Below are 576,716 nucleotides of genomic sequence, written 5' to 3' on the forward strand. Positions count from 1 at the left end.
GATGAGCACAGGAGGCCAGTCTAGCTAAATAGATAGGACAGGATGGAATACTGTGCGGTCAGTATAAAACATTACAAAAATCCTCGCAGAGTTTACAAAAAAAACTTGTCACCTTTAGTCAGGTGTGGAGGGCAAATCTGCCTCCCAGAGCTTCCAGCAAGACAGATTAAATTCACACTGATAAGCTGGACAAACATAGAAAGCACAGAATGGATAAGTCCACAATCTATGGACAGAAAAGAGCAAGCAAAAACTTAGCTTAGCTGAACTGGTCAGGATAACAGGGAACTCCAAAGAGATGTGAATCCAACCAGAAACCATTTACAAGTGGCACTGGCTGAAGACAGAGCCAGACCTAAATAGCCGAGCAGAAGAGAAGATAAGTGGAGGCAGCTGATGACAGCTAACTCCAAGGAGCAGCCATACCACTAGAAACCACAAGAGGGAGCCCAAGAGCAGAACTCACAAAAGTGCCACTTACAACCACCGGAGGGAGCCCAAGAGCGGAATTCACAACAGGCTATGACACTGCTTCTTCCTGCCTGTTGGGGTGATATGCCCCATCCCCATGTGTGCTGCTGCCCTCGCTCTGCATGTCCTCCTGCCAGGATGGGTCAGTCACACAGTCATCCACCACCTCGTCTTCCACATCCGCACCCTGCTCCTCCTTCTGACTTTCTGGCAATTGTGTCTCATCATCGTCCACCTCTTTTGACACTTTCCCACCATCGCCTTCGTGTGACCGGAACTGGTCAAAGCTTTGTCAAACAGCAGTTTGACAATAAATGACTTCACCCAACCACTAAGAGAAAACGTATTGGTGTTATCATTCATATTCTCTGAAAAAAGGCCAAGAAAGCAAAAAATTCTGCTGGGGTATGTAAAGTTTTGAACAAAACTGTATATGAACCTTTGCTTTCACTATCTGGTGTTACCCCTTTTTGGAGTAATAATTACATCTAAACCTTTCCCGTAACTGTTAAATTGTCCTGTACATGAGCTTGGAGAAATGTTAGCCCACTACTCCCTACAAAACAGCTTACACTGTCTTATGTTGGTGAATTTTCCTGCTCTTTCCATATCCTTCCACAACATTGTTGTAGGATAAAGCACTTACGGTAGTTAGATAACGGAGTTAAACATTTTTAAGGAAAACTATTTAAAAAGTTGCTTAACTTTGCATTTAGGAAGCCAATGAACAATACAATAAAAACTGTGCAAAGGTGGACAAATACTTTAAATTCTGAAACTGACCAGCAAACATGGCTGAGTACTTGCTAGAAAAAAAATTGTAATATGTATTATATATGAGGCAGCTGTATTCACATTAATTTTTTTCACTCATTTTATCAGGATTATTCAAGAGTTGTATACTCAGTGACATCTCTGCTGTTTTAGGACAGTACCTTGAATTAGATAATCATTTGGGAATGCACAGTTATGTGTGTAGACAGCAGAAGCCTCCATGGATTGGTTCCTTTCAGCTGAATGCCCAGTTAAAGTTGTCAAAGTTTGTATTGTTGTAGAAAATTGTGACAAGCTGTCCCTTGTCACACGCTCCAATGCGGTTCACATATGGAATGATACTCGTGTTTCAGAAACAGATCCGAACAAGTCAAAGGCTTTGCTTCATTACGTGGAGCTAGCCATGAACCAAACTCGATGTGATAATGCCCCATTTTATATCCCCTTAGTGACATCTTACATTCATTATGTGCATACACTTTTCAATATTTAATACTCAGCTGTCAGCGTACAAAATGAAACAAAATTTACAGTCACGTCATAAAATAAACTAGTAATATATGTATGTAAAGCAGCCAAAATGTATGCATATAATTGCAGAAAATGCAGTGCAAGTTCTTAATATCACAAAGTACATCCGGGTGTGCAGAATATTTGGAGACATTCACCATCAAATCTTATTAAAAACATTTTCGCCAAAATAGAAATCTCAGTGACTTGAACAATATTTAAATTAGTCTGATTTTTCTATAATTATGGCAGTTTTAGCAGAAGCTTGACTGTCATAATACTATCATAATACCCCTGAGGAAGCTGTACTTTACAGCAATACATGTGGTGTTTCCTTCTCTACCTCCATTACTGGTCTCTCTCATTCTTATAATCATCTTCGCTTGGTTTTGCTCGTTACATTGGCAATATGTCACATCGTATGAGTAATTCTTTTACTTAACATTACATTTCTTAATCATGGTGTATTTACATTTTTGTGCGCTTTTTTTCAATAGGATTTTTGCTTGCATATTTCTTGTTGAGTACAATTTCATACATTTAGATTTTTAACATAGTGTAATCTGTATAATGTAGGGGACTTTTGGGGAATTAATATAACCCTTTTGTCAATTATGATTACTTGTTTTTCGAACTATGATTGCACTGTTCATTGAAATTCTAGCTTAAAATTGTATTTCCAAGGCAGACAATCTAAATTTGGGTTGTTGTAAGATAGTTGACCACAGAGGATGTGCCTATATGTCCTGTATTATTCTCTTGATTTTTAGGCATTGTTAATATCATGGAAACAGGAACACATGGGCTACTTGCACAGTGAACAAGTCTGTATGATCATGTTCACACACCACCAAGAAACCTGAAGACACAAAAGAGAATAGTAAAACCAAAAACACTCAGTTTGAAAAAATGTTGCAGTAATCCGCAAGTGCTAGTAAAAGATGTAAAAAACAGGGTATTTGGTTGATACGTTTTTTGCAAAAAATGTATACTAAGCTGCTCTACCAATCTTCACGGTATACCCTTATCAGAGCAGTCCTAACTAATGTATGCAATCCCTATCTGATGTATTTAAAAACCTGATCATCTGTATATAACCTGTGTGAACAGGGTTCAGAGAGGAAAAATCCATGTGTGCATACAGGGTAGAACAGCTTTTGTGCAGATAGCCCAAGAAGAGTGGTGGAACTCCCCAGTCTTGTAGACACAAGAGAACAATTATGGAAACAGGAACACATGGGCTACTTGCACAGTGAACAAGTCTGTATGATCATGTTCACACACCACCAAGAAACCTGAAGACACAAAAGAGAATAGTAAAACCAAAAACACTCAGTTTGAAAAAATGTTGCAGTAATCCGCAAGTGCTAGTAAAAGATGTAAAAAACAGGGTATTTGGTTGATACGTTTTTTGCAAAAAATGTATACTAAGCTGCTCTACCAATCTTCACGGTATACCCTTATCAGAGCAGTCCTAACTAATGTATGCAATCCCTATCTGATGTATTTAAAAACCTGATCATCTGTATATAACCTGTGTGAACAGGGTTCAGAGAGGAAAAATCCATGTGTGCATACAGGGTAGAACAGCTTTTGTGCAGATAGCCCAAGAGGAGTGGTGGAACTCCCCAGTCTTGTAGACACAAGAGAACAATTATGGAAACAGGAACACATGGGCTACTTGCACAGTGAACAAGTCTGTATGATCATGTTCACACACCACCAAGAAACCTGAAGACACAAAAGAGAATAGTAAAACCAAAAACACTCAGTTTGAAAAAATGTTGCAGTAATCCGCAAGTGCTAGTAAAAGATGTAAAAAACAGGGTATTTGGTTGATACGTTTTTTGCAAAAAATGTATACTAAGCTGCTCTACCACCAGTGTGAACATGATCATACAGACTTGTTCACTGTGCAAGTAGCCCATGTGTTCCTGTTTCCATAATTGTTCTCTTGTGTCTACAAGACTGGGGAGTTCCACCACTCCTCTTGGGCTATCTGCACAAAGCTGTTCTACCCTTTATGCACACATGGATTTTTCCTCTCTGAACCCTGTTCACAAAGGTTATATACAGATGATCAGGTTTTTAAATACATCAGATAGGGATTGCATACATTAGTTAGGACTGCTCTGATAAGGGTATACCGTGAAGATTGGTAGAGCAGCTTAGTATACATTTTTTGCAAAAAACGTATCAACCAAATACCCTGTTTTTTACATCTTTTACTAGCACTTGCGGATTACTGCAACATTTTTTCAAACTGAGTGTTTTTGGTTTTACTATTCTCTTTTGTGTCTTCAGGTTTCTTGGTGGTGTGTGAACATGATCATACAGACTTGTTCACTGTGCAAGTAGCCCATGTGTTCCTGTTTCCATAATTGTTCTCTTGTGTCTACAAGACTGGGGAGTTCCACCACTCCTCTTGGGCTATCTGCACAAAAGCTGTTCTACCCTGTATGCACACATGGATTTTTCCTCTCTGAACCCTGTTCACACAGGTTATATACAGATGATCAGGTTTTTAAATACATCAGATAGGGATTGCATACATTAGTTAGGACTGCTCTGATAAGGGTATACCGTGAAGATTGGTAGAGCAGCTTAGTATACATTTTTTGCAAAAAACGTATCAACCAAATACCCTGTTTTTTACATCTTTTACTAGCACTTGCGGATTACTGCAACATTTTTTCAAACTGAGTGTTTTTGGTTTTACTATTCTCTTTTGTGTCTATTGTTAATATCATGTAAACTGATTAAAGGAGTATCCTCTTTTATCATACCCCTGCTGTTCTTCATCTTGACTGTGGCAATCAAAGAATTTTAATGAACCCAGCATCAGATGTTTCTCCAATCATGTCTGTTGATGAACTGTCATAATTCTCCTATCCTAATTCCCCTGAGGAAGCTGTACTTTACATCAATGCTGTGACACTGAGTCACTTCCCATGGACAAGCCATGAGACAAGAAGGTCAGGGAGTCCAGGGTCAGATACCAGGAGGGCACATCAAAGGTAAAAGGGTAAGGCAAAAAAATCCGAGGTCAGGCAGCAGTCAGAGTATGTCAAAGGCAAAAGGGCAATACAAAAGAATGATCAAAAGGCAAAGTCCAAGATCTAGCAACAAAGATTTGAATAGCTGAACACAAAGCACAAGTCACACACACCACTAAGCAAAGCTGCGACTTGCAATAATTTGACTCTTGTCAGCCAGCTAAATAGCCAGGTAATCACCCAGAACAGGTGACACCTAAAGGAAACCCAGCAAGCCCAACCAGACTGGGCGGCTGGGTTGTCATTCACAATACTGACAGCCCAGCATGCTCCTGCATCTGATTGGGCAGCTGGATTGTTATTAAAGATGCAGGTGGAGCAAGTGGTTAATGGACCCACTATGCCACAGGGCTTACCTAGAAGTGGCATAGCTAAGCTGATACCTTGTGTTCACTGGAACTATTGATGGTGAAGTCAGGTGATGGTTCAGCTGCAGGTTGCCACCAGGTACCACTCCTTGGAAGTCCCCGTTACTGCAGCTGCTGACCTCAGGGGTCAGGTATGCAGACAAAGACAGGAGATGGGCTCCATTCAGACTACTAGTTTATGGATCCTCTGCAAAACAGTTAGTGAAACAAACACAGACTCGTGCTCCGATCAAACTACTAGATTCAGGATCCACGGGTAGAATGGTTACTGACACAGAGTCTCAGACACAGCTGATTTGGAGACTGGTTTTAGCAGGCCGAATATAGAAAATACTTGGATAGGCAAGCGTTTAGACACACGGGTCTCAGATACTGGTTCAGGTACTGGCCGCACACGGACCAGGGGACAAGGTTCAGGCACTAGCTGCACTTGGACCATTACTACGAGTTCAGGACTGGTCATGCAAGGACCAGGGACTATGGGTTCCAAACTGGCCACTCAAGGGCTAGGGACTACGGGTCCAGCACTGGGCATGCAAGGACCAAGGAATCAGGTTTAGGACACTGGCCACACCAAGACCAGGGGAGGTAACAAATAACTAGTTGCACCACTAGCACACCAATGAAACTCGTTGCTTCGGCACCTCCCTGTAGGGGAGGGTTGCCTGTGAGGCATGTTGCAGGTGTGCGCACTGGCCCTTTAAGAACAGGGCGCAGTGTGCATGCACTAGGTGTGCCACCAGGAACTAGACCCAACCAGCAAGTAGGGAGCACATCAATGGACATACCGCGCAGCTGATGCGGTGAGTATGTCGGCTTCTCTGCATGAAGGGGGGAAGGGGAACCATGCAGGAGCATCGGCATTAAAGCTATAGCTGTCACTCACAATACTGGCAGCCCAGCATGCCACTGATTCTCTAGGATGGCTAACCTATCACTCAGTGTATCCCCAGAACACAATGACTGGAGGAATCGTGACAATACATGTTCAGTCTCCGTCTTCACTTCTACTAATTCTCTGTTTTAGGTGTTTTTGTTCTCATATAGCAGTGTTAGTGTTGTTTCTTCCTTGTTATTGTACTAATAAAGCTGTTATATATACTAGATGTGCACATTTATGTGATCTCCTTGTTGTTTTTGACAAAGTAGTAGCTTGACTGGCATAATACGGCCAAGCATCCATGCCAAGACAGAATGAACCATGGAGGCAGAGCCTTATATACAGTGCTGTATAAGGTCCTTACTAGCATCTGCAAAAATGCATATGAATGAGATGATATTGACCCCTTTCTGACCTCGGACGGGATAGTACATCCGAGGTCAGAACCCCCGCTTTGATGCGGGCTCCTGCGGTGAGCCCGCATGAAATTCAGGACATGTCAGCTCTTTTGTACAATCGCGATCCACCTGCTGCTATTAACTAGATAAATGCTGCTGTCAAACTCTGACAGCGGCATTTAACTAGCACTTCCAGCCATCGGGCCGGAAATACGCGCATCGCTGACCCCCGTCACGTGATCGGGGGTCAGCGATGCGTCATCATGAAACCAGAGGTCTATTGAAGACCTCTATGGTTGTTGATGCCGTATTGCTGTGAGCGCCACTGTGTGGTAGGCGATCATAGCAATGCAGCAATTCTACTACATAGGAGCGATCTGAGCATCGCACCTATAGAGGCTATTGAAGCATGGCAAAAGTTTAAAAAAAAATGTTTTTAAATATGAAAAAAATAAAAAATATATAAAAGTTTAAATCACCCCCCTTTCGCCCCATTGAAAATAAAGCAATTAAAAAAATCAAATATACACATATTTGGTATCGTCGCGTTCAGAATTGCCCGATCTACCAATAAATAAAAGGTTTAACCTGATCACTAAACGGCATAGCCGTTTGGTCGCCGCAACATTGCATTAAAATGCAATAATAGGCGATCAAAAGATCGTATCTGCACTGAAATAGCATCATTAAAAACATCAGCTCGGTACGCAAAAAATAAGCCATCTCCAAACCCAAGATCATGAAAAATGGAGATGCTACGGGTATCGGAAAATTGCGCAATTTTTTTTAAAGCAAAGTTTGGATTTTTTTTTTACCACTTAGATAAAAAAATAACCTAGACATGTCTGATGTCTGTGAACTCGTAATGACCTGGAGAATCAAAATGGCAGGTAAGTTTTAGCACTTAGTGCACCTAGCAAAAAAGTCAAACAAAAAACAAGTGTCAGATTGCACTTTTTATGCAATTTCACCTCACTTGGAATTTTTTTCCCGTTTTCTAGTACCCGACATGCTAAAACCAATGATGTTGTTCCAAAGTAATGCTTGTTCCGCAAAAAATAAGCCCTCACATGGCCATATTGACCGAAAAATAAAAAAAAAGTTATGGCTCTGGGAAGGAGGAGAGCGAAAAATGAAAACGCAAAACCGAAAAAAGCTGGGGTCATGAAGGGGTTAAAGGGTTAAAAATGTCAGTAAGACAACATCAATACATTATTAATCTTCTGCAGATTAACTGAACTGAAATACATTATACCTTTTTATGATGATTTTCATTACACATAGTTTTTATGTGCCTACATTACTTTAATATACCAGCAGTTCCCATATTAATGCCTCTTTCCCATATGGATAAATATCACAGTAGATGTTATTTATTCTTGTATCTTCTATAATTTAGATCATTTTTTATAATCACATTTGACTTATTTACAATGTTTCTCGCACACATGATTTATTAAGAACAAAAACAACCCGATCACAAATTTAAGCTAATGACTCATATGCCACTGCGAAGTAAGAGTTTTCCCTAGTGGAAAATAACTCAGATGTTTTTTACAACAGCAATTTAAGAACAATTATAAACATTCGTTTTCAAAATTGCAGCCATAGTGTCTTGAAAAAGTATTCCCACCCTGTAAATTTTTCCACATTTTTTCATGTCACACTCATAAACTTAAATTTTTTTTTATTTGGATGTTATGTGATATACCAACACAAAGTAAATGTAAAGGAAATGATACTTGGCTTTCTAAATATTTTCAAAATTTATATCTGAAAATTGTGACGTGCATTTGTGTTCAGTTACCCTGAGTGAATACTTTGTAGGACCACCTTTTACTGCAATTACCTCTGCAAGTCTTTTGGTGTATGTCTCGACCAGCTTTGCAAATCTAGTGGTTGAAATTTTTGCCCAATCTTCTTTGCAAACTAGCTCCCAGTGAGATTGGATGGAGGCGTCCGTGAACGGCAATTTTCAAGTGTTATCACAGATTCTCAATGAGACATGTCTGGACCATGACTGGGCCATTCACATCATGAATATGTTTTGATCTAAGCCATTGCATTGTAGATCTGGCAGTATGTAGAGGGTCATTGTCCTGCTGGAAGGTGAATCTGTGCCTCAGCATCAAGTCTTTTGCAGCCTCTAACAGGTTTTCCTGCAGAATTGCCTTGTCTTTAGCTCTATCCATCTTCTCAACTCTGACCAGCTTCCCTGTCCCTGCTGGAAAAAGCATCTCCAGTAATGGAAAATTGCCCAAAGGTGATTTCACCTTTCAGATATTCTCCGGTCCAAAACGATAAATATGCATTTACTCTGCCTGACTGCAGACTTATGAATCCCTCCAGCGCACTGCGGGAATTCGCCGATTTCTGACCTGGGACCGGAGGGTATGTATGAAGCAAGGCCATGCCCACTAGTTGGGCTCTGGCTGGAAATATGTATAACTAATACATACCCTTCGGTCCCAGGTCTGAAACTGGCGAATCCGCAGTGCAGTGCCAGTGCTGGGTGGATTCATAAGTCTGCAGTCACACAGAGTTACTTCAGACTTATCGATTTGTACCAGACAACCCCTTTAATTTTCTATAGTTAGATCCTCTTTTTCTTTCTTATGTGTCATATCAACTCTTTATGGTAGTATTTCTGCACATTTTTCCCTCCATCTTCTTATTTTTCAGGCTTATTTTTGAATTTGAACCTCAAGCCCTCAGTGGTACCCTAGACATTTTGGTGCCCATTTTGGTCTCTAAATATCTCCATGTACCAGTGTGTGTAACCTGTTGTTTTTTTTTACACTTGATAAAGATACCAATATGGCATTGAAACACGTAGTGAATAATAAAGAACCTTCGAAGAATATTGCAGCAAGAGACTTTTTTTGAGCAGCACAGCCAATTTTTAAACATGTTGCTATCCTGTTTTGGTAAATTCCATCTGGTGGATTCTGTCTCAGCCATGGGGCAGCAGCAGCTGGCTAACTAAATCTTTATAGCTGTGGTGTCTGTGATGCCCCAGGGTCCTGGTTGTCACAGTGGCATTGCTTTCCTCACGGGGAGAGTGATGTCACACTTAGAAGCGATGGAGGATTCCTTTTTGACAGGTAATCAGCACATACAACACAGTTCTGACTCAAGGCCAGAAGGGGGAGCTCTACACCCGACTTAAGGGGAGCTGCTCTCTCTGGTCGGGAGGAGAAGTTATTTGCTAGACAGTTGCTAGGCAGTTGGGAAGAATTAGTCAGTTGGTGCCGGACAGCAGACTGGAGCATTCTGAGGCAGAAGGACGGGTGAGGGGCCGTACAGACTGAGGTGCTGTAGCTCCTAGATAGCGAGATACAGAAGGTAGAACAACCTTTAGCTAACATGCCGGAGAGTGAAGCACAGGAGAGTGACAACAAGGGAGACTAGCTGCGAATGGGCTACCTCCCTGATAGAGCGCAGATACCGGTAACCAAAAGGCCGAGGTTGTGTCATACTCTAGGAGGCCCAGCAGAAACCGGTAGGACAGCTAGACTACACATAACCTGTCTGCCCTAATACCCAGGAGACACAGTGACACATAGAGCCTGGGTCATGATAGAGACCCTGTAAAAAGGCTAGAGTACCTGTCATACGGGTCTGTGCCCCACTTCAATAAAGGACAGAGATAAGGAGAGGACCTTGCTAAGAAGCCATAGGCAGTAACGGACTATAATTCCACCGCGCTAAGAGGAAGGCTTTTAACTCCACCTGGTAAAGCTGGACTCTGAACTCGCTTCCAAGCCGGCCGGACCCTGCCTGTACCTGTGATCTGGTGCCCTGGACTGTGGATGTCTGCTACCATCAGTAAACAAGGTAAAAAGACTGCACAACTGCATCCTTCGTTCTTTACTGTACCACTCACCATCTTCCATCTATTCACCGGGAGCCCTCGGGACCTACTTCACCTGTGGGAAGTTAGACCATCTGGCTGCCATAATATCACCCCAGAGGACCCCTTTAAGCAGCGTTGGTCATCCCTGACTGAATACCACAGGTGGCATCACGAACATTTATCATTTTACAAATCCCTTTAAAGACTATCTCTTTAACATGGCGGGGTCGCCGACACCATGACACATCCCTTTAAGTACCGGACCCTGACCGTACCCCATGGCCCTGGCGGGCATTCCATGTCATCACATAACCACTCAATGTGAGCAAACGTATTGTTTTTACTGTCTCCTATTAGGGATTTACCCTACTGTGCAATTCTCCCTTCACAGTCAAAGTTTCCTCAAAATATGTAGGATGGCACATACTGTTTGGGTTCACTCTGACCCTAGGGCATAGGCCATAGGACATACATCAATAGAACCTGTCAGATCTTCCTCACCTCTCCTTCATGTTGCACTTGCAGCTGCAAGTATATGGTTTTTGATGATCTCAGGTGCTTTCTTCTTTTCTTTCCACTTTGTTAAAAGCTGTCTATTTGCACAGATGAAGTAGAATGACTCTTGAGACGATACAAATCTTTCTTGGTTAAAAATGTCCCTAATATGTGGATCTTTGCAAATAGATGCACATAATAAAAGCAACTGTTAATGGCTGTAAAGAAGGACAAGAGAGTGTAACCTCTTTTGACACATGCATATATGACTCCAATTTGCCCTGCAAGGCAAAAAAGACCTTTTATTATACTCACCTATGGGGAGGTCCAGTCTGATGGGCGTTGTTGATCTTGTTGCGGTGACTCCACTTTCTTAGGATGCCATCCTCTTTCTGTGCTTCGTTTGGATGACACGTTCTACATCATCCACACAGTGTTCCCCTTCGAGCGGCTCTGCAGACACACTTCTCTCTGCCCTGCCGAGGGCAGAGAAAAGTACTGCAATGCGTATGCGCTGGTTGCTCTTTTGACCTTTCTCTGTGTATGCGCACTGCAGAACTAAGCACTGCCCTCGGCAGATCAGAAAAAAGTGCTCCTATGCAGAATTATGAAGGTGTGGATAACATAGGGATGCGTCATCCACATGAAGCACAGACAATGGGCAGCAGCACAAGAAAAGAGAAGGCACCGGACCATGATCAGAGACACCCATCGGACCAGACCGCCATAGGTGAGGAAAATAAAAGATCTTTTTGCCTTAGAGAGTGAATTGGAGATATATGTGCAGCATTATAGAATGATGTCACATGGGGCTGAAAGGTGGTGGCTGTATGTGTTGTCGGAAAAAACTGGTGACAGGTTACCTTTAACCATTGGGTGACTATACTGTCACCAACATGATCCCTTTTAGTAGATAATGTAGTAAATAGACAATCTGCAAATCACTTTATTATAATAATCATGTTGTCATACCCATGATAAATCCATCAAAGGTGTTCGTCGATAGGTGTCTCTCGAAATTGCTATCTACCACCTGTTGTCAAGTGTAATCTATCTCTAGTAGCAGTGACACTGAGATGAATTCTTTCTGCCGGTCTTTAACTCTCTGTAGGAAATGGAGGTGGGTCATTATCTCTGTAGGAAGTCAGGACAGGTCTTTTTCTCTCCGAAGGAAGTGGAGGTGGGGCATTATCTCTCTGTAAGAAGTGACAGTGGGTTTTTATGTCTCTGTAGGAAGTGTAGATATGTCTTTATCTCTTTACAGCAAGTAGAGATGAGTCTTTATCTCTCTGCAGGAAGTAGGGATGGGTCTTTATCTCTCTGCAGGAATTAGGGATGGGTATTTATCTCTGCAGGAAGTAGGGATGGGTCTTTATCTCTCTGCAGGAATTAGGGATGGGTCTTTATCTCTCTGCAGGAATTAGGAATGGGTCTTTATCTCTGCAGGAAGTAGGGATGGGTCTTTATCTCTCTGCAAGAATTAGGGATGGGTCCTTATCTCTGCAGGAAGTAGGGATGGGTCTTTATCTTTCTGCAGGAAGTAGGGATGAGTCTTTATCTCTCTGCAGGAAGTAGGGATGAGTCTTTATCTCTCTGCAGGAAGTAGGGATGGGTCTTTATCTCTCTGCTGGAAGTAGGGATGGGTCTTTATCTCTCTGCAGGAAGTAGTGATGAGTCTTTAGCTCTCTGCAGGAAGTAGGGATGGGTCTTTATCTCTGCAGGAAGTAGGGATGGGTATTTAGCTCTCTGCAGGAAGTTGAGGTGGGTCATTATCTCTGTAGGAAATTAGGGTGGGTTTTTATCTCTCTGCAGGAATTGAGAGTGGGTCTTTCTCTCTCTGCAGAAAGTGACAGTGGATCTTTATCTCTTTTCAGGAAGTGAGGGCGGGTCTTTATCTCTCAGCAGGAAGTGATGGTGTGTCTTCACCTCTTTGGAACAAGTGGGGGTGGGTTATTATTTTTCTGCCATAAATGGGAGCAGGTCTTTATTAGTGATGAGCGAGTATACTCATTGCTTGGGTTTTCCCAAGCACACTCTGGTGGTCACCGAGTATTTGTGACTGCTCGGAAATTTAGTTTTCCTTGCCGCAGCTGCCTGATTTGCTGCTACTAGACGGCTTGATTACATGTGGGGATTCCTGTTGTGAATTCTGTGGCAGAGCTCCCTCCTGTGGTCACAAGTGGTACTTCGGCTGGTTCTCTCTGTGAGCTTCCGTTGGTGGAGGGAAGTGGTACTGCGGCTTCTGAGTTTTCTTCCTCAGGTGATGTGGTGAAGTCGTTAGGTGCTGCTCTATTTAACTCCACCTAGTGCTTTGATCCTGGCCTCCAGTCAATGTTCTAGTATTGGACCTGTTTCCTCCTGAATCGTTCCTGTGGCCTGCTGCTCTGCATAGCTAAGTTCTTCTTTGCTATTTGTTTGCTGTTTTTTTCTGTCCAGCTTGTCAATTTGTTTTTTACTGTTTGCTGGAAGCTCTGGGACGCAGAGGGTGTACCTCCGTGCCGTTAGTTCGGTACGGAGGGTCTTTTTGCCCCCTTTGCGTGGTCTTTGTAGGGTTTTGTGTTGACCGCAAAGTTACCTTTCCTATCCTCGCTCTGTTCAGAAAGTTGGGCCTCACTTTGCTAAATCTATTTCATCTCTACGTTTGTCTTTTCATCTTAACTCACAGTCATTATATGTGGGGGCTGCCTTTTCCTTTGGGGTACTTCTCTGAGGCAAGGTAGGCTTATTTTCTATCTTCAGGCTAGCTAGTTTCTCAGGCCGTGTCGAGTTGCATAGGTAGCGTTAGGCGCAATCCATGGCTGCCTTTAGTGTGGTTGGAGAGGATTAGGGATTGCGGTCAACAGAGTTCCCACGTCTCAGAGCTCGTTCTTGTTTTTTTGGTTATTGCCAGGTCACTGTATGTGCGCTGACCTCTATGTCCATTGTGGTACTGAATTACCTTTCACAACAGATTCCCAAGCAACCAGACAACCCCACATGTACTCAGGCTCGCTAGTAGCTGTAAATCATGCAGCTGTGTCAACAAAAACTAAATCTCCGAGCAGTCACAAATACTCGGAGACCACCTGAGCGTGCTCGGGAAAACCCAAGCAATGAGTATACTCGCTCATCACTAGTCTTTATCACTCTATAGGAAGTGGATTATCCCCTTCTTAATAGATGAAAATTGTCAGACACTGCTTGTAAAAACCATAAAAATTTGCAATTTACAGCTTATTAATGTTTTCAGCCGTTCTTGAGATATCTTCTATTCTTTTGTTTACAGCTCATTGTCTAGCAAACCTTCCACTGTTGATGTCTAGCTTGTAATCACTGCACTGTATCTGGCTGGGATTATGAGCTAGTAGCTGTTAGGAGTCGAGTTCCCGCCGCTACACAGGGGGAATCTCGAGCCGTGTCTGCTGCGGTCTCCAATTCTGCATCCGCCGCAGTGGAGCCTGCTCAGTGGAGACGTCGGTCCCAGCGTCTTATTGGATCTGATACTGTGCAAAGGGTTACTGCTGCCTCTCCAGGCTCTACTATTGTACCTTGCACTGGTCTGAAGCGAGCAGGCTTTTCTGGGACTAAGTCCTGCTTTGCACACACTGAGCATGCCCAGGGTAAGATCCCTCAGTGGAGGTCTAGGGTCACATGCTCAGGTACTGCAGCAACTCCCATTGGTCATCCAGGAAGGCCCTGTACCTGATCAAGTTCTGTGGCAGCCTTCCATTGTTCTGTGGCAACCTTTTTGGAAGGTCCTGTACATGCTGCAGCTATAAAAGGTTCGCATGACCGCACGGCCATGTGCTAGTGTCAATTTATGTATAAGCTCAGCGCCAGTGTGGTCGTGTTTGTATGCAGTCAGGGACCCGGCTGAAATAAGCCCCTAGAATGCTGGCACCTCAGGCGAGGAGTTTCGTGTGTGTGTATTCAGGGACCCGGCTGAAATAAGCCCCTAGAATGCTGGCACCTCAGGCGAGGAGTTTCGTGTGTGTGTATTCAGGGACCCGGCTGAAATAAGCCCCTAGAATGCTGGCACCTCCGGCGAGGAGTTTCATGTGAGTGGATTCAGGGCTGGCATATAGCCATTAGAATTCCGGCTCCAACGGAGAGGAGCTGAGTGTTTGCATTTGACTAGTTAGCAGCAGGTTCTTTCCTGCATGGTGGATCCCGGGTTGCGAACGCACCTACTACTACTAATAAATATATATATTCAGTGCGTTCCGCCAACCCTAACAGTAGCACACTAGATGGTGGTTGTTCTCCAACATAATGAGCTGTAAACAAAACATCTCAAGAAAGGCTAAAAATTCTATTAAGCTGTAAATTGAAAAATGTCTTTTTACTATCACTATTCGACAATACCTACAGTATTTATGAAGATGTAAATAACCAGTGGTGTAATTAGAGTCCAATGGGCCCCAGTGCAAAAGTTGGACATGGACCCCCACCTGCATGTTCATTAGATGTATGAGCCCTTGTAGGGTTCCAGATTTTGTGAAGACATACGTGTTCATCCTCTCATGTAGAAGTTCATCCTCTCATGTAACAATGACCCTGATCCTGGCCCCTTCCTGTAATAATGTCCACCATCCTGGTATCCTTCCATATATAATATCCTCCATCCTTGGCCTTTTCTTGGTACAATGTCCCCCATCGTGGTATAATGTCTCCATCCAGGGCGCCTTCCTGGTATAATGTCTCCCTTTAAAGGTATAATGTCCGAAATCCTGGGCCCTTTCCTGGTATAATGTCTCACGTTACTCGCACCCTCCACGATTGTTAAGCCCCTGCGAATAACCCTTCAAACATTTCTATTGCTGAAAATGGCAAAGCACAGGTAACTATTGGTTTGGAAAAAAAAACTGAGAACTGAAGAGGTTGTTGTGATTTATTTTTTGCAGAGGGTTTACACTCTTGTTTTTTTTACTTATTTACATTACATCTGTCATTCTGTCATTATTCCTCTGCCTGCTAGCGAAAACGAGGTGATAACATTCGATTTCACTATAGGCGGTAATAGCTTTTGGACTTGTCTGCAGTGTAGCCTGCTTAATTAGTAAATGTAATCACTGCAATATTAAATCATTATTTTCACATGGATAAACACAACAAAATAAAAAAGGCAAAATATTCAAGTAAATTGGCCTCCCACCATTAGACAATTTTTCATGTAGCGTACATAATACAGACACACTGCCACACAGTGACAAAATAATATCACTACATATGGCCCACATAATATCACCATATGGTACCCAAATTCAATGAAGTACCCAAATAATATTTTTTTTAAATAGCCCATGGAGCGCCCCCATGGGGCCGTGGGGTACTCGGTACCCGGTCCTTCGGTTCATGGGGGGATGTCACAGTGGCTGACCCGGTCCGTGGCCCTGGGACGTCTGTGTAAAAGGGAAAGGTCTTTAAAGGGGAAATGTTTGTGTCGCCACCTGTGGTATTTGGTCAGGGTGACCGATGCTGCTTTAAGGGGTCCGCTGGAGTGATGTTATGGCAGCTAGATGGTATACCTTCCCACAGGTGAAGTATATCCCAAGGGCTTCCCAGTATGTAGATGGTGGATGGTGAGAAGCGCAGTGAAGAACGAGGACACAAGGTTGCAGTCTCTTTACCTTTACTGAAGACTTCAGCATCCACAGTCCAGGGCACCAGATCACAGGGCAGGCAGAGTTCGGCCGGTTTGGAGGCAAGTCCAGAGTCCCCTTGTACAGGTGGAAATCAGTAGCCTTCCTCTAGCACTGCAGTGTTGTAGTCCCTTAGTGCTAAGCTTCTCATAAGGCCCTCACAGATGTTATAGATGTTATGTCCCTCTATCTCTGTCCCCCGGATAGGATAGGACAATACCTGTATGACTGGTGGCTTGAGGCTGTTTGTAGGGACTCTAGCACGCCCCGACCTATGAGGGGTGCCACCGTGCCTCCTGGGTGTAGGTGCGGACAGGTAATCAGCAATTAGCTGTCCTGCTGGTCTCTGAAGTAAAGCATAAAGGTCCTTACTCTCTCGGTGTGCTGGTTACCGGATTTCTACGCCTCAGAAGGAGGCAGCCTGCTCCTGGCTGGTCTCCCTCTGATATCCTCTCCTTTGCTCTGACTTCCTTTACGCTTGCTGCAATATGTTCTGCTTTCTATCCGTCTGTTTCCCAGGAGCTGCAGCACTTTAGGCTACACGGCTCCTATGCTTCCTTTCCCTCAGTCTTCCTGACAGGAACTGAACCCTTTCCCTCCAGATCAGGATGTTTTTATAGGGGAGTTCACCTTAAACATGCTTAGAGCTCCCCCTTCTGGTCTGGAGTGTGAACATGTTGCATGCATTGTGTTACCTGACATAGAGTTCTCCTTCATTGCCTCCAAATGTAGTATCACTCTCCCCAAGAGGAAAAAAATACCACTGCGACGACCAGGACCCTGGGGTGCCGCACCCACATAGCCCAATTCTGAAAGATAATTCCCAAATAATATCATCATACGCAGTTAAATATAACTATGGTTTTAAGTTTGCTCATGGGCTTCTCATGCCAAGTGATCACCTAGAAATTGGGAGCCCTGGGCAATGGCCTGGCTTGCTACCCCCTACAATTGGTCTTGGCCATACCTTTGGCTCGACACTGTAAATGTCACTCTAAGTACAAATTAAGTAGCACCTGAGCGGATAAAAGGTAAGCAATTGCCTGCTTAAAAATGCCCTAGTTTAGCATCTTCCATTCGTCTAAGACATTCATTAATGTTCCAGTTTTAGATTTCCTGCAGCTTTCCGATAATCCCACATTATCTGGTGAAATCCTGTAATGAGGCGACTTTTTGAACAATATTTTAATTGTTACATTTAATCAGGCCGCTCTTTGTATTTATTAGTTTATTATAAGACATCTATTTAAAGAACGTATTAGAGCCACTAATTTTTGTAATCTGTATTTATTTAAATTAATTAAAGTGACATTAATTGGCATTATTCCCCGTGGTCTTGCAAAATAATTTGCATTAACTACAGATGATTAACCATGTAATCACTCAAACCTGTTTTTTTTTCCAAAGACTTCAGAATAATTCTGCTGCTTTAATAGATGCTTACACATGCATATACTATACATATTGCCATACAGTAAATCAATTTATAAGGAAAATAGAAAAATCTGCATTTAATACACATAATACTAATATTTATATTCTTGTGATCACACCTACATCCATGTCTATAAGGCGAGGATCACGCGACCGTATTTTCTCTCATCCGAGAAAATTGGTCCGATTATGCTACTCCCACTCTGATCAGACTCTAATCGGAGTTTGATCAGAGTGTGATCACAGTGCAATCTGATTTTCGGATGCAAATTATGGATGCTGTGATTTTTCCTTGGACAGACTGGGTCTTCGAAAAAAAAATCAGAGAAGTGCACGACCCTTTAGAATAACATTGGTCTGAGTGCAATCCACTGTTTAGTCAGACCACGCTCGGACCAAAAATCCGGTCATCTGCACAACACCTATCACTCTTAGGGTACCGTCACACTATACCATTTCAATTGCTACGACAGTACGATTCGTGACGTTCCAGCGATATCGTTACGATATCGCTGTGTCTGACACGCAGCAGCGATCAGGGATCCTGCTGAGAATCGTACGTCGTAGCAGATCGTTTAGAACTTTCTTTCATCGCTGGATCTCCCGCTGTCATCGCTAGATCGGTGTGTGTGACACCGATCTAGCGATCTAGCGATGCGATCCAGCGATGCGTTCGCTTGTAACCAGGGTAAACATCGGGTTACTAAGCGCAGGGCCGCGCTTAGTAACCCGATGTTTACCCTGGTTACAAGCGTAAAACTAAAAAAAAAAAAACTGTGACTGCCGCCCGTAAAGTGAAAGCAGAGCACAGCGGCTGTGCTTTCACTTTCACTTTACGGCCGGCAGTCACAGTGCGGGAAGCAGACGGCAAGGGACCTGACGGACACCAGAATGTAAGTATGTGCTGTTTGTTTTTTTTTAGTTTTACGCTTGTAACCAGGGTAAACATCGGGTTACTAAGCGCGGTCCTGTTTACCCTGGTTACCCAGGGACCTCGGCATCGTTGGTCGCTGGAGAGCTGTCTGTGTGACAGCTCCCCAGCGACCTCACTACGATTTACCTACGATCACGGCCAGGTCATATCGCTGGTCGTGATCGTAGGTAAATCGTATAGTGTGACGGTACCCTTACTGTTTTAGTAGCAAGGCTGATGTATATCAATGAGCTACTGGCTGTTGTAACCTGATATACTGATATATCAACAGTTGGGATACACAATAGACTCTCAGTGCTGCCCTGTTTTCACCTATTTTTGTATTATTTATGTGTAGTTTAGAGGTACAATGTTTGCATCCAATATATGGAAGTTTTAACTCTAGTTTTATTATTTATTTTTTACATATTATTTATTAAGTGTAGGACACTAGTATTTATATATACAGTATACGCTGTAGTATTATTTCTATGCCTCTACGAAAAGAAATGTTGCATTCACTCACTGCCCTGTGCAGATGAGTTTCCCTGCACGGTCTTCCGTGAAAAACCGTACTGCTTTTATTTCCATTTTTAAAGAAATATGGATTCATAAAGTGAAAATAAAAGTTGTATGCTTTCATTCCTGACATTGGACTTTTTTTTTTTTTTATAAATTATATGCACAGTATACGTGGAAGAAATATTTGTTAGTCCGTTATATAGCAACTCACTGAAAACGACATAAAATAAAAAAAAATCCAACACCAGGTCATAATACTAATGCATTACAGGATGCAGCAGACCCCCACGATAAAGGTGGAGGCAGCACAGGCGCAAAATACTGATGAAACTACCGCTCACACACTGAGCATTCATGGAGGGGGTTGTTGCCTAGTATTATAAAGGCAAGCTGCAATCTGTAATACTATAGTAAACAAATATGGGATATATGACATTGGAATTGTATTACTGCTCTAGAAAATAAGTTAAAATGAAGATATTTAGCATAAAAATTGGCCAATTCATGTGTGCCCAACGGCCAACGACAAGGTAACCTTATTTGCTAGGAACCTACCCAAATATGATACGTCTATTGGGCTGATGGCCTACAATTATATGTGCAGACAGGATCAAACTGTGATGAAATCTGCCATAGGCTGATGGGTGGAGTGCTCTGTCAGAAAGCCTATGTATAGAAATATCAAAAACTGACCATCACTTCCAATTCACTTCACCTAGAATTACAGTGGGGCAAAAAAGTATTTAGTCAGTCAGCAATAGTGCAAGTTCCACCACTTAAAAAGATGAGAGGCGTCTGTAATTTACATCATAGGTAGACCTCAACTATGGGAGACAAACTGAGAAAAAAAAATCCAGAAAATCACATTGTCTGCTTTTTTAACATTTTATTTGCATATTATGGTGGAAAATAAGTATTTGGTCAGAAACAAACAATCAAGATTTCTGGCTCTCACAGACCTGTAACTTCTTCTTTAAGAGTATCCTCTTTCCTCCACTCATTACCTGTAGTAATGGCACCTGTTTAAACTTGTTATCAGTATAAAAAGACACCTGTCCACACCCTCAAACAGTCTGACTCCAAACTCCACTATGGTGAAGACCAAAGAGCTGTCAAAGGACACCAGAAACAAAATTGTAGCCCTGCACCAGGCTGGGAAGACTGAATCTGCAATAGCCAACCAGCTTGGAGTGAAGAAATCAACAGTGGGAGCAATAATTAGAAAATGGAAGACATACAAGACCACTGATAATGTCCCTCAATCTGGGGCTCCACGCAAAATCCCACCCCGTGGGGTCAGAATGATCACAAGAACGGTGAGCAAAAATCCCAGAACCACGCGGGGGGACCTAGTGAATGAACTGCAGAGAGCTGGGACCAATGTAACAAGGCCTACCATAAGTAACACACTAAGCCACCATGGACTCAGATCCTGCAGTGCCAGACGTGTCCCACTGCTTAAGCCAGTACATGTCCGGGCCTGTCTAAAGTTTGCTAGAGAGCATTTGGATGATTCAGAGGAGTTTTGGGAGAATGTCCTATGGTCTGATGAAACCAAACTGGAACTGTTTGGTAGAAACACAACTTGTCGTGTTTGGAGGAAAAAGAATACTGAGTTGCATCCATCAAACACCATACCTACTGTAAAGCATGGTGGTGGAAACATCATGCTTTGGGGCTGTTTCTCTGCAAAGGGGCCAGGATGACTGATCCGGGTACATGAAAGAATGAATGGGGCCATGTATCATGAGATTTTGAGTGCAAACCTCCTTCCATCAGCAAGGGCATTGAAGATGAAACGTGGCTGGGTCTTTCAACATGACAATGATCCAAAGCACACCGCCAGGGCAACGAAGGAGTGGCTTCGTAAGAAGCATTTCAAGGTCCTGGAGTGGCCTAGCCAGTCTCCAGATCTCAACCCTATAGAAAACCTTTGGAGGGAGTTGAAAATCCGTGTTGCCAAGCGAAAAACCAAAAACATCACTGCTCTAGAGGAGATCTGCATGGAGGAATGGGCCAACATACCAACAACAGTGTGTGGCAACCTTGTGAAGACTTACAGAAAACATTTGACCTCTGTCATTGCCAACAAAGGATATATTACAAAGTATTGAGATGAAATTTTGTTTCTGACCAAATACTTATTTTCCACCATAATATGCAAATAAAATGTTAAAAAAACAGACAATGTGATTTTCTGGATTTTTTTTTCTCAGTTTGTCTCCCATAGTTGAGGTCTACCTATGATGTAAATTACAGACGCCTCTCATCTTTTTAAGTGGTGGAACTTGCACTATTGCTGACTGACTAAATACTTTTTTGCCCCACTGTATATGGGTAGGTAGGATTGAGCTATGATTAAAACTGAGCACTCCACCGATCAGCCTATGGTGGGACACCACTCTATGCAGCTCATCTGTTGCTGCGTTCCAGTGGTCCAGCTCTATAGGTATTGTACCATTTAAGTCATTTTTACCATTTATTGTGGGATGCATACTGTACATTTATCAGCATACCAATATTCTTATTAAGTCTAGGAATTGATTTTTTTATTATATTTTAGTAGAAATTCCAACAAAGATTTATTATGTTTTAACTTGATGGGTCCCTTCCTCATGCCATATGACTATTTTCATGCTGGAATTTGTGTTAAATCAACATCCAATGCAAAATACAGTCCGTATCTGCAGCACATGTGATTGCTTGGAAAGTCCAGGGAATTAGCATTGACCTTTCACTGTTAAAATACCGTAGCTGTATTATTCAATTAAATGCACCGATGTGTGGTATTACATGGGCATGTGCAATACTGCGCTATACCTGTTCTAGCATAAGCTACTTTGAACAACAAGTAGATGTGGCCTTATTTTATTTTTCTGGTATTATCTGAACTATTTAGGAAGAAATATGTCAGAATCAAGAACTGCAAAGCAAAGGCTTTGTTCCCATCTATATTGGAGTTTCGATCAGGAACCTTTGATGCAGATTCCATGAAAATAGTTGTATGCTTTAGAATTCGCCCGTGCCCTGGAACTAAAATGCCTCTTTGTCATCTTGAACCAATAGCATGCATTTAAAGGGGTCGTACACTACTTGGACAACCATTTCTAGATCCCTATCGGTATGTCATTGGAGTTTGGACTTTGGAATTTGAACCCAGGACCCCAGCGCTGCAAGGCTGCAGTGCTAACCACTGAGCCACTGTGTCCCCCCTTGTAAGTTAGTAAACTCTTATCCTAAACCACCACGCCAGCACTGTTGCATAAGTGTCGGCACTGGCTCTCCCAGGATTGACTTGACACTATTAGGTCATGCGATCCCTGCAGCCAATCGAAGCTGGATTCACTCTCAGCAGTGCAACTCTCACTTCCTCTGTAAGTATGTGATTCATCCGTAGGGGAGGAGCATGAAGCAAGTGCTGATTGGCCGCAAGGATCGCATGACATAACAAAGTCATGTGAGTCATGGAAAATCCAGTGCCAACTCCGCTGAAATGGAGAGCGCATCGGAGTGGAGTATGAGAGGTTATTATTTTAATGGGTGGAACATGTGGATTCAGATGGGGTTGTCCGAGTTGTGGACAATTTCTTTAAGGCTACGTTCACATTAGCGTTGCGTCGGGGGCAGCCTCGGTGACGCATGCGTCATGGGCCCCTATATTTAACATGGAGGGCGCATGGACATGCATTGCTCTTGCGTTTTGTGATGCATGCGTCACTGTGGCGCAACTGTCAGGGCGCAGAGGACGCTGCATGATGCAGTTTTTTCTGCGCCAAAAATCATGCAAAAGTGAACGCATGCGTCACAAAACGCTGCGTTGTGCATGCGTTTACATTTGCGTTGTGCCTTGCGTCGCCGACGCTGCACCGCACAACGAAAAAGTGAACGTAGCTTAAGACTTTCTGGTTTTCTAATATCTGGCAGATCGTGTATAACAATTAGATGTGTTTTTCTAATGAGAAGTGTCTGAAGCACATTTGTAGCAATATGTTGGCTTTTTTCAGTTCTCTATTCTAAGCTCATCTTGTGACCCATCTTTTCTATGATGATTGAAGACAGCTTTCCAAGCATTTGGTGACTCCAGCGGGAAAAGAGTTATTTAATGCTCCGGTTTCTGAGATAGCTAATTTTACATGTCTGCAATCTGAGTGCATCTGACATTTATGTCAAAATGGGATTAAGTGTAAAAGATGAAAGATATTGATTTACATTCTATGTAAGTAGCACTGCTCGAGTAAGAAAACACCTTACTGCAGAGTCATTAATGTACAACCATTATCTACAGCTGCTATTATATATTATATTAACGTTAAAGGGAAACTGTCAGGTTCCCTAATCGTCAGAAACAACCATTATATTGTTACATACGCTGACTGCTTTATGCTAATAAACTCTTTTATGTAATAAGGGTAACATTTCCAAGTTTTAGAAAATAACTTATTTGCAGCATATGCAAATGAGTCAGGACTAGTCTGGAGGGGAGAGACTAGTCCTGCCTCAGAGAGTCAGCGCAATTGATGTCCTTCATACAATCTCCATCATGATAGGACTACTGTAAATATTGCAATATTCCCTGCTAGTGGTTTTATTGTGACTACTAGTGATGGGTGAACCCTAACAGTAAAGTTTGGGGTCAGTACCGAACACCTACTGTTCATGCACAGACCCTGAACACGGGCTTCTCCAGGATATCTGTGTTACTGTTTGTGATCGGCAGCTCAAACATCGGCTGTTTCCCACGCTGTCTCAGCTGACATCAAGCCCACAGTTTAGTAATGGAGAGGCATCTGTAAGATGCCCCAATTATTAAGCCCATAGTATTCTTGCAATAAAGACACAGCAAGAATAATGTAAAGGAGTTTATTCGGGCTGTGTATGCTTTACAATCTGACTTTGGGGTTAGTAATGGGGGCGACTTATAGATATGCCTCTTCATTATAATCCCTGGCCTTGATGTCAGAGGCCATAAATCAGCTGACATCAACCCCAAACCTATTACCCCACTTGCCACCGCACCAGGGCAAGTCGAAAGAGTCTGGCAAAGCACCAGAATTAGAACATCTAATAGATGTGCCTTTTCTGGGGAAACTGCAGGCTGCTATTTTTAAACTGGTGAGAGCCAATATCCATGGCCCCTTCCCAGTCAGAGAATACCAGCGCCCAGCTGTCTACTTTAGCTTGGCTGGTTATCAAAAATGGGGTGACCCCATGCTGTTTTTTTTATAAATGATTTATTTAAATAATTAACAAATACGGCATGTGGACCCCTCTATTATTGATAACCAGCCAATATAAAGCTTATATCTGATCTGGGGGTTGCACACCCCATTTATTTATTTATTGCACAGGTGCCGGCTGATGAATACTCTCATCAGACTCACCTGCTCTCGCAAGAGCAGGTGTAGGATGATGACCGTCAGGGCCACCATCAGGGCATTACTGCTCTGACTGGCGTATGGGGTCCGGTGGGCAGAGGGGGTCGCATCAGGCCCCGTCTCATCTGCTCACCGGGCCCCTACCCTACCACTGCTGCGGCAGTTTAATGCTATTGACGAGCGGGTGAGGGCTCGCGCCCGCACATCAATAGTAAGCAGCCGCCAGCCAATCGGAAGCTGGCAGCTGACGTGAGCCACAGCATGCACGTCATTTTCAGCCGCCGGCGAGTGCGCTCTTCACCTGCGTGGAGGGAGGGAGCTTCGCCGCCCACCGCAGGAGCGCAACTAGGTAAGAACTTGTGGGGTTTTTTTGTGAGCGGTGATCCAGGGGCCCCGGGGCAGAATGCTGGACATGTTGGGGGCAAATTGCTGGACACACTGGGGGCAGAATGCTGGACACGCTGGGGGCAGAAATTCTGGACACACTGGGGGCAGAATGCTGGAAATACTGGGGGCAGAATGCTGGACACGCTGGGGGCAGAAATTCTGGACACACTGGGGCAGAGATGCTGGACACCCTGGGGCACAATGCTGGACACACTGGGGCAGAATGCTGGACATGCTGGGGGCAGAAATGCTGGACACACTGGGGGCAGAGATGCTGGACACACTCAGGGCAGAAAGCTGGACGTGCTTGGGCTGAAAGCTGGACACGCTGGGGGCAGAATGCTGGACACACTGCGAGCAGAATGGTGGAGACACTGGGGGAAGAATGGTGGAGACACTGGGGGGAAAATGGTGGAGACACTGGGGGCAGAATTGCTGGACACACTGGGGGCAGAATTGCTGGACACGCTGGGGGAAGAATGCTGGACACACTGGGGGCAGAATGCTGGACACGCTGGGGGAAGAATGCTGGACACACTGGGGGCAGAATGGTGGAGACACTGGGGGCAGAATGGTGGAGACACTGGGGGCAGCATGGTGGAGACACTGGCAGCAGAATGGTGGAGACACTGGGCGCAGAATGGAGATACGGGGCAGAATGGAGACACGGGGCAGAATGAAAGACATGGGGGCATGATTAGAGACACTGGGGGCAGGATTGGAGACAGATCGTGCAGGATCATGGGGCAGGATGGATGCGATGGAGATAGATGGGGCAGGATGTGGAGATCATATGGGGCAGAATGGATACTCATGAGGGCAGGATGGGAGAACACATGGCTGGAGCCAAGAATGAGACACACGGGGGCCAGGATGGGGAATACTATTACCATAGGGGCTAATTAAGGGATATTATTACTGCAGTGACATATTTATTTTATTTTTTGAGGATACTGTTTTAAATTGGGGCGGTCCTGTTACTGTGTAGAGTGATACTATGTCGCCTTTTTTTCTTCATGTGGTGTAATGTAGAAGTTGGGAAAAATTAAGTAATCTGTTCTGCAAGCAGAGCTCGAGATAACTGTGTTATTTCCTGTAGAGACGAGCCCTGGCTGGAAGAAGTGACGGTGGTCTGTGCTGAATGAAAGATGAAAAACAAAGATGAAGGACTTGACCTAGAGACGTCACTGGTGAGTAAGTGTGTTACCTATACACTGACACTATACACTGTATACTATATACAGAGCTTCTGTGTATAATGTCACCAGTGATCACTGTATTACCTATACATTATATACAGAGCTCCTGTGTATAATATCACCAGTGATCACTGTATTACCTGTACACAGACACTGCATACTAAGTACAGATCTCCTGTGTATAATGGCACTTATGGTGATAGTATTGTGTTTTTTTTTATTACTGATCAGTATTGTAGTATTCAGTCACTATGTGGTGGTAATATGTGGTCTGGACATGGTGTTGCGGTATTTGTCCCTTGTATGTGCTATTTGGTTGCTTTGTGGTGGTAATATGTGGTCTGGTCATGGTGCGGTGGTATTTGTTCCTTGTATGCGATATTATTCGGTCACTGGTGGTAATATGTGGTCTGGACATGGTGCGGTGGTATTTGTCCCTTGTATGTGCTATTTGGTCACTATGTGGTAGCAATATGTGGTCTGGACATGGTTTAGCGGTATTTGTTCCTTGTATGTGGTATTATTGGTCATTTTAAAAATTGAAAAATAAATAAAAATATCCCTAAATTGTATTGCATATTTTAACAAATATTTTGTAGATTACAGCAGAGTAGGGCCTAGCCAAAAGTGTCTACCATGTTATGGTGGCGGCTTAAAAAATCTTTTGGCCTAAACAAAAGCTGCCGGCTATATGTGTGTTCTAGTGATGGGAACCGTTAATGTGTGATAGGTGATTAGTGGAGTTTTTCCAAGAAAGAGCGGTGGGACTGTGGACAGTTTGAGGGGTGGAGTGTGGACGCAGAGCTGGGGTGGAGCCTGGGCAGAGTCTCAAGGGGGCCCAAAAAAATTTGCCAGTATGGGGCCCCGAAATTTCTAGTGGCAGCCCTGATGACAGTAGTACTCTCATCAGCCAACGCCTGTGAACGGTGGTAACCTTTTTACCGCCGATCACAGCTGCTGGCTCACACACTGTCATCTCACAGTGTGGGAACTGCAGCACTCTGACTGGTGGTAATGATCTTACCGCTGATAAGAGCCCGTGTTTCCTGTGCTATTATGCAGATGACAGCGTGCTAAATAACAGATGTTCTGGCCCCCCATTCATGGGGTCGAGGTTCAAGTTCGGGTGCTGTTCTGGTACCCAAAATTAACTCTTTTTTAAATGTTTGGCAGAACCCATCCTAACACAAAATCCACGGGTTCGCCCATCACTAATTATGACAGGGATTGTATGGAGCATGTGAATTACGACCAGGAACACGTGAATAGTGGATCAAGGTCAGGATTAGGTCACGTTCACATGTTCAGTATTTGGTCAGTATTTTACATCAGTATTTGTAAGCCAAAATCAGGAGTTAGGAAAAAAATGCAAAAGTGGTGCACGTGTTTCTATTATACTTTTCCTCTGATTGCTCCTCTCCTGGTTTTTGGTTAAAAATACTGATACAAAACACTGATAAATTACTAAACGTGTGAGCGTGGCCTTAGTCTGAGGAAGGCAATGTCCGATCAGACTAGTCTTGAAGGGAACCTGTCACCCCCTCAGGCGTTTGTAACTAAAAGAGCCACCTTGTCCAGCACTAATGCTGCATTCTGACAAGATGGCTCTTTTAGTTATGATGCCTGCACACGCTGAAATAAACATTTATAAAATGTGCCCCCTCATACCCTGAAATCGCCAGGGAGGCGGGACTTTCCATCCTAATCAGACACAGCACAGCCAAAAGACTGCCGTGTGACGTAGCCTAAAAATCCCTGTACTCCCCTGATTCTGCCACTTTTTCCATTTTGCGCTGTGTCACTCCATTGCAGAGATGTTCACATTCGATTTTAGGAGCACAATATGTGAAATCTCTGCTTGTAGTGCAACAGGACGTTTCTTCAGAGTCTTCTCAGAGGACATGCATGTTCACCTAGTCCTTCCAGATGTTGTCAAACACATCTGTCATTGGCAACATCTGGGAGAAAGATGTGAAGAAACGCCCAGTTGCACTACAAGCAGAGATTTCACCTATTGATTTCCAAAAGCATCAAGTATGAATATCTCAGCAATGGAATGACAAAACTCAAAACTTAAAAAAAGAACAAAATCAACGGATCTCAGAGAGTTTTACATTGTACTGTATTTACTTTTTTGAGCACATGACAGGTCCTCTTTAAGTCACCTCTAACAAGAACGTGTATCAGCTGTAGGGAGAGCAATGCCACTTGATTTTCCAATATTAGTCAATATTTAGCTTAACCCCTAACCACCTTCGATATGCATAAAAACGTTGGCCATTAAGGAGCCTCATTACCCCATCACCTTTTCGAAACGATGATTGGGAATAAGAGGATAGTGCCTCCCCGTGGCAGAAAATCTCGCGGGTGACAGCTATATATGGCTCTGACACCATGCAGTATTGACCCCCCACCGGTTTTGGAGCCGATTGGGAACGATTAATCCCTTAAACACCACAGTCAATTGCGATAGTGGTATCTAAAGTGGTCAAAAGGTGGGTAATAGACCCCATATGGAAGGTGCTGCCAGTACCTCAGGGCATGAGACCAATAATCAGAGTAAAAACTATCCATTTCCGACATTTAAAAAAAAGCAAAATAAAATGTATTAAAAAGTTTTTAAAAAATCATGAAAAGCAGTGTTCGTGATAAAGCAAAGATAAACAAAAAAAAAAGTACCCATAATTGGTATCGCAGCATCTGGAACGACCTGATCTATAAAACTGGCATGTTATTTATTCCATAAGCAGAATAGGTGTAAAATATATACAATAAAAATACTGCAATGTCCCTTTTTCATAGCACTTACATATAAAAAGGTTGAATAAAAATGGTCAAAAAGTCGTATGTAAAAAATAATGGTATAAATAAAAATGTAAGCTCTAATTTGACTCATTTGGGAAAAAATAAGTAAGCGGCTACATGTTCTTTAGCATGTTCTACATTACTTTAGCGGGAAGAGCCTAATTAACAATTTACGGGCTGCTTGTCGCCAGAAGCTGGGCACAATATATGGGTGTTCCGCACTGTATGGGGGCACAATTTATGGACACTAAACTGACATATTTGCAATTCTCGCGAAAAAAGCACAAACGGAATGTTACAAAATAGTCACTGCAGCTGCCGATTAATTCATTGAGATGTGCAATTTCTACAGTGGGGTAACTTTATTTTTTTGCTGTTCTGGCACCTTTGGGGCTCCACAAATGTTGATCGCAAACTATTCTAGCAAAATCTGTGCTCTGAAAGTCAAATAGCACCAATTCCTTCTCAGACCTCAGACGTGTGACCTAACAGTAGCATTACCATCCCGTTCTGGAGAAATTGCGCAATAAATTGTGGGGTCTAGTTTCATCTATTAACCCTTGTGTAACTGACAACCTGCAGCAAATACAAAAATTTAATTTTTACCACTAAAATGTTATAGTATTACATCTTAAAGTTAAAAAAAATTCTGTGATGAACCTGTGGGTTCATAATACTCACTACACCTCCAGATGAAATTTTTAAGCAGTGAAGTTTCCAATATGGGGTCAGCTGGGTGCGGCGTTATGATGATCTGGCACCTCAAGACTTTGACTAATGGACCCCACAATATATTCATATTCTCTAAACTGCTTTCTAAAATTTCTAAAAGTCTAGTAGCGTTCCTTCCCATCCAATCCCTGCTGTGTGCTCCGACAGTAGTATACAACCACGTATAGAATTCTGCCACGTTCGGTAAAAATTGCATAACAAATTATGAGGTCCATTTTCTCCTATTACCCCTTGTGGAAATTATAAATTTGGTGCTAAAACAGTATTTTAATGGAAAAAATGTATTTTTTTTTTGTACATCTAAACATCTAAATGTTGGAAAGTTTCATGAATCACCTACAGGCTAAGAATGCTCAGTACATCCCTAGTAGAATTCCTTGATGGGTCTAGTCTCTAAAGCGGGATCACTTGTGTTTTTTGTTGCTGTTTTGGCATGTCATTGGCTCTGCAAATGCGACTTGAAATTCACAATCTATTCCAGACAAATCTATGCTTCAAAATTTTTATTTTCCTTTCCGAGCCTTCCCATGTGCCCAAACAGCAGTTTTTGACCACATATGGGGTATCTTTGTGTTCAGAAGAAATTGCATAACAAATTATTTTGTCCGTTTTTTCCTATTATCCATTGTGAAAATTACAAATTTGGGGCAAAATAAACATTTTAGCCAAAAATCATTTTAGCAGAAATACATTTTAGCAGATGTTGAGATAAAAAAAAACATTTTAGCTCAATACCCTTTAGATGAATTCCTTGATGGGTAAAGTTTTCAAAATGGATTCACTTGTGGGGGGTTCTGCTGTTTTGGTACCTAATGGGGCTCTGTGAATAAGACATTGTGTCTGCAATCTATTGCATCCAACTTTACATTCCAATACCAAATGTCGCTACTTCCCTTCTCAGCCCTGCTCTATGTCCAAACAGAACTTTTTGACAATATGTGGGGTATTGCCAAGCTCAGAAGAAAGTGGGTATCAAACTTTATCGTCCACATTTTCATATTACCTCTTGAAAAAGTGAAAAATTGGGGCTAAAGAAACACTTTTGGGAAAAAATATAAAGTTTTCAATAAAACGACCCAATGTTATAAAATAATAATCTTGCTGTTTTTAAGTCTAAAATTCGGGGCTGATACATTTATTAAGATATATCTTTATCTTTAGAGTTCTTTTTTCTGGTACAGAGTTCCAACTCTCATGCATAAGCATATAGTTAAAGCATCACACTTTGGCTCCTACCAGCTACCATAGGTAGATTACCGTTTATTGGTTTATTGCTGAGTTCAATGCATAAACAGTATACAGAGCGCTCATGAGCTCCTTCTTGTGATGGCTGTAGACGGGCAGAATTTTACATTTAAACTGTCACCCATGGAAATGTAGTCTAATTTGTAGACATCTTGCTATAGAGCACGAGGACATGAGATGGTTGATATATTGTTTAGTGAGAAAAGATTCAGGGTAAAATTGTATTAATCATTTAAACCTATGTTCTCTCCGGGTTTTTCGGCCAGTGGGCGGTCCTATCAGTGACTGACAGCTATCTCCGTATGCACTCTTAAGGTACTGTCACACTAAGCGACGCTGCAGCGATACCGACAACGATGTTGATTGCTGCAGCGTCGCTGTTTGGTCGCTGGAGAGCTGTCACACAGACAGCTCTCAAGCGACCAACGATGCCGAAGTCCCCGGGTAACCAGGGTAAACATTGGGTTACTAAGCGCAGGGCCGCGCTTAGTAACCTGATGTTTACCCTGGTTACCAGCGTAAACGTAAAAAAACCAAACACTACATACTTACATTCCGTGTCTGTCCCCGGCGCTCTGCTTCTCTGCACTGGCTGTGAGCGCCGGGGACAGACACAGAATGTAAGTATGTAGTGTTTGGTTTTTTTACGTTTACGCTGGTAACCAGGGTAAACATCGGGTTACTAAGCGCGGCCCTGCGCTTAGTAACCCGATGTTTACCCTGGTTACCAGTGAAGAGATCGCTGGATCGGCGTCACACACGCTGATTCAGCGATGTCTGCAGGAGGTCCAGCGACAAAATAAAGTTCTGAACTTTCCCCAGCGACCAACGATCTCCCAGCAGGGGCCTGATCGTTGGTCGCTGTCACACATAACGATTTCCTTAACGATATCGTTGCTACGCCACAAAAAGCAACGATATCGTTAACGATATCGTTATGTGTGACGGTACCTTTACACATAAAAAGCTGTCAGTCACTGATAGGACCGCCCACTGGGCTGAAAATTTCCAAAAGAGCCGAGGATTAAATGAATAAAACTCAGGTTATAGTGAATCTTTTCTCATAAAACTATACATCAATCTGCTCAGCTCAACTTGCTCTATAACATGGTGCCTGCAGATTGGACAGTATTTTTCGTGGTGACAGTTTCCCTTTAAATTCTTTTCACTGGAGATTTGGAGTTCTGTATTAGAAGAGCTGAAATTCCAAGCATTATAAAGAACTTTTAAAAAAAATATCAGCATGACATTCACATGAAAACCACAGTTCAATGCTTGGGCAAAACGAGAGATACAAATGGAAATAGGAGTTTTACACTGTAAAAAGACTTTAGAAATGTTCAGTGCTATTGGTTAGATCAACGATGTTATAGATTTTTACAAAATTGACATAGGAGTGAAATAATTTGTATACACTCATGATAGTATAGAATCATTGTCCATCTACAAAGTTGAAGACGTGTATTATAAAATGTTGATGTTAAAAAAAAGCAAATAGTTTTGAAGCCGGCTCAACTTTTTCTGGGCATGCTCTGTGATCTATGCAGAGTTCACTGCGCAGGGAGAAATTTATCTACTGAGCTTTTGTTAATGGTGGTTGCTCCCAGAGGAGTAATGATTGCAGTCAAGAGCGTGTGACGGAGCCTGTGTGGGATGGGGACAGCCAATGCCAGAGGCAATTTTTCCTGGATGATTCAGCTGAAACCAGCTAACTCCCGGTGCTGCAATACATGCTGCCTGCTAATCAGAAGTCGACAGCACATGCTGGCTTGCCCTTGATAGGCAGCGCATAGCAGTGATGTCATGTGCTACCCTTGCTGGAGTCAGCTGTAGACTTCTGCGCCGACTACAGAGGAGGACACCGCACGCTGTAGAAGCAGAAGACGGTAATACTAATTGTTTGCTTTTTAATTTATGCCAATGTACTGGAAAACAATGGAATTGTTCCAAGATGGGGAGCATTATACAGGAAAGGGCCCAGCATGGGGACACTATACCAGGAAAAGGCCCAGCATGGGGACACTATACAAGGAAAGGGCCCAGCATGGGGACACTATACCAGGAAAAGGCCCAGCATGGGGACACGATACCAGGAAATGGCCCAGCATGGGGGCACTATACCAGGAAAGGGCCCAGCATGGGGACACTTTACCAGGAAAGGGTCCAGCATGGGGGCACTATACCAGGAAAGGGCCCAGCATTGGGGCACTATACCAGGAAAGGGCCCAGCATGGGGGCACTTTACCAAGAAAGAGCCCACCATGGGGTCACTATACCAGGAAAAGGTCCAGCATGGGGGCACTATACCAGGAAAGGGCCCAGCATGGGGGCACTATACCAGGAAAAGGCCCAGCATGGGGGCACTATACCAGGAAAGGGCCCAGCATGGGGGCACTATATCAGGAATGTGCCCAGCATGGAGGCATTAAACCAGGAAAGGGCCCAGCATGAAGGCATTATACCAGGATGGGCACAACATGGAGGGAATTGTATCAGAATAGGGGACATTATACCCGGATGGGGCCCAGTATGGGGGACATTGTTATAGGACAGGGAGCATTATTACTGAAAGGGACAAGGACAGGGGTCATTATTACTGGAAGGTGCCAGGATGGGACATTATTACTGGAAGTTGCCCAAGATGGCGGACATTTTTATTGGAAAGAGTCCAGGATGAGGGACATTATTACATGATGGGGAACACTATATTAGGTAGGGTGTTATGATCCGGTGGTTTAGGAACAACATGAGACAAGCTCTGAAGGAGGTGGTATCTGTACTGACCGCAGACCCTGAACCTAGCAGCGCAACTAGAAATAGCCGTGGGGGGTACCTGATGCTCCCTAGACCCCTCGGCACAGCCTAAGATCTAACTTCCCCTAAAGATGGAAACAGGAAACCTATCTTGCCTCAGAGAAAATCCCCAAAGGAAAGATAGCCCCCCACAAATATTGACGGTGAGAGAAGGGGAAAATAACATACGCAGAGATGAAATCAGATTTTAGCATAGGAGGCCAGTCTAGCTTGATAGATAGGACAGGAAAGGATTCTGTGCGGTCAGTATAAAAACTACAAAACAATCCACACAGAGTTTACAAAATCTCCACACCTGACTAAAGGTGTGGAGGGTAAATCTGCTTCCCAGAGCTTCCAGCTAACAGAAAAAATCCATAATGACAAGCTGGACAAAAATAGAATGCACAGAACAATAAGTCCACAACATGTGGACTGAAATGAGCAAAGCCAGAACTTATCTTAGCAGAACTGGTCAGGAAACCAGGAGAATCCAAGAAGAGATGTGAATCCAGCAGAAAACATTGACAAGTGGCATAGGCTGAAGACTAGAGCCAGGTTAAATAGCAGAGCCAGGAGAGACGATTAGTGAAAGCAGCTGCTAAAGCTAAAGCCAAGGAGCAGCAGTTCCACTCAAAACCACCAGAGGGAGCCCAAGGGCAGAATTCACAAAAGTGCCATTTACAACCACCGGAGGGAGCCCAAGAACGGAATTCACAACAGTAGGGGCCCCGGATAAGGGACTTTGTTATAGCAATAGCTCCCAGAATGGGAGACATTATTCCTGGCAGTGGCCAAGAATGGGGGACATTATTACATGATGGGGAACACCATACCAGGAAGGGTACCAGGATGAGGGACATTGAAAAAAACCTAGAACAAAACACCATAAAAATTATTTAAAAAAATATGTTTAATACATATAATTTATTTTAAACAACAGCTAATTTCTGGTGATAAATTTCATATTTTAGACTTAGTGTCATTTTGTGTTGTTTTAGTACATATACTTTTATACAATACTTATGATACACATAATCATACCAAGTGATAACAGCAGGTAATGTAGCCGCACACCCTGAAGCTACCGGCAGTCCTTGCGTTCTTCATTTGCATTGCAGGGTCATGTCATGATAAGTGTTTTTACCTTGACCAATTTAATTAACATGGCTTGCAACAAAGTAATAATTTCTGCCAAACCAAAACTGATGTTAAATTTGATGTTCAAAAGGAATATTCCTTTCTACATAAATACATTTTCTGGAGATAATACGCGGAGAGCCTGGAGCCACAGAAACATGTCATTATTAACCTTTTTATTAACCATCTTTCTTTGGTGTTAAAAAAAAAGCATTAAAGTTTTTAGGAGAAGGTTTATAGGCTTTATGTGAGAATCACTTTCATATTCAGGATTTACATTTTCAACACATTCAAAAACGAATTTCACAAAAATGGACTTTTGATCAGGGTTACTTAATGTAAAATACAAATAAGATCTACCCATTATCTTCTTCTGGATGGGGCGGCCATATTATGTCTCTATCAAGTGCTGACACGTTTCACAATCTTTTTCAGATGTTTCCAGGAAATGCAGTTTGTTACAAAAATATAATTTTGATATAATATTTAGATCCCCATAAAAGTGACTCTAGAACGGATTAAAATCTTAATACAATAACATAATGCCGTGGCATAAATAAAAAAGAGGGGCTTAAAAGCAAAGATCAAAATGTGCTCAGGATATTGGCATCAGTTTTACCACCTAAAACAGACTGCAAATTCAGCAAAATAGAGATCGATTGAATGGACAGAGAAAGAGTTAAAAAGCAATAATATAATATCATATGCAATGCTTCAGGCTTTTACATGGAGGCATAGGGGGCATGATGTGAATTGAGGCTAGTTTCCAGAAAGCGGGTGCCTTAGGGAGCGAGCGGAGGAATGTGAGTATAATATTTTATTGTTTTTTTACCTCTTCCTGACCCACCTGTTTATATTACTATCGGATTCAAAGACAATTAGCGTTTTTTAATTGGGACACATTTGATTTGCATTAAATGAATTTGATGCAAATTGAATTTACTGGCAAAATTCAACCAAATATGACAAATTAGAATTTCAGCATATTCATTTATTTTTTATCTGTAACTTTATGGAAAAAACTCTATAATCCCTTTGATTATCAAACCTCCTAGTAATTAAAATCTGTTGCACAGATGTATTATACTTTGTTCACAGTTGTACCATATGGTGGCATGTAAAACTTTGGGCACCCCTGGTCAAAATTACTGTTATTGTGAACAGTTAGTCAAGTTGAATATTAAATGATTGCTAAAAGGCTGCTCGTAGGAGTGCTAGAGAGGCAAATCAGAACCCCTACTTGACTGCAAAAGACCTTCAGAAAGATTTATCAGACTCTGGCGTTGTGGTACATTGTTCTACTGTTCAGAGACAACTGCACAAATATGACCTTCATGGAAGAGTCATCAGAAGAAAACCTCTCCTGCGTCCTTACCATAAATTACAGCATCAGAAGTTTGAAGAAGAACATCTAAACAAGCCTGATGCATTTTGGAAACAAGTCCTGTGGACCGATGAGGTTAAAATAAAACTCTTTGGCTACAATGATCAAAGGTATGTGTGAAGAAAAAAGGGCACAGAATTTCAGGAACAGAACATCTCTCCAACCATTAAGCATTGGGGTGGATCAATCATCCTTTGGGGTTGTGTTGCAGCCAGTGGCATAGGGAACATTTCACAGGTTGAGGGAAGAATGGATTCAATGACATTTCAAAAATTCAAAGATAACACCATCTGTAAAAAAGCTGAAATTGAAAAGAGGATGGCTTCTACAAATGGACAATGATCCTAAACACACATCAAAATCCACAATAGAATACCTCAAAAGATGCAAGCTGAAGGTTGTATAATGGCTCTCACATTCCCCCAATCCGAACATCAATGAAAATCTGTGGCTAGACCTCAAAATAGCAGTGCATGCAAGACGACCGAGGAATCTCACAGAACAGGAAACATTTTCCAAGGAAGAATGGATGAAAATAACTCAAACAAAAAATGGAAGACTCTTGGTTGGCTACAAAAAGAATTTACAAGCTGTGATACTTTCAAAAGGGGGTGCTACTAGGTACTCACCATACAGGATGCCCAAACTTTTGCATATGCCCATTTACCTTTTGGTAATTTTTGAAATGAAAAAGATGAAAATACATATAATATATATATATATATATATATATATAATTATTTTTTCTATTTTTTTTGCTTAACCCCTTCCCGACCTGTGACACAGCGTATGCGTCATGAAAGTCGGTGCCAATCCGACCTGTGACGCATATGCTGTGTCACAGAAAGATCGCGTCCCTGCAGATCGGGTGAAAGGGTTAACTCCCATTTCACCCGATCTGCAGGGACAGGGGGAGTGGTAGTTTAGCCCAGGGGGGGTGGCTTCACCCCCTCGTGGCTACGATCGCTCTGATTGGCTGTTGAAAGTGAAACTGCCAATCAGAGCGATTTGTAATATTTCACCTAAAAAAATGGTGAAATATTACAATCCAGCCATGGCCGATGCTGCAATATCATCGGCCATGGCTGGAAATACTAATGTGCCCCCACCCCACCCCACCGATCGCCCCCCCAGCCCCCCGATCTGTGGCCCGCTCCCCTCCGTCCTGTGCTCCGCTCCCCCGTCCTCCTGTCCGCTCCCCCGTGCTCCAATCACACCCCCCCGTGCTCCAATCAAACCCCCCCGCACTCCGATCCCCCCCCGTGCTCCGAACCACCCCCCCTGCACACCGATCCCCCCCCCCTGCACACCGATCCACCCGCCCGCACACCGATCACTCTCCCCCTTGCTCCGATCCCTCCCCCCCCGTGCTCCGACGCCCCCCCGTGCCCTGATCTCCCCCCCCTGTGCCCTGATCTCCCCCCCTTATACTTACCGATCCTGGCGGGGTCCGTCAGTCTTCTTCCCCGAGCGCCGCCATGTTCCAAAATGGCGGGCGCATGCGCAGTGCGCCCGCCGAATCTGCCGGCCGGCAGATTCGTTCCAATGTGAATTTTGATCACTGTGATATAATCTATCACAGTGGTCAAAATAAAAAAACAGTAAATGACCCCCCCCATTTGTCCCCCACAGATAGGGACAATAATAAAATAAAGAATTTTTTTTTTTTCACTAAGGTTGGAGTTAGAACTAGGGTTAGGGTTAGGGTTAGGGGTAGGGGTAGGGGTAGGGTTAGGGGTAGGGTTAGGGTTAGGGTTAGGGTTAGGGTTAGGGTTAGGGGTAGGGGTAGGGTTAGGGGTAGGGGTAGGGGTAGGGTTAGGGGTAGGGTTAGGGTTAGGATTAGGGTTTCGGTATGTGCACACGTATTCTGGTCCTCTGCGGATTTTTCTGCAGCGGATTTGATAAATCCGCAGTGCTAAACCGCTGCGGATTTATGGCAGATTTACCGCGGTTTTTCTGCGCATTTCACTGCGGTTTTACAACTGCGATTTTCTATTGGAGCAGTTGTAAAACCGCTGTGGAATCCGCAGAAAGAAGTGACATGCTGCGGAATGTAAACCGCTGCGTTTCCGTGCAGTTTTTCCGCAGCATGTGTACAGCGATTTTTGTTTCCCATAGGTTTACATTGAAATGTAAACTCATGGGAAACTGCTGCGGATCCGCAGCGTTTTCCAAAGCGTGTGCACATACCTTTAGAATTAGGCTATGTGCACACGGTGCGGATTTGGCTGCGGATCCGCAGCGGATTGGCCGCTGCGGATCCGCAGCAGTGTTCCATCAGGTTTACAGTACCATGTAAACCTATGGAAAACCAAATCCGCTGTGCCCATGGTGCGGAAAATACCGCACGGAAACGCTGCGTTGTATTTTCCGCAGCATGTCAATTCTTTGTGCGGATTCCGCAGCGTTTTACACCTATTCCTCAATAGGAATCCGCAGGTGGAATCCGCAGGTGAAATCCGCAGGTAAAACGCAGTGCCTTTTACCTGCGGATTTTTCAAAAATGGTGCGGAAAAATCTCACACGAATCCGCAACGTGGGTACATAGCCTTAGGGTTAGGGTTGGGTTGGAATTAGGGTTGTGGTTAGGGTTAGGGGTGTGTTGGGGTTAGGGTTGTGGTTAGGGGTGTGTTGCGGTTAGGGTTGTGGTTAGGGTTACGGCTACAGTTGGGATAAGGGTTAGGGGTGTGTTGGCGTAAGAATTGAGGGGTTTCCACTGTTTAGGCACATCAGGGGGTCTCCAAACGCAACATGGCGCCACCATTGATTCCAGCCAATCTTTTATTCAAAAAGTCAAATGGTGCTCCTTCCCTTCCGAGCCCCGACGTGTGCCCAAACAGTGGTTTACCCCCACATATGGGGTATCAGTGTACTCAGGACAAACTGGGCAACAATTACTGGGGTCCAATTTCTCCTGTTACCCTTGAGAAAATAAAAAATTGCTTGCTAAAACATCATTTTTGAGGAAAGTAAAATGATTTTTTATTTTCACGGCTCTGCGTTGTAAACGTCTGTGAAGCACTTGGGGGTTCAAAGTGCTCACCACATATCTAGATAAGTTCCTTGGGGGGTCTAGTTTCCAAAATGGGGTCACTTGTGGGGGGTTTCTACTGTTTAGGCACACCAGGGGCTCTGCAAACGCAACGTGACGCCCGCAGACCATTCCATCAAAGTCTGCATTTCAAAACGTCACTACTTGACTTCCGAGCCCCGACATGTGCCCAAACAGTGGTTTACCCCCACATATGGGGTATCAGCGTACTCAGGACAAACTGGGCAACAATTACTGGGGTCCAATTTCTCCTGTTACCCTTGAGAAAATAAAAAATTGCTTGCTAAAACATCATTTTTGAGGAAAGAAAAATGATTTTTTATTTTCACGGCTCTGCGTTGTAAACGTCTGTGAAGCACTTGGGGGTTCAAAGTGCTCACCACATATCTAGATAAGTTCCTTGGGGGGTCTAGTTTCCAAAATGGGGTCACTTGTGGGGGGTTTCTACTGTTTAGGCACACCAGGGGCTCTGCAAACGCAACGTGACGCCCGCAGACCATTCCATCAAAGTCTGCATTTCAAAAGTCACTACTTCCCTTCTGAGCCCCGACGTGTGCCCAAACAGTGGTTTACCCCCACATATGGGGTATCAGCGTACTCAGGAGAAACTGGACAACAACTTTTGGGGTCCAATTTCTCCTGTAACCCTTGGGAAAATAAAAAATTCTGGGCTAAAAAATTATTTTTGAGGAAAGAAAACGTATTTATTATTTTCACTGCTCTGTGTTATAAACTTCTGTGAAGCACTTGGGGGTTCAAAGTGCTCACCTCACATCTAGATAAGTTCCTTTCGGGGTCTAGTTTCTAAAATGGGGTCACTTGTGGGGGGTTTCTACTGTTTAGCCACATCAGGGGCTCTGCAAACGCAACGTAACGCCCGCAGAGCATTCCATCAAAGTCTGCATTTCAAAATGTCACTACTTGACTTCCGAGCCCCGACATGTGCCCAAACTGTGGTTTACCCCCACATATGGGGTATCAGCGTACTCAGGAGAAACTGTACAACAACTTTTGGGGTCAAATTTCTCCTGTTACCCTTGGGAAAATAATAAATTGCAGGCTAAAAAATCATTTTAGAGAAAATAAAATTTTTATTTTATTTTCATGGCTCTGCGTTATAAACTTCTGTGAAGCACTTGGAAGTTCAAAGTCCTCACCACACATCTAGATTAGTTCCTTTGGGGGTCTAGTTTCCAAAATGGGGTCATATGTGGGGGATCTCCAATGTTTAGGCACACAGGGGCTCTCCAAACGTGACATGGTGTCCGCTAATGATTGGAGCTAATTTTCCATTTAAAAAGCCAATTGGCGTGCCTTCCCTTCCGAGCCCTGCCGTGCGCCCAAACAGTGGTTTACCCCCACATATGGGGTATCAGCGTACTCAGGACAAACTGGACAACAACATTTGCGGTCCAATTTCTCCTATTACCCTTGGCAAAATAGGAAATTCCAGGCTAAAAATCATTTTTGAGGAAAGAAAAATTATTTTTTATTTTCATGGCTCTGCATTATAAACTTCTGTGAAGCACCTGGGGGTTTAAAGTGCTCAATATGCATCTAGATAAGTTCCTTGGGGGGTCTAGTTTCCAAAATGGGGTCACTTGTGGGGGAGATCCAATGCATAGGCACACAGGGGCTCTCTAAACGCGACATGGTGTCCGCTAACAATTGGAGCTAATTTTCCATTCAAAAAGTCAAATGGCGCGCCTTCCCTTCCGAGCCCTGCCGTGTGCCCAAACAGTGGTTTACCCCCACATATGAGGTATCGGCGTACTCGGGAGAAATTGCCCAACAAATTTTAGGATTCATTTTATCCTATTGCCCATGTGAAAATGAAAAACTGAGGCGAAAAGAATTTTTTTGTGAAAAAAAAAGTACTTTTTCATTTTTACAGATCAATTTGTGAAGCACCTGAGGGTTTAAAGTGCTCAATATGCATCTAGATAAGTTCCTTGGGGGGTCTAGTTTCCAAAATGGGGTCATTTGTGGGGGAGCTCCAATGTTTAGGCACACGGGGGCTCTCCAAACACGACATGGTGTCCGCTAACGATGGAGATAATTTTTCATTCAAAGAGTCAAATGGCGCTCCTTCCCTTCCGAACCTTACCATGTGCCCAAACAGTGGTTTACCTCCACATGTGAGGTATCGGTGTACTCATGAGAAATTGCCCAACAAATTTTAGGATCCATTTTATCCTGTTGCCCATGTGAAAATGAAAAAAATTGAGGCTAAAAGAATTTTTTTGTGAAAAAAAAGTACTTTTTCATTTTTACGGATCAATTTGTGAAGCCCCCGGGGGTTCAAAGTTCTCACTATGCATCTAGATAAGTTCCTTGGGGCGTCTAGTTTCCAAAATGGGGTCACGTGTGGGGGAGCTCCAATTTTTAGGCACACGGGGGCTCTCCAAACGTGACATGGTGTCCGCTAAAGAGTGGAGCCAATTTTTCATTCAAAAAGTCAAATGGCGCTCCTTCCCTTCCAAGCCCTGCCGTGCGCCCAAACAGTGGTTTACCCCCACATATGAGGTATCAGCGTACTCAGGACAAATTGGACAACAACTTTCGTGGTTCAGTTTCTCCTTGTACCATTGGGAAAATAAAAAAAATGTTGCTAAAAGATAATTTTTGTGACTAAAAAGTTAAATGTTCATTTTTTCCTTCCATGTTGCTTCTGCTGCTGTGAAGCACCTGAAGGGTTAAAAAACTTCTTGAATGTGGTTTTGAGCACCTTGAGGGGTGCATTTTTTAGAATGGTGTCACTTTTGGGTATTTTCATCCATATAGACCCCTCAAACTGACTTCAAATGTGAGGTGGTCCCTAAAAAAAATGGTTTTGTAAATTTCGTTGTAAAAATGAGAAATCGCTGGTCAAATTTTAACTCTTATAACTTCCTAGCAAAAAAAAATGTTGTTTCCAAAATTGTGCTGGTGTAAAGTAGACATGTGGGAAATGTTATTTATTAACTATTTTGTGTCACATAACTCTCTGGTTTAACAGAATAAAAATTCAAAATGTGAAAATTGCGAAATTTTCAAAATTTTCGCCAAATTTCCGTTTTTATCACAAATAAACGCAGAATTTATTGACCTAAATTTACCACTAACATGAAGCCCAATATGTCACGAAAAAACAATCTCAGAACCGCTAGGATCCGTTGAAGCGTTCCTGAGTTATTACCTCATAAAGGGACACTGGTCAGAATTGCAAAAAACGGCCAGGTCATTAAGGTCAAAATAGGCTGGGTCATGAAGGGGTTAAAAAACAAAGGACACGTATCATCTTTAACCTTATGCCTCCTTGTATTTGATCATTTCATCTTCAACTTGCTTACCTATTCACAATAACAGTAATTTTGATCAGTGGCGCCCAAACTTTTACATGCCACTCTATCTATGTTCAAGGAAGTATTCGGAACAGAGGGAAATTTACAATGTGAGGGCTAACCATTGGTCATGCTTTTTTTCCACAGGACATCCTGTATTGAATAAGTATCCAATAAAAGAGTTATCTCAACGGGACAACTCCGGTCTAAGTGTAATAAAGGAATGGTGCCCTATTTGGCAACCTCTCTATTGAATTAGAGCATCCTGCCCATGGTTGTCAATATTTGGAATACGAGGTATAGTGCTTCCTATTAGCCTTTGTGATAACCAAATGGCTTGATTTTGAAACTGAAAAACTTTTAGGTCTGAAAGGGCCTTGACAATACCTGTTTGCTGAGTGTTGGGAGAAGTGTTTTAGGCTTTAGACCATTTTACAGTAAACTCAATCCAAAGTACTCGGAAGCCTGTAGCAGGACTGTGACAATGAATGAATTAAAGCCATCCAATTTAATATTGAAACACAGATTCTTAGTGTTAAGTTAAATAGCCAACATGGTAATTGTGGCATATCAGTGTTTTTTTCTTGACATGAGCCGTAATAGGTTCTTGGAAGATTTGTTTTTGACTCAACTTCGTAAATTACTGGTTCATATGTAAATGACTGAAAATGAGCTAGCAGGGGACATTAATGAATTAGAAACACTAGAGTTCTAGCCGTCCCAGTAATTTAATTTGTTCCTTTTTCTTGCAGACTATCCATCACTATAAATCCCTGATAATTAGAATTGTAGACCCATGCTGTAGTCTGAGGACATTCTACCAGGACAAATTGTTAATATTCTGCTGTTTTTCTCCAGAAGCTTAATTTCACAGAATATCTCAGTATTAAAAGTTTAAACTGAATTCATATCTAAAATTAATATAAGTTGTCCAGAATAGGTCTACCTAGTCAGATAAAAGACTAGTCAGGAGATTAGACTGAAATGGTTTCCTTAAAAAATATATATATATGTATATACACCTTATGGCCTCTTTATTAGTTACATCCATCTCGTACCACATTGCCTTTTAGAAGCACACTAATTTGACATATCATAGATTCCATCATTCTGCACAATATTGGCCCATGCAGATAGGATAGCTTCTCAAATTCGAGGGAGATACAGACATAGCAGCCTACTTTACCTCATCCCAAAGATGCTTTTTAGATTAACATTCTGGCAATAAAAAGGCCTTAAAAGGAAAGAACCTGTTCTCATGTTACTACAACCATGACTATATGACCCATTTGACTTGGTCCATTGTGCAGCAAAAAGTGTTGTTCCGTAGGGTAAAAAAACTAGTATGAATGGATGAACTTAGTTGGCCAATATTCTTAATCAATGTCTACTTTCAAAACATCTGTTCGCAGGAATCAAAGGACCCATGGTGTGCTAAGGAAACATTCCCAACACCATTTATCCATCTTCACCATCCTGCACACCTTCATCCAAAGACCAATAGATTTAATTGAGAAATGCTGTTTGTGCCAATTTCCGATCCTCCCGTCAACATGGGGAAACAGAAATCAGCATTCACCCAAATGAGGCAATGTTCAGTGCAATATTAGCCCATCCATGTTAAGGAACAATGTGTTGTGCTCTAGAACATATTAGTTGAAGCATCAACATTGTATTCAGCTGCAGTTTTGCTTGACTGTGTGCTGGTTTTTCGTCAGAACAATTCCTAACATCCTCCTCTGTATGAAATTACAGGTAACGTGGTTGAGCATGGGACAGTGTGGATCAGCATTTGCATGCTTACCTATCACCCTGGGAGTGTACACATAGGATATAACATTTCTTCTTCCTGTCAGTAGAGTTCAGACACACATACAGTAAATGTTTGCCTGCATGATAGGGATAAATACCTGGTAACTGAGTGAGTAGGCTGCAGGAGCAGGCAAATTATCAGACAATTGTTATTGAAGAAAATTGCTGCCAAGATAGGTGATCTTGAGGCTGGCTGTGACCATTGTTGCCTCTAAGTTGTGCTCTCAGAAAATAATAGAATTAAATAATACAACACTCTGCAGACAGGAATATTTGCAACTGGGCTTGTTGACATCACTAGTTTTTTATTTTACCTCTTTCCTTACCAAACTGCTTATTTTAGAGGGAACGCTGTCTGTGATAAGCACTGTATGCCGCTCTGCATTATGAGTGACACAAAGACATGACAGAATGAAGGAGGTGCTGCTGAACAAATTGCCAGCAGATGGTCAGAAGAATAAGCAATGTGTTGGGTACAGTTTTATAAAGTATTATAAGTACAAGTTAAGTTTTTTGAGTATTGTATAAGTAGAGGCTCACAAGTGTAATCACATTTCTGTACACCAATGGCCTACCTATGTTCAAGCCTGTGCTCCTGACAACTATGTACACAATATATTAAGTATTGGAGAATGTGTAAGGAGCTGTTTCACATAGGCAGAGTAACAGTTGACACTTGCCTTGATTGTTGATACATTATCATATTGACAAATAAATATAAAATTCTAAAATTGCACCATTTTGTAATTTCTGTAACCGAGAAATCATAGAACATAAGTATTCCACCACCGATATACGAGGGTGAGGTGTGTCTGAGGGATGTGAACACGGATCTCTGTATAAGCAATAGCAGATAGTGTTACTCGCCAACTTGTGCCTCTATTCCTGATGAGCTGCACGTGATTAGTCCGGAAGGATGATGCAGTGATGAATTCAACAGGTTTTATTTACAGTACCTTGATGAGATGAGGTTAGATGTCAGGGAAGATGAAGGGATGAAGATGAGGAAGAAGTTTGAGCTGATATTAAAAGCACAAAATTTAGAGGTAACAAGAGAATCCTTTCTCCAGTCCTGAAACATGTGTTGTCCAAGATGGCACTGATCACAACTAGGAAGTGAGATAAAGATAAGAGGAGTGGCAGAAAGAAAGGAGTTATGGGTAAAGCACAGTAATAATACATGAACAACATAATATAACAACGGTCAGTAGATGGCAACAAAGTACACAAATACAAAAGATGATAGAATTAAACCATATACATTAGATAATGTCCTGTAATGACTGAAAGTCTTGCAAAATATTTAGCTAACAGCACACATAGCAACTAATGTAACGTAATAAAGGTAGAACGGAAAATGAGTTGAACTACACACATATACTGAACAATTCAGAGGCATAACTTCTTGTCCACAATTGAAAATCTGTACCACTCTGCAAAAATCTGTAATCTTCTGATGCAGAAGAGGCCATATTGGTCCCCAAAACATCAGTAAATGGATGTAACTGCTACCTCTGCATCCCGTAGTGAGTAACACCCATAGTAACGTTTTTGAAGATTTCCATTTGAATGCATTGCTGTAGCTCTTCCCGTCTCTCCATCCGTAAGAGCGGACAAAAATATACAACTACAACTATTAGAACGAGCTGCTACAAAGTAATATTTTTAATGTCAATCCAGGAGACATTTTCTTAATTTTAAAACAAATTAGAATGTTCTCAACAAAAGCAATTAAAATTAATTATATGCCCCTATTTAGAAAGAAATGTTATGCTGTATCCTGTAACCCGTGTTTTTAGTACTAAATACCTGTGTGAACAATATAGGTATACCTTCTTTAAATTCTTTAGTTTTACATATGAGGACATGAGAAAAAAAACATATGTTCGTTAGAATGTCTTAGAATTAAGTAAATACATCCTCACATAAATAAAAACACATAACAATTTACACCATGACAGTATGAATTTAAGAAAACGTAGGCCAAAAAAATAAGCAGTATATGGAAAATTTAGTACACCCTTACTGCTTCCATAGGAATTAAAAAGGCAAGTAGCAGCCAAATCCTCTTAATAATTATTAATTTGCAATTGTGACCACCTCTATAAAAGCAGAAGTTTAGTTTGTTTCCTGGTCTGCAGCTTTCCTGCGTGTGTTAACTCAAAGCCAAGGAGCAGTATAGATTCCTCCTCTTATTCCTATTCTCGCGCATAGATTCCCCCTCTTATTCCTATTCTCCAGCATAGATTCCCCCCTTATTCCTATTCTCCAGCATAGATTCCCCCTCTTATTCCTATCCTCCAGCATAGATTCCTCCTCTTATTCCTATTCTCCAGCATAGATTTCTCCTCTCATTCCTATTCTCCAGCATAGATTCCTCCTCTTATTCCTATTCTCCAGCATAGATTCCTCCTCTTATTCCTATTCTCCAGCATAGATTCCCCCTCTTATTCCTATCCTCCAGCATAGGTTCCCCCTCTTATTCCTATTCTCCAGCATAGATTCCTCCTCTTATTCCTATTCTCCAGCATAGATTCCTCCTCTTATTCCTATTCTCCAGCATAGATTCCTCCTCTTATTCCTATTCTCCAGCATAAATTCCCCCTCTTATTCCTATCCTCCAGCATAAATTCCCCCTCTTATTCCTATTCTCCAGCATAGATTCCTCTTCGTATTCCTATTCTCCAGCATAGATTCCCCCTCTTATTCCTATCATCAATCATAGATTCCTCCTCTTATTCCTATCCTCCAGCATAGATTCCTCCTCTTATTCCTATTCTCCAGCATAGATTCCCCCCTCTTATTCCTATCCTCCAGCATAGATTCCTCCTCTTATTCCTATTCTCCAGCATAGATTCCTCCTCTTATTCCTATTCTCCAGCATAGATTCCTCCTCTTATTCCTATTCTCCAGCATAGATTCCCCCTCTCATTCCTATCCTCCAGCATAGATTCCTCCTCTTATTCCTATCCTCCAGCATAGATTCCCCCTCTTATTCCTATTCTCCAGCATAGATTCCCCCTCTCATTCCTATTCTCCAGCATAGATTCCCCCTCTTATTCCTATCCTCCAGCATAGATTCCTCCTCTTATTCCTATCCTCCAGCATAGATTCCTCCTCCTCTTATTTCTATTCTCCAGCATAGATTCCCCCTCTTATTCCTATCCTCCAGCATAGATTCCTCCTCTTATTCCTATTCTCCAGCATAGATTCCTCCTCTTATTCCTATTCTCCAGCATAGATTCCCCCTCTTATTCCTATCCTCCAGCATAGATTCCTCCTCTCATTCCTATTCTCCAGCATAGATTCCTCCTCTTATTCCTATTCTCCAGCATAAATTCCTCCTCTTATTCCTATTCTCCAGCATAGATTCCTCCTCTTATTCCTATACTCCAGCATAGATTCCTCCTCTTATTCCTATTCTCCAGCATAAATTCCCCCTCTTATTCCTATTCTCCAGCATAGATTCCCCCTCTTATTCCTATTCTCCAGCATATATTCCTCCTCTTATTCCTATCCTCCAGCATAAATTCCCCCTCTTATTCCTATTCTCCAGCATAGATTCCTCCTCTTATTCCTATTCTCCAGCATAGATTCCTCCTCTTATTCCTATCCTCCATCATAGATTCCTCCTCTTATTCCTATTCTCCAGCATAGATTCCTCCTCTTATTCCTATCCTCCAGCGTAGATTCCTCCTCTTATTCCTATTCTCCAGCGTAGATTCCTCCTCTTATTCCTATCCTCCAGCATAGATTCCTCCTCTTATTCCTATTCTCCAGCATAGATTCCCCCTCTTATTCCTATTCTCCAGCATAGATTCCCCCTCTTATTCCTATCCTCCAGGATAGATTCCTCCTCTTATTCCTATTCTCCAGCATAGATTCCTCCACTTATTCCTATTCTCCAGCATAGATTCCTCCTCTTATTCCTATTCCCCAGCATAGATTCCTCCTCTTATTCCTATTCTCCAGCATAGATCTCCCTCTTATTCCTATTCTCCAGCATAGATTCCTCCTCTTATTCCTATCCTCCAGCATAGATTCCTCCTCTTATTCCTATTCTCCAGCATAGATTCCTCCTCTTATTCCTATTCTCCAGCATAGATTCCCCCTCTTATTCCTATTCTCCAGCATAGATTCATCCTCTTATTCCTATTCTCCAGCATAGATTCCTCCTCTTATTCCAATTCTCCAGCATAGATTCCCCCTCTTATTCCTATTCTCCAACATAGATTCCTCCTCTTATTCCTATTCTCCAGCATAGATTCCCCCTCTTATTCCTATCCTCCAGCATAGATTCCTCCTCTTATTCCTATTCTCCAGCATAAATTCCCCCTCTTATTCCTATTCTCCAGCATAGATTCCTCCTCTTATTCCTATTCTCCAGCATAAATTCCCTCTCTTATTCCTATCCTCCATCATAGATTCCTCCTCTTATTCCTATTCTCCAGCATAAATTCCCTCTCTTATTCCTATCCTCCATCATAGATTCCCCCTCTTATTCCTATTCTCCAGCATAGATTCCTCCTCTTATTCCTATCCTCCATCATAGATTCCTCCTCTTATTCCTATTCTCCAGCATAGATTCCTCCTCTTATTCCTATTCTCAGGAAAAATTCCTCCTCTTATTCCTATTCTCCAGCATAGATTCCTCCTCTTATTCCTATTCTCCAGCATAGATTCCTCCTCTTATTCCTATTCTCCAGCATATATTCCTCCTCTTATTCCTATTCTCCAGCATAGATTCCACTTCTTATTCCTATTCTCCAGCATAGATTCCCCCTCTTATTCCTATCCTTCAGCATAGATTCCTCCTCTTATTCTTATCCTCGAGCATAGATTCCTCCTCTTATTCCTATTCTCCAGCATAGATTCCTCCTCTTATTCCTATCCTCCAGCATAGATTCCTCCTCTTATTCCTATCCTCCAGCATAGATTCCTCCTCTTATTCCTATTCTCCAGCATAGATTCCTCCTCTTATTCCTATTCTCCAGCATAGATTCCTCCTCTTATTCCTATTCTCCAGCATAAATTCCCCCTCTTATTCCTATTCTCCAGCATAGATTCCCCCTCTTATTCATATTCCCCAGCATAGATTCCTCCTCTTATTTCTATTCTCCAGCATAGATCCCCCTCTTTTCATTTTTCTCCAGCATTATTTTCCACTCTTCTTCCTATCGCCCAGCATGGCCAATCTAAGGCCCTTTTTACATAGTGTTTCTGCATTATGTCCAGGGAAACAGGTTTCAAACAGAACCTTGATGGAACCATAGACGGGCGGATGGAAGCTCAGAATAAAAGCACAAACAGATTTCATTGGAACTTTATTCTTGTCATAGTTTATGTCTCCATTGGGGGTTAATATGAAGAACCCCAAATCTATTGCATAATCGCTTTATGAACAGGGCCTAAGACGTGATCGTACAAAGTCACCTGTGCCGTTAGAGCCATTTTGATCATCAAGTGAATATATTTATATCATTGTCTATTTTCTTCTAATCATTCTAATTGTTCGTCAGTCATCTCCTTTCGCATATCATCGGAGGATTACATTTGCATATATAAGGAGTATATGTCCTTTATTCAATAGATGAGTTTTGACAAGCGCAGCTCTGTGATCCAGCTCTTGTCAAGTTCATTCAAGTTCATACAATTGAATGGAAAAATCCGGTTGTATTTATATTCCATACAGTCAGATAAAGCGTTCAGCTTATTTGCAGTCACAAAGTAGCAGAATATCAGAGAAAAAAGGTCTGAAAACCACTGTGGAAGATATACAGTAAAAAAAGATGTGGTACGGTTTCCTTCTAATAGAAAATGAAGGTGCTGCGCTCAAGATCCTTCACGTAGATTTTATTTTTATTTCTTTTAAAAAGAAGAAATGGAAAATCGTTAGAAAGTACAATATGGGAACATGCCCTCAACTTCTTACTTTACTAAGTTTTCATGAAAGCTAGCTCAAAATCAGATATCGGCACCATATAGAAACCATCGACTGCTGAACTAGTAAAGTAGAGACTTTCTCATTGGACGTCGCGCATCTTGCTTCTTATGATTGATGACTTACATTTTCTACTGTGGTGAAAAAGAAATTGTGTTTTTATGTTTCAACAGTCAGACGGCGGAGATTTTCCTGCAGAAGTAATAGTTTGGTGCTGTATTTGTACGACATGCCATACGCACCACTGAAGATGATAACGGTTTCCTCCAGAGCTGGCAAATATACTTTTGGACTTAAAGAGGTATTCACATCTACAAGATCCTATCCCAATATGTAGTAGGTGTAATAATAAGAATAATATTAGCAAATACATCCAATTAGAAATGTAGTATAGTTTTTCTGATTCGCTATGTCTCTTTCCTCAAGTGCAGGCATTGCAGGACCTTAGATATCCATGGTTACGACCACAGGTATGGTGACAGCTAGTTGCTAGTGCTCATAACCATGGATACCTAAGGTCTTGCAATGCCTGCACATGAGGAAAGAAACATGGTGAATCCAAAAACATAAATATGTTAAAAATAAATTCAATAATTTCGCTTATCTCTATTGACATAAATATCATTGTATTTCTGGTTGCAAATATGGCAACTATGGCTGAGCGGCAAAATTAAAAACTTCTCTAAAGACCTCATTCGGATGTTCGTGAATTTTCACGTACACATTAGATGGTTTGATTTTAATCAGTTTTTTGGATCTGAGTCTCCTCAGTATTGGGTTAGTGTTAGTTTTTGCCATAGTTATTTTATCAATGATTTTCTCTTGTAAAAAAATAAAATAAAATAAATAAATTGCAAAGCTTTTTGTATACATTGCAATTTTTAAAATGGACAGCCCAACAGTGAAAATGTGTGCTGTCAGTGATTTTTCATAGAGTTATAGGGGTAACAGCCCCATACGCTATAATGGATTCATGTTCTTACCATGAAAAACACAGACACATATGAAAAACAAACTTATTTATCACATTTTTGGCTGTAACTTGAAATGATTGTTTATAAGGCTATGTGCACACGTCAGGATTTCTTGCAGAAATTTCCTGAACCAAACCGGACATTTTCTGCAAGAAATCTGCATCCGTTTTTTCGCGTTTTTTGTGCGTTTTTTGCGGATTTTTTGTGTTTTTTTCCAGAGGTTCTGGGATGCAATAATATAGTGGGAAATCCGCAAAGAATCCGCAAAATTGATGAACGTGCTGCGTTTTTTACCGCGATGCGTTTTTTTGCGGAAAGAAACGCAACATATGCACAAAAATTGCGGAATGCATTAGAAATGATGGGATGCATATGTATGTGTTTTTAAGCATTTTTATCGCGTTTTTATAGCGAAAAAACGCGGAAAAAAAAGCTAAAAATCCAGAACGTGTGCACATAGCCTAAAAGTATAGCTATAATTTTGTAGGAATCGTTTAAACACTTTTAAGACCTGTCCTATTTTGTCCTTCAGGATTTTAATAGATTGTAAACTTATGATAAGGACCCTCACTCCTCTTGTCTGAAATGTAGAATTATGTGTCGATCAGTAATCTCTGATGTGGTTTGCTCATGTATCTTCTGAATTGTAAACGTGCTTGAGCTACAACAAAATTATAATTAATATTATTTAAATTTATTTTACAAGCTTATTAACACCATTAATTCCACAGCATTTTACAGACACCATTATTACTGTCCCCTTTGGGGCTCATAATCCAAATTCCCTATCAGTATGTCTTTGGAGTGTGGGAGGAAACCGGAGGTCCTGGAAACCCACACAAACACGAGAAGAATATGCAACCCCCTTGCAGATGTTGTCCTTGGTGGGATTTGAACCCAGGACCCCAGCGCTGCAAGACTGTAGAACGCAGCAGCAGTATTAGTCTTGACAGCCTTTATTGACACATTCCAGGAGATATAACTTTTCTATTTTTTGTTGTAAAAGCTGTACGAAAACTAATGGCATCAGTTTTTGGTACATGTAACATATTGATTAACTTTTACTAAATAGATCTTGGAATAATAACAAATTGTTAAAAAATGTTCCTGTGCTAAGATTTCTAACTGGCAGTATCATCCTATATCCAACTTAACATATTTATTCTCCCCCATCTAGATCTGTTCATCTGTGCAGGTATATTCACAAAAGTCACCATCTGGAGGCCTTCTCTTAGTTGCCGTTTGCTAGAACTGCTGCTGGCAAACCGCTGCGAGTCACACATCATGGACCAGTGAGTCACATGTGGCTCCCAAACCGCAGGCTGGGGACCCTTGCTCTTAAACATTTTTAAGAGGTCCAAAAATTATCCATCCAAGGACTAGATTCACTGAGGTGTTTTTGCCACTTTTCTGGTGCAAAATACACTGAAATGTTGCAAACTTGTTGTACAACTTGAATTTGCATAAAATGCTGCCCCTTTTTGCATTTTTGTGCTAGATCTGGACAGCTTTATCAAAGTGACAAGGAGTGACAAGGTGTGGCAAAGTTTGCTTAGCAAAATCATCAAAATTTACAATGGAGTATATGTAAATGAACACTACAAGAGCCTTTTATGCTCCCAATACTCAGCAGTGACCCAATGCTGCACAGGGTTCTACCAGAGAACTTCAACCAACCCCCAAAAAATCATTTATTTATTATACAAAATTGAAAGTCTTGTTTGAGAAAATTTTGTTACCAAGAATTTGTGTTTGTTAATCTAAGGCTGAAAACAATCTCATATTCACCAAAACTGTGCATAACGGTATTATTATCATGGAACCAATTGCATGTTTTATTAAGATGTGCCAAAAACATATTTTGAGGGACAATAAAGCAGTAACATCCGTATTATGCTGAATTATTTTGGCGACCACACACCAAGAATGCCTAAAGTGCTCAAATATAAGGGACAATAGTAAGAAAATGTGAAACAGCAGGAGTAGGCCCATACAGTACGGGCCGTGAACAATGGGAACCACCATGGGCCACTACAAGGCCCAAGACAATGGAAAAATTTTAGTGGCTGCTCTTCCTCTATGCCTTGTTGCATTGTTGTCTGCATTTTTGACAATAAAATTAAGAATGAAATAACACTGCTGTTGGCACAGTTAACCTTCGTAATAAATTTTGGATCCTCTTCCAGGATAGGCATCAGTAAGTGACTTTACCGATAGTTGATGTCAAGGTAACATCAATCAAGTTCTTCTACTGCATAATATTATTTGTGACCTTACCGCCTTATGTTGCTCATATGGTTGCTGCCACATATGCAGTTGTGATGTCCATTACATTTTGATTTCAAAAAATGAAGCTGATCATACTGATCTGTTACTGCAAATCTTGGAGGGCTGGAGACCATTCTTTGCCATGTAAGAAAGGTTGACGTGTTGACACTTTCTCTTGGCAGAGTCTATGCTGAGCAGCGAGAGTGTGTTGCTTTGCCTAATAAAGTAATATAATCCCTTTAAACTTTTAATTGTTGCCCTATTTTTAGATGAGCCAGGTAGAGCTGGTATCAGGAGCTATACTTAACCCTAAAGACTATGTACATTTTTTTTATAGTTCATTTGTTTCCTAAGTGAAAATGTAAGCAACTTGCTAGATAGTCTACACTCCCTGACAGAAGTTATGTCGCTTATCCATGTTATGTAAATAAAAACTTATAGCCTGAAGTTAAATTCATCCATTGGTTGTATAAATTATTCTTTTGAAAGCTGAAACCCTCCGAAATGTGGTTTAGGTTAAGAAAATAAATTGCCATCAATGCAGAAATATTGATCAGTTAATGGACACAGAATGGTCAGATTTTGGCAAGACAAAAGTTTTGTCGCCTGGTCTACCATTTTGCTTTTGCAGATAAGTCCTTTATTTACCTGAGCTCTTTGCAAAAATGTAATAAATCTATCAGAGCTCTCGGTTAGTTCTCATAGCTCCCTGTGTTCTACCTCACCATTCTTTCGTTATTATTGATAGCAGCAAAGGTCTCAACAACATGAATAAAATATGAAAATATGTACAGCTCTAGATAGGACAGAGAAAATACTAAAGAGAAGAAGGAAAGCACATGCAGATGAAATAAGTGCAGGATAGAAGCTGCACTTCAGGATAGAAGCTGTACTGATATACAGAAACAAATGAAGACTGAAGCACCCTGGATATCACAAAAATCTGAAGCTTTTATTGAAATTAATACGCAAGATAACCACTGACATGGAAAAACATGTAGGTTTTCCATGTCTAAGGTGTCCAATTCCTTGCTGAAAAATGGGTTATTGCTATTGTTTTACCTTAAGAGACGTTCATATAAGTATAAATAGAATTCTTCATTCAGAATAACTTCCAGAAGCGTTTCCTTCTCGGCAGATTGACAATCGAGATGCACTGTCCCATTGTCACATTTCCCATTACAATAGACTCTTCTATCTCAAAGCTTTTGTTGCACATTGAAAAGCTCCTTCTATATCTTATCAAGACTCACTTTCCATGGAATAAAGAAGATAAAAAAAGTTACATTTTAAGAGAAAGCATTCCTTAGAAGCCAAAGAATTCATATAACATGATCCACAGGTTTAAACTACAGAATTAGAAGATTATTTGTGTCTGGGATTACTGGGGGGAAAATCAGATGAATAAAGTGGCTTTCAGAGTTACGGATGTTATCGGCCTCCTGGATTTCTCATTTATTAGCTACAATGAACTGTTAGTTTTGGATCACAATGACGCTGACTGCGAAGCTTGATTAATTTGCTGTCTTCAAATTCGCAGGGACGTTTTAGAGTCTTCAGTAGTGTTGAGCATTCCGATACCGCAAGTATCGGGTATCGGCCGATACTTGCGGTATCGGAATTCCGATACCGAGATCCGATATTTTTGTGATATCGGGTATCGGTATCGGAAGTGTAAAATAAAGAATTAAAATAAAAAATATTGTTATATTCACCTCTCCGGCGGCCCCTGGACATCAGCGGGAGGATCCGGCGTCCGGCACGGCTTCTTTCTTCAAAATGCGCGCCTTCAGGACCTGTGGAATGACGTCCCGGCTTCTGATTGGTCGCGTGCCGCCCATGTGACCGCCACGCGACCAATCAGAAGCCGCGACGTCATTCCTCAGCTAAAGTCCTAGAATGAGCGCCTTCTAGGACCTGAGGAATGACGTCGCGGCTTCTGATTGGTCGCGTGGCGGTCACATGGGCGGCACGCGACCAATCAGAAGCCGGGACGTCATTCCACAGGTCCTGAAGGCGCGCATTTTGAAGAAAGAAGCCGTGCCGGACGCCGGATCCTCCCGCTGATGTCCAGGGGCCGCCGGAGAGGTGAATATAACAATATTTTTTATTTTAATTCTTTATTTTACACTTTAATATGGATCCCAGGGCCTGAAGGAGAGTTTCCTCTCCTTCAGACCCTGGGATCCATGAGGATACCTTCCGATACTTGATGTCCCATTGACTTGTATTGGTATCGGATATCGGTATCGGCGATATCCGATATTTTTCGGGTATCGGCCGATACTATCCGATACCGATACTTTCAAGTATCGGACGGTATCGCTCAACACTAGTCTTCAGCCTTTTTGATATATACCTCATTGGCATACAGAAGAGATTATTGCAGTGGCCTTTATATTGAGAACACAAGACACAGATGAAAAAAAAACATCTCCATGAAAAGATTACCACGTTTAAGAAAAAATAAAATTTAAGGTGAAACCTGACAAATTATCTCTTTCCAAGAGGGGAAAAAGCTATCAAGGTGGTGCCATCTATAAGAGGTAGCCACCCAATAAGTCAACATCTTACCCTTGAATCACAGCCATGGATATGAGCCATGCCAGACACCTATGTACACGTAGCTAATTGGAGGTATTTGCAGGATTACTACAGAGCAGGGTATGACTGGTTCCTGTGAAGCATTGCCAAGAAGGCTTTATTTAAGGAGACCACCCCAATGCTAGGTTAGGCCAGAACTATGCTAAGGCTGGGGTCACACACGACCATTTTCCTCTCAACCGAGAAAATCGGTGTCACGCCACGGCTGCCGCCGCCGCTCGCCGGGTCCTCCCATACTTATCTGTTCCCGGCATCCCGGCACGGCTCCTCCTCTACACCGTCTTCCTTTCGGCGTCTGCTCTCGCCCCCTGCTGCTTGTCGAGTGCGCGCGCACACCAGGTTCAGTTCTGCGCGTGCGCACTTCTAGCCTCCCTTCTGTGCTTCCTTCTTTTCTGTTCTGGCTCCCCAGCTCCTGTGGCGATAGTCCCTCACGGGCCTGCCCCTAACTCTCCCTGTATAGGGGGTGGTCCTTCTGGTCAGCTCGTCCATGAGGGGTTCGTTGCCGTGGTCCAGAGGGTCCACTTTTTCCACGCTCAAGCATCACAATCGGTCCGATTATGCTGATTAGACTCTAGTCAGAGTTTGATCAGAGTGTGATCCGGTTTTCTTGGAAATGGAGAATAAAAAAAACTTTATCCATCTTCTCCATCCAGTCTACCGGTGAAAATTGGACCACACGTGGATGATGTTAGGGCTAGCGGAGGGCACCAAATAATAAGAATGATTGAATAAGGTGCGTTCGCTGCCCGGGGTCCACCGTGCAGAGATGGAACCTGCTGCCAAGTAATGACGGACTATATGGCGGTACAATATGAATATACACACGGGTTAACTTCACCCTGTGTGAAGGAAGCGAACCCTGTTAAGTCACAGGGCCACGGTACCACACACAAGAGCGCAAGCAAGGAGTCACCGAGCTCAGTCCCAAGACTTGGGATCCGAGTACGTCTAGACTACTTGCGCTCAACACCGCTAATGGGATGTCAGTGTAACAAAAATAATAATTAAAGATGCACGAGAGTGCGTGCGGTGCCGCACTGGCGGATGCCACTAACCACCCAGGCTTGGGTCAGGAAAGCGCTGTGAAAGCGCACGGCGCCGCACTGGCAGTGACAGCAATTAGACGCTGTATGGTTTGTAACGTGCTGTTGGTTAAGTCGGGCGCTAGACAGCAATCATCCACCTTCCGCGAGCAGTCATCCAATAGGGAGGGGAATATTAATGAATGACTTTCACTCACAACGCACACACATTTACAAATGTACACTAGCGCATGACCGTGCGGTCATGCGAACCTTATATAGCTGCAGCATGTAAAAGACCTTCCTAGAAGGACCAATGAGAGACTGCCATACCTGAGCATGTGACTCTAGATCTCCACTGAGAGATCTTGTCCTGGGCATGCTCAGTGTGTGCAAAGCAGGACTTAGTCCTAGCACCTACAGGACCTTGCTGAAAGGACCAATGGACTTAGCTGCAGTATCTGACCATGTGACCCTCGATCTCCACTGAGAGATCTTACTCTGGGCATGCTCAGAAAAGAAAAGCAGGACTTAGTCCCAGAAGCGTCTGCTCGCCGCAGCCCAGCACTGGCTTCAATGACAGAAGCTGGAAAAGCAGCAGTAACCCTATGCACAGAGTGAGACTGAGCAAGACGCTGGGACCGACGTCTCCGCTGAGCAGACTCCACTGCGGCTGGAGAAGAATGGGAGACCGCAGCAGAGATGGTTCAAGATTCCCCCTGTGCAGAGGCGGGAACTCGACATCTAACATGATATCTCTGATCTTTTCATGGACCCATAGACTTATACAGCCAAGTGCGATCTGATCGGAGGCAAATCGTGCATGCTGCATGCCATGTGCAAGGCCTCATAGAATAGCATTCTCCTTCTTAGTATGATTACGCATTTGTCTAGTTTTTCTATTATTTCAGTGGTGAAAAAAATAAAAAATTTGGAAAAAAAATGAAAAATAAAAAATTTAGTTTGAATCATCATTTTCCAAGACCCTTAACATTTTTATTTTTTGGTCGGTGGAGTTGTGTGATAGCTTATTTTCTGCAGGCTGAGACAATGTTTTTGCTGAATCCATTTTGGGATAGATATGACATACGGGATTTTTTTATGGTGTTTTTTATGGTATGTGTTTTCTGTTTAGAGTGTTTACTGATCGTGTTAATTAATTTTATATTTTGATCAGTCTGACTTATGAAAGCAGTGATACCCAATATGTGTTAATGTCTTTACTTTTAATGGAGGAAAAGCCATGTGATTTAAACTTTCATTTTTTTTTTAATATATATATTTTTACTTTTCACTGTATGCGTTAGTCCCTTTAGGGGACTTGAACGTGAAATTACCCATGGTATTGCTGTAGCTAAAGCAAAAAGCACCAGCCAGAAGCTGACATTGCCAAGGAGTTCTCCCACGACAGGCACAGGGGTCTTCAGAAGACCCCGGTCATCATTGCAAACTTTGGTGAAAATCATAAAAATTATGATTACTCAGGGGGCAACAAGAATGAAAGATCAAAATCTGCCTACTATGAGCTGGTTATGAGTCTTCTTTACAATACCGCTGGTCTGTAAGTTGCGATTTTGATACAATCACTGTTTTCTCTGCTGCAAATCTAGCGTAGCTCAGAATGCTGAGCTCTGTAAAACCCCACCCACACCAATGATTGGCAGCTAAGTACGCTGTACATTGAAGTAAAGCTGTCAATCATTGGTGGGGGCGGGGTTACATAGAGCAGTTGACCAGGAGGCACGAGACACCAAGTCCTGTAGTGATAATCTGCTGCTGATAAAACATGGAGTGGCACTGTGGCACTCATCTGTTCAGACAGCTGTGAGAGACACATTAGGGGCACATGAGACACATGTGGCTCACCAGCCACTAGATATGTATATTTGCCTTAGAATGCTAAAATAGACAGCAAACAGGATTGAACAAAGCAGCAAGACTTATGAATGTCTGAAGCAGTCCTTCAATGAGGCGCTCCTGTTTTGCTTTTTCGCTCCTGTTTCAGTAAATGTTTTATACAAAAGGTAATTTGCTAGTATTACTAGATATAGAATTATATATATTTTTTAATAATATACTGTGGATACGAGGGGCGTTCATTAAAGATTTCCCCTGACCCACTTTTATTTATCACAGGACGCTGAAACTGCACATGTGTAATGATATGTCTCTATAGGTTACTTGCCAATTTGCAACTCAGAACTGATAACGATCTTGATTTTACTGGAGCTCAAGTGTTGTGAGGTTTGATAATGGACCCAGTGGTATACAGAGCAGTCATCAATAGTGTTGAGCATTCCGATACCGCAAGTATCGGGTATCGGCCGATACTTGCGGTATCGGAATTCCGATACCGAGATCCGATACTTTTGTGGTATCGGGTATCGGTATCGGATACATAGAGATGTGTAAAATAAAGAATTAAAATAAAAAATATTGATATATTTACCTCTCCGGCGGCCCCTGGACTCAGCGCGGGTAACCGGCAGGCTTCGTTGTTCAAAATCAGCGCTTTTAGGACCTGAGAATCACGTCACGGCTTCTGATTGGTCGCGGGCCGCCCATGTGACCGCCACGCGACCAATCACAAGCCGCGACGTCACCGCAAGCTATTAGCGCGCTCATTTTTGAAAAATGAGCGCGTTAATGACTTTCAAAGACTTGGCGGCTTGTGATTGGTCGCGGCCACGCGACCAATCACAAGCCACGACGTCACCGCAAGCTATTAACGCGCTCATTTTTAAAAATGAGCGCGTTAATGGCTTTCAAAGACGTAGCGGCTTGTGATTGGTCGCGTGGCCGCGACCAATCACAAGCCGCGACGTCACCGCAAGCTATTAACGCGCTCATTTTTAAAAATGAGCGCGTTAATGGCTTTCAAAGACGTAGCGGCTTGTGATTGGTCGCGTGGCCGCGACCAATCACAAGCCGCGACGTCACCGCAAGCTATTAACGCGCTCATTTTTAAAAATGAGCGCGTTAATGGCTTTCAAAGACGTAGCGGCTTGTGATTGGTCGCGTGGCCGCGACCAATCACAAGCCGCGACGTCACCGCAAGCTATTAACGCGCTCATTTTTAAAAATGAGCGCGTTAATGGCTTTCAAAGACGTAGCGGCTTCTGATTGGTCGCGGGCCGCCCATGTGACCGCCACGCGACCAATCACAAGCCGCGACGTCACCGCAAGCTATTAACGCGCTCATTTTTAAATGGCGTGGCCGCGACCAATCACAAGCCGCTACGTCTTTGAAAGCCATTAACGCGCTCATTTTTAAAAATGAGCGCGTTAATAGCTTGCGGTGACGTCTCGGCTTGTGATTGGTCGCGTGGCGGTCACATGGGCGGCCCGCGACCAATCAGAAGCCGGGACGTGATTCTCAGGTCCTAAAAGCGCTGATTTTGAACAAAGAAGCCTGCCGGTTACCCGCGCTGAGTTCAGGGGCCGCCAGAGAGGTAAATATATCAATATTTTTTATTTTAATTCTTTATTTTACACATCCCTATGGATCCCAGGGCCTGAAGGAGAGTTTCCTCTCCTTCAGACCCTGGGAACCATGAGAATACCTTCCGATACTTGATGTCCCATTGACTTGTATTGGTATCGGATATCGGTATCGGCGATATCCGATATTTTTCGGGTATCGGCCGATACTATCCGATACCGATACTTTCAAGTATCGGACAGTATCGCTCAACACTAGTCATCAAGTTCCTTTTCTTGAAAGGCCGCATACCAAAGGAGACATTTGATGAGATGAAAGAGGTTTATGGTGATGATTCCCCATCATATGATGTAGTCAACAAATTGCATCATCAATTCAAATGTGGTCAGACTGCAGTGCAACGGCTCCAATTCCAGGTCGACCCCACTCTGCTATTGATGAGCACATCATCCAGCAAGTGGAGGTCGCCATTTTGGAAAATTGCCACTTAACCATACACCACCTAGCCCAAAAAGTCAAGATTAGTGTGGGGTCTGTGGGAAAACTCATCCCAGACCATCTTCACATGCATAAGGTATCTGCTCGCTGGTTTCCCCGCCTGCTCACACCTTTCCAGAAGCAGGAATTAGTCGAATGCTCTCAGGCTCTATTGACGATGTGCCATGGAAACCAGGAGGAGTTTTTTAACAGACTGATCACGCAGTATGAAAGCTGAGTCCATCACTATGATCCTGAGACTAAAGTCAGTCAATGCAATGGAAGCTTCATGACTCACCGCCTCCAAAGAAGACACATGCCCAACCCTCGAAAGGTAAGGCTAAGTTCACATTTGCATATGTGTCTGCAGTGTATCATCTGCATGCGCAAACGCATGCAAAAACACATGCAAAGGCATGTGTATGCAGCATTTTTTATCCACATGCTCTTATGCATGACATAAAAAATGCTGCGATTGCATGCGTTCACGTTTTTGCATGTGTTTGTGTTGTTTATGCGCATGCGTACGGTATTTTCCAATGCGGATGCTCAATGCTGCTGCTGCAAGATGAAGAGCGTGGAGAGCTTCAATATGAATCTGGATTTATCTTTTGCTTTCGCTGTGGCTTGTGAGGAAGAAAGCAGAAGAGCTTTGTGAAAACTTGGTGAAGTTTTTGGATTACACCAGGAAGTCACAACACAGCTTCAATAATTTGCTGCAATGTGTCCGAGGCTACATCAGCAGGCAGGACACCCAACTATATACCGCAGTTACTGCTGAGGAACGTCTGTTGGTAACCATAAGGTACGTAATTTTGAACAACTAACACCTGTCATTACTATTATTGTTAGAAAAACCATACTGATTTATTTGTTCCTTTGTCTGTTCCGCAGACTCCTGGCTACCGGAGAGACCTTAAGATCTCTACATTTTCAGTTTTGTATTGGACTGTCCACCCTTTCTGGGATTGTTGGAGACACCTGCCATGCATTGTGTGACGTTCTGCGCACCGACTTCCTTCCCCAACCCACAGCTGAACTCTGGATGAAAAATGCAGCAAAATTCAATGAAGTGTGTAATTTTCCTAACTGTGTGGGGACTGTGGACAGCAAACATATTCGGATTCTGAAACTTGCAGGAAGTGGATCTGAGTACTTCAATTATAAAAAATACTTTTCCATTGTTCTGATGGCAATTGCGGATGCTGAGAGAGAGAGAGTATAGCTTGGAGGATATCCCATTAATAAAACATAACTTTTAATAAATTAGTTAAAACCCGTACAACCAACAAAAAACACAAACAACCACAAAACAAAAAATGCTCGTGTAAACTAGTGCTCAAAAGATAAAAATTGGTTCGGTCTCACCAATGAGGATGGACGTGTAGCCGCAGCGGTTTCCTCTCAGTCTCCTTAACTGAGAATCGGTGGTCCAGATGTAAGGGCAGGGTAGGGGGTGTAGGGTTTTTCCCTTTCTTCCCTGTCGTGCCCCTAGTGTACTCCTGTCCTCACAAGGACAGGCCCCAAGTGAACCCTACTATGGACACCACCATTAAATAAATGTATTCAATTTTCTCTGTTGTGAATTCTGTTGTCGAGCTCCCTCCTGTGGTCGTGAATGGTACTTCGGTGAGTTCGGTCCGTGGGCTCCCTCTGGTGGCTGTGAGTGGAGCTGCTGCTTCTGAGGTTCCTTACACAGGTGACGTGGTTTATCCTTTGGTTGGCTTCTCTATTTAACTCCACTCAGATCGTTTCTCCTTGCCAGCTGTCAATGTTTTAGCATTGGTTCAGTTCGCTCCTGGATCTGTCTGGTGTCCTGTCTTCTCCTGCAGAAGCTAAGTTCCTGATTGTTATTATTGTTCTTGTTTCTTTGTCCAGCTGGTTATCTTGTTTTTGTCTTGCCAGCTGGAAGCTCTGGGATGCAGGGTGGCACCCCCGCACCGTGAGTCGGTGCGGAGGACCCTTTTGCACACTCTGCATGGTCTTTTGTAGGTTTTTGTGCTGACCGCAAAGATTCCTTTCCTATCCTCTGTCTATTTAGTAAGTCTGGCCTCCCTTTGCTGAAACCTATTTCATTTCTGCGTTTGTGACTTTCATCTTTACTCACAGTCATTACATGTGGGGGGCTGCCTATTCCTTTGGCGAATTTCTCTGAGGCAAGGTAGGCTTTATTTTCTTCTCTAGGGCTAGCTAGCTCTTAGGCTGTGACGAGGCGCATAGGGAGCGTCAGGAGCGCTCCACGGCTATTTCTAGTGTGTGCGATAGGATTAGGGCTTGCGGTCAGCAGAGCTCCCACATCCCAGAGCTCGTCCTGTATGAGTTTAACTATGAGGTCGGGTGCTGCTAACCACCAGGTCATAACAGTACAGCTATCCCAAAGTATTAATGCATCTCAATAGAGGGATAAGAGAAGTTCTGAGACCATTTTTTTTTCTTTGCACTGTGTTTTGTCTTTCTTTTCCCCTAGACCTTTGGGTGGTTCAGGACACAGGTGTAGAGATGGACATTCAAGGTCTGTGGTTCAGAATCCGATGTTAGAGCCTAGAATTCCTACTCCTGATTTACAGTATTTTCTGGAAATAGATCTAAGTTTCTGAATTTCAAAAATAATTGTAAACTGTTTCTAGCTTTGAAACCACGCTCCTCTGGTGACCCCGCTCAACAAGTAAAAATCATTATTTCTTTATTACGTGGTGACCCTCAAGACTGGGCATTTTCCCTTGCACCAGGAGATCCTGCATTGCGTGATGTTGATGCGTTTTTCTGGCGCTAGGATTGCTTTATGGTGAACCAAATTCCGTGGATCAGGCAGAGAAAATCTTGCTGGCTTTGTGTCAGGGTCAGGATGAGGCGGAGGTGTACTGTCAGAAGTTTAGAAAGTGGTCTGTGCTTACTCAGTGGAATGAATGTGCCCTGGCGGCAATTTTCAGAAAGGGTCTTTCTGAAGCCCTTAAGGATGTCATGGTGGGATTTCCCATGCCTGCTGGTCTGAATGAGTCTATGTCATTGGCCATTCAGATCGATCGGCGCTTGCGTGAGCGCAAAGCTGTGCACCATTTGGCGGTGTTCTCTGAGAATAGGCCTGAGCCTATGCAGTGTGATAGAACTTTGACCAGAGCTGAACGGCAAGAACACAGACGTCGGAATGGGCTGTGTTTTTACTGTGGTGACTCCACTCATGCTATCTCCGATTGTCCTAAGCGCACTAAGCGGTTCGCTAGGTCTGCCACCATTGGTACGGTACAGTCAAAATTTATTTTGTCCGTTACTCTGATTTGCTCTCTGTCGTCCTATTCTGTAATGGCATTTGTGGATTCAGGCGCTGCCCTGAATTTGATGGACTTGGAGTTTGCCAGGCGCTGTGGTTTTTCCTTGGAGCCCTTGCAGCATCCTATTCCATTGAGAGGAATTGATGCTACGCCATTGGCCAAGAATAAACCTCAATACTGGACGCAATTGACCATGTGCATGGCTCCTGCACATCAGGAGGATATTCGCTTTTTGGTGTTGCATAATCTGCATGATGTGGTCGTTTTGGGGTTGCCATGGCTACAGGTCCATAATCCAGTGTTGGATTGGAAATCTATGTCTGTGTTCAGCTGGGGTTGTCAAGGGGTACATGGTGATGTTCCATTGTTGTCAATTTCGCCTTCCACTCCTTCTGAAGTCCCTGAGTTTTTATCAGATTACCGGGATGTATTTGAGGAGCCCAAATCCGGTGCCCTACCTCCTCATAGGGACTGCGATTGTGCTATTAATTTGATTCTCGGTAGTAAGTTTCCTAAGGGCCGACTGTTTAATCTATCTGTGCCAGAGCACGCTGCTATGCGGAGTTATATAAAGGAATCCTTGGAGAAGGGTCATATTCGCCCGTCGTCGTCACCATTGGGAGCAGGGTTCTTTTTTGTGGCCAAGAAGGATGGCTCTTTAAGACCTTGTATTGATTACCGCCTTCTTAATAAGATCACAGTCAAATTTCAGTATCCTTTGCCGCTGATGCCGCTGATCTGTTTGCTCGGATAAAGGGGGCTAGTTGGTTCACCAAGATAGATCTTCGAGGGGCGTATAATCTGGTGCGAATTAAACAGGGCGATGAATGGAAACAGCATTTAATACGCCCGAGGGCCATTTTGAGTACCTGGTTATGCCATTCGGGCTTTCTAATGCTCCATCTGTGTTTCAGTCCTTTATGCATGACATCTTCCGAGAGTACCTGGATAGATTCATGATTGTATATTTGGATGACATTTTGGTCTTTTTGGATGATTGGGAGTCTCATGTGAAGCAGGTCAGAATGGTGTTCCAGGTTCTTCGTGCTAATTCCTTGTTTGTGAAGGGGTCTAAGTGTCTCTTTGGAGTTCAGAAGGTTTCATTTTTGGGTTTCATTTTTTCCCCTTCTACTATCGAGATGGACCCTGTTAAGGTCCAGGCCATTTATGATTGGACTCAGCCGACATCTGTGAAGAGCCTACAGAAGTTCCTGGGCTTTGCTAATTTTTACCATATCTTCATCGCTAATTTTTCTAGTGTTGCTAAACCGTTGACTGATTTGAGCAAGAAGGGTGCTGATGTGGTCAATTGGTCCTCTGCGGCTGTAGAGGCTTTTCAGGAGTTGAAGCGTCGTATTTCTTCTGCCCCTGTGCTGTGCCAGCCGGATGTTTCGCTTCCGTTTCAGGTCGAGGTTGATGCTTCTGAGATTGGAGCAGGGGCTGTTTTGTCGCAAAGAAGTTCTGATGGCTCGGTGATGAAACCATGTGCCTTCTTTTCTAGAAAATTCTCGCCTGCTGAGCGCAATTATGATGTTGGCAATCGAGAGTTGTTGGCCATGAAATGGGCATTCGAGGAGTGGCGACATTGGCTTGAAAGAGCTAAATATCGCGTGGTGGTCTTGACAGATCACAAGAATTTGACTTATCTCGAGTCTGCCAAACGGTTGAATCCTAGACAGGCTCGATGGTCGCTCTTTTTCTCCCGTTTTGATTTTGTGGTTTCATACCTTCCGGGATCCAAGAATGTGAAGGCTGATGCCCTGTCAAGGAGTTTTGTGCCTGACTCTCCAGGTGTTCCGGAGCCGGCGGGTATTCTTAAAGAGGGGGTAATTTTGTCTGTCATCTCCCCTGATTTGCGGCGCGTGCTGCAGAAGTTTCAGGCTGATAGACCTGACCATTGTCCTACGGAGAATCTGTTTGTCCCTGATAGATGGACTAGTAGAGTTATCTCTGAGGTTCATTGTTCGGTGTTGGCTGGTCATCCTGGAATCTTTGGTACCAGAGATTTGGTGGCTAGATCCTTTTGGTGGCCTTCTTTGTCACGGGATGTGCGTTCTTTTGTGCAGTCCTGTGGGACTTGTGCTCGGGCTAAGCCCTGCTGTTCTCGTGCCAGTGGGTTGCTTTTGCCCTTGCCGGTCCCGAAGAGGCCCTGGACGCATATTTCCATGGAATTATTTCTGATCTCCCTATTTCTCAAAGGATGTCGGTCATTTGGGTGGTTTGTGATCGCTTCTCTAAGATGGTCCATTTGGTACCCTTGTCTAAATTGCCTTCCTTCTCTGATTTGGTGCCATTGTTTTTCCAGCATGTGGTTCGTTTGCATGGCATTCCGGAGAACATCGTCTCGGACAGGGGTTCCCAGTTTGTTTCAAGGTTTTGGCGGTCCTTTTGTGCTAAGATGGGCATTGATTTGTCTTTTTCTTCGGCTTTCCATCCTCAGACTAATGGCCAAACCGAACGAACTAATCAGACTTTGGAGACATATCTGAGATGCTTTGTTTCTGCTGATCAGGATGATTGGGTGTCCTTTTTGCCTTTGGCTGAGTTCGCCCTTAATAATCGGGCCAGCTCGGCTACTTTGGTTTCTCCTTTTTTCTGCAATTCTGGTTTCCATCCTCGTTTCTCTTCAGGGCAGGTTGAGCCTTCGGACTGTCCTGGTGTTTGTGCTGACCGCAAAGATTCCTTTCCTATCCTCTGTCTATTTAGTAAGTCTGGCCTCCCTTTGCTGAAACCTATTTCATTTCTGCGTTTGTGACTTTCATCTTTACTCACAGTCATTACATGTGGGGGGCTGCCTATTCCTTTGGGGAATTTCTCTGAGGCAAGGTAGGCTTTATTTTCTTCTCTAGAGCTAGCTAGCTCTTAGGCTGTGACGAGGCGCATAGGGAGCGTCAGGAGCGCTCCACGGCTATTTCTAGTGTGTGCGATAGGATTAGGGCTTGCGGTCAGCAGAGCTCCCACATCCCAGAGCTCGTCCTGTATGAGTTTAACTATCAGGTCGGGTGCTCCTAACCACCAGGTCATAACAGTTCTCCCTCTCCCTACACGTTTCATCTCCAATAACAGGGACTCATCAGGGGAGTCAAATGAGGATTATTGCCAGTAGGACACGAAAGAAGTCCAGCATATGTCTGCACGTATTACAGGTCCCGCAGTGGCTAGGTACCCATGGGTCAAGTTAACTGTCTGTGTTTACAGCCTATAGGTGTTGTGAATTCTGTGGCAGAGCTCCCTCCTGTGGTCACAAGTGGTACTTCGGCTGATTCTCTCTGGGAGCTTCCGTTTGTGGAGGAAAGTGGTACTGCGGCTTCTGAGTTTCCTCCCTCAGGTGATCTGGTGAGGTCGTTAGGTGCTTCTCTACTTAACTCCACCTAATGCTTTGATCCATGCTTCCTGTCAATGTTCCAGTGTTGGACTTGTTTTTCCCTGGATCATTCCTGTGGCCTGCTGCTCTGCATCGCTAAGTTCTTCTTTGCTATTTGTTTGCTATTTTTTCTGTCCAGCTTGTCTAATTGTTTTGCTGGAAGCTCTGGGACGCAAAGGGTGTACCTCCGTGCCGTTAGTTCGGTACGGAGGGTCTTTTTGCCCCCTTTGCGTGGTTTTCTTTAGGGTTTTGTGTAGACCGCAAAGTTATCTTTCCTATCCTCGTTCTGTTAAGAAAGTCGGGCCTCACTTTGCTGAATCTATTTCATCCCTACGTTTGTCTTTTCATCTTAACTCACAGTCATTATATGTGGGGGGCTGCCTTTTCCTTTGGGGTATTTCTCTGAGGCAAGGTAGGCTTATTTTCTATTTTCAGGCTAGTTAGTTTCTCAGGCTGTGCCGAGTTGCATAGGCAGAGTTAGGCGCAATCCACGGCTGCCTCTAGTGTTGTTTGGAGAGGATTAGGGATTGCGGTCTGCAGAGTTCCCACGTCTCAGAGCTCGTTCTATTATTTTGGGTTATTGTCAGATCACTGTATGTGCTCTGACCGCTATGTCCATTGTGATACTGAATTGCCTATCACAACAATAGGATACACTTGACTGCTCCTGCTCTTCTGCAGTGTTAGGTAGCTGTGAAGAAAATACATGATTCAACACATAAATTAACACAGGCTTATAGAGAGTAAGACAAAAATGTCTATTCAAACTTTTTATATGCACATCCTCAATGGCCGATTTGAGGAAAAATGATAAATTGCAAAGCATAAAGTTTAAAAGTAAATCTTTATTACATACGAAACAATAAAAATAAAAATGAAATATATGATTCAAGCAACAGGAATTAAAAGAAGAACGGGAGCATGGAGACATCATATTTGCAAGTTTGGAAGCTGGATCATCTCCTCTTTCTCTTCGTCTTCACAAGCGGTCCCTTGTAGTTCCGTGCGTCCAAGAACGCCTAAAGCCGGGGTGAGCTGGGTTTCTTTATCTCTACTGGTGATGTCATTTGGCCAGCCAATCACAGTAATGCCACTAAAAAGATGGCTACGGCATTACAATCACTGGCATGCAATCCTGGCACGCTTATTGGTTGTGTAAGAGGTATCAAATGTGGGGCGTGGACTGAAGTTTCAAATTTGAGCACATGCTAATGCTCGCTGAAGGCCAAGCACATACGAGCACCCAGATACTCGCTGATATCCAAGTAATTCCGAGCACGTTCGCTCATCCCTATTGCACTTTTACTGTGTGTAGGGACAATATTACAGGGTAGGCGCATGAGTACTTTGCAAAAATCAAGGCTTTTAATAAACTTATTGTATTTACCATATTTTTTGGACTATAAGAATGAATATTCACAGCTCTCCACTCCTATGGACATGGGGAGCAGTGAAAATGTATTCTCTTTAATAGCGGGCACACGTGTTTGCCCAGCCGCTGCAGGAACCGGTAGCTGTGGCTAACAGTATGCCCGCTATTAAACAGAATGAATATTCACTGCTCTTCACACCCATAGTCCTTCCCACCTATCGGGGCCAGCTTCTGTGCATACAGGTGGGTGGGACTATGGGCATGGGGAGCAGTGAATATTCATTCTTTTTAACAGTGGCACACTGTGTTAGCTACAGCAGCCGGCTCCTTCCTCCTGTGACCTGCTCTTTCACCACTGCCGCCCCTCCATCCCCAGCCACACTTTAAGGTACGTCTGGACTATAAGATGCACCCACCACTTTCCACCAAAATTTTGGAGGGAAAAAGTGTATCTTATAGTACATAAAATACAGTACTCTAGAATTGTTTTACATGAAAGAGGCTGTCCACTACTATGACAGCCTCTTCTGAATTCCTGTGTTTGCCTCAAGTACAATAATAACACTTATACTGACTACTGGTGCAGGCGCTAGTACATCAGTGTTGGCACTGGCTATCCCAAGGATTGCATGACATTGTTATGTCATGCAATCCTGCAGACAATCAGCCCTGGCTTTTCCTTTGGACATAATTGACACTCAGAGGAGGTGTGAAAGCAGCAGCAGCTCTCACTTCCTTTGGATGTCTTTATTTGTCCAAAGGTGAGGAGAGTGAATTCAATGCTGATTGAGCACAGGGATTGCACGACATTAAAAATGTAAGGTGATCCCCAGGAGAGCTATGATGACACCACTGGATAAGCATCAGCACCAGAGATGAGTATAAGGCCGGGGTCACACTTGTGAGTGCAATGCGAGAAACTCGCCTCAATACCCGACACTGCCGCCGGCATTCAGGACCGGAGTGTGCGGCTGCATGTATTTCAATGCAACTGAACGCTCCAATCCCGAGTGCCAGCGGCAGTTCCAGGTATTGAGTCGAGAGACTCGCGTGACTTTCTCGCATTGCACGCGCAAGTGTGACCCCGGCCTAAGTGTTATTATTTTATTGGGCACAAACATCGCAATTTAGAAGGGGTTGTCTGAGTACCGGACAACCCTTTTAAAACTACCACATAAATACCAATCTTAAGTAAATGCACTCATCATTTTTTAGCTAGCCATTTTCAGATTAATGGGCAGTTGAATAAATTTCTGCAAACAAATCTGCCAAATGTGAATATACCTGAATAATGCAAATGCGTAGACCCAGAGTACGTGCCCTTGTTATACACATGAAAACTGAATAATTTTAATTAAAAGAACTCTAGTCCAGTATACTGACAACACAGACTTTAGGGTCAGTTAGATTTCCCTCCAGATTCCTCTGCAATTTATCAGCATCAGTAATCTCATATTAAAATGTATATCGTTTCAAACTTTTTTTTTATTTCCTAAAAACTTTAGTGAAGGAAAGTCATATCCTTCTAGAGGTAAAGTTCAGATGAAAATCCAGCAAACACTGACACTCCAGTTGTATTTTCTCCAGAGTATTATGTTCACTTTTTCTTAGGATAATAGTTTTCTTGCAGTCTATTAACTGCACAAATGAGGCTAACACAATGTCTCCATATTGCAGTTCCTAGAGGAAATAATATTTTTATATAGTTTTCTGCCAAGGCTAATGGAAATACATAGCCAGCTCTAATAACTCTGGGATGGAGAGAGGGATTGCTATTCTGATCTTTTTAGGGGGAAAATGTGTTTTAAATGGTAGGGGGCTATTCGAAGAGTTTTTCATATTGGGCAAGAAGTATTCTAGTGTCTGAAGTTGAAGTTATAAAAAGTATCGTCACTGTTGTTTCATTAAATGTTGAGTAAATCAATAGTGAAAACTAATATAAAAAATATTTACAATATATTTTATCAGAGAAATATACTGTACTTCATTGTAAACTTTGAGCAACTTCTCCCGCTACCTCCGGAAGAACGACCTGCTGAAATCCATTGTGTTGATGCTCTCTATTAAAGTGTGTAAACATCACTGTATGCATATATATATATATATATATACATATACAGTATACATATACATACTGTATATATACAGTATATGTATATATATATACATACAGTGCTGTATATATATATATATATATATATATGTACATATACATACAGTGCTGTTTACACACTTTAGGTCTGCTAGTTAAGTGAAGGATATCTTTGGTACTACACCTTATTGAGAGTATTTAGAATAAATATCTATGCGAATTTATACATAGCCTTTCAAGGGGTTGTCCATGTTTGGCGTGAAAGTCTGCAGTCACACAATGTGATTGCAGACTTGTGTATCCTCACATTGCGCATAGAGCACACAGTTAGGATTCCCCAGTGCCGGTGGTGAGACCTGACGGTCAGGTGACCACAAGTATGTGATATGCATTCAAACTAAACGTGTGGGGCTTCACTTCCCTTGTATTGAACGAGGCCATGCATGGTTAGTTGGAATGTGGCCGGGAGAATGCATATCACATACTTGCAACCACATGATGGCCCACTTCTTTGCAGGCACAAGAGAATCCTGACAGTATGCAATGTGAGCCCCGTGAGGATTCACACATTTTCAGTTACACACAGTGTCAGCAAACTTTCGAGAAGAACTTGGACAATCCATTTACGGAATGAAAGCTAGATGGGAAGCAGCAACACATTCTGTTACTGGTGGTAAAGTTTTCATATAACTCCCGACAGTAACCAATAATGAATTTTTTGCGTTCTCCCAAGTCGTTTGTGTAAATTTCATAGAATCATAGAATGTTAGAGTTGGAAGGGGTCATCGTGTCCAACCGCCTGCTCAATGGAGAATTTACTAAATCATCCCAGACAGATGTCTGTCCAGCCATTGTTTGAAGACTTCCATTGAAGGAGAACTCACCACCTCTCGTGGCAGCCAGTTTCATTCATTGATCACCCTCACTGTCAAAAAATTTTTTTCTAATATCTAATCTGTATCTTCTCCCTTTCAGTTTCATCCCATTGCTTCTTGTGTTTCCATGTGCAAATGAGAATAAGGATGATCCCTCAATACTGTTACATCACTTCAGATATTTGTAGACAGCTATTCAACAATTTAATAAATGTTAGGGAAAATTATGATCTTAGTAAACTTTTTTAAAATTTCTATAGGTGTCATAATTCCAAAGGTTCTGGTTGGTTCCTTTTAGTGGCAAAACCGATAGTCATTGCCTGGAGCTGAGCAAGAAAAACCTTGAAGCTTCATAGAATCTGTCCATACATATTAGAGGTGTGTAAATGAAGGGTTAACATCTCCGTTCTTTACGCACTTTACTTTTATAATAACAAATTTCATTTTTGCAGCCCAAAAAAAAAAAGAATTTCCGTGAAACCAATTCTCAAAGGTTAACGATACTGTAAAAGATGAAAATTAGTGCTTTCAAAGACTCAGACAGATGGTAAAAACGAAAGGTTATGATGAAAGGATAGTAAACTTAGTGAAGACTAAAGCTACAGAGAATGAAATGTGTCACATATACCGGGGAGGCTATACAGGAATGAATCAGGTCTCCAATCAGCCCTTTGAGTTCTCCCTGATATCTCCTCTACAGAGAAGATTAAAAGAACGATTCAACAAGATTGGTACATTCTAGAATCAGATAGCAGATTACTGGAATCTTTAACCTTCTCCATTTGATGTTTCCATAAAAAGTAATAGAAACACTGAATAGATTGGTTTTATATTTGATTTTTAGAAATTAGACAGAAAGGTCACTTTCAAAATAAGTTGTTGCTACACATTTCTTTTGCTATTTCAGGACGTGTAATAAAGCTTGCAGTAGAAAAATCAATTATTCCACCTGAAAAGCAGCGTGACAATGCTGGCAAGTCATTTTGTACCAGGAACATTTAAATAATATATGTTATTTGTGCAACTGCAATTTATCAATGTAACATTTCTATTATTTCCTATGTTTAATTTTGGAAAACGGGGACCATGCTATGCTTGACATTAAAGAGAGGTAGTATTGATTGGGCAGAACACGTAGTAAAAAAAATACACACAAACACACAACGAGCGTGGAAGTCACAAAAAAAAGAATGATTCGACAAATGGATTACGTTTAGAGTCAAATGATTCATGAAAATGGTACAAAAATTAGAACATTTGTTTATAAACTTGTTTTCATATATCAGCAGCACATGAGAATACATCAAACTTTCTAATAGATTTTTTTTCCATTTTTTGACTAGCACTTGCTTATTACTGTGATTTTTTTTACAACAGAGTATTTTTGACCTCATTGTGCTCTTTTGTGTCTTCAAGTTTCTAGGTGGGGTGTGAACAGGTTCCTACAGACTTGTTCAAAGTGCAAGTAGCCCATGTGTTTCTGGTTCTATAATTGTTCTCTTGTTTCTACAAGACTGGGGAGTCCACCACTCCTCTGTGGGTCATTTGCACTTAAGCTGTTCCATCCAGCATGTCCACATGGATATTTCCTCTCTGAACCCTGCTTATACAGGTACTATACAGATGATCAGGTTTTAAATACATCAGATAGGGATTATATACATTAGGTAGGACTGCTCTATATGGGTATACCTTGGCGATTGGTGGAGCAGCTTAGTATACATTTTTTTGCAAAAAAAAGTATCAACTAAATACCCTGTTTTTTTCCATCTTTTGACTAGCACTTGCTTATTACTGTGATTTTTTTTTACAACAGAGTATTTATGACCTCACTGTGCTCTTTTGTGTCTTCTAGATTTTACTAGGTAAAGTAGCAGCTTCAAAACCCTAAAACAACTATAGATACTCTTTCAGAAACCTTATTGTGTCTTATTCCAGAGAAATCTACATTTTTCTTTTATGTAAGTGAGCTGTTAAGATCTATGGGCCAGACATAGATCTCCCTGAGAATCTGCCTCCAGAGCTTATTTTAAATAAAAGGGAAAATTGCAAGTGTTATATGTAATGACTGACATTCTGCTCTCCCAATCTCACAGCAGAGCTTTGTGTGGTTCAACTGACATATTTGCAGGTTCATCTCAGCTTCAGCTTCCATCTCACAGGCAAGACAGAAAAGCTGTGAGAGCTGCAGAAAATGTGTTTGTAAGAAGACAAAGTTCAGTTCTGCTCTCTTGTGTTAGTTACATGTCTCACACTGGTAACGTCCTTTTTCATATAAAATAAGCTCTGTAGTCAGATTCTTAGGGTGATCAGTGTCTGATCCTTAGTCTTGAACAGCTCATTTATACAGGGTGGAGCGCGGTAATTTGCTTTTTTGCACTGCATGCTGTGGCGGCACTTTTGGTCGAAGAGAGGGGAGAGTGGGTGTGGCGTACAGTGGCTGATGGGAGATTTGTATTCCTCTGCCTTTCAGTTGCCATCATGCAGTGGACACGTGAGGAGAGGTCATTTTGTGTTGAAGCATATTTTTCAAATGCCCACTCGATCATTGCAGTGCAGCGTGCTTTTCGTTTACAATTCGCTGTTCCTCCACGCGGACGTGTTCCTGGACGGCAATCAATTGTAAATTGGGTGAATGCATTCAGAACAGCAGGGAATGTGTCATGTGTACGAAGGGGACCTGAGAGAAGGATTACCACACCACAAAACATCGAGAGAGTTAGAGCAGCAGTACTGCAATCTCCGAAACGCTCTGCTCGGAAGCAATCATTTGCTCTTGGCATTTCAAGACGTTCTCTCCACCGGATTCTTCATGATGAACTGAATTTTCACCCGTATAAAATGTGCGTGGTCCAACATTTGTCAGCATGGGACTATTTGACACGGCGGACCTCTTGTGAAGACATGTTAGCAACGATACCCCGTGACGCAATTGTGTTTTTTTCTGATGAGGCACATTTTCACCTCAGTGGGTGTGTAAACAAACAAAATATGCATTACTGGAGTGAAACAAACCCCAGAGAAGTTCACGAGAGACCTCTGCATTCGGACCGCGTCACTGTGTGGTGCGCCATATCACGAGTAGGCATCATTGGTCCTTACTTTTTTCAGGATAATGGTCGTGCCATAACTGTGAACTCCGAACGGTACTTGTCTATGATACAGGATTATTTTCAGCCGGCTCTTGAGGCAATGGAACTAGAGGATACATGGTTCCAACAGGATGGTGCCACTGCACACACAGCGAGGGTTACCATGAATTGTTTGAGGCAAATGTTTCCTGGACGGCTTATCTCTTTGAGGGGAAATGTGAACTGGCCAGCACGCTCACCAGATTTAGCCCCATGCGATTTTTTCCTTTGGGGTTACCTGAAGTTTAAGGTGTATATCAACCGTCCCAACACCTTGGAAGACCTAAGGAACAATATTGAAGCTGAAATTGGCAGAATACCAGTGGACATGCTTGTTAGAGTTCATGAAAACTTCAGAAAACGTATGCAGCAGTGTGTGGATAGCGAAGGTCGACATTTGCCAGATACACTATTTATTTAAAACCATGTTATTTAAAAATTCCATTACTGTTCAGTATAATTAAAATATAAAATAAATTTTTCTAATGATCATAATTTTTTTATTTCATTCCCAAATCAGCAAATTACCGCGCTCCACCCTGTATATTAGAAAACGTGGATTTCTCTTGAATAAGACATTAAATGGGAGATATCTAGGTATAATTTTACTTAGCTTCCTATGATGTACATGACCATGTAGACGGCCTAGAAGGGTTGATCCTATTGACAAATTCCCTTTAAAGTGGTTCGGAAGAACATAAGGAGCAATTATAAGAAAATAAAAGCACTTTGAGTACACAGACATTATAGGATTTTCCGGAAAATTAACAATGTTACTGAATGATCTTTACATAGCAGGTTAGATAACTTACCAATGTAGTCTTACTACCTCAGGTGTTCCAAAAACCCTGTAGAGACTTATTCTGATTCCTGACTGGTCCTCTTCCAGTTCTTTTGTTGACCTCAACAGTGAATGATGGAAGCCAACTAACTACTAATTTCAGTCAATATGCCAGCCCCCTCTCTGATTTATAGATCAGGAAGAGGGCTGGATTAGGTATTGAAATTTGAAGTCATTTCGCCCCTTTCACTCATTTCGGCAGTCACATGTTGACATAGAAACCACTATGCTGTGTCATCGACAGGACCATGAGATAATATTTTTGAGACTTAGTCCATTAATACTGCTTTAAGAAATTATGGGTGGTATTTTAATGACCTTTGGCTCAATCATGAGCCATGGCGACTTGATGGATGAATGATCTGTAGGAAGATCGATCTTGTGCAAGTTTGGATAGGTCCACCAACGTCTTTTCCACCATCATCTTGATAGTATCTTTAGGAAATTATGTAACCTACTATGAAAAGTATGTCCATAAAGAATATGAAATGACAGTTATGTCCATAAATATTGGGCCAGTTCTAAGAATTGGCCCAATATTTATGGACATAACTGTTTATCACTCATGGTAATTCTACTTCATGTCACCTGTCTTATCCATGGTTTTTCCATTTTAATTTTCTGTGCTGTGTTGTGCATAAATATGTGATTCTTCAGAATTTCTTTTAGTCTTTGCCTGATGAAGAGACCTGTGTAGTCTCGAAAGCTTGCAATTTGTTACCATCTTTTCAGTTAGCCATTAAAAGGTATCAACCACTGAGGACCCTCAATTCTATATATTTTTCAAGGATACCGGGAGCCATGCCACTCTGTTCCCAAGGTTAATAAACACCAGTAGGGCTATAATGTTGAGTATATTTTTCAAAGAAACAGGTCTCACTTGGGTTATCCACCTTTGGGGACAATGTTTTTTAAACCACCACTCCAGCGTTTTTTTTATTACACCGCTGGAGTGGTGCTTTAAATGTAATTCCTATGCCCCTTGTATGACACTCACCTGCCATCACCTTCATCATTTTCCAGCATCGGTCACCATCGACAAGATACCTGCCTGGCAGCTTCAGTGTTTCATGGGACAGAGCGGAGGACACTTTTCAATACAAGTCTATGAGAGCCCCGTTCTGGCCTCATTCTGGCTCTCATAGACTTAAATTGAGAGCTTGTGATGTAGCTTCTGAATTCCAGGCAGTCAGAAGCTGCGCTCACAAGATGGTGACGTAGGACAGGAGCGGTGCCGAAAAACTGTGAAAACACCGGAGGGTCAGTATAAAACAGCGGACAGGAAACTTACATTTAAAGCGCCACTCCAGCAGTGAAAAAAAACCTCTGGGGTGGTGCATACATATATTGGGGCAAAACATAATTTTGTGGCTTCAATAATAATGTTGCATCATTTTTCTTTCTTTTAGAGGACCCTTTTTTCTTTTCAAATTCAACTTTGATGTGGTCAGTTTACTCATTCTGCAGCCATCAAGAGACGCTACCATACAGAGGATAAAGAACAGCGGCAAATACTGAGGTTAGATTGTGTTGCACAGTAGGAGCTGAGAGTGTTATCATCACCAAAATCATATAGAGGGTAATGCCCCCGGAAGTGTTTGATTTTGTGGATACTTGTGGAGATGTGAAAACATAAGAATGAGGTTCCGGGAAATAAACTGTTGCGTTTAGAGAGTAGTATGTTGGGAAATTAATTCCATTATTTGGTTGCTGAAAACAATTTGGAACACGTCATTGGCGTAAAATTGGTGATATAACATTTTATTCCAAGGGTTGCAGAAAATTCTCTTCTTTGGGGGGAGAAATTAGATAGCATCACAATGCAGTGGGGTCTGTAGAACTAGACCATGCTCCTGACAATACAGCCTCAATCACTGATTCTGGCACCATAGGGCTGTGGAGTCTTAGGGTAGAAGATCAGTTTTTACTGTCTGAATAAATTTCCATTTCTGAAATGGATTCCAATTCTCTCTTGGAACTGCAAAAGCCGAGCTAGACATACACATACACGAAGCGTCATACACAATGAACGAACACATGAGCTCCACTATCGCTGTAAATGTTAAAAGCATAAGGTGCTTAATTAACAGATTTTCATTAAAAAAAAATGCTAAAGAAATCCAACCACGTCAAGGCGAACCTAAATATGGATGTCCCTATCATTAATTACCTGACTCTACATGTGCAAAACCAGTCCTCATCTAAACTGGGGAAGTGAACGGAAACCAGGCATAGCTCACAATTAAAACCTTGTCTGGGAAAGATGGGAGGACACGATTGTTGTTTTTTTTTACCTCTTTATTTTCTTTTTCAAAGCATTGCATTGCAGTGAACTTTCTACTTGCCATTTTAATAAACTGCCCTCCCAAAAATATTTTTTTCTTTTTTTTAAGCCATTTTGTAAACCTAGCTTACACTAATAAGCTGATGCACTATAAGAGATTACTCCGAACCCTAGTCCTTTTTTGTGTTGTCATTTCTTTTTCTTTTATTTTCAGCAAAAAGAAAAAAACAATAAAAATAGATCGATGCGTGACTCAATCCAGAGATTAACACAATAGACCAATTGAGTCGCGAATGAATCTATATGCTAATCAAATCACTGGTGTAATAAGGTTTTTTCTCAAGGCTGATTCCTTGTTGGGGGTTATTAAGCACTGTGTGTATCAATATCAATATGCCTCTCCTTTGTTAAGTAAGTCAGTCATACTGAGAAGGGTGGGATAGGCCCTGAAAAAGATTGGGCTTATGGAATATATTCTCTTTGCCTACCCTTGGCCAGCTCTCTTTGGCTCTATGAGCTCCTGTATGACACCGTGACTGTAGCTAACATTTATCACACCCGCACATACTGTCTCATAAACATGCCAATTGTGGGAGGTACCAGAATTTGCATAAACAGGAGCCCTGCTTCCGGACATGCCCCTTTATTACGTGTTTCACGCCATTCACATGCCAGGCCTTCTTAAAGGTGCCATGATAAACAAGGTATAAATATACACGGCCTAGAGGCTATCAGGCACATTTCAGGCAAAATCTTCAATGTTCTTTTGAGTGTTCAGTACTAGTGCCACTACACTACTAAATTAATCAACTATCATATATACTTACCCCCTGGTTATGGTCTCTCCTGATGACACCTACGCAAGAAGGCCAAAAAGCATAGGAAATGGTTGGGGTTCACTGTTACTAGGGCATCACTTGGGTATTGCCCTTGTTAGGGCAGGAGTCCTTCACATGGGGTACGAGAAGGAATAATAGGACGGAATTTTTCCATTCCTCTTCCTCCAGCGTGGTCTTCCATGGATGATCTCCAAAGACAAAGGTGAGATCTTCCCAATTTTTATTATTTGCGCTGTAGTCGTTGGCCCTTCTTTATATAATTGCATGCCATAAGTCCTAAATGTTTTATACTATTTACTTGTGGTTTTGAGTATATTTTTATTATACTTTCTGAAAAATTAAATTTTACCGTATCACAAACTGATGACTTTACTAAATCTCCCCTGATGAATCCAGATCAAGGAAGAAACGAGTCAGGAGAAGTGTGTTGGTCTCTCATCTCGATCTAAGAATGACAGATGGGCACGGGTTTTATGCCCTCTCCCATGTGTCAAGAAGACTTAATTTGCAACATCTGCAAATACCTTAAGGAAAATTAAAAAATAACATTAAAAAGATGTTAAGTTTAGATTACCAATCTAGTCAAAGCTAAAGGTGGAGCTTCAAGTTTGTTACAGCCAAAAAGATCGTCCATAATTTGATATAACGAAGGAAGAATTTTGAAAAATTTGAAAAAAACTAAATTTAAAGGAACAAAATTTACAGGAACAGCTTTAACTTTATTCAATATTGTATACAAAAAGGAAGAAATGTGAAACATTAGGGAGGACCGTCCTTCACCAGAAGAATCTTCCATATGAATAAACAAATAACACTTTGTGCTTAATAAAATGCAAAATAAATTAATAAATTAATTAGTAATTGATAAATATTCATTTCCTAAATAAATCCTAAAGGAATCAGTTGTCTCCAGAAGCTTTAGAATGAATGGATTTGAGTCCAAAGAGTATAATTAAAATTATTCAATTGATTTCAGATCAATACTCCAAGAAGTTTTGGGATAAAGCATGCCAAATGATGCGTGTTTAAAACAGCTGCTCATTTGATATCTTTAGAATATTAACCCCAAATACATCTTGGTTTTTGAAAGGAAAACACATTTTATTAGACTATTTTCTAACCCGCCGTTGCTCCATTTATTGCTTGTAATTAACGTTACTGTGTGATTTGGATTGACTAGAAAGAAAGTCAGTTGGATTTTTTGACCCATTCAGAACAAAGAGTCAAGGGGATCAAGAAGCAGAAGGCCCAGTAGAGCAATAGTGGTAAGACAGAGGCCATGGTGAAGAGCATGGAATGGGAGAGTTCGGCCCCTGACTCAGTGACCCCAAGGGCTTGTGGTGCACATGACCGATTATCTCGGACAAGTGCTATCCATGGTTTTCAAAGATAGCACTCGAAGTCATGACATATTATGGTGCACATGTCCAATTTAGCATAAGGAGATACGTCCAAGGTCGTCTCACTCTTTGATGAAGGCTCCAAAACTGCCTACATCTTTCTCGGCAAATGACAGCTGATTTGATCAGCTGTCATGTGCCTCTATTTAAGAGTTGTGGTAAAATCGCGATCCGACATTGGCTGCTAATACGTTAAATGCCGCTGTCAATCTCATATAGCGGCATTTTACTTGCGCAACCCACAAGCACGTCATAAGACAAGCCCATCGGCACCCATGTCACGTGATTGCGGGGCGCCGATGGATTGTCATGACAGCTGTGTGTCTGAAGAAGACCCTCATGCCTATTATTGAGCACCTCCTACGAGGTGGCCCGCGTTCGTAGGAGATCAGCAGCTGAAGCCCTGCTATGTGTAACACATGCGTTTGGAAGATCGTAGCTTCAAGTCTCCTAAGAAGACTATTGAAACAAGTAAAAAGTAAAAAAAATTAAAAAAACATAAAAGTTCAACGCACCCCCTTTTGCCACATTCATGAGAAATGAGCATTTTATTAATTTAGCTAAAGAGTAAGAGAGTACTTACGAATCTAAGCGTCGCAGCTTGTACAGATCAGTGAGAGATTTCGGTAGCAGCAGGGAGGAGGAGCACTGAGTAGCTGTCAGTCATACACAGTGGGCAAAACATTGTGTTTAAACTTTCATAAAGGATTATATAGTCATTTTAACATGGATTTTCAAAGTAAATACATCAGCCAAGAGGTCCAATTAATAAAGTAAAATGTGCAGCTTGCATTGTGACATTTTGTTACATATTCCCTTTGAATATATATCAATTGGCCCATGTTATTGCATGTATGGGAATATTTCATGATGTCAATCTGTACTGAAGAGAATTTATGATATTTCCTTCTATTGTTTACTATAATATATAAGCAACCACTGGAAAAAAAAATAAATATAACTTTTATTGCATCCTCCAGCTTTTTTTCTTTGCGTAAACACAATTCAATTCCCAATTTTCAGCCGCGCTCGTATTCCCTGATCTAATTTAACTGCCATTTATGGTTTTCTCATTGATATATCTTCTCTTGCCTAATATATATGTTTAATATAATGTTTATCTCTTGGAAAATTAATCAAGTCAGAAGGAATCAAATAAAGTAAGAATATGTTTTCTGAAAAGTCCAATAATAAAAAAAAAACAACAAGATTATATTATATTTTTGCTTCAGCCTAGACTGTGATAGATATTGCTTACGACTCTTATAGATAAGCGAATTTTGAAACAGTAAGATCAATGGTGAAATGTTACACACGCTGCCACTAAAACTGACTGTGAATATACTGGGTGTGTATAGAAATATATATTTATATACATTTTTTGAGGGGTTGGAGGTTACATTTTAGATTCTACTAGGGTGTGGGTTTACGGATGACGAGTTTAGAAAGTTCTTTTATTAAATATTAAACTAATATGTCACAAGATTTCACAATACAACACTGTACATATTATTAAAAATTATTAAATAGAATGCTAAGACCTTTTGAGACTGGTGTACTTACTCAGAAAATCCATGTCAGAATGGCTGTATAAAAATTAAAGATTAGATTACCAAATTCGAGTTTTCCCGACACAGCTAATTTTTTTCAAAAATATAATTTGTAAGTACTCTAAGTGCCCTAAAACAATGTATCTAACACTCTGAGGTCTCCTAGGACAGTATCTAACCTTTTCTAATCTCTTGAACAGAAAAGTAGGCTTTTTTTGTAAATTAGGCTACTTTCACACTGGCGTTTTTTGTAATACGTCGCAATGCATCGTTTAGGGGAAAAAACGCATCCTGCAAAGTTGTTTGCAGGATGCGTTTTTGCCCCATAGCGTAACATTACCGATGCATTGCGACGTATTGACACAGGTCGCAACCGTCGTGCGACGGTTGCGCCGTGTTGTAGCGGACCGCCGGGAGCAAAAACGTTAAATGTAACGTTTTTTTGCTCCAGACGGACCGCTTTTTCCGACCGCGCATGCGCGGCCGGAACTCCGCCCCCACCTCCCCGCACCTCACAAGGGGGTAGCGGATGCGCCGGAGAATGCATCCGCTGCACCCGTTGTGCGGTGCTAACAACGCTAGAGTCGGAATCTCGGCCCGACGCAATGCGACGGGCCGAATTCCAACGCTAGTGTGAAAGTAGCCTTAGTCTAACATATTTTTACAAAGGTTGGAGGTTACACTTATATTCTACTAAGGTGGATGCTTCACGCTCCTGCCAGGTCGGCCATGTTTTACTAACCTGCATGGTGTTAAGGCCACGGATGCTGCTGAGCATCATAAGCATTATTGAGTTAGAACTTAGGTCTGCTGAGACCTGTGTTCTTTCAACCTTTCTGTTGCTGTGTTCTGGCAGTTTGGTGATTAATTCCTATTACGGTAGTTTTTTGCCAGAGCCAGGGGCGGGGTTCCTTTTTATTTAAACTCTCAGCAGTCAGTCCATGGCTGCCAGTTATGGCTTTGCTTCTGGTTCTTCTGTGTCTTTAGTATTATTAGTGAATATCCTGTTATTGACCCTGGTCTAATTTCTGACTATCCTCTTGCCTCCCGATTCTACATCTGTTTTTGGACTTCCCGGTTTTGACTTAGTTTTCTTGACTTCTTCTTGCCTGCCTGACCAAATAACATTCTGAGGTCTCCTAGGACTGCATCCAATCTTTTTTAATCTCTTGAACAGAAATACAGCATTAGTAAAGTATCACCATAGAAGTGAATGATTATCAACAGCCCACAAAACACAGTGCACTGACAGATTTTAATATTATTTAAAATAAAATAAAAAACAGTCCAAAAATTAACCAACTTAATAATTTGTGAGAAGGCAGACAGTGTGGGTCAGAACACTGACTCAAACTGATGATGTCACTGTTGGAAGAAACATTATCTTATTGTGACTATGATGAGCCATTTGCCATATACTCCATATTCCATATTGTCCTCCACTTTCTCTAAACTAATATGATTGGCATAGGCAAAAGAGGTGCTGGCATCGGATTTAAGTCTGTACTGTCCAACTGTTTAACAGTGAACATATATTTATTTAATGATAACAGCTTACAACTGGTATTTCTTACAGCTTGGGATCTTAGCATCTCGTCTGTCAACTTGCAAAGTGAAAGTAAAACTCTGAACCAGCTACACACACAGTGAGTGAATAAAGGCTATGTTCACATGTTGCATTTTTGCTGCATTTTTAACCCCTTAATGACCGCCAATACGTCTTTTTACTGATCTGACATATAAGAGAATAGCCTCCCCATACAGGTTACAATCCAGCAGCTGTCGGCTGTACACTATAGCTGACAACTTGCTGCATTAGCCACGATCAGTGTCGGCACCGTCCAAATCTGTTTCACCTCTTAGATGCTGCTGTCAATAGTGACTGCATCATATAAATGGTTAACAGAGTGTGGGGGCTCCTTCTTTAACCCCATCGGCACCCTGAGATCATGATTGTGTAGTCCTGGTGTTTGCCATGGCAATTCACGACCAAATTGCGGCCTTAGAGTCTGACGGCTATAGTAACATGTTCAGATGTTAGCGACATTTAGGTGGTAAAAATACACTTTTTAATTCCTGAAAAGCACCTGAAGGGTTAATAAACTACGCGACAGCAGTTTCAATATGTCAGGGGGGTGCGGTTTTTAAAATGGTATCACTTTTGGGGGGTTTCCAATATATAGGACCCCCAAAGTCACTTCTAACCTGGATAGGTAAATGTTGAAACCTCCTAAAATGCTGACAAAATAAAATAATATGTTACAAATGGTGCTGATGTAAAGCCGACATTAAGGAAATGTTATTTATTAATGTTTTGCTATGGAATGACTGGATTAAAGGGATTATCATTCAAAGTTTGAAAATTGCTATTTTTTGTACAGTTTTTTTGTAACTTTTTTTATATTTTTTTCTTAATAAAAACAAAACATATCAACCTAAATCTCCAATTTTCATAAAGTACAATGTGTCATGAAAAAGCAATCTGAAAATCACTGGATTACATTGAAGCATTTCAGAGTTATGGCCACATAAAGTGGTCAGATTTTAAAAAATTTGGCCCCGTCAGGGGTTAATATGTTTTTTCATGCAAATTTTCACCGGCATTTTACAGCACCAGCAAAGTCTGTGACATTTCAGAAATCCCATGCACACAGCTTTTTTTTTGTCCTCAGTATTTTGTGCAAAACCTAAGGTTTTGCAGAATGGAGCAGGTCACGTCTTTCAGCATTTTTTCAGCGTTTTTCTCCCATTGAAAGCAATGCATGGTGCAAAAATGCTGAAAAAATGCAGGTATCATTTTTCCTGCATTTTTTTTTGTGCCAAAGCACTTTCTCAGCATGCACAAGAGACAAATGTAAAATCACAACGCTGCAAAAAAATGGCAACAAAAGCTAAGCAAAATCTGCTTTTTTGAGGCAAGTTTCTTACTGCCAAGAGAGTAGATTTTCCTTTAGGAAAAAAAATGCATCAAAAATGCAATGTGTGAACATAGCCCAACAGTGCTTTACTGACAATATAACACTATTGCTGGTGACCGAAACTCATGCACCACTATACAGCAGCAAATAGTAGTTGATGCAATATATATAATAAGCATTATTTCAATAGGAGGTCAATTGTGGCCTGGAAGGCTGGTACTAATGGTAGTACTTCGGCTGCCACATGCAACACCCATATTTTTAGCCAGGTACATTTTTGGGTTCTTTTTTACTTTCTTGTCCTTTTCCGTAGCTATTTTTTCTTTTATCATATACTTTGTACAACACTATAATTAACTTATGAAAATCTTTTCAACCCCAATTATTCCAGCCATGCCAAAAAAGGACATAATAAGAAATGATATGTAGGTAGGTACACATACAGAAAGCAAAATGTAGCAGCAGGCAGCACAATAAGTGTGGTATGTACGGTTGTGAAATCAAAATAGTAAAAGAGGTGTTCAAGAACAGACATGCACAGTTAAATGTCTACTTTTCGTAATTTATTTTTCTATTTTTTCAAAACAAGTACACACTGTGGGGATTCTCCAATGCCAGTGGTGGGAGGGGGTGATCATGTGACCGCAAGTATGTAAGTTGCAAACTTCCGGCCACATTCCGACTAGACGTGCCCGACTGTTATGGCTGGCAATCAGGCAACACAGCGTGCAGTAATCAGCGCACATACAGAGATCTGGCAATAACCAAAAACAATAGGACGAGCTCTGAGACGTGGAATCTCTGTAGACTGCAGTACCTGATCTATCCTCACACAACTATAAGCAGCAGTGGATTGCGCCTATCACCACCTATGCAACTCGGCACTGCCTGAGGAGCTGACTAGCCTGAAGATAGAAATACAAGCCTGACTTACCTCAGAGAAATACCCCAAAGGAATAGGCAGCCCCCCACATATAATGACTGTTAGCAAGATGAAAAGACAAACGTAGGAATGAAATAGATTCAGCAAAGTGAGGCCCGATATTCTAGACAGAGCGAGGATAGCAAAGAGAACTATGCAGTCTACAAAAAACCCTAAAACGAAAACCACGCAAAGGGGCAAAAAGACCCACCGTGCCGAACTAACAGCACGGCGGTGCACCCCTTTGCTTCTCAGAGCTTCCAGCAAAAGTTAATAGCAAGCTGGACAGAAAAAACAGAAAACAAACTAGAAGCACTTATCTAGCAGAGCAGCAGGCCCAAGGAAAGATGCAGTAGCTCAGATCCAACACTGGAACATTGACAAGGAGCAAGGAAGACAGACTCAGGTGGAGCTAAATAGCAAGGCAGCCAACGAGCTCACCAAAACACCTGAGGGAGGAAGCCCAGAGACTGCAATACCACTTGTGACCACAGAAGTGAATTCAGCCACAGAATTCACAACAGTACCCCCCCCTTGAGGAGGGGTCACCGAACCCTCACCAGAACCCCCAGGCCGACCAGGATGAGCCACATGAAAGGCACGAACAAGATCTGGGGCATGGACATCAGAGGCAAAAACCCAGGAATTATCTTCCTGAGCATAACCCTTCCATTTGACCAGATACTGGAGTTTCCGTCTAGAGACACGAGAATCCAAAATCTTCTCCACAATATACTCCAATTCCCCCTCCACCAAAACAGGGGCAGGAGGCTCCACAGATGGAACCATAGGTGCCACGTATCTCCTCAACAACGACCTATGGAATACATTATGTATGGAAAAGGAGTCTGGGAGGATCAGACGAAAAGACACCGGATTGAGAATCTCAGAAATCCTATACGGACCAATAAAACGAGGTTTAAATTTAGGAGAGGAAACCTTCATAGGAATATGACGAGAAGATAACCAAACCAGATCCCCAACACGAAGTCGGGGTCCCACACGGCGTCTGCGATTAGCGAAAAGCTGAGCCTTCTCCTGGGACAAGGTCAAATTGTCCACTACCTGAGTCCAGATCTGCTGCAACCTGTCCACCACAGAATCCACACCAGGACAGTCCGAAGACTCAACCTGTCCTGAAGAGAAACGAGGATGGAACCCAGAATTGCAGAAAAATGGAGAGACCAAGGTAGCCGAGCTGGCCCGATTATTAAGGGCGAACTCAGCCAACGGCAAAAATGACACCCAATCATCCTGGTCAGCGGAAACAAAACATCTCAGATATGTTTCCAAGGTCTGATTGGTTCGTTCGGTCTGGCCATTAGTCTGAGGATGGAAGGCCGAGGAGAAAGATAGGTCAATGCCCATCCTACCACAAAAGGCTCGCCAGAACCTCGAGACAAACTGGGAACCTCTGTCAGAAACAATATTCTCAGGAATGCCATGTAAACGAACCACATGCTGGAAGAACAAAGGCACCAAATCAGAGGAGGAAGGCAATTTAACCAAAGGCACCAGATGGACCATTTTAGAAAAGCGATCACAGACCACCCAAATGACCGACATTTTTTGAGAAACGGGAAGGTCAGAAATGAAATCCATCGAAATATGTGTCCAAGGCCTCTTCGGGACCGGCAAGGGCAAAAGCAACCCACTGGCACGTGAACAGCAGGGCTTAGCCCTAGCACAAATTCCACAGGACTGCACAAAAGCACGCACATCCCGCGACAGAGATGGCCACCAGAAGGATCTAGCAACCAACTCCCTGGTACCAAAGATTCCTGGATGACCGGCCAGCACCGAACAATGAAGTTCAGTGATAACTTTACTAGTCCACCTATCAGGGACGAACAGTTTCTCGGCCGGACAACGATCAGGTTTATTAGCCTGAAATTTCTGCAACACTCTCCGCAAATCAGGGGAGATGGCAGACACAATGACTCCTTCCTTGAGGATACTCGCCGGCTCAGATAACCCCGGAGAGTCGGGCACAAAACTCCTAGACAGAGCATCCGCCTTCACATTTTTAGAGCCCGGAAGGTATGAAATCACAAAATCAAAACGAGCAAAAAATAACGACCAACGGGCCTGTCTAGGATTCAAGCGCTTGGCAGACTCAAGATAAGTAAGGTTCTTATGATCAGTCAAAACCACCACGCGATGCTTAGCACCCTCAAGCCAATGACGCCACTCCTCGAATGCCCACTTCATGGCCAGCAACTCTCGGTTGCCCACATCATAATTACGCTCAGCAGCAGAAAATTTCCTGGAAAAGAAAGCACATGGTTTGAACACTGAGCAACCAGAACCTCTCTGTGACAAAACCGCCCCTGCACCAATCTCAGAAGCATCAACCTCGACCTGGAACGGAAGAGAAACATCAGGTTGACACAACACAGGGGCACAGCAAAAACGACGCTTCAACTCCTGAAAAGCTTCCACGGCAGCAGAAGACCAATTAACCAAATCAGCACCCTTCTTGGTCAAATCGGTCAATGGTCTGGCAATGCTAGAAAAATTACAGATGAAGCGACGATAAAAATTAGCAAAGCCCAGGAATTTCTGCAGACTTTTTAGAGATGTCGGCTGAGTCCAATCCTGGATGGCCTGAACCTTAACCGGATCCATCTCGATAGTAGAAGGGGAAAAGATGAACCCCAAAAATGAAACTTTCTGCACACCGAAGAGACACTTTGATCCCTTCACGAACAAGGAATTAGCACGCAGTACCTGGAAAACCATTCTGACTTGCTTCACATGAGACTCCCAATCATCTGAGAAGATCAAAATGTCATCCAAGTAAACAATCAAGAATTTATCCAGATACTCACGGAAAATGTCATGTATAAAAGACTGAAAAACAGATGGAGCATTGGCAAGTCCGAATGGCATCACCAGATACTCAAAATGACCCTCGGGCGTATTAAATGCCGTTTTCCATTCATCTCCCTGCCTGATTCTCACCAGATTATACGCACCACGAAGATCAATCTTAGTAAACCAACTAGCCCCCTTAATCCGAGCAAACAAGTCAGAAATCAATGGCAAGGGATACTGAAACTTAACAGTGATCTTATTAAGAAGGCGGTAATCAATACACGGTCTTAGCGAACCATCCTTCTTGGCTACAAAAAAGAACCCTGCTCCCAATGGTGACGACGATGGGCGAATATGTCCCTTCTCCAGGGACTCCTTCACATAACTGCGCATAGCGGTGTGTTCAGGTACGGACAAATTAAATAAACGACCCTTAGGGAATTTACTACCAGGAATCAAATTGATAGCACAATCACAATTCCTATGCGGAGGTAGGGCATCAGACTTGGACTCTTCAAATACATCCTGAAAGTCCGACAAGAACTCTGGGATGTCAGAAGGAATGGATGACGAAATAGACAAAAATGGAACATCACCATGTACTCCCTGACAACCCCAGCTGGTTACCGACATAGAGTTCCAATCCAATACTGGATTATGGGTTTGTAGCCATGGCAACCCCAACACGACCACATCATGCAAATTATGCAGTACCAGAAAGCGAATAACCTCCTGATGTGCAGGAGCCATGCACATGGTCAGCTGGGCCCAGTACTGAGGTTTATTCTTGGCCAAAGGTGTAGCATCAATTCCTCTCAACGGAATAGGACACCGCAAAGGCTCCAAGAAAAATCCACAACGTTTAGCATAATCCAAATCCATCAGATTCAGGGCAGCGCCTGAATCCACAAACGCCATGACAGAATACGATGACAAAGAGCACATTAAGGTAATGGACAAAAGGAATTTGGACTGTACAGTACCAATAACGGCAGAGCTATCGAACCGCCTAGTGCGTTTAGGACAATTAGAAATAGCATGAGTAGAATCACCACAATAGAAACACAGTCTGTTCAGACGTCTGTGTTCTTGCCGTTCTACTTTAGTCATAGTCCTGTCGCACTGCATAGGCTCAGGTTTACTCTCAGACAATACCGCCAGATGGTGCACAGATTTACGCTCGCGCAAGCGACGACCGATCTGAATGGCCAAGGACATAGACTCATTCAAACCAGCAGGCATAGGAAATCCCACCATTACATCCTTAAGAGCTTCAGAGAGACCCTTTCTGAACAAAGCCGCTAGTGCAGATTCATTCCACAGAGTGAGTACTGACCACTTCCTAAATTTCTGACAATATACTTCTACATCATCCTGACCCTGGCATAAAGCCAGCAGATTTTTCTCAGCCTGATCCACTGAATTAGGCTCATCGTAAAGCAATCCCAGCGCCTGGAAAAATGCATCAACATTACTCAATGCAGAATCTCCTGGTGCAAGAGAAAATGCCCAGTCCTGAGGGTCGCCGCGCAAAAAAGAAATAATAATCAAAACCTGTTGAATAGGATTACCAGAAGAATGAGGTTTCAAGGCCAAAAATAGCTTACAATTATTTCTGAAGCTCAGGAACTTAGTTCTGTCACCAAAAAACAAATCAGGAATCGGAATTCTTGGTTCTAGCATCGATTTCTGATCAATAGTATCTTGAATCTTTTGTACATTTACAACGAGATTATCCATTGAGGAGCACAGAGCCTGAATATCCATGTCCACAGCTGTGTCCTGAAGCACTCTAATGTCTAGGGGAAAAAAAAGACTGAAGACAGAGCTAAGAAAAAAAAATGATGTCAGGATTTCTTTTTTCCCTCTATTGGGAATCATTGGGTGGCTCCTTGTACTGTTATGGCTGGCAATCAGGCAACACAGCGTGCAGTAATCAGCGCACATACAGAGATCTGGCAATAACCAAAAACAATAGGACGAGCTCTGAGACGTGGAATCTCTGTAGACTGCAGTACCTGATCTATCCTCACACAACTATAAGCAGCAGTGGATTGCGCCTATCACCACCTATGCAACTCGGCACTGCCTGAGGAGCTGACTAGCCTGAAGATAGAAATACAAGCCTGACTTACCTCAGAGAAATACCCCAAAGGAATAGGCAGCCCCCCACATATAATGACTGTTAGCAAGATGAAAAGACAAACGTAGGAATGAAATAGATTCAGCAAAGTGAGGCCCGATATTCTAGACAGAGCGAGGATAGCAAAGAGAACTATGCAGTCTACAAAAAACCCTAAAACGAAAACCACGCAAAGGGGCAAAAAGACCCACCGTGCCGAACTAACAGCACGGCGGTGCACCCCTTTGCTTCTCAGAGCTTCCAGCAAAAGTTAATAGCAAGCTGGACAGAAAAAACAGAAAACAAACTAGAAGCACTTATCTAGCAGAGCAGCAGGCCCAAGGAAAGATGCAGTAGCTCAGATCCAACACTGGAACATTGACAAGGAGCAAGGAAGACAGACTCAGGTGGAGCTAAATAGCAAGGCAGCCAACGAGCTCACCAAAACACCTGAGGGAGGAAGCCCAGAGACTGCAATACCACTTGTGACCACAGAAGTGAATTCAGCCACAGAATTCACAACACCCGACCTCACTCAATACTCTTCCATTGAGTGAGGCTGTGCACGTCTAGTTGGCACATGACCGCATGTATGCAAATCACTTCTCATAATGATTTTAGCACTTAGAGACATGACTAGCCAGAAAAGGTTCTTCAGCTGAGCGAGCATACCTAACACACATTCTGCTTCTTCATCAAAACATACAGTTTTGTAATAGAAAATCCATGACAAATTTTTAAAGTGGTGGTTTACTGCCAATTTCACCCTTTCCATTACAAATCTTCTGAAGTCAAGTTTTACATGCTCATCCACAGTGCTGCTATTGTGCTATGTCTGACCCATGTAACATAGTTAGTAACATAGTTAGTAAGGCCGAAAAAAGACATTTGTCCATCCAGTTCAGCCTATATTCCATCATAATAAATACCCAGATCTACGTCCTTCTACAGAACCTAATAATTGTATGATACATTATTGTTCTGCTCCAGGAAGACATCCAGGACTCTCTTGAACCCCTCGACTGAGTTCGCCATCACCACCTCATACCATTAGCTGCAAAAGTCAGAAGAAAAGTAGAATATGGAAGGATCCTGAAGATCTGCATCATATTACCGGTCTGTGGTGGGGCTGTTGGTTGGTTGTGCATAGACAATTGCACATGGGTAAATATAGCTGGAACAGAATGGTTAATATGTATTATAATTAAGAACAGGGCAATTAACAAAGAGAAAAATGATACTTTCTGTCACTATAAAACATGACTTGATTATTCTACTCATCTATCTTTTCACATAAGTTTTATATATGTATATACTGTATGATGCAACAATTTAGAACATGAGATACAAAGTACCAGTTTCAAAATAAATAATCACTGTACCCAACAAGCTATTGACTCTAATATTGAATTTCTTAAAAAGGACGCCCCTTGAAGAAGCGACATCCACGCGAAACGCGCGTCGGGGTACGTGCCCACAGTCTTGGCAGGAATATGAATGGGTAATTAACCTTAAAACCATTTGATTATACTATTAAGCAAAACGGATAGCTAAATGATATGAATGCTATAAGATCTTAGATCGCCTATACCAACATGTGGGTTTAGACAAATTCTTTTTGTTACGTTTTGTATCTAGGATCATATACTGATGATTTATAATTGCCATTCGATCATGTTGCTATTTGATCATTTATGTTTGCAATAGATCTCGTTTTAAAACCATTTTCCTGACCATAGCCTCCGGCCATTGTTCTCGTTTGCACCTTTATGGATCATAAACTTTATGTACCAATATATACAAAAAAAAAACTTTTATTAAAATTGTGTTTGTTGCAAATACAAAAAAATTCTATGTATAAATAAAATTGCATATTGGTATATTTAATTACTCAGATCCTCCTTTTTTAAGAAACAATCTAGAACATATAACAAAGTAAATCTGTTCAATATATGTATTTACTGATTATTATATTGTCCCAGAACTGTTCTTATACATTCCATTTACATATACAGTGCTATGGAAAATCTATATAATCCGTAGCGTTGCCCATAGACGAGGAATTGGGTGTGTTTCCTGGCAGTGAATTAAGACTAAAACTGCCAGGTCAGAAACAAATGATCAGATGAACAGACCTCGGGGCTTAGCATGTGCCAAGCAGGGAGGTGCCGCTGTGCTCAATCCAATTTCTTCTGTAACCAAAGGAAAAAATCTAATTTTCCCCTTTTCTAACAAATGAAATCCAATCTCCTTTAGTTATATGGCTCTATTCAGACGACTGTATTTTCAGTCCGAGAAAAAACTGATAACACGCTGACCAATGTTATTCGATAGGGCAAAGCAGTGCCGAGCGTCCACATTGAAAAAAAATCACGGTATATACTATTCGGTATTCAGATGAAACTCGCCTATTCAAGTCAATGAGTGCGCCCCCCAAGAAATTGGATGCCATATGGATCGACCAAATAGTATCCAATTTTTACGAATACATTTCAATTATGATAAGAAACTGTTTTTGGTCTTAAAAATTTTGTAGAAAATTGAATACCATATGGATGACAAAAAAGATGAAGTATCGTCCGTTTTTTTTGGGGGGGATGAAATTATAGACGGTGACTATGGGTGAAAGATATGAGTTTTGGGGTTTTTCATTTTAGCATTTACCATATGGGATAAATAGTTTTAGAATTTTTTTCTAGTTCAAATGTAGCAATGCATAATATGGTAATTTTTATTTATTTTATTTAAGTTCTCAGAAAAGGAAGGGGAATTTATTTCAACTTTTATATATATATATTGTTCGTAAATATTTTTTATTGTTTGTATTTTTCTATATAATTTTATTAGTGCTCTCGGGGACTTGACCCTGTGATTACTTGTACAATACACTGTAATATTGTTATTGATTAAAATTCTTAGTTGATTAACAACTTTACCCATTACCGTTATTTTGCACACAGCACCTATATATACACTCCCAAACATTGAAATTGCAACACCAAGAAGGAAGAATCATAGATTTCGGGAAATCACAGGATTGATAGACGTGTTAGAGAAATGCAAATTATGAAATAATGGAAACGACATTTTCAAAGCTTCTCAATTTATTCAGTATTGAGTATGAGGGCGAACTGCAGAAATCCCTGCACTTACCCGTCTTGGCTGCTATTAATGAGGGTATTGGTGATTGTCTGAGGAATCCTCTGCCATGGTAAACGCACTTGGGCAAATGATCAAGATCCACTGCTGGCAGCTCCCTTTGAATTGCCGACCAATGACGTCTCGGATGTCTCGATGGAAGACAAGTTTGGAGATGCTGCAGGCCATGGTCGCATGTTTATTCCAAGCAAGCAGCTCACAGTAGCATGAGTAACATGCAGTCTGACATTGTTCTGCTGAAAACTTCTGAGAGAAATGGACACACTGTTGGTTCAAAGGCCAAATCAATGTAGTGGTCCGTTAGAGTACCTGGAATGAAGACTAAAGGAGTCAAGCTTCTGCACTCTATACCACATCATAATCTAGTAGTAGGGCTGTGACGTTACCTTATGAAGGCCTTTTCATGACATTGCCCAAGTGTTCTCTGGTCCAGTCGCCAAATATCATCAAGGCCAAGACAAAAGCGGTACTCAACACTGAGGAGGGCAGGCTTCCATCCTAGCCTCCTTTGCTCCATTCCAGTCTCCTGTCTTTATGAGAAGACCACGTGGAGAGCAACATGAAAAGGTCTTTACAAGGGATTGTCCCACCGGTCCTACTCTCAGGATTTTGGTGTTGGTGGCATAATTTGCCATAAAAAACATCGCACCTTACACAAAATCTCGTTAGAAAACGTGCAAAAAAAATTTGGCGTACTTAAAATCACTTCATGGGAGTAATTGGGTGAGTGTACATTTTTTCAAAAATGTTGAGGTTTTTTCCTGAAAATTCACAAATCTGTAAACCATAAGTCCTGTCCACAATGGTAAAATAAAGAACAAAAACTCATTAAAAAGTAACTATAATAAAAGCACAAATGAAAAGATGGACACATTGAAAAGCAAAAAAGGCACAAAGTACACAAAAAGATGTAAAACCAATGACTGAGCAACCAACTCTATAGTGTGAAAATATACTCAAAATGATGGGATATATTTAGTCAGGTAAATGTCTTAATTAATCTGCATAAGAGCAATAAAAGGTGATTTGCTAAATGCACATATTGCTTTCCATATTGGATTTTGCTGCAGATCCATGACAAGTGTACACAAAATCAGCATGTGTTTCGAGCAGAATTATCACAGATTTGACTCTATGCACTGTACACATTTTTGTGCGTCATTATGGGTTTAATACCTAACTTGACATTGGTCAATGGATTGTGCAATATTAATCCTATTAATTAATCCAGTGACAAGTCATCACATCACCATGGGTTGTGTTTTAACAAGGTATACTTTGCTACATCTGAATGATTAGAGCCCTAATGTGGTCAGCTTCTGTTACCACCGCATGTCCATGAGGAAGACGAGCAGTTCTGGATCTTCATCTGCAGCTGTCTCTGAACAGGGGATTACTTTCCGAGTGCTTTTGAGAATCAATTAGCTAAGATCTATCATTAAGTAATATATGTACTCATGATGACTTCTGCTGACCAAGAGTGGTGGCAACAATAATCTTTGCCGTAGGGCACCGAAATCTCTCACAGCCATATAAATTGCGCTCACTACACCTCGTTGCGTTGCTTAATATTCTTCTCTCCTGTATCTATGTAAACATTTTTGTTCAGCCTATTTTTTGCCGATGTCAGCCCGTTACAGCCATCGGTTGGCATCTATCATGGCTGTTTGTGTCAAGAAAAAAAGGTCTGATCCTCCCTTTTAGTGACAGGGTCACCTGGACTCTCTACAACCTCCACCTTACAGCTCCTTCGACTAGGTTCAAACATGCACTTGATTGCAAGTGCTCAAATTTCCCTGATAACGTGTCTTTAATACTATGAGGCTTACTAAGACTGTATCCAACCTCTTTCGAGCTCATTAATGCAAACATAATCTTAGTAATGTCAAAGTGACCTCCACATATATGGCTATGGGTAAACGCTAAATGGTAACCGATGATAACCAACAACATGTTTAATAACACACTGTACGTCAGACTTTTTAGTATTTTTTAAAGTGTAAAACTTGTTCCCGAATTATGCCTTCATAGGGGCAGAGTCTGCCATGCTGATGTTTATACACAACAACGTATATGGAAGAAGACATGGCTTATTGACAAGCAGTAGTCCAAAAATTATCCCTTTTTAAGGTCGGACCTCAGCTCCTGACACCACTCTGCTCCTGTGAAGACATCACCTTCTCATTCCCCTGATCTGGTTCCCAGGGTCTGTCCATCTCAAATATCCTGTCCCTACATAGCTACGCAGATCCATAAGACCTCCATGGGTCTTTGGGAAGCTGACTCAGAGCCATTAACAATTCAGCAACATTTTCTACATTTTTCAAGATATCGGTAATCATTTTTACGGGTTCTACGGCCACCATACAGATGGTTGTCAGCCAAAACAACGTTGCGGCCCATTGTTCAGTAGGCAACTATTTTGTCCATTTCTCGCATACTCAGTAGCGCTCACTTGGCCAAGTGCTCTTATGTTCTGTAAGAGAAAGCATTCATGGTGGCGGCTTATGTCTGAGAGAACAAAAGGATGGTCAGTCCGAAATCGAACATCCTCCAAAAATCAATTGTCCAGAGTCCCCATACACATTAGTCTCATTAGTCTAATTAATGTATATAGGGTGGAGTTAATAAAGTCTGATTAAAAATGAAGACCCTCATTTGTCCCCAAAGTTAGAGAGGGGCTACACGGTGACTTTGGCTCTGGAGGACACGACATATTCATGCATTATACAGATGGTCATTCATCTCAATAGGAACCGTGTAATACTTTATTTTCCTTGGTAGGACACTGCAGAAAAATTAAATATAGGCTTGATTTTTAGGTGCCAAAAAATAAATATTTGAATCAAATTAACATGGAAAGTTGCACTTGTCTGATTCGAGGCCCCATTTTTTTATATTTTTACAAGTTCTCCTTTCACTTGGGAGTATCAGGAGGACACATAAAATATGTTGAATCACTTCTTGCATGTAACACATACATCATACAAGACAAGCATACGTTCTGTTCATAAAGAGTGAATTATACCATTTCCCAGCTATTATAAATACGAATTTATGGAATCCTGTCCATTAGCATGATGATTCTGGAAAGCAGAGATTTTGTGCAGAGTCCTTTGCTTCTGTGGTTATTTCATTTTCTGCAAAGCATCAGCAAACAGAACGACACAACGGATGTACGATCATTCGCAACGGGTATGTGATGGAGCAGCGCGGAGTGAGCGTGAATATACAGAATTGCCCAGAAGGTGGCGCTGTAATGTAACGTCTCTGTTCTAATAAGTCTCCTGAACACATGAACACCTCTTCTGTCTCTGAACAGAGCGCCGCTTGTGTAGAAATGTTATTCCAGCCATGAGAAATGAGTAATAAGCAAACTTGATTCTTTGCCATGTAATTACAAATTCAGGAATGCTGATTACGGGAAGAAATAATGGATTTCTTTTGCAGCGCAGACAGTGATATAGGTGTGAGGAAACCAGGAGCAGAATTTCCACTGCAATATGCAGATTATAGGAAAAATACTAATTACATAGTTATATAGATTGAACAAAGAGCTTGGTCCATCAAGTTTCAACCTTTCTCCACCAATTATACATAATAAATTATCATATTTCTATATACCTCACAATATCGATTTATTCATCAGCTGATTCTGACAGCTGACACCCGACACTCAGTGTCACCCCTCCCGGTACTTTCTGCTCTTCTAGCACTTGGGGGCTCTGTATATGGAGTCCACAAACTACTCGTGGAAAATCTGCACTCCATGAGGCAAATAGCGCTTCATTCCTCCCGAGTCTCTCCATATGGCTAGTACAGCCATATATGGGGTACTGCCACATTCAGTAGAAATTGTGGGACAAATGTTGGTGCCATTTTTACCCACTTCTTGTGTGAAAATGTAAAATCTGGGGCTAAAAGAAAATTTTGGTGGTAAAAATGTCAAAGACAATTATGCCTTGAGAAAGGCTACATTGGCGAAACGCGCGTCGGGGAGGACGCTCACAGAGATTCCTGGCTTTACCGGTAATGTTAGCAGCCATTGTTGCTGCTCCGTGCGATTTATTCTAAGTTTGCTGGGATATTAATGCAATAGGCCATATAGGCAAATGTATAATAGACACTGATAGACGCCATAATTATCTTTGTTTGACCTGTATTGCTATTATAATCGCTTTGCTGTGGGCATCCTATTCTTGACATGTGCGAGTGGGTGTATCCCCCCTCTCCTTCCTTTTGTCATCTGTATCTGGTCTTTCTAATAAAATTGAATGTTTATTATGTAAACTACTTTGGAAGTTTTCTGTCGTTGTTTGGTCTTCGTTATATTTCGTTTTTTTGCGACATTTCCATGTATGTCCATTAACATCGCAGTGTTTCTATATTAGACTCAATGTTATAATTCATGAGGTGTTTTGAGCTTCACACTGTGCCTTAAAAATATTTCCGTAGAGTATTGACGCACTAAGGAAAAAATGGACCTCATTTTGTGGTAAAAATTTTTTCCTATTAGCCCTTAGAAAAATTAAAAACTTGGGGCTAAAACAACATTTTAGTGGTAAAAAAATGTAATTTATTCTTTCTTCACCGTTCAATGGTATAAAATTTTGTGAGACACATGTGGTGTCAATATGATCATTGCACCCCTAGATGAATTCATTGGGGAGTATAGTTTGAGTGTACACTGTCAAAGCAAGTGTAGAATACAGCAGGTATAAGGACTGTGGGGATAATGGGTAGAGACTCTGGGAATGAGAGATAAGGACATATCTATTTTTCAAGCATTTATCTAAAAAGTTCCCTCAGCTGAAATTTGACACAACTGTCCTGGCTCCTGGTGAGGAGTTGAAGGCTCTTGACATCCCAAATGAACTAATGGAAACTTCATCCTCTGTAATGAGTGGAGAAAAGATAATTGATAATCCAAAATACACTAATTTAAAATCCAAGAATAATAGGATGACTTCAGTATCCTCTGGGACATATATTAGAACCATATCGGAGGCAAAAAGATCTAAAAAGTATAGATTCAATCATTTACATATGGATAATTTGAGTAAACATCAGAGAAAGCCTCCAGATTGACTGAAAGCATTACTAGGGATAATCATCAAAGGTTGTGATAATGATTGCGATATGAGGGGAACAATGGTAGTGATAAAGATAGTGATAAAGGAGGTAACATCTGTTGTGATAAAAGAGGCAGCTTTGTTTAGTGGAAAGAGGAAGATTACGTGAATGAGGTTAAACTACAGTTCAGCCAAGGTTATTCTAGGCAATTGGGTAATAATCCATTAGAGGGTATTGTATATAAGTAAATTAAGTCCCTTCTTTGTGACTTCAATGAAGAAAACAACTAGACCGAAAAATACCAGATTCACTGACTCTAAGGGTACCGTCACACTATACGATTTACCTACGATCACGACCAGCGATATGACCTGGCCGTGATCGTAGGTAAATCGTAGTGTGGTCGCTGGGGAGCTGTCACACAGACAGCTCTCCAGCGACCAACGATGCCGAGGTCCCTGGGTAACCAGGGTAAACATCGGGTAACTAAGCGCAGGACCGCGCTTAGTTACCCGATGTTTACCCTGGTTACAAGCGTTAAACTAAAAAAAACCAAACAGCAAATACTTACATTCTGGTGTCCGTCAGGTCCCTTGCCGTCTGGTTCCCGCACTCAGTGACTGCCGGCCGTAAAGTGAAAGTGAAAGCACAGCCGCTGTGCTCTGCTTTCACTTTACGGCCGGCAGTCACAGTGCGGGAAGCAGACGGCAAGGGACCTGACGGACACCAGAATGTAAGTATGTGCTGTTTGTTTTTTTTTAGTTTAACGCTTGTAACCAGGGTAAACATCGGGTAACTAAGCGCGGTCCTGCGCTTAGTTACCCGATGTTTACCCTGGTTACAAGCGAACGCATCGCTGGATCGCATCGCTAGATCGCTAGATCGGTGTCACACACACCGATCTAGCGATGACAGCGGGAGATCCAGCGATGAAAGAAAGTTCTAAACGATCTGCTACGACGTACGATTCTCAGCAGGATCCCTGATCGCTGCTGCGTGTCAGACACAGCGATATCGTAACGATATCGCTGGAACGTCACGAATCGTACCGTCGTAGCGATCGAAATGTTATAGTGTGACGGTACCCTAATAGGTCCCTATAGATATGTTAGGCTACCTGCCTGCAGAGGTTGTCAGCCTGGAAATTCGACATGGCACCCCTGCTCAATGTTGACATTCCCTAAATCACTCTAATAACCCCTAACTAAACACACGCATAGATACAAAGCCCTATGCAATATAGATAAAGTCATGGAGTAGTTGCTGCTGGGATTTCATATATCCTCGATAATCACATGCAAATTTTTGAATTAACGGAGGCAACCAGATAGAACACTGGGTGCTACTTATTATCTCCAAAAACACTTCTCAAACACACTAATAAAGAGCATGTGCATTTTAGATGTTCAAATGCTTCGGGCTTTCACAAAATGTTGCGGAAACCCCTACCAGCAAGCACCGAACTTGCAGCACCAGCCTTGAGATGGGATTTCCCAGAGACCACTGCATTGTAGCAGTTGCTGTGTGGGGGCTCTGGACTTTCACAAAATATCGGAGGAGCCCCCGTACCACCGAGAACCCTGAACCTGCAGCACCAGCCTTGGGATGGGATTTCCCAGAGACCACCGCATCACAGCAGTAGATGTGTGGGGGCCCCCATACCACCGAGCACCGCCGAACTAGCCGCATCAGTCTGAGTCATATCATTGCCAGACCACCAAACACCCCCTGTGACTCTGCTCCACCAATGCTGCTGATCCCCCCAGGGTAAGCTGAATTCAGGACTGTAAGACGGACCTCCATTTAACGCATTAATTTTTTTCCCCCATTTTCCTTCTGAAAATTTGGGGTACGTCTTATGTTCCGATGCGTCTTATAGTCCAAAAAATACGGTAAATGCAGCACCGCAGGCGCAGTCAGGCATCTGACGGGGCACAAGAAGACTCTATCGCAGTCCCCTACACCTAGAGATATCATCAAAAACAAAATGATTGGTGGAATTTGAATAGAGGACACCAGCGCTACAAAGCAACAGTGCTATCCATGTAGCTACTGTGCTGCCCATCATTGATGTTAAGATTTATTTTACATCATAGTAATTTTGCTTTTCATGATAGACAATAAATCCAGATGCAAGGGACTGCAATGGGGTCTTCTTGCACCCGTCATATGCCTTATTGCATCTGTGGCTGTAGGAAGAAGTCTTCATATACTGCAGCCACTGATTTGCTCAGTTTGTGGCAATGTTGCTGTGGTACATTGGCAAAATATTTATTATTTAGATTGGTAATGAGGCTCATTGAGTTCATGGATTGGATGAATTTCAGTTATTCAAAATATAACATATTGACAACTGCAACATTTAGAAAGCCTACTTAGGGGAATTATTTACTTGGGGCACCAAGTCATCATCCCAGTGCCCCAATATGAGGGAACTCTATTGGGCAGTTTCTACAAACAATCAACAACCCATGTGATGATATGTCCTTTTATAATAAGTGTGAACAAATATCTGCCCAATTTAGACTACAGGAAATAGGAAAAGTATGTTCAGGAGGGAATTTAAAAGAGCAGCTATTAGTGTCAAATAGCCTGTTTTGTGAGATGGACGAAATAAAAAGCAAGAAGGAAAAAAAATGATGGCAGTGATACCTGTACTAGTACTAGAATTTTTTAAATGAACACTCCCCAAAAATGAGGTTTATCTCATGAAATCACAGTTATTATTGGTGAAAGCCAAAGTTTGGATTGCCAAAAGAGCACCTAATCTGGGTGACCTTTTGGTAACGAGTAAATTTGTTCAAAAAAGTGCCATTAACGATGTGGTTGAGAAATGTTCTATTTGGGATGAATAGGTAAAGGGGCTGCTCTTATTGTGATTATGTCTTGAGAACAAATACCTTTACTGATGATTTTAGTAAAATAACTTTTTATATTAAGAAATTCCTTAACTGTAAATCAACTATGGTTGTAAATCGTAATATATGTAATTAGATATACATTGGAAAAACAAAGCGCCTATAACAGTTGAGAATATCTGAACATATGAAGAACATCAGGAAAGCGACGATAATAAGACCCTGGCGTCACATTTTCTCCATCATCATGTCAAAAAACATTCTGGATTTTGTTTTACGGTCATCAACATTTATCAACTGTATGAAAATCGTAGAAGTGGGAATAGTGATAAAATCTTGACACAAAAGGAGGCGATGTGGATTCACATGCCGATTATTCTTTCATCGCATGTGCTTAATAATGATGCTGATTATTCAATTGATAAAGATGACAAATACTGCTTGTTAATTATTACCGTATTTTCCGGCGTATAAGATGACCTTTTAACCCCTGAAAATCTTCTTAAAAGTCAGGGGTCGTCTTATACGCTGGGTCTCGTCTTATAGGGTGGGTGCATAAGGTGGGTGGGGGTAGTGGTCCCGATGACGAAGAGAGGGGGCGTCTCACTGGGAAGGTGTAAGTGGAGTATCTCCCATTACCTCATGGTAGCAAAGCAGTGATGCTCTCTGTGCTGGGGGCTGGCGTCGGCGTATCTCTGTGCAGTATCGGGGCTCCGCCAGCATTTCCTCAAAGCCCGGAGGCACCGGCAGCTCCATTGCTGCGATGCGGTGGTCTCCGGGAAAATGGCCGCTGGGGGGCGGCACATGCTCAGATTCAGATCTCTGCTCAGGTAGTTGGTCCCTGACCGGGGTGTGATCCTGTCAGAGGCCCAGACAGAAGGACACGGAGCTGCGCCTGCCCCATGTGCGGCAGCCCCTAAGAAAGAGACACAAACAGCAAACTGTATTGTAGAGAGTGAGAACAAGTCTTAGCAAAAGGAGAGGAAACCAGAAGGAGTTCTGCCCTGCACAAGCTGCCTCCTTCTGAGGAGCAGGATCCGGTAGCCAGAACACCGAGGGAGCAACAGTCCTTTCTGCCTTGTTCTAGAGACCGGCAGGACAGCTAATTTCAAGTTACTGATCCGCCCTGTACCCAGGAGGCATGGTGGCAACTTGTGGGGGCCGGGGCGTGCTAGAGTCCCTGTAAAAAAGCCTCAGGCCACCAGTCATATGGGTTTGTCCTATCCAACGGGGGGACAGAGAAAGAGACATAACATCTAGAACATCTACAATAGTCGGGAGGACCTTATGAGAGGCTCAGCAGTAAGGTACTACAACACCCAGGCGCTAGGGGAAGGCTACTGATTTCCACCTGGATAAGGGGACTCTGGATTTGCCTCCAGACTGGCCAGACTCTGTCTGCCCTGTGATCCGATGCTCTGGACTGTGGATGCTGAAGCCTTCAGTAAAGATAAAGAGACTGCAACCTTGTGTCCATGTTCTTCTCTGCACCTTACACCATTCACCATCTACACATTGGGAAGCCCTGGGAACATACTTCACCTGTGGGAAGGTATACCATCTAGCTGCCATAACATCATCCCAGCGGACCCCTAAGCAGCATCGGTCACCCTGACTGAATACCAAAGGTGGCGTCACGAACATTTCCCCTTTAAAGACCTTTCCCCTTTTACAACGAACCTCCTGAGGGCCACCGGCCGGGTCAGCCACCGTGACATCCCCCTTGACAACCGAAGGACCCGGTACCGAGTACCCCACTGCCCTATGGAGGCGCTCCATGTACTGTGATGAGTTATTGGACTGGAAACAGCTCATATACTGTTTTTGTAGAGGAGCCCTCTACTTTCTGTGCCCATCAGTAAGAAGATCAATCAAGTGAACAAATGTTTAAGTCTATCCAAGTCAAAATGGTCCATATGGAAGGCAGATGTGCCTTCATTGTGCTGCCCCTCTCTTATCCCACCTCAAAATAAATGAATACATTGACAACTGGTTATCCCTCTTGCCAATGTAACTGCAACACTGACAGCACTGATTGGACAGTGTCAGTGGATTCATTTGCAATAAAATCAGCTCCTATCTGTCCAAAGTGCACTTTGTAGGCTTGTAGGTCCAAGGGTGAGGTGAGTCTCCTGTAAAACTGGTGTAATGTTAGTTATCCTCATTTTGTTTTTTTCTTGGGTTTTGTCGCTGAAATGGCCACAGTGTGAACGTGCTCTTACACATAGCATGTATACCAACTTATGCTCCAGCTCATTTCTTTGGTTTTGCTGTAGTTTCTTGTACTTTGTAAAAATGGGCGTGAACCCCCTTTCTGAGCTAGACATTTCATCTACATGATATAATGTTAGTATACAGTAGGTTACACATCTTAATGAGGTCAACTTTACATGGCAGGAATGGAGGTGACAAAATGGAGTTTGATCAAAATGTGCACTCTTATTTTCAGAATGGTGAATGGTTCTTTTGAATTTCTGAGTTTGTTTGTTAATTTGTGACAAATAGTAGATATCTAAAAGAAAAGTTTGGACTTTACTGGTTAGGAGGTCATTTGTTTCAACAACTGAAAACATATTTTTTTGATTGAAGCAACATCCAAGGCTCTGAAAAATGTGACTGAAGTCACACCAAAACAGTGCACAATGCGAGGATTCATGTGGACCCTTCCCGGAGGAGAGGGTCCCCAATAAATCATCTCCGTCCCTCCGAGCAAGAAGGCCACAGCAAAGGTCAGGAATCTTCGATGCTCTCCCTAGCCGAGGCTGGGGAAGAGCCGTTTTCATCCTCCCAGCGTCCAACTAGACTCTCACTGTTTCATGCTGATTTCTCAGGCCAAAGCTGACTGGACCTTCAACAGGGTTTATAAAAATTCCCCTTCCTGACCCAAAGGCCAGGAATAAGGGTAGAGGTACTCAAGAAAGTTTGAAAGGCTAGGTGCCGCGTGCTACGGAGTCTAAGGCTACGTTCACATTGGCGTTCCGCCAATGTGCGTCGCTGTTGCGCCGGCGACGCAGCGGCGACGCGCCCCTATGTTTAACATAGGGGACGCGTGCGTCGTTTTGGTGGCGTTTTTTGCCACGTGCGTCGTTTCCGACGCTAGCGTCGGACGCAAGGAAACGCTACATGTAGCATTTTCTGTGCGTCCGATTTTCGTCGGAAAACGACGCACGCGTCGCAAAACGCGCGCGTTTTTGCGTGCGTTTTAGCGTGCGTCGCGCGTTGCGTCGCCGACGCACGGCGGCGCAACGCTAATGTGAACGTAGCCTAAGACTTACCTGGGATCTTACTCCAAGCAAGCTCAGACTCCCACCAGGGTGACCACTCCTGGGGCACATTGCACCATAAGGCCTCACACTTACCCAGCCTAGTAACTTCGATGCCTGTATGAGCCATCTGGTGTTCTAGCAAGTGCACCAACCCAGTGTGTATTGTGCATCAAAGTACTACATACAGTGCGGTTTACATGAGTAGATGAAGTTGAGTGCCTCTTGTCACATCGGAATCCAAAGGGTAACGTTTCTCCTTGAGGAGAGTGACATGTCAAGCCTGATATGCTGAGGTGAGGAGACTTTTAAACCGCAATGCTCCTCTGGGAAATATGCAAATTGTCTTTTCAGAGAGGAAGAGGACTAGAACTTTAGCGCCACCTATTGGAAGGAGCAATCCTAAAAGTCAATATCGACTCTGTAACGAGCCTTGTCACATGACTTAGGATAAAAGCCAAAACCAAATCTCAATTTGCAGACACTGTGTTTCTGGGTACTGTCCCTCATCAGTGTGACATCTGGTTTGGTTGGGTGAGAGGCGTCGGACCAGGATCCAACTGGGAGTTATCAATTGTGGGTGTGTCCCTACACAGGTCTGACATTGTCCAATCAGTGCTGAGAGATTGGGAGTGTGTGCAGGGACCCACCCCCAACTAGTAACACCCAGCTGTCAGTTTATTGATATATTTCTAGGAAGAATAACAATAGAAAAGTACAAGGCACAGATCTAAAAAAAGATTATCCAAAATTGCTTAGCGAATACAAGTATTTATTAAGACAGTCATGTCAGTAAAGCTGTCAGGTTCTCTTTAAGAATATTTTTGCTACATCTGGTCACATGAGTATAATGGCAGCCACACATGCATAGTGATTGTTATCTCTTATCATCAAATTATAACCTGTCCTATTGATTTTCATCCTGATAGACAAATATTGCTATCTGTAGCCAATCATGTCCTGTATTGCCATCTAGTTCCAGTTCAGAATAACTAAAATGCAATCTGGTTGATTTTACAACGGGTTCTAGATGTGTAGATTGGAAGAGATCTAAGATGTTTCTCCTTGTGGAGAGTGACATGTCTGACATGCCAGTGTGAGGAGGCTTATAAGCAAGGCAATCTTCTCCTGGGAAATTAAATAGCATATTGTCTCTTCAGAGGAAGAGGACTAGAACTCTAGTGCCACCTATAGGAAGTAGCAATCCTTTAAGGTAGTATCGAGTCTTTAACGAGCCTTGTCACATGACTTAGGCTACCTGAATAAGGTTTTGAAGTATATTTGAGAAAGGAAATATATCAGGCAAAATTAAATTGCAGATAGCACCAGGTGCATGATAATAATTCTAATTTCCTTCAGTGACACTCGCAGTCTCCATATCTCAACCCCAACCTCTTTGAAATTGGCATAAATAGGTTGTATAGGTAGAGCATCGTATCATAGAACATCTTGAATGTGTTTTGTTGATCATTTGTGGTGCCATCAGTTGATGGTCATTGACCAGTGTTATGATATCCTCCAGAATGACTTCTGAAAATATTGGCCGTCATAGCCTGTAGAACAGCTCATATACAGGAGTCGTGGGTTCAAATCCCACCAAGGACAACATCTACAAGGAGTTTGTACGTTCTCTCCATGTTTGCATGGGTTTCCTCCGGGTTCTCCGGTTTCCTCCCATATTCCAAAGACATACTGATAGGGAATCTAGATTGCGAGCCCCATCGGGGACAATGCCGATAATATATGTAAAGCTTTGTGGAATTAATGGCGCTATATAAGTGACATAAATGAATACGCTACAGTATCTGGCATGGCGGGTCAAGGGTATGGAAAATGGTGCTAAAACACCACTAAAACATTATTTTGCACCGCCAATGTAACCAAAAACTGGAAATTTTACATTAATTACAATATCAGTGCCTAAGTGCATAATGATTAATTAAGACTTTGCCTGGGGACACAAGTATTCTGGGTACAGATCAGGCAACACTGAACCCTAAACACATAGGAGCCAAGTATTTCTTAGCTGTAGATGTTTTACACAGTAATAAATTGCACATGGCAGTGTTGTTCTCTATTGACAAGTATCTCATAAAAGTATTAAATTATAGGTGGGGGGGAGGGGTACGGATTAAATTCTCTGTAAACTTTTTAGCAGCGGTTGTAATAATTCACAAGTTGCAATGTGAGCGTTTCACCGGCTCGTGTAGAGCCGGCACTCGGAGGCAGGCAGGTTTGAGGGATATGGTCTTTTCACCTTTCGCTAAAATAAAATTGATGATGGCACGTTGGAAAAATCCATTCTACAACGCATGTGTCAAATGCAATAAAATGGACGGACCAATACATTCCAGCTCTAGATTGTACCGGAGAATTTATCTGCAATGATACAACCTTATGAGAGTTGTGGCTAGGTACATTGGCATTATTTACCATCAGACAATTACGTAGCAATCTCCAGAATATATATTCAGTGAATACTGGACACTAGTTTTATTCATTTTATTGTAATATTTCAAATTAATTGGTCATCTTCCAGCCAAAAGCCATCATGTCTGGGTCAAGTTTAGCATAGCAGTGTATATGGAGATGACCTCCGGAAGGGTTGGCTATGGCACCCAGTCTGGGGAAGTTCTCTTTAGTTTCATTTATACACATTTTCTCCAACGACGTTCCCATACACAAGAGCACACGATTTTGCCAAGCATTCTTGTGTTCTCTTTGAACTACTTTGGCAATGGCATATTTCTCGAAGAACAAAAAAATCAGCATTGGAAATCTAACAGACCAGATCATAATCTTCCCCTGTATCCTCTGTCGGAGGAGAGTCCAGAAGGCCCCATAGGACCTAGCCAATAGCTTTAAGGCCCCCATACACCAAAGAGTAATACCGGCTGATCCTGCTGATATCGTCAGGTTGGGACGAAAGTCTAGTGTGGGGGCACCGGCCGACTGGTGGTAATGAGAGATGCTGATTTCGCATGTCTGATTTCGAGCTGACAATCACATTATTCTCCCTGAGATAAGCCACCAGTCGTTGTGGTAGGCTACGTTCACATGTCCAGTATCATCCGGTAAAATGGATCAAGCAGCAATCCATTGATAAAAATGTTGTGTAGACACAACTTTTTTGTCCATTTCACATGAAATGAAAGCAGATGGCAATTTAACGGATCCATTTTCCATAGACTTCAATGTTAAAAAAAAAATCTGATTGAAATTAGTTTTTCTAGCCAAATAAAAAAGTTGTGTCTGCACAGCTTTTTTATCAACAGATGTAGGTCATAGAAAGTTGAATAAAATGATACCTTGATATCTACAATCTGATGTTCTATTCTAGAGAAGTCAATATTTTTCTTAATATTTAAATTAGCTGTTAAGATCTATGTGTTGGGCATAGCTCTCCCTGAGAATCTGCCTCCAGAGCTTATTTTAAACGAAATGGACGTTACTAGAGTGATTATACTGGGAATTCCCCCGTTCATTTAAAATAATCTCTGGAGGCAGATTCTCAGGGAGATCTATGCCCGACACATAGATCTTAACACCTAATTTAAATATAAAGAAAAACTTGGATTTCTCTGGAATAAAACATCAGATCATAGATATCAAGGTATAATTTTATTCAATTTTCCATGACCTGCTTATCTATACGGTTTACAAGCATTGATCACACTGACAGATTCCATTTAAACTCTCTGCTACTATGGAAGATTTGTATTAATGATTATTTTAAGGGGTTGGCCAAAGATAACAACTTGTTATCTACCCAGTATTCAGATCTCAGGTTATTTGGGGAAGCCCCAGTAATCACACACCCAAGCAATCATCAGCATTCAAGTTGTTATGGTGGATCAACTGCTTTAGATATGGCCTCTATGTAAAAAAAAACATAAAAGCCATCCCACCGTATCAAGGCGAGCCTATTCAGGATGGTCCTAACCTCTAGTATTAAAACCTTACGTCATATGAGCTTTTCTCTTAGCTTAGCTCTCCACTGCTTGGTGTCCATTAGTCTATAGGCCATGGTCCTGCTCGGCCCTTATTCACATTTATGCCATTTGACATATGGTAAGGTTTTAACACTATAGGCTAGCACCGTCACTTTGGGTCACCTTGACGTGGTGGAATGGCTTTTACTTTTTTTTTTAATCAAAATTATGTTAACTAAGTTACCTATATTATTTTCATGCATTATTGCTATTTGTTTACTTACTGCAGGATATTGCTCATTTTTTTTTTATCTTAGGCTTTGTGTTTTATGTGCACAGCCCAATACAATAACATTAGTCCGAGTGCTATCCAATATTTTGTCGAATTGCACTCACAACGAAAATACGGCCGTCCGCATGAGCCCTCAGAGTGCATATAAACACGCACCCACATGGTAACACCCAGTTGTCAATTTTTTCAGAACTATTTAGGAGAAATACCATAGTGATGACACCGTACAGTATTCTAAAGGTGGCAACACACCTACCGACCAGCAGAGCAGCACACCCACATCTCATTCAAGTGATTTTAATTTTGCACAGTTGAAGACTAACGTGCGACATCTTAAAGGATCGTGCAACTTTTTTCTTTAGAATGGTACAAGGTAGAAAAAAGCATCTTTAATTTTGAAAAAAAAATCAATTTGCGAGCAAAATTTTGAAGAATTTGGTGCAAAAAAAGCTATTTAAAAATTATTAAATAAAAAGGCAAACGATGAATCAGGGGCCTTTCCATTTTAATTCCTCACTATTTAAAAGGGTTGCTGTCCTTGAACAGAGGTGGAAAATCTGTACATAGCTAGTCCTGCTCTCAGCTGAAAAGTGGACTCCTATAATGCAGTGGAACATTTTTTCCAATGTCAGATTACTGTACAGTGACTTGTGCAAAGAGAAACCTACCGGAATATTAATCACTAGAACGAGCCAACAAAGAATACGGGAAGATTTCATCTCTGAAGTCTGCGGAATCTGAATGCAGCCCTGGACTAAAATACCGATTGTTACACAAGTTTTCTAGCTTTGTACTGTACAGTTGACTGAGATAAACAAGAACATAGCGCCTGATTCATCAAGGTATTTTTTTCTAGAATTGTGGAATAAGACAAATGAAATGTTGCTAAAATTGTGCAACTTTTGGCGTTTTTACCCCACTGCCAGCAGTTGGCAGTGGTGTAAAAATGCCAAAAGTCGCAAAATACATTTTTGCAATATTTTATTTGTCTTATTACACAATTTTAACAAAAATACCTTGATGAATCGCTCCCCGTTGATGCCCTATAAATTATGCCAAAAATGAATGCCATTATCACATGATGGGCGAATGCCTATGTTTTTGTAGGTTCTAGAACGCTTCAAGGGCCCATACATCTGACCACCAAGTAAGTCGGGGCCCAGGTCCAAATTTTGCACCACAGGCCATCGGACGCTAGTTATGCCATTGCTGCAGCTCATTAAGACTGGCATACAAAACGTCATTCTTGATTAATCAAGCAGTACTGTAACATACATATAAGCGGTTGTTTAATCCTATTAAATGGGTAAAAGTGCAAAGCGATAGTAAAAACAAGCATCTTTAAGAATGACCTCTTATTAAAAATCCATTCCGTTCTTGAGAATGGTCGGATTGTTCATCCGGTAGTGAACAGCTCGTTGCAAAAATGGCCAGTGCCCTAGGTCAGGAGCACGCACTGCTTCCAAACTGGCCAGACTCTTGGATACGGCCAACCTCAGTGTCCCTATGCTTCTTCCAGGGTGAGAGAGGCAATGCCACCTGTGCTATCACCATTCAAGTCAATTAATGTTATGCCCCCATACACATTAAACTAATGTCGAATTCATCAACCGACAATCTACTGTGTATGGGAGGCCCAGACAACAAATGATGGTAGGGGATGTTAATGATATGACTGACAAAGCGCGTTCACTTGGGTCACGTACAAACCAAGGGGACAAATACCTGAACCTGATAGGTCCCTGTTCAGACTAAGAAAAGCCCTTCTCTGACCCTGCCTGAGAGCAGAGGTTGGCCCCCTAAGATAATGCAATGGGGCCTCCATTTGACGGCGGAATGTCCTTAGCAGCTCCTAGGATCGCTAGAGTAGCAGTTACCTAAGAAATAATCACAGGTAACACAACTGCATCCAACACAAACTACAGCAAAGTGAATGAATCCCACAAAATGTATCACCAGCAGGAAACACCTGTAGGGAAAGGGATTTAAAGCTGCACCCAAAAGGTGATAGGACAAACAGAGTAAAGGAAAAACACCTGTTACCCAAAACCAACAGAAACCATGATAGAACGAAGACACCCAATGAAAAAGTGAATCTGTTGTGGCTCAGCGGAATGAGACGCCGACCACAGAATGAAGAGTTCGAATTCCAGAAGCATGATAGTTAAGGATCTGACATGTCCTATTGCGGATTTCCAATTTTTTTGCTTCCCCAGAGATAAGCTGCCAATAGACATGTCAGTTTGCGCCTCTCTCATAAAGAACAGAGAAGCATTCAGCCTAACAAGCGCTCCTGTGTACGTGAGAGAAGGCCGAGATAGGTGTAGAAGAAACGATCTGCTTAAATATTATTCGTGTCGATCTATGAGAAACGCAGCTGACCAAACTACCGCTCAGTGGGGAAATAACTCCTGCTCACCTGCGATGGGAGTGTGACCGCCGGATCTTGGGTGCTTCAGCCAAAACACATCACAAAGTCCATCCGAATAGAAAAGAAAAGGAAGCACTCACCGATCCTTCCACGAGAGGTAACTTTATTAGCTTACATAAAACTCTTCACGGCTGGGGGTGCAGATGTACAGAGTGCGGCAAGCCTGACGACGGCCGTTTCGCGCCCACCTGGCGCTTCCACGGGTCAGTCGACCCGTGGTTACCTCTCGTGGAAGGATCGGTGAGTGCTGCCTTTTCTTTTCTATTCAGATGGACTTTTAAATATCATTCGGCCTAAAGCCATCTAATGTATATGGCGGGCTCTAGGGTCTCTTCACACAAATGGTTTTTCTTTCAGACGATGTGCTATTTCTTTGTATGCAAAGTGTTAGCGCACATCGATCATCTTCCATATGGACCTCATGTTCGAATGTAAAAAATTGCAGCCTGCATTAGCCTGATCCACTGACCAAACGAGTGTATTTTAAAAACAAGTTCTGAGCTAAATGGACAAGTGTACAAAGCCAGTCACTACCATAATTTCTGGATGTGACTGCTCCCAGGTTTAGAGCTCTTCTGAACATAGCCCTAGGTAGGAGACGAAGTCCCAGAAGTGGAATCTCCAGCAAACATCTATGGTGCATTCTGTGGATAAGACATAAATATCTGATATGGTAATACCAGTTTACATTTAGTATCCAAATGCTTAAATTGTCACTACAGCAATCCAAAAAAATATAAATTATGGCAGACTAGAAACCCATAGTGCACAGACAGGAGGGGCTGTAATGATGTCCTGTTTGCTTTCGTGACAATCTGTCTAATTTCTCCATTGTGGCAACAAGAGGGAAATTCCAATAATGTACAGTTTCCATTGCAACTATTCATCACTATAAATATTTGTTTCCTGGGCAGGGCCAGTCTGCAGAAGTGATGGTATGTAATTGACAAAAAATATGTGTCCATCTGTAGGATCTAGTATATAATATAGCTATTCTTTTTATTTAGTTTTATTTTTGTAATTTTAATGTACGGGAAGGGTGAAGACATTGGCCCCAATTTATTAATGCTGGCACTTTGAATGTCAAAACCCCCAGGAAGAAGCTACGTTGTGAAACGCGCGTCGGGGTTTTCCTCCTCACGGCAATCCATAGGTGTGCAGGTAATACAACATGGTGTTGCTGCCTTCTTAATACTTTCATATTTGGCATCCCCCAATATATCTATAGTTTCCCTATATATATTTATTCTATCTTAATGCACTTGCACTTTACTTAGATTCAGCCTTGGATCTTTAGTAGATCATCGTTGCATAGATAGTATACACTAGTATGCTGTATAGGATTCCTATCTATATACTTTACACACTCTTACTTTGGGGGCCATGTATGTGCACTTCAGTGGATTATATACCTTCACTTTGTAGGAAGCCCTGTGCATTTTTTATGAAACTTTTCCTCCTACATTCCAGAGCATGCTGATGCATGTTTGTACTATATTTATTGTATTATCTGATTTTACCTATTATTGAGATTTGTATTTGATTGACTTTTTACCCTCATGCTATGGATTGCTTTGAGCTCACTCTGCCTTGTTTAAATTCCCTTTTTGTACAATTATGATGATTTCTATTTTTAATTCATTGTGAATAAAATATCTTAAATTTTTTTTTTTTTTTGGTTTTTGCACTTCCCTTTTTCTTTGGTTCATGTAATTTTGGAAGTATACCATATTAATATTTTGGTCTTCAGTGTAATGATGGGATAAGATACACCAAATTCATTAAGAGGCGCATGTCACTTAATGAATTCAGCACATCTTATCAGTGGGGTGCACATACGTGCACCTAAGCAGAAATATTACTCCAGTCACAGACTGGAGTAACAAACCTGGCATAAGAAACTCCGCCACTTTCCAAGAATTTCAGCGATGAGAGTAGGCTTCCCCATTCTCACCCTGGCTCCTTCCATTTTGACAGAACTTCTTAAAAATTACTTGAAACTGCCAAAAGTCACAAAATATTTGGCCAAAAAAATGTGTGTGCATTACGACATTATTCTGGTATAATCGCGTTGATGTATTGTCTACATTGTTTTCTGAGCATGATTCTTTGAGAAAATGTTTTCTTTTTCTACGGATCAGTTTCAAGTTGCATGTGTTTTGCAGCAGTTAGGATGGTAACCAATAGAGCAGCCATGTCAGATTGCGCTCAGCTGTTGTAAAGGACTGTTTCATTTACCTCTACCACGCCGGCCTTTGTGTTACCTAAATATTGTGCTATGTAAAGGCCTATAGAAGCAAAATATATAAATACAAATACTTTATTGTTATTAATATCAGCAATAATCATTTTCTCTATACAGAAGTCCAACCCCTGCTCCACTATCACTGTGTAGCCGAGTAGACTTGATGTCTAGGAATTAAAGGGGTTTTCTGAAGTTTAATATTTGTGCAATATACCTAGCTGACTGATTCCACCCCAGTCTCCTATCATCTTTCTCATTGTCCCTGTTTATTCTATTGTCCCTCTCTATGTGCGGAGTGGTGCCCTGTATATGTTTATGTATATGTACTGGGATCTTGGGATTTAACATCTACGTGGACAAACTAACAGGAAATTTAGACTGTGAGCCCCACTTGGGGACTGTGAGCGATGATAATGTCTGCCAGATACAGCGTAACATTCTAGCTATATATAAGCAAGAGGAATAACTACAAATGGACCGTATTTTTCAGACTCTAAGGCGCACCTAGGTTTTAGGGGACGAAATTAGGAAAAAAAATTGAAGCAAAAAAATGGTCAATTATGTACTGTAATATCCTCTATCCTGACATGCATGGCTCCCTCATCCCTATCCTGGTGTGCATGGCCCCATCCTTATCCTGGTATGATTGGCACCATCTTAGTCCTGGTATGCACGACCCCATCCCAGTCCTGGTTTGATTGGTCCAATTCCTATTCTGGTATAATTGTCCCCATCCCGGTCCCGGTATGATTGGCCCCATCCTTGTTCTTTTATAATTGGCTCCATCCCGTTCCTGCTATGATTGGCCCCATCCTTTTTTTATAATTGGCTCCATCCCGTTCCTGGTATGATTGGCTCCATCCTTTTTCTTTTAGAATTGGCCCCATCCCGTTCCTGGTACGATTGGCCCCATCCTCTTTCTTTTATAATTGGCTCCATCCCGATCCTGGTACGATTGGCCCCATCCTTTTTCTTTTATAATTGGCCCCATCCCGTTCCTGGTATGATTGGCCCCATCCTTTTTCTTTTATAATTGGCCCCATCCCATTCCTGGTTTGATTGGTCCCATCCTTTTTCTGTTATAATTGGCCCCATCCCGATCCTGGTACGATTGGCCCCATCCTTTTTCTTTTATAATTGGCCCCATCTCGTTCCTGGTTTCATTGGCCCCATCCTTTTTCTTTTATAATTGGCCCCATCCCAATCCTGGTACGATTGGCCCCATCCTTTTTCTTTTATAATTGGCCCCATCCCCTTCCTGGTATGATTGGCTCCATCCTTTTTCTTTTAGAATTGGCCCTATCCCGTTCCTGGTACGATTGGCCCCATCCTTTTTCTTTTATAATTGGCCCCATCCCGATCCTGGTACGATTGGCCCCATCCTTTTTCTTTTATAATTGGCCCCATCCCGATCCTGGTACGATTGGCCCCATCCTTTTTCTTTTATAATTGGCCCCATCCCGTTCCTGGTTTGATTGGTCCCATCCTTTTTCTGTTATAATTGGCCCCATCCCGATCCTGGTACGATTGGCCCCATCCTTTTTCTTTTATAATTGGCCCCATCCCGATCCTGGTACGATTGGCCCCATCCTTTTTCTTTTATAATTGGCCCCATCCCGTTCCTGGTTTGATTGGTCCCATCCTTTTTCTGTTATAATTGGCCCCATCCTACTATCAGGACAGATAAAAAAAAACAAAAAACATTGCACTCACCTACACGGCACTCCCTCGCAGTGTCCTGCTCCGGTGCCAGCAGCTGCTTAATTCTTGTAAGCAGCGCATGGCAGGGACATCATGCGCTGCTCACAAGCAGAGCACAGCTGTCGGAATACTCACCGGGACCGTACATCGCAGAGAGCGGTGAGTATCTATTCCTCATCAGTAGTGTGCAGTATCAGCCTCCAGCCTCCTGCTGCTGCCGTCGGTCACGTGTGCTGATACTTAAGAGAAACTCGCCTGACCTTAACCCAATAGAGAATACACACTACACGGGATTAAGAAATGGGGTATGTAAACTTTTTGATCAGGGTCATTTGGATGTTTGGGGATGTCATTATGATTTAAAAAGAGAAAACACTGTAGTTTAACAATAAATGGCTTCACCCAACCACTAACCATGAGTGGAGAAAACGTTTTGGTGTTATCATTCACATTCTCTGAAATAAGGACAAGAAAGAAAAAAATCTGCCAGGGTATGGAAACTTTTGAGCACAACTATATATATATATATATATATATATATATATATATATATATATAAAAAAATACAGTATATTGTGTGTATATATATAATGTTTGCATATATATATATAGTATGTGTATACATTTATAGTGTGTGTGTTTATATATATATACACTACGGTTCCAAAGTTTAGGGTCATCCAGACATTTTTGTGTTTTCCATGAAAACTCATACTTTCATTAATCAAATGAGTTGCCAAATGAATTGAAAATCTAGTCCAGACATTGATAAGGTTGGAAAAAAAGATTTTTACTTGAAATAATAATTTTCTCCTTCAAACTTTGCTTTCGTCAAAGAATGTTCCCTTTGCAGCAATTCCAACATTTCACCCCATGCTTCCAGAAGCCCCTCCCACAAGTTGGTTTGGTTGATGGGCACTTTTTGCACCATACGGTCAAGCTGCTCCCACAACAGCTCAATGGGGTTGAGATCTGGTGACTGCGCTGGCCCCTCCATTACAGATAGAATACCAGCTGCCTGCTTCTTCCCTAAACAGTTCTTGCATCATTTGGAGGTGTGCTTTGGGTCATTGTCCTGTTGTAGGGTGAAATTGGCTCCAATCAAGCGCTGTCCACAGGGTATAGCATGGCGTTGCAAAATGGAGTGATAGCCTTCGTTATTCAAAATCCCTTTTACCTTGTACAAATCTCCCACTTTACAAGCACCAAAGCAACCCCAGACCATCACATTACCTCCACCATGCTTGACAGATGGCGCCTGGCACTCTTCCAGCATCTTTCCAGTTGTTCTGCGTCTCACAAAGGTTCTTCTGTGTGATCCAAACATCTCAAGCTTGAATTCGTCTTTCCATAACACTTTTTTCCAATCTTCCTCTGTCCAATGTCCGTGTTCTTTTGCCCATATTAATCTTTTCCTTTTATTAGCCAGTCTCAGATATGGCTTTTTCTTTGCCACTCTGCCCTGAAGGCCAGCATCCTGGAGTCGCCTCTTCACTGTAGATGTTGAGACTGGCGTTTTGCGTGTACTATTTAATGAAGCTGCCAGTTGAGGACCTGTGAGGCGTCGATTTCTCAAACTACAGACTAATGTACTTGTCTTGTTGCTCAGTTGTGCAGCGGGGCCTCCCTCTTCTCTTTCTACTCTGGTTAGAGCCTGCTTGTGCTCTCCTCTGAAGGGAGTAGTACACACCGTTGTAGGAAATCTTCAGTTTCTTGGCAATTTCTCACATGGAATAGCCTTCATTTCTAAGAACACGAATAGACTGTCGAGTTTCACATGAAAGTTCTTTTTTTCTGGCCATTTTGAGAGATTGATGGAACCAACAAATGTAATGCTCCAGATTCTCAACTAGCTCAAAGGAAGGTCAGGTTTATAGGTTCTCTAATCAGCCAAACTGTTTTCAGCTGTGCTAACATACTTGCACGAGGGTTTTCAAGGGTATTCTAACCATCCATTAGCCTTCTTACACAGTTAGCAAACACAAAGTACCATAGCAACACTGGAGTGATGGTTGTTGGAAATGGGCCTCTATACACCTATGAAGATATTGGAATACAAACCAGATGTTTGCAGCTAGAATTGTCATTACTACATTAACAATGTATAGAGTTTCTGAATCATTTAATGTTAGCTTCATTGGAAAAATCTGTGCTTTTCTTTCAAAAATAAGGACATTTCTAAGTGACCTTAAACTTTGGAACGGTAGTGAGGTAGTGAATGTATGTATGTTTATATATATACATTACTCAAAAAAACAAAGGGAACACTTAAACAACAGAATATAACTCCAAGTACATCAAACTTCTGTGAAATCAAACTGTCCACTTAGGAAGCAACACTGTTTGACAATCAATTTCACATGCTGTTGTGCAAATGGAATAGACAACAGATGGAAATTATTGGCAATGATCAAGACAGACTCAGTAAAGGAGTGGTTCTGCAGGTGGAGACCACAGACCACATCTTAGTATAAATGCTTTCTGGCTGATGTTTTGATCACTTTTGAATCTTGGTTGTGCTTTCACCCTCATGGTAGCATGAGACGGACTCTACAACCCACACAAGTGGCTCAGGTAGTGCAGCTCATCCAGGATGGCACATCAATGCGAGCTGTGGCAAGAAGGTTTGCTGAGTCTGTCAGCATAGTGTCCAGAAGCTGGAGGTGCTACCAGGAGACAGGTCAGGACACCAGGAGACGAGGAGGGGGCCGTAGGAGGGCAACAACCCAGCAGCAGGACCACTACCTCCACCTTTGTGCAAGGAGGAACAGGAGGAGCACTGCCAGAGCACTGTAAAATGACCTCCAGCAGGCCACAAATGTGCATTTGTCTGCACAAACGGTTAGAAATCTACTCCATGAGGATGGTCTGAGTGCCCGATGTCCACAGATGGGGGTTGTGCTCACAGCCCAACATCATGCCAGACGCTTGGCATTTGCCACAGAACACCAGGATTGGCAAATTTGCCACTGGCGTCCTGTGCTCTTCAGAGATGAAAGCTGTTTCACACTGAGCACATGTGACAGACGTGACAGAGTTTGGAGACGCTGTGGAGAGCGATCTGCTGACTGCAACATCCTTCAGCATGACCGGTTTGACAGTGGGTCAGTAATGGTGTGGAGTGGCATTTCTTTGGATGGCCGCACAGCCCTCCATGTGCTCGCCAGAGGCAATCTGACTGCCATTAGGCACCGAGATGAGATCCTCAGACCCCTTGTCAGACCATATGCTGGTGTGGTTGGCCCTGGGTTCCTCCTAATGCAGGACAATGCCAGACCTCATGTGGCTGGAGTGTGTCAGCAGTTTCTGTAAGATGAAGGCATTGAAGCTATGGACTGGCCCGCCCGTTCCCCAGACCTGAATCCGATTGAGCACATCTGGGACATCATGTCTCGCACCATCCACCAACGTCACGTTGTATAATGCAACTATTATACAACCAATGGATGAATTTAACGTCAGGTTATAACCTTTTATTTACATAACATGAATAAGCGACATAACTCCTGTCAGGGAGTGTATGGTGGCATCATTGGTCATTGTATAGAGTGTAGTTTCATGTAGAGGTAATGGTGATATTATAATATTATATATTCGCTGTGTAGTGGTGACAGTAGTAGGCACTGTGTAGCCGTATTGTTGTATGTATGTTTGTAAGTATGCTCCGTTATGGCACCATATCTAAGCAGTAAGCTTGGTTCTGGTACTGTATCAATGTAGTAATCTAGATTATGGTACTGTATGTATGTCGTAATCTCGGTTCTGCTCCAGTTTCTATGTAGCAGGTTTGGTTCCATGTAGTAGACTTATTAAGCTCGGTTCTGCTCCCATATCTCTATAGTAAGCTCGGTTCTGCTCCCATATCTCTGTAGTAAGCTCGGTTCTGCTCCCTTATGTCTGTAGTAAGCTCGGTTCTGCTCCCATATCTCTATAGTAAGCTCGGTTCTGCTCCCATATCTCTGTAGTAAGCTCGGTTCTGCTCCCTTATGTCTGAAGTAAGCTCGGTTCTGCTCCCATATCTCTATAGTAAGCTCTGTTCTGCTCCCATATCTCTGTAGTAAGCTCGGTTCTGCTCCCATATCTCTGTAGTAAGCTCAGTTCTGCTCCCATATCTCTGTAGTAAGCTCGGTCCTGCTCCCATATCTCTGTAGTAAGCTCAGTTCAGCTCCCATATCTCTATAGTACGCTCGGTTCTGCTCCCATATCTCTGTAGTAAGCTCGGTTCTGCTCCCATATCTCTGCAGTAAGCTCGGTTCTGCTCCCATATCTGTGCAGTAAGCTCGGTTCTGCTCCCATATCTCTGTAGTAAGCTTGGTTCTGCTCCCATATCTCTGCAGTAAGCTCGGTTCTGCTCCCATATCTCTGCAGTAAGCTCGGTTCTGCTCCCTTATCTCTGTAGTAAGCTCGGTTCTGCTCCCCTATCTCTGTAGTAAGCTCGGTTCTGCTCCCATATCTCTGCAGTAAGCTTGGTCCTGCTCCCTTATCTCTGCAGTAAGCTCGGTCCTGCTCCCATATCTTTGTAGTAAGCTCGGTTCTGCTTCCATATCTCTGTAGTAACCTCGGTTCTGCTCCCATATCTCTGCAGTAAGCTTGGTCCTGCTCCCTTATCTCTGCAGTAAGCTCGGTTCTGCTCCCATATCTCTGTAGTAAGCTCGGTTCTGGTCCCATATCTCTGTAGTAAGCCCGGTTCTGCTCCCATATCTCTGTAGTAAGCTCGGTTCTGCTCCCATATCTCTGTAGTAAGCTTGGTTCTGCTCCCATATCTCTATAGTAAGCTCTGTCCTGCTCACATATCAATGTAGTAAGCTCTGTTCTGTTCCCATATCTCTGGAGTAAGCTCGGTTCTGCTCCCATATCTCTGCAGTAAGCTCGGTTCTGCTCCCATATCTCTGCAGTAAGCTCGGTTCTGCTGCCATATCTCCGGAGTAAGCTCGGTTCTGCTCCCATATCTCTGTAGTAAGCTTGGTTCTGCTGCCATATCTCTGTAGTAAGCTCTGTTCTGCTCCCATATCTCTGTAGTAAGCTCTGTTTTGCTCACATATCTCTGTAGTAAGCTCTGTTCTGTTCCCATATCTCTGGAGTAAGCTCGATTCTGCTCACATATCTCCGGAGTAAGCTTGGTTCTGCTGCCATATCTATGCAGCTAGCTCCGTTCTGTTCCCATATCTGTGTACCAGCCTGTTTTCAAATCCTATTATCTCTGCTACTTTAATGCAGTGGCCAGATATAAGCAGGGAAAAGGAGGGCCACCGCCTTGTGATTGCCCCCCAGGCTGAAAAGTGCCAGCCAGCCCCTGCTCAGGAGATCATCCGCCGCCTCATCAGGAGCGTGCCCAGGCGTTGTACAGTAAGGAGGTCATACAGGCACGTGGAGGCCACACACAATACTGAGCATCTTTTCCTTGTCATGAGGCATTTCCACTGAAGTTGGATCAGCCTGTAATTTGATTTTCCACTTTGATTTTGAGCATCATTCCAAATCCAGACCTCCATGGGATATTAGTTTTGATTTATATTGATAATTATGTTTTCTTGTTCTGAACACATTCCACTATGTAATGAATAAAGATCTGCAACTGAAAAATGTCATTCAGCGATATCTAGGATGTGGTATTTTAGTGTCCCCTTTATTTTTTTGAGCAGTGTAAATATTTGGAGTGTATATAGTGTGTATACATAAAATGTGAAGATGCACATGATATACGCACACCTGCGACATGTATGAGTGTGCACAGTGCCCACCCTGAGCATCCCTGCAGGTCTGGAGGGGTCTGGGCTTTTCGGTGGTGGGCAGCACCTTCTCTGCCTGTGGCTGGTATACATCCCCCACCTCTTGGAGCAGAGGAGGGGGCTCAGCCTCCGCCTGCCACATTGCATCGCAGCTCCCTCCTATTCTGGTGACGTCTCCCTCCTGCCCGTGTGAGGAGAGAGGCTGAGGATCGGTGCTGGGCTCCGGTGACTGAGTGAAGATGGTGCTGGCGGTGGCATCATGCCCTCGCAGGCTGGCCAGGCGCTCCCGCTCGGCTATCGCCGCGGCTCTCACCGTCCTGCTCATCCAGACCCTCATCGTGTGGAATTTCAGCAGCCTGGATTCTGGGGACGAGCAGCGAGGAGGAGGAGGAGGCAGCAGCCGGGAGAAGAGGGACAGGGGCAGCCACAGAGATGAGCCGGGGCTAGGACAAGAGCAGCAGCAGCAGCAGCAGCGCCGCAGAGGAGCAGCAGGAGCTCTGCACAGCCCAGCTCTGGTAGGTGCTCGCCTGGCATCACTGGCACTGCTGCCTGGCACCAGGGGTGCACACTGGCTCCCTGCACCTCTGGCTAGCTTCATACATTCAGTGCAGAGGAATGCTTAAAAAAAAAAGACACTGGGCTTTAAGGTTCACCCTGGCACAAGGTGATGGTGAAGGGTCTTCTGAGGTGGCACCTGGTTGGTGCAGGTTGTCTACCTCATCAGTCCTGATGGATACCCAAGTGACTGGAAACTTTTCAGAGTGTTGTGTCGTTGCTGTGGGGTTATGCCACTCAGTGCATACCTGTGCGTACCTGGCACAATTTTTTAAGAGGCAAATGTTGAAAATTGTCGCGTGTTGGTTGGCATGATGTATGGTGAGTGAGCGATTGGGTGAAATGCTGGCGCCGGAATGGGAAATCTAGGGTGTAGATGAGTGGAAACCTCTTCTACAATCTCTAAACCACCACCACCACAGATCAATGGTGTCCAAATAGTGGACCACTAATGGAAGCCCGGTCTGGAGATGTTGATGGTCACGTCACCTTGGGCTTTAGCTGCTGCGGCCGATGCCGTCACCTTGGGCTTTAGCTGCTGCGGCCGATGCCTCTTGTTCGGTTGACCGTCGATCTTTACCACTCATCAAAATTATTGTAGCACCAAATTATCAGGGAAAAAGGTCCTAAAATATATTGAGTGCCAATCATGGTGCCACCATGACGTCCCTGATGAGACACCTAGGAGACTCGAGTTCTGAACACGACGGCTGATTATTATTTATTAGGAACTTGGTCAATTTTGAAAATATGATTCAATTTTAGGAAAAAGAAAAATGTGCAGTGTCCATGGCTGAGTTGACTTGAATGGCACAATATGCTAAGAGGGCATCACTGCCACTTGGCTGAGCTTCAATAGACCATTGAGGCAGCAGGCAGGGTGTGAATGGGAGCCTGTCTCCGGTATGGGGGCTTCATGGTGGGTTCTTCATGCAAACATCATGTGTGGCCTCTATGGTAACATTGATGGGATCTGCTCTGATGGAGATCTCGGATGTGGTCGGTGGGCGACTTCCTTTTGAGGGGATCCTAAGATGTTTGCTTGTTCTACCTTGAGAAAGTGACAGACTGGCACAGATTGAGATGCAGCAGAGGGGCTTCCTCAGCCATTTTTTCATCTGTGAGATAGCAGTGGTGACAGAGAAAGGGGGGTGTCCCATTTTATAGAACGTTTGACAAATTGGGGGTCCTACCTTATGTAATGGATCTCACATGGGCTGTGTAGGGGTCTCCATCATATCTTCATCCAGTGTCCTTGCTGTATGTGGCTCCAGCCATAGGAGGATGACTACTCCCCATATACACTACACCGCTACATGTGTTACAGTGTCAGACATTGTGTCCCACACATAGGAGGATGACTACTCTCCATATACTACACCGCTACATGTGTCACAGTGTCAGACATTGTGTCCCACACATAGGAGGATGACTACTCTCCATACACTACACCTCTACATGTGTCACATTGTCAGACATTGTGTCCCATTTTATAGAACGTTTGACAAATTGGGGGTCCTACCTTATGTAATGGATCTCACATGGGCTGTGTAGGGGTCTCCATCATATCTTCATCCAGTGTCCTTGCTGTATGTGGCTCCAGCCATAGGAGGATGACTACTCCCCATATACACTACACCGTTACATGTATCACAGTGTCAGACATTGTGTCCCACACATAGGAGGATGACTACTCTCCATATACTACACCGCTACATGTATCACAGTGTCAGACATTGTGTCCCACACATAGAAGGATGACTACTCTCCATATACTACACCGCTACATGTGTCACAGTGTCAGACATTGTGCCCCACACATAGGAGGATGACTACTCTCCATATACTACACCGCTACATGTGTCACAGTGTCAGACATTGTGTCCCTCACATAGGAGGATGACTACTCTCCATATACTACACCGCTACATGTGTCACAGTGTCAGACATTGTGTCCCTCACATAGGAGGATGACTACTCTCCATATACACTACACCGCTACATGTGTCACAGTGTCAGACATTGTGTCCCTCACATAGGAGGATGACTACTCTCCATATACTACACCGCTACATGTGTCACAGTGTCAGACATTGTGCCCCACACATAGGAGGATGACTACTCTCCATACACTACACCGCTACATGTGTCACAGTGTCAGACATTGTGCCCCACACATAGGAGGATGACTACTCTCCATACACTACACCGCAGTCACCGCTACATGTATCACAGTGTCAGACATAGTGCCCCACACATAGGAGGATGACTACTCTCCATATACTACACCGCTACATGTGTCACAGTGTCAGACATTGTGTCCCTCACATAGGAGGATGACTACTCTCCATATACTACACCGCTACATGTGTCACAGTGTCAGACATTGTGTCCCTCACATAGGAGGATGACTACTCTCTATATACTACACCGCTACATGTATCACAGTGTCAGACATTGTGTCCCTCACATAGGAGGATGACTAGTCTCCATATACTACACCGCTACATGTTTCACAGTGTCAGACATTGTGTCCCTCACATAGGAGGATGACTACTCTCCATATACTACACCGCTACATGTATCACAGTGTCAGACATTGTGTCCCTCACATAGGAGGATGACTACTCTCTATATACTACACCGCTACATGTATCACAGTGTCAGACATTGTGTCCCACACATAGGAGGATGACTACTCTCTATATACTACACCGCTACATGTATCACAGTGTCAGACATTGTGTCCCACACATAGGATGATGACTACTCTCCATATACTACACCGCTACATGTATCACAGTGTCAGACATTGTGTCCCACACATAGGAGGATGACTACTCTCCATATACTACACCGCTACATGTATCACAGTGTCAGACATTGTGTCCTACACATAGGAGGATGACTACTCTCCATATACTACACCGCTACATGTATCACAGTGTCAGACATTGTGTCCTACACATAGGAGGATGACTACTCTCCATATACTACACCGCTACATGTATCACAGTGTCAGACATTGTGCCCCACACATAGGAGGATGACTACTCTCCAAACACTACACCGCTACATGTGTCACAGTGTCAGACATTGTGCCCCACACATAGGAGGATGACTACTCTCCTTATACTACACCGCTACATGTATCACAGTGTCAGACATTGTGTCCCTCACATAGGAGGATGACTACTCTCCTTATACTACACCGCTACATGTATCACAGTGTCAGACATTGTGTCCCACACATAGGAGGATGACTACTCTCCATATACTACACCGCTACATGTATCACAGTGTCAGACATTGTGTCCCACACATAGGAGGATGACTACTCTCCTTATACTACACCGCTACATGTATCACAGTGTCAGACATTGTGTCCCACACATAGGAGGATGACTACTCTCCATATACACTACACCGCTACATGTATCACAGTGTCAGACATTGTGTCCCACACATAGGAGGATGACTACTCCCCATACACTACACCGCTACATGTATCACAGTGTCAGACATTGTGTCCCTCACATAGGAGGATGACTACTCTCCATATACTACACCGCTACATGTATCACAGTGTCACACATTGTGTCCCACACATAGGAGGATGACTACTCTCCATATAAACTACACTGCTACATGTGTCACAGTGTCAGACATTGTGCCCCACACATAGGAGGATGACTACTCTCCATATACTACACCGCTACATGTGTCACAGTGTCAGACATTGTGCCCCACACATAGGAGGATGACTACTCTCCATACACTACACCGCTACATGTGTCACAGTGTTAGACATTGTGCCCCACACATAGGAGGATGACTACTCTCCATACACTACACCGCTACATGTGTCACAGTGTCAGACATTGTGTCCCACACATAGGAGGATGACTACTCTCCATATACTACACCGCTACATGTGTCACAGTGTCAGACATTGTGTCCCTCACATAGGAGGATGACTACTCTCCATATACTACACCGCTACATGTGTCACAGTGTCAGACATTGTGTCCCTCACATAGGAGGATGACTACTCTCCATATACTACACCGCTACATGTATCACAGTGTCACACATTGTGCCCCACACATAGGAGGATGACTACTCTCCATACACTACACCGCTACATGTGTCACAGTGTCAGACATTGTGTCCTACACATAGGAGGATGACTACTCTCCATATACTACACCGCTACATGTATCACAGTGTCAGACATTGTGTCCCTCACATAGGAGGATGACTACTCTCTATATACTACACCGCTACATGTATCACAGTGTCAGACATTGTGTCCCACACATAGGAGGATGAGTACTCTCTATATACTACACCGCTACATGTATCACAGTGTCAGACATTGTGTCCCACACATAGCATGATGACTACTCTCCATATACTACACCGCTACATGTATCACAGTGTCAGACATTGTGTCCCACACATAGGAGGATGACTACTCTCCATATACTACACCGCTACATGTATCACAGTGTCAGACATTGTGTCCTACACATAGGATGATGACTACTCTCCATACACTACACCGCTACATGTGTCACAGTGTCAGACATTGTGCCCCACACATAGGAGGATGACTACTCTCCTTATACTACACCGCTACATGTATCACAGTGTCAGACATTGTGTCCCTCACATAGGAGGATGACTACTCTCCTTATACTACACCGCTACATGTATCACAGTGTCAGACATTGTGTCCCTCACATAGGAGGATGACTACTTTCTATATACTACACCGCTACATGTATCACAGTGTCAGACATTGTGTCCCACACATAGGATGATGACTACTCTCCATACACTACACCGCTACATGTGTCACAGTGTCAGACATTGTGCCCTACACATAGGAGGATGACTACTCTCCTTATACTACACCGCTACATGTATCACAGTGTCAGACATTGTGTCCCTTACATAGGAGGATGACTACTCTCCTTATACTACACCGCTACATGTATCACAGTGTCAGACATTGTGTCCCACACATAGGAGGATGACTACTTTCTATATACTACACCGCTACATGTATCACAGTGTCAGACATTGTGTCCCACACATAGGAGGATGACTACTCTCCATATACTACACCGCTACATGTATCACAGTGTCACACATTGTGTCCCACACATAGGAGGATTACTACTCTCCATATAAACTACACTGCTACATGTGTCACAGTGTCAGACATTGTGTCCCACACATAGGAGGATGACTACTCTCCATATACTACACCGCTACATGTGTCACAGTGTCAGACATTGTGTCCTACACATAGGAGGATGACTACTCTCCATATACTACACCGCTACATGTATCACAGTGTCAGACATTGTGCCCCACACATAGGAGGATGACTACTCTCCATACACTACACCGCTACATGTGTCACAGTGTTAGACATTGTGCCCCACACATAGGAGGATGACTACTCTCCATACACTACACCGCTACATGTGTCACAGTGTCAGACATTGTGTCCCTCACATAGGAGGATGACTACTCTCCATATACTACACCGCTACATGTGTCACAGTGTCAGACATTGTGTCCCTCACATAGGAGGATGACTACTCTCCATATACTACACCGCTACATGTGTCACAGTGTCAGACATTGTGTCCCTCACATAGGAGGATGACTACTCTCCATATACTACACCGCTACATGTATCACAGTGTCAGACATTGTGTCCCTCACATAGGAGGATGACTACTCTCCATATACTACACCGCTACATGTGTCACAGTGTCAGACATTGTGTCCCACACATAGGAGGATGACTACTCTCTATATACTACACCGCTACATGTATCACAGTGTCAGACATTGTGTCCCACACATAGGATGATGACTACTCTCCATATACTACACCGCTACATGTATCACAGTGTCAGACATTGTGTCCCACACATAGGAGGATGACTACTCTCCATATACTACACCGCTACATGTATCTCAGTGTCAGACATTGTGTCCTACACATAGGAGGATGACTACTCTCCATATACTACACCGCTACATGTATCACAGTGTCAGACATTGTGTCCCACACATAGGAGGATGACTACTCTCCATATACTACACCGCTACATGTATCACAGTGTCAGACATTGTGTCCCACACATAGGAGGATGACTACTCTCCATATACTACACCGCTACATGTATCACAGTGTCACACATTGTGTCCCACACATAGGAGGATTACTACTCTCCATATAAACTACACTGCTACATGTGTCACAGTGTCAGACATTGTGCCCCACACATAGGAGGATGACTACTCTCCATATACTACACCGCTACATGTATCTCAGTGTCAGACATTGTGTCCTACACATAGGAGGATGACTACTCTCTATATACTACACCGCTACATGTATCACAGTGTCAGACATTGTGCCCCACACATAGGAGGATGACTACTCTCCATACACTACACCGCTACATGTGTCACAGTGTTAGACATTGTGCCCCACACATAGGAGGATGACTACTCTCCATACACTACACCGCTACATGTGTCACAGTGTCAGACATTGTGTCCCTCACATAGGAGGATGACTACTCTCCATATACTACACCGCTACATGTGTCACAGTGTCAGACATTGTGTCCCTCACATAGGAGGATGACTACTCTCCATATACTACACCGCTACATGTGTCACAGTGTCAGACATTGTGTCCGTCACATAGGAGGATGACTACTCTCCATATACTACACCGCTACATGTATCACAGTGTCAGACATTGTGTCCCTCACATAGGAGGATGACTACTCTCCATATACTACACCGCTACATGTGTCACAGTGTCAGACATTGTGTCCCACACATAGGAGGATGACTACTCTCTATATACTACACCGCTACATGTATCACAGTGTCAGACATTGTGTCCCACACATAGGATGATGACTACTCTCCATATACTACACCGCTACATGTATCACAGTGTCAGACATTGTGTCCCACACATAGGAGGATGACTACTCTCCATATACTACACCGCTACATGTATCTCAGTGTCAGACATTGTGTCCTACACATAGGAGGATGACTACTCTCCATATACTACACCGCTACATGTATCACAGTGTCAGACATTGTGTCCCACACATAGGAGGATGACTACTCTCCATATACTACACCGCTACATGTATCACAGTGTCAGACATTGTGTCCCACACATAGGAGGATGACTACTCTCCATATACTACACCGCTACATGTATCTCAGTGTCAGACATTGTGTCCCACACATAGGAGGATGACTACTCTCCATATACACTACACCGCTACATGTATCACAGTGTCAGACATTGTGTCCCACACATAGGAGGATAACTACTCTCCATATACACTACACCGCTACATGTATCACAGTGTCAGACATTGTGCCCCACACATAAGAGGATGACTACTCTCCATATACTACACCGCTACATGTGTCACAGTGTCAGACATTGTGTCCCTCACATAGGAGGATGACTACTCTCCATATACTACACCGCTACATGTATCACAGTGTCAGACATTGTGTCCCTCACATAGGAGGATGACTACTCTCCATATACTACACCGCTACATGTGTCACAGTGTCAGACATTGTGTCCCACACATAGGAGGATGACTACTCTCTATATACTACACCGCTACATGTATCACAGTGTCAGACATTATGTCCCACACATAGGATGATGACTACTCTCCATATACTACACCGCTACATGTATCACAGTGTCAGACATTGTGTCCCACACATAGGAGGATGACTACTCTCCATATAAACTACACTGCTACATGTGTCACAGTGTCAGACATTGTGCCCCACACATAGGAGGATGACTACTCTCCATATACTACACCGCTACATGTATCACAGTGTCAGACATTGTGTCCCACACATAGGAGGATGACTACTCTCCATATACTACACCGCTACATGTGTCACAGTGTCAGACATTGTGTCCCACACATAGGAGGATGACTACTCTCCATATACACTACACCGCTACATGTATCACAGTGTCAGACATTGTGTCCCACACATAGGAGGATGACTACTCTCCATATACTACACCGCTACATGTATCTCAGTGTCAGACATTGTGTCCCACACATAGGAGGATGACTACTCTCCATATACTACACCGCTACATGTATCACAGTGTCAGACATTGTGTCCCACACATAGGAGGATAACTACTCTCCATATACACTACACCGCTACATGTATCACAGTGTCAGACATTGTGTCCCACACATAAGAGGATGACTACTCTCCATATACACTACACCGCAGTCACCGCTACATGTGTCACAGTGTCAGACATTGTGTCCCACACATAGGAGGATGACTACTCCCCATACACTACACCGCTACATGTATCACAGTGTCAGACATTGTGTACCACACATAGGAGGATGACTACTCTCCATACACTACACCGCTACATGTGTCACAGTGTCAGACATTGTGTCCCTCACATAAGAGGATGACTACTCTCCATATACTACACCGCTACATGTATCACAGTGTCAGACATTGTGTCCCTCACATAGGAGGATGACTACTCTCCATATACACTACACCGCTACATGTATCACAGTGTCAGATATTGTGTCCCACACATAGGAGGATGACTACTCTCCATATACACTACACCCCTACATGTATCACCGTGTCAGACATTGTGTCCCACACATAGGAGGATGACTACTCCCCATATACTACACCGCTACATGTATCACAGTGTCAGACATTGTGTCCCACACATAGGAGGATGACTACTCTCCATATACTACACCGTTACATGTATCACAGTGTCAGACATTGTGTCCCTCACATAGGAGGATGACTACTCTCCATATACACTACACCGCTACATGTGTCACAGTGTCAGACATTGTGCCCCACACATAGGAGGATGACTACTCTCTATATACTACACCGCTACATGTATCACAGTGTCAGACATTGTGTCCCACACATAGGAGGATAACTACTCTCCATATACACTACACCGCTACATGTATCACAGTGTCAGACATTGTGTCCCACACATAGGAGGATGACTACTCCCCATATACTACACCGCTACATGTATCACAGTGTCAGACATTGTGTCCCACACATAGGAGGATGACTACTCCCCATATACTACACCGCTACATGTATCACAGTGTCAGACATTGTGTCCCACACATAGGAGGATGACTACTCTCCATACACTACACAGCTACATGTATCACAGTGTCAGACATTGTGTCCTACACATAGGAGGATGACTACTCTCCATATACTACACCGTTACATGTATCACAGTGTCAGACATTGTGTCCCACACATAGGAGGATGACTACTCTCCATATACACTACACCGCTACATGTATCACAGTGTCAGACATTATGTCCCACACATAGGAGGATAACTACTCTCCATATACACTACACCGCTACATGTATCACAGTGTCAGACATTGTGTCCCACACATAGGAGGATGACTACTCTCCATACACTACACCGCTACATGTGTCACAGTGTCAGACATTGTGTCCCACACATAGGAGGATGACTACTCTCCATATACACTACACCGCTACATGTGTCACAGTGTCAGACATTGTGTCCCACACATAGGAGGATGACTACTCTCTATATACTACACCGCTACATGTATCACAGTGTCAGACATTGTGTCCCACACATAGGAGGATGACTACTCTCCATATACTACACCGCTACATGTGTCACAGTGTCAGACATTGTGTCCCACACATAGGAGGATGACTACTCTCCATATACTACACCGTTACATGTATCACAGTGTCAGACATTGTGCCCCACACATAGGAGGATGACTACTCTCCATATACTACACCGCTACATGTATCACAGTGTCAGACATTGTGCCCCACACATAGGAGGATGACTACTCTCTATATACTACACCGTTACATGTATCACAGTGTCAGACATTGTGTCCCACACATAGGAGGATGACTACTCTCCATATACTACACCGCTACATGTATCACAGTGTCAGACATTGTGTCCTACACATAGGAGGATGACTACTCCCCATATACTACACCGCTACATGTATCACAGTGTCAGACATTGTGTCCCACACATAGGAGGATGACTACTCTCCATATACTACACCGCTACATGTATCACAGTGTCAGACATTGTGCCCCACACATAGGAGGATGACTACTCTCCATACACTACACCGCTACATGTGTCACAGTGTCAGACATTGTGTCCCACACATAGGAGGATGACTACTCTCCATATACTACACCGCTACATGTATCACAGTGTCAGACATTGTGTCCCACACATAGGAGGATGACTACTCTCCATACACTACACCGCTACATGTATCACAGTGTCAGACATTGTGCCCCACACATAGGAGGATAACTACTCTCCATATACTACACCGCTACATGTATCACAGTGTCAGACATTGTGCCCCACACATAGGAGGATGACTACTCTCCATATACTACACCGCTACATGTATCACAGTGTCAGACATTGTGCCCCACACATAGGAGGATGACTACTCTCCATATACTACACCGCTACATGTATCACAGTGTCAGACACTGTGTCCCACACATAGGAGGATGACTACTCTCCATATACTACACGTATCCTTGACAGTTTTTGCAGGAGGAGGCTCCTACCTGTTGATTTGGGGCCATATGTTTAACTCTGATGTAGTCGTGCTGAGATTGTTATTTGTAGCGGAGCTGAGTTTGTTATTTGTAGCGGAGCTGAGATTGTCATTTGTAGCGGAGCTGAGATTGTCATTTGTAGCGGAGCTGAGTTTGTTATTTGTAGCAGTGCTGAGTTTGTTATTTGTAGCGGAGCTGAGTTTGTTATTTATAGCAGTGCTGAGTTTGTTATTTGTAGCGGAGCTGAGATTGTCATTTGTACCGGAGCTGGGTTTGTTATTTGTAGCAGAGTTGAGATTGTTATTTGCAGCAGTGCTGAGTTTGTTATTTGTAGCGGAGTTCAGTTTTTTATTTGTAGCGGAGCTGGGTTTGTTATTTTTAGCAGAGCTGAGATTGTTATTTGTAGCAGAGTTCAGTTTGTTATTTGTAGCAGAGCTGAATTTATTTGTAGCAGAGCTGAGTTTGTTATTTGTAGCGGAGCTGAGTTTATTTGTAGCAGGGCTGGGTTTGTTATTTGTAGCAGAGCTGGGTTTGTTATTTGTAGCAAAGCTGAGTTTATTTGTAGCAGGGCTGAGTTTGTTATTTGTAGCAGAGCTCAGTTTGTTATTTGTAGCAGAGCTGAGTTTATTTGTAGCAGAGCTGGGTGTCACGCTGTTACGGCGATAAAGGGACAGGACGGCGTACTGGGACCCGCACCTGTCCCTGCCACTATAATGGGGCCCTAACTTTCCCTTATCTCGGGGGGTACCTATGATGGTTAGGAGGCCTGAGCCGCCAGCGTATCCCTGTCTCCTGTGCAGGCCCTATCAATGGCCCCCTCACCCCCCAAAGGAGGTGGACTGCACCAGTGTATAAATAAAACAATAAACAGGGTATACAGACAAGGTAACTAAAGGTCTCAAACTCACCAAATGCTCACACAACCACAGACGTAACACAGAGAAGGGAAGAGAAGGAAATAACTAGGAAGGAAAACAGGTTTAACAAGCAACCAAAACAGCAGACACCAATCTCTGTAATAAACCTCCAAGCTCCAAATATCACTCTCCTTCAACCTCCAAGCCAGGCAGCAGAACTGATCACTGACAATAGCTGAAGTCAAGGCTAGGTCTATATAGAGGAGGAGATTACAAAATCACCTTCAGCTGAGAGACCCAGCTCACAGCAACTCAGCAACAAGATTAACTCCTGCACTGCTGGCACAAAGCAGCCAGGTCAGAATACAGGAGAAGAGCTTCTGTTCACTTGTGTGTGAACGAGGCCCAGAGCGCTGCGGTTCTCTGGATCCTCTCTGTCGCGGTTTTTATTGGGTTTTTATTTGTAGCAGAGCTGAGTTTATTTGTAGCGGAGCTGAGTTTGTTATTTGTAGCAGACCTGGGTTTGTTATTTGTAGCAGAGCTGAGTTTATTTGTAGCAGAGCTGAGTTTGTTATTTGTAGCGGAGCCGAGTTTGTTATTTGTAGCAGAGCTGAGTTTGTTATTTGTAGTAGAGCTGAGTTTGTTATTTGTAGCAGAGCTCAGTTTGTTATTTGTAGCAGAGCTGAATTTGTTATTTGTAGCAGAGCTGAATTTGTTATTTGTAGCAGAGCTGAGTTTATTTGTAGCAGAGCTGAGTTTGTTATTTGTTTCGGAGCTGAGTTTGTTATTTGTAGCGGAGCTGAGTTTGTTATTTGTAGCGGAGCTGAGATTGCTATTTGTAGCAGAGCTGGGTTTGTTATTTGTTTCGGAGCTGAGTTTGTTAATTGTAGCGGAGCTGAGTTTGTTATTTGTAGCATAGCTGGGTTTGTTATTTGTAGCAGAGCTGAGTTTGTTAATTGTAGCGGAGCTGAGTTTGTTATTTGTAGCAGAGCTCAGTTTGTTATTTGTAGCATAGCTGGGTTTGTTATTTGTAGCAGAACTGAGTTTGTTATTTGTAGCGGAGCTGAGTTTGTTATTTGTAGCGGAGCTGAGTTTGTTATTTGTAGCGGAGCTGAGTTTGTTATTTGTTTCGGAGCTGAGTTTGTTATTTGTAGCGGAGCTGAGTTTATTATGTGTTTCGGAGCTGAGTTTGTTATTTGTAGCGGAGTTCACTTTGTTATTTGTAGTGGAGCTGAGTTTGTTATTTGTAGCGGAGCTGAGTTTATTATGTGTTTCGGAGCTGAGTTTGTTATTTGTAGCGGAGTTCACTTTGTTATTTGTAGTGGAGCTGAGTTTGTTATTTGTAGCGGAGTTCAGTTTGTTATTTGTAGTGGAGCTGAGTTTGTTATTTGTAGCGGAGCTGAGTTTGTTATTTGTTTCAGAGCTGAGTTTGTTATTTGTAGCGGAGCTGAGTTTATTATTTGTAGCAGAGCTGAGTTTGTTATTTGTAGCGGAGCTGAGTTTGTTATTTGTAGCGGAGTTCACTTTGTTATTTGTAGCAGAGCTGGGTTGGTTATTTGAAGCGGAGTTCAGTTTGTTATTTGTAGCGGAGTTCAGTTTGTTATTTGTAGCGGAGCTGAGTTTGTTATTTGTAGCGGAGCTGAGTTTGTTATTTGTAGCGGAGCTGAGTTTGTTATTTGTAGCGGAGCTGAGTTTGTTATTTGTAGCGGAGTTCAGTTTGTTATTTGTAGCAGAGCTGAGTTTGTATTTGTAGCGGAGCTGAGTTTGTTATTTGTAGCAGAGCTGAATTTGTTATTTGTAGCGGAGTTCAGTTTGTTATTTGTAGCAGAGCTGAGTTTGTTATTTGTAGCAGAGCTGAATTTGTTATTTGTAGCGGAGTTCAGTTTGTTATTTGTAGCAGAGCTGGGTTTGTAATTTGTAGCGGAGCGGAGTTTGTTATTTGTAGCGGAGTTCAGTTTGTTATTTGTAGCAGAGCTGGGTTTGTTATTTGTAGCGGAGCTGAGTTTGTTATTTGTAGCGGAGCTGAGTTTGTTATTTGTAGCATAGCTGGGTTTGTTATTTGTAGCAGAGCTGAGTTTGTTATTTGTAGCAGAGCTTAGTTTGTTATTTGTAGCAGAGCTGAGTTTGTTATTTGTAGCGAAGTTCAGTTTGTTATTTGTAGCGGAGCTGAGTTTGTTATTTGTAGCAGAGCTGAGTTTGTTATTTGTAGCAGAGCTGAGTTTGTTATTTGTAGCAGAGCTTAGTTTGTTATTTTTAGCAGAGCTGAGTTTGTTATTTGTAGCAGAGCTGAGTTTGTTATTTGTAGCGGAGCTGAGTTTGTTATTTGTAGCAGAGCTGAGTTTGTTTTTTGTAGCAGAGCTGAGTTTGTTATTTGTAGCGGAGCTGAGTTTGTTATTTGTAGCAGAGCCGAGTTTGTTTTTTGTAGCAGAGCTGAGTTTGTTATTTGTAGCAGAGCTGAGTTTGACACATGACACGTAAATGAAACACTATATTACATCGTTTTTGTGTTTTGCATAGAAGTGCAGATAAAACTCCGGCATTCTGGTTGACTCAGTGAGTTATCGGCACACGCTGACTTTTGCAATCCCAAAAATGAAAAAGTCATCTGTGATACCAGAGCTGACGATATTAGTCATTAAGGAGAGCGAGAGAATAGGATATAAAATCCATATTGAGTGTAGGATGTTCATGTTCTGCCGAGTTGGGATATGAGGCAGGGGATGATGCTGTAGGGGGACTACAACTCCCAGCATGTATTGGCTGTGTCCATGAGTGCCTCTATTCCCTGAGTTTACCTATGGTAGATGTCAGCAGGGAGGGTGGCCTTAATGTCAGCACTAAGGAGGAGATTAAGAGCGCAGATGCTCAGCTGTAATCCCAAACCTCCACTTAGGCACTCGAGAAATGTCTCATAGTTTGGGAGAAGGAGCAGAAATTGGATGCAGATTTTAATAACAATGACACAATAGATTGATGAAGACTGGAGAGCGCGATGGAAATATTAAGAATACTTTATATTTCATAGTGTTAGTTTGGCTTTATAATTGGTCCTGTTTTAAATTACCATTATTAAATGCTGAGAATAATAGAATGGGCGTCTCTTCACCCCCCCCAAAAAAAGTCCCAGAAAGCCTCTATTAAACCATGTCGGGAGAAAGCTGGATTACATCCGATAGAAGTGGGAAAGCTGGGTTGTTATTTCCAGTTCTCCTGACGTCCTGTAAAGCAGGGGTCATTGATGAGATGTGTTATTTCTTGAGCCTGTGATAGCTGTGTGCGCCCTTGATTAGGAGCCGTAATACTGAATTCTCTACAACTATAAGGCTGTATTCATAGTGTGCCGAATTGTCAATGTGGTTTGTAGCCATGTGGCTTGTGCAAGTGAAGTGAAGCCGGCACTGAGGGGAGTTATTATTTTACAAAGGGGGGAAATAGGGATTGGGACCCCTTTAAATCAACACCTACAAGTTGTGTGCCCAAAACCATATAAAAAATGACGAAATCCTCTCTAAAAAGCACCAGGTTCTGTTCCACGTCTTTCGACCTGTCGACACCAGACCTGCGCGGGCCAAACACCCATGTGTAAGGCTGTGTCCATGTTAATTTTTTGGGCCCTCCTTCATTATCCTTGGGATGGATCCGTTTTCCAACAATGATCAAGAAATCTTCGGAAACTCTAGTGTCACAGATTCCGCTATTCATGCCATAAGGACAATTTTACACTTAGAAGAAATTCCCTTTAAGGACCCCCTTTACGCTATACAACCTAATCCTCAATGGCATGAAACTTGTGCCCCCCAGCTGACAGGGCATGCTGGGAGTTGTAGTTCTCCACTAACTAGATTGATAGGTGTCCTTTTAATGTGGGTGAAAGACACCATGTACCCTCAAAGTGATATGTCATCCATCTGCCGTAAAGTGGCGCGTCGCAGTCATTCCAGCATGGTAACCCCATGTCCGCCGTTGTTTTCTTTCTGTATCCTGAGTAGCCCCCCACCCAAAAAAAATTCAACCATCACAACAGTTGCGAGCGTCTGTAGCCGCGCCAGTCTATACCATTAACCACAGGGCACTTTCCTAAGAGTGCAATTTTCCAATAGCATCTGACAGATGTTGTTTTGTGAGTGGATTTGTATTACAGTTATTCCGTTTCCTTGGAGAGGATTTCAGATTGCAGTGTTTCTACTGAAGCCAGTGGCGGAGACCCTGATTCCTGAGCCCAAGACCTGTTTGTGGAGCTTTTATATAATGGGGGCCCGTTGTGTGCGGAGCACCGAAGACGCTCCTGGCCTGTGTCTGACGGGGACGGATTGGTTTTTTTTGTTTCTAAAAAACAAGCAAAAAAATAATAAATGTGATTTATTTATTTATTTATTTATTTATTTTAGCATAAATCACCAATTATTGTATATTCTACAGGGGTGTATATTAGGCAGGAGCAGGATTTATGAAAAAAACATTACTATCTATGATATCAAATCTCATATCTATCCTATATCTATCTAGCTATTATCTATCTATCTATCTATCTATTATCTATCATCTATCTATTTATCTATCTATCTATATATCATCTATCTATTATCTATCATCTATCTATCTATCTATTATCTATCTATCTATCTATTATCTATCTATCTATTATCTATCTATCCATCTATCTATTATCTATCATCTATCTATCTATTATCTATATATCTATCTATATATCATCTATCTATTATCTATCATCTATCTATCTATCTATTATATATCATCTATCTATTATCTATCTATCTATCTATCTATCTATCATCTATCTATCTATGTATTATATATCATCTATCTATTATCTATCTATCTATCTATCTATCTATCTATTATATATCATCTATCTATTATCTATCTATCTATCTATTATATATCATCTATCTATTATCTATCTATCTATCTATCTATCTATCTATCTATCTATCTATCTATCTATCATCTATCTATCTATCTTTCTATCTTTCTATCTATCTATCTATCTATCATCTATCTATCATCTATCTATCTATCTATCTATCTATCTATCTATCTATCTATCTATCTATCTATTATATATCATCTATCTATTATCTATCTATCTATCATCTATCTATTATCTATCATCTATCTATCTATCTATCTATCTATCTATCTATTATATATCATCTATCTATTATCTATCTATCTATCTATCTATTATATATCATCTATCTATTATCTATCTATCATCTATCATCTATCTATTATCTATCTATCTATCTATCTATCTATCTATCTATCTATTATATATCATCTATCTATTATCTATCTATCTATCCATCTATCTATCTATCTATTATCTATCTATCTATCTTATCTATTATCTATATATCTATCTATTATCTATCTATCTATCTATCTATCTATCTATCTATCATCTATCTATTATCTATCTATCTATTATCTATCTTTCTATCTATCTATCTATCTATCTATCTATCTATCTATCTATTATCTATCTTTCTATCTATCTATCTATCTATCTATCATCTATCTATTTATCTATCTATCTATCTATCTATCTATTATCTATCTTTCTATCTATCTATCTATCTATCATCTATCTATTATCTATCTATCTATCTATCATCTATCATCTATCTATTATCTATCTATCTATTATCTATCTATCTATCTATCTATCATCTATCTATCTATCTATTATCTATCTATTATCTATCTATTATCTATCTATATATTATCTGTCTATTATCTATATCTATCTATCTATCTATCTATTATCTATCTTTCTATCTATCTATCTATCTATCATCTATCATCTATCTATCTATCTATTATCTATCTATCTATTATCTATCTATTATCTATTATCTATATATCTATCTACCTTCTATCTATTATCTGTCTATTATCTATATCTATCTATCTATCTATTATCTATCTTTCTATCTTTCTATCTATCTATCTATCTATCTATCTATCTATCTATCTATCTATCTATCATCTTTCTATTATCTATCTATCTATCTATCTATCTATCTATTATCTATCTTTCTATCTATCTATCTATCTATCTATTATCTATCTATCTTTCCATCAATATATCTAATGTCATATATCTCTGTCTATGATCTGTGTGACCCACATAGAGAACAAGGGTCCCCCACCAGGCAGAGATGGGGTGTGCTTCTGTCAGATATTTAGGTCATATCCACATATTGTACATTATACATGTCTAAGTTGGGAGAACCCCGTTATGTCTTAACCATGTAGGTGCTGTCTATAGTCAGTAAGACTCGTACTGAGCTTTGCCTTATGTATAAGATTAAAACTGAACCAGGCAGATATGTATAGGGGGACATCAGGGGGAACATTATGTCCTCCTGGAGATATGCCTGAATCACAGGGCGGATACATCCCCTCTTCTCATTAAATTGAGGGCCATATTTTATTATCTAATATTATCTAATCTCATTTCTCCTCACATGTCAGTTTTAGTTAATACTTGTGTTCAGCATGAAATAACAATTCTGGAACATCTTTTCTTAGACATAACCTGGTTTTGTTCTTCTGTTGTTTCGCCTGGAAATGTGTGAATAAATTGACAAATTCCTCTGGGAATGAGTTGTGTCCCCCACCCCCACCCAGTCTAAGTTATTGAGGATAGGGTCAGATATTGTTTTGTAGGATGTAAACCAGTGTATGTATGGTTAAATACGGCTCTGCTCATGAATCTTTTTGGCTATGTCAGAGATATACATCATGTCTATAGACCAGAGATCCAGTTTATGCTAAAATGTGTATTTTTCGCAATGGGCTGATTTTCATCTGCCTTTGTTCGTCATAGACAGTCTATGTGTATGTTTTATGAAAAGACTGTAAACCCTAAAGAGCCACCATATAAATAACATCCATTATTTATGACTCTGAACATCGTAACTTTACAAGATTTTCTACTAACCAAACAGGGCATTTACTATTCACCGACAGGCCCGGACTGGCCCACAGGAGAGCAGGAGAATCCTCCGGTAGGCCCCTGTGAAGGAGTACAAATGAGTAGTGCTGTTACATTGCAGGAAAGGGTATAATCGAATCATTCCTTAAACGAGTTAGCCAAATTAATATTACATAGAAGCAAAAGTAAATTTGTGTACTAAGGTCATGTTAATTTTTGCAATGGGCCCCAAGAATCAATGTTGCTGGTGGGATTTTGCCAACCCAGTCCAACACTGCTCACCAATGTGAAAAAGCCAGTGTGATGGACCATAAAAACACATCTCCTGTGTATGAGTATTGTTCACCTTCCATATTACCCACTGAAAAGGTCATTACTACATCAATATAGGCATTTAACAGATCTGGTGCAATGGAAAAAGTCGAGCAGTTGTCGATAGGAGTATAGCTGGTGAAAATCGATTTGCAGGACTGGGTTCAATAATCTGTGACCACTAGACACCTGCCTGCCTACATCTGTAGCTCCTCTTTTGATTAGCCGGCTTCATCATCGTTGCGACATGATGCACATGTGATGTCACACCAGGCCGTCAAATCAAAAGTGGACCCTGTCAAGCCATCGGCGGTTCTTAGGGATCCCCATCAGCGGCCACAGATTACCGACATGGCCAATATACCAGGTCCTGTGACACGAAAGTCACCAACTTTACTTATTGATTCTTAATCTTATTTTTCAGTGCCCCATTTTGAAAATGAGAGAAACATATAATTCGCTGCCATGACCAACTTTGGTTGACTCTTTCTTGTTTTTATTCAATGGGTGACTTGCTAGAGCAAAGGCAAAGTGAAGTAGTTGCCCACTGAAACCAATCACTTTTCCGCTCTCATTTTTGAAAGGCACCTTTTTAAAAAGAAAGATGAAACCTGATCGTTTGCTGTAGGCATCTACTTTACCTGGAACCCTTGGATGTCAGGATACTGCCTTTAAGAGAGGAAGGGAAGCTTTGGCTGTCAACATACTGGTCATTGGGGGTCTGGATGAGGGTGGACATGGCTCGCGACCATCTCTCAGAACTGAAAGATGGTTCTCAACGTACGAAAAGTTGGGGACATCTGCCTTAGGGTATGTGCAAACGCACCTTCAAAAACTCTACTATGACCCTGGCCATAAACTCCACACCAATTCCATTGGTTTCACTCAATGAATGATTAGGATCCAAAATCTGCAGCCGTCGGAGGATCAGAGGGCGAATTTATTAGTTGTGAAATCCGCGACCCAAATTCGGCAACTATACACACAAGTATACAAGTGCTCATTAATGGTGGATTAATGTGCATGAAATCGACACATCTAAATAAATGCATCACCCGTCATAGAGCGGCAGAACACTGTGATGTGAAGAACACCTAGTTGCTTGTGAGTGTCTGCTAATCGGGATGTGTTCCCATTTATTTCTTATGGGCTGTCTGACATGCCTGTTTTGTTACTCTCTCAAGGATGAATCCGTTTCACAGTTCTATTATTTATATATCAGATCTGACTATTGTCGGCAATTAGTGAAGTATAATCAAGTGTTTGTTGTGATTATCGAAGACGGAGATTTTATGTCCCAGCAAAACAGGAATGCAATGTGTGCAGCGGAATAGGAAATCTCAGGAAAACGCGAAAATCACGCCGCCATGATACATCAGAAGGGACAATGAAATATAATGACAACGTACGTGCCGGGGGTTATACAAATATTTATTTAAATGGTTGCTCTGGCCTTAGTGATGAGCGAACGTGCTGGGATAAAGTGTTATCCATGATCGGGTGCTAACCAAGTATCTTAGTCGTGCTCGAAAAATATGTTCCAGTCCCCGCGGCTGCACGTCTCGCGGCTGTTCGACTGCCACAACACATGCAGGGATTGCCTGTTTTTTCGGTTAGCACATGAGCATGCAGGGCTGTGGAGTCGGTAAGCCAAACCTCTGACTCATACTCACCGATTCCGACTCTACCAAAATGGGCTCCGACTCCACGACTCTGACTCCACAATCCTGCCAGGCCTGTGGAGTCAGTAAGCCAAACTTCTGACTCCGATTCCTCAATTTCCATGACACCTACTCCGACTCGACCAAAATGGGCTCCGACTCCACAACTCTGACTCCACAGCCCTGCGAGCATACTCGGATAACACCTGATCCGAGCACTTTCGCTCATCACTGCTGGCCATCTGTTGGGTGTTGGTGGGATGTCGGAAGGTAATTTGGTAATCACAAGTTGGTGATATGGATGACATGTGATATTAAAGGGAACCTGTTATTACATTCACAACAGTTTTGCTACTGAAACTAGTGGTAGGACTCTACAGGTCCCTGTTGAACAATAAAAATGATACCTGTCGTGTAGTAATCTGATGTGTCAGCCTTGAGAAGTCAGATCAATGCAAACTAGTCTGGAAGTCCATTGTGGATGAGATGTGCCGAGGAGGCATTCTATGCTTTAAAATGATCCCCTATCCATGAGATAGCGGATAAGTTCCCGATCAATGGGGATCCGACCTCTGTGACCTCCATAAATCTCAAGGTGCACTGTGTGAATGGAGCGGAGGTCCATCATGCACACTGCCATTCCATTAATTCTTGATGCAGTGCCATAGACGAGCCAGGCGCTTTGCTCAGATATCTCCAGCGATTCCATTAATGAATGGTGCACATGATTCATATGCCCCTATCCTTGGGTTCCCAGCGGTCGGCCCCCCAACAATTAAGATGGGGATAATTTTCAAACTTGAGAATTCCCATTTATCACATTCCCCAATGCACTTCTAGGCTAAGTTTGCTTGATTTCTCAGTGGTGGCACATCAAGACAGGTATCATTTTTATTGTTGCACTAGGACCTATACATAGTTTTATTAGTTAACACATAATGGCGGGTAAAGGTGACCACGTGGTTATATATTATGTAGCAGATATTATCATATGATTGGATTTACTTCTTTTGTAACCATCAGTGAAGTAGATGTAGATGGTAAGGGGTAAATCTATCATAATAACGACTGCCATAAGCAGCATTATATTTTATCTCTTGTCACTACCTTTATTTATTTTTTGGTATTTGACGAGGATAATAGAATATTAGAAGATTATTATATATGTATTTAAAAAGTTATATAGTCAAAGTCTATGAGATTTAACGAATCTCATGCACACAGCTTGGTTTTTTTGTCAGACTTTTATCATATTTTGCGTTTTTTGGCTCATCTCACTCCAATCTGTCCCTGGAGCCGGGTTCTGGAGGAGTTTTCACTTTGACATATTTTTGCAGCTTTTTAAAACATTTTTGGTGCTGAAAAATTGCAAAAATACAGTCAAAGACAAAATTAGAGAACATTTTTGATTTTGCCAAACAACGTATGAACCACGTGTGCCAATTTGAAGAATTTGTCTCGTAAAATGTCAAGGAATACCACAAGACATAAAAAGAAAAGTGACTTCAATAAATCACAAATGGTGAGTTGGGTCCAAGTCTTTGAAACCTATCCCTACACTTTGGATTGGATTTCCAACCTAATTTTAGATTTTTATATGGAAAGGTCTACACTTGCCATTCAGTTTATTTTGGGGAAACCAGCTGTGGATGTCTCGAAGTTTATTACTATCTTAAAGAAGAGTTTTGGAAGTTGGGCACATAGATGGGATTCCATGGATACACAGTTAAGGATTGTGTCATGTGCGGAGTTATACTGAGGCATGGGTGTAAATAACTTTTGCAGGCTACTCTTTACACTAAAATGGTATTTTGAGCTCGTCTACAGGTTGCCATCAGAAGTGTGAACATTTGCACACTTGTCTCCAGATGACTTTGTGATATTTGTACTGAAAAGAAAAATTGAACGGACAGTTCTAAATATGTAGAGAGTAGTGATGATCGAGGACTAAAATGCTCGAGTGCTTGGTACTCGAATTGAGCAGGCCAAATGCTCGGTCTCTAGTACCGAATACAATCGAAGTCAAAGAGGAACTCAAGCATTTTACCGGAAGACCCTAACAAGAGAGTTGAGGAGGCAGGAAAAAATCTCTCTGTCTTTTCACCCCTCCTCGATCGAGTAACGAGCATACCGGAACACCCCAATCGACTATCAAGCAGTGCCGAGCACGCTATCTCATCACTAGTAGACCATGAGCAACAGTAGAGGGAGGGTTGGAGGGTCGGTTGCTCACTTGAACTGGTTGTGTGCGGCACAACTACATGTAGAATGATGTATAATCCAATCGTGGCTGCTGCTCCGGCCACTGTACTCACAATAAATGGAGAGAGAACATAACAAGTAAAGGGAAGAGGAGTGCGGTGGATCCCGGGTGCTGATGTTGACAAAGGTTAATCTAGGCGTTAAGTATAAAACACTTCCAATTTATTGTAATGCGTTTCGTTTCCTGAGGAAGGAGTTGGTTCTTCTCCGAAACACATTGCAAAGATTTGATTTTATACTTACCGCCTGGATTAACCTTTGTCAACATCAGCGCCCGGGATCCATCGCACTCCTCTCTAAATATTTATGGTTTGTATCTGTATCTAAGGATAGATTAATATTCAGATAACTTACCAGTTGTGAGTTTTAGAAGCCAAATTAATCCTCCAGTGAGTTTTAGTGGCAACGACGACTCAGAGAATTTCAACAGCCATAGGTAGACTCATTTTAGTATGATCCAATCTTGTAAAATGAGAAATTCTTCTAACAAGTCAGGCTATAAGGTATTTGTGTAGATCTGGAGGACTCGGAATGTCCATGTATAGCTAAAAAAGCTTAGTGGGCACCATGTAATGTTTCATTCTGTACCTGTTACTAAGTCCATCAATAGATTACGTCTGATCACTGTGGTGTGAACATTCTGTTCGGTTTGAAGAAAAAGGAATTTTCAGCATGTGTAAAAGAAAAAAATGTAGAGTAATTCACCAAATTATATCTGAAAGGGGTTGTCTAAAGTTGGCTTTTCGAGAATGAAACCCTGTGTCTCAATTTGATGCTTACTGGCACTGGTGCGCTCCTGATTGATTGACAGTTCAGACTGGCGGTAGCCACACGCGCACGACGCTCTCCTGAACTGAGCGGAGCAGCATTAGAGACTGGATCCGGCTGTCTTCAAAGCAGCGCTTACAAGCTGCATTAGAGATCTCTATTGCAAGCATAGTTTACGAGGCCGGCCACTAGGTTACGAGGCCGGCCACTTCAGCAGCTTACCGGTAGGTCCAGTCTACTTGACAGAAAGCAGGAAACTGTACAATTAAAAAACCCTCTGCTCTCGACACTAGAGTAGATTTTAATAAGAAGTACAACGTTGGTTGTTTTACAAGCTTTTTGCATTTTTACTCATTTAAGAACTTGGAGGTAACCTTTTAACTGTAGACTTTTCTTTCTTTTTTTTAAGTCCCATCTTCCTGGTATGAACTTCTGGATTTCCTTTTCCTTTCTTCTACAGATGTACTAATACCTTGACCTTTACTTGATAATTGTTTCCCGGCTTGTTAGCAACCTAGATACTGTAGTAACCTGTCTGTAAATAGCTTGTAGGATGCCATAACACAGTGGTCCCCAACTCCAGGCCTCGAGGGCCGCCAACAGTGCAGGTTTTCAGGATTTCCTTAGTATTGCACAGAGGTTGGATTCCAACCCCTGTGCAATACTAAGGAAATCCTTAAAACCTGCACTGTTGGCGGCCCTCGAGGCCTGGAGTTGGGGACCACTGCCATAACACATCAGGCCATTGTAGCCATAGTTTTTTTTATCACGTACATGCACAGATCTTTTTTTTCGCAACTGGAAAGTTGTTTCTCCTGTAACGTCGATTTTAATTAATCTGAATAAGCTCCAAATCATTATGATAATTAAACAGAATTATTGTAGCTTAGTATTTCCTTAGTTATAAAATGACCGGTCAGGTAAATATTCACAAATTGTGGAGCGTATTTTCTTAGATGTCTGCTGGTGCTGTTCCTCTGTTATTATCCTTGGACATTTTTTAAATGAATTGACATCTAATGTTCATGGATTTACCTGCGCCTTGTGACACTGTCATCTCCGATTGTTTAGTGTCACGGAACGTCAGACCAAGATCGGAAGGCAGTGCACGGACTGGCTGGCGGCAATCCTGACCCAAGCCTGACAGCTCCATTTATCTCTATGCATCTGCCATGCTCGGGTCAGGAGATCCGCGGCCAGTCTGTGCACTGCGTTGCGATCTCAATTTAATTTATACGGTCATCTCATTGTGCTCTTATGGTGTGTAGTTACATGCCCCTTCGTTAGTCGGTTTATTACCGTACTGCATTTCCAGGGGGAGAGGCCGAGGGACCGTATAACATAGAGTTTTAAGACAGGATACATTAGAATTTATATTTTATGGGGAATTCTAGTGGTTACTAATTAGTAATGAGCGAATGGGCTCGCATAAGGCATTATCGGAGAATGCTTGAGTGCTAACCGAATGTCTTCGCCGTGCTCGAAAAATATGTTCGAGTCTCCACGGCTGCAGGTCCTGCGGCTGTTCGACAGCCGCAACACATGCAGGGATTGCCTAAAAAACAGGTAATCCCTGCATGTGTTCCAGCTGTTGATCAGCCACGAGACATGCAGGAACGGGGACTCAAACATATTATTCGAGTACGCTGAAGACATTCGGTTAGCACCCGAGCATGCTAGGCTACTGCCTTATCTCAGCACGTTCGCTCATCACTATTACTAATATGAATATGTCAGAAATTGCATTAATAAATGCCAAGAGATCGTTAATCAGAATCGAGTGATTTCATCTACTTTCTATGGCATCCTCTCCTATACAATGGCTTGAGTAAAATGAATTAAGCCGGCTAGATAATGTGCACTAGTACCTTAGTCGAAGGCACAGTCAGGAGGCCGTATAACTTGGATGACTTTCACATTGCAGTGCTTGGACTGGCCGGTGGCTCTCCTGATCTGAGCCTCATGGCACATAGACTAAAATCTGATGAAAATTGTCCAAGTTTTCTGGTATTTTATATTCTCAGAAAAAGCACCAAATGTCATAGTCATTGGTCAGGAAGGTTGGCCATTCTCAAGTAGCTGGGAGTGTAACGATTGTTGACTCCACATCGGTAATTTCACATTCGTTTTTTAGCAGGTTTCATCGTGAGTAGTATGGAATTGTCTGCTTGAGTTCAGGCCATCAATGGCCACTAGTATTTTGGCTCAGCCCCAACTTAAGAATACCAGGCAGGGCATTTGGATAAAAGTGACACTATTTCTTGAAGTAGGCATGTTTTTCTTTATACATTCCCTGTATTAGATGTCTACGTGACCTGACCTTACCTTTTTGTCCTGTTAGTCCTCTGTCTTCTGGTTTCCCTAAAGCTCCCTGGTGACCTAATAACAAGTAGATAATGTAATTCATATATGTCTGTATAGAGATGTGACACCTTCCCCATCTAAGTGATTTACTGTCCTCTTCCCACCTCCCCCTAATCTGCCCTTTCTATTTTTAAGACTGATTAGTACCGTATTTTCCGGCGTATAAGACGACTGGGCGTATAAGACGACCCCCCAACTTTTCCAGTTAAAATATAAAATCTTCTTAAAAGTCGGGGGTCTTCTTATATGCCATGTGTCGTCTTATAGGGCAGGTGACTAATGTGCCTTTTGGGGGGGAGTGGTCCTGATGACAAAGAGAGGGGGCGTCTCACAGGAAAGTGTGAGTGGAGTATCCCCCTATTACCTCATTGTAGCAGCGTGTGGGGTCTCTGTGCTGGGGAGTGGCGGCAGCTGCTCCTCTTTGTGCCGCGTGGGTGCTGTGCTGTGGGGCGGCGTATCATCGTGCAGCATCGGGGCTCTGTGCTTCGGAGCGGAGGCTGCTCCTCTTTGTGCCGCGTGGGTGCTGTGCTGTGCGGCGGCGTATCTTCGTGCAGCGTCGGGGCTCTGTGCTGGGGAGATTCTCAGGGAGATCTATGCCCAGCCCATAGATCTTAACAGCTCATTTACACATTAAAGAAGTTGTCCACTACTTGGACAACTTATTCTCATACCTCTCTCTTGGCCCCCATAAAATAATGAAACTTATACTCACCTCCTGTGCTGGCGCTGTTCCAGCAGTGTCGTCACCCGGTCTCCCATGCTGTTGCTATGACACATGACGCTGGCACCCAATCATAGCTGGCGTCACTGTCCCTGCCTCCTGTCGAATTGAGCAGGAAGAGGAAGTCAGAGATCAGCTGCAGTTCGGACTTCCTCTTCATGTTCGATTTGTTGTAAGGCGGTACAGTGATACCAGCATTGATTGGGCGCCGGCGTCACATGTCACAACACTGCACAAAAACCATAGGGAGAGCGAATGTCGACATCGGTGCAGGAGGTGAGTATAGGCTTTATTATTTTATGGGGGTCAAACATTTTGATCAAGAAGGGGTTGTCCTAGTAGTGGACAACAGTTTTAAGTAAAACTTGGTTTTATCTGGAATACGACATCGAATCACACATATCAAAGTATCACTGTATTCAGCTTTCTATGACCTGCATGCCCATACAGTATAGACGAATTAGGAGGGTTGAATTTGTGTTTAATTCACATTTAGTCGGATTTTTGTAAAAATAAAGAAATAAAAAAATGATACTTTAATTTATTTACCAGAGGTTTGGTTTATATTTATAGGAAAAAATAGGACAATTTTACAAGTAAACACATGTTAAAATATCCTTTGATGGAACATTACCACTTTCTCACATGTTGGGAGAAGAGGAGGAAAGGTGCGAAGCGAGCGCTTTGGATAATCGGTTTGACAGCCATTTTGCACCATCTTGTTTAAAAGCATTGTCTTATGCAGCCTCGGGGATGGAGTCAATGAGGTGAAGGGAAAAGTGAGATCTGAATGTTAATCTGAAGACACATACCTATCTATTGCACATCCAGAGAGATCCCATCTGTTGCCTTCTGCATAGAAAATATACGGGGATGGGGAAAGACGGCTTTTTATTGATGTCATATGTCATGAAGTACCATAGGGTTTTTAGCAATCGCCGTTAAAAGTCATTGCACAAATGCCAACGCATTTCTTAATATGTCTGCTCATTGAGATGTAACTCTTGCCTGGTGGTAGCAAATAAGATTTTTATGCAAACTACTTCCGTCTTCTTATGAAAAACATGGATTGCAGAATGCCAGATATTTTCGACACTTGTTCTAATTAGGACTTATTAATTGGTTTTGTATTAACTAAATGTCTGCAAGAATCCATTTTTCAAATAACCCGGATCTTTACGAATGGAGGGAGAATATCGGTTTCCTTTTATTTTTTTTTCAAGTGCATTTTGCAGTTATGGAATCGGAGAAGCAAGACTTCAATAACTCTCACTACCCATGCAATTTCCAATTCCAACCGATAATTAATGCACGTTCCAAAAAAATGCATCGGAAACGTTCATTGCTTCGTTGTACAATTCGGGATAAAATAACTTTGCCTTTTTTTTTCTTTATTTAGTTTTTGTAAATTAGCTCAATTTCTAATGTCTTCTGGCAAAGACTGCTGACTCGCAGAAATGTTTACTATGTCTGTAGACTGCTGAGGAAATCATAAAGGAAATGATAAGTTCAGTTTTACTGCGCTGAGTCATTTTTGAACTTCTATTTTTGCAAACTTTTCCTTAGTTTTTGTTCGCACTACCTCCATAACTTCTGTTTTTACCGAATAACAGCCATGCTATGACATCTGTAAATCCTGACATGCCCCACTGATCTTAAAGGGAATCTGTGAGCAGGTTTTTGCTACCTCATCTGAGAGCAGCATAATGCAGGAAAAGAGACCCTGAATCCAACGATGTATCACTTAGTTTACTGGGTGCAGCCGTTCTGACACAATCCGAGCTTTTAGATTTAGAATGAAGCTCAGCTGAGGAAGCTAACCCCGCCCATGTCACAGCTAACCCAGCCCACACCAGGCTCTGTGTAGAATGGTTATAGACAGTGAGCTGCTTATCTCAAGGGGAGGGGTTGCTGCCGGACTGATATAGTCCAGCAATGTTAATCTCTTAGTGATAAATCCTTCACAGTAAGTAAAGCACTTTGACAAGGGACACATCCCTGAATTCTATGTCTCAGCCTCTATCTCTTGCTGTCTTCAGATTACATAGCAAAAATCTGCAGACAGATTCCCTTTAAGAGGGTGCATTGCACTTCTTTGTGGGTTCCAAGATTGGCAATGTGGACTGCAATTCCTTCAAAAATTATTTTGCTGTATTTTTTAAAAGGTATAGGAAGTGGCTGTTTTTGTTTTGTTTTTTTTCGGTGCCTTTTTTCTACTTTATCTTTTTTTAAGCAGTCCAATAGGAATTTGTGAAACATACTTACAAAGTGCAAGTTTTAATTATTTTTTTTTTCAAAAGCTTGCATATTCTAAATATGATTTGAGGGACTCCTGCATTGAGCAGGAAGGTGGACATAATGACCCTAGAGGTCCCTTCCAACTCGAACATTCTATGATTCTATGACCTTCTATTGTTAGCTATTGTCACTGCAGGGGGTAACGAGTTCTTGTTTCAATGCAGTAAAATTATGTGTGACATGACGTCTACTAAAATCAATGCCTCGATAAGGTATCTTGTGGACGAGCCACTCTTTGCAATGGATTTCACCTGTCCTAGCTCAGTATCTAAATATCCTGGCCAAGTTAAGGTGGCTTCTTGGCCTCCAACCACTGGCACATACCCCATTTGCCCCTTCCCCAGCAACATCCTTGATCCCATCTATGATATTCCTATTATCTTACATGGAAAGGGGTTTGTAACCAGGGATGTGAAGTTAGAGTCAAAGTTGTGGAGTCGGAGTTGGTGTCCATTTTGATGGAGTTGGAGTCGGTATAAAATGGACCGACTCCTAAAATATATATGTGCTGTAAATGTTTTCATAATAATTTGGGAAAGTTATGAAATGTCCTATAAATGTCTGTTCTGTTCCTGATCTAAGGATCTAGGATTTTAGTCGATATGAATCTGTGGTGCACTTTATGTACATGCGCAGTAGTGACCAGTGCTGTGGAGTCGGAGTCATGGAGATGAATGTGTGGTGCATATTATGTACATGCTTAGTAGTGATCAGGGCCTCGCAGTCATGGAGATGAATCTGTGCTGCACATTATGTACATGCTCAGTAGTGACCTGTGCTGTGGAGTCGTAGTTGAGATGAATCTGTGCTGCACTTTATGTACATACTCAGTAGTGACCAGTGTTGTGGAGTCGGAGTCATGGAGATGAATCTGTGCTGCACTTTATGTACATACTCAGTAGTGACCAGAGCTGTGGAGTCGGAGTCATGGAGATGAATGTGTGGTGCACATTATGTACATGCTTAGTAGTGATCAGGGCCTCGCAGTCATGGAAATGAATCTGTGCTGCACATTATGTACATGCTCAGTAGTGACCTGTGCTGTGGAGTCGTAGTCATGGAGATGAATCTGTGCTGCACTTTATGTACATACTCAGTAGTGACCAGAGCTGTGGAGTCGTAGTCATGGAGATGAATCTGTGCTGCACTTTATGTACATGCGCAGTAGTGACCAGTGCTGTGGAGTCGGAGTCATGGAGATGAATCTGTGCTGCACTTTATGTACATACTCTGTAGTGACCAGAGCTGTGGAGTCGGAGTCATGGAGATGAATCTGTGCTGTACTTTATGTACATACTCAGTAGTGACCAGTGCTGTGGAGTCGTAGTCATGGAGATGAATCTGTGCTGCACTTTATGTACATACTCAGTAGTGACCAGAGCTGTGGAGTCGGAGTCATGGAGATGAATCTGTGGTGCACTTTATGTACATACTCAGTAGTGACCAGTGTTGTGGAGTCGGAGTCATGGAGATGAATCTGTGCTGCACTTTATGTACATACTCAGTAGTGACCAGTGTTGTGGAGTCGGAGTCATGGAGATGAATCTGTGGTGCACTTTATGTACATACTCAGTAGTGACCAGTGTTGTGGAGTCGGAGTCATGGAGATGAATCTGTGGTGCACTTTATGTACATACTCAGTAGTGACCAGTGTTGTGGAGTCGGAGTCATGGAGATGAATCTGTGCTGCACTTTATGTACATACTCAGTAGTGACCAGTGTTGTGGAGTCGGAGTCATGGATATGAATCTGTGCTGCACTTTATGTACATGCTCAGTAGTAGAGTCGGAGTCAGAGTCAGTGGTTTGGCTTACTGACTCCACAGCCCTGTTATTGTAATGCAAACAACCCATTCAAGGGAGAAGGACATTTTCATGAATTTTCGATGGTCCACAAAATGCCTCTGTATATTAGCTCTGCAGTAGATGACGCATATCTATACAATATGAACTCCATCCGGCCTCCATCACTTCTCATCTGAACCTCAGAACAGGTCATGCTTTCAGTAAGAAACCCGGTCACCTAGTGCCACAGTAAAACGTCATGTTACATTCATTTAAGCAGGGACTAGTTGCTCAAAAAAGAAGGATCTTAATTAATTGAGAGCATTATGGCATGGACAATTTGCTTTGTATTTTCGGTGAGAGCTTATTGCAGATGTTCTGTTTTTTTAGATGAATACCTATTCATTTGCTTGTTTCTGCATTGAGAGCCAGCTGTTCCAGAAAAGGCATATACAAATCCCATTTACTTGTCATGAAATATTGCAGATGGCAGCGTTTACAGTGTAAAATACCCTCATTACCTGCCATTTGTTTAATTTATACAGGGAATTATTTCTTACAGCGCTTCTCTGTATGAACAAAAGGAATCTCCTACTGAAAGAGTCTAACTATAAAATGAAAACACATGACCTACAGTGTGCATGAATGTGGGAGATGGATTCTTTTACAGCTACCTATACATACATGTATTTAAAGGGTCCGAAACCTAGAGATGAATATTTACATTTATCAAAAAATATAGTTGTTTTCTGTGTTTGTTAGGTTGGAGAATTTTTAGTAAGATCCTAAAACACTTAGTTTTCTAGAAATCCTGCATAGAACACAGGACTTAATGTCCATTTTCTCCTCGGAGTGGTCCACGGAAATAATCGGAAACATGTCATTTTGACCCAAGGGGTCAGCTCAAAATCAGCAATGCAAGTCTACGGGTTCGTGAAAAAATTGTACTGCACTCGGATGACATCCAAGTGCAGTCCAATTTTCATGGACTAACAAAATGGAAAAGGTGGATTTTTTTTCTTCCACGTACGAGAAAAACTGATGCCACTCTGTTTTGCCAAGTACTTAAAGGGCTCGGATATGGCTTTAAAGAAGGCGATTAATTTTGTTAAAATAATTAAATGATTACAGAAAACAGGAAATAGTGTGATATTGCGTACACTTTTGCATAACATCATTCACAAAGGTAAAGTACTTACATTGCACACTACATAAGCAAAAAGCAAAACTTCACACCAGGACTAGACTAGCAACATCATCTGTCCGGAAACATCAGCCGTGAGAAGCGATCGGTGAAGACAGAGAAATTCCTGGGATATCCACACTGTGGACCCAAACGGGCATCCCCTCCAGTCCACAGGTTAACAGGCTGAAATCTTCACCAGCTTATGTATTGTTTAGAAAAAGCAATGCTTGCACAACCAAATGTTACACAAACTTTAACAAATTCTATTTGTCCAATATAATATCTCTCTTCCGAGTGACCAGCTCTTCAAATGTCAAACTACACTGGACAAATACATCACCGGATATGACATGCCAAGAACTCTCCTGTTCCGGATGTTCTACCATATTATAAACGCAACATTTCTCGCCAAACATTGATAAAAGAACTATGTGATAATTGGGTGATTGCTATAAACATGCACTTTCTCATTAAATACTGATGGAGTTATACAGTCTCCAGGTGTTTAGGAAAATTACAGAAAATACAAGGCTAATATGAGCTGCATTGTTACTGTCTAATATCTTAAAGGGGTCTTTAAAGACAGGCTACAAATATGGGTTCCCGATGGTCATTAATATCTTAGCACTACACACTCCGAATAATCAGTCAGTTTTTCACATACCGTATATAGAAATCGGTCTTGTGAAACTACCCTTAGGCTAGGTTCACACCAGTGTATATAAAATCATCTCCGTTTCATCCAGGAAAAAAAAAGCAATTTTTATCTTTATTGTTATCCTTATGCAATCTTTATTTTATCCGTTTTTATACATCAGCAATTCTTAAAATTCACAAGACCAAATGCAGTCTCCTATGTTAAAGAGTCGCAATGTATCTGTAAAAATCGGACGTATGCAATTGATCCGTTTTTTTTTTTTTTTGAGCACCCATAGACTTGAATTGGTGTATTTATACTTGTATTTTGTATGTAAACCCCTTTTTAAATGTACGGAAGCATGGAATCAATAGTGCTCCAAATATAAATAATAATAATAATAATAAAAAGCAGAAAATGTTTAATTTTAGTAATATATTTCACCAAGGTATACCAGTTTAATATAAGGGAGATGAAACACAGACGAGCAGCTCCCACGGCGGAGGCTCCATTTATTCTGATTCCATTTGTTTCCATGTGAGCAATACTAAAAAATGCCTGTCTTACAAATTAGGAAATGGGAAGATAATTGCAGAAATGTTTACTATTTCAGAGCTGGATGTGAGTTCATGCTGCCGGCAGTCGCTAATTGAAATGCAAAACAATTACTTACTGTTTAAAATGTCTAATCCACATCTAAAATCCGCCCCTGGGCTCTGAGTCATGTAATGCTCGGATGCTCCGTTCAGATTCCATACATATCCGACTGCCCTTTCCCCAAATACCAGAATACACTGATGTCACCTGTTGCCAAAAAGAATATTTTCCTGTTGGATTCTTGTACAGGATGATGACAGAAGGGTATTGTGAGAAGATGGAAGCGTTGCCCACTTTTCCCCCTGAAAGACATGTATTGTTGCAATGCATTTTATGTGCGACATGTTTAGTAATGTGTGTCATTCGTGATAGATTGTATTCTGCCCTGCCGTAGAGAGCTTTTAGGGATATTTAGGGTTAGTAGTTGGGACTAGCCCAGAGAGGGAGGGGCTAAATTAATGAGACGGAATGAGTTTCCTGTCAAAAAGACAGATAGGTGTTATGATCAGGTGGCCTTGGAGCAGCATGAAATGACCTTCGCTGGAGCAGTGGTAACTTTACTGACCGCAACCCCTGATCCTATCACCGCAACTAGAAGTAGCCGTGGGGTGTGCCTAACCAGAGCTAGACACCTCGACACAGCCTAAGGACTAAATATCCCTAAAGATGGAAATAGGAAAACTCTCTTGCCTCAGAGTAGACCCCCAAAGGATAGGTAGCCCCCCACAAATAATGACTGTGAGTAGGAGAGGAAAAGACACATGCAGACAGAAAACAGGGATAAGCAAAGGAGGCCACTTCTACCTAGATAGGAAAGGATAGAACAGGATACTATGCGGTCAGCATAAAACACTACAAAATATCCACAGCAGAAAAATACAAAAACTCCACCACCTAACTAAAGATGTGGAGAGTATATCTGCGACTCCAGCGAGTCCAACTAGACTGAGAAAAACAGGCACAGTCTAGCAGGAACAAAATAGAAACAAGATAAGCACAGAAAATAGACACACAGCAGTGTGTCTAAAAAAATGAAGAAAACACTTATCTCAGCTGAATTGGCAGCAAGCAGGAGGGGCCAGGCAGAGGACCAACACTTCCAAAGGAACATTGACTACTGGCAAGGACTAATGAGTCCTGCACAGCTAAATACCCCAGTCCAAATTGCAATTAGCAGAAACACCTGTCCAAGACTGCTGCTCAGGAATAACTGCATTACCATCAACAACCACCGGAGGGAGCCCAAGAGCAGAATTCACAACAGATAGGGCCCATGTGCAAACGGAAGCAGACCTATGACCTGACCAGTGAGCAGAGCGCAAGAAGTGGGTATCCTTGAAGTGAGAGGAGACCAAGGCAGAGACAAGGAGAAGAGATAGAAGGAGTGAGTGATTCTATGGAGACAGGATCTGGGACAGGAGGCCCAGTGCATTTGTAATGCCACAATCTTCACTTTGCTACATCTGCAAGTTGAAGGGAAGGGAGAAAATTATAGAGCAGGAAAAGCTAAATAAATTGATATATGTTGTAGTTTTGTGGGCAGGCTGTGAATCACTGATTAGGGCCGCCCACTGGACTCCTAAGCCCTGAGTAAGGAGGGATGTAGCTATATAGTATACAAGTTATGCTGGATCTTTTCCCACAAAGCTTTCTATTAATCTATTCTGCTTCTCCTTCTCTATAACATGACGCCTGCAGATCAGGCGGAACATTCAATATGACAGGTTCCTTTTAAGCGTGCTACTTTATCTCAGACAGCCTTATGTTGTATCTCTCTCCTTTCCTCTCTTTGGCATTTCCTCTTTGATGCATAGAGTGTAAAATTAGAAGCAGGGGGCAAAGTCTTAAGGAAGTAAAGTATGTACAATGACATATCAGATTCTGAAAATCGAGATTTTGCTTCTTTTTGGATAAGGGAGTCACTAAAGTAGCAATTCCACCATTTCCTTTTATATAGCACTAAAGCAGAAAACTTTGAGAAAGTCAATCTTCTATTGCTTTCCTTAAGGGCTCATTCAGACTTCAGATATTTTTTTTTTTGTACACAAAAATCCGTTTTATAGGTGATATTATAACTTTTTATTTCTATCGCACCAACGTATCCCGCAGCATTTTACAAGTTAGACTTTGAACTTTAACAGAGTCTGCCCGGCGCCGGCACTTAGAGCCCTGCTGGTGGAAGGACATGAACTTTATTCCTCCTGACAGCATTCAGCATTCAGTCATAGGGGTGGCACCAGTATGTTTTTAATCACTGCTCTGTGTAACTGCGCCTCCAGCACTGACTGACAGCAGGCTCATCATTATGGCTGTCAGTCAGTGCTGGAGGCGCAGTTACAGTTGCTGCTCTCTATAGGCTGAAAAGTGACTGAAACCATGCTGGTGCCACCCCGTAACTGAATTTCGAATGCTGAGTGGGTGAGGGGAGTAAATTTTCTCCCAACATTTCCACTATATGCAGACACCAGATAGATTCAGAGTGCTATTACCCTGCAGATTATACCCATATCTTCAGGATAATAGCATTGTTTCATGTGACAGGTTCCCTCTAAAGACTAACTGTCATTTTATTATTTTTTTATATAAATCAATACTACATGTGAAAATAAGAAACTTTATGTTATAGATTTTTAGAGACGGGACTCAACTGATCAATCATTCTCAACATTCTCAATTCTCGGGTAAAATATGGTTCAGTAAAGACAGACTTCCCCATTACTAAGATAAGGGAGAACAGTTGGCGCTCATAAAGTTCTATTGCACCTACAGTAGGGTCGGCCTTTAGCTCCTCCCTCCTCCATAGAATTTTATAAGCACCAACTGCCATCTCCTATCTCTGGAAAGAGAAAGTCTGTTGTCACTGAATACGGATTTTACCCATGAATTGAGACTGAAAGATCAGTCCTGGAGGAGAAAGACGCAGATTTGTCTAATAAGATATGTAGCTTATTTCCATATGTACCATTGATTAATAAAAATTTAAATTATGGTTACTCTTAACTTGTCTATGGGAAACACTACTTAATTTGAATTTTTCAAAATATCTTTTTGAATTTTTCAAAATATCTTTTTGAATTTTTCAAAATATCTTGAGCCCGTTTGTGCTGCCGAGAGAAGGCGACAGCTGGAGGAGACGTATGCATGTATATAGATGACAGCAGAGTGTGGCGGCACACAACAGCCCAGCAAACCTGGTTCAATTTACTAAATTGCTACAGTTATCATATTTTTTTTTCCCTCCATTTAGCTGAGTGCTCTAGTGGCAGAAAAACCCAGAGGGAATATTCATTGTACAGGCGTTAGAGAGAGGATGGAGATATCCTTCGCTGATAGGACAATTGGCCTCTTTTTGAAGTGTCAGAGCGATTGTATAATTAGCATTCATCAGACACATACGTTCTTATGGATACTGCCTGTTTGATGTTCTATATTTGGAACATTTGCTGCCGGAAAACAGGGATAACTGGTCTTTCATGTCTGCTCAGGATTAGTTAAACTACTTACTAATGCTGTTTTAGGATTTGCCAACACAGAACTTGATATCTTTCTTATTCCGTGGATACACATTTTAAGGATGTGCGCGACACCGTCATCGGTGACCTCACTTATCTACTTTGGCCTCCTGGCTTGTCTTCGAGAACTTTTCTTTTACATCGGCATGGGAATGGCTGTAGTTTGCTGCAGGTCTTCGTGCTGGAAGGATGCGGATACTTGGCTGATATACCGCCTGGCTGAGAAGATCATGCCGATATGTATGTTGACTAGTGATGAGCGAACGTGCTTGGATAAGGTGTTATCTGACCATGCTCGGGGGGCTAACCGAGTATCTATGGCGTGCTCGAATAATATGTTTGAATCCCAGCACCTGTTCGACAGCCGCAACACATGCATGTGTTGACTAAGAAATAGGCAATCCATGCTGTCGAATAGGCGCGGGGAATTGAACATATTACTCGAGCATGCCGAAGATACTCGGTTAGCACCCAAGCATGGTCAGATAACACCTTATCCCAGGACGTTCGACCATCACTAATGCTGACAGTAGGCTTGTGTATCCCCGTACTGATGGCAAATTGTGAGGGTGCACTTGGCATACAGAGAATTGAAATATATCTGTTATTACAGGGGCTGTCTTGATTGGAAGATCTTACATCATATTATTCATCCCATTGGTCTTTAAGCTAAGACTTGTGCCAACCAGCTGTTTTCAGAGTCTTCAACGCCGTTACAGAAGCCATACCGGTGGTTTTTTAGGTCAAGGACTCTTAGCTTTGGTTACTAAGAAGGGGTTTTGTATTTTTATATGTTTGCAATTCATGTTCTAAAATATCAAGTGTTTGTTCTTATTTATTATTAACGGCCTTCAGCTCGATCTCGAGCCATGGAGAGTTGATGGATGAACGCTCTGAAGGAAGACCGATCTTGTGGAAGCCTAGATAGATCCACCACGGTCTTTAGCAAGCCATCAAGTTGCTGTTGTTCCTCTTCGCCGTGTTCCTTCTATTCTTCCGACCACGATGTCCTTCTCCAGTGATTGCTTCTTCGCGTGATGTGTCCAAAGTAGGCAAGTCGTAGCTTGTTGACCTTTGCTTTGAGTATGTCTGGTTTGATTTGTTTGTTCCTCTTGCCATCCATGGTATTGATAACATTCTTCTGAGCCCCAATGGGGACAATGATGATAATGTCTGAAAATTAATGGTCTTATAAATTCTAGTAAAATAAATAAAGTAGTTGGCCTTTCCGTAGAAGAGCCTGGTGTTCTGACGTCTCATCTTTGGCTATCATGTATCACTTGATGATAATGATGTTGGAGGCATTAGTACAATATTCCTCGATGACTGTGGATAATGATACATTATCACTTACAGCACAAATTTTGTCACCAGCCAACGACGTCTGTTAGTATAATCTCTCTCATTCGGTTTTCCCTGCCCGTGGATCATGTACAGATGGTCCGAGCTTTTAATCACCTCTGTCTGAGAAGATCAGAGCGTTGCTGAATGTGTTGTCACCTCGGTTATTTGTGTGGTCTGCGGGCAGCTTTCTGATATCACAGGTCTCTGTGCCTCGTCTTGGCAGCACATACTAAGAGCTTAAATGTGGGAACTGATGATGTTTTCAGATCCTGATGGGCAATGTCGGAAAATTAAATAGTTAATTATAGCCAAAAATGATGGAGAAAATACATTAATTGTGCACATTATAGGGTACATTTATCAAACAGTTTTTAAAAAAATCTGCTCTTAAAGAAGCACTCCTCCTCCTCCTCCCATCAGGTTTTATCTTCTTAGTATATTGCAATCAGCATATTATATAGCACTGTGCACTTACAATTGCTCATTTTGCCTTTCTACCCAGCTAATTCTTCTCTTTTCTCTGCTCTATGTAGAAACTGGAAGTCTCTTTTCCCTGCATGAATCATCCCCCTCTTCAACTCTTGTCCTCTCCTCCCCCTGCCAGGAACTTTTGCAGTGACTCATGACTCATACAGGGAAAATTGACCTCCTGTATCTACAAAGAGGTTAGAATGATTCAGCTAGTCAGTTTTTATTCATGTGATGTGATAGACCTAATGGAAAAAAGAGAAGAATTAGCTGTGTAGAAAGGCAGAATGAGCAATTGTAAGTACACAGTGCTATATAATGTGATGATTGCAATATATTAAGAGGATCTAAATTTTAAAGGGTGTGCGTCTTTAGAAAATTAAAGCTGTGTTGCTATTGGTAGCAATAAAGTTTCCGACAACTGTCTTTTAGGCAGGTGTCATACATCTGCTGATATCTGTCTGGGAAATTGTGTTTCTGCTTGACTGTGTAAAGTAAAAAAAATTGTCAGCAAAAATCAAATTCAAATTGTAATTTAGAAAATTCATACAAGAATCTGGTTGTCTACTAAAGGAGCAGATTTGTCAAAATTGTTCCATCACTGTGCAGCTTTGATTTTTCGAGAGGTATTCATAGAAAATAAAAGCTGATCTTTGATTGCCAGCTGTCTTCACTTTTTTTGTAGTCGTTTTGATCTCCCTCGTTGCAGAATGTTTGTAAATCTATGCTCAGGGTGAGCGACATATTTATTAAAAGGGTCTTCTGGGATCATGATATTAAAGGGAATCTGTCAGCAGGTTTTTGTAATGTAGCCTGAAAGCAGCATGATGTAGGGGAAATGACCCCGATTCCAGCGATGTGTCACAAACCAGACTGTGTGTTGCTGTTTCAATAAAATCAGTGTTTTATCAGCAGGAAATTATCACTACAGGACTAGGTGCCTTGTGCTTCCTAGTGAACTGTTCTGTGTAACCCCGCCCCCATCACTCATTGGCAGCTTTCTGTCAGTGTACACAGAAAGCTGCCAATCGGTGGTGTGGGCGGAGTTGTACAAAGCTCAGCATTCTGAGCACTGATACACCTGCAGCAGTGATTGTATCAAAATGACAGCAAGCAGCCCAGTAAGTAATACATCATTGGAATCAGGGTCTTGGCCTCAACATCATGCTGCTGACAGATTACATAGCAAAAACCTGTTGACAGATTCCCTTTAAAGTAATCAATTGTTTCTAGGTCCTCAGCTGGTTCTGCATGTCATCCGATCATTTGGGTATGTTCTCATATCTCAGGTTTGTGTATTGCGAATCTAGCTGGTATTTTACTGCAGGATGTACAGGAAAAATCTAAAGCTTATACTCAAAATTCTGTTGAAGGTGTCCTGCAGGTGTTCAGCAGAATAATCCACTTTAAAAAAAAAAAAAAATCACATGCTACTTATTTCTGCAAAAAGTTTCTGCAGCATATATCCTGAGTTGTGAAAACTCCAAAACCTCATTCACATGCATGACATGCAAATTGTCTTCGAATTTCACGCATATTTTTGGCTTAGAATTCACAATGAAGCATATGTCAAATCCGCAGTTCTCAATTAGCATTACAGCTATATAATGTGTATGAGAAATTTAGGATGGCATAGTATAATATCTCGTTTCATGTAGTTTGTCACTTATAGTTATGAGAAACACTGTCAGGATTCTCCGGCGCCGGTAGCAGGCAGGGCGTGACCACAAAAAAGGTGATTTGCATACATGGGGTCATGTGCCAACTAGACGTGCACGGCCTTGCTTAATACAAGTGAATTGAGTCAGGCTGGACATGTCTAGTCGGAATGTGGCCGGAGTATGCAAATCACATACTTGCAGTCACATGACCGCAGAGAATTCTGACAGTGTGCACTGTTTACGCTGTGAGAATTCACGGACTTGAACCCCAAGCCTTGGCAATTAGTTTACGGTGAAGCAACCGCTGGTCAGTAAGCATTTCCCTATTAGTGGTCACTTAATTGCCTCGTTACACAGGCACCCTACATTTAATGATGTGATATGAATAGATCATTAAGTGCCATTGTTCTCGACAGCGCGAGATGTGCTGCTGAGAACGATGATCTTTTGTGCAACTCACGAATGAGCGTTTTGCTCTTTTATCCGATGACCAGTGGACTATTTAGACTGCAAGGTTTTCATGAAGCGAGCATGCCTAAAAATGTTTGTTCTTGGTAATCTTACAGTGTGTATGGAACCTTACAAAGAAAAACAGTAAGATACCCCTCCCCCCACAATAATTACCAACGATCGCTGGATATGTGTAGTTATCGACTCCAATGATATTTATTGGTTGGATTGCCAGCCTGTCTTCGGCTGCCTACAGTCAATGCCATCGGTTGTTTCATTGCTTGCTATTGTTTAGCCTCAGCTTTACAACATATACTCGTGTTGCACGTGGACTTCTGTCTGTTCAGCTAAAAGCCGTCGGAGGGTGGATCAGTATAACGCTGCCGTGTACATATGTAACTCGCAGATGCGATAACTCGGAGTCATACTATAAAATAAGTCGAATTCTGTATCCAACTCAGCTGCTTCAAGCGTAAATTCCCTTTTACATCTTGATAGACAGGAAAGGGGAACCGTACTTTGTTCCTCCTTTTGCACATTTTGCAGCACGTAACTGAAATTTCTGTGTTTTTTTTTCTTTATGAAGTAAAATCCAAGAACTGATAAGAAGAAGTTGCAGGAAATGATGGTTCTAGAAATATTTCACAAAATTAACTGTAAAATAGAGAAAGCTCAACCGATATTACTATTGTTTTCTAGATTTTGTTCCTGAGTCCTAGAAAAAAATAAATGTGGCTGTACAACACGTTAGACAAAAGTTGATGAAAATGGATTATGATAACTGTAAGGAATGATTTTTTGGGATAGCATTAAAGCATTAGCATCAAACTTTCGACTTAGCTAGCCAAAGAGAAAAAGTATTTGTCCTAAATGAATTCAAACAATACTCCATCGACAGATTTTTATAATCCAAAATGTTTCCAGAAGGATTGTTTGTTCTTAACCCTATATCATTGAAATTACTGTTAATGGTTGGGTCAAATGCAGGGGTGAACCTAGCCACACTGCTGCCTGAGGCGAACTTCAAAACGGCGTTCCCCAAACACATATACAGAACAGCCCCCCTATAGGGCTCCCATCTCATATACATCACTCATCAATCATGTAATGTATGGGGGGATACACTACATGAGTGATAACTATTGTACATTCTACAATAGGTCATAAATCAGACAGTATAGTCCTCCATACAGTATTCTGGGCACCACAGTGTTCTTTACAGTATAATGAGCCCCATATATTGCTCCATACAGTATTGTGGGCACCGCACAGCGCCAGATACAGAATAACATGCCCCTTATATTGCTCCATACAGTATAATGAGCCCCATATATTACTCCATACAGTATAATGAGCCCCACATGATGCTCCATACTATATAATGGCCACACAGTGCTCCATACTGTATAATGGCCACACATGATGCTCCATACTGTATAATGGCCACACATGATGATCCATACTGTATAATGGCCACACAGTGCTCCATACTGTATAATGACCACACAGTGCTCCATACTGTATAATGGGCACACATAATGCTCCATACTCTATAATGGTCACACATGATGCTCCATACTGTATAATGGCCACACAGTGCTCCATACTGTATAATGGCCACACAGTGCTCCATACTGTATAATGGCCACACATGATGCTCCATACTGTATAATGGCCACACATAGTGCTCCATACTGTATAATGGCCACACATGATGCTCCATACTGTATAATGGTCACACATGATGCTCCATACTGTATAATGGCCACACAGTGCTCCATACTGTATAATGGCCACACATGATGCTCCATACTGTATAATGGCCACACAGTGCTCCATACTGTATAATGGCCACACATGATGCTCCATACTGTATAATGGCCACACAGTGCTCCATACTGTATAATGGCCACACATGATGCTCCATACTGTATAATGGCCACACATGATGCTACATACTGTATAATGGTCACACATGATGCTCCATACTGTATAATGGCCACACAGTGCTCCATACTGTATAATGGCCACACAGTGCTCCATACTGTATAATGGCCACAGAGTGCTCCATACTGTATAATGGGCACACATAATGCTCCATACTGTATAATGGTCACACATGATGCTCCATACTGTATAATAGCCACACATTATGCTCAATACTGTATAATGGCCACACAGTGCTCCATACTGCATAATGACCACACATAGTGCTCCATACTGTATCATGGCCACACATGATGCTCCATACTGTATAATGGCCACACATAATGCTCGATACTGTATAATGGTCACACATGATGCTCCATACTGTATAATGGGCCCATATGATGCTCTATACTGTATAATGGCCACACATAGTTACTCCTAAACAAGCGGCTGCGCTCCGTATACCTTGCACACACGGCTCCACTCCGTACTCACGCGGCTCCGCTCCATACACCTCGCACACACCCGGCTCTGCTCCATACACCTCATACACACCTGGCTCCGCTCCATCCACCTCATACACACCTGGCTCTGCTCCATACACCTCATACATACCCGGCTCTGCTCGGTACACCTCATTCACACCTGGCTCTGCTCCGTACAGCTCATACACACCCGGCTCTGCTCCGTACACCTCATACACACCTGGCTCTGCTCCATACACCTCATACACACAAGGCTCCACTCTGTACACCTCATACACACACAGCTCTGCTCCGTACACCTCGTACACATTCAGCTCCGCTCCATACACCTCATACACACACGGCTCCGCTCCGTACACCTCGTACACATTCAGCTACGCTCCATACACCTCATACACACACGGCTCTGCTCCATACACCTCATACACACACGGCTCCACTCCATACACCTCATACACACATGGCTCCGCTCCATACACCTCATACACACTTACCATGGCAACCAGCACAGCAGAGTCCTGCAATCCATGGAGGTCCCGATCATGTGACCCCTGACTCCTCCCCTCCTGTGACCTCTTCACAGGTCCTGTTTGCACAGAGCAGCCAATATGTGGTGTGCTGCTCTGCGGGTGCAGGGATGACCAGCTGATATTGCACACCATGGGTTATGAGCAGGGGCGCGTGCACCGCACTAGTGACAGCAAATGTCAGGGATTATGAAGAGTCGACACCAGGTGCTCTGACCGCTGCTCTGCCGCCCCCTGTCTTTCAGTGACGACTGCCGCCTGAAGCAAAGGGCTCAACTTGCTTCATGATGTACCTAAGCAATAACAGACAGGTAACTACAACCTACCTGCCTGTTGTGCGTGGCACCGTTCTTTCCCGACACAGAGCAGTCACAGACCGCTCCTGCCAGAGATTAAGCTGCCTCAGCTGATGCAACAGGGCAGGACTTCCGAGGTCATTCTGACTGACAGCCGACTCCCCCAGTTAGTCAGCAAGGATTCAGCTGTCAATTAGAATGACGCTGAAAGTCTCGGACCATCGATAGAGCAGAGCAGAAAAGACGTGATGTCAGCAGAGGCTTCTGAATCCCTGGCAGGGCACAACAGGAAGATAAGCTGCAATTACCTTCCTGCTAGTGCTTAGGCACATTTTTTGTTTTTAGTAAAGTCCCGGATACCTCCTTTAAAGGGAACCTCCCACCAGGTTTTACTAATACAAAGTAGGGCCACCACCTTTAAGCCCTCTTTTACAGTCTTCTAGTATGCTGAATGTAAGTCCCCAATCCCCTCTGCATAGCACAAAAAGAGCATAGGGGTCCAGTCCATTGGGCTTGTCTGGTCTTCAGAGCGAAGTACGTCTGCACAGGAGTGTGATTGGGGGACACTGTAGATGACGTAGGACGTGTCATCCTCATGAAACAAGGCAGGAGGATGTGGATTATTGGAAGAAAGGAGGCACCAGATCAAGACCGGAGACGCCCATTGGAACGGACTGCATGTGAGAATAGTAAAAAATTTTTGTGCTATGCTATGGGGATTGGGTGCATATACAGTGGGGCAAAAAAGTATTTAGTCAGTCAGCAATAGTGCAAGTTCCACCACTTAAAAAGATGAGAGGCGTCTGTAATTTACATCATAGGTAGACCTCAACTATGGGAGACAAACTGAGGAAAAAAAATCCAGAAAATCACATTGTCTGTTTTTTTAACAATTTATTTGCATATTATGGTGGAAAATAAGTATTTGGTCAGAAACAAAATTTCATCTCAATACTTTGTAATATATCCTTTGTTGGCAATGACAGAGGTCAAACGTTTTCTGTAAGTCTTCACAAGGTTGCCACACACTGTTGTTGGTATGTTGGCCCATTCCTCCATGCAGATCTCCTCTAGAGCAGTGATGTTTTTGGCTTTTCGCTTGGCAACACGGACTTTCAACTCCCTCCAAAGGTTTTCTATAGGGTTGAGATCTGGAGACTGGCTAGGCCACTCCAGGACCTTGAAATGCTTCTTACGAAGCCACTCCTTCGTTGCCCTGGCGGTGTGCTTTGGATCATTGTCATGTTAAAGACCCAGCCACATTTCATCTTCAATGCCCTTGCTGATGGAAGGAGGTTTGCACTCAAAATCTCACGATACATGGCCCCATTCATTCTTTCATGTACCCGGATCAGTCGTCCTGGCCCCTTTGCAGAGAAACAGCCCCAAAGCATGATGTTTCCACCACCATGCTTTACAGTAGGTATGGTGTTTGATGGATGCAACTCAGTATTCTTTTTCCTCCAAACACGACAAGTTGTGTTTCTACCAAACAGTTCCAGTTTGGTTTCATCAGACCATAGGACATTCTCCCAAAACTCCTCTGGATCATCCAAATGCTCTCTAGCAAACTTCAGACGGGCCCGGACATGTACTGGCTTAAGCAGTGGGACACGTCTGGCACTGCAGGATCTGAGTCCATGGTGGCGTAGTGTGTTACTTATGGTAGGCCTTGTTACATTGGTCCCAGCTCTCTGCAGTTCATTCACTAGGTCCCCCCGCGTGGTTCTGGGATTTATGCTCACCGTTCTTGTGATCATTCTGAACCCACGGGGTGGGATTTTGCGTGGAGCCCCAGATCGAGGGAGATTATCAGTGGTCTTGTATGTCTTCCATTTTCTAATTATTGCTCCCACTGTTGATTTCTTCACTCCAAGCTGGTTGGCTATTGCAGATTCAGTCTTCCCAGCCTGGTGCAGGGCTACAATTTTGTTTCTGGTGTCCTTTGACAGCTCTTTGGTCTTCACCATAGTGGAGTTTGGAGTCAGACTGTTTGAGGGTGTGCACAGGTGTGTTTTTATACTGATAACAAGTTTAAACAGGTGCCATAACTACAGGTAATGAGTGGAGGAAAGAGGAGACTCTTAAAGAAGAAGTTACAGGTCTCTGAGAGCCAGAAATCTTGATTGTTTGTTTCTGACCAAATACTTATTTTCCACCATAATATGCAAATAAATTGTTAAAAAAACAGACAATGTGATTTTCTGGATTTTTTTTTTCTCAGTTTGTCTCCCATAGTTGAGGTCTACCTATGATGTAAATTACAGACGCCTCTCATCTTTTTAAGTGGTGGAACTTGCACTATTGCTGACTGACTAAATACTTTTTTGCCCCACTGTATACAGCATAATAGAATGTTGTAAAAGAGACATTAAATGTGGTAGCCGTACCTTATAGTGTTAAAAACGGGTGACATGTTTCCCTTAAAGTCCTAATTGACTTGGGATAATAATTGTTCATCAGATGATCATTTGTTCAAGTTGGTCAGCCATCAGTGTACTTCTGTCTAATGTTTTGGCCACCTTATAGGGGTTGCTTCATTGCTTAGTTTTCCCCTGGCATCCTACTTGTTGAGGGGCGGTGTGCTCCCGTTTCATTGACTTATCACACCACCAGCATTGTTGCACTGCTGACCCAAACTGCACCCTCTCAGATGTCAACACAGAGTCCGTGAAGCTCTCTGGATCCAGTGATTCGGTCCGGCCAGCTTCAGAGCAGGAGTTACAAGTAGGGATGAGTGGCTCACGGAAGTTTTGGTTCTGGTACGCTACCGGAACTTTATTCCAAAGTTTGGTTCGGGTACCAGAACTTTACCCAAACTTGAACCATATCCCAAACTCCATTGAAAACAATGATGACCTGAAGTTTTGAGTTGGAAAATCTATCTCTCTTCTTCCAGACTTCCCCGGAACATTGCAATTGACATTTGGGAGAAGTCGGTGTTGGGAGTTTTTTTTACCATGTAACTATAACTAATAAAAGCCAATTAATGATTTCTATATTATTAGTATTATTTTCCATTTTTTTTGGTAGCACCAACAAATTCTACAGCTTTGTACAGAGATATTTACATAGGTCCTCTTATGGCAAATGGACCTTATAGATGGACCCTTGAGATGCCCACTCCGTTTGCCAATGGAGATGACCTTTAAGTATGAGTTGAGAAATTAATACCATGGTGTTCCCCTTTGACTTATCTTATTATCTTTTAACTTTCGAATGCGTCATGATATTTGTCTCTCTGTTGTCACAGCCATAAAAGTGGCGCCTCTTATTCTGAATGAATTTGTTGTGCCACTTCTGGCGTCTCATGGGAATCTCATGCCTCATAATGAAGAATAATGGCTATAATTCAGATCGGCACCATAGTAGGGAGCGCACACTAAGAACAAGCATAAACAGATATTGGAAATCTCATTAAGTGATACGTACCGTATGTTTCCTCTGGGGGAAAACGAAGACCAATAAAAGGGACCTGCTGATGTTTCCACAATAACATTAATTGGAAAAGCAGCTCAAGAAAAAAAAAATCTTTACCGAGATATTACGTTTGATAACATCCCAACGACAACATTCAGCCGTTGAAGGCGAGTACGCACCTATTGATCATGACTAGCGTCACTCGTGGCTGTCTACAGTTTGCATCATTGACTGAGTGTATAAAAAACGTTCTTAAAGGGTTAAATCAGTAGACTTTTAAAACATTTGTGATGCAGCCTTCCCCCGAATCACCATTTTCGGGTGGCTACACAATTCACTGCTTGTATGCTGAATTAGGCTTTCAGAGTCCGGACTGAGAGCAAAGATAATGCCTCCATATAGATTAGATAAAAGTTGGCCAAACAGACCAATTTAGGTGGGATCAGCTGACAATCTGTTGTACATAGGGGCCTCCCAACTCTGCCCCGACTGAGAGCAAAGATAATGCCTCCATATAGATTAGATAAAAGTTGGCCAAACCGACCAATTTAGGTGGGATCAGATGTCAATCTGTTGTACATAGGGGCCTCCCAACTCTGCCCCGACACATATATAGATTAGATAAAAGTTGGCCAAACCGACCAATTTAGGTGGGATCAGATGTCAATCTGTTGTACATAGGGGCCTCCCAACTCTGCCCCGACACATATATAGATTAGATAAAAGTTGGCCAAACCGACCAATTTAGGTGGGATCATATGACAATCTGTTGTACATAGGAGCCTCCCAACTCTGCCCCGACACATATATAGATTAGATAAAAGTTGGCCAAACCGTCCAATTTAGGTGGGATCAGATGTCAATCTGTTGTACATAGGGGCCTCCCAACTCTGCCCCGACACATATATAGATTAGATAAAAGTTCGCCAAACCAACCAATTTAGGTGGGATCATATGACAATCTGTTGTACATAGGGGCCTCCCAACTCTGCCCCGACTGAGAGCAAAGATAATGCCTCCATATAGATTAGATAAAAGTTGGCCAAACCGACCAATTTAGGTGGGATCAGATGTCAATCTGTTGTACATAGGGGCCTCCCAACTCTGCCCCGACACATATATAGATTAGATAAAAGTTGGCCAAACCGACCAATTTAGGTGGGATCAGATGTCAATCTGTTGTACATAGGGGCCTCCCAACTCTGCCCCGACACATATATAGATTAGATAAAAGTTGGCCAAACCGACCAATTTAGGTGGGATCATATGACAATCTGTTGTACATAGGAGCCTCCCAACTCTGCCCCGACACATATATAGATTAGATAAAAGTTGGCCAAACCGTCCAATTTAGGTGGGATCAGATGTCAATCTGTTGTACATAGGGGCCTCCCAACTCTGCCCCGACACATATATAGATTAGATAAAAGTTCGCCAAACCAACCAATTTAGGTGGGATCATATGACAATCTGTTGTACATAGGGGCCTCCCAACTCTGCCCCGACACATATATAGATTAGATAAAAGTTGGCCAAACCGACCAATTTAGGTGGGATCAGATGTCAATCTGTTGTACATAGGGGCCTCCCAACTCTGCCCGACACATAATGTCAGAGGAATAAGGCCATGTTAGGGCTTGTTTTTTGCAGGACAAGTTGTACTTTTGATTGACACCATTGGTTTCACCATATTTTGTAATCAAAAAACGGCAAAAAAAATTCCAACTGCGGTGAAATTGCAAAAAAAAATGCAATCCTACAACTGTTTTATTTTTTTATTTTTACCATGTTCACCAAATGCTAAACCTGACCTACCATTATGATTCTCCAGGTCATTACGAGTTCATAGACACCAAACATGTGTAGGTTATTTTTTATTGGGAAAAAAAAAATCCAAGGTTTGTTAAAAAAAAAAAAGGAATCATTTTCCGAGACCTGTAGCATCTCCATTTTTTTACAGGATTTGGGGCCGGGTGAGGGCTTATTTTTTGCACGCTGAGCTGATGATTTTAATGATACCATGATGGTGCAGATACGATCTTTTGATCGCCCGTTGTGGCATCCAAAAAAAGTAATTCTGGGGTTTTGACTTTTTTTTTTTTGCTATGCCGTTTACCAATCAGATTAAATCTTTTTATAGCTTCATAGATCGGGCGATTCTGAACTCGGCGATTCCAAATATGTGTATGGTTTTTTTTAGTGTTTTATTTTGAATGGGGCAAAAGGTTTGTGATTTGAACTTTTATCTTTTTTTTATTTTTTAAATATTTGTAAAAACATTTTTTTCAAACTTTTTTGCATGTTCCAATAGTCTCCATTGGAGACTAGAAGCTGCAGTTGTCCGATCGCCTCTGCTCCATACGGTCGATGATCAGATCGCCTGTGTGTAGCAGAAGTGCTCACTTATTATGACCTCAGATCTCCTGCCATTTTTTTTTTCCGAAGACTGAAAAATTGAGAGTTTTAAAGTGCTAACAATGAACTTCTTTTAACATCCTCACATTATTCCGTTTCCTTCAGGTGTTGATAAACTGATAATTAAACACCACGGTATCTGAGAAGATGAATAAATACAGTTTTTTTTTTCCCAGTAAATGATTTTTTGAAGTTTTTTTTAGGAGCAAAATGTCCACAAGTAACCCTGAGCTGTCAGAAAGCAGTGACATCTTGAGAACATCTTCAATTATTAGGAATGTTGCCGTCGTTTTTCGGGGCCTTTGTGGAGTAAATTGCTTCTACACTTCCTACGGTGTTATTTATTGGATTGCACAATTTAGAATGTGTAATATTTTTTATCTGTCCGGCACCCAGAGCCTCGGGAAAATGGCTTATGTTTGGGTTAAACCCTTGTAAAAGCTAGGATGGAGTTGGAAACTCGTCCCCAAGCTGCATTTTTGGGTCTTAGATACTATTTCTAGACGAAAACAGTGTCTCCCCTAAGGGTTAAAAATGGAGCTAACTCTTTTGACATCTCGGAATATTGGGGTGGAAACTGCTACCCCTATGGGCTTCCACAGGTCTGGTTAGTTCGTACATGGAAAGTGGTGGACTTTATCGTTGAATACAACTTTAAGGGCATTTGCTTGGCCACATCCTGTTGGCTTAAGACCTTATAGGCTTTTCATCAAAGTCTGTGTCATAATTGTCTGATTAAAGGGAATCTGTCAGCAGATTTTTTTCTATGTAATCTAAGAGCAGCATAGTATAGGGCAAGAGAGACTGATTCCAGGGATGTATCACATACTGGGCTACTTGGTGCAGTTTTGATTGAATCCCTGTTTTATCTGTTGTAGATGTAGCAATGATCATAATGCTGAGCTCTGTATAACCCCGCCCACACCCCTGATTGGTAGCTTCTTATGTACATTGTCCGCAAACTGCCAATCAGTAGTGGAGGCGGGGTTACACAGATTAGCCTGACTGCCCTGCACCTGAGATCTAGTCCTGCAGCGACAATCTCTTGCTGATAAAACTATGATTGTTGACTCAGCAAGATTTGACCCGTAGAAGCGCTACAATCAGCGCGAAACGCCCGTTGTCGGTTTCTGCACATCCTTGTAATTTTGCACACCCCCGAACCGTGAAGGTGTTTTCTCACACGCTTGAATAAAGGACTTTTCTCACTCCAGGATCGGTGAGTGCTGCCGCATTTTCTTGTGACTTGTCTCACTTAAAACTATGATTGTATTGAAACTACAACACAAAGCCAAATAAGTGGCACATCCCCGGAATCAGGCTTTCTTGACCAATATTAGGCCACTCTCAGATTAAATAGCAAAAACCTTCTGTCAGAAACCTTCTGTGAAAGTAAATCTAGGTACTTTAAATCTCAGTTTGCTGAGAATATTTATTTTTATAAAAAAATATGATATTTATATAAGGGTTTAATCATGTTAAATGTTGTATCTAAGACTAGATTTAGAAAACTCTTTTTGCTGGCGCTGGTTCCAGCTATCTTTTACTAAAGTGCCACCTTTGCCCATGTGAGTGGACTGCACTAATCAATCCAGCAAATGAACCACTAAATGCCTTCGTCTTCAAGGTGCCAGTCAAGGGCCCAAAATGATTGAGTTTCATCCACTATGGATTCAAAGGGTGGGCAATTAGTATGTGTATGGGGGCAACTTTATTTTCGGGGAGTGAAGAATCGGGCACTTTGAATTCTATCATTTTACCCTCTAGCTAGGTAGGCTTGAAGCAACTTGTTTTGTTCTTCTCATAGGGAATATGTGAATGCTCGGCCAACGTACATGTATATGGGAAGTTGGAGAGTATGGGCTACTAAAGAACAAGGTCAAGGAACTGGTGACTCTTGTTCTGGTGAATAGCTAAGGAAACCCACAAAGCATAGTTTGTCATTATTTCGCCTTACGATCAGCCTTTTGGAGGTTATTTGTGGACACAATTGCACCCTCGAAGGTTTTTAAGTCTTTCTGCAGATCAATATCATAAGACCTGTGTCTTTAAATAATGATGGTGTCCCCTAGATATGTGAGTGTCTCCTTTGCATATTGGGTTTTTATGTTCGTTTTTAGAGTTTTCCCTTCTACTTTTCTTGTTACCCGATCGCCATCTTGCTCTGTTCATCAAAAAATCAGCTTGTCACAAGTGGTGAAAATTTTGAGTGCGGACACAAGGAAAGATGAAGCTCAACCCAATAGAACGTAGCCGGGGAAACAATACGTAGTGCCGAAGCCGGTGGTGCAGACCCTGTGAGGCAGGGGTGTCAAACTGCATTCCTCGAGGGCTGCAAACAGGTCATGTTTTCAGGATTTCCTTGTACTGCACAGGTGATAATTTAATCACCTACACAAATAATGAGTTGGTGAATAAATTATCACCTGTGCAGTACAAGGAAATCCTGAAAACATGACCTGTTTGCAGCCCTCGAGGAATGCAGTTGGACACCCCTGCTGTGAGGGACACTGTTTTTGTACTAATACTGATATGCTTGATATATGATGCACTGTGACATTTGTGTACAATTTTCATTTACCTGACGCAGCCGTTCATTGCACTGTCTTCTCCTATTTCGCAAGCCAGTGAAGCGGAGACGCCATTCTACCCGTCAGCGGCTTCTCTTCATTTGCATATTGCATTCCGCCTTTGTCGGTATCTTAGTAAAACCATCGGCGCTCTGCTCCTTTCCTGCGAATTTGTGGTTTACTTGTTAAACATTGTGACTAGTTAATGCTACAATGAATTTGACTAAACAGACACGATGTGACCAGGATGCCTTTAAAGAGGTCTCTCAGCACTTCTGACTTCTCGGCTTTAGTAAAATCCACATGTAATAATAATCCTGGGGCATGTGTTGTCAGGAGCCTGTGTTGTTCTGTTCCTCTACTATTCCCCTTAAATATTTAGGAATAAATTGACAACTGGGTGTTACCAATCCTATATCCAGAGGGTGAGTCTTGACATGGTGAGCACAGATTGGATGCTGTCACAGTGTGTAAGGTCACACCCCCAACTGATTACACCCCGTTGCAATTTATTTATAAATTCCTAAAAGGAATAATAGTGGAATGGGGGCAACGCACGGTTCTAAGAAAAGGTGCTCTAGACTTCTTACTTCATGGGGAATGGAATAACTTACTAAAACTAAAAAAAAATTGCTGTCACGTCCTCTTTAACAAGGGGTTAAAGGGAATCTGTCAGCAGGTTTTTGCTACCTCATCTAAGAGCAGCATGATGTAGGCAAAGAGAATCTGAAACCAACAATATATCACCTAGTTTACTGGGTGTAGCCATTCTGACACAATCAGAGCTTTTAGATTTAGCATGCAGCAGAGCTAAGGAAGCTAACTCCGCCCACACCTGGCTCTGCATATACAATGTCCATAGAGAGTGAGCTGCCCATCACAGGAGGGGGCGTGTCTGACTAGCGTGTACACACTGCTGTGTCCAGCAATGAAAAAGCCACTGGTGCTAAAACAATCATTGCAAGCAAAAAAAAACCATGGAGCTTGATAAGAGAGGCATCGCTGAAATTAGTCTTTTAACCCCTAGATCATGCTGTCTTCAGATTACATAGCAAAAATCTGCTGACAGATTCCCTTTCTCTTTAAACATATCCTTGCCCTACGATCAAGCCCTGTGACTGCTATGGAGACCTTGGATTAGGCCCAGCCAGTGGTGTAATTTGAAGCTCATGGACCCTACCGTAGTTATAGTGGGGTGTGAAGCTGGGGGCCAGAGCTCATGTTTTTATGCTGGAAGAGAGGAAACAACTTCCTTATCTTTTTGATTGAATGTCAAAATAATAATAATAATAATCTTTATTTATATAGCGCCAACATATTCCGCAGCGCTTGCTAAGTAACTATCATGTGAGGTCATCCTGATAAACTAGAAATTCTCTCTCTATTAGTTCCAAGTTCTGTACCTTATACGCACTATGTGTACAGCCTCCAATGGTTTTTTTTTTTTGATATTTTTTGTGTATTTTATCAGATATACCGAATCTGTTCTGGGTTTGAAATATAGAAGTTTTCCAGGAAAACATAAATAACATTAACATTACTGTGCGCTTATCATGTCTGTACTGTTATATACATGACTGTGATGGATGGAGCACTTTTCTCTTAGAAAATGTGAACTTAAATTATTGCTTTAACTCAGAGTAGGCCATCAATGTAAAAATCCCAGACAACCCTTTTAAACCATTAAAAACCAACAAATAGTACTATAAAGTCTCATAAAATGTAATATTTTATTGAAATATCGAAAAGACAATAGACAATAATGTTTCGATATTGACAGAGTACCCTTAGCAGACCTCTACATACACCAATACATACATATTAGAAGAGATAAATGCATATTGGCTTTTATTTTAGGTCATACTGCAAGACTCGATAAAGAGTCTATAGTGACTTGTAGGATTGTTGCTTCCATCAGGTGGCGCTATAGAGTTCAAGACCTCTTCCTTTCTGAAGAGGCAATTTGCATAATGCAAGAAGGAAATCCCAGAAGTTTGTGATATACATTATGTCCCTAGACTTTCCAACAAGGGCTATGTCAACTATGATAGCAAAGACAATACTTACATCAGATGAAGTGACAAGCAGGGATAGGTGTAGTGTAGTCAGAAAGCCCCAACGCGCGTTTCACCCACGCTTCATCAGGTGGCGTGTTTAACAATGAGCAAGGTGTGCGTATTTATAGAAAAAGCACCTAACCATATTAAATTGTGAAAACTAATCATATAGTGTGTCCTAATGGTATTAAGGAGGTATCAAAAGGCAAACTCACAGCCAAATTGGGCACAGGATCATGTGACTAAAGTCTAATGAGATCCTCATACGTGTATAGGTATACGCCTTCATGCAGGGCAGGGCCTATGGCAATCTGTCCAATAGCATTTGTGGGTTGTTTCCTATGTCAGAGACCACGTGGGTGGCACATGCGTGGTTGGTATCCTAGCTCGCTGGGAACTTCAGCCCACCGGGCGGCGTGCCAAAGCATGCAACGTCGCAAAGGAAACTGTTTTCCCGGTGACGCAAGCACGCTTGATCCGAAGACCCAGGCGCATGCGCACATGGACTCAAAGGGAGGATTAAATGTATGAAAACTGAGAAATGGTATATAGAAGGGTAAAAGGAGAAACATGACTCTCGGCCCAAAGTATAAGGACTAATTCAATTTAGGCATATATCATCGTTTGTTTTCCATACTAAAACGGGATTTGCCACATATAGAGAAAAGAGGAATTATAAAGTGCAATGGTGGTCAATGTGTGTGGATACAATAAACAGATCCAAAAATCAGGCAGAAAGTGTCTTATGCTGGAACTTGGTAAACACTGGTTTAAAGGGGTTGTCTGGGACTTTTACTTTGATGGCCTATCCTTAGGGCTCATGCAGATGATCGTATTTTCGGTCTGAGTGTGAGCCAACAAGACATCAGATTGCCCTCAGACCAATGTAATTCTATGGGGCCGTGCACATGTCTGTTCGCTGCGTGCCCGAGTTGGATCTGATTATCGGATCGCACTAGGCCAATCAAGTCAATGAGTCTTTGGAAACCATCAAACTGCACTTGGATGACCTTTGAATGCATTCCCATTTTCATGGACTGACAGAATGGAGAAGGTGCAGAAATGTATTTTTCTATCTTTTCCTAATCCGAGAAAATCTCCGATCAGAGTGTGATTGGCATAATCGCCCCGATTCTCTCGGAAGAGAGAATATACGCTAGTGGGACCCTAGCCTTAGGATAGGTCATCAGTATCTGATCGTGGGGGGTGCGACGCCAAGCTGTTTCCAGAGAACTCAGAGGAAACCTACGAAAACACAGGGAGAACATACAAACTCCTTGCAGATGTTGTCTTCGGTGGGATTTGAACCCAGGACTCCAGTGCTTCAAACCATCAGTGCTAACCACTGAGCCACCACGATGGAAAATCAAATTTATTAATATAACATTTTAATGGACATTTACATAGATAGTTGACAAAGGCAGGTGCCAAGCTTTGTCCTGAACCCTCCATGTGTGGCATCCTCTGCTCTGAGCGGCAGTCCTGATACCGCATATGTGTTGCCGGTGTGAAGCGCCCATTGTGTGATCATGGAAGTCGGAGCGTTCTCGTGTTTTGCATTTGTATCAGCGATGTCACCGCACACGTGTGAGGAACTTGGAGGTCCTTTGTTCGAGCGTCATGGCATCCCCCCATCATCTTTTCAAAGAACAATAACAAATATTGACTCACTCACGGCGCCCAGAAACAACATTGTCAGAAGTGAATTGTTGCAGTTCTGCGCTATTAAGCGGAATGACAGAACGCAGTCACCTTTCTCGCGTTTCAGGGCCTATTAGTATTCCGTCCACACGCGCTCCGCTCGGAAGCAAAAAAAAAAGCATCTTAATGGGCTATGAACAAGACCAACTAGCAGCTTTTGTTGGAGGAGAAGCCAGATCCGTCCGCTCCTGCTCGTGACTTACAGCGGTGACTGTCTAATACAAAGCTAGATTAGGGTCAGGAAACAGCTTAGCATGGCATCAATCAGCGAGCGCGACATGGAGAGGCGGCTGAGACAGTATAGGTTCTCACATCATACGGCTGCAGAAGGATGGGATTAAACACAGCCTGGAGTGTTTGGATTGAAGCAAAGATAACCAAGCTTGCTTGAAAAGAAATGGCGAATTAGATGTTGTACGGTTAGATAATATATAAAAAGCTTACAGAAACAATCCTCTTTATACTGCGCCTTTAAAAGTACTTACTGATCCTCTTACCGTAAAGGGAAACCTAACAGTGATGTATATTAAATTAATTGTGACACCATTCTAATATGGTATCTAAGATTCGTTTTTTACTGATCATATTAGATATTCTTTTTAAATCCATTTTTATTTTCTGATTGTTGAATTTTGTTGTTATTCAGTTTCCTGTACATGATTACGAGGATGGCCACCTTCCCAGAGCTACTGTTAAAAAAAAAATGCTCCAAAAGATGAGTTGAATGCTATGTAACAGTCTTTGATCTCCCCTGATTCTGCCGCTTTTTTCCATTTTGTGCTATGTCGTTCCATTGCTGAGATGTTCACATTTGTTACTTTTGCAGTGCAGTATGTGAAATCTCTGCTTAAAGAGCAACTGGACGTTTCTTCAGAGTCTTCTCAGGAGGCCGGCACTTTCACCCCTCCCTCTCACCCAGACGTTGTCAATCACAGCTTGGCAGCTGATCTAGTAGTCTTAGAAGTTACTGAGCTTTGATTGGTAGCTGTCGGGAGGGAGGGGTGAAAGCGCATGCCCACAAAGAAGACTGTGAAGAAACGCATAGCTGAACTACAAGCAGTGATTTCACATGCGGCGCTCAAAAAGCAACAAATGTGAATACCTCTGTAATGGAATGATGCAGCGCAAAATGGAAAAGAGCTGGAGTTTTCCGCAAGGTATTTAAGTCAATTTAAGTCAATTTTTTTGAGAAAGTGACAGGTCCTTTGTAACAACATTCAGAAATATTTGTAATGCAGTCACATAAACCACAAACCGCAATAGTCTGGAGATCTTCATTGACTTGTATAGGAGAGTTTTCAAGATCTGCTCTGTGACCTGTGTAGGGAGGGGCAGGAAGTGAGCTTGACCATCACCTATTGAGAAAAGATTCTATCTATCTATCTATCTACAGTGGGGAAAAAAAGTATTTAGTCAGTCAGCAATAGTGCAAGTTCCACCACTTAAAAAGATGAGAGGCGTCTGTAATTTCCATCATAGGTAGACCTCAACTATGGGAGACAAACTGAGAAAAAAAAAATCCAGAAAATCATATTGTCTGTTTTTTTAACATTTTATTTGCATATTATGGTGGAAAATAAGTATTTGGTCAGAAACAAAATTTCATCTCAATACTTTGTAATATATCCTTTGTTGGCAATGACAGAGGTCAAACGTTTTCTGTAAGTCTTCACAAGGTTGCCACACACTGTTGTTGGTATGTTGGCCCATTCCTCCATGCAGATCTCCTCTAGAGCAGTGATGTTTTTGGCTTTTCGCTTGGCAACACGGACTTTCAACTCCCTCCAAAGGTTTTCTATAGGGTTGAGATCTGGAGACTGGCTAGGCCACTCCAGGACTTTGAAATGCTTCTTACGAAGCCACTCCTTCGTTGCCCTGGCGGTGTGCTTTGGATCATTGTCATGTTGAAAGACCCAGCCACGTTTCATCTTCAATGCCCTTGCTGATGGAAGGAGGTTTGCACTCAAAATCTCACGATACATGGCCCCATTCATTCTTTCATGTACCCGGATCAGTCGTCCTGGCCCCTTTGCAGAGAAACAGCCCCAAAGCATGATGTTTCCACCACCATGCTTTACAGTAGGTATGGTGTTTGATGGATGCAACTCAGTATTCTTTTTCCTCCAAACACGACAAGTTGTGTTTCTACCAAACAGTTCCAGTTTGGTTTCATCAGACCATAGGACATTCTCCCAAACCTCCTCTGGATCATCCAAATGCTCTCTAGCAAACTTCAGACGGGCCCGGACATGTACTGGCTTAAGCAGTGGGACACGTCTGGCACTGCAGGATCTGAGTCCATGGTGGCGTAGTGTGTTACTTATGGTAGGCCTTGTTACATTGGTCCCAGCTCTCTGCAGTTCATTCACTAGGTCCCCCCGTGTGGTTCTGGGATTTTTGCTCACCGTTCTTGTGATCATTCTGACCCCACGGGGTGGGATTTTGCGTGGAGCCCCAGATCGAGGGAGATTATCAGTGGTCTTGTATGTCTTCCATTTTCTAATTATTGCTCCCACTGTTGATTTCTTCACTCCAAGCTGGTTGGCTATTGCAGATTCAGTCTTCCAAGCCTGGTGCAGGGCTACAATTTTGTTTCTGGTGTCCTTTGACAGCTCTTTGGTCTTCACCATAGTGGAGTTTGGAGTCAGACTGTTTGAGGGTGTGCACAGGTGTCTTTTTATACTGATAACAAGTTTAAACAGGTGCCATTACTACAGGTAATGAGTGGAGGAAAGAGGAGACTCTTAAAGAAGAAGTTACAGGTCTGTGAGAGCCAGAAATCTTGATTGTTTGTTTCTGACCAAATACTTATTTTCCACCATAATATGCAAATAAATTGTTAAAAAAACAGACAATGTGATTTTCTGGATTTTTTTTTCTCAGTTTGTCTCCCATAGATGAGGTCTACCTATGATGTAAATTACAGACGCCTCTCATCTTTTTAAGTGGTGGAACTTGCACTATTGCTGACTGACTAAATACTTTTTTGCCCCACTGTATCTATCTATCTATCTATCTATCTATCTATCTATCTATCTACAACTCTGGCAAAAATTAAGAGACCACCACATCAAAACCCTGTCATGGGCAGCCCAATCTCCATACCTGAACCCCATTGAAAACCTCTGGAATGTAATCAAGAGGATGATGGATAGTCACAAGCCATCAAACAAAGAAGAACTTCATTTTTTGCGGCAGGAGCAGTGTGAAAGACTGGTGGAAAGCATGCCAAGACGCATGAAAGCTGTGATTAAAAATCATAGTTATACCAAAAAATATTGATTTCTGAACTCTTCCTGAGTTAAAAAATTAGTATTGTTTATAAATGATTATGAACTTGTTTTCTTTACATTATTTGAGGCCTGAAAGCACAGTTTTTTTTATTTTGACCATTTCTCCTTTTCAGAAAAAAAACCATAATTTATTGCTTGGAACTTTGGAGATATGTTGTCAGAAGTTTATAGAATCGAAGAACAATTTACATTTTACTAAAAAAATATTCCTATAAAGAGAAAAATCAGACAAACTTAACATTTTGCAGTGGTCTCTTAATTTTTGCCAGAGCTGTAAATCATAAGGATAGTAAAATCTGAGTACTGGGGAGGACAGTTTGTCATAAACCATATGGCTCCCAGATGGAGAGTATGTATTTTTAGTTTACTGCCATTATGTAATCTGTCTGATCCATTTAAAAAACACCTATATTTGTCTTTAGAGCCTGTGACCCAAAAGCACATGGTCAGTCCTTAAAGAGATTCTCAAAGAATGTAATGAAATGACCCCTACATGTAATTAAACCAACAACCCATGATAATCACATGTCAGGATGCACTGCAGTCGGCAGAAATGCAGCTTTCGAGACCTTTGTCTCAACTGACATAGTAGTAGAATCATAAGTACAAATACCCGTGCTGCCAGAGAAGAACTGTGACAGGAGAAGAAATTAATCTCCTCTCTTGACTGATCTTCTCAGACTGGTGATGGAGAAAAATATCCTTTGTGCTCAATCAGCAAAGGAAAATATTTACTTCACCTATCACCTGGAGATATGTGTGCTTACAATACAGCTCCTCTGGCAATTGAGACAAAGGTCTCATCCTCTGGCAGTTGAGACAAAGGTTTTCTTAAGACTGCAGCCCATCCTGACACGTAACTAGGACAGGCTGCCATTTGAATAACATGATGAGTGGCCATTTTATTACATTCTTGAACAATCAATCCAAATAAATTTTCAGTGTTCCAGCGTTCATTGCCCAGATCCTCAACACTTGATGATCAGGACAAGTATACGACTGGACGGCACTGACAGTAACCCGTACAGATGAGTGTTATTTTGCTGATTGGTAGGAATTTTTATAGATGTTGCAGTACATAAGCTAATTCATTGCAGGGCTAAGGGATTGGCAAAAACTATTGGCCAAATTAATTAATTACACTTTCACACTGAGTTGATTATGCCATGTGTACAAAGGAGCCAGGGGACATAAAATTAGATGATAATTTTTGCATACCTGGCTGATAAAATCCCTATGTGAAGACGCCCCTCATTTTTACCCTTTCACTTCTTTGCAGTCATGTCTGGATTAAAGAACCAGAAACACATGGGCTACTTGCACAGTGAACAAGTCTGTAGGAACCTGTTCACACACCACCAAGAAACTTGAAGACACAAAAGAGCACAGCGAGGTCAAAAATACTCTGTTGTAAAAAAAAATCACAGTAATAAGCAAGTGCTAGTCAAAAGATGGAAAAAACAGGGTATTTAGTTGGTATAGAGCTCTATATGGGTATACCTTGACGATTGGTGGAGCACCTTAGTATACTTTTTTTGCAAAAAAAGTATCAACTAAATACCCTGTTTTTTCCATCTTTTGACTAGCACTTGCTTATTGCTGTGATTTTTTTTACAACAGAGTATTTTTGACCTCACTGTGCTCTTTTGTGTGTTCATGTCTGGATTAAGCATGAAATCGTTGTACGTGCTGCCAGGACAACTCAAGTGCTGATTTCCATTAATCCATGCTTACCTCTAAATCAGGACAGGCCTTCACGGATGTCGGCTGTCAGTTCATTTATGGCAGTGTTGAACATATGTCAGGGCGCTTGGATTTAGTGTGGTGTGGATGCATTTTACCGCTGTGCCACAGCTGACTGGGTCCGTAGGCATCCAGGAATATCAGAGAAATCCATCACTTTTACCTTGGAGAAACTGCTATTTTTCTGAAGTTTCGGCGTTGAGGACTGTGCGATTGGACATTTTTGTAAATCTTTATAGAGCAGACCTGTAAAACTTGTCATAAAATAACAACAATAGGATTGTTTTATTGTTTTTATCTATTGGAATTAACAGCCAACATTTAGCGCAGCCGAGCGGAAAAGACTATTAGGTAATAGACATTTATTAGTAGGTTGTGTTAATTGGTCATTAAAGCAGATCCATATCCGGGCCTTTAACTTTTCACTATATTGTGCATATAATCGGGTTTCGCAATAGGTCATTAACTCAGATCTGAACCTGGGCCTTTAGATTGTTACGTAAGATGCCTATATTCGCAGCCAGACATGTGCTGTGTTCACGAGCTCATTTCTGTTACACTTGTAAGCACTGCTCTGAAGATAATTGGGATTGCTGGAGTAGACTGTTGGCCAACGATGCCGGCCAACTTCAGTATTCCTGTGCTCCTCCGATACTACAGACACCTTGTTGGCCCATGCAGCAGCATCTGGAGCACACCATTCGGGCCAACGACGTAACAGTGTTGCTGGTTTGAACTTTCAGAAATTAATGAATTCCGTCCCCCAACAATCAGGTCAACTGGCTTGGGAGAGCTGCTCTCCTTAGTGACCGGTCCATCAGTAACCGGTGGTTCTTTTGACTTTATTTTCATAGAATCATAGAATGTTGGAGTTGGAAGGGTCCTCCATGGTCATCATGTCCAACCCTCTGCTCAATGCAGGATTCACTAAACCATCTCAGACAGGTGTCTGTCCAGCCTCTGTTTGAAGACTTCCATTGAAGGAGAACTCACCACCTCTCGTGGCAGCCTGTTCCACTCATTGATCACCCTCACTGTCAAAAAGTTTTTTCTAATATCTAATCTCTATCTACTCCCCTTCAGTTTCATCCCTTTGCTTCCCCATCCATAACAATCAGTCTTCATAAGTTGCGATTTTACATTCGATGGCACAATGTTGTTATCACCGTGGTTTCCCGAAATAACTCACTTGAATATATTCTTGGGTTTATTATGAGTTTATTTAATTTATTTTTTTTTAGTTGTAATGCTCTGTAACCTAATGTTTCCAATTCATTGAGATTTTTTTTTCTCTTCTCTGGATTTATGCCATGGCTGCTCACACAGTCAAGAATTAATCCCGCTAGTTTATATCGGTCGCCTGTATCCGTAGCCGTGCAGCTTGCCCTGGCTGGCAGTGATTGCACTGGCTTCATATGAAATGCACAACTTGGCGGAGTAAGCATCTGTGTAACTTCACAAGGACAGTGAGCTTCCAAGAAAAACGTTAAATGTTGATCATCAGGGAAATGACACACTTAAAGCCATAATGCCAGAAGTTCTATTATGTCACTGCTGCGAATAATGTCCTTTTACAAGCTGTGAATGGGGGGAGCAGGCGGAGTGTTAGCTCATTTTTTTGCCAGATGGCCCAAATAGTATATAATTTATTCCACTTTTACCTTCTACTAATATACGGTAATCATCAGGTATACAGAACGTACATAAATATACTGCGGGCAAAATAAGTATTGGACTTGTCACCAATTATCTAAGTAAATATATTTCTAAAGGTGATATTGGCATGAAATTATCACCGGATGTCTGTAACAACCCATCTAGTGCACACAGGTCAAGAAATCATCAATAGTTGTCCATAAATAAAGTTATGTGTAATGATACAGGGAAAAATTATTGAACACATAGAAAAAAAGAGAGGTGCAAAAACCACGGAAAGGCGGAAATCTGTAACTAGAAAACAAACCTGACTCTTTGTGAAAAACAATGTCAGTTGGATCAACTGATGGCCATTTTTTTTAGCTGGTTTCTGGTGTGATTTCCGTATTGCCCTCACCTCTTACTTGCCACAGGTGAGTTTGAACGAGCATCACATGCTTGAAGCAAAGTTGTTTACCCACATTTTTGGAAAGTTGCCAACAGTTTTGTCCAGACCCTTTTAGGAGGTTCGTGTGAAGTTTTGGCCAATTTGCCTTTTTTTTATTGTGTTGCTCCAATACACACAAAGGAAATAATAAATTGCAACCGTTTTGTGGGAGAAATACTTCATTTTCTGGAAAAATTTCAAGGGTGCCAATAGTTTCAGCCAGGACTATAGACATATACAGTTAGGGCCAGAAATATTTGGACAGTGACACAATTTTCGCGAGTTGGGCTCTGCATGCCACCACATTGGATTTGAAATGAAACCTCTACAACAGAATTCAAGTGCAGATTGTAACGTTTAATTTGAAGGGTTGAACAAAAATATCTGATAGAAAATGTAGGAATTTTACACATTTCTTTACAAACACTCCACATTTTAGGAGGTCAAAAGTAATTGGACAAATAAACCTAACCCAAACAAAATATTTTTATTTTCAATATTTTGTTGCAAATCCTTTGGAGGCAATCACTGCCTTAAGTCTGGAACCCATGGACATCACCAAACGCTGGGTTTCCTCCTTCTTAATGCTTTGCCAGGCCTTTACAGCCGCAGCCTTCAGGTCTTGCTTGTTTGTGGGTCTTTCCGTCTTAAGTCTGGCTTTGAGCAAGTGAAATGCATGCTCAATTGGGTTTAGATCTGGAGATTGACTTGGCCATTGCAGAATGTTCCACTTTTTGGCACTCATGAACTCCTGGGTAGCTTTGGATGTATGCTTGGGGTCATTGTCCATCTGTACTATGAAGCGCCGTCCAATCAACTTTGCAGCATTTGGCTGAATCTGGGCTGAAAGTATATCCCGGTACACTTCAGAATTCATCTGGCTACTCTTGTCTGCTCTTATGTCATCAATAAACACAAGTGACCCAGTGCCATTGAAAGCCATGCATGCCCATGCCATCACGTTGCCTCCATCATGTTTTACAGAGGATGTGGTGTGCCTTGGATCATGTGCCGTTCCCTTTCTTCTCCAAACTTTTTTCTTCCTATCATTCTGGTACAGGTTGATCTTTGTCTCATCTGTCCATAGAATACTTTTCCAGAACTGAGCTGGCTTCTTGAGGTGTTTTTCTGCAAATTTAACTCTGGCCTGTCTATTTTTGGTATTGATGAATGGTTTGCATCTAGATGTGAACCCTTTGTATTTACTGTCATGGAGTCTTCTCTTTACTGTTGACTTAGAGACAGATACACCTACTTCACTGAGAGTGTTCTGGACTTCAGTTGATGTTGTGAACGGGTTCTTCTTCACCAAATTAAGTATGCGGCGAACATCCACCACTGTTGTCATCCGTGGACGCCCAGGCCTTTTTGAGTTCCCAAGCTCACCAGTCAATTCCTTTTTTCTCAGAATGTACCCAACTGTTGATTTTGCTACTCCAAGCATGTCTGCTATCTCTCTGATGGATTTTTTCTTTTTTTTCAGCCTCAGGATGTTCTGCTTCACCTCAATTGAGAGTTCCTTTGACCGCATGTTGTTTGCTTACAGCAACAGCTTCCAAATGCAAAACCACACACCTGGAATCCACCCCTGACCTTTTAACTACTTCATTGATTACAGGTTAACGAGGGAGACGCCTTCAGAGTTAATTGCAGCTCTTAGAGTCCATTGTCCAATTACTTTTGGTCCCTTGAAAAAGAGGACGCTATGCATTACAGAGCTATGATTCCTAAACCCTTTCTCCGATTTGGATGTGGAAACTATCATATTGCAGCTGGGAGTGTGCACTTTCAGCACATATTACATATATAATTTTAGTTCTGAACATGTTTTTGTAAACAGCTAAAATAACAAAACTTGTGTCACTGTCCAAATATTTCTGGCCCTAACTGTATACTGTGTAACTGTACTAACAGTAAAATAACAACATATAATGGTAATGTATGGGACAGCAAGGTGCTGCTATGGCACTGTAGGTTTATATAGGCTCCTCATCCATGGACATAAATCCTTGGTGACATATTTAAAGGAAAATAAAATTATTTTAACTGGGATAAAGGGACCTGATGGCATCAGATATTCTGGATTAAAGGATGTCATATGGAAGTCCATACAACTCACTTGTAAGGAAAGAGAACCTTCATGGAGAAAGCCCAAAATGAAAGAATCAAGGGAATCTGTCAGCATGGTTTTTTTGCTATTCCATCTGAGACTATCATAACGTAGAATCATGGTCTCTGGCTCTACATTATGTTGTTCCCTGATTGGGGGCAAAAACCTGGTAACCCTTAAAAAAAAAAGTTTCTGGAGTCAAATGCTGATGACCTATCTATAGGATGTTTGATTGGGGAGATCTTGGAAGACTGGAGGAGCCATGTCACCACTGATGTTGGCAGTAGGCCCAAACAACTTGTTTGTAAGGGTCTCAACGCTAATACGGAAGATCAGTTTTGTTCAACTGGCTCTAAAAAAGGGCAGCAGTGCCTACTGTACACACACGAGAGAGTAGAAGGCTCCATTGTCCTCTCTACTGCCGCAGTGCCCTATTTCAGAATGTGAGGTCATGCATGGTACTCGGTAACATCTCTCGAGGGTTGTCACCCTGTTGTCCTAAGCTCATGAACAGCAGATCTGGCTGGAGATGCTTCGGTTCATGCTCCACAGCATATTAAAGTCTGGGAAAGTTTAGTGACAAGTTAGTATAGATTTTTATAAGACCCGTACAGTGTGTAAATTACAGGGTGAAAAGTTTGCTCAAGGCACGTAAGCACAAGGATGATCAGAAGAAGTGCTCTGTGGACTCTGACAACATTGTGGTGACTTAAGTCTTTGAGCTTTAATTAGATCTGTAACTTTCCTGTGTGAAAAATCACATCTGTGTCGCCGCGGTCGGACATGTAAACTTGAAGCACTAGGGTTAAATCAAAACTATTTGCAAATTTTCTTTGTATTTTTGTCTTAGAGGCGATGATGCAAGACAAAAATGTAACTGTGATACCTGCCGCCAGACTTATGTCATTTCAATACTCGACTGAGGAAGGCTTCAGCTCGTCCGTGGGGCTTAGTATTGGTCACTCCAAAGTTTCAAGACACATGACTAGAGATGAGCGGTCCCGAACTTAAATGTTCAGGGTCGCTACCTTACAGTTAGTGTCCGATGCTAACGGTCGAACGCTGACTTTACCCGGAAGTCCGTTGCAATGTTCGAGTTCCGAGGGAAGAAAGCGAGAGATTTTCCAGCTTGAAAGTTTGGGTCTCCATTGTTTTCATTGGGGTTTGGGTTCTCCTTCAAGTTCGGATATAGTACAGGAGCTCGAACCGAACTTTGGAATAAAGTTTGGTTCGGGTATCAGAACCCGAACTTCCACGGTCCGCTCTTCCCTACACATGTTCTTGGCACCACATGCCAGAAATGGCCAAGAAAACTTGAAATGGTAAAACTAGTAGGATTTTAAGGGATCCTGTCAGTACATTTTTACATATGGAGTCATGTTCTCGTATAGACAATTGTCTCCCAATAAAAACGATACCTTTTTTGTTGAGAACCAATGTGTAAGTCATGATAAATCAATGATAGATTAGTTATGTAAATCAGGCTGAAAATTAAACAGGGGGTGTAGAGGCACTAGATCTGCTTTTTCCATGTGCACTGACACCATCCATGGGTTCTGTTCTATCATTTAATTTAAATTAATTCTATAATTTTTGTCATGACTGGCACATCGGATGCATGCATGAAAGGCATCATTTTAATTGTGGGATAAGCAACAATACAGCCTTCATTACTTCTTTATGTGATATCATGCTGATAGGTTCCCTTTAAGGTGGCCATAGACATTCGACTTTGGTCAGCTAAACTCGATTTCGTTTTAGGTGTTTGGCTATCTTTTGGTAAAAAGAAAGACTGGGCTTGTTGAATTTTAAGCTGCCTGATCCTTTGGTACCAAGCGAGAAAAGAGGCGAAGGACGTCATACACATTAGATAGCTGTCAACCAAACGATCCTTCGGCCAACAACTATTTCTCCCGACTTGCCCGTACACATGAAGGCTTGGCTTGGCCGAATGTTCAAGTGTTTTCAAAGGAGACAGTGGAGGAAGCTGCTGCCAAACAGCCCTGGCAGTGGTTTATCCCCTGAACAACAAAAGGGATGGTGTTAAAATGTGATTCGGAGACCCCTTGCACTTCACACTGTAAGGGGCAGCACGGTGGCGCAGTGGTTAGCACTGCAGCCTTGCAGTACTGGGATCCTGAGTTCAGATCCCACCAAGGACAACATCTGCAAGGAGTTTGTATGTTCTCTCGGTGTTTGTGTGGGTTTCCTCTGGTTTCTCCAGTTTTCTCCCACACTCCATAAAACATACTGATAGGGAATCTAGATTGTGAGCCCCAATGGGGACAACGATGATGGCGTCTATAAAGAGCTACGGAATATGATGGTGCTATATAAGTGAGTAAATGATAAATTGAGAGGAATAATCATCAGTCACAAAGAATTCAGCCAATAACTGTTAAAAGATTATGGCCACTTTAAGAGTTTAGGGTGAGGTCAAGGCACCCAGAAGCAATTATTAGTGTGAGCGACTGATATTTCCTCAGTGGCTTTGTTTTTCCATTGCCCAAGGCTACTAGAAAGAGTCTGTGATCGGATTCACCGGCCATCAGCTGTATTGTCCGTTCCGCTGAGCAGCTCTTATTTCCTAGGGCAGGTTTTATGGCTCATGCGAAATATGTTCTTTGTTCGGCTTCTCAGAAGTAGGTAAAATTTGCTCAATTTATCATCCAAACTAATTGTTTTGATTCCTGATAATTAACTGCTTGTAGGATTTCACCCTAGAAGGTGGAGAAAAAATATGCTACAACCGCTGTCAGCTGACTAATTCTATATGTGTGAGTGATTTTATGTGGACACTATACACTGCCGGATAGGCTTCAGTGACGATTGCTGATTATATGGGTCTGGGCATTTAGAATCCCATAACCCCACCGGTGCTTTGTATAGCTCAGTGTAATACTATTAAGTTATTATTGATCCTTTTATGACTTTGGCTACATAATCTTAACACCTCGGGTCAGGGTCAACTCCAGGTTTAAGCAGGCCCTTGGGTGAGTCCCAGGGGGGCCGTACTTTCCTTTCAATTTTTTCTCTTTGCCTTCCAAGCAAGAACTATAATTTTTAATTTTTCTCTCTATAGCGTTGCTTGTTTTTGTTTTGTTTTCTTGTAGCTTTTGTCATTGTCATTATGTGGTGTCCATATGACTTTCTGATCTCTTTTTTATTCTCTATTTGGGAGGCAAAGTGAACTCAAAAACTGCTATTCTGCCTTTTAGATTTTTTTTACATTTTGGCCTTCATCGTATGGAATGAACATTGTAATACCTAATTAGCCTAAACAGTTACATGTTTATTTTTCTACATTTCTTTATTGGTCCTCCAAGAGGTCTTGAACCTGCCGTCATTGATTGTGTGTACAATACACTGCAGTATTTTAAAATTACAGTGTATTGTGAAACTATTTTCTTAGAGGCCCAGCAACAGATGTCTGCAGTTACGTGGTTTTCTTAGAGGCCCAGCAACAGATGTCTACAGTTATGTGGTTGGGAAGGTGATGGCAATCGGAAGGGACACCCCATTTCCAATCTCACCTATGATATCATGATTGACAGTGGGATCTAAGAGGTTAAGTTGCTGCGGGGACATCTAACGCAAATCCACTGTAAGTGTGTTTGGCGCAGGGCTGTGGAATTGGTAAGCCAAACCTCCGACTCCAACTCTGACTCCGACTCCTCAGTTTCCATGACTCCGAGTCCACCAAAATGGACTCCGACTCCACGACTCCGACTCCACAGACCTGGCAGGGCTGTGGATTCGGTAAGTCAAACCTCCAACTCCGACTCCTCAATTTCCATGACACCGACTCCACCAAAATGGGCTCCGACTCTATGCCCTGGTTTGGCGGATGTCACAAGTTGAAACTTAGTTTCGGGAGATAGACCAGCACCTATGCTCCTGAAGTATACGCGCTTAAGGAAAGGACCACGGTCCTGACTTAATTTAGGCAAAAACCTCAGCAACGAAATGATGATAGAGAATAAAGATCTTGAGGCAATAAGTGAATATTTTATTTTTATCCAGCAAGAAAAGGTCCAACATTTTGACCAATAATGGTCTTGATCAAGGCCCGCGCACAGTAAACAAAAGTGGCACATTTCTCAGAAAAAACCTCAAGCCTTTTTTTCATATCTTGTTGAATGATTTGAAGCCGTTGTATTTTCTCCTCGTTAATAGCCAGAAGCTTTTCTTTCTGTATGTTTCACCCAGTGCTCCAGCCCCTCTTGAGTTCTGAAGTTGAACGGTTAACGGCTGGTAAAGAGCTAATAAAAGGTGAAATCATGGCGCCATGCTGTTGGAAAACAAATAGTTCCATAATTGATGCTTCCAGTATTTCAGTGATCCATGAAGATGTTAGCTGGCTGCTAGACTGCATATAATTAGTTCAAATAGATGTGAAGTGCAAGACTTTAGTGTCGTGTTTTCATCAACTAGTACATTGAGTGCTTCTAAGAAAATAAAATTAACCTGTGCTCTAAAGTGCAAGCAGAGTAATCTCAAAATATGCAGATTATCTTGATTGCTATGAGAAGAGCTGTATGCTTTATATAGTGAACAGACAGAATTGTTTAACGTCTTAATATGTTCTGAGAAGTACTGATTGCTAATAGGGCGCAAAGTAAGCTTAAGAGAATCGGTCGGGTCCCCTGACTGTCCCCAATCACTACATTAGCAGTATGTATGTGGATTTATTTAATCTGATAAGACGTTTCATGTGATTTGCAAACACTGCAGTCTGTGAAGAATATATTGTTTTTTGCAACAGCTCATATACTAATGAGGCAGGACTAGCCCAGCGAAACGTCTCAGTTCTGGGCTAGTCCTGCTTCTGCTCTTCTAATCACGCCTTCCTAGGCTTGAAGAATGTACTTTTTCTTGCAAGATCGCGGTGAAGATCTGACGTTGTGGGTTATAATAATCACTTAGGCAAGTTAACAATGCAACAATTTTTTATTCCTTACATCCATAATCTCACAATGCAGTTTTCCCATTCCACAAGATCCCATCCTAGGGCCGATAGCTCCACTGCCCCCTGTTATGATAAGGTAATTCAGTACCACAATGGACATAGAGGTCAGAGCACATACAGTGACCTGACAATAACCCAAAAACATAGAACGAGCTCTGAGACGTGGGAACTCTGCTGACCGCAATCCCTAATCCTCTCCAACCACACTAGAGGCAGCCGTGGATTGCGCCTAACGCTCCCTATGCAACTCGGCACAGCCTGAGAAAGTAGCTAGCCTGAAGATAGAAAATAAGCCTACTTTGCCTCAGAGAAATACCCCAAAGGAAAAGGCAGCCCCCACATATAATGACTGTGAGTTAAGATGAAAAGACAAACGTAGAGATGAAATAGATTTAGCAAAGTGAGGCCCGACTTTCTGAACAGAGCGAGGATAGGAAAGGTAACTTTGCGGTCAACACAAAACCCTACAAAAACCACGCAAAGGGGGCAAAAAGACCCTCCGTACCGAACTAACGGTACGGAGGTACACCCTCTGCGTCCCAGAGCTTCCAGCAAGCAAGAAAAAACAAATAGACAAGCTGGACAGAAAAAACAGCAAACAAAATAGCAAAGCGGAAGTTAGCTATGCAGAGCAGCAGGCCACAGGAACGATCCAGGAGGAAACAGGTCCAATACTAGAACATTGACTGGAGGCCAGGATCAAAGCACTAGGTGGAGTTAAATAAAGCAGCACCTAACGACTTCACCACATCACCTGAGGAAGGAAACTCAGAAGCCGCAGTACCACTCTCCTCCACCAACGGAAGCTCACAGAGAGAATCAGCCGAAGTACCACTTGTGACCACAGGAGGGAGCTCTGCCACAGAATTCACAACAGTACCCCCCCCTTGAGGAGGGGTCACCGAACCCTCACCAGAGCCCCCAGGACGACCAGGATGAGCCATATGAAAGGCACGAACAAGATCGGGAGCATGGACATCAGAGGCAAAGACCCAGGAATTATCTTCCTGAGCATAACCCTTCCACTTAACCAGATACTGGAGTTTCCGTCTTGAAACACGAGAATCCAAAATCTTCTCCACCACATACTCCAACTCCCCCTCCACCAAAACCGGGGCAGGAGGATCAACAGATGGAACCATAGGTGCCACGTATCTCCGCAACAATGACCTATGGAATACGTTATGTATGGAAAAAGAATCTGGAAGGGTCAGACGAAAAGACACAGGATTAAGAACCTCAGAAATCCTATACGGACCAATGAAACGAGGTTTAAACTTAGGAGAGGAAACCTTCATAGGAATATGACGAGAAGATAACCAAACCAAATCCCCAACACGAAGTCGGGAACCCACACAGCGTCTGCGATTAGCGAAACGTTGAGCCTTCTCCTGGGACAAGGTCAAATTGTCCACTACATGAGTCCAAATCTGCTGCAACCTGTCCACCACAGTATCCACACCAGGACAGTCCGAAGACTCAACCTGCCCTGAAGAGAAACGAGGATGGAACCCAGAGTTGCAGAAAAACGGCGAAACCAAGGTAGCCGAGCTGGCCCGATTATTAAGGGCGAACTCAGCCAAAGGCAAAAAGGACACCCAATCATCCTGATCAGCAGAAACAAAGCATCTCAGATATGTTTCCAAGGTCTGATTGGTTCGTTCGGTCTGGCCATTAGTCTGAGGATGGAAAGCCGAGGAAAAAGACAAGTCAATGCCCATCCTACCACAAAAGGCTCGCCAAAACCTCGAAACAAACTGGGAACCTCTGTCAGAAACGATATTCTCTGGAATGCCATGTAAACGAACCACATGCTGGAAGAACAATGGCACCAAATCAGAGGAGGAAGGTAATTTAGACAAGGGTACCAAATGGACCATCTTAGAGAAGCGATCACAGACCACCCAAATGACTGACATCTTTTGAGAGACGGGAAGATCTGAAATAAAATCCATAGAGATATGTGTCCAAGGCCTCTTCGGGACCGGCAAGGGCAAAAGCAACCCACTGGCACGAGAACAGCAGGGCTTAGCCCGAGCACAAACCCCACAGGACTGCACAAAAGAACGCACATCCCGCGACAGAGGTGGCCACCAAAAGGATCTAGCCACTAACTCTCTGGTACCAAAGATTCCAGGATGACCAGCCAACACCGAACAATGAACCTCAGAGATAACTTTATTCGTCCACCTATCAGGGACAAACAGTTTCTCCGCTGGGCAACGATCTGGTTTATTAGCCTGAAATTTTTGCAGCACCCGCCACAAATCAGGGGAGATGGCAGACACAATTACTCCCTCTTTGAGGATACCCGCCGGCTCAGATGAACCCGGAGAGTCGGGCACAAAACTCCTAGACAGAGCATCCGCCTTCACATTTTTAGAGCCCGGAAGGTACGAAATCACAAAGTCAAAACGGGCAAAAAACAGCGACCAACGGGCCTGTCTAGGATTCAACCGCTTGGCAGACTCGAGATAAGTCAAGTTCTTATGATCAGTCAAGACCACCACACGATGCTTAGCTCCTTCAAGCCAATGACGCCACTCCTCGAATGCCCACTTCATGGCCAGCAACTCTCGATTGCCCACATCATAATTTCGCTCAGCAGGCGAAAACTTCCTGGAAAAGAAGGCGCATGGTTTCATCACCGAGCAATCAGAACTTCTCTGCGACAAAACAGCCCCTGCTCCAATCTCAGAAGCATCAACCTCGACCTGGAATGGAAGCGAAACATCTGGTTGACACAACACAGGGGCAGAAGAAAAACAACGCTTCAACTCTTGAAAAGCTTCCACAGCAGCAGAAGACCAATTGACCACATCAGCACCCTTCTTGGTCAAATCGGTCAATGGTTTAGCAATACTAGAAAAATTGCAGATGAAGCGACGATAATAATTAGCAAAGCCCAGGAACTTTTGCAGACTTTTCAGAGATGTCGGCTGAGTCCAATCATGGATGGCTTGGACCTTAACAGGGTCCATCTCGATAGTAGAAGGGGAAAAGATGAACCCCAAAAATGAAACCTTCTGAACACCAAAGAGACACTTTGATCCCTTCACAAACAAAGAATTAGCACGCAGGACCTGAAACACCGTTCTGACCTGCTTCACATGAGACTCCCAATCATCCGAGAAGATCAAAATGTCATCCAAGTACACAATCAGGAATTTATCCAGGTACTCTCGGAAGATGTCATGCATAAAGGACTGAAACACTGATGGAGCATTGGCAACTCCGAATGGCATTACTAGATACTCAAAATGGCCCTCGGGCGTATTAAATGCAGTTTTCCATTCATCGCCTCGCTTAATACGCACAAGATTATACGCACCACGAAGATCTATCTTGGTGAACCAACTAGCCCCCTTAATCCGAGCAAACAAATCAGATAACAACGGCAAGGGGTACTGAAATTTAACCGTGATCTTATTTAGAAGGCGGTAATCTATACAAGGTCTCAGCGAACCATCCTTCTTGGCTACAAAAAAGAACCCTGCTCCTAATGGCGACGATGACGGGCGAATATGCCCCTTCTCCAAGGACTTCTTCACATAACTCCGCATAGCGGCGTGCTCAGGCACAGATAAATTAAACAGTCGACCTTTTGGGAATTTACTACTAGGAATCAAATCGATAGCACAATCACAATCCCTATGCGGAAGTAGGGTATCGGACTTGGGCTCATCAAATACATCCCGGTAATCAGACAAGAACTCTGGAACCTCAGAAGGGGTGGATGACGAAATAGTCAGAAATGGGACATCACCATGTATCCCCTGACAACCCCAGCTGGACACAGACATGGATTTCCAATCTAATACTGGATTATGGACTTGTAACCATGGCAACCCCAACACGACCACATCATGCAGATTATGCAACACCAGAAAGCGAATAACCTCCTGATGTGCAGGAGCCATGCACATGGTCAGCTGGGTCCAGTACTGAGGCTTATTCTTGGCCAAAGGCGTAGCATCAATTCCTCTCAATGGAATAGGACACTGCAAGGGCTCCAAGAAAAACCCACAACGCCTAGCATACTCCAAGTCCATCAAATTCAGGGCAGTGCCTGAATCCACAAATGCCATGACAGAATATGATGACAAAGAGCAGATCAAGGTAACGGACAGAAGAAATTTTGACTGTACCGTACCAATGGTGGCAGACCTAGCGAACAGCTTAGTGCGCTTAGGACAATCAGAGATAGCATGAGTGGAATCACCACAGTAGAAACACAGCCCATTCAGCCGTCTGTGTTTTTGCCGTTCAACTCTGGTCAAAGTCCTATCGCACTGCATAGGCTCAGGTTTAAGCTCAGGTAATACCGCCAAATGGTGCACAGATTTACGCTCACGCAAGCTTCGACCGATCTGAATGGCCAAAGACATAGACTCATTCAGACCAGCAGGCATAGGAAATCCCACCATGACATCCTTAAGGGCTTCAGAGAGACCCTTTCTGAAAATAGCTGCGAGCGCACCTTCATTCCATTGAGTGAGTACGGACCACTTTCTAAATTTCTGACAATATACCTCTATCTCATCCTGACCCTGACACAGAGCCAGCAAATTTTCCTCTGCCTGATCCACTGAATTAGGTTCATCGTACAGCTATCTGAGCGCCAGGAAAAACGCATCGATATTACTTAATGCAGGATCTCCTGACGCAAGAGAAAATGCCCAGTCCTGAGGGTCGCCACGTAAAAAAGAAATAATGATCCTAACTTGTTGAACTGGGTCACCAGAGGAGCGAGGTTTCAAAGCCAGAAATAGTTTACAATTATTTTTGAAACTCAGAAATTTAGTTCTATCTCCAAAAAACAAATCAGGAATAGGAATTCTCGGTTCTAACATAGAATTCTGAACCACAAAGTCTTGAATATTTTGTACTCTTGCCGTGAGCTGATCCACACATGAAGACAAACCTTTAATGTCCATCGCTACACCTGTGTCCTGAACCACCCAAATGTCTAGGGGAAAAAAAAGGCAAAACACAGTGCAGAGAAAAAAAAATGGTCTCAGAACTTCTTTTTTCCCTCTATTGAGAATCATTAGTACTTTGGGCCTCCAGTACTGTTATAATAAGGTAATTCAGTACCACAATGGACATAGAGGTCAGAGCACATACAGTGACCTGACAATAACCCAAAAACATAGAACGAGCTCTGAGACGTGGGAACTCTGCTGACCGCAATCCCTAATCCTCTCCAACCACACTAGAGGCAGCCGTGGATTGCGCCTAACGCTCCCTATGCAACTCGGCACAGCCTGAGAAACTAGCTAGCCTGAAGATAGAAAATAAGCCTACCTTGCCTCAGAGAAATACCCCAAAGGAAAAGGCAGCCCCCACATACAATGACTGTGAGTTAAGATGAAAAGACAAACGTAGAGATGAAATAGATTTAGCAAAGTGAGGCCCGACTTTCTGAACAGAGCGAGGATAGGAAAGGTAACTTTGCGGTCAACACAAAACCCTACAAAAACCACGCAAAGGGGGCAAAAAGACCCTCCGTACCGAACTAACGGTACGGAGGTACACCCTCTGCGTCCCAGAGCTTCCAGCAAGCAAGAAAAAACAAATAGACAAGCTGGACAGAAAAAACAGCAAACAAAATAGCAAAGCAGAACTTAGCTATGCAGAGCAGTAGGCCACAGGAACAATCCAGGAGGAAACAGGTCCAATACTAGAACATTGACTGGAGGCCAGGATCAAAGCACTAGGTGGAGTTAAATAGAGCAGCACCTAACGACTTCACCACATCACCTGAGGAAGGAAACTCAGAAGCCGCAGTACCACTCTCCTCCACCAACGGAAGCTCACAGAGAGAATCAGCCGAAGTACCACTTGTGACCACAGGAGGGAGCTCTGCCACAGAATTCACAACAGCCCCCGCACCAGGCGATACCCACTGTCTCCCAACTTTTGGTTGGCCGACATCTTTTGTATGTCCCTCCAGTTTAATTTGTAGACACAGTCCATGTTCCATGTTACTACCGTAGCAGATGTCTCCCACTCCATCTGGTAACAGACCTTAAGATAGTTCCTCCCATCCGGATGATAGATATCACAACCATAGCATGTATATCAAGCTCCAGCCAGCAATCTCCATAGGCCATCCGCACAGAGGCACCATTATCTCACCAACAGATCCTCGCTGTTACGGAACTTCAACACAGAACTACAGAACTAGGATAGAAGGGGGAAAACTGACTTTGCACTGAGACTAGGCTGATACCCTACGATGGAATGGGCGACCCATTCCTTGCGAATAGACCCATCGACGATCCTAGGTTAATCTCAGCGAAGACCTATAGATAGGGGGATGGAGGTCCCTGAAAGATCTAAGGACTGGGTATAAAAACAGGTCACCTCCTAATAGGAAACACAGAGATGGCTGCAGAAACAAACTGAAAACAGAAGCTAAAGATAGCAGAACCAGAGATCCCAGAACTGCACAATATCAAACACAGAAAGCTATCAAAGCACCTAGCCAGAACTCTAGCAAATTATCACTGTTGTCAAGCAAGGATTGTGAGGCAGGTGCTGGGTGATAAAGGGTGATGCAATCACCTGACCTAAGGCAACCCAGCACCAGAGGAAAAAGACCAGCAGCCGGAAAACCACAAGATGGCAGATGGTCAAAAACAAAACAGATTCTAACATTCGCCCGACATGTGGCTTCTTGTTCTCTTCCTGGCATCAACCCCCTGAATGGGCAGAAGTGTTCACTGGAGAATGGAGAATGTTCTAAAAGCCCAGTCTCCAGACTGTCTTCAGGTCTGTGTGTTAGAGATGCCCCCTGCAGAGAGGAACAAAGACAAACATGCCCCCACCAGGTGCAGGACAGAAATGCTAATGTAAGCCTTATGTATACATGAGATCCAGCTGGCATGTCTTCCTCTGCTTACTGTCACTGAATGGAAACATTGATTCTTGAGGCTGAACACTTTCCAGCAGAGATTTGTGCACCCAAATCGGGCGAGCAAGCAAATCTTTAATAAACACAACAATAAGATCGATGTACTAGTGCCCTGTGCTGGTAAAAGTCTGTGGCCAGCTCCTTGCAATGGCATATACTAAAGAGGCAGGACTTACTTGAAAAAAGGTGAAATGTCTAAATCTGAGCTGCTGAAGAATCCAGGATACCGATGGCTTCTTTAAAAGTTTTATTCAAAGCAGGTTTAAAAGTCAACGCGTTTCAAAGTCATTCCATACTTCTTCCTCAGGAAACAAAGGAAACAAACCGTTTCAGAGGCAGGACTAGTCCAGCGAAACATACAGTCCCCAGACTAGTTCTGCTGCTGCTCTTCTATTCATGCCTTCCTAGTCTTGAAGAATATACTTTTATCTTGCAACATCGCATACACTAATGAGGCAGAGCTAGTCCAGTAGAGCATCTCTCCCCCCAGACTAGTCCTGATGCTGCTCTTTTAATCACGCCTTTGTAGGCTTGATGAATGTACGTTTATTTGCAAGATCACATAAACTAATGAGGCAGGACTAGTCCAGTGAAACGTCTCTCCCCCAGCACTAATCCTGGTTCTGCTCTTCTCATCATGCCTTGCTATTCTTGAAAAATATAATTTTATCTTGCAACATCACATACACCAATGAGGCAGGACTAGCCCTAACCCAGTAGACTAACTCTCCTCCCAGACTAGTCCTGGTGGTGCTCTCCTTCACGTCTTCCTAGGCTTAATAGACTGCCAACATACAATATTCATTGTTAACAGAAGTCTTTTGCAGGCTGTGCATTATACCCAGGGAGGCAGAAGATCCAAAGGAGGACTGGTTCAGGAGACTAGTCCTGGCCCATTAACAATTGTGACACTGCAAGATAAAAGTACATTTTATAAGATTGTAGCATTATTAATCCACATCATAGACTTGATATAGAAATCCACATGCATGCCTACCGCAATAGTAGTGTGGCTCATGTGTACCCTGGGACAGCCCAAATCATAAAGTAGTAGGAAACTAAAAAGAAGAAAGCTCTGTCATCCATCATATGTTGTGTTGTGTTTGACATCATGAAGTCCTTGCATGATCTCTTCCTTCCGTACATCCTTCTTAAATTGTTGTTAACATTGACTGGGGTCTGTATATTGGGAAGTGCAGGGAAGACCAAATAATATTGTGTGCTAACTTGAGTCACAACTAAAATACATACGAAACAGTGTACAGAAAAAGACAAGCAAATTAATTAATTAAAAAAAATTATTAAAAATTCAAGAACCTATAAAAAATAAAATGAATGAGGACAAAGTTATGGTAATCCGTGGGGATCCAAACTATCAGACCCTCTCTGACTGCCGGAATAGGGCACTTTTATCCCCTTTGTAATGGAGTACTAATGTGCATGCGCAACCACCGCTCCATTCACTCCCTATGGGACCCCGCCTGAGAAAGCTGTGTACAGTGCATTAGTAGTCCCATAGAGAATGAGTGGTCGTGAGTGCGCACTGCTATTCTACTGCAATTTGTACGAGGACTGATGATAACGTCTTCTTCCTACTGCTACACCCTTTTAGGCTACGTGCACACGTTCAGTATTTGATCAGTATTTTACATCAGTATTTGAAAGCCAAAACCAGGAGTGGGTGAAAAGTGCAGATGTGTTTCTATTATACTTTACCTCTGCATGCTACATGAAGTTGAGGGTCCTGGCTGGATGTGTGGGCTTCGTCTGTGGGGGCGCTATTCACTTGCAGGCCGCATGATGTCGGTGACTTCAGCTGGCCAGGAACAAATGGTGTAAAGTTCAATGAGGGAGACCACTAATCAACAATAAAAAGTCTTTACTAACCAGCAACTTGGTGGGAACTATGTACAGTAGATAGCTGGTGTAATACTTCATCAACACATTGAGCATCTTCAACATCTTCACATACGTTCTTCCTGTCCTCAGAATGACTTGGTTCTGCCTCAATCAGTCCTATATTTTCACCACTACTCAGCACAGTACTACAGTCCACTAACTAAAAGTCCTATTTTCAACTCACTTTTCCGTGTCCTCTTCCTTTTTAAGGGAACTAGTTTGCCAATATGGCCAGTAGTTACCTTCTCTGCTTCTGACGGCTTGAAACTCCCTCCCGCATCACTCTCTTCATCTCATGTTCTCTGTCCTGTCCTGGCCCATTACCTCTCTGAGTTATAAAATCAGCTGTACTGCTAGACGTCCTGTCCCAGGAACCGTCTCCAATGCATCACTCTGTCCTTCGATCTCTTCTCTCTTTCCCTCTCTTTACTCAGGATCACGCCATCCAGTACTTAGCTTCTCTGTTTCTGATGCCTTGGAACACCCAACACCCGCCTGCGGCACTCTCTGCATCTCATGTCCTCTGTCCCATGCTGGCCCGTTACTTCTCTGAGTTATAAACTTGGGGCTGTACTGCTTGATATATTGTCCCAGGACCCGTCTCCAATGCATCACTCCGTCTTCCGATCACTTCTCTCTTTCCCGCTCTTTACTCAAGATCACGCCATCTAGTACTTTGCTTCTCTGCTGCTGATGCCTTGGAACTCCCTCCTGCAGCACTCTCTTCATCTCACATTCTCTGTCCCATCCTGGCCCGCTATCGCTCTGAGTTATAAACACATGGCCATTCTGCTAGATGTCCTGTCCCAAGACCCGTCTCCAATGCATCGCTCCATCCTTCGATCACTTCTCTCTTCCCCTCTCTGTACTCAGGATCACGCCATCCACTTCTCAGTCTCCACTCACGACCGGGACACCCAATAAGCAGAGCTGCATGACGTGGGTGTCCTTGACGTGAATGGACACCGATTCAGTGTATGGCGTGATATGAGTAATGCCCGTTCCCCCTTGTAGACACAAATATTGCTGCAATGTATTCTAATGTGTAACGTGAGCAGCATGCCCATCTCCTTACACAGACACCGAAGAAGCAGGAAGCGCATGGTCATTCGAACTCGACATTTTTCAGATTTTTGTAAAGGAAAATTTGAATAGCTGCTTAAAGCTTTAAAACCCTGCAGTACTGAAGATGTTAATGCATAGTATAAGCCAAGGAACAAGCGTGCTCTTACTATCTACTTCTCATTACAACTGACTTCCTGCCATTGATAAACTTCCTGTTTTGATGGGCTCATATTTCTGTTGAGAAGCCTTGATGTTACAGAAAACCACCAGATACGTCTACTGGATACTAAATACATCACGGGCTGTATCTTCACCAACCGCCCCGGCAGAGTGAAGACATCAGGACGATATGACTTTATTCCACCGGATGAAACGTCTGTAGGGTCCGAGCCCCAGTTCTTCGTTGATTTATCACTGGGTATTCCTTCCAGCAATTGTACAATATTACATTATGTAAATATCTTGTCTATCCGTCAAAAGAGCTACATACACAGCTGTCGTGTAAATAAAATATCACTATGCAAAAAGTTACCCTCAGGTGTCGGCAGTTGTCTTCTGGAATAAAACTTTAATGCGTCCCTGAATCACACAGTGTACTGAATACATAATAGATTATTTATATGCTATTATTCTAGTGTACAAGCAGCGGTACGATCCCCGTCCTCACACTTTTCTGTGTGTTCATTGGACTGAAGCCGTAGCATTAATTTCCTGTTTACTTTAGGTTTACAAATGGTTAAAGTGCAACTATGTTAAAAATTATAATTGTGCATATATATATATATATATATATATATATATATATATATATATATATATATATATATTTAGTAATCCCATAAATAAATCCAGATGAATAATAGTAGAGGAGGATGATGTCATGGTGATCGGGCTGCGCAGCGGTAAATGAAAAGCCTTTCGTGTTACAAAATGGTTCTTTCTCGTGCCAACGCGTTTCGGCATCGGACCGACACTTTTCTCAGCTTATCTCAGGAAGAACAATGGAATCGGCAGTCCAAAACAGGACATGCACAATCGACATCTCTCCAGACCATCAATTGACTCGCGTCGGCATATATACTGTATTATACTGTTGACCAAACCCATCGATATCAACGGGTGAAGCCAACATTAGTCTAATGTGTATGGGGACCTTACGTCATGTTGCAAGGCTCATTAAATACCCCAAGATTGATTTATACAATCCTGATGCCTTTTTTGCCTTGTATCAATAAAGTCGCATCTTGCCTGCCGCTGTCCAACCTTATGAACCTTCACAAGCAGAGCCATGCTGTAGAAACGCAGCCAACATCTTAACGTTTTAAGGTCTAATAATGTCCAAGAAGCAAGAACTATTTAAAAAATGCATCGTAGTGTTTGGCACGTCTCTTAATAGCAAATGTTATTGTCTTTCAGAAACGGCCGAGCTTGCAAAACCTACTGCAGCCTCTTCTTTCATGCTCATATAAATTAGCTGGAGAATGAGCAATGGTCCGAGACTGTGTATTGCCCTCGCATGGGCATTACAAGAGGCAATTCTAAACCCTTTGTTACTTAGAAGAATTGGAATTGTTTATATAGTGACAATAATTTTTGCAGTTTTTTTTTCAACTATTGGGCACAATAATGTTGTAATTATAAATAAAGGAGGGGCTCATATACTACACAGGGTGGAGCTGGAAAGAAGAGAAGTAGGGGTACTGGCCTTAATATTGGCCTTATTGTAACCCTACCTTGCTGCAGAGGTTTGAACCCTACTCAACTCTCTGCAGCACAGACTCATTTTAAGGGGTTGTCCTCTACTAAGACCCATCTAATATATAATTGCCTAGAATACTACTTCCTGCAATTTGTGCCAACTTCCGTGGCTTTGTCCGGAGCTAATGTCCGGAGCTAATGTCCGGAGCTAATGTCCGGAGCTAATGTCCGGAGATTAATTGCCTAGAATACTACTTCCTGCAATTTCTGCCAACTTCCGTGGCTTTGTCCGGAGCTAATGTCCGGAGCTAATGTGCGGAGATAATGTCCGGAGCTAATGTCCGGAGCTAATGTCCGGAGCTAATGTCCGGAGATAAGTGACGTCAACAGTGTCCAGTGTCTGATTGGTTGCCGCCTGCTGCGAGCGACCTATCAGAAACGTGCCGTACTGTGACACACTCCGCCCGCCATTTTGGTGTGATTTTTGAATTTTTACCTCACAGCAAGTTTCTACTGCGTGGAGGCGGGCCCAGTGACGTTGCTCTTCAAGCTCCTGCCGAATTTCGTAAAAAAAATTATAATACCATTTACCAAAACTATATATATTTAGTTGTGAAGTGGTTCAGTGACATTTTCACACCAATTTTGAACTTTTGTTTGGTGTTTTCTCCATATACTGCCTATTATTTTTGTTCTTTCTTACTATTATTTATTAATTGTATTATTCTTACATTTGAATAAATAAAGTATATATGGATTCTAGACTCCCGATTCTTTAGAATCGGGCTGCCATCTAGTATAACATAAAACAATTGATGCTCACCTGCCGTAGGCTGCAGTGGCCACATGACTAGAGAAGCATGTCAACAAATGTTTTGCTGATAACTCACACCTAACCACTGCAGCTAATCACAGGCTGCAGCGTTCCAAGCAACTTCCCAGCAGAGCAGACATTACTTCCGGGAGTGGCGTAGACTTTTGGAGCCAACTACACTAGATCCGCCGGAGTACTTAAGGGTGAGTATGCCTCCATATGTTCGTTTAAAACCATCAAAGGCTGGGAAAATGTTTTCCAGTGTTGGACAACCCCTATAAAGTAAGAGGTCCATGAGGTCCATGTTAAAAGTATTAGGACACAACTCAGGTTTTCCATGAGTTCTGCCTTTACAAACAGTCAATTCATGAAATCTCTTTATCACCATCAACTAAAAGTCGCATTATGGAAAAATTGAAATGTTTATGAACCACCGCAACTCGAACGGGAGCGGCCACTAAATGGTGTACAGAGCTGTGGTGTTCTGGTTATGTGCACTATACACAGTCTGGTCTCTGCCGGAGCTGGTAACAGTTGATTAGTTGGGCCCCCAGATGTTAGTCTCTCAACGATTAGTTTAATGATGACCTTTCCTAAGGGCTCGTATTTTCAGTCCAAGTTTGATCCAACAAAACATCGGATCGCTCTCTGACCAGTGTTATTCTATGGGGCTGAGCACATGTCTGATTGTTTCCTTGGACAGAGGCTGCCCGAGGAACAAAATCATAGCATGTTCGATTTGCATCCGATATTTGGCATTGCAAGTCATGAGTCTGTGAAAAAAAATTGGACTGTGCTCTGATGACATCTGGATGCAGTGTGATTTTCGAAGAATGGAGAAGATGGTGACATCTTTTTTTCCACTTTCTCTTCATCCGAGTAAATCGGATCACACCCTGATCAAAGATTGATCAAGGTGTGATTGGCATAATCTGCCGGAATCTCTTGGATGAGAGAATACACGATGGTGTGATCCTAGCCTACGTCATCAATATCATAGTGGTGGACAACTTATATAACTTACGAGCCATACATACGTTCACATCTGCTTTATGCGTGGATGAAGCTCTTACGGCCAGATCCATATACATGTAATGGTTTTATATCTCGTCCTTGTCAGACATAGCATAGGAAATTTTGAAAGGATTCGCACATTAGTTTCAGAAATCAATTTCATTTTGGCATTAAAGCCCTTTCAGTATATTAATACACAGAGTAATATGAGAGCGATGGCAAAATTAGAAATGATAGAATCAGAAAAGTTGTAATAGAGAGATGTACATGGCTCTTGATCTTCAAATCTATACCATTAGTCGCCATTAGAATACATATTTCATAGCTATTTAAAGTGGAGTTTTCAAGAGCAATTGCTACCAGTCTGAGAGCAATGTCGTTCTGATCTTTTATCTTTACCAGTGTCTAAAGGAATGTCAATTTCATTAAATCATACTGACCCACAATCACTCCGGCCCGTCTTACGCCAGTCTAAATAACTATATAGAGTGGGTCAAATTTATTAAAGGCACACATCTCTTAGAAAATGTGCACATTGGGAGCCGCCTAAGGCTAGGTTCACATGACAGTATATTAGGTCCGGGTGCTGACCATGAAAACAAACTGATATTAGTACTAGGACCAATGTTATTCAATAGAGCAGATCAGAGCGACTTTTCCCTTTTTTCGTTTTTGCATTTCTGTTTTTCACTCCCCTTCTTCCCAGAGCCATAACTTTTTTTTATTTTTCCATCAATATGTCCATGTGAGAGCTTGTTTTTTGCAGACCGAGTTGTACTTTTGAACAACACCATTGGTTTTACCATATCCTGTAGTCAAAAACGGGAAAAAAATTCCAAGTGCGGTGAAATTGCAAAAAAAGTGCAATTCCACAGTGTTTTTTTGTATTGTTTTTTTACCATATTCACCAAATGCTAAAACTGACTGACCAATATGATTCTCCAGGTCATTACGAGTTCATAGACACCAAACATGTCTAGGTTGTTTTTTATTTAAGTGGTGAAAAGAAATCCAAATTTTGCTAATAAAAATTGCCCCATTTTCCAATACCCGTAGCGTGTCCATTTTTCGTGATCTCGGTTCGGGTGAGGGCTTATTTTTTGTGTGCCGAGCTGACGTTTCTAATTATATCATTTTGGTGTAGATATGATACTTTGATTGCCCGTTATTGCATTTTAATGCAATGAAGCGGCGACCAAAAAAACATAATTCTGGCGTTTTGACTTTTTTTCTCGCTAAGCTGTTTAGCGATCGGGTTGATCATTTTTTTATTGATAGATCGGGCAATTCTGAACTCGGCGATACCAAATATGTGTATATGTTTGATTTTTTTTGTTTTCTTTAGAATGGGGTGAAAGGGGGGTGATTGAATGGTATGCATGCAAATTAGGAGCACGTTCACACCGGCCATTAAACAGACAAAACCTAAAACAGAAGCAAAATGAATGTATACCCTGATGTAAGTAATTAAGTAAAAGCAATAGTGCATATAAATAACATAGGGTACTTAGTAAACACCGTTTTTGATCAACGGCAGGGTATATGTTCATTTTGCTTCTGTCTTAGGTTTTGTCTGTTTAATGGCCAGTGTGAACGTGCTCCTATATTTTGCATACATACCAACTTATACTCCTGCTCATTCTTTTGGGTTAACTCAGATTTCTGCGCTCACTGCAGGCAAGGGTGTGTTCTCCCTTTTTTTAGCTGGATATTACTTTTATATAGCTTGAAATTGCTGGGTATCCATAGTCAGGATCCGGTCCTACTCTGCCCTTATTCACATTGATGTCAGCATGACATATGGTAAGGTTTTACTACTAGAGGTTAGGACCATCCCGATTGTGGTACACCTTGATGCCGGTGGGACGGCTTTTACACTTTTTTGATGGAAAAATGGTGTTTACTAAATACCCTATTTCTTTATATGCACTATTGCTTTTACTTATTTACTTACAGCAAAATATATGTTCACTTTGTTTCTGTCTTAGGTTTTGTCTTACAAATTCTGATGTGACATACTGACCAAATACTGAACTTGTGAACGTGGCCTAAGAACTGTCTGTATAGGTACACGCCCTTGCATACGTTTTTATGTCTTATTAACATAGTTAAAGAAGTTGTCCACTACTTGGACAACTCCTTGTCATACTACCCTTTGCTTGACCCCGGTAAAATAATTAAGCTTATACTCACCTCCCGTGCTTGCGCTGTTCCCTCGGTGTCGGTACTCGCTCTCCCCGGGACTCACGTGCTGTTGTTGCGACATGTGACGCCGGAGCTCAATCAGGGCCGGCATCACTGTACCCGCCTCCTGTCAAATTGAGCAGGAAGAGGAAGTCCAAGATCAGCCGCTGCCCGGACGTCCTCTTCATGTTCGATTTGTCCGAATTCGGGAATAGTGACGGCAACTCTGATTGGGTGCCAGCTTCCCATGTCACAACATCGCATGGGAGCCTCAGGAGAGCGAGTGCCAACACCGCGGGAACAGTGTCGGCATCGGAGGGGAGTATAGGCTTTATTATTTTATGGGACTCAAACTTGATTAAGAAGGGGTTGTCCTAGTAGTGGACAACCCCTTTAATACTTTTTTTGTTTTAGTTTCAGTGTCACAAAATCAGTGAATAATGCAGCTTTCTATAGACTGAATAGTAATTACTGTGAGTTCACAGAAGGAACCTACAAGCTGTAGGAGATAAAAAGAAAACCAGTGCTTATTCCTCATCACATTACAGGGTGGTAAAGCTGCTACTTCCTAAACTGGTAAAAATAACTTTCCTAAGAATCTCTCTTCCAATACGCTGAGGTCTTGAAATATTTTTTAAATATACATTTTTCTATCATAAAAAGTCCCAGTAGTCTTCTTCTGTTTTTTTATGTTTTTTAATATGTTATTTTTAATGGACTGTCTGTGCGTCATGCTCACCACTGATGTTTTTCCATAACCCAGAAGCCTTTCATTCAGGATCAAATTCCTAAAAATTGGGCCATACATTCCCCTTTTGCAAACAATTTATATTGTAGTATTATTTATATCAGCTGTTTTAGGTTATGCTATTCCTAAATTAACTTTTAATGCTTACCCTTTACTACGTCATGAATTTATGCCTTTTTTTTTTTTTGCAAGGTCAGCACAGACTCAATCCACAGAGTAGTAGATTGGCTTCAAACCAAAAATTCTAAATTATGCGATATTCTCCATTTTTGGGAATAGTTATCTCCCTTCTTTTCCTTTTGATGGCTTATGGGTCACATCACCGTCTCATATCTTGGGACATTGTGTGACTGTGAAGAATACGAGGGTCAGAATAAGTTACATTTCCCATGGAAAGGTAAATTGCATCTCTGACTTCATAGATTCTAACTCTCCTGGAACATTCAGTTGGACCAAGAAAAAATGGGAAACCTCCTTGATTCCTAGAATAGTCGTCAAGTCTTCCAGGCGCCACATAGACCTCCCTGAAGGCAACCCATGTTATTGTTTTCTTCTGTGGGAGTTTAGGGCTCTCTGATGCACGTAGACTTGAAAGTCTGTCCTTGAAGGTGATGTCCGGTGAAAACAAGTTCTTGCCTATATCAAGATAGGCAATAGCTTAGTGATTTTTGGGGTTTGACCGCTGGGACCCCCACCAATCAGCAGAATAGGGAATTTTCATCCTTGACAAAGCATTTTTTCCTTGTTACTAAATGGAAGATACCCTACCGCTGCTGCATACATTCTCTATGAGACTTCTAGGAAAAGCCACACACATCACTTGGTAGCCCCATAGGGAATGAATGATTCACTTCCTCGCTCCTTTCCGGGGCTGTCAGGTCTGGGTCAGCCTTATGAGTGTGCAATGCATTCAGTCACACAGAGCGCATCATTTATTACTCCTAAAAGTGGCTTGCACACCTGATCTCACACTTGGTGCCACAAACTATGGGAAAAAAAGTTGCACCGGATGCTGTCACCGTCTTTAGTTTATTGTTTGTGCTGCCTGACATTATTATTTGGCCATTTTATGGGAAAGTTATCTGGGCACAACAAGGTGTCTAAAAAAAAGATACCACATACAGAACCATCCAATTTAAAGGGCATTTATATGTAGGATCTACTATCCCACGTCATTTATATGGACATATAGGTCATAGAAAGTTGAATAAAATTATATCTTGATACTATTGATGAGCGAATATACTCGTTACTCGAGATTTCTCGAGCATGCTCGGGGGTCCTCCGAGTATTTTTTAGTGCTCGGAGATTTATTTTTTCTTGCTGCAGCTGAATGATTTACATCTCTTAGCCAGCATAAGTACATGTGGGGATTCCCTAGCAACCAGGCAACCCCCACATGTACTTATGCTAAATCTCCGAGCACTAAAAAATACTCGGAGGACCTCCGAGCATGATCGAGAAATCTTGAGTAACGAGTATATTCGCTCATCACTACTTGATATCTTCCATTCGATGTCCTATTCCTGAGAAATCCACAATTTTCTTATTATGTAAATAAGCTGTTAAGATCTATGGGCCGGACATAGATCCCCCTGAGAATCTGCTTATTTTAAACTAGAGGGGGCATTACGAGTGTGATACATGTAGATGAGGAGAAAAGACTGTCAGTAATTACATGTCTCACATTGGTATCTCCACTTCAAATTATATCAAACTCTGAAGGCAGAATCTGAGGGAGATCTATTTCCATCCTGTAGATCTTAACAGTTCATTTACATATCAGAAAAAAGTGCAATTTTCTGGAATAAGATTGGATCTCAGATATCAAGGTATTCAGCTTCCTATGACCTACATGCTCATATCGATTTCTTTGGAGGGTTGATCCTACTGATAGTTTGCTGTCCTTTGTTAGTTAGCACTTCCCTGACAACCATTCTCTTGAAGAGCAAAATTAAATTGGCACAGAATTGACTGGTTAAAAGTGTCCCAAGTTGGCGTTATTCAAATCATGTTTAATCTCATAGCTTTGTGTAGATAACTGCTTTAACTGGGCTTGTAGCTTTCTTCATTTAATAGATACTACAGTCGTTGTCTTAAGACAAATAAAGAAAACAGTACTCCGCCGTGAAAGGTTCTGGCCCAGGTCCATGTATGCATTTGGTAGTTAGTGCCGTTGCTGACAATGCCAGTTCTTAATCTTGTAAAACATTATTTAGCCTTTGTAGATACAAGCAATCCTTGTCCTTGTCACCATTAAAGCTCCCAGCCTGTGTTTTGGCATCTGTTGAGACCTTCCGAGGAGCTGTCATTTTCTTCGCAGGTAATCTCGAGTTCATCGTATGAATTAACTTAGACTCAAAAAACCAACCCGCTGTAATATTTATAATTAAGAGTCACGAGGATGAGAACAGACAATGTTCTTTTTTTTCCATAAATCCGTGCAGTATTTCGGCAGCTACTATTCCCGCGGAAGCTGATTATGACGTCCATCAGTGGTACCATGTCTGGATTATGAATGCTTTCCATACTTCAGGTCATAGCGGGTTTCCTGTGCCCGGGCAAACGACAATTAAATTGCTGTATTAGAGGGATCAGTAACTCAATGAAGTATTGTCTTTTCTAATTGCAGTTGGAACGCTGTGTAGTGAGTTAATTAACTGTTCTTAAGTGGCTCCTATGTATAAGCAATTTAATGAACATTTTCCAGACTGCTGATTAATGAAAATAGAATATGCAGTAAGTGATAGTACCTGGTCACTTAAACTATTACCCCATGAAAGACATACTTCTAAGCATAGAACAATCTGTACATCTGACAGTGGAGAAAGCTCAACAATAGATGACCAATTTGCTGAATTATAATTTATCTTCATCTACTATATTTTGTTATTTTTGCCAATATGTGATTGATATTGGCAACTAGCCATAACTTGGCCCTACATACTACTAGTTTGAATTCAAGTAATTTATAAAGATGGCGACATATAATAGTGGCCAAAGGGGCACATAATGACCCGTCTACTTGCTGTATAAGTGTCATGATTTAGTCAAATTTGTTTCTTAGGTCTGGCAGAGGAAAAATTGATCTACCTTCAAAGTCAACAACTTCATGTGGTCTTGGCATCTTCATATAGTCTTGACAAATGCATGCGATTTTGGCAAATTCTTCATGTGTTCTTGATAATATCTTCATGTGGTCTTAAACAAGATCTTTGCGTGTTCTTAAAAATCTTCATGTGTTCTTGACCATATCTTTATGTGTTCTTTACAAAATCTTCACGTGGTCTTGACAATATCTTCTTTTGTTATTGAGAATATCTTTGTGTGGTCCTGACAATATCTTCACGTGGTCTTGACAACTTCAGGTGTTTTGGGCAAGTTCTCTATGTCCTTGACAATATGTTCATGTGTTTTTTGACACTATCTTCATGTGTTCTTAATACCCATGTGTTTTTGACTATCTCAATATGTTCATGTGGTCTTGACAGTATCTCCATGTCAATATTTTCATGTGTTTTTGACAATATCTTCATGAGGTCTTGACAATATCCTCATGTTGTCTTGACAATATCTTTACGTGTTCTTGAGCATATCATCACGTGGTCTTGGCAATATCTTCATGTGGTCTTGAGCATATCATAACGTGGTCTTGGCAATATCTTCATGTGGTCTTGACAATATTGTAATATGTCTTTGACAATATCTTCAAATGGTATTGGCAATATTTTCATGTGTCATTGACAATATGTTTATGTGGTCTTGACAATATCCTCAAGTGTTGTTGACAATATCCACCTGTGGCCTTGACAATATCTTCATGTGTTCCTGACAATATCTTCATTTGTTCTTCACAATACCTTCATGTGGTCTTGGCTACTTATTCTTGTGATCTTACAACATCTTTAAATTATCTTCATAATTTGTTTATGGGGTATTATTGTCTAAACTTCTATTTTTCCAATTTCTATATGTGTGGTGCTGGTAATAAACACCAAATCCAAATATATTGAATATATATTAAAGTATGGGTAAAGGAGGAATACTAAACATGAAAGGCTTTTAAAAAAGTGATCACACTGAGTAAATCCATTTCATTGCAAGTCAACAGAATAAGCTAGCTTAGTACCAGCATCTAATAGAAAGTAAACTATTTATATATGCAGTATACAGTACAGAGCAAAAGTTTGGACACACCTTCTCATTTAAAGATATTTCTGTATTTTCATGACTATGAAAATTGTGTATTCACACTGAAGGCATCAAAACTATGAATTAACACATGTGGAATTATATACTTAATAAAAAAGTGTGAAACAACTGAAATTATGTCTTATATTCTAGGTTCTTCAAAGTAGGCACCTTTTGCTTTGATGACTGCTTTGCACACTCTTGGCATTCTCTTGATGAGCTTCAAGAGGTAGTCACCGTGAATGGTTTTCACTTCACAGGTGTGCCCTCTCAGGTTTAACAAGTGGGATTTCTTGCCTTATAAATGGGGTTGGGACCATCAGTTGTGTTGAGCAGAAGTCTGGTGGATACACAGCTGAGAGTCCTACTGAATAGACTGTTAGAATTTGTATTATGGCAAGAATAAAGCAGCTAAGTAAAGAAAAACGAGTGGCCATCATTTAAGAAATGAAGGTCAATCAGTCCGAATAATTGGGCAAACTTTGAAAGTGTCCCCAAGTGCAGTGGCAACAACCATCAAGCGCTACAAAGAAACTGGCTCACATGAGGACCGCCCCAGGAAAGGAAGACCAAGAGTCACCTCTGTTTCTGAGGATAAGTTTATCCGAGTCACCAGCCTCAGAAATCGCAGGTTAACAGCAGCTCAGATTAGAGACCAGGTCAATGCCACACAGAGTTCTAGCAGCAGACCCATCTCTACAACTGTTAAGAGGAGACTTTGTGCAGCAGGCCTTCATGGTAAAATAGCTGCTAGGAAACCACTGCTAAGGGCAGGCAACAAGCAGAAGAGACTTGTTTGGGCTAAAGAACACAAGGAATGGACGTTAGACCAGTGGAAATCTGTGCTTTGGTCTGATGAGTCCAAGTTTGAGATCTTTGGTTCCAACCACCGTGTCTTTGTGCGACGCAGAAAAGGTGAACGGATGGACTCTACATGCCTGGTACCCACCGTGAAGCATGGAGGAGGAGGTGTGATGGTGTGGGGGTGCTTTGCTGGTGACACTGTTGGGGATTTATTCAGAATTGAAGGCACACTGAACCAGCATGGCTACCACAGCATCTTGCAGCGGTATGCTATTCCACTCGGTTTGCGTTTAAAATGGACCATCATTTATTTTTCAACAGGACAATGACCCCTAACACACCTCCAGGCTGTGTAAGGGCTATTTGACAAAGAAGGAGAGTGATGGGGTGCTACACCAGATGACCTGGCCTCCACAGTCACCAGACCTGAAGGTGAAGGCAAAAGGGCCAACAAGTGCTAAGCATCTCTGGGAACTCCTTCAAGATTGTTGGAAGACCATTTCCGGTGACTACCTTCAAGAGTGTGCAAAGCAGTCATCAAAGCCAAAGGTGGCTACTTTGAAGAACCTAGAATATAAGACATAATTTCAGGTGTTTCACAATTTTTTGTTAAGTATATAATTCCACATGTGTTAATTCATAGTTTTGATGCCTTCAGTGTAAATGTACAATTTTCATAGTCATGAAAATATTGAAAAATCTTTAAATAAGAAAGTGTGTCCAAACTTTTGCTCTATACTGTATATTGTCTTAAAATGTATAAAGTGGTCATGTACCATAGAAGATACCAACATCCGACCTGAAATGTGGAGAATAGAATACACCGTATGTCTTGGCAAGGTGCAAAAAAATGTGGGGCATTAAAAGCGGTTATGACAGAAAAATACTGTAGAGTTCGCAGCATGAACTGGCAGAAAATAATTGAGGTTTACTGGGTAATGTTGGGTATTTTTATGTTCTTCATGGTGAGTGTATCAATACAGTACAGGTTGACGATCTTACTTCGGTTTCTGTGTTTCCTCAGTTTTTATTCGAGGGTTGCCATGCGTGGCAGTAGGCCGTTCTGTCTCTTACTTTTTTGCTTGCCTATAATAAATTGCCACATTATGTAGACATGACAGCTACTGCCACGTTAGATATGTTCCTATTGATTATCTGATTAGTCTTTTATTCATTTTTGGCGGAAAGACAAGAAAACATTTACCTTTATTAGCAGCTGAAGTTGATTTTGCATGAATTGATTGTCGGCACTTTTGTGAACTCTCATTCACGGGGAATGTAATGGGAGCACAGATCAGAGATTTTTCCACATATCACTTATTATATGGTTATATTTTTGTGTACAGTCATCACGTTCATTACTCATTGTGCAGAAGATGGAATTAGAGGAAGAGATTAACAGAAATGAAAAGCAACCCAATTCCAGGGAAAAATATTTGCATACACATTTTATTAACTGGCATCATTGTCTGCCATTTAGTGAATGCCGTAGATTAACTCTTGCAAGTATTTTTCCTCCCCAACAGTAAAAATAATGGTAATCCCTGTATTAAATAGTAAAAAAAGACAAAAAAGTTATTTTTACAGTTTTATGAATCTCATCTGTGGCATTGTGTTAGGTGGGCATGTCAAATTAGAAGAGCACAAAAGACAGAGAATTCTCGAAAAAAAAAATAAAACTAAACATATCCCATTGTTTCCTAAACCAATCCATTGATCTATTTTTTCATCCATCATATTTTCACATTACAATTAAAACTTCTCCCCTATGTTCTGTGTGTGGCAGTAAGACAACTGACTCCAGCAGAAGCCTCCTACCTGTGATTTGTCTGAAGCTTATGGCAAAAGATGGCTATGCTCCACCTCTTGACTGAATGGTTGGGGCTTCTGTCTAGTGCTGCTCAAAATCTAACTGGTCAGCAGGAAATCACCCCGATCAACGGGAAGAATGTTTCAGGAACTCGTTGCATTATTTTCAGCTCGGCATGTTTGATTCTAAAATGTGATGTTTCAGAGAAAAACATACTTCTGGAGCTGTGAGGTACCAAACCGCATTTGAGATTAGTCAGACAGGCGTGTCCCCGTTGCATTCTCCCCACCCTCTCCCCTTGAGTGACAGGTCTCTCTCTTCATGCGTGTATAGGGAGAGATCTGTGATCTCCCAAGAAGATTGGGTGGGGAGAAGTAGACAGGGACCTACTGTCCAACTAGTCTACAGCTTGGCTTCTAGTGGCTTTTAAAGTATGTTCTTTTCTGAAACCATTCCAGAGTCAAATATAATTTCAGCCAGGTATGGATGATATTATTAGAAAGTGAAGCAAGTCCTCGTACGGATTTATGAAGGATAGGTGGAGTGTGAACTTCTCTCTGCACCAGATGTCCTGGTTTCCAAATAAATCTGTACACCATTGCTAAGTCTTCTAAAACAGAAGCTGTTTACATAGCTCACTTTTATCTCGTGTCCAAAATTTCGGGAGTGGAGGGAAGTAACCCGCATTAGGGTGTTCCTTCTTGTACATTCAGAGTTGCAACCACAACTGCATTAAGAATGCATTTTTTTATATAACTCAGAAGATAATATAAACAAGCTACAAATTATTTTTTGTGGTGCTTTTACACTTTTACTTACCAGCGATGTGGTTTTTTTATGGCGTTATTGTTGTACATATGTTTAGGTTTCACAAAAGGCTTTTGGTTTCCTTCATGTGGAATCTTAATCATCCAGTCTTAGGGCAGGTGCAGACAACCGCATATTCTCTCATCCGAGAGAATTGGGTCAGTTATGCTAATAACACTCTGATCAAAGTTTAATCATAGTGTGATCCGATTCTTTTCAATGAGGAAAAGATGGGGGAAATTATGTCTCTATCTTCCCCATTCTGTCAGTGCTCGGAAATCGGACCTCACCTAGATGACATGGCATGGTCTCCACATACTCATTGGCTTGCATGAACAAGTGCAGTTGGAGTATGGCATCAAACGTGGGTATGGTGTGATTTTTTTCCTTGGATATGTACGTGGACCGATATTTTGCTGAATTGCACTCAGAAAACGCGGTTGTTTCCACCCTTAAAAATGAAAAAATGAAAAACTGTTAAAAGTCCAAAAGTCCGAGCTGCCCTACTTTTAGTCCAGTTCAATTAAATCTTCTTCTCTGGAAATACCAAGAAGAAGGAGACATGCTTAGTAAATGAAATTGGCTGTTAGCCAGACCCCTTCACTCGCTGCTATCGTCACAATAAATACCATCATATGTCGAGAATAGGATGGCAAAAGTGTCTGCTGAGATCCCACATACAGTGGTTATAGGGTGATGGGGTCACTTGGCCTGAGAAGACTACATTACTAAGTGATCTAACGTAGGCTTAGTTCAGACAAATACATTGCTCTTCGCTGAGCACTACATTGCGGTTTCTGTCGTAATCCGATGGAAACCCCAGCAGAGCCTCAATGGGATCATGCACAAGTAGGAGGCTGATGGAGTCACTTTGGACTTCTTCTCAATTCCATCTTGGCAGCCCCCGATTTTTACACTTACACAAAAGCATAGTCTACCACTCTTTTATGCTTGTCTGAAAAAGATGAACTTTGCCAGGACAGAAGCCAAATAGGAGTCCAAAATGATTCAATCAGCCTCATGCAAGTGATTGGCTATATCAGGGATCATGTGAGAATCCTTTTTTTGGGGGGATTCCAACAGAACCCTCAATGTAGTGCTCAGCGGAAAGCACTTCATACGTGAGAGTTTAGCCCTAATATGCGAAACTCATTTATTAACATCTTGAATTTGCTGAAAAACTCAATTTAGTGGTCACGTGAAAGACGAGCAGCAAACAGTAAGTCCCGGTTGCATACTTGATACTCAAAGTATCTATTGGTATCCGCCACTATAAAAGGTAAATGTTTGAAGGAATTTCAGAACAAAAAACATTTAATTCATAAAACATTTACTGTAAATACATTAAGTACTGAGAGAAAGTGGAATAATTTTCTCTTAAGAGCTATTTAAAATTGCTGCAGCGGCACTTCTTGCGGGAGCAGAGAGCGGGCTGCTTGCAAGGTGCCGTGTTTTCATTCTCTAACGTCTGCCCCACTTTTCTAAAAAAAAAAATGTTCATAAGGCAACGTATTTTCTTCTGATTTATTTGACAAAAAGCTGAATGTGCATTTTAATGAAGTGAGTTAGTAAATGCTGACTCTAAAATATATGTAGACGACTTTAAAGGGGCTTCCACTATGGAAAATCCTTATTAGTTAGAAGGGACCTTTCTAATCTAAATCTTCTTGAGAATCTAACTCCAGGGATTATTTTAAATGAAAATACAAACATTTCGGTTGTCCATTATACTCTAGGGGATTAAATGAGAATACGTAATTTTAATAACTTTCCTTTATATGTTATTTGTCCTGTTTTTCTAAAATCATAGAATTGACGTGTTTATGGCCTCAGTGCCATATGCTGACGCTCAAGGAGTGTAACCACCAACAGGTATTGTTATATTTTTCAATTTAGGACTGAGTTCATCACTTTTTTCGCCCCATGATATAACCTTTACTTTTCCTTTTTTTTTTAAGAAAATTGAGAAAAGTCGTATATTTTCGGGTGAGGGAGCAGAGTAGAAGTGAAACAGATGTACTTGATTATTATGTCATTTCTCTTCAAGGGACACTTGTTAGAATTTATCATGTGTCAACGTTTTCTGAGAGTAGGAAAGGTTCGCCTGGAAATTTTGCACACACAGAACTTCCTTTGTTGTTTCATATTATATCACCGTCAAGTCAGGGGCCCTAGAAAAAGTTCTAACTTTTATTAGCCAAGTAGGAGATTTTTTTCTCCAGGGGGTCCCTCCTGCAACTCATTCTGGTAAATCCATTTTTGACACTTCCCAGGGTAATGGATTTAACAAGGAATTTTATGGTGTAAATAATATTTAAGGAGTGTGATGCCTAAATGGACATGTGTAGGAAAACGAGAAGATTGTGGGAAATTTGAATCATTTTAATGATTTTGACAATTATTTAATTGTTTACCATCAATAGAATAAACAGCAATAGAATACTGTAAACAAAAATAGAATAAACAGCAATAGAATAAAAGTATATGAGAAAATGTAAAGCACATACTAGTTTACACATAAAAATAACTTTGATTGGCTGAAGACCTTCAAGATTTCTTGAATGAAATTCCTAAAACTGTAGTAAATCCAATGTTCTTTTCCCTGTTGGGTTTAGAAGTTCACTAGCTGAGATATAAGGTGTTGTTTGCTAGAGCCTTATACTGTAGAGCTGCCTAAGCTGAAGAACTAAAAGGTCACGTATTAAAAAGGTTATTGTAATATGGCTTATTACGTAAATGTGCTGTCAGCTTCAGCGCCTAGGTTCTTAACGTGTGGTACATAAATCCTTTGGGGTGCAATCCATGTCTCTAGGGGTTACTTTTGCTGTCTAGTGCTCTGTATTTAATAGGCGAGTAGTGGATAAGTGAATTATGACTGTTTAGGGAGAATTACAGATTTCATATGTTCTGGCTATGTATTAAATAAAAGGGTGCTGATGTCGAGAATAATCATTGCATAGAGTTTTTTACCATTTGGTGTTACCCATACGTCCAAAATCCAATGCACTAGATGTTCTCCATTTAATCGCTTTATTAGTTACATCATACACAGAGCAAAGAACATGCAATGTTTGGGCCACATAGGGCCTTTGTCAAGCCATAGGTGAACAGAAGTGTATACACAGAGCAAATAACATTCAACGTTTCGGCCACGTAGGGCCTTTGTAAAGCCATAAGTGCACAGAAGTGTAATACAATGAACAAATAACATGCAATGTTTCAGCCACGTAGGGCCTTTGTCAAGCCATAAGTGAACAGAAGTGTATACACAGAGCAAGTAACATGCAATGTTTCAGCCACGTAGGGCCTTTGTCAAGCCACAAGTGAACAGAAGTGTATACACAGAGCAAGTAACATGCAATGTTTCAGCCACGTAGGGCCTTTGTCAAGCCATAAGTGAACAGATGTGTATACACAGAGCAAGTAACACACAATGTTTCAGCCGCGTAGGGACTTTGCCCAGTCATAAGTGAACAGAAGTGTATACACAGAGCTAATAATAATCAATGTTTTGGCAAAATAGGGCCTTTGTCAAGCCATAAGTGAACAGAAGTGTAATACATTGAGCAAATAACATTCAATGTTTCTGCCGCATAGGGCCTTTGTCAAGCAATAAGTGAACAGAAGTGTATACAAAGAGCAAGTAATATGCAATGTTTCAGCCACAGAAGACTTTTGGCAAGCCATAAGTGAACACTTCTGTTCACTTATGGCTTGACAAAGGCCCTATGTGCCCAAAATGTTGCATGTCATTTGCTCTGCTTATGCTTTAACTACTAAAGAGAGTAATTGGTGGAGAACATGTGGTGCCTTGGATTTTGTGATGATTTGACAACATTGTGGAGAGTTGCACCACGACTGCACAGACTATGGAAACTATGACATGGTGCTTGGGAGTATATGGTTTGCAAATGTAAAGGGGTTCTCCCATCTTGGAAAGTGATACCATAACTTTTTCAATGTTATAGGTCCAATTTCTGCTCTAATCCATCCTGAGAGTGAAGAGGTCACAATGCTATTTTAATTCAGCATCATTTTAACCTTCTCTCTACAGCTGGCCCCATGGACTTGGATGGAACCACAGTGCAGCGTGTGGCTAAAGAAATGTCTCTGAACACACCACTAAATCAGCACTACAACCCCATTAGTCTTACGGCTCAAGAGGTTGCCCAACTGTGATCATTAAGTGATGGCATATCCTTGTTATAGGCCATCACTTACCAAGTTGGGAATAACCCTTTAACTCTATTGTGTATTAAATTAAAGACCCATTGACTTCAAAGCCTGTCATGTAATGCTTCATTGAAATAAAGCCTTGCTGGCCACTTATTCTAGAAATGACTTCTAGAGAGAGTCCCAGTAGTTGACAGCTGTGCAAGCAACACACTAGGGGATCATTCAACATTTTGCTCAGTTCAACTTGAAAATTCAGGTTTCACTGCAATTAACTTTGATCCCACCTCTTCCTTAAAGGTCCTAGCCTGGCCACACTTATGTTATGCAAAAGTTTTTTTAAAGCTCTTTTGAGGATATCTAGAGCCAAAGGAAAATTAAGAAGGATACAATGGTGTAATTTTCAGACTTTCGAGATATTCAATTATGGATTTTGAGGTATTTTGGACAAAATTTAGATAATCGTTCTACTTTTGAAATTATGTTTAGATGTGTTTTTAAATTTGTTCAAACAGGGGGTCACATCTGCCTTTGAGTATCTTGTATGTTCCATTTCAGGAACAGACAAACGGAAATCATGTCCAAAGCACATCCAATGGCATTACAATTATTTAAACGGAAGAAGAGGTTAACCAATGATTATCATGGGATCTGTCTGGGTTCTGTTTTGTTAAAGTTTATAGAATTAAATTAAAATTGTTTTATATTATTCCCCTTTTTTCATATAAGTCTGACTCGTGATGGAGCCTAGACTGACCCCCCACTTCTCTTTTCATCTGTTCTATAGCTGATTAGTTTTGTACATTTTATCTGATCACAGTATAGACAAGGTGTGAATCCAACATTATAAGGTTTTCTGTTTAAAGAGAACAGAGGAGGCCACATTCTAGTTCTGGGTCATATCCCAGAGGAATGGCTTTACTTGTAGAAATCCACTAAATTGCTCGGTGCATGGTTATGGGTATTTTAACAAGCATACCAATTAAAGCACTATATGTTTTTCTCTGCAGGTTACTGTGAAGTGTAATACCATATATTAGCCAGCTGTGATAGCTAGATAGATAGACAGATGGATCCCTTTTTTCGAACCAATTAATGTGAACTTCCCTTCATAGTGTGATTGCTGTTGGCTGCAAGTAACTTTTGTTACCTAGTCAAAATTTAACTCTGATGGTACATTGCAAAAATTATATTCTCCTTCTGTGAGAGCTTTTCTCTTACATAGTGTACAGCATGTTTCTATAGAGCTTGGCTACCAAATCCAGCTCACTAGTCACATTCCAGAAAGGTGTTAACTTCTGACATTCCAGCCACCTCTCTGTAGCCCATTGATTTTTTGACACAAGTTAATTGCTGACCTCTTCACCTCCCCCTCTCAGCTACTGATGAGCTGCTGTTAAAAATCTTGCAAAATTATCAGCCCACAGTATTGGCAGCTTCCAGAGCAGTTCTTCTAATCAAGGCTCTCACCCTCCTGAGCTTTGTGCTTGTTCAAATGCCCTGTTATATCTATATGTAAATAATGTGATAACAGTGAACCCACCACTGATAACTGTACATGTTATAGCAGAACTTGTGCTGAGTTTTACAGTTCTACTAATACTCTTCAGCTTTGCTACTCATCAGAACTGTCACTCAAAGAAAAGCACCCGCCCCCCAAAAAACTAGGAAGTAAGGAGACTGTAGAGCTGTGAGCTGTTAATGAGACAACTTGGGAAAAACCCTAAGATAGCGCTCACTAACAGGTAGAGGAATACTCGCTTGGCATGGGATTCAAGCTCACAGGCACGGTTTTTCACTTAAACAGTCTATGTGGGTTTATATTATACAGCATAAAAAACCAACCAACAACAGATGGACAGTCTTTATATCAGGCTTCACATCATTAGCTTGTGTCACTAAACACGCTGATCCTTGTCTGACTAGTTGCCATGGGTGACCGCACAGTTCATAGAGTATCATAAGCACCAACAGTCTATGGTACCTTACGGGAGCTCCTGCTCTTCCTGCTGACTCCTTGTCACCTCTCTCCTGGGAAAGCTGCCTTACGGGGTTCACCGACTTGCCTGGCAGGCACACATTAGTCAGTCCAGAGCCACCAAAGGACGGTAGCTTCTGCAACACAGACCATCCAGGTCCATGATCTCTTAGGTGCCCCAGGAAGACTCCACTCACAGGATCTTCCAACACAGACCATCCAGGACCATGGTCTCACTGTGCGCTATTCAGGACGTCCATCCCACCTGGGACCATCCAACGCACAGGCATGTGGCCTGTCCGGGTGCTATTCAGGACATTGTCCAACACCCCAGGCCACCAGGTCCAAAGCCCCACCATGTGCTGTTCAGGGAGATAGCACTCCCAACACATAAGCTCTCCAGGACCTTCAGTACATGAACCATTCAGGTCCACACTCAGAGCCCCTGTGACCAGACCTCAGTCACATTATATGGTTGTAACCACTCCCCTAGATGGGAGTGTGTATGTGTGACTAGATCAACCTGCCCATCTCTCATAACTAGCCCTGCCAGCCTCCCTTCATAATTATACCAACAACTATACTTGTGGGACTACAGGTCCCAGAACAACAACATTGCTTTAAGCTGACAGCGCAGAGTAACTTCCTCTGCGACACACATACCGGCCATTCATAACAATGCTTTACTTTGTCTTACCATCATATTTATGCGTGCAACTGCCATGCACTCTCACGGCCTCAATACACTTCTATGCACATTCTGGAGAGCACAAACAGCGCCTCCTAGCTGTAACGGGTCACTGCCTCACACCCTTTAATGGAATACAGATAGGAGGCATAAAATAAGTTTTCTTTTGCAATTGGTAAAGATTGAACCTGTACTCTGAGTTCAATATACGGTAGCCTAAGCGATCCTTACTCTTTTGGGAGGCCCCACTGTTTAATTATATACACATACGCTACTGCTAATTTGATATATCTCAGCATTACTTTAAATTTGGCCAAATTATTGTTCATAATATCCAACCGACCCTTTAAATGAATTAACCTTTTTAATGAACATTTGTGTTTTAAAAGTAGTCTCATCCATGCACTATTGTTTTTCCAAGCTCAGTGATTTATTGCCTGTAAATGATATTTGATCTCTTTTATCATAAGTGTATGCACAGTTCTCGCACATATCCTCAGACGCATCCCTTTCGGTTTTTTGGCTGCTGTTCATCTTTGCATATTTTCACTGTGTACTTTTGTTTTATTGTATTACTTTCCTTGTAACTGTAGATTAGAAACAGATGACAGCACTTGGATCAGAAAACAGAGATGTCAACGAGTTTATTAAAGACAGGAGCTCATGATTGGAAACAGACTGAGCTATAAACTGGACTGATTCTTAAAAGCTGTCCTGCATATATAAAATATATAGCGTCAGAGCGTAAATTGCTGTTTTTCCCTCCTCTAAACCGAATGCAGGCAGCATATTCCATGTGTACACACAGCTGTCAAGCCCACTGACGGAAGCATATCCAAGAGCAAGCTGAAGTGGCGGACATGCCTCACGTCAGTGTGAGGAGCTCTGCAGTCATGACACAGGCCGGACTCACATTAACACATCCTGACTGCTGACTTATGTGTGGCTCCTCTGGCTCACCCCTGAGGACATGTGCATTAAGTACCAATAGGAAGAGTGGAGTAGTAAGAGGCAGGCCCTGAGCTGTTTAGAGATCGTCGGTCATTAAGGTCTTCCCCATAACATCTCCATGTTGGGAAAATGACATAAATTCGATCTGTCACCCCGCGTCAAGGCATATCGGTGCCCTTAAAGCATTAAATATGGATATGTAAAATTTATTTTGAGTTAAAGGAGTTCCCGGGGAGCAGTAATGTGCAGCTGACAAACCCAAGTACAAGACGTTCTCCAATATCCTTATGAAGTCTAAGTTCCATCCCCAGGCAGTGAATGCATAGACCACAGAAGACAACATATGCATTTCTACTTACTGCTTGAGTTGTACAACTATTCCTTATTTGTGCATGTTTTGCTGTGCGCTAAGTATCATAGATAATTGTGCAAAAATAGACTTATTATTAAAGGGAACCTGTCGATAGGTTTTTCCCATATAAAGTACGACCACCGCCAGTAGGGCCTTTTTTACAGGATTCTGGAAAGCTGTGAAAAGTCTTCAATCCTGTCCGCAGATTTTAAAAAATAAATAGCTATTATTTTACTCACATACACTACGGTCCGGTCCATTGGGCCTCTCTTGTCTTGATCTGGTGTCTCCTCTTTTTCTTGTGATCATCATCCTCTTTACCTGCTTCGTGTGGAAGACGCATCCACCACCATTTGGGCCTTTTTTTATTCATTCTGTATTGTAGCAAAAAAAAAGTCCCCAATCCAGTCCGCAGATCCCAAAAAAGACCATTTATTATACTCACAGATTGTGTGGGCCGGTCCGCTGGTCGCCACTGGTCTTGAGCTGACGCTTCCTCTCTACTTGTGATCGACATCCTCCTTTCCTGCTCCGTATGGATGACATGCCCTAGGTCATCCACTCAGTGTCTCCCATCAGGCGCACTTCTGTCTGCCCTGCCGAGCGTAGAGCAAAGTACTTTAGTGCACATGTATCGGTAAAGGTCAAAGATTAGCGATTTCCCAGAAGTAGCGCCAGCGCATGCGCACTACAATGCTTTACTCTGCCTTCGACAGGACAGAGAGAAATACGCCTGCGCAACAGCATGGTGGGGGACACTGTGTAGATGACTTGGGGCACGTCATCCATACAAAGCAGAGAAGGAGGATGGCGATCACAAGTAGAGAGAGGAAGCGCCAGATCAAGACCAATGGCGACCATCGGAAAGGATCGCACAGTCTATGAGTATAATAAAATATCTTTTTTGAGATCTGCAGACTGGATTGGGGACTTTTTTTACTACATTACAGAATGACTTTAAAAAAAGGCCCTAATGGTGGTGGCCTTATTTTACATGGGAAAAACCTGGTTACAGGTTTCCTTTAAGTTTAATTTGGTTCACAGCCAGATATAACCTAATCCATACCGCAATCTCATTGTTTGATCTCTTGGAAAAAGGAATAGTGAAATCATTAGGTATAAGGAGTGACATCATCCAGGGGCGTGACTTAAAGTGACTGTGTGATATTTTAAAAATATATATATTTTTTCCATAAACCATGTCACACCTTTTACTGTTGTTTCTCAGCTACCTTCAATTGGATAGGACTGAGCCACAATATTATACACAGCCAAATATGAAGAGTGGTTTCATGGGGAAAAAAAAATATTTTTAAGTACCGGCAACAAGAATCAGGAACATGCATGTATATTTTACTCTCAAATGTTGTGGTATTTCAGGAAAGCAACAAAGGTCCTCTTTTATCAAAACTGTCTAAAAGAAAAGATGTTTTTGTTGCCCATGACAACCAATCACAGTGCAGGTTTTATTTCTAGAATAGCTCTACTAAAATGAAAACTGTGCTGTGATTGGTTGCTACGAGCAACGCAGACATTTTCTTTTAGACCGTTTTGATAAATCTGATCTAGTATTTAAAGTGAAGTGGTCATTTGATTTACGCTGCCAGAAACGCATTTCAGAGGAAATTAGAGTTGAGAGAGCAGCCAGGAAGGGGTTAACTAGTCCAAGGGGCAGGACCCCACCAGTTGAGAGAGCAGTCAGGAAGGGGTTGACTAGTCCAAGAGGCAGGACCCCACCAGTTGAGAGAGCAACCAGGAAGGGGTTGACTAGTCCAAGAGGCAGGACCCCACCAGTTGAGAGAGTAGTCAGGAAGGGGTTGACTAGTCCAAGAGACAGGACCCCACCAGTTGAGAGAGCAGTCAGGAAGGGGTTGACTAGTCCAAGACGCAGGACCTCACCAGTTGAGAGCTGTCATGATCCCAATGGCAGGGGATCACAAAAAGGACAAGCACAGATACAAACAAGCTCTAGGGCGATGGAACCTGAGCTGACCGCGACCCTGAACCTAACACACAAATAAAAGTAGCCGGGGAACGTGCCTACGATGATCCTAGACGTCTCGCTCCAGCCGAAGATCTAACTTCCCCTATCAGAAGAAACACAGACCTCTCTTGCCTCCAGAGAAATACCCCACAGCAAATAGCAGCCCCCCACATATAATGACGGTGAAATGAGAGGAAAGCACATACGTAGTATGAAAACAGTTTCAGCAAAATGAGGCCCGTTAAAGCTAGATAGCAGAGGATACAAAAGTGAACTGCGCGGTCAGCGAAAAACCCTTCAAAAAACCATCCTGAAATTACTTGAACTCATGTGCCAACTCATGGTACATGAAAAGCAATTTCAGCCCACTAGAGCAACCAGCAGCAGAGAATCACATATCTGCAAGCTGGACTAAAAACCAAATTAAGCAAAACACAAAACAGGAAAATCCAAACTTAGCTTGTCCAGAAGGTTCTAGGAGCAGGGAGCAGAGGTAACAAGACACACTGGATACATTGATAACCGGCGAGGAAATGCCAGCAAAGCCAGGTTAAATAGGAAACTCCCATATGCTGATGGAACAGGTGGAACCCAGAAACCCAGGAAAGACAAGTCACCCAGTACCATCAGTAACCACCAGAGGGAGCCCAAAAACAGAACTCACAACAGTACCCCCCCCTTGAGGAGGGGTCACCGAACCCTCACGAGAACCACCAGGGCGACCAGGATGAGCCCTATGAAAAGCGCGAACCAAATCATCAGCATGAACATCCGAGGCAACCACCCAAGAATTATCCTCCTGACCATAACCCTTCCACTTGACCAAATACTGGAGTTTCCGTCTGGAAACACAAGAATCCAAGATCTTCTCCACAACATACTCCAATTCTCCCTCCACCAGCACTGGAGCAGGAGGCTCAAGAGAAGGAACAACAGGTACCTCATACTTCCGCAACAACGACCGATGAAACACATTATGAATAGCAAACGATGCCGGGAGATCCAAACGAAACGACACAGGGTTAAGAATTTCCAAGATCCTATAGGGACCGATGAACCGAGGCTTGAACTTAGGAGAAGAGACCTTCATAGGAACAAAACGAGAAGACAACCACACCAAGTCACCAACAAGAAGTCGAGGACCCACGCGGCGACGGCGATTAGCAAACTGCTGAGCCTTCTACTGGGACAACTTCAAATTGTCCACCACATGACTCCAAATCCGATGCAACCTATCCACCACCATGTCCACTCCAGGACAATCAGAAGGTTCCACCTGACCAGAGGAAAAACGAGGATGAAACCCCGAATTACAAAAGAAAGGAGAAACCAAGGTAGCAGAACTAGCCCGATTATTAAGCGCAAACTCGGCCAGCGGCAAAAAGGTAACCCAGTCATCCTGATCAGCAGAAACAAAACACCTTAAATAAGTTTCCAAGGTCTGATTAGTTCGTTCAGTCTGGCCATTCGTCTGAGGATGGAATGCAGACGAAAAGGACAAATCAATGCCCATCTTAGCACAGAAAGTCCGCCAAAATCTAGACACAAACTGGGATCCCCTGTCAGAAACGATGTTCTCAGGAATCCCATGCAAACGAACCACATTCTGAAAAAACAGAGGGACCAACTCAGAGGAGGAAGGCAACTTAGGCAAGGGTACCAGATGAACCATTTTAGAAAAGCGATCACACACAACCCAGATAACGGACATTTTTTGAGAGACAGGGAGATCCGAAATAAAGTCCATGGAAATGTGCGTCCAAGGCCTCTTCGGGATAGGCAAAGGTGACAACAATCCACTGGCCCGAGAACAGCAAGGCTTAGCCCGAGCACAAACCTCACAAGACTGCACAAAAGAACGCACATCCCTCGACAAGGAAGGCCACCAAAAAGACCTGGCCACCAAGTCTCTAGTACCAAATATTCCAGGATGACCTGCCAACGCAGAAGAATGGACCTCGGAGATGACTCTACTGGTCCAATTATCCGGAACAAACAGTCTCTCAGGCGGACAACGATCAGGTTTAGCCACCTGAAACTCCTGCAAAGCACGTCGCAAGTCTGGGGAGACAGCAGACAAAATCACCCCATCCCTAAGGATACCAGAGGGCTCAGAATTTCCAAGGGAGTCAGGCACAAAACTCCTAGAAAGAGCATCCGCCTTCACATTCTTTGAACCTGGCAGGTATGAAACCACAAAATTGAAACGAGAGAAAAACAGTGACCAACGAGCCTGTCTAGGATTCAGACGCCTGGCAGACTCAAGGTAAATCAAATTTTTGTGATCAGTCAAGACCACCACACGATGTCTAGCACCCTCTAGCCAATGACGCCACTCCTCAAATGCCCACTTCATGGCCAAAAGTTCCCGATTACCAACATCATAATTCCGCTCAGCCGGCGAAAACTTTCTAGAAAAAAACGCGCATGGCTTCATCACTGAGCCATCGGAGCTTCTCTGTGACAAAACCGCCCCCGCTCCAATCTCGGAAGCATCAACCTCAACCTGAAAAGGGAGCGAAACATCTGGCTGACGCAACACAGGAGCAGAAGAAAACCGGCGCTTAAGTTCCTGAAAGGCCTCCACAGCCGCAGGAGACCAATTAGCAACATCAGCACCCTTCTTAGTCAAATCCGTCAAAGGCTTAACAACACTAGAAAAATTAGTTATAAAACGACGATAGAAATTAGCAAAGCCCAAGAACTTCTGTAGACTCTTAAGAGATGTAGGCTGCGTCCAGTCACAAATAGCCTGAACCTTGACGGGATCCATCTCAATAGTAGAAGGGGAAAAAATATACCCCAAGAAAGAAATCTTCTGGACTCCAAAGAGACACTTTGAGCCTTTTACAAACAAGGAATTGGCCCGCAGGACCTGAAACACCTTCCTGACCTGCTGAACATGAGACTCCCAGTCATCAGAAAAAAACAAAATATCATCCAAATACACAATCATAAATTTATCCAGATATTCACGGAAAATATCGTGCATAAAGGACTGGAAGACTGAAGGAGCATTAGAAAGTCCAAAAGGCATTACCAAATACTCAAAATGGCCCTCAGGCGTATTAAATGCGGTTTTCCACTCATCACCTTGCTTTATTCGTATAAGATTATACGCACCCTGAAGATCAATCTTAGTGAACCATTTAGCCCCCTTAATGCGAGCAAACAAATCAGTCAACAATGGCAAAGGATACTGATATTTTACGGTAATCTTATTCAAAAGACGATAATCTATACAAGGCCTCAAGGAACCATCTTTCTTGGCCACGAAAAAAAAACCTGCTCCCAAAGGGGACAAAGATGGACGGATATGTCCCTTTTCCAAGGGCTCCTTAACATAATCCCGCATAGCAGTATGCTCTGGCACTGACAGATTGAACAAACGACCTTTAGGAAATTTACTGCCCGGAATTAAATTTATAGCACAATCGCAATCCCTGTGAGGAGGAAGCGAACTGAGCTTAGGCTCCTCAAAAACATCCTGATAGTCAGACAAAAACACAGGAATCTCAGAAGGAGTAGATGAAGCGATAGAAATCGGAGGTGCATCATCATGAACCCCCTGACAACCCCAGCTTAACACAGACACTGATTTCCAGTCAAGGACTGGATTATGAGTTTGTAACCATGGCAGACCAAGTACTAGAACATCATGCAAATTATACAGTACCAAGAAGCGAATCACCTCCTGATGAACGGGAGTCATACGCATGGTCACTTGTGTCCAGTACTGAGGTTTATTCATAGCCAAAGGTGTAGAGTCAATTCCCTTCAAAGGAATAGGGACTTCCAGAGGCTCCAGACTAAACCCACAGCGATTGGCAAATGACCAATCCATAAGACTCAGGGCAGCGCCTGAATCCACATAGGCATCGACGGAAATGGATGATAATGAACAAATCAGAGTCACAGACAGAATGAACTTAGACTGTAAAGTACTAATGGCAACAGACTTATCAACCTTTTTTGTGCGTTTAGAGCATGCTGATATAACATGAGCTGAATCACCACAATAAAAGCACAACCCTTTTTTCCGCCTATACTTTTGCCGTTCACTTCTGGACTGAATTCTATCACATTGCATTATCTCAGGTGACGGTTCAGACGACACCGCCAAATGATGCATAGGTTTGCGCTCCCGTAAACGCCGATCAATCTGAATAGTCATAGACTCATTCAGACCAGCAGGCGCAGGGAACCCCACCATAACATCTTTAATGGCCTCAGAAAGGCCATCTCTAAACTTTGCAGCCAGAGCGCACTCATTCCACTGAGTAAGTACCGACCACTTCCGAAATTTTTGACAATAAATTTCTGCTTCATCTTGCCCCTGAGAGAGGGCCAACAAAGCTTTTTCAGCCTGAATCTCTTGGTTAGGTTCCTCATAGAGCAAACCCAATGCCAGAAAAAACGCATCTGCATTAAGCAACGCAGGGTCCCCTGGTGCCAATGCAAATGCCCAATCCTGAGGGTCACCCCGCAGGAAAGATATAATTATCTTGACTTGCTGAGCAGGGTCTCCAGAGAAAAACTCTGGGACAGGAATTCTAGGTTCAGACATAGGAGCATGTACAACAAAATCCTGTATATTTTGAACCTTAGTGGCAAGATTATTCAGGCTGGAAGCCAAACTCTGGACGTCCATGATAAACAGCTGAGATCAGAGCCATTCAAAGATTAAGAGGAGGAGGAAGTAGCCAGGCTGCAATAAGGCTAGGCAGCAAACTCTGAGGGGGAAAAAAAAAAAAAAAAACTTCCTCAGACTACTTATCCTCCTACTTCAGCCAATACAATTAACACTTTGTGGGCCGGTTATACTGTCATGATCCCAATGGCAGGGGATCACAAAAAGGACAAGCACAGATACAAACAAGCTCTAGGGCGATGGAACCTGAGCTGACCGCGACCCTGAACCTAACACACAAATAAAAGTAGCCGGGGAACGTGCCTACGATGATCCTAGACGTCTCGCTCCAGCCGAAGATCTAACTTCCCCTATCAGAAGAAACACAGACCTCTCTTGCCTCCAGAGAAATACCCCACAGCAAATAGCAGCCCCCCACATATAATGACGGTGAAATGAGAGGAAAGCACATACGTAGTATGAAAACAGTTTCAGCAAAATGAGGCCCGTTAATGCTAGATAGCAGAGGATACAAAAGTGAACTGCGCGGTCAGCGAAAAACCCTTCAAAAAACCATCCTGAAATTACTTGAACTCATGTGCCAACTCATGGTACATGAAAAGCAATTTCAGCCCACTAGAGCAACCAGCAGCAGAGAATCACATATCTGCAAGCTGGACTAAAAACCAAATTAAGCAAAACACAAAACAGGAAAATCCAAACTTAGCTTGTCCAGAAGGTTCTAGGAGCAGGGAGCAGAGGTAACAAGACACATTGGATACATTGATAACCGGCGAGGAAATGCCAGCAAAGCCAGGTTAAATAGGAAACTCCCATATGCTGATGGAACAGGTGGAACCCAGAAACCCAGGAAAGACAAGTCACCCAGTACCATCAGTAACCACCAGAGGGAGCCCAAAAACAGAACTCACAACAGAGAGCGCAGCCAGGAAGGGGTTGACTAGTCCAAGAGGCAGGACCCCACCAGTTGAGAGAGCAGCCAGGAAGGGGTTGACTAGTCCAAGAGACAGGACCCCACCAGTTGAGAGAGCAGTCAGGAAGGGGTTGACTAGTCCAAGAGGCAGGACCCCACCAGTTGAGAGAGCAGCCAGGAAGGGGTTGACTAGTCCAAGAGACAGGACCCCACCAGTTGAGAGAGCAACCAGGAAGGGGTTAACTAGTCCAAGAGGCAGGACCCCACCAGTTGAGAGAGCAGTCAGGAAGGGGTTGACTAGTCCAAGAGTCAGGACCCCACCAGTTGAGAGAGCAGTCAGGAAGGGGTTGACTAGTCCAAGACGCAGGACCCCACCAGTTGAGAGCGCAGCCAGGAAGGGTTTGACTAGTCCAAGAGGCAGGACCTCACCAGTTGAGAGAGCAGCCAAGAAGGGGTGGACTAGTCCAAGAGACAGGACCCCACCAGTTGAGAGAGCTGCCAGGAATGGGTTGACTACTCCAAGAGGCAGGCACCCACCAACTTCTTCCCACCAGCTCAACTAGACTGAAAGCTCACACATAGGAAGAGACATGATAATCTAGCTGAGCGGTTTGGGAGAAGCTAGTGGGTACTGCTTGTTGGGACTAGTCACCTTGTTCCTGGCTATGCTTTCAGCTATGCTTTTCTCTGAAACACGACAGTGAACATAGATATTTAGAATGCAGGAGCCCATCTCTGATTCCTGCTGTCCACCGTTTGGGCAGCATAAATCAGCAGACAGGTTCCCATTAACAGTGGTGATCAATCATCTGGGCATGTCTTGTAGTGTGTCAAGAATAGGGAGTGAGCTGTCAATCCAGCTGAGTTGGGAATGGAGAAGCCTACTGAGAGATGCCATCTCAACTGGCTTCCCCCTGCCCAATTCAGCTCAATATTTGTGACATTCTACAAGACAAAGCAGGATCTACGGCACCTGAATTGCATCATTAAATCACCATGGATCAACTGCATGTTTGCCGATCGGTGGTCGTTTAATAGTCTATTTAGACAGACAGAGCACATTTACTATGTCCACACAGAATGATCATTAATAGATTGTTCTGTGTACATAGACCAACATTTTTCTCGTCCGCACATGTACAAGATGTACTCAACGATGATTTGTAATCATTTCACCCGACGAACAAGTGTTTTGTTCATTCTCCGGATCATTGACAATCAGATTGCAGTGCCCAAAATGAGCGGTTATAGGAATTCTCTTTCACGACAATCCACCAGGGTGAATTTACCATTAATCTTAGAAGCAACCCCCATGTTGTGGCTTAAAGGGTCTTGACAAATAGCCCTTTTTATAGGTTGTTTAGTCATTGTGAATGATGTTTTTATACATCAGCTGTCTTCATGTAAGAGTAATGTTGCTTTCTTGCGTTGTTTAAGCGAATATCTTTATTTTACCATCATACCAAACCCATCTTGTGCTTTTATGATTGTGTAGTCATATTGATCCCTAGTACTCTCTGCCGCCGATATGGTTACGTCTCACCATCGGCTAACCGTCTATGACATCATTATCCATTATCCATTTAGATGCAGCATTATGTTATTTAACTAAAATCTCTGACCTTTACAGCAAAGTGGTATAATTCTATTGCTTGACAATAACTCCAAGAAAAGTCTGTCATTGTGAGCCATTATTTTACAATTTATGATTTCTGTAAATCGGCCAATAAAGATGTGATGTAATTGTGACTCATCCTATGTTGGTTTAGAAAGAGCTGCCGGCTGGCTTCAAAGCATTTTTTTTTTCATTTATGGTCTGTTTCATCTTTTTATCTGATATTATATATTTAGTACAGCTTTGGAAAAAGTAAGACGTTAACTCCTTTACGAAAATAGATTACTTTTTTTTCCCCCTAAATGCAATAATCTTGATTTCCTCTGCGTTATCGGCATAGTTCTTGTACATCAAGTCATTCTTCTTGCAAAATGATACATTTACAGTACCTTGAAAAAATATTCATACCCCTGGAATTTTTCTATGTTTCACCCACAATATTAAATGCATTTTAGTGGGATTTTATGTGATATACCAACACAAGTTAGCAACTATTTGGGAAGTGTAAAGGAAATGATACCTGTTTTTCAAAAAATATTTAAAAAATATAAATCTGAAAATTGTAACGTGTATTTTTATTCAACCCTCCTGAGTGAATTTTTTATAGGACAACTTCTCGCTTCAATTACTTCTGCAAGTTTTTTGGGATATGTCTCTACCAGCATTGCACATCAAAAGGTTGAAAACTAGCTGTAGCTCAGTGAGATTGGATGGAGGCGTCTTTGAAAAGCAATTTTCAAGTCTTACCATAGATTCTCAATGGGATTTAGGTCTGAACTGTGACTGGGCCATTGAAACACATGAATATGCTTTGATCTAAACCATCCATTTCAGCTTTGGCAGTATGTTTAAGGTTGTTGTCCTGCTGGAAGGTGAACCTTATGCCCAACTATAAAGTCTTTTGCAGCCACTGACAGATTTTCCTCCAGGATTGTCCTGTATTTAGCTCCATCTATCTTCTCATTAAATTTGACCTGCTTCCCTGTTCCTGCTGAAGAAAAGCATCCCCACAGCATGATACTGCCACCACCATGTTTGATGGCGGGGATGATGTTTTCAGGGTGATGTTAAGTTTTAACTTTCTGCCATATAAAGTATTTTGTATTCAGACCATAAAAGTTTTACTTTGGTTTCATCTGACCAGAGGGCCTTCTTTCCCATGCCATGTAGGGGACACAGCTGGCATGTGGAAGAAGTTGTTCTGGTCACATGAGAACAAAGTAGAACTTTTTGGGCTAAATGCAAAGCACTCTGTGCATATGCTGTAACCTTTACATAGGGTTAAGATTATGTGTTTTATCTGGTGATGGTCCAACAGATGCCCTGAATAAAGGGATCCCGAAGCTTGGGCACAAAACTAGATTTCTTAGTTTTTTTTTGTGGGGTGTCCCCGACTCTCTCCCAACCAATGATGTCATGGAAGAAAAGGACAGAGCATGATGAATGTCAACTCATGGTTTTATTGTTTGTGTCGTTTTTGAGTGTCTTATTCCCCACTCCTCATTAAAAACAATTGTGTATTCATCCAAACAGGTCATGCATGTGTGTTGCAAAATTGGTAAAGATATTATTGGTTAACCAAGTCAGCATTTGTTACCTAATGTATAGTAGTTTGCAGAAAATCTTAGGCAGGTGTGGAAAAAATGCTGCAAAGTAAGAATGCTTTAAAAAGTAGAATTGCTAATAGTTTATTTTTTTATCAACTAAATGCAAAGTGAATGGACAAAAGAGAAATCTAAATCAAATCAATTTTTTTTTTTTTCCTGTTTAAAAAATTGACACAACCCCTGTAATATATATTTAAAGGGTCTGTCTTGTTGTCTGGTGACGTGTATTCTTTAAATTGCGCACTTGAAACAACTCGGCACAGTCAAGTTATTTACAAAGGAAATGCAGGGGGTAAACAAGTTTTCTATAGATGCAATGACATGACTTCCCAGATACAAGTTTCCAGCTGTGAATCCTATACAGTCTTTGCTAGAATGCTCCTTTAGGGTACCGTCACACTATAACATTTCGATCGCTACGACGGTACGATTCGTGACGTTCCAGCGATATCGTTACGATATCGCTGTGTCTGACACGCAGCAGCGATCAGGGATCCTGCTGAGAATCGTACGTCGTAGCAGATCGTTTGGAACTTTGTTTCATCGCTGGATCTCCCGCTGTCATCGCTAGATCGGTGTGTGTGACACCGATCTAGCGATCTAGCGATGCGATCCAGCGATGCGTTCGCTTGTAACCAGGGTAAACATCGGGTAACTAAGCGCAGGACCGCGCTTAGTTACCCGATGTTTACCCTGGTTACAAGCGTTAAACTAAAAAAAAACAAACAGCACATACTTACATTCTGGTGTCCGTCAGGTCCCTTGCCGTCTCTGCTTCCCGCACTGTGACTGCCGGCCGTAAAGTGAAAGCAGAGCACAGCGGCTGTGCTTTCACTTTCACTTTACGGCCGGCAGTCACTGAGTGCGGGAAGCAGACGGCAAGGGACCTGACGGACATCAGATGTAAGTATGTGCTGTTTGTTTTTTTTTAGTTTAACGCTTGTAACCAGGGTAAACATCGGGTAACTAAGCGCGGTCCTGCGCTTAGTTACCCGATGTTTACCCTGGTTACCCAGGGACCTCGGCATCGTTGGTCGCTGGAGAGCTGTCTGTGTGACAGCTCCCCAGCGACCACACTACGATTTACCTACGATCACGGCCAGGTCATATCGCTGGTCGTGATCGTAGGTAAATCGTATAGTGTGACGGTACCCTAACAGGTGAAAGTGATCCAAGAGGCTCTCAGCCCTGTTACAATACCTTCCTTTTCCCCAAGGACAAAGGAAACTGATCCTGCTTCTCTCAGGGTTCTTCAGTAATTGGCATTATCCTGGTGTTCTTTTCAAGTCTTGCTGCAATGATTAATTAAATAGTATAAAAGCTTGTGTCATCGTATACCCTGGGTGTCATTCTCTCATCTCCCTTTACTTTTTGTTTTCATTGATTCCCATGTCAAAATGTAGTATAAAGAGTGATATAACAGATATGGAGGACCAAGCACAAATTAGTTTTATATAGTTTACTGATGTAGAATAGCTGATAATCTGGATATATGTATATATCACTCAGCTTAACATTAATATTGCAACACCAAGAAAGAAAAGTCATGGAATGATGGAAATCTCAGGATGGATAGACATTATTTCTGATGTCCAAATGATAAATGTGTGCAAAACTGTAAAGCGCTGCGGAATATGTTAGCGCTATATAAAAATAAAGATTATTATTATTATTATAAACAGAGTTAAACAAAATTTTCAAGACTTCTTGATTTATTCAGCACTGACTATGAGTGCCACTTACAGAAATCCCCGCACTTGGCTGCTATCAATAAGGTTATTAGCAGTTGTCTGAGGAAGGTTGTGCATGCATTTTGGGCGAATCATCAAGATCCGCTGCTGGCAGCAGCCTCTTCATTGCAATGACATCCAAGATGTGCTCGATGGGAGACTGGAGCCAGAGAAGCTGCAGGCCATTGTAGCATGTTTCATCCATGCAGGCCACTCTCAAAGTAGCACAAACAATATGCGGCATGGCATTGATGTGTTGAAAAATTGCTCTTGGTACCCTTTGAAGCAGTGGTTGCACAACTAAATGAATGTAACGCTGCGCCGTTAGGGTGCCTAAAGGGGGCCGGCTACTGTACATTATACACCTTAATGAGTAGAATTAATGTGACATTCTGTCATGAAGGTTGCTTCATGGCATTGCCCACTTGGTCTTCAGATGGAGTCTGGAATGGAGCACTAAAGGCTGGAGTGTAGGTCTATCCTTTTCAGCAATGATACCTGCTTTTGTCTAGGATGCAATTATATCCGGAGGTTGGTCTGGAGACCACGTGGGCAATTCAATTAAGGGGCTTTCTCAAGGGAACGTCACACTGATCCTACTCCTAGGATAAAGGTGTGGGGCGGAATTATGTACAGTAACCAGACCCTCTCTAGCATTTATTCCAGGTACACTAACAGCTTGGCGTCACATTGATTTGGTTCATGGAACCAGTCGTACTGCCATTTCTCCAACGTGGCCCAGGAGCCATTGTTCAACACAATAAAGTCAGGCAGCATGTTGCTTGTGCTACTCCGAGTAGCCTGCATGGCCTGAACTTGCTACCATGGCCTGAAGCATCTAAGGACATGTCTCATGTCAATGACATCTAGAACAACATTGGTCAACAATTGCAAAGGCAGCTGCCAGCGGTAGACCTTGATGATTTGCCCAAGTGCATTCATTGTTGTAGAACATTCCTCAGCCAACCATTAATAACTTAGTCAAATGAAGTGGTTGCCTACAGTAGAATATCATTATAAGCTCTTGTTGAACATTGAGTCTTCTCCCCTTTAATAGGTGAATGTTTGCTCCATTTTGTCCATTGACACCACTGCTCTAGCTAGAATTCCATTGAAATCAATGTAGGCATCAATATACTGCACTTTTTAAATGTGGCATGAGGGTTTGCCATCGGTTTGATCCCACTTTGACCGTATTAGCTTACAAGGACAACTATTGGAACATATGGATAGTGGAGAGGGGATCCATCACTCAGGATTGTTCTTTATCACCCAGAAGAGAAAACCACTAAGGTACTACAAAGCTCATTATATAGTGATTTATGGAGTTGGATCATTTGAAGAAGACCTCAAGAATGTTGACATTTTTCACTGCTGACTTCCATAATACACATTACTGGGAATCAGCAACTAAAGACTACAATTTCCAAGATTTGGAAATCTCTTGTCATGATTCCACAACTCACAGTATCCTATGGATTTCAGGGGTGTGCTGGGCTGTTGCTATGCAGATTAAGGATTGTCCAGCAGCCCGATCAGTCCGGGCCTGCTGAGATTCCTCCAGGTGTAATCCTTTCTGGGTGATTGCCTAGCTATTTAGCTAGTGATTTAGCTAGCTGACAATTGTCAGAACCTTGCCAGTCGTAGCTTTGTTCTGTGGTGTGTATTCCTTGACCTCTGCGTTCTGCTGTTCTTATCTTTGGTGCCTGACCTCAGACTTTGCCTTTTGACTATTCGTTTGTCTTGCCCCTTTGCCTTTGATCTACACTCATAGTATTTGACCTCGGACTCCCTGACTCCCCTGTCTCACGACTTGGCCGTAAGAAGTGACTAGCCAGCGTCGCATCTCTGTAGTATACACACTGAACAGTCATGAATTCTGGGACTCTTGAACTTTGGGTCAAAGTTTCATTTATGTATAGAAGAATATAACATTTTTCTTTGTTTGCACTTGACATTAACAGATTCATAAGACATTGATTCATATGATAACCCAGGGAAGCAGCTACTTGTGATTCCTTAGGTGCAGCCTCCCAGACTTTCTAACAGAGAGATGGATCGTAGTAAAGATGGATCTTCACTGATATCTGGAGCTTAGTTCCGTGCTAAAAGACAAGCTCGTAATTCCTCCAATTTTGTTTCATTAAATCAAACAGGGCAGATTTGTCAACACCATATGCTGCCGGTATATTATTCATAAAGCATTAAAAGTTTCATGGTTGGATTACACATTGAAATATCATTTATGGTGAATTTGTTGTATTGTTGTTAAAGGGATTGTCTCACAGGATAGATGTTAAGTTATAGATCAGTGGGGATCCGACCTCTGGGACCTCCACCAAATGCCATAATAGGACATTTTTACCCACTTTAGAATGAAGCGGCTGTGACATACTCCATTTATTCTCTATTGGACAGCGGAGCGCTGCATTTGCCTTTTTTTCAGCCGTCACATAGAGAATGATTGGAGGAACTTTCCATTCTAATGGGGAGAAAAGTGTCCTTTTCTGGTGGGAGTCCAAACTATCGAACCCACACTGATCTATAAAATATCACATATGGGCAGCTAGATATGCCAAGGGGCTACAAGTTCCTCACAGGCAGGCCGTAGGGAGCAACATGCACATAGCCTGTCAGACATGATAACAGAAGTACAGGAGTCACAACATCAGGTAGATATGACCTGTGTAGACCTCACTCCTAGACGTAGGTCAGGTTCCCATGAAACACTGTGCAAGCAGGCTATGATGCTGGCCCTTTGGCTGTCCCTGTCCACTGCCTGGACAAGGATAGTAACGAGACCAGATGTAACCTGTGGGCCATAATTTGCCCAGATCTGACCTATCCTGTATATAGGTGATAATTTCTTTTCACCAGACAAGTCTTTGAAAATTGTGGCAAGTTTCTGTCTCTTTGAATGTATGATGGCCACCAACATTAGGAATTTGTCAACCTTTTCATTGATTTCACCAGGATTTGATGACAATGTAATGTGTTTAAAAGCAGAACCACTGGATGCTGAGGTTTGCTGTTGGGGAAACAAGGTTTGGACATGTTGGCTTTTACATATCCATCCATTCCTGGATGCAGTCAGCTTCGCTTAAGACTATCTTTCGACACAGGAGGGTTTTGCAACATACGGTACATGAAGGGGGCTTGCTGTCTGTCTTCATTTTCTGTCTATAATTCAGTTGTGATGAGGAAGGAATTTGTCTTGGTAATTTTAATAACCCTGTTAGACAGCTCGCGTGCACATGGCCAACACAGAAAGGGGAAGAAAGCTCTCTTTGGTGTCTAAATCATGTATAAAGTGGGGCTTCTGAGACCTGGGACACAAAGGTCTATATTGGATGTACACTTTAAAGCTTTTTAAAGTGTCTTGTTGTTGGGTCTGCCAAGATGTGACTGGGAAACTAGGTAATGGAGACCCATGAGAAATTGCCTTTTTTGCTTTCCTTATGATTGGAATATCATGACATTGACCTATATTGGGAGCTGGGGTGGACACATAGTTTGCATTAAGGCTCAATATGTGGGTAAACAGAAGGAAATGTAGAAGTTAGAGTAGCTCCTCTAATGGAACCTTTCAGGGGTGGACTTGCATATTGCGACCATGTGTAGCACTTGTCAATATTGAAGGAAGGACCATGTTGGCCTTGCCACCCAAAGCTTCTACTCCAAAGCCCACCCTGATTAAGGAAAATTCTCTAGTTCATTTTTTGAGTTGTTTTGGCTACTTAGCTATTAGAGCAATGTTATTTGGACACTGTGCATATTTCATTAATATGTTATTTAGGTCCTATATGTTGAGAGTTGGGCATCAATAAAAGGTGCTTCATCTCAACTTTGTTTAGGATTCAATAACCTACATTTACTAACAATTTAGTAAAAATATGTCCCATGAAACCTAGATTTTTTGGGAAGTAAAATCTCAAAGTCAAAATTTGGGCATCAATTCATATTACTGTAGATGATCTGCACTCAAAATAGTTTTCTCCAGACTTGAATGGTTAGTCCTCTGGTTCATCATACTTTTGTCATCCTTATTTATCTGGCTAGTGCTTTTCAGACGAGTCTTTGATGATATTTCCGCACCCGCAGTCTAAGGCAGCCATTGTCCTTTCAGTAAGCGGTGATAGAGGAGTTCTGGAGGTCAACGGTACGGAGTTATAGAAAGTCACTCGTTCCGAGATTTGTGTTTTCCAGTCTGGCAGTCGTATTGATTGTTTCCAAATTGATTTTGTGAAGACAGCATACATGATAAGATGTGTGACACAAAGATAGTTTCTCCTTACATAAGGGGGCTGCAAATGCCGAAATTCACCTGGACTCTGCAAAACTGTGAGATTTATGCTGCGATAGCGTTGGGATCATTCAGAAAGCTCTATATGGTGAAGACAAGCTAGAACATAGGTAAAAGCAAGAAGAGAAGAAGAGACTAAAGGTGTATTCTCATCTTCTACATTTATGGCGTAACCAAACGATAGATGCTGGTCCTACCAATAGAGTGTGGAGACGTCGAGGTGGGAATTCCCAGTCATTAGTGTAGGAATTCAGAGCACGTGATGGGGCATTGTTCTTGATTTAGATCCTGGTCCCACCAGTGAGATCTGTATCTGTCATACATTTATAGTATATCCTATGAATATATCAGAAATGTACGAGTTTGGAATAGGCGTTTTATGAGCCTGAATACAATTGGTTATATCGTAGGCATATTTCCATCTTAGTGATGGCTTAGTACTAGTATGTGCCATCATTTAAAGAGAATCTGAAACCAGGGTTTTGCTATTTCACCTGAGAGCAGCATGATGTAGGAAAAGAGACCCTAAATCTGACACAATCAGATCAGAGTTTTTATATGTAACATGAAGCAGAGCTGAGAAAGCTAACCCGGCCCACACCAGACTCTGTATCTATAGGGTGGGCCATTTATATGGATACACCTAAATAAAATGGGAATGGTTGGTGATATCAACTTCCTGTTTGTGGCACATTAGTATATGGGAGGGGGAAACTTTTCAAGATGGGTGGTGACCATGGTGGCCGTTTTGAAGTCGGCCATTTTGGATCCAACTTTATTTTTTTCATTGGGAAGAGGGTCATGTGACACATCGGACTTATTGAGAATTTCACAAGAAAAACAATGGTGTGCTTGGGTTTAATGTACCGTATATACTCGAGTATAAGCTGAGATTTTCAGCCCATTTTTTTGGGCTGAAAGTCCCCCTCTCAGCTTATACTCGAGTCATACCCGGGGGTCGGCAGGTGAGGGGGGACTGGGGCTGTCTAATTATACTCACCTACTGCTGGCGCGGTCCCTGCACGTCCCTGCTTCTTCCAGCGCTGCAGATTCTTCCTGTGCTGAGCGGTCACATGGTACCGCTCATTACAGTAATGAATATGCGGCTCCACCTCCCATAGAGGTGGAGCCGCATATTCATTACTGTAATGAGTGGTAACTGTGACTGCTCAATACAGGAAGAAGATGCAGCGCTGGAAGAAGCAGGGACTACACAGCGCCAGCAGTAGGTGAGTATACGAGGGGAGGGGGAGCGCAGCACTGTGCGATATTTACCGCTCCTCGTTCCGGTGCGGCTCCGTCTTCATCATCCTCTGGCTGTGACGCTCAGGTCAGAGGGCGCGGTGACGTAGTCAGTGTGCGCCATCTGCTGAACGTCAGTGCTGAAGACAGAGCCGTACGACGAGCAGGTAAATATTGGAAGTGCCAGGGGTCCTGAGCGAAGAGAGGTGAGTATGTGATTTTTTTTTTTTATCGCAGCAAAAGCATATGGGGCAAGTGACTGTACGGAGCATTTTATGGGGCCATAACACTTTTGCAGCACTATATGGGGCAAGAGACTGTACGGAGCATCTTATGGGGCCATAACACTTGTGCAGCACTATAATGGGGCAAGTGACTGTACGGAGCATCTTATGGGGCCATAACGCTTGTGCAGCACTATATGGGGCAAGAGACTGTACGGAGCATCTTATGGGGCCATAACGCTTGTGCAGCACTATATGGGGCAAGAGACTGTACGGAGCATCTTATGGGGCCATAACGCTTGTGCAGCACTATATGGGGCAAGTGACTGTACGGAGCATCTTATGGGGCCATAACACTTGTGCAGCACTATATGGGGCAAGAGACTGTACGGAGCATCTTATGGGGCCATAACGCTTGTGCAGCACTATATGGGGCAAGAGACTGTACGGAGCATGTTATGGGGCCATAACACTTGTGCAGCACTATAATGGGGCAAGTGACTGTACGGAGCATCTTATGGGGCCATAACACTTGTGCAGCACTATATGGGGCAAGTGACTGTACGGAGCATCTTATGGGGCCATAACGCTTGTGCAGCACGATATGGGACAAGTGACTGTATGGAACATCTTATGGGGCCATAACACTTGTGCAGCACTATAATGGGGCAAGTGACTGTACGGAGCATCTTATGGGGCCATAACACTTGTGCAGCACTATATGGGGCAAGTGACTGTACGGAGCATCTTATGGGGCCATAACACTTGTGCAGCACTATATGGGGCAAGTGACTGTACGGAGCATCTTATGGGGCCTTAACACTTGTGCAGCACTATATGGGACAAGTGACTGTATGGAACATCTTATGGGGCCATAACGTTTGTTAATTTACCAGTAGCTGCTGCATTTTCCACCCTAGGCTTATACTCGAGTCATTAAGTTTTCCCAGTTTTTTTGTGGCAAAATTAGGGGGGTCGGCTTATACTCGGGTATATAACTTTATTCTTTCATGAGTTATTTACAAGTTTATGACCACTTATAAAATGTGTTCAAAGTGCTGCCCAGTTTGTTGGATTGTCAATGCAACCCTCTTCTCCCACTCTTGACACACTGATAGCAACGCCGCAGAAGAAATGCTAGCAGCTTCCAGTATCCATTGTTTCAGATGCTGCACATCTCGTATCTTCACAGCATAATCAATTGCCTTCACATAACCCGAAAGATAAAAGTCTAAGGTGGTCAGATCTGGAGACCTTGGTGGCCATTCAACTGGCCCATGATTACCAATCCACTTTCCAGGAAACTGTTCATGTAGGAATGCTTGGATCTGACACCCATAATTGATGGTATTGTGTGGTATATGGGGTACAAAGATAGTGGGGCCATTCTACATCAATGGAAACCTCAATGCCACTGGATATCTGAAATTGCTACATGATGGTGTGTTGCCCTCTTTATGCACTGAAGATGGCACGTTCCCTGAGATTTTCCAACAAGATAGTGCACCACCACATTATGGGTGTCAGGTCCGAGCATTCCTACAAGGAATCTGACCCCCTTAGGCTAGCATTTCTTCTGGTGTGTTGCTATCAGTGTGTCAAGAGTGGGAGAAGAGGGTTGCATTGACAATCCAACACAATGGGCAGCACTTTTAACACATTTTATAAGTGGTCATAAACTTGTAAATAACTCATGAAAGAATAAAGTTATGCTAAAACCAAGCACACCATTGTTTTTCTTGTGAAATTCTCAATGAGTTTGATGTGTCACACGACCCTCTTTCAAAATGTCTAACTTCAAAATGGCCGCCACGGTCACCACCCATCTTGAAAAGTTTCCCCCCTCCCATATAGTAATGTGCCACAAAGACAAAGTTGATATCACCAACCATTCCCATTTTATTTAGGTGTATCCATATAAATGACCCACCCTGTACAATAGTCTATCGACAGTGAGCTGCTTACTACAGGAGTGGGTGGAGTCGGACTATCAAGCACATGCCATGTAGTCTGGACAATGATGATCACCAGGGGATAAAACCTTCATTGTAATTAAACAGCATCATACAGATTGATAAGTGACAAATCGATGAAATCTGTAATTTAACCTCTACCTCATGTTGTCTTCATTTTACATAGCAAAAATCTGCTGATAGATTCCCTTTAAAGGGGTTGTCTACTAATCAGAAAACCATTTCTTAAATACTATATTCCCCCTTTTAATATACAAACACCGTATACCGACTTTCTGTACTGGCGCCGTTCCAGTGATGTTGGGGAAGGCTCGCGTGAGGCATGCGTTGAGTCCTGCAGCCAGTCAGTGGCCAGTAATGGGCTGCAGCGCTCACATCTCCACTGGACATCGGGGGAAGTTAGAAGTCACCAGCTGAAAAGTGGCGGCTGATAGACTGCAGGAGTCACATGGCATAAATAAGTCACGCCAGCCTCGAGAGACCCGGCCCCAACATCGCTGGAACGGTGCTGGTATGGAAGGTGAGTATTTACAAGGAGGAAGCTAGTATTTAAGAAGGGGTTGTCCGATTAGTGGAGAACCCCTTTAACTGTAAAATGTATTAGATCTGTGTGAGTTTTCCGTTTCTCTGACAGCATGCAGAAATTTTGACATTGGAAACTAATTTTTGAAGAGAGTATATTTCCTAAAATTCCTGCCTTATCAAACTTGAATATTGTGCAGTAAGAAGTAACAATAATAAGAATATTTTATTTATATGGCGCCAACATATTCTGTAGCAGTGTACAATCTGCATCCATTGGCTGTAGGTGATGTTGCCATTTCTGTACAAGCTCTGTTTAGATGATCTATTTTAATTTTATCTCATTGACGTCATATAGCGGAGTCAGTTGTCAGGACATAAATAGACAATATGTGGATTTCCAGCAGCTGGGGAACTATTAGTCCCAGAACATCACGTCTACGACAGCCAGCATCCAGCGGCATTCCCGGATCCAGACGCTGCCTACTACTCGTGGATCTGTGTTTTGTGAGACGTTTATTACTTGTAAAACTGATGCATTTCCGTGCAGCATCTTCTGAGTCATAGTGAATCTGTCTGGAGGGCGGCCAGAAGACGTTCAATACTACTGAGAGGAGCCGGAGAGCTACTACAGGCTGAGCTAATGGTCTGGTCTACACATCACCCTGAACATCTGGAAATCCGTCTGCTCTGGGGGTTCCTTCATGATTGCAGGACAATATCAAAGTTAACAGCAGTTCGAAAGCAGAATTTAGGACTGGATACAGTAATAATTGATAACAGATGATGCTGGTTGGTCACGGGTATGGACTTAAAGAGAATCTGTCACCAGGTTGCTGCTACCTCTTCTGAGAGTAGAATAATGTAGGAAAAGAGTCCCTGATTCCAGCGATGTATCACTTAGTTTACTGGGTGCAGCCGTTCTGACACAATCAGAGTATTTAGATGTAGCATCTAGCAGAGCTCAGAAAGTTAGTCCCACCCACACCACAGCTTTGTCTATTGACAGTGAGCTGCTTATCAAAGGAGGGGGCGTGGTCGGACCAGTGCTCGCATGCTCTGTGGTCAAGGCAGTGATAATCTGGAGAGGGAACCTTCATTGTATGCACACAACTAAAAAATTGACACATCGTTGAAATCAGGGTCTCAGCTCCTACCTCATGCTGTCCGATTACATAGCAAAAACATTCTGACAAATTTAATTTAAGGCCCCCATACACATTATATAAAATTTGTAGGGACCGTCCATATATGTAACATATCCAACATGCCATACACAGGAGATAGCTATCATCTGAACCTTAGTTTGGCCTTCAACTGTCTCTTCCGCCTTCCCCATACACATGAACATGTTCATATATTTTTATCGGGCAGGGTAAACCAGTGGTACACTCCTGGGTTATCTCACCTGAAAGCAATAGGATTGGACAATAAAGTTTTACTACCAGCCCTTATCTTCTCCGAAATCTGTAGGTCTTTAAATGACGCCCAGTTAGCTTCTAGGTAGCCGATTGGTGGTCGTTTAACAAAGTCAAGGGTCGGCCAGTGTAAATGTATGTTTAGGGGACCTCCCTTGATAAATGATGCTAGGGGAGATAAGAAATGGAGGATTTCAAACACTTGATCCTTTTGTTTTCCTGTTAGATGAATAGTTACTGGATATGTCTGGCAGAGGCTTTCACTCTATTCTCCATTGATGGATTCGGGAGGGAATCGGGAGAGGCAGTTCTCTAAAGGGCGATTAGAAGAAAGTTTACCGCGCTCTCCAGATTTGAAAGGGACCAGCCAACTATCTGCCATGCTTGGGTGCCTCTTGGGAAGACTCTTTCTCTTCTATTCCTGTGGAAAGCACATGAACGCGCAGCTGAACTGAGTGCTCTTGTATATGGTCAGGAGAAATACGAACGTTTGACCGACAATTATCTCTTGTGTAAAACCAGCTTAAGATTAATAGGCAACCTTACAGTTGTCTTGTGTTGCATCCTCTTCCATGTTCGTTCTGTTTTTGCTTCTGTCTCCGGGTGGCGCCGTGCCTTCCTGGCAGGAGCCGCTGGGTAATAGTGCAGCAATTTTGGTTGTTATTCTGAATCTAGGTGTGCTACCCAAACTTCGAGCTTGGGAGTTAACTCCTATCCTGTGGTATTTAGCTTCCTTCAGTAACCCTGGGCTGGGTTCACACTGTCTAAACACCTGATTTTCCACCATTAGTTGTTAGTTATAAGCTCAGCTTGACCTGGTTCACACTCTTTATATCACCTCTTAGTTTTCTACGGCTTTTTCTGTTATTGACCGCGGCTCGCATTATGATAATCTTTTTGCCAGACGTTTCTGCTCCTACACCTTCTGGTATTGCCTTGGCATCCCAACCATCCTTTTTCAGCCAACATGCTTCTCCGGCCAGGAAATCTCTTTAAGTACTACCAGGCTACTGTCAGATCTTGGCCTCTGGGCAGTAATGCTGATGGCCTCCTTGCCAAAGATGCAGTACAGTTTCTAGGTGGTTCTGGAGCTGTGGGACCCACTGATACTGCAAACTCATAAGCAGTGCTCAATTGGCCAAATAGTCAGTCCTCTGGTTAGGCATTTACAGAAGTTACTGAAGTTTTCACTGAGCTCGTTGGGGATGCCTTGATGATTTATCATTACTCTCAAGGCTAAAGTGCAAACATATATATACATATATAATAAGAAAATTGGAAGAGTAGCCGGTCTGCTTTCTTTCCCTTCTGCATATACGTCAATCAGAAAAGGGTTGTCCGAAGTTGAAGACACAAAAACATTACCATTACTCATATAATATGAAAATGAAGACATCAATTTGTTTCCAGTAGCAAAGGACCTCTCATGTGACCCTGCAACTTAAGTAGTTTCTCAGAAACCTGCCACCACCAGGAGCCACCACCTCCCCAGTGTCATCGCCCGAAGCCACTACCTTTCCAATGTCATCAATGGGAGCACAACCTCCTCAATGTCATCATCAGGAGCCACCACCTCCCCAGTGTCATCACCAGGAGTCACCACCTCCCCAATGTCATCATTGGGAGCACAACCTCCTCAATGTCATCATCAGGAGCCACCACCTCCCCAGTGTCATCACCAGGAGTCACCACCTCCCCAATGTCATCACCAGGAGCCACCACCTCCCCGTTGTCATCACCTGAAGCCACCACCTTCCCAATGTCATCACTTGGAGCCACCACTTCCCCAATGTGGTCACCTGGATCCACTACCTTCCCAATGTCATCACCAGGAGCCACCAACTCCCCAATATCATCATTGGGAGCCATAACCTCCCAAATGTCATCACGAGAAGCCACCACCTCGCCAATGTCATCACTGGGAGTCTCCAAGTCACTCCTTTATGTGTCAGTGCTTCTCTGGTCATATAGGGTAAAGGGGCCTAATATTTTGATGTGTTGATCATGTGGATGGAACGGGAGCTGGACGGAATAACAGCTGGGGGAAGAAGCAGAATACACCAACCAATGTCTTGCCAACAACATCTTGAGTTTCTAAAAAACCTACGAAACTTCCAGGATCACGATTGCTCCTCTGTTTGGGTAATCATAGAATATAATTAATAAGTACTTCATTTGTATCTGATAACAATTTTAAAGAGATTTTCCATGTAATGTTGGTGGCCTATGCTTGGGATAAAACATATGCTCTTTATTTAAAGTCCACCTATGCCATGTCTCATGCTACCAGTACATATAGGGACTCTACTTGCCGGACTTGTGTCATCATGGCTATAAAAATACACATTCTGAAATAGTAGACGCCGGATGGATTCTCCCCCTCTCCCAGCAGGTTTATGGTCAGAGTACAGTAAATTTGGTAGTATTGTGTTATTCTTACTACAGTTATGGGAAATGGTTTCATTATTCCAAACCACAGACAATGTTTGTTAGAAATCCAAGCTACATCAAGCATCTACCGATCAATATAATTAACTGTAATTATAGTTGATTTTTATTGAGCTGGACGATAAGTGCAGTCACAGTTGTGCAGTGTTTTGTATTTCTGATATGATGTACCACAATAACCACAAGGGCCTGACTTTACTATTGTCCTGTTTAAAAAAAACGAAAACAACAACTTCACACAAGGCAATGTACTAGAAAATATATATCTTTATTAACACTAATCGTATAGAAAAGCACAGCAATTCCCACAATACAAGGAAAGAAAGGTGGAGTACCTCTGAGCGTCAACCCCTAAGTCCTACTTATTACTGCAATAGTAAGTTTGCACAATATGCAGAAAGGAAACAAATAATATGCAAAAAATCACACTCTGAATGTGCCATACAGGATAATGAAGTGCAATTAAGCACACATTTATATTAAGTAGATAGACATATATGTGTATCCAAGTAAGGGATAACCATGCAACGATATCACAAAAATCCTGTATGTACACAATGTGAGCAAGCATGTAACACTGTAGACAAGCTATATAGTGTCAGATGCATAAGGACCAAGGTATAGTTACCAAATGGGGGAGCGCACGGAGGACCCACCACACCTGACGCGCGTTGCATTTCTTGCGAAATTGTGCATTTAAACTGAGAATATACCTATCTTCTAATATCCAATTAATCTATCTATCTATCTATCTATCTATCTATCTATCTATCTATCTATCTATCTACTGTATCTATCTATCTATCTATCTATCTATCTATCTATCTATCTATCTATCTATCTATCTATCTATCTATCTACTGTATCTATCTTTCTATCTATTATCTAGTAGTGTGGCTATGTGGACCTACTAATAAAGTCCACCTAGTTTTGAAACTGCTTTTTGGAGTGCTGCCTTCCGTTTTTTACTACTATTTGTTGTCAAGTATGGATTGATTGCTGGGAGACTTTGCACCCATTTAACTTTTAGTGCTGTTCCATTTATCTATCTATCTATCTATCTATCTATCTATCTATCTATCTATCTATCTATCATCTATCTATTATCTACCTATTATCTATCTATCTATCTATTTATCTATCTATCTATTATCTATCTATCTATCTATCATCTATCTATTATCTATCTATTATCTACCTATTATCTATCTATCATCTATCTATTTATCTATCTATTATCTATCTATCTATCTATCTATCTATCTATCTATTATCTATCTATTATCTATTTATCTATCTATTATCTATCTATAATATCTATCTATCTATTATCTATTATCTATCTATTATCTATCTATCTATTATCTATCTATTATCTATCTATTATCTACCTATTATCTATCTATCTATCTATTTATCTATCTATCTATCTATCTATTATCTATCTATCTATTATCTATCTATTATCTATCTATCTATTTATCTATCTATTATCTATCTATATTATCTATCTATCTATTATCTATCTATTATCTATCTATCTATTATCTATCTATTATCTATCTATAATATCTATCTATCTATTTCTATCTATTATCTATCTATTATCTATCTATAATATCTATCTATCTATCTTTCTGTTATCCATCTGTCTATTATCTATCTTTCTTTTTACCATCTATCTAATTATCAATTTATTATCGATTTATCAGCTTTTTTTTTCTTTCTTTCTTTCTTTCTTTCTTTCTTTCTTTCTTTCTTTCTTTCTTTCTTTCTTTCTTTCTTTCTTCGATGATTCGTAGCACATTATGTGTTTTGATATATGGGCTGTTATAGCTAAACAAGCTATAAATGTTGCAGTGATATTTTAGACATCGGCTTGCGGCGTCTTTGGACAGCAGCCATCTGAGGACACATCACAAATACCTGGATCGCTGATGACTTGGCTGTAGTGTTTCTGGCAGGACGACGACGTTAAGGCAACTCCTGACATTGTTCATCATTGTAGTTGAGTCTTGGCCTTTATAACTGTCTGCTGCCTTATGTCTCACATTATGGTAATGTGTAGTTCTAAAAAACCTGAATATTGCTTATTAAATAGTACGGACTCTGTTAATTTATAGGTAAAGTCCACTTTTTTACTCTTACAATATTTTTTTGTAACCATGTTTTCCAGATATTTCTCCCACTGCACTACATGTAATTAGGATTTATCTAGCAATTATTTATGCATAGAAATGCTATATAATATGGTATAATAAATTCTACCAGGTTCACAAAAGACACGTTAATCATTTGGGCTAGAAAAAGAATGAAAAATTGTAAACTTCTCCTCCTGGGTATTCACATAGAACGTAGGGTGGCAAAAGCTCCAAAATGTCACCTCCTACAAAGCATGGGAGTCATAAAGAGCCACAAATTTAACTTAAAACTTATAATTCATTATTAATAAAAAACATGTAGAAATATATATATATATATATATTTTATTAGTTTTTTTATATTTTTTATTCTGTAAATAGATACATATAGTAAACAGAGGTCCAATCCGAAAGACTACAAATCTTGAGGATAGTACAATTCATAAAAAAAAAGGTAGAAAAAAAAATATTTTTTGCAAAGTAGTTAACCCCTTCACCCCAAAGCCTGTTTTCACCTAAGTGACAGGGCCAATTTTTACAATTCTGACCACTGTCACTTTATGAGGTCATAACTCTGAAACGCTTTAACGGATCCTGGTGATTCTGACACTGTTTTCTCGTGACATATTGTACTTCATGATAGTGGTAAAACTTCTTCGATATGACTTGCATTTATTTGTGAAAAAAACAAAAATTTGTCGGAAATTATGAAAATTTAGCAATTTTCAAACTCTTAGTTTTTATGCCCTTAAATTAGAGAGTTATATCACATAATATAGTTAATAAACAACATTTCCCACATGTCTGCTTTACATCAGCACAATTTTGGAAACATAACTTTTTTTGTTAGGACGTTATAAGGGTTAAAAGTTGACCAGCGATTTCTCATTTTTGCAACAAAATTTGCAAAACCATTTTTTTACGGACCACCTCACACTTGAAGTGACTTTGAGGGGTCTATATGACAGAAAATGCCCAAAAGTGACACCATTCTAAAAACTGCACCCCTCAAGGTACTCAAAACCACATTCAAAAAGTTTATTAACCCTTCAGGTGCTTCACAGGAATTTTTTGAATGTTTAAAAAAATTGAACATTTAACTTTTTTTTCACAAAATTTTTACTTCAGGTCCAATTTGTTTCATTTTACCAAGGGTAACAGGAGAAATTGGACCACAAAATTCGTTGTACAATTTGTCCTGAGTACGCCGATACCCCATATGTGGGGGTAAACCACTGTTTGGGCACATGGCAGAGCTCAGAAGGGAAGGAGCGCCATTTGACTTTTCAATGCAAGATTTGCTGGAATTGAGATCGGAGCCCATGTCACGATTGGAGAGCCCCTGATGTGCCTAAACAGTGGAAACCCCCACAAGTGACACCATTTTGGAAAGTAGACCCCCTAAGGAACTAATCTAGATGTGTGGTGAGCACTTTGAACCTCCAAGTGCTTCACAGAAGTTTATAATGTAGACCGTAAAAAAAAAATGTTTTATTAATTTTCACAAAAAATGATCTTTTTGCCCCAAATGTTTTATTTTCCCAAGGGTAAAAGGATAAATTGGACCCCAAAAGTTGTTGTGCAATTTGTCCTGAGTACGTCGATACTTCATATATGGGGATAAACCACTGTTTGAGCGCATGGCAGAGCTAGGAAGGGAAGGAGTGCCATTTGACTTTTCAATGCAAAATTGGCTGGAATTGAGATCGGACGCCATGTCGCATTTGGAGAGCCCCTGACGTGCCTTAACAGTGGAAACCCCCCACAAGTGACCCCATTTTGGAAAGAAGACCCCCTAAGGAACTTATCTAGATGTGTGGTGAGCACTTTTAACCCCCAATTGTTTCACTAAAGTTTAGAATGTAGCATTGTGAAAATTAAAAAATCATTATTTCTTTCCACAAAATGATGTTTTAGCCCGCAATTTTTTTTTCCCAAGGGTAACAGGAGAAATTGGACCACAAATGTTATTGTCCAATTTGTCCTGAGTACGCTGATACCCCACATATGGGGGGGAACCACCGTTTGAGTGCATGGCAGAGCTCGGAAGGGAAGGAGCACCGTTTGAAATGCAGACTTAGATGGAATGGACTGCAGGTGTCATGTTGCATTTGCAGAGCCCCTGATGTACCTAAACAGTAGAAACCCACCACAAGTGACCCCATATTGGAAACTAGACCCCCCAAGGAACTTATCTAGATGTGTTGTGAGAGCTTTGAACCAACAAGTGTTTCACTACAGTTTATAACGCAGAGCCGTGAAAATAAAAAATATTTTTTTTCCACGAAAATGATATTTTATCCCCTATGTTTTTATTTTCCCAAGGGTAACAGGACAAATTGGACCCCAAAAGTTGTTGTCCAACTTGTCCTGAGAACGCTGATACCCCATATGTTGGGGGGAACCACTGTTTGGGTGCACGGCAGAGCTCGAAAGGGAAGGAGCGCCATTTGAAATGCAGACTTAGATGGATTGGTCTGCAGGCGTCATGTTGCATTTGCAGAGCCCCTGATGTACCTAAACAGTAGAAACCCCCCACAAGTGACCCCATATTGGAAACTAGACCCCCAAAGGAACTTATCTAGATGTGTTGTGAGAGCTTTGAACCAACAAGTGTTTCACTACAGTTTATAACGCAGAGCGGTGAAAATAAAAAATATTTTTTTTTCCACGAAAATGATATTTTATCCCCTATGTTTTTATTTTCCCAAGGGTAACAGGACAAATTGGACCCCAAAAGTTGTTGTCCAACTTGTCCTGAGAACGCTGATACCCCATATGTTGGGGGGAACCACTGTTTGGGCACACAGGAGAACTCGGAAGGGAAGGAGCCCTGTTTTACTTTTTCAAAGCAGAATTGGCTGGAATTGAGATCGGACGCCATGTCGCGTTTGGAGAGCCCCTGATGTGCCTAAACAGTGGAAACCCCCAATTATAACTGAAACCCTAACCCCAACCCTAACCCTAGCCCTAACCCTAACCCTAGCCCTAGCCCTAACCCTAGCCCTAACCCTAGCCCTAACCCTAGCCCTAACCCTAGCCCTAGCCCTAACCCTAGCCCTAACCCTAGCACTAATGGGAAAATGGAAATAAATACATTTTTTTACATTTTATTATTTTTCCCTAACTAAGGGGGTGATGAAGGGGGGTTTGATTTACTTTTATAGCGTTTTTTTGGCGGATTTTTATGATTGGCAGCTGTCACACACTAAAAGACGCATTTTATTGCAAAAAATAGTTTTTGCATCACCACATTTTGAGAGCTATAATTTATCCATATTGTGGCCCACAGAGTCATATGAGGTCTTATTTTTTGCGGGACGAGTTGACGTTTTTATTGGTAACATTTTCGGGCAGATGACATTTTTTGATCGCTTTCTATTCCGATTTTTGGGAGGCGGAATGAACAAAAACCAGCAATTCCTGAATTTCTTTTAGGGGGGGCGTTTATACCGTTCCACGTGTGGTAAAATGGATAAAGCAGTTTTATTCTTCGGGTCAGTACGATTACAGCGATACCTCATTTATGTAATTTTTTTTATGTTTTGGCGCTTTTACACAATAAAAACTATTTTATATAAAAAAATAATTGTTTTTGCATCGCATTATTCTGAGAGCTATAACTTTTTTATTTTTCTGCTGATGATGCTGTATGGCGGCTTTTTTTTTGCGGGACAAGATGACGTTTTCAGCGGTACCATGGTTATTTATATCCGTCGTTTTGATCGCGTGTTATTCCACTTTTTGTTCGCCTGTATGATAATAAAGCGTTGTTTTTTGCCTTGTTTTTTTTTTTTTTTTTTGCGGTGTTCACTGAAGGGGTTAACTAGTGGGACAGTTTTATAGAGCGGGTCGTTACGGACGCGGCGATACCAAATATGTGTACATTTATTGTTTTTTTTTTTTTTTTACATAAATAAATGGATTTATTGGGAAATGTTTTTTTTTTTTTGGGGGGGATTTTTTTTTATTTTTTTTTACACATTCTATTTTTTTTTTTTTTTACTTTCTAACATTGTCCCAGGGTGGGACATCTCTGTATTAGATCAGATCGTTGATCTGACACTGTGCATAGCACACTGTCAGATCAACGATCTGACAGGCAGCTTAGCTGGCTCTCCAGCGCCTGCTCTCAGCAGGCGCCGGCTAGCCAGGTCACTTCATGACCCGGAAGGAGTCCGGCGGCCATCTTGGATCCGGGGACTCCTTCCGGGTCACCGGAGCAACGCGATCTCATTGCGTTGCTCCGGTGGGAGAGCGCAGGGAGCCCCCGTCCCTGCGCGATCCCCCTCTATGCCGCTGTCACTACTGACAGCGGCATCAGAGGGGTTAAATGCCCGCGATCGGCGATAGCGCCGATCGTGGGCATTGCTGCGGGGTGTCAGCTGTCATATACAGCTGACCCCCGCACCCGATCACCGCGGCGCTCAGCGCGAGACCGCGGTGATCGGTGCGCCGTACTAGTACTGCTGCTGGCACTAATGCAGTGCCGGCAGCGCAGTACTAGTACGGCGCATGTCGCGAAGGGGTTAATATCATGATTGCATATAGAATGGCCGATCGGCTATTGTAATAATTATTAATTATTAAAAAAAAATAAAGGACAGAATTCACATTAATGATTATGCTGTAAGTATATAGTACTGAACCTCTAAAAAACAGTAAACTAATACAGTATATATTTTTTTTAAACTATAGCCTTTTTAAAGTTAAATAGTTTATGACTCCCGCGTAGGAAATAACATGGACTAATTATTATTATTATGCTTTGTTTATATAGTTCTATCAAATTCGGCAGCGCTTTACATTTATTACATTTATTACCATGGCTGTCCAAAATGGGGCTCACATACCTATCATCATGGTTTTGGAATGTGGAAGGAAACTGGAAAACTTGTAGGAAACCCATTCAAACACTGGGAGAACATACAAACTCCTTGCAGATGTTGTCCTTGGTGGGATTTGAACCCAGGACCTCAGAGCTTCAGTTCTAAACACTGAGCCACCGTGTCGCCCATATGTGTTTGTCTATGGTAATACACTACCCAGACATAGTTTTTCAAAAGACTAAAGGCCCCTTCACATTAAGCGACGCTGCAGCGATACCGACAACAATCCGGATCGCTGCAGCGTCGCTGTTTGGTCGCTGGAGAGCTGTCACACAGACCGCTCTCCAGCGACCAACGATGCCGGTAACCAGGGTAAACATCGGGTAACTAAGCGCAGGGCCGCGCTTAGTAACCCGATGTTTACCCTGGTTACCATCCTAAAAGTACAAAAAAACAAACACTACATACTCACATACAGCCGTCTGTCCTCCAGCGCTGTGCTCTGCTCTCCTCCTGTACTGGCTGTGAGCACAGCGGCCGGAAAGCAGAGCGGTGACGTCACCGCTCTGCTTTCCGGCTGACCGACGCTCACAGCCAGAACAGGAGGAGTGCAGAGCACAGCGCCGGGGACAGACGGCTGTATGTGAGTATGTAGTGTTTGTTTTTTTTTTACTTTTAGGATGGTAACCAGGGTAAACATCGGGTTACTAAGCGCGGCCCTGCACTTAGTTACCCGATGTTTACCCTGGTTACCAGTGAAGACATCGCTGGATCGGTGTCACACACGCCGATCCAGCGATGTCCACGGGAGATCCAGCGACGAAATAAAGTTCTGGACTTTATTCAGCGACCAACGATCTCCCAGCAGGGGCCTGATCGTTGGTCGCTGTCACACATAACGATTTCATTAACGATATCGTTGCTACGTCACAAAAAGCAACGATATCGTTAACAATATCGTTATGTGTGAAGGTACCTTAACACCCGATGTAAAAATCCTAAAGGGTCTTTGTTAGAGATGAGAAAAAACATAAGTTCTACCCAGTTCTGACCTCTGGTCCGGTCCTTTGTTGCAGCCGGACTTTGCTTCTGTATCCTTTGTGCTCATGGCAGCATCTCCTGGTGCCGCCATATAATTTCCAAGACCGTCATGTTCATATATCATGTCTCAAAGTCCTAACCTTCTAGGCCCTAGGGTCTAGGAAGTGACAAAGGTGCGGTGGAGATACCGGGCTGAGGATGCCGGGTACCGAAGTGAAGGTCCACCCGTTTTAATACTGATTCAAACTGGCATAAAAACAGCAAATGTCCCAAAATTTTAGAGTATCTCGGAGTTGTGGAAAAATGTTGTGACTTTTCGAAGCTTTAATGCCTATCTTTCCTGACATGCACCGTATTTATGGCGTGTTTTAGACACTTTTTGGGCCCTGTCCAACCAGAGACGTGGCCTAAATAAAATGTGAATGAATTTGCTTGTAAAGGGGAATGAATTAAAATCCATCAAAAAATGCGTCACACTTGTGGAGCATATTCTGGAACAAAGTAACATAAATTATCGGTGGTGTAATCTTAGACCAGACATCTTAAAATTAGACAGTATGAACCACTTTGATAAATTTGACGCATTTTAAGACTGTCTATTCGTACACCACCGTTCATAATACCATAATTTTACAGTTTTGATAACTACGCCCCAAGGGGCGTCATGTAATGCTATATATGACTCTGAATGCTTAATGCTAGATTTCCCTGTAAACTTTAGTTGCTCCCGGGATGGCAGCAGTGGTCACATCCTACGATTGGCTAATTTTCCAAAAACATTACTAAGAAATAGAGATTGTCCAATATGGACAGTCCCTTTAAAAAAGATTCTCCTGGAGTGTCATTATGTAAACTGTGAAAATGGTAGCTGGAGGTCAAGCTCCTGTCAATATCCTGTCACCATAAAACATGGCTCTTGAGCTCCTTTCTCCTTAGGGAATATGCAAGTGTGAATAATTGCTCGCTGTAAGCTGCGTGTTAAATATAGTTTGGAAATGAGAATAAATTGATGATAATAGGTTGCAGAGTACAGCTTGGAAATTCAGAAGAAGGGGGATGGGGGGCGGTAAGGATCTGAGTGTTTTTTTATATATATTTTTTTATATTATTTTTGAGTTGCTCCTTGTTGTTCTTGAGCAATTACAGCGCAATCTGCTTTCATCTCCTTTTCAAGTTTAAAAGGACACTAGAAATTTAGAAGAGAAAATATCATCAAAATTTACTATGATGTCTTCCTCTTCAAAAGATGAAACATTTTCTGTACATTTTCCTATAATCCCATCAATTCAATATTCTTCTCCTTACAATGAAACCAATGACACATGGTGCAGTATCCACGGGCAGCATGACTCAGCCATTTATGTCTGATTATGACATTTTTTACAGAAAAACATATTTTAAAATTTATGGCCAATTTATTCTCTAAGTAGCTTCATTTTTTTTAAAAAAATCCCACAGCAGTAGTTAGTTTTTTTTGTATGTGCTGGAGACTAGTCTGACAGGTGGGTCCATGGTGGCTTCTTCTGCGCACTGTCCTCGACTGACAGAGCTCCCTCTGTGTGTGCACATAGGCAGGGACCTGTGAATTCAGGGCAGCGGGAGGGGAAAAGCCGCCAGGGACCATCTTACAGACTAGTCTATGGCACGACTCGGTCCCTGGTGGCTTTTCCCCTCTCGATGCCCTGAATTGATAGGTCTCTGCCTATGTGGATGTATAGAGGGAGCTCTGTCAGTCGAGGTCAGTGTGCGGGAGAAGTCATTGGGGACCCACCTATCAAAAAAGTCTCCAGAACATACAAAAAAAACTAACTACTGGTATAGAAAACAATTTAAAAAATGAAGGTACTTGGAGAATAAATTGGCCAATTCATGTGAGCCCAACAGCCAACAACAAGGGATCCACCTTTGTTGGCACCATAAACCTAGCATGATGCCTCTCCCGGGCTATATGCCTACAATTATTCAAGCAGGTAGGATCAAGCCCTATTTTAAATCCCCTTAGGCTTGAGCCTACCTACATGAACTATATGTGTTGTAAAATGGTACATGTTCCTCTGTCCTAAGGGCATCTCGCTATAGCAGAAATCCTCGTTACCTATAATGGAGACCAAGCATGGTAATCCCGACCTACTCAAGAGTCAAGAGGTGAGAGCGTTTGTAAAAGTCATTGCAATCTCAAAGTGTCATGTTGCATTTGCAAGTCTACTAATGTGTGTTTAGTGCTTTAATAACGTGCATTGGCTGATATAGAAGCAGTACACCTGTGTTTATTATGATTATCTAGACGATGGGACTAATTAATGATGTATGGTCCAGAGGTTAATTGGTCTGTGAATAGGATCAGCAAGGTGGTAGAAAGCAGTAATATAAAGAAGGAAACTTAATTAATAGCTTATCATATACTAACATATATTACCAAGCAAATGAGACATTAAATGGGTTTTCCAGAACTTCCCTTTTATATAAAGTTGTACAATATTGTTCTCCCCTTTCGTACTGTTACAGAATGAATTTATATTTACTGAAGCTCCAGTTCTTGGACCCATCTGCCCATTTCAGCCTAAGAAGGGTTAATTTTCAGCATATCTTGGTCTCCATGTACAGTTTTGTTGTAAACAGAACCAACTGAGCTTTACTCACCCTCACCTGGCCCAACATTTACTCACCCTCCCCTGGTCCAGCACTTAGTCTCCACCACTGCTACCAGTGTATGGTATTGACTAACGTTATGACTACAATCAGTGATTTTATCGGCTCTGCCCATGTAGATGGAGCGCCCTGAGTTCACTGATTGGCTGACGCGTTGATGATGTCACGTCAGCACCGCATAAATACCAGAAAAAAGAAGCAGCGGTGCAGATTCAGTGCTGGACCTGGGTAGGGTGAGATAGGTGCAGCTTGTTCTTTTTTTCTGAAAGGCTGCAACCGCTTTAGGATGTACCCAATGTACTCACGTCTATTGCATAGGCCGGCTTTAGAGCTATTTTATTCTGCCCGGAATCCCCCAGAAAAATCCCCACAGCAGCGCTCCATAGAATGAACATATTCCACCGAAACGTCAAAGCGCACATTGCTGTGCACAATTTCTGCCTTGTGTTCCTTCTGTTAACCAATGTTACTCTATGGGGCCGTGCAGACGTCTTAATTTTTTTCTTCGGACCGAGTCTGTCGGAGGAAAAAAATTGCAGCATGCCTGATTTCGATCCGATAATCAGATCACACTCGGCTATGCAAATCAGTGAGTCCGTTAAAGAAAAAACAAAAGGCCATACTCGGATGACATCTGAGTTCAGTCCGATTTTCACAGACTGACAGAACAATGGAGAAGATGGAGAATTTTTTTTTTCCATCTACTCCACATCCGAGAAAATCAGTGTGGGATTAGCAAACTCATAATTAGCAAAACCCTAGCCTAACAGTGCCCCTCTTATTTATGGTCTGTATCTTGTATTGCACTGCTGTTTTTTTTTTTTTTAAAGAACAGCACCACCCTTGACTACTGGATGTGTCTGGTATTGCAGCTCACTCCCATTCCCCATTCTTAGATATCCCATGTAAATCCCTTATTAAAACGGAATAATTCATGGAGATACGTTTTAATCCCGTATTCCTAGCAGCTATAAATGAAGACCATACGGTAAACTTGGATTTTATCACCTGATTCGTTACTATAATTTGCTCCATTTTTCCTAGTATTATTATTTTTGGCTATGTCTTGCGTCAGACCCCAGTTACTGTTGTACGTTATGCGGTATTTCATTATCCAGATTCCATGGCTCGGACGGGGGAAAGCCAGAGTCGTTGATTCCTTCCCTGGTAATCTTTGTCAGCTTTGAGTTAAAAATTCCCAGGAGCTCAGACTGAGAGGGTGCCAAAAATATGCGCTGTCCTTTAATTAGCTATTGTAATTGTTCCACACTAATCTGCATGATTAGCAGCAGCATTAAATACAGAACAACGGAAAGGTCCGCCATGGAAGAGCTGCGTACATTAGAGGGCAGTCACGAGGATCGGGAGGAATAATGGCAGGATATACCCGTAATGGGCAGAAAAAAGAATCTACAATGGAATAAATATAGTTAATGTATGCAAATATATTCAGATAATAAGTATTTATATTATGTTATGTGAATGCTCATTGTTATGCTGCAGTTTGATGCTCCAGTAAGGGAGATCTTATATGTTATAATTGCCCAAGCAATCGTTTGTGCTAATGATTGTTCACAATCACCAGTGTAAATAAGGTGTTCTCCGAGCATGCTCGGGGGTAACCGAGTGTCTTCGGCATGCTCAAAAATTATGTTCGAGTCCATGTAAAAGGGGCTTTACTGTTGCTTAAAGGGGTACTCTAGCTTAACTCACTTCTGCTTACTATGATGCATGTGTGATCGGCAGGCATCAGTAGACACGACATCGTCGCGGCCCCTTTTTCCCATCCCAATGCAGAAGTGAGCGGAACTGGAATACTCCTTCCAAAACTGTCCGTTGTAAAAGAAAATTGACTTCTAATACCTAAAAAGTATTTCTCATGTAATAATCCCTCTGGAGGACCCGGCATATTGATTTCAATAGGAACAATGTAATGCCAAACTTCCCCTTGAGTTTTGTTACAGCGAAATTGGGGGTCTAATAGGTGCCATTTCTCCTTTTGGAGAGTGACAAGACAAGCACGGCATGTCAGACTGAGGAGACTTATAGGCCATGCAATGCCCCACTTATTGTCTCTTCAGAGAGGAAGAGGACAAGAACACTAGCGCCACCGATTGGAAGCAGCGATCCTAAAAGTCAATATTGACTATTTAACGAGCCTTGTGATAAAGCCAAACCAGAATCTCAATTTTCAGACGCGGTGTTTCGGGGTGTTGCCACTCATCAGTGCAAAGTATGAGATCTGATTTGGCTAGGCGAGGAGCTCTGCTTGCGGCCGGGTTCCGAACAGCGTGTTGTCGGGGGACTTTTTAAGATATTGTCAAAAGCAAGACAACCCCTTTGAGCAAATTATAACAAGTGAACGTATTCTGCGCCCACGCTCAACCACGATCCCAACGATCCATTCCTTTGCATTCTTTTTATTCCGCCTGTATGTATTAGATCAGGTCTAGTGCTTAGTTACATACGTGCTATTTATATATTCCTCCATTAACCGTCACATTGTAATAGTGGTGAAATGTAATGTGCAGCACAGAACTGTTCAAGCTGAAAATATTATGAGCAGAGAGAATGCCGCGTCTCATTGCTTAATATAGACCAGATTTCAAGAGTCCTTCAGCGAGAAAGGCTTTGAATTTCTTAAGCATGTAAATGATGTAACACATCTCTCCGAGTTAATCTCAGTGAGTTCTTAAATGCGCTCTTATGTAACCGTGTCATGTAGAAAAGGAGGTGGCTATCGGTGGGGGTCGTCCACTCATTCATTTTAATTTGCTCTACTTGAGCCGCAGAGCAAAAAGCGAACGTCTTCTCATTTCATTCTACAATTAGTTCCTGAGTCAGGCCTGAAATATACTGTATGAGTAGTCAAGATTAATAATACGGTATGGACTGAGATCTCCGGGGCTGGTCTATGTTTTGAGTTCCACGTTTGCTCCTAAACAAGGACTTCTACGTAGGCTGATCGAGATCTTACCCTCAAAAGCAAAATTGTTAGTAAATCATCAAAATGTACAACATATAATATAAAACCTCTTGCAGTCAAAAAGATGAAATTCATATTAGAGTTGATCTCACTAATTTTCATGCATCACCATAGCCCCATTCCTTGATGAACTTCTTCTTCTAGTGTCCTTGAAGGACCAAGTGCTTTCCTCCCTATCTACAATTAAGTGAGCTGCCCTTCCTAATGAATTGAATGATTTCCCCCACCCTCTCTGATCTGCAGTGTATAACCTTCCCCTCTGCTGCTTTCTCTAAAGGCCCCCATAGTAATGTCAGCTGCATCAAATAAGTCTAATGTATATAGATGCTTCTAGACTCTCCGACAAATGATGTTGAGGGACAGAAGCAGTGACGTATCTTGAAGCTCATGGTCCCCAATGCAAACGCTGGCGTTGTGGCCCCAAATTATTACAAGTCTTTAACAGTAAGGGCCCACTAGGCTCCAGTTGCAACCCCTGGGTCCTTTTGTACATTAATAAAATATGCTGTAAATCCTTTTTACGGCTTTGTGCACACAACATCTTTTTCAGGTAGTTTCTGCCTGAAGCTACTAATCTGTTGGTACAGGGTTAATATGCAAGAGGAATAGCGTTATTAATCTGTCCTGCACCCACACTTATCCGAACGCTGCCGGGAGAAAATGAACTTTATTTTCCCCCGACATCGTTTGGGTTTCAGTCACGGGGGCGTCGTCGGAGTGGGATCAGTCACCACTCTGAGTATAACCGTAACCGCGCACCTGACAGTGACTGACAGCCGGTCCTAATACAGGGCCAGTGTCAGGCAGGGCCAGGGGTGTATTTACAGTCGCCGCGCTCTACACACAGAGCGGCGACTGAATCAGCTCTGGCGACCTGTGACTGGAACCGCAACGCTGCCAGGAATAATAAAGTTAATTTTCTCCCTGCAGCGTTTCCCTACATGCGGGCTCCAGAAAGGTTAATAACGCTATTAACCTGCAGATTAACTCCATACAGGTCCTTCTCAAAAAATTAGCATATAGTGTTAAATTTCATTATTTACCATAATGTAATGATTACAATTAAACTTTCATATATTATAGATTCATTATCCACCAACTGAAATTTGTCAGGTCTTTTATTGTTTTAATACTGATGATTTTGGCATACAACTCCTGATAACCCAAAAAACCTGTCTCAATAAATTAGCATATTTCACCCATCCAATCAAATAAAAGTGTTTTTTAATAACAAACAAAAAACCCAACAAATAATAATGTTCAGTTATGCACTCAATACTTGGTGGGGAATCCTTTGGCAGAAATGACTGCTTCAATGCGGCGTGGCATGGAGGCAATCAGCCTGTGACACTGCTGAGATGTTATGGAGGCCCAGGATGCTTCAATAGCGGCCTTAAGCTCATCCAGAGTGTTGGGTCTTGCGTCTCTCAACTTTCTCTTCACAATATCCCACAGATTCTCTATGGGGTTCAGGTCAGGAGAGTTGGCAGGCCAATTGAGCACAGTAATACCATGGTCAGTAAACCATTTACCAGTGGTTTTGGCACTGTGAGCAGGTGCCAGGTCGTGCTGAAAAATGAAATCTTCATCTCCATAAAGCATTTCAGCCGATGGAAGCATGAAGTGCTCCAAAATCTCCTGATAGCTAGCTGCATTGACCCTGCCCTTGATGAAACACAGTGGACCAACACCAGCAGCTGACATGGCACCCCACATCATCACTGACTGTGGGTACTTGACACTGGACTTCAGGCATTTTGGCATTTTCTTCTCCCCAGTCTTCCTCCAGACTCTGGCACCTTGATTTCCGAATGACATGCAAAATTTGCTTTCATCAGAAAGAAGTACTTGGGACCACTTAGCAACAGTCCAGTGCTGCTTCTCTGTAGCCCAGGTCAGGCGCCTCTGCCGCTGTTTATGGTTCAAAAGTGGCTTTACCTGGGGAATGCGGCACCTGTAGCCCATTTCCTGCACACGCCTGTGCACGGTGGCTCTGGATGTTTCCACACCAGACTCAGTCCACTGCTTCCTCAGGTTCCCCAAGGTCTGGAATCGGTCCTTCTCCACAATCTTCCTCAGGGTCCGGTCTCCTCTTCTCGTTGTACAGCGTTTTCTGCCACATTGTTTCCTTCCAACAGACTTACCATTGAGGTGCCTTGATACAGCACTCTGGGAACAGCCTATTTGTTGAGAAATTTCTTTCTGGGTCTTACCCTCTTGCTTGAGGGTGTCAATGATGGCCTTCTTGACATCTGTCAGGTCGCTAGTCTTACCCATGATGGGGGTTTTGAGTAATGAACCAGGCAGGGAGTTTATAAAAGCCTCAGGTATCTTTTGCATGTGTTTAGAGTTAATTAGTTGATTCAGAAGATTAGGGTAATAGGTTTAGAGAACCTTTTCTTGATATGCTAATTTATTGAGACAGGTTTTTTGGGTTATCAGGAGTTGTATGCCAAAATCATCAGTATTAAAACAATAAAAGACCTGACAAATTTCAGTTGGTGGATAATGAATCTATAATATATGAAAGTTTAATTGTAATCATTACATTATGGTAAATAATGAAATTTAACACTATATGCTAATTTTTTGAGAAGGACCTGTATATACAGGTTAATAGCATTGTTTTCTGGTGTCAGGTAAAAAAAAAGTGCCCCATAAAATGAACATAATGCACAGCAATGTCAAAACGACATTGCTGCGCACATGTTTCGTCTCATGTCACTTCTTTCAACTGCTTCAGCGTTCGTTTTATCTCTTTCTGGAAAATCGCAAACAAAATCCATGTTGTAGAGATGGACAACAAAATGTTAGCTGGGAATCCATCACTGTGAAACCTTAATAACGAGCGATAAGGTGTTATCCGAGCATGCTTGTTGGGGTGCTCCTAGAGTGTCTTCGGAGTGCTCGTAAAGTATGTCCGAGTCCCCGCGGCTGCATGTCTCGCGGTTGTTTGACAGCCACAACCTATATAGGGATTGCCTAACAGTGGCGAGACCTGCAGCCACGGAGACTTGAATATAGTATTCGAGCACGCCGAAGACACTCGGTTAGCACCGGAGCATGCTCGGATAACAAATTCTCTCATCACTGTTAATAATTGTTTTGTAATGTCAGCACCGTTAGTTGTGATCTGGCCGAACAAAATAGTTAAAAAATGCTCTTTACAATATCTTTTTACATGGCCTCCACTGTACCCGCTTCCAACAGTGTATGAAGCCTTCAAAGAAGCAGATTGTGGGATACGAGAGGGATGGAGCCGATGTAATGTGCCGTCGCAGACCCGCAGACCTCCCTGACTCCCGTCTTCTATTACGTTACGTACAATTGTTGTAACAAGATAGTTTCTGTTAGCAAATAAATGCCAGAGAGCTTGGCTGCTATCGATCACTAATGGGAGCAGCCGGGCATCTGCTGGTAAGTTAAACCCTTGTTTTCTGATATGTTTTCTAAATACAGTTGCACATAATTGAAAGGACTGGAGATATATTTGGCTCCGAGCGCGATGCTGTCTACAATAGGAGAAATATCATTTAAGCCCATGTCAGGATGTTGAGGTCAGTGATGAGCTTTGACTGGAAGTCGTCTCGGAGGAATATATGTTCTGGTAAATACCGGAGAGGACTTTATGCCTTCTGCTTGTTATTTTACTCTCTATATTTATACACACATATGTCTATATATAAAGCTTATGTGGCTTTTGTGAGACGTATCCCATGAGATGTGATTTTACACGTAGCACTTTAAAATGTGATCACGCGCAACATTGCAATGTCGTGTAATTGCTAATGATCACACTCATTTATCATCTATTGTTAATGGATAAGCTTACCAGTCACTTCTTACCGGTCAGGTGAAAAGTGACCACTGCAGCCAATCACTCTCTGATTGACTGCTGTGGTTACTTGATGCTCCCCGCAGACTGGTGGGGAGAAACAACATTAAGTGTGGAGGACCGATCTGGAGGATTTGACCCATCGGAGATGAGAGGTGACGTGTGCGCCGTGGAACTGGAAGAATTTTCCAAGGAAGAATGGATGAGAATCTCTCAAACAAGAATTAAAAGACTAATGTCTGGCTACAAAAAAAATTACAAGCTGTGAAACTAGCAAAAGGGAGTACTAACCATGCAGGATGCCCAAACTTTTGCATCGGCCCATTTTTCTGTTTGTAGTTTTTAAAGTGTAAAATATATACCGCATATACTCGAGTATAAGCCAACCCGAGTATAAGCCGACCCCCTAATTTTGCCACAAAATACTTGGAAAATTTAATGACTCGAGTATAAGCCTAGGGTGGAAAATGCAGCAGCTAACGGTAAATGTCAAAAATAAAAATAGATACCAATAAAAGTAAAATTAATTGAGACATCAGTAGGTTAAGTGTTTTTGAATATCCATATTGAATCGGTAGCCCCATATAATGCTCCATACAGTTCATGATGGCCCCATAAGATGCTCCATAAAAAATACGCCCCATATAATGCTCCATACAGTTTATGATGGGCTCCATAAGATGCTCCATATTAAAATATGCTCCATATAATGCTGCACAAATGTTGATTATGACCCCATAAGATGCTCCATAGACACATTTGCCCCGTATAATGCTCCACAAATGTGGATTATGGCCCCATAAGATGCTCCATACAAATATTAGCCCCATATAATGCTGCACATGGCCCCATACAGATATTTGCCCCATATAATGCTGCACATGGCCCCATAAGATGCTCCATACAGTTATTTGCCCCATATAATGCTGCACATGGCCCCATGCAGATATTTACCCCATATAACGTTGCACATGGCCCCATAAGATGCTCCATACAGACATTTGCCCCATATAATGCTGCACGTGGCCCCATAAGATGCTCCATACAGATATTTGCCCCCATATAACGCTGCACATGGCCCCATACGATGCTCCATACAGATAATTGCCCCATATAATGCTGCACATGGCCCCATACAGATATTTGCCTTATATAATGCTGCACATAGCCCCATAAGATGCCCCATACAGATATTTGCCCCATATAATGCTGCACATGGCCCCATAAGATGCTCCATACAGTTATTTGCCCCATATAATGCTGCACATGGCCCCATGCAGATATTTGCCCATATAATGTTGCACATGGCCCCATAAGATGCTCCATACAGACATTTGCCCCATATAATGCTGCACGTGGCCCCATAAGATGCTCCATACAGATATTTACCCCATATAACGCTGCACATGGCCCCATAAGATGCTCCATACAGACATTTTCCCCATATGTTGTTGCTGCGATTAAAAAAATAAAAAATGACATACCTCTCAGGTCCCCGGCACTTGCTATATTCACCTGCTCCCCATTCCACCGCCGACCGCTGCTGTGTCTTCCCCGTCCTCTGCACTGACGTTCAGGCAGAGGGCGGCACACACTAATTGCGTCATCACGCCCTCTGACCTGAGCTTCACTGCAGAGGACGCGGAAGACGCAGCGGTGCTGACGGTGGAACGAGGAGCAGGTGAATATCGCGCACTGCCCCCGCCATACTCACCCGCTCCTGGCGCGTCCTGGCATGTCTGTTCCCCGGCGCCGGCAGCTTCTTCCTGTAGTGAGCGATCACATGGTACCGCTCATTACAGTAATGAATATGTGGCTCCACCCCTATGGGAGTGGATTCGGGTCCATATTCATTACTGTACTGAGTGGTACCATGTGACCGCTCACTACAGGAAGAAGCTCCCGGCGCCAGGGAAAAGACGTGCAGTGACTGCGCCAGTATTATTACACAGCTCAGCTCCCCCTCCCCTGCCGACCCCTGGGTATGACTCGAGTATAAGCTGAGAGGGTTACTTTCAGCCCAAAAAAGTGGGCTGAAAATCTCGGCTTATACTCGAGTATATACGGTACATACATTTTTTTTTGCCTAAAATATGTGTTATCTTTAACTTTATGCCTTTTAGAGATCATTTCATCTTCAACTTGCTTAACTGTTCGCAATAACAGTAATTTTGACCAGGGCGCCCAAACTTTTACACCCCATCTTACATCTAGACTGTCAAAATAGGACTCATTGACCTTCTCTTTGACCTTTTCTTTGCCTATTACCCTGTACCACCTGGTTTCTTCCCTGACAATACCTGCATTTAGATTCTGATTCTGTACTTGTCTTTCTCTGATTCTGAACTGTCCAGTTTACTCATTGGTTAGCAAGGGTCAGTTCACTCATTGGTTAGCAAGGGTCAGCGACCACTCCGTGAATGCTGGGAAGTACAGATTTCCCCAGTGAGGATAAGGGTTGAACACCCACGTTTTCCTTAGACTCTGCCAGGAGCCTGTTTTGAACCAACACTATTGTTGCACTTTTGTTCTTGATCTTAGAGGAGCAGGGTGTTCATTTCTTGGGGACCTTCCCAGGACCTACTAAGAAACTGCACGAGTAGGTAGCGAAATATGGAGGATGAAAAGTTAATAGCTGTACAAGGTTTTGTAATTTAATACAATTTTGCATCTAATACAAAAAAAATAACAATAATGTCTTCCGTAAACCCCTTATTTGTCCCCAATAAAAATAAAAAATCTTATACTCACCTCCTGTGCCAGCGCCATTCCCGCAGTGTCGGCACTCGCTCTCCTCAGGGTTCTCGTGCTCTTGTTGTGACACGTGACCCAGACGCCCAATCAGTGCGGGCATCACTGTCTCCACCTTCTGTCGAATCGAACATAAAAAGGAAGTCAGAGATTGGCTGAAGCCCGGACATCCTCTTCATGTTCAATTCGACAGAAGGCGGAGACAGCGACGCCCGCACTGATTGGGCGCCTGGGTCACGTGCCTCAACAGCAGCACAAGAGCCCCAGGAAGAGCGAGGGCCAACACCGCTGGAACGGCTCCGACACGGGAGGTGAGTATAAACTTTTTTATTTTATCGGGGCCAAACATTTAGATCAAGAAAGGGTTGTCCTAAAAGTGGACAACCCCTTTAACATACGAAATTGAGGTTGGTCTAGTAAATGACTGATAGCAGCTGCTGTATAAAACGGATTTTACACGGATGACAAGTGGGCAAATAATGGATGAAACGCCAAACAATTTTTCTATATGCTCGTGTGATCCTGCCCTTTGTTGTGGGGTTTATTTACAGCTGCTAATACTTAGAACTATTAAATGCAGCTTTTTTGTTTTCATCTATCCAGTAAAGAATTACATTATGTGTCCTACTTCTGTCATGTGGACTAACAGTCATAAACTGACTCAAAAACTACTGGCATCCCCCTCCATAATGCGATTTGATGTTGTTGTTATTGGAGGCGATCACACTATTTAGCACAACTGGAGAACGTGTTAGCTTGTTGGAATTAGGTTATGGCTTCTGTATTGTGTACTTACATTCAGCGACAAGAGTGACGGAAGGAAGCTCCGGCGTCAATGGCGAATAATTAGTGCAATGTCTATGATCCCTCTTATATTAGACAACTGCAAAAATAGCAATTGCTGAGTGCACTGGTATGATCACAAAGGCTAGTTTTACTAGTAAGCATCTATCGACACATGTAGGGTTATGGGGCATTATGTTCATGTTCTCTAGTCATTTGGATGTCATTGAAGCGAGAGCCAGAATGGAGCATGGTGTTCATGTATTGTAAGCAGGCTCGGACTGGCCCTCGGAAGAACAGGAGAATCCTCTGGTGGGCCCCTATGCAGGAGTGAGCCACCACCTTCTTATATAAGCAGTACTTGGCACAATATACTTGAATCACTATGTACAGGCAATGGTGACATCTTTTATTAATTTACCAATCTACCCCGTTCATTGTTATGTAAATTTATGATTGAGGATTATGTCACATTTGCATGTAGCTGAAAAGTGGGGTCCTGGGGTTGGTTACTGGTGGGCCCTTGGTACGCCAGTCCGACACTAATTACAAGGGTGACCATTCTTCTGCATGGCCACTATATAATTCTGCTTTTCCAATGCCGCAAACACTACAGGGAAAATGTCTAGTTGGTCACTGTCAAAATCTCATGACATAACCATGTTTATGAGATGAAATGTCTTTTTTTTTCTGCTGTATATAGAAACAGGAAGTCTCTTTTCCCTGCAGGAATCATTCCCCTCTTCTTGATCCATCTTCTCTGCCCCTCCACCTGCCAGGGATTTTTGCATTGACTCATGACTCATACATGGAAAATTGACCTCCTGTATCTACATAGACCTTAGAAAGATTCAGCTCGTCAGTTTTTAATTACGTGATGTCTTAGACCTAATGGAAAAGAGAATAATTAGCTGGTAGAAAGGCAAAATGAGCAATTGTAAGTACACAGTGCTATATAATATGTTGACTACGATATATAAAGAGGATAAACATTTTAATAGGAGGAAGAGGAGTTCTTATTTACTGAAAAACACAAATTGGATCCAAAGTAGGACGATCAGTTATATGATTCTTGGTGCTGTAAGATAGGAAAATGTTGAATTTCTGTGGACGTTAATGGGGTTAATGTGCCCAATTTACATGATATAACGCTCGTTAGTGGTTTTGCATTGAACGTCAGAGAAGCCTTGTGGAATAGTCCTGTTCATTGTACCCTTCCCGGAGCGCAATGAAAGGAATAGCTCAGGGCGAAGTAATCTGGAATCGTTTGGGTTCATTCATCATTTACCTAGAGAGGCGGCCACCGTATTTACCGCACCAACACATATAAATTCACTAAACATTTTTTTTTTCACTTGTATTAAACAGTATCGGGCTTGTCCGCGGTGTTTGGAGTGGCAGGAGATTTTTTTTTTCCTTTTCTGAAGCCGAACGTTCGTGTTTCCTGTTAATCACAGTCAGGGATTCATCCCGCTGCTAACCACAGAGCCGGTGCTGAAAGCCTCCCTGTGCTGTGTCACAGGCCTGTTTTGTCTGACTTGCTTTCTGCCATCCTCCATGGCGGCCGCAGCGCTGGCAGCATGAACAAGCAGAATGAATTTTCACAATTCATTACTACCGAGTGCAGACTTGTTACCGGAAAATTTACAGATGTAGCAGTGCGGAGTTTGTTATTTAACTCCTTGTTGTTTGTGAAGTCTTACATCGTTCCGATCAAAATTTCGCCCCCAAACTATTATTATGTAGCTCTTTCAAGGACAAGTCCAACGATACCTTTACATGGCCAGTCCGCTCCTCCATTACTGAGAAATCAGCGTTTGAATTGATATGCAAATGAGGCTTAAGAGCTATGGGTAGATCTCAAGCCTCTGTCACTCCAGCTCTACTCCCTGCCAGCGCCAACGCCTCTTGCTTCACTCACGGCCTTTATGATGTGTAACTTCAGGCAAAGAAGTCATCAATCAAGCAGGGGGAGGCATCGTTGGGTGGAGAGTAGAGCTGGAGTGACGGAGACTTCAGATCTACCATAGATCCTAATCATTTGCATATCCATTTGATCACTGATTTTATAGTAATGGAGGAACGGGCTGGCCATGTAAAGCTATTGCCGGACTCGTCTTTGAAAGAGTTACATGAGTATATAAATAGTTTGGAGGGGTGAAATCCTGCTGATAGATTCCTTTTAATGAATTAGGTGCATTTTTGTACAATTCATATGTCATCAAGACTGGCGTACAAAACCCCAGAAAGAAGCAACCGGTGAGATATCGACCATCAACTGACTGAGAGCGGTGGATAATCGGTAAGGTATTTATTGTTTTTTGTTTTTTTTTAAAACTTTTTAAAATTAATTTTAAGCCAGTTTTAAAACAAATAAATACGGTATATTACCGCAAAATAGAATAAGATGTATTGTAATAATGCGGACAAAAAACTGCCCGGCATAATTCTTTTTTTTTTTTCATGTTGACTTCCATATTATGGGAAGTCCGGACACAAAGGCTGTTTTTAGTGTCTCCTGTATTTCTCTTTAAGAAGAATAGTATGCACATGTCATAACATATAGCGGTGAGTGGTGTGTGTGTGTTATAAGTATGGATCGCCTGCTACATTTATTCCATTACTTGTTAATGTGTAGGATTATATTACAACGCTGATAAGTAACTTTCGGAGCAGATGACATTTAGTTGGCAATGATCTAGCACTTATCTCCTGTTTCTTTCGCGATTTATTAAGACATTAATGTCCTATCTATAACATTCAATTTTCTCAGCAGCCTGCAATGTGTGCCACAAAAATAAAGAATAGCGTACTGCGTGATATGCATGTAACTCTCTGGGCGATCTTTTACCTTACATGGGACTGCAGAACAGGAATCATCGTTACTGTTGAACTAGGACTAGTGATGAGCGATAAGGTGTTACCTGACCATGTTCAGGTACTATCCGAGCGTATATGGTGTGCTCGAAATATTTGCTCGAGTCCCCGCGGCTGCATGTCTCGAGGCTGTTCGACAGCTGCAACACCATGCAGGGATTGCCTAACAAACATCAATCCCGACATGTGTTGCTGCTGTCGAACAGCCGCGAGACATGCAGCAGCGGGGACTCGGGCAAATTTTTAGAGCACGCCGAAGACACTCGGATAGCACCCGAACATGCTCATGTAACACCTTGTCCGAGCAGGTTCGTTCATCACCAACTAGGACCCATACAGTCGTTCCACCCACTAACTTTGGAAGTAACAGGTTCCCTTTTAAAAGCAGCTAGGGACATCATATCATTATATATCATGATAGCTTCGGCTTACGGGGTTCAGACTTTCCATTTTGAATGCCAAGTGCTGGCAGCATCAAGCAGCAAATCTCTTACTTTCCTTCAAAGTAGCAAACAGGAAAAAAAAAAGAATCAATATCCCTCTATAATAGACATTTAGGAAAATGGATCATCTGATATGTGCAACGAAGTAACAGAAAATTGTGCTGCAAGGAAGAGAGATGGTCTGTGGGCACTTAGGTTGCATTCGCCTCCCAAATTACATGGCAGTGTAATGTTTCTGTAAGGTTTTATTGAAAATGCTGCTGGATGTAGCTGACCACCTTGTCTACGCTGCTTTCATCCAGAGCCTCGGTATATCATTTATTTAATTTGTTTTTCTTTTAAATGCACACTATTAAGAAATGATTGTATAGAGGAAGTAGTATGTTGGTTAGCACTGGTGCTGGGTAGAGATGGCCAGACACCTGGATATTCGGGTTTGACCGAACAGTTACAAAAGTTCAGGTTCAGGTACCAGAACAGTACCCGAACCCAAGCCTGAACCCAGACCCCACTCACTTGAATTAAAGGCCCAAACATCCAGTGTTTGCCACGCTGTCATGTGCATGACAGCGCCGCAAACACCGCTTCTGATGGGCGGTTAAACCATCCCCGCCGGTCAGAGAGCCGTGGTTCCCACACTGTCAAAAGACAGCATGCGCGCTCAGCTGTGATCGGAGGTGTACAGTTTTCCTCCGCCACTGGTGTCAGCGGATGGGACTACAGCTCCCATCATCCGACACCTGCTGCCACTAATAACAGCAAAAGCAGGAGCGGCTGATGGGAGTTTTCATCAGCCACTCCTGCGTTGTAAATAAATAATAGAAAAAAAACAGGGCTTTGGTTCCCCTGTATTTTTGATAACCAGCCAGGCAAAACGCACAGCTCTGGGCTGCAACCCTCAACTGTCAGCTTCAACAAGGCTGGTTATCAAGAATTGAGGGGTCCCCACGCCTTCTCAATTATTTAAATAAATCATTAAAAAAAAAAGCATGAGGTCCTCCCCCCATTTTTGACAACCAGCCTTGCTAAAGCTCACAGCTGGAGGCTGGTATTCTCAGGCTGGTAAGGGGCCATTGAACTAGGCTCCCCAAAGGCTAAAAATAGCAGCCCGCAGCTGCCCAGAAAAGGCACGCCAATTATATGCACCAATTCTAGCACTTTGCCCGGCACATCCCACTTGCCCTGTAGTGGTGGAAACGGGGCTTTATATTTATGGGGTTGATGTCACCTTTGTATTCCCAGATGACATCAAGCCCACGGCTTAGTAATGGAGAGGTGTCTATAAAGAATAAAGTCTTTTATTAGAAATAAAACAAAACACACTTACTTTTTTATTTAAAAATAGCAAACACAGTTATACTCATTTAACGCCTATTTCACCAAAGCCCTCGTTCTCCTGTAATAAACCAAAAATAAAAAAACAACAATATCCCTCACCTCTCCGTTGTTCTGTCCCACACCGTAATCCATGTCTTGGGGATAAACAGTTTTCAACCTGGACAGTGCAAAGATGCGACCGTCCAGGCTGAGAACCACTGGTGACTGCACTGCTGCGGCGCAGCCTCAGTGACCGACGGTGACGTCATCTAGGTTACCTCCGGTCACTGAGGCTGCCTTCCCAGCCGGGCTTAACTGCCGTGACCTCGCTGAGATCCCTTTTTGGGTCCTTGATGCAAGCTCATAATAGAGCCTCAAACACACAAACGAGTCACAAGCCTTGTTCCCCTACAACTTGACTTATTTCGTATTATTTCCATAGACTTTGATAAAATGAAAAAAAAAAAACATGACCTCTTATGAGTGAAGAAACTTGATTAATCCTCACTCCGCTGATGATTACATTATATCATTACAGATAATTATAATAATTATATAATTAAATTAAAATTCCTAATTGTATGAATGGCATAGTGGAATGCCAGGGATAGAATAAACTCACCCCAGCTCTGCTGCTCCATTGCTGCATTTATTTCATTTACCTGTTAATGAAATGTGACTTTTCTTTTTAGCAGACAGAGAAGAATAATGCCTGACTGGTCCCAGTTCAATATCCGCAGGAGTAAATTAAGTTTGAACTGCCCACACATTAGCGATGGGGATCCCATGGATTTGTAATGACATAATTGCTCTGTACGTGCCGGCAGAGGCCTCCGGTTGATGGAAGAAATGGGATCCGTTCATTAATGGGGGGTATCTTCGGATCATATTTGTAGTCAGTAATTAAGACCTCGCACTGCAGGGAAATGTTATGATAATCTGGAATTAATTAAATACATTTTTATTAAGTTTCTCGAAGTACAGTTAAGCTAGTTTATGAGATTATAGAATTCGGTATTTTATAGCATTTCCAATATTATTACATTTTTCATAATTAGGGATATATATATACCGTATATATATGTTTTAGTGTGTATATATATATATCTACTATATAATTGTCTAAGGGTCACTGCCGTCTGTCTGTCCTGGAAATCCCGTGTCGCTGATCGGTCGCGGCCACTAGGCCGCGACCAATCAGCGACAGGCACAGTACGGCAGCAAAATGGCCACTCCTTCCTCCCAGCAGTCAGTGCCTGCTCCATACTCTCCTCCAGTCAGCGCTCACACAAGGTTAATGGCAGCGTTAACGGACCGCGTTATGCCCCGGTGTAATGCCCTCTGTTAACGCTGCTAGTAACCCTGTGTGACCAACTTTTTACTATTGATGCTGCCTAAGCAGCATCAATAGTAAAAAGATCTAATGTTAAAAATAATTAAAAAAAATATAAAATACTTATATACTCACCCTCCGTCGGCCCCTCAGATCCAGAACAGGCCTTTCCTGCTCCTCGCGACGCCCCGGTGACCGCTCCATGCATTGAGATCTCGCGAGATGATGACGTAGCGGTCTCACGAGACCGCTACGTCATCATCTCGAGAGACCGCAATGCATGGAGCGGTCACCGGGGCATCGCGAGGAGCTGGAAAGGCCTGTTCTGGATCCGAGGGACCGACGGAAGGTGAGTATATCACTATTTTTTATTTTAATTTTTTTTTTTTAACAGGGATATGATGCCCACATTGCTATTTACTACGTGGGTTGTGCAATATACTACGTGGGCTGTGCAATATACTACGTGGACTGTGCAATATACTACGTGGGCTGTGCAATATACTACGTGGGCTGTGCAATATACTACGTGGGCTGTGCAATATACTACGTGGGCTGTGCAATATACTACGTGGCTGTGCAATATACTACGTGGCTGTGATATATACTACGTGGGCTGTGCTATATACTACGTGGCTGTGTTATACACTACATGGGCTGTTATATACTACGTGGCTGTGTTATACACTACATGGGCTTTTATATACTTCGTGGGCTGTGTTATACACTACGTGGGCTGTGTTATACACTACATGGGTTGTGTTATATACTGCGTGCATGGGCTGTTATATACTATGTGAGCTGTGTTATATGCTACATGGGCTGTTATAAACTACGTGGCTGTGTTATATGCTATGTGGGCTGTTATACACTCCATGGGCTGTGCTATATACTCTGTGGGCTGTGTTATATACTATGTGGCTGTGCTATATACTCTGTGGGCTGTGCTATATACTACGTGGCTTCGTTATATACTACGTGGCTGTGCAATATACTACGTGGCTGTGCAATATACTATGTATAACGTAGAAAAACACTTTATTAATAATTATGCCAGATTAAAAACGACAGGGGGAAACAATCCCCATGCTGTACTCAGCATGCACCTAAATGGACAGGAGATAGGTGCCTCCAGTATAGAGAAATCCACATAATAACCAGAGCAGACATTATAGGATAATCAAAAATTGTGCAAGGCACATGCAATATGCCTAGATGTATTGGACGCACAGGTCCAAAAAATATATATAGAAACACAAGCACAATACAAATCACTAGTATACATACCGGTTGATGTGGCAATATATCACGACGTGCACTGGCACCTCACCCCTCAGGGGGGGACAGGGGTGAGGTGCCAGTGCACGTCGTGATATATTGCCACATCAACCGGTATGTATACTAGTGATTTGTATTGTGCTTGTGTTTCTATATATATTTTTTGGACCTGTGCGTCCAATACATCTAGGCATATTGCATGTGCCTTGCACAATTTTTGATTATCCTATAATGTCTGCTCTGGTTATTATGTGGATTTCTCTATACTGGAGGCACCTATCTCCTGTCCATTTACGGTAGGTGCATGCTGAGTACAGCATGGGGATTGTTTCCCCCTGTCGTTTTTAATCTGGCATAATTATTAATAAAGTGTTTTTCTACGTTATATTTGGACTATATGCTGCTTTTCTTTTCTGTTGGTTTTTGGCTCTTGCATTGCAGTTGGTCCGTTATGGTCCTATTTCTGCTCCCACTTTTATTATACAAAAATGCACCCCACCTGGGTCAAATTATAATGTTGGTGACTTGGTATGCGTCCACTACAGTGTTCTGCCCAATATACTACGTGGGCTGCTATATACTACGCGGCCGGCCGCGAACAATCAGCGGCAGGCGCAGTCCGGCGGGATTTGAACCATGCTTCGCTAATTGGTCGCGGTTGGCCGAATCCTGTGTATTCAATGTATTATTCTAAAATCTTCATAAATAAACTACATACATATTCTAGAATACCCAATGCTTTAGAATCGGGCTACCATCTAGTATATATATATATATATATATATATATATATATATATATATATATATATATATATATATATATAAAATCCTTTTAATTTCTGGCATTACTCATTCCAGTGAAAATCTTGGGTAGACCTCCATTGTTGATGTGTGATAGACCACCCATTCCCATGGTTTCTCATGTTAAGTGACACCTGGGAAATGTTCTGTTTTTGCCTCCATTGAATGACTACCTACTACCATTGAATGTGTGCTGTAGGTGAGTCATAAGGTGATACCTTACATAAAATACAGATTCAGGGCACAAATCACAAATGTGGTTTCTGTCTTGAAAAAGAAGTCAATCTGGCTTCAAAACGTGTCAGAAAATAACTCTCGCCCTTGCCTAATCCAGAGCCCGAACAACCGTTATTTTCAGCAGCACAGTCATTAACCTTGTTTCTTAAATTTCTATCTTGACTGCAGCCTTTTCCTCGGCAATAGCGTCCCTAGTGATGTATCCTTATGTAAAATGCCAATGGGGCTCATCACGAAACTGCTCAACAGTCGTGGTACACTAAGTCTAAGCTTTGATATAAAGTGTAATTAATTTACTTCCAGGAGACTGGTGATTTTTCTGTGCAATTTAGTATCAACGCGTTTCGAAGTCATCCGACTTCTTCATCAGGACAAAACACAAGTACGGTACTTAAAGATTCTCCTGGAGTCTTCTTTTGGTTATCATCATCAGCGCCGTTAACCCTCTGATTTGCTTCAGACCCACTTGTGTCGAAAGGAGTTGACAAGCAGAAAGATCTCCGGTCTACTGGAATCCTCTTTAAGGTTATCATCAGCAGCGCAGTTAACCGCATTTCTATCCATTATGAGAAATGTACAGTCACGTTTAAGCATCGGGGTAGAACATCACCTTAATTTTACATGGGTTGCCTTTGTTTGGTTTCTCTATTCATGCCCTTAAATCCATATTGGATTATTATCGGCTCTCTGTGATTGAGGTTTTAACTTGTATTATTCTCTACCTTGATGCAAATTTTCATTGCAATTTTGTTTTTGTTAGTTCTTCTGATTTCAATGCATTTTCCCCATTCCCTTTCTCCAGAATTCAGCAGTATATGTGTTATGTTTTCTAGCTGCCTGTATTCAAAGGATGGCACGGCATTATAATTGCATATATCCAGTATTGATTTTACAACCCTTGAGAGTTCTGGCTGCTTTAACAAGTATAGGTGGATGAGTATCTGTGCTGTACTGATAAATGTTCCAATTTGTATTCTAGCATAAAGCTTTTGCAGCATAGACTGTTGTATCCCAGCGTGCTGCAGAACGTGTCAAAGTTGCGTTGTGCTTTTAGATCTAACTGGCAGCGGTAGTCATTTTCTCACAATGAACAAAATGTGCAGCTGATTGCAGTGCTAGCCCCTGCGCTTTGTAGTAGAGCCTCCCAGATTAATTCTTGTACGCAGTATTTGCGTGTCACCTCGGTGGGCTGTACCTTCTTGCCGTCACGGGTCAGCGATATCTTTGCAGCTTAAAGGCAACCCGAGAGGAAGCTTAAATTAACGTCAATATCTAATAGGAATAAAAAATCATAGCGGCATGTAAGATCAGGAAAACAAAGTGTGTAATAGCTCGAGGAGATGCTGGAGGAAAAGCGAGAAGATTTTTTCCATTTTCACAAATTTTCACCGTTACACTCTATTGACACCTCCAGCCAATGTTCTTCTTCATACGTGTACAAGGTCAATGATAGTTCATGCTCTTATGATATCTTAGCTTACATCTATCTATATATACATATAAAACTAGCAAACTGCTACTTAACCTTTCAACAGTGCTACTTCAAGGGGTTTTCGAGCCAAAAACAAAGAAAAATTAGGAAGTTATGGAATTTACTAATATGGTTCAATTAGGTCAATTAGGCCTCAATACTCTGTCCCAAGTCCTGGCCATCTCTCTTCCGGTCTTGTGCCCCAAACAGGATAGTGTCTCATGTGTCGGCACAATGCGTGAAGAGGGTCACAGCCGATGGGCATGAAGAGAAGGGCTTAGACATTATAATGTCTAGTTAGTTAGCGTCCTTGTTAACAGGTCAGTCACCCACAGGTCTGGCAAGAACTGGTTGGATCTTTAAAGTTTATTTTCTCCGAAACGCTGGAGTGTTTCAGAGAAGAATATAACTGGCTGCAGTTATGCTGTCAGACTTTTGATTCTTGCTGTCTGCGGTTTGGGTGGAGTAATTTAGGTGACAGGTTCCTTTTAAAGTACATCGTTAGGCTATGGTAACATGAACATTTTCTTCACACCCAAGAAAAACAGTCCGAATATTCTGATCAGAGTCTGATCAGAGTTTGATCAGGGTGGCATCAGTTTTTCTCAAACGTGGAGATTAAAAATGTTTTTTCCACTTTTTCCATTCTATCAATATGTGAAAATCGGACCACACTCAGATGTCTTCCAAGTGCGATCCGATTTTTTTTCCCACAAACCCATACACTTGCGTTGCCGATTTTGATCTGACACTTGGATCAATATCGGACATGTCTCTGATTTTTTTCATAGACCACTTTGTCCAAGGAAAAATTGAGACAAGTATAGTCCCTTAGAAAATCTTAGGTATGAGTGCTAGCCATGAAAACCACTCGTCTGACAAAACTTGGTTGAGTGCATGAGCTCGTAAGGTACTGAAACTCGGTAAAATTTACTGAGCATAAAAGACAAGTAGAAGTTATACACTCAGTAGTAATACCAGAGATGTGCTCAGCAAAACGTAAATAACAATCAATTCAATTTTTAAGGTAAACGAACGATGAGTGTTTCTGAGTGCCTAAAATTGTCTTTTATCATCTGTGATTTAATTAATAAAATCAGCTTTTGCTAAACTCTGCAATACACATTACAAACATAGTCATGCCATGATTCCTCCTCTCAATGAGTGATTGTTATGCTGTCCTATGGAAACTGGGTCATGCTGAGTTGTCAGTGTTTTGATTGACAGCTTGGTTGTCCAATCTGTGACTGGGAGGTGCAGGACTTTCTCCAGGTGTTTTGTGTTCTGGAGACTTCCCAAGCTATTTAACTGAGCTGTCTGCACCTGATCCCTGTCAGACATAGTTTGTGATTCTGTTGTTCTGATCTTTTGCTGCCTGATCCTTAGGACCGTGTTCTGACTATCCCTTTGACTTGTCCTTTTGGTTTGATCCGCTAGCTCGTGGTATTTTGACCCTTGGACCGTGACCTGACTTACACCTTTGTTTTTTCCATTGGTTATGTATGTGCTCTCTTGGTACTGACCCCAGAATGTCTGACTTCTCTGCCTCCCGGTCTATCAGTGAGTAGTGACTAGCATCACAGTCATTTCTCTATGGAGTTTTTTTCCGCTAAAACATTTAATAAATCCAGCACCTGATCTAGTATACCGTATATCAAAATCAGTATGTGTACAATATTGTTTGAGATAGACCATTGATTGAAAAATTGATTCTAATTTTTTCTATTGGAGATTAGAGGGATTTTTCGGAATATTTTTTGGCAATTTAGTTATAGGATTTAATATGTCTTCTTCTTGATCAATACTGTAAGAGAATATTTTTCCTCACCTTTTTATATTTTTCATCATGTGTTATTATGTGTTCATTATAAGTTGTTGATCATAAACAGGGCTGTTACCTTATTCCCTTATATTTTCTTTATAATGTCATCAGGACATACATAATCTACCTTTATGACATGGCTTATTTTAAGTCGGCAAGCACTATTGTCCATCGCTGAGTCTAGGGGCGCAGTCAGACGACAGTATAAATCAGAGCGAGAACGAAACGGAGTGCACGGACTGGCCGACGGCCCTCTCCACTCGAGCGTGATAGCTTCATACATATATTTCATTACACCTTGCTGTGTTTAGATCGTGGATGAAATCACAAAAATCCTTCACAATATTCTTAGAAAGTCTGATTTTTGCATGCATTTTGCTTGTTTTTTATGGCCTGGTTCTCCAGAACATTGGTTCTTGAACTCGTCTTTTTTCCAAAGTAGTTAAGTGTATTCTTTGAAACCAATAGGACACTTCAAAATTAATTGCCTGGCAAATGTCCTCATATTTATTGATTCATAGACTGTAAACGAAAGGTAACCCTCAATTCCAAGCTTTTATATTCCAATTGATAATGGAATATCAGCAATCCCTAATAAAAAAAAACGAAAAAGAAAAAACGACATTAAGCCGTTTTAGGAATTCCATTATAAGCATGCCTGGAGGGGAAAATGCTAAACATTTTCTTATTAAAAAGCCTCAATGGGTTTTTGACATGTTGATGAATGAAAGTATGATACCTGCATAACAAATAAAAGGATATTTGCTAGTGATACTATAGGGTTTATGACAGAGCTACACAAGCTTGTGGCCTACAAAGTCTTGTATGTATGTTTTATTTGGCACTTGTATTTTTTGGTGCCAATTCTTAAAAACTTATTCCCACCTATCACATGTGTCATGTCACTCCATTCAGCCTAACCAGCAAAGTGACTATGTCCTCACCCAACCAAACTTGTCTTCTACCAAATGGGTCAAGAATCAAGATTAGAAAATCACATATCCTTCGTATATATGGCATCCGTATTTAACATTCCAAAGGATAGGAGAAGCTTTGTCATTCATGAATTTATCCATCTGTGAAAAATACTGATTACACACTGAACACACGGATCCATAATGCTGGTTACACTGGTACCATTTTGTGTGTACGTGAAAAATGCTGACGTTTGAATGAGGCCTTATTGAAAGTGTAGTGGACAAAATTCCAGCAGATGTGGTTGGAAAGTCGCCATTAAATGTAATGAAATATGCCTGGAATAAACATGTATCTGTCCTAAAATTAAAGGGACTCTGTCAGTAGGATCAACCCTCTTAAGCCGTCTCTATGAGCATGTAGGGTATACGAAACTGAATGAAATGATTCCTTGATATCTGCGATCCCGTATCTTATTCCAGAGAAATCCATGTTCTTTATTATGTAAATGAGCTGTTAAGATCTATGGGCTGGACAAAGATCTCCCACGGAGACTTCCTCCAGTGCCTATTATAAGTGAAAGTTGGTGTTCTCAATGTGAGACATGTAGATCAGGAGAGATGGGAAGGGAATTTAAAGCACAAATAGGGTCTTCTCCAAGTAGGCAGAATTGGTAAACATATAAGATATCCTCTCCTTGTGTGGTTGTGTGCGACACGATCACTATACAAATTCTGATATCAGCTGCTGCAGCATCCTCGGTGAATCAATATGCCAGGACACCAGGAAAGTGGATTTATTCTGCGCTGCTGAATTTTCAGTCAAGGATACCGGGACAAAGAATTGTTAAAAGTGGTTTAATGTCAACGCGTTATAAAGTCAACAAACTCCTTCTTTAAGACAAATAAGTGTACAGGGTACATAAATATTAGGAAAGCAGACTGTCGGTCATTACATGTCTCACACTGGAAACTCACCATTTCTTTTAAAATATCTGGAGGCAGAGTCTCATGGAGATCAGTCTCCGGCCCATAGATCTTAACAGTTCATTTACATATTAAGAAAAACCTGGTTTTCTCTGGAATAAGACATTGCATCGCAGATATCAAGGTATCATTTTATTCAGTTTCCTATGACCTGCATGCCCATAAAGATGGTTTAAGAGGGTTGATTCCACTGACAAATTCCCTGTAAAATAAGAAAACATACTAGATGGATAGGTTGTTTAATTCTGCTGAGAATCTTCTATATTCATACACATTTGATAAAAGTCTTCCGAATCTTTCTATCATCGGCCGACCATCTAGTGTGTATGAAGCCTTCCAACTCTCAACCGATAGATGACGATGTGGGAGAAAAGGATCCATCCTGTTGAATTTCAGTGTCCGATGCTTTTATTCGGAGGCTATATAAGTGAGCATAAAAAATACAGGAGGACTCCTAGGAATGGAGAGTGGATCGAGATGGCTGTCAGTCCAACAATCGATGGCAGCTTGTAACATGTGAGCAGCCTAAGGCCAAATTCAGGTGTCCATGTACCACATTCGGAGTACCAATTGCGATACATTGACCGACTGTGGGTCTCCTGACCTCCTCTTGACAGCTGCATAGGCATGTATGAGATTGTCAAGTTTAGGACAGGAGGCTCACAGGAGTCCTTACACAGTAGATGATACTTGGACTGTGATACATGGACACCTGGATTTTCGTAAGTGCTCATATAGAGAGGAAGGGGTTCATCTATGTAGATGGACTGTACAATAAAAGGAATAGTAGTAATTAAGTAATTTACTATCTCATGACTTTTTTCCCTTCTACGAAGTCTCCTCAAATGTCTTCTTAACAACTTCAATTGTGCAGAGAAAAAAAAACATAAAGAGGCAATTCATTTGCTTTTATTTCCCTTTCTCCCACACTAAAATATTGAACGTTGATAATACATGAAAGTGGAACTTATTTATTACTATCGAACAATGCAGCATATGGTAAAAGCAAATGACATTAACATCTGCTGGATTCTCACCATCTGCTCCCTTTGGCGCTTTTCGTGTCCAGACCTGCCAACGCTATTTGTTCTCAGAGGGTCTTGCGGCATATTAATCAGTTATACTAATACTTAATTTTTACTCTGTTTTTAGATGTCTTATCTGTCAAGCTTAAACCATGCACATTAATCGTAAAATGTTAATCTCTTTATAATCTACTTACTTTTGCCAAATTCCTCGGGGCCAGACATATGTATATTATGTAATGAGGCCGTACATGTGGTTAGCAGACTACCTAAGCTCTGTGATGTGCTCTTCACCGACACTGAGGCAATGCGTATTAATGGAATATACCTTTATATGCTTCTTTCTCAGTTGTAAGGGTTTCTAAGTATGATCGGTCCGGGTCTGACCGCTTGGAACTTCACCAATCGGCAGAACAAAGGGACCTGGCTCACATGGCTGAGTTGTAGGACCAAGTTCAGTGACACTTATATGGACATTGTGTGTCTGAATAAGCCATAGAAGGAACAAGAGGCTCCGGTAAACATCATGGTCCCCTGGTTCTGCTGATGTTTGGGGGTCTCTCCCTACCAGTTATGAATTGATAGCATGTAAGAATAGGCCACTAAAGAGGGCCCACTAAACCCATGTATAACCTGTACACAGGATAGGTGATAAATGTATCCTTTCAAGAATACTTGGTCACTCGTTCCAATGAATGGGTGTTCAAAAGTCCCATGTGTGAATTGAGTGTTGGTGGCGCATGTGCACCATTGCTTTTTTCAGACGGGACTTTTAAGATCCCTATTCTTGGAAATGGTGGGGGGGGTCATGTGTTTGGACTGTCTGCGATAATGCTAAGGATAGCCTCTAAATGCATTTAGTGGGAAGATTTCATTTAATAGAAAATCTTAGAAAACTAATTTAAGAAAATAGTGAACTTTTATGACTCTCCATTATTAGGGAGGCAGTTAGCACAATCTAGATAAAGATAAAATAGTAGAATATTAAACAGTCCCGAAATGGTTTCCATTATTAAGGAGGTTTAGAACAATCTAGATAAAGATGGAATGGTAGAATATTAGACAGTCTCGAAATGTTTTTCTGGCAAGTCACTTCCATGGATGTGAAACATCTCCATATAAATTCATGGATGTATTCTTTATCTATGGATGAGATATATGTGAACAAAATCCATGATCCAAGACCACCACTTGACATTTGCAGGAAAACATGAGAACTTCTAATTTTTGCTTCCATCTGGTATGTTTAGATATACATGTATACCGTATATATATTATTTTAACATTTGGTTAGGGACAACGTTTTCTGTTAATACTTCCTCTCCTGTTCATTCGAAATGTACTATTTTTGCCGGGGGGGATGGGACTAACAAAGTAATTAATCAGGTCGTTGTCATTTATCGCTCTGCAGTGGGACATGATGCAATCATTCAGCCTAATTTGCTAAGTGTCTGGTTGTTATCCAATTTGGCAGCCACTATCATAAGTGGCCAAATTGGCCAATTATCCTATTTACGCACTCCTTAACCAAGTTAAGCATTGACTTGTCCTATGAACTGAGCTGTCCAAAAGCAGCTGCAGTGATGTGAGGCTCCACAAATTTATGGGACATGCATTATAAGCAATTTATTTTAGCTTTTATGGTTATCATGTACTAATTAAGAGGCCCATACACCTTTAATTATTGGAAAAAAACAACAACTTTTGTCTGCAGCTTAGCTCAATTGAGGCCATTTGAATTGGACACTGAGATTAAACCTGCCCAATCCATCCTTGTCCAGACTCCATCATTTGTTATTTCATATTATGATATTTATTCAAAAAACAAAATCATGCAAGTTTCACTGTGGCTTTTTTAGATTCATATTTCCTGTCATTTCATGAAAAGTTTTCAGCAATCTCTGTATCATCAGAGGCAGGATTAGGTTATACCGCTATACACAGCTTCCCTTTCTTTCACAATGACTTTTGCACATGCTGATTAGAAACCATTGTGGCTATGTACATGTGTTATTTCCTGAAACAGTAGGAAGTTAGGGTCTAATAAATCCTCAGTGCTCAGTGTGAAAACTGCAATATTTCTATTTTTTTTACTTTTAGTACAGATTGTGATATCGAAAAAGAAAGCAAAACATTTCTAAAGTATAAAAAAATACATTTAAAACCATAGTTTGCGAGCAGGGCCCTCATTCCTCTTGATATCTGTTTTGAACTGTGATTATTGTTATGCTGTAATGTCTATTGTCTGTACAAATCCCCACTATAATGTAAAGCGCTGAGGAATATGTTGGCGCTATATAAATAAAATAATAATAATAATTATTATTATTATACCTTGATTTAAACAGTAGATTATTTTCTAATTAAAGCTTCCCTTTAAAACATCTCTAAATTGGTGATATTTTATATGGCCAATTCAGATGAGATGTGACTTTTAAGGTAGCAGTTTAAGGTGACCTTAAACACCGCTTTGGATCTGAAAGTCATTCATTCATTCTTCTGATTATCCTACTCAATGCCAACTCATTAAAGCTAAGTATTGCTTTTATCTCAATAGAGTTTCTTTTAGAGCCTTTAAAGGGTGACACTGGCAGATTTCCTACTCTTATGCGAGCTCTGTGAGAATTGCCAAATTTCTGGTTGAATTAACTCACCTTAAAGGGGTTGTCTGCAAAGGAGTTCTCTGTGTGACTGCAGACTTGTGAATCCTCACTGCATGCTCTGTGTGCGCTGTTAGGATTCTCCGGTGTGATTTGCATAATTCTTACCACCATCCAACTAGACTTGTCCGGTTTCACTCAATGTGCTAAATTTACTTGTATTGAGCGAGGCTGTGCACATCTAGTTGGCACGTGACTGCATGCAAATCACATACTTCTGGTCAGGTACCCGCCCACACGCTCCCCCTGCACGCTATGAGGATTCACAAGTCTTAAGTTTCATAGAGTAACTACAGACTTGATTCCCAAGCCTGGACATCTCCTTTAAATGAAAATTTTAACTTCAGAAATCATCTGTCATGCTTTTCTCACTGACTGTGGCTAAGGAACTCTGTGAGTGACAGCTCAGCCACCTTATGGGATCTAGTGTATTGAATGGTTGGTTTTGTGAGTGATATTCCAGTAATCCAATCTGATCTTCAGATGTGCTGGGCTGTCAGTATTTTGATTAACAGCCTTGCTGCTCAATTTGGTGTAGCCTGCTTAGATTTCCTCAGATGCCTCCCGTCCTCAATGATTTACAAGCTTTTTAGCTGGCTTGCTGTGAGGAGCACATTGTCAGTTGTAGCTTAGCTTAGCTAGGTGTGTTTGCTAGCTCTTTGTCATGCCTTTTGTGATCTTGTTGCTGAACCTCGTATTTGTCGTGACTGTTCATGTGGATCATCCCTTCTGCTTTTGACTCTCTGACTTCAAGTATCTGACCCCGGACTCAGCCCGTGATTATCCATTTGTTGTGATCCCTTGTTTTGACGTACCCTGCTGGCATTTGACCCATGACTGTTTTCTAACCATGCCCTTTTCTTACCCGTATGTACTACGAGTCCTCCTGGTATCTGACCTCGGACCTCCTGACTACGCTGTGCTAGGTGTCGAGTTCCCGCCTCTGCACAGGGGGAATCTCGAACCATCTCCGCTGCGGTCTCCCATTCTTCTCCAGCCGCAGTGGAGTCTGCTCAGTGGAGACGTTGGTCCCAGCTTCTAGCTCAGGCTGATACTGGACGACTAGTTACTACTGCCCTTCCAGGCTCTGTCCTTGTAGCCAGCAATGTTCAGCAGCGAGCAGGACTTTCTGGGACTAAGTCCTGCTTTTCCCTTACTGAGCATGACCACAGGATGACCTCCCATTGGAGGTCGGGGGTCACATGCTCAGGTCCTGTTGCGGCTCCTATTTGACCATCTGGAGGGTCTTGTAGCACTGCCGCTATAAAAGGTTCGCATGGCCGCTCGGCCATATGCTAGTGTACACTTGTAAACGTGTGTGTGTTGACGTGTGAAAGTCGCTCATTAATTATCCCCTCCCTTGTGTATGACTGCTCGTGTAAGGTGGATGATTGCTATCTAGCGCCCGACTTGCTATCAGCACATGACACACAAAACAGCATCTAACTGCTGTGACCGCCAGTGCGGCGCCGTGCGCTTTCACAGCGCTTTCCTTGCCCAAGCCTGGGTGGTTAGTGGTGTACGCCAGAGCGGCACCGCATGCACTCCCGTGCATCTAAATTATTATTTCAGTTACACTGACACCCCAGTTGCGGTTTCGAGTGCAAGAGGTCTAGTTGTACTCTAATCCCGAGTCTAGGGGTAGAGTTACTGTGATGTAACAGGGTTCGCTTTCTTCATACTGAGTGAAGTTAACCCATGTGTGAATCCATATTGTACCGTCATATAGTCCGTCATTACTCAGCAGCAGGTTCCATCTCTGCATGGTGGACCCCGGGCTGCGAACGCACCTTACTCTATCTTTCTAATTAGTTGGTGCGTTCCGCCAGCCCTAACTCACTGCTTGCTTGTGAATAGTGACTCAGCATCACATCATCTCTTTAACTCCAATTGATCAAAGAATGGGGATCCCCCGAACCCATTGGCCGTGACAAGGTGACGGGAAGTGGCTGCCAAATAGAACATGACTTTGTGTAGTGATAGCCACGGATGCTCTTCAGCTTGCAGAATCTGATTCAGACCACCAATCTCGCTTACAGATAAGGATTTAATATTTAGTTACCTTCCATAGAAATGCTGAGCCGTAGATATTTTTAATATGCTGTCTATGAGCATAATAGTTGTTTTACCCCTTTTCATCTTCTTGTTTTTAGAAATCTCAGTGCATCCTGCACCAATTGTGATTTGAGAGATGTTTTGGCTCTCATGTCAGTCTCCATTCACCTAATGTATTATTTTTTTTCTCAGTCTCTTCTTCTCAGCCATTTGTAGTTTAGCTGCATGATTACAGTCATGCAGGGATGTTTTACTTGAGAATCCAGAGCTTAGGAAAAGAAAAGGCTTAGAAAACAAAAATCTGTAAAGGAAGGGCGGAAATTATAACAAATTACTGCTCGCTTTCTTTATAAAAATCACTGCATTTTGGTATTGTGGAAATTAATGTCAGAGTTTATTTTAAACAATTGGCATTAGGTGAAATACACCTGAAGATCTCCTAATGGACCCAAGGTCTGACTCAATTTTGGGCTTCAAAAGTCCAACATAAGTTAATTCCTTTTGGAGATTATTTTCGAGCCGGTCACTTTTCTCTAACATTTATTTCATGCTTGCCAAATCTAAAAATCACTTTGCTGGAGATAGAGGTTTTCAGTGATCCCAACCAATTTTTTATTTGCACCACCATGATTTATTTCCACCAACCATTCCCCATCCATTCTCTGTTCCTGCCCCCCGAATGTGCCTTTGAATGCCAGGACTTTGTGTCACGGGAATGAAAAAGGCTGGTGAGCTCTGCTTTCCTTGCGGTTTTGGAAGGCCTTTCCAGTGCTCAGAACATTTTTCAACCTTTCCAGTAGCCTAGGAGGTCATCACCTTTAGAAGTTCTTGGATAATATGGAAGACTTGGCAAGTATAGTATTAGGAAATTTGTTTGTAGGTCAAAGGAACCTTTTTAGGAACTTCCTACATAATCTGGAAGAGTTGACAAGTATGTTATTAGGAAACATATTGGTAGGTCAGAGGAACCCTAACTTGATGCTTGTAACTTCTGACATTTTTATAATTGTACAACCGGGCTCCCGAAACTTCTTGTAGGTGAAGGTCTGTGTAGATTGCTGTCAGTTTCCAGTTCTGATATTTTTTAATAAAAATTCTAAGATTTCCAAAGCTGTTTTTGCAGTGACAACGAGCCCTATATAACTTCTAGAGATTACCTTGCATGACTGAGCAGTGATTGCATGTGTTAAAAGTATATGGTCAACAGTGGTTGTCATATGTCTTACCTCTGAGGTGGAAACCTACAGACTCCCATTTATTTTTCCTATTGGGTCGAATGCCTTCAATATAGTTTAAGAATTTCATTAAAATAGAAGAGCACATCAGCTCTGAAAATATATAGAAATGTGAAGTCTGCATGAAATTCATGGATTTTCAATCATTCTTGGCAGATAAACAAGCTGAGCATGAACATTTAAAGATCTGCTTGCATATACATGTGTGTAGGCAAAGAGCGGAACTTTTCTTTAGGAGTCACTGCAATGTCGTATGTTCTTATCACCTCTTCAAATATATTCCGTACATATAAAATACTTATTATTATTCTTTATATACCACCCAATACACTTAAGAAGGAAAGATGAAACCAGCCATTAATATTATATACAGTAGTAATCAATATGTTCAGAAATAACCCAGAAGATAAGCTTGTAAATTTGGTGATTTGGCACATTGGGCAAGATATGGTAATTTTGGCACACATTGTGCAAAATAAGCCAGTAAATCTGCTGTAGCTTAAAAAGTGCTATATTAGGAAGTCACAGAGCTTTGGCCAAAGTGGTACTGGCAGCGGTCTACCCCACTGTCCCTATTGAAAGCACACACACCCTCGACCAAACCAAGAGCCTTCTACTGGCTCTTACTCAAAGTTTATAGTCACTTTTACACATTGACCTTTTGGTACTCAGCAGTTCGAGGCCTTTTTTCTCCTAACTTTACTATAAAACAGCATAACAACACCTAAAAATGTAAAAAAAAAAAATAAAAGATATAAAATCAAGTTAATATCTACAAATTCCAAAATATATATACAGTACAGACCAAAAGTTTGGACACACTGTCTCATTTAAAGATTTTTCTGTATTTTCATGACTATGAAAATTGTACATTCACACTGAAGGCATCAAAACTATGAATTAGCACATGTGGAATTATATACTTAACAAAAAAGTGTGAAACAACTGAAAATATGTCTTATATTCTAGGTTCTTCAAAGTAGGCACCTTTTGCTTTGATGACTGCTTTGCACACTCTTGGCATTCTCTTGATGAGCTTCAAGAGGTAGTCACCGGAAATGGTTTTCACTTCACAGGTGTGCCCTTTCAGGTTTAATAAGTGGGATTTCTTGCCTTATAAATGGTGTTGGGACCATCAGTTATGTTGTGCAGAAGTCTGGTGGATACACAGCTGATAGTCCTACTGAATAGACTGTTAGAATTTGTATTATGGCAAGAAAAAAGCAACTAAGTAAAAAAAATGAGTGGCCATCATTACTTTAAGAAATTAAGGTCAGTCAGTCCCAAAAATTGGGAAAACTTTGAAAGTGTCCCCAAGTGCAGTGGCAAAAACCATCAAGCGCTACAAAGAAACTGGCTCACATGAGTACCGCCTCAGGAAAAGAAGACCAAGAGTCACCTCTGCTTCTGAGGATAAGTTTATCCAAGTCACCAGCCTCAGAAATCGCAGGTTAACAGCAGCTCAGATTAGAGACCAGGTCAATGCCACACAGAGTTCTAGCAGCAGACCCATCTCTACAACTGTTAAGAGGAGACTTTGTGCAGCAGGCCTTCATGGTAAAATAGCTGCTAGGAAACCACTGCTAAGGGCAGGCAACAAGCAGAAGAGACTTGTTTGGGCTAAAGAACACAAGGAATGGACGTTAGACCAGTGGAAATCTGTGCTTTGGTCTGATGAGTCCAAGTTTGAGATCTTTGGTTCCAACCACCGTGTCTTTGTGCGACGCAGAAAAGGTGAACGGATGGACTCTACATGCCTGGTACCCACCGTGAAGCATGGAGGAGGAGGTGTGATGGTGTGGGAGTGCTTTGCTGGTGACACTGTTGGGGATTTATTCAGAATTGAAGGCATACTGAACCAGCATGGCTACCACAGCATCTTGCAGCGGTATGCTATTCCACTCGGTTTGCGTTTAAAATGGACCATCATTTATTTTTCAACAGGACAATGACCCCAAACACACCTCCAGGCTGTGTAAGGGCTATTTGACCAAGAAGGAGAGTGATGGGGTGCTACGCCAGATGACCTGGCCTCCACAGTCACCAGACCTGAACCCAATCGAGATGGTTTGGGGTGAGCTGGACCACAGAGTGAAGGCAAAAGGGCCAACAAGTGCTAAGCATCTCTGGGAACTCCTTCAAGATTGTTGGAAGACCATTCCTAGTGACTACCTCTTGAAGCTCATGAAGAGAATGCCAAGAGTGTGCAAAGCATTCATCAAAGCAAAAGGTGGCTACTTTGAAGAACCTAGAATATAAGACAAATTTTCTGTTGTTTCACACTTGTTTGTTAAGTGTATAATTCCACATGTGTTAGTTAATTCATAGATTTGATGTCTTCAGTGTGAATGTACAATTTTCATAGTCATGAAAATACAGAAAAATCTTTAAATGAGAAGGTGTGTCCAAACTTTTAGTCTGTACTATATATATATATATATATATATATATATATATATATAAATATATATATTAATATATATATATATATATATATATATATATAAATAGAACTAAACACCCAAGGTAAAATGAAGCAAATTACCTATACTAGCTTGTAGGATTCATAGTTTCGAGTTGATACCTTATGCAATCATTGACATTTACTGTCTCTAAGCTCTGGTTGGAGATGCAGTTTAATCGGAAGAAGATTCGTCAAGTAGTGAAGATGAGGCATTAATATGTTTGCAAATTGAAAGGGCATTGAGATTCTACTGTGTAATTCCACTTGGATAAATTACCTTCTAATTAATCACATTCCTTAATCATCAGCAATTGTGCCTAAATATCTATGAAGTTATTTTTGTATCATAATAATACCAGCCGTAAAATTTCTTAGGGTCTTAAGACAAATTAAATAATTGTGCCCCCTTACAGTTCTCATTAGTAGACCTGACCTGTCTCATTTTATTTTTGAGGTAAAAAGAAGCAACTCTGATATGAATCTCTCATTAAAATTCATCTCTGTTCTCAAGAATTTTATAGGTTATTGCTTGTTGCTTAGGTTACCAGCTACCGCTGCAGTTTATCAGAGGTGTCCAGTTCCAAAGGCAATCAAGCACTCATGTGTTCTCAGTGGCTTTGGGGAAGAGTCGGACGATCCCACCAATATCAAATGTTTCGGACAACTTTAATCTAATGTGTATGGGGGCTGTAATAGTGTGCTTGATAAAATTCTGTATAAATTCCTCAAGTGCTACTATTACCAAGGCTTTATTATTTCACTCTCAGTGCCAGCAGCTCCACCTTCTATTATAATTTCTTGTATGGGGCACATCATCAATTCTGTATGTGACGCGGCTGACCGCTCAATTTGAGAAGTAAATCAGCCCCTTCCCTTTCACAACCTATGCATTTTCCAACAAAAGGACAGCTCTAGCTATTGAAATGAATAGTCAGTACCCCACCAATTTTGATGACAACCTCAGTAATTGGTAAAATTAAACAAAAAAGACACAAACACATCTAAAGGATAAGTTCTATGTAATTTGTCTACAGGTTTAAAAGTGAAAAGCAATGCAAGTCATTAAAAGTATGTGGTTTCATGGGAAACCTCTACTCTGCCTGTAGGAGACCATCTTGTTCATGACTTAAAGCTTTCAACTTCTTTGTTCTTTCTCAACAACACATGGTCCTCATCTGTAATGTGTCTTTACGAAAATGTTGACTCTTTCCCATTTGGCTTTTTGCAACTTTAAAGCTTTTACAGATGTTCTACACTTTTAAACAATAAATATGGTGTTCCACTTTTCCAAAAGACCACTTCAATGAGAAGTCCACCGTTTTATCCAGACTAGATTTACACACAGATTTCAGTTGAAAAATATATCATACATATATCATACAAGCAAAGTAGAAGAGCAAGTGACCGCTGTAGCCAATCATTAACATACTGACCAATTGTGGCCTTCACTGACTTTCCAGTGGCACTCAGATCCTCTCCTGGATCACGTGACCCTTCCTTTCCTTTGCCGGTTCATACAAGGACCATTGTGTTTGGTGGTGATACTTCCACCAGGCCTATGAGACCAGAATAAATCTCCATATACTTACTTTGTGAATTACATCATGTGTGTGCTTGTCTGATTTGAGATTCCATGATCCAGAAGAAGACCACCAGAAGTGTCACCAGAAACTGGTGCTTAGTAAATGTTTTAATGTAATTTCACTACATTACAAACACATGTAGAAATGTTTTGTGAAGAGTGCTTTTTTAAAAATGTCTGAGACTCGATGAGGATCTGCATTGTTTTCTTCCGGATGAACATTGTATGATCTTTTAACATTAGGTTAAACTTGATAGACCTACTTGACCTTAATTTTTCTATGACAGGCTTTTATCACATTTGCATTGGCAGCTACATTATACTGTGGTCTTTTAGTCAAGCCAACTATACACATTAGATTTCAGACTTCTTGACTGTCTCTCTTATACACAGAAGCGCTCACTTGGCCAAGCTCTTGTGCTCTGTATGAGAGAGCTGCTGCCAGACGTGTCTATTGGTTTATTTCAGGGAGAACAAAAGGATTGGCTGCCCGGAAATCGGAGATGTTGGATCCTTAACTCCCCCAACAATCAAGTGTCCATGGCTCCCATACACATTAGTCCATCTGCCAAACCCAGTGGGTTATCAGTGGGTTTCACCTATATTGGTCTAATGAAAATGTGGCAGGCTTTAGAATCGAGACATAAGCACGTTTGGCTCAAACATCTATGTTCTTCTAGTATAAGACGACAATAGACAGCTTCAGGATACCTCTGCGCTTCTAATCTACACAAGGGTCAAATAATCTAAGTAACATAACATAGTAACATAGTTAGTAAGGCCAAAAAAAGACATTTGTCCATCCAGTTCAGCCTATATTCCATCATAATAAATCCCCAGATCTACGTCCTTCTACAGAACCTAATTGTATGATACAATATTGTTCTGCTCCAGGAAGACATCCAGGCCTCTCTTGAACCTCTCGACTGAGTTCGCCATCACCACCTCCTCAGGCAAGAAATTCCAGATTCTCACTGCCCTAACAGTAAAGAATCCTCTTCTATGTTGGTGGAAAAACCTTCTCTCCTCCAGACACAAAGAATGCCCCCTTGTAAGTGATCATGGACATAATGGTATTGTACCTCTGCCCCTGAGTTCTTATAGAGGCATATTCTTCATGAGATAATTGCTTCTAGAGGAGAATAATGCTGTGAAACTGCGTTATGGAAAGTACCATATGGCAGCACAGTGAGAGAAGCAGGAATTCCTCATCGACGCTTCTGATTCCATGTGAAAAGCGTCTCCTCAGTTTAATCACAGCAACCATGCTCACTCAGCAGGTATTCTGCGTACAGGTAAAGATGCTCAGCACAATAGCAATCAAGTATCCAAATATCAATGCAAAGGCTTGTGGCACTCATCCTAAATAACTTGTGCTTTGTTCCAATTTACATGTAAACTGCGCGAGGCAGACAGCGTTCCCAATGGCCAACGACGTTTCGCGTGAACACACACTTCCTCAGGGCCCCCATATATACAGTATATATTGCAGCACAATCTCTACTATATTTATGAGACCTAACAGGTAAAAAGCCAACTATTTTTTTAAAGTTAACCTGGCATTGATCCATGCTGCCCGAACCTTGATCAGCATGAGTCATGTACTGGTTGCACAATTGCAGTCATGTATGTTTTACTCTGAAACGTTGTGTTGTTTCAGACAAAACGTACTCTGAAAAGTATGATGTCTAGTTCGAGGCTTTTTCTGTGCAGCTTTTCCTCACCCCTGCCGCCTAGACTGACAGGGTTTTCCCTTTGTGTGTGCATAGGGCGAGATCTATCAGTCCAGGTGAGAAGATGCCATAAATCTCCAGGGACCATCCTAGGGCAAGTCTTCCCGCACTGCACCATACATACTGCAATGGAACTGCAGAACTATGCACAGCAACACATGTAGATACCAAAGGAGCCATCATTCCTTTCATTCCGCTACTTGTCAGTGGTTGGATTTCCATTGATCAAATTTTGCCTGTATGAGGGATAGACCATCAATATTAAACTGGTTGTCTGGTATTCTGAAAATATGTCTTCTTTCCTATAAAAACAATGCCATGCTTCTTCATAGGTTGTTGGTGATATTACTATGTATTTAAAGAAGCTGTGCTGCAATACCAAACACAACCTGTGGTCAGTTGTGGCACTAATTCTAGTAAAAAGGATCACTGATCTTCCCAGAAAAACCCTCTTAATTGCCTTTTCACTGCTCAGCTTATATCATTTTTACCAAGTTAGTATTTTATAGGAGGATATAATATATATATATATATATATATATACATATATATATATATATATATATATATATATATATATATATATATATATATATATATATATATATACCGTAATCATTACTTACCTTGTCGTGGATGGAAAATGGTGACAAACCTATTTTTGTTCTCTCGGAGCCATATTTATCTGAGAACTGTTCCATTTTTAGAATTCACCAAAAAAAAGTTATTGATTTAGAATTTCACATAACCCCTGTGCTATAAAAGGCCTTCACTGCAGGTTCATAGATAGAAAATAATTGGTGTGATTCATTTTGTTCATAAAAAATGCATTAAAAAAATCCCCCGAAAAATAAGAATTTGTCGGTTTTATCAGCAGCAGAATCTGAATGCTTCTTTAATTTAAGAACTAATTAAAAATGTTTTCAAGCAGTTGTCATGTCTGGTTAGGATGACTGGATAAATATAGGTGTTTTTCACACCCGACTTTTAAATAATTCACTTTTATTTCTGATGGCTCTAAGCAACGCTTTGAAAGTTTTGCAATAAACAAGTTAAATCTGGACCGGCACTAATTATATTCACGGATTTGGCGACTCTTGTTCAGCGTCTCATGAGAATATTTGGGGGTTTTATTCTAGCAATTACAGAAATCTAAATATTAATGCAAATATTCATTTTCTAACAAGGAACGTTAGCACTCAGCAGAATGTTTTTGAGAAGTGCTGGTGAGGATATTTCACCAGATTCACAATCTTAAATATGGATGCAGGATCTGTCGCTGACCGTCAAAAGCAGGACTCCAGAGATGGATGCCGTCTTTTGAAACTGAGCATGCGCGGTAGAATTTCCAGTCAGGGAAATTCTCTCTCTCTTTTTTTTTGCCTATGCAGCATCAATAGTAAAAAGATATAATGTTAAAAATAATTTTAAAAAATAACAAATCGTGATATTCTTACCTTCCGGCGTCCCCCGCAGCCTTCCCGCGACCCCCGCAGCCTTCCCGATGCTCGCGATGCTCCCGGCAGCTCTCGTTCCCAGTGATGCTTTGCGACAATAACCCGATGACGTAGCGGTCACGTGAGACCGCTACGTCATCACAGGTCATTGTCTCGCAAGGCATCACTGGGAACGGGAGCATCGCGAGCACTGGGAAGGCTGCAGGGGCCGCGGCAAGGCTGCGGGGGACGCCGGAAGGTAAGAATATCATGATTTTTTATTTTTTAAATTATTTTTAACATGGGTTGTGTTGTGTATGTGTTTTCGCAGTGAAAAAAGGCGGCGAAGACGCATACACAACATGTGCACATAGCCATAAATTCTGGCAACAACTGCCTCGACGGATTCGTCAAAAAAACGGATCCAGTGCATCAGTTTTTTACAATCTGCAGAGAATCCATCTTTTCAACATTTCCACGGATTGTAACTGATTGTAAAAAACGGAAGTGTGAAAGAGGCAGGCTACATTTACACGTTCGTCCGACAATTCCTAGTGCTGTCTGTTTTTTCTCGGACAGGATTTCTAATGAGAACCACAATTATGGTCCGAATCTATGTATATTCAGGGTTAGGCTACATTCACACATCCATGCGACATTTCCTAGTGCTGTCTGTGTTTTTCTCAGACAGTGCACTGAGCTACAGAGTTTCATTGAGCCATGCACACATCAGTTTTAAAAACGGGTCCGTGTCTCCTGTCCATGAGACCCAGAGCGTGTCCTATGTTGATCAGCTATTGGGGGTCAGACTCAGTCATTAAAGTCTATGGGGATCCATAATACAAATGAAACTAGGAAGGCAGACTGCATACTTCAGTGTTTCATCCTAGTTTCACCCGTTTTTAACTGTTAGGCCACGTTCGCATTTTCAGTATTTGGTCAGTATTTTACCTCAGTATTTGTAAGCCAAAACCAGGAGAGGAACAATCAGAGGAAAAGTATAATAGAAACACGTCACCGCTACTGTATTTATCACCCACTCCTGGTTTTCGCTTTCAAATACTGAGGTAAATTACTGACCAAATACTGAAGGTGTGAACATGGCTTTACATTGTTAAGAGTCAACGGATAAAAAAAAGGTCAGACTGCCTGCTCCAATGAAAATAAAAAGGTATGAGAAAAAACCTAGGATGACACTTGTGAAAAAATTGGTCCATTTCACTCAGAAGGTAAGAGCGCTTTCACGCATCCAAGTGCTATCAGATATTTTATCGGCCAGCAATTAGACCCCTAGAGTATCACAGATCCATTCACATATCGGTGAAAATGACGGATCTGAGGGGATCCATGAAACTCACAACATGTCCTATTCTGATCCTATGTTGAGGTTCAGAATAAGGGCTCATGCAACCATCAGTGCAAATTGGTCCGATCTTAGATCGCAACGCACGGACTTTCTGCGAGTCTCATGACTGGTGCATGACAGTTTTGTGCATTTTTATGAGTCTTCGGTCGGGAGAGCTGCACCCTTAGAAGCTGTGCAGTTCTGTGAGACTCCATGGTTACAGACTACAAATATGCTTTGTTTGTAGTCTGATCCCGCATTCATGTGTTTCACTTCTGGTAGCCCCATGTTCTCTCCCTCAGAGAGAGAAGATAAAAGTGACACATGACGGCAAGATCAGACAACACAAAGGCTTTGTTTGAATTCTTAGGATCTGTAGACAGGGTATTTTATTTTGGAGCAAAAAAAAGATTGGTGATATTCTTGTTAAACTTTATGACTATAAATCTAATGTAATCAGAACAGGATGGAGAAATATTTGCTCACGATGGATCTTCTTGTCTTAAGTATACTTACACTAAACCTCAAATTTCCTCTCTTTGTAGGACGGATATTTTTCACACCGCCCGAAGGAGAAAATGCGGACAGACAGCAATAATGAGAATTCAGTTCCAAAAGACTTTGAAAATATTGATAACAGTAATTTTGCTCCAAGGACTCAAAGGCATAAGCACCAGACGGAGCAAGGGAAGAAGCCTCTAAGCAAGCAGAAGGAGCATTTAAAAAGAAAGTTAGCCCTTGAAGAAAAATTGAAAGAAAGTTCACCGCTAGAAAAAAATTCAAATGAAGTTTTGCATTATGTAGGTGTCCCTTCCAAGAACCTCACTTCGACAAGCCTAAAGGATGGATATAGGAGTACTAAGCTTCACCATTCCAAGAAGACTGGAAACAGTTCCCCTGAAATAAAGTATGAGCTACCCCCGAAATGTGAGATCACCGGTAAAGAGGCGATATCAGCACTTTCTCGGGCAAAGTCAAAACAATGTCGCCAAGAAATTGCCGAGGTCTATTGCCAACATAAACAAGGGAAACTGATGCCGGAGAAAGTGACCAGACTTTGTCCTTTGGAAGGTAATTTAGTTTCGCTAATCTTATTTTTTAATCATTGTATTTGACCACCATGGTATGGTCTGTGAGAAGGCAAGACTCTGTGGTCACTGAGGCTGGATGTACCGTCATTTGATAGACAGACAAAGATGTCTATCATTTTTCATAATTTTGGAGCTATTTTTTCGTTTCCTATAGTAATTTTTGGGGGATTCATTGAGAGCCCTAAATCAGATGCCCTCTGAATTTATCTTTTTTTAAGTTTTACATGCCTTCACACAAAAAAAATACATTTAGGTGGAATGTCCCTCAAGCAATAGTAATCAACAGGGCTCAAAGGTTTGGGCATGAGGATTTAGAAGAGAAATATTTAGAATTAATAATCTGAAAAGACAGACAAATTAATTAGAATGTGTAGAGGTTTTGATAATCGCTCCAAAAAATTGACCTTACATTTCGTTTAGTCAAAGAAGAGCAATCTAGAAATCAGTTGCAGCACAGGTGAGTGTTTTTGATATGGGACATGATAATGATAGGTTGCCAGCAAAAGAGAGGTCATATTTAGGTTAAACATGTAAATTGTTCACATTTTTTTTTCTTTAGATAATTGCAAATATACTGGCATTTGGTAGCCAATACCTCTCTCTTGCCCTCTCCTGCATCTAAAAAAAGCGCATATTTAATTATGTAAGGGTATGTGCCTCTAGTGTGTTCACAGAATGGTAAAATATGATTGTAAACGATTATTCTTTATTAAAAGGAAATGTCCAGTCTCTTGAGGTTTATTGCCAAAAGTATTTTCTAAATGTTGTTGTTCATTTTTATCAGGTACCTTAGCGGGTATAGCATTTTTCATATTTAGCAGGTGAGTTGCCTGCTGATCGGTGAGACTATGGGTCTTCAGCCTCCTACTGGTCGTGCACTAGACCCCCGAGAATTATGCATCTCATCAAAAAGCTTCTGTTTCAAAGTGTGCACAGCCCAGAGAATGTGAATATTATTCAATTTATTTTACACTATTTTAAGCTTTCAGTAAAAAAACAATCTTGAGTCTAGGCATCCCCGCCTAATAGTACCGTAAAATTTTGCAATCAGGAGATGCAACGTGCTCAATTCCAACAAAGCAGAACGTATGTATGAGATATATATATATATATATATATATATATATTTATATATATATATATATATATATATATATATACATTGCGAAACACAATGAGAGGCCCTGCTGCTCTGAGTTTACAGCCTAAGAGGAATGACATTCCAGACACTATGGAAAGAAATTCTTGTTTGGTACAGTGGATTAGCCACAGGCGTTCAACGAGCCATTTGTGATCCATGGAAGCTCAAATAAAAAGTGTTGAGAGATGAGATACATGAAGGCAGAAGGAATTAGTAAAGAAATATTTAGACTTAGTAATCCGTGGAAATGTACAAACCAGTTCGAGTGTGTAGTGTTTTTAGAAAAGATCATAAAAAAGCAACCTTACATTTAAACAAGTGGGGTTTAGTTGAGGAAGAGCAATCCAGTGTTTAGGTGCAGCACTGATTAAATCTTCTCGATTGTTTTGTATATGGGCGTAGGATAATAATAGGTTGATAGATAAAACACAGGGCAAAGGTGAAGTAGATATGTACATTATGTTATAGAGTACGTAGAGTGGATAACATTATAGGTGAAGAGAAGCCCTATAGTTTGGAACTTTTCGAGTGAACAGGCTGCCATTGCATTAACTGACAGGGCAGAGGAATTAATAGAATGGTAGGTTAAAAGCTCAATTTGGTTGCTGCATTTGGGATCATTTGCACATGCCAAAGCCATCAGTTCGAATTCAGCATGACAGCCAGTGGAGCTTTGGTTCCCCTCTATGTAATATAGTATGTTTTAAAACATAACACAATTTGTGCCCCTAGCCATCCTTGTGTGGTACGACAGATCTGAACAGCACATGCCTATAAATTAGTCATCTCAATGAATCGTTTGTTGGAGTAGTTAACGGGGACAACCCCTTCTCGATCTGAATGTTTGCTTCTGATAAAATAAAACCCCTTATACTCACCACTAGTGCTGGCGCCATTCCAGCGGTGTCTGTTCTTGCATTTCCTCGTGTCGATGTTATGACACTTGAGCCTTGTGACTGATTAGTGTTGGCGTCCCTATCCCCGTCTCCGGACGTATTGAGCATCTACAGGAAGCCAGGGCTGTGGCTACTCTCTGACTTCTGAGACACCCCAGAGTCCTGGGTGTCACAGTGGAATTGCTTTCCCCTTGGGGAGAGTGGTGTCACGCTTGGAAGCGATGAAGGATATCTTTCACCAGGTAAACACTACATACAACACGTTCACGCTCCAGACCAGAAGGGCGAGCTCTGAACCCGGATTCAGGGTGTACTCCCCTTGATATATTCTGGTTTTGGAGGGAAAGCAGGCAGTTCGTCCCAGACAGCAGACAGTGCAGACTGTCAGGGGACCTGAAGAGAGCAGACGGCAGTGAGTGCCAGAAAGTCTGAAGGGGCCGTGTAGTCCAAGGTATTACAGCTCCTAGAGAAAGAAGGAAACAGAAAAAAAGAACAGCTTGTAGAAAGAGTGCAAGAGGGAGAAACACCAGTGGAGCAGAGCTGAGAAGTGGCTACCTCCCTGGCTAGTGCAGATTACGGTAGCCGACGGTAGGGACTACAACACTACCGCACTTGGAGGAAGGCTTTGATCTCCACCTGGTGATGGAGACTCTGTATTCACTTCCAAGCCGGCCGGACCCTGCCTGTACCTGTTGTCTGGTGCCCTGGACTGCGGTTGCCTGAAGCCTACAGTAAACCAGGTAAAGACATTGCAAACCTGTGTCCTCGTTCTTCATCGCACCACCCATCTTCACCATACGCTGGGAGCCCTGGAGACCTACTTCACCTGTGGGAAGTTATACCATCTAGCTGCTATACCATCACCCCAGAGGACCCCTTTAAGCAGTGTCAGTCCCTACTGACCGAATACCACAGGCGGCATCACAAACTTTATTCATAAAACCCCTAAAAGACTTTTCCTTTTATTGGGCGCCCAGGGCCACGGACCGGGTTGCAGCCACCGTGACATCCCCTTTAAGACCGGACCCGATGCCGAGTACCCCACGGCCCAGGTGGGCGACTCACTTCCTCTTGATGTTAAATTTGTCAGAAGGTGGGGACAGTGATGACATCACTCATTGGGCACCGGCTCTCGCGTCCTTACAACAAAGCAAGGGAACACAACTGCCAACACCACTGGAATGGTGCCCGGAACGGGAGGTGAGTATAGGGGTTTTTATTTTATCACCGCAAGGAATGAGAAGGGGTTGTTCTAGGCTTTTTTAGTAATGGACAATCCCATTAACATGAGAAATTATAAAAGCGATATTTAGCTATTTATTTAATAAGATTTTTAGGCATTTTATAGGTATTGATTTTATATACCGTATCTTTTTTTTAATCTTTACTAGTATCTGTACAGTTTTTCTATATTTGTGCTGTGGATATTACCGGGTCTTGTTGCTGTACATAAAAAAATATTTGTAATACAGGACACATTATTTAAAGCAATAAAGTTGCATTCCAATTTTGTGAGCTGACAAGGCGCATTGTGCCGAGCCTGACCTGCAATTCTGCTGGTTACTTTATGATTAACCTGACTCAAGAGAGCCGTTCTCAAGTAAAATAATATCTTCCTTGTTTTAGAAGAATAGAGACATTGATTTCCCCCAGAGAGAACCTCCATAGGTCAGAGCAGCCATGTCTCCACACATAGTCTACTCTCTGGTGACTGTAGTTCCGGGTGTGAGTCACCATGATTGACGGCAGATCATCCTTATACACAAGATCATCTAATGTACTAACTCGCATTGCAAGGTAAATCTATTACAAGTAGTCTGAGCTCATTGTATGCTGTCCGTCTTCATTGGGTTAAGAGATGAACTTAAGCAATTACATAATCATTAGTTACCACTTTAAAGGGATTGAGTAATAATGGATGGCACCGTGCTTAAAGGGAATTTCCTGCTTTAGCACATAAATGTTATTTTTTTTTACAAAATAATAAGCTAAACATTTTTCCATTATACTTGCTGTATCAATTCCTCAAGTATTTCAAAATCTCTGCTTTCAGTCATTAAACAGGATCCATCATTGTTTACATACAGCAGATAGAAATCTATCCTCTGGTCATGTGAGTTACAAACAGCTGTACGGCTCTGTTACATATCTGTCCCTGGCATTCCCGGCTTTACTCCCTTTTCCTGGGTTGCCTGGGCTTCTCTCCCTTCTCCTGGGTTTCTCTCTATTCTCCTGGGTCACCTGGGCTTCTCTCCCTTCTCCTGGGTCGCTTGTGCTTCTCTCCCTGCTCCTTGGTTGCCTGGGCTTCTCTACCTTCTCTTGGGTCACCCGGGCTTCTCTCCCTTCTACTGGGTCGCCCGTGCTTCTCTCCCTTTTCCTGGGTCGCCCAGGCTTCTCTCCCTTCTCCTGGGTTGCCTGTGCTTCTCTCCCTTCTCCTAGTTTGTCCAAGCTTCTCTACCTTCTCTTGGGTCACCCGGGCTTCTCTCCCTTCTCCTGGGTCGCCAGGGCTTCTCTACCTTCCCTTGGGTTGCCCGGGCTTCCCTCCCTTCTCCTGGGTCGCCCGGACTACTCTCCCTTCTCCTTTGTCGCCTGGGCTTCTCTTCCTTCTCCTGGGTCGCCAAGGCTTCTCTCCCTTATCCTGGGTCGCCCGGGCTTCTCTCACTTTTCCTTTGTCGCCCGGGCTTCTCGCCCTTCTCCAGGGTCACCCAGGCTTCTCTCCCTTCTCCTAGGTAGCCCAGGCTTTACTCCCTTCTTCTGGGTCCCCTGCCCTCTTTTGTGCTCTACATTATACTCCACTTCAAGCTTTGCAGGTTGCCTGGTGTGGTTTAATTATGTCATCAATGTAGAACTATTTAAGGCCCATTGACTCACTCATCTATGATTTGGGATTGTGTCTCTAGCCTCCTGTTTGGTGTGCTCCACCATCTGTGCATGCTGTGCTTCTCTTGCTTCCGTCACTGCTGGGTTCCAGTTTATCTGTCCTGCCGCTCCTAAGATTCCCAAATGTGTCGAGTCCTCGCTGCCCACATCCCTCCAACCTTTGGCATCAACGCCTGAGGTCCATATGTCCTCTCTGACCTGGGGCTTACACGATCCACCTTACCTGATGATCCCTTACAGGTTTGTTACAGTCAGTATAGTTATCAAAGCCCCATCTTGTTATTAGTCAGACGACTGTCTGCCCATCAGTGATTATGATCAGACTAAGGCTATGTGCACACGTTGCGGATTTGCCTGAGGATTTTCCCTGCCAGAGGGGGAAAGCCGACGGCCGGGGGCATTATATTTGTAGCCTGGGAAGGGGGTAATACCCATGGCCCCTTCTCAGGCTATGAATATCAGCCTGCAGCTGTCTGTGTAGCCTTTACTGGCTATTAAAAAAAATGATGTGGGGTCCCCCTAGAGGCACTTAACCTCTCTATTCCCACTCCCGTGTAGCAGAGGGATATGGGGTAATAAGGCGGTAATGTCACCTTTGTATTGTAAGTTGACATTAAGCCCGGTTAATAATGGAGAGGCGTCAATAAAACGCCTATCCATTATTAATCCTATAGTATTAAAGAGTTAAAAAAGTCATGTTGTATGCTGTATGTTCTGCATGTTGTGTGTTGTATGTTCTGTATGTTGTATGTACTGTATGTTGTGTGTTCTGTATGTTGTATGTACTGTATGCACTGTATGTTGTATGTTCTGTATGTTGTATGTATTGTATGTTCTGTATATGTGTGTATTTGTGTTTTTTTGTACACTTGAACACAGTAGCCGAATGAAGGGACTATATTGTCCCATCATCCGGCTACTTGTCACTGTAGCAGGCATAGCTGGATGGGACTAGTAGTCCCATTGGACGATGCCTGCCTATATACAGACCCGCACACACCCTCGCACAGACACACACAGCCCCGTGATCCCCGCACAGCCCCGTGATCACTGCAGACCCCCATGATCCCCGCACAGCCCCGTGATCCCCGCAGACCCCCGCAATCCTCGCACAGGCCCACGATCCTCGCATAGGTGTTGTGAATTCTGTGGCAGAGTTCACTCCTGTGGTCACAAGTGGTACTTCGGCTGATTCTCTCTGGGAGCTTCCGTTTGTGGAGGAAAGTGGTACTGCAGCTTCTGAGTTTCCTCCCTCAGGTGATCTGGTGAGGTCGTTAGCTGCTTCTCTACTTAACTCCACTTGATGCTTTGATCCATGCTTCCTGTCAATGTTCCAGTGTTGGACTTGTGTTTCTCTGGATCATTCCTGTGGCCTGCTGCTCTGCATAGCTAAGTGCTTCTTTGCTATTTGTTGCTATTTTTTCTGTCCAGCTTGTCTATTTGTTTTGCTGGAAGCTCTGGGACGCAAAGGGTGTACCTCCGTGCCGTTAGTTCGGTACAGAGGGTCTTTTTGCCCCCTTTGCGTGGTTTTCTTTAGGGTTTTGTGTAGACTGCAAAGTTATCTTTCCTATCCTCGTTCTGTCTAGAATATCGGGCCTCACTTTGCTGAATCTATTTCATCCCTACGTTTGTCTTTTCATCTTACTCACAGTCATTATATGTGGGGGGCTGCCTTTTCCTTTGGGGTATTTCTCTGAGGCAAGGTAGGCTTATTTTTCTATCTTCAGGCTAGTTTTCTCAGGCTGTGCCGAGTTGCATAGGGAGCGTTAGGCGCAATCCACAGCTGCCTCTAGTTGTGTTTGGAGAGGATCAGGAATTGCGGTTTACAGAGTTACCACGTCTCAGAGCTCGTTCTATTATTTTTGGGTTATTGTCAGATCACTGTATGTGCTCTGATCGCTATGTACATTGTGTTACTGAATTGTCTATCACAACACATAGGCCTGCGATCCTCGCAGACCCCCGCGATTCCCGCACAACCCCCGGTCCCCACACACAGACACACACAGCCCCGCAGACCACCACAGACACACACAAACACCCCCACACAGACATGCACATCTTCTCCGCACACACACACACAGTCTCCGCCCACGCTCTGCCCACACACTCTTCCCCCTCCCGATCTGCAGCGTTTCTCGCACCCAACTCCGCAGCAAAATCGCAAATCTTTTTAAACCTGCGTTTTTGCTGCGGTTTGGCCTGACACAATGGAAGTCAGAAACGCCGCAGATCCGCTCAAAAAATTGACATGCTGTGGAAAAAACAACTCTCCATTTCCGCGCGTTTTTTCCGCAGCATGTGCACTGCAGATTTGGTTTTCCATAGGTTTGCATCGTACTCTACACCACATGGAAAACTGTTGCAGATCCGCAACGTCAAAAACGCTGCAGATCTGCGGGCATATCCGCAACGTGTGCACATAGCCTTACTAATTTATATGTCTCGTGGAGGCAAGCAATGAAGATTCCTATCGTAAGACTGCAAGCTGAGGTTTTTAAAGCTGGAAGAGATTGGTACAGAAAACATATTGGAAAATTGTGCAACTTATCGTTATAAAAAACTAAAATATCCCTTTACACATTAAAGGGTTTATACCCTATCCTATCTCTATCCTATGATAACTTACTGACCACTGCGACTTTACACCAACCTGAAACCCACCTGTCTGGAGCAGAGGTCAATCTTGCCCACCTTTACTCCATTCAGTCAATTTGTCACTTCCAGAGGTAGCCAAGTACAGATGGCTAAGTACACCAACCTGGAAATCCCATAGAGAAGATTTCAGCGTTAGTGCGTATGCTTAAACTCCACTTCATGAAGGCAGGGTTCTCAGGATCAATGAGTGTCCAGTGGTCAGAGTCCCAGTTAGGAAGTTGTTGCCCATCCTAGAGGAAGAGGATAACTTATAAACTTAGTGAAAACCTTTCAAGTATTACTGCCCTTCCAGGTGACTTGTTTTTTTTAGAAGCTGTCATGTGTTGATACATGAGGAATAACACTATTTCTGGCCATTATGTGACTAACATCCTGCATTTCTTAACAGTTTTCTCTCTGCAGTAGAAGCCTCTACACTTTATCTTTGTCTTTCTCTGCTCTTGTTTCTTTGCTCTTTTGTCCATACATTTTTATAGACAGCAGTTAAAATCTGATCCCTCACTGAAGACAGAACTGTAGACAGATTTGAGTATTTTTTGAGAGTGAATGAGAAATGATTTATTTTTTTCTCTAAGTTGTTTTACAAAGTTTATTACCTTTGCTTGTATTATTGATTTATTGAGAAAAAATAAACTAGTTATTTAAGGAGTTTTGTAACAGACAATAAGTGGCTATTGGCATTTAGACTCTTCACTAAAGCCTAGTTTTCTATATTTGAGCTTTTTTTTTGCATTATTTATTGGTGATTTATATAATTTGTCACTTACTAGGGTGACCCACATGTAGCAGTCTGTGCCCCCTCGACATACATGCACAAGGCTTAGTGTAAATTGCCACCGATTTGCTATGCAGTTTTTACCCATATGGCAAGTACATATGACGCACATAGTTTTGTAAGTGCCATGTATTTGGTACACATATTATAAAACAACTCCTGGCAAAACTGAATATTCCTTGATTATTTGTCTACATTGGTCAGTATAAGTGGTTACGAGTGGGAAAAAGAAAATATGGCCAGTGGGAAAATCTAATATAATTACCAACACACAGTATAAAATAATAAATAATACAAAATAATGTAAAATATATGTCAAAATATTACATGATGAGCAGCAAAACCCAAAACAAAAGAAGGCCATGGCTGTGTATATGGGCTTGCCGAGTGTCAAGTAGTACAATGCATGGGGCTTCTGCTCCGGCCAGTAGAAGCAAAGTTGGGAACTGAGGTCTACATAAGCCTGTCATTAGCAGACCGCAGTTTACTGTCATGTATCTTTAGCTTTGTTTTCGTTAGTGTTGGTGTATTATATGTGTATAATTTCTGACATCCGATTCCTGGGACAATTTGGTGTTTGGCAGATTGCGAAGTCGGATGTCACTTTCGGCACACCCATGGAAGGGCATATTTATAGGCAGAAAAACAACTTGACATAAAGAAATTCTTTTGTGATAAAATATTATTAACGATGACCTTTCACCAGTTTGCGCATGTTAAGCTGGTGTAGGTAGTCGCTCAGGTAGGCGTTAGGCAACGTTCACACAGGTATGCAGTTTTTTGTCCAAGCAGACAGATTTATTAAAGTGCTTAAACTTCCAGCACAATGAAAAGCAAACATCCTTTCTCCGGCATAAAGGAATAAAATAAACAGTCCAGATACGGGCACATGTGGGCTCACCTGTTCAGATAAATGTCCAGCTATCTCTTAAGTTCTGTTAGAGAGACTAGCACCAAGAGGTCCTTCAAGTCACAGACCACTGTGTCTCACTCGTGCGACAATCCTGGCACTTCATCTGGTTTAGATTAGTCTGCAACAAATGGTCCTCTGCAGCTCGCAGCAGAATCTACACACTGCTCACTCCCTCAACACACTGCACACCAAGTGAACCTACTTCCCGCTTCTAGTAAAAAACCATGCAGGTTCCTCTAATCAACCCCTGCAGAGTTGGGATTTAACCTTGTCCTACCTGGCTTTGCTACACTGGTCACATCATGGAATAGTGGCTGCAAAGCCGAATAAAACATAGTTTGTATTTATCCTCTCTATTGCAGAGATATTAGCATGTAAAATTTAGGTTATAATTAGGATGGGCAAGTTTGCTCGTTACTCGAGATTTCCCAAGCATGCTTGGGTGTTCTCTGAGTATTTGGGCGTGCTTGGAGATTTAGTTTGTGTTGCTGCAGCTGCATGATATGCGGCTGCTAGACAGCCTGAGTACATGTGGGGATTTCCTAACAAACAGGCAATCCCTGCATGTATTCAGGCTATCAAGCAGCCGCATATTATGCAGCTGCGGCGACACAAACTAAATCTCCGAGCATGCCCAAATTCTCGGAGAACGCCGAGCATGCTTGGGAAATCTTGAGTAATGAGCAAATTCACTCCTTACTAGTTATAATTTATAAGTCTAAAGGGGCATTGCTATAGAGTCTTATCAAGGGGGAGTGTACTTCCTCTCCTGAATGATGTTGACCAATCAAAAGCAGTAGATGTCATTCAGGGGAAAAAATAAAATAAAATGGGTACCGTAGTACAATGCATGATGTGCTGTAAATGTTTTCATAATAATTTGTGAAAGTTATAAAATCTACTATAAATCTCTGTTCTGCTCCTGATGTAAAGATCTAGGCTTTTAGCTGAGATGAATCCATGCTGCACTATATGTACACGCTCAGTAGTGACTAGTGCCGTGGAGTCTAAGCCGTGGAGTCGGAAGTCAGAAAAATTGAGGAGTTAGAGGCGGAGGTTGAGCTTACCGACTCCACATCCCTGGTTGAAAGAAGTTCACCCTGCTCTGGTCCAAATGCCACAGAATACCAACCTGAATTCAGAATCAGGTTTCCACAAATCTTTTTGATCTACTTTACATCTGACTGAGAGAAATGGAACATTATGTGGACTGTGTTTAGCCAATGTCCCGAATGGGGTATAGGTTTAGAAGGACAAAAATGGTCAAAGTGACTACCGAGCCCTTCTCACCCAGTTTGTTATTACATTAGGGCATCGTTATATAAGCAATCATCTGTCCTTTATCACATAGTTTTTGTAAGTTGTGTTTTATACCAGGGGCTTTAGAAGTAATTTCAATGAATGAGTATCGGAACTGTGATGAGAAAGTACAAGACTGTGTAATGAGACGATATGTAAATGACTAAAGACTAGTAAATGAAGGAAATATTCATCGGTCCCCCATGGTGGATGGCGAGGCTGTTAATTCTGATGATAATTTGCATTCTTGTAATTTTGAAGGAGGTTATTATAATAGGAGGAAAAGGAGTATTAATAGTTTTGAACATATAATAAGTTTGCACGTGTATCAGGGGATGATCTGCCCTAGATGCTTGGAGCCATTCTGTAGCAGATCTGTAATACTAATTAATTTTACTAATTTTTCCTAGTTCTAGTTCTGTTACAAGTTGTCCTACATTTGTGGGTGCTCGGGTTGCCCATGTGGACCATTTATATTCCTGACATTTGACAACCTTCAGTGGAAGAAGACAGTAGACACTCATTAAAGAAGCCATAGCACCCTGAAGCTGAACCGCTAAAGCTGGAGAGGAGGAGATCTAATTTACATGCCTTTTTCCCAGGAAGCATTGCCAGTGAGGACCAGTACCCCAATATTATATAACATTGTATAAATGTCACATTCTGCCTTCTGATGTCTGAACCTGACGATTATACTGAGAAGGGCACTATCTTTTTCTTCCTGAAGGAGCCGTCTGTTGTCAGTCCATTTTGTTCAAAGTTCCTTTTCCTGCGCAAACCACTGATTGACCGATATACAGTGTATTGCAACCTGTCCATTTTAAAAAGAGGTTCTTAAGTAGCTGCAGAATATATAATATGGTTCTGCACGGTTGTGAAACTTCCCATGTGAAAAAGAAGGTTGGTGTTTTTTTGTCAATCAATAGGGAATACAAACTCATTTTACTCCTGAAAAGAGGTTCTGCAACAGTGAATATGTGTCTTCAAATGAATTATGAATAAAGTCACCTTGGAGTTTCATGACCTATATAAATACTTATTGATACAATTCAGTATAGAGGGTATATTACCCCGTATATAAGGCCCATGGAGGTCCACTGATGACCATACTAAATTTGAATATATTAAGTTGAAGGTCATTTTTTAAAGATGCTTTATGCCTTAGATAGCTGGTGGCCAAATGCCATTACTCCTGACCTCCTCATACCCATGCAGGTTTGCTTTGGCCTCTGGCAGGGCCTATGTACCTTGGGATTATAGGACCAATTGAAAACTATCATGCCCTTGGACAAAAGCCTCGGTAGATGGTTGGCCCATCTGCAGTTTCAGCTAACGATTCGTCTAATATGTATTACAAATTTAAGCCAAAATCCACAGCTAACTGTGTATATGGTAGAAGAGATGTTTTACTGTGAGGTTGACTAGCAGTAAAGGTAAAATCACAATCTAAAAAACACACCGATGGTCAATATGCTTGGCTGCCCAGGTAGAATGAACGACAGCAGTGCTTTGACAATCAGGAGGTCCAGCTGACTGGCTAGTCGGGGGGTTCGTCAGTGGGCAAAACATAAGATGGGTTCAGTGGTCCTGGCATCCTAAGTCACCCTATGTATTTTTGCAACTGTTCCCTATCTGTGATTTATCCCTGACTTTCTAGATTCAGTTCTGTCTACTCATGGCTCTGCTTCTTGTTCTGCGGTGCTTCCAGTCCATTATGAGAAAAGAGCAAGGCAAATGTTTTTGTTGTTGTTGTTCATTCGGTTCTGCTAGTGTTTCTCCGGTTTTCACACCAATTAGTTTAATATTTCCCATCAGTCAGCAGATGGAACTTTGGAGCCCTTGCAGCAAAGTCAAAATACCAGTATAGGGATTAAACAGTGGATACTCCTTGGACTTTGATAGACAGAATGTTAGTTATAAGTTATCACTAGAGATGATCTGATCACTTTATCAGATGTCCACAGGCCAGCTCAGTGCTCTCTGGCCATGGACAGGAGCTGCTGGAATGTCCTTACCTTCCAGGATCAAAAGGTCAGCTTCTAATTTGCCAGGCTGGCGAGACATTACCTGGTGCTGTGCGCCACACAGATGGCATAGCATCAGGTCTTTGAATCAATTGCTGTGCCGAATAACCTGCAAGCTCAGGAAATTCGTGTAGCTCATGTCTATGGCCAGAGAGTACTGACGTGGACCATGGACCGGGGTTTCACAAAGTGATCTGATCATCTCTTATTATCACCTAGGTTTTAACTGGTGGAGGACCCAACGCAAGGACCCCCACTAATCACCAGACTGGGGTACTTTCATTCCGTTTAGAAGTAAACTGCAGTTCACACGCTTGATCACCGCTCCAATCATTCCCTTTGGGGTTGCCAGAGAAGGCCCAGTGATCCGCTATGGCAGTCGTACAGAAAATTAATGGAGCATCGGTCCATCATGTGCACTGCAGCTTTATTCTACCGGTCCCTTATTCTGGGGAACAATCCGGATCCCAACAGTTGGATCGCCACTGACCTAAAAGTTGGATAGGTGATAACTTCTTCCTACCATATTACTTCTTTAAATCTTGGCATTGTCCAAAGAAAAAAATATGTATTTCCCATCAATGTAAATGATAATCCAGCATCCAATAATCCAACATTTCAACCTGACACAGAACGACCAGACAAGACCTGCAGTCTGGTCCTTTACTGCATGACCTACAGGTTATATTGGTTAATGATCAGTGAGGTTATTATTTTCTGCCCATATACAGTCTCTCACGGAAATCTTAATTTTAATATTTCTTCATTCGATTCCCCTTCAAATATAAATAATGCTATGAAATGAATTCTGCCGACGTCTGCACTAATTCCCGCTGGTGGCTGGCCAATGTTGAAGAGCAGGCATTATCGCGGTGTTTAGCATGCCGAGTCATACACAGTCTTACACGTCCTTTTGGAGAGAAAGATTTGCTGTCTGTTTGCTGCCGAAGCCTGAACTTTAAATATTTATGCATTGGGTTAACAGATTCATTCATTATGTGTTTGTACGGTTTCATCGAGCTCTGACTTCCATAGATGTCATCCTCTGTGTAATTTTCCTGCATGGAGCCGGGGATACATAGTACTTGAAAGCTACGTAGCTGCTAAATGTGAGCATCAATCAAAATAAACAATTCCACCGAGTTGGCTTGTCATAAATTCCTGGTGAGGCAGTCACATCTGCTCCTATCGACAGGAATTACATTCTACAGCCATTCATTTATTATTTCCTTTCACAATCTACTCCCCATATTGCCTGCAAGCAACGTTCCTTTAACCATTTGCTGACTGCCCAACGTCGTAAAACATCTAACCGATCTGCATTTTACTCTACAGTGACATTTTAGAACGTCATTGCAGAGTCAACATCCTCACGGATATCAAGCAGGAGACAGATATTAAAAATGGCTTGACCAGCCATAGAGAAGGCAGTGATGGTAATATACCATCTCTGCCTTCATGATCGCTGTGCACTGCATTGATTCGCTGTGTGCACAGTATCGGAAGTGCTGATAGCATGCGATTGCTGGGTGACGGAAGGAAACCGGAGCTGCTGAGACCTAATAGACCTAGAACAGCTCTGCTGTGCAACCAAAAGGCAGAATTCTCCCTGTAACTGGGGCTAATATGCTAGCCTCAGTTACAGAGGACATCAGCAATAATAAAAGGCATTTAAATCTTGAAATACCCTCAAAAGATCTGGTGTGACTTTATAGGTGGGGGACAGGGTGGGGGCACAATGTGTGTAAAATGTAAGTTAACAAAGACAAAGATGAAAAAATACATTTATAATAATAAAAATACATAAAAGCTACTGCTGGTCTGAATTACTGCTTTGGTTGTGCCTTTAAAAAATAAAAAAAAACATTTGCCTGATAGTTAACAATAATTTTTACGGAAAGGGGAAGACACAATATAAAATATATTTTAGTGATCTTCTATGGTCCTAAAAAAATTGCTAAAGATGGACATATTTCCTTTTTTTCCCTTTACTTTCTCCCGCAATATCTGCAAACAATATGAAAAAAATAAATAAAAATTACACCACATATACAGCATCTAGAAAAAAAGGAAAAAAAAATTATTTGGATGGCCAAATTAGAAATAAAGTGAGAAAATGTGCTTGGTCATGAAAGTGTTAAAAGGGTTGTCCGGTCCAAATCAATAAAGGTACCTTCACACATAACGATATTGTTAACGATATCGTTGCTATTTGTGACGTAGCAACGATATCGTTAATTAAATCGTTATGTGTGACAGCGACCAACGCTCAGGCCCCTGCTGGGAGATCGTTGGTCGCTGAATAAAGTCCAGAACTTTATTTCGTCGCTGGATCTCCCGTGGACATCGCTGGATCGGCGTGTGTGACACCGATCCAGCGATGTCTTCACTGGTAACCAGGGTAAACATCGGGTAACTAAGCGCAGGGCCGCGCTTAGTAACCCGATGTTTACCCTGGTTACCATGCTAAAAGTAAAAAAAAACAAACAGTACATACTTACCTACCGCTGTCTGTCCTCCAGCGCTGTGCTCTGCTCTCCTCCTGTACTGGCTGTGAGCCGGAAAGCAGAGCGGTGACGTCACCGCTCTGCTTTCCGGCTCCCAGACAGTACAGGAGGAGAGCAGAGAAGCAGAGCGCAGCGCTGGAGGACAGACGGCTGTAGGTAAGTATGTACTGTTTGTTTTTTTTTACTTTTAGCATGGTAACCAGGGTAAACATCGGGTTACTAAGCGCGGCCCTGCGCTTAGTTACCCGATGTTTACCCTGGTTACCGGCATCGTTGGTCGCTGGAGAGCGGTCTGTGTGACAGCTCTCCAGCTACCAAACAGCGACGCTGCAGCGATTCGGATCGTTGTCGGTATCGCTGCAGCGTCGCTAAATGTGAAGGGGCCTTTAGTCTGCAGTCACTCTGTGTGACTTGCAATCCTAAAAGTCAATATTGACCCTTTAAAGGGCCCTGCAACATGACACAAGAAGCTAAACCAGAAACTCCATTCGCAAACACGTGTTTTGGGGTGTTTGCCCATCAGCAGCGCATTGCATTGCATTTGCAACAGCCTGACCAATAGGTTTCAGATCTGTGGGGGTTTTTTTTTTGCTATGTGCTTAATTCATTGTTTCATTAATATGTACTTGAATGTCTATGGAGATAATGTTGTGGGTTAACCAAACAAAATTTAACATTATCATATTTTTCGGGGGGGTTTTTTACCACCTTTCTGTGTCAATGAATGTGAGAGATAGGTCTGGCTTTTCACTAATGGACGGCATCATTATGTTCACAGTTTACCTCTGTTGGGAGGATTTAGCTACCACTGCAATGGAAAATGTTAGATTGTCCTTTCAGTGACAGAATGAATACATAAGTGCATACAGAACTGAAAGTTTTGCCAAAGCTTTCTATCGAAATCTTAGAACACAAAGCAGTGGAACAATTATCTTCTATTTTCCCAGGAACTGCTAGCTATAACTGTTTTGTCTACTATGAATGTGAAAAAAAGCCACAGACACATGAGTTATAAAGGCGCGTCACAATATCCATTTTCGATAATTTGTCTTTTATTAATAAAAAATATATATTATTGGATTTTTCTTACAGGTAAGTCTTCTGGATACTGCAAGTAGAGTGTGTTTATACACTGAATTATAACTATGTCGGCCGGGACTCAAGAGGTAGCCAAAATAATTACTTGAAGGAATTATAGGACTGGGGTTTGGTTTATTAGGCCCAACAGAGAAAGTAATAGCCCCTTTACACATAGACATAGACAATAATCATCCATAATTGCCGATATTGTTGGGAATCAGGAGAGAGGTGTTGGCCGAATGACAGCTATCTAACCGAATTGTTTAACTATATTTACAAATTGTCTCGTAAGACATAGACCCTAGTGGTAAGTGATTGGCTACAGAACCACCTCCAAATAGGGTTGTCTTCTTCTGCAACTTGGTACTCAAGGAGTCTGGATCCATTGGAGAATCATCTGGTGGACCAGTCCAACCATCCTAATATTCTCAAAGGAGGACTGGCACCCAAAAGCCATTCTCAATAATCTAGACCAGAGAACAAATTCCCGAGTGTATAGAAGGGTCTAATATCCCAGTAAAGAAGAAATGAGTGAAGAGGATGGGGATGATATTATTTTATTGGTTACAGAAGGTCTTTGGACTCTGATACTGTAAAAAAAATTGTAAAAAATATGGCTACTATTCAAGTCCTCACTTTTTGACCCATGATTGCCCAGCTTTGTATCACATTAAAGGAGTTTTCCTGTACTAGTATTCTCTGTCTTGACACTTAGTACATAATACTGTTGGTGGAATGACATTTGGGACCTCGTAGCATTCTGTAATCAGTCAGAACATTTTGGCTTTTCTAAATTTTATGGGCTTCTATACCTCCTTCTAGATACAATGAAGTGAATGCTGCCCAATTTCATCCACATTGCCATTACAATGAATGGGGTTCAATACTTGGCAAAACCAAACTATGTTCAGATCAAAGGTTCATAAAGAACAGCAAGGTTTAGGGATTGAGTATTAGGATTTCTTTTTCTTATCGTCTAACTTTTTTTTCTTTTTAAATGTCCTGGGGGAACCATCGGTGTGGGTATTCTAAGAGTCAACCAGCTGTGAATGGGGATGTGTCCTATTGTTATGAAATCTTATGGTGGTCATGGGTCAAGACCAAAAACAACCAATGTAGACAAGGTGTAAGGCAGTTTCAGTGGCTATGAGCCCTCAGGAAGCCTCAGATACCACTGATAATGCCCTAACTATCCCTTCTACCGCCTTTATATTAGTCAACACAATTGATCTGCTGTAGAGTACCGAAAGCCATAAGCACAAGCTGCCCATAGTGAATATCTTAGCAGGACTGACAACATATTAATTAGCTGCACCATGGGCTTTTCCTGCTGCAGTACATTTACTGTGAATATGCTAATTGCAAAATAACTATAATTGGATAGGGAGCAACAAACAACATCCAGGGAAACTGTGATGGTAGTCACTACTCACGGACAAGCCATGAGGCTGGATAGTCGAGAGATTTGGGCTCAGATACCAAGAGGACTCATCATAAGCAAAGGGGAAAAGCACAGGGCGTAGTCAGGTCACAATCCGAGCTCAGGATTCCGAGAAGGAAGCGGACAAGGGAAAAGGGCAAGGCAAACTAATGGTCAGAGGCAAGGTCCAAGATCGGGCAACAAAGATGGAATATAGGAACACAGAGTTCAAAGCAAGCACACGCCGCTTGAGCTAAGCTACAAATGACCTAATTGAAGGCAGATAGACTTCAAAATAGCCAGGTAATTAGTCAGATAGCAGACACATTAAGGAAGCTCCGGCACAGCCCTGATTGGATGGCTGAACTTCCATTCAACACTAACAGCTCAGCTCACCCCCAGCCTCCGATTGGACGGCTGAGCTGTCCATCACCATACTGACAGCTCAGCATGTCCCTATCCTAGATTGGGTGGCTGAGCTGTCAGTCACTGCTTCCAGACACACCGATAGGCAGAATAATGACAGGAAAAAAAATAGTTCTGAATTAATGGCATTAAGGATATAAAGTAATAATCACCATTCATGGTGAGCGAACACCAGCAGGAAGTTAGACTTGTTTTCTATGGGAAGAGTCAAGTATTCTAGACTAGCAAGTTATTTGTCATGGAGCCATTAAAGCTAGATTTATAGTGTAAAACCTTCTTTTGAAGGGTGAATAATTTTAAGAAAGTAATATCCTTCTCGGAGGTTAGGATCAAGTGCTAAAAATGAAAAGAGCAAGAAATGAATTTTTAGATTTGACACTTTTAAGGGTTACCGAGCAGAATATATGAAATCTATTCCCTGGTGCGAAAAACTCTGTTGAAATAAACCATTCATTTCCTGTGCAAAACTGCAACATCCCCACCGCCATTGCATTTTCACGACTGCATTTCAAAAGAGATACAGTGACTGCATTGAAGTTATACTTTAATTACATTGCAGATCCACACGATAATGCTAAATGGTATCACAACCTATTTATAGTTATTGGTAGGTTCCAAATGAAGCACTTTTTTCTTAATTTGCTGTTCGTTTTGGAGGAGGTTAGGAAACTTTGATCTGTAGGCGCTGAGAAGTAAATTTGAATAGAAATTAAAAAATAATAACACGTCACCTGTTGCTTTTATTTCATGTATTAGACTGCAATTCAGGTCTACAAAAATGGCCTTCAAAAGTATAAGTTGGGATTTTGGAATATCGCTTACTGTACGTCTTCATTCCGATTGACAGAGCCAATAAGAGTCAGAATTTATGTAATCTGTTGTACAAATTATATTTGGTCAAGATGTACAGTATTAGTATATGAATTTGGTTTTTATTCCTTAGGATATCCTTCACCTATCATATATTAATCTTTGCTTTTACGAAGGTTGGTAGGGTTCAAGTATGATCAGTATCTAGGCACAACAATGGAGGCTAACTAAACAAAAGGACTATACTGAAAAAACAAACCCTGTGGAATAGTCTTCTGTTCTTTATGGTACTTGTCACAATTGCTGTAGTTTCTCATGGTGCCCAATCGCGAGCAAAATGAGCGGAGACCCAACGGGTCATTGTAGCTGGTTGTACAAATTAGATAACTGGTATCATTCGGCAGACAGCTTTCTTTCCCAACTCCCTCATGCATAGTAACGCTCACCTTGACCTATTATTAAGGTACTCTTAGTATTATGAATACTACTATTCATGTTTTTCAATGAGGAGAGGAAATAGACTGCTATAAACCTCTCATGGTGGTTTGGTTTTTAATAAAACAAGCACATCGGGCATTGAAATTCCCAGTAGATGATGTTCCTCTTCCCTGACATTGACAAGAGTCAGGAGGCCCTCGTACACATCTGATGGTCAACCGATCCCACCGAAATTGCCGTGTTCAATAGACTTTATTCTAATTTATAAGGATTTAATGGATTTGGCTTGGGCTAAATCAGGGCATAGTTTGTGGTTAGGTGTCGGTCTTTGTAATTTTTCAAAGCTTCAATAAAATCCCATAAGCAAACATCTACTGAAAATTATTAAGACTAAGCTAGTGTTGGATTATCGATCATCAAACAAACATGCATGCGTAGTCTAGTCCTTGGGTTCTAAGACCAGGAATTCTACTTCTAGGCATGAAAACTCATACAATTGGCCAGATTTTTAAAAAGCAAATGATATAGAGAAGTTTGAAAATAGAGATGGTTTAAAGGGTTACCTTTTCTACAAGAATGAAAATATGGAAAAAAAAATCAAAGATAATTTGCTGGGAGCCATAATCACGACGGGAGCAGAGCTCTTCCCTGTTTAGGGAAAGTACGGTAAATGTTATTTTTTTTACTTTCAACTCATCTAAGATAAAAATGTAAAAATCAATATTTTTTTCCATTCATATCAAAAACTGGCAGAGAGTGCCATTGCTATGCATTCACGAAGAGCTCTTTATTACAAGGTCAATACCTCTCCATCTACTTTTATTGAGAGGATTGAGCAGATTGGTATCCTCTTCATGCTAATGGTACAATAAAATAGAAAGCTGTTTTCTGGAGTTTTGACTCCACCGTAGAAAGGGAGACAAATAAATATATCAGGTTTTATAGGATTTTATAACTCAAAGAGTACGGTAAATATAAAATGTGGTCGGTAGAAAGCATTGGTAATTGGGGCCATCGAGTACGTTAGGTGATGATAGATAGACTACAGGATCTCTTTGTGTCTTTTTCATGCCAGTTTTGGTTTTCTTGTGGAACGTGGCATCAGATTGTTCAAGGTTTTGACTGTACATAACAAATAAGCTGCACTTATATGGAAATAGTCAAAGGAGTAACTTCATTCAACTATTAGTAGCACAGAATAATTACATCCGGCACTATCCCTTGACTAAAGCAAAAATTTGGCAAAGCTACATAAACCCTCCAGTACTTTCTCTAAGAGTCCAGTCAAGGTAAATCCACCTTCATAGGTCCTATTTGGGGTAAACAAGTGCCTAGTGATCCATCCTATGGAACCGTGGAACCATGTGCTGTCGTATGGGGCCCTCATGAAGCAGTGATGGGGCATACCGGTATTTATCCATGCTATCTAATTCTTAGACAGTGTCAGAGTTATCAAAGTGGTTCATGCAGCTTAGTAAATCTGACACACCTTTAGACTTTGTAGTTTAAGTTTAACCTACCTACAAATTGGTTTACTTTGTGGCTGAAATTTGCAGCAAAATTTTGGCAAATTTTCCGGCTCATAAAGTTATTTTTTTAGATGAAACTCTTTTCCTACTAAATTACGTCTCTTTTAGCAAAACCATGCTACGTGTCGGACAAGGTGCATATAGTGTCTATAACATAATGAATATGGTGCACGTCTTGAAAGAAAGTACTTCAGTGCAAATTGGGCCATAATTCTGGTACTTTTAGCTTGATTAATATTCTCCTATGTGTTTACAGGGAATACCTCTGAAATAAGACATGAGTTACATGCTTTGCAAGATTTAGAACATGAAATTCAGACTGATGAAGCTCAACCCTGGAAACTTCTCCAAAATGGTCTCTGTTGGGCATAATTTTGCTAAATTCTACTATTATGTTCTAGGACTGTTGGTATGGAGATTTCACAGACTGTAGTAGTTGAACAACAAGATTATCAGTATCCTGTTCCAGTGGCCATGTCAGTAGTAGTCCTTGGATGCCCAACCACGGCCCAGTGAACCTTCTCCTAGCTGACAGCATATTCTTCTGCACTACTTCTATTTAGTAGGCAAGGCATGACGTCATCATTGCAGAGTAACACAATGGGCGCTTGACAGATCATTCCGGACTTATTGATGAGACAAGAACCTAGGGATGCTGCCAACAAGGAGGAGGTTCACAGGGCACTGCTCCATCCACCAATTTGTCTGTTGGACAAGGGTCCTGTAAATATTTTTGCTCAACTCTGGCAAATAACTCTTTGTAGCACCATATGAATTTGAAGGAAAAGTATGATCTCAATAGATGGCTAAGTATATGGTACTATAGATTAATACAATGCTGATCTATAATACAGCTATATGTATGATTCTCCATATTGGTACTTGTGCTAACTTCAGTCCTTGGTACTCTTAATCCTGCCATACACATTAATTAGTTGTTGGCGAATAATGATTTGGCCGAATGTCCGACCGTAAGACAACACAGCCGGCTGTCCCATACGCATGAATGCTAGTTTGGCCGAGACCCCTCTTGTCCTCTATGAGAAAAATCAATAAATTGTCCGTGTCTCCCTTACATATTAGACATATTGGTGGGTTTGGCCGACATTAATCTGTGTATGAGTCTTGTCAAAAATAGACGTTGCTTCCTATCTTATGATTTTTTGGGATATTCACAAAAGTTCTTTACCCAAATCAGGACTTCCTGGAAATGTAGACGCTGTACATGACACTGGGTCTTATTTTTGAAAATAATTAGAGTGGAAAAATTCTTCCTTCGCTGGACAGAACTTAGCTGGCACGAAACTGTGTGCTCAAACCAACGAACACTTATGTAGGGATAGGTCATTAACATTCAGGTGACCCTTTCCAAATAGTTGAAAAATAGTGACGTGGAGATAAGGCACAAACTTCTACAAATTGGAAACCATAGTGTAGCACAAAGATTTTCCAATATATTATCGGGAGCTAATAAAATGTTAACATTTTCTATTCCGTCTAAATAAACATCAAGAGCATTTCAGGACAACTGTTGGGAAAATTAAAATATAATGACCGTATCGATGAGTATCTGCAATCATTGCGCTTAGATAATTGGCAAAAAAAATCTCTAAGCAAAAATTGTGAAAATGATAAATCTTGTTTCTATCTTCTAAAACTCCAGATTCGATGCGTGAAGGTCAATGTCTATAATAACAGAACGCATCTGTTTTATCTTCCAAGAGGCATAATCTGGATTCATAAATAACCGTGACCCTGCCGAGAGAGACTTTTACTTGGTTTCCCATAATCAGATAACTTGTTATAGAACAGCGGCCTGTGATCTTACTGTGCGAGCCATCTGTACCACCCCCCCCCCCCCCCCAGCGTCTTTCAGCACGTACTTAATATAAGGTAGAGCTTTATTCATCTTTCTTTTGGAAAGGAAAACCTTCCGTGAGCAGATTTGGGTGTCTGCAATTATTACATTTTAGGAAATCATTTATTTTGCGGATGTCACATTCCAGGATGGGGATGGAAATTACAGTTTGTCTCTTGTAGTTCTTTTCCAACTTTAAGAAATTTCCTGCAATTTGTCAGTTTCCACAATCTGTTACCTAATTCACAGAATTCTGCAAACGTGGCTCTGAGGACTCATAGATAATGTCTCACATTGCACGTTGTAGGATTACCAGGAACAGAAGGTTCTGGGACCACTAGGATCAAGTCAGGGAACAATGACACAAGAAGAGAGCATGAACCCAAGAAGCTACGTACACTAATTTTAGGGTCTCTTTAATGACTATCTGACATTAGGGAGCCTCAGTAATGCGCACCGAGGAGAGTCCATCACCACCGAGCCCATGTTACCCTACCCACAATTCTAGTTATAAATATTCGAGAATTGGGGTGCTGCCAATGACAACCTGGAATTGTCCCATATTGTTACTCTTACTGCGGGTGGTCTCTACCCCAGGGCTGCACACCTAGTAACTCCACAGTGGTGTCAAGTAGGAGTGTCATTGCTCCTACTAGTGCGTCCATCATAAATATTTACCTATTAAATTTCATCAGTATCATAGAATTGGTCTTAATATAATTTTGTAGAAATGCCTACAAAGTAGATATTCAAATTGCCTCTTCTGAGGAGGTAAAAAGATTTTGCTGATAAATGTAGAGAAATACGTCTAGGCTGGAGACATCGTATTGTAGCATATACATTGAATGGAAATATACTCGGGACGATAGAACAGGAGAAGGACTTGGGTATTCTGGTTACAAGTAAGATGAGCAGCAGTACCCAATGTCAAGCAGCAGCCGCAAAAGCAAACAGGATTTTAGGGTGTATAAAAAGATAGATAAAATACTTTGATCCCAATGTATTGTTACCCCTTTATAAATCACTTGTGAGGTCACATCTAGAATAGGGGATCGAGTTTTGGGTGCCAGATTTTAAAAAGGATATTCAGAAGTTAGAGTAAGTTCAAAGGCGGCAACAAGATTATTACAAGGAATGGAAAGTTGGGGTTGGTGTCCTCTTCATGGAAAAGTTGGGCTTGGTGTCCTCTTCATAGAAAAGTTGGGCTGGGTGTCCTCTTCATGGAAAAGTTGGGGTTGGTATCCTCTTCATGGAAAAGTTGAGCTTGGTGTCCTCTTCATGGAAAAGTTGAGCTTGGTGTCCTCTTCATGGAAAAGTTGGGCTTGGTGTCCTCTTCATGGAAAAGTTGGGCTTGGTGTCCTCTTCATGGAAAAGTTGAGCTTGGTGTCCTCTTCATGAAAAAGTTGGGGTTGGTGTCCTCTTCATAGAAAAGTTGGGGTTGGTATCCTCTTCATGGAAAAGTTGGGGTTGGTATCCTCTTCATGGAAAAGTTGAGCTTGGTGTCCTCTTCATGGAAAAGTTGAGCTTGGTGTCCTCTTCATGGAAAAGTTGGGCTTGGTGTCCTCTTCATGGAAAAGTTGAGCTTGGTGTCCTCTTCATGGAAAAGTTGGGCTTGGTGTCCTCTTCATGGAAAAGTTGAGCTTGGTGTCCTCTTCATGGAAAAGTTGGGCTTGGTGTCCTCTTCATGGAAAAGTTGGGCTCGCTGAGCTTCAAAAAAAAGATGTCTCACAAGATAGAGAATATTGACCTTGTGGAGAAAGGTCGAACTTGATGGACCTGAGCCTTTTTTGTAAACCTATGTAATTATCTAACTATAAAACCTTTGGTAATCAGATATTATTTGTTAGCAACGATGCGTTGGCCAAGAACGTACACCAAGAAATGCCATATGACATATCAAATCCACTAGATGAGTGTGGGACCTTTCTATGACATCCATACAACCTATAATGATGAGACAGCACACGGAGCCCATATTATATCGCTCTTTTGGCACTTTAGCATACTCCGGGACTCTTTTTCTGAATCCTATAACCTTAAGGTTAGTGATTTGGAACCCACGCATAGTAGGCTCGCGTGTATTGGTCTGTGTTAAAGGAATTGGTCAGAGTAAGACTATGTTCACACTTTGAGTAAGGCTGCTTTCACACTTACTGGATTTTTTGCGGCACGTTATTGCGGGCCTTTTTTGCGGGCCGTATCGCCGCAATTTTCAAAGTCTGCCGCAATATCGGACTTCAAAAAACTTGCGGATCACCATTATTCAGGTTCCCAATACTACAGCAAAAGTATTGGGAAAAAAACGGCGGTCTGCAAAACCGGAAGTCACGGCGCACTGCAAAAACAACCTTCCATTGTTTTTGCAGCCCCATTGATTCACAATGGGGGCCGTGTCCTTAAGCCATGAAATATATCGAGCAAGCTCGATATTTTTTAATGGTCGTAAATACTGCCCTCGCGGCCATATGGCGTATGGCACTTCTACGAATTTTTGCCGCCCGTTTTTGCGGCCCCATAGAAATGCATTGTGGCCGCAAAAACGGGCCGAAAAAACACGGCAAGTGTAAAACCTGCCTAAGGCTATATTCACACTTTGCGTTTTTGCTGTATTTTTTTTAATGCATTTTTTAAGCTGCATTTTGCAGCACCAGCAAAAGCTAGAAGATTTCAGAAATCTCGATCGCACACTTTTTTCTTTTTCCTGACTGATTTGGAAAACTGCTGCGTTTTTTTAAAAAAAGCAGCAAGACCCTTCTTTAGGCGTTTTTGCAGCGTTTTTTTTCACCCATAGAAAGCAATGAGTAAGTGCAAAACACGCAGGTATCGGGTTTTTCTGTGTTTTTGGTGCAAAAACCTAAGGAAGGGTTTTTTTTAGGGATGCGCTATACTTTATCAGCAAGAACAAAAGGCAATAAAAACACAGGAAAAACACACAGCAAAAAAAAAAATGCAGCTTTTGTAATCAGCTTCTTTACTGCCAAGAGAGTAGGTTTTGCCTGCAGAAAAAAACATGTGAACATAGCCTAAAAGTAAAGGATCTGCGTCTTTGCTTAGAAATAGCGCCACCTCTGTCCATGGACCGTGTCTGGTATTGCAGTTCAGTCACATTAGTGTACATTGGGTGAGGCAGGGTGAGGACCTCTCCTCTGGACGGATCCAACATTAATTTCTGGGGACCGCTTAATCTCTCAGCTCCTACATATTTCATAGTCATCATGACTTGTACATTTTTCATAAATGGGAATTTTTGTGTATTTTTCTTGCCAAATAATTGTTTTTATTTCTACCAAATTAATTTAGGTGCGAGTTGATATATTAGCAAATGCAGATGAGTGTTTTCTGCCATTTATCTGCTACTAAATAAGAGAGCAGGCTTGTTAATATGATGTACTCCGCAGCTCTGCACAAATCATCAAGAAGTGATAATTAAGGGAAAGGATTTGACAAACGTCTTGGAATATATTTCGGTAACAACTTGAGTTTTTGGAAGTGAAATGCGCATAACATTCCGGAGAAAAAAGCAGTGTGCTATAGGCACGGCTTCCTCTGGTGGTTATCAGTTATTCTTATTATTTATTTGATATAACAGTAGAGCATTGTTTTCCGAACTCTTTGTTGTCCCCGTGAATTTCTAGAGAATATTTTCCTTGCATCGTGATGTTCCTCTTTTCCATTGATATTCCTCTGATATTTGGTCACACTCAGCCATGCAAGTCAATGAGTCTATGGAAAATATCAGACTGCACTCGGATGACATCTGAGTGCAGCCCAATTTCTGCGCCCTGACACAGTGGAGAAGATGGATAATTTATTTTCTCCATCTTTTCCTCATCCTTGAGAATGGGAGTACGCTGTGTTGACACTAGGATAAGAGTGTGACTAGTAAAGTCATCCCGATTCTCTCAGATGATAGAATACACCTGCCATATGTCAAGACTAGTTAAAGGGAATCTGTCACCGGGTTTTTACCACCTAATCTGAGAGCAGCACAATGTAGAGACCGAGAACCTGATTCCAGCGATGTATCACTTACAGTGCTGCTTGCTGTAGTTTTGATAAAATCACTTTTATCAGCAGGAGTAACTTTTTGCCTATGTGCAGTGTACACAGAAAGCTGCCAATCAGTGGTGTGGGGGAGGTGTTATACAGAGCTCAGCATTCAGAGAACTGCTAGATCTGCAACAGAGAAAACTGGGATTTTATGAAAAACTGCAGCAAGCAGCCTAATAAGTGATTCATCACTGGAATCATGATCTCTGCTGCTTTCAGATAGGGTAGAAATGAGGTCTGTGCAGGAAAAATGACTGTTCAGACTAAGCACAGGCGCTCGGCGCACCCTTAGCATGTCCAAGCAGTTCAGTGCACATTCCCAACCAAATGTGTAGCATTTATCTCTGCTCCTCCGAAGCCACAGCTGTCAATCAAGCAACAGAGGGAATGGAGGCAAAACTAATAGGTAGGATGGTGCGCGGAACTGATCCACCACGCCAAGGGAGCTTGGTTTGAACAGTCATTTTCTGCTGACAGTCCTTTCAAGGATCACTCTGGACAGTGTCGTTGATACCGGTGCCCGATTTCCCTCGTTTGCACACGCAGAGTTCTCTAACATAACACTTATGAAGAAGTCGTCTTGGCGTCAGATTTGTTTCAACAAGTCTGAATTCATACAGATTGTTATTCTAAGGCTTAACAAATGGCTGATATTTGCTAAGTCAAAGTCTTGTCTGTCTGGGAAAGATATTTCTTCCACTGGGTGAGGAAGGAATGAGCTAAAGATTGAGTGGATTCTTCTCGATACCTATCGGCAGGCGGCGCTCTACATTCGATGCAGACTAGTAAAACTCGGTGAATAGTCCTCATGATGGATGATACGTTGGATGTGTAAATCTGTGCACCGGTCAGACTGAACAGGAGGATTCATGGACTGTATGTGGAGTTGGGTTCCATTGTCTAGCTGCAGTTCAGGAACTGATTGGGGTTTAAAGGGGTTGTCCAGGTTTTTCACTAATGTCTGCGGTCAATGCTTGTGACTGCATACTTGTGAGTCGTCACAGTGTTCTGTGAGGATATTCTGGTGCCATCGGCAAGACTGAGCGGTCTTGAGATATGGCATCCATTCTCTTGGCCACATTCCGACTAGACTTGCATGTCCTGGGTTGAGCCAGGCTGTGCACATCTAGTTGGAATGTGGCTGACAGTGTGCATATCGCATGACTGCTCAATCTCATCACTGGCACCAGAGGACTCTCACAGTGTGCGCTGCACGTGATATGAGGACATATAGTTACTACAGACTTTTATAGAAAAAAGTGGACAACCCCCTTAAGACCCCCATACATATTAGATAGCTGTCATTTGGCCGGCAGTTATCTTGGCCGTCATTCCCATACACAGCAACGCTCGCTCTGCTGAGAGTTCCTGTGTTCTCTGAAAAAGCCAGTGCCAGACATTTCTGACAGTGGCTTATCTCCTGAGAACAAAATGATCGTCAGTCCAAAATTGGACATTCCTTATCCATATCTTCCCCAGCATCAGCTGTTGGGGGAGAGTTGGATGCTACCATACACAGTACACAGTTCATTCTTGCTGTGTGCTGTGCAATCTCAGAGCAGTATGACATAGGGGCAGATACCCTGATTCCAGCAACGTGTCACTTACTGGGCTGCTTGATGTAGTTTTGATAGAATTCCTGTTTTCTCTGTTGTAGATGTAGCAGTGCTCAGAATGCAGAGCCCTGTATAACCCCGCCCCCACCCTTGATTGGCAGCTTCCTGCTTTCACTGTACATTTTCAGCAAGGTGCCAATCAGTGGCGGGCCTGACTGGCCTACATGTGAAAACTAGTCAGGCAGTGATAATCTCCTGTTAAAAAAACACTGATTATATTGAAACTACAGCACACAGCCTAATAAGTGACACATCCCTGGCATCAGGGTCTACCAGACCGGCAATCCAAGAGACAAGGGTAAGCAAAGTCAGGAACAAGATCAGTACTGGAGAAAACAATAGTGATATCCAGTGTCAGACTGATGTGCCAAGAGCCCACCAGTAGCCAACTCCAAGGCCCCACTTTTCAGCTACATGCAAATGTAACATTATCCTCAATGACAAATGTATATATCAATGAACGGGGTAGGTTGTTAAATGAATAAGATGCCGCCTCTGTCTGTACATAGGGATTCCAGTATATAGTGCCAAGTACTGCTCATATAAGAGGGTGGTGGTCTACTCTTCCACAGGGGCCCACCGGAGGATTCTCCTCTTCTCCGGTGGGCCAGTCCGAGCCTGGTGATATCAACCTGTAGTGCCAGTAGATTTTGCCTCCATTGTGAGGCTGCTACCTGCTGTATATTTTGGGATGAATTGCATCTTTCGTGGCACTGAAAGCAGATCAGGGGAGTAATAGACGCAATATTTGCTGGTTTTGGCTTGGGTTTGCGTGGCTTGGACAACCCAATTTGTAAATGGCTTTGGGTAAACCGTTGGGTATACTGTACATCAGAAGGGTTAACCTTGGGACTGGTGACACATTGAGCTCAGTTATCAATACTGTCTAAAATAAAAACTGCTTCTTGCGTGCGCTAACAACAAAATACAATACTCGTAGGGCATGACGAAACATGACTACACAACATGACGGTGCATCCTCTAGGAACATGCTCAGTCTGGTCATGATGTTGGGCCTTTTGTAAATTTTCTTTATTTACCTCTGGCCAGTCTTTGACTATGTCTTATCCACGCAATGTTAGCATAGTCATTCACTGTCATCTTTTTTGTTTTACGTCCTTTGTACTTAGGTAGTTTTTGACATAATTCTAAATAAACATGTCTGAGATGTTCTTCACTCTTCATGTTACAGAAAAATGCTAAGTATGCGATACCTAACCTAGATAGCTTGCCTCCTTTATCCATATCTTATGAACAGAACAAGGATATATTGATGTGAAAAGGAAAGTTTATGATGAATGTCTATGCATCAAATATTTTTAAAGGGGTTGTAAAAGTTTAGAAAAACGTGGCTACTTGGCTTTGTCCAACTATAACAAAAGGAAGAGATGGTTCAAAATTCATTAAAAAACTGTATAACCTCTTTCTCTACTACCGTGGCTCCCGTGGCGCCCCGATCTTCAATCTTCTGATCACTAAAGCCTTTGATTAGCTGCAGTGGTCAGGTGGCTAGAACTGGAAATCATCTAGTCACCTAAAAGCTGCAGCCAATCATATCACCCATTGGTCAAGGGATTGAAGAACTGCATACCATTGCTTCCTGTTCTCGAGTAATAGCAAGTGAGTATACATGTTTGAAAAAGCGAAGAACCTCTGTACGCTGAGCAGTCTAAGGGCCGGTATGGCGATTTTCTGATAGAATCTCAAAGCTGATGAAAGCCTTGTCTAGCACATAGAAAAGTGAGTGTGGATTCATCTGAGTGTATCTCACCGGATTTCTCCTGGATATTTAGCTTTTATTTTTTCTATATGTGGTTGGGTTTTCGTGACCCCTCCCATATATATTGTACTATAGTTTGCTGTGGATTTGCGATATGTATTAAACACTGCATGAATTAGCGGAAGTACTGTGTGACTGAGTAGGGTGCCGACATTGATTACACTTTGCCTCCAGAAAGTTAAAAACAACTTAAACCTTTACATGATAATGAATTCTTTTGGTGTGTAGATGACATTCTGTCCTGGGTAGGTGTTGGAGATAGTTTGATCTTAATACTTTCTAGTAAAGGTACCTTCACACTGAACGATATCGCTAGCGATCCGTGACGTTGCAGCGTCCTGGATAGCGATATCGTTGTGTTTGACACGCAGCAGCGATCAGGATCCTGCTGTGACATCGTTGGTCGGAGCTAGAAGTCCAGAACTTTGTTTCGTCGCTGGACTCCCTGCAGACATCACTGAATCGGCGTGTGTGACACCGATTCAGCGATGTCTGCACTGGTAACCAGGGTAAACATGGGTTACTAAGCGCAGGGCCGCGCAACACAAAAAAAATTATTTTAAGCAGTGCGTCACTTTCTGATGATGCATGCCTTTTAAGTAGTAGAACATGTAGAGCTCTTAGAAATGCTCTATTGGACATTTGATCCTATACATGCAATAATATAAAATAAATAAATGGCGCATTAAATCATCAAACATCAGTGGATTCATTTGGTCCCTTTACCAGCAGATGAGGTACTTATATATAAGTATAAGGTACAATTCCATAAAATGAAGGAGTCTCGTGTGCAGATGGCCAGCTCACACTGAAATGACATTATTATATAAGAACAACCCTAGGAAACAAACATGGAGAGGTGATAATGGGTTAAAGCCTGAAATTCTTCTGTTCTGCTGAAGCAGTGGTAACCGTTTTAGATTCATCTTGTGTTCTGTGTGCCTCACGTTCTTTTTGACCGGCAGGTTGTCTATCAGTATGTACCGCATTAATACACTACAGTCCAGCAAAGTGTCCTTCATCATGAAGCGTAGTCACCCAACTGAGTAATATGTTCTGTACTTTAGCCTCATTCTTGCAGTTCAGCATCAGGTCATTCGAAAATGTTGATGCCTCCATGAAGTTATTGCTCAGATAAAGGTCAGTAAAAAGTGGTGGAAAGAGCAGTGAGACCTAAACTAACATCCGAGACGTTCACCCCATTACCTGTCTACACGTTAGCAGAAAGCTAAAGTAATCTAGGAGTTACTGCATCATTTTATTGCACTTCGCGTGTGTATACGGTGCAAATTCTATGCAGTAACGATATTTCATGCTAATGGATTCGTCTTTATGAATGTAATTGACTCTCCTAAAAAGTGAGCCAGGTCATCTCTTGGGAGGAGGCAACTGAATCAAATGCCAGGCTAGCTTATCTGTTGGTTCTTCTTGTTTGGACATGTCAATAGGTCACCAATTTTCTTTTTACATTTTCCTTGGATCCCTAAGTCCCATCTTTTCCCATCAATTCTCTAAAGATGATGTTGATTAAATCAATACAAAGCTGGCCTCATACTTTATTGGCCAAACTCTCCAATTATGGCAGCATTGGCCGAAAAATGTATTGTGCATCGAGAGGTGTCCAGACAGCATCTACTGTTGTCCAACATGCCTGTACTTTTTGTTTTGAGGGTAATAAGCCTCCACCAGAAGTGTCGTAACTTACTCTTCTGTCCCTATTGAGAACCCATGCATGCTCAGCTCAACTTGGGTGTTTATGGTTCTTGAAGGATTAGCTGGTAACCGAAAGATCCAACATCTAAGATCTAAGGTGTGTCAACAGTTTAAAAGTGGTTTCCCCTTTAGTAGTCCAGGCTCGTTCAGGTCCTGCATGGTTGGACCTTTATTTCAATTTAAATCATTCATGCATTCTTAAAGGGAAAATAGCCTAACACGTCATCCCTCGGTGATAACAGCTGAATGCGAGGGGTTACAGGTCCGTGGTTTCCATACTTGCCAACAATTTAATTTGGAAACTTAGAACATTTAAGGCACATACTCGGTAACACATGGGACAGCCCCAATAGTCTCAGAGCAGTTGTTACTCACTTTCTCATCTCCTGTGCTTGTCTCTGTTTCCCCTCTAGTAGTTCTCGTCGGATACCATAGTTAAGAGGCATACACCTTGTTACTTTACTCTTCTAGGCTTTATAAGGACAGCTCAAGAAGCTACACGCTTGCTACAAAGCTTGCAATAACTGTGGCTCATGACAAACTCTCCTGGAGTCCGCAAACTTGGCTGTTACATCAAGGTGGCTGCAAACTAGACTGTGCTGTTCCAAGGCGTTGTCCACACATTTGGCTCTGTTGTATTAAGGTGCTTGTCTGCATACCCGACTTTGCTGTTCCAAAGCGCTGTCTGTACACTATGCTTTGCTATATTAAGTTCCTGTTTGCAAACTAGAACTGGTGTTCCTAAATGTCCACACTCAGCTCTGTTGTGTCAAAGTGCCTCTCTGCATACCCTGTTCTGCTGTCTCAAGGTGCAAGTCCACATCCTAGGCTCATCTGTACCAAGGTGCCATTCAGCTCCACTGTTCCACATACTCTCCAGCGTATCCAGCTCCACACTGTTCCATCCAGCATACTCAACTCCATTGTTGACCGCTGTTCCGCATGCTCTCCAGCATCTTAAGGTCTGCTGTATCTCAGCCCGAGCCTGCTCATCCAGACCTACAGGGTAGCGAATTCACTTCACCAGGTGAAACATGACGGCAGCCCACAAAAAAATTATTTTAAGCATTTTTTTAAACCCAACCCCAAAATTTGGACCTTTGGTATGTCTTTCATTTAAAGTGTCTGTGTTCATGAGGTCTGTTGAGATTAAAGGGAACCTGTCACCTGAATTTGGCGGGACTGGTTTTGGGCCATATGGGTTGAGTTTTCGGGTGTTTGATTCACCCTTTCCTTACCCGCTGGCTGCATGCTGGCTGCAATATTGGATTGAACTTCATTCTCTGTCCTCCGTAGTACACGCCTGCGCAAGGCAATCTTGCCTTGCTCAGGCGTGTACTACGGAGGACAGAGAATGAACTTCAATCCAATATTTCGGGTAAGGAAAGGGTGAATCAAACACCCGAAAACCCCGCCCATATGACCCAAAACAGGTCCCGCCAAATTCAGGTGACAGGTTCCCTTTAAGAAATGCATTGAACTGGCATCAGAAGCGGAACCAATGTGACACTGCTTTTAGAAAAAAAATGCAGAAATTTGTATTTTAATCTCATCTTACCCCTTTAAGTGGGTATTGATTTCCATTATATCCATTAGAAATATCACACTATATCTAATGCACTAATGCATTGTAGGGCTGACAGTCCAGGTCTCACTGTAAATAGCACATGGCAGGAACTCTGACCCGGTGGCCACACAATCTAATTTACCATACTTGCCTGATGAAGACACTGACATTCAATCCCCGGTTCCACAGTGCTTGCATTGCAGAAGACGGTCTACGTGTTATAATTGAAATTCGTCATACTCACACATGGGGACAACACTCCAAGATATAACATAAAATATTCCTATTATCAAAAAATTATTATTTTTTTTAATTACCGGTAATTTTATTATATTTCGACAATGTTACGACATCATACATAAACTCAACGTAATTCACATTTGTATACAATAAATGGTTATTTGCAAAAATGTGACTTGTATAAATTACCGTATTTTCCGGCGTATAAGACGACTGGGCATATAAGACGACCCCCAACTTTTCCAGTTAAAATATAAAATCTTTTCAAAAGTCAGGGGTTGTCTTATATGCTGGGTGTCGTCTTATAGGGTGGGTGCGGAGCAATCTGCGGTCGAAGTATATAGTGGGGGGGAGTGGTCCTGATGATGAGGTGAGGAAGCGCCTCACCAGGAAGGTGTAAGTGAAGCAAACTGTCAGCGTCTGGGATGCCAGGGGTATGCAAAAAAGAGAGAGAGCGGTGCCGTGCCTAGAAAAACACTCCTCTTTCACTCATCTGGCTCGCCCTTGTATCCTGTTATCTCCTTCTCTGCCTCTGCTTCACTTACACCTTCCCGGTGAGGCGCCCCCTCTCCTTGTCATTGGGATCGCTCCCCCCACAATATGCGGCGACCGCAGATTACTCCGCACCTGCCCTATAAGACGACACCTGGCGTATAAGACGATACCCGACTTTTGAGAAGATTTTCAAGGGTTAAAAAGTAGTCTTATACGCCAGAAAATACAGTATTGGTTGTAATTATTTATTGTTTTAAGCTTTGTAGAAGTTTCTTCCCCAGTTCCAGAGGTGCCTCTATACTGTATAACATACTTTATCCGATGAAGGAGTCAACCCAACGTCGAAACGCATTGTATGAATGAGTCATGGATCAAGAGAACATACACTCTTGTCTTCACTCTTTGGCAGCGCCCGAGAATCACTGCTTTTTTTTGTTTGGTTTGAATACAATTTTAATAATAGGCAGGTGATGCAGGAAGGTCATGAGGACCATGAACAGGACGAGTAGAACGGAGACATGAGCTGTGGGTCTTCCAACAGAAGAATGACACCTCCTCGTAACACGATGTATGGAGAAAGATGTGATTCCAGACCATGGTTGTGACCCAGGACATGAAACCAAACACAAATCAATGTTGAACGTCAACTGAATATATCATAAAGATGATTGCTACTGCAGATACACAATAGGAACGTTTTTCATAGATACAACTGTAGAAAGGGTGAAAGTTTGTGCACGCTGGAATTTTGGGCTCATGTGGTCATATAAGGATTTTTTTTTCTTAAAAAATTGAGTTAATTGTGGTAAAATTATGTGGACACCCGACCTTCGTGTCTAGTACCAGAGGAATTTTCCTTTGATTCCTGTACATTTGGGATTCTATATTAACATAGTAACATAGTAACATAGTTAGTAAGGCCGAAAAAAGACATTTGTCCATCCAGTTTAGCCTATATTCCATCATAATAAATACCCAGATCTACGTCCTTCTACAGAACCTAATAATTGTATGATACAATATTGTTCTGCTCCAGGAAGACATCCAGGCCTCTCTTGAACTCCTCGACTGAGTTCGCCATCACCACCTCCTCAGGCAAGCAATTCCAGATTCTCACTGCCCTAACAGTAAAGAATCCTCTTCTATGTTGGTGGAAAAACCTTCTCTCCTCCAGACGCAAAGAATGCCCCCTTGTGCCCGTCACCTTCCTTGGTATAAACAGATCCTCAGCGAGATATTTGTATTGTCCCCTTATATACTTATACATGGTTATTAGATCGCCCCTCAGTCGTCTTTTTTCTAGACTAAATAATCCTAATTTCGCTAATCTATCTGGGTATTGTAGTTCTCCCATCCCCTTTATTAATTTTGTTGCCCTCCTTTGTACTCTCTCTAGTTCCATTATATCCTTCCTGAGCACCGGTGCCCAAAACTGGACACAGTACTCCATGTGCGGTCTAACTAGGGATTTGTACAGAGGCAGTATAATGCTCTCATCATGTGTATCCAGACCTCTTTTAATGCACCCCATGATCCTGTTTGCCTTGGCAGCTGCTGCCTGGCACTGGCTGCTCCAGGTAAGTTTATCATTAACTAGGATCCCCAAGTCCTTCTCCCTGTCAGATTTACCCAGTGGTTTCCCGTTCAGTGTGTAATGGTGATATTGATTCCCTCTTCCCATGTGTATAACCTTACATTTATCATTGTTAAACCTCATCTGCCACCTTTCAGCCCAAGTTTCCAACTTATCCAGATCCATCTGTAGCAGAATACTATCTTCTCTTGTATTAACTGCTTTACATAGTTTTGTATCATCTGCAAATATCGATATTTTACTGTGTAAACCTTCTACCAGATCATTAATGAATATGTTGAAGAGAACAGGTCCCAATACCGACCCCTGCGGTACCCCACTGGTCACAGCGACCCAGTTAGAGACTATACCATTTATAACCACCCTCTGCTTTCTATCACTAAGCCAGTTACTAACCCATTTACACACATTTTCCCCCAGACCAAGCATTCTCATTTTGTGTACCAACCTCTTGTGCGGCACGGTATCAAACGCTTTGGAAAAATCGAGATATACCACGTCCAATGACTCACCGTGGTCCAGCCTATAGCTTACCTCTTCATAAAAACTGATTAGATTGGTTTGACAGGAGCGATTTCTCATAAACCCATGCTGATATGGAGATAAACAGTTATTCTCATTGAGATAATCCAGAATAACATCCCTCAGAAACCCTTCAAATATTTTACCAACAATAGAGGTTAGACTTACTGGCCTATAATTTCCAGGTTCACTTTTAGAGCCCTTTTTGAATATTGGCACCACATTTGCTATGCGCCAGTCCTGCGGAACAGACCCTGTCGCTATAGAGTCACTAAAAATAAGAAATAATGGTTTATCTATTACATTACTTAGTTCTCTTAGTACTCGTGGGTGTATGCCATCCGGACCCGGAGATTTATCTATTTTAATCTTATTTAGCCGGTTTCGCACCTCTTCTTGGGTTAGATTGGTGACCCTTAATATAGGGTTTTCATTGTTTCTTGGGATTTCACCTAGCATTTCATTTTCCACCGTGAATACCGTGGAGAAGAAGGTGTTTAATATGTTAGCTTTTTCCTCGTCATCTACAACCATTCTTTCCTCACTATTTTTTAAGGGGCCTACATTTTCAGTTTTTATTCTTTTACTATTGATATAGTTGAAGAACAGTTTGGGATTAGTTTTACTCTCCTTAGCAATGTGCTTCTCTGTTTCCTTTTTGGCAGCTTTAATTAGTTTTTTAGATAAAGTATTTTTCTCCCTATAGTTTTTTAGAGCTTCAATGGTGCCATCCTGCTTTAGTAGTGCAAATGCTTTCTTTTTACTGTTAATATTACATCCTTAGGACAGGCCGTACATTTGTGATAGCAGCGGCCTCACTTTTGGCACACTTGGCCATCTGCAGAATGAAAGGGCATCGGTGATTACTCATTTATAAGCTGACATAGATATTACTATAGTGGTGTAGCTGTCTCTTGTACTGCCTGTGCCTGGTACTGAGCCTGTGTATTTGATCGTCAGTTCCAGAAAGAGCCAGGCAAATGCAGACGTAGATGTATTCAGTACTGCAGTAAAGGAGCAGTCGTACTCCAGTAACAACAGTGTTCTTCCTTCTGCTGATTTCCATGTTGTAAATTATAGCCCCCACTACTGAATAGTACCCATCCGATCTGGCATTGTTCACTGTGACTCAGTAATGGTCCATTAAAGGGGTCAAAACCGATAAGTCTGCAGTCACTCTATGTGACTGGAGACTTATGAATCTACAGCGCAGGAATTCAACGGTTTCGGACCTGGGAATGGGGGGTATGTATAAGTTATATATGCCCCCGGCAGTGGGTGCGGCCTCGCTCTCCCTACTCTAATATTGAGCAGAGGCTGCGCCCCGACCAGTGATGCGGACGGCCAGTGGGTATATCTAACTAGAGGGCCTTGCTCCATACAAGTGTATGGAGATTGAGGCCACGATCACCGGCCGGGGGGATGTATAATGCATACATACCTTCCGTTCATGGGTCTGAAACTGGCAAATCCCCACAGCGCACAGTGAATTATCGATTTTCACCGGACAACCCTTTTAAAATTGGCCGATCTTGGCCCATTACCAAGTTCTGACCAACTTCTTACACATCAGTCCGCACTCTTTTACTGCCCTGATTACTGATGATCGTTTTGTCCCCATGCAGGATCCATGTTATCGGCAGCACATGACCTGTTTACACAATATTATCACCCATTGAATGAACCTTTATTCTCATTGGATACCTGATTGCCATCATGTTTACAGAGGCCGATAATCAGAACAAAGTTTATTATGAACGCTCATTTATCAATTCTTCCTGTCTCAAAGGGAACCTGTCAGATGATTCATGCGGCCCAATCTGCCGCATGAGTCGGAACCTGGCAGCACATTTGCAGCCAGGTATATTTGTCTGTGAAATACTCCTGCATTTCAGATAACATGTACTGTAGAAGTCTGACCTGAGACCATACCCAGAGACAACACTACTCTAGAGTAAACCGGAAAAGACAGCAACATTTGCATGCGTGAAATGTAGGTTTTGCCGCCTGTTTTAATGCAGATTCGCCAAAGATTTCATCCATACTACACTTAGGCTGTCTGCACACGTTGCTGATTTTTCTTGTTTTTTTTTTCGTTTTTTTGCTATAAAACCGCAAAAAAAGCATACATTATGCATCCCATCATTTAGAATGAATTCCGCAATTTTTTGTGCACATGATGCGTTTTTTTCCATGAAAAAAAACACATCGGGGTAAAAACACGCAAAAAACGCATGCCAATTTCTTGCAGAAAATTTCAGGTTTTTCTCAGGAAATTTCTGCAAGAAATCCTGAACGTATGCACTGCGGGTCAGTTTCCACATTGAAAAGGTCTGCAGTTTAATCTGCAGTTTTACCAATGAAAATCAGTAGCACCCTTTAAATAAGCACTATTCCTCCCATCAAAATTTCCATCCTATTAATACATTGCAATCATCATACTTGTGCATACAGCACTGTGTACTTACAATTGCTCATTTTGCCTTTATGCCCAGCTAATTCTTCTCTAGTCGCTGCTCCACCTAAAAAGTGGAAGTCTCTGTTCCTTTGCATGATTCATCACCCCTTGAACTCCTGACCCAATTGCTCCTTTTCTCCCCCCGCCAGGGACTTTTGCAGCGACTCATGACTTATACAGGTCATAATATATACATAAAATACAGGTCTAAATTAGCCTCTACATAGAGCTTAGAAGGTTTTTAATCACGTAATGTCTTAGAAAAGAGAAGAATTATCTGGGTAGAAAGGTAAAATGAGCAATTGTAAGTACACAGTGCTATATAATATGCTGACTACAATATATTAAGAGGATAAAAACTTAGGCTGTGTGCACACGTTGCTGATTTTTCTTGTTTTTTTTTTTCGTTTTTTTGCTATAAAACCGCAAAAAAAAAGCATACATTATGCATCCCATCATTTAGAATGAATTCCGCAATTTTTTGTGCACATGATGCGTTTTTTTCCATGAAAAAAAACACATCGGGGTAAAAAACGCAGCATGTTCATTAATTTTGCGGATTTTTTTGCGTTTTTCCCATTATATAATGCATTGGGAAATGTCCGGAAAAATCCGCAAAAAAAAACGCACCAAAAACGCGGTAAAAAAACGCAAAAAACGCATGCCAATTTCTTGCAGAAAATTTCAGGTTTTTCTCAGGAAATTTCTGCAAGAAATCCTGAACGTATGCACTGCGGGTCAGTTTCCACATTGAAAAGGTCTGCAGTTTAATCTGCAGTTTTACCAATGAAAATCAGTAGCACCCTTTAAATAAGCACTATTCCTCCCATCAAAATTTCCATCCTATTAATACATTGCAATCATCATACTTGTGCATACAGCACTGTGTACTTACAATTGCTCATTTTGCCTTTATGCCCAGCTAATTCTTCTCTAGTCGCTGCTCCACCTAAAAAGTGGAAGTCTCTGTTCCTTTGCATGATTCATCACCCCTTGAACTCCTGACCCAATTGCTCCTTTTCTCCCCCCGCCAGGGACTTTTGCAGCGACTCATGACTTATACAGGTCATAATATATACATAAAATACAGGTCTAAATTAGCCTCTACATAGAGCTTAGAAGGTTTTTAATCACGTAATGTCTTAGAAAAGAGAAGAATTATCTGGGTAGAAAGGTAAAATGAGCAATTGTAAGTACACAGTGCTATATAATATGCTGACTACAATATATTAAGAGGATAAAAACTTTGATGGGAGGACTTCTTGAAGTTGCTTGATAACTGTTATGATTGAATCAATACATAAGTTCCATCGTTTCTTCGCGAATGGTCTTCTTTAATTACAAATTCACTTATTGCCCAAATTTTTGATGCCGCATCTACACATCAGCTCCTACTAAGTCAGAGCAAGACTTGATGGCTTTTTAATAACTTCTCCTGTATCCTTCTCGTGGCCACTGAGTGATGGTGATAAGGTTAAACCTACACCAGACTTTAAGCTTCCAGAGACAGGAGAGTGAAAGGAACGATCAATACCTCTCCCTCCGGCCACAGCTCAACACCCGATGATTCATTGTCTTCTCACCTTCTGGGCTCTCGTCCTATCGATATTCTACCCTTTTGGTTCCATGATTGAGCTCATGTGCTTCCCACAGTTCACATTCATCTCTTTGTGCCAATCTTTACAAAAAATGATATATAGCTTCATCTTAGAAGCTTAACATACAGCTCCATGATATTCATGTTTAGTGTTTACAGGTGCGATGCAAAATGTTACCATAATTTCTCGTCTCCCGCGTAGAACGACGTTGCCACCATCAGCTCCGAGCATTTTTCAATCAAGGACAGTAAGAATGATAGAAATTATGGGGGGCCTGTTAGTTCCATAAATCCGCAGAATTTCTCAGGTGTACATATTAAAGAATAACGCGAGTATCATGATTGTAAGGAAAGCGGAGCTATTCTCCGACTTGCAGGTGGTGTACATTATAGATGTGAAAGTTGCCCATAACTTATGCATGAAAGTGCCGCTGTCATCGGCTACACCAGGTGCTGCTTAATTCAGGAAGAACGCAACTTTATCCAACCCGTTAGAATACTTCTAGATCTCTTTTATTTAAAGAGGAACTTTTTAATATAACATGGTGGTGAGATCCTTGATCCGGGACATCTCTGGTAGAAGATTGTCTCCCGAAAGGACTGTAAAGGATCAGGAACTCAAAATTCTAGAAACTGACCTACAACATCGGGGGGGGGGGAGGTTTGGAAGCTTTTAGGGGTACAACTCACACTCCTCACTTTGAAGGGTGCACAGCAAATGTCCAGGATCAGTGCTATGCAGAGAGGAGCTGGGAAGGTTTTGCGGTGCTCAACTCTTGACACAGCTCCTTCAATTTCAGGAGTGTGAAGGATGTCCCGACATCGAAGGGACCCCATACTAGTCACAATTTATGGCATATTTTAGGAATATCCCATAACATTGTGTGATGGGAATATCCCGAAGTCATTGAGTACAATAGCTCCTTTTGACTCATCCCCATTAAAGGGAATCTGTCACCAGGTTTTTGCTACCTCATCTGACAGCAGCATAATGTAGGGCGATAGACCCTGCTTCCTGCAATGTGTCATTTAATTTCCTGGGTACAGCAATTGGGATGCAGAGTTTTTAGATGTAATATGTAGCATAGCTGAGAAACCTAACCCCGCCCACACCACTGATTGGCAGCTTTCTATGTACATTGTATGCTGACAGTAGTATAGCTAAGAAAGCTAACCCCGCCCACACCACTGATTGGCAGATTTCTATGTACATTGTATGTTGATAGTAGTAGAGCTCAGAAAGCTAACCCCGCCCACACCACTGATTGGCAGATTTCTATGAATATTGTATGTTGACAGTAGCAGAGCTCAGAAAGCTAACCCCGCCCACACCACTGATTGTCAGATTTCTCTGAACATTGTATGTTGACAGTAGCAGAGCTCAGAAAGCTAACCCCGCCCACACCACTGATTGGCAGATTTCTATGAATATTGTATGTTGATATTAGCATAGCTAAGAAAGCTAACCCCGCCCACACCACTGATTGGCAGATTTTTATGTACATTGTATGTTGACAGTAGCATAACTGAGAAAGCTAACCCCGCTCACACCACTAATTAGCAGCTTTCTATGTACATTGTATGTTGACAGTTGCATAGCTGAGAAAGCTAACCCCGCCCACACCACTGATTGGCAGATTTCTATGAACATTGTATGTTGACAGTAGCAGAGCTCAGAAAGCTAACCTCGCCCACACCACTGATTGGCAGATATATATGTACATTGTATGTTGACAGTAGCATAGCTGAGAAAGCTAACCCCTCCCACATCACTGATTGGCAGATTTCTATGAACATTGTATATTGACAGTAGCAGAGCTCAGAAAGCTAACCCCGCCCACACCACTGATTGGCAGCTTTCTATGTACATTGTATGTTGACAGTAGCAGAGCTCAGAAAGCTAACCTCGCCCACACCACTGATTGGCAGATATATATGTACATTGTATGTTGACAGTAGCATAGCTGAGAAAGCTAACCCCTCCCACATCACTGATTGGCAGATTTCTATGAACATTGTATATTGACAGTAGCAGAGCTCAGAAAGATAACCCCTCCCACATCACTGATTGGCAGATTTCTATGTACATTGTATATTGACAGTAGCAGAGCTCAGAACGCTAACCCCGCCCACACCACTGATTGGCAGCTTTCTATGTACATTGTATGTTGACAGTAAGCTGCTAATGAGTGCTGGAGGGCGTGGAGCTCTGGCACGGTGGAATAACACTTGGAGCCCGGTGCCCAATCATCGATGGCATCACTGTCCCCGCTTTTGTACTGATTGAACATGAAGAAGAAGTCAGAGAGCAGCTGCTGCCAGGACTTCCCCTTCATGTTCAATTCTTACGAAGGCGGGGACAGTGATGCCTGTGCTGATGTATTCTGCAGCCGGTAGGACCAGCAATGTTTGCCCTTTGAGTGGGTACACCAGTTCGTACAGATACAGCAGAAATTATTGAAACTGTTGTACAATTCTGCTTTGAGCACAGGAGTAGTGAAGATAAGCTTCTATGACCGATTCCATTCTCTGGAAATATAGCAATGTTTGTCGAGGTAAACAATTCAGCTATTTCATACTTGTCTTTTTTTTGTCCCTCAGGAAAGGCCAACAACAATGTCCAGTGGGATGAGGACTCCATGGAATATATCGCCGCCAATCCAGTGAGGATAGCCTTTGTTTTGGTTGTTCACGGAAGAGCCTCTCGTCAACTCCAGAGGATGTTCAAGGCAATTTATCACAAAGACCATTACTACTATATTCATTGTGACAAGGTACGGATCTAAAGCTTGTCCTTGTCACTCACCACAGGCAAATGGAGTTTTTCTAATAAGTATTAGCGGCTTATAAACACATACATAACGTTAACAAAGAGACTATCCCAAGGGAAAATCGATCTCTGCGGTCTTGTCCATCTATTCTTTATCATCTTAGTCGCGTAGTTGTCAGCACAACCATTTTTGTAGAGCCTCAAAGACTAATAGAGAATGCACTGTCCAGAATTTTTGGGAACGTTCCTAATTTTTCGGTTGAAGTCCCGACCAATGTAAGGCTGTTTCGGGATTTGAAGGGATGGGGTTTCATTAAAACTTTCAATAGTGGGTGGCTCTATTCTGTACAGTATGTGGGTGTTAGTGGGTAGGACTGGGGGCGAGATTCTTCCCATGCCAAAGACATGAGTCCCATCAGAGAAACAACCCCCCCATCTATGCCGACCATCATGTCCTGTGAAGTGACGATTTAGTTGTTGGACTATTTTTTTTTATTATAATTTTTAATTAAATACATTTTTCAATTTTTACAGAAAAGAAAAAAAAATGACATTTAAATTTTCCACTATCATTTACAGATTGTCGACCAGTTTTATTCATTCGGATAACCATTTTCAAGTACCGGTATATAAAGAGTAAAAGCTCATGAACAAACGAACTCATAGACCCAGAAAAAAGGAAAAAGGGGGAGTTGTCGGACAGTTTTAAATAATAGATCACCTTTAAGTATTCAGCTGAAATTGCTTATATTCTCCAACGTGTATACCCCAAACTCAAGACATTTAAAGGGATATTAAATGATGTACTATCTACAGGACTTTTTACAATGGGAGTGGAGGGAAGGCAGGCTTTAACCGTTGAGTCTCATATTTCCTCATTTATCATTTATTTATTAAAACAGAGTGGCAGTGCACTTGTGCAATCATAACTTCATTCTTTACCTGTCAGATTGCTGGAAAAAGCAGAGTGCACCGCTCTGGCAGTCCCATAGAGAATGAATGAAGCAATGGAGAAGCATTTGTAATGCTATGCCATTCTAATGGAGATAGAAGTGGCCATTACCAGTTATCAGTAGGGAACTCAGTAGGTGAAACCCTCAACCCCCCCGATCCAAAAGTTCTCTCTTGTGGGTACATGATCATTCCTCCCAGCCACAATACCCTTTCCCCAACCAGAATAACCAGTAAACTGTTGCTTACTGCTTCTTTTACAGTCTGGTTGTAGCTCTTCTTGTATTTTTAGCAGCCTGTCTTCATAGAAATTAATATAAATCTCAATTATATTGTACTTACAATTATTTTCACCCTTTCTGTACAGAGGTCTAATTATCTACACAGACAAGTAACCCAGTTTGCCAGTCAGTATCCCAATGTCCGTGTCACATCGTGGAGAATGGCTACGATATGGGGAGGAGCAAGTCTGTTATCCACGTACCTGCAAAGCATGAGGGATCTGCTGGACATGTCAGACTGGTCGTGGGACTTTTTCATCAATCTGAGTGCAGCTGATTATCCAGTCAGGTACAGTCTTTCCTTTTGCTATATAACACATTATAAATATCAGTCAGAGGCGAAGTTCCCACGGTGCAAAAATGAAGTTCCCACGGTGCAAAAACATAACGGATATTCTGCTGCACATTGCGGCACAATAAAAGTAACCAAAGGACATGAAGTATAACAACTCAAAAAATACATATTAAAATTTAATATGTATTAGCGCAAATAGAGCAACACTAAAATTTGTCAGAAAAAATCCAGCAATATAGTCAAAACAGTTACATAATACAGAAATATTTGAGTATTGAGAAATGGGTGCAATAAAAACAGTGTTGCACCATGGATATAGAAAAAGGGGGGGTATATGAAGACTTGGTAACACAAAGTAATAGCTGCCAAGAGGGTAAGGTGAAGTGCCCAGTGCTAAATAGATCCCCTAGCAGCTATATGGGGTGAGAACGTAATATCAAGTGAAGGGTAAATACCCTATAGTTCAGCAACCCCAAGGTAGTCAAAATATAGGAGGACTAGTCCCCTATCCGCATCTTACCCTTTTCCTTCTCCATGGTTCACAAAACGCGCCCCTACGCGCGTTTCGCCCACAGCTTCGTCGGCGAAATTTCTCAATACTCAAATATTTCTGTATTATGTAACTGTTTTGACTATATTGCTGGATTTTTTTCTGACAAATTTTAGTGTTGCTCTATTTGCACTAATAAATATTAAATTTTAATATGTATTTTTTGAGTTGTTATACTTCATGTCCTTTGGTTACTTATATTTGAGGAAGTATCTCAGGGTATTTGCCCCATTAGTCCTGTGTAATCCAGACGGGACTGTCTTTCATGGCAATGGTATCTGTATCTGAGGTTTTGTTTCTGACATTGCGGCACAATGACTGACTATCCTGTGGATCTATGATCTTTTGTGTAAGCGCTCATGTTTGAGTCCACTATGAAATATACTACATGTTAATATTTTTCATTATTTAGGACTTCATGTTAATATTTTTCATTATTTAGGACTTCACTGGCTCAATGCAACCCTTCAGTCCGTATGGTTCTGGGTTTTGACATGCCTTAACCTTCCTTTATTTTTATGATTTATAACCTGGATCCTGAGGCTTGTGCCCATATGTATTTATCTATACATTTATTGATATGGGTGCAAGCCTCATGATCCGGCTTTGAAATACTTACTTGATCAGTCCAAAAAAATAAATGGAGACTAAAGCTTGAAAAAAAAAAAAAAACGTGAGCTGAAACATTGCATTGGGCCAATAAAGTCCTTACTGTTTACAATTTGAAATGTAGAAGTTTTTCTTTGTAGATGTAGAGTACCGTATATATACAGTATAATATATGTATAATGTGCAAAAGTCTTAGACACATGGTCACACTAAATAGTTATTTGATTTAAATTGCTTTTTTTGTCTATTCACTTTGTGAATTGTGAAAGGTAGTGTGTCAACAGGTTTTTGCTATTTAATCTGAGTGCAGCATAATATAGAGAAAGAGACCCTGATTCCAGCGATGTATCAATTATTAACCCCTTCATGACCTTGGGATTTTTCGTTTTTCCGTGTTCGTTTTTCACTCCCCTCCTTCCCAGAGCCATAACTTTTTTATTTTTCCGTCAATTTGGCCATGTGAGGGCTTATTTTTTGCGGGACGAGTTGTACTTTTGAACGACATCATTGGTTTTAGCATGTCGTGTACTAGAAAACGGGAAAAAAATTCCAAGTGCGGTGAAATTGCAAAAAAAGTGCAATCCCACACTTGTTTTTTCTTTGGCTTTTTTGCTAGGTTCACTAAATGCTAAATCTGACCTGACATTATGATTCTCCAGGTCATTACGAGTTCATAGACACCTAACATGACTAGGTTATTTTTTATCTAAGTGGTGAAAAAAAATTCCAAACTTTGCTTAAAAAAAAAAAAAAAAATTGCGCCATTTTCCGATACCCGTAGCGTCTCCATTTTTCATGATCTGGGGTCGGTTGAGGGCTTATTTTTTGCGTGCCGAGATGACGTTTTTAATGATAGCATATTGGTGCTGATATGTTCTTTTGATCGGCCGTTATTGCATTTTAATGCAATGTCGCGGCGACCAAAAAAACGTAATTCTGGCGTTTCGCATTTTTTTCTCGCTACGCCGTTTAGTGATCAGGTTAATGCTTTTTTTTAATTGATAGATCGGGCGATTCTGAGTGCGGCGATACCAAATATGTGTAGATTTGATTTTTTTTTTATTCATTTATTTTGATTGGGGCGAAAGGGGGGTGATTTAAACTTTTATATTTTTTTTATTTTTTTCACATTTTTTTTTACTTTTTTTTTACTTTTGCCATGTTTCAATAGCCTCCATGGGAGGCTAGAAGCAGGCACAACGCGATCGGCTCTGCTACATAGCGGCGATCATCAGATCGCTGCTATGTAGCAGAATTGCAGGTGTGCTGTGAGCGCCGACCACAAGGTGACGCTCACAGCTGCCGAGGATCAGTAACCATAGAGGTCTCAAGGACCTCTATGGTTACAATGGAGACGCATCGCCGACCCCCGATCATGTGACGGGGGTCGGCGATGACGTCATTTCCAGCCGCCCGGCCGGAAATGGTAGTTAAATGCCGCTGTCTGCGATTGACAGCGGCATTTATCTAGTTAATAGGTGCGGGCAGATCGCGATTCTGCCCGCGCCTATTACGGGCACATGTCAGCTGTTCAAAACAGCTGACATGTCCCGGCTTTGGTGCGGGCTCACCGCCGGAGCCCTGCATCAAAGCAGGGGATCTGACCTCGGACGTACTATCCCGTCCGAGGTCAGAAAGGGGTTAAAGGGATTGCCCCATGAACAAAAGTTAATTTTAATCAATAGATTTTGGAATAATAATAATTTCCACAATTGGATATAATTAAATAAAATGTTCCTGTGCTGAGATAATCTTATAAATGTGCCCCTGCTGTGTACTGTGTAATGGCTGTGTCTGACCATACAGGAACATGGTCTGATCATACCACAGCTCCTGGGCAGGGGAGGAAGCAAAAGAGAGTATACAAACAGGACAGAACAGGATTGTAGTTTATTTTTTTCAGGAGGTAAAACATTTTGCTGCCAGTTTTTATGCAATGTTGTACTTCAAAGAAAGAATCATTTGTGATTCTATGCTGTAATGTTTGTATACTTTTTCCCTCCACCCCTTCTCCTCAAGAGCTGTGGTATGATCAGTCCAAGTTCCTGTATGGTCAGACACAGCCATTACACAGTACACAGCAGGGGCACATATATAAGATTATCTCAGCACAGGGACAATTTATTTAAACACATTTAGTTGTGGAATTTATTATTATTCCAAGATCTATTGATTAAAATGAACTTTTGTTCGTGGGAAAGCTTTGTTATAGTTTCAATACAAGCAGTGTTTTATCAGCAGGAGATTATCACTGCCGGACTGGGTCTCATGTCAAGGTCAGTCAGGCTAATGTGTGTAATCCCACCCCCAACTGTGATTGGTAGCTTTCTGCTTATGCACAGTGTACACAGAAATCTGACAATCAGAGGTGTGTGCGGGGTTATACACAGCTCAGCACCTGACCACTGCTACCACTCCAGCAGGGAAAACTTGGATTCTATGAAAACTACACCAAGCAGCCCAGTAAGTGACACATTTCTGGAATCAGGCTCTCTGTCCCTACATTATACTGCTTTTACATTACATAGCAAAATTCCTTTGAATTGATAAAACATTAGAACATTTCTTTTTTTGAAAGTATTCTTACTTTGCAGATATTTTCACACCTGCCTAAATCTTTTGCACAGTACTGTATATACGGTATATAAAATATACATACTATAGCTCGTATTGTATCATAGTATACAGTATCAGCTGCTTTTGAGTTTATTCTCAGCTATGTAAAGAATTAGTCCAGTTTTCAGCATCTACCTGTGAAGGCGATTGTATGTGTTCGTGGGCAGAGAGCAGAAACTTGTGAGAATTCCAATAGCAAAGTATAGAAGACTAGATGGTGGCCCGATTCTAACGCATCGGGTATTCTAGAATATGCATGTCCACGTATTATATTGCCCAGTCACGTAGTATATTGCCCAACGACGTAGTATATTGCCCAGCCACGTAGTATATTGCACAGCTACGTAGTATATTGCCCAGCCACGTAGTATATTGCCCAGCCACGTAGTATATTGCCCAGCCACGTAGTATATTGCCCAGCCACGTAGTATATTGCCCAGCCACGTAGTATATTGCCTAGCCACGTAGTATATTGCACAGCCACGTAGTATATTGCACAGCCACATCGTATATTGCACAGCGACGTAGTATATTGCCCAGCCACGTAGTATATTGCCCAGCCACTTAGTATATTGCCCAGCCACGTAGTATATTGCCCAGCCACGTAGTATATTGCCCAGCCACGTAGTATATTGCCCAGCCACGTAGTATATTGCCCAGCCACGTAGTATATTGCACAGCCACATAGTATATTGCACAGCGACGTAGTATATTGCCCAGCCACGTAGTATATTGCCCAGCCACGTAGTATATTGCCCAGCCACGTAGTATATTGCCCAGCCACGTAGTATATTGCCAAGCCACGTAGTATATTGCACAGCCACATAGTATATTGCACAGCGACGTAGTATATTGCCCAGCCACGTAGTATATTGCCCAGCCACATAGTATATTGCCCAGCCACGTAGTATATTGCCCAGCCACGTAGTATATTGCCCAGCCACGCAGTATATTGCCCAGCCACGTAGTATATTGCCCAGCCACGTAGTATATTGCCCAGCCACGTAGTATATTGCCCAGCCACTTAGTATATTGCCCAGCCACGTAGTATATTGCCCAGCCACGTAGTATATTGCCCAGCCACTTAGTATATTGCCCAGCCACGTAGTATATTGCCCAGCCACGCAGTATATTGCCCAGCCACGTAGTATATTGCCCAGCCACTTAGTATATTGCCCAGCCACGTAGTATATTGCCCAGCCACGTAGTATATTGCACAGCCACATAGTATATTGCACAGTGACGTAGTATATTGCCCAGCTATGTAGTATATTGCCCAGCCACATAATATATTGCACAGCGACGTTGTATATTGCACAGCGACGTAGTATATTGCCCAGCCACATAGTATATTGCCCAGCCACGTAGTATATTGCCCAGCCACGTAGTACATTGCCCAGTCACGTAGTATATTGCCCAGCCATGTATGTAACAGGTTAAAAAATAAAAAATAAACATATACTCACCTTCCGAGGGCCCCTTGTAGTCCTGTCGCCTGTGTGCGGTGCACGCGGCAGCTTCCGGTCCCAGGGTTGGATGAGCGCAGGACCTGTGATGACGTCGCGGTCACATGACCGTGATGTCATGGAAGGTCCTTCTCGCATAGCATTCTTGGCCCTTGAACCTGCCGCTTGCACTGCCGAGGACAGCGCGCACGTCGGAGGGTGAGAATAACCTTTTTTTTTATTATTATTATTTGTAACATTAGATATTTTTACTATTAATGCTGCATACGCATCATCAATAGTAAAAAGTTGGTCACAGAGGGTTAATAGCGGCGGTAACATAGTGCGTTACCCGCGGCATAACGCGGTCCGTTAACGCTGCCATTACCCCTGTGTGAGCGCTGACTGGAGGGGAGTATGGAGCAGGCACCGGGCACTGACTGCAGGGGAGTAGGGAGGGACTAATCGGACTGTGGCCGTCACTGATTGGTCGCGGCAGAAATGACAGGCAGCTTGTGAGACCAATCAGCAACTTGGATTTCCATGACAGACAGAGGCCGCGACCAATGAATATCCGTGACAGACAGAAGGACAGACAGACAGACGGAAGTGACCTTTAGACAATTATATAGTAGATAGTGCGAGTTTTCATTATAGAATGGATGCACCACATGTGATAATAACTGGAGATGACGTCCTCCTTGATGTAGCGGAAGTGACAGCCATAACCAACCATCCATTACTCATCATCATAAATCAGTGAGATCTCTCTTCTGTCAGACCCTCTGTGCTCCAGGGGGCTTAGTGGTTTTTACTATTTTCCAGCATATAAATGACTAAGGTTAAAATTAAAGCCTTAGTTCTTTTTGAGTTTCTAATTATTGTCATTATTTAGTAAGAGCCGACTTTTAATTTTAAGCTAAGCTGCATGGGAAACTTCAACCACAAGAATCATTCAAATCGATTCAAATACATTTTAATGTAAGGCATCAAAACATGGTCTTCTCATCACTACTCATCACTACTTTTTTGCTACCTCGTGTGAGAGCATCATGATGTAGGGGCAGAGATCCTGATTCTAGTGATGTATCACTTACTTGGCTGCTTGCTGCAGTTTTGATGAAAACTGTCATATCTACTGCAGATCTAGCATGGATGTTGAGCTCTGTATAATCCAGCCCACACCACTGATTGGCAGCTTTCTGTGTACACTGTGCATAGGCAGAAATCAGCCAGTCACTGTGGGAATAGATAGTGACCACCTGGCATTGTAGCTTGTCTTTCATCTTTTTCCAAAATGGATAACATTTTTTTTCAACCTTAGTATTGGGCTCTGAAATGCCCTTTGCATGTGGGCCACCACTCCATGCCTTGTCTACGGGACTACTGGAGATGTTTGAATGCTCCATTCACTGTCCTATGGAGCAGCGGTGTGGATGCGTGGTAACCTCCACATTGTAACGGGACAAGGAAATTAAAAGTCCTAATGAGTAATTACTTGTTTGTAAGAAATGTCCTGTTTGAACAATCCCTTTCGAGAAGGTCCCATGTTGAACAGCTTATCGGTAGGGAAACACGATGCTGGTACTGCTATTTCTGAACCCTTTCGATGTACCCATATAGAAGGAACAATGCTCCTACCATCCAGAACTTGCCAGAAGTTAACCAATCCAAAAAAGCTTTCATCTTTTTCTTAAAAGGTCCAAAACCTTTCTAGAAATATGGACCTCGGCACCTATTGTGAATGGAGATCTGAATTCATGAGATCTTAACATGTGAACCCACCCTAAGCTGCTAGACGTTCATTCATTGAATAGTTAATGATAGTCTTGGATCAATTATTGTCAGTAGCCTACAAAGGAGTCCACTGGTCAAATTCATAAATGTCAGCAAGAAGGATAGTGCCATAATCAGCTTGAGAACAGTCGACTCTTGGATCCTTTGAGATGACCGTCTTACATTCATTTTATAGAATTCATTGATACTGAAGGAAACTAGTTTGATATTTTCCGCCATGTTGAATTTTCCTTGCTTGAGGCATGAGCTGCAGTGACTAAAGCTTACACCACAGGCGGTGGAGATAACGTTTGTATACTGAGCAATCTGCGCAGAGTAGAGAGAGCTGTGACACAGTATGTCTGTGGTCACTGTCTTAAGGTGTTGCCTAGAGCACTTCATATATTCAAAGCTGTCCCGATAGACTGAGTCTGGAAGATTAGAACAGTGAGACCTCTTTTGACATTTGTAGAGTAGATCTATATGTTAGGTATAAAAATAGACTATATAGACATAGGTGTTGGGACCCATATACATTATACCTAGGAGCTTTTATGTCTACATGCATAGCCATTATTACGGAGTTGGCTCCTCTATTATAGCTATAGAACTTCCACTCTTCTGAGAAGACTTTCTTCGAGATTTTGGAGATTGTCTCTGGGAATTTTTGCCCGTTCTTCTCGAAGAGCATTTGTGAGGTCAGACATTGGTGTCCCATGAGAGGGCATGGCTTGTAATCTCCATTCTAGTTCATCGCCAAGATGTTCAATGGGGGTTGAGGACAGGAATCTGTGCATCAGTCAAGTTCTTCCTCACCAACTCCACCCATCCTGCATTTTTAGACCTGGTTTTGTTCACCGGTGTACAGTCGTGGGGAACAGAAAAGACTTTTCCTCAAACTGATCCCACAAAGGCATACAATTGACCAACATGTCTTGTATGCTGAAACATTAGGACTTCTTTTCATTGGAACCAAGGGGCCTAGACCAACCCTTGAAAAACAACCTCTTAGCAATATCACTCCTCCACCAAACTTTACAGTTGGCACAATGCCGTCAGGCAGATGACGTTCCCCTGGGATTTACCACACCCTGGCCTATCCATCACATACCAGATACAGAACCAGTGATTTGTCACTCCACAAAACACGTTTTGCCACTGCTGCAGAGCACAGTAGTGAGTACTTTACTCCACTCCATCCGTCACTGGACATTCTGCTTGGTGATGTAAGACTTGCATGCAACTGCTTGCCCTTGAAGCTCTTGTTGCAGTTTTTGTGCTGATGTTAAAGAAGTTATCCACCACTTGGGCAACTTCTTCTGATACCCCTCAGTTGGCTACCATAAAATAATAAAGTTTATACTCACCTCCCGTGCCGGCGCTGTGCACCCTCTCGGGGCTCACGTGTGGTTGTTGTTACACATGGTGCCCAATCAGAGCTGGCGTTACTGTCCCCGCCTTCGGACATATCGAGCATGAAGAGGAATTCCTGGCTTTTGCTGATCTCTGACTTCGTCTTCCTGCTCAGTTCGACAGGAGGCGGGAAGAGTGACGCCAGCACTGATTGGGCACCAGCGTCACATGTCACAACAACGGCACCGCAAGCCCCAGGAGAGTGAGTACCAACACCGCGGGAACATCGCCGGCTCAGGAGGTGAGTATAGGCTATATTAGTTTATCGGCGCAATACATTTTGATCAAGAAGGGGTTATCCTAGTAGTGGGCAACCCTTTTAATGCCAGAGGAGGTTCGGACTCTGCAGTTACGGAGAGCAGAGAATTGGTGACTTTTATACTTTTATGCCCTCTGCTCCTCGTGATCCTGCTCTTTAACTTTTCTTGGTTGCTGTTCTGTTCGTAGGGATTAAATTTCATGGACTATCTTGTAACACCGGTGGTTCCTGTTACAGAATCGCGCTCGTATCATTAAGTTCTTTCGAAATGTTACAAGATAAAAAGAAAAAAAAGGGGTCGAGCTGCACAGCCTTATCTTTCAGCAGATCAGCGGCGATGATTCACAGCAATCAGCCTTCAGTGCAGGGGGTGCTCGCATGGAAGACAACTGTGTACATATGACTAAGGGTACCGTCACACTATACGATTTACCTACGATCACGACCAGCGATATGACCTGGCCGTGATCGTAGGTAAATCGTATTGTGGTCGCTGGGGAGCTGTCACACAGACAGCTCTCCAGCGACCAACGATGCCGAGGTCCCTGGGTAACCAGGGTAAACATCGGGTTACTAAGCGCAGGACCGCGCTTAGTTACCCGATGTTTACCCTGGTTACAAGCGTTAAACTAAAAAAAAACAAACAGCACATACTTACATTCTGGTGTCCGTCAGGTCCCTTGCCGTCTGCTTCCCGCACTCAGTGACTGCCGGCCGTAAAGTGAAAGTGAAAGCACAGCCGCTGTGCTCTGCTTTCACTTTACGGCCGGCAGTCACAGTGCTGGAAGCAGAGACGGCAAGGGACCTGACGGACACCAGAATGTAAGTATGTGCTGTTTGTTTTTTTTTAGTTTAACGCTTGTAACCAGGGTAAACATCGGGTAACTAAGCGCGGTCCTGCACTTAGTTACCCGATGTTTACCCTGGTTACAAGCGAACGCATCGCTGGATCGCATCGCTAGATCGGTGTCACACACACCGATCTAGCGATGACAGCGGGAGATCCAGCGATGAAAGAAAGTTCCATACGATCTGCTACGATGTACGATTCTCAGCAGGATCCCTGATCGCTGCTGCGTGTCAGACACAGCGATATCGTAACGATATCGCTGGAACGTCACGAATCGTACCGTCGTAGCGATCGAAATGTTATAGTGTGACGGTACCCTAAGAGCAGAAAAATGCGGCAGCACTCACCCTGTAGTGGTCCAATGCTTTTATTCAAGACATGAGGATTTACAGCTTCATGGTCCGAGGGAGTGCAGGTGAACGGGAGGTGAGCAGGGAATGACGACGGCGTTTCACGCTGATCAAGCGCTTCAACTGTTGAAGCGCTTGATCAGCGTGAACCGCCGTCGTCATTCCCTGCTCACCTCCCGTTCACCTGCACTCCCTCGGACCATGAAGCTGTAAATCCTCATGTCTTGAATAAAAGCATTGGACCACTACAGGGTGAGTGCTGCCGCATTTTTCTGCTCTTAGTCTTTCGAAATGTTAGTAAAGGTAGAAGGCATGGCGAGAAGATGGGTTTCAAACGCCTCTTGCCATGTGACTGAATTAAACACGTGAATTGAATGATTAAGAGATGAGTTCTGATACATATAGTGTTATATATAATTCTTTACTTATGAGATATTTTGCTATTTGCATAATTGTCTAATTTTAAAAGACTGGCCCCACCATTTAATTGAGCAGCATCATGTAGCAGCTTTAGAAAGGCAGCGCCATCTAAACTGCCGATAATCCCGGACTACGTGTTCTAAGCACACGCTGGTGATTACCACTGCACTGACATCCATTCAGCCCGCCTGAGCGAATACACATGTAATCTCCCCCAGATGTTCTACATGAGATGCCTGCAACTTGTAGGTCTGCAGTACTGTAATTCTCGCATGTTAACGGCTGTGGCTAATTAATGAAACATGAAAACACACGCTAACGGGTGACGAAAGCTAGATTCACATGGATGAACAGATCTATTGTCTAGTGATACCTTGCTCCTCACGTCGAATCTGCTGCCTGAAATGGAGCATATAAGGTATAGAAAGTAGGTCAACCACTATTTTTATATCGTATAACTGTGTGTTTGTGTTTCCACTGTTTAGATAAGTCTCGGCATTTTAGCATTGTGTTCGGGATTTTCTGTACAGCACATCTCCAGCACATTCATAGAAAATTCCGGGGGACTTTTGTTGCGTCTGTTTGTATAGGAACAATCTAATCAGACTTACAGATTGTACAGAATGTCACGGTTCTACCCCTCAGGGTGTCTAGGATACTGTTACTGACAGCTCAACCGTCCAATCCGGTACAGGGGCATGCTGAAGCTGTCAGTACTTTGATGGACAGCATGGCTATCCAATCTGTGACTGGGAGGTGCTGGCTGTCTCCAGGTGTTCACTATGCCTACTTAACCAAGCTGTGTCTCACAGACCTCTGCCAGACGTACATTCAGCTTGTGAGGTCTGCGATGTGCTTTCCTGTGCCTTGATTTCTATATGCTTGATCTGTTGCCTGACCTTGAACTTTGTTCTGACCTTCCTCCTGTTTAACCTCTTCAGCTCTGATCCGTTTTCCTCCCAGTACTCTGATCTCGGAACGTTAGCTGACTATTCTTTTGTCTCTTCCTTCTGTTTACGATGTACCTTCCTGGCTTCTGACCTTGGACCACTCTGACTCACGGCTTGGCCGTTAGAAGTGACCAGCGTCACACAGAATAAGGAAAGCATGGCCAACACTTGTCCAGGGACCAAGATCTCCTCTACCTACACAAACACTGAGTGAGTCCAGCCAAGAAGTGGTAAAAGATGCAAGCACCACCATCTTGAGTGCCATGGATGAGTAGACCGCTGTCGTTAATCATTTGCAAAGCTCAATGCATGGTCAGCCAGGGGCTATAAAGAAAATCTGGGGAAAAAAATGGTACAATCAGCAGTTGCTTCTGTCAAAAGAGAAGAAGTTTGAACATTTTTGGAAATGTAGCTACAGGTTTTGGGGCCTTATGTAAAAAAGTCACATTTTGTGGTGATGCCCCAAGAAAAATGAAATCAATATTAGCGTCTTTTCTAAGGCAGATCTGATTTTTTTTAGTAAGAGAGAAAGGCATGTCTGATCAAATTTATTTTTTATGTTGCGAGCCCATGGACCATCGGTCAGTGTTTCCAAGACGGTATTCCATGATGTTAAAGGGGCTCTCTAGTTGGTACATTGTTTTCTCTAGAAGGATTCCAACTGGTTAAAAATAATAATTGAAATTATATCCTCACTGTTTCCCCAGGGCTGACCTAGTTCCTACTTGGTAATGTTTGCAGCTTGAAATCTGGTAACATATCCGCTTTAGTAAATTAGGGGGCTAATCTTATAGTATACAGATACGTCCATATATATTTGGACAGAGACAACATTTTTCTAATTTTGGTTATAGACATTACCACAATGAATTTTAAACAAAACAATTCAGATGCAGTTGAAATTCAGACTTTCAGCTTTCATTTGAGGGTATTTTTAAAGCTGTATTTTAAAGGGACCAAAAGTAATTGGACAGATTAAATAATTTTAAATAATATGTTCATTTTTAGTACTTGGTTGAAAACCCTTTGCTGGCAATGACTGCCTGAAGTCTTGAACTCATGGTCATCACCAGACGCTGTGTTTCCTCCTTTTTGATGCTCTGTCAGGCCTTCACTACGGTGGTTTTCAGTTGCTGTTTGTTTGTGGGCCTTTCTGTCGGAAGTTTAGTCTTTAACAAGTGAAATGCTGCTCAATTGGGTTGATATCAGGTGACTGACTTGGCCATTCAAGAATATTCCACTTCTTTGCTTTAATAAACTCCTGGGTTGCTTTGGCTTTATGTTTTGGGTTATTGTCCATCTGTACTATGAAACGACGACCAATCAGTTTGGCTGCATTTGGCTGGATCTGAGCACACAGTATGGCGGCTCTGAAGACCTCAGAATTCATTCGGCTGCTTCTGTCCTGTGTGACATCATCAATAAACACTAGTGGCCCAGTGCCACTGGCAGCCATGCATGCCCGCGCCATCACACTGCCTCCGCCATGTTTTACAGATGATGTGGTATGCTTTGGATCATGAGCTGTACTGTGCCTTCACCATACTTTTCTCTTTCCATCATTCTGGTAGAGGTTGATCTTGGTTTCATCTGTCCAAAGAATGTTCTTCCAGAACTGTGCTGGCTTTTTTAGATGTTTTTCAGCAAAGTCCAGTCTAGCCTTTTTATTCTTGATGCTTATGAGTGGCTTGCACCGTGCAGTGAACCCTCTGTATTTACTTTCATGCAGTCTTCTCTTTATGGTAGATTTGGATATTGATACACCGACCTCCTGGAGAGTGTTGGTCACTTGGTTGGCTGTTGTGAAGGGGTTTCTCTTCACCATGGAGATTATTCTGCGATCATCCACCACTGTTGTCTTCCGTGGGCGCCCAGGTCTTTTTGCATTGATGAGTTCACCAGTGCTTTTTTTCTTTCTCAGGATGTACCAAAATGTAGATTTTTCCACTCCTAATATTGCAGCAATTTCTCGGATGTTTTTTTTCTGTTTTCACAGCTTAAGGATGGCTTGCTTCACCTGCATGGAGAGCTCATTTGACTGCATGTTTACTTCACAGCAAAACCTTCCAAATGCAAGCACCACACCTCAAATCAACTCCAGGCCTTTTACCTGCTTAATTGAGAACGACATAACGAAGGGATTGCCCACACCTGTCCATGACCTTAGAGTCAATTGTCCAATTACTTTTGGTCACTTTAAAAACAGGGTGGCACATGTTAAGGAGCTGAAACTCCTAAACCCTTCAACCAATTTTATTGTGGATACCCTCAAATGAAAGCTGAAAGTCTGAATTGTTTTGTTTAAAATTCATTGTGGTAATGTCTATAACCAAAATTTGAAAAATGTTGTCTCTGTCCAAATATTTATGGACGTAACTGTATTTTTACTTTAATGAAATTAATTGGTCTACAGACTACACAACTAAGCCAAATGCTATAAAAAGAGTATGATAAATAGAGAAAAAGGTAAAAAAAAGAATTGTTTTACAGCTGCTTCTTTCCCCACATGTTTACCAGTATACAAGCAGCCCTGTCATTAAGGAGGCGACTTCTCCACCCCTCTTGTATACTGATAACAGAAGAAGCGCAGCTATCTCCATAGAAGGCTCTGGGGGTAAATGTAGATTTAATTTCCACAATTAGCACTGGTATCAGCTGAACAGCACATGATTTATATTTGACAGTGAGAATAAAAAATGGTTTGCAAAATTAAAAATTGAAAACATAGAGCAATTAAATTCCAATCAAGGTGCATGACAAGGAAAAAGACTAAGTGGTGATTTTTCTTTCTATTCCATTTTCCCTATCAGAAGGTATAACATAAAAAAAATAAAAAATATCTGAATAATTGAATAATTTTGACGATGCTTACTTTTGCCTTTGCAATCACTACGTTCAGGATCAATGAACCCTATGGGTAAGCCGCAGAATGAACCTGCGCACTAAGGATGTTCTTTGAACAGAGAATATGCGGGGTACTGGTATAGACCCTCTCGATTTCTCTGGGTCACATATTATGGCTGTATGAGGACTTTAAGAAATTTTTGGCACTAAAACGATTCCCTTTTTTAGAGAGATCACATTTATGTCTGATCCATTTGGAATCAAATAAGGATTTGTTTTTGCATTTATGGCACATTAGCTTATGATTTATAAAATTGTAAAATCCTTTTCGTTTTTTAGATTAGTAGTAGGGAACAATTTTGAGATTTATCTCCTCCTCCTACCATTGTGATCCCGTTTTAGGATCTGTCATGTCACCTTTTCTTCTCCTTCTTCTGGATAGATTAGTTTGGTTGAGCGTGCCATTTGGTCTGCTGGAAAGTGAAAACCTGATACAGGGGGTTTAATTGGAATCTCTCACCAAGTTTTTGCAAGTTAATCTGAGAACAGCCTAATGTAGGCGCTGAGCGCCTGATTCCAAAAAAATGTGTCACTTACTGGCCTGTGTGCTATCGTTTCAGTGCAATCAGTGTTTTATCAGCAGCCGGACTAGGTGTCATGTGCCAAGCAGTCCAGCTAATCTGTATAACTCCTCCTCCACTATTGATTGGGAGCTTTCTGTGTACAAGCTGCCAATCAGGGGAGTGGGCGGGGTTATATACAGCTCAGCATTCTGAGCACTGCTACAGAACAGAATAGCATAGAGGAAATGCTTTCATGGACAAGACCTTAAAGGGGTTTTCCAGTTTAGCCGAATCTGTGTTGTATGGATACACAATATGGCATCTAATATCCATCCTTTAGCATAGTGTGGCGCACAGATGGCATGCTTGGCATGCTCTTTTACATTCTATATGATGACGGTATTGTCTAGTAGATGCTTAGCTTATAGGGGGGCATATGCTGCCATGAGAAGGCTCTATACGATGGCATATGGCGTCCCTCTGGGTGCACTGTAGCTCTTTATTTTCACACTAAAGAGTTAAAATAATGATGAACATGTTCTAATTTCGCAGAAACAATCTTTCATACTTAATGCGGTTCTCCAACGGCATGCAAATCTGTAGATAAGCTGTGTGAAGCCATACATAAAAGGGCTAATCTTCACATCCTTTGATATATGATAACCTGTTTGATATTACTGGAATAATTGAATTTAGGAGTTATCTTAGCATTGTAATTTATATTAATTGCTTATCATAAAGCAAATGCTGAAGACCGACGTATCCTGACTTTAATGCATCACATTTACACGCTCATGAACCGTCATGGCAGCGGACTGCACAATTAGGTGAGATGGTGAAGGAAAAATTAGGATTCTGCATGACAGCTACCTGCTTGGTGGTCCATTTAAGTCCCGGCATGAAGGGAATTTTTAATAGCCGCCTAGTAAAGGGGCAAAAGCAGGGGTTTTAATATGTTAAGACCCCGTTTTCAAAAACCCTATTAAAGTAAAGAAGTTTCACTCCAGGACTCTCTTAACTACATGCATTACGCAGACGAACAATTGATGAAATAGTGATAAGGCGCAATACCTCATTTAGCCTGCGGAGGCGACAGAGCAGAATTGAACACTTGCTGTAAGGATCTGTGGGGCGATCATTGGTGATCAGAGAAGTAGAACACTTCATCTTTGAAGGACGTTTTTTTTTAAAGAAAGTGTTGAGAGTAGATAACCCTTTCGTACTGACAGGAAGGATACCCAGCTCAGTTTGGGGTCAGAAATATTAATTTTTCTCTTCTTAATGTGAATCCAAATCCAAACAAAATACATCCAATGGCCTAAAAATCAGTACGGTGGCAAATACATGAATTAGTACATAAGTGTAGGTATTAAAATCATGGTGACTCATTAGTTAGTGTTCGAATAGTGGAGTTCCAGCTTCTAATTTTTATCAGGGACAAGATCTGCATTGAAGGGCTATTCTCAAGTTTGAAAGTTGTTCCCTATCCAATGGATAGGGAATAACTTCCCCGATTTCCGTGATTCCAACCAATGGGACACTCACCGATTCCGAGAACTAGGGTTACGAAGAGCCCCGTGTGAATAGAGCAGTGGTTGATCATGTACTCTGCTGCACCATTCATTCTTATAAGAGTGCTGGACGCCAGCCGAGTGCACCGCTCAGCTATCTCCGGCCGTCCCATAAATAATAAATGGAGTGTCAGTGCGCGAGATCAACCACCGCTCCATCCCCACTAGTCTCTTCAGAGCTCCGATTTCCAGGATCGGTGCAGATCTCAGCTGTCAGACCCCCAGCAATTGGGAAGTTAGTCCCGATCCCATTGTTAGGTGACGATTTTCAAACTTGCCATAACCCTTGTATATTGTGTTTCTTCTCTGGATTCTGTGTGTTTTCTCCGAGTTCCCTTTGTTTCTACACACTTTCCTGATATACTAATCGAGTCATTGGTGTCATAAGTACGGTAAATTGCTTTGTGGATTAAAGAAATTGTCAGGAACTTGTCATTATCTTTTATGTCCCTAATCCAATACTACTGGCTAATAGCTTTTACCTTTGTAAATGTTTCCCCATCTGCATTATCAGTAACTGCAGTATGTGAAATAAAGAGTTCATGTTACATATATGCCATTTACTTACTAATAGTCACAGTGTTGGAAGAAATAAAGAAAGAGAGAGGAAAAAAGAAAGAAAGAGAAAAAGAAAGAAAGAGGGAAGGAAAGAAAGAGGGAAAGAAAGAAAGAAAGAGAAAAAGAAAGAAAGTGGGAAAGAAAGAAAGAAAGAGAGAAAGAAAGAAAGAGGGAACGAAAGAGGGAAATAGAGAAGGAAAGAAAAAGGGAAATAAAGAGGGAAAGATAGAGGGAAAGATAGAGAAAGAGGGAAAGAAAGAGAAAGATGGAAATAAAGAATGAAAGAGGGAAAGAAAGGTGGAAGTAAAGAAAGAGAAAGAGGGAAAGAAAGAATAAAAGAAACAGGCAAAGAAGGAAGGAAAGAAAAAAAAGGAAAGAGGGAATGAAAGATGGAAAGAGGGAAAGAGAGAAGGAAAGAAAAAGGGAAAGAAAGAAGGAAAGAAAGAGGGAAAAAGAGGGAAAGATAGAAGGAAAGATAGAGAAAGAGGGAAAGAAAGAGAAAGATGGAAATAAAGAGGCAAAGAAGGAAAGAAAGAAGGAAAGAAAAAATGAACAAAAGAAGGAAAAAAAGAAAAGAAAGAGGAAAAGAAAGAATGACAGAAAGAGGGAAAGAAAGGTGGAAGGAAAGAAAGAGAAAGAGGGAAAGAAAGAATGAAAGAAACAGGCAAAGAAGGAAGGAAAGAAAGAAGAAAAGGAAAGAAAGAATGAATGAACAAACGAATGAAAAAAGAAAGAGGGAAAGAAACAAGGAAAGAAAGAAGAAAAAAGAGGGAAAGAATGAAAGAAAGAATAAAAGTCACAGTTCCCGTACCCTAAAGCTTGATTGACAACTCTGAGCCTAGCATGTATCTTAAGACGCCTGCTCCTCCAGCATCCAGCGCATGCGCATTGCGCAGATAAACCCGGGAATCGCACACCTCTCTTCACAGGACATGCTCCGGGCAGGCTTTGGATGGCCTAGCTGCAGAGATGTCAGCCATTCTACAGTGGGTGTTTAGCGCAGAGCTGTTCATCCTAGCGGCTCCACCTCTGTGACTACCAGAAAGTAATTTGTTGGGACAAAACTGTTGTGCGTTTCAGCTTTCAGCAGAATAATCAGCAATGTGAGAAAATGAACTGTTTTACTTGGAATAGTAATCAAACGTCCCCAATTTCAGCTTTAAAAGGGGGTTACGTCAACTCTACAGGCCCCTTTAACAGTTACTAAATTGCCGAGCATAAAAATGTATCTACCGAGCATAAAATATTGTACAATATAAAAGTAGATGACAGCACATTTAGCAGAGTATAGGCACGCCGCGCCGGAGAGTCGGTGGGATAAGATTGAGGTTCCTCACCTGGTTTCTTTTTTCAGTAGAATAAACTATTCGGCAAAATAGTTTTTGGTGTGATGAGCTGAACTTGCTGACATCAATGACTCTGGTGTAGTGTATTTTTTTTATCTCGCAAAATAAACCTTGGCATTTATCTGTGTCACTGTTTCTTGTGAAAGCTGCTGATGGAGGTGCTTGGCCCTGATAGCGAATGATGGCCAGGCATTTTCTATAGACATGCGTATGGTCATGTTTTCAGAGTTAACCCCATAGCATCGTTATTTCTTATGTGCAGTTTTGCCCCTGGTACAAACCGTTCAAGATGTAGGTAATCATAAATGATTCAAAAAGAGGAAAGACGCGAACAGAAGATCAGTTGCACTTCCTAAATTTTAACAGTGTAAATCTTTATTATACAGAAAACGCAGAAGTCAAAGTAAGACAATTAAAAACATTTAAAGAGCGTCTGTCACCCACAAAATGCCAGTTAAACGGCCTAAACATTTACATGGGGGATCTAGCCCCTATTTAAGTCATAATAGGCCTATATAGTTTGACTATACCCACTTCTTGGGGCAACAAGTGGCAGCTGCAGACAGGAGCTTTGGAACTACAAGTCAGCCAGACTCGAAACGCGTCAGATATTTATTATACCCGTGCTACTATTTATCTCAATTCACAATAAAGGAATTTTTGCTTTTAATTCATTTTGCCAGATTGAAAAAACCTTTTTCATTACTTTGGACAAGTAAAGGGCACTTCATGCTAGTGACTGACTGAGGTCTCCAAATCCACCCATGTATCAACTAAAGTGGCCGGCCTAAAGGTCCAGCTACTCTGCGCGTCGTGAATGAGCGTTCTTAGGAAAGCTCTTTTTATGTTAAACGTGCAGTTAAAATGATCATCGTTCTCGGCAGCACATCGTTCTTTGTAAATAGGACTCATGCTGCCGAGAACAAAACCTGGTTAGGGGCATTGAATCATCTATTACCGATCGTTCAGTGCACATCTGAAGAGCAGACCGATCAGCAAACGCAAAGCTGCTGGAGGAGGCCTATAAATGGACCCTAATAGCTACCGTAATATTGTAAGATAAGAAAACAATAAGAAAGAGAACTAGTAGACTCCATTCCCCTCGTACCAGGGAAAGGATATTCTATAGAGGTGTATAAACTATAGGGGTGTATATTCTATAGAGGTGTATATTCTATATGGGTGTATATTCTATAGAGTGTATATTAGGCATCGGGGAGCAGGATTTTACTTTCAAAAAGCAGATTAATGAAAAAAAAAATGACTACCTATGATATTGAATCTCTGAATATCTAACTATCCATCTAATCTCACATCTATTTGTCTATTAATCTGTCATATTAAACTCTCTTTCGTTCTTTCTTTTTCTTTCCATCAACTACGTCAAGGTGAACTTCCACTAATGGGTACCTATACTATTGGAGATTGTGACTGCCTCCTTTCTGACTCTGCACTCCTCCCATCAGTGCAAGGGTGCATTTAATTAGTGCTGGTTCCTACCCGTCCATTTAAATTGTAGGCTTATAGCCCGAGAGAGTCATGTTTTGATAAGTATTAGGATAGGTACCCATCATAGGTAGGTTACCTTGCTGTGGTTGATGGGCATACATGAATTGGCCAGTTTATGTGCTAAGAACCTTCATTTTTGCAAGTACATTTTATTTAGCATCAATGTGGTTTAGATTGCATATATCCAGTGTTTGCATATATCTTGGCCCTTGCAGAGTGATTCTTTGTTCTCTTTTTTTGTATGTTATGCAGCCATTGCAGCTTACACCTGGTCACACTATATGGAGGTGCTGGTCAGATTTTTTTTTACAGTTATAGATTGATCTATCAATCTATCTATCTATCTATCTATCTATCTATCTATCTATCTATCTATCTATCGGCCTACCTATCTATCCATCCATTTATATAAAAATAAATTGCACTAACATGTATTATGGGAATTATTCACTATGCCATGGACATGCAGTTTGCGAGCAAATTAAAGAGCAGTGAAGTGGGTTGATGTTTAGTCTAAGGAATAAATGAAGCAAGATGTGGAGATTCAGCAAATTAGAAAAAGAGAACTTATAATGAGTGTTTGTCCTTCTTGCAACTGTCCTGGGGCTTATTAATACATATTGGTTTGGCATTTTGTGTAGGTTTCCCTTTTTCATCATTTGCTCGAGGCATTTTGTGATTTCAAGGGACATCACTATAAACTGTTCTGCATAAACAAATATACAACTCCTAACAATAATGAGATTTTTTTTCTCTAATCCGTAAGATTTGTTAAACCAATATATCTAATTAGATTAAGTATTCAAAGTCTTGGGGATTGAGCTGAACGTCGCTCTTCTACTGGATGCATTTAGGTTAATGTATTATAAACTGTTTCCTAGCCCATTAAACTGTGTCAATCACTTACGTAGAGTGAACAGGGATATTTTACAAATGTGGGTTGTCACAGACACATCCCCATGCTTCCATGTTCAAGGATCATTCTTGCATTAATTGCCCCTGTATTCCCCGACAGGAGTTCCGCTTATTACCTAGAAGAACCTTTGAGCCAAAAAGAGAGATTAAAGAGCTTGTCCATTGCTTTAGCATTGATGATCTATGACAGGAGACCCAGGAGGACCCACTGCTGACACCAAAATCTAAAAAAGCTAGACTGCAGTTTGCCAAAATGTACGTGAATAAGCCAAAATTATCTTGGGAAAGTGTCTTGTGGACAGATGAGACCAAGATAGAGCTTTTTGGTAAAGCACATCATTCTACTGTTTACATAAAGTGGAATGAGAAAAGAACATAGTACCTACAGTCAAGTATGGTGGAAGTTCAAAGAGGTTTTGTTTGTTTTTTTGCCGCCTTTGGCACTGGGTGCTTTGACTGTGTATCATTATGAAATCTGAAGATTACCTAAGGACTTTGTGTCACAACGTGGTGCTCAGTGTCAGAATGCTGGGTTTGTGTCCTAGGCCATGGATCTTCCAGCTTGGCAATGACCCCAAAAATACTTCAAGAAGCACCCAGACATAAATGGAAACAAAGCAATGAGTCCGAATCTAAAACCCTTGAAAAGATCTTCAAATTGCTCTTGGGAGAAGGCGCCTTTCAAGTTTGAGCGACCTGGAGCAGTTTGCAAAAGAAGAGTGGTCCAAAATTCCATTTGAGAGGTGTAAGAAGCTTTTAGATGGTTATAGGAAGCAATTGATTGCAGTTATTTATTACAACTCGTGTGCAATCAAATATTGGGTTGAGTGTACCAACAATTTGGGGGTTTTGTGTGAAATGATGTCCAATTTGCCTCTTATTCTCTGTTTTTTTGTGTTTAAATACACACAAAGGAAATAAATGTGTATAATAAAATGTGTAATTGCAATAATTTTCTGGGAGAAATACTTAATTTTCTGGAACAATTTCAAGGGTGCCAACACTTTCGGCCATGACTGTATATCCTGAGCTGTATCTTATATTTCCCTTTTAAATTAATTTACTGCATAGAAAGTTTATACTATTAGAGCAAATGAAGGAAACTCTTTCAGAGTCACCCCCAAATATTCTTCTCGCTAAATTGCATCCTTGCATGTCTTGGAACGTACACTAAGAAGTTTGCCATTGAAACTATTTCATGTGGAAGGATCGTTAAGTAAATCCACTAAATGTCCATTCATCTCACTGAGATAGGGAATTAGCCAAGCGAAAAATGTGGAACTCTATGCAGCATTTTGTATAGGGAAAGTTTTTCTTTTCCCTATAGCTGCCAAATGGAAGCGCAAAGCCTAACCCTGGAAGGCATTTATGTTCACTTGACTAAACATGGAAAGAGGCCCTCGCTGGTCTGAAATCATTAATTTCCGCTTTTCGTGGGCATACATCTCAGCATCCCCTCTTCCCCATGTAAGTTAATAGTTAATATGTCATTTGTTTAATCACTTGTTTATTTGTGAAGCTTGGGAACTTGCCTTCCTTTAAAGAGAACACGGAACACCGAAACCATTAAATAAGATTTTTTTTTTCTCTTATAGTTGATTCAAATGACCGTATTGAAAAAAAAAAAAAATCCACACGCAGACCAATGTTTTTTAGTGGGGCAGCATAGATGAGCATTTTTTTTTACCAAATCGTCTTGTAAAAAAATTGGTAGCATGCACTACGTTCTTCCTTAAATCGGATGAGCCTTGCCCTTTCAAGTCTATGGGTGTGCAAAAGAAATTGGATGCCATACAAAGCCACAGTATAGCATCCGGTTTTTACGGATACATTGCATTTTTGTAACATAGGAAACTGTAAATGGTCCTGTAAGTGAATAATCGCGGCTGCGGTAAAAAAACGGATTGTCTACCAACAGCACACGGATGACAAGTGAGAAAAAACTAGTTCTATTTTTCTGGGCGAAGCTGAACAATGTTTTGTAACTCATATGAATTTACCCTTTAAATAAAGCCAAGGGATAAATCGTTTCTTTCAGAAGTACTCCAACCAAAATTGTTATCCCCTAAACATTTCTAAACATGTATGTATTGTAGTGTAGTTGTATTAAAGGGGATATATGGGACTTTGTAACACAAAAAAGGGCCCAAGCACTAACAGGAATGTAGTTTCTCCCTTCCGACCTGTGGTGCTTGGCTCCATTCTTCACCGGCACAGAGCGGTCAGAGACTGCTCCTGCTGGCGATTCAGCTTCTCCCTCTTAACAAAGCAGCTCTTCTTCTTCCTGGCTGCTATGTCGACGGGACATGACTGTTAATGTTATGCTGGTTGACTGCCATCTCCCCCCAGTTAGACAGAGGGGAGCCGGCTGTCAATCAGCTTGTCTTTCGCAGTTATGCCCTGTCGCCAGAACAGAGTGGAAAAAAAAAGCTGTTGACGTGACATTATCATAAGCAGCTGAATCGCCGGCAGGAGCAGTCCTAGACCACGTTGTGCCAGCAGAGAATGGTGCTGGGCCTGCCTGCCTGTTAGTGCTCAGGAACATTTCTTTTTATTACTAAATCCCAGATATTCCCTTTAAAATACTTAACGATTGCGATCTTCAACAGTTTCCAGGTTCACCATGGTCCTCTTCTGAGTCATGTGAGTGCTCCCCTCCTTTGCTGGCCCACACAGAGAGCGGTGCTACTTTGCTCCGTAGACTAACATAGTGAAAGTGACTTCCAGTCCACATTTAAACTCCAGTGTTCCGACAATTCTGATGTTAAATCACATGACCCAAAAGAGAACCAGAACAACGTTGCACACCAGGGAAGACAGCAATCAATAAGTATCTTAATACAACTACATTTCATACATGTTTAGAAAGGATTTCTGGATAAAATTCTATCTGGGAGGGCTTCTTTAAAGGGTGATACCTGACGTAGGAGTAGGAGATAACTCATTGAACGCTGGGACTCTGGAATCCGGTAGCTGTGCCCTGTCTTTAATGAAGCGGATCTGCATATGCTTTAACTCCACTCCATTGATTGTCTATGGTACTTCTGGAAATAGTAGAGTTGTATTCAGATCCATAAAAAATGAATGCAGATCGAGCATGCGAATCTCCGCACCATTCAAAGACTGTGCTATGCAAAGCCTGGTTCACAGGTTCTAGAGCTTTATTCTTGGGATTCTGACAATAGGGAATGACTTAACTGTATTGGGACAAAGCCTCTATTAGTACTCCTGTTCTTTCAAGTCTAGTCTCCTCTAAAAACAGCTTTCCTGGAGCAAGAAAATTTTGAGCGGAAATGGCAGGGTGGAGAAAGAGAAGGGACACAAGGGATTTTATTTTCTGGAAATTTACAGAGGTGGCCAGATATGTAGTGTTAGGTCATATGAACTTCGGAATACCCATTCCATATTGCTTTAGCACAGTTTGCAGTTTTTGGCAAGTTTTAGACTGCAAATCTGTATATGGACCCACGCTATGTGCTGTATGTCATGTCAATGAATCGTGGAAACATTTGTTTTGTCAAGTCAGCTGTTATAGAGGTTGTCCGGTGGCATAACGTGAATCTTGTGGGGTCCATTGCAAAATCTCCAACAGGACCCTCAGCTATAACTGGTCTATAATAGAATTATTTTTGGCATAAAGACACCTTTTGTTCCCTGATATGATCCCTGCACCCACTGTGATCCATTTTGACATTGCTTTTTTTTTAGAAGAGTCCTTTGGTGATAATCAGAACATTGAGATTCCTCTTTCTGTGCCTATATCGATCATCTCTGATCTTTGGCATAATCTGGCAGCAGATGTTTAATTTTCCTACAGCACTCCCACTGGAGAAATATAGTATTACACAGTTCAGTTCTGTGCTGTCCTGGATCCTCCAGAGGAAGACATGTCCTGTGTGGCAATTCTTAAGGTTTTTTTTTTTTATGAAAATGTTCAACATGAAAAATTCAACATTCTAATTAGCCATTAATGATTTGTACTGTGGTCCTCCAAGTGTTTAGTATCGACACCTCCTCTGCTTGTTTCATACTCATCTTTATTGCGTTCTTTCTCCGTCTATATAGCATATAACTATATCTATGTGTTATATAAATAACTCATTAGTCTGTGAACTTTTCACCGTAAGCAAATTTTATCTTCATACTATTCATTCCGACATCTTGTCCTAGAGTCATCTCAGTCCATTGATTACTTTCGCTATTGTCTGTCGATAACTAACAGCAAACGTCTATGATCTTCTAAATGCTACGATAAACTTCAAGGACGGTGTTTCCAGTCTGCTCATAATGGAAGCCTAATTGCTACTGATACATTCCATAAATCATCTTTCCATGAAAAAGACAAGCATTCTGTCTGTCTCGTTAAGAGTTTATTAGAACATTGTAGACCAATAAGTAGATTTTGTTCGGCTCTTGACAAGATCCATGTGGCTTACATGTCCCTTATTTAATGTTTCCACAGGACTAATGACCAACTGGTGGCATTTCTCTCAAGATATAGGGACATGAACTTCTTGAAGTCACACGGAAGAGACAATGCAAGGTAATTTTAAATCGGTCTATGTTGTAATATTTAGTTGGTACTATTTGGATGGTGAGCAGGATCTCCAAAAATCAGGTAAAGTCACAATTATAGATGGGAAAATCTGCTAATATTCAAGATCGGCAAAATATTCCGATTTGGTCAGAGCATATTAAATTTAAGGTGAAAAAAAAAATAAAAAAAACTCAACCCAAGATCTGGTAGTTTGTTCTGCTGCCTATTTTAATTGTCAAGAAAGGTCCTCCTCCTCCATCTTCACTGGAAGATGGCCTAGTCAGAAAATTGCAAAGCATATCTTCGTCACGTCAGCACCGAAGACCCACCCCGACCAGAGGAAGGCTATGTTCCAGGTTTTGGTGCATTTTTAAATATTTTTTTTGTGTGGATTTTATGTGTCCTTTGTCTACAGTACATGTCCAATTAAACTGGTTTTAATCACCAAAAATGCACGGTTGTCTCTTTTTGCAGCATTTTTGCACATACTATTTGTGGTCAAAAAACGCTGCGAAAACTGTTAAAGAAGTAACACGATGCCGATGTAAAAAACGCTGCAGTTTTCCAATTCATTCTGGAAAAAAACAAACAAAAGTGTGCATGAGATTTATGCAGGTACTTTAAAAACAGCTTTTAATTTGGACACACAAAAAAATGCAACATGAGAACATAGGCTAAACATGGAGTAAGAGGATGTGTGACAGCATTCTGAAATGTTTTACAATTTTATCTGTGCAATAATAATTCATCTCTCTCGTCGCTACTCGTCCACTTCTCCCCTCTGCAAATCTCTTCACTGGCTCCCATTCCGTCAGTGTATCCAGTTCAAATTACTAATACTGACCTACAAAGCCATCCATAACCTGTTCCTCCATATATCTCTGAACTAATCTCTCGATATCTTCCCTCACGTGATCTCCGGTCCTCCCAAGACCTCCTTCTCTCTTCCACACTTATTTGCTCCTCACCCAACCACCTCAAGACTTCTCCCGAATATCCCCCATCCTCTGGAACTCTCTGCCCCAACACGTCCAACTATCAACCACATTCGGATCCTTCAGACGGAACCTGAAAACCCACCTCTTCAGGAAAGCCTACAGCCTGCACTGATCCTGCTGCCTCCTCATCACTACCGAAGCTACCGCCTCACCAACACCGGAGCTACCGCCTCACCAACACCAGAGCTCCTGCAACCCTCAACCTACTGTCTCCATCCCCACCATCCTGTAGAATGTAAGCCCGCAAGGGCAGGGTCCTCGCCCCTCTGTATCAGTCTGTCATTGTTAGTTTGCTTACTGTAAGCGATATCTGTAACTTGTATGTAACCCCTCCTCATCTGCAGCACCATGGAATCAATGGTGCTATATAAATAAATAATAATAATATGCAACCCCCCCTCAATGTGAGCCAGAACATATGCTGGTATGAGTAAAATGCATAGGTGTGTATTCACACTGTGGACATGTAACAAACAAATACCCTTTAGTAAGTAAATAAATTGTAATAGTCCATGGAAATGACATAGGGTACTTAGTTAACATTGCTTTAGAAAACCTATAACCATCCCACCACGACAAGGTGACCCAATCGGGATGGTACCTAACTCTTGTAGTTCACCTCACTATGTGTCAGCAGACGTAAAAATAGATAAGGGCAAAATAGGACCTGGGTCCCGACTGCTCAGATACCTACCCATGGAAAGCTGTATAAACTACTATAAAGTGTTCATATGGAGGATTGACGCCATGACAGCATTCTCTTCATGTTTTAAGCTGATAATGAGATTTATTTTTTAAAGCAACTCTATCAGCAGGATTTCACACCCACCCCAAAAATGTATATGCACATATAGCTCTCTCAAAGACTAGTCCAGCAATACCTTTACATGGCCAGTCCATCCCTCAGTTACTAAAAAAATCAGTGTTTCAATTGATATGCAAATTAGGCTGAAGCGCTATGATAGATCTGAAGGCTCTGTCACTCCAGCTCTATTCTCTGCCCAGCACTGCCTCCTTCTCCTGCTTGACTTACAGCCTATTCTGTGAGACTTTAGGAAAAAGAGCCATCAGTCAAGCAGGAGGAGGCAGTGCTGGGCGGGGAATAGACCTGGAGTGACAGAGGCTTCAGATCTACCATAGTCCTTCAGCCTCATTTGCATATCAATTAAAATGCTGATTTCTCTGAAACGGAGGAACCGGCCGACCATGTAAAGGTATTGCTTGACTTGTCTTTGAAAGAACTACCGGTACATGGATATAAAAATATTTTGGGGGGTGAAATCTTGCCGACTGATTCCTTTTTATAGATTTATTCCAATGTAGTCACATTTTTTGTCTGATTTACATTTTTTCACACTATTTTGCCATTTAATATTGCTCTTCTAAAAAATGCCAGTATTTTTATACTATTCTCATAAGGGCACTTTAGATCACACTTGTAAAAATAAGACACACGTTAGAAATCGCGTTGCTCTTAAAAGAGAACATAGAGTCGCTGAAGAGCAGCTCTCTAAATATTTTAGAGCGAATGGATAAAAGGAAATAAAAAACCATAAAGGTGAAAATGGCCCTTCATCTCAGCAGGAGCAACGTTATTTTTTTGGAGACATGGGATGCATTAGTAGAAATTGCATACACGAGTTGCCGGTGGTAGACGACTTGTTCTAAGTTCTATTTCCAGGTCCCTCGTAGCTTCCCAGGTCATTAAAACCTCCATGAATTCCCACCGGGCTTCTGCATTTAGAAGGTGGAACATCTCTGATGGTAATGGTACCTGAGACAGAGAGAATTTTGGCAGGTCTATACTATATTTTTCATAGCAGTTGTAATTTTTAAGCGCTTGCTTAAAACCGAATTGACTCCTTGGAAAAAATAAAACTGTTTCACGTTCCATGTTTATTATAATGACTGCCAGCATCGCGATGTCTTACAGGTCCCCAGTTACTTACAATATGGGTATGTTTTAATGAGAAAAAAAAAAACAGTAAAACAAGATGCAACCAATATAACCCAGCTGGGTAGCTACAGTAAATTAGATAGCTTCATATACAGTGATTGTTCTACCAGGAATAGACAAATCTGTTAGGGCATAAGACTCCAGGTCACACAAATTGTAAATTCAACAGCTGGAAATGGATTGCTGAATCAATTCCGATTTTACTGTTTTTCAAGGACATGAAGCATTTAACATTCACTAAATCTTAGGAGCTACCCTGATATTAGATATATGGAAATGTATTCACACATTACCGTTATATCGCTGTGTTTGACTCGATTTTCACCAAATAATACTTTAAAGGGGTTATCTGGGACTATTACATTTTTTCACTATGGGCCAAAGAACTAGCTGCTTGTTGTGCCCGCTTCTGATCTCTACATAGTGGTCACAGACCGCTCCTGCCGGCAATTCAGTGGCTTCCGCTGATTACACATCGAAAGAACACTGGCTTCTCATTTCTCTCTGCTGACATGCTGATTGACAACCGGCTCTCTACTGCCTAACTGCGGGGAGCCGGCCGTCAATCTGCATGACGTCGACAGTCGTGCCCTGTTGGCTCCAAATAAGAAGAATTGCTCTGTTGACGTGGAGCAGCTGAATCGCTGGCAGCAGTGGTCAGTGACTACTTTGAGACAGCTCCATTTAGAACAGTAATAAAATAGCTATGGAATAAGACTTAACCTTTATTAGGTATATATATATAAAAAAATATAACCACTACAAAACAAAATAAACAAAAAGACTTGGGGAGGAATAAACCCTAGTGCTCTAGTGAACCCTAACAAACCACAGAGAAGGGAAAGAAAAAAAGGGGGTATATAAAAACCAATACCTCTGGCGATGCTGTATGGTCTCCTTACCAAAGCACACCGTGACACATGTCACATAACCTAGGGTGTCTGGAAACCCCCGAAACCCCTTCCCTCTCCTTTTTTCCCCTACCTCTTCCCCTATGTTCCTTTGTTATACACAGGTTACAGGGTCAATTAGGGAGAGAGAGCCACCGACGAGTGGGGGCGCTAAGGCGTGAGGTCTCTAGGGTGCCAACCCCCGCGTTAGGTAGGTGTCCAGTTATTAAAATATATCTCTAGGCACACTTTACCTACCTTTCCCTATTAATAATAATCAAATGCTGGGATACATTCCCTCACATGTTCATTTGTTTGTGTTTTTCCTCCCTATCACATGTTCATTTGTTTGTGTTTTTCCTCCCTATCTATTTAGCATAGGGTTTATAGGGACAGGTAGTATGGGGCCAGCCGCCGTTGAGTGGGGGCGCCATTGCGCAGGGTTCTTTTTAGGGTGCCAACCTCCGCGTTAGGTAGGATTCAGGAGTGTAGGTTTCACAGTAAAAAGGGTGTAATAGGGAGCCTTCTTTCATTCCTCTTTGGGGTATTTGAAGAAAACCCAGGGGTCGGTGGTGTCCTGTACTTTATTTTTAAATTTTTTCAACATTTTAATTAATTGTTTATTCATTTATTTTTTCCTTTTTCCACATGCCTTTATTATACTGGAGTCTCTGTACATCTTTCCTCCTTACAGTTTAGGAGTGGTTATATTTTAGTGCAAAGGGTGTCTATCTTTTTGCATCATGCTTGCCTCAGTGGGCCAGATTTACGTTGTTCGTGGTAGTAGTCATAATAACACTGTACCATATTAGGGGTAGATGGGACCGATGCAAAGATAATGGTCCCATCTATACATGCATGTTGCCCGTTTTGTAGACCTATTATACATATTGGCGCATCACTGTGTGGGCACAAAATGCATGCGTTATAGACCGTATAGTGGTCTTGTTTAAATTGACATGCAGGTATGGAGCAGACATTGATCCGGTGCCAAGCGGCGCACGAGAATGAAGTGGAGCGCTTGCGTTCCATCTCCATGATTCTCTGCGTCTCACAGCTTACACGCAGGCTCCGATATACCCGAAATGCTTCGCGCAGTACAGGAGACGCGTCACACGCTGGGGGCGGAGCCCCAATGGCGCGCCTCCGTCAACGCTTTTAAATCACAGAGGGGGTAAGTCCTGTAAGCGGCAGCCTTTACTCCCCTGATGAGTCCCATTAGGACGAAACGCGTCGGGAGACGCTACACATGAATGAGAGGCAGACTCCCCCTTCTGAGAGATACGTTAACTCTCTCCAACTGTGGGTGAGATCGATACAATACATGATTGCTCCTGATTGCAGAGTCTGCAGATATTGACGCCCGAAGGTGACAGGGGCTGGAGCAAAAAATGGTGACCACACTGTTGTGCCTATTGAGGGACGCTCTGTATGTATGTGCATGAGGTAGCTTGGTCCCGTAGTGAGCACAATACAGTTATATGTACACATGGTCAGACGATTTTGTATATACCTCTCTTATGCTGCTATAAACCTCTGACGGGATGTTTTTTGTAAGGTGATGGCGCAGAGGATAACAATGGTATGGGTCAGTTTTATCTAAGACCATCTTGTTTAGTTTATACCTGTAGCATGGTAACCCGCATATGTTAATAAACTAAAGTAAGAAGTATACATGACCATTGTTGGGGCCCTATCAAGTTGGAGAGCCGGTGCCAATTTGTGGTAGATGGTTGCAGCTTATACCCACCATAAAGGTCATATGTAATGATTAACATATATAAGGGTTGACAAATATACAGGGATTACATACCGTAATATCCCGTGATCCAGCCTACCATATTTGGTTGCACCTATCCAGACACCCTAGGTTATGTGACATGTGTCACGGTGTGCTTTGGTAAGGAGACCATACAGCATCACCAGAGGTATTGGTTTTTATATACCCCCTTTTTTCCTTTCCCTTCTCTGTGGTTTGTTAGGGTTCACTAGAGCACTAGGGTTTATTCCTCCCCAAGTCTTTTTGTTTATTTTGTTTTGTAGTGGTTATATTTTTTTATATATATACCTAATAAAGGTTAAGTCTTATTCCATAGCTATTTTATTACAATTTTTGGATTAATCACCCAGCTTATATATATATTTCCATTTAGAACAGGCAGTTAATTAGCAACTACCTTCTTGTCAGTTTTTAGGTCCATAGTAAAAAAAATAAAATGGTCCCGGAAAACTCCTTTAATGATCACAACCTGTGAGTACACACTTATATTTCTATTTTAAAGTGTCATTAAAAGATGACCTGTCATCAGGTCATAAATGGCCGTTTATTGTTCTTATTTTATTCCTGCCGCTTCGCTGACTATTTCTTTATTTTTGTTTGTTTTTTAAACTTGCCATTCAGCTCCAGATTCTTTATGTAGTGTACCCAATATGCGAGCCTGATGTTCTTTGCTAAGTAATTATGTAAAGTAGCATAAAGACACGCCCCAGAGGATCCGGTGAGCAACACCTCCTTGGAAAAGACCGTAAAACGTAACATATTGAGCACAATAAAAAGGCCCTTATTTCTAGAACCATATGGTGGGCTTAAAAAATAGAACAAAAAATGACATACTCAGGGAAGCAGTAGAAATAAAAAAATAGAAAAAAATGGCCACAAGAGGTTCTCTTTAAAGAGATATTGACTAGTGATGAGTGAGTGTACTCGTTGCTCGGGTTTTCCCCGAGCACGCTTTGGTGACCTCTGAGTATTTATGACTGCTCGGAGATTTAGTTTTCATCGCGGCAGCTGAATGATTTACAGCTACTTGCCTGCTTGATTACATGTGGGGATTCCCTAGCAACCAGGCAACCCCCACAAGCTGGCTAGTAGCTGTAAATCATTCAGCTGCCGCTATGAAACCTAAATCTCTGAGCACTAAAAAATACTCGGAGGTCACCCGAGCGTGCTCTGGAAAACCCGAGCAACGAGTATACTCGCTCATCACTAATATTGACAGCAGAAAATTGACTATTAATATAATCCCTCCATGAGTGGAAAACCGATACCCCGAGTCAGATACTACACATAGTCTAGTACAATTCCTGGTAGTCCATAGTTAGCCACCGGGCTCCCAGACCGCCATGAAGTCACCTTTCTATATTCAGAGGAACCAAGGAACTTCAGAAATCATTCAGCTGAGACGTCTAATCTGCTAATTATAATGTAATAAGGAGCAGCAATATTAGAAATTCCCTATACAGTGATGAAAGCTATAGCTCCAAGCTGGGGCTCTGCTCCACCAGAAATGATGTCAGCTGATGATAAGAATATTAGTTCTGCAATCAATGCAGTTTAGATATAGCCTGTGAGTAAGACACAAGATATCAAAGGCACATTTAATTGCTGAAGCTGTGGTAACCATTACATAATCAATTACTACATGGGGAAATGATGTAAAGCATATAATTTATGAGGATGAAAATCTCATTAGCTGCGTTAAAGTAGTCTAGTGGTGACAAAGACTTGAATATAGATCCTGAAAGAGCCGACCATGTAATAGTGTTTCTGGTCACTACTGACCGTGCACATTATGACAGCTTTTGTGTCTGTGATTCTACTTATTATGCAGACGGCAGTAAAATTGAGTTGGTATGTAATTGTAGATCTCTATAATGTGTAACTAATTAATAGCACAGGCATGCTGAACTGTGAAGGTATGGCTTTCTATGTGTCCAGCAGCTTCATTGTGCATGTAAATGGTTCTTGACGGGTGTATGTGGAGTTGAAGGGACTGTAGACGACAGATATCTCCCCCAACCGGCCCATACACAGGAATGCTTAGCTCAGCCAACTATTCCTGCATTCTCCATGAAAGAACTGCTGCCAGGATCATCTGGCAGTGGCTTATCTCAGTTAAGAACAAACGGATTGGCCACTGAGGTTCAGCAGACTGCATCCTTCTCTTCCTCGACATCATCTGTTGGGGGAAAATCAGGAGGCCGCCATACACATTAGACCATCAGCTGATCCCACCGATAACTATGAGCTTGACTAACTTTAGTCTAATAGCGATTTGTTAGAGATGAGCAGATCTATTCGCAAGACTCTCGTCCAGGTCAGTGGTACCTAGTAGCTAGACGGGAGTCCCATGATTCTCTTACCTCCCGACATTCTTAGTGCGGCATTTGATTTGTCAGGACTGTGTCACGTGATGGTCAAAAGCCGTGTCAGGGACACCAAAGTATCAGAGAATTGCAGGACTCCTGTCTAGTTGTCAGGTATCACTGACCTGAACACTGGACCCGAGTCATGCAAATTGATCCTCTCATCTCTTTATACCTTGGTGCTAGAGGAACTGTGTTGAGCAGACAGCAGGTGGCCTTGTGTTAATTTGTGGCCTCTCTATTTTGTTATGACTGCATTGAATTACTTCTCTATTTTGTATGTGTTCATGTTCAGTAATATCCTGTATCCTCCATGTTGTTGTGATGTGAATAATAGCAAAAATCAGAACAGCACCTCCTAAATGTGGTGGCTTGTTTAAAAAGAGTTTTGAGTAGACTACTACAATATTAATGACCTATCCATAGGAGAGAATAATCCATAGGATAGGTAACCATTATAAGATTAGAGGGGGTCCGACACCTGACACCCTACCATTCAGCTTCAGCAGCATCCAGATATACCGTAGTAGGTATTTCTGTACATGGCAGTCATACTCGATACTCAATAAATCAGGATGTTTTGAAAATGTTGTTTCCATTTTTTCATCATTTACATATCATGGACATATCTATCCATCCTGTGATTTTTGGTGCTGCAATTTCAAGGTTGAGGAATGAAGGAGTACTTAATTATCCTGACAATTGGAGGCAATGGAGTGTTGTTCACCGACATATTGGTGTTCTCCTTAACAAATGGTACTAGCCAGGAGATCTGTGTGATCTACCTCGTTGGATCCTTGACAAATTGGTGGCAGCGGTGGGATCTGTGTGGTCTCCCTGGCTGTTAGCCTTGACAAATTGGTGGCAGCGGTGGATCTGCTTAATCTCTCCATTCATTTCCTTGACCAATTTGTCAAGGAGAACAGCCGGGAGATCACGCAGATCCCACCACTGCCACCAATTTATTAAGGAGAACAGCCGGGAGATCATGCTGATCATACTGCTACCACCAATTTGTCAAGGAGAACAGCCGGGAGATCACGCAGATCCCACCACTGCCACCAATTTGTTAAGGAGAACAGGCGGGAGATCATGCTGATCATACCGCTACCACCAATCTGTCAAGGAGAACAGCTGGGAGATCACGTAGATCCTACCACTGCCATCAATTTGTCAAGTAGAACAGTTGAGAGATCACGCAGATCCCACCGCTGCCAACAACTTGTCAAGGAGAACAGCCGGGAGATCATGTTGATCCTACTGCTTCCACCAATTTGTCAAGGAGAACAACCAGGAGATCACGCAGATCCCACCGCTCCTACCAATTTGTCAAGGAGAACAGCCAGGAGATCACGCAGATCCTACAGCTTCCATCAATTTCTCAAGGAGAACAGTTGACAATATATGACAATAAGTACAATATTTCTGTACATTTTACATGGCACAACGTGAATGATTCATATTGTTCTGTCCTCTCCATGTGAGAATTGTGAAGTTATTTGTTTTACAGAGAACGTCAGGCGATTTACATAGAGTTTGTAGCCTTCTTTTTTTTTTGATTAAACACCTTTTAGCTGCTTTATATTTGGAATTAGCACATTGAACTGGCCAGGATAAAAGCCTCGGCTGCAATACGGAAGGGCTTCTTCCTTTTATGTAACATCTGCGTGTATTGTAAATATGAAATTATATGTAATTAAGTTTAATTATGACTGGAATGGTTCCTGAGTGTACAATATTTAATGCATTATCTGTATTTAAAAGTCAGCCTAATTAGCGCTATTTTCTTCCCCGCTACGTGATGTGTATCAATGCGTTCAGTAAAGAGGCAACATTTCTAACAAGTATTAAAGGGCATGCAGGGCCGGCGACGATGTGGCATTCAATTAATTAATTGTGCAATGAAAATGTACTGTATTCAACTTTGCATTATACTTGGGGGACCAAAACTGGTGTAAAATGCTTTAAAAAGTTGCAGATTTTTGCCGCAAGACAGAGTTGTGCAAAAGATTAGCGACTTTTGATGTTTTCACGGCAGTATGAAGCAGCTCCACCAAAATGGATGGCTCTGGGGAGGAGCCGAGGAGGGACATCACTACGCCTGGCAATAAAATCCTAAAAAAGTGTTGGCATTTGCAGTAACATATTTTCAATGCGCACACTACTGAGAAGATGCTCTGAATTGATTAAATGGCGTGCGCTTCTTAATGAATTCGGCGTAACCGACTCCAGCGGGTCATTTATTAAGATAGGCCCGTACAATGCCAAAAAGCATTTCAATTATTCAATATTTTCCAGATCTTTGCTTTCAGTCAGTGAATTGATGCAATTAGGCAATGTTCACATGTTGCGTTTTTTCAGTGTTTTTTTAATGCAGTTTTTTAATGCAAATTTTCAGCTGCGTTTTACAGTACTGGAGAAGTCTATGAGATTTCAGAGAATCTCATGCACACAGCTTGTATTTTTTGTCCTCAGAATTTTGTGCAATACCTTGTTTTTTGCAAAATGCAGCATGTCACTTCTTTCAGCGTTTTTCACCCATTGTAAACAATGGGTGGTGCAAAAAACGCTGGAAAAATGCTGCAAAAACTCATGTATCAGTTTTTGCTGCATTTTTGGTGCCAAATCCTGATAAAGTAGAATCAGATTATCTTCTTATGCACTAAATCTTATCAGCATGCACAAGAAACAAATGTACCCTGACAAAAACGCAGCAAAAAAAAAAACAACAAAAGCTTTTTTGAAGCAAGTTTCTTACTGCCAAGAGAGCAGGTTTTGCAAAAGGAAAACAAAACGCATAAAAATTGCAACGTGTGGACATAGCCTTAGGCTACTTTCACACTAGCGTCGTACGACGCACGTCGCAATGCGTCGTTTTGCAGAAAAAACGCATCCTGCAAATTTGTTTGCAGGATGCGTTTTTTCTCCATAGGCTTGTATTAGCGACGCATTGCCACACGTCGCAACCGTCGTGCGACGGTTGCGTCGTGTTGTGGCGGACCGTCGGCACCAAAAAACGTTGCTTGTAACGTTTTTTGGAGCGTTGTGTCTGCCATTTCCAACCGCGCATGCGCGGCCGGAACTCCGCCCCCTCCTCCCTGGAGCTCACAATGGGGCAGTGGATGCGTTATAATAATGCATCCGCTGCCCCCGTTGTGCTGCGTTGTCACAGGATGCGTCGGTACGTCGGCCTGACACACTGCGACGGGCAGACGCTAGTGTGAAAGTAGCCTTAGATTAGATTTATCAACCCCTTCACGCTCCATGATGGATGTGCAGGTCATACAGTCAGGGTCAGGGTGTGTCTAGCGAGCTCAGGACGTAAACTTGTTCCTCATAGGGCGGGTGCCAACTGTGTGATACAACAAGCATATGCCTCCTCCGGCAGCAATCGATTCCAGTTTATCACCGTAAATGCTGCTGTCAATCACTGCAGTCCTACCCCTGTATGCCACTTGTCAGACCAGCTGAAAAACATGCATGCATTTTTAGTCCGTTTCCGCAGCAGAAACGCATCAAAAACGCATATAGTATATAATATATAATATATATAGTATAATATAATATACAGTTAGGTCCATATATATTTGGACAGAGACAACATTTTTCTAATTTTGGTTGTAGACATTACCACAATGAATTTTAAACAAAACAATTCAGATGCAGTTGAAGTTCAGACTTTCAGCTTTCATTTGAGGGTATCCACATTAAAATTGGATGAAGGGTTTAGGAGTTTCAGCTCCTTAACATGTGCCACCCTGTTTTTAAAGGGACCAAAAGTAATTGGACAATTGACTCCAAGGCTATTTCATGGACAGGTGTGGGCAATCCCTTCGTTATGTCATTCTCAATTAAGCAGGTAAAAGGCCTGGAGTTGATCTGAGGTGTGGTGCTTGCATTTCGAAGGTTTTGCTGTGAAGTAAACATGCGGTCAAAGGAGCTCTCCATGCAGGTGAAACAAGCCATCCTTAAGCTGCGAAAACAGAAAAAACCCATGTGAGAAATTGCTACAATATTAGGAGTGACAAAATCTACAGTTTGGTACATCCTGAGAAAGAAAGAAAGCACTGGTGAACTCATCAATGCAAAAAGACCTGGGCGCCCACGGAAGACAACAGTGGTGGATGATCGCAGAATAATCTCCATGGTGAAGGGAAACCCCTTCACAACAGCCAACCAAGTGACCAACACTCTCCAGGAGGTCGGCGTATCAATATCCAAATCTACCATAAGGAGAAGACTGCATGAAAGTAAATACAGAGGGTTCACTACACGGTTCAAGCCACTCATAAGCATCAAGAAGAAAAAGGCTAGACTGGACTTGGCTAAAAACATCTAAAAAAGCCAGCACAGTTCTGGAAGAACATTCTTTGGACAGATGAAACCAAGATCAACCTCTACCAGAATGATGGAAAGAGAAAAGTATGGGGAAGGCGCGGTACAGCTCATGATCCAAAGCATACCACATCATCTGTAAAACACGGCGGAGGCAGTGTGATGGCTTGTGCATGCATGGCTGCCAGTGGCACTGGGCCACTAGTGTTTATTGATGAGGTGACACATGACAGAAGCAGCCGAATGAATTCTGAGGTCTTCAGAGCCATACTGTGTGCTCAGATCCAGCCAAATGCAGCCAAACTGATTGTCGTCGTTTCATACTACAGATGGACAATGACCCAAAGCATAAAGCCAAAGCAACCCAGGAGTTTATTAAAGCAAAGAAGTGGAATATTCTTGAATGACCAAGTCAGTCACCTGATCTCAACCCAATTGAGCAGCATTTCACTTGTTAAAGACTAAACTTCAGACAGAAAGGCCCACAAACAAACAGCAACTGAAAACCACCGCAGTGAAGGCCTGGCAGACCATCAAAAAGGAGGAAGCACAGCGTCTGGTGATGTCCATGAGTTCAAGACTTCAGGCAGTCATTGTCAACAAAGTGTTTTCAACCAAGTACTAAAAATGAACATTTTATTTAAAATTATTGAATCTGTCCAATTACTTTTGGTCCCTTTAAAAACAGGGTGGCACATGTTAAGGAGCTGAAACTCCTAAACCCTTCATCCAATTTTAATGTGGATACCCTCAAATGAAAGCTGAAAGTCTGAACTTCAACTGCATCTGAATTCTTTTGTTTAAAATTCATTGTGGTAACGTCTATAACCAAAATTAGAAAAATGTTGTCTCTGTCCAAATATATATGGACCTAACTGTATAATATATAATATAATAATAATAATAATAGTCGGCACCTAACTATATCAATAAAGTTTTGTCAAGGCTAAATACCAGGAAGTATAAAAAAAACCAGCTTTATTTAAAAAATGACACACCAACAAGAGACCAAAAACACAGCATCAAAAACGAGATAAAAACACGTTAAAAATTGCGCACAAAAAGGCAATGAAAAACCTTGAGTAACCTAATTTACATAATAGGTGCAGAAATTCTGCGACATCAAAAAGTCACTAAACATTCACCTAAGAGTTTAGCAAAAAAGATTTGGGCTGCCTGGGTATAGGTACTGGGTACAGAGGTAAAGACTGCACTAGTCCGGTTAACATGGAGGACTGGACTGGATGCTGGACGCAAGCAGCGCAAATCTTTTAGTCAAATAACTAAATAAATAAGTACATTTCAAATAAGATACACAAAATGCAAGAAAAAATAGAATGGTAAAAAGCAGTATAAAAAACAAATTTTTGGTTAAAATAGGTGTGTTAGCTGTAAGGAGCTATCACAAACACGCATTTAAGAGAATATATAATCCACTTCTGGAGGCCCGGTCCATGGGTTCTCCTGCCTATAGAATAAATAAATCAATTTTCCGCGTATTTACTTTAATTTGACAAAAATGAACCACAAACAGGTCCTACTAGCCCTAATTTATCAAAACTGTCTCACAAAGACACGGGCCTTGTAGTCCATAGTAACCAGTCACGGCGCAGCTTCCATTTTACCGAAGCCGCTTGCATTCTCCTTAGTTGCTATGGGCAACAAGGCCTAGTTCTTTGTCTTCGATTTTGATAAATAAGGGCCAAGTTGTCTCAATAATAAATGGAATTCTAGAAATAAATGACTACATTCGTCTCCAGCAGTCACTTTGCCTCGTGTGACAAATAGAATTCTTTTGATTTCTCCTCAGTGCTCTCCGTGAGGTGATTAATGCGGTATTATGCTTTCTAGAAACATCCTCTGCATTTGTACAGTCGTGCCACCGAGTGATATGATTGTTACATAGCGGAGCACGGAGGCCATTTGTTATAGAAGCCCCCGGATGTTTTAATAACAGCTGAGGGGTAAACGGCACTGTGTCTGCAGCACATCGCATAAAATGCAGTGTTACATTTCACACATAACAGTATGGCGGTAACACGTATTCGGTATTATAGAGTAATTAGCATCATAGCAAGTGGCTCCGCATATCCCATTTCTTTTCATGGTCCTGACTGCGGTAATGGGACATTAAGCCTGACACAGCCTCATTGCTCATTAATTATTGCTCTATTAACCCATGCCAGGCAGGCCTTGCCTGTGAGAACGTCATATTCATATTACTGGAAGCTTCTAGGGAAAAAAGTAAGACAGTCAGTTTATGAAAAATAAATCAATAGAAAAGCATGGATCTTACCACTAGTAACCAACACACTGCCAAGTCTGTACTTCAACCGATGGACACAGGAGGTAAAACAAAATCATACTCAAGTCCCGGATAGTGATGAGCGAATATACTCATTACTCGAGATTTCCCGAGCACGCTCGGGGGTCCTCCGAGTATTTTTTAGTGCTCGGAGATTTAATTTTCATCTCCACAGCTGAATGATTTACAGCTATTAGCCAGGCTGAGTACATGTGGGGGTTGCCTGGTTGCTAGGGAATCCCCACATGTAATCAAGCAGGCTAGTAGCTGTAAATCATCCAGCTGCAGCAAAAAAAACTAAATCTCCGAGCACTAAAAATTACTCGGAGGACACCCGAGCGTGCTCGGGAAATCTCAAGTAACGAGTATATTCGCTCATCACTTGTCCCGGACTGACACAGCGCCTCCATACTCAGCATAGTGTCCGCTATCGGTCTGGTGGGATCAACATCTGCCAGTGAACGTGTAAACGCTGCATCCGATCTGGGTGCATCACTCTCGTAACGCAGGGCTGAGTATGGTGGAGTACAGGGGATTGAGTATCAATTTTTTTTTATTCTTTTCAACCTCGTCGGACACTAATAAGGGGTTATTTAATAATAATAATATTATTACCTTTCGATCTGACACCGATACCACTCCTCCATACTCAGCATAGCATTCCCTATCAGTCTGCTGGGATCAACATCCATAGGCTTGCATTGGCGAGTCTCGGACGATATACTCCTAAAGTCGCAGCATGCTGGAATTTTACACGCACGTCAAATACGCCTGAGAAAAAATACGGTGATGTGAGCTGCCCTATAAATTATCACTGGTCCGAGTGCTATGCGATGTTTTCTCTCACTAGTCCGTATTCTACACTAGTGGGACCCCGGCCTAAAGATCGTACTTACTGAAAAAGGCTTGTGCTGAAAAAAACAGTAAAGGTTCTGTCCAGGCTTGAGGTTCAAGTCTATAGTCACTCTATGCGACTGCAGACCATACAAGTGAATCCTCGCAGTGTGCGCTGTTAGGATTCGACGATGGCAGAAGTGGGTGGGTGCGTGACCACAAGTTTGCAATTTGCATATATGCGGTCACATGTCACATTACTGAAAAAAGCTTGTGCTGAAAAAACAATAAAGGTTCTGTCCAGGCTTGAGGTTCAAGTCTATAGTCACTGTATGCGACTGCAAACCATACTTGTGAATCCTTGCAGTGTGCGCTGTTAGGATTCGACAATGACAGAAGTGGGTGGGTGCGTGACCGCAAGTTTGCAATGTCACATGTCACATTACTGTAAAAGGCTTGTGCTGAAAAAACAGTAAAGGTTCTGTCCAGGCTTGAGGTTCAAGTCTATAGTCACTCTATGCGACTGCAGGCCATACTTGTGAATCCTTGCAGTGTGTGCTGTCAGGATTCGACGATGACAGAAGTGGGTGGGTGCGTGACCGCAAGTTTGCAATTTGCATATATGCGGTCACATGTCACATTACTGAAAAAGGCTTGTGCTGAAAAAACAATAAAGGTTCTGTCCAGGCTTGAGGTTCAAGTCTATAGTCACTCTATGCGACTGCAGACCATACTTGTGAATCCTTGCAGTGTGCGCTGTTAGGATTCAACGATGACAGGAGTGGGTGGGTGCGTGACCGCAAGTTTGCAATTTGCATACCTTTCTCAATGCAAGTGAATTGAGTGAGGCTGAATACGTCTAGTCGGAATGTGGCTGAAAGTACCCAAGTCGCATATTTGGGGCCACATGACCGCTCGCTTCGGGAATCGGTAAATCCTGACAGCGCACACTGTGAGAATTCACAAGTCTGCAGTCACATAGAGTGACTGCAAACTTGTACACTGAGCCTGCACAGACCCTTTAACTGTGATGTTATTGTGATGATTTACCTTTGATGCTTCAAGTTACCGTATTTCTTAAAGGAGCAATGGATGTAAGTTGTGGTAAGGATTGAAAAATGATGAGAAAACAGCCTGTTATTTTAAACAGTTCGCCAATATGCATCAAAACAAAATTGTGCCGATATGTTCCAAAACTGACACAACCACCTATTCTTCATGGCTTGGTGAAACGTATTGAAGATAAAGCAGGGAAAATTGTGAAAAAGAAATACAAATTGCCTCTGCAATCACTGAGCCTCAATTGCTGTTTTCTGTAATAGCGGCTCAGGGAGCAAATGAAAAAAGCGAAAAATAAAAAAATGAAATGTAAAACAATAATGCATCATAACTATTTTATCATTGACATATAACTGCACCACTACAGGTCCATCTTTGGTCACCTTTATTGATGAGCGAGCATGCTCGGATAAGGTGTTATCTGGATAAGGTGTTATCTGAGCATGCTCGTGTGCTAATAGAGTATCTTTGGCGTGCTCAAATACTATGTTCGAGTCTCCGCGCAACACATGCTGAGATTGCCTAACAAACAGCCAATCTCTACATGCGTTGCGGCTGTCGAACAGCCGCGAGACATGCAGCCGTGGGGACTGGAACATATTATTCGAGCACGCCGCAGACACTCTGTTAGCACACGAGCATGCTCAGTTAACACCTTATCTGAGCATGCTCGCTCATCACTAGTCACCTTGCCTCTTCTCGATGCTCCTAATAACTCATCGAACAGACGCCGTATCATACAGCCCAATATTACACACTAAAACTAGAGATTTAACCAGTCCATAACCCCAGTCCATCATAGTTGGCCCATTTGAAGCCAAACTCTTGTTTCATTAAAATTACAGAAAACAAGCGTATATTGGTGCCCCTATTTATTTTCTACATAGGAGTGTAACAATTCTTCTCCAGTCTACGCCAGCAGAATATGCAATTGTGGGTTATTGATGTGGGCTGGGAAGTGATCCTCTGAGAGATATATATGTCAATCCTTGTCATTATAATTAATTATCACCCCTTGCATCGCCTTCCATGCTGCGTCCTATGTCACTCCCAGTGTACAAATCACAAATTAGGGGCAAGCTGTAAGGTCAGCATGCATTCAGACATGAAACTCATTAGCAACATATTAGCAACGAGACAATAGCAGCTAAATCTGATTTATATTGAGGCCGTGGTTTTGCGTAATACAGCTCATCCAACATAGAATATAATGTAGAACAAATATTGTTGGGGGAGGGGTGATACAATTCATTACGCTTTTTTGCTTTTGACGGACATTTATTATATCTGATCTGCTGTGCTGTATTGTTGTTACTGTAGTGTATATATTTCGGTTTAGGTGTGAATTAGTATAAGCCAGTACTTCTATAACAATCTGAAAGGGAATACATTATAAGAAAATAGCATCTTATTTGATTTTTTTTAAATTTAGCATAAACCTAGCTTATACTTTTTATGTTTCATGTGACTATCCATATGCAAAAAAAAAATAATTTATGGCACTTTTCCCATTGGCAACTGGAGAAAACTCAAAAACCTTACTACCAGAGATGAGTAAACCCAAACTTAAAAGCTTAAAAGTTCGGGGTTAGCACTGGACACTTAGTGCCCAGCATTAAACCCAGAACACTGAGTTCCAGAGGAAGTCTTTTGCAATGTTCGGAGTTCCGGGGGAAGTCTGTTGCAATGTTCGGCGTTGCGGGGGAAGTCTGTTGCAATGTTCGGAGTTCCGGGGGAAGTCTGTTGCAATGTTAGGAGTTCGAAGGAAAGTCTGTTGCAATGTTCGGAGTTCCGGGGGAAGTCTTTTGCAATATTAGGAGTTCCGGGGGAAGTCTGTTGCAATGTTCGGAGTTCCGGGGGAAGTCTGTTGCAATGTTCGGAGTTCCGCGGGAAGTCTGTCACAATGTTCGGAGTTCCGGGGGAAGTCTGTTGCAATGTTCGGAGTTCCGGGGGAAGTCTGTTGCAATGTTCGGAGTTCAGGGGAAAGTCTGTCACAATGTTTGGAGTTCCTGTGGAAATCTGTTGCAATGTTCGGAGTTCCGCGGGAAGTCTGTCACAATGTTTGGAGTTTAGGGGGAAGTCTGTAGCAATGTTTGGAATTCCTGTGGAAATCTGTTGCAATGTTCGGAGTTCCGCGGGAAGTCTGTCACAATGTTCGGAGTTCCGGGGGAAGTCTGTTGCAATGTTCGGAGTTCCGGGGGAAGTCTGTTGCAATGTTCGGAGTTCAGGGGGAAGTCTGTCACAATGTTTGGAGTTCCTGTGGAAATCTGTTGCAATGTTCGGAGTTCCGGGGGAAGTCTGTTGCAATGTTCGGAGTTCCGGGGGAAGTCTGTTGCAATGTTCGGAGTTCCGCGGGAAGTCTGTTGCAATGTTCGGAGTTCAGGGGGAAGTCTGTTGCAATGTTCGGAGTTCAGGGGGAAGTCTGTTGCAATGTTTGGAGTTCAGGGGGAAATCTGTTGCAATGTTCGGAGTTCAGGGGGAAGTCTGTCACAATGTTTGGAGTTCCGGGGGAAGTCTGTTGCATTGTTCCCAATATCTTCCCACACATAATCTCCAGTTCTCCCAAGACCTCCTTCTCTCCTCCACATGCGTATGTTCCTCACTCAATCCCCTCTAAGACTTCTCCCGAGTATCCCCCATCCTCTGGAATTCTGTGGCCCAACACGTCCAATTATCCAGCACATTCACATCTTTCAGATTGGACTTGAAAACTCATCTCTTCAAGGAACTTTACAGCTATCAATGACCCCTTGCCACTTCACTACCGCCGGCGCTGCCACAACCTCCCAACCTAATGTCTCCCTCCCCGTTATCCTGTAGACTGTAAGCTCTCCTTTCTTTACCACTCTGTCATTTTTAGTACGTTCATTGCAATCTATATTCATACTTGATACGTAACCCCTTTGCATATACTGTAGGTATACCCTTAGAAATGAAAAACATAAACCTCATAAAAAATTAATACAAAATACTCACCATACAAAAACTAATAATAATAAACCTCACATAAGTCGGAGATAATGCAGAGTAAACTAGAGCCACTTCAATTCATTGTCTAATTTATGGTAGATGGTGGTATAGATCTCATAGGCTCCTGGTCTTAGAGTAAAGGTCTATATCCCACCAGCTCTCAATTTGCTGAAGAATTGTAGCCACCATAAAGCACAAACTGCTGTTCTGTACTGGTAATACTGGGAGGGTGTGTCTTCTGGCTAAAAAAAAAAATAACTACAACATCGAAAAAATCAAGGGAAACTCGAAATTGAAATGCATGATATTGACAAGCCCCAGTTATAAGAGATCGCCTCATTCTGCTTCTTCGGCCGGTGCTTTGCACTTTGCTGGCTCATCCGCTTATGCCATAAATTCAAAGCATCGAATTCTACCAGGAAAAAGCGACAAATGCAAACAGAAATTAGAAGTAATTTCACTTTTCCGAGCGTTCGTAGATAAGTACATATTATTATAATTGTAATTACCAAGCGGCAAGTCTAAAATTATCCATTATTGCCTGAGATTCTACTGTTGGTATTAAAGGCTGCCTCGGCACCTCCCGTTCTCCTCGCACGGAACTGTGACTTATGAGTCCTCCTATTTACATCTAAGACTTTGCTTCAGCGCCAATGACAATTCTTGAGTTACAATTACTGGAAGGTTACGCCGCAAATGTGTTATTTTCCTGTCACTCAGACATTATTTTATTTCTAAATAAGTATGTTATGTACCTTTTGTTTATTCGCCCCAGATATTGTGATAATGGTAGTCAGTGCGGAGGCTTGGCTTTTTTTTTATGTTTTTTTTCTTACAAGGGAAAATTTAAAATGAAATAGAGCTATAATTGGATTACAGGAATTCCATTTCATGTGTTGACGGATGTTCTAGTAACTAAATGTATGGTATACAGGGGTCCATCCAATGGGGTCTTGACAGGGACTTGACGTCCTCTGCTGTCGGCGGAGAGGTGATCAGAATTCCCTCAGTTCCTTTGAATAGGGGCAGCCTATTTACTGACAGAAATAAAGGCAGGTCCCATGGGTGAGACTGCAACAACCATGCATTGGTGACCTATCTTCTGGATGTGCCATAAATGTACAAGATGGGAAAACCCCATTGATGTTGTGGAAAAAGAGTGGTCAACTCCCACGGAAGGGACCCAGATCACATAGGATGAAAAAATTGCGATTTTAATATCTACGCGTTTCGAAGTTATCCAACTTCTTCCTCAGGGTACAACCACCATCCTTAGGAAAAACTTGGATAACTTAGAAACGCGTAGATATTAACCCTGCTGCTGTCTTCGGTCAAAAACGACCGACCTTGATCTTCAATATTCTTTAAAATATTCAAGATGTGGCTCTGAAACCCATGGCCGACCGACCCATCCTCATTTAAGTCAATCGACCACAAGTTTCAGAACCGCATCTTGAACACCCCAAAAAATACCAAAGTTCAAAATCGGTCTCCCCAGACCGAAGACAACAGCAGGGTTAAAACCCACAATTCTTCCATCCTTTGTGTTCTTGGTCCTTTCCGTGGGGACCAGCGCTGAAAACCACTCTTTTTCCACCAGAGCAATTCTGGTCCTGTGAGCCGTGGGCTTGCGGCATCTGGGATTGATGCTTAGAGATTGTTTTGTTTTCACAACCCCATCAAGTGAGCAAGCACCCCGCACCATATATTGTCACCACTGGATACAACCCTATAGCGATATTTTTGCTCCCTAGCTATTTTGGTATAATACCCCATTAAGGCTCATGCATATGGCTGCATCACCGATTTGTATTTTTCATAGGAATCTGTCTGTGTGTTTTGGCTATGTAATCTTACGTCAGGATGATGTAGGGGCAGATAGTCTGATTCCAGCGATGCCTCATTTACTTTACTGGGTACAGCCGTTGTGATAAAATCACAGTTTTCTCTGCTGCAGATCTAACAGAGCTCTGTATAACCCCGCCCACGCCACTCATTGGCAGCTTTCTGTTCACACTGCCATCAGTGCTGGGGGCGGGGTTGGACTAGGAGGCACAAGACACCTAGTCCTGTTATGATAATTTACTGCTGATAAAACACTGATTTTATTGAACACATCCTACTAAGTGACACATCCCTGGTATTGGGGTCTGTGCCCCTACATCATGTTGCTCTCGGATTACATACCACAGTCTGCTGATAGATTCATTTTAATAGCTTGCTTTTGAGGGAGAGTTTGTTAATGTATTAAGATACTATAAAGCAGTACAATGAACATAAGGTCTTTGTGCGCTTCAGTGGAGATGCCCTGGCATATGCATAAGGCCTTATGGTACATACTGTACAGCAAGGGTGCCATGTGTATATCAGGTGTTAACTTATACTGAGTCAGATTTTAAGGGGATGCAGATCTGCAGATTTTGATAAGAATTTTTCCACAGACAGGATTTCAATAATTGCATAGCAGTGGGTCACAACCGTGTCATTTCTGGAACAGAATAGGAGATTATTATTTTTTTAAACTCAAACTTAAATGAATGTGCATTGGTGCATTATATTGTACTTCACTTTTTTTTACTTTGAATTTGCTGTGCCCAAGGTTCATTTCATATTCTACACCGAAAATCAGCAAATAATCTGCTGTATGTGCACATGGCCTTTTGTAAAAATTTGCAGAATGCATTATTACCATCAATAAGAAGGACAAAAAAAAACCAAAGCGTAAATTAAAAGCATTATTTGTTAGACAGTTTTAAAATATGCAAAATTAAGCAAATACAGAGGCTTCTAAGCACAATGCAGGGAATCACACAATGTTGTAAATAGCGGTAACACATACATGAATATACAGGTAGAGATACTTATCAAATATTCTTGTGTATTGAGAGATAAAATCTCCTCAAATAAGAAGAATGGGCAAACAATCAATAAGTAGTGCACAGACATGTACGTGTCTCCGCCGCCCCAACGCGCGTTTCGCTCTTTCTTTGTCACGCCGATAACGGCGATAAGGGGCAGGATGACGTACTTGGACCCGCACCTGTCCCTGCCACTATAAGGGGCCCTGGCTTTCCCTTATCTCAGGGGTACCTATGATGGTTAGGAGGCCTGAGCCACCAGCGTATCCCTGTCTCCTGTGCAGGCCCTATCAGTGGCCCCCTCTCCCCCCCAGGGAGGAGGACTGCACCAGTGTATAAATATGACAAGCAAACAGGGTATGCAGACAAGGTAACTAAAATCTCAAACTCACCAAATGCTCACACAACCACAGAGGAAACACAGAGAAGGGAAGAGAAGGAAAAAACTAGGAAGGAAAACAGGTTTAACATGCAACCAAAACAGCAGACACCAATCTCTGTAAATAAACCTCCAAGCTCCTAACACCACGCTCCTTCAACCTCCAAGCCAGGCATCAGAACTGATCACTGACAACAGTTGTAGTCAAGGCTGAGTCTATATAGGAGAGGAGATTGCGAAAACCAATTCAGCTGAGAGTCCTAGCCCTCAGCAACGTTAGCAACAAGGTTTAACTCCTGCCCTGCTGGCAAAAGACAGCCAGGTCAGAATTCAGGAGAAGAGCTTCTGTTCATCGTGTGTAAACGAGGCCCAGAGCGCTGCGGTTCTCTGGATCCTCTCTGTCGCGGTAGCCCCGTGACATTCTTCATCAGGAGTGCGCGTGATCCAATTTGCGGAGCCACTCGCAGCATTCTGCCATTTTTTTCTCATGCCAAATCGGTCTGTTGAAAAAAAAAAAAAAAGCACTGGTTTATAGTATAAGATTGGTTGGAGTGCCAGCCGATAAAACATTGGATAGCACTCATCTGAGTAATGCTCTGGTGTGAGCGAGCCCTCAAGGACAGGTTTCCTGTCTAGAGAAAACGAGTGTGATTGGCTAATTAAGGGTATTTAAGAATCTAGTCATAATTTCATTTTCTTTCTTCTATTCTTCGAGGACCCTTTTTAGCAAAGAGAATACAATATGTGAAAAAGCCTTCTTTTATGGTTATACATATCATTTTTTGTTTTAAAATAAAAAAGGATTTGGAATTTAGAGCATGTTGATTTATACTCTGTTGCTTCCTTTGTTCTTACAGATTTATCAGAAAGCAAGGTCTGGACAGGTTATTCCTCGAATGTGACACCCACATGTGGCGTCTCGGAGACAGGAAGATCCCAGAAGGCATTACTGTAGATGGTGGATCAGACTGGTTTCTTCTAAATAGGAAATTTGTGGAATATGTGACCTTTTCCAATGATGATCTAGTTACAAAGATGAAGCGATTCTATTCCTACACTCTGCTCCCCGCCGAGGTATGATACATATATACCGTGTCTATGTTATATGAAACCATGGAGACTGCTGATTAGTTAACGAAGTCTCTTTACACGGATCTAAGGCGTGCATTTTAATGTACTCCTATATGGAGCCTCTGCACAACGTACGTAGCATACCCGTCTTCATTAACCTATATTAAAGGGAATATATCACCAAGACATTTCTGTACTAGGGGAATACTTTAGAAATGTCAATAAGCTAATTTACCTTTCATCAACCCCATATTACATGTATTAATTGTTCCCATATTTTGTATTTCTATAGATATAATGTGCATCTCCCTGTCAATTATCATCTATATCATGGCTTGTTACTGTATGAACCAGATATTACATGAACTATTACACACAGAACATTTTTTGCACTCCAAAGTGTCTTTTTATACATTGCTGAACTACCGTAATTGACAAATTGTGCCATACTGGTAAATTTGTGAGATGGGTCTTCAGGGAGAAATGAATATAGCTCCAAATGAAGACAGATATTAGACACTAGATGGTGGCCCGATTCTAACGCATCGGGTATTCTAGAATATGCATGTCCACGTAATATATTGCCCAGTCACGTAGTATATTGCCCAGTCACGTAGTATATTGCCCAGCCACGTAGTATATTGCCCAGTCACGTAGTATATTGTCCAGCCACGTAGTATATTGCCCAGCCACGTAGTATATTGCCCAGCCACGTAGTATATTGCCCAGTCACGTAGTATATTGCCCAGCGACGTAGTATATTGCCCAGCCATGTAGTATATTGCCCAGCCACGTAGTATATTGCACAGTCACGTAGTATATTGCCCAGTCACATAGTATATTGCCCAGTCACGTAGTATATTGCTCAGTCACGTAGTATATTGCCCAGCTACGTAGTATATTGCCCAGCCACGTAGTATATTGCCCAGTCACATAGTATATTGCCCAGTCACGTAGTATATTGCCCAGTCACGTAGTATATTGCCCAGTCACATAGTAAATGGCCCAGTCACATAGTATATTGCCCAGCTACGTAGTATATTGCCCAGCCACGTAGTATATTGCCCAGCCACGTAGTATACTGCCCAGTCACATAGTATATTGCACAGCCACGTAGTATATTGCCCAGCCACGTAGTATATTGCCCAGCCACGTAGTATATTGCCCAGTCACATAGTATATTGCCCAGTCACATAGTATATTGCCCAGCTACGTAGTATATTGCCCAGCCACGTAGTATATTGCCCAGCCACGTAGTATATTGCCCAGTCACATAGTATGTTGCCCAGTCACATAGTATATTGCCCAGTCACGTAGTATATTGGCCAGCCACATAGTATATTGCCCAACCACGTATTGCCCAGCCATATAGTATATAGCAGAGTCACGTAGTATATTGCCCAGCCACATTGTATATTGCCCAGCCACATAGTATATTGCCCAGCGACGTAGTATATTGCCCAGCGATGTAGTATGTTGCCCAGCCATGTAGTATATTGCCCAGTCACGTAGTATATTGCCCAGCCACGTAGTATATTGCCCAGCCACGTAGTATATTGCCCAGCCACGTAGTATATTGCCCAGTCACATAGTATATTGCCCAGTCACATAGTATATTGCCCAGTCACGTAGTATATTGCCCAGTCACGTAGTATATTGCCCAGCTATGTAGTATATTGCCCAGCCACGTAGTATATTGCCCAGCCACGTAGTATATTGCCCAGCCACGTAGTATATTGCCCAGTCACATAGTATATTGCCCAGTCACGTAGTATATTGCCCAGTCACATAGTATATTGCCCAGTCACGTAGTATATTGCCCAGCTACGTAGTATATTGCCCAGCCACGTAGTATATTGCCCAGCCACGTAGTATATTGCCCAGTCACATAGTATATTGCCCAGTCACATAGTATATTGCCCAGTCACATAGTATATTGCCCAGTCACATAGTATATTGGCCAGCCACATAGTATATTGCCCAACCACGTATTGCCCAGCCACATAGTATATAGCAGAGCCACGTAGTACGGTATATTTCCCAGTCACGTAGTATATTGCCCAGCCACATAGTATATAGCAGATCCACGTAGTATATCGCCCAGCCACGTAGTATATTGCCCAGCGACGGAGTAGATTGTCCAGCCACATAGTATATTGCCCAGTCACGTAGTATATAGCAGTGCCACGTAGTATATTGCCCAGTCACATAGTATATTGCCCAGCCACATAGTATATTGCACAGTGACGGAGTATACAGCACAGAGCCACGTAGTATAGAGACTTAAAAAAAAAAAACATATACTCACCTTCCGAAGGCCCGTTGAAGTCCTGCTATACTCACCCTCCACCGCCTTTCTCGCTCCTCGCCACGCTCCCGGGACCACTCCATTGCAAGTGGCAGCTTCCGGTCCCAGGGCTGGTGTGAGCAGGACCTATGATGACGTCGCGGTCACATGACCGTGACGTCACGGCAGGTCCTTGTCACACACCAGCCCTGGGATGGGACCGGAAGCTACCGCTTGCAATGGAGCGGTCCCGGGAGCGTGCCGAGGAGCAAGAAAGGCGGCGGAGGGTGAGTATAGCAGGTTTTTTTTTATTATTATTTTTAACATGACATATTTTTACTATTGATGCTGCGTAGGCAGCATCAATAGTAAATAGTTGGGGACACACAGGGTTAATAGCAGCGGTAATGGAGTGCGTTACACCGCGGGCCGTTACCGCTGCCATTAACCCTGTGTGAGCGCTGAGTGGAGGGGATTACGGAGCGGGCGCCGGGCAGTGAGTGCAGGGGAGTAGGGGAGGGACTAATCGGACTGTGCCGTCGCTGTTTGGTCGCGGCAGCCATGACAGGCAGCTGCCGAGACCAATCAGCGAATGAATAACCATGACAGAAGGACAGACAGACAGACGGAAGTACCCCTTAGACAATTATGTAGTTGATTCCCCCTTAACTAATGTAGACACTATACAGTAGCTTGAAAAGAAAGAGACCCCATAATAATGGATGTACGGCCCTGAAACTTTTCTTAGGTGGCTAGTGGTAAGATCCAGGAGTCTGATGCATTCTCAGGACTCATTTAGACGTCCAATTTTCCCACATACGAAAAAAAACAGAACGATTATTTTGATCAAAGTGTGGTCCGGGTGTCAACTGTTTTTCTCATACGTGGAGAAAAAAAGTTTCTCCACCTTTTCCTTTCTGACAGTCCATGAAAATTGTTCCTTTTTTTTGCATGGGCCAATGGACTTGCATTGCCGATTTTGATCCGACCTCATGAGTTCCTAAGGACTTCTCGGTCCATGAAAAATCATGGACACATGAATGGCCCTATAGACTATCGCAGGTACGAGTGTTAGCTGTGAAAAACACGGATAGGGCACAACGTGAAGGAGGGCATGGTCATTTAGAGACTTGATTACATCCAATAAAAGGAATCTGTCGGCAAGATAGATCAGCCCCCCCCCCAAAAAAAAAAAACCACATTGATATGAGCATGTGGGTCAGTGAAAGATAAATGCATATGGACCTTTAAATCCACTATCCTTTGGCTGAATACAGTGAAATCCCCGATTTTTGCAATATGTAAATGAGACATTAAGTGCTTTGTCATGCTCCAAGCACTGAGATTATTTCCATTACTAAAGGTACCTTCACACTGAGCAACTTTACAACGATAACGATAGCGATCCGTGATGTTGCAGCGTCCTGGACAGCGATGTGTTTGACACGCAGCAGCGATCAGGATACTGCTGTGACATCGCTGGTCGGAGCTAGAAGGCCAGAACTTTATTTAGTCGCTGGATCACCCGCTGTCATCGCTGTTCACTTGTAACCAGGGTAAACATCGGGTTACTAAGCGCAGGGCCGCGCTTAGTAACCCGATATTTACCCTGGTTACCATTGTAAATGTAAAAAAAAAAAAACACTACATACTCACATTTCGGTGTCTGTCACGTACCTCGCCGTCAGCTTCCCGCACTGACTGTGAGCGCCGGCCGTAAAGCACAGCGGTGACGTCACCGCTGTGCTCTGCTTTACGGCCGGCCCTCACAGTCAGTGCGGGAAGCTGATGGCGAGGGACATGACAGACACCGGAATGTGAGTATGTAGTGTTTTTTTTTTTTTACATTTACAATGGTAACCAGGGTAAATATCGGGTTACTAAGCGCGGCCCTGCGCTTAGTAACCCGATGTTTACCCTGGTTACCCGGGGACTTGGGCATCGTTGGTCGCTGGAGAGCTGTCTGTGTGACAGCTCTCCAGCGACCACACAACGACTTAACAACGATAACGGCCAGGTCGTATCGCTGGTCGTGATCGGTGGTAAATCGTTTAGTGTAACGGTACCTTAAGACGCACTGGACCATAAGGCGCACCCCAAATTTGGGGTGAAAATTGCAGACAAAAAGATTTTTTATAAGATGGGGGTCCGTCTTATTGTTCGAACTTACAGTATCTTACGGTAAGATTCCTACGGTTGGATTACATGCATTTCTTGGAGTTTGTTCCTCTGGCTGACCACAACCAAATCTCAGCCTCAGATGTTCTTGCAGTTGAAGAATGGTCTCCAACAATAACAGATGGTAGACCTCCTTCATATAGCTCATAGTGGTTTCACCATATTTTACTTCATTGGGTTGTGGGACTTGACCTGTCAGTCCACGACTACTACTAACTCCCTCAGGCAACCATGAAAATCTGGATGTCCGTTAGAACAGTATGGTCTTCCAACAGCATCAACTCTCCACCAGTGGTGCAAAACTGACTGTTATGTGCCAACTTCTCTCCACTCGTGTGATAGTGCCTTTGGTCCACTTTTAAACAAGACAATGACACTCCAACCTTCTGTGCCCACCCAAGACGACCAGGCCAGAGAATCACGGCTGGACAACATACAAAACATATTGGGCCTCATTCATTACTGTGTTTTCTCAAAAATTCTTGTGGCATAAACCACCTTGAAATGTTGCAAGATTTTTGCACAACTTGTAGTTACATAAAAACAATTGACACACTTGGTGGTTTTACACCAGTCTTGGAGAGCTCCTCCAAAGTGATTGTAGCTAGCAGGACAGGGGTTGTTCACCCATCAAATTTATCAGTATTTGAGTATTTGCACCACTATGGTAATGTAAATGACATCAGAAATTTACGACAGCTCTTAGCTTGAGTAACATTTCTGGCGCAGATTTACGACAGTTGAAAGATGTGCCTAATTCATTAAGAGGTGTGGGCTTTTTAATAAATTTGACATAATGTAACTTCTTCCAGACTTGCCTTCATTAAGACTGGCGCCAAAAAAAAATAAAGATCCTAGGTCAGCCCTAAAGTAATACTGAAAGAAATGAATTGGAGTATAAGTTGGTATATATGTAACGTGTAGGAGCATGTTCACACTGGCCATTAAACAGACAAACCTTAGGTAGAAACAAAATGATCATGTACCCAATGTGGTGAAACGCTATCTGAGTGAGTTGGGTGACACTCCCTTGGCATGGGATTTAATCACTCAGGCACGATTTCTACACTTAAGTCAGTCTATTTGGTTTATTAAACATCATAAACAGGGATATGCACAGTTCATTATGTACATGTCACGTCCACCAGTCTGTTCATGCTTCAGATAAACGTCTCTGGCATATATAGAGTCCCCTTTTCCGGGGTTACCTTTCAGGAGCTCAACTCCTCACGCTGATTCCATGTCAGTCCTGGCTTTGCCAGCACAGAAGCCGTCCCAGGCTCTGTAGGTCCATGGTCTCTCAGGTGCTTCCAGGAAGACTTCCCTTACAGGAGCTTCCAACACAGACCACCAGGTCCATGGTCTCTCAGGTGCTTCCAGGAAGACTCCCCTCACAGGAGCTTCCAACACAGACCACCAGGTCCACGGTCACTCAGGTGCTTCCAGGAAGGCTCCACTCACAGGAGCTTCCAACACAGACCATCAGGACTCACACTCTCACCAGGTGCTTGGAGGACTCCAGTCCATCCCAAGACAATCCAACACCCTGAGCATTCAGGTCCACAGTCTTTCTAAGTGCTTCCAGGACGTCTCCACTCCCAGGAGACTCCAACACAGACCTGACCTTGCACATGGACCGCACAGATCCATACACTCTGAACATGTGACCAGACCTCAGTCACATTATATGGTTGTAACCACTCCCCTAGATGGGAGTATGTGTGGTTAGCCAGTCCCGCCCAGCTCACCAGCTAACCCTATAAGTCCGCCCTTATAAGTAAACACAACAAACTCTTGTGGAACTATAAGTCCCAGCATAACCATATCATTTTGGGCTTACAGCGCAGAGCACCTTTGCGACACATACCGGCCATTTACAGTCCTGCCGGAATTTGTCTCATCACCATAATTATGCCTCGAAGCGCATCCTGAAGCACACACTCAGCACCCCCTGACTGTAACATGGGTCACCGCACCACATATGCTATTAGTAAGTAAAAAGCATTAGTGCATATAAATAGCATAACGCGCTTAGTAAACACTGTCGTTGATCAAAAAAAGCATAAAAGCCAGAGTCAAGATGTACTCAGTCAGGACGGTCCTAAGCTCTAGTATTAAAACCATACCGTGTGTCAGAAATGACCTCAATGTGAATAAGGGCCTAAAAGGGCCAGGGCCCAACTGTAGACGCCCAACAATAGGAAGCTATAGAAACATAATGCCCAGCTTAAAGAAAGGGAAGGCTGCACCCTTACCTGCACTAAGTGCAAAAACCTAGAGCAAAACAAAAAAAAAAAAAGAACTGGATTGTAAGCTAGCATACATGCAGTGTGTAGGAACATGTTCACACTGGCCTAAACAGACAAAACCTAAGATAGAAAGACAATGAGCAGCCCTAAAGTAATATCTGTGCGTGACCATGCAGTAGTATATAGAGGGTAAAGAAGATTGGGGCCCAATAGCAAAAATCAAATTGGCCTTGCATTTTTTGCTGTTTTTCTCTTCCTTTATATTATAGATGTTGTCCTTAGTTTTGGACAAAGCAGCTACTTTTGAAAAAAGGGGGTCTTTAACAGATTCTTACAAAGGGGATGGGACTAACCCGGATAACCTACCCCCCTCAGTTATCTAAATTGTTTCTAGTATATAGTTATATAAAGCTGTCTAAACACCCTTGCCATTCTCAACCACAGAAGGATCAGGGTGTGAATACTTTCTCTCTGCGTAGTAGAGTTTTTTGTCTTTTACACCACACGCTCCCTTCAATCTAGGCCATTGCGCATCTCCCAGACCGCCGGTTGTCATAATTTGACTGGCTGAATTCAGCACACATGTTAAATAATCCATTTTAATTCCATTTCAGTTACAATCACCTTTTCCTCTCAATTCCGATAACCTTTTCGTCCATTATCTCACAGAGAATTTCTGTATCATTATGAAAGGACACAGGGCAACGGATAATTGGGAAGATTCGCTGCGCTCGAGTGAAAATGCATGCCTTTATCATTTTAACCAGCCAATTCATGCATAAAACACATATTCACTGGGTTGTCACGTAGTATTAAACAATGTGAGGGGGATTATTTGGACGAATACGCTAGTGTTAATGCCATGTTATTTATTTATAGATCCTGATATTTCCACCCAGAATTGCACTCCCTCGTCTATGTTCGATCTGCTGTCCTCTTATCATTGTAAATTGGTCAGATAAACACAAATTATTGAATAGTATGAGAAAGTATTACAAAGTGACACGTGCACATCACAAATATCTGACATGTATGCTATGCTGCGATAAGAGCTCTGGAAACTGCAGGCCCAAGTCCTGAGTCTGATGACGTATTTTCTGTCATGGACTGTTTTCATTTTGTCTGTATCACTGTAAAGAGAATGATATGGATATAACCTATATAGGCAAAAGTATTGGGAAACCTACACATCATACCTAGGGGAGCGCTAAGTGTCGAATTGGGCCCACCAGTAAGCAACTCAAGGGCCGCAGTTTTCAGCTACATGCAAATGTGACATTATCCTCAATCATAAATTTATATAACAATGAACTGGGTAGATTGTTAAGTTAATAAGATGCCGCCATTGTCTGTACATTATATTGTAAGTATATTGTGCCAAGTACTGCTCAAATAACTCTTACACAGGGGCCCACCGGAGGATTCTCCTGTTCTCCTGTGGGCCAGTCCAAGCCTGGGAGCTTTTATGACCTCCCTTTCTAAATTTGTAGCCTTTAATATGGAGTTGATTTCCCTCTTCTGGGAAGACTTTGTACAAGGTTTTGGGGTGTATCTTGGGGAATTTTTGAAAAGCATTTGTGAGATTAGTCACTAATGTAACAGGAGATAGCCAGGCTCATTGTCTCCCTTCTAGTTCATATGAAAGAGGTTCGATGAGGTTGAAGTCAGGGCTCTGTGCTGACAATTAAAGCTACGTTCACATTTGCGTTGTTGGGCGCAGCGTCCGCGACACAACCAACAACGCATGTACACAACGTAGCGTTTTGAGACGCATGCGTTGTCATAAGATCGTACAGAGCAGGAATTTCGGCGCAGGGAAAACGCTTCAAGTAGCGTCCTCTGCGCCCTGTCTGTGCGTCAATATGACGCATGCGTCGTAAAACGCAATACAACGCATACCGGCGCATGTCCATGCGCCCCCTATGTTAAAAATAGGGGCGCATGACGCATGCATCGGTATGTGTCGACGACGCTGCGCTCATCAACGCAAATGTGAACGTAGCCTAAGCTGTTCCACACTAAACTTCCACCCAATCATGCCTTTATAGACCTGTTACTTTTCCAAACTGTTACCAAAATGTTGAAATCATATATTTGTCCAAAATGTCTTTGTATGCTGAAGCATTAAGGTATCGCTTGACTGTAACTGAGTGGCCTAAGTCAACCCCTGAAGAACAATCCATTATAGCTCAATGTTACAGTTGTCACAATGCAGTCAGATTTCTTCTGATGACATTCACCAAACCCAAACTTGTCCATCCAATTGCCACGTAGAGAGCAGTCATCACTCCACACAACACATTTCAACTGTTCCAGATGCTTTAGATCACTTCATCATATACTTGTCATTGTGCTTGGTGATGTAAATCTTGAATCCTGCTTATCATTGCTATGACACAGCAGTGCCTGTCTCTTGGTCTGAGACCATCCCAACCCCACCTGTGATTAGCAGCTCAGAGTCTATAGCCATTGTATATAGAGAGCCTGGTGTGGGCGGGGTTAGATGTGGTGTGGGCGGGGTCAGCTTTCTCAGCTCCGCTGCATTGCTAAATCTAAAAATTCTGATTGTGTCAGAACGGCTGTAGCCAGGAAACAATGTGATACATCGCTGGAATCAGGATCTCCTTGTCTACATCATGCTGCTCTCAGATGAGGTAGGAAAAACCTTCTGACACATTCCCTTGAACTCCACAGGAGGTTTGGAGCTCTGAAGTTATAAAGTTAGCAGATCATTGGCGACATGTATGCAGTGACCTGGCTTTTTAACTTTTTGTGATCTCCATTCTGTGGAAATGCTCGTTCGCAAAATATAGGCTCTAAATGAATCTTTAAAGGGAACCTGTCACCAGTTTTGTCCTGTGTCAACTAAAGCTATGACCTTAATCAGCACCTGTATTGCAGTCCATCAATGGTTATAATCCCCCCTGACTCCTCTAGTTTACACCCAAAAAAACCTGTTGATGTTCTCCAGCACTGCAGGTTAATCCTGTCGGTCCGGTCCGATGGGCGTGGTTTCTGCGGTCTCCATCCCTCCTTCCTGTTTCTCTATCCCTCTTCCTGGCTGCTGATAATCCTCCTCCTGCTGCCTTCTGCATCATTCACCTAACCGCGTAAAATCCTGCCTGTGAAGAAAATTGCCAGCTCGATCCTGTGCACTGTGCTCTCCCCTACTGCGGGCAGAGACTAAATTATAACGACTCATGCACACTTTTGTTTTGGGCTCTGCCCGCAATAGGTCATAGTGTGCAGATGTGAGCTGGTGATTTCTCTAGGCAGGTGTGAGACTACTCCCGACTAGGTGGATGAGACAGAACGCGTCATCCACATTAAGTAAAGCAGAAGGACGGCTATCAGTACCTGAGACGAAGGATAGAGAAGCCCGGAGGAGGGATGAAGACAGCAGAAACCACGCCCATCGGACCGGCCGACGGGATTAACATACAGCGTGGGAGAATTTCATAAGGCTTTTGGGGGGTTATACAGGGGACTCAGCAGGTTATGAAACCATTGATGGACTGCAGCATAGGCACTGATTAAGGTCATAGTTTAAGTTGACTCAGGACAAAACTGGTGACAGGTTCCCCTTAATATAGAGTTAATTGAAAGTTGCGCTTGACTCTACATTTAAGTCAATACAAGTTTTGGAAACCACCAAAACCATGATAGATCCTCCTTTTCCCCAAACTTTAGGAATACTTTAGGGAGGTGATTGCCAGAGGTGGGAACCCCAAACTATTAGACATTTATGGTATCACCTGTGGATATTTTGTTGACTTTTAATGTAATTTAGGTTCTCAATAGTTGAATCTCATGCATGATAGTTGTATTAGAAACTTAAAGGGAACCTGTCACCCCCAAAATCGAGGGTGAGGTAAGCTCACCGTCATCGGGGGCTTATCTACAGCATTCTGTAATGCTGTAGATAAGCCCCGATGTAACCTAAAAGAGGTTAGATTATACTCACCCAGGGGCAGTCCCGCTGCGGTCCGGTCAAATGGGTGTCTCAGGTCCGCTCCGGCGCCTCCTATCTTCAATCTATGACGTCCTCTTCTGGTCTTCACTCCGCGGCTCCGGCGCAGGCGTACTTTCTGTCCTGTTGAGGGCAGAGCAAAGTACTGCAGTGTGCAGGTGCCGGGCCTCTCTGACCTTTCCCGACGCCTGCGCACTACTTTGCTCTGCCCTCAACAGGGCAGACAGAGTACGCCTGCGCCAGAGCTGCGGCGTGAAGACCAGAAGAGGACGTCATGGAATGAAGATGGGAGGCGCTGTCCCGGTTCTGAGACACCCATCGGAGCAGGACCGCCCCTGGGAGAGTAAAATCTAACCTCTTTTTCTCCTCTTTCAGGTAACATCGGCGGCTTATCTACAGCATTACAGAATGCTGTAGATAAGCCCCTGATGATGGTGAGCTTACCTCACCATCGATTTTGGGGGTGACAGGTTCCCTTTAAAAATCCCAATAATACCTTTCCCTACACTTGTGTGAAGCTGAGAAGATTTGCAGTAAATAGCATAGAAGACCTAAAAGACTATACAATGTAGAAGGAACATAATGTCCTAAAAGCAATTCCGTCAGTAGCGTGGCAACATTATAAAGAACAGTCACTTCAGCATCAATTAACTTAAACCATTTTTATCTTCTTAAGTAGCCCGTATGAAACACTTTAAGAAGCAATTTCATGTTATGTTTGACCCTCTAGGATCAAGGCTGTAACATCCATAGTAATCTTATTTTTATGTAAAGGATTTTCAGCCTCTACACAGTTTAATAAAATGAATAAGCCATTGCTGTTTCTCTGATATTGGTGCCCGAGGCTTTAGAAATGAGATCAAGAGCTGAAATTAGGATGGCTTTTTTGGGGATTTTTCCTAATTTACCAGAGACCTTTTCTTTTGCCACTATTCATCACAGCTACTTTACATGTTATAGAAACTGAAAATCAAGTGAAAAGTCTCAGTTCAAGTAAACATTGTATGATATATTCAATCTGCTTTTGTCATTGTCGAAATGACGCCGTTTATTTCATCCAAATAGGTGGAAAATGTTGTACTCATCTTTAATCTTACATATATTATTATGGGGACTGAAGGTCCAAATTTCCATATCATATTGTACTGCAGCGATCATTAGAGGGAAGTTGTGAACACTGATGTATTAAACAGGTTGCATGTTATGTTAAAAGGGTTGTCCACTATTAGACGATCTCTTTTACAGCTAAAGTGGCCAAAGTCAAATAAAAAACCATGTACCGGTACTTACATCCAAATGTCAGCGCTCTCTCTCTTAGCGGTCATTGTTATATCATGTAACCACTGCAGTCAATCAACAGACCTTCAATCGCTGTCTCCCAGCTGTCAATCAGCAGAACTTCACTGAATAGTAAAAATCTGCAGCTGATCAGTGGCTGCTGATTGACTGTGGCAGTCGCATGATATAACAATACCATGTGTCCTAAAGGAGACAGTACTGACCACAAAGAACTGGCACCAGTCCCGGAGATAACTATATGGGTTTTTTTTTTACTTTGTTTTACACCTACCAATTTAGGTGTTAAAAAGGGTGTTGTTGTCCAGCAGTAGAAAGTTGCATAAGAGCTGGGAACCATGTGAAAAAATTAAGCTTAATTAATCCCCCACCAATACAGCACTACCACTCTTGTGGTCCTCAACAGTTCTGAAGTTATCACGTCATTTGCAAGACGTCTTATGTCAATCATTGACTTCAGTGATCACATGGTGTACATCTAGGATTCACTACTGAGGCAAATGATTGTCATTGCAGAATGTTGTGATAGTCATGCTGGGTATGTGTGTCTGGAATTTGAAATAAATCACCAACATTATCACCAGCAAAGAACACCCAGACTATCACACTTCACCATGCATTTTTCATGGTCGGGACCACATGTAGAAAGCATCCACTTATCTTTCATTTATCTCACAGACATGGATTTCAGTTCGTATAAAAAATATCAAATTTTGGTTACAGTACAGATTTCCACTAATCTAATGTTCACTTTTTGTGTTGGTTGGTCCAAACAATTCTCCTCTTGTTTGTAGTCCTCAGTAGTTTCTTCTTTGCATGCCCGTTTCTCGCAATTTCCTCTGGACAGTTGATGTTGAGATGTGTCTGCTACTTGATATCTGTGCATCATTTATGAGGACTGTTATCTATGGTATTGTCAATTTGTGGTTTATGAGGCTGATAACTTGGATGAACTTATCCTATGCAGCAGAGGTAATTGATGGTCTTCCTGGGGCAGCCCTCTTGAGAGTCAGTTTGATCTCAGTAATTGATGGTTTTCATTACTACACTGCCTACAAGGTTTTAGAAATTTTATGGATTGACTGACATTTATGTATTTAAGTGCTGATGGACTGTCATTTCTCTTAGTTGAGTGGTTCTTGCCATATTTTGGTGTAGGACAGTTGAGAAATAGGGCTCAGCACTCTAGGGAACTGTGTATCAACACTGCATCTGGAAAACACACCTGATGGGCACAAACACTTTCTTATTCCACAAAGATGAATGAATGATGAAGAGACCTGTGTAGTCTCGAAAGCTTGCAATTTGTTACCATATTTTCAGTTAGCCATTAAAAGGTATCAACCACTGAGGACTCTCAATTCTAAATATTTTTTTATTCCACAAATAAACTCTTGATGAGGGATACGTCTTCTTTGACAGCTATTCCAGGTGAATGCCAAGTGGGTTTAAAACTGTCAGAGTAAAAGGGGTGTACTTTGAAGAATCTAAGGTTTAAGAAAAATTCTGGTTTGTTTTACATGTATTTTTTTTACTCCTTATTTCCATATATGTAATTGTGTTTTTTCTGCCTTCAGTCTGAATCTACAATGTGCACCTTCCATTAAGAATAAGGAAAACCATTGCAAGAACAGGTGTATCCAAATTTTTTACTAATAATCAGTGCACCAACCCTGTAACAGATCATATATATTTCCTGTTGCAAAAGAAGTACAGATATAATCTAAAGATATCTGGCACAACACATAATCTGTCTGAGGGCCACCCACATGCAAAATATAGTGTGTTCTTATCTGACAGAGAGGACATTAGTGCCTCTCAGTAACTGAAGGTCATACAGATTAGATAAGTCAGCCAAACCCGGCGATTTTACTGGAATTAACCGACCATCAAAAGCAGTGTTTCTCAACTTCAGTCCTCAAGTGCCACCAACAGGTCAAGTTTTCAGGATATCCTTATCCAAGAAGTATCGTTTCTCCTTGCGGAGAGTGACATGATAAGCATGTAGAGGTGAGGAGACTTAAAGCCGCAATGCTCCTCTGGGAAATATGCAAATTGTCTCTTCAGAGAGGAAGAGGACTGGAACTCTAGTGCCACTTATTGGAAGTAGCAATCCTAACAGTCAATGTCGACCCTTTACCGAGCCTTGTCACATGACTTAGGATAATAGCCAAACCAGAATCTCAGTGTCTGCAAATTGAGATTCTGGTTTGGCTATTATCCTAAGTCATGTGACAAGGCTCGTTAAAGGGTCGACATTGACTGTTAGGACTGCTACTTCCAATAGGTGGCACTAGAGTTCTAGTCCTCTTCCTCTCTGAAGAGACAATTTGCAGGATATCCTTAGTATTGCACAGGTGATAATTTCATCATCTGCTCATGCATTAATTCCATCACCTATGCAATACTAAGGAAATCCTGAAAACATGACCGTTGGTGGGTCTTGAGGACTGGAGTTAAGAAACACTCATCTAAAGTGTATGTGGTCTCTTTGTTAAAAGATGGTGTCAGGTGAGAGAAGGATTTGACTTGTTTAACTTCAATGGCCTATCCCTTTTTGGCATAGAGATAAGAATAATCTGGCAGTAGCTCTCTCAGCGAATACAGAAATGCAGGCCAAGTATTCCTGTGTATGGAGGAATCGGGAGAGATTGATGTTGGCTATCTGTCAGGTTCACTTTAAGGCCTGGGCGCAACTGCCATATCTTCTCCTCTTGTAGCCATTTTCCTCCTAGAAGAGTGATTCCAATTGTAAGCATCGCGGCCTAGTGGCTATCATTGTAACCTTACAGCTCTAGCATCCTTGGTTAACACCTGACCAAGAACAGCATCCTGGACAAATCTGCATGTTTTCTTATAAAATCAGTTCTAGTGTGTGACATAGGGAATTAGGATTGGGAGCTCATTTGGAGACAGAGACTGATGTGAATGGTAGTAATCTCTGCAGCACTGCAGATTTCGTTAGCACTATGTAAGCAATGGGAGCTAAGATTCGGAACCCCCTATTGGGGACAGGTGCCAATGTGAATAGTAGTAATCTCTACAGCACTGCAAAATACGTTAGCACTCTGTAAGCAATGGGAGCTAAGATTTGGAGCCCCAATGGATACAGACACTGATGTGAATGGTGGTAATCTCTGCAGCATTGCAAAATACATTAGCACTATGTAAGCAATGGGAACTAAGATACGGAAACCCCCATTGGGGACAGGTGCCAAAGTGAATAGTAGTAATCTCTACAGCACTGCAAAATACGTTAGCACTCTGTAAGCAATGGGAGCTAAGATTTGGAGCCCCAATGGATACAGACACTGATGTGAATGGTGGTAATCTCTGCAGCAGTGCGAAATACGTTAGCACTATGTAAGCAATGGGAACTAAGATTCGGAACCCCCCATTGGGGACAGGTGCCAATGTGAATAGTAGTAATCTCTGCAGCACCTCAAAGTACGTCAGAACTATGTATGCAATGGAAATTAAATGATATACCCCAGTGTAATTACCCTTACATACTAGAGCCTATTAACAAACACAATTACCTGGAAAATAAACATGTAAGCACTAGGAACATACACGCTTCATGCAGAAGTCGCTCTTGGTCATATTTGAACCCAGTTATACAGATAAATATTTGGGAGCTACAGAAGAATATATAAACTATACATAGTTTTGAATCTAGATATATTCTTTGGAAAGAAACATTTCCTGAGCCTGTAGGCTAATATTTACATGGCTTCAAGTATACTTGTGATCGTCTCAGTATGGCATCACGGCATATAAAAATGTAAATATAAGAAGCCGATAGTATATGCACATAGTAAACAGCCTCCGTATATTTTCTGTCCATATAAAGATTTTAACGTACAATATGTTTTGGAGCCTGGATGCCTTTCTAATTAGAAAATGGCAGCAGAAGGCAGAATGTTCCCGCACTATCCAAACATATTCTCCTTTTCTAACCAGTTTCATCAATAGAATTTAAACAAATTACAGTAATCATCAGGATACGAATTTGGTTCCTGTCTCTTCTATGTTGCTGCTAGGTTATAAATATAAACTAGATGGTGGCCCGATTCTAACGCATCGGGTATTCTAGAATGCACAGCCACGTAGTATAAAACACAGCCGTGTAGTATATAGCATAGCCACGTGGTATATAACACAGCTCACGCAGTATATAACACAGGCATGTAGTATATTGCACAGCCCACGTAGTATATAGCACAGCCCACGTAGTATACAACACAGGCCACATAGTATATAACAGAGCCCACGTAGTATATAATACAGCCCAAGCAGTATATAACACAGGCATGTAGTATATAGCACAGCCCACGAAGTATATAACAGCTCACGCAGTATATAACACAGCCCATGCAGTATATCACACAGCCCACGCAGTATATAACACAGCCTATGCAGTATATAACACAGGCCACGTAGTATATAGCACAGGCCACGTAGTATATAGTAAAGCTCAAACAGTATATAACACAGGCACATAGTATATAGCACAGCCCACACAGTATATCACACAGCCCACGCAGTATATAACACAGCCACGTAGTATATAGCACAGGCCACGTAGTATATAGCACAGGCCACGTAATATAAAGCACAGGCCACGCAGTATATAACATAGCCCACGCAGTATATAACACAGCCCAAGCAGTATATAACACAGCCCACGCAGTATATAACACACTCATGTAGTATATAGCACAGGCACGTAGTATATAACACAGCCCACGTAGTATATAACACAGCCCATGCAGTATATAACACAGCCCCCTCAGTATATAACACAGGCTCATAGTATATAGCACAGCCCACGTAGTATATAACACAGCCCACATAGTATATAGCACAGGCACGTAGTATATTGCACAGCCACATAGTATATAGCACAGGCCACGTAGTATATAGCACAGCCCACGCAGTATATAACACAGCCCATGTAGTATATAACACAGGCCACGTAGTATGTAGCAATGTAGGCGCCATATCCCTGTTAAAACAAAATAAAAAATAGTTATATACTCACCTTCCGGTGGCCCCTGTATCCAGCCCAGGCCTTTAGCGATGCTCCTCGCGAGACCGCCACGTGATCTTGGGTCATTGCTGCAATGCATTCTTGGGACCGGAGCACGAGGAGCGGGAAAGGCTGCGGCGGACTTCGGAAGGTGAGAATATAATGGTTTTTTAAAATTATTTTTAACATTCTATGTTTTTACTATTGATGCTGCATAGGCAGCATCAATAGTAAAAAGTGAAGCGGTGTTTAAATCCCGCCCCCATCTCGCTGATTGGTCGCGGCCTGCTGACCGTGACCAATCAGTGACTCGAGATTTCCGTTACAGACAGACAGACAGACAGAAGGACCCCTTAGATGATTATATAGATAGATTATATTCTGCGGCAGGTCATTTTTTTTTTCAAATCGGAATTTCTTAGTTAAAATAGGAAATAACTTAGTAAAGAATGACAGGAAAATGGATCCATGGAATAAGGAATAACTCAATGTTGGGACTTTATAGAACTTGCAAATTTTTTATTTTTCTTTTTATTTAAAGACGAATTCTAAATAATTTATAGAAGAAAACATTGTTGTCATAGCAGCCAAATAAAAATAAATTTGAATAAACTTTAGCATATTAATTGTGACCTCGTTGTATCTTTCAAGTTTTCACTTTTTACTATGTGCCACAAATAAGTTTTAATGTAGTAGCTCTCATCAGTAGACATAACTAGAGTTGAGCGAATTTTTCAAAATATGCTTCCAATTATGATCGGCGGCGAATATTGTTTTTGCAATATTCGCCGAAACAGCCTAACGTCATTGGAGTCAATGGGAATAGAAATTACCGAATATGTTCGGAAACGATCAACAAGCATAAATTTGGCGCGAATGGGGTACCAATATGGCACGAATATGGCAAATTCAGATTCGGTAACCAATTCCGAACATATTCGCTCAACTCTAGACATAGCCACAGTTGCAGGGGTTGCTACATCCTCATTTATCATAGGTGGAGTGAACATGGGCAGGGCACCTCCTCCTCATAAACAAGGCAACATTAACAAACAACCAGTAACCAATTTGCCAACAGAATATGCCTTTAAAGCTCATAGTATCTTCATCCGTTGTCTTACATGGCCTTTCATCCACTGTATTTGCTGCTTTCCAGGTCATTTCTTGTGTTTGATTGAGTCTTATTGACTAGTAGACCTTTACACTTTTTTTTTCTTTTCGCTTTCAGTCTTTTTTTCATACTGTTTTGGAAAACAGCCCTTATTGTGACACCATGGTTGATAATAATTTGCGAATCACTAACTGGAATAGAAAACTGGGCTGCAAATGTCAATATAAACACATTGTCGACTGGTGTGGCTGCTCGCCAAATGACTTCAAGCCTTCTGACTTCCACCGCTTTCAGGTATGTATGTTTCCATTACACCTAGTTTTCTTTTATACAGATGCCCTTACTTTCCTATTATTTCTGTTTGTAGCATGAAAATATGTTAATATGATCACACTGCTTAAAATATTTTATCAGTTTTAAATGGGTATTCCCAACTTATGCAGTGATGGTTATATTACTAGGATATTACATAATCTCATGAATGGTGAAAACCAGATCTTTGGAACTTCATTGATACTTAAGAGTCATTGATTTAATGCAGTTGGCAGGACGCTTTGGCCACCTGCAATGTGTAGGAATGGCAGCTCTGTTCCATTCAAGTGAAAAGAACTATGACTATAACTACTAGATGGTAGCCCGATTCTAATGCATCGGGTATTCTAGAATATGTATGTTAGGTCTCGAGTTCCCGCTTCTGCACAGGGGGAATCTCGAGCCATCTCCACTGCGGTCTCCCATTCTTATCCAGCCGCAGTGGAGTCTGCTCAGCAGGGACGTCGGTCCCAGCGTCTTGCTCAGTCTCACGCTGTACAGAGAGTTACTGCTGCTTCTTCAGCTTCTGCCATTAAAGTCAGGGCTGGTCAGCAGCGAGCGGACTTCTCTGGGACTAAGTCCTTGTCTGCACACACTGAGCATGCCCAGGGCAAGATCTCCCGCTGGAGATCGAGGATCATGTGCTCAGGCTCTGCAGCACATTCCATTGGTCCTCTTGGCAGGTCTTGGAAGGGCAAAGTTTCTGTGGCCACTTCCTGTGCTGCAACTATATAAACTGCGCATGACCGCACGGCCATGCGCTACTGTACAATTGTTAATGTGTGTATGTTGTGAGTGCAAGTCGTCCTTGGATACCCCTACCCTATTGAATGTCTGTTCGCGGACGGTGTATGGTTGCTATCTAGCGCCCGACTTAGCCTACAGCACGAATCACACATTACAGCATCCAGTTGCTGTGACCGCCAGTACGGCGCCGTGCACTTCCTCTGTGCTTTCCTTACCCAAGCCTGGGTGGTTAGTGGCGTTCGTCAGTGCGGCACCGCATGCACTCTTGTGCCTTAAAATCGTTATTCAGTTTCCTTACACACCCACTTGCGGTGTTATGCCAGCAAGGGTCTAATCGGACTTCAATCCTAGTTGGGGTTGAGTTCGCTGACTACTTGCTCGCGCTCTATGTGCGGTACCGCGGTCCTGTGACGCAACAGGATCGCTTCCTTCACGTTGGGTGAAGTTTAACCCACGTGTGTATACTTATGAGTACCGCCATATAGTCCGTCGTTACTTGGCAGCAGGTTCCATCTCTGCACGGTGGACCCCGGGCTGCGAACGCACCATACTCTATCTGTCTTAATATTTGGTGCGTTCCGCTAGCCCTAACATTACACTAGCGCCAGGGTCTGGCTAGTAATGACAGACAAACAGCAATCCTTGCGGTATATCCAGCAGCTGGAGGGTAGGTTGGCGGCTCTTGAGAGCGCAACCTCAGCTGTGGATGTTACCGCAGTTGCTGTACAGGCTGCTAGCGTGGCTGCAGCAACCCTGTCCATTGCCACCCCTGCTCCGACATTTTCTCGCCTCCCGCTGCCAGAAAAATTTTCTGGTGATAGCAAGTTTTGTAGGGGATTTGTGAGTCAGTGCTCTATTCACCTCGAGCTCCTGGCTGCACCTTTTCCCACAGAGCGGGCTAAGGTGGGATTTATAGTGTCTCTCTTGTCGGACAGGGCGTTGGAATGGGCTACGCCGCTGTGGGAGCGTGGCGATCATGTGGTGCAGAGTGCTCCGCTGTTTCTGAGCACTCTGAAACAGGTCTTTTTAGGACCTCAAGTCACCCATGATACTGCGCTCCAACTGCTGGCATTAACTCAGGGTGAGTCCTTGGTCAGTCATTTCGCCGTCCAATTCCGCACTTTAGCTTCTGAGCTGGATTGGTCGGATAAAGCTCTTATCCCCATATTTTGGAGGGGCCTGGCTGACCACGTTAAGGACGCTCTGGCCACTAGGGAGATTCCTGCCACACTGGAGGAGTTAATAACTGTCTCCACTCGAATTGACCTCTGTTTTAACGAGCGGAGGTTAGAGCGAGCCCAGTGTAGGCAGAGGTTTCGGCTGGCTCCTACCTTCGCCAAACCTCTGGAATCTCCGGTCCTGGTTCCTGAGTCACATGAGGCCAGGGAAGTGTCATAAGCGGGATCTAAGTCCCGGACCGCTTGTGCACTCAAGGTCTGTCATGTTTGCCAGCAGTCAGGACATCTAGCCACCAGATGTTCTCAGCGATCGAGGAAACGTCAGCGTCTAGTGGTAGTAGGTGGAGGTACACTAGACACGGCGATGTTTGCCTCTAAATTGTCCTTTAAGGGGACAATTACTATAGGCTCATTCTCCCACTCGGTAGAGCTCTGCGTGGATTCTGGGGCAGAGGGCAATTTTATGTCTTCTGCCTTCGCCCAACGTCACGCAATACCCCTGGTTATGCTAGCTCAACCAGTAACGGTACGAGTGGTGAATGGGTCGGCACTGCCCTCACAGATAACACACCAGACCATCCCTTTTACTCTGTCCATGTCGCCATCTCATCAGGAGATTATATCTCTGCTCGTCATTCCTGAGGGAATTGATGAGGTCCTGTTGGGAATACCTTGGCTACGGTACCACTCTCCCCATATCGAGTGGTCCTCTGGCAGAATCCTGGGATGGGGCGAATCTTGTGGGGGTAGGTGTCAGAGGGAGTGCGTTCAGGTTGCTACTACAGAGGTACCCGCAGATCTTTCCTCTCTCCCCAAGCAGTATTGGTCTTATGCAGACGTGTTCTCCAAAAAGGCGGCGGAGATCCTTCCGCCCCATCGCCCCTATGACTGTCCTATTGATCTCTTGCCTGGTGCTGAGCCTCCCCGGGGTCGAGTCTATCCGCTATCTCTCCCGGAGACGGAGGCAATGTCACAGTACATCCAGGAAAATTTGGCAAGAGGATTCATTAGGAAGTCAGTGTCACCTGCTGGGGCAGGGTTCTTCTTCGTGCAGAAGAAGAATGGGGAATTGCGTCCATGCATAGATTACAGGGGTCTTAACGCCATCACCGTTAAGAACAAGTATCCTTTGCCCCTTGATATCTGAGCTCTTCGATAGGCTTCGGGGAGCAAGGGTATTTACTAAACTAGATCTGCGGGGTGCTTACAACCTGATTCGCATCCGTGAGGGGGACGAATGGAAGACGGCTTTTAACACCAGGGATGGGCACTATGAATATCTGGTGATGCCCTTCGGGCTCTGTAATGCCCCAGCCGTTTTCCAAGACTTTGTGAACGATATCTTCCGGGATATGCTTTCCACCTCGGTCGTAGTCTATCTGGATGATATTCTCATCTACTCTCCAGATATTGACTCCCACCGGAGAGATGTTTGCAAAGTCTTCGACCTCCTACGGGCAAACTCCCTCTATGCCAAGTTGGAGAAGTGTATGTTTGAGCAGGAGTCCTTACCTTTCCTAGGCTACATCATCTCTGCCCAGGGATTGGCTATGGATCCTGCCAAACTACAGGCTGTGATGGACTGGCAGGAACCCCATTCTCTTAAAGCGGTGCAGCGCTTTATGGGGTTCATTAATTATTATCGCCAGTTCATTCCGCACTTCTCAACTTTGGTAGCTCCCTTGGTGGCCCTCACCAAGAAGGGGGCGAATCCCAAATTGTGGTCTGAGGAGGTCTCCAAGGCCTTTAACTCTATAAAGTCACACTTCGCTAGCGCTCCCATCCTACATCGCCCCGATGTTGATAAGCCATTTATCATGGAGGTGGATGCCTCTTCTGTTGGTGCTGGAGCAGTCCTCTTCCAAAAGGATGCTCAAGGTCGGAAGCATCCTTGCTTCTTTTTCTCCAAGACCTTCTCACCAGCAGAGAGGAATTATTCCATCGGGGACAGGGAGTTGCTAGCCATGAAGTTGGCTTTCTCGGAGTGGAGACATCTCTTGGAGGGTGCACGTTTTCCCTTCCAAGTCTTCACAGACCATAAAAATTTGGTGTACCTGCAGACAGCCCAGCGGTTGAATTCTCACCAGGCCAGATGGTCCTTATTCTTCTCCCGGTTTCATTTCACCCTCCATTTTCTTTCTGGGAGAAGAACATTCGGGCCGACGCTCTCTCTCGCTCCGTTGTGTCATCTGCGGAGGAGGAGGAGGAGCCTCGGCTTATTGTCCCCACCGAGAGCTTGAGAACTGTGGCCCCGGTTTCGCTAGAGTCTGTGGGGGAGGCAAGACTTTTGTTCCATCCAATTTGCGACCGGAGGTTCTCTCTTGGGCACACTCGTCCAGGGTGGGTGGACATTTTGGTACCAAAAGGACATCTGAGTTACTGGCGAGGACGTACTGGTGGCCGCATATGGCTCGTGATGTCGCAGAGTATGTTCGGGCGTGTGTCTCTTGCGCCAAGAACAAGACTCCTCGGCAACGGCCAGCTGGTTTGCTTTATCCTCTGCCGGTGGCGGACAGGCCCTGGGAGATGGTCGGGATGGACTTTTTGGTGGGCTTACCCAAGTCTCGTAACTGCACCATTATCTGGGTGATCACCGACCATTTTTGCAAAATGGTGCACTTGGTGCCTCTTCCACGGCTACCTTCTGCACGGGCGTTGGCTGTCTTGTTCGTCAAGCATATCTTTCGCCTACACGGTATGCCAGACAAAATTGCTAGTGACCGGGGTCCCCAGTTTGCGTCTCGATTCTGGAGAGAGCTTTGTCGTCTACTCAGTATTGAGTTGAATCTCTCTTCGGCATATCATCCCGAGACGAATGGGTTGGTAGAGAGGGCCAACCAGACCTTGGTCACATATTTACAACATTTTGTTTCTGCCAGGCAGGATGACTGGGCATCCTTGATACCGTGGGCAGAGTTTGCACTTAACAATGCCGTAGCCGACTCCACCGGTCAGACTCCATTCCTCCTAAATTACGGCCAGCATCCGCGTGTTCCTGTGCCCATGCCTGTGTCTTCTGCTGACTCCAGGGTGGCAGACTGGGCTGTGGAGGCACGGGACATTTGGGACCGCACGCAGGATGCCATTCGGGCCTCCAAGGAGAGAATGAGGTCCTCCGCCGATGTTCATCGGCGCCCCGCTCCGACCTTTGCTCCTGGCGACTTGGTGTGGCTCTCCGCCCGTAACATCAGGCTGCGAGTTGAGTCCACTAAGTTTGCTCCTCGCTACTTGGGTCCCTTCAAGGTTCTCGAACAGGTTAATCCTGTGGTCTACCGTTTGGCTCTTCCTCCACGCTTGGGTATCACCGACACCTTTCATGTGTCCCTCTTGAAACCCGTATACATGTCCCGGTTTTCCGAGTCATCTGCCGGGACATCGGGTTCGTCTACGGACGATTACGAGGTGAACGCTATTTTGGGGTGCAAGGTGGTACGCGGCAAAAAGTTCTATCTGGTGGATTGGAAGGGTTATGGCCCAGAGGACAGGTCATGGGAGCCTGCTGGGAACATTCGGGCCCCACAGCTCATTGCTGCCTTTGAGCGTAGCGAGGCCCAAGGAGGGGGGGGCCCTAGGAGGGGGGGTAATGTTAGGTCTCGAGTTCCCGCTTCTGCACAGGGGGAATCTCGAGCCTGTACAGAGAGTTACTGCTGCTTCTTCAGCTCCTGCCATTAAAGTCAGTGCTGGTCAGCAGCGAGCGGACTTCTCTGGGACTAAGTCCTTGTCTGCACACACTGAGCATGCCCAGGGCAAGATCTCCCGTTGGAGATCGACGGTCATGTGTTCAGGCTCTGCAGCACATTCCATTGGTCCTCTTGGCAGGTCTTGGAAGGGCAAAGTTTCTGTGGCCACTTCCTGTGCTGCAACTATATAAACTGCGCATGACCGCACGGCCATGCGCTAGTGTACAATTGTTAATGTGTGTATGTTGTGAGTGCAAGTCGTCCTTGGATACCCCTACCCTATTGAATGTCTTTTTGCGGAAGGTGTATGGTTGCTATCTAGCGCCCGACTTAGCCTACAGCACGAATCACACATTACAGCGTCCAGTTGCTGTGACCGCCAGTACGGCGCCGTGCACTTCCTCTGTGCTTTCCTTACCCAAGCCTGGGTGGTTAGTGGCGTTCGTCAGTGTGGCACCGCATGCACTCTTGTGTCTTAAAATCGTTATTCAGTTTCCTTACACACCCACTTGCGGTGTTATGCCAGCAAGGGTCTAATCGGACTTCAATCCTAGTTGGGGTTGAGTTCGCTGACTACTTGCTCGCGCTCTATGTGCGGTACCGCGGTCCTGTGACGCAACAGGATCGCTTCCTTCACGTTGGGTGAAGTTTAACCCACGTGTGTATACTTATGAGTACCGCCATATAGTCCGTCGTTACTTGGCAGCAGGTTCCATCTCTGCACGGTGGACCCCGGGCTGCGAACGCACCATACTCTATCTGTCTTAATATTTGGTGCGTTCCGCTAGCCCTAACAATGTATGTAGTTTATTTATGAAGATTTAAGAATAATGCAATGAATACACAGGATTTTCTGGGTAAAATATATACATTATCATTATATTCTGTGACTGACAGAACTTGTTCAGTAAACGTGACCCGGCCCGGTCTTCCTCCTTACAACAGCATCGCTGTTACGTGAATTACGTTTTGAAAAGAATGATTGGATGCACTCAGCGCTTTTGGGAGGTGGTGGTCAAACCCAGTGGATGTTCCAGAGTATAGTAGAGAGGGAATGACCGCACTCTCGTGGAGTCTGAATTAAGTGTGATTTTATTATCGCAAGCACGACCAAATGTCAAAATGCCTGGAGACATATGCGTTAACAGGTACGCGGATGCAACAGCGCAGACAGTGAGGAGACAGTGGTACTTAAACCAACAACTATTTATTCGATTAACACATTCAAATGGGTGCCATCGGCACAATATCCAAGGGTAGCGCAAACAATGAAAATGAAACAAGTTATGTTACAAGTCACGAGATATACTTTTTCACATAACAGTAGCTTTTAGTACCTTGTTGCTTACACATTGAGCATTTCGAAAGGGAAGTGCACTAGCTGTGAAAAAATATTTGGCTCCTGGAACCTATAATGCATATTGTAAGGAGTAACAGAGCCAGAGGTTATGGCAGAAGCAGGAGGACATGCCCAGAGTCCAGAAGCAAGGTAAGTAGAAGGAAGCCATGTGAAAGGCAACTGCAGCTGTGGCGATGAGATGAGAGAGATAGACCCTAGTGAATTTCAAGTTTTCCAGATCAATCAACTGAATACAGGCTGCTTTGCTGAAGTCTTTAGTTACTAAATAGGATATAGACTACCGATGGATGTGGGAGAGCCAGGGACAGTGTTGGCACAACGCAAACCTGGTGGATGCAGATGGTCCAGGGTCTACTGTGTAAATATGCTTTATGATTGTCAAGCTAAAGGCGGGCCAGACATAGGCGTAATCATCACTCTTTTGTCCAAGGTTTCACTTATGCCTGGAGCGTTAATCTACTGTTCCTGTATCGCTCAGGTTTTGTCTTCAACGTACGAAAATAATTTGTGAAAAACTTTCTTGCCAATAACTTCCTGAGCTTCCTCTAAACATCCTTGGCTGTTTGTTAGAGGTGCCCAGCATGCTGCGGGAGCATTAAATGTATGCAAATAAACATCATTTACATTCAGCAAGCTTTGTATGTGAATGAATTTATGTTCGCACTTAATGGATGTTTTGACAACTAAAGGCATGAGTTGGACAGGTTTGGTCTACTGCATTTATCTTTCAGCCGAGATATATCAATGTAGAATCAGCTCAGCCACGACCTTGATTTGTTCTGCATCCACTTGCGAAGGTCGCGAAGAAGCAGCAACAGCTTAGCTCCTGTAGCAGACAGGATTTTCATGGACATCAGCCAGACTGTTGCTAGCATGAACCTACTGTACTTTTAAAGGATATCTCACTGCAGATGCCAAACAATTTTTTTTTTATTATTGCTCTTTCATTAATGAAATGTCCTGAGTAATCAGAGCATTTAGTTACCGTTTCACTTGAATTGGGTTCACTTTGTCTGGAAGCTGAATTCCTTTACAGATCTTCTCACATGGGAAAAGAGGCCAGTTTTGGCCGACATGTAATTGCTGCAAACAATATCCACTTCTCTGAAAAGCCAATAGTCCTAGTAGAAATCAATTTCTTCTCCTGTGATGTATTTGGCATTGTCTTGACATAATTAAAAGCTATAGGTCGTACACAACATTTTACACTTGGGTTCTAATATGGATACTGACTACTCTGAATGCATTCTACAGGTAAACCGTTTGGCTAGGTTGTACTATATAGCAGCCTCGAATGACCCCCACTCGTGGAATCATAACCCTCAATCAAGTGTTGGGGTGTGGTTAGGTGGACCTATCCTGGTCATGAATAGTTCAGTTATAATTATAAATAGTGTCGACCTGAGGTGCCAGGAGCCCATTGGTAAGGTTGACTGTAGAGGCCCACTTTTCAGCTACATGCAAATATTACATCATCCTATTTCACAAATTTGCATATACTGTACTATTATATAATAATTAGCTTGGCAGTTTGTTAAATGACTGATGACATTCTGCCCTTTTCTGTACAAAGTAAATCAAATGTATTGTGCCAGCTACAGTCCATACAGGGGCCCACCGGGGAATTTACCAGTTCTCCTATGGGCCAGTCCAAGCCTTCTTATAAATCCCATAGAGAGTGGTTCATAACATGAATAGGATTATGAAGCCTTCACTGATTTTTAGGCAGTGAACTCAGGTAAGTAAGTTAGCATTAGTCCCCAAGACACTTCATATTACACCTTAGTATGTTTTGCCCCTTTTTCTAATCTTGGACAGTAGTGATGAGTGAATATACTCGTTGCTCGGGTTTTCAGGAGCACGCTCGGGTGATCTCCGAGTATTTGTTAGTGTTCGGAGATTTAGTTTTCTTCACCTCAGCTGAATGATTTACAGCTATTAGCTAATATCTTTTATTTTTTGTCCACAGCAGATCAAGGCATCTCCATCGTTACAAACTAAAAATAACTCCTAAATACTATAGTACACAATTGAAGTTATGTAATTTCCTTCATGTTGTCCTTCCTCTGGAGTTACCGGTAATAGGAATAAAGGAACCACAAAAAAGGACACTGCAGGATGAGGCAAAACACGGGATTCATTTGTAGTATGTATAGAGGCACATAGATCTGCATAGGACCTTTGGACGCAAATTAGAGATATTTTTTTTTTCTAAATTATTTTAGAAATTTGTATATTTTCTTATATTTTAGAAAGTCACACTGCTACTAAAGCTCCACGCCGAGTTGGTTTACGCACCATTCCAGAACTCCTATCTAGCACCAGTAGCAGTTTTACAGGGTAAAAACTGCTAACAAGCTCCCCTTAAACATGAAATGCAGGTTTTCAGATAGATTTAGTACAAAATAAACTTAGTATTTGAAAATCATTAAGGAGACCATGATTGAATGATACATATGTGTCAGGTTTATTGTGCCCCGTAGAGTCATTTGTGCGGAAAATGTGATTTTCGAGTAAAAAAAGACGATGCTGCGTCCAGTAAAATGTAACACAATAGCGTATGGAAAAAACATTAGATTTAATATCCATCAGAGTAAAAGCCATCTTTCCAGCCACAATGTGAAGAACACCTGTGGCCACGAGCCGTTCGACAGTCATTTGGTTTTATATTGCTGCCCAGCTGCTGCGGAAACTTAAAGTCACAATTGGCCATTAAAAAATTGTGTGAACCATGTGTTGGCCCTTAGTCCTTGTCTTCAGTTATACTTTTTTGCAGTATTTTTTTCTTTTGCTGCATTATATTCATAGTTTGATAAATTTGACTTGAGCATATGTCAAAATTGTATAAAATAACTTTTATTTAAAAAGACAATATGACACTAATCCGGACGTTATTTTTTAGACACCTGTGGGACTTTTTCAAATTTTAGCAAACTTGTGCCAACATTGTATTATTACATTTGTGCTTTTAATGAACATCAACTACTGTACATTTTGCATCACGTTTTCTAGATGGTAGTAAAGGGTCTTTTTTTTGTATGTCTATGTGTTAAGTTGTGGTGCAAGCAAATCTTACATTTGGGAAGATTGGTGCAAGTGAATCCTAAAAGCTGTTTATTGTGATTTATTCCAATTTTATGAAACAGACGAGTCATTTTTCTGTATTTATATATTTACATATGAAAGTATTGGCATGACAGTATGGGCTTTTGTCCTCCTATAAAAGAAAAAAACATATTTTTTTTGTAAAGATCCGATGTGCAAAACATTCCATGTCCATTGATACGGCCCAGTTCACTTCAAGCCTGATTTGCATATATTGTCTCTTCTGGTTTTCTCTTGTCTGGTACATTTAATTACTATTTAAAAATGGTACCATTGTGTTATTGGATGGCAAGTCTATAATTCCAAAGGTGAAAAACGTTTTAATGTCTTTTATGGGCTATAGGGGGCAGTGTACGACACATTTCTTAACTAAAGGGATAATCTGTGTGGCATGCACCACCCCCTCATACCTTGTACTTGGCATAACACTATCTGTGTGTCATGCACCACTTCCTCATGCCCGGCACTAGGCATAGCACAATCTATGTGTCATGCACCACTTTCTCATGTGCGGCACTAGGCATAGCACAATCTATGTGCCATGCACCACTTCCTCATGCCCGCCACTAGGCATAACACAATCTGTGTGTCATGCACCACCTCCTCATGCCCGCCACTAGTCATAACACAATCTGTGTGTCATGCACCACCTCCTCCTGGCTGGCACTAGGCATAGCACAATCTGTGTGTCATGCACCAGCCCTTCAAGGCCGGCACTAGGCATAGCACAATCTGTATGTCAAACACCATCCCCCCATGCCCGGCACTAGGCATAGCACAATCTGTGTGTCATGCACCACCTCCTCATGCCCAACACTAGGCATATCACAATCTGCGTGTCATGCACCACCTCCTCATGCCCAACACTAGGCATAGCACAATCTGCGTGTCATACACCACCTCCTCATGCCCAACACTAGGCATATCACAATCTGCGTGTCATGCACCACCTCCTCATGCCCAACACTAGGCATAGCACAATCTGTGTCATACACCACCTTCTCATGCCTGGTACTAGGTGTAGCACAATCTGTTTGTCATGCACCACCTCCTCATGCCCAATACTAGGCATAGCACAATCTGTGTGTCATGCACCACCTCCTCATGCCTGGTACTAGGTGTAGCACAATCTATGTGTCATGCACCACCTCCTCATGCCTGGTACTAGGTGTAGCACAATCTATGTGTCATGCACCACCTCCTCATGCCTGGTACTAGGTGTAGCACAATCTATGTGTCATGCACCACCTCCTCATGCCTGGTACTAGGTGTAGCACAATCTGTGTGTCATGCACCACCTCCTCATGCCCAATACTAGGCATAGCACAATCTGTGTGTCATGCACCACCTCCTCATGCCCAACACTAGGCATATCACAATCTGCGTGTCATGCACCACCTCCTCATGCCCAACACTAGGCATAGCACAATCTGTGTGTCATGCACCACCTCCTCATGCCCAATACTAGGCATAGCACAATCTGTGTGTCATGCACCACCTCCTCATGCCCAACACTAGGCATATCACAATCTGCGTGTCATGCACCACCTCCTCATGCCCAACACTAGGCATATCACAATCTGCGTGTCATGCACCACCTCCTCATGCCCAACACTAGGCATAGCACAATCTGCGTGTCATGCACCACCTCCCTTTTTAGGAAATAGGTGGCATATTCTCTAACAGAATGTACTTAACACTTTATTTTGTATTTTGTGGTTTGTTTTACTCACAGTGGGATCTCTTTCTATTCCAGCACACTTTCCCTTCTGTAGGTAACTTTGCTCTGCCCTCCTTTCTTTAGGAGGAATGAGAAGCGCTCACCGGCCTTTCAGGCAGCATAGGTTCTAGTCGCCATTGTCTAGTCTGTGGTTAAGGCTATCTTTGCTCACACAATAACCACTAGGGACTGTGGGTCAGGACCTCTAGTCTGTACAGGAACTGGTAGGGTCAGTTGCACGTTTTAGTGTGTTACCCATTTTTCCAAGTGAGATGCTACACTATCATAACACACTGTAAATATATAATCTAGCCTTATATTAACCGCAGTTTCAATAATTTAGATAACTATAGTACAGTGATTCTTCTACCCGGCACTCCAGTACTTAGTGGCTATTTACGAAATAACATTTTTTTTAATGTCTATTGGACAGGACAAGGTTAAACAGAGATCAAACTTCCAGTTAATTGTTCATAGGAAGTCAGTCCTTGAATGGTTTGTCAGGAAGGAGTCTACGTGGCTTAAAGCATACGTAAAATATTGTTTTGCACATAAATGGTCAACGGGTTTAATTTTTATCTGTAATCATTAGTAAATAATGGCATCTTGTGTGTCTATTTATGACTGGTGTCTATTATGGTAATTTTCAGAAATCTCAGCCAGCCTGGAAACATTAGTTCCAAGTAATATAATCAATGTGTGTTTGGGAAGAAAATCCATCTTACTGTATATCGTAGCAACATATTCTTGGAAATGTGGTAAATGAGTTGGATATTACTGTTTGTAATTATGTCGTTATGTTGGTAAGTTTCCGCATACACAGCCTTGTTTTTTTATGTATGCAGTAAAAGAAAGCCATTAAGATGGTGTATAGGAAATCACTATGAGTATATGTATGCTGTATGTATATATACTGTATATATAACTATATATACACATTAATGTTTTTGTCTAAACTTCTTCATTGTAATTGAATTGATTGACATAAAAAGTTGCTACGTCTCGTCTCCCCATATGACTATTAAAGGTGCTTTCAGATCTCATACAGTGGTTAAATGTAAAGTGCTGCGGAATATGTTGGTGCTATGGAAATTAAAATTATTATTATAGTATTATGGTATACCTCGAGGATATGCGATCACTGGTGGTCCAAAAACTATCACACTACATACCCCTCACAGCCACCCCAACACTGCAGTGCAACCCCGTTCAATTGGCTATGTCTTCTATATTCTCTGGATTGATGAGGGTGCCGAGGTTGAGCTCCCACTATCATAGAGTAATGTCATGTCCTAGTGATAAGCCTTTACTTTGTGAAAAAGCTAAAAAGAAGTTGAGATATAATTAACTTTTTGCTGGACCTAGAAGAAAAAAACATAAAGGTTTCCAAAAGTCATGAGTATAACAAATGCGAAAAAAGGTCATTTGGGTCAAATTTTTCTTTAACTATGTAGATGGACAGCTCATCGGCTTGGTCGTCATCTCTGTTGCCTTTCTACATTGCGGTCTTGGGTTTGGACCTGACCACAGCTGACTTCTGCATGAAACTTTTATATTTTCCCTGTGATTGTGTGGTTTTCCCTTGGTTTCCTCACATAGTACAAGATCCTACTTTTAGGTTTATTGACTTCTTTTGAAATCGGCCTTAGTGCCTAAGTGTGACAAACTCAGTACAACACTAACCACTTCAAAATGCCTAATAGAAAATAAAATGACATTTCTTTATTTGGTTAGTTATTCCTTTAAAGTTTTTAGGCCAGACTGGAAACCTATTGGTAGGACGTAAAATATTTTTGGTAATGCCAGAAAATTTGTAGGTGGATTTTCGAACTAGTAGGTGAGACAAAATATTTTTTTTAAGGTACTAAAGGTCATAGGGCAGTATGTTGGCTCAGTGGTTAGCACTGTTGCTTTGTAGTACTCTGGTGCTGGGATCAAATCTCGCCAAGGACCACTTCTGCAAAGAGTTTGTATACTCACCCCATGGTTACATGTGTTCCTTATAGGTACATCTAATTTCTCCAAAGACATACAGAGTTTAGGTTACGACCCCTAATGGAGACAGTGATTATAAAGTGATGTGGATTATGATAGGAATATTGAGGTCTAGCAAATAATAAAATGATAAAAATGTAAAATTTTTTCATTCTTACCCTCTAGGTCACCATTAACTAGAATCAATATTTGTGATCTTCACGCATAGAGCAGTACATTTTCTCAAACCATCTGATTTATTCTTTATTTTCATTTCAGCAAACAGCAAGACCAACTTTTTTTGCTCGGAAATTTGAAGCCTCAGTGAACCAAGAGATAATTGGGCAGTTAGATTACTACCTGTATGGTAACTACCCATCTGGTACGCCAGGCCTGAGATCATACTGGGAGAATTTGTATGATGAACCAGACGGCATCCACAGTATTAACGATGTTATGTTGACCATGTTCCATTCATTCTCCCGCATGGGTCTCAAAAGAGCTGAGGGGTCTCTGCACACCGATGGAGAAAACACTTGCCGGTATGTTGATGGCTATATCTGTTATGTACTACTCTTATTACACTGATAAGCAAAAGGGTAACAATGTTTTGAACTTTTGACTTTCAGGCACCATATCTCACCATCCACTGCTGCTTCAAACGTGAGGCTACCATCATTTTTTAGGCAATCATCTCGACTATCTCATTCATAAATTTGACTTGCAACTGTGTAGCATATGCTTAGTTATGCAGATTCTTATCATGTCACCGAATTGTTACTGTTTTGCTCCTAAAAATCTAAATTTTAAGTTGTATTATTTTGTTAGAATTTTGCAAATCCACCTTTAGGTTTCAACACTGACCGGATCCTTCTGGGCTGCTCTCGGGCAGATTCAAAAATATTTTAACCGAACTCTAAGCTCAGGTCTCTTCTACATGTTCCCAAAGTTGGTGCTTAGTAGCCGACTCACTTGGATATGTGACAGATTTTTCTTCAACTCTACCCACAAGGGTTCGATTGGGTTGAGGTCTTATCATGCTGTGATGATCTTCATTAAGAAAGGGGTGCCTCAAACTGTCCCTGGAGCTGGGACCCTAACCATTACTGTCCCGAGGGTACTCTTAAAGTTACAGAGGCCTGAGTCTCTGTCTTTACTATTCTCCTGTAAAAGCCCTAATCTATCCCCTTTCCCACCCAATGAGGCATGGGACAGAAATGAAAAGTAAACCAGAAACAAAGACAAGATAGGGATAATAGAAAACCTTTATCATACAAAAGCACTAATCAACAATAGGGACGATGATAGGGACAGGGAGGAGTAAACTGAATGGGAAAAGGGAACAGGAGACAAACAAACAGGTACAACAGCAAACTACAGTACACCACATTTCCAAACTTCAACTACTTAGCTATAGCACACAGCACAGGAAGATGAATCTTTCACCTGCAAGGACTAAATGCCCAGAGCCTGTATAAATAGAGATAGAAAAGAGTAAGGAGTTTCAACTGAGAACAACCAGGTTGTATGGTCTCAGTCAACATGGAAAGAGTCCTTAACCCTCTCAACACTGCAGGAAAGAGAAATCCATTTAAATTAGGACATGAATCACATCATCTCTAAAGCGGACTGCGCTTCATTACCCGACATGACTATCTAAGGCTACGTTCACACTTGCTTTTGGCTAGTCTGCGTATGGCTGCGTACTTCCTCCCTTAAGCTCCGCCTACTTTCGCATACAACGCATGTCCCTGCGTACCCAATATTAGAGATAGGTACGCAGGATGACGCAGGATGCATACGGAAGTTATCGGAGTGTAGGCAGACCTTAAGGGAGGAAATACGCAGCCAAACGCTGACCAGCCAAACACAAGTGTTAACCCGGCCTAGCACCAAGTCTTCCGGGGGGATGTGACACCTTCATGACAGATCTAGGGACTGTGGGGGCCACACCAGCACCTCTACTTTATTGTCGTTGAACTATTTCTTTGCCAATCCCGATGTATGCTTTGGGTCTTTGTCCTATTGAAACACTATGTCGTCCTTTTCATACCCATAATACTTGAATGTACGAGGTCGTCTCACGTTCGAAGCACTAGTGGACGGTGAAATATTAAGCCAAAAGTTCTGAACATTGTTACCCTTTTGCTCATCAGTGTAAATAAATCCCAAAAATAAATGCTACTATTAGAAGTGATAAGTTCTCAAATTGTGTTTTTTTCCAATTTAAAAACATTCTAATACATTTTTTTAATATATCTTTACCTATTTGTTTCAGGAAATAGTGAGCGAAGACAAATACATATGCCATTATGGGTCATTAATAGGTTGTCAGCTAGACTTTTTAGACACCAACATTAAAAATCTGCCTAAAATAATATTATATTGCTGGAAGTGTGTTTGTTTTCCACCTAAGTGACTATCTATTTATTAATTATTTAGGAATGATCTAATTAATCTGAGAAAGGTTTCCAGTGGACCAGGAATTGTGTTTCTACATCTATATCATTAGATTGTGACTAGTTTGGAGCACTACTTAACTTTTAGTAGCTGAATACCCTTCATAATATCACTGTGATAACTAGTAGATCAGTGGAAGTGCAATTCTGTCTGACTCAGACGTTAAACATTGTACAGTACAATGTTTACCTACCTTGGAGGTGGCACTAGGCGGGGAGTAGAGCTGGAGTGGCAGACGATTCCTATCTACGGTACCATTTGCATATCAATTCTAACACTGATTTCTCAATAACGGAAGAAAGGACTGGTCATGTAAAGGTATTGCTGGGCTTGTCTTTGTAAAAGAGCTACATTCACGTATAAATAGCTTGGGGGTAGAATCCTGCTGACAGATTCCCTTTAATTAAAGTCATTCTTAAGGTACCGTCACACTCAGCAACTTTGCAATGAGAACGACAACAATCCGTGACGTTGCAGCGTCCTGGATAGCGATCTCGTTGTGTTTGACATGCAGCAGCGATCTGGATCCCACTGTGCCATCGCTGGTCGGAGCTAGAAGTCCAGAACTTTATTTCGTCGCCAGGTCGGCGTGTATCGTCATGTTTGACATCAAAAGCAACGACGCCAGCAACGAGCATAGGGCCCTTAGATGTGTGTCGGATCGGTACACTCCGGCTGTTTTACATGGAGCTAACAACCAGCGAGAACGAGAAGTGAGTCGCCGTTACGTCACTGGATCGCTCCTGCATCGTTCTGGAGTTGCTGTGTTTGACGTCTCTACAGCGACCTAAACAGCGACGCTCCAGCGATCTAGTTTAGGTCGGCTCGTTGTCTGTATCGCTGCAGCGTCGCTGAGTGTGACGGCACCTTTACTCTTTTTTTTACAACTTACAAATTTTAGCAGCGTACCTCAAACAGATTGATAAAACTAACTACCCGATTCCTAGTTCAGGAGAATCTTTCATTCAAAGATTATGGTATGATGGTTTAGAAATCTATTGCCCGCATGTATACGATCAATATTGATGCTAAACCATCATTTCCATGGGTGATGTCATTGGTTTATACTGAAGAATGCATATAATTTTAATCTCCGGCTGTAATATACATAGCCGATATCCGTTAGTACATTACCGGAATATCATAATCTAAGCAGAACAGTTATAGCTTTCATTGGGCGCTAAGAGGATCTCTGTAATAAATGACACGTGCGGTCACCAAGGTCAGTTCAATAGTATAAACAGTTCTGCCGAGATGTAACCACTTTAACGCTATTGTCCAGACCTGCAATTATGAGGTTCTCGAAGACCCTTCATATGCACATCAACAGCCTTGTCGTCTGGCTGCATATCTAAAGAGCGGCCGTCAATACCGCTTCTTTGTTCAGAAGAAATTCCTATTCACGTTGAAGTCAAACATCCCATCGATCCCAGCATCGCTTCACTTATTTGAATTCCCTCAGGCGGCTTTGGGATAAAAAAAAAATCTGCAATTAAATTGTTTATTTTTTTCGATCATCTATTTTGCAAGAACCGTGAAAATTTGCTCCAAATATTCAAGGAGTAAGTGCTTACCGTCACACATGCTAATAAAGAACAGGGCACGTTAGTATTCTGCGCGGCAGGTGGGGTTCTGCTTATATTGGCTGCTGTGATTTATTTGCAGCGTCTTTGCGGAGTCCATCAATGTCGGCCTTGTTTGTATTCTGACTGCTCCGCATTTGTTAAGACATAACGAACGTAAAAAAGAAAAAAAAATCCATCCAGATGTTCTATATCTCGACAGCATTATTTTATAAACTAATGAAACATTTTTATGGGGTCTTGTTAGGCTAGATGTGTACAATATCTGCAGACTTTGAGTTTCTTCTCATTATTTTGAGTTACTCTGTTAGTCTACGACACATCTGTTCAGAAGCTGCTTCACAAATCACCTTACGAAGCAGATGGAAGGCAGACATTTAATGGATAGAACTATACAGAAATATATCTGTAGAAAATGTAAATATAAAATATGGATGTTCTAATACATCTAAGCAAATGACTTAAGAGCATCGATCAAGAGCCTAAACCAGTCACATCTCCTATACCATGACTTCCATCAACTTGACTCGGCCATGCTGTGCCATTATCAAATTTACTGCACCCACTGTACTATGGTAGTCACATCATTTACCCCAGTGCCAGTTTCAGATGTAGAAAAATCCTTGGCAAATTATGTCTTCAAAAACAACCAATTGAAACCTGAAAAAATGTATGGGCTGAGGCTGAGGGGCCCACCAGAGGATTCTCCTGTTCTCCAGAGGGCCAGTCCAAGCCTGGGCTGAGCTGTTGGTGGAGAAAAGTAATTTATACTTGGCGTAATCTCTAATGATTCAATGCTAGATCAAAATATGCAGAAGTGGCGCCTAACACCTCCATAATTGGGAGCAATTAATTGTGAAAGGTTTCTTAGGTTTTCCGGTGCTGATCATGATCACATATTGTGCTCACATATCTGCCTAGATGTGTACACCTTCAGTAGGTATCATGTAACCGTCCTACTCATTTTACCTGCCGATACACATGTATGCTCAATCTGCCCAAGCGTACAAGTGTTTTCATTGGGGAGAGGAAAGTAGACACCTTGTTTGGCTTCTTATTTCCTTGGATCGGGCATTGAAATTTAAAATCTCCAATCATCTGTCAGGGATGAATGTTAGGAGGCCTCAACACACAAGAGCGTCAGCAATTCCTCTAGAAATTGGCAGGTTCTTTTCTAATGGGGTTTACTGTTAAAATTCTGATATCTAGTTCTTTCAACGTCAGCAGGATTGAGATACTGAGATACAAGCACTTTCAACCCCCCCTAACAAATATATGTGTAAAATGTTATAAAAGTAAGATAAAATAACACATAATCTTTCTAATATTAGCTTGATGGAATCCGCATTCCGTGACACCATAGCTCTCAAAAAAACTGAAGGAAGATCAATGAATGCCAGTAGGAAGAGCTAAACCTTTTCTTTCTGTTTTTCTCATTCTGTTCCACTTTTCAGGTACTATCCCATGGGCCACCCAGTGTCAGTCCATCTTTATTTTCTCGCTGACCGCTTCCAGGGTTTTCTTATTAAACATCATGCCACTAATCTCGCAGTCAGTAAACTTGAGACATTGGAGACCTGGGTGATGCCAAAGAAAGTTTTCAAGATTGCCAATCCAACGAGTGATTTCGGGAGGCTGCAATTTTCTGAGGTGAGTTAAAGCTAAATATAAAAGGAGAAAGAATATATTACAACTGGAAGAAGTTTTATTAAGACTAAAGTCATGTCTCTAACATCTACAGTAAGTGTTAGGCTTCAAGTCTATTTGCAAGATTGTAAGAAGCGCTATGACCTGTGGAGATCCCAATAGACTGGAAAGTCACTGACGATTGAGGATACAGTTGAACTGAGATGGTGAAGCTCTTCTTCTCTGCTCCCAGTCTTAGTATTCTGTGTGGAGTTGGGGTGGCATCACTGGGACTTCTAAGGGACTTTGTGCTTCCATTCGCTAAACATATGACTCTGGAGACATTTGGGAAGTGGGGTTACCACATACGACAAGTTCCCAGCTTCTATAATAGGGATGGTTCAAGTCTACAATCTTCTAAAACAGCAAAACGAAAGAATGTGGCCATTTCACAGACAAAACCCAAGAGAAAACAAAATGAGCATATACCCTGTAGTAAGTAAATAGTAATAGTACATGTAAATAACATAGGACACTTGAACTCTATTTTGGTCAAAACAGCGTAAAGGCCATCATACCACAATGAGGTGTATCCAGTCGGGACCATCCTATCCAGTCTCTAGTATTAAAACCTTAACACATGGTAGAAATCCCCAGGTTCTGCTCCAGGGATGATTCAAGTCTAAAAGCTTTTGAAACAGTCTTGTCTAGGAAAGAGTGATCCATCTCCTCTTGGTTCTCTCCATGGTTTGGTTAGATTTTGACCTTAACCACTATCAGCGGGATCTGGAAGTTAGTCCAAGGGTAGAAACAGCCACAGAAACTTACCGTGGAAATAGGTGCTGCTTCATAGATATGGTTCCAATGAAGCGGAATAAGCTAAAAAACTGTTTGTTTTTCTTATACAGACAACACGTTTTGGTGCAGGTCCTTACATCTGTTAATGAAGGTGAATATGCTTGTACTGAAATGTGTTGTTTTTATCTCAATAAAGTTGGTTATTCACCTAATTGGAGCTTTTATCGGGCAGCGTCTGTCTCCCCTTAGGTTTTCTGTGTCCACTTCTAACTTTTCACTAACCTATGTCTCTTAGGACTTTTTCCCACATTACTGATTTGGAGAGGGAAATCTGCAGAGGATCTGGACTTGAGGATGGTGAATCTGCAGGAGATTACATTAGCAACAAGTGAATAAGACTTCACAGTTTCATCCACACATTGTGGAACATTTCGTGTGTGGATATTGACTTACATTGTGGATTTTTACATCCCCAGAATATCAATTCTTGGTGCAGATTTTCACTGTGGACTTCACCTTTTACAATCCATATGGGTAAATCCACAACAAATGTGCAAGCAAAGCGTTTTTTGTTGCGGATCGGCAACAGAATCTACCTTATGTAGATTTTTCTATCGATTGTGAACATACCGTTATACTGGAAACAGAAGAAACTGAAGGGAGAAAAATCTGACACAGGATCCTCGCAGAAGGACTACCAGTGCTTGTGGTTTTGGGTGATGAAGTGTTTTTGAAAGTAGGCACTCGTTTAACACAAATTCTTGTCATGTTGGGCACTCGGTAGATATTAAGATAAGAGTATCTTCCATTTAGGAATATGTATAGAAATAAGGATAGAATATGTGGTTGGAAGATAAGTATTAGAGCTAACAAATCCCATATCCCTGTGCTATGCACAAGAGTGGCAAATGATGTACAATGCTAAGATATAAGTATTTAGTATTCTGTTCCAACCAGAAATTAATTGGGCACATTCTTTTTCTATCAATGTGGCCAACATAACAAATGGCGATCGTGATTGAACAATTAAGAAAGACCAATGTAGATCTCAGACTTTTGGTGTGTGTGGCAAATCCCAGACATTAATGTTCCATTAAGGAGATTAATGCTTTGTTAGTGCTGTTTATCAAAGTGTCTGCTGGTTGACTTTTAATTCCCTGAAGTGATAAGTTATCACCGCTATAATTTTTCCCACTTTTTACTTTCATTTGTTTGTTACTGTCGCTTCTACTTTACCATTTAAATAAAGTCTCCTTGTGCTAGATCGTTGCTCATTTTTGGAATTGTCAAATATCTAAGAGTTCTTTTAAAATATAGACTCTTGCACATAGGAATGGTGAGTGCATAGACTGCAGACACTATACATGATGCCTCCGTGAGCCACTTATTCTCTCATAGAAGTACTATGTGCCATGGTTTCATCACTCACTGTGTCCTATGGACACTATAAGTGACAGCTCAGCCGCCCTATAGGATCTGGAGTGTGTCTTCGAATTTCAGTATGGTTATTGACAGCCCAGTCATCCAATCTGATGCTGGAGCGTTCTGGGATGTCAGTATTTTGATTGACAACCCTGCTTAAATCTGGCCTAGCCTAAGGTCGTTCCTCCCGTTCTTGATAATTTGCTAGCTATTTATCTGACTAGCTATGAGCAGACCATTGTCAGTTGTAGCTTTTCTCAGTGGAGTATGTGCCCATTGCTCTATGTCTGATTTCCTTATCTTGTTGCCGGACCTTAGATTTGTCTTGACAATTCCTATGTATTGTCCCTTTTGCTTTTGATGCTCTCTGTCTTCAGGTACCTGACCCTGGACTTGGCCTCTGACTATCCTTTTCTCTTATACCTTTATCTTGAAGTACCTTTATGGAATTAGACCCAGGACAGTGACTTGACCATGTCTTTGTCTTGCCCCTCTGTACTACTATCCCTCCTGGTATCTGACCTCGGACTTTCTGATTACACTGGCTCATGGTTTGTCCTTGAGAAGTGACTCAGCATCACTCTGTGCATAAATTACTTAACTTTAATGTAGCCTTCCAATCTAAAGTAGAAATTTGGCCACATGTAGCTGTATAGTACACACAAGTACATACTCCATTGCATCTATTTTGTGATGGGGGTTCAGAAGAGAGAAACAGCGATAGCCGCTTAGAAAGGGAGGACATCAATTATGTATTCCATACGTTGGCCATGAACAGTATGATCAGTTTTTTTACTATAGACTGAAGGATTGCTTTAAAGGGGTTTTCTGAACCTCTATATTCAGGAGATCACCATTTCACAGCTACATAGTGTTAGGGCTAGCGGAACGCACCGAGTAAATAGAGATGTTTATTGATATTGGTGCGTTCGCAACCCGGGGTCCACCGTGCAGGAGTACCTGCTGCTAGCAAACGGCGGAGCTATATGGCGGTATAGACTAACTCAGTTAATTCACTGAGTAGCCGTGAAAGGAAAGCACTGTGCCCTGTTAGACTCCACAGAGGCACAGGCTAACTGCCCAAACAGAGAGCAGTCAGTGGTCACACAAACACACAAAATTCCTCGCCGGAGGAGCCAGCATTCTAGGGGCTTATTTCAGCCGGGTCCCTGAATACACTCAGACTCAATCTCCTCGCCGGAGGAGCCAGCATTCTAGGGGCTTATTTCAGCCGGGTCCCTGAATACACTCAGACTCAATCTCCTCGCCGGAGGAGCCAGCATTCTAGGGGCTTATTTCAGCCGGGTCCCTGAACACACATACATGTGATCACACTGGCGCAAAGCACATAACATAAGACGATACTAGCGCATGGCCGTGCGGTCATGCGCAGTTTATATAGTTGCAGCACAGGAAGCTGCTACTGAAGTTTTTGCCCTTTCAGGACCTTCCAGAAGGACCAATGGAAAGTGCTGCAGTACCTGAGCATGTTTTGCCCTTTCAGGACCTTCCAGAAGGACCAATGGAATGTACTGCAGCACCTGAGCATGTGACCGAACATGTGGCCCTTGACCTCCAATGGGAAACCCTGCCCTGGGCATGCTCAGTGTGAGTAAACAAGGACTTAGTCCCAGAGAGGCTCGCTCACCGCAGATCAGTGCAGGGTACCATAGGAAAGCCAGAAAAGGCAGTAGTGACCCTATGCACCGAATCAGCCCCAGTGAGACACTGGGAGCGACGTCTCTGCTGAGCAGAGCCCACTGCGGCCGATACTGAATGGGAGACCGCAGCAGACACGGATCGAGATTCCCCCTGTGCAGCAGAGAAAACTCGACTCCTAACACATGGAGTCCTGCTTGCCAGAGCAAGATGCACTCCTGAAAAATTGATGGCTCGGCATGTTTGCAACACTAGTTCGAATTGTGCGCTCTCCCATCATGCAAGCAGAGTCAGTGTCCTGTTTGCAGCACTGGAGGATCTCTTGGTTTCAGTGATCTGGCCAGCTTCACAGCAGTGCTTACAGGCTCTAAAGGAAAAAGCTTGCAAACACACGCTCATTGCTTAGGAGACCAGCCACCTCTGAAAGACTGCAGAGGTGGCCAGAAATGAAGCTGTGAATAGTAAACTTTAAACAACCCCGTTAATCGAGGTGCGAGAGATTGGATCACCTCTATTCTAGTAACTAAGGTGAATCAGGACTCCTTATGTCATAGAGAAGTGATTGTAGGTAGGTACTGAAGTATATTTTGATGAGCTTGTTTTACATTTATATCATTAAATGGTTCCTGTTGGCCGAAAACCCCATATCAGTGCCCTGCCATGTCATATTGACATCATAGAAGGGATCCTTCATTAGGACCAATATCGCTAGTGATCTGGGATTGCTCACAGTCATAGCACAAGAACTATTAAACTACCAATGGTAAAACCTACAGAGGCAGAGCACTAAGGTAGAAGGTACAATTGTCTGTGGATGTATCAATGGCATTTTCTAAAAAATATTGTTTCAGGAGAGATTAGAGCAGTCTTCCATTTCTTCTCTGATTCTCCTGATCCTTCAATAGGAGCAGTTGTTTAAGAGGTTGTCGTTGAGTTTACCATGACAGAGAGGAGCCTGAAGACTGCAGCGTCCGAGGCTTCAAGACTCTTACCCAAATTACTCGGCATGTGTTCCTTGTTAATTGATACCTTCTCGATCTAAAGGTTCCCAAAGTATCCTCAAACCTGTTGTTAGCCATTCTGAACATAGATAGCTCATGATGATAGGCGAGGAGCTCTGAGTTATGTTACCTTAACCGAGCACGGAAAACTTCAACAGCATTTTGTACATCTCTTCCCTTCTTCAGCTCAACACATCATGAATCATTACCCTACCAGACATTCAACTTTGTTGAAATATATACAGTCAATTGTTTTCCTTCTTTGGTTTTTAACCATAGATTAGGAGTTGGTTTCATCAGATGTAACACAACCAATGTCATCACATCTATCATGCGGTGAAATAATTTATGCCTTCAATGTCGAGGTAACTATGTGATACATCTCACTCTTCACGCTGACCTCTATTGACTATGCTTAGTAGGTCATAGTTTAATCAATGCTAGTCAAGGTTAAATCTCATCACAGTGTCCCATCTAATGACATGTTACATCTCACAATATACACTCCACTCAGAGCAGTTTACCGTAGGGACCACAACTGTTTTTTTTATCTCTGTCCATTCTCATGTTTTCAGCTCTGCAGTATCAAATTAGCTGCCAACCTTTGCAATAAAATAATTTATTGATGGCTGTTTCCTATGGGAACAAATGATCAATGAGGACAAACGAGCGAAGACATTTTTTGTATGATTCTCTTGGCCGTTATTTTCATGTCAACTGGAAAGAGATAATAAGACGTGAGGGTCATGATCTGAAGTTACTTTTTTGTTTTGTAACATTTTTCATTTAGGAATTGTCCAAAGTTTAACAGAACAGGAGGCTCTAAACACTTTATATCACCAAAATATATTATACTCTTCTTTTATGGTGATTGCCACGTTGGCAGCATATGTTCTTGGTCCACCATGATGACGACAACTCTTTGCATCAATTGACCTGCAACTTATCTCTGGTGCCAGCAATGTTATCAGTTCTGATACTAGAGAGTGGTTGTGGAGTCACGTAATGAAGAGATGAGGCATTTTTGCTATATCAAAATGATTAAAGCCAGTGGTGATCAAGTGTCATGGGCACAGTAGGCATTCCAAAAGGTAAAGGTAGTCCTTTTTTTTGTCTTTTTAACCTGGAGCCTCCTGCTTTATTTTATCCTCTTTACTGTAAGACAAAGAAATCTATTATATTTATAGTTTTATTAACTAGATTTAAGCCTGTAGAAGAAATATAATGCGTTTGATTCTATATGTGGATAATGATGACCTATCCACAAGATCATCGTTATCATACAAGTGGGGGGGCAATATTCGACATCTTCACAGATCAGCTGTTCTCAGCTCTAGCGTCAGCCAAATGAAACCAGAGGAGAATAGCATGGCTCCTTTCACTGTGTAGTGTCCATAGCCAAAAAAAATGTCTCTCAGCTCCTATACAATGTTGAATCGGACCTGATCTGCAGTTCTCAATAACACCCATTATACAGTAATCTAAGCCATGCTGTTCCACTCCGTAGATGAAAAATGGGGATAGATTCCGGCATAACCATCCAGGGATAAAACGGATTCTTTGTTCAAACATAGTTAAAACACTAAAAGTTGAGGCCTCGTACCTGACGCGTTTCAGGTGTATACACACCCTTAGGCCAGGATCACACACACGCGAGATACGGCCGAGTCTCGCAGGTGAAATCCCTCCTCTGGCGCAACTCCGGAGCAGAGCCTGCAGCCGCACAGCAATACATGGAGCTGCACCCTCCGCTCCGTAGTGTTGGCGCCAGAGCTCGGTTTTCACCTGCGAGACTCGGCCATATCTCACGTATGTGTGATCCTGGCCTTAGTCATAGGCTAACTGTGGAAATGGCACCCTCAGGAGGAACTCCGGGCCAAATTTCCAGCTGCATATTCTCTTAGTGGTAAGCTCCTTCATCCCTGTTCCACTCCATACTTTTCGTATATTTTGCCAACACTGGACCTGATAACACTCATTGGTGAGGGTACCGTATGTCGGACCACCACTGATCTCATAATGATGACGTAAAGATAGGTCATCAAAATGATAAGGCTGGACAACCTTCTTAATATTTTGACGGTTAGTGTCATTTCAGCAAACGTTGTATAAATCTACAGTACAAGTGAAATATAAAAAACTTTGCTATTTTACTTATCAGAGAAATGTATTTCTCCCTCCATTTATAAGACACTTCTTCTCTTCTCCCTTAAATATGATATGCGGGACTTTCTTTTTTTCCCTATGGGACTAAACACTTATCAGCTTACTTGCTTGCGCTGTATTGCTACTATCTCTCCCAGCTTAGTGTTATCACAGACCGCTCCGGCCTTTAATTCTTTTTCTTCCTGTGATGTTACTCCAACAGAGCTGCTCCGTCTCTTCCACTCTGTTCTTTCGACACGGCGTTACTGCTGACGTCAAGTTGATTGACAGCCGAATCAGTCTAATGCAGTGGGGACTCAGCTATCAATCAACATGACAACGGCAGTGATGTCCTGTGGACAGAGCAGGGTGGAAGAGAAGGAACTGCTCTGCTGATATGACGTCACAGGAATCAGGAGAATTACTGGCGAGATCGACGCAAGGCAGAACAGGCAGGTGGCTAGCAACGACCTGTCGATAAGTGCTTAGCGCCATAAATAAAAGTCCAACATAACTCCTTTAACTATCAAAATAGTTACACAGACAGAGCGGTAGGGTGATTGCGCTAGAGCAGGATCTCCTTATGTCTCTATGTGCTATGAAGACCAGATATCACTGCTGGTGGTATCCACCCACTAGCTTAGAGACATCTGAAAAATGGAGATAGTGGAAACTGGTGAAAATGCAACTTACAAGTCATATAATGGCCAGAAACAGCGTGATTCCTCATATACACACAAATGACAGCTACGTCTGAAAAGTTGGCTGAAATGACAGAAGCGCATTTACATTTTTACAGACAATACAGTAGGGCGTGTGCTTTACGGCAGCTGCCTTGTCCAGTCTACACGGCAAAGCCGACAATTGAGTTGCAGAAGACTCCAAGTAACGAGCATGTAAAGTCAAAAACTTCAAGATTTTTGTATAAATAATTACATAAAAATAAAATCAAACAAAAAATATTTTAAAAAGGTGCGCAAAAAAGAGTTAAAAAGGTGTGTAATTTATATTGATAACAATTAAGGCATCCATTTTTATGGAATTTTCTTTGGCCATAGAATAACTTAAAATGTAACTTAAAGCGATTGTCTAGGACTAACATATTGGTGACCTATTTGTAGGAATTAGTCGTCAGTATGGGATCGATGGGGGTCCGACATCCAGTACCTTCACCCATCCGCTGCTATCTGCTTTGGTGTTGTCTTAATCTAAGCAATGCATGGGACAGGAACAGCGCCGCTTAGCACTTTTCTGTAGTTTTCCCCATGGCACCGCAGCTCTGCTCTACAGCCACTAATCAATGGACGAGCTGTAGACTGCTTACATCTGGTCAACGATGGAGCAAATGTCAGCTGATGGACAGTATAAGAAGGTGTCAATCCCCCACCGATCTGATACTGATGACTAATTATAAGGATAGGCCATCAATATATTAGTCCTGGACAATCCCTTCATTTGTATTACTTGCCATCCCTCCTTATAAACTGGAGCTTGCGCTACCTAACACAATAAAGCTGCATTGATTTATTCTGCACATTCCACAGGAAAACATAAAACAGTGTTCTGGTATAAATCATTTTTATCAATAAAAAACAGGCGAAAGTGACATTTCTTATCTTATGTAAAGGGCAGTGTGCAGACTTAGTGTGAGCCTTAGTTAAACGTGAATAAATGGTGAATTTGTACTGAATTAGTCGCCTCTTGTGCTCAAATTAATTATATTTATTGTATTCTTCTTTTATTTTTAGGCTGGAACCGAATGGGATGCCAAAGAAAGAATATTCCGGAATTTTGGTGGCATTATGGGGCCTATGGATGAGCCCATTGCAATGCAGAAATGGGGAAAAGGACCCAATATAACGGTCACGGTGGTGTGGATTGACCCCATAAATGTCATTGCTGCTACGTACGATATTCTCATTGAATCCACTGCGGAATATACTCATTACAAGCCTCCTCTGAACCTGCCTCTCAGGCCTGGCATCTGGACGATTCGGGTTCTTCATCACTGGGTGCCTGTGGCTGAAACTAGATTCCTGATCAGTCCACTTACTTTTTCCAACCGGCAGCCCATTAAAAGTGGTAAGTTCAAGAATCGGTGAATGTCAGCGTTGACCAAAAAGATTTGCCGGGCCGTTGTCTAGTGGCCAAATTGGTGATCCATGACCACCGGATCAGAGTCCTATGAACCTCTTACTACCATAATACTGCAATTCTTTATTACACAATTATAGTGAATGTTGTATTAATTTATGAATGAGCTGCTTTGTCATTAGACAGTAATCTCCCATCTGTAGCATTCCAGTTGTGAAACTACAGCTCCCGCCATGCACTTACAGCCACAGACTGTTGAGCCACAGGTTGGTGACCACTCTGTATATTAAAGGGGTCACACAGGACTTTTATTATTTTTGTGTACGGGACTAAGAACTAACAGGCAGGTCGTTGCCAACGACCTGCCTGCTCTGCCCGGTGAAGATCTCTAGCAGCTCAGCTGGGAATTCCCTTGCTTCATTTCAGTTCTCGTCAACAGAGAAGCACCTTCTATTCTTTGTTTCTGCTTATGTGATGCTGACTGACAGTTGGCTCCCCGCAGTTGGGTAGCGGGGAGCTGGCTGTCAATCAGCATGACATCGTCAACAGAGCAGAGAGAGAGAGAGAAACTGCTCTGCCAACATGATGTCATGGTAAACCGCAGCTGTGATCTTGCACAGAACCGTCAGATAATTAGTAACTGCCTGCCCCTTAGTATTTAGCCCCAAGGGCAACACTACTAGAAGTAATAGTATGGACTGAGTATTTCTTGAAGGTTTTCCATAAGAATGAATGAAGGTGGCATAAGAGAAATCCATTACTGTTGCATGGTGCAGTATTCTGTTATTATTTCATTTTTACAGGAAAACCCTTTCTTCATTTAATCGGACTTGTTTTGTATACATTGAGCATATTTGGGCAACCGCTGTGAGCTAATGCACTTCTAATCCTCCTTAGCAGGAGAACCAGCTGGCAAATATCTTATAATAACAATAGATTTAAAGGCTTTTTCTTTAATTCTTACTATTTCTCATTTGTATAAATGTTTAATTTCTTTTTTTCTTTTACCACGAACACTTTGTAAAAATAACTTTGACAGCAAGTATTGTATTTTCACAAGTATTTCACTGTTCATAAAATCACATTATTACGCCATATTTTAAGGAACTGCTGTTTTACCAATTTTCTAACATAATCAGTCGGTGTATGAATGAATCGTGGCATGCGCTAGTCTGGTGTCTTGTGCATTTTGCTAGTTATATTTTTGCTGAATGACACATATCACATACAACCATGTGAACATGTGCCTAAGAGGTATCACTGGGTGTAGCCGTTATGACACAATCAGAGTTTTTAGATTTAGCAATGCAGCTGAGCTGAGAAATCTAACCCCGCCCACACCAGGCTCTCTGTGTACATTGTCTATAGACAGTAAGCTTGTTATCACAGAAGGGGCGGAGTCAGACCAGAACTCGCGTTCTTCTGTAAACCAGCAGTTAGAATCACCAGGTGATAAAAACCTTCAGTCTAAGTAAACAATACCACACAGCCTGACATGGGACACATCATTGAATTCTGTGTTTTAACCCCTACCTCATGCTATCTTCAGATTACATAGGAAAAACCTGCTGACAGATTCCCTTTAATTAGTCCTTATACTATAGATGTATCCTAGCAATGACCTTTTACATCCCAGAATGCTTTTCTGTGCCATTAAAAATCTGTTCTTGGCTATTGTATGGAGATCATTATTATAACCACTCTGCTTTATCGAGACTTTTTCTAAGTTGGTAGTGGTGTGGTTTCCTTATGCAGCGCTACGATTACACAAGAGCCATAAACCTATAGGTTTCTTTGCAGGAAACAGTTGGCCAAATCCAGAATGACACATTTATGGTATATTTTACCTTTATTGCATCATAGATTCATTTGTATACACAAGATATACTGCGAGTTTTACTTCTGGAGCCAAGAGGTCTGACCTGCGATTTTTGGGTTTGTTCCAAGGCAAACGGTTCCTTATGTTATTGTTGCTCCTCGCTTATCTTAAGTGATTACAATAGTTAAATTCTTGGCAATCTGTACTGATCTATAGCAACTGAGATTAAAATAGGACGCAGCATATGTAAGAAGCATATGGCGACACGTGGAAACGGATAAACTGTCTCAGTATAAGAGACACAGTATAGTCAGTATGAACGGGGAAAACATTTACAGCCAAATAGTCACAATGGAGAAATATATGGTATATATATACCGTATATTTCTCCATTGTTACAGTATATATACATATATATATATATACTAGATGGTGGCCCGATTCGAACGCATCGGGTATTCTAGAATATGCATGTCCACGTAGTATATTGCCCAGTCACGTAGTATAATGCTCCATGCAGTTATGGCCCCATAGATGCTCCATATAATGCTCCATGCAGTTATGGCCCCATAGATGCTCCATATAATGCTCCATGCAGTTATGGCCCCATAGATGCTCCATATAATGCTCCATGCAGTTATGGCCCCATAGACGTCCCATATAACGCTCCATGCAGTTATGGCCCCATAGATGTCCCATATAATACCCTCACCTACTGTATTCTCACCCATCCCTTGTAGATTGTGAGCCTTCGCGGGCAGGGTCCTCTCTCCTCCTGTACCAGTTATGACTTGTATTGTTTAACATTATTGTACTTGTTTTTATGTATACCCCTCCTCACATGTAAAGCGCCATGGAATAAATGGCGCTATAACAATAAATAATAATAAATAATATAATGCTCCATGCAGTTATGGCCCCATAGACACTCCATGCAGTTCTTTATGGCCCCATAGAAGCTCCATACAGCATTGTGCCACATGTAATGCTGCTGCTGCAATAAAAAAAAAATCACATACTCACCTCTCGTTGCTGCTCCTCAGCGTCCCGTCTCTCCGCACTGACTGTTCAGGCAGAGGGCGGCGCGCACACTAATACGTCATCGCGCCCTCTGATGTTATGATAAGGTAATTCAGTACCACAATGGACATAAAGGTCAGAGCACATACAGTGACATGATAATAACCCAAAAACATAGAACGAGCTCTGAGACGTGGAACTCTGCTGACCGCAATCCCTAATCCTCTCCAACCACACTAGAGGCAGCCGTGGATTGCGCCTAGCGCTCCCTATGCAACTCGGCACAGCCTGAGAAACTAGCTAGCCTGAAGATAGAAAATAAGCCTACCTTGCCTCAGAGAAATACCCCAAAGGAAAAGGCAGCCCCCACATATAATGACTGTGAGTTAAGATGAAAAGACAAACGTAGAGATGAAATAGATTTAGCAAAGTGAGGCCCGACTTTCTGAACAGAGCGAGGATAGGAAAGGTAACTTTGCGGTCAACACAAAACCCTACAAAAACCACGCAAAGGGGGCAAAAAGACCCTCCGTACCGAACTAACGGCACGGAGGTACACCCTCTGCGTCCCAGAGCTTCCAGCAAGCAGGAAAAAACAAATAGACAAGCTGGACAGAAAAAAACAGCAAACAAAATAGCAAAGCAGAACTTAGCTATGCAGAGCAGCAGGCCACAGGAACGATCCAGGAGGAAACAGGTCCAATACTAGAACATTGACTGGAGGCCAGGATCAAAGCACTAGGTGGAGTTAAATAGAGCAGCACCTAACGACTTCACCACATCACCTGAGGAAGGAAACTCAGAAGCCGCAGTACCACTTTCCTCCACCAACGGAAGCTCACAGAGAGAATCAGCCGAAGTACCACTTGTGACCACAGGAGGGAGCTCTGCCACAGAATTCACAACAGTACCCCCCCTTGAGGAGGGGTCACCGAACCCTCACCAGAGCCCCCAGGACGACCAGGATGAGCCATATGAAAGGCACGAACAAGATCGGGAGCATGGACATCAGAGGCAAAGACCCAGGAATTATCTTCCTGAGCATAACCCTTCCACTTAACCAGATACTGGAGTTTCCGTCTTGAAACACGAGAATCCAAAATCTTCTCCACAATATACTCCAACTCCCCCTCCACCAAAACCGGGGCAGGAGGATCAACAGATGGAACCATAGGTGCCACGTATCTCCGCAACAATGACCTATGGAATACGTTATGTATGGAAAAAGAATCTGGAAGGGTCAGACAAAAAGACACAGGATTAAGAACCTCAGAAATCCTATACGGACCAATGAAACGAGGTTTAAACTTAGGAGAGGAAACCTTCATAGGAATATGACGAGAAGATAACCAAACCAAATCCCCAACACGAAGTCGGGGACCCACACAGCGTCTGCAATTAGCGAAACGTTGAGCCTTCTCCTGGGACAAGGTCAAATTGTCCACTACATGAGTCCAAATCTGCTGCAACCTGTCCACCACAGTATCCACACCAGGACAGTCCGAAGACTCAACCTGCCCTGAAGAGAAACGAGGATGGAACCCAGAGTTGCAGAAAAACGGCGAAACCAAGGTAGCCGAGCTGGCCCGATTATTAAGGGCGAACTCAGCCAAAGGCAAAAAGGACACCCAGTCATCCTGATCAGCAGAAACAAAGCATCTCAGATATGTTTCCAAGGTCTGATTGGTTCGTTCGGTCTGGCCATTAGTCTGAGGATGGAAAGCCGAGGAAAAAGACAAGTCAATGCCCATCCTACCACAAAAGGCTCGCCAAAACCTCGAAACAAACTGGGAACCTCTGTCAGAAACGATATTCTCTGGAATGCCATGTAAACGAACCACATGCTGGTAGAACAATGGCACCAAATCAGAGGAGGAAGGTAATTTAGACAAGGGTACCAAATGGACCATCTTAGAGAAGCGATCACAGACCACCCAAATTACAGACATCTTTTGAGAGACGGGAAGATCTGAAATAAAATCCATAGAGATATGTGTCCAAGGCCTCTTCGGGACCGGCAAGGGTAAAAGCAACCCACTGGCACGAGAACAGCAGGGCTTAGCCCGAGCACAAATCCCACAGGACTGCACAAAAGTACGCACATCCCGCGACAGAGATGGCCACCAAAATGATCTAGCCACTAACTCTCTGGTACCAAAATTTCCAGGATGACCAGCCAACACCGAACAATGAACCTCAGAGATAACTTTATTCGTCCACCTATCAGGGACAAACAGTTTCTCCGCTGGGCAATGATCAGGTTTATTAGCCTGAAAATTTTGCAGCACCCGCGGCAAATCAGGGGAGATGGCAGACACAATTACTCCCTCTTTGAGGATACCCGCCGGCTCAGATAAACCCGGAGAGTCGGGCACAAAACTCCTAGACAGAGCATCCGCCTTCACATTTTTAGAGCCCGGAAGGTACGAAATCACAAAGTCAAAACGGGCAAAAAACAGCGACCAACGAGCCTGTCTAGGATTCAACCGCTTGGCAGACTCGAGATAAGTTAAGTTCTTATGATCAGTCAAGACCACCACGCGATGCTTAGCTCCTTCAAGCCAATGACGCCACTCCTCGAATGCCCACTTCATGGCCAGCAACTCTCGATTGCCCACATCATAATTTCGCTCAGCAGGCGAAAACTTCCTGGAAAAGAAGGCGCATGGTTTCATCACCGAGCAATCAGAACTTCTCTGCGACAAAACAGCCCCTGCTCCAATCTCAGAAGCATCAACCTCGACCTGGAACGGAAGCGAAACATCTGGTTGACACAACACAGGGGCAGAAGAAAAACGACGCTTCAACTCTTGAAAAGCTTCCACAGCAGCAGAAGACCAATTGACCACATCAGCACCCTTCTTGGTCAAATCGGTCAATGGTTTAGCAATACTAGAAAAATTGCAGATGAAGCGACGATAAAAATTAGCAAAACCCAGGAACTTTTGCAGACTTTTCAGAGATGTCGGCTGAGTCCAATCATGGATGGCTTGGACCTTAACAGGGTCCATCTCGGTAGTAGAAGGGGAAAAGATGAACCCCAAAAATGAAACCTTCTGAAGACCAAAGAGACACTTTGATCCCTTCACAAACAAAGAATTAGCACGCAGGACCTGAAACACCGTTCTGACCTGCTTCACATGAGACTCCCAATCATCCGAGAAGATCAAAATGTCATCCAAGTACACAATCAGGAATTTATCCAGGTACTCTCGGAAGATGTCATGCATAAAGGACTGAAACACTGATGGAGCATTGGCAAGTCCGAATGGCATTACTAGATACTCAAAATGGCCCTCGGGCGTATTAAATGCAGTTTTCCATTCATCGCCTCGCTTAATACGCACAAGATTATACGCACCACGAAGATCTATCTTGGTGAACCAACTAGCCCCCTTAATCCGAGCAAACAAATCAGATAACAACGGCAAGGGGTACTGAAATTTAACCGTGATCTTATTTAGAAGGCGGTAATCTGTACAAGGTCTCAGTGAACCATCCTTCTTGGCTACAAAAAAGAACCCTGCTCCTAATGGCGACGATGACGGGCGAATATGCCCCTTCTCCAAGGACTCCTTCACATAACTCCGCATAGCGGCGTGCTCAGGCACAGATAAATTAAACAGTCGACCTTTTGGGAATTTACTACCAGGAATCAAATCGAGCACAATCACAATCCCTATGCGGAGGTAGGGTATCGGACTTGGGCTCATCAAATACATCCCGGTAATCAGACAAGAACTCTGGAACCTCAGAAGGGGTGGATGACGAAATTGACAGAAATGGGACATCACCATGTACCCCCTGACAACCCCAGCTGGACACAGACATGGATTTCCAATCTAATACTGGATTATGGACTTGTAGCCATGGCAACCCCAACACGACCACATCATGCAGATTATGCAACACCAGAAAGCGAATAACCTCCTGATGTGCAGGAGCCATGCACATGGTCAGCTGGGCCCAGTACTGAGGCTTATTCTCAGCCAAAGGCGTAGCATCAATTCCTCTCAATGGAATAGGACACTGCAAGGGCTCCAAGAAAAACCCACAACGCCTAGCACACTCCAAGTCCATCAAATTCAGGGCAGCGCCTGAATCCACAAATGCCATGACAGAATACGATGACAAAGAGCAGATCAAGGTAACGGACAGAAGAAATTTTGACTGTACCGTACCAATGGTGGCAGACCTAGCGAACCGCTTAGTGCGCTTAGGACAATCAGAGATAGCATGAGTGGAATCACCACAGTAGAAACACAGCCCATTCAGACGTCTGTGTTCTTGCCGTTCAACTCTGGTCAAAGTCCTATCGCACTGCATAGGCTCAGGTTTAAGCTCAGGTAATACCGCCAAATGGTGCACAGATTTACGCTCACGCAAGCGTCGACCGATCTGAATGGCCAAAGACATAGACTCATTCAGACCAGCAGGCATAGGAAATCCCACCATGACATCCTTAAGGGCTTCAGAGAGACCTTTTCTGAAAATAGCTGCGAGCGCACCTTCATTCCATTGAGTGAGTACGGACCACTTTCTAAATTTCTGACAATATACCTCTATCTCATCATGACCCTGACACAGAGCCAGCAAATTTTTCTCTGCCTGATCCACTGAATTAGGTTCATCGTACAGCAATCCGAGCGCCAGGAAAAACGCATCGATATTACCTAATGCAGGATCTCCTGACGCAAGAGAAAATGCCCAGTCCTGAGGGTCGCCACGTAAAAAAGAAATAATGATCCTAACTTGTTGAACTGGGTCACCAGAGGAGCGAGGTTTCAAAGCCAGAAATAGTTTACAATTATTTTTGAAACTCAGAAATTTAGTTCTATCTCCAAAAAACAAATCAGGAATAGGAATTCTTGGTTCTAACATAGAATTGTGAACCACAAAGTCTTGAATATTTTGTACTCTTGCCGTGAGCTGATCCACACATGAAGACAGACCTTTAATGTCCATCGCTACACCTGTGTCCTGAACCACCCAAATGTCTAGGGGAAAAAAAAGGCAAAACACAGTGCATAGAAAAAAAATGGTCTCAGAACTTCTTTTTTCCCTCTATTGAGAATCATTAGTACTTTGGGCCTCCAGTACTGTTATGATAAGGTAATTCAGTACCACAATGGACATAAAGGTCAGAGCACATACAGTGACCTGATAATAACCCAAAAACATAGAACGAGCTCTGAGACGTGGAACTCTGCTGACCGCAATCCCTAATCCTCTCCAACCACACTAGAGGCAGCCGTGGATTGCGCCTAACGCTCCCTATGCAACTCGGCACAGCCTGAGAAACTAGCTAGCCTGAAGATAGAAAATAAGCCTACCTTGCCTCAGAGAAATACCCCAAAGGAAAAGGCAGCCCCCACATATAATGACTGTGAGTTAAGATGAAAAGACAAACGTAGAGATGAAATAGATTTAGCAAAGTGAGGCCCGACTTTCTGAACAGAGCGAGGATAGGAAAGGTAACTTTGCGGTCAACACAAAACCCTACAAAAACCACGCAAAGGGGGCAAAAAGACCCTCCGTACCGAACTAACGGCACGGAGGTACACCCTCTGCGTCCCAGAGCTTCCAGCAAGCAGGAAAAAACAAATAGACAAGCTGGACAGAAAAAAACAGCAAACAAAATAGCAAAGCAGAACTTAGCTATGCAGAGCAGCAGGCCACAGGAACGATCCAGGAGGAAACAGGTCCAATACTAGAACATTGACTGGAGGCCAGGATCAAAGCACTAGGTGGAGTTAAATAGAGCAGCACCTAACGACTTCACCACATCACCTGAGGAAGGAAACTCAGAAGCCGCAGTACCACTTTCCTCCACCAACGGAAGCTCACAGAGAGAATCAGCCGAAGTACCACTTGTGACCACAGGAGGGAGCTCTGCCACAGAATTCACAACACTCTGACCTGCACAGTCACTGCAAGAAGACGGGAAGACGGAGCGGCGCCCGGCGGATGGAGCGCGGACAGGTGAATATTAAATACTCACCTGCTCCTGACGCTTTCCCTGCCTGTTCCATGGTACCGCAGCTTTTTCGCGCCTGCGCGAGAAGGACCTGCCATGACGTAACGTTCATATAACTGTGACGTCATGGCAGGTCCTTCTCGCGCAGGGTCTGTGATGACGTCGTGGTCACATGACCGTGACATCATGGAAGGTCCTTGTCGCATACCATCCTTAGCACCGGAACGTCGCGAAGAGCGGGAAAGGCGCCGGAGGGTGAGTATGTGATGATTTTTTAATTTTTTAAAATTATTTTTAACATTAGATCTTTCTACTATTGACGCTGCATAGGCAGCATCAATAGTAAAAACTTGGTCACACGGGGTTAATAGCGGCGGTAACGGAGTTACCCGCGGCATAACGCGATCCGTTACCCCCGGCATTAACCCTATGTGAGCGGTGCCTGGAGGGGAGTATGCGGGCGTCGGGCACTGACTGCGGGGAGGAAGGAGCAACCATATTCTTCCGGACTGTGCCCGTCACTGATTGGTCGTGGCTGTTTTGCCGCGACCAATCAGCGACTTGGATTCCATGACAGACAGAGGCCGCGACCAATGAATATCCGTGACAGACAGAAGGACAGACGCAAGTGACCCATAGACAATTATATAGTAGATATATATAGTAACTTATCATTATAGGACCTTAGTTATCCATGGTTACGACCACTGCTAGAGTCACAGTTAGCTAGTTACTAGTGGTCATAACCATGGATACCTAAGGTCCTGCAATGCCTGCCCATGAGGAAAGAGACATAGCGAATCAGAAAAACTATACTACATTTCTAATTGGAGGTATTCACTAATATTGTTATTGTTACACCTACTACGTATTGGGATAGGATCTTGGAGCTGGAAATACTCCTTTAATACTAGATAACCCCCGTCCCTGTAATGAATGCATCTGTGTATTGTATACTCCTATAAGTCTCCTGGAATATACCAAAGCTTTCACAAACACTTACAGACTCTTTGACCACTATCATGAAAATAAACTGTGTCAGCCTTTTTTGTAGTCCCCAGCAGTATAGAAACGTGCAGCGGGGGGTATATATACATGAGGGATATGCATTAGTCACTTAGTCACGCCCGTGGGGGTCTATGCACACATTGTGAATGTGCTATGGGAGCATCTCCGGCTCAGTGTGAATAAACCCTAAGGATATTTGCTTGTTTTGCAAAAACGTTTTGCTTATATTATATTATTCAGACCCAGAAGTCGACCAATATACCACTACGAACATATTCCTGGCATTGCACGGCTGCATTCTGAACTGCAGAAACAGCAGAACTCCGAAGCAAGCTTACACATCCATAAATTTAATTACAAATGTGTTCTTCGTCAATCCCGGCATCTTGGGACATTGTGCCGTTTGGATTTGTACACCTTCATGAATACAGCACACAAGCTTTTCACTGGCAAAACAATGTGGCGAATGCACGTCTCTATTCCCACTCTGCCTAATTACTGCCAATATCAGGCATATCTCCTATGCAGAGTAGGCTGCGGTGTCACCGGATAGCCGCGTGGCAGCGTCGCGCTTGACAGATGCTCACAATTCTTGGACGCGCGTCGCTATCTAAAGAAAAAGAACACATTTCCCATCTAGCGAGCTGAATAAGAGGTTTCTGTCCTCTGGATTATGTGTCTCTTGGATGGTTTGCAAAATTGTCAGGTTCATGTTGACCAAGGAGAAAAAAAATTAAAAATGAATGTGAAATTGAAGGTAAAGGTCTGATCGTGGGTGAGAAAGCAGTTTTCACACATTGGCAAAGTTTGTAGAGACGTGTGAATGGCCGCGTGTATGTGCCATGTTGAATTTCGACAGTGTGTCTCTTTTTCATCAAGGCCATTCTGTATTTTGCACCATGGATGTGAATGGAGGGCTTGTTCCTCGCTTAATTTGGCCATTGCTGTTTATCGGAAGCAGCCTCAAAAGCTGTCTGATTTTTTTTTTATTTATTTTTTTTGAAAAGGGCAAAGTCGCCTTAAACATCATAAATCAATTATAAAACATTTAGCTTGAAATAAAAATGCATCACACTCGCTGCAAGGCACATTTATTGAAGTCGAGATGAAATACATGCTCCTTCCATCCTGACATGGGATTCAAGCTGTGAGGAGCATAATTATTAACTTCAAATACACGGCATATGTTGTTTTTTGCTTGCTGGCTAGTTATTGTGTTAGACCTCACACTGAAATATTAAATTGCTCGGGCTGATGATGGATTTATACGATATGGTTAATACAAATGTCAGTCTAAAAATAAGAAGAATAAAAAAATAACATTGGGCCTTAAAGCTTTTAAAGAGTGGGGACAATCAAGTCAATATGCAGGGGCGTCGTAAACTTTGGTCTGAAGACGTGGTTGGCGGAAAGAAATGTATTCGACGTTGTGACATTCGCAGCGGGTAGCGGTGATACAGACAAAAAACAGTGTTCTTTTATTTTACATTTATATTCGGTGTGAGTTGGTTCACATGCGTCATTCCACTGAACTTTGTGCAGTTCATGCTGGGAACAAATGTGCACCTAATAGCAGTAAAGGACTCTTACCGTCTGATCTGCTTGCGCTCTTTTATTTTCAATGATTCTCTCGGGTTTTGAATCTGGAGCCCTTGACGTATTTATTTATTTTACTTACTAATATAGCACCATTAATTCCACAGCACTTTATAGACATTATCGGAACTGTCCCCATCGAGGCTCACAATCTAATTCCCCTATCAGTATGTGTTTGGAGTGTGGGAGGAAACCGGAGAACCCGGTGGAAACCCACGTATGGTGAGAACATACAAATTCCTCGCTGAAGTAGAGACTGTAGTTCCTATGGTTAACGAACAACGCATAATAATACTTGGCTTTGTGGTTAATATGAACCTCAAATTATGTAAGATATTTTCTAAATGATTTATAGATTGATAAGTAGAAGCTCAATGTCCCAGATGATGTATTGCCCTTGTGCCATTCTTTGAGCATGATATTGATGTTGTAGTGGAAGTCAACCACATCGATCAGATGCCGAGCTCAAGGACTCGTAAGAGAGGCCAACCTGGCAAAACTCATCGGACAACAATGAGGAGTGTAAATGTTTTTTTTTTACAGGTATGCCAGGCTGCAAGGATGGAATATAAACATGGAGAAGCTGCATATATTTACAAGATTGCAGTAGGAACAGTTTACAACGGGAAACATGTTGACAGGTTTCCATTAAATGAATGACCATCCTTAGAATTTCTTGACTCTTAGTTCTCGCACGCAAAGGGTGATCTCAATCAAGGCACCGTGGTGACCTATATGTTCTTAATATGACATAGGGTCAAGAGTTGTGTCCTTTAACAAGCTCTTGAAGGCTCATTTCTTGATCAGAAAACTGTATCCTCAATACACCAATATACCCAACGAATATGCTTACTTTTTATTCGTGAGAAGCCTTATTTCGCAATGTTCTGCAGAGGGCCTGGGATTTCTTCCAGCCAGTAAACATGTTTGTGTATAATAAGATTGAGTCCATCCATTAATATTCAGAACTAACAAGATGTTTTTTCTTTATTTTAGATGATGTAGCCAAGTTTCATGGAGGACCTCCAAAAAATGCGTACATGGAGCAAAGTTTCCAAGGCTTGAATCCAGTGTTGAATATACCCATTAACTCAAACCAGGTGGAACAATCGAAAAAGAATGCAGCACTTGTAGGGTCAAAACTGGAAAGTTGGCTTGACGGTTTGGCCAGTAACATTTGGTCAGCAGTAGATATCTGTACAACAGGACCCTCCTCATGTCCAGTCATGCAGTCATGTTCTCAGACAGCTTGGAGTTCACTTAGCCCTGACCCTAAATCAGAACTTGGACTTATCAAACATGATGGGCGTTTGAGGTAGCATCTGGTGCACCCTCCAATGGCAATGGATTTAAAAGGGAAATTAACCAATCTTACAAAAAGAACAGATTCCTTCGCAATTTAAAAGGTTTTCTGCTTTTCCAAGGAGCCCACCGTAACAGGTGTTGAGAAGTCCTTCCATCTCTCCGTTGTAGGTTTTACGGTCAGACTGGCATTGATAGCACTTCCCTACAATTGGCAGAGCACCAACAAAAGACATTGATCAAGGGCTCACATTTGCAAAGATTTCCCTTATCATCGAGTCATGAAAAGTCCCATTCTCCCTTTGCACAAATACTTTCTATTTTTCTACTTCCATGTATTTTTGTGTTTGTCAGTGTTAATAAGGATTGTTCTAAAAAAAAAAAAAAGGAATATGTCAGATGTCATGTCAAGAACGTGGCTTTTTCATTACATTGTGAGAAATTATTGCAAAAGGTGGCCTTTTAATGACTCATGTGTTGCCAAAGAAGTCCCAAATGGCATTGCAGACACCTCTGGCAGCCAAAAGGTTATAGGATGGAGATATTTTGGATTTTAAGCAGTACGTGTTGTGCACATGTGTATCTGGTGCCATCTCTTCAGACATTCATGTTCATTTGGATCTAAACGATCTGACTGGTTGGCTTCGCTGTCACATATTTCTATTACTTGTACCATGACGTTAACGGGAACCTGTCACCTGAATTTGGCAGGACAGGTTTGCGGTCATATGGGCGGGGTTTTTGGGTGTTTGATTCACCCTTTCCTTACCCGCTGGCTGCATGCTGGCCGCAATATTGTTTTGAAGTGTCCACCGAAGTACACGCCTGCGCAAGGCAATCACAGCATGAACTTCAACCCAATATTGCGGCCAGCATGCAGCCAGCGGGTAAGGAAAGGTTGAATCAAACACCCGAAAACCCTGCCCATATGACCGCAAACCTGTCCCGCCAAATTCAGGTGACAGGTTCCCTTTAAAGTCAAGAAACCTTAACCCATATGAGGGGCAAATGTGTCATGTGTGTAACCTGTGCAGAAGCCCTATGTGCATGGGGCCCGTTACCACTCTAGTACTATCTTCCTACTATTAGATTAAGGCCTGGGTCACACTTGCGAGTTCAATGCGAGAAACTCGCGCAAGTCTATCGCATCGATACCCGACACTGCCGCCGGCACTCGAGACCGGAACATTCAGCTGCATAGAACTACATGCAGCCGCACACTCCGGTCCTGAGTGCCGGCGGCAGTGCAGGGTGTTGATGCGCGAGTTTCTCGCATTGAACTCGCAAGTGTGACCTCGGCCTAATGAACACCCTAGCTCCTAATTACAGGTGGAATTTTAGAGAAACATTAGGAGGGTGCTGTGGGCTGAAGTAATGAAGACCAAGGGGCCCATATTATGTTTTAACACAGGGCCCTTTGCTGTCTTTGTCTACCCCTGCCCCTTTGATAGGAAATATGTCTTTTGGCTAAGAAGTCCATTTTGTGTGCTAGACCAATATTTATGAGACATTTAAAAAAGACCTGATCGCTATGATAATTGTCGATTTTGTTGATTTCTTGGAAACTAGTAAGCAAAATTCAAATCAGTATTGAATCAGCCTTCTAACAAAATATCTGTTATGTCTATGACAGGTCTTAGTCTTTAGGCTACACTACAAATTCACATGATAGTTTTGGAGGACATGTTACCCTTTTAGAGCCTGCAAAATAAAATCACCACATTTTCTGGCATATCATCGCAATGTCCTTATGGCAGATGGGTATCATGTTTGTCTCATAGTACAAGACTTAAAGGGAATATATCAGCAAGTTTTTTTTTTGCTATGTAATCTGAGAGCAGCATAATATAAGGGGTGTATCACTTACTGGGCTGCCTGGTGTAGTTTTGATAGAATCCATGTTTTATCTGCTGTAGTTTAGCAGTGCTCAGAATGCTGAGCAGTATATAGCCCCGCCCTGACTCCTAATTGGCAGCTTCCTATGTACATTGTAAGCAAACTGCCAATCAGTGGTGAGGGCGGAGTTAAACAGATTAGCTGGACTGCCTGGCCCAGGACACCTATTCCCTTGGTGATAATCTCCTGTTGGTATAAAACTTATTGTATTGAATCTACAATACACAGCCTACTAAGAGAGACATCCTTGGAATCAGGCTCTACATTATGCTGCTCTCAAATTAAATAGTAAAAATCTGTTGACAGATTCCCTTCAAAGAGATTAGCCCATGAAAAATATTTACCACCTGTCCACAGGTAAAAGTATGATTACTGGGACCCCACTAATCACTATCACAGTGGTCGTTAGCTCACATTCTGGAAAGCTATGACTGAAGCAGTTGTCCTTCTGGCACCCTACCTATCCATTTAATGTCTTTAAGGGAAGATGCAGACAACAATATTTTTAGTCGGCGTGAGTTTTGACAAAACGTCACACTTGGACCAATATTATGTTATGGGGCCGTGCAGCATACCTGAGTTTGATCCGAGGAAACATTAGGTGGGCCATGCAAGTCAATGAATCCATGGAAAACATTACACTGCATTTGGATGACATCTGAGTGTAGTCCAACTTCAGCGCACTCACAGAATGGAGAAGAAGGAGAATTGTTTTTCTCCATCTTCTCCTCATCTGCGAGTATTTTTTATCATTCTACGCTCACATTCTGATCAGAGTGTGATTAACATAATCTGCCCGAGTCTCTTGTATGGGAGAATATATGCTCTTCTGCACATGCCCTAAGATCAATGAAGGTAGCTGAGTACATTAATGTGTTATTCCTATAGGCATCATTGACTGGACCATTAGTGTACATGCAAGGCTATCACTCTATTCAAAGGGTAAGTGATTATGGGGGCTCCAGTGATCAGAAATGTATAAAATTAGCAAATTTGTTTTTCATAGGGTAATCCCTTAAGTTTCGTAGACATTTCCATATATTATCACTAACACATATTGTTCTATCACTGAGTCCACCCACGTAAGTGAAATCCTTTTATGAATTGGTTTGTGTTTGACTGCGAAATTCCGAAGGCAAACAGAAAACCGGGGTGAGCAAAATTTAGATTTTCCCAACATCTCGCGAAATATGGAGGAGGGGATAAAAGCCCTTGTAGTGATTATATACTCTTAAACTTAGTAACTTCATTATTCCTTTTATTTCTTTCATATGGACCAAAGAGAGATAAGTCTTCCTTTTCCTTTATACCGCATCCCCTAGTGTACCGATTTTGCGAGATAAGTTTGAGCTTCCAACACTTAATTGACCCTTTACTGCCGAAGTATATTCTTAATTGTACCATGCAGACATTCTACATTTATTTATCTGTCTACAAATTAACTTATCCACGTTTAAGAAAGAATAGTCTTGGGATGAATTTGACATTTTACATTGGAATATACATAAACCCCCATTTCCTGTTGTATCAGAAGGACTTCCGGTGCACCGCCACCAGATATTACACTCCTGCCATCGTATTTGTTACATCTAGCAAGGTTAGATTCCCTTTTAAAATATAAGAGTTCCTGGCCTGAAGGTAATGAAACTGAAAAGTCAGAAATTCATCAACCAGACCAGTATAACCCTTCTGGTCTGTACCCTACTGGTCGAAATCATATGACTCTCGTAGATGGACCGGGAAGCTCTCTAGGTGTTAGCTGTGCTGATGCCACGTTCTTACAGGTTGGAAGGTTGGGACGTATAGTTCAGCCCCATCTGTCTAGATAGCAACGTATAGTTAGGAAAATGAAGTATTTTAGATATTTATTATTTATATTTTTAGTCAATGACTAATTAGTAAGTGCTGCTTTTGCAGCTTGAAGTTTACCATACTAACTACAGCTGCCTTTCTTCAGTAAAGGCCCAGCGCTTTGCATTTTATTGTTCTTCGAGCAAGTATAGACATGGTCATGTTGAGCTTTTTATTCGCCATGTATTTGTGTTTTTACTACCTTCTTTCAGTCCATAGTTTTAATTGCTAACATATTTGATTTGCTTTGACTGATTGAGATACTGTGCTTTTTTCACTTATTAGTTCCGTACAATCTATACATACAGACCTAAAATAATGAAATATTGCATTACCAAGGAATACCCTTAGAACATTTTTTTTAATCAGGTGATGGCATTAAAATCCTATCAAATCAATGAATGAGACGCTATTTTGAAAACATATGGGGCCCCATCAATCACAACATTAAATGACACCTGCCGTTTATTCATATCAACCAATCACAATGCAGCTTTTATCTTCCAAAAGCAATTTAGAGCACTCCACTCCAGTGTTTTTATTTGTTTTTTTTCAGCCCTGAGTGGCGCTTTAAATGTAAATTCCCTGACTCCATTCTTATTCTTGCCTTTCAATGGCTTCACCTTTTACCAACACAGCTCTAGTCCCGCGGCGCCATCTTGTGCCCGTAACCTCTGAATTGGCTGGAAGTCAGAAGTTAAGTCATAAGAGTGCAATGCAAGCCTATGAGAGCCAGAGCAAGGATCTTATAGAGATGTATTGAAAAGTGACCTCTGTTGCGCTCCATGAAACACCGGAGCTGCCGGCAGGTCACTTTTTCGCTGGAGACCAACGGGAGCGACACTGGAAAAGGATGAAGGCGGTGACAGGAGAGTGTGAGACAGGGAGCAGAGGAATTGCATTTAAAGCACCACTCCAGTGTTGCAATAACAAAAAAATAACGCTGGAGTGGTGCTTTAAGAAATAAGCATCGAGCTCTGATTGCTGACACAGGCAACAACATTGTTTTGTTTTTGATAAATGGGGTAACTTTTTTGCATTCTCCAAAATATGACTTATCTTGGAGTTAGAGCTCTAGAGATCTGCTTGATTTTTTTTTCTTCCAAAATGGAGTAATGATTGATATATTAATAGTGTCACTATTCCAAACGATTATTTTCGATATTGCATAGTGGGCACTTAAATGCGTTGTGCAACATCTCTTATTTGCGCAAAAAGTTGGCAATATTACGCAGAAATCATACGCATATCAATAGGACACTTGCACAATACACACACCAGGCGTTGGAGGATTGCCATAAAGCCACAGTGTCTATTAATGCCAATGGCAAAAAGTAGAGGCTGTGGGCACTCATTCTAAAATTATTTTTTAAACAAATCCCAAGTAAGGTCACGTGTTGTAATGCAGATCTGTACTTAAGCTAGTACATTAATGCCTTACTAAGTCACTCTTCACGGTAATCCTCACTCTATCCACTAGGCTCTTTAGTTATTGCAATGTAAAGTGAGCCCTTGGATAGGCCATCAAGATTTGGTTAATAGATGTCTAACCCCACAGGACTATCAATGATAACCAGAACTGTGGCACAGATGACTTAACATATGGCCAAATCCTAATCATCATCTGCCCGCATGTTGCACCAACTGTGAGTGGTAACTGAATTGTCGCAAAGTGGTAAATGAATTATCTCGTGAAATAAAAATGTATAAAGGCATGTAAAATGGTCTCTAGCAAAGTGCCTATATGCCGTAGATGCAAGTTATAGGTGGTTAGTATTTTTTCCAAGAGTTGATGCGACCTACGTATATATAGGATGATACATAATACTTCACTTTAGTCATTCTGTTATCATATTGTTGTATCTGCCCTGATACAGAATGGATTTTGGTCTAGCGTGAAAGCTGTATTTTTCCTCCAGCGGATGCTACTGCCAGAGCTACCTCTCAGTGTTCACATCTAACCGGACAACGCAAAGTTCTGCTTTAACATACAGTTATTTGAATGTATAAACTATGCAATCCATCTCTTTGTTTTTTGTCACCTTCATTTAAGAAAAGCTTGGAAGAGTTAAATGTTACCTTGCCATGTAACAGCAAGAAACTGTACAGGCTTCTCTGATAACAGAGAGAATCTATTTGGCGCTGTTCACAGTGCTCTATTTGTATATTATAACACTGTCAATTGGTTTTGCTTATGTTGTAATAATTACTGTTTCTTTTTTTTACCTTGATTGCCCAGTGGTTATTATAATGTTCTGCCACTTGTACGAGGCAAGTTGTATTAAAACAGTCAGTCTGGGTTCATATTGCTGTTGTAACATGCTCCTTAAAGTAATATATTTGCAACAAGAAATATAGTGTTATTTTTTTGTATATTTTCTTTGTTGAAAGTATATTTTGACATGTTGGTTCTTACTATCCAGGAGAATGGTATTTTTCATCATGTGATCAGCAAGAACTAAAAGTGAAGCCGATAGCTTTGAGTATAGATTAATACCAAGACATTAGAGATAAGAGGATTGATTAGCAAAGGATCAAGATAGAGTAAAATTGCCTGAAATTTGTGGTTTTATGCAAAGTCGAACACTTCAGGATTAGATTTGTAGATTGCAAGAAGAAAAAAAACTTGCCTAGAACCATTTCCCTCACTGCTGAAGCATCTAAGAGCAGAGGAATGCCTTTTTGCGAGGCCTCGCGGGCCTCCACATAATGCCCTGCAGCTATGACACAGCAGATTATCACACCTTACATTGTACAGTGGTGGTCAGTACTTGAGCCATCACAGTCCAGAGTCACTGGGTAAGCGCCTCTCCTGTAGAGTGTAAGTTCTTATGGTCCAAAGGGTCATCTCTCTCTCTCCTGTAGAGTGTAAGTTCTTATGGTCAGCGGGGTCCTCTCCTGTAGAGTGTAAGCTCTTATGGTCCAAAGGGTCATCTCTCTCTCCTGTAGAGTGTAAGCTCTTATGGTCCAAAGGGTCATCTCTCTCTCCTGTAGAGTGTAAGTTCTTATGGTCAGCGGGGTCCTCTCTCCTGTAGAGTGTAAGCTCTTATGGTCCAAAGGGTCATCTCTCTCTCCTGTAGAGTGTAAGCTCTTATGGTCCAAAGGGTCATCTCTCTCTCCTGTAGAGAGAAGCTCTTATGGTCAGCGGGGTCCTCTCTCCTGTAGAGTGTAAACTCTTATGGTCCAAAGGGTCATCTCTCTCTCTCTCTCTCAGCGGGGTCCTCTCTCCTGTAGAGTGTAAGCTGTTATGGTCAGTGGGGTCCTCTCTCCCTCTCCTATAGAGTGTGAGCTCTTATGGTCAGCGGGTTCTCTCGCTCTCCTGTAGAGTGTAAGCTCTTATGGTCCGCGGGGTCCTCTCTCTCCTGTAGAGTGTAAGATCTTATGGTCAGTGGGGTCCTCTCTCCTATAGAGTGTGAGCTCTTATGGTCAGTGGGGTCCTCTCTCTCTCCTATAGAGTGTGAGCTCTTATGGTCAGCGGGGTTCTCTCGCTCTCCTGTAGAGTGTAAGCTCTTATGGTCCGCGGGGTCTTCTCTGTCTCCTACAGAGTGTAAGCTCTTATGGTCCGCAGGGTCATCTCTCTCCATTACTTTCTGCGAGCAAATAAGACATATTAAGAAGCATAATATATGTACACATGTGTAAAGTCACCTTTGATGAACCTACTCTAGTGAATTAGTAACATGTAAAAAAAAATCTATAAAACTCCAGAATCTTCAATACAGTAGAAAAACTGTAAAACTGTGTTAATAATTGTAAGTAAAGGTTATAGACGTTCATTTAAAAAGGTTTTACCCACAAAATTGACATGGGGTACAGCTTGTTGCTTGTTGGTACATCCCTCAATAAACCATAACATTTTATTTCGTGAAGACACTTTGAGCTAAATTTTAGATTTCTGCCTTCTAGAGTCAAAACTCGAGGGAGCTCATGACCTAACTCTGTCATATATTGAGCTCAGTAATAAAACAGTATGCAGTGAGCACAAAATAGCGTCAAGTATTCTTAAGTAAGTGGTCTCCAACTTGTGGCTCACCAATATTGCAGTTCTAGAACTTCTAGCATGCCCTGTCAATCTGTTGCAGATTGCATGCTAAGAGTTGTAGCGACCATTGGGAAGCTACAATTTGGAGACCAGCAATTTTTAACCTAGGTAAAGCAACCTTTAGAGTTCTGTATGAAAATTTTTTATGTGGATCATGATCAAGAGATTAATCAGCAATGAATGTGGATCTGAAAATAACATGTTAAAAGGTAGACATTCACGCTCAAAGCCAAAAAATTCAACACAGATGCATAGAAGCAATTTTTGAAGCATTTTGCGACTCATGGAAAACATAAGGTTACATGATATAGAACAAGGCAGATGGAGTTTGTTCATTCTGTTTGTTAGCATATGACCAAATTGACTACTAAACTGGTCATTTGTTGGTCTCTGAATGTTGTGATTTTGGACAACAAAGGAATAAGGCAAAATGGCTAATCAAAAATTGATATCTGCCATGATCTGTGGTCTAGTCTGGGCTTCCATTAATGAGATGCAGATACAGTGGGGCAAAAAAGTATTTAGTCAGTCAGCAATAGTGCAAGTTCCACCACTTAAAAAGATGAGAGGCGTCTGTAATTTACATCATAGGTAGACCTCAACTATGGGAGACAAGCTGAGAAAAAAAAATCCAGAAAATCACATTGTCTGTTTTTTTAACATTTTATTTGCATATTATGGTGGAAAATAAGTATTTGGTCAGAAACAAACAATCAAGATTTCTGGCTCTCACAGACCTGTAACTTCTTCTTTAAGAGTCTCCTCTTTCCTCCACTCATTACCTGTAGTAATGGCACCTGTTTAAACTTGTTATCAGTATAAAAAGACACCTGTGCACACCCTCAAACAGTCTGACTCCAAACTCCACTATGGTGAAGACCAAAGAGCTGTCAAAGGACACCAGAAACAAAATTGTAGCCCTGCACCAGGCTGGGAAGACTGAATCTGCAATAGCCAACCAGCTTGGAGTGAAGAAATCAACAGTGGGAGCAATAATTAGAAAATGGAAGACATACAAGACCACTGATAATCTCCCTCGATCTGGGGCTCCACGCAAAATCCCACCCCGTGGGGTCAGAATGATCACAAGAACGGTGAGCAAAAATCCCAGAACCACGCGGGGGGACCTAGTGAATGAACTGCAGAGAGCTGGGACCAATGTAACAAGGCCTACCATAAGTAACACACTACGCCACCATGGACTCAGATCCTGCAGTGCCAGACGTGTCCCACTGCTTAAGCCAGTACATGTCCGGGCCCGTCTGAAGTTTGCTAGAGAGCATTTGGATGATCCAGATGAGTTTTGGGAGAATGTCCTATGGTCTGATGAAACCAAACTGGAACTGTTTGGTAGAAACACAACTTGTCGTGTTTGGAGGAAAAAGAATACTGAGTTGCATCCATCAAACACCATACCTACTGTAAAGCATGGTGGTGGAAACATGCTTTGGGGCTGTTTCTCTGCAAAGGGGCCAGGACGACTGATCCGGGTACATGAAAGAATGAATGGGGCCATGTATCGTGAGATTTTGAGTGCAAACCTCCTTCCATCAGCAAGGGCATTGAAGATGAAACGTGGCTGGGTCTTTCAACATGACAATGATCCAAAGCACACCGCCAGGGCAACGAAGGAGTGGCTTCGTAAGAAGCATTTCAAGGTCCTGGAGTGGCCTAGCCAGTCTCCAGATCTCAACCCTATAGAAAACCTTTGGAGGGAGTTGAAAGTCCGTGTTGCCAAGCGAAAAGCCAAAAACATCACTGCTCTAGAGGAGATCTGCATGGAGGAATGGGCCAACATACCAACAACAGTGTGTGGCAACCTTGTGAAGACTTACAGAAAACGTTTGACCTCTGTCATTGCCAACAAAGGATATATTACAAAGTATTGAGATGAAATTTTGTTTCTGACCAAATACTTATTTTCCACCATAATATGCAAATAAAATGTTAAAAAAACAGACAATGTGATTTTCTGGATTTTTTTTTCCCAGTTTGTCTCCCATAGTTGAGGTCTACCTATGATGTAAATTACAGACGCCTCTCAACTTTTTAAGTGTTGGAACTTGCACTATTGCTGACTGACTAAATACTTTTTTGCCCCACTGTATGTTGTTTGGCATAATCTTCACTAGTATAGCACCCAACAAAGACTGAAAAGTCCATCGTGGCAAATCAATTATTCATTGTTTAACGTGAAAGCACCTAGAGTTGGCAGAAAATCATTTAAGTCTGTCTTTTTAGAGTCTGTCTTTTTAGACAGACTTAATGCAAAATATCTAGCTTCACATAGATTTAGAAACGATCAGCTGTACATTTTAACAGACACTATTACATTATTTTGTTTTTCTTCCTTGTGTGTGCTGTTTTAAGCCTTAAGTCTTTGAGGCGTGGCCTTAAATTAGATTGGCTATAAATACTATTCTGATTTGTGTCTGAAAATTTGCAAACTTTGCAATTATACTAAAACCATTCACAGTCATGAAAAATACTACAAAATGTCTTCATATTTTTAATTATAGAATTATGAAGAAAATCTTAACATATATGGAGGATTTTGTGGAGTAAAACAATGTTTATTTGGCCACCATTTTATACCAACTCCTCTTCTCCATGGTTAAGTAGTTGGCACGATAAATTGGGGTACCTTATTCCAACAATCAAAGTCGAATCCAACAGTCTAACCTTTTCCCCCAAAGTCCAACAGATATTTCTTATGGGGCTTTTGGAACTAGAATCTGATTTGGTTCACTAGATACTAAGGATTTGGTGGAACTCAGTTCTTCCTCAATATTTTCAGCATTTACCTGCATTCCTGACTTAGGGTACGTTCAGACTAGCGTTGTGCTAGTGTGCGTCGGCGCCGCGTCGGGCGACGCAGCGGCGACGCACGCGTCATGCGCCCCTATGTTTAACATGGGGGACGCATGCGTTTTTGCTTGTTGCTTTTTGCGACAAATGCGTCTTTTTTGCTGCAAGCGTCGGACCAAGAAAACGCAACAAGTTGCATTTTTCTTGCGTCCGATTTTCGGCAAAAAACGACGCACGCGTCGCAAAACGCAGCGTTTTTGCATGCGTTTTGCCGCGTTTTTCGGTGCGTCACGTCACCGACGCAGCGGCGCACAACGCTAGTCTGAACGTAGCCTTAAGTACCTTTTCAAATGCCTCAAAGCTTAAACTGCGCCACCAACAAATGTTTGCAATGATGTGAATTGATCATACAAATTATTCCCAAATGTTTTGGGTGTATTGGTGGTTTGAGCCTGGATTAGATATCGATCTGTAGGGCACCCAACTTTTGAGTAATTAAAGTAATGCATATTCTTCTCTAGATAGAAGTCAGTCAATGACATTGCTTTTCCATTGAAAAACTGCATAAAATATATTTTCTTATATGGGTGAGATGGGATATAGGATTGATCTATGGATCACCTTCTTTTCATAACTGGTCAGGCATGGTTCTGTTGTGTTGCTAATCCATCATTGACAGTAGATTTGTCTTGACCTAGTAGCATACAGTTGATGAACGTACAAGACTTTAATATTTACCGTATAATCTAAAACTATCACATAAAAAGCAAAAGATTCATAATGTGATCTTGTTGTGATATGTTTGGTCTTCAGTGGCTAATGCTATCTATTACTTAACTGTAAATAATTTGGTAATGTTGTCTCTTTATCCCTAAAAACAAGACTCACTTCAAAGATGGATTAACAATGTGCTGACAGCAGAAGAGAGGAAAACGTAGCCTGTCAGTGGTCATATTCTCCATCTTAGGTTGTGGAATTAATAAGATTCTTCTAAATATAAATTTAGGTGGAACTTCTCTTAATAAAAAAGCTCAGTTCACAGTACCATCATGACTTATGTTTGTACCAAAGCCATGATCCCTGTTGATGTTCTGTTTATTTGTTTTCTATTACATTGGACAAGACCCCCATTGACTAGACTGGGACAAGTTGAGGTGGCGTTTTTTTGGCAGGAAACATAAAGTTTCATACTGCACTATTTTTGGTTACAAAAAAATACCTTAAAAGTTTTCAGAAATTTCAAAAGAAACTTAAAGCCACTTCAATTATGGCTTGGTCACACAAGGCAGATTTTCCATCCGGATTTACGAATGAGAAATCCTTTAATGATGAAAATAACCAGCATAATGGATGAAATTTCCACAGATCTCATCTACAAATGATCTTTTTATGCGCAAAATGACCTGCAGTGAAGATATTTTGATCAGCATACCAATTATTTTTGCAAAATGGTCTCAGGTTTAGGTTTGCTGGGGATTTTCGCCATTGAGTTCGATGGAGAAGTGAAAATCCATAGGTCTACAGCAAAATCCACAAGTTTAAAATATAAATTCACCTCCTCTGACACTTCCCTGTGTCTCCCTTGCGGATCTCGGTATCACATATTCCTTCAATTTTGTTTTGTCCTATTTGATTGTTGTATCCAGTTACAGGCTGCAGTGGTTGGTTGTATGAATCAAAAACACTTTGTCGTAAAAGTCTGGTTTGTGCCAGTAGAGGACCAAGCAATGGAGCCCTGAAAGAACCAGGGAATCTGAATATCATATAAGTTTTTAACTTTACACTATTTTACACAATTTGCTGTTTTTGACTAGGAAATTGGCATCAAAATCAGTAGGAATTGGTGACGGTTTGCTGCCGCAGCTTGTGGATTTTTGCAGAAATTTTACATACCAGATGTGCTGTGTGTGAACTTATTCTTATGACTGTTTTCACATCACACCCACTTTTATGGTTACATGTGCCCAAAATTCAAAATTTAAATTTACCATATGTGTAGAATTGACATTCGTGAGTTACCTAGTAAAACAAAATCTCACCTAGATGTCAAGTAAAAGTTTACAAAGGTCTACAAGACAAAGTGTTAATGAAGGGTTCATTGTGAGAGTTCATTTCACAGATCTTTCTATTGTATCTGACCACCCTTTTTTTCTTTTCGAGTCTGGCAACATCGTACCTTTACTATTTTGTTACGAGTCATATTGTGCATTTCTCTGTACAGTTAGATTTTGTAATTCTATCGGGTAAAATAATGTAAATATGAGTGCTGTCAAAAAGAAGATAAAGTGAATGGCACACACTGAAAGATGTAGATATTTTGATAATTTATTCAAAGGAGTATTTTATGAATTGAAAAATAAACAAAAAAAAATGTCTTAAATTTGACCGGTCTTAAAAAAACAAATGTCAAAAAGTCTGAATTTTCCTCGTAGTAGAATGTGATTTTTAACACTTATTGCACTACCCTAATGTTTTTATTTTAGCCTAACAAATTGTGCCTTAGCTGTATTTTTTTTTTGTCTAGGGAATTCTTTTCTTTTTTGTCTAATAAAATATGATATTTTTAAAAAAGAAAATAAAAATTTGTGGATGTATGGTAAAATTGTATTATGCCAAAAAAAAAATACAAAAAAATATCACTTAGCTGCGGTTGTATATAAGTGCTTTCTGTCATATTGTGTTTTCAAATGCAACATTTCTCAAATAAAATAAGAAAAAAAAAACCTTGCTATTGTTTTCTCGTTTAAATACAGAAGGAATTAGCCTTTGGTGATCTGTCCTTGTCGGTCTGTACGTATGCTGAATATTTGTGTTTCCATTTTTTACATTACCTTTCAGAATGGCAAAAACAAAAGGGTAGATTGATGACGAATACGATCGACATTGACATTTTACAAAATAATGCAATATTGTTTTGATTCTTTTCAGTATGTGAAAATGTAGGGATAGATATATTTTGGTTCAAAATCCGGTGTTGACATCATTCTTAAAGAGAACCCTTCACAATGACAAACATGTAAAAACAAGAATGTCACCATAACTCACAAGTTACAACTTTGCAGCATTATATCCAAGGACATTCCCGATTGTTGGTCCTGATACACATATTCAATAATCAAATGATGTGGTTGTTCCTTTGCTGCTTTTACAGCCCTGCTGATTGGGTCACTTACAGTGGCAACTCTGTCCCCAGCCATCAGTAAGTTATTCTTGATCCTGCGGTTGGGAAATAACTTTCATTGTAAGAGTAACTCCTTTATAGCCCTTTGTTTCCTACTTTGGGAAATCTCAACAGTAGGGTTGAGCGAAACGGATCGGACAATTTCAAAAATCGCCGACTTTTAACAAAGTCGGGTTTCGCGAAACCCGACTCGATCCTAAAAAGGATAAAGTCGCTCAACCCTACTCAACAGAATTAAAATACACTAACTAGAATAACTTATAGGTGAGTGCATTGATTCCTTAATTTAAAGAGTTCACATGCTACTCCTCTACAGTGCATTTTTTGCCGGAGAGTTACCTTTTACTTGGATCGAGGTGCAGAGGGCACATTACATTTTCAATAATGACATGTTCCTCAGTGGACTCTCCTGCTTCCACATTTTTATGTGAATCAATAAAAGGAATTTTTACATTGGTTTGGTGCAGACATCGTAGGGAATTATAGTCCAATTATAGGAAGGCTCTCAGATATTAGATATAGTTTCTGAAATTGAAGTCTCTCGGGTTTCTTTGTTTTTCACTTACTACTGATTGTGGTCTTCAACTCATCTTTCCCCCCTCTGTAGACCGCATCTATACAATAGGAGGGGAGCCTCCTTCTCTGAGTTTCCTGGACACCACAGGTGCCTGTCCACTTTTCTACCCCAACATCAGTCTTAATAGTAACAAAACCTGGACACAAAAAAAATTAGCTATTATTTAACCAAACAATAGAAACATTTAAAAAGTACCCAATACACAATTTATACCTATAAATTACTACTTAAGAAATAAATCTATAGATGAAAATCTATCCAATTGTTATTATTATCAAACACCAATAACTGCCTAAAGGAAATTAAAAACAACCCATAAAACCAAGAAAAAAATGGGTGAGTGTTATTGGAACGCCCGCCAGGGCCGTGGGGTACTTGGCACCGGGTCCAATACTTAAAGGGATGTGTCACGGCGGCGGCGACCCGGTACATGGCCCTGGGCGCCCATGTTAAAGGAAAGGTCTTTAAAGGGGTTTTTGAAATAAAGGAATGTTCGTGACGCCACCTGTGGTATTCAGTCAGGGGTGACCGACGCTGCTTAAAGGGGTCCTCTGGGGTGATGTTATTGCAGCTGGATGGTATAACTTCCCACAGGTGAAGTAGGTCCCCAGGGGTCCCGGTGACTAGCTGAGGATGGTGAGTGGTGTAATAAAGAACGAAGGACACAGTTGTGCAGTCTTTTTACCTGGTTTACTGATGGTAGCAGGCAGCCACAGTCCAGGGCACCAGATCACAGGTACAGGCAAGGTTCGCCTGGCTTGGAAGCGAGTTCAGAGTCCCCTTTAACCAGGTGGAGTTAAAAGCCTTCCTACTAGTGCGGTGGTGTTGTAGTCCCTTACTGCCTATAGCTTCTGGCAAGGTCCTCTCAGTTCTCTCTGTCCCCCCTTTAGGTAGGACTCAAACTCGTATGACAGGTGACTCGAGCCTTTTTACATGGTCTCTATCACGACCCGGGCTCTATGTGTCACTGTGTCTCCTGGGTGTTAGGGCACACAAGTTACTTGTAGTCTAGCTGTCCTACCGATTTCTGCTGTGCCTCCTAGAGTATAACACAACCTCGGTCTTCCAGTTACTGGTATCTGCGCTCTATCAGGGAGGTAGCCCAGTCACAGGTATTCTCCCTTGTTGTCACTCCTGTGCTTCGCTCTCCGGCATGTTAACTAAAGGCTGTTCTTCCTTTTGTATCTCGCTATCTAGGAGCTACAGCACATCAGGCTGTACGGCCCCTCACCCGTCCTTCTGCCTCAGACTGCTCCAGTCTACTGTCCAGCACCAACTGTCTAAATCTCCCTAACTGCCTAGCAACTAACTTCTCCCAACCAGAGAGAGCAGCTCCCCTGAACTTGGGTGCAGAGCTCCCCCTTCTGGCCTGGAGTCAGAACAGTGTTGTATGTGCTAATTACCTGTCAAAAGGAATCCTCCCTCGCTTCCAAGCGTGACATCACTCTCGCAATGAGGAAAGCAATGCCACTGTGACAACCAGGACTCTGGGGCGTCACATTATCAGTGACAAATCACACAATGGCCCAGTATATCAAATTATGCACTAATATTCAAACAGTAGAGATACCGAGCAAGCATGTCTACAAACATGATGAAGGCATAAGATGTAAATGAGATCTCCTCTGAGGCTTGTTTTTTTTTTTAATAATAAAAAAGCCCAATTCTTCCAACCTCTTATCATATGAGAGGCCTTTCATCCCTTGTAATAATCTAGGTGAATTGACTCTTAACTTCCCATTATCCTTTTTTAAATGTGAAGTCCAAAACTGGATCCCATATTGTAGATGTGGCCTCACAAGTGATTTATAGAGGGGTAACAATAGATTTATAGAGGGGTAATAATACTTTGGGATCACAGGATTTTCTCACTCTTTTAATATGCTCTAAAATCTTGGCTTTTGCAGCTGCTGCTTGACACTGAGTACTGCTTTTCAACTAGTCCCTATTTCAGGAGCCACATGACCAACATCCAGATTTGCACTTATCTTCTTATAGAAACTCAACATGTTAGTTAGACACAATTTATCTTTCATGAATCCGTGCTGGTTATCAGTAATTATATTATCTGAAATATATTTTTGCAGGCCATCTCTTATAATAGTAATACAAATTTGCACACTAGTGATGTTAGATTTGCCGGACGGTAGTTGACCAGAGCCACCTTTTTATCTGCTACAAGCGAGTCTAAGAAGATGAGATACAGTAGTCTGTCAGTTACTGAGCTCAACTCCCTCAGTATATGTGGATGAATGCCATCCGGCTCAGGGTTTTGTCAACATTTAAAATGCTCAGATGGAGCCTTTTCTTCTTATGTCATATTAGTTACTGTATGTTGAGAGGTGAACTTTGATTTCTGCCTTGCTGAATAATACCTGGCACAAGCAATTCATCGATGAACACAGAAGAATAATGCATGTTTAATAGCTCTTATATTTTAAATAGAAAGAAAAGGTGCATGTTTTGTTATCATATTATTCATACTGAAAGAACCATCATATTTCCAGGTCATTTTTTTCACCCATTTAATCCCACTTGGAAATTTTTACCAGTTTTTCAGTATATTGATTAGCAAAGAGAATGATGTCATCTGAAACAACAGCTGAAATGCGCCCTCATATGTCTATGTCGACGGAAAAAATGTAATAGATTATGGCAGTTGGAGGAAAAAGGTAACGCACAAAAAAAACAAAAAATATCCCCTAGTAATTAAAAGGTTAAATAAAGAGCATCTCTGGTCTAAATGTCGCCCTGTCTCCACTCATTTCTCTAGTATTTTTGATCTCCACTATGAATTTCATAGTTTATGCTAACGGTTTTGTAGAAATGCCAACTGGTCATCTTTGAGATTTCTCAGCATGTTCCCTTACGAATATTTACTAGAGAATCTTGCATGGTGCGCAGATAATATTTCCATTTACTATAATTGATCTAATTGATCCTATGACTAAGGGCGCAGTGGTGCGCCAGAAACGTGTCAAGCAGAGAGCCTCTCTCTTTGTTAAAATTGTTTTTTAAAATGTTCAAATATAATTGAGTGCTGGAAACTCCCCTCCTTCTTCCTCACTTCGGCTGAAATCACCAGCAGGTACGGCACCCACCAGCTATATTCCGTTGCAACGGTTTATTATATATGTCCCAGCGTGTCAAGCTCCAACTTTTCCCTCCCTCCCCCTCTCCCACAGACGCTTATTTATGAGTGGTCCTATTTTGTAACATTTAGTAAGAAGTTTGGTCAACTATTTCTATGGGCACCTAGTAACTCCTCAATATCTACCAGAGTGACATTACAAGGTTGCCAAAGTTGAGAATGATTTCATCAAACTTGGCGAGTGGAAAAAAAGTAATTTTGCTCACTCTCTTTTTGACAAGATAAAAGTCTTTGGCTAGGAGAACCTTTTTTGCTTCGATTATTTTTTTTCCTCTTGACCATTCAGCTGTTGGGTTTACAAACTATTCTCAGGATTTTCGAACTTGCCAAAACTAGGACAATGAACTTTTATTGCTCAGACAGGAGTGCTGTATGTAGACTTTAAATCAAAAGTCCCATACCTGATAGCATCACAAGTGTGTTTATAAACGATGTATCCCACGCACCACTCCGTAACTCGTGCAAACTTGGTACAGCTCCTTCACTGGGTTCTGCACTTTTTTCATGGCTTGATAAAAGACATGCGTTGCCGAAACGTCGTTAATTTTCTAATTTTCCTGTGTGTACATTGGTGTCAATAAACCCTTTTTGGAAGGAGATTACCCTGTGGCTTGGATTTTTGGATTGTGAGCAGTGAGGTGAACTTTTGCCTTTTTTTATAGCAGACCTGTCACCAAATTTCACATTACAAACTGCTTAAATCGTACAATAAATTTTAGATCTGATGAGACTGGTGTAATTAATTTTAAAATCCATGTCACAAAGACTTCCCAATCCTAAAATTCAAATGATAATTTTATAAGTCAAGGCAAAGATTGAAAGAGTCCAAGTGTATGCAATTTCCACCCAGCCCAGCTTAACAGCTGCAGCTTGTACTGAGCAGTGTGATATCTCATCAGCAGCAGGGAGGAGGGACGCTGAGGAGCTGCTAATCAGACTACATGGGAAGAGTTTCTTGCTAAATTTTCAGAAAGGATTCTACAACCATGGTGACATGGGTTTTTCAAAGTATGCACAAAAGCCTCATAAGGTCTAAGTGAGTTGTTTAATAATATATTCAATTTGTATTGTGAAATCTAGCGTCAGATGAGAACCCTTGTTGTGGCGGCACACAAGAAATTCAGTGTAAGCTAGCCAATGCAAATGTATCCCAGTGTCATGGTATAAAATATAATATTATTTATTCTGAAAGCCACTGTTTTTTGTGATTAAGATAATTTTTATAGCGAGGGATTACTTCAATTCATTTGATTACTGTTCATAATAACAAACTGAAGCATGAACTTTATGACGATCGAAATTTCTGCCAGTCTCAAAGCATTTGGTCATGACTCTAGTTCATGCCAGGATGTTCAAGTAACGGGCAAACTCCTTTAATGCCACTTCCAATAGCTATGTGCTGTCTGAATATTCAGGTCCCTTTGCATTGAGTTACATCATGTACTTCTAAAGCAGCAGAACCATATTGTAACATACAATTATTAGGTTCTGTAGAAGGACGTAAATCTGGGGATTTATTATGATGGAATATAGGCTGAACTGGATGGACAAATGTCTTTTTTCGGCCTTACTAACTATGTTACTATGTTACAGTTCTCTCAGTTGGCTAATCATCTCTTCAGCAAACTCCTGCTTATTTATCGTGTAAGTTTTTTTACTTCCTGGCTCAGACCTGCGCTTAACCATTCATCTGCTGCAAGCATAACAAACTCTTCTCTGCCAATACAGGTGCTGTTCACAATATAACACTGCTATGTATATCTTCTTTGCAAACAAGTATTCAGTCCCTTAATCATGACTCCTGTCAGTGGTTAACCATTTGTTTGCTGACTGCGCACACCTCTGCCTTTCACCATTGGACTGCTGATAGCATACAACTCTGTCATCATTCATTTGTTAGTTTTTGTATATATCCATGCTCCTGGATCTGTGTCTTATGTTTTTTTATAGCTCCATTTGCTCTGCCTTCTATCCTGAATTTCCTGTCTTTTGTGTTGTGTTCATCACCCTGACTTATGGTTTAGAGAATCCACCTCACCAGTAAGCCAATAACACCTTTATTTTAGACGTTTAATCAACCATCAATTTATACAGTTTTATGAATCAGTTGAAGAGGAGCAATTTGAAACCTAGAGCTAGCCAAGAATTCCCCACGACGTTGCTGCTTCTTCCTTGACCCCTGAAGTTATATCCCTTAGTGTGTATGACTTGGGTTTCTACAGATTCCTTGTACCAGCCTTTTTGATAACTTACAGCGTATGAGAATAAACCAGATGATACTTTCGTACGAAGAGATAAACAGATTCTTGACAAACATGAAAAGCAATAACTTTCAGAGCTGCCATATGGTTAGAATTTCTCTTAAGAAAACTGGAAGAAACCGCATAATCAGCGAGTCAGTAAAAATAAGAGGGAGCACTAATTTTAGAATCCTATATGGAATAAGTTTATTACTATCACTGGCTGCTGAGGAAATATGTGTCTGTTTATATTCATAGAAGGGTAAATGCACGTAAATCATTGGTGCCTTTGCAAATTGCCATATTAAGTCATCATTCCAATTAGCTATGGACTAATCTCAGCTCATTAGCATAATTTCTATATGCAAAATTTAACATTTTACTGCACAGTTTAAAATGTTAATGTGAAAATTTATGCTATTAAAATTCAGACTAAAATCATATAATGCAGTCACAAAATTGGGAACAGCTTTCTGGGGAAAAACCCCATCGCAGTTTTTGAAGCTAAAGTCAAAAGTGGATCCAGCATGAAGGAGACATTCCGTATGTTTCATGTGGGATCTTTCTTCATATCTTACATTCCCTTTGAATCAGCTTTTGCCCTTGTAATTTTTTATTTTCTGCAGAAATTTTCTAAAACGAATCTTCTGAAATATGAAGCAACAAATTTGCACCAAAATGGGCAAACTTTGTTGAAGATTTGCAGCTGTGTAGTTCAAACACTGGTGGACTAAAATGAGAAAGCAGTAGACTCACCTTACCCGTCTTCTGCTGTTCTTCTCCCATGTTTCTTTGGTTTCTTGACCTGGAATTACATATAATCTTAGTAAGACATTGGTGAAGACCAAGAAACAGAGACTGGCCAGGGAAGCGCATGCACTGGAGTGCCAGAAATCTGATCAAGTGAATACTCTCATTTTTATTTAAATATGATTATTCACACCTATGGATTTTTCTGTAGATCCACAGGAAATACATTGATAAACATGCAACACTTAAAATAAATAGCAGATTTTTAATTTCTCTTTTAAATAATAGGAAAAGTCCTCTATAAACCTATGCACTTCCTACGCTAGAAATTGACAAGCTGCAGATAAAAAAATCCCAATTCAGCATGTGGTTGACATTTGTTCAAATCTTAAATACATATCTTGAAATTTAAACCATTGCAATTTTCGGCAACTCAAATCCACAGGTAAAATCTGGAGCTTTTCTATCGTGCTTGCAGTTTTCAGAAAAATGTTCAGCCCTCAGACATTGTGGAAGAATTAAATGTTTTACTTGGGATATACAGAAACCATAATCATCATTTTTAGAAACAGGAAGGGTAGGAACTGATACAAACAAACCAAAGAGGTCACCCCGTACAGTATTACCAAAGGGTGCTTTGACATTGCGTTCTGGCTCCCGTTAGTTGGTCCTGTTGGAGCTTACTTCAGACCCCCCAGCAAAACAGGACTCCCAGACGCAATCTACTATGTCTGAGTGTCTGCCTCTAGTAGGCATATACACTATGTGAAAGCACCCTAACAACACAATACCATCTGCAGTCTGCTCAATAGTGCCCATCTCTGCAGCTGTTTTATACCGAACCACCCGTTCTCAACAGCTAAGGCTCAGTTCTTAAGCCCCCGTCACACACAGCGAGATCGCTAGCGAGATCGCTGCTGAGTCACAAGTTTTGTGACGCAACAGCGATCTCAGTAGCGATCTCGCTATGTGTGACACGTAGCAGCGATCAGGCCCCTGCTGTGATATCGCTGGTCGTGTCGGAATGGCCTGGGCCATTTTTTGATCGTTGAGGTCCCGCTGGGTAGCACACATCGCTGTGTTTGACACCTTACCAACGACCTCGCTGACAGGACGTCCCATTGAATCATCATGAAATAGCATCGTTCTACAGGTCGCTACAGGTCGCTACAGTTCGCCGCATCGCTGCTGCGTCGTTGGGGAGATCGCACTGTGTGACATCTCACCAGCGACCACATAGCGACGCAGCAACGATCCCTGACAGGTCGTATCGTTGTCGGAATCGCTCAAGCGTCGCTATGTGTGACGGGGCCTTTACGCTCCATATCTTCATCAGATGGGAAGATCTATTTCTGCTGTCATTCACTTGCAAGCGTCCCATGGGTCAAGGTGCAGCGCTGTGACCCCTGGCTCCAGTGAAACAATTTCCTTGGGGTGTGCGTGTTATGGTTTGACTCAAAGGAATTAGCTAAAGTGACAAGGAAAGCACAATAGGGTATTATCCAGATTAAGGTGTTGATAAGACGTGGTTTTGGTCTCCTGGTGGAGTTGTGTGAGACACAACACTTTAATCATATCAAACAGGGCTCCAGCTGCTGCAGCTCCACTGGTTTTCATATCCAACGTGGTAATGCGGGTAGTTTGGACATAGTGGAAATTCATCTCTGTGGTTCTCCTGAAGAAGAAGTTGGAAATTTGGAAAACTTCAAAATGCAAAAAAAAATACATTGAACTACCAATACTTTTGCCCGATTCTGACCCCTTGATCAGATACACACCAGCACCCAACATCTCTAAACTACCTGTACAGATTGACTCTGGTATCCCTCTCACGTCACATATAGCATAATTATATAGGAAGTATGCAGTATACAATGAATAGTTCAATTTGTTAAATAGAACTTTCTTCACTGTTGGAACTGGTATAACATATTTACAGTAGGTAGCAGGTACCAAGCTTGGTTTTTACTCCATCTTCTGTTTTACACAGAGGCACAGACATAGCAGTTGCAAATGGTGGTATGGACCTTGCAAAGTACTTATCAACTGCATTGCATAAGTAACTTGAACTCTTCACCCCTATGTTATCTTCTTTCTATCTGTTTAATAGCCCACTCCTGTAGTAGTACCTATGCCCCGATTTGGTTCTTGTTCCTTTGTAACCAGGACTGGCTTACACGTTGACTGTTTAGCCCGACACCTATACTAGCTGTCTTGGGCCCACAGCCCACAGCTCTTTCTGGCTTCAGATGCTACTCACTACAGCCGTATCCCTCATAAGATCAACAATAAAGAACAAAGGAATGCTACATGGTAGTGAGAAAATAATATTGGACAGTGGATTTAAAATTAAATCAAAAATAATACCTACTACCAACAAGTGTATCCCTCGTGTCAGGCTCACTTTTCAGTGTCTTCCCACCATATCTAGACATTTCTGCCACTCTTCTTCAGTACAGTTACTTTCAGGGCTTGCTACCTCAGCAGCCTTCCTATTACACACGCGCCAGTAACATGACCTGCACCCTTCTTCTCTCAGAACTACTTATTATCGGTTTGCTCATTATAACCAGGAAGAAACTCTCTCCTTAGTCTGAAATGCTCCTCACTTCTGCAGGGCCGGCTGTTAAATTTTTCATGTTCTACAGTGTACCTTCACTATCCCAACACAACTACTTTTGCAGAGCATATTAATGAACATAAACCAGCTCACCCGTGATGTCATGATTAAGGGAGCCTAGTCTCCAGAAACACATTGAGATTCTTACCCTTATGGTTGTGCTGAAGTCTGTATCCTCCATGTTTAAAGTTTGTGAATAAAGAAAACTCTTTTTTACGGACTCGGTGAAGCTGGACATTCCTTTCTTTTTTAGAGCATAATAATACCATAAGCAATGGCTAGAAACATCACATACATGAAGTGCAGTAATATTATACCGTAGTTATCATCATAGATTCACTATTACATTTTGCATTACAATCATCACATCTTCAGGGGATGTTACTTCCTGTGCCATTCTCTAACAGCTTTACAAAAATATCAAAATTCATGTCCTCAGTTGGGCAGTGCTGTAAGTCTAAAAGTACTTGTTCTCGAAGACACTTGAAGAACCTTTGTCAGTTTCCATTTTTACAGTTCCTTAATGCTTTCTGGATTTTGGTGACCCAGATGTCGATGTCATGTGTGGAAAAATGGTCACTGAGTTCAGGTGTTCTGAGTCTCACCTGTTCCTTTACTGTATTGAGATGTTATAGATGCTTATCTGCTTTGGCACTAGCTATTACCCGTATTTTGCATATGATACAACTCTTGTCATCTTAGAATTGTAAATCGAGACCTTGAGTTCTCATACATTTTATGGATAAAAGTCCTCTTCTAAGCTGGGAACATACAACACGTCAATTACTAGTATGGCTAAATTCTGGTCATTTTTTACTTGGGCATTTGAAGATTGAAAAATGAAGAGACTCCAGCTCCACGAACTGTGATTCTTTATTCACCTGAAACGCGTTGATGCAGGTCATATGAATTTGTATTGCTCACTCCTCCAAATTGCCTATGTGAATAAAGAATTACAGTTTGTGGATCTGGAATTTCTGCATTTTGCATTTTCCTTGCCTTGACAAGACTCTTCAGGGCTTCGAACATCCTGAAGATGTCATCACAGTAAGCTGGATTTTATTTTATCTCACTTAAAGATTCCATGTCCAGTATCTTCTGCATTTATATTGTTTTGGTTCCGGTTGGTTTACCAGAACTGAGTTCTCTTTGCCCTGAAACCCCTCTTCTAAACAGGAATCTGAGTTGAGTGTTATGTCTTGTGGGGTTCTTTCTTTATTCACTTGTAGCTCGGGAGTTCTTGTTACCTTCCTGTCCATAAGACAATACCTTTTTCATGAAGTGACACATCTGTATGTAGATTGATTTGGACTCTACACATCAGATGGACACTCTGTGCCGCACATAGCCATTACTAACGTTAGAGACCAAATACTGTATGTTCCAGATGTCACTAGAATTATTACAAATATTTAGTAGCATCTAGACAGGACATGACTTGGTTGAGTTGGCATACATCCGTAGACTGAGACATCTCATCATCTATCATCACCTATCATGTCTCACCTATTTTACCCCACAACATTCTCTGTAATTAAATTACACCTATTTACTACATTTCTAACACATTAGAGTTTTTACAGAAAGACTGTAAATGAAACTGAAATACCTTATGTATTATGCTGCGTGTTGACTTTTCTCTGTTATATTTTTGATTCCCTATGTCATGCTAACCCCTATGTACTCACTATGCATAATCAGTTTTACCTCTAGTGCTCCTTTACGTTTTTGGAGAGTTAAGGTACCGTCACACTAAGCGACGCTGCAGCGATACCGACAACGATCCGGATCGCTGCAGCGTCGCTGTTTGGTCGCTGGAGAGCTGTCACACAGACAGCTCTCCAGCGACCAACGATCCCGAGGTCCCCGGTAACCAGGGTAAACATCGGGTTACTAAGCGCAGGGCCACGCTTAGTAACCCGATGTTTACCCTGGTTACCATCGTTAAAGTAAAAAAAACAACCACTACATACTTACCTACCGCTGTCTGTCCCCGGTGCTGGGCTTCTCTGCTCTGGCTGTGAGCGCCGGGCAGCCGGAAAGCAGAGCGGTGACGTCACCGCTCTGCTTTCCGGCCGCTGTGCTCACAGTCAGAGCAGAGAAGCCCAGCACCGGGGACAGACAGCGGTAGGTAAGTATGTAGTGGTTGTTTTTTTTACTTTAACGATGGTAACCAGGGTAAACATCGGGTTACTAAGCGCGGCCCTGCGCTTAGTAACCCGATGTTTACCCTGGTTACCAGCGAAGACATCGCTGAATCGGCGTCACACACGCCGATTCAGCGATGTCAGCGGGAGATTCAGCGATGTCAGCGGGAGATCCAGCGACGAAACAAAGTTCTGGACTTTCTTCCCCGACCAGCGATATCACAGCAGGGGCCTGATCGCTGCTGCCTGTCACACTGGACGATATCGCTAGCCAGGACGCTGCAACGTCACAGATCGCTAGCGATATCGTCTAGTGTGACGGTACCTTTAGTTCAACAAATAACTTTCCAAAGTTTTGTTTGCTGATCTTCTTGAAGTGGAAAATGGACTACATTGGTAGATTTAACGACATGTACCAGCATTCCCCACTCCCTATCTCGCCATGACCCTTTACGGCAGATAATCCAAGGGTAGACATCTAATTAATGCAATAGGGGCCAAATTCCACTTCCAAAGCAGGTGGAATAGATGAGCCATTGGACTACAATGGGCCCATATATTGTTCTTGCACAGGGACCCTTTTCTGTCTGTGTCCACCCTGACACTATGTGTTCCTCCTCTCCCATAATCATTCTAGCTCATCATAGCACTTGTCCCATTAACTTCACCTTAGGCTTTGTTCACTCGGCCGTATGTACAGTGCAAATACAATCTCTGGAAAAGACATCACTCAGTCTCCACTTAGACCAATGTTATTCAATAGGGCTGATTGTATTTTAACAAGGCCGAATGTCCTCATGAAAATAAAAATCTTGGCATGAACTAGTCTTTCTTGTATTTTGGATTCGATTTCCCCAAGTCTATGGGACGGCAAAAAAAGTCAGATCCCATAAGGATCAACTGTAGAGCATCTGATTTATTTGGATACTTTGCAATTTTAAACATACTAAACAGTTTTTGATCTTGGAAATTTTATTTAATGTTGATGTACAAAAACAAATATCATATAGATTGCATTCGATATTAATATAGATGAAAAGTTGTCCGTTTTTCATGGATCAAAATTCCATATACTTTTTGTAAAGTAGTGTTACCTTAGCCTTACTGTGCAGGTGTTAGAGGTGCAAACGCGGTAACATGAAAATCTAGCCGTACCCCATATATCCAACTCTTGGCAGCCCAGAAAATGACTGATCAGTGGGGGTGCCAGCTGTCTCATCATCAACGATCAGATTCATAAGGATATTCCATCAATGTAAAAGGCTTGAACCAACCCTTTTAGGAGGCTTCAGCCTCTTACTCCAGGGCTGTTTTGGTTTAGACGAATGTATGTGCATTGTCTCTGTACATTGGAGAAAAACATATTTTACAAATCAAAATAGGTATAATCTTTTATGTACTGAATTCATAGTTTTAAAGAAATTTGAAAAGTTCACTTTGTTCACTCCAGGAACTGTGTATGAACAGCATACTGCTCCTGGTGACGGATGTTGCAATTGGCTACATGCGGCTTTTTTACGCATACTGAAATATGTATATCTGATGAAGGTCAATGACACCGAAACATTAAAAAATCCGGTTATACACAGTTTCTGGAGTGCATTTTTTATTCAGTGCCGGATTCCAATTTTTCTAACTATTTTAAAGGGTTTTGGCCCTATCCGTGCATTAACTACTAGTGGAGCGCCAATTTCCTTTATTTATTTATTTTCATAGTTTCAAAGGAAATGTGTGATCCAAAAATGACCGATTTTTTAAATTTTGTCTTAATTGTATTATTTAAACATTTTTGTCATTTTTTTAACACTACAATTACAATAATAGGTAACACCTCAATAGACACCTGATAACCTAGGATCCACCAATTGCAATAGGTAATGTCACAGCTCCTCTTATCTTCACAGTGAGCTCAGCACACCCTCATTAGATGCTTTAATAGAAAAGGTAGGGTCTAAGTCAGTCTATTTCTGCTAATGCAAAACCTCTAATAGTAAAACATTATCATTTGTCAAGTGACATACACGGGTATAAGGGCTGAGAAGGACTGAAACCCTTCTGTGGGGGACATCATACTGTTTACAGGGCTCTGAGGAGATAAGAATACTGTATATTGGGAGCTGTAGAGGTCATCATACTGTATATATGGAGTTCTGGGGACATTGCACTGTATATAGCTGCTGTGGAGGCCATCATACTGTATATATGGTGTTCTGGGGACATTGCACTGTATATAGCTGCTGTGGAGGCCATCACACTGTATATATGGAGTTCTGGGGACATTACACTGTATACAGCTGCTGTGGAGGCCATCATACTGTGTACAGAGAGTTGTGAGAATATCATACTGTATATAGGGGAGCTGAGAATGCCATCATATGCTAAATGACTTTTTTCATCAGTATTTACACAAGAAAATTCCATGGCAGACAATAAGATCAGTGATAGCAAAAATTCCCCATTAAGTGTCACCTGCTTAACCCAGCAGGCGGCGTCTAAAAATCGCTAAAATTGACAAATCTCCGGGCCCGGATGGGATACACCCCCGAGTACTGCAGGAATTAAGTACAGTCATTGATAGACCATTATTTTTAATCTTTAAAGAGTCCATAATAACAGGGTCGGTACCACAGGACTGGCGTATAGCAAATGTGGTGCCAATATTCAAAAAGGGGACAAAAACTGAACTCGGCAATTATAGGCCAGTAAGCTTAACCTCTACTGTGGGTAAAATCCTGGAGGGCATTCTAAGGGATGCTATACTGGAGTATCTGAAGAGGAATAACCCCATGACCCAGTATCAGCACGGGTTTACTAGGGACCGTTCATGTCAGACTAATCTGATCAGCTTCTATGAACAGGTAAGTTCCGGACTGGACCAAGGGAACCCAGTGGATGTAGTGTATATGGACTTTTCAAAAGCTTTTGATACGGTGCCACACAAAAGGTTGATACATAAAATGAGAATAATGGGGATAGGGGAAAATATGTGCAAGTGGGTTGAGAGCTGATTCAGGGATATGAAACAAAGGGTAGTTATTAATGGAACACACTCGGACTGGGTCACGGTTAGCAGTGGGGTACCACAGGGGTCAGTATTGGGCCCTCTTCTTTTTAACATATTTATTAATGACCTTGTAGGGGGCATTCAGAGTAGAATTTCAATATTTGCAGATGACACTAAACTCTGCAGGGTAATCAATACAGAGGAGGACAATTTTATATTACAGGATGATTTATGTAAACTAGAAGCTTGGGCTGATAAATGGCAAATGAGCTTTAATGGGGATAAATGTAAGGTCATGCACTTGGGTAGAAGTAATAAGATGTATAACTATGTGCTTAATTCTAAAACTCTGGGCAAAACCGTCAATGAAAAAGACCTGGGTGTATGGGTGGATGACAAACTCATATTCAGGGGCCAGTGTCAGGCAGCTGCTACAAAGGCAAATAAAATAATGGGATGCATTCAAAGAGGCATAGATGCTCATGAGGAGAACATAATTTTATCTCTATACAAGTCACTAGTTCGACCACACTTAGAATACTGTGCACAGTTCTGGTCTCCGGTGTATAAGAAAGACATAGCTGAACTAGAGCGGGTGCAGAGAAGAGCGACCAAGGTTATTAGAGGACTGGGGGGTCTGCAATACCAAGATAGGTTATTACACTTGGGGCTATTTAGTTTGGAAAAACGAAGGCTAAGGAGTGATCTTATGTTAATGTATAAATATATGAGGGGACAGTACAAAGACCTTTTTGATGATCTTTTTAATCATAGACCTGAGACAGGGACAAGGGGGCATCCTCTGCGTTTGGAGGAAAAAAGGTTTAAGCATAATAACAGACACGGATTCTTTACTGTAAGAGCAGTGAGACTATGGAACTCTCTGCCGTATGATGTTGTAATGAGTGATTCATTACTTAAATTTAAGAGGGGACTGGATGCCTAATAACTTATGTGGTTTTTATTCGAGGTATCTTTAGTTAGACTTCCGTTGATATTGCGGTTCTACAGTCTGTATTTATCTTCTTAGGTTACTGTGTTTGATGAGTCTGAGACACATAAAATTAAAAACTAATAAAGATTAAGCCTGGTGTTCGGAATCAATTTCCTTTGACCCAGGGTGATTTACATAAAGCAAATAAACAAGGAATGGAGAAGGAAGAAGAGCTTTAAAATGCATTTTTCAAGGTCAGACAAGATATACCTTATAATTCTGGAGATTGAATGCTTTGAAGTCATTATACGCAAATCCTTAATCCATTTAGTAAAGACGTCTAGAAATACATGTCTAGTCTGTGTTTGCTAAGGAAATCCCTGGATATAGAGTAGAATATATTTCTTACTGGAGGGCAGGTTATATTTGATATACCATGAATTTAATAACACAGTACTGTGAGGAAACCCCGTGCCCTCATACTGCCAGGCAGATTCTGTTCTCCTGCGCTTATCTCTGGCACGTCAAGGTTTAATAATATGTGGGCATGTATAAATGAGTCATCACTGCGAACCTTCTCATGCATAATTACAATGATAGACTTAGATTTTCCAATTAAAAAGGACCTGCTCACTTGCCTGACATGTCTGTCTTATTAAATACTAGCATTTTCCATGAAATAACAATTGTACAACATTTTTTCGAAAAACTTTGCATTGTATGGTTCCTCTGGTATTCATTTTGGAAATGCATAAATAAAGACACAACTGGACATAACCATTCCCCTAGTTAATCATGTACAGTGGATAAAAAAAAGTCTACACATCTTGTTAAAATGCCATGCTTTTGTTAAATTAAAACTTCATACTAAGAAAAATCATTTCAGAAGCTTTTCCATCTTTAATGTCACCCATAATCTGTACAAATCTATTGAGAAACAAACTGAAAATATTTTGAGGGGGGAAGTGAAAATTAACAAAACTAAAATAATGTGGCTAGACCTTAATATAATTGGGGATGGGGTTGTGTTCAGAATTAGTAAATCACATTTAAATGCATGTTAAATAGTAGTCAGGACACAGCAGCTATCATTTATAGTGATTCTGATTAACCCTATATATACAGTAGCTTATCTGTTCTAGTACGATTTTCCTGACATTTCCTTAAGTTGGTAAACAGCTTACAACACAGCAAACGGATCTCATAGTTATAAGTCAGGAGAAGGGTACGAAAAACATTCTGGTATTAGATATACCATGGAACACTGTGGAGATGATCATCAACAGTGACATCACCAAGAACTGGACGTCCCTCAAAATTTGATGTAAAGAAAAGAAGAAAATTCGTCTGGAGGCTTTCATGAGGCTTACAGAAACATTAAAGGAGCTTACAGCCACATTAAAGGAGCTGCAGGAATTTGGGCAAGTACTGTTTTTTACTGCATGCGACAGTAATCTCCTGTATTCTTCATGTGTCAGGCCTGTGGGGTAGAGTGGCAAGATGGAAGTCTTTTCTTACAAAGAAAAACATCCATTTCCAACTGTGCCTGGTTTACATTTTTTCCATCTGTATGAGAAAGTGCAGAAGGTTATTATTTCCTATACAGTGAAAGAAAGATCGCCAATGCTTAGAATATGCTAAAAAGCACTCTTTAGTATATGGTTCCCTATGGTTACATTGGGCATTTCCATCGGAAGCTTTCCGTTTGCACATGCTGAAGGTGTTCGCAGGACCCTATACAAGAATATGGTCATTTTCATATAGCTATAATATGGCCATGATTAGGAATTATGTCAACTACAATATCTGAACCCCAGTCTCAGGCCATCATAGTATCCTATAAGGCTGTAATCTTGGTCCAGTAGAACTGCGATGGATCAGAAAAATGCCGCCATAGTATTTACCCTAAAATCTGGGCATATTTTTTGCCATGTCAAACTAGCCTAAAACCCATAAATTATAAAATAGAGTATAACACCAAGATAATTACAAAATGCCACTTTTATGAAAAATATTTCTAATAATCTAAGACTATGATTATCTTAATATGTGTCAATTTTCCCATTTTGCTCCTGTCTGGTCTCCCGTGGCTAGGCAAGGGTGGCGGTGTTTTCTCTCTTGGCTGTATTTATAAGCTCCAAGCGACTGAATATGTGAGATTGCTTAATCTCCTGAGAATAAATGACAGTGCCCATGCTGGGACTCTGCTCTCAAGATGCCTCAAGAATCACCTCTCTATGGCTAGAGAACCATCTTAAAATTCCTCTAATCCCATGTCCTCACACAGCATCTGTCTGCGGAAAGGAATGACTCTGTGTCTGCCACCGCAAGAAATGCACTAGATTTCCTGTGCTGCATCACCATTGACGAAATGAGAAGCTATCGGTTCTTGCTCTGTCGACTCGCGGTTTTGAATAATTGGATATATAGGGTGTGTACTTTAGAGCAACAGGGTAATGTTTTCCTATTAAATCTCAACTACCTTAATGTAAGCTACAGCATATACTGTTAAATCAAGATGTAAAAACATGGACCAATGAGTCATATCTCCTAGCTATAATGATTACACTATACGGAGAAAAATATTGGCCCCCTCTACATTACACCTACGACATCCAATTCTAAAGCCGTCGGCATTAATATCAAGTTGGTCCCTTCTTTTCGCTTGTATGCGTCTGTGAAGGTTTCCTACAAGATTTTGGAGGTGTCTGTGTGAATTTTTGCTCATTCATCCGGAAGAGCATAAGTGAAGTCGAAAACACTGATGATGGATAGGAAGACCGAGCTCGCAATCTCCAGTCTAGTACATCCAAAAGTGTGCTGGATGGGGCGGAAGTTCTTCCAAACCAAACTCACTCAACCATGTCTTTATCCATCTTGCTTTGTTCACTGTGGCTAGAACAGAACTAGTCCTTCTCCAAAATGTTCCCGTAAAGATGGAAGCTACAATTGTCCAAAATGTGTTGTGTGTTGAAGCAATAAAATTTCCTTTTACTGGAACTAAATGGGCTGAGCAGTAAGGAGGACCACCCATGAAATACAACTTAAATGCAATATCCTTTCTCCAGAAAATGTCACAGTAGGCACAAAGCCGGACAGGTAACATCTTGGCATTTGGTCAACCCACACTCATCTCTCAGAGAGCCATATAGACAAGTTTGATGCCTCAATGCACAAAACACGTCTCCACTGCTCCAGAGCCCAGTACCGGTTGCTTTACGCCCCTCCATCTGACACAAGCAGGGGCTTCCTGTTTGTTAGGCAATCCCTGCATGTGTTGCGGCAGTCCAACACCCGCGAGACATGCAGCCGCGGGGACTCAAACATATTTTTCGAGCACGGCGAAGACACTCTGTTAGCACCCGAGCATGGATAACACCTTATGTGTTTGTTCATCTCTGGTCTCTATGCCTTTGTATGAGCTTTTGGATTCATCCCCACCCGCTCTGCTCTCGGTAAGCAGACATCTGTGCATTCCCGTGCATCTGTCCATCTCTTCCATGCATGCAAGAGCGGCACTAATTCCGTTGCGTCTCTGGTACTTCACATGGCTGCCAGCAGAACATTTATTGCAGGATTGTAATATATTATTTTTTTTTATTACGTTTTACACGACTGTAACAAGCAGAGTAAAACTGATACAGAGATCAGCTATCCGGACTCATCTGTTTTATGCTTGTATACAGCAGTCCTGAAACCTCATTTCCTAAAACTTTGCAATGCTCTGTTCCACTTTTAGTTCTGTTGGAAATGTACTTAGAAATACATGAACATGACAAAAGTAATCACTAAATCTCATGGACAAATGGTTACATATAATCAAAATATTTAAGTGGTTCTTTGGAAAGTAAAAATGATCTACTGAATACTCAAAACGGGACAAAAGTAGAGATAAACAAAAAGACACAAGTCCCTCACACATTGTCCATCCCCTCGTAATTTTCAAGTAGCCTCTGCGGTCAATCAATGTCTGTAGTGGGTCACTTATGTGGTGAATGATTGGCTGCCACAGTCCCATGTCTCTGTGTCAGGACATCATCATTGCCCCGACAAGTATAGACCTCCAGGGAATCTGTTCCATGATTATTGCTTCACTTATTTTTTTTTTAACAAATTCTGAGTATTTTTAATAGAAAGAAAGCACCTTTAAAGGGAATCTGTCTGCAGGTTTTTGCTACCTCATCTGAGCACAGGATAATGTAGGAAAAGAAACAATGATTCCAACTATGTATCACTTAGTTTACTGGGTGCAGCAGTTGTGACACAATCAGAGTTTTTAGGTGTAGCATACAGCAGAGCTCAGAAAGTTAATCCCGCCCACAGCACAGCTTTCTGTGTACATAGTCTATTGACAGCGAGCTACTTATCGGAGGAAGGGGCGTGGCCGGACCAGGGCTCATGTGAGCTGTAGTCCAGGTAGTGATAATCTCCTGGTGATAAAGCATTCACTGAATGGAAACGACAGGACACAGCCTAATAACTGAAATCTATATATCAGCTGCTACATTATGCTGTCCTCAGATTACAGAGCAAAACTTGCTGACAGATTCCCTCTAATTGTGACTAAAGAGAATTGTCATGCATAAACACACTGAAGTAATAGCAATGTTAATACTGCTTTTAATTGAATGGTCCCTTCTATCCAATCTATACTTTATTATCATCTATCTATGCGTCTCCATAGTAACAGACTACAAACAAACTGTAGTCAGATCCTGCAGTCACGCTCCCTGTCACCCTAATTATTTTACCAACATACATTTGAAAAAAGGAGGAAACAGTACACATGAAAACAAGCAACTTTGTAATATATCTCATCAGATAAATGTACTTCTTTCTCCTCCTGGACTGATCATTCACTCTTAGTTTACAGGTAATAACAGTAAAATCTGTATTCAGGGAACACTGATGACCACAATAGATAGGAGATCACAGTCGGTGCTTTTAAAACTCTTCGTAAAGGGAAGTGGGATGGGGAGAGTTACTAGAGGCAGACGCAGACATTTTTTGCAAGTTGTATAGAACTCTACAAGCACCAACTGTCATCTCCTATCCAATTGTTTGGAAAATCTGTCTTCAGATGTTTTCATTACTGAGATAAAAGATTTATTTTTAAAATTCTATGGAAATGGTAGGAGAGAATTGCTAGATCCAGACACAGACGTTCTTCTGCAGGTTCCATAGAACACTATGAGCACCAACTACCATCTCCTATGTCAGTAATGAAAAAGACTGGGTGACAGATTTTACGAATGAATTGAGCATTCTGAGAATGACTGATCAGTCCAAAATTTACTGAAAAAGGTAAAAATCTATTCAAAACATCACTGAAAAAGAAAAATAGCAACAGAATGTGCAATACCATGTCCAGACATAAATGCACACCAGGATGCAGCAGGTTCTTCATAGTAAAAGTGGGGGAAGCACGGGTGCAAAATGCTAATAAAACAACCACTTACTAATCCCTCAAACAGCCTTGAGGGGCTTCCTAGTATTCTAATTGCACACAGGCTTACGTAAGATGCTGTTCACACCATTATATGAGTGCACATTGGCATGGGTGCATATTATATGGGTGCACATTGGCATGGGTGCATATTATATGGGTGCCCATTAGTATGGGTGCATATCATATGGGTGCACATTGGTATTGGTGCATATTATATGGGTGCACATTGGTATGGGTGCATATCATATGGGTGCACATTGGTATGAGTGCATATTATATGGGTGCACATTGGTATGGGTGCATATTATATGGGTGTACATTGGTATGGGTGCATATTTTATGGGTGTACATTGGTATGGGTGCATATCATATGGGGACATATCATATGGGTGCACATTGGCATGGGTGCATATTATATGGGTGCACATTGGTATGGGTGCATAATTATATGGGTGCACATTGGTATGGGTGCATATCATATGGGTGCATATCATATGGGTGCACATTGGTATGGGTGAATATTATTTGGTTGCACATTGGTATGGGTGCATATCATATGGGTGTACATTTAAATGGGTGCATATTATATGGGTGCATATTGGTATGGGTGCACATTGGTATGGGTGTGCGGTGCCCCAGGGTCCTGGTCGTCGCAGTGATATTGCTTTCCTCTCAGGGAGAGTGATGCTACGTTTGGAGGCAGAGGATAACTGCATCAGGTATCACAAACATGCAACACATTTCACACTCCAGGCCACCAGGGGAGATTCTGCTCCTATTTATTAGGTCACTCCCCACATAGGTAAAACTGGTCGCCTGTAGGGAAAGTTAGTTAGTTGCTGGCTGAGCTCAGCTCAGTTAGTTGGTCCCTGATAGGGGTGGGATCCTGTCAGCGAACTAAGGAGAAAGGACACGGAGCTGTGCATGCCCTCAGAGCTGCAGCCCCCAGAAAGAGATACACAGAAGGCAGAACTGTATTGCAGTGAATGTGAAGAAAGGCATAGCAAAGGAGAGGATACCAGAAGGGGACCAGCCCTACACAGGCTGCCTCCTTCTGAGGCACAAAAGCCCGGTAGCCGGAACACCGAGGGAGTAAGGACCTTTATGCTTTGCTACAGAGATCAGCAAAACAGCTAATTGCAAGTTACCTGTCTGCCCTACACCCAGGAGGCGCGGTGGCAACCCATGGAGGCCGGGGCGTGCTAGAGTCCCTATAAACTGCCTCAAGCCACCAGTCATACGGGTTTGTCCTATCCTATATGGGGAACAGACAGACATTACATCTGTGAGGACCTTATGTGAAACCTTAGGCAGTAAGGAACTACAACACTGCAGCGCAAGGGAAGGCTACTGATTTCCACCTGGACAAGGGGACTCTGGACTTGCCTCCAAACCATTCGGACTCTGCCTGCCCTGTGGTCTGGTGCCCTGGACTGTGGATGCTGAAGTCTTCAGTAAAGGTAAAGAGACTGCAACCTTGTGTCCTCGTTCTTCTCTGCGCCTCTCACCATACCACCTATACACTGGGAAGCCCTGGGGACATACTTCATCTGTGGGAAGGTATACCATCTAGCTGCCATAACATCACCCCAGCGGACCCCTTAAAGCAGCGTCGGTCACCCTGACTGAATACCACAGGTAGCATCATGAACACTAATTTTATCCCTTTAAAGACCTCTCCCTTTTAAACGAACATCCCAGGGTCATGGACCGGGTCAGCCACCGTGACATCACCCCTTTAAGCCGACCAGACCCAGTACCGAGTACCCCACGGCCCCATGGGGGCGCTCCAGGTGCATATTATATGGGTGCATATTGGTATGGGTGCACATTGGTATGGGTGCATATTATATGGCTGCATATTGGTATGGGTGCACATTGGTATGGGTGCATAATATATGGGTGCATATTGGTATGGGTGCACATTAGTGATGAGCGAGTGTACTCGTTGCTTGGGTTTTCCAGAGCACGCTCGGGTGATCTCCGAGTATTTGTGACTGCTCGGAGATTTAGTTTTCATTGCCTCAGCTGAATGATTTGCGACTACTAGCCAGCTTGATTAGATGTGGGAATTCCCTAGCAACCAGGCAACCCCCACATGTACTCAAGCTGGCTAGCAGCCATAAATCATCCAGCTGAGGCAAGGAAAACTAAATTTCTGAGTAGTCACAAATTCTCGGAGACCACCCGAGCCTGCTTGGGAAAACCCGAGCAACGAGTACACTCGCCCATCACTAATGCACATTGGTATGGGTGCATATTATATGAGTGCACATTGGTATGGGTGCATATTATATGGGTGCATATTGGCAGCCCGCCTGATGTAATGGTAGGGACAGAGGTGTATCTCCTGTAATGGTGTGAACGATGCCTTATGCAGACCTGAGTGCAGTTAGAATACTCGGCAGCCCCCCACGGGTGTTTGGTGGGTTAGTACGTGGTTGTTTACATGATTCTCGCTTAGAATAGGCACTGTACTCGCCATTGTCCTGCAATGTGTTTACATCGCTTGTGCAAGTGGAATTATTGATGATTTTCCAAGTACAGCGGTAGCAGAATTAAAATCGGCTGTTACGTCCCTCTGAAAATGTATCCTGTAGATGCCGCAGGCAATTTTGACTATTTGTTACAAAGCATCTTTAGAAATCTATTCCATTTTATAGTACTGAGTGTTTTGTTTGTTAAGGGTAGATATTCTACAGAGAGCACTTAGCTATATAATTGTTATGGAACATGATGGTAACGGCAGGATGACAGGTGTACACCGTGGATTATTACGCTGCTCCGCAATGCTACAGCAATCATTTATGCTACTATTAAAGAGCATTCCAGGCTAAACAAATAACCTGAAAATAGATATTCTTGATTTGTCCTCTACTGTCAATTTAGTTAAATTTATATTAAATGGTCTCTCAGTTCTAACATGTTCTGGGAATATTGGGTGAGTTACAGTCAACAAGACATCATTACACCACCACCACCATCATGGCGAAGTTGGTAGCTATATTGGTTTTTAGAAACAGATATAACTTAAGATACTTTTACATTGGAGGATTATCGTGAATTAGCATTACTAAGAATTATTATTATTATTATTTATTGTTATAGCGCCATTTATTCCATGGCGCTGTACATGTGAGGAGGGGTATACATAATTAAAACAAGTACAATAATCTTAAACAATACAAGTCATAACTGGTACAGGAGGAGAGAGGACCCTGCCCGCGAAGGCTCACAATCTACAAGGGATGGGTGAGAATAAAGTAGGTGAGGCTAGAGCTGGTCATGTAGCGGTTTGGTCGATCGGTGGTTACTGCAGGTTGTAGGCTTGTCGGAAGAGGTGGGTCTTCAGGTTCTTTTTGAAGGTTTCGATGGTAGGCGAGAGTTTGATGTGTTGTGGTAGAGGGTTCCAGAGTAGGGGTGATACGCGAGAGAAATCTTGTATGCGATTGTGGGAAGAGGAGATAAGAGGGGAGTAAAGAAGGAGATCTTGTGAGGATCGGAGGTTGCATGGCTAAACAAAGAATGGTCATTACATGATAATCCTTCCGTCTAAAACAGGCTGATGATCACCTGACAACCTAGCAAAATGCTTGAAATGTTCTCTTATACAAAATTGAAGAATGTCGGCACTCCTCTGTTCTCCTCCAGTCAACATTTTATTGGAAATCCATGTGCAAAAAAGACAGTAGAAGCATCAAACCATGTGACGCGTTTCGGAACACAATTCCTTAGTCATTTATGTCACTGATAATCATAATGATTTTTTTGCTGTTTGCCAATATGCCAGTAAAAAAAAGTCTGTCCGTGATTTTTTTCTAAGCTTTCCTGAAAAAATAAAAAGTTAAGTTGGAAACCGTGGCCAACAGTGTATTATGTTTGAGGGCCTTAGGTAATGTCGGAGAAGATAAGAATTCAACTTAGGAAAAAAAGTGAGGTGAAGGATCTTGATCACGCTAGTTCATTTAAAGACAAGAGGATCGAACCGAAGGGTGCCAATGATGAACCAGGGGGAAGACGGAAGAGACGTCACATCCAAGGTAAATAAAAGTCAATAATTCTTTAATCTGTGTCCATTAAAACGACACAAGGGATTTAAAATTGACGCGTTTCTGGTGAGCCACTTGCATTTAATAGTTACTTGTCAGGAATTGGAGATCTTGAGAATCATGAGGACGAGATACAGAAAGTGTACAGGATAATTAAAAAAATATATATTTTAGAATGAATGACATGTATCCGCTCAAACTGGATCCACCCTTTAATCTATAATTCTGCTTTAAAGAAAAGTCATAATACGTGTTCCCGTTTTAGTTTCGGAGTTTAACAATTGTTCTCATGAATTTATAATTATTTTAAGTAAACAAATTTTCTACAGGCATTAGGGATCTCAGCGCGAATCGCTTAACTATATACCTTTCACTTTATTAACTGTACGCTGTGATGTTCGCAATAGAAGATCTGAATTTGAAATGCTTCATTAGATGCGACTTCTCATCAAGACGCGCAAAACAAAAGGCTGAACTTTTCATAATTGCCTTGCGAAATTGTCATTTTATAAATGCAATTTAGAAGTAGTTGTATTGCTGCAGAACTCAGATAAAAACCCTCGTTGGAAATGTTTTACATAAATAAATCAATTAACTTAAAAAAGAATCAGTGTCAGACGGTTTTGCTAGATGACTGCCTAACAAAACCCATAAATAAAATAAACCATGCCTCTTCCCATTGTGTCAAGTGTGGAGGTGTAGAATGAAATCACAAAGGAAGGATTAAAGGAAACTTTAGAATGATACAATACAGATGACTTGATAGCTCCAGACACATTCACTGTCCTCTATTGTATGCTTGCTGACTGACATAGCTGTTTCATTCAGTGCTATCACCACAGACTAAACAAACAGCACCCCACATCAAATGTGTCATCAAAAAATGGTCTGTTATTTAAAGCAAGTTATTCCAGTTTTCCAGCTTTTAAATATATTTCTTTAATTTTAGTAACTTTTTTCTATCACTATATATATATATATATATATATATATATATACAGTATATTATATATACTTCCCTTTAATGTGCCTGTTGACTGTATGCTAAATGCATTTGTTGCATTGTATTACTTACTGCTGTCCATCCATGCTGGGGTCACAGGAGACATTATTGTGTTCATGGTGTTAGAGCAAATGTTTGCAGCCAGGTCTAGTGCCTTTGATCTTGTAACCTCCCCCGGGGTGTTGGCCAATTGCTAATTTATCCCAAATAAGGACCCACAATCCCTCTCACCTGATCCTTTAGTCAGTCCTATAAATTTAGTAGCATCTTAAGGGGTGCACGCGTGTGGGGTCAGGCACGCGCATCCCTTGCAGCAAAGCATCACAGCAGCTAAGCATACAGACGCCGCAGTTATTTCAACGGCAGTTAGTCACGGCAGGAGTCAGGACCCCACTCTATGTTCTGTTTCTTCTGGGTGTGTCTTCCGAGTAAGCACTTCTTATTACTTGAATCTAGCTTTCTATTAACCCATCTTACTTCTTTGCCATGTTTACCTGTGCCCCTACACTGTTTGCTCCACTAGTCCTCTCTCTCCTTCGCTATCACAAATCCCAACACTCCCTAACCTAATAATCATCTCCCCTTCCCTCTTACCTCCCCACCTGTCCTCCTCTGCTGACCTGCTCCTCAACCTCAAATCTGTCCAACAAACACATAAAACAAGTCGGCCACTCTCTTTCTCCCACCTGCTCTCTCTCTCTCCTTCTCCTCACTGCTGGAGACATATCTCCCATCCCTGGACCCCCACATCTCATACCTCCCATTACTACTCCCTCCTATCACTCACTATCCAACATGAACTTCCGCACTCTTTCCAACATAAAACCCGTGCCCCTGACGCCCACCCCCCTGCTCCCTCTCTCTGGAGCACTCTGGAATGCCCGCTCAATCTGCAATAAGCTTCATGTGATTCACGACCTTTTTCTCTCCTGCAATCTTGCCTTCCTTGGCCTCACAGAAACATGGCTAACACCCTCTGACACCGCCTCCCCTGCTGCGCTGTGTTACGGAGGCCTCCACTTCACCCACACCCCTCGACCTGGCAACAAACACGGTGGAGGAGTGGGTCTTCTCCTTTCTTCAAACTGCACCTCTAACCCAATCCCACCTCTTCCCTCCCTTATCCTCCCCTCTTTTGAAGTCCATTCTGTCCGCATCTACTCTCCCTCCAACCTCCAAGTGGCCGTCATATACCGACCTCCGGGCCCGGCCACTGCCTTTATTGACCAATTCTCCACCTGGCTTCTTCACTTTCTCTCTGCTGACACTCCCACCATCATCATGGGTGACTTCAACATCCCCATTGATACCCTTCAGTCAACAGCCTCCAAACTTCTGTCCCTTACCTCATCCTTTGGACTTACTCAGTGGTCCTCCGCAGCCACCCACACGGATGGGCATACACTAGACCTGGTATTCACCCGTCTCTGCTCTCTATCTAACTTCACCACCTCCCCTCTCCCTCTATCCGACCACCATCTGCTCACCTTCTCATCCCTGTCCTCCTCACCAATCATCCATATCCAGCAACATGCGCACCCACGCAAAAACCTTGCACACCTAGACACCCACACACTCTCTGACTCCATCCTACCACTGGCATCCATATCCTCACTCCACGACACAGACAGTGCTGCTGCTTTCTACAATGCCACTCTCGCATCAGCTATTGACACGGTTGCCCCTCTCGTCCATGGCAGAGCGCGACGTATCAATAGACAACCTTGGCATAATAACACCACCAAAAAGCTAAGGCAAGTGTCCAGGGTTGCGGAGCGGCGTTGGAAGAGAACACACTCGCAAGACGACTTCACTGTATTCAAACAAGCAACACTCGCTTTTAAATCTGCACTCACCTCTGCTAAACAGGCCTACTTCACAACCCTCGTATCTTCCCTATCCCACAACCCCAAACAGTTATTCAAACATTTAACTCCCTCCTCCGCCCCCCACTGCCCCCTCCAACCTCCCTCATCTCTGCTGAGGACTTTGCCACACACTTTAAAAATAAGATCGACCAGACAAGGCAAGACTTTATTGTTCAACCACCACAACCCCTTTGTATACCAGACCAATGCCCAAACCCCATAACCTCCCTATCCAACATCACTGAAGGGGGACTTAATTGTCTCCTCTCCAAATCCCACCTCACCACCTGTGCGCTCGACCCCATCCCATCCCACCTCCTCCCCAACCTCACCACCACACTTATCCCATCCCTAACCCACCTCTTCAACCTATCACTAACTTCTGGCACCTTCCCCTCTGCGTTCAAACATGCCACAATCACGCCTATCCTTAAAAAGCCAACCCTCGATCCAACTGCTATGTCCAGCTATCGCCCAATATCGCTGCTCCCATTTGCTTCCAAACTCCTGGAGCAGCACGTCCATGCTGAACTCTCCTCCCACCTCTCATCTAACTTGTTGTACGACAATCTACAATCTGGTTTCCGCCCCCATCACTCAACTGAGACTGCCCTGACCAAAATCACTAACGACCTACTTACCGCCAAAGCTACTGGACAATACTCTGTACTCCTCCTTCTAGACCTGTCCTCTGCTTTCGACACAGTTGACCACTGCCTCCTACTACAGATCCTCTCCTCCTTTGGCATCAAAGACCTCGCCCTATCCTGGATCGCCTCGTACCTTTCCAACCGCACATTCAGCGTTTCCCACTCTCATACTACCTCCTCATCCCACCCTCTCTCTGTTGGAGTCCCCCAAGGCTCTGTTCTAGGACCCCTACTCTTCTCAATCTATACACTTGGCTTGGGACAACTCATAAAGTCCCATGGATTCCAGTACCACCTCTATGCTGACGACACTCAGATCTACCTCTCTGGCCCAGACGTCACCGCTCTGCTGTCCAGAATCCCAGAGTGCCTATCAGCCATATCCTCCTTCTTCTCGTCTCGCTTCCTCAAACTCAATGTGGACAAATCTGAACTCATCATCTTTCCTCCATCCCACAAATCTTCCTTACTTGACCTATCTATCGCAGTCAATGACATCATGCTTTCCCCTGTACCCGAAGTCCGCTGCCTCGGAGTAACCTTCGACTCTGCCCTGTCCTTCAAACCACACATCCAAGCTCTTTCCACCTCCTGTCGCCTCCAGCTCAAAAATATCTCCTGGATCCGTCCTTTCCTCAACCCCCAATCTACTAAAATGCTTGTGCACGCCCTCATCATTTCCCGCCTTGACTACTGCAACATCCTTTTCTGTGGCCTCCCTGCTAACACCCTTGCACCTCTCCAGTCCATCCTTAACTCTGCTGCCCGACTAATCCATCTCTCTCCTCGCTACTCCTCCGCTTCCCCCTTCTGCAAATCTCTTCACTGGCTCCCATTCCCTCAGCGTATCCAGTTCAAATTGCTAATACTGACCTACAAAGCCATCCACAACCTGTCTCCTCCATATATCTCTGAACTAATCTCTCGATATCTTCCCTCACGTGACCTCCGGTCCTCCCAAGACCTCCTTCTCTCCTCCACACTTATTCGCTCCTCATCCAATCGCCTCCAAGACTTCTCCCGAATATCCCCCATCCTCTGGAACTCTCTGCCCCAACACGTCCGACTATCAACCACAGTCGGATCCTTCAGACGGAACCTGAAAACTCATCTCTTCAGGAAAGCCTACAGCCTGCACTGACACCGCTGCTGCCTCATCACCAACGAAGCTACCGCCTCACCAACACCGGAGCTACCGCCTCACCAACACGGAGCTACCGCCTCACCAACACCGGAGCTCCTGCAACCCTCAACCTACTGTCTCCTTCCCCATAATCCTGTAGAATGTAAGCCCGCGAGGGCAGGGTCCTCGCCCCTCTGTATCAGTCCGTCATTGTTAGTTTGTTTACTGTATGTGATATTTGTAACTTGTATGTAACCCCTTCTCATGTACAGCACCATGGAATCAATGGTGCTATATAAATAAATAATAATAATAATAATATATATATATATATATATATATACACAGTACAGACCTAAAGTTTGGACACACCTCATTTAAAGATTTTTCTGTATTTTCATGACTATGAAAATTGTACATTCACACTGAAGGCATCAAAACTATGAATTATCACATGTGGAATTACATACTTAACAAAAAAGTGTGAAACAAATGAAATTATGTCTTATGTTCTAGGTTCTTCAAAGTAGCCATCTTTGAAGCCAGCTTTGATGACTGCTTTTACACACTATTGGCATTCTCTTGATGAGCTTCAAGAGGAAGTCACCGGGAATGGTTTTCACTTCACAGGTGTGCCCTATCAGGATTAATAAGTGGGATTTCTTGCCTTATAAATGGTGTTGGGACCACCAGTTGTGTTGTGCAGAAGTCTGGTGGATACACAGCTGATAGTCCTACTGAATAGACTGTTAGAATTTGTATTACGGCAAGAAAAATTAAGCTAAGTAAAGAAAAACGAGTGGCCATCTGTTATGAATTCTGTTGTCGGGCTCCCTCCTGTGGTCATGAATGGTACTTCGGCTGGTTCTGTCCATGGACTTCCTTTGGTGGGTGTTTCTGAGTTTCCTTCCTCAGGTGACGAGGTTAATTCATTGGCTGGCTGCTGTATTTAATTCCACTTGGATCTTTGCTCCATGCCACCTGTCAATGTTCCAGTATTGGTCTAGTTCTCTCCTGGATCGTTCTTGTGACCTGTCTTCCCAGCAGAAGCTAAGTTCCAGCTTGTATTTCTTTGGTTTGCTATTTTTCTGTCCAGCTTGCTATTTTTATTGTTGTCTTGCTTGCTGGGAGCTCTGGGACGCAGAGGGAGCGCCTCCGCACCGTGAGTCGGTGCGGAGGGTCTTTTTGCACCCTCTGCGTGGTCTTTTTGTAGGTTTTTGTGCTGACCGCAAAGTAACCTTTCCTATCCTCGGTCTGTTCAGTAAGTCGGGCCTCACTTTGCTAAATCTATTTCATCTCTGTGTTTGTATTTTCATCTTTGCTCACAGTCATTATATGTGGGGGGCTGCCTTTTCCTTTGGGGAATTTCTCTGAGGCAAGGTAGGCTTTATTTTTCTATCTTCAGGGCTAGCTAGTTCCTTAGGCTGTGCCGAGTTGCATAGGGAGCGTTAGGCGCAATCCACGGCTATTTCTAGTGTGTTTGATAGGATTAGGGATTGCGGTCAGCAGAGTTCCCACGTCCCAGAGCTCGTCCTTTATTATCAGTAACTATCAGGTCATTCCGTGTGCTCTTAACCACCAGGTCCATTATTGTCCTGACCACCAGGTCATAACAGCCATCATTACTTTAAGAAATGATGGTCAGTCAGGCCGACAAATTGGGAAAACTTTGAAATTGTCCCCAAGTGCAGTGGCAAAAACCATCAAGCGCTACAAAGAAACTGGCTCACATGAGGACCGCCCCAGGAAAGGAAGACCAAGAGTCACCTCTGCTTCTGAGGATAAGTTTATCCGAGTCACCAGCCTCAGAAATCGCAGGTTAACAGCAGCTCAGATTAGAGACAGGTCAATGCCACACAGAGTTCTGGCAGCAGACACATCTCTACAACAACTGTTAAGAGGAGACTTTGTGTAGCAGGCCTTCATAGTAAAATAGCTGCTAGGAAACCACTGCTAAGGACAGGCAACAAGCAGAAGAGACTTGTTTGGGCTAAAGAACACAAGGAATAGATATTAGACCAGTGGAAATCTGTGCTTTGGTCTGATGAGTCCAAATTTGAGATCTTTGGTTCCAACCACCATGTTTTTGTGCGATGCAGAAAAGGTGAACGGATGGACTCTACATGCCTGGTTCCCACCATGAAGCATTGAGGAGGAGGTGTGATGGTGTGGGGGTGCTTTGCTGGTAACACTGTTGGGGATTTATTCAAAATTGAAGGCATACTGAACCAGCATGACTACCCCAGCATCTTACAGCGGCATGCGATTCCATCCGGTTTGTGTTTAGTTGCACTATCATTTATTTTTCAACAGGACAATGACCCCAAACACACCTCCAGGCTGTGTAAGGGCAATTTGACCAAGAAGGAGAGTGATGGGGTGCTACGCCAGATGACCTGGCCTCCACAGTCAACAGACCTGAACCCAATCGAGATGGTTTGGGGTGAGCTGGACCGCAGAGTGAAGGCAAAAGGGCCAACAAGTGCTAAGCATCTCTGGGAACTCCTTCAAGATTGTTGGAAGACCATTCCCGGTGACTACCTCTTGAAGCTCATCAAGAGAATGCCAACAGTGTGCAAACAGTCATCAAAGCAAAAGGTGGCTACTTTGAAGAACCTAGAATATAAAACATAATTTCAGTTGTTTCACATGTGTTAATTTATAGTTTTGATGCCTTCAGTGTGAATGTACAATTTTCATAGTCATGAAAATACAGAAAAATCTTTAAATGAGAAGGTGTGTCCAAACTTTTGGTCTGCACTGTATATATAATATAACTCTAATTAAATCAAACTTCTGTGAAATCAAACAGTTAGGTGTTGAGTTCCCGCCTCTGCACAGGGGGAATCTCAAACCATCTCTGCTGCGGTCTCCCATTCTTCTCCAGCCGCAGTGGAGTCTGCTCAGCGGAGACGTCGGTCCCAGTGTCTTGCTCAGTCTCACTCTGTGCTTAGGGTTGCTGCTGCTTTTCCAGCTTCTGCCATTGAAGCCAGTGCAGGGCAGCGGCGAGCAGACGCTTCTGAGACTAAGTCCCACTTTGCACACACTGAGCATGCCCAGGGCAAGATCTCTCAGTGGAGATCTAGGGTCACATGCCCAGGTACTGCAGCAATTCCATTGGTCCTTCTTTTGAAAGGTCCTATACGTGCTGCAGCTATTTAAGGCTCGCATGGCCGCACGGCCATGTGCTAGTGTACATTGTAAACGTGTGTGTGTTGTGAGTGAAAGTCGCTCTTTAAATAACCCTCCCTATTGGATGACTGTTCGTGGAAGGTGTATGATTGTATCTAGTGCCCGACTTATCCAACAGCACGTTACACACTAATACAGCGTCTAGTTGCTGTGTCCGCCAGTGCGGCGCCATGCGCTTTCACAGCGCTTTCCTGACCCAAGCCTGGGTAGTTAGTGGCGTCCGCCAGTGCGGCATCGCATGCACTCTCGTTCATTCCTTTGTTATTATTTTGGTTACGCTGACGCCCCAGTTGAGGTGTCGACCGCAAGTAGTCTACACAGACTCAGATCCCAAGTCTTAGGACTGAGCTCGGAGACTCCTTGCTTGTGCTCTTGTGTGTGGTACCGCGGCCCTGTGACTTAACAGGGTGCACTTCCTTCACACAGGGTGAAGTTAACCCGTGTGTATTCACATTGTACCGCCATATAGTCTGTCATTACTTGGCAGCAGGTTCCATCTCTGCATGGTGGACCCCGGGCTGCGAACGCACCTTATTCTACCTATCTTATTATTTGGTGCGTTCCGCTAGCCCTAACATCAAACTGTCCACTTAGCAAGCAACACTGTTTGACAATCAATTTCACATGCTGTTGTGCAAACGGAATAGACAACAGATGGAAATTATTGGCAGTTATCACGACACATTCAATAAAGGAGTGGTTCTGCAGGTGGGAAACACAGACCACATCTCAGTACCAATGCTTTCTGGCTAATGTTTTTACACTCATGATAGCATGAGACGGACTCTACAACCCAGACAAGTAGCTCAGGTAGTGCAGCTCATCCAGGATGGCACATCAATGCGAGCTGTGGCAAGAAGGTTTGCTGTGTCTGCAGCGTAGTGCCCACAGGCTGGAGGCTCTACCAGGAGACAGGCCAGTACACTAGGAGATGTGGAGGGGGCTGTAGAAGGGCAACTACCCAGCAGCAGGTCTGCTACCTCAGCCTTTGTGCAAGAAGGAACAGGAGGAGCACTGCCAGAGCCCAACAAAATGACGTCCAGCAGGACACAAATGTGCATGTGTCTGCACAAATGGTTAGAAACCATATGCTGGTGCGGTTGGCCCTGAGTTCCTCCTAATGCAGGACAATGCCAGACCTCATGTGGCTGGAGTGTGTCAGCAGTTCTTGCAAGATGAAGGCAGTGAAGCTATGGACTTGCCTGCTCGTTCCCCAGACCTGAATCCGATTGAACACATATGCGACATAATGTCTCGCACCATCCACCAACGTCACGTTGCACCACAGACTGACCAGGAGTTGGCGGATGCTTTAGTCCAGGATTGGGAGGAGATCCCTCAGGAAACTATCCAACGCCTCATCAGGAGCATGCCCAGGCATTGTAGAGAGGTCATACAGGCACGTGGAGGCCAGACACACTACGGAGCATCATTTACTTGTCTTGAGGCATTTCCACTGAAGTTGGATCAGCCTGTAACTTCATTTTCCAGTCATTTTGATCTTCATCCCAACTCCAGACCTCCGTGGGATATAAGTTGTGATTTACGCTGATCATTTTTAGGTTTTATTGTTCTCAACATATTCGACTATGTAATGAATAAAGATTTACAACCGGAATATTTCATTCAGTGATATCTAGGATGTGGGATTTTAGTGTTCATTGTATTTTTTGGAGCAGTGTACATATATATTATATATATATATATATTGTGACATTGCCTATGGTGATTGGCGGATCCTGTTTTAATCAGCCTTCATAGAGATGTTACCTGGCTGTCATTATATCCCTGCCTCTGATTACAATGAGGCTGTTGAAAACTCTTGCTGAAAGGACAGGAAATATGAAGTATAAAATATCTCCAGTGACCAGTGTGAAAATTTGTAAGATTATTATTATTTTTTTTTAATATGTTATGGAAAAAAAATTGTCAAAAATGTTTAAAAAATACACGCAATACAGGAACCTGATTTAAAGTATAGGTCATTTTCTGATGACTCCTTCTTTTTAACACATTTCTTCCATTTCGATTACAAAGATGAGTTTCTACTCATCTTTATATCTGATCACTGCAGAATATCATACATGGATGTTTTGGCTTGTAAAGAAGATGAGGCAAGGTTATATAGAGTAAGATTAAGATCAGTGGAGATGCCAAGGTCAAAAAAGTCACTCTCTAGTGGCCTTATTCTACTTTTAAAAGTCCTGACCACCTCCAAAATCTCTCCATTAAAATGAATCAAAGTTATGAGTACAAAGGAGATGAAAATGGTAGCCACATGTAAGCATATCTACCTCTTGACTGGGCTACAATCATCAATAAGCCTAGAGGTACGTTGTTTTTCCATGAGATGAGGATCCTAGAGGTAAGTAGTCTGTAAAATACCTTGGTAAAAACAATACTGACTGCGAAGAATGTAACTAAAGACTGCTGAGTAAAGTCGGTCAGAAGAACTTGTCTGGATATGAAGTAGAGCTGTGGAAAAGAGGATGTCATTTTAGTAAAAAAATATCAAAATTCAGGCAAATTTTGAGATAGAAAGTCTTGGTATTAAGACTTCAGTGTTTCGAAGATTTTTAGTTTCTCAATGCACTGCTTTTGTCCGCCTGAAGCTTCCAGTAGCTTTGCTACCAGTTTGTGGTCTCCAGGACGCCTCATGTCTGCCTGAGGCTTCCAGTACATCTGCTGTCTGTATCCTGCGCGCCTCACCCATCTGCTGCACTGATGTCCATGGCTCTTGTGCCCACCTGGACCTTGAGCTTGGAGGCTTAACCTCACCAGTTTGTAGAATACAGGGGTAAATACAATACTGACTGCCAAGAATGTAACTAAAGACTGCTGAGTAAGGTGGGTCAGAAGAAATTGCATGGATATGACGGATCAGTGTGGGAGAGAGGAGGTCATTTTAGTAAAAAGAAAATCAAAATTTAGCCACATTTTGAGATAGAAAGTCTTGGTATTAAGACTTTTGCATTTCAAAGACTTTCAGTTTGCCAATACACTGCTTCTGTCTTCCTGAAGCTTCCATTAACCCTGCTACCTGTCTGCGGTCTCCAGGACGCCTCCTGTCTGCCTTTGGCTTCCAGTACATCTGTGCTCTGTATCCTATGTGCCTTACTCATCTGTTCTTGTGCCCACCTAGACCTTGGGCTTGGAAGGTCCATCTCACCAGGTGAGCCTCATAAGTGGGATTTCATACTTGCTCACCTTTTGGTTTTGATATACAGCAGGCTTTGTTTCCAAGTGTAATAAATGTATAAAATGGCAACCAAGTTCAATGCCAAAATAACACAAAATGGCCTTAGACTCCATTATTATGTCACCTCCAATCTGTTTTCTACATGAAGTTCAACTCAATTAAACTTGCAGAGGGATTAATTATTTTTTTGGTTCTGCACCGATATTACAAAATTCTGCATCTCTAAACCTGCGTCTACATTGTTAGTCTACGACTGCCAGGTCTAGTCGGAGAACTGAAACCTGATGCTTTGGGCAAGTATTATATGCAGGAGAGAATAAATTTAAGAGAATTCATACTTAAGTGATGTCGAAATAGTCAAACTGAACATTTCTTTGTTTTACCCTGCAAACTGTAATTAGTTGCTAAGAAACGGCATCAAATATTACCCATAAAATCCACATGAGGTTTATGTAGTGCCGAGTCCTTTTATAGAAATGCAAATGATGAAAGTAGTAATATTCCTGCAATACGGTATGTGGAGTGTATGATAAGGGGTTTCTTTGGCTTTCCCAAAAAAAAAATGTTTTCTAAAGGGAACTGAATGGTTTCAGCTCACAATTTGGTGCCTGTTACTAAGCAATTTTAATATTAATTATGGAGTGGTAGGATTCCTTCTTCACAACAATAGTTTGTTTCCTGACGCAGTTAGCACTACAGCTAATTAATGTAATGATACTGTTGTTTTTTGTGAAGTGTTTCCACATGAAAAGATATAAGGAAAAAGGGTTTATTTTAGCATCCCAAGTGCCTACAATTCCACGAATGGTGAGATCTGAGAACCGTTATGATTATTTGCGCCATAAAATGACGGCAATATTGTGGGACTTTGCCATGTCTAAACAGATTGAGACGAAACGGTGCCTTTTTTTTCCCGAAAACCATGTTGTCTTATTAAAGTATGCTGCTTGGCACCTAATTACTAAACAAGAGCGGTGCCATCTATAAAACTCATTACTAGAGAAGCCAAAGCAATGGGATTGCCAACTGATCACATTGCCAACAGAAGGCGTGAGAATGCATTCATCTATTAGCTTAGAAAGTTTTAGTAAACAATTATGTCTCTGCTAAGATTTAGCGTGGAGACGATCAACAATTATGTGTGCATACAAATAACGGGAGCAGATTGTGCATGTGGCTCGATGCAGGAAGCGGGATGTCTTGTTGCAAGAGAGGAAACTGTACTTCATTATAGTAGTCAGTGTGAAGGTACATAATTATTGGCCCCGGGCAATATCGGTGTCTTATGAACCATGATTTGCCATGACTGAACACAACAGCTTGCCTGCCCTTCCACCACCTGGGGTGACAATAGTGCCGTTTGAGAAAGTGATAGGGTTTGGTGCCAGACATGTGAACTGGTGCTGTGACCTGCGAAATTGATAAGAGTTATGATTACCGATTGGTGCTATGACCCGAGACAGTGAGAGAAGATGCAGCCTTTGACAATGTGCTCTGACCTATGACTGTGGAGAGAACTTTGACCTACAGTTCCAGAAACAGTTTTGATCGACATTTCTGAGAAGCACAAGGGACTATTTCTAACGCCTCCTTCACACGTCCTGGTGATTTCTGTACAAGAAAAAAAATAGTACTGGTGAGATCCGTGGTCCGTGTGCCATCTGTATGTACAGTACGTATGTGACATCCATGTGTACGTGTGCTGGCTGTCCTAGGTACATGTGTCCGTGTTTCACATCTGTGTGCTGTCCGTGTGATATGTACCGGCGCCTGGGAAAGGCAGCACAGTTTGCGCTGATCCCTGGTGCCGGTCAGCTGCTAAAGGCAGCTATCATAATTGTCGCCTGGTCACGCTGAGATCAGGAGACAGTGATGGGAATTGTATTCAGCAGCAGCTGGGTAAATCCTGTGTTAAATAAAAAAAATAAATAAATGGCGTGGGCTCAAACGCAATTTTCATAACCAATGCTGGGGACTGCTTTTAATAACCTGGGTCAAGAGACAATATCCCATGAAGTTCATAGGCTATTAATACCAACTCCCAGGTGTTTGCTTAGCCTTTACCGGTGAATTCACGGGGGACCCCAGAAAAAAAAATTACTTAGGGTCCCTCTCTAAATTCAATCCAGCTAAGGTTAAATGGTCAGCTGAGGGTTGACATTAATAGCCTGGGAAGGGATCAGACATATTTCCCCCTTCCAGGCTACCAACATCAATCCTCAGCCGCCCCAGAAATGGCGCATCCATAACATGCGCCAAATCCATTACTAATTCCATAGTCATATTGTAAAAAAGACACAGCATGACTAAAGTTATTTACTTGAAATGAAAATCCACACCCTGTTTTACAGATTTATTTAAAAATAAAAAACACAGTTGTAATCCCTTTATGCCCATTCCATTGAAGCCCTTGTTCCCTGTAAAAAACAGGAAAATAATAAACAATAATACTGACCTTACGCCCATTCCATTGAAGCCCTTGATTCCTGTAAAAAAAATAAAAATAAAAAGCAGCCATATCTCTCACCTGTCTGAAGTGATGATTAGCAATACTGTCCCATGCCATAATCCATGTCAGCGATATGTGCTTTGCAACCTGGAAGATGGCATGATGCGACCGTCCAGGCTGTAAACCATGTAAACCATGGGAGAATGAGATGCTGCATCGCATCAGCGACTAGCAGGGACATTATAGAGTTCACCGCTGGTCATTGAAACTGTGTTCTTACACGTCAATGTACATGCCGATGAACCGCGTTGACCTCAAGGAGATCATCGCAAACACGTGAGAATTTTCTCCGTGTGAAAAACCTGACATGTGCGCACTACTATTGAATACAATGGGCGTGTGTACATCCGTAATTGCGGTCCTTGAAAAATGGATCACATACAGACATAAGAAACGGACATGTGAAGAAGGCCTAAGAGAAAAACTATAGACTGCTCTGTGAAGAATATACTGCTAAGTGTTCCATACTAATTGCCTTCTGCCCAAAGCTAGAGAGATGTGCACAGTGTTAGCAACAACTATACATGTCCATAGAGATACATTGTATATAACAATGTATTTCTCTGCTCCCTGTATACTGAAGTGACTCAAAATATTTTTTTGTTCCTATAAAAGTACTAAAAATAATAAGCAATTCCAAAAATGTATTTTTTTTTTCTGTGAGTCTCCCCAGCTCTCAAACCAACAGCAGGAAGGTGCTTAAGCTTCTGAGCTACCAGCCTTAATGATGTCAATGGGAGAATTTGGTGTGCTTGATCTGTATAGCAGACTCTGACTACAGGTTGATTATACTGATAGGAACACACTGCTGTGTACACTGTATGTATTTGTATTCTAGAGGGAGAATACGAGATTTTTTTCATCCTATAAAATTGCTAAAAAGCACTGTTGTCAGTGAGTTGAACCGAGTTCATTGGCTGTGAACTCCCAGCACCTTTCTGACAACACTGTGAACGTGAGAAGAGCACTAATTAAAGCGACTCTGTCACCTGAATTTGGAGGGAACAATCTTCAGCCATGGAGGTGGGGTTTTGGGGTTTTTGATTCACCCTTTCCTTACCCGCTGGCTGCATGCTGGCTGCAATATTGGATTGAAGTTCATTCTCTGTCCTCCGTAGTACACGCCTGCACAAGCCAATCTTGCCTTGCGCAGGCGTGTACTATGGAGGACAGAGAAAATGAACTTCAATCCAATATTGCAGCCAGCATGCAGCCAGCGGGTAAGGAAAGGGTGAATCAAAAACCCAAAAACCCCGCCTCAATGGCTGAAGATTGTTCCCTCCAAATTCAGGTGACAGTGTCCCTTTAAAGGGAACCTGTCACCTGAATTTGGCGGGACCGGTTTTCGGTCATATGGGCGGGGTTTTCGGGTGTTTGATTCACCCTTTCGTTACCCGCTGGCTGCATGCTGGCTGCAATATTGGATTGAAGTTCATTCTCTGTCCTCCGTAGTACACGCCTGCGCAAGGCAATCTTGCCTTGCGCAGTATGCTTTGCCCAACTACAGGCAAAGCCGAAAAGCATTAGTGCGCATGCGCCGGCGCACTATGTCCCGGAACTATTTCTCTGTGCAGCATGCAGCCAGCGGGTAAGGAAAGGGTGAATCAAACACCCCAAACTCCGCCCATATGACCGAAAACCGGTCCCGCCAAATTCAGGTGACAGGTATCCTTTAAATCCAGCTAGCAAATGTGCAAGTGCACGCTGGCATTGATGGTGCATGTCCGTGTGTACGCAGTGACCAGGCCTGTTCTCCTTCCTGCATCCTCTCTGCTGACGCCACTTACTACACTTCCTATATCAGTATATCAGTGTAGCAAGAGGTAAAACGATCTTTACTGAAATATTGACAATTGCAATATAGAATTGATGATCCTACTGGTAGATTCCCTTTAACCCCTTCACGACATGCACCGTACTAGTACAGCGCATGTTGTGTCTTCCACTTTGATGTGAGCTTCGGCGCTGAGCCACATCTTTCCTGACATGTGCCCGGAACAGCCGCGGGTGGAATCGTGATCCATCCATGGCTATTAACCCGTTAAATGCCAATGTTAAACTCTGACATGCTTCCTGCCATCTGGCCGGAAATCCGCCCACTGGCGACCCCATCACGTGATACATAAAGTATAATGTATCGCGAATAAACAATCTCAAAATCACTGAGATATACGGAAACTTTCCAGAGTTACTGCCACATGAAATGAGACTGATCAGATTTGAAAAATTTGGCCCCCGTCACTTACGAGTTAGTCTATGTAAACAGGCACTAAACAGCTTGTCTATAGATGTTTGAGCCTTATTTAATGGCCTGAAATTGGCTCTTGTATCGGCTCTTGTAAATGAATCCTAAATGTTCCTGCATGATGGTGCACTATGTTAGCATTGGGGGCCTCAGTTTTAATTTTGCCCAAAGCCTCACCAGTACTGTTTAAAATCGTAGTTGGGACATATACAAGTAACTGTTTATAAAAATACAGTACGACTGTCCATATGGTTGTTGGAAACGTGGTGGTGAACAGATGATAGTTTAAGGTTTCTCAAGTTCCTGTACAAAAAAAACATTTGTCCGGTTTCCTCATTATAAATTATTTCCCTTCTCTTTCAGATGTGACTTGTAAGTTCTACCATCGAATGTCTTTTCCTTGGATCACAACAGGCTTTGATTTAATTGCCATTTTAAAAAAAAGTGTAGAACAGAAAAAACATAAGAACAAGAACACACAAAACTGCTTTGTACTCATGCGCCGATCATAAACTGTTCCCATCTTCAAAGTGTCTTTTCTTGTCTTCCAGTTGAATTCTTTGGAAATGATTGCCTATATAGTAAAACCTTCATCTCCTTCCTTTGACCACGATCATTAGTTTTTGGAACTGTATCTGCATTTCCGCACGCAATAATGGATTAGATAATTGCCATATTGTAATCTTGTCCTGAGATCCAATGAAATAATTTGCAGCTAGATCCAGAGTAATTAGCACACCTGACTTCTTGGCATGGTCAATGGAATTAATTCAATAGCTGTCAAAGATGAAACCATCTCCTCCTAATGTTATAATTAGAGGGTTTTTCTCTGGAATTTACCAGCAAGTGTAAACTCTGGAAATAGTCCATAACACTGACATGTTATATCAGCTTCAATATGCAGAAAGCAAGACCAGAGAAAGGTAGGCAGTAGAGCGTGAACTCCGTATTGGCACTCAAGAATTGGAAAGGCTTATCAGTCCCACCATACTGTAGAGAAATGTATACATTGTAATAACACGTCAGTCCCTGAGCTGCAAAGTAATAGGACAAGCAGAGATAGTCGCCATACATAGGGGGGCTTCCCGATTCTCCTCGACAGATGTGGCAGATGATTTTGAGGAAGAGAAGGATCCCATATGTCCAATTATGAATGGCTGATTCTTTTGTTCTTCTTGAGATGATAAGCCACCACTAGAGGAGTATGGCAATGGTTCTCTCATAGAGAAATCATAGAGCCGAGTTGAGTGCTCGAGTATGGCAATGGTTCTCTCATAGAGAAATCATAGAGCCAAGATGAGTGCTCGAGTATGGCAATGGCTCTCTCATAGAGAACACAGGAGCCAATTGAGTGCTCGAGTATGGCAATGGCTTTCTCACAGAGAACTCATGGAGCCGAGTTGAGTGATTGAGTGTGTTACAGAGCCGGCAGAGGTACTCTAGCTATGGCCGAATGATTGCCAGAACTATCATTCAGCCAACACTTATCTATTGTGTTTGGGGGGGGGGGGGGCTTAAGACAATGCTACCATTTGTTTTAGGTTTGAGCAAATTATTTGGCATCTACCTTGAAACGTTCTTCTATCCTTTCTGCAAGTACCCATTGTGCCCAAATAAATCAATTATATTATTATAAAAAAGAAAAGCAGATAAATATGGTAAAAATAATAATAATGCACTGCTATTTTGAGATTTAGCCAGATTTTCAATGATGTTCAGATCAGGGGACTGTGAAGGCCATTGTTCAACCTTCAGCTCATGCATTTTGATGTAGTCTATTGTGGATTTTGACGTGTTTAGGATGCCTGTTAGGAAATTCTCACATGTATTCATGCTGTCTAGCAGCTGCAAATCATGCAGCTGTGTTGACAAAAACTAAATCTCCGAGCACACCAAAATACTCGGAGAACCCCCGAGCATGCTCGGGAAAACCCAAGTACCGAGCACACTCGCTCATCACTAATCATTATCCATTTGTAGAAGCCATCCTCTTTTCAACTTCAGCTTTTTTACAGATAGTTATGTTTGCATCAAGAATTTGTTGAAATTTCATTGAATCCATTCTTCCCTCTACCCGTGAATTGTTCCCTGTGCCATTGTCTGCAACACAGCCCCAAGCAGGATTCATCCACCACCATGCTTATTGGTTGGCGAGATGTTCTTTTCCTGAAATTCTGTGCCAATTTTTGTCCACACATAGCTTTGATCATTGTAGCCAAAGAGTTCTACTTTAACCTCATCGGTCCACAGGACTTGTTTCCAAAATGGATCAGGTCTGTTTAGATGGTTTGGGAGACCAAGTAGGGCTAAGGAACGAAGGAAAAGTGTAGAGTCATTTTGGATTATTAGAGATTGATCTTGTTTTTCTTTTTAATTTATACTTATTATTAGGCTCTATTCACATTGCGGCTACACGTTTTGTATAACATTTTTTGCAGTAGTAAAATGTGGCTGATAAGGTCCCAATGTAAAGGAAACTGTAGTATGCTCTTTTCTTGCAATGTAAAAAAAATATGTTTGCCAATGCTTACCACTGCATGGGGACATTCTTTTGGCTCCCATCAGATGACTGGAGCAATATAAATACATGTGATTTATATGCTGGGAGCATTTTTTGAAGATTATATGCTGAAAGTAAGACTTTGATGCAATATGCACTAAATATTACTTTTATTTACAGCACAAAAGGATTGAAAAAAGCACCTGGCTTTCATAGGAAACAACAACAAAACTGATTATTGCAACTGGAAGAAAAGCAAACACTTTTTCTAATCCCAAATGACCATTATAAGTAGTTTTCATGAAATACTGTAAGTGGATAACTGAGCTTTTTATAGGTTTTTTTTCTGTTGTTCTAAATTAATAAAGGTATGATATATATATAAAAAAAACTTTCTGATTATTTACACTTAGGTCACAATTCAAGGTCAACCGCACTGATGGGCTAATTTTACCAATAACTACTACTATGGAGAAGAATATACTGGTAACTGTGACTTTTTATGTGATTTTACCTTGTCTATAACAAGCCATATATCTGGAAAAAGCAAGGAAGGTTAAAGAGCCGAAATAACCACATGGAAATCTGAGACACTGGTAGCAGATTTTGTTTGTTTATTATAAGTCTACTTTTGGAGAAGTTGATGGAAACCAATCCATTTGTGCGATACGTCCTCCATGTCAGTTTGTTGCCCCGAAAATTAAGCAGTCCCATTACATGGAATGTGGGATTCCACTAAGACAAAGTAAGAAAAGACATGTCCTGGTAGTCATGAAGTTCATGAATGAAATCGGAGTGAAACTTCCATTAAAGCAGTTATGGTTAACGTGAATTTGTTACCAGATTTTTGCTTATCTTTTATTTCTTGTTTCTTCTTTTTAGCCTATTTTTCATTTTACTGTGATTCTCCCCAGCAGACCCTAGAACAAGACTGTAATAAAAAAAAAGACAATCGCGATGAATTCCTGCCTTGGTAATGTTGTAGTAGTGGTAGATCTTATCAACACTTCTGTTTGGAAAGTAACAATACATTGTTGTTAGATATTGTTCTCATGGTTTCTATTCTTTACCCTGATGAGTGATTGTGAGCAGTAGCCAGAGCCATAGTCATTGCCCGCCAAGGTATCTGATTTTAGTGAGCCCTGGCCACCTGCATCACATACATAGAGTCACACTGTGTCACTTGCTTGGTTCTCAGAGACCTCTATTAAATGCAGAGACACTTCTTCACATGAGGCAGAGTCCAATTCCAACTTTAAACGTAGAAATTTACTTGTTTCCGAGCGCAGCACGCCCACATCAGTTACAGCATCAACACAGAGTTCTGCACAGTTCACATCCTTTAGTTTCCCTGTGCTCTTTCCTATGTCCTTCAGTTGGTACCCGAGTCGTACCGTCTTGACCGATACTGCAGCATCCTCCCCATTCAGCTTCACCACATTCAGGTGTTCCCTTGTCCGTTTTGCACCAGACATGAGGGCATCTGCCCAAGTAGTAAACTGCCACATTTTAGAGAGACCTGCAATCCTATGCTGCTGTACTGCTGGTGTTGTGAATTCTGTGGCTGAATTCACTCCTGTGGTCACAAGTGGTACTGCAGCTTCTGAGCTTCCTCCCTCAGGTGTTCTGGTGAGCTCGTTAACTGCTTCATTACTTAACTCCGCCTGATGCTGCTATCCTTGCTCCTTGTCAATGTTTCAGTGTTGGATCTGAGCTTCTCCTGATTGTTCCTGTGACCTGCTGCTCTGTATAGCTAAGTGCTTTTTGCTTTTTTGTTGCTTTTTTTCTGTCCAGCTTGTCTTTTGTTTTGCTGGAAGCTCTGAGACGCAAAGGGTGTACCGCCGTGCCGTTAGTTCGGCACGGTGGGTTTTTTTTTGCCCCCTTTGCGTGGTTTTGCTTTAGGGTTTTTTGTAGACTGCAAAGTTCGCTTTACTGTCCTCGCTCTGTCCTAGAATATCGGGCCCCACTTTGCTGAATCTATTTCATCCCTACGTTTTGTCTTTTCATCTTACTCACAGTCATTATATGTGGGGGGCTGCCTTTTCCTTTGGGGAATTTCTCTGGGGCAAGTCAGGCCTATTTTTCTATCTTCAGGCTAGCTAGTTTCTTAGGCTGTGCCGAGTTGCCTAGGTAGTTGTTAGGCGCAATCCACAGCCGCTTTTAGTTGTGTTTAGGATAGGATCAGGTGTGCAGTCTACAGAGTTTCCACGTCTCAGAGCTCGTTCTTGTATTTTTGGGTATTTGTCAGATCACTGTGTGCGCTCTGATCGCTAAGCACACTGTGTTTCTGGATTGCCTTCATAACACCTGTCATTAGCAAACATAACAGTACAAGGAGCCGAACTAATGATTCTCAATAGAGGGAAAGAAAAAAGTTCTGACATCATTTTTTTTTTTTTTTTCTGCTCTGTGTTCACTTTTTTTTTTTTTCCCCTAGACATTTGGGTGATTCTGGACACAGGTGTGGACATGGATATTCAGGGTCTGTGCTCTTCAATGGATAATCTCGTTATAAATGTACAAAAAATTCAAGATACTATTGATCAGAAATCTATGTTAGAACCAAGAATTCCTATTCCTGATTTGTTTTTTGGAGATAGAACTAAGTTTCTAAGTTTCAAAAATAATTGTAAGCTATTTCTGGCCTTGAAACCTCATTCTTCTGGTAATCCTATTCAACAGGTTTTGATTATTATTTCTTTTTTGCGCGGCGACCCTCAAGACTGGGCATTTTCTCTTGCGCCAGGAGACCCTGCATTGAGTAGTGTCGATGCATTTTTCCTGGCGCTCGGATTGCTGTACGATGAGCCTAATTCAGTGGATCAGGCTGAGAAAAATTTGCTGGCTTTGTGCCAGGGTCAGGATGATATAGAAGTATATTGTCAGAAATTTAGGAAATGGTCAGTACTCACTCAGTGGAATGAATCTGCGCTGGCAGCTTTGTTCAGAAAGGGTCTCTCTGAGGCTCTTAAGGATGTCATGGTGGGATTTCCTATGCCTGCTGGTTTGAATGAGTCTTTGTCTTTGGCCATTCAGATCGGTCGACGCTTGCGCGAGCGTAAATCTGTGCACCATTTGGCGGTACTGCCTGAGGTTAAACCTGAGCCTATGCAGTGCGATAGGACTATGACTAGAGTTGAATGACAGGAATACAGACGTCTGAATGGTCTGTGTTTCTACTGTGGTGATTCCACTCATGCTATTTCTGATTGTCCTAAGCGCACTAAGCGGTCCGCTAGGTCTGCCGTCATTGGTACTGTACAGTCCAAATTCCTTCTGTCCATTACCTTGATATGCTCTTTGTCGTCGTTTTCTGTCATGGCGTTTGTGGATTCGGGCGCTGCCCTGAATCTGATGGATTTGGATTATGCTAAACGTTGTGGGTTTTTCTTGGAGCCTTTGCGGTGTCCTATTCCATTGAGAGGAATTGATGCTACACCTTTGGCCAAGAATAAACCTCAATACTGGGCCCAGCTGACCATGTGCATGGCTCCTGCACATCAGGAAGTTATTCGCTTTCTGGTGTTGCATAATCTGCATGATGTGGTCGTGTTGGGGTTGCCATGGCTACAAACCCATAATCCAGTATTGGATTGGAATTCCATGTCGGTATCCAGCTGGGGTTGTCAGGGGGTACATGGTGATGTTCCATTTTTGTCAATTTCGTCATCCACCCCTTCTGAGGTCCCAGAGTTCTTGTCTGATTATCAGGATGTATTTGAAGAGCCCAAGTCCGATGCTCTACCTCCGCATAGGGATTGTGATTGTGCTATCAATTTGATTCCTGGTAGTAAATTCCCTAAAGGTCGATTATTTAATTTATCCGTGCCCGAACACGCCGCTATGCGCAGTTATGTGAAGGAATCCCTGGAGAAGGGACATATTCGCCCATCGTCATCACCACTGGGAGCAGGGTTCTTCTTTGTAGCCAAGAAGGATGGTTCGCTGAGACCGTGTATTGATTACCGCCTTCTTAAGATCACTGTTACATTTCAGTATCCCTTGCCATTGTTATCTGACTTGTTTGCTCGGATTAAGGGGGCTAGTTGGTTCACTAAGATAGATCTTCGTGGTGCGTATAATCTGGTGAGAATCAGGCAAGGAGATGAATGGAAAACTGCATTCAATACGCCCGAGGGTCATTTTGAGTATCTAGTGATGCCGTTCGGACTTGCCAATGCTCCATCTGTGTTTCACTCTTTTATGCATGACATCTTCCGTGAGTATCTGGATAAATTCCTGATTGTTTACTTGGATGACATTTTGATCTTCTCAGATGATTGGGAGTCTCATGTGAAGCAGGTCAGAATGGTTTTTCAGGTCCTGCGTGCTAACTCTTTGTTTGTGAAGGGATCAAAGTGTCTCTTCGGTGTGCAGAAAGTTTCATTTTTGGGGTTCATCTTTACCCCTTCTACTATCGAGATGGATCCAGTTAAGGTCCAAGCCATCCAGGATTGGATTCAGCCGACATCTCTGAAAAGTCTGCAAAAGTTCCTGGGCTTTGCTAATTTTTATCGTCGCTTCATCTGTAATTTTTCTAGCATTGCCAAACCATTGACCGATTTGACCAAGAAGGGTGCTGATTTGGTTAATTGGTCTTCTGCTGCTGTGGAAGCTTTTCAGGAGTTGAAGCGTCGTTTTTGTTCTGCCCCTGTGTTGTGTCAGCCAGATGTTTCTCTTCCGTTCCAGGTCGAGGTTGATGCTTCTGAGATTGGAGCAGGGGCGGTTTTGTCACAGAGAGGTTCTGATTGCTCAGTGATGAAACCATGTGCTTTCTTTTCCAGGAAGTTTTCGCCCGCTGAGCGTAATTATGATGTGGGCAATCGAGAGTTGCTGGCCATGAAGTGGGCATTCGAGGAGTGGCGTCATTGGCTTGAAGGAGCTAAGCATCGCGTGGTGGTATTGACTGATCATAAGAACTTGACTTATCTCGAGTCTGCCAAGCGCTTGAATCCTAGACAGGCCCGTTGGTCGTTATTTTTTGCCCGCTTCGACTTTGTGATTTCGTACCTTCCGGGCTCTAAAAATGTGAAGGCGGATGCTCTGTCTAGGAGTTTTGTGCCCGACTCTCCGGGTTTATCTGAGCCAGCGGGTATCCTCAAGGAAGGAGTCATTGTGTCTGCCATCTCCCCTGATTTGCGGCGGGTGCTGCAAAAATTTCAGGCGAATAAACCTGATCGTTGTCCAGCAGAGAAACTGTTCGTCCCTGATAGGTGGACTAATAAACTTATCTCTGAACTTCATTGTTCGGTGTTGGCTGGTCATCCTGGAATCTTTGGTACCAGAGAGTTAGTGGCTAGATCCTTCTGGTGGCCATCTCTGTCACGGGATGTACGTACTTTTGTGCAGTCCTGTGGGATTTGTGCTAGGGCTAAGCCCTGCTGTTCTCGTGCCAGTGGGTTGCTTTTGCCCTTGCCGGTCCCAAAGAGGCCTTGGACACATATTTCGATGGATTTCATTTCTGACCTTCCCGTTTCTCAAAAGATGTCAGTCATTTGGGTGGTCTGTGATCGCTTTTCTAAAATGGTCCATCTGGTGCCCTTGGCTAAATTGCCTTCCTCCTCTGATTTGGTACCTTTGTTCTTTCAGCATGTGGTTCGGTTGCATGGCATTCCTGAGAATATTGTTTCTGACAGAGGTTCCCAGTTTGTTTCAAGGTTCTGGCGAGCCTTTTGTGGTAGGATGGGCATTGACCTATCCTTTTCCTCGGCTTTCCATCCTCAGACTAATGGCCAGACCGAACGAACCAATCAGACCATGGAAACATATCTGAGATGTTTTGTTTCTGCAGACCAGGATGATTGGGTGTCCTTTTTGCCGTTGGCTGAGTTCGCCCTTAATAATCGGGCCAGCTCGGCTACCTTGGTTTCTCCATTTTTTTGCAATTCTGGGTTCCATCCTCGTTTCTCTTCAGGACAGGTTGAGTCTTCGGACTGTCCTGGTGTGGATTCTGTGGTGGATAGGTTGCAGCAGATCTGGACTCAGGTAGTGGACAATTTGATCTTGTCCCAGGAGAAAGCTCAACTTTTCGCTAATCGCAGACGCCGTGTGGGTCCCCGACTTCGTGTTGGGGATCTGGTTTGGTTATCTTCTCGTCATATTCCTATGAAGGTTTCCTCTCCTAAATTTAAACCTCGTTTTATTGGTCCGTATAGGATTTCTGAGGTTCTCAATCCTGTGTCTTTTCGTTTGACCCTCCCAGACTCTTTTTCCATACATAATGTATTCCATAGGTCGTTGTTGCGGAGATACATGGCACCTATGGTTCCATCTGTTGAGCCTTCTGCCCCGATTTTGGTGGAGGGGGAATTGGAGTATATTGTGGAGAAGATTTTGGATTCTCGTGTTTCTAGACGGAAACTCCAGTATCTGGTTAAATGGAAGGGTTATGCTCAGGAAGATAATTCCTGGGTTTTTGCCTCTGATGTTCATGCTTCCGATCTTGTTCGTGCCTTTCATGCGGCTCATCCTGGTCGGCCTGGGGGCTCTGGTGAGGGTTTGGTGACCCCTCCTCAAGGGGGGGGTACTGTTGTGAATTCTGTGGCTGAATTCACTCCTGTGGTCACAAGTGGTACTGCAGCTTCTGAGCTTCCTCCCTCAGGTGTTCTGGTGAGCTCGTTAACTGCTTCATTACTTAACTCCGCCTGATGCTGCTATCCTTGCTCCTTGTCAATGTTTCAGTGTTGGATCTGAGCTTCTCCTGATTGTTCCTGTGACCTGCTGCTCTGTATAGCTAAGTGCTTTTTGCTTTTTTTTTGCTTTTTTTCTGTCCAGCTTGTCTTTTGTTTTGCTGGAAGCTCTGAGACGCAAAGGGTGTACCGCCGTGCCGTTAGTTCGGCACGGTGGGTTTTTTTTTGCCCCCTTTGCGTGGTTTTGCTTTAGGGTTTTTTGTAGACTGCAAAGTTCGCTTTACTGTCCTCGCTCTGTCCTAGAATATCGGGCCCCACTTTGCTGAATCTATTTCATCCCTACGTTTTGTCTTTTCATCTTACTCACAGTCATTATATGTGGGGGGCTGCCTTTTCCTTTGGGGAATTTCTCTGGGGCAAGTCAGGCCTATTTTTCTATCTTCAGGCTAGCTAGTTTCTTAGGCTGTGCCGAGTTGCCTAGGTAGTTGTTAGGCGCAATCCACAGCCGCTTTTAGTTGTGTTTAGGATAGGATCAGGTGTGCAGTCTACAGAGTTTCCACGTCTCAGAGCTCGTTCTTGTATTTTTGGGTATTTGTCAGATCACTGTGTGCGCTCTGATCGCTAAGCACAGTGTGTTTCTGGATTGCCTTCATAACACCTGTCATTAGCAAACATAACATGCTGGCCCATCAGGCATGGACAGCTGGGCTTCCCACTTCCCAATGTTATGGAGCTATCCGTCCTGTCCGAGCTCTGTAGCCCTTGAAAAACCCTCTATCTTATCCACGGTTGGCTCCTCCTAAATAACTAAATATCCTAATATACCCCCATCTAGTGTCATAACTGAGGTACTGCACTTTCCCTATCAATAATGTACAAATAGCAGCACTAGATACGGAATATTAAATACAACCATAAATACACGGTTTAATGACATTACAAAGCAGCAATATACATAGAGTTAACCAGGACATGTTTGGGGCACAAGACCGTTTTTATGACCCCCTTACATAATTACGGAGGATAACTTTGATTTTCATGAAATCATCAAAATGTCTTCAAATTAATTGGGAGACCTGAAATGCAGGATTGACTTGTTTCAGTATTTCAAAATTTCTTCAAAAATTATGCTGCCGATTTTGGATTGTCAATGCACCTTTAATAAGTTCTATGTAAAATTCATTCATGGCGCTTCTACTGGAATCTTTACACAGGCCGCTGAAAAAATGATCTACTTGTCTAAATACACCGTTATCGCGGCTTCCTAGATGCACATGGAGTTAAATATTATAGCTGATAGTAAACTTATTTATGATTGAGAAATACTGTATTTAATGACACTTCAGTATCACATACAAAACCCATTAGAAAGCTGGAAATGTACTTTATTTGTGCCTTGTAATAATTTTAATTTTTTTTTAATAATCTATAAAATCCCACTGTGTCTAGACTTTGCATTTTCCATTATCCACATAAAGTAAAATAAATAAAAAAATATCAAGAAGTGCAATCAATTCTATGGTTTGTAGATTCCGTACACGACTGAGAGCGCAAAGGAAGAGTTGAGTCTCTGATCAGAACTGTTTCGATTTTTAGCTCTTGTTTTTCTAAGGCTCCTTGATCTGTCTGGCTGCTATGGTTAGTGGCATTAATGGGGTTCACAATTCTTTGAAATTGATGGTTTCTCCTTAGCATGGTGTGGGTTCTACTATCGAAGCTTCTGCCCATGGCCCGTGTTCTGTCTTCATACACGTTGATACGGTGTGTGATCCAACATACAGCATAAACCACTTCTGTCTTCCAAATAAGCAGACTGTTCTCTGTAGTCTAACTTGTTTATTGGTAACAGCTATTGAAAATGCGGTAAAACTATAAGAATACAAATGATATGGATAAGTATTGAGCCAAATAACAGCACAGCTGATACTTTACAACTAGCAGGAAAAATATACAGGATGATGAAACTTCTATATATAACTACATTACAGCAAGTCACTGATAATAGATTACCTAAGTACTAGCTGCTATACAATAAATCACATTCTGTAGAACACTACATTGCAAGAACAGAGGTAACAATCTTACCGGATAAACTTAACCAGGATGGCAAGTAAGTGAGATGGTTCCAGCACAGCACATAAGCACGTGTGTCCCAGGAAGTACACAGAAAATAATGGAATTTCCCTGTCTCAGCATACCTTGGTACAATCCCACAATGCAACACTCTAATTATAACTAAAAAACACAGGTTATAAATTTAACCACCATTAGATGGTGCTATAACACAGCAAAAACCAAAATACTAATAGTAGTGAACTTTAATGCATAATTGGAACCATACTGTCCTTTTCAGAAAGGACAGAACAGCCGGTCTTGGACTAAATGGCACCCTGCGTAACATTGCCCCTTGATGCCCTTTTCTGATTTTTTTTTTAATCGGTTTCAACAGGACACATTCATGGGCAGGAGGCTATCTTTTATATCTTAAAAAAAATAATTTAGGCTTCTTTCCCATACAGTGAAATCTATAGGAAAATACCTGATAAAATGTTCACAACCAGAACATGTTACAATTAAAATCAAGGGCGTAACAACAACAGTTTCAACTGGATGTGCGTCCTCGAACACACATTCACCTGAAAGGTATTGCAACTTAGGGACCCGCCGAGTTCCTGCGGTGCAATCCACACCTCCAGCAAATCAGAGGCTAGTAGCAGAAGTCATCTGGTCAGTCACGCTGTGACCGGTAATGATGTCAGGTGCTGCACGGACCTGTACACTGATTTCAGCTTATGGCTACAGAAGAGAAAGTAGCTCGTTGTGGGAGTGGAGGGAAGGTGAGTCAAATTGTTTGTTTCTTTTTAAAATGTGCTGGAGAAGAACTGAAGTGGACCAACATGGGAGATAATATACCAGGATTGGGGATATTATACAAGAATGGGAACATTATACCAGGATGGGTGACTGTATGCCAGCATGGGGGGACATTATACTAGGAAGGGGCCGAGGATGCAGGAAAATATTATAGCATGGGGTCTAGGATGATAGTGATGTCATTCTCTGCCTGTACCGAGTCAGAAGAGGATGCCACTTGACATGGGGAAGGAGGAAAGGTGAGTAGATCATTTATTTATTTTTAAAATATGAATAACAGAAGTGTCCAAGTTGGGGGACATTATACCAGAATTGAGGATATTATCCTCTAAAATGGTTGCTAATTGTGCACATGTTCACTGTGGTCCTCCACCGTGTCACTTTCCCGGCGACTATCTGTAAAGAGCTGTACGCATGCCTAATGACGTCATCGGGTCAAAGTTTACCCTCATGTGCATGCTGCGATGATGGCAGCAGAGGAAGTGACCGAGTAAGTGGGGGGCCCGCACTGCAATAATTGGCACAATCTGGCCACTGCACATATAAACACTAAAGACAGGACATTTGTCATCACCCCTTTGAGAAAGCAAGTATGCGAAATGTGCGTCAGGGGCCGCAAGGAAGGTCTGTGTGGTCCGGACACATTACGGGTAAGTATCAAATAGCTTATATTAGACTATTAATTCATCGTGAATGGTTCACTTGATACTCACTAGGGGGCAAGTACTGACTTGACTGTCTCTGCTCAGTCTAGTCTCTGCTACAATTATGGTGGCTTTCCTAAATGCTTTCCCGTGTCATTTTGGACCATAACCTTTTCTTGCCTGTATCCATGTCTCCTCTGTATATATGTTTTGATATTTTGTATGGCTCACATATATGTATGTAACTTATATGTTAGAATTTCTAGCATTTTACTAGCCTGTTGGCAAAAAAGGTGCATTGGGAGCGTCATGGCAGAGCAGCAGTATTCGAGTCTTGCATCACCCAGCACAAAGCCAAGCAATGGATGGAGTGGTATAAAACAGCCACCACTGGACTCTGGAGCAGTGAAAATGTGTACTGTGTCAATGTATCTGGCAGCCTGATGGATTACTCTGGGTTTGGTGAATGCCAGAAGAACATTAGCTTCCTGACTGGATTGTGTCAAATGAAAAGTTTAGAATTTTTCAGGGGTTGGCCTAGGCTACTTACCGTAGTTCCATGCCATTGTCATCATACCAAGACATTTTGAACTATTGTAGCTTTCAACTTTGTTTCAACAGTTCGGGGAAGGCTTTTTTCCATTTCCCAGTGTGACTGTGCACCAGTCAGCAAAGCAAGGCACATAAAAACATGGTTTGGTTGGGTGAGTTTGGAGATGAAGAGCATGACTGGCCAAAAAAAGCCTCAACTCAACCCCATCTAACACCTCTGGGAAGTACTAAAATGTAGATTGTGAGCCCGATCTTCTCAACCAACATCAGTGTCTGACCTCTCTGCTCTTCTAGATGGTCAAAAATTCCCAAAGACTCGCCCAAAAGATTGTAGAATGCCTCCAGTGAAGAGCAGAAGGTGTTTTAGCTGCAAATGAAGGGTGGTGGTGCAACTCCATATTAATGCCTTAGAAATGGACATCATAAAAGCTCCTTTAGGTGTAATGTTTAGATGCATCAACACGATTTTCCATATAGCGCCAAAGGTTGGCCCCAGGTTCCGCTTCTGGCTTGTGTCCGGCACAGGTCAATAGCTTCCTGTTTTTGGACATTATTATTGCTTGGCATGAACGGCGTTAGTTGAATTTAATAACTGAGCCAGCCACCATCTTTAAGTATATCCACACACACCTCTATAGGTGCTGTATTTTGGCTCTGTATAATTGAGAGGCTGTAAGAAAACCACAATGCTATCCTGTACATGAGCCATAGGCCCATGTGCAAAGTGGAGACCACATCACGCGCCTACAGACATTTAATTTGCCAGTTTGAAGGCAATGAACCTCATCTGGCAAGCATCTTTCATATTTGCGCTAACTGGTTTTATGAATAGAAAGCATTGTTTGCATATAAAAGTGCTTTCCATAAAGCAGAATCTGGATGGATAATTGTCTTATATGGGAGACAGCTGGGTTCTATTTAGAAGGTAGCAGAATTAATGCAGAGAGTATCATTGCACTGATAATAGGACATGCTCTAGGTAACGGCAAGGAAAACATTCGCCCATGTTGACCATATGACCCACGTGAGGTCAAGCAAAAAATGTATTTAGTCTAACAAATCTGAATCCTTTGCTACATCCATCTTTATAATGTTTATGTCTTTCAAGTTTACCTGTCCAATCAGACAAAACCTGTAGAAAATCAACATCATTACATTTTTCCTTCATCCTCCACAACAAGGTAAGGTCGCCTTCACACGTGTATAAAACTCAACAGTACTGGTGTCATCGGTGCTTTTGATCAGTGTGTAATCAGTGTGCCATCAGTGTTTTTTCAGTATGAATAAAGAAATAATGAAATTACAAAGATTATGGCAAAATTAAAAAATGTACAGCACACAGATGCCATCAGTGCGCTGCATGTGTTTTTCATCCGTGCTGCCGGAATAAAACGGACATGTCTCTGCGTTGTTCACATGGACACACACGTTGTGTGAAAACACGGACTTGTACGTAGCAGTGTAGGTTAAAACAAATACATGTGGCATCCATGAAAAAAAAGGATGCTACACATACTGCAAACACGGACATGTGAAGGGGGCCTAAAACAGCTTTTGGCGCACAGCTAGTCTAATTTATCTAGGAAATATCCTGATTTTCTTGCTCGTTTTCAAAGGGCGGTTCCTCTTCTGTATCAGCAACACTATAGGTGCTGCAACTTCATTGTCCCAGCTTCTCAATACGCATTACACCTGCAATTACCCATTGGATTGCCTTCCTGAATCGAAAACCTATCTTTGTAAGGCTATGTGCACACGTTCAGGATTTTTTGCGTTTTTTTCGTCCGTTTTCAGCAGAAAAAAAAACGCTTTAAAAACGCATACATAAGCATCCCATCATTTTTAATGCATTCTGCAATTTTTGTGCACATGATGCGCTTTTTTCCGCGAAAAAAATGCTTTGCGGTAAAAAGCGCAGCATGTTCATTAATTTTGCGGATTTTTCGCGTTTTGCCGCTATTTAATGCATTGGGAAGCTCCAGAAAAAAACCACACAGAAAACGCACAAAAAATGTGCAAAAATACGTGAAAAAACGCGAAAAAAATGCATGCGGATTTTCTGCAGAAAAAGTCCAGTTTTGTTCAGGAGAATTCTGCAGAAAATCCTGATGTGTGCACATAGCCTTATACATGTAAGCTATATTACAGACAGGAGAGCAGGAGCAGACACTAAAGTCCCGCTCCCACTTTCTGTAATCTACCTATGGCTTTCTGTTGCTAGAGATGGATTACACATGACAGCAAACAGTGGACAACAAGTTAAACTGAAGGAAGACACATAGGGACAATACTTTGGAATGATTTTTTGGGGGATGTAAGACAATATGATTTTGAAATAAAGTTATTTGCAGATTTGTTTCTGTATCATATTTTTGCCACAAATTAACAGTGTCAAATTGATTGTCATCTTGGTTCTCTTATGAAGCTCAGCATGTGTCTGGGCTTTATAATAGATCATCAATTTTCGCTATATACTGTAATAAAAAAACCTGTTGTTCATCTCACCTCAAGTATGAATGTCATGCCAGTAGCTCACACGCCTTCTCAACACCGTCCTACTCACTGTGTTTGCCTCTTTGTATCTCCCTATGTCAGACTGTCTCTCTGAGCTGCCTCTTGCAATACTTCCAGCACTGTTGCTGTCTCCACCTGGCTATAGAGAAAATGGCCAGACTTTGCATGAGTTTAATCCTGCTGTGTCCTGCAGAGTTTTGCTTCCCTGGCTTATCCCCTGCCAGCTGCGGATTAATTAGGCAGCTCCTCCCTCCACACCTTGCCTGAACTTAGGTTCTAGTATGCAGTCTGTTAATAGCTGCTGTGATTTTGGAGGTAAGTCCCAAAAAAATGCATGGCCAATGCATATTAATTTGAAAACAGTGCTGATATGAATTCATAGATCTGATCTGTTTTCATTTGCATTGTGGCTAACACGTGTGTACTTACCCTAGTGCAATAGCAGGACTGGCTCCAGGTTTTTTTCAGTCCTTAAGGCAACAGAGTCTCAAGGGGGCCCCTCCTCACGAGAATTTTCCTCCTCACCTCCCAATAACTATATTTTTTAAATTTTTCAATCAATAGGAAGTTGTATTACGGCTTGTTTTCTTTTTGCAGCATAAACTTTAATTTTTATAATTTTTATTTAGGGGGCCATATAACTTTATGATGTTTTTTATTCTCTTTTTTTTTTGTCGGCAAAGGAAACGAAAAAGTAGCGATTCTGCCATTTTGTTGTATTTACTGTTTTTTGTGTTTTCAACTTATGGAATAAATCTTATGATACAGTAGTTTATTAGATTGTACAGTTGTCTACATGGTGAAATCAAACTTGAATTTTTTACATTTTCTTTTATATACTGTCTAAAAAAATGGAGGTGATTCAAACTTTTCCATGTTTTCTTTTTCTATATATGTACAATATATAATATACTGTATGTACAATAATAATGTATTGCAATGTATTATAAAATTATTTATTTCATATAAAGCCCATGATGATGTAAAGAATGCATAATTTAAATCACAATTACTCCACCCGCCCCCCCCACGAAAAAAAAAATTATCTAAAAAATATTGTGCAGTATACCTGGTAAATTCATTATTTGTACGTTTATATTGTGAGAAGCCTGAATTATTATTTGAAGTTCCATATTATGTATCCCACCATTTATTTTCCTGAACCTCATAAAATGTATTTTATGCCAACTAGAATATATAAAAAAACATACACTAAAAATATCCTGACCGCGGATGGATTTAATGCCCAAAAGTGCCATTATTATTCAAGACAACAATATTAATATACTTTTCTTATAGTGGACATGTAGGAAGGTCCCGTGGGCATCAGTAAACCGCGTCCTTGTACTCACCTTTGGATGAATGATTATATATCTGGCATCAAACCCCAAACAGTATGTGACAGAGGGAAAATAAGAGGATTCCTTTAGGGACTGCCTGCGTTAAATGGAATGTGTGCCATGTTAAACTAAGCGGAACAACTAAACTAACAAAACAGGCTTGGCTTATGAATAATCCATCAATCGAAGGACAACATCTGCTTAGTATATGATGTCACTTAAATACTTTATAGGAAAAGCTGCTTGAAGGGCCAAATGCACGGCTAACGCTAGATCCAGAAACTCCTCAATTTCATCATTCAATATACAGTGAGATTAATAGACACATATACTGTATATATACTATATGGTGGTCCGATTCTAAAGCATCCGGTATTCTAGAACATGTATGTACGTCGCGCTGTGAGTGGGGGTTAAATTCCGCGCCAATATCGCTGATTGGTCGCAGCCAGCCGGGCGCGACTAATCAGCGAAGCGTGGTTGAAATCCTGCACCAATTCACGGCCGGACTGCGTTTTGCTGATTGATTGCGGTTGGCCGGGCACGACTAATCCCCAAAGCGGTGTTTAAATCCCATGGCAATATCGCTGATTGATCGCGGCTGGCCGCGTAGTATATAGCAAGCCACGTAGTATATAGCAGTATATAGCAGCCACATAGTATATAGCACAGCCATGTAGTATATAGCACAGCGATGTAGTATATAACACAGCCCATGCAGTAGATAGCACAGCCACGTAGTATATAGCACAGCCATGTAGTATATTGCACAGCCACATAGTATATAGCACAGGCACATAGTATATAACACAGCAATGTAGTATATAGCAGCCACGCAGTATATAACAGCCCATGTAGTACATAGAACAGCGACATAAGATATACCAGCCACATAGTATATAACACAGACAGCCACTTAGTATATAGCAGTAACATAGTATATAGCAGCCACGTAATATAAAGCAGCCACATAGTTTATAGCACAGCCACATAGTATATAGCACAGCACACGTAGTATATAGCACAGCGACATAATATATAGCAGCCACATAGTATATAACACAGACAGCCACGTAGTATATAGCAGTCACGTAGTATATAGCAGCCACATAATATATAGCAGCCACATAGTATATAGCACAGCCACGTAATATATAGCACAACGATGTAGTATATAGCAGCCACATAGTATATGACACAGCCCAGGTAGTATATAGCCCAGTCACGTAGTATATACCAGCCACGAAGTATATAACACAGACAGCCACGTAGTATATAGCAGCCACGTAGTATATAGCAGCCACGTAATATATAGCAGCCACGATGTGGCTGGCAGCTTCCGTTTCAAAAGATGCATTGCGAAATTACCCAGATGACGTAGCGGTCTTGCGAGACCGCTAAGTCATCTGGGTAATTTCGCAATGCATCTCTGGGAACGGAAGCTGGTGGCCGCATCGCGAGGAGCGGGAAAGCTGCGGAGGCGACGGAAGGTGAGAATAGCATGATTTTTTATTTTTTTTATTATTTTTACCATTATCTCTTTTTACTATTGATGCTGCATAGCCTGCATCAATAGTAAAAAGTTGGTCCGGGATGAGGCGACACACTGGCACTGACTGGAGGTGAGTAGGGAGGGGGCACTGACTGGAGGAGAGTAGGGAGCGGCCAATTCGCGGCCGGACTAAGCCTGTCGCTGCCGGCCGCGACCAATCAGCGATGCAGGATTTCCATTACAGACAGACAAACAGACAGACAGACAAACAGACGGAAGTACCCCTTAGATGATTATATATATATATATATATATATATATATATATTATTTGGACTCACCTGCTCATACAGTGGTTTTCTTTGTTCTTACTGGAACATGCACGATGTAGGTTCAGACTGAAAGCATTAAAACCACAAGGAGACACATATGAAAATAAGGCGCAAAGAAGAACGTATGAAACAAAGCAGAATATATGTTAAACCTTAGATTCCTCACAGTACCCCTTTTACTGTTTTGACAGCTTTATACACCCTTGCTATTCTGTCACATAGAAAGGCTTCCAACAGTCTCTGTGGTCCAAATAATCCCACACCATCTCAACTGGGTTGAGGTTGGGTTATTTTCGAGGCCATATCATCTGATGCAGCACTCCATCCCTTTTACTCTTGGTCAAACATCTCTTACATAGTCTGGAGGTATGTTTTGGTCACCTTTTCTGCATCTTACAAAGACATGACGGTTGATACCTAAATCTCTAATTTTGACTTATCAGATCAGAGTACAAATTTCACTAATCTAATTTTCAGTCATTTTGTTGGTTGGCCAAAACAAGTCTTTTCTTATTTTTGTGATCATCAGTGGTGGCTTCTTTCCAACAGTTAGACCATAAAGACCTACATATCACAATTTCCTCTGGCAGTTGATGTTAAGATCAATCAGCTATTTGATGTCAGTGCGTCATTTATAAGGGCTGTAGTCTTTTGTGCAGTCAAATTTCAGTTTCTGAGGCTGAGGTAACCTTTGGTTGTACTATCCAGGGGTGTTCCTCAAGAGAGTAAGTTTCTTCCTAGCAATTGATGGCTTTTATCACTGCACTTGAAGATACCTCCAAGATTCAAGCAATTTTCTGGATTAACTGATCTTCCTGCCTTAAATAATGATGGACTTTCTTTTCACTTAGTTGAGTGGTGCTTGCCATATTCTAGTCAGCTGTGGTATAGGGCTCAGCACTGTATGGAACTGTGTGCCAACACTGGCTCTGCAAAACAAAACATGATGGTTGCAAACACATTCTGAAGGCCAATGATTCCTCAAATGAATTGTTAACAAGGACACTAACACTGTCACAGAACTGGCAGGAAAACTATATCAAGCTGCTTTGCCCTGCTTGCAAGTTATGAATATTTGAGTTTTTTTATGAACAACCAGGGTCTTACAGTATTGAAAGTCATATTTTCAGACTAGTGATGAAGTGGTGAATGAAACGCAATGTCTTACGTCACTGTGTGGTTACGGTAATATTTCAAAAATAGATATTGGTCAGATGGATGATGCTATCCATGCCATGTTTGATATTTATGGATTTATAAAATCATGATATTAAACATGACAGTAATATCTCACTCCTGGGACCTCCAGGGGTGAAGATATTGTGGATTTTTGGAATCCTATAATTTGTTAAAGACTGAGCCACATCCCCAATAATTTGCCTTGTAGTGGAACTGCCACAGACTCATTCATCATTCATCAGCCAATTGCATAATTGTCCTGGCAATTGTAGGCAGTGGAGTGTTGTTCCTTGACATATTGGTAACAGCAGTAGAATCTGTGGGATCTCCCCTGCTGTTATTCCTTGGCTGGTATAAAACACTTTCATGATAATCTTTCAATATAAACAGCCTCTTGATCACTTGATGAATGGGCAAAATGCTTTCTTCATCAAGTGAAATGGCCTTTTATGCAGCACCAAAGATAATCGTTCTCCGAGGTGCATCAATGACTCACACTACCAAGAACAATGGCAGCTTATGGACACTGAATGATCTATTACAGATTGTTTAGTGCACATAGTTTACTGCAGGTGGCCTGTGTAAACAGGCTATTAAACAACTGCCAATTAGTGGTTGATTAGTGCTGTCAGTTGGTCGGGGTAAACAGACCCTTATTTTGTAGCATTTTTTCCACACAAGCCTACATTTTTTGCACTATACTGTATATATCAAATTATGGTTGGAATTTACAATTTTTCCTGTTACAGATTGTTCAAAAGGTGTACATTTTAGGGTAACTTAATTTTTCACATTTTCGATAATTGATAATGTTATTCCTGCTATGCATCGAGTTATCATTCTAATGTCTTAATATGAGACCCAAGCAACCACCTTTGTGAACCTACAACAGTAGGAAAGATCCTCAACAAAGTAATATTAATTCCTTTATGCAGTTGATCATAATTGGAATTTACTATCTGAATCATCATCCTACTCTAGCACTGTTACTGAGTGGTGGCTCCACTGTTATACACTATACAAAATATGTCTGACAGTATAGTGTCCTACTATGAAAGGCGTAGTTAGGAGTTCAGCTCTGGGGGCACAAAACATCGGAGGGAACCCATAACCAGTAGCCTGGATTACAACTTCTGTGGCGTACCCCAATTGTGGGTACACGGGAACCTCAGCAGATGACTGCACTGTTCTTGGAAATAAATCTCTATACTAAGACAGAGACTGATATGACCGCCCTATGGTGATCATATAGGGGTAGATACCAGTCCTGCAGAACATACAAGTGATCACAGTACAGTTATAGAATTGACTTACAGCTGACATTCCATCTGATGGTATCGTTCACTTTTCCCATCTTTTCCATCTGTCCCAGACCAATATGACAACTTCTTCCAGCCAGGACATCTTAACATTTAATTATGTCCCCTGAGACTTCCAATACACAGCAGTAATGTTTTCATGGCCGGTCACAACATTTTAGAAAGTTCGGCCTAACCCGACGGACCCGAACATCCATGGGTCCAACCATTGCTCTTATAGATCCATCCAATGTAAACATACGCATGCTGCGATTTTTTTCAAGTCCGATCGTGATCCGATCCGAGCTGGAAAAAAAACGAGGATTAACACACATTGATGGAATAACATTGATCCGAATGCAATCCGATTTTTGGATACATCTGATTTCATTGTAAGTGAGCATGAGCCCTTACTGTTTGCACTTTAAAATAGTCACAGCTTCTTTATTCATAGCTTTATCAAGGTTTATACAGGGCTGTAACTACAATGGGTGAAGAGCTTGTGGTCAAACCAGATCACTAGAGGCCAAGGACCTCCTTATAAAAGGGACCTCCTTATAAAAAGGTCAGAATTATACATAATGTATAATAGTTATGGGTTTCATGAGTCATACAGAATTTTTTTTAACACTGAGTTCAATGAACACATGTACGGTAATTAATCTTGTAAGACAAGTTATCAAAAATGCCATATAATTTTGGAAACAATTTATATTATCTTGTTCCCTTTAGCACACCCTTATTTTCCTAAATACCTTGTGTTTCACGTAGTGTTAGCTGAACAGGTGGCTGTCTTCATTTGTCATAATTACAGTTAGTATAAAGTCCTTGGCTGGCATTAATATACCGAGTAATAGAGCTGTGATCAGTGGGGAACCTACTATAATATTAAAACAAACGACAATTAATATTTCAAAAATCAAATGTAAAATCTCCGGGTGTTCATGTATCTAGTTCTCAAATATTATTTAAACCTAGTGCTGTAAATGGCTGTAAATGATAAGCTGCTCTCAGTTCTATGGTTATAAGAAGAAAAACTAACAACGATATCATATTCAACAGAACAGTTTGATTCAAATATATATATTTTTTTATTCTAAAATTAGGATTCATAGATAGCTGGGCTTGCTGATAGAGACGATGTTAGTTGTTATAATTGGTTTCCTTTTTGGTCAGCTGATCTTACATTCTATTCTAGAATGTTTTTTCAAGTTGAAATTATGGTGATTTATAAATCCACCTAATATAAAAAATGACCTGATAAAGATCCATAAAAAATTTGCAACCACCTTATTGTATATGAAATTGCCAATGCTTTTATATAACCAGTCCACTAGCGGTTTCCATCCCATTTACAGACAGCGTTCTCTAAAAACCTTATACCTTAAATAGTTAACATTAGTGATGAGCTGATTGATCACTGATTGATCATCAGTGGATCGAGATCAGGTCAAATTTCCTGAAACTTGTGGTTCCAAGTAGTGTTGAGCGATACCGTCCGATACTTGAAAGTATCGGTATCGGATAGTATCGGCCGATACCCGAAAAATATCGGATATCGCCGATACCGATATCCGATACCAATACAAGTCAATGGGACATCAAGTATCGGAATGTATCCTCATGGATCCCAGGGTCTGAAGGAGAGGAAACTCTCCTTCAGGCCCTGGGATCCATATTAAAGTGTAAAATAAAGAATTAAAATAAAAAATATTGTTATATTCACCTCTCCGGCGGCCCCTGGACATCAGCGGGAGGATCCGGCGTCCGGCACGGCTTCTTTCTTCAAAATGCGCGCCTTCAGGACCTGTGGAATGACGTCCCGGCTTCTGATTGGTCGCGTGCCGCCCATGTGACCGCCACGCGACCAATCAGAAGCCGCGACGTCATTCCTCAGGTCCTAGAAGGCGCTCATTCTAGGACTTTAGCTGAGGAATGACGTCGCGGCTTCTGATTGGTCGCGTGGCGGTCACATGGGCGGCACGCGACCAATCAGAAGCCGGGACGTCATTCCACAGGTCCTGAAGGCGCGCATTTTGAAGAAAGAAGCCGTGCCGGACGCCGGATCCTCCCGCTGATGTCCAGGGGCCGCCGGAGAGGTGAATATAACAATATTTTTTATTTTAATTCTTTATTTTACACTTCCGATACCGATACCCGATATCACAAAAATATCGGATCTCGGTATCGGAATTCCGATACCGCAAGTATCGGCCGATACCCGATACTTGCGGTATCGGAATGCTCAACACTAGTTCCAAGCGAATTTGAACACTTTGAGAATCGGATCTCGGAACTCAACATAAATCAAAAACTTGCCAGGAATGAAGCATCATAGAGTTGGCTGATGCTTTTTTGCGTGGCCGTGCTAGCTTCCCTATAATACACTGCAGGTATGATATGTTAAGGGAATCTCATGCCCAATCAAGTTAATATGAAATATTCTTCATTAGTACAAAAAATATAAGATAAAAAATATTTTAAAAAAGGGAAAACATATACAAAGATTACTACACATCTCAGGACAGTAACAAATGGGCCTTCCAACAGACAGCTTATACAAGGCACCAAATAATTAAATACATCTGGCTGATACAATGTAAGAACACAGCATAAACATAGTGTATGTTAAATAGGCAATTTGATACAACCTGAGTAGCACTGGCCCCAACGCGCGTTTCGCATCCGGCTTCTTCCTTGGGGGGATAAGTATAGCTTGGAAGTGCTCCTTGTTGGGTCATTATTTTTGGTTTATATTTAGTGATGAGCGAGTGTACTCATTGCTCGGGTGATCTCCGAGTATTTGTTAGTTTTCGGAGATTTCGTTTTCATAGCGGCAGCTGAATGATTATACTATGCTCATCACTATATTATATATTGCGGATTATCATACCTTGTACAGTGATGGTCAGTACCTGGGCAATTACAGATCAGTGCTTCCCAATGGAGCACAGTTTGTAGAGCAGATTTACTTTTCATCTCCAGAGTCAGTTCTCTCTCCTGTAGAGCGTCAGCTCTCATGGTCAGCATTTGGTCAAATTCCCAGCACATGCCTGGATTGTTGGATATAAAATGTATAATATTGTTGTAGGTTAGATTTCACATGATTCAAAGGAGATCATTCAATGTATCAATTGACATAATTTAAAGCTTTATCAGACATCAGACTATATTATGACGTTTTGACGCTCCCAGATCTTGGTGGTCACAACATCACAGCATACTTGTGGATAAAAGGTTAGAATGGTGTAGGTAGTTCAGAGGCTACAGATGTGTGTTACATGCACAGGTTGCAGCATCAGGTGGACATTTTATGTTCAAGAATCCAGGAGTGTGCAATAAATTTGCCTAGATTTATTAAGGGTCCCACCCTAATCTACTAGTACCTCCGAACAGTACAAAGCAAGAGCACTCCACTTACTTCCATTCTTATGGTGAGCAGACAGCATCTGACTGGGATGCCATGGGCCCACCAGTAACACTAACTTTGTGGGCCCACAGTTCATCAACATTCATTTTGATTCTTCTGAATTTCTTTTAGTCTTTGCCTGATGTAGAGACCTGTGTAGTCTCGAAAGCTTGCAATTTGTTACCATCTTTTCAGTTAGCCATTAAAACTTATCAACCACTGAGGACTCTCAATTCTAAATATTTTTCCAACTGAATGATGAAATGCTTCACTTGTCGGTAAATAGAAAATCAAATATTTTGTGCCAGCTACTGTCATGTTGTGTAGGCTAAGAAACCCATTCATGCAAAGAGGTCCACCAGAGATTCACCTGTTGTCCGGTGCGACAATCTGAGCCTGTCAGTAGGGTCCTCTCTTTGTCTTTCTTTCTGCTGTAGAGAGTAATCCCTCGTGTTCAGCAAGGTCTTTGTCCTGTAGAGTTTAAGCTCTTATGATCAGCTGGGTCCTCCCTCTCTTTCCTCTCCCCCACGAATATATTCTGAGTAATTGCAATCTTCCAGATTTGAGATTCATGGAAATCGACTTGCAGAAAATTAATTTTGGGTGGAAAATTGGTGAAGCAAAATCAAATTTCTGTCTGTATTTTCAGACAACTTGTTATAATTTACTAAAGAATGTGATAAATAGAAAATATATCACTTCACTAAACAATTATGTTGCCTTACCCCTGAAAATTCACTCCAAACTGGCCATCCACTGGGTCTTTCTACTAATTTGCTGTCACTCCACGTGGTCAAATGTAATCCATTCCAAGCAGCAGAGACACTAAAATTGATTACAGGAAGTGGGGGGCGAGTTATTGTGTCTATGCTCTTGCTCTCCTGTCTGTCATACTGGAAAAAAGGCATTAAAAAGAGGTGAGCTTTCATTTCTGTTCAGGGCAGGCAATCCAATGGACAATGTTGGGTGCAGTGCATGGTATGAATTTAAGGAATGAAGTATCAGATCCTATAGTGACTGATTGCCAAAATATCACATCGGACTTGATGGCAAGTTTCATGAACTGAAAAAGTTCCTGGACATATATTAGACTGGTATTTGTACCAAAAGTAGCTTTAACAATTGTCAGTGATAAGTGCCCCAAAACAGGATTTTCACCAGGTTTGTTTTGTAAAATGACAAGTACTCATTAAAGTTGTTAATGGCTGCCCACTGCTAGTTGTATAGAGTATGCAGTAAAAAAAAAACAATACACAGAAAAACTAAGTACATCCCATTGTTTTATATATCAGGATGTAATAACAGAGATCTCGTTTTTAGAAGGTCTTAAAATTAGGTACATAAAACTTCCAATGAACAACACATGACAAATTGCACAATGTTATTATTTATTTACACTACTCAACATTGAAAGTGCAAACCTGCCTGGCGCCAGCACTTAACTTAACACTGCAGGGAGAAAATTAACTTTATTCCCCCCTCAGTAGCGAGTTTTAGCCATGGGAGCAGTGCCAGCACGGGTCCAGTCATCGCTCTCAGTATACAAAGTGGAAGCTGTATCCGCGCTCCCCACACTGACTGACAGCCAGCCCCAATGCAGAGCCAGTGTCAGTCAGTGCCAGGGGCACAGTTACAGACACCATCTCTATACACAGCGTGGTGACTGAACCCCCCCCCAGTGCCGCCTCGATAACTGCAACCCGAATGCTGCCAGCAGGAATAAAATTAATTTGTAATAATCCCACCCATCTTGGGCACCATGCTATAATATTTTCTCCCATCCTGGGCTTTTTTCTGGTATAGTGTGCCCCATCCTGGTATAGTGGTCCGCATCCTGGTATAATGTCCCCTTATGGTAAAATGTCCTCATCCTGGTATAATGTCCCACATCCTGGTATAATATCCCACATCCTGGTAAAATGTCCCCCACTTAGGTATAATGTCCCCCATCCTGTTCCCTTTCTGCTCTTCTCCAGCATATTATAAAAAGAAACAAACAATTCTATTCATCTACCCCAGCTGCCATGCTGCGCAGCATCCTCTTCTATAGCCGGCAGAGAAGCTGGTGGCTGACTTTGGCATGCAAGTATGGGCAGTGCATGACATCACTGCCATGTGCCGTGTGTCACTGGCAAGCCAATATCCCTACACCAAGTTAGGAGTTGAGTTCCCACCGCTGTACAATGGGAATCTCAAGCCATGTCTGCTGCGGTCTCCCATTTTACTTCTGCCACAGTGGAGCCTGCTCAGCGGAGACGTCGGTCCCAGCGTCTCACTCAGCCTGATACTGTGCAAAGGGTTACTGCTGCCTTTCCAGGTTCTGCTTTTGTAGCCAGCACTGGTCAGCGGCGTGCAGGCTTTTCTGGGACTAAGTCCTGCTTTGCACACACTGAGCATGCCCACAGGAGGACCTCTCATTGGAGGTCTGGGGTCACACACTCAGGCCCTGTAGCAGCTCCTATTGGACCACTTGGAAGGTCCTTGTCTGCTACAGCTATAAAAGGTTCGCATGGCCGTACGGCCATGCGCTAGTATCAAACCAAAGTCTATGAGCTCAGCGCCAGTGTGGTCATGTCTGAATGTGGTTAGGGTTTGGCTGAAATAAGCCCCTAGAATACCGGCACCTTTGGTGAGGAGTTTGTATGTGTGTATCCAGGGCCTTGGCTGAAATAAGCCGCTAGAATACCGGCACCTCCGGTGAGGTGTTTCTCTGACTGCATGACCACAGTTTTGCTCTGTTTGGTAGCTGTGTACCTCTGTGAGGTTAACAGGGCACAGCATCTTGTTTCTAGCGAATCTGTGGAGTTAACAGAGTTTGCTTTTACCGCCATATAGCGCTGCCATTTGCCAGCATCAGGTTCCTCTCCTGCACGGTGGACCCCGGGTTGTGAACACACCTATTAATACATATATATATATATATATACTCGGTGCGTTCCGCCAACCCTAACACACCATAATACATTTCACTTGAATTTATGCATCCAAGGATAAACATTCAGGTGAAAATGGCGCGGGCGGCGGGCCCCCTCTTGCACACGCTCAGTTGCAGTCGCACCCTCTGCAACTGCAATCGCTAAACCCCTGGAAAGTAGCATCCAGGTGCTGATAATCAAATCCCTTTGAATACTTATTCATCAACAAGTTGGACCGCGTCTAACGGCAGAGGTTTTCTCAGTTTGCTGGTATGGAGCACTCAGGCGTGTGTTACCACAATGCCAAGGAGGAAAGTCTTCAGCAATAATCTAAGAGAACTAATTGATGCTGGGAATGCTTCAACAATTTGAAGTCCATCATTTTACTGTAAGAAACATTATATACAAGTAGAAAACATTCAAATCAGTTGGCAATCTTCTCAAGAGAGGAGGTCAGACCAAAATCACCACAATGCTCAGAAATATTGCACAAAGAACAAAAGCTTTGGCCTTAGTCTTTGCCTAGAAAAAAATGCTGGAATTTTATGGAATGTTCTGCTGGGGTCTTTTGGAATTCTTTTTGCTGCTTGGAGAGGAAAATGGCTGTGCACAAGTTGTAGTGAGCTGATTTATTATCTTTATTTTATAAAAGCTTCAGAATACAATGCTCAGAAATGCTGCAAAAAAAAAAAAAGAAAAGCTTCAGCTCAGACGCTAGTTAGCAAATTATATGTTTCAGTTCAAGACAATACAATTAGAAAAAGACTGAACAATTGAGGTTTATTTGGAAGGGTTGATAGGAGAAAGCCATTTCTTTCTAAAAAAATAAAAACATGGCAGCACGACTTACATTTGCAAGTTGCATCTGTACAAAGACAACTTTCTGGAACAATGTCCTTTGAACAACTCAGAAGATAGAGAAGTCTGGTCATAATGTCCCTTTGGTGAAACAGATCATAACATCTCAAACACCTCATTTCAATAAGTCACAATAGTTGAGGGGTGATGATTGGGCTTGTTTTGTAGCCATAGGTTCTGGGCAACTTGCAATCTTTGAGTTGATGTTGAACTTTTGGGTAAGTTAAAGTGTTTTAGAGTAAAAATTGACGCCATCTATCTAAAAGCTAAAGCTTGGCCAAAACCGGGGCATACAATAGGACCGTGTTCCCAAGCGTACCTACATTAGAATGGCTGGAAAAAAAATCAGAATCAAGGTATTGCAATGGCCTTGTCTAAATTCAGACCTCAACTAAATTGAAATGATATGGTGGATTGTTAAAGATCTGCAATAATGTAAAAATATCACTGGCGCTCACCACTAGATATCCACTGGGTAAGTGGGAGTAAAATGTAGAATCCCCCAGCTGCTGGAATCACCAGAATATGTGCCACTTCTGTACAAACCAACAATAATCAAATATCAGATACCGCGCTTAGGGGATACAGATAAGGATGCCACTAAACACATGAGCGCAACCAACATGTGTTTGCTCTAGCCAGATACCTACAGTAACACACTAAATAGTGGTGAGAAAGCAATGTAGTATAAAACGTCCTTACACGGCTATTTAAACCCACTGAGTTCGAGAATGGTGTAGCCGTGTGCGCCTAAATGATAGAACACTTACCCCACCCAGGCTGTGTCTGCGTCCGGATGATACGACTGCTGCGTGCGGCTGTGCAGTTGGAAGCCGGGAGAGCAGAGGCAGAGTGGCGAGGGGTGCAGGCCAGAGGAGCCCCGGCCGGTGGCATCCCTTGTTACGGCTAGTAAAAAATGGCTGCCAGCGTCTGCTGGCGAGTGCTCAGATGTGACGTCACAGAGCTAGGGAGCAGCGTGAAGGACAAAAAGGCAATATTTCGGTGTGTTGAGGTTTGTGCCATGTGATGGGCGTTTTTATGACATCACATTGGTGATTTTTAGTGGTTTTTAGCATTTATCTAATAATAAAGGTCATTATTTATTTTTTAATTTCTTATTTTTTATTCATGTATGATTTTCGAATGGTTGTCACATATATACGTATTATGTAGGTTTCCGGAATATTATCTGGCACAAGTCACATTTCTTGCAGTAATCCTGGTGTTATTGTAGGGACTGGCATTGCGTGACGGAATTTGGATGCTAATATAGGCCTATATAGGTAAAGACAGCTGGGGCGGGATTTGGAGGTTTTGGGGGCAGGTACACACTTTCAGCGAAGGTACATATATAAGGGAAGCTCTAACAGAGGGCATCAACCTTGACGAAGAAGGGCGCATCCCTTCGAAACGCGTTGGTAGCTCTCCCGGCTACCAACGCTTTTTGTTTTATACTACATTGCTTTCTCACTACTATTTAGTATGTTTCTGTAGGTATCTGGCTAGGGCAAACACATGTTGGTTGCGCTCATGTGTTTAGTGGCATCCTTATCTATATCCCCTAAGCGCGGTATCTGATATTTGATTATTGTTAAAGATCTGTACATAAAGGAATGCCCATCATACATCAATGAACTTGAAAAGATTTGTGGGCCAAAATTTCTCTATAGGCAGCATCAATAGTAAAAAGTTGGTCACACAGGGTTAATAACAGTATTAACGGACTGCGTTACACCGTGGCATAATGCGGTGTAACACAGCCATTAACCCTGTGTGAGCGCTGACTGGAGGGGAGTATGGAGGGGGAACTGACAGAGAGTAGGAAAGGGCGAATTCGCGGCTGGACTGTGCCCGTCGCTGATTGGTCACGGCCAGCCGGCCGCGACCAATCAGCGACGCAAGATTTCCGTGACAGACAGACAAACAGACAGACAGACAAACAGATGGAAGTGCCCCTTAGACGATTATATACAGTGGGGCAAAAAAGTATTTAGTCAGTCAGCAATAGTGCAAGTTCCACCACTTAAAAAGATGAGAGGCGTCTGTAATTTACATCATAGGTAGACCTCAACTATGGGAGACAAACTGAGAAAAAAAAATCCAGAAAATCACATTGTCTGTTTTTTTTAACATTTTATTTGCATATTATGGTGGAAAATAAGTATTTGGTCAGAAACAAAATTTCATCTCAATACTTTGTAATATATCCTTTGTTGGCAATGACAGAGGTCAAACGTTTTCTGTAAGTCTTCACAAGGTTGCCACACACTGTTGTTGGTATGTTGGCCCATTCCTCCATGCAGATCTCCTCTAGAGCAGTGATGTTTTTGGCTTTTCGCTTGGCAACACGGACTTTCAACTCCCTCCAAAGGTTTTCTATAGGGTTGAGATCTGGAGACTGGCTAGGCCACTCCAGGACCTTGAAATGCTTCTTATGAAGCCACTCCTTCGTTGCCCTGGCAGTGTGCTTTGGATCATTGTCATGTTGAAAGACCCAGCCACGTTTCATCTTCAATGCCCTTGCTGATGGAAGGAGGTTTGCACTCAAAATCTCACGATACATGGCCCCATTCATTCTTTCATGTACCCGAATCAGTCGTCCTGGCCCCTTTGCAGAGAAACAGCCCCAAAGCATGATGTTTCCACCACCATGCTTTACAGTAGGTATGGTGTTTGATGGATGCAACTCAGTATTCTTTTTCCTCCAAACACGACAAGTTGTGTTTCTACCAATCAGTTCCAGTTTGGTTTCATCAGACCGTAGGACATTCTCCCAAAACTCCTCTGGATCATCCAAATGCTCTCTAGCAAACTTCAGACGGGCCCGGACATGTACTGGCTTAAGCAGTGGGACACGTCTGGCACTGCAGGATCTGAGTCCATGGTGGCGTAGTGTGTTACTTATGGTAGGCCTTGTTACATTGGTCCCAGCTCTCTGCAGTTCATTCACTAGGTCCCCCCGCGTGGTTCTGGGATTTTTGCTCACCGTTCTTGTGATCATTCTGACCCCACGGGGTGGGATTTTGCGTGGAGCCCCAGATCGAGGGAGATTATCAGTGGTCTTGTATGTCTTCCATTTTCTAATTATTGCTCCCACAGTTGATTTCTTCACTCCAAGCTGGTTGGCTATTGCAGATTCAGTCTTCCCAGCCTGGTGCAGGGCTACAATTTTGTTTCTGGTGTCCTTTGACAGCTCTTTGGTCTTCACCATAGTGGAGTTTGGAGTCAGACTGTTTGAGGGTGTGCACAGGTGTCTTTTTATACTGATAACAAGTTTAAACAGGTGCCATTACTACAGGTAATGAGTGGAGGAAAGAGGAGACTCTTAAAGAAGAAGTTACAGGTCTGTGAGAGCCAGAAATCTTGATTGTTTGTTTCTGACCAAATACTTATTTTCCACCATAATATGCAAAAAAAATGATAAAAAAACAGACAATGTGATTTTCTGGATTTTTTTTTCTCAGTTTGTCTCCCATAGTTGAGGTCTACCTATGATGTAAATTACAGACGCCTCTCATCTTTTTAAGTGGTGGAACTTGCACTATTGCTGACTGACTAAATACTTTTTTGCCCCACTGTATATAGATTTATGGAGTGTACTTAATTTTTCATTTACTTGTACTTAATTTTCACACTCACATTTTGGTCTAGTTTTTGACAAATAATGACATGTGCAATTTGCTCAATTGAGGTTGTATTTACCTAATTTTAAGACCTTCTAAGATTAGATTTTTTTTATTATTATGTCCAGATTTGTAAACACTGTAGAGGGTGTACTTAGTTTTTCTCATGACTGTATATAGAATCAGTAGGCAATATTAGTCTCTGTAAGTTTTTATTTTGCATTGTTTTTTCTACATTTTTGTCCTGTTCACCTCTAGACATAACACAGACATTTTCCTCTAGAGAAAGTGCACGTGTTGTAAACTTGTGTGACATGCTAGAGTTAGCAATTTTCTACGACAAGCGAGTAAAAAGTAGTGTGTATAAGTGCTTGGCAGCAGGTGTTGAACACCTAGGACTTTACAAGGACAAAGAACAGTGAAATGGAGTTTTATTTCTCTTTACCTTTCTTTCTACCAACCCTGGAAATAATCTCACTCAATCATAAAATGCGAGATAGAATCTCTTGGGAAAGTGGTGCATTCATCTGCCACTCTTCAAAAACTGGGCAAACCTAATGTCAAAACCATATTGCCTCTATTCCACTGAGTCTACATGTAAGATTGATGCAACCCGGCCTTATTGTTTTGTTTTGTTTTTTTGTTTTTTAAAAAATTATGGGAACCTAAAAACTTTATTTCTAGTTTCTTTGTATGGCATCTCTATGCTTAATTTATCATTACAAGTCTCTTTAGATTTTCTCTTTTATTGTATTTTATACTGTATCTTCCAAAAATTATAATAAAATACAACTGAACAAGAAAAAATTATTTGAATTTTAATAAAAAAAAATAGATTTTGACGATTTAAATAGACAATAATACCTATTTTAAAAGGGAAATGATAAAAAAAATGTATCATATTCAAGGAAAATGTTTGATAATGTGTGAATCTTGCAAGCCTATGATCCGGGTGGGCACACGGGTCTGAGGCGTCTGTGAAGCAGATAGGTAAAGGCACACAGGACATGGACAGCTGAGGGACAGGAAACTGTAGACAGGTGGTCAGGATGTAGGAAGATACAGACAGGTGGTATACGCCCAGGAAGCTGCAGGCTAGCAGGCGGGATGACGCTAACCGCAGGCAGAAAGGTGATGTCCTGGATACCAAAGGCAATCAAACTTGATGCTAGAAACTGCTTGAAGATGGAAGATATCCAGAAAATCAGAGTCAAGCAGGCGGGATGCTGAAAAATACTGTCAGGAGTGAAACATCAAGGAGATCACAGGCAAGCAGGTGGGAGGGGTCTGTTATGATCTGGTGGCCTTGGAGCAGCATGAGACGTACCCTGGACAAGGTGGTCCCTCTACTGACTGCAAACCCTGAACCTAGCAGCGCAACTAGAAGTAGCCGTGGGGGGTACCTAACACTCCCTAGACCCCTCGACACAGCCTAAGATCTAACTACCCCTAAAGACAGAAACAGGAAACCTATCTTGCCTCAGAGAAAATCCCCAAAGGATAGATAGCCCCCCACAAATATTGACTGTGAGAGGAGAGGGAAATAACATACGCAGATATGAAATCAGATTTTAGCATAGGAGGCCATACTAGCTAAAAGAAAGAATAGAACAGAGTACTATGCGGTCAGTATAAAAACACTAGAAAATATCCACCGCAGAAAATACGGATCACCACATCTGACTAAAGACATGGGGGGTATATCTGCATCTCCAGAGAAATAGCTAGGCTGCAAAAAATCCTTCACAGACCAAGCTGGACAAGACAAAAACATGAAAATGCACAGAACAATAAGGTCCACTGCAGGTGGACAGCAAAAACAAAGCCAGGACTTATCTTTGTAGAAAAACACAGCAAACTGGAGAGACCAGCAGGGAAGTGAATCCTTCAAGAACAATGGACAACTGGCACTGACTAAAGGATCCAGCAAAGCTATATACCCCAGTCAGTTTTGCAATTAGTAGATACACCTGTCCACTCCTGCAGTCCAGGCACAACCCTCTACAACCACCGGAGGGAGCCCAAAAGCTGAATTCACAACAGGGGTCCAGAAGACCATGGGTAGGCAAGCGAGAGAAATCCAGGTGACTGCAGACATCAGCTGAGCAGGTCAAGGAGTGAAGGGCAAGTCAGAGTATAGCAACATTGAAGTCTTACTACCAAGGCAAAGGTGTGTGTGCTGGTGGGCCTTATATAGACCCAGGCAGATGATCACATGGGAGCATGCTGGGCCACCTGCAAAGCCTGACGTGGTACACCACAGAGTTTAGCGGACTGAGGTGAGGGAAGCAAAGTAAGGATCTGGGAAAGGGCTGTAAAGCAAATTATTATAATATAAGAAGTGATGATTTGGAATTGCATCATTGTATTATGTATTAGATAGGATTCAGACTAGCGTATTTTTGGTCAATATGTTGTCCATATTTGCTATGACCAACACTGACCAATGCTCATCAATGTGCAAATGCAGGTAAGCGATTTTCCAAATGTACCTATGGTAGTCTGAGCTCAGCCTAACAATGATGGCAACTAGTACAATTTGTAAAATAGCATCTAAGGAGGAGAGGGTACTTTTTTTAATAGTACAGTATATATGGTCCGATTCATCATCGTCTGTGAACCTTTTTTCTGGAGTAAAAATAGTTGTAATAGTAACTTTTGTGTTTCTCACTTATTAATTATTTAATTTGTATTTTTTTTAGTTCACTTTTCATGCTTTCACCTTTTTTTTGTTCCGCAATGCAGGCGTGGGTTTCCTAATCCAGATGTTTTAGCCTAATTCATAATTTACAACATATTGAAATATCACTATATTGTTGTGTAATTGCACTCCAGTGCTCTAGTGGATTATAAAATCTATTTTTTTCGCAGTTGAAGACATTTTAACCCCTTTCTGACCTCGGACGGGATAGTACGTCCGAGGTCAGAAGCCCCGCTTTGATGCTGGCTCCGGCGGTGAGCCCGCACCAAAGCCGGGACATGTCAGCTATTTTGAACAGCTGACATGTGCCCGTAATAGGCGCGAGCAGAATCGCGATCTGCCCGCGCCTATTAACTAGTTAAATGCCGCTGTCAAACGCAGACAGTGGCATTTAACTACCGCATCCGGCCGGGCGGCCGGAAATGACGTCATCGCCGACCCCCGTCACATGATCGGAGGTCGGCGATGCTTCTCCATTGTAACCATAGAGGTCCTTGAGACCTCTATGGTTACTAATCGCCGGTAGCTGTGAGCGCCACACTGTGGTCGGCGCTCACAGCACACCTGCAATTCTGCTACATAGCAGCGAACAGCAGTGCCTGCTTCTAGCCTCCCATGGAGGCTATTAAAGCATGGCAAAAGTAAAAAAAAAAATGTGAAAAAAATAAAAAAAATATAAAAGTTTAAATCACCCCCCTTTCGCCCCAATCAAAATAAATCAATAAAAAAAAATCAAATCTACACATATTTGGTATCACCACGCTCAGAATCGCCCGATCTATCAATTAAAAAAAAGCATTCACCTGATCGCTAAACAGCGTAGCGAGAAAAAAATTAGAAACACCAGAATTACATTTTTTTGGTCGCCGCAACATTGCATTAAAATGCAATAACGGGCGATCAAAAGAACGTATCTGCACCAAAATGCTATCATTAAAAACGTCATCTCGGCACGCAAAAAATAAGCCCTCAACCGACCCCAGATCATGAAAAGTGGAGACGCTACGAGTATCGGAAAATGGCACAATTTTTATTTATTTTTTATTAGAAAAGTTTGGAATTTTTTTTCACCACTTAGGTAAAAAAATAACCTAGTCATGTTAGGTGTCTATGAACTCGTACTGACCTGGAGAATCATAATGTCAGGTCAGTTTTAGCATTTAGTGAACCTAGCAAAAAAGCCAAACAAAAAACAAGTGTGGGATTGCACTTTTTTTGCAATTTCATCGCACTTGGAATTTTTTTCCCGTTTTCTAGTACACAACATGCTAAAACCAATGATGTCGTTCAAAAGTACAGCTCATCCTGCAAAAAATAAGCCCTCACATGGCCAAATTGACGGAAAAATAAAAAAGTTATGGCTCTGGGAAGGAGGGGAGTGAAAAACGAACACGGAAAAATGAAAAATCCCAAGGTCATGAAGGGATTAAAGGATCATATGACTTTTTACTCTAAACAGGTGCAAAAAAAGCCAAAAGTAAAATGAACAAATAAATAAAAGAAAATGTTTAATTTTATTCAAAATTTGTCAAATCGCTTGCACCATTTTGAAGAATTTAAAAATAAATTACAGGTCACCACACTCGTAAGTCTTCATTCTCTGGTACTCGGTGCCAAGAGCAAAAGCAAGGCAATAAAAACCACTGTGACCAAGAGACACTCCACCTTTCTTTTAAGAATTATCCAGTGTATTCCATTTCATGAATGGTAAAAGATCACATAAAGGCACCAAAAATTTGCAAAAAAAATTCTAAAAAATAAAAATCTTCAGTTTTACTCAAAATTTATCAACCTGCTTGCTCCATTTTGAAGAATTTGGTGCAAGAAATCAGCTGATATCACAAGTCAAGCCAATTTTAAGAAATTAAACTCCTGACTTCCATCTACTGATAAATATATAGAATATAACTTTTATTCTCAACCACTAGCATATCTAATATCTTTTACAATTAAAATGATCAGGTAACCAAATCTACTTAGTTTTCCTACAGCTGAATCCAAAAATATAGATGCACAATATACTTTATACAAAAAAAAAACAATACAAAGAAGGTGCAGCGCTTAATAAGTAAATAAAAATATGTTCTTCATTGAAACGTGATTAAGAAAAAGGTTGAAAAACATAAAATGCCAAAAACAGGGAAAGTAGCCTTCTGAAATGTTTAACTGCTGCTGTGGTGTTTTCAAGGGCCATCGCCGCATGAACCCTTGAAAATGCAGCAGCAGTGGTGAAGCATGTCAAAGACAACGTCCTTTCAATACAGGGAAAAATAACACCAACAGGCATTTCATAGCAGCAATATCAGCCGCTTGGCAAAAATACAATTTATAAAATGAAATCTCTGTTAGTTTATGAAAGTCATAAGGCACAATACAGTTGTTAGCTCTCAATATTGGTGCATACTAATTAAATAAATTATGTAGGCTGCTTATTTTAATGGATATTTTTACTGCTGGCTGCAGACGTGGAAAAAGATAGAGGAGGGCGCCCGAGCAAGAACAGTCCAATAGTTCAACATAATGCACTTGTTTTTGTGCTTTTTTGCAGGTGGCCCCTCTACCTCTTGAGCCACAGGTTGCACCAATGGTGTATGAGTATAAAAGTTATATTTTATATATGTATCAGTCAGGGGAATTTGTGGCCAAAAAAACGGCAATAATAAAAAAAGAAAAGTATAAAAAATGTACGAATGATGAATTAGACATTTCTGTTTTATTTGTGTTTTACTTCTATTTTGCCTGAGAGTGCTCAGCAGTTTGCAACTTTACAGTTATATCTTTTTCTATGTTTTGATTTTTACTTCTTTAGCACCATTTGGCACTGGAATACGAGCATTATACACAGGGGCGTACCTGGTGTTTCCATTTCTAGTAGTCGAATCCTGACTGCGGTGTTTGGTTTACCTTTTATCTAGAGGCCTTGTATTTTGAATTTTGTGGCCAAGAAAATTCAAGTAATTTCTATGATTATATAGAAAGAAAAGAACCAATTATTCAGATTGGACTACGACCAACGACTGGAGATTGACTGTAATCTTATTTTTAGGGGAAACATATCTTTTGTACCCTGCAGAGTACAGTATGGTATAAAATCACAGCTCCGCTACTCACAGTACTATTTTCTTGATTTATTGCAAAAATCTTGGCAACAAACCTACAGAAAATGGAAACGTGTGCAGTTTTGGGTCCATATTAAGTTTTACACGGGGGATTTTCTATAATTTGCTCCATAACGTTTTCATGCTCTACATAACATCAGTCTAATAAATATCTAGGAAAGTAAAATGTAGTAAAATATATGCTGGGTGAGATCATCACCATAAAATCTAAGTGCTACTTTTCTTCCTAAAAATGTAGCCTGAGTGTATCTATTTTAGAAAACACCTGTTACCCATTAACGTGCAGACCAGGCTGCCGTTCTTCAGATTATACTTATCTCTGAAAGAATTCCTTTTACATAGTTATATAGATAGAAAGGTTGAAAAAAAACACATATCCATCAAGTTCAAACTGGGCGATGAGCGAGGAAAGGTACAACTATAATACATCAACCAATCAGCCCTAAAAGACAAAAATGTTCTCTTCTGATCCTCCTGAGTGTTGATCGTCCCCATCAACATTCAGAACAAGAATTTTCTAAATGTAAATACTATAAAAATTTATTTTATTTTCTTCTCAAAAAAGCTCATCTAAGTCTTTTTTGAAACCATCAATGGGTTCTACCATAACCAGCCCCTCAGGTAGGCTGTTGCACAGAAGGTAACGAAGGCTTGTGTCCTCTGGAGATTGAACCTTGGGCGGAATCCACATTTCTCTGTCAAGGGAATTTTACATTAAACCTTTCAAAGCAGGGTAATTTTCCATTTTTTTCATTTTTGTTTTTTCTTCCCCTTCTTACTAGAGCCAATTTTTTTTAATGTTCTGTCCACATAGCCATGTGAGGGTTTGTTTTTTTGCAAGACGAGTTGTACTTTTCAGTGACACCATTCCTTTTATCATGCGATGCACAAGAAGTTGGGAAAAAAATTCCAAGTGTGTTTTAATTACCAAAAAAAGTGCAATTTCACAATTATTTTTTGAGCTTTTTAATTTACCATGTTCATTAGGCCGGGATCACAAACAGCGAGATACGTCCGAGTCTCGCTGGTTAAAACCAAGCTCTGGCACCGACACTCCGGAGCGGAGCGTGCGGCCGCATCGCAATACATGGTGCCGCACGCTCCGCTCCGGAGTGCCAGAGCTTAGTTTTAACCAGCGAGACTCGGACGTATCTCACTGTAGTGTGACTCCGGCCTTATACGGTAAAACTGAACTGGCAATATGATTCTCCAGGTCAGTATGAATCAGATATCAAACAAGGAAAGTTTTTTTTATTTAAATAGGGTTGTCCAATGAACAAAGTACATTTTAATCAATAAATCTTGTAATAATACTAATTTCCACATTTGGATGTGTTCTGCCCATCTTAATGTGCAAAGAGTTAATTATCATGTTATTCAAGTTGTGGCCACTGGAGGTCATCAGTTGCCTACTTTTCATGTTGTTTACCAACCTTTCCCTCCTAAGAGCAATGTCTTATGGGTTAGTTCCGCCCACATTCTTCTTGTGAAGACAAGCTTCAGTAGCCATTTTTCCTCAGATCTGCAGAGAGGCACACGTGCTCCTGTCTCGCTTGCTTTCTTACCCCTGTCCTAACGGATCTCGGTACGTTTATAAAGGTTTAATGCATCTTATGTTTGTGTTAGTATTTAAGCCTTATGCAGCTCCTATAGTCAGATATAGTTAGGCAGATGTGCTTTGCAGCTTGCAGTTAGGTTAATGTGTACTCTGCATGTAGATAGATGCATTGTTGTATAGAATAGGGCAGTGCTGTTAGAATTACTGTGTAATGCACTCTGTATAATTCTTGCTGTAATGCCCCAATTATTTATGTGATTGCACCCTGTATGTGCATATACTGAAATGCTGTTATTCTTTACAGTTTTTCACCAGTCATCCACTATGATCAGTCATCCACTATGATCAGTCATCCACTATAATTATTCACTGAACATCCACTTTGTACATCAACATCATTCACTATTCGATCATCTACTATGAATACTGTCCACCATTGTTCAACGTTATAGTTTTGGTTATCATCACCCTAATAAATAAGACTTAAGCATCAACACAGTCTGTTTACTGGGATGTGGATGAAGGTTTAGCCGTATGTTAGAATCCACACAGCATCCTACGTGGAGGAAGACAGAACAGTGAAAAACGAGACCGCCAGTCGCAGGCGGTGATTGTAAAGTAAGAACAGATTAGCTGCCTTCAGTGAAACTGATAGCCGGTCGCAGGCTGTAGTTGATCAGACTGTATGGAACCGCTAACACCCACACTGCTCCGCATTCGGGTATCACAGCAGCCGCCATACAGCCGCAGGACTATACTGCAGCCCGCCAAGAGGAGCTACATCATTCCCGCCACGTGGAAGCTCACCGCACATAGACTCAGTTTCCCGCCAAAACACTCAGCAGTACGCAGCTAAGTGCACAATGTCTCGAAACAGCACATCCTCACTCAAGACGAGGTCACGAGCAAGCTCTAGCAGGTCATCATTAGCAGAGCTGGCTGCTGTCGCTCGTGCTGAAGCTGAAGCAGCCAAAGCGAGGTCTTCCTTCGCCGAGAAAGAAATGCATCTAAAGCTGAGACAAGCAGAGCATGCAGCAGAAAATGTACGTTTGCAGGCTGAAACCGCACGTTTGCGGGCAGAGCAAGAAGCAGAAGGTGCGCGCCTGCAAGTGTCTCTAGAAAGACTTATGGTAGACAAAGAGGCAGCAGCTGCAATAGCTAAGGCAGAGTACTTGGAAGCCATGAAGGATCCTGATTATGAGGGACGCAGCAACGTTCTTGGAACAGATCTAGAGCAGCAAGATCCAGCTCAGCGCGTCGCAGAGTACGTTCATCGACACTCCAGCATGGACAACACCCTCGACAGACTACGGAAGAGAGCAAACCTCAGGATGTCAGTAAGCAGTGTCCTCTACACAGGAAACCACATCCTCTACTAAAGTGCAGAGCCTTCAGGGAGAAGACTTTAGAGGATCGCAAAGGTTTCCTCAAGGAAAACAACATCTGCTTCAAATGCTGTGCTACGACCTCTCACTTCGCCAGGAACTGTGGAGCTAGCGTGAAATGTGCAGAATGCAGCAGCACGGATCACAATACAGCCTTGCATTCTGGACCACCTCCAGGAGTGTTGTCACAAGCAGAGGAGCACGATGAGAAACAGAAGAACACCGTCGAAGACACCCCTGCGGTCACCTCTCAATGTACGGAGATCTGTAAGGGACTCAAGGGAGGAAGATCCTGCTCAAAAATCTGCCTTGTCCGAGTCTATCCAACAGGCCACAGAGACAAAGCGCTCAAGATATATGCAATCCTAGATGACCAAAGTAATAGGTCTTTAGCCAGGTCCATCTTCTTTGATAACTTCAACATTGTAGGCCCCGGTTCTCCCTACTCCCTTAGGACATGTTCAGGTACCGTCGAGACGGCGGGGAGGAAAGCAACCGGATACAAAGTGGAGTCCATGGATGGCCAGGCCTGTCTGTCACTACCGACCATCCTGGAGTGCAACCAGATTCCTGACAACAGGTCTGAGATACCTTCACCAGAGGTGGCAACGTATCACCCCCACCTGAAGCATATAGCCCACCTGATACCTGAGTTGGAACCAGAAGCGCCAATAGCTTTACTTCTGGGAAGAGATATACTACGAGTCCACAAGACTAGAGAATATATCAACGGCTCACGGAATGCTCCATACGCGCAGAGGCAAGACCTTGGATGGGTCATTGTAGGAGATGTCTGTCTAGGAGGAGCACACAAGCCGGTCTCAGTCAACAGTATGCTTACCAGCACACTAGAAAATGGACGTCCATCTCTCTTCCAGCCGTGTCACAATAGTCTGCTGGTAAAGGAACTACCGAGCAGCACTCCCCTACCTTGCCCTTTCTCAGTTCCTATCAACGAAGACCACGCCTGTGAAGGTGAACAAGACCACATAGGATGTACAGTCTTCCACAGGACGAAGGAAGACAACAATTTAGCGATGTCTATAGAAGACAAGATATTCCTGGACATCATGGACGAACAAATAGTCAAGGATACGTCGAATAGTTGGGTTGCACCTCTACCATTTCGACCTCAGAGGAGATGCCTACACAACAACAAGGAATTGGCCTACAGCAGATTCATCTACCTAAGACACAAGCTTCAGAAGTCACCTGAGACGAAGGCACATTTCTTTACCTTCATGGGAAAGATATTCCAGAACAACCACGCAGAGATTGCACCTGCACTTCGACACGGAGAGGAGTGTTGGTACCTGCCCATCTTCGGAGTGTACCATCCTAAGAAGCCAGGTCAAATTAGAGTGGTATTCGACTCAAGTGCCAAATGCGAAGACGTGTCATTGAATGATGTCTTACTGTCGGGCCCAGACCTCAACAACAGACTTCTGGAAGTATTACTCTGTTTCCGTAGAGATTCAGTGGCATTTATGGCTGACATACAACAGATGTTCCACTGTTTTCTCGTCAAAGAGGAACACAGAAACTACCTGAGGTTCTTCTGGTACCGTGACAACGACCCGGACGAAGACATCGCAGAGTACCGGATGCGGGTACACATCTTTGGGAACAGTCCTTCCCCAGCGGTCGCAATCTACGACCTCCGACATTCTGCCAAAATGGGTGAAGAAGAGTATGGCTCGGACGTCAGGTCCTTTGTGGAAAAGGATTTTTACGTGGATGACTGTTTGAAGTCCACACCGACAAGTGAGGCCGCAATCAGTCTACTAAAGAGGACTCGTGACATGCTCGCCCAGTCTAACCTAAGGTTACACAAGATTTCTTCCAACAGCCGAGAGTTGATGGAAGCCTTTCCCTCTGAAGACTATTCTAGCGATCTAAATGATTTAGACCTCAGCATCGACCCCCTTCCCATGCAGCGGAACCTTGGATTGCTGTGGGACCTGAAGACAGATACCTTCACCTTTCAGATCAGCAAGGATGAGAAACCCTTCATGCGCAGAGGAGTTCTTTCCTTCGTGAATAGTTTATACGACCGCTTGGGGTTCGTAGCTCCAGTAACCATCCAAGGGAAGCTGATGCTCAGGGACTTCACCCAAGACACTACTGATTGGGATGATCCACTTCCAGCAGAAAAGGCTGACCTGTGGGCAGAGTGGAGGAAGTCTCTTGAAGCCCTGACCAACCTTCGTGTGAAACGACCATATGCTCCTGTGCCATCCACAGAGGTCAAAACGCAAACACTTTTTGTATTTTCTGTGATGCATCAGTCAAAGCGATTGCAGCAGTAGCGTACCTCGAATCCACAGACGTAAGTGGACAATGCCATATCGGGTTCGTTATGAGCCGGACGAAATTGGCGCCACTTCGTGAACACACGATACCCAGACTGGAACTCTGTGCTGCTGTCCTCGCAGTTGAGACGGCCGAACTGATCTCGGATGCGATGAGCCTGAAGATCAAGGATGCAGAGTTCTACACCGATAGCAAGGTGGTGCTGGGGTACATCTGTAACAAGACACGACGCTTCTACGTCTACGTCAGCAACCGGGTACTTCGGGTAAGAAGATCCACCGACCCTAATCAGTGGCACTACGTACCTACTCACCACAATCCTGCGGACCACGCGACTAGATCCGTTGCACCCAGTCATCTGAAGGACACTTCTTGGTTCACAGGTCCTACCTCTTTGTACCGTTCGATGCCCCACATCAGCAGGCCTGAAACTTTCGAACTAGTGGGTCCAGACACAGACGAAGAGATCCGACCTCAAGTGTCTGCTCTACATACAGAGATTTCAAGCTGCCACCTCGAATCTCACCGGTTCAGCAGGTTCTCCACCTGGAAGTCACTTGTTCGAGCTATAGCTTGTCTATTTCATGTAACCCAGTCCTACAAGTCAGCACTACCTGATAGCCAGAGACGTTGTAAAGGTTGGCATCACTGCAGGGTTGCGTTTACTGCTCCCAACCTGGAAAGAGCCAAGGTTATAATACTTCGTGCCATACAAAGAGAAACCTATGGCAGAGAAATAGACAACCTCAACAAGGGACAACCCATTCCTGAGGTCAGTGGGCTGAGGAAGCTCGATCCGATTGTCGATCAAGAAGGGCTGCTGAGAGTCGGTGGCCGTCTTCAAGAAGCTGAGGTAGAAGTTTCAGAGAAGCACCCGGTGATAATTCCTGGACGTCATCACGTAACAACCCTGCTGATTCAACACCATCATGTCTTGGTGAGACACCAAGGCCGTTTGTTCACTAAAGGAAACCTAAGGGCAGCTGGACTATGGATAGTTGGAGCTAAGAGAAGAGTGAGCAAACTCATCTTCGACTGTGTTACGTGTTGCAAACTCCGGGGCACATTCCAAAATCCGAAGATGGCCAATCTTCCACCCGACAGACTCAGTTCTGAACCTCCCTTCACCAACGTTGGACTAGATGTATTCGGTCCTTGGTCTGTGGCTACACGACGGACTAGAAAAATACTTACGGAAGCAAAGTGTTGGGCGGTTCTATTCACGTGTCTGTCCGTCAGAGCCGTTCATATCGAAGTAATCGAATCGATGGGGCAGATTGCCATGGGGCAGATTGCTGGACACACTGGGGCAATACTGGAGACCATGGGGCAAAATGCTGGACACACTGGGGCAATACTGGAGACCATGGGGCAGAATGCTGGACACACCGGGGCAATACTGGAGACCATGGGGCAGATTGCTGGACACACTGGGGCAATACTGGAGACCATGGGGCAGAATGCTGGACACACCGGGGCAATACTGGAGACCATGGGGCAAATTGCTGGGGCACACTGGGGCAATACTGAAGACCATGGGGCAGAATGCTGGACACAATGGGGCAATACTGGAGACCATGGGGCAGAATGCTGGACACACTGGGGCAATGCAGGAGACCATGGGGCAGATTGCTGGACACACTGGGGCAATACAGGAGACCATGGGGCAGATTGCTGGACACACTGGGGCAGATTGCTGGACACACTGGGGGTAATATGCTGGACACACTGGGGGTAATATGCTGGACACACTGGGGGTAATATGCTGGACACACTGGGGCAGACTGCTGGACACACTGGGGCAATGCTGGACACTGGGGCAGATTGCTGGACACACTGGGGCAATGCTGGACACTGGGGCAGATTGCTGGACACACTGGGAGTAATATGCTGGACACACTGGGGCAGATTGCTGCACAACATGGGGGTAATATGCTGGACACACTGGGGCAGATTGCTGGACACACTGGGGGCAGGACTTGGGGCATGATTGGAGACATGGGGCAGGATTGGATCATGGGGCAGGACGGATACGATGGAGGCTGGTGGGGCAGGATGGGGAGATCATATGGGGTAGAATGGATAGTCATGAGTGCAGGATACGAGAACATATGGCTGGAGCCAGGAATGAGATAAACGGGGCCAGGGTGGGGAATAGTGTTACCATAGGGGCTAATTAAGGGATATTATTAATGCAGTAATGTATTTATTTTATTTTTTGAGTATACTGTTTTAAATGGGGGGGCGGTACTGTTATTGTGCAAAGTGACACTATATCGCCTTTTTGTCTTCATGTGGTGTAATGTAGAAGTTGTGAAAAATTAAGTAATGTGTTCTGCAAGCGGAGCTCGAGATAACTGTGTTATTTCCTGCAGAGACGAGTCCTGGCTGGAAGGAATGATGGCGGTCAAGTTTTATAAACGCACTTCGACGCTTCATCGCAATCAGAGGCAGAGGCGTAGCTAGAGCTTTTGCCGCCCGGGGCTGTTCCCGAGTTTGGCGCCCCCCCCCCCCCCCCGGCTCAATACACACAAAGGTTACCAAAAATGGTTTTCCTGTTTTGTAGAACTTAAACTGGGCCTAATGGTGTCACCCCCACATGCCAAACCTGTGACTTAATACCACCACACCATGACCAGACCACATAGTGACCGAATAATACTACATACAAGGGACAAATACCACAACACCATTTCCAGACCACATATTACCACCACATAGTGACTGAATACTACAATACTGATCAGTAATAAAAAAAAAAACACAATACTATCACCATAAGTGCCAGTATTCACAGGAGATCTGTACTTAGTATGCAGTGTCTGTGTAGAGGTAATACAGAGATCACTGGTGGTATTATACACAGGAACTCTGTATATAATGTATAGGTAATACAGTGATCACTGGTGACATTGTACACAGGACCGCTGTATATAGTATACAGTGTATAGTGTCAGTGTTTAGGTAACACTGACTCACCAGTGACGTCTCTAGGTGAAGTCCTTCATCTTTCATCCAGCACAGACCGCCATCATTCCTTCCAGCCAGGACTCGTCTCTGCAGGAAATAACACAGTTATCTCGAGCTCCGCTTGCAGAACACATTACTTAATTTTTCACAACTTCTACATTACACCACATGAAGACAAAAAGGCGATATAGTGTCACTCTGCACAATAACAGTACCGCCCCCCCATTTAAAACAGTATACTCAAAAAATAAAATAAATACATCACTGCAGTAATAATATCCCTTAATTAGCCCCTATGGTAACACTATTCCCCACCCTGGCCCCGTTTATCTCATTCCTGGCTCCAGCCATATGTTCTCGTATCCTGCACTCATGACTATCCATTCTACCCCATATGATCTCCCCATCCTGCCCCACCAGCCTCCATCGTATCCGTCCTGCCCCATGATCCAATCCTGCCCCATGTCTCCAATCATGCCCCAAGTCCTGCCCCCAGTGTGTCCAGCAATCTGCCCCAGTGTGTCCAGCATATTACCCCCATGTTGTCCAGCAATCTGCCCCAGTGTGTCCAGCATATTACTCCCAGTGTGTCCAGCAATCTGCCCCAGTGTCCAGCATTGCCCCAGTGTGTCCAGCAATCTGCCCCAGTGTCCAGCATTGCCCCAGTGTGTCCAGCAGTCTGCCCCAGTGTGTCCAGCATATTACCCCCAGTGTGTCCAGCATATTACCCCCAGTGTGTCCAGCATATTACCCCCAGTGTGTCCAGCATATTACCCCCAGTGTGTCCAGCAATCTGCCCCAGTGTGTCCAGCAATCTGCCCCATGGTCTCCTGTATTGCCCCAGTGTGTCCAGCAATCTGCCCCATGGTCTCCTGCATTGCCCCAGTGTGTCCAGCATTCTGCCCCATGGTCTCCAGTATTGCCCCATTGTGTCCAGCATTCTGCCCCATGGTCTTCAGTATTGCCCCAGTGTGTCCAGCAATTTGCCCCATGGTCTCCAGTATTGCCCCGGTGTGTCCAGCATTCTGCCCCATGGTCTCCAGTATTGCCCCAGTGTGTCCAGCAATCTGCCCCATGGTCTCCAGTATTGCCCCGGTGTGTCCAGCATTCTGCCCCATGGTCTCCAGTATTGCCCCAGTGTGTCCAGCATTCTGCCCCATGGTCTCCAGTATTGCCCCAGTGTGTCCAGCAATCTGCCCCATGGTCTCCAGTATTGCCCCAGTGTGTCCAGCAATCTGCCCCATGGTCTCCAGTATTGCCCCAGTGTGTCCAGCAATCTGCCCCATGGTCTCCAGTATTGCCCCGGTGTGTCCAGCAATCTGCCCCATGGTCTCCAGTATTGCCCCGGTGTGTCCAGCATTCTGCCCCATGGTCTCCAGTATTGCCCCAGTGTGTCCAGCAATCTGCCCCATGGTCTCCAGTATTGCCCCGGTGTGTCCAGCATTCTGCCCCATGGTCTCCAGTATTGCCCCAGTGTGTCCAGCATTCTGCCCCATGGTCTCCAGTATTGCCCCAGTGTGTCCAGCAATCTGCCCCATGGTCTCCAGTATTGCCCCAGTGTGTCCAGCAATCTGCCCCATGGTCTCCAGTATTGCCCCGGTGTGTCCAGCATTCTGCCCCATGGTCTCCAGTATTGCCCCAGTGTGTCCAGAAATCTGCCCCATGGTCTCCAGTATTGCCCCGGTGTGTCCAGCATTCTGCCCCATGGTGTCCAGTATTGCCCCAGTGTGTCCAGCAATCTGCCCCATGGTCTCCAGTATTGCCCCGGTGTGTCCAGCATTCTGCCCCATGGTCTCCAGTATTGCCCCAGTGTGTCCAGCAATCTGCCCCATGGTCTCCAGTATTGCCCCGGTGTGTCCAGCATTCTGCCCCATGGTCTCCAGTATTGCCCCAGTGTGTCCAGCAATCTGCCCCATGGTCTCCAGTATTGCCCCAGTGTGTCCAGCAATCTGCCCCATGGTCTCCAGTATTGCCCCAGTGTGTCCAGCAATCTGCCCCATGGTTTCCAGTATTGCCCCGTTGTGTCCAGCAATCTGCCCCATGGTCTCCAGTATTGCCCCAGTGTGTCCAGCAATCTGCCCCATGGTCTCCAGTATTGCCCCAGTGTGTCCAGCAATCTGCCCCATGGTCTCCAGTTTTGCCCCAGTGTGTCCAGCAATCTGCCCCATGGTCTCCTGTATTGCCCCAGTGTGTCCAGCAATCTGCCCCATGGTCTCCTGTATTGCCCCAGTGTGTCCAGCATTCTGCCCCATGGTCTCCAGTATTGCCCCATTGTGTCCAGCATTCTGCCCCATGGTCTTCAGTATTGCCCCCAGAGTCAGACATAAAGAAAAAAAAAAAAAAGTTAAATCCTCACCTCTCCCGTTCCTAGTGCAGGTCCGGTGCAGTCAGCGTCTCTCCGGCTCTGCGACGCTCAGGACAGAGAGGTTGAGCGGCGCGCACAGTAGTGACGTCATCGCGCCCTCTGCTCTGAGACGTCGCAGAGTCAGAGGACGCTGTAGCTGCCGGCGCCGCAGGAACCAGGAGAGGTGAGTATTAGAGCGGGGGGCGGGGGCCCAGGGGCGGGGGGAGCCTGGTCGTGGCGGCGGACGGCGCCGCCCGAAGATTTAAAGGGGCGTCTTTTTTTTTTTTTTTCTTTCTCCTGCAGCGCCGGCCGCCCCCCGCATTGTGCCGCCCGGGGCGGACCGCCCCCCCCCCCGCACCCCCCTTCCTACGCCACTGATCAGAGGACCTGTGAAGCATATTCGTTCTGACCGAGGTACGAATTTCGTCGGAGCGGCAAGAGAACTCCAAATCCCTTCCAATCTGGACATCGATAATGTGGAAAGGTATCTAGGTGAGCAAGTATGTACCTGGACCTTCAATCCACCACACTCTTCGCACATGGGAGGTGCGTGGGAAAGGATGATAGGGATAGCACACAGAATATTAGACTCTATCTTCTTGCAAGCTAACACCAGACTTACACAAGAGAGTTTATCCACGTTCTTGGCAGAGGTCTCAGCCATCATGAATGCCAGGCCACTGACAGCACTTTCTAGTGATTCTGGAGATCCATCCATCCTTACTCCTGCAATGTTACTCACACAGAAAACCTGTGTCCCGAAAGCTCCACTCGGAGAATTCAATGACAAAGATCTCTACAGACGACAATGGAGGCAGGTACAAAGCGTGTCCAACGTCTTCTGGAATAGATGGAGGAAACAGTATCTTTCCACTCTGCAAAGCAGGACAAAGTGGCAGAAAGACCGCCCAAACATTCAATCTGGCGATGTTGTACTCGTCAAAGACAGTCAGTCACATCGGAACGAGTGGCCACTCGGCCTAGTCATTAAGACCCTGCCCAGTAAAGATGGGAAAGTGCGGAAAGTAGAGGTCAGAGTGTGCAAGCTTGGAGAAAACAAACTGTTCCTCAGACCCGTTACCGAGCTTGTATTATTATTTTCCCCAAAAGAACCTAATTGTGGCATCTGTTGACGCCAAGCGGGGAGTGTTCTGCCCATCTTAATGTGCAAAGAGTTAATTATCATGTTATTCAAGTTGTGGCCACTGGAGGTCATCAGTTGCCTACTTTTCATGTTGTTTACCAACCTTTCCCTCCTAAGAGCAATGTCTTATGGGTTAGTTCCGCCCACATTCTTCTTGTGAAGACAAGCTTCAGTAGCCATTTTTCCTCAGATCTGCAGAGAGGCACACGTGCTCCTGTCTCGCTTACTTTCTTACCCCTGTCCTAACGGATCTCGGTACGTTTATAAAGGTTTAATGCATCTTATGTTTGTGTTAGTATTTAAGCCTTATGCAGCTCCTATAGTCAGATATAGTTAGGCAGATGTGCTTTGCAGCTTGCAGTTAGGTTCAGGTGTACTCTGCATGTAGATAGATGCATTCTTGTATAGAATAGGGCAGTGCTGTTAGAATTACTGTGTAATGCACTCTGTATAATTCTTGCTGTAATGTCCCAGTTATTTATGTGATTGCACCCTGTATGTGCATATACTGAAATGCTGTTATTCTTTACAGTTTTTCACCAGTCATCCACTATGATCAGTCATCCACTATGATCAGTCATCCACTATGATTATTCACTGAACATCCACTTTGTACATCAACATCATTCACTATTCGATCATCTACTATGAATACTGTCCACCATTGTTGTTCAACGTTATAGTTTTGGTTATCATCACCCTAATAAATAAGACTTAAGCATCAACACAGTCTGTTTACTGGGATGTGGATGAAGGTCTAGCCGTATGTTAGAATCCACACAGCATCCTACGTGGAGGAAGACAGAACAGGATGTGTTTAAATAAAATGTTCCTATGCTGAGATAATCTTATAAATGTGCCCCTGCTGTGTCTGACTGTACAGGAACATGGTCTGATCAGGGGAGGAAGCGAAAGAGAGAATACAGAAATTACATTAAGGGATCGCAAATAATTCCTTCTTTGAGGTAAATCATTTTTTTAAAACAGGCAAGGAAATGCTTCATCTCAATAAAAGAATCAGCTGCGATCCCATGCTGTAGTGTCTGAATTCTCTTTTGCTTCCTCCCCTGCCCAGGAGATGTGGTATGATCAGACTATGTTCCTGTACAGTCAGACACAGCAGGGGCACATTTATAAGATTATCTCAGCCCAATGCAATGCTGCCATCTGACCATTATTGTTCATTGTCCTGATTGTGGGCTCATTAACATTTAATTTACCTAATGAGAGAGAGGCCTTTAGTTGCTTAGAGGTTACCATGGGTTCTTTTCTGATATTACAGACTATAATACATTAAACAATTTCATTAAACAATGTTGATCCAGCACTCTTGGGGAGGCTAACAATAGTCTTTGACTTCCTCCATTTAATATGTGCTAACCTCTAAGCTGGAGGATAAAAAAGTGCTTGTAATATCAAATATATTAAAATGATTTGCTTTATTAACTCAATAAATATACAAAATATTCACAAAGGATCTCCTGCCTAGAGAAAAACCGCTTCTCTTCTATTGTATAGGTGTCTATTATTGACAGTTTACAATCAAAGCACACACCTAAGAATAATAGTCCATATTTACAATATTAACCATTAATATTATACCAATCATTAAATAATTAATTAATAATATGGTAAGAATATCGAATTCAGGCAATATACTGTTAATGTATTTACTTATGTCCAATGGCACATGGGTGAAACCAGATACGGATTGGGGCTGAAATTCAGTCCTGGCATTTGAAATCAGACAGGCCCATGTTGTCCCCGTCCCCATGAACCAGATGGGATATTTTACTAATTTTACCCTGTTATTACAAAATCCACCCAAGGATAAGGGAGTGAACAAGTAAATGTTAAAAAACAAGTTTTTATTTTATTAAATCAGTAACATGATAAAAAATGAATAAAATGTTTAAGAGAGATGCAGGATTGAAAAAAAAGGGACGTAGAACTCAAAAATAATAATAATTGCTGCTTGGTAAAAAAAAAAATGTTCTCAAACAAAAAAGGCAGCACACTGTAGCGCCAAAACTTGCAAACATGCAAAGTGCTCAGTCAGAAGGCTAATGAATACAAATTTCAAAAAACTGACCTAGCAATGCCTTTCCTCACTTATAATAAAGTCTTCATCTGTATGGGAACAGGAATCCTCTGTTATTGTAAGTGAGGAAAGGCATTGCTAGGTCCTGGTATACGTGAAATGCCTTATCGTGGCTACCAGGTACACATGAATTGGCCAATTTTTGTGCCAAACTTTCTAAATTTTTCATATTTCTAGAGCAGTAATGCAATTCAATTTTCATTTTCATGTTTGCAAGTTATGGTGCTACAGTGTGCTGCCTTTTTTGTTTGAGAGTATATGAGTTGGTGACTCTAGGTTCAGCACCTGTTCACACTTAGTCTATGTTTGGATGTGACGGTCAGTTTTTGAAATTGGTAAAAAATATGTGTCTATAGTGGTCAGTAATAACCCAAAGCTCAAATGTGTCAGAACAGAAAAAGCTAGAAAGTAGAGACTGATGTAGACACCCTACAAAGCCCTAGATGTATGCACATAATATATACATAACCTTTGCCAAAACAGGCATCTACAAGTGGTTTCTTATGCAACTCAGTCTATGCAAAGTGATCACCACCAGGTTTACCCTATCCCAAGCAAACCTATATCTGTGATTCATATAAAGTAGAAAAAGTCATAATATTCCTAAGTGTGACAACACATATTAGTTACTATACTTCTAAACTGACAAGCAATGCACAGAATTTCTATCTGGATCCTTGCAGCATACAAAGTGGTGAGTGAGTTCTGTCCCTCTGCCCCGACGCGCACGTTTCACCCAGCTTCTTCAAGGGGGGGGCCATCTTGCACACATTGCAGCCGGAAACAGCACAGTGAGAGCGTAGTGTGAGCAGGTACGAACTGGGGCTGAAATTCAGTCCTGGCATTTGAAACAACACAGGCCCATGTTGTCCCCATCCCCATGAACAAGCTGAGATATATTACTAATATTACCCTGAATGGAGGAAAGGAAGATTTTCTACAAGACCAATATTTCTAATGACAATTTGCTTCATCACAACTCTTAACAATATGGGTGTCTTGAGGACACCGATTCTGTTAACAACATAGCAGAAAAGGCAGCCCATGACCAGACAGGCCCTTCTAGCATTTGTCAGAATTGCCAGATGGCCAGTTCGGCCCTGGGTGGAACCTATTTGCATTTGTCACTTGCATATCCTAAGAAATCTCCTTTGTTCCTGCCATGATACACTTCCACATTTAGATGTTGTGAAGATTAGACTTTGAGAGATCCATGTTCTTTAAATAAAACAGGTCACCCACTCACACTTGATTGTCATCCCATTGTTTAAAAACAAAAGATTCTAATTTTACCTCTAATTTATGTGCTAATCCTGAAGGGTAACATATAGAGATGAACGAACTTGAAATGTAAAGTTCGTGTTTTGTACCGGACACGTGTCCGGTGATGAACTCCGAGCATGGACTTCTCCCGAAAGCCTGTTTTAGTGTTCGAGGTCCTGGGAGAAGAGAGAGAGACTCTGCTTCCTCTGGCAGCCCCCTAGCCCCTAGTCCTTACTACGACCATTTTACAACACCAAAGTTCGAATCCTCATTGACTTTTATGTTGTTCGGGTTCAAGTTCAGGTAGAATTCTGGTACCTGAACCAAACTTTGGTCGAACACGACGAACCCGAACATCCACAGGTCCGCTCATCCCTAGTAACATACTTTGGTCACTCACAGAGATGTGATATTGGATCATTTTCCTAATTAATTAGAGTCTAATATTTTTGACTCTTTTGCTTGATTTGGTTCTCTTTACCTACTTTTAGGATTTCTGATCTGATGTAGTTTTAGATCAAATTTATGCAGAATTATGGAAAATCCTGAAGGATACATAATGTTTTTCCAATCAGCTCTGTACAGTTATACAATCGTGATGAATTTAGCTGTGTTCCATTAAGAAAAGCTCATTTCCTAAAGTGGCTGTACCAACAACACATGACCTGAGGATTTATTTCAAACTAAGTGACATTACAGTAATATCCATTAACAAGAAACACATCTAGGACCAAAGAGACAGAGAATGAAATAAGCTACTTTTGATGTCTTTCCCTTATATGTTTAGATCTAAGGTTGCACATTTACGATTCAGTCATTTTGGCAGATCGGCAATTACCTTGCTTACTAACATCCATTCCCGTGTACGGTAAGTGTTAAATTCTAACAATTATGAGCCGCTATGCTTGCTGTATGTATTATAAACCTTTCACATTAAAATCACATCTATGCTTGTCATCTTGGACAATCAAGTCAGATTGTGCTGTCATAAAGATTTGGTTTGACAGGTCAGAGAAAAGTCAATTGAAATCAAGCGTATAATGTCAAACTAACAAGGCAATTAGCCCAAAGGTAGTATTCCAATGACAGCCCCTTGAGGTTTGACAATGTGAATAACAGAAAAACACCGAGAGGCCTTCATCACATGGAATGGCAGCAGGAAATCAACACAACTGCAATAAAGTGATGGACAGGGGAGGTATATCTGCTTCAGAGGATGAACATGCCTCGTCCTAGTTATTGTCTTCTTCAGATCTCTATAAAAGAGTCTCTTCTCCAGCAAGCACTGAACAAAGTGGGAAACCCAAAGCTGTCAATCATTCTACTTCTTTATATCATGGAAGTGACTGGCATTTACAGCATTCTTCTTGAATTGATGTACCTGAGGCTAGCGGATTTCTTCATATTGCAGATTTTGAAGGCAACACATGATCGCCAGGTCAAACGAAATGAAGATATAAAGAAGTTCTCATTTGTTTTAACAAATTCGGTGACTAAAAAATTGTATCTTGAAGGACAGGAAATAAAGAACCATTGTAAATGGTACAACCTCCAATATGGGGTAAAGTCAGCATCATTAAAGGGAACCTGTCAGATGATACCCGCTACCTGATCCACAGGTATCAGGTATTGGCTGTATGATTTTAACCATCTATGTTTTACTGTGAAAACATATTTTATAAGTCATAGAGGACGGAGTCGCACAATAGACTAGTCAGACAAGCAGGTCCCGGGTGGCTTGTCCTACTAAATGTCATGGCCGGACAGCATCTCCCTATGCACACACTCAGGGAGTGACCCTCTAGGGCAGCAGGCGGGAAGAAGCCACCAGGGATCCACCTTTCCGACTAGTTTTCCATGCTTCTAGTTCCCTGGATGCTTTTTCAAGTATCTTTTTTTCTCAAACACCACAGCGGTTCAGAGTCAAACATACCTATGTGGCTGAAATCATACAACCAGTGTCTGATACTTGCCAACCGTAGATCAGGCATCATGTATCAGCGGTCAGGTTTTCTTTAATGACTTTGTGGTTACGATTGAGAGTAAAGTATTTTTCTGATGACATAAAACTACATAGGGTAATAAAAACTGACTATGACAGTATAATATTACAAAAGGAATTAGATAAAATATCTGCATAGGCAAACACTTGGCAGATAAGGTTTAATGTAGATAAATATAGAGTAATGCACTTGGGACGGAGTAATCCTATAGCTGCATATACAATAAATGGGAGTATACTCGGGACTACAGAACAGGAGAAGGACTTGGGTATTCTGGTTACAAGTAATCTGAGCAGCAGTACTCAATGTCAAGCAGCAGCCACAGAAGCAAACAAAATTTTAGGATGTATAAAAAGAGAGATAATATATAGAGAAGCTCCTCATGTCACAATTTGGACTTATTCAAGGGGCTATGCAACTCTTTTAAAATTATATTTCAATTTTGTAATATGCCAGAGTAATTAACTTATGAACATTCATTACATTGCAAATTTACAGAAGAATGCAGCACTGCATTATAGTCAGCTGATTACCAGGTCACTGTTTACCTTCTGATAAAGTGACGTTTTGCCTTGTGGCCACATGGTCCTTTCCCTTGTGTAAATTCACAAAACACAAAATGTCACTCTAAGGTACTCCTCACCACTGGGTATTGTGACAAAGTCATTGGCAAGGTGCTGGAGGGGACATATGTTTAGCTGAGGCTCATAGTTTCACTGATCTAAAAACCCAGAGGTTTTTCCTTGAACACACTAAGTGTTGCAAGGAGATAAGAGCCAATTTAAGTAAGGAGCTTGGTTTTTAGTTAACGACCACAGGGTGGGTGGGAGGTTGGCCACCTTATCTCCACCCCAGGGTGTGGTATGGGGCTGCCAGAGGCAGTAGGCTTTCAGTGTCTGGAGAGGAAACACTCCAGAGATGTGTTTTTTGTGTTGTATGCTAGCACCTGAACCGTGGACCTTGCTAGCTCAGAGCGAGCTGATCCCCGCAAGCTGAAAGACTGTGTTTTATTGTATTTAGTTTAGCTGTTGTTGCCCAGAGGGCAGTGTTTACTTTTTCCAGCTTGGTTTATGCTGCAGCTAATAAACCAAGGACGTTCTTAAAGAGACAGTGTTCCCGTTTCTACCTCCGTGTCCAGTCGAGTGAGCCGATCTACCACAGTATACTCAAGACATGTAATCAATATCATAATCCAAGAAAATCTTTTAAAAGGGTTGTCTGAAATCGATAGATGATGAAATTGTAATGTACTTCTGATGAGTTGGTGCACACTGAATTGTTTGGCCACACCAAAAGTGCATCAAGCGCCTGTACTTGTGCCGAGAGTCCCTTTAACAAGGAAGAGTAATACCAGTAGTCAGTCTTTTGTGATCTACCTTCAATTTACCACCTTGACAAAATGACTTAGGCTAGTTTCACACTAGCGTTTACCTGATCAGAGGCAGGCTGCGGACTTCCTCCGTGAAGCCCCACCCTCGGCCGCACCTCCGCCGCTATCTCTGCCTACTTCTGCATGCGGCCTGCGTACCTATCTTTAACATTAAGTACGCAGGTCGTGCGGCTACAGGCTGCGTCCTACGCTGGTCGCCGCATCGTCAAAACGACGCATACGGAAGCATCCGCATATAGCGGCACGACCTGTGTACCTAATGATAAAGATAGGTACGCAGGCCCCATGCAGAAGTAGGCGGAGCTAGCGGTGGAGGTGCGGCCGAGGGCGGGACTTCACGGAGGAAGTCCACAGCCCGCCGCAGATCAGGTAAACGCTAGTGTGAAACTAGCCTTAAACATGTCAAAAACAAATCAAACATAAACCAGTGTGCATTATTCCATACATGAAAGATTAATTGTGTATAAAAATGCAAATGAGATAAAATGAGATAAAAGAATATCACTCCAATGGTGCAGAACCTGAAGTGCAGGACACTGTGAATCTCTGTTGTGTTCGTCTTTTCCTTTGCTTATGATGTACATATAGATATACAATGCATATAAAGAGAAGGCACTGTGCAATTTCTTCAATGGTCCAGTGTAAGGAAGCGGAGCAGAAAATAGCAGTAAGCTCGGCTTTGCTGTGGGTTGGATCCCAGGCCTGAATAGGTTAAAAAAGAAAATCACCGAAAAAGGCAACCTCCGCTTATGACTGCCAAGTCCCAATACCAAACCAGAAAAGGATGCAGCAGACCCCCATAATAAAATCAGGGTCAGGTATAATCTTAGAAATTCACAGTATGAGGTTACACCAGGATCTGTCACTATAAGGACGTGTGATTTATTCCATCTGTGTTATTCCCTTTACTTCTCTGTGTAATTAGCAAAAATGTAGAAAACACATGTTAGAAAGCTTAGATTACACCATCTGTAATGATCTTTGATTTTTCGCTCACAATTTTAATCGGTATCTTGTGATGTGGCTCTGTCCTTACTTCAATCAACGAACATTGTGTGCCGGAGATGTAATGTAATTGCTCTTTTTTTTGCCTATCGAATTTTAGGCATAAACATCATGGACTTGCATACATATTTACTCGTTATCTGTATAAAGAACGTATAAAGCAGGACACAAGGAGGTGAGAAGAAAATTACAGCCTGATTAGAAGACCTGTGTGGACTTGATGAAAGACGGGAGACCCTGCGAAAGAGCAAATCCTCCTAGATTGCCAAAAGATTTGGCAACCTCCTGGTAGAGTTCCTCCCATGCAATGAATATCGAAGAAGCAGGGAAGAAATGTGTTTACAGTGAAAATACAGACTTAAAATACAAATTAATAATTTCATATTAACTAAAAGCTAATATGTACTTGACCGACCAACTACTGTTCAAAATCGTACGAAGCCATATATTAGGTTTCGAGATATTTAATAAAGTAGGTTCTACACATTTGACAGCTGTCAGCTATCTCTACCATCTCACGAATCAACATGCACACTGGGGGTACTTGAGTGCGCATGTTTATTTTAGTACAAAACCCAAGAGAAAAGCAAAATGAGCAAATACCCTAAAGTAAATATACAGTATAAACAGGATCAGGGCTGTTATTTATTTACTGCAGGGTATTTGGTCATTTTGTTTTTATCTTGGGTTTTGTCTGCTTAGTGGCCAACATGCACTTACATGCTGCATGCACACCAACTTATATTCCAGTTCACTGTTTTTGCTTGCTGTTTATTTCAGTAGACAGAGGAAATACCAGTTCGTATGGGAACAAAGATCAGGTACAGTATGTTGAAGTTTGGGGGGATCTGTTTGGAGGAACCTTACACATTATATTATCACACTCATTCCAGTTAAAAATGGCCGGCGTGGCCAACTTGCATTCAGTGTGTCTTGCTAGCCTAAAGCGTATCTATTAGACATAAGCGGATTGAATTCACATCATTTGTAATTCGCCGTTTCACACAAATTCGAATATTTTGAAATTCGATTTTCAGTTTAAAAAAACAAAAAAATAAATAACTTCCTAGCAACATTTACCACATTGCTGAAGCAGCAGAGAGAGGGCTAAAGTCATTTTATGATGCATGGATTTTCCCATAATGCACTGTAGCTATGACATCTAGCAGACTATTTCACTTTAAACAGAGGTGGTCAGTACCTGGGCCATCACAGATCCCTGAAGTCACTGAGTAAAGGTACCGTCACACTAAGCGACGCTGCAGCGATACTGACAACGATGTCGATCGCTGCAGCGTTGCTGTTTGGTCGCTGGAGAGCTGTCACACAGACAGCTCTCCAGCGACCAACGATCCCGAGGTCCCCGGTAACCAGGGTAAACATCGGGTTACTAAGCGCAGGGCCGCGCTTAGTAACCCGATGTTTACCCTGGTTACCAGCGTAAACGTTAAAAAAAAAAACACTACATACTTACCTTCAGCTGTCTGTCCTCCGGCGCTCTGCTTTCCTCTGCACTGTCAGCGCCGGTCAGCCGGAAAGCAGAGCGGTGACATCACCGCTGTGCTTTCCGGCTGGCCGGCGCTGACCCAGGATGCAGGAGGAGTGCAGAGAAGCACAGCGCCTGGGACAGACAGCAGAAGGTAAGTATGTAGTGTTTGTTTTTTTAACGTTTACGCTGGTAACCAGGGTAAACATCGGGTTACTAAGCGCGGCCCTGCGCTTAGTAACCCGATGTTTACCCTGGTTACCAGTGAAGACATCGCTGGATCGGTGTCACACACGCCGATCCAGCGATGTCAGCGGGAAGTTCAGCGACGAAATAAAGTTCTGGACTTTCCTCAGTGACCAACGATCTCCCAGCAGGGGCCTGATCGTTGGTCGCTGTCACACATAACGATTTCCTTAATGATATCGTTGCTACGTCACAAAAAGCAACGATATCGTTAACGATATCGTTATGTGTGACGGTACCTTAAGTCTCTCTCTTCTGTAGACTGCAAGCTCTTATGGTTAGCAGAATCCTCTCCCTCTCCTGTAGAGTGTAAGCTCTTATGATAAACAGGGTCCTCTCTCTTCTGTAGAGTGTAAGCTCTTATGATAAGCGGGGTCTTCCCTCTCCTGTAGAGTGTAAGCTCTTATGATAAGTGGGGTCTTCCCTCTCCTGTAGAGTGTAAGCTCTTATGATAAGCAAGGTGTTCTTTTCCTCACTTTTCTAGCGTGTGAGCACTTATGGTCAGTGGAGTCCTCTCTCTTCTTCTCTCTCTCTCTCCTGTAGAGTGTAAGCTCTTATGATAAGCGAAGTGTTCTTTTCCTCACTTTTCTAGCGTGTAAGCACTTATGGTCAGTGGAGTTCTCGCTCTTCTTCTCTCTCTCCTGTAGAGTGTAAACTCTTATGGTCAGTGGGGTCCTCTCTCTCTCCTGTAGAGTGTAAGCTCTTATCGTCAGCAAAGTCCTCTCTCTTCTTCTCCATCTCCTGTAGAGTGTAAGCTCTTATGGTCAGCAGGGTCCTCTCTCTCTCTCCTGTAGAGTGTAAGCTCTTATGGTCAGCAGAGTCCTCTCTCTTCTTCTCTCTCTCCTGTAGAGTGTAAGCTCTTATGGTCAGCAGAGTCCACTCTCTTCTTCTCTCTCTCCTGTAGAGTGCAAGCTCTTATGGTCAGCAGGGTCCTCTCTCTCTCTCCTGTACAGAGTAAGCTCCTATGGTAAGCGAGGTGTTCTCTTCCTCCCTTTTGTAGAGTGTAAGCACTTATGGTCAGTGGAGTTCTCTGTCTTCTTCTTCTCTCTCTCCTGTACAGTGTTAGCTCTTATGGTCAGTGAAGTTCTCTTTCTTCTTCTTCTCTCTCCTGTAGAGTGTAAGTTCTTATGGTCAGTGAGGGCCTCTCTCTTCTTCTCTCTCTCCTGTAGCATGCAAGGCAAGATGGGAATATGTGTTAACTTGACTTTAATTGGAATCCTGCCGGCTTATGTAGGGATTTAGGTAATAGCCAACCTGATATCCAACCTGATACTCCAACTGAACTATTATTTTATTGATAATAATTAGTGATGAGCAAACATACTTGGATAAGGTGTTATTTGAGCATTCTCGGGTGCTAATCAAGTATCTTTGGTGTGCTCGAAAAATATGTTCGAGCCCCAGCTGCTGTTTAAGAGCCGCAACACATGCAGGGATTGCCTGTTTGTTAGACAATCCCTGCATGTGATGCAGCTGTCAAACAGCCACGTGATATGCAACTGCCGTGACTCGAACACATTTTTCAAGCACGACGAAGACACTCGGTTAGCACACGAGCGGGGTCAGATAACGCCTTATCCGAACACGTTTAATCATCACTAATAATAATAATCAATTCTTTAGCTTTTTAATAATTCAATTCTTGAGCTTTTAGCATGACAACCTTTTTTAATTAATATTGTTCTTGTGTTGCAGAAAGGCTCATGATTAGGGATGAGCAGAACCATGGATTTTTGGGTTCGTTGGGTTTGAGCGAACTTTAGCCCAAAGTGCGGCTTGGGTACCAGAATTCTAACCAAACCCCATAGAAGTCAATGGTGACTCAGACTTTGGTTGTGTGCTGCACTCTCTCTCTCTCTCTCTCTTCTCTCATCATCCGAGTTCCGAACACTGAAAAGGACTTGTTTGGAGTTCATCACCGGACACTATGTTTCTAGTACTAATCCCAAACTTTACAGTTTGGATTCTCTCATGTCTACTGATGATCCCCACTACCCTCTATATAAATCACTGTATTGCAGCAGGTAGACTCCTTTAATTTTAAGGTTAAAGCCAATAATCCTTTATTATTTAAAAAAAACTCTTCTTTGTGTGACCGTAGACATTGTCTTGGGAGCAAAGTCCCCCAAGAGTTCTTAATATCAAAGAGCCATGAAGTGCGCGTCTGTCAGATTATAAAGTCCTCACAAACGAGAGTGGGCCTTCCAACACTCTTATAAATGATCTGACACTTCATTTGCATTTGAACTGAATTATAACTTGTTGTGTTCATTATTAGATAAAAGATTAAAGTCGCCCATCACATCTTTTTCTTGATAAATTTCAAAAGTGAAATGTAGAAAATGTGCCTTGATCATTAGCTTAGAGCTCGATCTCTGAAAGTAATGAAGCCAATTAAGTACAGCCAGACAGATATTTGAAGGATGGTGCGAAACATTTTTTGGGAGGAGGAGGTATGTAAATTCATTATAATGAGACTTTTAATCTGAATCTATGAAGTTTATGTCACTTTTATATTTCTTCTGTTATTTCTTTACTTTTGTGCATTTCTGTCTCATTGACACTGCCTTATCATGGCTACGAGTCTTACACATCCTTAATATGGCACTCATAGACTTTTGTGGGATTACACTAGTCCTCCTTATGACTCCATTGTCATACTAAGACCTTAAGAGAATTTTTTCTTACAAATTAATACAGAATCCTTCAGAAAAAAAAAATGTGTCATGTTTCATCAGATGCGGTGTGTTAGGTGTCGAGTTCCCGCCGCTGCACAGGCGAAATCTCCAACGATGTCCACTGCAGTCTCCCATTCTTCTCCAGCCACAGTGGAGCCTGCTCAGCAGAGATGTCAGTCCCAGCGTCTGGCTCAGGCAGATACTGTGCGCTTGGTTACTGCTGATCTTCCAGGCTCAGCCATTGTAACCAGCACTGTTCTGCGGTGAGCAGATGCTCCTGGGACTAAGTCCTGCCATGCGCTAGTATCAGCTTATGTTCATGAGTTCATGAGCTTTGCTACATGTGGTCTGTGTCTGCATATGCTCTGGGTCGGCTGTATAGCCACTTGAATTCCAGCACCTCTGGAGAGGAGTTTGGTTGAATGAATTCAGGGCTGGCGTATAACCACTAGAATTCCGGCACCTTCGGAGAGGAGTTGTTTGAGTGCTGTTGCTGACTGTATGACCACTGTATGCTACCTGCTCCGTTTGTGAGCTTCGCTCCCCTGTGAGGCTAACAGGGCACAGCGTTATCTTAAATCCCGGCAACTCTGTGAAGCAACAGAGTTTGCTCTTATACAGACCAGGTGACGGAACCCGTGTCAATTCAGGAGTAGTACGGCCACATAGAGCCGCCATTTACTAGCAGCAGGTTCCACTCCTGCACGGTGGACCCGGGGGCTGCAAACGCATCTATACTATCTCTATATTTCCTCGGTGCATTCCGCCCAGCCCCTAACACGGTGTTATGGAGATATTCCAATAGTAAGGAACCATAGAACCAAGGACTCTGTATACCCACACATATTAGGTCTAAGAATGCGAGTTACAGACATTTCAAAGCTGGTGAGACGATGGGGAAATCCAGCAAAATGATTTTTTGACATGACTTTGAGATATGACAGAAGATCACGTCAGTAGTAATTGCATTTCTATCGAACGGAGCAAAGTGGAATAGGATAAGCATTCTGGGGATTCCTGAGGAAATGAAAAAGGATCTATTCCTGAGAAGGTTCTTTAACATCCCTAATATCTTACTTTCTACTTCGTTATTAGAGATCCACAGATTGAAAAATAAACTCCAATGTGAGTATATTAAAGAGATTCTGCAACGTGCTGCTGAGAACAATCCTCGTTCTATTCTACAAAAATAACTAAATATTTACAAAGGAGACAAACGCATTCCTATCAAATGTTTACTTTTGTTGAGCATCATGTGTGTAAGTGTCATGAAGGTAGTGAAATGCTCACCGATAACTGTATTCTCCCAGTTTAAGCGCCACTCCGGCACCATGTGACCACATCTGCAACCTCCTGGATCACTTTGTGGAACTCCGGTTATACTCTAAGGCCCCTTTCACACATTCGTGTTTAAACATGTGCGTGAAAAAATGGCTCCTGTGTCATCCGTGTGTCAGTTTTTACTATCAGGGTGTCATCAATGTTTCTCCAGTATGCATAAAGAAATAAATAAATCACAAAGCTTCTCCGATACTTTGCAATGTCAAACATGGACAAAACACATACGGCACACCTATGTCATCCGTGTGTTGAACAGATTTTTCACAGACCCATAGACTTGTATTGGCCCTTGTCATCCGTGCTGCCAGAAAAAAAAACTGTCATGTCTCCGTGTGTGTTGCACAGACACACGGTCCATCTAAAAACATGGATATGTGTATAGCAACATAGGTTATAATTAGAGATGGGCGAACCTCAACAGTAGTTTGGCGTCTGTACCGAGCACCTACTGTTTGACAGAGGCATATCTAGGGGGGAGCATGCAGGGCATGGGTCCCGGGTGCAGACGACAGGGGGGTGCAGTTGGGCCGCCTAATGGAGCTGTCCATAGTGTCTCCCCCGGTGTCTGCATTCTGCGGCTCCTAGAGGGAATATAGTGAGGGGCAATTATTTATTTAGGGGCTCAGCGTAGGGCAGATATTTTTATTCATGCCCATTATAATGACACTGATATCTTTAAGGACATCGTATGGGGATGGACAAGATGAAGAAGAAAAGAAAGAGAACGACTCCAGAGACAACGTCATCTATCAGATACCTGGGGGTAAAAGTTGTTATGCAATACTGACTAATTCTCATATTTTTATTTATGTTAGTAGCATTAAAGGAGTTGTCCAAGTTTGTGCTGAGTCTTCACGCTTCTAAGATTCTCTGGTACCAGCGATTTGCATACATGGAGTCACATACTGACTAGACATGTGTGGCCTCACTCAATGAAAATGAATTGAGCAAGTCTAGTCAGAGTGTGGTGAAAAGTATACAAATCACATACTTGTGCTGACATGACTGTCAATTCTTGCCACTGGCAAGGGAGAATCCTAAAAGTGTGCAGCGTCTGCGCTGTGAGAATTCAGAAGCCTGTAGTCACTTAGAATGACTGCAGACTTTGATCTCAAACCAGAATGCACCTTTTAATTATAAAATGAAGCTCTGTAGCCAATCCTAATAGCATGTGATATCCTCACTGTCAGGATTCAGCTCTGCAGGTTCTCTCAGTCATCACATGGCTGCTTCAATCATATGCGATTTTTATACTGGCGATCACGTGACAATCAGCTTCTCTCAGTTTTTCACTGAACATTGAGAGAATTAGTCAGAGCAGCTCATCGACACATGACTAAGTGTGTAAAGCACATATGTGCTAGAGGGGGGAGGCACCAAACTGAATTCTTGCCCCAGGTACCAGAAATCCTAGATACACCTCTGCTGTTTGTGTATGGACACTGAATACGGACTTCACCAGGAAGTCCATGTTACTGTTCAGGTTCGGCCCCCCGAGCAGCGAGTGTTTGTCGTGCTGTCATGTGCAAGAAAAACCCAAATCCTAACAACAAAAACTTTTGGGACTACAGCACGTCATCGGAGCACTAATGCCACCTAGATGTTTAAAGGACTATTAGTGTAAGAAAATCCCAAATTCCAACACCTTCGGGACTACAGCACATCATCAGAGCACCAATGCCATCTAGATGTTTAAAGGACTATTAGTGTAAGAAAATCCCAACACCTTCGGGACTACAGCACATCATCAGAGCACCAACGCCACCTATGCATCCATTGCTTGTGGCAAATACTACCTTGGATCCTTGTGCCATATTTCAAAATAGACGTTTAAAGGACTATTATTTATATACTAGATGGTGGCCCGATTCTAACACATCGGGTATTCTAGAATATACATGTCCATGTAGTATATTGCCCAGCCACGTAATATATTGGCCAGCCACGTAGTATGTTGCCCAGTCACGTAGTATATTGCCCAGTCACGTAGTATATTGGCCAGCCACGTAGTATATTGCCCAGCCACGTAGTATATTGCCCAGTTACGTGGTATATTGCCCAGCCACATAGTACATTGCCCAGTCACGTAGTATATTGCCCAGCGACGTAGTATATTGCCCAGTTACATAGCATATTGCCAGCCACGTAGTATATTGCCCAGCCACATAGTATATTGCCCAGCCACATAGTATATTGCCCAGTTACGTAGTATATTGCCCAGCCACATAGTATATTGCCGAGTCACGTAGTATATTGCCCAGCCACGTAGTATATTGCCCAGCCACATAGTATATTGCCCAGTCACGTAGTATATTACCCAGCCACGTAGTATATTGCCCAGTCATGTAGTACATTGGCCAGCCACGTAGTATATTGGCCAGGCACGTAGTATATTGCCCAGCCATGAAGTATAATGCCCAGCCACGTAGTATATTGGCCAGGCACATAGTATATTGCCCAGCCACGTAGTATATTGCCCAGCTACGTAGTATATTGCCCATCCACGTAGTATATTGCCCAGCCACGTAGTATATTGCCCAGTCACGTAGTATATTGCCCAGTCACGTAGTATATTGCCTTTCACGTAGTATATTGGCCAGTCACGTAGTATATTGCCCAGCCATGTAGTATATTGCCCAGCCACGTAGTATATTGCACAGCGACGGAGTATACAGCACAGAGCCACGTAGTATAGAGACTTAAAATAAACATATACTCACCTTCCGAAGGCCCGTTGAAGTCCTGCTATACTCACCACCCGCCGCCTTTCCCGCTCCTCGCCACACTCCGGTGACCGCTCCATTGCAAGCGGCAACTTCCGGTTCCAGGGCTGGTATGACTGCAGGACCTGTGATGACGTCGCGGTCACATGACTGTGACATCATGGCAGGTCCTTGTCGCATACAATCCTTGCCACCGGAACCTGCCGCTTGCATGGAGTGGTCACCGAAGCTTCGCGAGGAGCGGGAAAGGCGGCGGATAGTGAGTATAGCAGGTTTTTAGTTTTTTTAATTATTTTTAACATGACATATTTTTACTATTGATGCTGCATAGGCAGCATCAATAGTAAATAGTTGGGGACACGCAGGGTTAATAGCAGCGGTAACGGAGTGCATTACACCGCGGCCCATTACCGCTGCCATTAACCCTGTGTGAGCGGTGACTGGAGGGGATTAAGGAGTGGGCACCGGGCACTGACTGCAGGGGAGTAGAGGAGGGACTAATCGGACTGTGCCCGCCGCTGATTGGTCGCGGCAGCCATGACAGGCAGCTGCCGAGACCAATCAGCGACGCGGGATTTCAGTTACGGAAGTTGAGGACAGAGGACAGGTATTCTAGAATATGCATGTCCACGTAGTATATTGCCCAGCCACGTAGTATATTGCCCAATAACAAAGTATATTGCCCAGCTATGTAGTATATTGGCCAGTCACGTATATTGCCCAGCTATGTAGTATATTGCCCAGCCACATAGTATATTGCCCAGCCACATAGTATATTGCCCAGTCACGTAGTATATTGCCCAGTCACGTAGTATATTGTCCAGTCACGTAGTATATTGCACAGCCACGTAGTATGTAGTATATTGGTCAGCTACATAGTATATTGCCCAGTCATGTAGTATATTGCCCAGTCATGTAGTATATTGCCCAGCCCCGTAGTATATTGCCCAGCCATGTAGTATATTGCACAGCCACGTAGTATGTAGTATATTGGTCAGCCACGTAGTATATTGCCCAATAATGTAGTATATTGGCCAGTGACATAAAATAAAAAATAAACATATAGTCACCTTAGTCCTGGCTCCTGTGTACGGTGCACGCGGCAGCTTCCAGTCCCAGGGTTGGTATGACTATGAGCGCAGGACCTGTGATGACGTCGCGGTCACATGACCATGACGTCATGGCAGGTCCTTCTCGTGCAGGCACGCAGGACCTGTGATGACGTCGTGGTCACATGACCATAACGTCATGGCCGGTCCTTCTCGCGCAGATGCGCAGGACCTGTGATGACGTCGCGGTCACATGACCGTGACGTCATGGCAGGTCCTCCCATAGCATCCTTAGCACCAGAACCTGCCGGCGGACAGGACGCGACATTGGAGGGTGAGAATAAATTTTTTTTTAAATTATTATTATTTGTAACATTAGATCGTTTTATTATTGATGCTGCATACGCAGCATCAATAGTAAAAACTTGGTCGCACAGGGTTAATAGCTGCGTAACCGGAGTGCGTTACACTGCGCTCCAGTAACGCTGGCATTAACCCTGTGTGAGGGCTGAGTGGATGACTGGAGGGGAGTATGGAGCGGGCACTGACTGTGGGGAGGAAGGAGCGGCCATATTGCCGCCGGAATGTGCCCGTCTCTCATTGGTCGTGGCAATGGTCATGGGTGTTTTGCCATGACCAATCAGCGACTTGGATTCCATGACAGACAGAGGCCGCGACCAATGAATATCCGCGACAGAAAGACAGACGGAAGTGACCCTTAGACAATTATATAGTAGGATTTCTAGGTGCACATGGAAGAGTTAATCTGGCTGCATTGGCGTTGTGTGCATTACATATTAAAGTACAGGAACTTAAGTGATTCATTATGAGAACCTTTCTGTGCGGAAATGGCATTGATGCGTTAACCAGTCCATTTATTTCAATCTGGTTGTAATAATATCACAAGATGAAAAATGATCTTTCTCTGCAGGTCACCACGGAAGTTCAAGGTAGTTCGGCTTTCAAGGTAACCTGCGTAGACTGCGGCTCAGCTGTTTTGGGCAATGGATGCAGAAACTGTTAATAATTTTCTAGCTTTTTTAGAGGAGTTCTTATAACTGTACTAAAACAATAAGAAATGGGAACCTGTAGCGTCTTTGACCCCTCGCAGGTGTTTCCTTTAATACATTTGACTAACAGGAAGATGATCAGGAGAGATTTCCTTTACAATGTACCAGATGTTCTAATTTTACCTCTTGATTCAAAAGCTACTATATTATTTTCTAAATCCCAGTGGATTAAATGATTTTGTTTTTCTACTGTATAATACAGTAGAAACATTTGTACTGTGATAATCCTCTGAACGTTATACGGTTACAATCTGAGATTATTATTATAATCAGCTTTAATCAGTTTTCATAGCAGTTAAGTAGCTTTATTTTTTTTAAACAATACCATTGTTTTTTTTCTACTGGTAATATCCGAGACTCTATTTTAAGTAAGTCATAGAAATGAGACAATGTTTTATTCATCTGATGCTCTTCTAACATAATAGGGCAAAATCTGTTTTTATAATCTGATTTTTCCTCTTGTTTGGATAGAAATACTAATATTTTATTCCCTGGTGGTCTAAGGTAATACCTGTTCCTTTGTTGTCTACTGTAAAAGAAATGTTAAAGCCTACTAATTTAAATTAAGGGCTTATCAGTAGAGATGAGCGAATATGTTGGGAAACGATAGCCGAATTTGCCATATTCGAGCCATATTGGTCTCCTATTTGTGCCAAATTTAAGTTTGATG

At 42.2% G+C, this 576,716-nt stretch overlaps 1 protein-coding gene across 1 annotated transcript; it reads left to right on the plus strand.

Moving 5' to 3' along the window:
* The first annotated feature begins 121,946 nt into the window (after positions 1-121,946).
* Positions 121,947-453,884, plus strand: XYLT1 (xylosyltransferase 1). The gene is made up of 11 exons (XM_069734116.1): positions 121,947-122,267; positions 299,791-300,316; positions 343,224-343,396; positions 344,711-344,913; positions 369,926-370,006; positions 393,589-393,805; positions 412,043-412,219; positions 426,281-426,543; positions 431,499-431,694; positions 440,444-440,777; positions 453,206-453,884. Exons 1-11 carry the CDS (start codon positions 121,992-121,994, stop codon positions 453,526-453,528), a joined length of 2,769 nt encoding a protein of 922 aa, XP_069590217.1. The 5' UTR covers positions 121,947-121,991; the 3' UTR covers positions 453,529-453,884.
* The last annotated feature ends 122,832 nt before the right edge of the window (positions 453,885-576,716 follow it).

The sequence above is a fragment of the Ranitomeya imitator genome, chromosome 7, assembly GCF_032444005.1.
Source record: "Ranitomeya imitator isolate aRanImi1 chromosome 7, aRanImi1.pri, whole genome shotgun sequence".
NCBI classification, from domain to species: Eukaryota; Metazoa; Chordata; class Amphibia; order Anura; family Dendrobatidae; genus Ranitomeya; species Ranitomeya imitator.

What these genes read in the sequence shown, in the direction of transcription:
- XYLT1 (XM_069734116.1), top strand. Translation starts at nt 121,992, where the DNA reads ATGGTGCTGGCGGTGGCATCATGCCCTCGCAGGCTGGCCAGGCGCTCC. An exon ending in CTCTGCACAGCCCAGCTCTG is followed by an intron (nt 122,268 to 299,790) that starts GTAGGTGCTCGC and finishes CTCTCTTTGTAG; the next exon opens with GACGGATATTTTTCACACCG. An exon ending in CAGACTTTGTCCTTTGGAAG is followed by an intron (nt 300,317 to 343,223) that starts GTAATTTAGTTT and finishes TTTGTCCCTCAG; the next exon opens with GAAAGGCCAACAACAATGTC.